Source organism: Triturus cristatus, chromosome 1_2, assembly GCF_964204655.1.
Source record: "Triturus cristatus chromosome 1_2, aTriCri1.1, whole genome shotgun sequence".
Taxonomy (NCBI): Eukaryota; Metazoa; Chordata; class Amphibia; order Caudata; family Salamandridae; genus Triturus; species Triturus cristatus.
This window is the reverse complement of record NC_140580.1, coordinates 707738077-708314792: the sequence shown is the minus strand read 5'-3', so window position 1 is coordinate 708314792 and position 576716 is coordinate 707738077. Positions and strand designations below refer to the sequence as shown.

The window sequence follows — 576716 nt, the reverse complement described above, 5'->3', positions numbered from 1 at the left end:
GAACACAGGATAGTAGAACAAGGTTTACTACCAGTTGTCTTTCTATACATTTCTGACTTCCAAATGTAAGACAGTGTGTATAAAAGAAGACATTTTGAAAAAAGCCTCCCTAATTCACATGCTAGTATGGATACCGAAATACACAGAGATGTGCAAATAACCACTGCTTCTAAACTCTGTATCTTGTACCCGTTTCAGAATATATAGGTTTCCTTGATACCTATTTTTCACTCTTTATATTTTACCAAATGAATTGCTGTATACCCAGGACACAATGAAAAACCATTGCAAGCTGCAGCTCAGCTATTGTCTCTGGGTACCTCGGATTCTTTGTGCACCTTCAAGCCTGTTATATCCCTGCAGCCAGAAGGGTCCTGAAGACATAATGGTTTATTACTTTAAAAAATCTAGCATAGTTAGAAGAAGTTACAGGTGAAAATGTAGGTACATATGGCTGTTTTTTCGCTGAATTTCAATGTTTTTATTATTTCAGCTGTTACTTTCGATAGGAAAACCTTGAAGGATCTCCACAAATGACCTCCTGAATTCAGAATTTTCTTTTATTTTATTTTCAGAAATGTATAGATTTCCGGGATCCATTATTGGATCCACACCCATTTCCACCACTAACTGGAAGAAGGCTGAAAGCACAAGAAATAGGCAAAATTGGCTTTGTCCCAGTAAAATGCCCAAACTGTGTGGAAAATGTTGGTTTTCTGACAAGTTCCTGAAAGGTGGGAAGATGGTGATTTTAGCACCCCAAACCTTCATTACTACCATTTGCAGGGAAAAAAACAGACACTTTCTTCTGCAGCACTTTTTTCCCATTTTCCCCAAAACACCCAAAATGCAGCTGTATTTTGCCTAATTTCTTGGTCCCCTCCAGAGGAATCCACAAACCCTAGGTAACTTTCAGGGCCGGACTGGCCGTAGCAGGCACCGGGCAATCCCCTGGTGCGCTGCATGGGTGGGGGCCGGTTTTGGGCCCCTGGGGGTCGTTTTTGTTACAGGGCCGTTAGCTGCAAAATCGGCCCTGTAACAAAATCTGCCGGAAACCGGTTCTGGCAAAGAGCTCGGCGGCACCCTCTCCCCCCCCCCCTGGGAGGGGGCCGGCCGAGCACTTTGCCAGGGCCAGTTGTGGTTCCCAGTCCTGCCCTGGTACCTTTAGAATCCTCAGGATGTTGGAAGAACAGGATGCAAATTTGGCATGGATCGCTTAGGTTGACAAAAGGTTATGGGGGCCTAAGCGCGAACTACTCAAAATAGCAAAAAACTGCATAAAATTCGGGGTGGGCGGCCTGGCAGCGAAGGGGTTAAGCTTCCATCTTGTTGCCTATTTGATGTCCTGTCAATGACAAAAATTCCCTTTATTCACAGACACCCATCTATATGTTGCCTATTCCTGCATATCGCATGCCTTCTGCTTCCATTCTCATTGTACAGCATACTGAGGACCGTTTCGGGTGGATTTTGCCTAATATAAGACAATACATAAATAGATATATGACCAGCTGCAAGCCCACTTATAACACTGTGGGGCATATTCACAAGGAGCTATCGCCGAACCAACGGCACTTTATCGCAGCCAAAGTCGTGATAAAAATACCTCCCCATTCACAAGCTGGTGTAAACAGCCCACAGCACCAATTTACCCGCGATAGCAGCCGCAAAAAAATTCGTCACAGAGGCCCCTCGCAACTATCGCTAATGAGATGCAGAGTGGGCGTTCCCGTGCCAAAATCTGTGACAACATCACACCACAACATTCTCAATGACCAGCCACATCGGCGATAAAAACACAAAACAGGCGATAAGGCGCGTTAGCACCAGAAAATCTACACCTGCTTTGACCTGGTGTAAAGTCGGACAGCAGCCTGCACCACAAAAGAGAGACCAGCCCAGGGCCACACCAGAAGGGCAGCAGAAGCCATGGAGCCACCCATCATGCGGCCCGGACACCCAAGAGGGCCACAACACCCTCCGACATCACACCCAGGCCGGCAACACCCCCCCGGGACCACCCCCAACCCTGGACTAAGAAACTGCACACCAACACCACGAATCCCAATATCAACATTTTGCCTGATGTCGCACAAGCAGGAAAATCAACAGACATGCATGGCCAGGAAATGGAGACTCAGTCAAACAGCAATGCAATCACCAACACAAAACACCATACAAACAAAAGCCGAGACAACCCTTAGGATGAGTCCTAGCGGCTCCTCACTGGACAATCCGTAGCACACAGCCTGAAAGACCAAATCCAAGAGAAGAAGGTTTGCCATGCGCCCAACAAAGGAAAGAGAGGGAGAGAGCGAGAGCGAGGGAGAGAGACGGAGTGAGATTGCACAAGCAGCGCAAGGCCTCTCGAGCACCTGGCTCCACATGCCAACATTTGTGTGTGTATCGCCATCCGTACACCATAAGCCCAAGGCCGTGTCCCAATCTCAGCGCCAAAGCCACATCACATTCCGAAAATGCAAGTAGTCGTCAGACAAACATCAGGGATGAAAGCTCCATTGTTCCAATGCAGAAGACGGGAGGACACCTGCACCTCTGACCTTGGTCCAGAACATGCCTGGAACACCCTGAGAGAGATGCCATGGCAGACGGGGACGACTCCAACCACACACGCATTCCGCAAATGAACTATACGACTCATCCACACCCCACACCCAGAAGTCCCTGCCTGTGGTACCCCCGCATGGGATGCCCTTGACACTCACGGAAACAGCACTCTCCCCAACGTTTCCCACACATTCGAATCATTGCTCAGAGCTGTGGCCTATCCTCCACACAACAGCCGCAGTTCAGAAGAGTGCCGGTTCCATGAGACTCACCAAAGCAATGGCAAGCCGTACCGGGCACATGCACAACCCCCGTCACGTGGAACAGTACCATGCAGGGCTCAGTGCCACTGGCGGTGCTGTGGATCAGTTACAGGCTCAGCTTCCGCATTGCCTATGTCACCTGCGTCCAGCCCTGGTTCCACTGCCGAATATGCACATTCAAGTGTCCCATGGATGTCAGCCTATCCAACACAACTGTTGATGAATTGGACTATGACTTGTGTCTGTGCCCCTTGTTGGATCACAAACAGGAGTGTAACCGAGACAGTCGTGCATGGGATGCATTGACATACTGTATATGTATTGGCAGTTGTGCATGGGAGATTTCACAATTCCTCGTGTGCAGTGACCACATCGAGGCGCTCCCCTATTGGGCTGTGTTGCGGATTGGTGAAATGGCATGGGCTGAGCACACCTGCTCGGACCACTTAATGGATTGGCTCACCCTGGGGTTCCTTGAACACGACAACGACATACTCTTGGAACACATTGCAAATGAAGCTGCATGGGCATTCATGGACGAGTAACTACGTTCCTGCAGCCACATCCGCTTGTCACCCACAACACATGCCCCAACAACTTGTTGCATCGTGGGGATTGCTCACACATCCCAACACAAAAGAGGACATGTCTGCCTTCATCCGGGCTCTGGATGCATGTGCATGGAACAACGCATGTGTACACACACCTGTGCAAGGTGATGCAGGTCCATGCTCGGTGCAACACAGCGTCGCTTGGCAACGTTGTCAATTCGGACACACTGCTGGGAGAGAGCACACACATGGCAATGTAGCACGACATGTGAACCTGTCGGACCCTCACACCTGATCACTGTCAGCAAAGCAGACAATTGGCGCACTCCGGAGGCAGAGCACTATGCAGATCCCATGGGCAGTGAGTCGTGCCTCCTCACACAGGGCAATGGGCAGACGCCAAACAACACATGACTCATCCAGCAAGGCAAGGTGGGCTGAGATGAATGTTGCCCATTTTAGCCCCAAACTATTCTGAACCTCGACATGTACCCATGCTGCGTGTAAGTGTCTTAAGCATGTCCCTGCCTGTTGTGACTGTTGCCTCGTCCGTACTGACACGCACATGGCAATAAAGTCTATGCAACTCCACTGGTGTCTAACTGTAAGGTGTGTTGTTTGGATTGTCCACTCGTGTGCCACAATGAGCATCGTCCCTAAACAGGGAGGAACTGACTGACGCATGTGCAATGGGGGTTTGTCCCTTTGGCAAGCTCCACCTCTGTGAGCCAGACATTGTTTTTGGATAGGTGCTGGACGCCATGTGCACTTACGTGACTTCAGCAATGTGAGTATGGTGTCCAACCGCTGACCATGTGGAGCAATGTCATATATCACAACAGAATGTGTCCACACAGATGTGTGTGAGTAGGTATGCGACGTGAACTTCTAGTGTCACATGTGCTGTAGGACACCACTCCTGGCCTGCTTACGTTTGGGTCAGTCCTACACACAGCTCTATTCAATACATGGACTTGTGCCTACGTTGGGGGTTGTGAGATTGTTGTTGATGTGCAATGGGGACACAGCTAGTACTCACCTTCACAGTCATCCAATTGGCCATGTGTCTCAGGGATACACATGCGCATAGATGTCAGTTACCAGGGTGTACCTTCATGTGCAATCATTGTACCTACATCCAGCCATACCTCCATACGTGAGTGAACATAGTGATGACACATCTGTGTGATTTAGAATGTTTTATCCACATGCAGGTGATTGACGGAGCTGGGGCTGTACATGGCCATCCAAGCCCACATCACATGGAAGCCCAGTGGTGTGCAAACCAGAGTCCTTTGTGGATTGCACAGTGATTGGGAAGAGGGAGAGTGCAGTCCACAGCAGGATAGCTGTGTAATTCGCCAGTGGTGAAGAAATGGCAGTCTGTGTCGTGGTCCGTGTGAAAGTTGCAGAGTGTTCCGGGTGTCACTATGAGGTGTTTCCCAGGCCATGATGCATAGGTCATAACCAGCCAGGGACAAGCCATACGGTGGTGATGGCTGCTACTGCCTCCTTCCTCACACAGTAGTTCACATCCCCTTCTTACTCCCCTGATACGGGTTCTGTGTCCGGTGTGTGTGGCGGGGTGATGGCTTCATTGCGAAGGTGATGGGGCAGCATCACAGTGTGCCACGGACACATCAGGGGTCGGAGCTGTGTGTGTCGAAGTTCCCGCTGCAGTCACCTGGGAACGGCTCAGTGGCAGCAATGGCAAGCTGAAATACTGCAGGGCATTGAAGTCCCAAGCTACTACTCGCTGGTGTCCATCCGTGTCAGAAATCCTTCCAGCCTGCATCTGCTCCATGGTCTCCATTGACCTCCTCATCTGTCCCAACTCTGTGCTGTCATGGCGGGTGCCTGTCTTCCCACACAGTTCTTGTGTACGATTAAAGGCACCAGCGAGGTCAGCCAAGGTCTGTGGCACAGCATGGTGCGGACAGAGGGTGTCCGTAAGGGACTGTACGTGGTCCCTGATGGGACTCAGACACCCACGTGTGGCATTGTGTTTGGCTGCCATGAGCTCGAAACCCACTCGCAGCTGTTCAGCCAACTCCACCTGGGAAGACCACACACGTTGTATGTGCTCCATGTATTGGTCGAGGGGACCTGGGAGACAGCCGTGGTGGTGTGTGTTTCCTGCTGTGTGGTCTGTGCAGGTGGTGGGGTCACCTTGAGGCAGCTGGCCTGCCCTGCTCCTGGGGATAGGGTGTTGAGGCTGTCCATTATCCATTGGAGGGTGTCTTGACATATGTGCAGGTTGTCCTTTTCATCATCAATGATGGGAAGTGTGGTGTGCTCTGCAGGAGGTGTTATTTGTCCCTCTGCAATGTGAAGGGGAGATGCAGGTTAACAGAGTTACTCATGTATGTTGTAGATTTGCAGATGTTTACATTCAGACTGCATGCCATTGTACATTGTGACTGTTTTGGGGGAGCTGGCTATTTGATGGCAGTCAGTGTGTTTTCCGAATACATGACGGATGTGTGGTACTACCCGTTCATTATCATCACACTGTGTCAGGCAATGCCAGATGTGAGTGGACAGCTACTACGCAGGAGCGGAACCTGTTGTGAGCCCTGTCCTGTGGTGTTGGTGTTGCACATTGTACCACATTGCCGTCGTTGCTCATGTACTGTGATTGCAATGTGTGTGTGCTGCATTGTGGGGGAGTTGCCCCTGTAGCTCTGATTTCGTGTGGCCTTCTCCCTTTGAGGTGGAGTGCCTTTGAATTGTGTGCTTTTCGGGCCTGATTTGCTTTTGACTTGGGTCATATGTGCTCTCGGACAGATTTTATGGCCTTGTGCATTGTTCGTCTGCTGCGTGTAGTGTACGGCACGGGTTGTAGGTGCACATAGACATGTCAAAGTGTGACCTGCTTCTTTATGGATGTGATCCGCACTGGGCCACCTCCATGTCGATTCGTGGGCCATGTCATTTTTTTTGGCTGCTGCCATGCTATCGGACATGCAGTGTTACTTACATAGTCAGTGTGGGTCACAGAGCCGCTGCTTTGCTGGATTCAGCACATGTGCATGGTTCAGTTGTGTGATATTGGTGATAGTGGGGGCCCCTCTATGCACATTGTGGATGGGGGCCTACTTGACGTTTCTATGTGTGCTGCAGTGTGCCAAGGCAATCAGGGACATGTTCCACGGTCATTGTGGGTGTGCAGTGTGCTACGCATACTTGTGCATGTGTGCCATTGTGCCCATCTCCCCCCGTCCCCCCTTCCCTGGTCGTTACTCACCCTGTTGCTGTTGGGTCAGGGCGTATCGTACTGTGTCCAGGCCCCCCAATCCTGCCACCGTCTCCTCACTGCTGACTGTGGCCACCATTTGCTCCAGCTCATCCAGCTCCTCCTGTGTCGCAGGAGACCCACCTCCAGTCGCCGTGGCTGCCTCCCTGTTGGTGGCGAGCTTATGTTTGGTCTGCCTTTTCAGATCATGCCAGCGCCTCTTGACCTCCTCCAGTGGTAGTTATCACACGGTCTTGTGAATATACCCCTGTGTTGCTTGGCACAAGCATTAAAACATCAAAAAGAAGTAATATCACACCAATAAACACTATCAAGATGAACAGTAGCATTTTAACTATGGGGATTGGCGTTAAGACAATAATTACGGCATGCTTCAAAACAAAACTGACAAAGTTGGGATAATATGATCCAGCCAATTCATTAATGAGAGGTATACTTAGAAATGGCTTGAAGTCCAATGGTTGGATTGGCCTATCAGACAGTGCGGCACTGCCCATTGGGCTGGTCTCACAGATTAGTGTATGGGCCAGTTTTTTAAGCAATTTATGGGCCTGTTTTATGGCCTGTTTTATGGTCTACTGGCTGGTTCATTCTGTTGATTTCTCTGATCTTAAAACAAACGTTGCCTGCAGCAAACACAGATGAATGCAGTCTCCCATACCTTGCAAAATACTCATACAACGTGTCTTTACCAGTTCAAAACTGTCCTGATTTGCAAAGGTAGACCACTTTTTTTAGCTATCTGGTTCACTAACGGGGGCCCCTTTAATTTAGTGCCTGGGCCCTTTTTTTGTCCCAGTCCGACACTGACATCCCTAACCCCTGGTATCGGAAGAAAAGCAGGACCTTTCTCTCAGCCACAAGATTAATGTATTGTAGAGACATGACATGACCAATGGAATTCATCAGTTTCAGCTGAGGGTGTGTAATGAATCTTCAGTCAATGGAATGTCAGAGCACACCATTACAGCCCTTTTCATTATGTTCTGATATCACTTTCCTTAAGATGTGGGTGGCTGTGCCTGATGACGAGAGAGGCTTCAAAGCAGATTTGCCAATGAAGGATAAGTTATTTGTATCTGAATAACTAGTGTCAGCTTTATTTAATAACCTAGGTTTGTATCAGAGCTTACTGCTAGTAAAGAGTGTCCCTGTACACAAAATGGCTTCACACACCAGTAGGCAATGCTTTTAGCACTTACATCTTTAGTAGGCAGAAATATTACCTAAATGTTACAGCTCAAGAATGTGGCTCAGAATTTCTAAGGGGTTGATTTGCCCATGTGTTATGCAAGGTGATGCAAGGAGATACAATGCAAGGCAAGTCGGTAACTAGGATTTACTAAGCCACGCAGAGCCACCTTGTATTTCTCTGCATGGTTTAGTAAATCCAAGGAAATGTAAGGCAGCGCATTTCACTACATTGCATTACCTTGCAGCAGGAAGGCATTCCATGGGTGGAGTGTGAGTATTCCCATGTATTACCCATGGATGTTTGTAGATTCCCTGATTTACAAAGACTCGTAAACCTGATAATGCATCAAAATGAAACGCCCCACAGACCCAGACGTAATTAGGAGAAATGTCTTTATTTCTCTTTGTTAGTTCCTTTTCCTATGAGTGATGAATTCCGCATCACACATAGAAAAAAGGAAAATGCCTTTAAGGATTGTTTTTATGCAGGAAGTTGTCTCTATAAATGGGGCACATTTCTGATGTCTGCCTTTCCTTAAGCGCTGCACAGCCAGTTGCCTTGTTGAGCTGCATTGCATGCAATGTTAGTAGGTTTACCCCTGTATGTTTAATCGTATGTTGCTGGCACCTGTCCACTGACATATTTGTTTTCTGCACCTATATTTCAGTTCCTCTGGACCTAAATGTGCCAAGGTTGCTCTTAGCTTTACAGAATTAGACAGCCCTTGTGGTTTGAGGTAGAGTTTGGAGTTAAATTGAGAAATCGGCACAAGAGCGAACATTGGAAAGTTTGAAACTTTTTTTGTTACACTTTCTGTTCTAAAAAAACCTTTCCTGTTACAGTGAAAAAACTGAAGGGTTTTATTAAAAGTTATAAATGGGCTCTTTGCTTCCCTTGTGGCATACAATAGCATATGCAACCCTCATCAAGCTTACCCATCACAAAATCAACAAACTGTAAACAGGCACAAACTTCTTAATCATTTAAAAAGTGTGAGTCCTAGGGTGACCCCCTTATGCCAGGTAACATGAACACCATCTCTAGTCCTCAGTTTTTCAGTTACTAAGCATTGATTCTAGGTGCCTTAGTCTAATTAGTTCAATGGAAGCAACAGAAGACTACAAAACCCATAATGCATTAGGCTATCACACAAATGTCCAGGACTGGAAGCAATTTCCATAATGGACTGGAGGGAGGTGGTAAGCTTAGGTCCCTCAAGTCATAAGCAATTGAAAGTGTGAGGTGCCTGATTACTATGTGCACAGTGTTCTGAGGCTTCCATTCTTATAAGTGAAATGTGAGGTTACTAGCATCCTCTAGCCACCAAAATCAGATGGCGCTTGAAAATCGCTGCTAATACAAGATCAGGTGGGCTACAGATTGTCATGTGTGATAGTGATCCATAAAAAGGTGCAAGATCTATTAAATAGTTTTGCTTTGGCAGGTGGGCAGCAAGGGTAACTGGGATGATCAGGACTAATCATAAGAGTGTTAAAATCAACTAATGGGCGTAAATACCAGCAGCTCCAAATTGGCACACATTTTAAAACTGTGCACTTGTGTAGGCTATATTACTTATTTGAATCTTCTTACATGGATGTAATAGACAAAATCAATGTAATACTAGCCAGCTTTTCACCTGTTGAGTCAAAGTGGGCAATCATAGTAGTGTAGGTTCAATCACAGTAGAATGGAAGAGTGGAAACGATGTGTAAAAGAAACACATATGTACCTGATGTAGGTCAGAAACATGGTCATGTCGTTATTGAAATTCAATAGTTATAAGCCATCAATTCCAACACCAGTGAAACTCATGGCCATGATGCAAAGTGGTGCCATGCCTCTCAGCAGGAGAGAGCCGGGAAGACGGATAATCACTACCAAAGACGATACTGACTTGAACTTGAAAAGCGACTCTCACTTTCTAGCACCCCAGTGACTTGTTTACCAGCCACAGTGCAAAATATATGGAGCTGGTGGGAGACTTTCCAGTGCCTATCATCTTATCTTAAGATGGCAGAAGTGCAGGAGGGTAGAGGGGGCTACAGTAACAGGTTTATCAAACATCAAGTTTTTCATCTGTGTAAAGATACATGAAAATGAATGCAGTGGGGATAGGAGATGGGGTAAATAGGTACCAGAAGTGGGTGGTAGGGGCAGTAGAACAGATTGATATTAGGAGGAAACCAGGTGCTATGCACAGGGATAGGACAGTAAGTGCCATGGTGGTTGGGATAATGGAATAGGTGCCACGCGAGATTGGGAGGAGCAGGTGAATGACTGTCACTAAGTAGGGCAGGTGAACAGTTATTACAAAGTAATGGTGACATTCAGGATAGATTAAAAAAGCATAGGTCACCTGATATCAACACTTGAATTATTATCGGCAGGATTATTGTCATCCAACTAGAATACTTTTAACAATGTTTAATATAACCTCGCTGTCGCTTTTCTGCATTCTCTTTGTCATGTAAGACACAAACCTTGTTGATGTAAAATCTTGACAATTATCTTCAATTTTAAGTTAGTTCCTTATGCAAATAAAAACATATTGATCACAAACAAATTTATGAAACCTAAATATTGTACAATCCTTGCCAAACATAATGTTTCAGAATATTACGGCCATTCCCAATTTTTGGGACTTAGGCCCATCAACAGGTCGACTGCCCAAGGACAGGACCAGCCAAAAGAGTTGTATATCCAATATTCTAATCATTTAAAGCAACATATTCAACTTGCACAAAAGCCCCTAGTATATGGTGTAGGTAATTCACCCAGGGCATGGAAGGTAAATGCTACTTGTGGACTGCAACACTCACAGGATTGGCCTGTAAAACATGGCATCAGGCCTAGTAAATGTAGTAAAACCCTGCTGTCAAAACTGTCAAAATAACCCTGTTTTTAAGGATGTGAAACCCTATTTCTAAATATTAATAAATCATCACTAAGCACACCTTTTCACCGCAAGGTAAGATGCTTAATATTTTACCTATAAACATGTGAAAAATTAAGTTGCCATGTGATTTTTCGTAATTCTTCCCTAAAAGTTATTTTCACTGCCCGGGCTATATCTCAAGCCTACAAAGTGTCAAAGTCAAGATTATACATTTTAATCTGTAACGTAAACAGCAACCGAATCCAAAAGTCATCTAAAGACCATTTTTTTTAAATGTATTAAAAACACAATTCCATGGTAAAGTCAAATTTTTAAAACATGTTTAAGAAAATTAGTTTTTAGAAAGTTACCAATTCCCTGGCTGAAGCTCCTGGAAGCTAATTTACATTAACTCTTCAGCAGCTGTCCTGCCAATTGTTTGATCTTAATGAAGTGTGAAAACTGCTCCCAGAATGGAACAACCACTTAGACCTGGTGAAAGGGTGGACAGGAGTGTGGGGCATTTGATCCTTATAAGATCAGGAAGGACAGTTGGGGTGGACCCAGGAACTTCATTAACATGAAGGAGACAAAGGGGAGGCCTGCCCGTTCATGGTTTAGAGTAAGGAGAGGACTGAAGAAGGTAAAGTTTTTGTCCCAAAGGCCCACCCTAGGCAGGCTGACTCTGAACCCAGTGGATGGGAAGCTACCCGTAGAACTGATTTGAATTGGATATAAGGGACGGGATCCCTGCACTTTTGGGTGGGCACAAGAGCTCTGCACTAGGGAGGAAGGGTCCTTCCCATCTCGGATTTTAGGAGTGAAGGGCACTGTGGGATTATTTGCAGTACAGCAAACAAGGAACTGCTGAAAAAGTAGGTAAGTTTGCTCCTGGGAACTTTTTCCACATTGGTTAAGGAGTGCACAGGAGTCAGCCCTTGCCACTGGGTAGTGCCAACTATAAATGTAGCACCACAAGAAACCCTTCCCCTAACACTTTCTGAACCTGTGGAAGATCAGAAGAGAACTGGACTAGCTGTCTGAGTATGGAGAGGAGCCCTGAAGGACTGGCCGGCTGCCTCTTGTATCCTGGAGAAAGAAGTGTACTCAAGGGTCAGTTAGCTGACCTGACCTCCAGTGTGGTTAGAAGCTACAACAAGCTGCATGAGGACTTTTTCCTGAAGTGACTAGATGACCAGTACCAACTGGGTCTGGACTTGACCTTGCTGGTTGCCTTTGCTGGAGTGAGTCCTGGCCTCTAAGTACCTTCCCTGAGGTTCTGGGAGTCTTAGAAATGACGTAGAGAAGCTCCTCCAGAAACCCTGAAAAGTAGAGACTTAGAAACATTTTTGGAATTCCAAAACCACCAGAGGGTCCTTGTGGCAAAGGTGTCCAATTTTGTATGCACTTTCCTTTGATACAGCTTCAGGCTTGTCCCCCCCACCCTCCCTCCCCCCCGGGAGGATTTTGACCTCCATAAAAAGACAAAGCCAAACGATAAAATCTTTGACAGGGGCAAACCCACTTAGTGTATCTGAACGACGCTCCATCAAGGTGAACCTCAAATTGTGCCTATGTCCTGGTCTACTACTTCTATAGACTATCATTGCCGCTTAGTACTTTTTGGCACTAATTTTACTTAAAACTTTAAAAATCCTATCTCCATTTAAACTTATTGGATATTTTTTCGTTTTGGTGTCATTATGTTTATTTTTATTATCTGGTGGTTTTGATTTTATTATTTGTACTGCATAAATACTTTTCAGGTTGCCTGAATTTAAGCCTGTCTGCTCTGTGCCATAGCTACCAGGGATTTGAGCTCAGGTTAATGTAGGGACTTTAGGGTTCACCCTTATAAGTTAGTGTTACTGTTCCTTGAGGTGGTTAATTGCCAATCAATAATACACTATCTTGAAAAAATCAAAAAAATCACAATGGTCTATATTTGACTCTTTCTGTTTCCACTGTAGATCTGAGTGATCAAACCTTGTCCATCTGTTTGTGACCTCTGCCGAAATACAGGATTTTTGGACACGTGATTTTAAGGAAGCTGAAGAGTTTACAAGATTACAGCTAACAATTACTGCCACATTAATTGTATTTGATCAATCACAGAATTACCTAGAGAATATGGAGTGATGTTTGAGCCAACATTAGTCATCAGGCTATGTACTGCAAAATTTTGACTTGACCCTGAACCAACTAAATTTACTGTAGACTAGACATATGCAGATTGGTGACCAGTAGAAATAAGCATTCATTCAACAAAATGTGGGGCACTGTCAAGCAATGGATGAACTCCTGGACTGTATAATTTGATTATTGTGGTAATTTAGCACATTTAAATGATTTTGGTGTGTTTTAATAAGCATGATGGTGAGGTATATTGTGGTGTTTGCCAGGTTATTGTAATTTATATATATATATTTTTACATGAAACTTTTTTGTAGTTAAAAAAAGAAATGGGAAGAAACTAAAAACCCACTGAAAATCAGTAAGCTTCCCATTTGTCCAATGTATGGTTATCCCACCTCATATAGAAACGGTAAACCACTGAGATTAAGCTGGTTGAGGTTGCAGGTTTTATTGTAATTTAAACTTGGTATTGTCACCTGACAGAACAGTACATCCTACTTTAACTAATATCAAACCCTACATTTAGATTTTGGCTTTTCCAGCTGCTTACAGTATGTTTCAACTCAAATTCCCACGCTGCTATAAGCAGAGTGCACACACACACACACATAACCCCTTTCTTCAGCCCCCCCGAGCATTAGTGAAGAGAGCAGAGGGCTCGTCGTGCCCCTATTCGTGCAGCACTTAGTGTGAAAGGGGTGCGCAATGAATTTTTCAGTGGGTGTTCCGCCGCAACACCCATTGCCTTTTGGTGCTGCCCCATATTTAGAAGGTATGGGGCAGCGCCAAAAATATCAACAGGGAGTACCTGGCCTTAAGCAGGCGATACGTAGAGAAATGTTTCATTTCTCCTCGTATTTTGCTCTTTCCATGTGTACTGCAGGATACAGCACACATAGAACCAGCAGAACCAGCAAATCGCCAGTAAAGATTGTTTACGTGCAGGAAGATGCCCCTTCCTGCACATAAATAATCACAGCTGCAGCGTAATCATTAGTCGATTGGACTGTGGTAACGCCTTGTTTACTGCACTTAACCAGGATCTGCTCTCCAAACTTCAGATTCTTCAGAACACGGCTGCTAGGCTTGTTTTGGATCTCCCCCCGCGCACTCCTTCTGCTCCTACTTTAAACACCCTACATTGGCTGTCAATTCGCCAAAGAGGGCGTTTTAAAATCCTCTGTCTCACGCATAAGTTAATGCAAGGCACAGGCCCATTATATCTGGCGAAAAAACTCCAAAGGTATGCTCCAGGACGCTCTCTGCGGTCCAGTTCTAGACCTCTCCTTGTTCAACCCCGTGTTCGGACTGCCCGCAATGGAGGCCGTTCCTTTTCATACCTGGCCCCCATGCTATGGAATAGACTTCCACTGGATTTACTTTCTATAACTGACCATCTACTTTTTCGTAGAAAGCTGAAGACCTGGCTCTTTTCCCAAAAAGCTTAGGTACATGAGCATTATGTCACCGCCTAGTTTCTTTTGTCTTGGTTGCTAGCGCCTTGCGACCTTCTGGTGATTTGTGCACTATACAAAAACCTTTGACATTGACATTGACATTGACATTGACTGCTGCAGCGTAGACTCCCTTGCAACTAAGCGCATGGGTGACTGCGCTGGGGCTAGGTAGCTTCTTTAGTGCAAGCACTAGGGGAAATGCAGCAGTGTGCTGCATTCTTGCAAATACGGTGCATCCCTGCATTTTGAAACTGATGGAGCGCTGCATTACCAATTTTGGCATAACACCGTGCTCCGCCAGTTTATAGTAAATATGCCCCTAAATTTAATCCGCTCCCAAGGTTGCCTTAGTAATTACTTTAAATAATATTTAAAATAAACTTTGAAATGTTTTATGGTACTGTGACATTAGATGGAAGTCACCCATCGTCAGTGCCTTTGGAATCACCTTGCTGTTTTTTCATCCCTCTCCTTCTCTCCCACAAACACCTCCACACAACCTTCAAACAGTTCAGTTTCTTGAGATTGGAATAGGAGGTGAGACATCTAGCGGAGTCTAACGGAAGAAAAGCCAGACCGTCAAGCACCTTGTGGCCGAGGTTAATTCGGCACTGGCTCTCGCGAGATCCATCCTCCGAGCAACAGAGGAAAAGCGCTCAAAGGCTGTCGACGGTTCAACCCTTGGATCTAACATAAACCAAACTTTTTGTTGAAGGAAGGATCCGCACAAAAAAAATATATGCGGCTTTGATCATGAATAGAGCTTTTAACATTGAGACTTCAGTCCCAATGAGAGAGGGAGATTATCTTTCACGTGCAAAAGGTCAACGTGCCCGCAGATTGGGACAGGGCGGCGTTCACCAAAGTGAAAACTGTGCTCTCGGGGGATTCACCGAGCGGCCGAGAACAGCTCCCCGGGAAGGTCTTTCATCTGATAACCTGCTGCCCCGAATCCTCTCTGATATTTCCTTTCACATGCAAACAAAGAGGATCTGAAAAACTGGCTACAAATGAAAAGCAGAGCGTTGAGCCATAACGTTATAGAAAATACTCAATCCTGAGACCATACTGCAGGATGCTGCAATTTTACCCTAAATCTTTTTTTTTTGTAAATGCAGAAAAAATCTTATACACTGCTAGATGTCTTTTGAACAGTGTATTTCATTGTGAAACCAATCCGCTTTATTTTATCCACGCAGTAAGAGAAAAAGGGAATCTGGCGTTTAGAAAAATGGGAAAGAATTACTGGACAACAGATACATTAAGAGTAGCATGTGAATGTAATATTGGCACACAGAATAACATTGAGTGAAAATAATATGGGGTTAATTAATTAATTTGTCTAAAGTTCATAATTAAATGTACGAATCACCATTTGCACAATACTGTGCTTTATTCACGGCATGAAAGAGGTTGCATAATATCAGTGTTATAAATTACCTACATATGCAGGGGCTTATTTACAAGAAAGTGCCGCAGAGCAGCACCGCAACCACTTTGGCTGCGCCACGCTTCAGCACTTTCAAAGCACAGGGATGCGTCATACTTACAACAATATGACGCATCCATGTGCGTTCCCCTGTGCTGGCACAGAATTGGCTGCCATGCACCACGCAGGCACCCTTGCGCCATGGTGCAAGGGTGCCTGCATTGCGGGGATATTGTTTTCGTCCACGAAGGGATACCTTGCCACACAAAAACAATAAAATAAAAAATAAAAAGAGGTGATTTCCTCTTCCTAGTGTGCTGCAGAATGCAGCACCCCTAGAAAGCGGAAAAAAACTAGGAGAAATGTAAACATTTGTACTCGCTACACCACCCCTGAGGTGGCGTTGCATTCTGATGCACTTCTAGGTTTACGGAGGCTCATAAATCTGGAAATGCGGCAGAATACATGGGTATTGCGTGGGAACACCGACAGCAACACCAATGCCACGCTCCTTTCACACAAAATATTGTGTGAGAAGGGGCCCTATTTACAAGGACAGGAAAAACCACGCAGAGTGGCTTTACATGTCCTTGTAAATATGGGGCAAGAGGTCGCGCCAGCGGTGTGTCACAAAAAGTGACGCACCTGGTGGCACAAATGGCTTGTAAATAAGCCCCACAATGTGCACATCCTTTAGTGTGGTTACTCCTCGAGTAGAATGCACAAAAGATCAGCAAGTCAGGTTGGGGACAGGAGATCACATACTTTGCTTGTGCTTGTTGGGGTCAGGTGAAAGCTCCTGAAATGCAGACAGAGCCCACAAAGAATTCCCAAATCATCCAATGGATGCATGTCCAAATAAGCACTGTCAAGGGCAGTGGGGCTGGCTTGCACTTGATTTACATGTTAGATCAACTAGCTTTGCCAATGGCTGGTTGTCCTTAGCAGCCGGGCAGCTGTATGAGAAGGAGCCGTTGAGCTTGCTGAATAGAAGCAGTGGCCCGATGGCCGATTGAAAGGAGCATCTATCATAAACTCTTTGGTAATTGTAGTGTGGTAATCATAGGTACTGCCATTTCCGCTATATTGTATTTTTGGGGGCTATAAATTAGCTCCTTTAGACATACCATTGAATGAGGAATAACACATGGAAACCAGTGTAACTGAAATGATTTCCTCATGTTATTCAGGAATTATGGACCTTTTTGCTCTGGTAAATTCCTCTAGTTTTGAATAGGGGGATTTACTGAAACTGATTTGGGTTGAAACTCCTCTTTTACGCCAAAATAGGCATTAGATGATTAGAGCCAATTGGTAATGTGGGCGTAAAAGACCCATGTTTTAATAGCTTTCATGGTGTCTGTTTTTGATATAACCTCTGAGCTGCATCTGAGCCGTATTTCATGTATGAGACCTGCGGCAGCCCTGGCTGTCTAGTCAACTGCACTTTTTGCATAGTGAGTTTTGAACTTATGAAAAAGTGAGAAAGGGGTTGGAGGATGCACCCAAGTGCACAGGCTTCGAGTTTGGACAGATTGTAGCTTTAGGAAGGGCACATTGGGTTCAGTCCAATATCTTGTGAAAGGCAATATGTCGCCATCTTAGGGTACAGCTCATACTTGAGGGCTCCCTAACAGAATAAAAAGATGCATGACGCGGTACATATAAACCATTAAAATATTGTTTTCTGTATAGCATTTATGTAAATCAGTTACTGAGTGATGATAGAGTGCACTTTGAAGAGTAAACATATTTTTTCATGCATTGCAATGGAAAGTGGAAGGAGACAACTAAACTTCAAACAGCATGTGGGGAGAGGGGAATATTCCTCTGCAACAGAACATAAGCCCACTGTGCTTTTGTTGGTAACAATATGTCTGACAGACAACTAAAGCTGACATGAAATGAAAGCAAATCATTTCCTTTAAAGTGTGCCCATTGCAAAAAACATTTCATTTGAAATAGATGCAAAATGAAAGAGCTATTTAAGGACAAAGGTTCGCAATATGATTTTGTACTGTGGCAGGGAATATTAACACCACCAAGATGAAGGAGGAAATTCATATTTTTAAAGGCGAACATACATTTTGGTGTCTCTCAAAAATGTAGATTTCTAACTATTTAAATAAAGATGCCACCAAATTGGCAAGGTTGGCTACGGCTTGTAAAAGAGCAATCAAATGCTCTTTCAATTCAGGTAAGTCACTTCGGACCTCTGGTTCTTTAACACAATGCTGTTCCATTGAACACCAAGGATTCATATGGACATATCCAGTGGTGGTGTATTGTCTGGGAACACATTGGAGTCTTGTCATAGCAGTTGTTATTGGTCCAGACCACTGCTTCACAACAGCACAGCTCCCACTGAACCACTGAGCTTGGTTAGTGCGGAATTTGCCAGGGATGATAAATTACCCCATGTAAACATCTGTTAGGAATGGAGAATCGCAAGTAGAATCGATATTAGTGCACACATTTTATTTTATGCATCCTGACTTTTTTTCTCAGTTAAACTACTTCAGGTTTGACCTTGAAGCTTTATCCGTTGTAATACTGCATGCTGAGCAATACCAAATTGATAAGAAACTCCAAATTGGTACTTTGGGGATATTTTTATTTTGGGCCCTAAAATCCGAAGCTTTACTATCATATCGGATTTTCATACACCTACTTAGCTACCCTTAATCTTTTACTACCTTTTGATTTACCCAGATATTTATAGGCTTACAATAATGCTGTACAAAGCACTTCAAGCTAAAAACTGGTCCCAGGATGCTAGTACCCGGTCCAGGGAGAACCTTCCCATGAGGAGCAGGGTCAAGACTGATTTGCGTATGGCTGGGTCCAAACTGGTGTTGTGTAGTTATCAAAAAAACAATAGATTAAACCTAGATCTATGACTTGAGGTGAATGTGTGATATGTTCAGAATTCCATTCATCATCTGTTATTTTTGCTTTTGTCACCCTAAGTGGGAAGGTAGGCCCAGATGTGGGTCCTTGCTCACTGTGCCACTAGATTCAAGCTAGTCTGGCTGATGAGGGGTGATATCCTGAAACTGTTCCCAGGATGCTTGTTTCCGTTCCAGGGAGGATCTGTCTGGCAGTTCGGGCTCAACTGTTCCCATGGGGAGCAGGGTCAGGACTAATATGCACACTGGTAGGACCAAACTAGGGTGGCGTGGTGAGAAAAAACAGGATGGATTAAACCCAGATCTGTGACTGGGGTGAACGTGTGATTTGTTTAGCATTCTGTCCATCATCTGTTCTTTTTGCTTTTGTTGCTCTAAGGGTGAAGGTTATGCCCAGACGTGGGTCCTGTGCTCACTGTGCCACTGGATTCACACTAGCCTTCCTGATGAGGAGTGATACTCCAAAACCGGTCCCAGGATGCTTTTTTCCGGTGCAGAGGGGACCTGGCCTGGCAGTTCGTGCTGGACTGTTCCCATGGGGAGCAGGGTCGACATTGATTTGCATATGGCAGGGTCTAAACGGGTGGTGTAGCGAGCAAAAAATGATGGATTAAACCCAGATCTGGAACTGGGGTGAATGTGTGATGTGTTAAACATTGCGTCCATCATCTGTTCTTTTTGATACCTTGTATCAGCCATGGGGGTATATTTACTAGAAAATGTCAGTGGGCAGAGCTGTGCCAAATTTGACAGCGCCGCACTTCGACATTTTCAAAACGCATGGATGCGATATATTTAATACAATATGGCGCAACCCTGTGTTTTCCGTAGTGCTGGCGCTAAATTGAGATGCCTATCGCCGATGCAGACCGCCTTGCACCATAGTTTAAAGGGGCCTGCGTTGCAGGGAATGATTGTTTATGTGCAGGAAGGTGTCCCTTCCTGCACATAAACAATCCATAATGGCTATTTGTTACTTCTATGTGTGCTGCCTTCTGGAGCACACATAGCAGTAGCAATCCACCATTATTTAATGAATGTTAAATTGTAGGAAGGACACCTTACTGCACATAAACAATCATTAATTACTTTTTGCTCTTTCTATGTGTGCTGCAGAACAGAAAAAGCAAAAACGAGGAGAAATGCTTTAATTTCTCCTCGTTTTTGCTTTTTCTATGTATGCTCATTCTGCAGCACACATAGAAAGAGCAAAAAGTAATTAATGATTGTTTATGTGCAGGAAGGTGTCCTTGCTCGGGCATGGCATTCGTTTTTGGCCCTGCCCCAGATTTAAGGGGCAGCGTCAAAAAGCAATTGGTGTTGGGGTGGAACGCCCAGAGCAACTCCCATTGCACGCCCCTTTGCCGCAGAGGACGGCATATTTACAAGGTGGCGTTAAGCCACGCTAAGAGGCCCAGCACCACCTTGTAATATTTAAAATGGTGCTACGCCACCAGAGCGTCAAAAAAAGAAGTGATGTCCCAGTGGCGTTAGGGGCTTGTAAATATGCCCCATAGTTTCTTAGCAAACTTTATTTTTTGTACACTCAGATTTGTATTCCACTGTTTATTAATGTAAATCATATTTTTTTTTAACATTACAGGTACGAAAAATTTAAATCGAGATGAACCCAGTGATAGATTGATCCCAGTGATTCTCATTTCCTCTTTGCCATCCTTTTCATCTATGTGAGTTATATGTATTCTATTTGAATGTAAAGCACTCTGCTGCTCTAATGGCTATGTCTGCGCTATGTAAATATTACTAATAAATACAATTTAAATACTTTCTTTTATTGGTAAAGCACTAGCTATACAGAGGCCTGAGAAACCTGCTGGATGCAGTCTTCTAAACCAGTTTCATCGCTTTGCAGGTTTCTTCCTTCTACACAGATGAGTGTGTAGTGAGCGTAAACTGGTCATTTTAAAGTCAAAACTGGCAGTTGGGGTCGTCAAATGGAGGCTACTTGAGAGGAATGTTACGTTAAAAGTTCTGTTGGGTGTTATGTACTCACAATCTTTATATAGAAAATGAATCTGAATGTTATGTTTCTAACAGATTTTGAACCCTTGAATTTATTGTAAAATATTTGGGGCAGAACAACGAAAACCTGCCATAATGTAGTGTTTATGTTCAAACGCAAGATACTTGTTTATATGCATAAAATGTACAATTCCTCCAAAACGCCTTGGGGATCCCATTCATTTGTAAAATTGTCTTTACATCATACACAGTTTAGACTACTACTGGTACAGCAATATGCTAAAAATTCACTATTTGCCACTAAAGTTCAACAAATTCCTTCTGGGAGAACACCGACGTTCCTCTGTATAATGCATATCTATTCTTACTGAACTGGCAATATATTCGACCTGCGGACACATAACAATTTGCTGTTTATGCCCCAAAATCTCCTTATGCGAAACATAAAATATTCAAATAATCTATTGATTAGTCTTCCAGCCCCATCCAGTTTTGACCAATACTAATTCTTAATGGGTCTAAAAGTGCCCTATGTGCGACCACATTATTTCTGCAGACACCTGGCATGAAGACATCACAGCTCAAATACCACCTTGTCAACAGTTTTCTTTTATATCAACTCATGCCAGGCTGGCTATAAACGTTGTATAACTTCAACAAAACCTGTCTGGGTTGCTTGTGTTTCCATGAGCAGGGGACCTGATCTGTTCCCATGGGAGCATGTCCACAAGGCACTTGCACAACCTTGTTTGTTTGATTGCCCACAAGATGTCGGCTATCCATGGAGGGTTACATATGGTGGAAGGTTGTCCATTGTAGGGCCTTGGCCTTCTAATGAGGCTTGGTGTCTGCAGGGAGTGATGCCGAGACAATGAAAATGGAGTATAACATTAAATCAGTACTTACAATCACACTGCAACTTGTTGTGTTTGTATTATTATTATTATTAGTCGAATTTAAATTGCGCTAGCTGCCCCAGCAACGGGGCGTCCCAGCGCCACCAAAGACCATAGACGTGAGCCAAGGGAGAAAAATAAAAAATTAGATAGGGAACAGCCAGGTCTTTATGGCTTTTCGGAAATCAAGGTGGTTCTGGATAGTTCTGATGGAAGCAGGGAGCGAATTCCAGAGTTTCGCAGCAAGACTGCGAAAAGAACGGCCACCAGCTCTAGCTTTCAGAACTAGAGGAATGCTGACCAACGCTTGGTCAGCAGATCTAAGGGAACGCCGTGGCACGTAAAACTCTGTATGTAAATTAGAAATGAAGTGCCTCATTTACAAGGTCATTGCGCCGCTGGTGTGTCACTTTTTTGACACACTGGCGGCGCAGTGTGCCTGCCCATATTTACAAGGCCACATAAAGTCATCCTGCGTGACTTTTCATGGCCTTATAAATATGGGCCCCTTTCAATCATTACTCTGCAAGAAAGGGGCATTCAATCTGTGTTGCTGTGGGTGTTCCCCCGCAACATCCATGGAACCTGACACATTCCCAGATTTACAAAGATTTGTATAGCTGGGAATATGTCCTATGCTTCCCCAGGGGAGGCATAGGAGTGGCGCAACTAGAAGAAATACCTTTACTTCTCCTCATTTTTTCCTCTTCCTGTGAGTGCTGCCTTCTTCAGCATGCATAGAAAGAGGAAAATGCCATCAATTACTGTTTTTGTGCAGGAAGGTGTCCCTTCCTGCACAAAAACAATCATCCCCACAATGCAGGCACCCTTGCATCATGTCGCAAGGGTGCCTGCACTGGCGCATGGAAGCCAATTGTGCGCCCGCGGGGGGAAAAGCACACAGATGCATCATATTATTGCTAATCAATGCATCCCTGTGCTTTTAAAATTACGCAGCTTGGCGCAGCAAAATGCCGTGCCACACTGTGTCACTTTTTTGCAAATGAGGCCCGAAGTATATTTTTTTCAACAATATCTATGTGTCCTACTTTTCACAGAACGTCTGCACTGGAAAATTGGCATTTTTCTAAAACTGTGCTGTATATTCCATTATTTTAAAGCACAGCATGACTACTTGAACATGTCACCTTGTTCACAGAAATGTTTAGATACCTAATTTATTGAGAAAAGAAGCTTTACTGTTTCTCTTAAATGTTTGAGAATAGTTGTTGGAAATGGCCCTTTTTGCAGGGTTAGCCCCAAACGTTTTGCTTATCCCTCCTTTGTTTTTCCTGACCTGTAGTTGTTGGCTTTAGGACTCTGGGCACTTTACCACTGCTGACCAGTGCTAAAGTGCATATGCTCTCTGTGTAAATTGTTATTGTGATTGGTTATCAATGATTGGCATATTTGTTTTACCCGTAGGTCCCTAGTAAAGTGCACTGAGTGTTCCAGGGCTGGTAATTCAAATGCTACTAGGGGGCCTACAGTACTGATTGTGCCACCCACATGAGTAGCCCTAAAAGAAGTCTCAGGCCTGCCACCGCAGTGCCTGTGCGCAGTTTGTTAACTGCCATGTTGACCTGGCCAGGGCACCCACTTGCCAGGTTTTACCCTTCCCTTTTCTCACACATAGGACACCCCTATGGTAGGCCCAAGGTGCCCCGCCTGGGCAGGGTGCAGTGTATGTGAAAGGTAGGACATGTACTGGTGTGTGTAACATATCCTGATAGTGAAATACTGTCAATTTCGTTTTTCACTATTGAAAGGCCATCTTGCCCATAGGACAGAATGGGGAATGCTGTGTAACACTTTTACCAGCATATCTTCCCATTGGAGTAAGATGGAAAATTGGAGTCTGGTATCCCTGAACTCCCTGAACACATATTTTAGAAAGGATGTTTTTAAAGTCTGTGTTTGAAAATAGCACTTTTAGAAAGTGGCTATTTTCTTGTTCAACCTTTGTGTGTGCCTCTGCCTGTTCGTGGATTGACTGTCTGGTTTGAGAGTGACAGGAGCTGGGGTGGCTCCAGGAGTCTGGGTGAGTCAGCACTAGGCTGAATAGGCTGATCTGCATTTGGAGTGGTGGGAGGAGTAGTACCTGGGCCTAAATAGGGCTGTGCCTGCCTTCCACAATGCTGAGTCCACCTCCTGCGGTGTGTTGGAAGACCCTGGCCCACACTAGCATAGGAAGAAGTTGTGCACTGGCAGAGTGCACCCAAAACTGGTTTGGACTGGGCCCAGGACCCCTCACACATAGAGAACAAATACTTTTGGGGTATAAATATGAGAGCTGAAACCCCTGTAAGTTAGACTACTCGTGATCAAGAGGAACCTGTAGCCAAAGAGGACAGCTGAAGAGACTGAGGAGAAGTACCACCCTTGCTATGTGTCTGGGGTTGGCCTGCAGTTTGCTGTTTCTACTGAGGAAAGGTCCAAGGGACTTTGCTGTGTGCTGTGTCCCCTGCTTGAAGAAGGACTTTGCTGTGTGCTGTGTCCATCGGAAGAAAAGTCTCCAAGGGCCTGAGAAGAGCTGGCCTCCTGTTTCTGAAGTCCCAGGAACAAAAGGACTTCACCCCCAGCTACTCTGAACTTCCTTGCTGGGAGTTCTGACTTGCCAGGAGGTGCCTGTACCTGTGTGTGAGGCCCTTGCTGTTGGGAGCCGGAAGCATGACGCAATGAGGGAGAAGCATGTCGCCGCCGCAGCAGTCGCCGTTGCATCGCCGAGGAAGCGTGCTGCCCCAGCCGGTGTTCGCCGCCGTATCACCGGAGAAGCGTGTCGCAGGGCCCGTCTCATCGCTGAGGAAGCGAGCAGCCGCTGATCGCCACCGCATCACAGGAGAAGCGTGCCGCCGCCACCGAGGGTGCCGTCACATCACCGGAGAAGCGTGTTGCAGGGCCTGTCGCGGCTCAGGAAACCATCGATTTCGCCGTACGGCCATCGGGCATGCACACATCACCTTAACGTTGTTGCATTGCATGAAAAACGCCATTTTGCCGCATCGCACCGGATCATCGCAATGCATCGAGGCGCCATCTTGTCGCATCGTACCCGGAGCGCAGGAACAATCGACGCATCGCCTTCTCTGCGACCCTTTTGTTTATTCTGCGTTACGCATCCAAGGTACTTTGAGAGTAAAGTGTCGTATTTACCATCTACAAGTTTATTTTTGCAGCAACCTTTTTAAAGACATTCTACTAAGCATCTGTATGTTGGATTTTTGTAGCTTTGCTGTTGTTTAGTTTAGATAACGATATTTTAGTTTTCAAAACTGGTGTGGTGTCCATTTGTCGTGTTTTCACTGAGTTACTGTGAGTGTTGGTACAAATACTTTACACATTGCCATGGGGCATCATGAGAGGACAGACAAATGATGTAAGAGGAGCAAGAACTTATGTCAAGGACAGCCAAGAAATCACTTGTCTAGCTGTTCCCCTCCATCCCTGCAGGGAAGAAAAAGATGTCATAAAAAATTGTCACCTGCCAAATATGTGCTAAGAACTTCTCGCGGGTACTTCAAAGAAGTGCTCCCACTGAACATCTTGCAAGTGGAAGCACGTGCAATCATACCACCCCAGACACCTCACCAAAGCAGAGCAATAACATGATGCAGAAAAGGCATCAACATCCACCATTGGGTGCTCCATTTGACCCAGGTACATTGTCCTATTAAACGTGCTCCAGGGATACACCGATCTGAACCATGCGTACTAATACATGATTATTTGCTGCAACAAGCAGCAAGGTTGGCGTTGTGGGAGAGCAGGATGCTTTGGTGGTAGAAATGGGATCTCTAGTTGGCAGAAGTTTGCAACCGGTCAGAGTAGGGACCACAATCCTACCTAGTGTAAGTCAGATACACAACCTGAATTAACCTGTGCTCACCCTCTGGTAGCTTGGCACAGATCAGTCAGGCTTAACTTAAGAGGCAATGTGTACATTATTTGTGTATCACTTAAATTACTGTGAAAACACCACAAAAGACTCCACACCTGTGTCGAAAAATAAAAGAATATTTTTTATGAGTAAAACAAGACCAGAATGACAAACATCCAAAAAGTAGAACTTGAGATATGAATTTTTAAAGAATAAACTGCAATGTAATGCTGAAAAGCAGCTAGCCACTTAGGGGTTACTTGAGGTCGTGCTAGATAGGGTAAATCCAAAGTTCAGGCTAACCGCATTGGAGGGCCAGCCGGCTGCATGACCCATGCAGGGCCTGCTGAAAGAGTACATTGTATGGAGCAAGCGTTGGTGTCGAAGTCTTGATGCGTTGTTTCCGATCCACAGAGTCGGGTAGATGCATCTGTGTCAAGCCTCACTGTCAGGTCCCACATCAGCATTGAACCGCTCATGATGCTGGCGCTGCATCATCGTCAAGCCACGCAGTCGGGTCCTGCGCTGCCGTCAAGCCACGCAGAGATGTCCTCAAAGCAGAACTTCTTCGGTGTCGAAGGGCACTGCGTCAGTTCCGATTGGCGCAAAATCGTCACTCCATTGATATTTGTAGAAAAACAGCGGCAGAACCCACTTTCAGGGAACAGGACTGGATTGGCACCTCTTAGCAGGGCAGGACTCACATGTGCCAGGGTTCAGCACTTGAAGCAGACTTGAAGGAAGCCTGCAACCCTTTATGAGGCCTTTTCAGCTGCAAGTGTCAGTCCTCCCTCTCATCCTGCCTCTGGATGACTCATCAACATGCAGATGGCAGCTCAGTCACACCTACTCTGCTTTTGTGTGTGGCTGTCTAGAGGGAATGGAGGAAGCTAGCTTCCACACACGCCAGTTGTGTATTTCAGGGTCAGGCAGAAGGCACCAAATGGTTTAAGTAAGAAAATACCAACGTTCTAGAAGTGGCATTTTCAGAAGTGCAATTTAAAAACCAACTTCACCATAAGCTGTGCTTTTAAATTGTGATTCTAGATACACCAAATGTGATTTTCCTATCTGGTCCCACTGGGAAACTACACTACACTACACTAAATACTTATAAGGCAGTCTGCATGTTAACCTATAGGAGAGATACGCCTTGCAGTATTGAGAAACACATTTTAAGAGTTTTTCACTACCAGGTCGCGTAAAACTTAAAAGTACATGTCCTACTTTTTAAATACACTGCACCCTTCCCTTAGGGATGCCCAGGGCCTAACTTAGGGGTGACTTATATGTAATAAAAAGGAATGGTTTGGGCTTGGCATGTAGGTTAACTTGCCAGGTTGAAATGGCAGTTTAAACTTTACACACATACTCTGCAGTGGCAGGCATGAGCCATGTTAAAAGTGGTACTTAAGTGGGTGGTAAAATCCTTGCTGCAGGTCCACTAGTTATATTTAATTTACAATCCCTGGGCACATGGAGTGCACTTTATGGGGGATTTAAGGTAAATTAAATATGCCAATTGTGGATGAGCTAAGGTTGCCATGTTTAGAGAACAGAGCAAATGCACTTTAGCACTGGTTAGCAGTGGTGAAGTGCCCAGAATCCTAAAGCCAGCAAAAATGAAGTAAGCAAAACAGGAGGTAAGAAGGTCAAAGAGTTAGGGGAAACCATGTCAAGGATGACATGTCTTACAATCAACCAAAAGACAAATTGGTCTTACAATACCAGTACCCCAAGAAGAAGTATTTTGGGGGGTTTCATCTCTAAGTCCAGATGTCATTTTTTCTTTTTTTCAGCTTGAATCCTCTAAAAATGTTCAAATTGAAAAAGTTTTAAAATCAAGAAAAAAAGATTCTTTTTTAGAACCACCTTTTTTGGTTGAAAAGTAGAAAAATGTCATGTTCTTTGTCATGCGTTTCTCTTGATGTTAGTGCATCACAATATTTATCCACACAACCTGCAGCAACAGATATCAAACCAGTGATCCCGAGCAGGAGAGGAGATGGGATGAGAGAGGTAAGAAAATCTTCCTATATAATTAGCAAGTAATTGCTCTGGGATGGAGACCACAACCACCGTGAAGCTAAACCCATGTTAAGTTGAGCAATACCTTAATGTTGTTAGGTAGACCCTCACACACCCTATTGGTGTCATACTTAATCATCGGGTCTCATTGTGGTGCCTAAAACCCAGGATGGGCTTCACCATGTTCCAGGGAGTTCTTAGACATTGTCCTATTGGGGTCTAAAGATAAAAAAACTTTGAAACAGCAAGGTATCCCTTTATTAGCGGTGTTCCTGGTATGGGTAAAAAAACATTATAGGGGGGTTTCTATGGAGATTATGGTCTTACTCAACATGTTTCAGCCCAAACATTTGATGGTCATAGGGTCTAGAGCTTTCTTCAGGAGTAGGTTGATTTTTGCCCTTGAAAAACTGTCAGTAGCATCAAAGAAAGCCTATCAAAGAATGGCCAGGACAACACATAACATGCAACACGTGTAAGGCATGCAAAATGGACAAAAGTGCCCTTGTTGAGAACGGGCTCCCTTCTTGGGTCCTGTAAGAGAAAGCAATAACAACATCTAATTTGCATCTGCTTCACATGCACTGCTGTGAAGGCCACTTGATAACACCTCATCAAATCAGTGAGTAAACACCACCAGATTTGGTCAATCTATCTATATTCCTGCACACTAAAAACAGAAAGGGTTGTGTAGAGGGCGAAGACCCTACATGGCAGGTACTCCCCATCCATGTGTGCTGGTTCCCCCTCAAGAGTTCAGTTATCGGTGAAAGGTTCAGTACAGGGCAAAAGCTGTGCATAGCAGGGGCTAAGTCACCCAATCGGGTTTGGGTGTCCATAAGGAGTAGCCTCTGCATGAAAAGTTGCATACAGGGTGAAGGCTGTGCAAAGTAGGAGGTTAGCCATCTGAGGGGTCCTGGGTGCCTTGAGGGAATGGACTCTCTGTGAGGGGATTGTGCACAGGGCAAAGACCATGTGCAGCAGGTACTTTGCCACCCGTGTATGGTTCATTTGCCACAACAGATGGGCTATTCGCAAAGGGTTCAGTACTGAGCAAAAGCTGTGTGTAGTATAGGCTAGGAAACCCAAAGGAGCTTTGTTGTCTAGATGGAGAGGACTCTGCATGACGTGTTGTGCCCATAGGAGCTTGGGTGTTTTTTTGTTTTAATATTTCAAAAGTCCTGAGTTTTTCCTGTTCGACCCAGCATGGAACCCTGTGTGATCTTGCGAGAGCCCCGCCGGACCACATGGGAATCTGCTATAAGTCCTACAAGAGTACTGCGGTACCCACCAGGAGAACTTCTGAGAGAGTGGTTTAGCTTTGTCCAGACATCCAGTATAAGTCAAAACAATACCCTTTCAAAATTAGAGCACCTCTCTGAACAATGACAGCAAAACACGTGTTAGGGGTTGCTTTTATTCAGTCCAGGTTGGCTCAGATCATATTCTACCAAGCGAAAGCTGTAGTACTGTGCCTCGAGTGGCAAAAGGTTTATGTTATTTTACAGCTCAGCATGGATAGCACTGTGCTAATCCTATGCTTATAGACTGCTATAGAAATGGCAAAATACCTTGTCCCTTTCTAGCTCAGCATGAATTGCACTGTGCTAATCCTATGCTTAAAAACTTTACTAGAAGAACAGACATTTTTATTTGCACATTGCAACCCTCCCTGAGCCTTCTATGGCCCGTGATTCCCACCCGGAGGCCGGTCTCATATGCAAAGTAATATGCAAAGTTGTCACTGCTGTGCCAGGGGAGCCCACTCCTGGGACACAGTGGTTTCCCCGCCCGCACCGGCATGGGCCGGGAAACTTGTGTTTGCTCCTGCTTGGCTGGAGCATTTTTTAAACCCCCCCCCCATGCGGGAGCAAGCACAAAGTCTGCTTTTCAGCAGGCGAGAGCTTTGAAAATGCTCCCCCCAGCTGGGAGCAAACTTTTGATCTGTTTCCCTGCCCGCATCACAGGTCAAAATATTGCTACCGTTCGGAGGAAGCACATGTAGCAGCTCCCTGAGGGCTGGAGTAATGCCTGCTCATGCTGCAAGGAGTTGGCTGGGGCCGCAGGGGCTTAGGGGATTCCACTTCGGCCCACAAGTGTATGGTAGGTGCCATGGGCAGGTACCAGGACACCAACCTTCAAGTAATGTAGGGCCCAGGGGATGGGGACCCTGGGGCCAATAAAGGCTTGTGGACGGGGACCTAGTGGCCTCCTCCCCTTTCTATTAAGAAGTGGCCCTAGGGGCTGAGGTCACTTGGGCCTTATAAGGCACAGGAGGGGTCCATGTGGTTCCCAACCCTTTACTAACAAAAAAACAGCCTTTGGGAATGGGGTCCTCATGGACTTATAAGGCTCAGGGGTGGGGCCACTTGGTCCCCCTCTTCTAAAAAAAAATAATAAGGCCCCACCTCCCCTTGAAAATACATAGGGCCCTGGGGGATGGGGTCACCAGGGCTTAATGAGGCTTGGGGAGGGGGGCCACACGGCCCCCATCCCCTTTAATAGAGATATGGCTCTGACAGATAAAGTTTCCTAGGCCTCTTAAAGGCTCGGGAGGGGTGCTGTGTGGCCCCCTCCCCTCAAAAAAGCACAGTCCTGGGGATGTGGTCCCTGGGGCCTTTTAAAGGGTCAAGGAAGGGGGGCATGCAGTTTCTACTTCCTTAACAAAATGGACCAGGGGATGGGGTCCCAAGGGTCTAATAAGGCTCGGGGAGTGAGGCCACGTGGTCCCCTTCTCCTTTGAGGGAAAGAAAGGGCCATTGGTGATAGGGTCCTCAGGGCCTAATAAGACTCGAGAGGGGGGCCACCTGGCACCCTCCCCTTGAAAGTACATAGGGACTAGGGATGGGTTCCTAGGGCCAAATGAAGCTTGGGAGGGGGCCACAAAGCCCTTTAAAAGAGATATGGCTATTAAAGGCTCAGTGAGGAGGGCACCATGAGGCTCTCCTCCACTTAAAAAACATAAGGCCCTGGGGGATGAGGTCCCCAGCGCCTAATGGGGCTCAGGGAGGGGGCCACATGGCCCGCACCCTATAAAATATATAAGCACCTGAGATCCCCAGGGCCCGATGGGCTTAATGAGGCTCTAGAAAGGGAGCAACATGGCCCCCTCTCCTTTTAAAAAACATAATCGGTAGTATGATCTTTAGAACCTTCTGACCTTGGTTATTTTATTTGAATAGTCGCTCTTTGGACAAGTTTTGCACTGAGTGTAGTTCAGTGACTATCAGGGGTTTAATACAGCTAAAGACTGTCTGTATTAGTGCATTATTTATGTAGCAGGATGTGAGTATCTGGAGGAACTTGGTTTTCTCTAAACAGTTGTGTACAGATTGAGCAGCGTGTGCAGGATAGGTTGTCCTTTCATCTGTACTTCATAGTCAACATGAACTCGGCTACCAATGAGTGTATGGTATAGGGTCACATAACACACGCTTGCCTTACCTATGAGGGTTGTGTCTATTATAGCAGTAATGATGCTTCATATTATTCTGAGCTGTTTTCCACATACTTTCATAGTCTAATGCCATACCCGTTTGTAGAGCAATATGTACAAAAGAAGCTTGGATGATGTCATCAGTGAATCCATCAATGATGTCAAGTGAGATACCATCAGTGATGACATAAATGATGTCATAGAAAATGTCATGAGTGATGTAATATGTGAGGTCATAAGCAGTGCATGCCGGTGGCACAAGTTATAGTTAGCTAAACTAACTATAACTGGTGAATTTCTGAGTTTTGTTTTTAGTTCTTAAGGTTGTTACTGAGATATTCACCTAACTATAATATTACTTTAACCTTTGTTTATTTCAGTAAATATATATGCACTAGATTCGGCATCTTGTTGTTTGGCTTGGCATGATAGGTCTTGCAGCGCCGACTGTTCGCACGCACTGGATAAAACTGCAGTTCTGGCCTTCCAACTGGCTCCAGGGTTGGACAGTTAGGCTGATTGTCATCATCATTTTCATCCACTAATGGTGGCTGCAGTCATCCACAAATGGTGGCTGTGGTGAGAATGCAGAACTGCCCCAATGGCCATGAGATGTGCTTGGATAACTTCCACATTCTACTAGCTCTTGAGGCGCCATGTGTGTGTCCTCCTGTCCCTCCACATTTGTGTCATCATCCTGTTTGTGAGGGTGATCTGTGTAAAAAATTTACTTACAATTAGTTTTTGATATGAGGAAATATTAATTGTTAAGTTTGTAAACTTTGCTTAAAAAAATCTCAAATGCTGACTACAATGAGTGATTTATTGACTACATATCCCATAATAGACCATGATAGTACTTTTTTGTGCTCCTTAAAGGGATAGATTTAGGCTAAGAGATGTGCAAAAACAAACACATTTAACACTTACTTTCCAATGTTGCAGGTGCTGAGGTGTCTATGCTTCCAAATCCCACAATCCTTTCTCAACTATAGTCTCCAGTTTAGTGGGTGGGGCTACAGTTGAGGGGCCACCTCCTGTTGCCTGGTGCTCAGTAAGTTGCATCGCACCCTCTCTCCTTTGTTCACGGCATGAGGTCATACCACCTCTATCTCTTCAATGGAGTGGTAGTGACTCCAACAGTATTTATTTTGTGCTGGATCTCCTGCCATATTTTGTGCTTCTGCGCCTCGGGACAGACATGGAGGCCTCTCCAAAGACCACATCATAGTTGTTGTAGCACTCTTCAGTCAGGATCTCCAATTCCTTCTCTGCAAATTTCAATTTCCTTTTTCTTTATTCATTCATTCAAAATTTTTTATTCGATTCAAGGTATCATCAAAGCATTTCTTAAAATATGTCTAAAAACATAACACGTAATTTCCACAGGTATGTACATTAAGAACTATCCTCATCAGTGTGTAAAATGCAGTATAATTATACAGATTGAGGTTTTCAATTTATCTTAGATAAAAAAATTATTTGTCTGTTTATAGTATTTGTAGGGAAATACATATAAAGTGCAAGTGCATACTCAATTGACCCTTGCTGAGAATACGCAATTGTTAAAAATTATGCTAAAATAATTCATTGATGTCAGTATAATACATTCTTAGTAAAACTACTCTTCTTGAATTGAATTGAGTCAAACCACTTAGAATATATATTAAGACACAATAGTACAAAAATACAGAAATCAGACCTAAATCTATTTTTTTAAATTTTTGCCCTCTCTTTTTCCTTATATAGCTAATGGCCAATAAAAATCTGCTGACACCAAATATAATGAGTTGTGAGCTATCTGTTTTTAGTATTTGCAACATCTCATAGTATTTCCTAACATTCAAACTTCTACCTAGCGGTTTTATCCATGTTCTTCTAGCCATTACATATGCTGGGCAAAACAATAAAACATGTACAATATCCTTCTTTACTCTCAGTTGACATAGATTGTACTTGGGATCCCCATCCTTAGATTGTGGTGTGGCCCATTTGGATGTAAAGGCATTAATCTGGAGTATTTCATATCTAAATGTCAGATATAATGTCTTTGCTAGTTGAGGTTCGATTTCATCCAAAAATGGCTCAAAGCAAGGAGTCATTTTGAACAATAAAAATTGTGTAGTAAGCCTTCCTGATGTACTATTTAAAGTGACTTTGTGCCAAATAAAATTCCTAAAAATGTGCTTGAGCTCACACTTTGATTCAGGCGTCAGCAGCCTCGGGTTTGTCCAGAATCTACTCAGACCTAGATCAATGAGCCATTTTCAAATATGGGCCAACCAGGGAAAAGTGACATGGGCATCCAGTTCAAGTAGCTCACTCAGGGTTTGTCTATAGGTTTCTAATTCCACTGTTGTCCACATTCTAACCCAATATGACAATGGGCCCGATTCACAAAAGTTATCTGAGACAAAATCCTATTTTTACGACTTTCAGTATTCACAGAAGGCATTAGGAGTTCTAAAGTTAGGATTTTGTCTCAGTTAATCTTAAAATTTGGTCTTAAATTAAACTTAAGACAAGCTTAAGTTTAACTGAGACAAAATCCTAACTTTACGACTATGAATTTGTCTAAGTTAAACTTAAGTTTGTCTTAAGTTTAACTTAAGACCAAAACTTAAGTTTAATTGAGACAAAATCCTAACTTTAGTACTCCTAAATGCCCTTTGTAAAGACCAAAAGTCGTAAAGTTAGGATTTTGTCTCAGATTACTTTGGTGAATTGGGCCCAATGTTCTCCAGATAGCTAGGTGTTCCAGTCATTTTATGTCCATATCATACGTTAGAGGGATCACTGGGGTATGTTGGGGAAGAGCCGTAATCATTTTCAAGATTTTATTTTCCCCAACAATTAATGGGTAAAGGGTTCTGAGCCATACAGGGCAGCGGTTTGAGCTCTGAATTTAAATAATTCCAAGGCAGGTGTGATAGCTTTTGAAACAGGAGTATATTTTTTCTTTACGATAGGAACAGAATTTTGCATTAGAATGGCCTTTGATTTCTTTATTTGCGGATTCCATGAGAGTTTAGAATCAAGGGTAACCCTCAGGTATACAAAGTTGGGAACACACTCCAAGGTCACCCCATTCAAAGTTATTTTGTTTTTAAAACATTTATGTGGTCTCATAGTCATATATTTAGTTTTAATGGGGTTTATTTCTAAACCTTTACATTTACAGTAGTTGTTAAGTCTATCGAGTAGGTTTTGTAAACCCCTTGGAGTTTGAGACAGCAGAATTGGGTCATCAGCGAATGTTAAGGCGCAGATATGGGTCCCTCCAAGCTTGGGAGAATCATGGGAAGATTTTTGCAAATACTGAACCAAATCTTTTACATATAAAAGAAACAAGGTTGGAGCCAGGACACAGCCCTGGCATACACCCCTCCTAACTGGAATCTCATCTGTGAGCTCCCCTCCTTTGCCCCAGCGTACCTTAGCGAAGTTGCCCTTGTGTAACCTTATGATTTGGTTTAGAATCTCCTCTGGTACCCCCTGTTGGTGTACGTTTTTCCATAACAGATCACTTGGAATCAAATCAAATGCTGCTTTTAAATCAATAAAAGCAACATATAAATGACCAACTCTTAACTTTGTGTACTTTCAGGCTAGAATTACAAGTCTAAAAACTTGATCAATTGTGCTTGTTTTTCTTCTAAAACCAGACATCTTTCTCCATTATCCATTCATTTAACTTAGCCAGAACTTGCTTGGCATAGACTTTTTGCATAATGTCTATCAGGCTTATAGGCCTGTAGTTTACAGGACCATCCCTGCTGCTCTTTTTATAAATGGAAACTATCTCTGCACCCTTCCAGGATTCTGGAATGGGCTGTCCCCTGGCTACTGCATTACATAATAAATTTGTGTATGGCACCCACACTTCTGGGGCATGTTTTAGTAAGTCCCCTGGTATCTTGTCGGGTCCAGGCGCCTTTGAGGACTTAATAGTTTCCTTTTTATGCCACCTGAGTCCTTCTCTGCACTTTGGCTTGCCTTTGCTGTGATGGGGGCTTGTGTTGTAGTACCGAACTGCATTTTGCAATGGCAGCTGCTCTCCAGCTCCACTCCACATCCGCTCAGGCTGGTCTCCAGGCAGGTAATGAGAGGCACTTTCTGGTTCAGTGGTCATTACCCATGACCAGGAAATATTTGTTCCATTTTTGCAGTCACAATTTGTGACAGCATTTGCAATTTTGGAATTTCCAACTGTGATTCCCATTATTGCACAGCAACTGACTAGCGAGTGACAAATTGAGGGGAGAAATCAAACATACATACTGATTTGCGATTCTCTAATTGTGATTCACAACAAATCGCTATTTGGAAATTGCTAATCAACACGTTTGCACATTTGGCCCTAGATCCTCAATTCATGAATTTCCAGTTTTTGAGAAAAGCCTTGTGAAGGAAGATAAAAAACAGAAACTTTGAACATAGTTGTATAACCGGACTTTACCATTTATTATGATGCGTGTGAAAATTTAGACTCAATTGTCTACTGAGAGGAATTTTCCTACTAGACAAGAATACATATACGGCCTTTTCTATGTCATAGTTCAAGGAGATGCTATTTAATGGCAAAGCTCGAGCTGGTTCTGGATGAAAGTTTTAGCTTTCCATGCCCTATCACCCCGACAATCTTGTTAGGGGACATCAATAGAAGATTAAGCTTCATCTAGCTCATTGTTCTCTCAAAAGGAGACACAAATCTGCAGTTAAATGGATAGCCTCAGGGGTTTCACAAGGGCAGAGGTAAGAAATAAAGAAATCAATAAGGAAACCCGCTGAGTACAAGAGACCGACAGCAAAACACTTTTCAGAGCCTGCAAGTGTTTTGTGGATAATAGCAGGCAAGGCGAGGAGGCCAGCTCGATCGCCATAGAATTACACACCACGAGAAGGGGAGCTCAACTTATAGAAAATCATGTCATCTTCTGCAGTGGCTTACTGGCATCGGAAGAGCTCGTCATTGTGTCTTTGGAGCATGTTGATATGATAAAGTGAGTATAATGCTGTTTTTAGGATCAGTGAAGAAATAACTAGCCTTTTGCATTCTACAAAAGTGGCTCTTAAATTGGAGGCTGTAACCTTTTAGAAAATTAAATAGCATATAAGTATATATACATAACATTGTAAAATGTAAATTTGAAACATTTGAAATGTTCTGTAAATGCGAAGGAATTTGAAATTGCCAGGCTAAAAATTAAGAGCCTCATTTATGAAAAGTGTTGCATCGCTGCGTGAAAACAGCGGTGCAACACTTTTGAGTGCAACCTCCTTGTGACACCATGGATGCACCATATTTACTGTACGGTGCTCCATGTTGCAAGGATTTACAGATATGGCAGTATTCCTGACGTCTCTATAGCACACAAGTGGTGCATTGCTGGTGTGTGTCTGAAAACAGATGAAACTCCAGAAATATGAAAGGGCCTGCATCAGTCCTACGCCTGCTGTGAGGCAGGCGTAAGGTTTTGACGTAGTGGTGTTCTAGAAGTGTTGCAGTGAAATGTCACAGATAGCACTGCAACACTTCTATGAGCCTTTTATGCAGGGAAACGGCCACCCTGCATACATTATACCTGACGCAGGTATAATGTAGCGCAGGAATCTACAAAGTGACTCATCTGCAGTGTGGCGCATATTTTATGCCACCGTTGCATCACAAAAAGTGATGCACTGGTGGCGCAAGGGGCTCATAACTAAGCCCCTTTGTGGGAATCCATAGCTTAATGTGACGGAGTAAAGCAAGAACAGCAAACAGAATCTAGTATGGATGATTGGTAGCATCAATTGAAGCACTGGTATGCACTGACATAAAGAGAACATGCATCAGGACAAAAAAGACCTAGGGCCAATTACGAGTTTGACGGTCCCGCCGCCTCACCCCCAAACTCACGTGAGTTTTATGTCATTTGCTGGGATTTCCTTTGCCGTTCACACGGCGGTGCCTATAAAATGGGCACCACAATGGGAACGTCCAAGGAAGTTTCCAGCAAGGCATGGACTCAAAAGTCCATGCCGTGCTGGAACTTCTGTCTATGCACACAGGGGGGCACATATTGTGCCCCCCTATGTGCGTCCACAAGGCGTGATGCACAAGGGGGCCCAACAGGGTCCCCTTTCTTTCCTCACCGCCACTGCTTTCATAGAGGTAAGACCTCCATGAAATCAGTGGCGGTGATATATGCTTAGCAGAACAGCGTCGGTCCTGCCAAGCGTATAGAAACCTCTGACCTGCCGTGTCACCGCCAGGGAATGGCGGTTCCATTCCCCGAGAGGTTTGAGCAGGGATTGGAGTTTTTTGGTCACATGGAAGTATCTCCTAAATCTCACTGAATGTCAACTCACTCAGCGCGGGGTGCTGCCCATTGCTTTTTGCGTGGTTTAAGCATGTAGTCATTGGTTCTTACTAGGCTCTAATAATAAATACTTGGAAAAAGTAAAAAGAAAAAAAGGAGCTTCTTGCTATGCTTTTGCTGCATGTACTGGTCATTCTGTTTGCACGGACATCTTCAGTTGAAGTATGTCTTCATCACATTGTTCCTCATTAGGAGATTACGGTATCAGATTGAATTCTACCATTATATGTTTGTGAGGAATAATGCAGATTTTAGTTATTACTCCCCCCCACCCAAAACAAATCTGCATGTTCTGGCAATTATCTGGGAATTTTTTCAAAGGTAAATTTTGGCAGATTTGCCCCACAGAAATTTACCTAGAGAAATTTGTGGGGAAGCAGTTTAAGATGCAAAACTTATAATTCCAGTATGTGCAGTAAGTAGCAGAGGTTAGCACACATAATGAAATTTAACAGGGCATTCTCAATGATTGCCCTAGACGTGTTTTTCTGGCCCTCGTTCTACTGCACAGCCAGCTACTGAAAATCCAGGGATCAAGTATGTTCTTGGAGGGCGTGGTTTACGTGCTTGGGCAAGATGGCGGCGGTTTATTGAGCTCCGTTACCTCGCGGAGCTTGAGAAGGAACTTTTAGCTGCTTGGAGACATTGCCCTGCACCCACCAAGCTGGATACACTTCTTAAAGTGTGGCGGCTCACCTATTTTGGCAGCGGGTGAGATTATAGCTTGCCGTTCAAGCACATTTTTTAGGATGTTGTCTTCATGAGGAGAGCGGCCGCCATTTTGGTTTTTTTCCTCGCTTCAGATATACGGGTGCCGCTGTGACCAGGCTTTTGCTAGCAGACTGAGGATGTGAATTTCAGGTGCTACTGCCTTTTTCAATTTCCCTGACATCCTTCTGTTTGTGACCATTGAACAGTCTGCTTTGATGCTCATTTCGAGTCATTGTCGCTCCTTCGCATAGAATCCTGGTTTTGGTTGAGCGTGATGCCTGCCCTCTCCTGCTGAATGGATTCCCAGTCTGCTGGTGCAACGTATTGCTGGAGGGCATTTGATATTACAATTGTCTTGGAACACTATAATAAAGCTAAACCACAACTGTTTTAAGTTAGAGCTTGGCAAAGATCAATGTGAGGGATATTGAATCTCAGAAATTTCTAGAAAGTTCTTCCCTGCTAGTGCCAGCTTACTCATTCTGCCAGCGACCCATGACCCTAATTCCAGGCAGGTCGCTCCCCACGCCGCACAGCTCCACCTTACTGTGCCCGTGCTCCCGCCTCGCTGCTGCTGTGAGTTCGAGCTGTCAGGATTGTTCGCTATGTCTTTTCCTGATTACCGCTTTTGCCTAACCTACCGCCTATCTCTGCCTATTTTGGCTCTTCTTCTCTTTCTCTTTACTTTACTTTACTTCTGGCCTATTTCTGCCCTTTACTTTACTTTATTTTTGGCCTCCAGCCACTTCTCCTCCCCGCCGCTGTGTCCCCTGCAGCCCTGCCCCCTCACTCGCCCATTTGCTCCCACCTCAGAGCTGCTCCTCCCTCCCACCTCCCCTTCTTAATGGTGGCCACTGCGTGGCTGTGCGCAGCGGGCTTGCCGCTGGCGCACCAAAGGCACACCTAAGGCAAGCCTGTCTGCACCCGTCCGTGCCTGGAACACGCCCAGCGCCAGACCCCCTGGACCCCGCAAGCACCACGACCCCTGATGCCGCTACGACGCCAACATCCTCCATGAACTCAACGCCAGCCGATCACCCGCCTGCATCCAGGCCTACCCAAGGTACACCCACGGACCATTCTCCTGCCAAAGCTGCAACTTCACCAGCCATCGAACACCTACACGTCCTGCCCTTCCCAACAGGGCAGATCGCAACCATCTCATATGCATTCTACTCAACACCCGCTCTGTCCACAAGCATGCCGTCAAACTCTGGGACCTACTGAACTCATCCTCCCTGGGCGTTGCCTTCCTGATGGCTACAAGATCACCCGCAGGGACCGCACCAACAGACCGGGAGGAGGAATTGCCATCGTCCACAGGAATACCCTCAGAATCTCGACCAGCACCGAAGACCCCCTCAGCACCGCCGAGCACCTGCACTTTCAGATCCACATCGATCCCAACACCACCCTCGGAGGAGCCCTCATCTACAGAACCCCCGGACCCCGGCCACAGTTCAGTGACTCCATCGCAGATGTTGTCAGTCAGCACGCCCTGGCCTCCACAGACAACATCCTCCTCAGAGACCTGAACTTCCACCTCAAGAACGCCAACAACAGCAATTCAGCCACCCTGCTCGCCAACCTCGCCAACCTCGGACTCAAACAGCTTGTCATGACATCCACCCACTCCGCCGGACACACACTTGACCCCATCTTTCCCGCCAGACACCATGTCACCTTCAGCCACACCACCGAACTCCACTGGACCGACCACTGCTGTATCCACTTCTCCTTCAAGAAACACACCACGCACAACCACCCTCAAAGCAACCCCCAACGCAGCTGGAACAAGGTCACCAAAGACCAGCTAATCACCACCCTTGCCCGAGACCCACCTAGCGACCCCACCGACACAGCCTCCCGCAACCTCAGGCAATGGATTGATGACTGCGCCAACACTCTTGCCCCGATCAAGAAACCCCCAAAGAGACTTACCAACAGAAGGGCCAGCTGGTTCACCACCGACCTCCAGGCATCCAAGCAGACCTGCCGTAGACTGGAGAAGAAGTGGCGCCACGAACAGACACCGGACAACCATGCTGCCCTCAAGAACGCCAGCCGCAAGCACCACCAACTCACTTAAACCACCAAAAGGACCTCCTTTAAGGAACGCATCAACAACAATGCGCACAACAACAAAGAGCTCTTCAATATCGTGAAGGAATTTGCCAACACCAGCTCCAGCTCCAACATCCCACCGTCGCAAGACCTCTGCGACTCCCTAGCCAACTTCTCGGAGAGCTGGAAACACGCCGAGATCAACGCCCTACTCAAGAAACCCAAGGCAGACCCAAAGGACCTCAAGAATTTCCGGCCCATCTCCCTGCTCCCGTTCCCTGCAAAAGTCATCGAGATGATTGTCAACAGGCAACTGACCCACTTCCTCGAGGAGAACAACACCCTGGATTCATCCCAATCCGGATTCTGCAGTAACCACAGCACCGAAACCGCCCTCATCGCCGCCACTGACTACATCACAACCCTGCTGGACAATTGTGAAACTGTGGTCCTCATCCTCCTGGACCTCTCGGCCGCCTTCGACACCGTCTGCCACCACACCCTGCGTACATGCCTCCACAACTCAGGGATCCACGACAAAGCCCTGGACTGGATCACTTCCTTCCTCACCTGCAGAACCCAGAGGGTCCGCCTCCCTCTATTCCAATCCGAAGCAACCAAGATCACCTGCGGCTTACCCCAAGGATCATCCCTCAGCCCGACCCTTTTCAACGTCTACATGGCACTGCTCGCCAACATCATTCGATCACACAACCTCAACATCATCTCATACGCCGATGACACCCAGCTGATCCTCTCCCTCACCAAGGACCCCGCCACCGCCAAATCCAACCGCCGTCGCTGAATGGATGAAGAACAGTCACCTGAAACTGACCTCAGACAACACGGAGGTCCTCATCCTCGGCTCCACTTCCTCCGCCTGGGTCAACTCCTAGTGGCCAGCCGCACTGAGAGCTGCACCAACACCCACTGATCACGCTCGCAACCTGGGCTACATCCTGGACTCATCACTGTCTATGACCCAGCAAGTCAACGCCGTGTCCTCCTCCTGCTTCAACATCCTCATCCTGCTTCGCAAGATCTACAGATGGATCCCCACTGGTACCAGAAGGACGGTCACCCAGGCCCTCGTCAGCAGCAGACTGGACTACAGCAACACCCTCTACGCGGGAACCACGGCCAAACTCCATAAAAAGCTTCAACGCATACAGAACGCCTCCGCACGCCTCATCCTCAACATCCCCCGCCACAGCCACACCACTGCCCACCTGAAAGACCTGCACTGGCTCCCAGTCAACAAGAGGATCACCTTCAAGCTCCTCACCCACGCTCACAAACCACTCCACAACGCCGGACCAGCATACCTCAACAAACGACTCACCTTCTACACCCTGAACCACCAGCTTCGCTCCGCTGACCTCGCCACCGTTCCACGCATCCACCGGACGACCACCGGCAGCAGATCATTCTCCCACCTCGCCGCCAAGACATGGAACACCCTCCCCATCCACCTGCGACAGACCCAGACCCAGGACCTGCTGACCTTCAGAAGACTTCTCAAGACCTGGCTGCTCAAGCAGTATCAGCACCCCCCCTTGCGCCTTGAGACCCTCACGGGTGAGTAGTGCGCTCTACAAATGCATTGATTGATTGATTGATTCCATTCTAAGTAATATACAGGGTCACATCAACAGGATTACATTCTGTCAGAAGAATTTACCAGCTGTTTCTGTTTTTATAATTGCTTATTCTGTGTCACGATCTTATGGACCCTCCATGGTTATGCAGAGTGCGACATTTGTTGTCCAGTTGGATCCTTCACCTATCTTGATGCTCATAGTCATGCTCTCAAGGTTCAAATAGTTGTCTTATTTATGTATCACATTGTCATTGTTGGAAATGTATTGCCCTGATTCTCTCATGATTTTGAGTTTAAGGGAATGTTGATGGGTGTTCACATGTCGTATGATGCTACCTCAGTTGCCTCTTCACATCCTGCTTCCTGTTCATTTACAAGTTTGTTGACGCCTTTACTATTATCTATTGTGTGGTCTGCCATACTAATATATCTTATCATCTGAGACCTGGTTGTGAAATTAGTCAAACACAGAGATTGATATGTCATATCTTCATTGAAGCTTGTATCATTGATCATTTGTTTTATGGGCAAGATCTCCACCAATAAAAAACCTACCCAACGACAAGTGCATTTAATCAAGATGGCTGGTGACTCCCTGTCTCTTGCAAAAACATCTTCATCTGGCACTAAATCGAATAGAGCAAAAATGACCCTCCATCACCAGTCCAGTCATCCTCAAATCCAGTCTTGGACTCAATTCTAGATGAATTACATGCTCTGAAACCATTTATGAATACCACTAATGAAAAACATCGGCTGATAGAGGACAGATGGATTAACATGGAGGGTAAAATGTCTGCTACGGAACAACGTATGAGTGACTTGCAGGAAATAACTACTAAAGTGCCATTGCTGGAACAGGAAATTCACAAGCTTAAAATTCACACCGAGGATCTCGAAAATTGCAATAGAAGGAACGATCTTTGACTTTATGGCTTGCCTGAAAATATCAAGGGTTGGGATCTTACGTTTTTAAAGACATTTTTATCCTAGCCCTTCGTCCTCATTTAAGATGCTTGAACATTCGCTATGGCATATTACACCCTTGTCTCTGTAAAATTACACATGAAGGTGCCTCTCGTTCTTTTGAATACCCATCTAAACTAAAACAATTCTTGCAATCCAGCACTAGAGCCCCCATGGACACAAATGATTAATACTCTTGAATTGTTAAATTGTTATTACTTCTGATCTCCTCATCTCCTGTTATGGCTTTTTACTCTTTGCTCTTTTAACATAGGTTTATGCGATATATTTATCTTATTATCTTTATTTCCTTATCTCTTATAGTTCCTCCTCTCTCCGTTGTTTTTGTTTCCAAGTGTTAACATGCCCGACTCATGTCTCTCTCTTATTACTTCAGATCTGGCTTTGTGTCCTTGATCTGTCTCTACTTCTCTGTATTTTTTCTATTTTCTCTTCACTCGTTCTTTTCCTATACTCTCCGTCTCCCTCTCACTCTCCTTTTCGTTTCTTTTCTTATGTCTCCTATCCTTATATTTATAAGAGTACATACTTGTTTTACCTCCTTACGTGATTGTTTATATTATCATGTTACCCACCTTTTGATGATCTGTATTTTTCTGTTCCCATTGTTATCCCTACAGTTCATCAAAATTGTACCTATACCCCTGTCTCTTAAACATCAACATGTTTAATGTTGTATCGTGGAATGTTCGTGGTCTGGGCCATCCTGTCAAGCGTCAAAAGGCACTTTCTCATTTATCGAAATTTCATTGTCAAATTGCTTTTTTACAAGAAACCTATTGCAATGATGTTGAATCTCTCAAACTCAAGCGTCAATGAGTAAGTCAGGTTGTCTTCTCTCCTGCTGTCAACCGTAAGGGTGGTGTCACCATTCTCTGTTATAAATCTTTAAAATTGCAAATTATATCTACTGAAAATGATGTGAGTGGACGATGGGTAATTCTTAATGCTACATTTCATAATAAGTGGGTCAACTTCTTCAATATTAATGGATTAGTTAAATTTGATCCGGACTTTTGACATACTATTTAATTAAAAATATCCTCAATCACTAACCCCAATATTATTGTCGCTGGCGATTTCAACAATTGGATGGACCCCTTTTCCGAAAGAAAATCAGATTGTAAATTCAAACCAGATAAATTACACAAAGCATTTGAAGCTGCTACTACCTGTCGTCTACTCTATGATGCCTGGAACACTAGTAATCCTGATAAACAGGAATTTGCATACTTTTCAAATGTCCACCACACTATGTCACGCATAGATTATATTTTGATCTCAAAACCCTTACTCCCCACACTCCAAACTTCTGAGATTGGCTCCATTTTCATGTCTGATTATGCCCCTGTTTCAGTCTCCTTTAATTTAGCCTTTGCTATATCCAAACATACTAGATGGAAATTCAATAATTCCTTACTATCTGATCAAACCTTTATCTAAGTAGCTACCTCTATTATAAAAGATTTTTTTCAAATTAACAAACCAAGTGACACCTCTGGTCACAATAACTGGGATGCCTTTCAAGCCTCTTTTAGAGCCTTCACCATTGCATATACTACCAGAAAGAAAAAGTGATTAAAATCATATTACCTTTCTACTCTATCACATATTAAAACCCTTGAACATGCTTACTACACTTCTAAATCCCCTGATCGCCTTAGAGATCTCTTCAAGGCTAAATCTGATTTAAACAAATTAGCTACAAGTGATGCCTGTAACATTCTACTCAAAATAAAATCTAAATATCATGGGAGTCAGAACAAAGCGGGTAGAATGATGGCCAACTATCTAAAAATCAAATCGGAGAGGAAAACCATTGTCCCTATTCGCAATACCTATACTAACACTTTGCTACACTCTGACTCAGATATTGTTAATGCATTTCAGTCACATTATCATTCATTATACATGAAGACACTCTTTTCTCAGGTCTTTGATGGTCTCCCTCCCCCTTATTCTATACTAGATGCTATGGCCCTCTTGGAAAAAGACATACCTCTTCAAGAGATTTTGGACGCAATTAAATCTCTCAAGAGAGCGAAGGCTCCTGGCCCTGATGGTTTTTCTATTGAACTTATCTCTTCCTTTTCATCTATCTTTGCTCTACACTTATATGAACTATTTAATTCTTTTTTATTTATTCTAAACCAGAAGGTTCCTTTCTTGATGCTCTCATTGCAACCATCCCCAATCCTGATAAAGATCACTCCCTTTGTCTAAACTATCGCCCAATCTAATTAATCAGCTGTGACTGTAAAATCTTTGCTAACATTCTTGCATCTAAATTAGAAGATGTTATACCCTTATTGGTAAAACCTGATCAATCTGGCTTCCTTAAGGGTAGACTTCCCTCAGACAATGCTAGAATGTTCTCTAATATCCTTATAATGGCACAATAGCAAAACAATACCCTGATCCTATAGTTGCATTATCCCTTGACGCTGAAAAAGCTTTTGACTGCATAAATTGGCAGTTTATGTTCAAAACTCTTCATTGGTTTGGTTTCGGCTCTAAATGTATCTCGTTTATCAAACTATTGTATTCAGAACCCCCTGGATGTGTTTCTGTCAATAATTATTTATCCCCTCATTTTAATTGACATAGAGGTACTAGGCAAGGCTGTACCCTTTCTCCCCTTTTATTCCTTTTATGTCTCAAACCTTTTCTTGAACGCATTCACTGTAATCCTTCGATAACTGGGTTTCCATCATAAATCTCATGAAATTAAATTATCTGCTTATGCAGACGATATTTTGATTTACCTTTCAAAGCCCTTAACTTCTTGCCTACATTTCTACAGGAAATTGAATTATATTCTAAAATATCTGGCTATAAACAGAATTTTTCTAAAACTGAGATTACATTTTTTTTACCAACAAACCTGCCCGTATTGCTCTGTCTAAATTAATCAAATCAAATAATGAAGGGGGTGTACGTTTTTCAAATTATAAATTGTATCACACTGCTTTTTTAATATGACAATGTTACGTATTGAATAGACAATACCATGATGAACCAATACCTAGGTGGATTAACTTCAAACGCTCTTTATTACATGAATTCTCTTTTTATGACACTTGTTTTATGTCCAATTGCACTTTTATCTCCAAACATCCTATTTTAAAATACTCCCAACACCTGATACATTCACTTTTCACGGATGGCTCTAATTTTTACCAAGCTTTCCTTGCCGCCTCTATTTGGTACAATAAATGTATTAAGTTTCACCATAAATCTTTCTACTTCAAACACTGGAAGGAGAACAATATCATATATGTTCACCAACTTGTTTCTCATAACTCTGTCTTACCTTTCACTACATTACAAGACTCTTATGATTTACCCTCTCAATGTCTAGCCCAATACTCCCAATTATCACAGGATCTTCAATTATTTTGAACAACCAAAAATTTCCCTCCCAACATTTATCAATTCATTCCCTTGACTCCTTTTCATAATATTTCTCTTGATTCTAGCCCGAAAGCCTCTCTTATATATAAACTTCTATCTACTCCTTTTTCTGAAAGACCAAAATCATCAACTGAATAAGCATGGGAACTAGATATTTCTATGTCTCTTTCATTCAAAATGGAACAAAGTATGGCACAAAGTTTTTAATACCTCAAAAGCTGCTAATATCACTCAATCGTTATTTTTCTTATATAATAGGGCTGTTTGGACACCCATATTTATACAAGCAATCAACCCTCCTTCTTCTCCTCTTTGCTGGTCATGCCTTTCCATTGATGGTACATTACTTCATTTGTTATACCATTGACTAATGTTTTCAAGTTTTGGGCACCAATGTTCCAAGATATTTCTTTTTTGTACTCCATTGTCAATTCATAATGTTTTTCTTGGCTCCATTTCTGATGATTTCCATGACACCTCGTTGAAGTTTAAATTACTTCACCTTTTTATTTCTCTTGCTTTTAAAGTCATTCTTTCTTGCTGGAAAGACAATCCGAAAGATGTATGCTAACATGGTGGAATTTTATTTGCAATGAACATAGAATTTCTACTGTTTCATCTTTAACACTGTCTCAAAAAATTAAATCTGATTTACTATGGTTACCTTTTACTACTTTCCTATCTACACATTCATCTCCACACTAATACTTTTCTGACTTTCTTCTTTTCCTTCCTAGTACCTCTCTCTTTCTTTCTTTTCTCTTCTCTCTCTCTTCTCTCTCACTTTCTTTTCCCTGACTTGTATTTTAAAAATGATATGACTAACTAATTTATTAATAGGTACCCTAATCCTTTCTATTTTAATCTTTTAAATAAGGTTGTATTTTATCTCTTTGCATTTATTACCATGCTATTTATCTTTCTTATACAACATGTATCCTTGGAACTTCTTATTCTATTCAATAAAAATTATTTAAAAATATATATGTATATATTCCTGGACACCAGAAGAGGCAATTAGTATTCTGAGAAAGATAGTCCACTGCCAGAACAAAGAAAATCTATACAATCTGATAATATGTTTCAGCATGCTTAAGTGCAGTAGTTTCAAGAGTGGTACATACTGCAGGACTTACCGGGCGATGCCTCCGTAGAGCATTGCGGCATTGCCCCATTCATTATTTTGACCCCTGGCCCCCCAACAAATGTATTAGTAAGCTACATTACAAGTACATATTTTAAAGTGGTTCTTCAGCATGTAACTGATCAAGCACTTATGAAGCGGGTCCTGGAGAATCCAAAGCAGTGCGGGCCTGAGGGCGTGGGGCTTCAAACTGAAACAATATTGCCAGTCATACACCCGCACTAGTACTCAGTCATTAGCCAGCGCACCTAAGTGCCAGGCTGGACTACAGCCTTTCTACGGCCAGCACGACATGTGCAGTAGGCATTTCTCAGAGACTCAGCAATGGCGCACATTAGTGATCCAGAGTGACTCAAAACTGCAGCCCCTGGTCTCAGTAATGAGCAGTGATGTTCCCTGCCACAGAAAATCCTGGTGCTGCTGCAAAAGCAAGAGCTAAGTCAGGATTGTTTTAGACTGAGACACTGCAGTGTTACTAGCGTCCTTTGGATTCTGGAATGGCATGTGACGTGAGGCAGCACGAGGCTGGAAGGAGGCTGTCGCTCACTCTCCCCCTCCTGGCCTTTTTATGTGGCACGAAGAGAGATACGCCACAGGCTTTGCTTGCTAATCCTGAAGCACACATTTGAAACATAAGAGCTTAGTTCAGTTGTTTGAAGGGGGTGTGCAGTTCCTGGCTGGGCGTGGGGGACCATGGAGGTCTTTCTTCGTGATGACCTCACTCACCCCGAAGTATGTCATGCTTCATCATTGGGCGTTTGCTCCTCGTCAGCCAGGTGCTGCAATAGTACCCTAGTAGACTTGTACTGGGGAGTACTGTAGCTACTGGGGACTACTGTAGACCCCTAGATATGAAGCCTAAGGCTGACGGGGGAAGCGGAGCGCGCCGTTGTTCGGAGAGAGGTGTAGGCAGCCCACTTGCATTCATCCTACCGCCTTAGGCTTCGTATCTAGGGGTCTACAGTACTCCCCAGTACAAGTCTACTAGGGTACTCCCTACCGCATCTGGTAATTAGCTCACAGAATTATAATACCAGACGGTAGTGCACCACTCACATTTAGTTATTCTGGTCCTGATGAAGTGCCAACTGACCCATTAGGGGCAATCTAGGCACAAACATGTTGACCAACTTCACCTTGGTAGCCCTTTAGGAACATTATTTCCACATAAGGGCACTTGCACCGCTTTTAACCAGCCTCGAGCTACCTAAACTATTAAACTTGACCTAAGTAGGACTGCTCCAGACCTATTTTTATTTCACTTGCCTGTGCACTACCCAGCCCCCACACCCGCACGCACCTAACGGCTTCTTCAAAAAGATCTCTGATAAAGAGCCCCATTTACGGGAGCCGATCAGGCATTGCAGCGCCGGACTGACGAGGAGCAAATGCCAAATGATGAAGCATGGCATCAAAAAGAAAGACCTCCCTGTCCCCCCACGCCCAGCCAGGAACTGCATACCCCCTTCAAACATAGCCTCTTCGGGAGCCAGTGTGCAGGACCTTATAACTCGGCTCCCTGTCCCTCTCTTGTAAAAAGCTTAGCTCAGTTGCCACAAGTTAGTTTAATTAAATTAGTAAGTTGATGGAATAATAAACAGCATAGACGTGTTTTCAGTACACATAATCGACAGTACCATGACTTGCATATGATTTTAAGCACCCACTGACCCCATACATACTTTTGAAAACTTCAACATAATGTTTTGATTTGACTGCTGAAATCATTCTGGTCTGTCACTCTGTGACTGTATGATGATGATGATGGGAACAAAAGGATTTTTAAAGGGAGCCTCAGGGCCCGTTGTGGTTTCCAGACTGGGGGTTCGACGAAGGTCTTAATATGTGGTGCGAGGATTGCACATTAAAACATGTATAATCTCTGAGGAGGCCGCCGAGGCTGGCATACACATATAGCACAACAAAGTATGTGTAACCTCCGTTGCCACGTACTGTTTTTGTCTTTCTACTCATTAGAAAGACAAAAACAGTAATTAGCACTGGCAGGAGTTACACATACTTTTGAGTACTAAAGTTGTACTGGAGCACCATGCACCAGGCCCTTGCTGCTATTGTTGGTGGGGCCAGTGTTTCCAGGACTGGTCTTTACATTGTCAATGGAGAATTCATATTGAATTCCCCACTGACAAAGACTTCACACTTAAGTGCAATGCACTGAATGCAGTTTTCGACTTCGAGGAAGCCGAGGCTGGTAGCTGGTGGCAATTTGGCATATGCACAAAAAAGGAACGTGCAACCCCCACTTGCATCAAATACTGTTTTTATATTTTTACTCATTAGAAAGACAAAAACAGTAATTAGTGCCTGCGGGACGGATTGTTTATGTACATGCACATGTACATTGCATTTTTTATGTAATTAAACAACCTCGAATGTTGTCTTAATATGTAATTTACGTCACCCATACTCGGTGCATTTTCCAAAACGGCCATTGTCCTATGCCGTTGTCTTTCCTTTTTCCGCCCCCCGGGGCACCTAACTGTCAGTCCTACCCTCTAGTTCCTTTTTCCAGCTCTCACTCGCAAGTACTTTCACGCTACGTCCCCGTCCCCCTGGGGCACCATTCACTTGCTCCTACGTTCTAGTTGTCATCCCCTGTTCGCGCACACCAACTACTCTCACGTGACCCTGCCGGATTCTATTTCCGGATAGGCTAGGCAACACGCTGGAGATGCTTTGCTCGTCCCAGATGCTGTCCGGACTAATCCCGACACCCGTAATCTTCACGGAGCGGAAAGACTTGTTGGACCTAACCATCCGCCGCCCATTGATTTAATTCCTCCGATAAGTCCGCAGAGCAACCTTTCCTCTCACTCAATCTACAATCGTTCTACCCCCTCTGCCTTAATTGCGCTGATTTCCCAATTACCCGTTTTTTCCCTTCTCTTCCAGAGGGCTGCCTCTCCTCCTGCATGCTCGTCCCCTTAGACTTTGGACCTTCCACAATTGGTAAGTCCATGTAGCCGCCTCACTGGCCTCTGCACCTAGCCATTATTTCTCAATGGCCATTACCATTACATGCCTTTTCCTTTCCCAGACCACTTCCCAGCAATTGATCGCCTCTTCAAGCCATACCACATCGCGGGTTCCAGATGTGTAGGAATCACCTTCTGGTCTTCTCCTTCCCCCTCCTCATTGATTGCCACCAGGTATTACTCTGTTCTCTTCCCTTTCCGTTGTTTTCCTCGAACTGATTCATTTTTCTGGGTTTGAATCCTATTGATTTTTTCCTCCCTTCCCTCCTGATTCTATAGAGCACTTTAATTGAATCGTGTAATCACCGTCCTGATGATGCCATCAAGTTAGAGAGGTCGAAACGCCGTCGCCCCTCCAACACCAATTGCGGCACCTTAATGGTCACTCACAAATAATGAAATTATGTTTGTGAATGTAAATACTTTTGTTTGACCTCCACTGATTACCTTATTTTTTGCGCCGCCTCACGTTGTCTCTTAATCACATGTGTCACTGCGCCGTTCATTCACTACAACACTTCCAGTACACATCTGGTTGTTATGGTTACTGCAATTTAGTTGTATTTCTGTGCCTCTATATGCAAATATCAGCCTTTCCCCTCTCCATTGGTCTCCCTTGTTCCTTTCCTGTGCTATGTGATTGATCCTTCCTTTTGAACAGTCCCCCCACTTGATATACCTGTTGCATTTTTTATGTAATTAAACAACCTCGAATGTTGTCTTAATATGTAATTTACGTCACCCATACTCGGTGCATTTTCCAAAATGGCCATTGTCCTATGCCGTTGTCTTTCCTTTTTCCGCCCCCCGGGGCACCTAACTGTCAGTTCTACCCTCTAGTTCCTTTTTCCAGCTCTCACTCGCAAGTACTTTCACGCTACATCCCCGTCCCCCTCGGGCACCATTCACTTGCTCCTACGTTCTAGTTGTCATCCCCTGTTCGCGCACACCAACTACTCTCACGTGACCCTGCCGGATTCTATTTCCGGATAGGCTAGGCAACACGCTGGAGACGCTTTGCTCATCCCAGATGCTGTCCGGACTAATGCCGACACCCGTAATCTTCACGGAGCGGAAAGACTTGTTTTACCTAACCATCCGCCGCCCATTGATTTAATTCCTCCGATAAGTCCGCAGAGCAACCTTTCCTCTCACTCCATCTACAATCGTTCTACCCCCTCTGCCTTAATTGCGCTGATTTCCCAATTACCCGTTTTTTCCCTTCTCTTCCAGAGTGCTGCCTCTCCTCCTGCACGCTCGTCCCCTTAGACTTTGGACCTTCCACAATTGGTAAGTCCATGTAGCCGCCTCACTGGCCTCTGCACCTAGCCATTATTTCTCGATGGCCATTACCATTACATGCCTTTTCCTTTCCCAGACCACTTCCCAGCAATTGATCGCCTCTTCAAGCCATACCACATCGCGGGTTCCAGATGTGTAGGAATCACCTTCTGGTCTTCTCCTTCCCCCTCCTCATTGATTGCCACCAGGTATTACTCTGTTCTCTTCCCTTTCCGTTGTTTTCCTCGAACTGATTCGTTTTTCTGGGTTTGAATCCTATTGATTTTTTCCTCCCTTCCCTCCTGATTCTATAGAGCACTTTAATTGAATCGTGTAATCACCGTCCTGATGATGCCATCAAGTTTGAGAGGTCGAAACGCCGTCGCCCCTCCAACACCAATTGCGGCACCTTAATGGTCACTCACAAATAATGAAATTATGTTTGTGAATGTAAATACTTTTGTTTGACCTCCACTGATTACCTTATTTTTTGCGCCGCCTCACGTTGTCTATTAATCACATGTGTCACTGCGCCGTTCATTCACTACAACACTTCCAGTACACATCTGGTTGTTATGGTTACTGCAATTTAGTTGTATTTCTGTGCCTCTATATGCAAATATCAGCCTTTCCCCTCTCCATTGGTCTCCCTTGTTCCTTGCCTGTGCTATGTGATTGATCCTTCCTTTTGAACAGTCCCCCCCACTTGATATACCTGTTGAGACATTGTTTTATTGTTGCAGTCTCCATTCAGGCACCTCCTACGAGTGCACCCCACTGTGTCTGACTTCAGCCCTCTATCATAGTACTGGTCAAGGAGAAGGAAATAAAGATAGTTCAGTGTGTGTAAGTTTGTAAAGGTTCTGACATGTTTTACGCTTTTATATTAGCATGCTACACAACCGAGAAAACAGCAACACTATAGTTCGTTACAAGTTCAAGTATGTGATGTAAATCACCCATAACAGTAACCACCGGTAGCAATTGCAGCACCAGGTCACGAGGCCCTCACTACTGCAGTGGGGCATGGTGGCTTTGCTGGGCCACTACTTCATGAGCAACAGCTGCATCATTGGCGGGTCGGTCGGGCTCGCACACCTGCTGCGCTCGCTTGCCAATAGGCACTCATCCCGAACTTTTAGTCGCACCACTTTCAAATGTCACCAGCCGCCACTGGGATTTACATAGCCCCAGCATTGCCAGACAGGTAACTTCTGGAACAAAATTAAGTCCATGGACGTATTTTCAAAAAAACGTTGAGAGTAACTGGGAGAGAAATTATGCAAACTTTAGACATCAGAGGGTTGGCAAATTGTACAAACCTTCCCTGCTTAGGGCAAATGCGGAAGGTCATGGAGTTCTCAACTGTTTACTTTCATTTATAGCTGCTGCCCTCTTGACCCCTGTGAACAGAAGTGCTATGGGAAGTGCCAGGTGTACCAAAGGGCTGCTAGGTGTAGCAGCTATAACCCTTGCCTGTGCGTAATTGACGCCCATGGTACTGAAACCAATGCAATGGAAGTGCAAAATAGACAGTATTATGTAATGTTTTTTCTAGAGCACAAGATTGCTGGCTTCTTGGCGCTGAACTTGGAAGGTAGACCTAATCAGTTTTAGAACTGCTTTTTGAAATAAGGTTCAAAGTCTTTTACTGCTGGTCTATGTGGTTGTGCTCGCTTGAGTTTGTCTCTGTGTTTCAGAGAGAAAATAAAGTCTGGTAGGTTTCAACATATAATTTGCAAAGTTTCCTGCCTGCATTGCCTCACTGGCCTCTGCACCTAGCCATTATTTCTCGATGGCCATTACCATTACATGCCTTTTCCTTTCCCAGACCACTTCCCAGCAATTGATCGCCTCTTCAAGCCATACCACATCGCGGGTTCCAGATGTGTAGGAATCACCTTCTGGTCTTCTCCTTCCCCCTCCTCATTGATTGCCACCAGGTATTACTCTGTTCTCTTCCCTTTCCGTTGTTTTCCTCGAACTGATTCGTTTTTCTGGGTTTGAATCCTATTGATTTTTTCCTCCCTTCCCTCCTGATTCTATAGAGCACTTTAATTGAATCGTGTAATCACCGTCCTGATGATGCCATCAAGTTTGAGAGGTCGAAACGCCGTCGCCCCTCCAACACCAATTGCGGCACCTTAATGGTCACTCACAAATAATGAAATTATGTTTGTGAATGTAAATACTTTTGTTTGACCTCCACTGATTACCTTATTTTTTGCGCCGCCTCACGTTGTCTATTAATCACATGTGTCACTGCGCCGTTCATTCACTACAACACTTCCAGTACACATCTGGTTGTTATGGTTACTGCAATTTAGTTGTATTTCTGTGCCTCTATATGCAAATATCAGCCTTTCCCCTCTCCATTGGTCTCCCTTGTTCCTTGCCTGTGCTATGTGATTGATCCTTCCTTTTGAACAGTCCCCCCCACTTGATATACCTGTTGAGACATTGTTTTATTGTTGCAGTCTCCATTCAGGCACCTCCTACGAGTGCACCCCACTGTGTCTGACTTCAGCCCTCTATCATAGTACTGGTCAAGGAGAAGGAAATAAAGATAGTTCAGTGTGTGTAAGTTTGTAAAGGTTCTGACATGTTTTACGCTTTTATATTAGCATGCTACACAACCGAGAAAACAGCAACACTATAGATCGTTACAAGTTCAAGTATGTGATGTAAATCACCCATAACAGTAACCACCGGTAGCAATTGCAGCACCAGGTCACGAGGCCCTCACTACTGCAGTGGGGCATGGTGGCTTTGCTGGGCCACTACTTCATGAGCAACAGCTGCATCATTGGCGGGTCGGTCGGGCTCGCACACCTGCTGCGCTCGCTTGCCAATAGGCACTCATCCCGAACTTTTAGTCGCACCACTTTCAAATGTCACCAGCCGCCACTGGGATTTACATAGCCCCAGCATTGCCAGACAGGTAACTTCTGGAACAAAATTAAGTCCATGGACGTATTTTCAAAAAAACGTTGAGAGTAACTGGGAGAGAAATTATGCAAACTTTAGACATCAGAGGGTTGGCAAATTGTACAAACCTTCCCTGCTTAGGGCAAATGCGGAAGGTCATGGAGTTCTCAACTGTTTACTTTCATTTATAGCTGCTGCCCTCTTGACCCCTGTGAACAGAAGTGCTATGGGAAGTGCCAGGTGTACCAAAGGGCTGCTAGGTGTAGCAGCTATAACCCTTGCCTGTGCGTAATTGACGCCCATGGTACTGAAACCAATGCAATGGAAGTGCAAAATAGACAGTATTATGTAATGTTTTTTCTAGAGCACAAGATTGCTGGCTTCTTGGCGCTGAACTTGGAAGGTAGACCTAATCAGTTTTAGAACTGCTTTTTGAAATAAGGTTCAAAGTCTTTTACTGCTGGTCTATGTGGTTGTGCTCGCTTGAGTTTGTCTCTGTGTTTCAGAGAGAAAATAAAGTCTGGTAGGTTTCAACATATAATTTGCAAAGTTTCCTGCCTGCATTTCTGAGAATTCACAAAAATCCCCCGAGGAAGGGCCTACAAGCCCGAAATGCATTGGGTTAAAATGAATGAGGCAACCCTGAATGAATTACGGACTCCTACGTGCTTTAGAACATAGCCACGGATGGGCAATTCTTTTGCAGTTGAACAAATTAGGAACCGTTTAGCCTTTGATGTGAATAGAAACAGAAAAATCTTGTGAAAATGAGCGGATTTAATACGTGATTAAATTGAATTACTTTACATAAACAATGGAATCTTTGGAACATTTCACGATTCAGCTGTGTGACTTGTTTTGGAGCAGCATGACGCTCCATATATTTTTGAATTCACAAAAATCGCCAGGACTGTACTCAGAAATATATATTGTAGATTTCCAAGTACACTTCTGTTTCATTAAACTGCCTCTACAGGGTCGACTATAGCGCAGACAATCCACAGAAGTTTTGCAGAAATGTACATTTGCACATAACACTTTTATGTTTTCTTCTCCACATGGAAAATATATTTAGTTTCTAGTACCCACCCCCTCCAGTCCCTTTTAAAAAAAGCAGGTGGGTCAATATTTTTTCTCATCCAACTTGTACGCATACGCCTGCATTTTTATCATTTAATTTAAGGGCATGAAATGGCTATGCAAAGACACTTGGCATGTTTAAGAATATCCTCAAAAGAGTGTTTATCAGATTGCCAAAAGTCATAGTATTTCAGAGGAAACGTTTGGCACATCAATGGTTTGTTAGCAGGCCATCTATTGCTTCACAGATTGATGTGACGGCTATTGTCAGTACTACTGGAATTATGTCATTCAATCAATCAATAAATCAATCAATCAATCTATCAGTAACAGTAATGCCATACTGAAGGTATCTGGGCACTGGCGTGCAATGTCTCAGTTGAAAAGCCAGGCATTGAGTTTCTTTCTAAAATCCACAAGAGCGGGCACTGCCCGAAGGTAATGGGGAAGCTCATTCCAGGTCTTAGCGGTGATGTAGGAGAAGGCACGGAAACCTCGGTGACTGTGGCAGATGTGGGGGTGTGCGCGAGGGCTAGTGAGGAGGAGCACAGGTGTCTGATGGGTTTATGGAAGTTAAGTTCGTGGTTGATATAAGCTGGTCCTAGATCGTGTAGGGCCTTGTAGGCATGCATGAGGGTCTTGAACTGGCATCTCTTGTGGATGGGGAGTCAGTGGAGTTTTCTGAGGTTGGGGGTGATGTAGGTTCATTTGAGGAGGTCCAGGATGAGTCTGGATGCAGCATTCTGCATTGTCTGGAGTTTCTTAAGGAGTTGGGTGGAGATGCCGGAGTAGAGAGTGTTGCCGTAGTCGAGGTAACTAGTGACTCAGGCGTGGGTGCGGACTTCCTGGTGATGACTGGGATCCATCTGAAGATTCTGCGGAACATGCAGAGGGTGTGGAAGCAGGAGGAGGCAACTGCGTTGACCTGCCACTTCATGGTGAGTTTGCTGTCGAGGATGATGCAGAGGTTGCATGAGTGGTCTGTTGGTGCAGGTGCGGGTCTGAGTTTGGATGGCCACCAGCCATGGTCCCATATGAATGTGTTTCTACCGATGATCAGTACTTCGATCTTGTCGGCGTTGGTGAGTGATAGAATGAGTTGTGTGTCGTGTGCGTAGGATATGAGATTAAGACAATCCACGATGGGGTCATGTAAACAGCGTGGGTTGAGAGATCATCCTTGTGGTACACCACAAATGATGTTCTTGGGTTCGTGGTGAAAGGAGGAAGCCAGATGCTTTGTGTACCTTCTGAGAGCAATGATGCGATCCAGTTGAGGGAGGTCACCTATATGCCAATGCTGTGGAGTCTATTGATGAGTGTGTGGTGGGATACAGTGTCAAATGTAGCTGACAGAGTTGACAGACAAAAATCTACATTTTAAAATCGACCTTCAGAAATATCGAGTTGAAAATTTGGTCAAATAGAAATACCATCAGCAAGAATATCATTGACAAGAATATCGATTTTAAGGTAATATAAATGTTAAAAATATAGAAAACATTAATATCAATTACAAATATATCTATGTTGTTAATATCGATGTTAAAAATATTGTTGTTAATAACATTGATTTTTAATTTTTATGTATTTTACTATATATATGCTATAATTAGTTGATTGGTAATTATGTAAATTGTGTACAATTTCTTTTTATTTTGTGTAGTTTGTTGTTTTTGTATGAGCACAGGCTGTGCAGAAAATTAATTATAGTATTTAATTAATGTTAATTTATGAAAAATATATAATTGAAAATTAATAATGTAAATTGTGTAATTGAGATATTGTTTGTGTTATATATTAGGTGTCAGTTGTACTTGTAGGGGTAAAGGGTGGGAAGTTAATTAAATATAATTAATGTGCTATTAGTTAATTATTTTTAATTGATTAGTTGATAATTAATTATGTAAATTAATCATCCGCTGCATAAATTGCATATTTCAGTGGGAAATAAAAATGTGGCTCATTAGTTTCTAAAAAGTGCTACACCTAGGTCGCAGAACATTTGCAAAGGTTAACAGGTCACCATTCTCATGCTGATTGCTGTAGTCAGGTGGCAAACTGGCACTAATGATGAGAAGCTTTTCGTCATACAGAACTGTTATGGTTCTGCCTATAGGTTACAAATATCATGCTCTATTGATCCTGACCAGAGCATCAGGATAGGGGCACAGACCACTGGACGGAAAAGTGCTTGAAATGATTGGGGAGCTTCCGAGGGCCGGGCCTGTATAAGGTAGATTTAAGAATGCAGCAACAGCCAGCCAATGTTACAAATGCACAACAGGGGTATTACACTGTCTATTGTCAGACTGAGCCACCAATCAGGTAATTCTGCTTCAAATAGGGGAGAATCCCATTGTTTCAGAAGTGATATGGAGCACAACCTGGAGTTAATTTGGAGACACTAAAAATGTCATATGGAGAGGAAGGGTTGACGGTGCCTAATATGGATCTCTATTATCTGGTCTTGTACTTAGAGCATCTATCTAGCTTGTTGAGGGAGGTCTATAAATAGAAAGGCCCACGGGCTGGAACATTTGTGGGTGGGGAACTATATGAAGTGAATGTGGGAATGGCAGGGACCCCTTGTGCGGCAACACATTTGTTCATCTTAGTACGACATGTATGGCAAGTAGATAACCGCAGAATGGGAGGAGCCACACTGTACCACCCAGAAGCTCCATTTTGGGGCATACCACAATTCGGTAACTTAAAATGAATACGGGAAAGAGGCCAGAGGATAACCAAGATAGTCCAATTATAGCCAGGGTGTTTCTTCCCTTTCAAGGTGCCCAAACCGCATTTGGGGTGCAGGCCGGGCAGTTTTGATCTAATCCAGACTGATAAGGAAGGGCAGCCAAACTCACATGGACAAGGAATCTGAAAGAACCAGAAGTAGCATCTACGGTTACAATCATACTGGGGCTGGTGTCCACCAAGCATGCCATATCCTAACTATATAGCATGCTACAGAATGACTGTCTTGAAGTTCCAGTGTCGGTTAAGGGGAAGTGGGAGGAATACTGCAACAGATTACTATTGACTGGAATGGACTAAATTGGGGTCTTCAACCTTTTCTATAATACCAGGTACATATGTTCAATGAAAACCGTCCGAAGCCACTAATATTATTAGATGTGTAATGGTGACCACATCAGACAAGATAACATTAGTGGCCACCATATGCAAGATTAGAAGCTGTGATCATCTCAGAGCATCAGGCATGTGTTCCAGCAGTAATGTAAAAAATTCTTTGTCAATTTAAAACTCCTTTACACCAGTAACACATAACAGCAATATCTGCAATGCCCCTGGAAACCAGGTAATAATGTTTGTGATAAGTCTCATAAATGCAAAATGATTTATCACTAAAATCTCAGTTGAAAATATATTTCAGAAATTCGGCCATTTTTCTATAAACATCAGCTTATGATTGTTGGAAATACAAACATTTTTATCTCAAATTCACACTCTCAATTTCAGTATGCATATAATAATTCAGCCAAACAAAAGCTTACATTTTATTAGGCAGGGCTGAACATATGAACGCTACTTACAGATAGTTGGAGAGCTACCAATGGCTCACAAACTACTTGCTGGAGAAGCCTATACTAAAATATACACACAGACTAAGGAAGTCTTTTGTAATGCTAGATTCAACTTCATGCAATGTAAACTCCGACACCAAGTATACTTATCTCCCAGTGCTTTGCACAACATTTCTACAACCAGGGAAGATAAATGTCCAAGATGTGACAATTCAAAGGCAGAGGTTATGCACATGGTGTGGAGATATGTTGTTATATGGAAAAATTGGGGGGGGGGGGGGTGATATAGTAGGAGAGATTGTTGAATACCGGCTAGACCACTGTTTATTAGGGCTTCATAGGAAACCAAGAAGATCAAAATGAGGTTTAAATTGGAAAGCCTGTGTCTGACATTACCTAGAGGGAGAATCGCAATACACTACATGCAAGAATGTGGTCTGATACCAGATAGATGGTTGAGAAAAAGCCTTCAGTGATCAGTTCCAGAGGAGTTACCATGAAGTGGGTATTTACAGATCATAAAGTAACTACAGACCTAATTGCATGGAGAGCACTGATAAATTCCATATTCTCGACTTCTGACAAAATCTTCCAACATGAAGACGGGACCTACCGTTTTTGGGAAAAAGATCCCATGTCATTTGGAATTGTAAATGTGATACTAGGAGTGTTGAATATTGTGGTTGATGCTTGGCATGGCCCTAGGCTCACACAATGAAATTACTGTATGTACAATGTGTTTACTATCTCACTCTGCACCACATATTAACCTCTATGTGTTAGAGTGTAAAATTGTGTTATTTTTTGTTAAATGCAAATCAAATTATTTTTAAAAATTGTGAGAAGGGAGAAAACAACCTCTGATTTACCACGGCGAAGAGTCATGCTAGACTGGAGGGTCACTACAGTACATGACTTTATGACAAGCATAGTCAAGAGCAAGTTTGCATAAGCAGCAAAGTATATACTGGCATCTGATATTTACAAGCATGTTGAGGTAAAATCTTTGTTATTCCTCTTAAGCCTTGACCTCTTTCAAAAAAGCCGAACAGGCATCAATGTAGCCCCTCAGCGAGAAGTCAGGACCAACTCCCGCTTACAGGAGATTTTGGCGCTTAGTAGGGTTGAATAATCAATGGCTTATAAAATTGAATTAGTGTGTCCTTGTGTGTGTGCAGATCTAAATACTTTAATATATCACCTGCTTAATCTTTCAATCAATGCACTAAATCTGGGCACTTAGCTGTTTTTTCTTCTGTGGTCACTCCTAGTGAATATCATTAAAATAATTGTTGCATTCATTAACGATCCAGCCATTGACCTTTCAGTGTATCATCATTCTGCTACCGGATATTTGTTTTTCATTTCAAGGGAACCAGAGAGAAATCTATTATGGGGGTTGGTGTAATATTATAATGCTAAACTCTTCAACAATGTATACATTTAAAAAAAAAAATTTCCCCACCTTCTTGCAAGGATTTTGTGATTAATTCCACATAAAAGATTAAAAGAGAAAAATCTCTCTGCATTGACATAGCAAAACAAGCAGAAATAGTGTACAATAGAAAGCATGCAAGATACATTGTTAGCATGTTTTAGTTCATGCAAGAATGATTTTTATTATGAAGTTTTGATTCAACACAGGTTGATCAACAATATAATCAGTAAGTGATAAACAATTTGTTGTATGGGGACAGAATTATGAGTTTGGTCTTCTTTACCACACCCAATAAAAATCCAATGCGCTAAATAACCTAACATTCATAAAATTTCGACAGGAAAAAACGCCTGAAATTTAACAAGTTAAAAGATATAGAGGCCCATTAGGATCTCGAGCGGTCCGCATATTTAACATAGCGGCGGGCGGTGCAATGTTAAATATGCAGGATGCGCCCGCCACTGTGGCGGGCGCATCCTAATTGCCCCCACAGGACCCCCGCCCTAATGACGGGCGGTCCCTCTTCACGTCTGGCTGGCAGGCGGACAAAGTCTACCCGCCATCCTAATGATGCCCACAGTATTTACAGTATCATGAGGATTTTCGGGTGTTAAACACCAAAATCCTCATGTTATTCCCCATGTACTCATACCCCATGGTATCGGTATTTATCAGGGGTTATATATAGCACCTCAACTCAGAATCAGACCCTTAGGACCTAATTACGATGTCGGTGGGCTCGCCACCGACAGGCCATCGGTGGCAGGCCCACCGACATCCAAAGAAGCGGTCCAACCGCCGGTTTATGATCCGCCGAACGGAGGGATCGTTCGTAGGGACCGACCCCTGCTTTTTGGACGGGCTGCATGAGCCGGTGAGGGCAAAGGTGGGGTCATAGACCCTACAATAGGGGGGGTGCCTGCTCAGGCACCACCGTAAGGATTACGATGGCCCTCTTACCTCTCCCTTTACATGGCGGTCCGACTGCCATGAAAAAGCAGACTGAATTGGACTTTAGGGGCCACTAGCAGGTCCCTCATCCCCGTGGGCCTCTGCTATGGGACCTGGGAGGCACATATCGTGCCCCCCAAACAACCAGGCACCAACTGGTGCCTGGCACATGGTGCATGGATGCTTGAAAACTGCTCTTTTGATTTGTGACCTGTGCTGCGCCCCTTTTTAAGGGCCGCAGCACAATCCGCAATGCAAAAGAGCAGTTTTCCAACCGCCTGCATGGAGGTAGCATTGTAATTGGGCAGGTGTAACCACTGACATGTAGTGGGTAGGACACCTGCCCGATAGGATGGTGGTCGGACACTCATCTGACCACCATCATAATTAGGCCCTTAGTGTCTTTTTGTTACAAATGCCATGGTCATCATTTGCCCTAAAACTCAGAGTTGTTGCTAATTTCCAATTTTATCCAGGAACTTTCCCCATATTTTTTTTCATTTTTGCTATCGGGTCCATTATTATGCAGTAGCAATGTTCTAGTTCAGCTATACACTGCTTCTAAATAATCCATTCTGTGAAGGTGAAATGTATTTTTTTTCTCCTTCCATTTCTTGGCAGTAAGTCTTGCCAACCCTAGTTGCGAGTACCTTGAGTGGGCATGCCTATTAGTGCCATATTGGTAGAAAATGATATGTCCAGATTATCTTCCTACTCTAAAAGAGTGCTATCCTCTTCCACAATTCTGCCAGTCTGTTGCATTATATCATCATAGGTTCCTTCGATGACAGGTTACCGTTTAGGCACCTGTCATCGAAGGAGCTAGCTTCAGGAAACCACAAATTGATTCTCATTAGGTTATTGTGTAACTGAAATGTAGAGAAATATTGTGACAAGTGCACTCTGGCCTCTCACAGTAGAGATTGCATCTTGGCACATGGTTGTTGGAATTTAAGCTCTTCTAGGGTCATGCCAGCACTGCTCCATTTTTACATAATTTCAGACAGTAGTTATGCGACCAGGGGTTCTAAATACCTAAGCCTGTATTAGTCAATCTTCTTTGATGAACCAGGTTCCTCAAACCTTTAAGCGTGACCCTCACATTGCCATTGAAGTTACTAATATTAGTCGGGATTGTCAGAGAGTACATTGAACTATTCAAATGATAGCAATAGTCCCTGCGACATAATTTGAGCAAAGTAAATTTCATTCCAAGGTCTCCAGTTGACTTTGGCTTCATATACGTCAATCGCTATTGAGGGGCTGTCCATAAGAGTGAATTTGTGCCACATGGATATGTTACCTATTTTTGTAACCTAATGATGTATAAAGAGTAAATTCCAATTGGCCTCAAATCATCTTTTAAAAAAAAATGTTGGAATTTGAGTATATACACTAACAAGTCCTAGGTTTCTATCATTTCAGAAATGAGACATTAGTCCACCTTGTGCCATGCTGCAAGCATGCCTGTGTTGCAGGTAGAATTGTTTATGTGCATGGAGGGACCTTCCTGTAAATAAACAATCCTAATAGACAACTTCCTCTTTCTACGTGTGATGCAGAATAAGTAACGCATAGAAGGTGGAAGTGGGGTGGAGAAATAAACATATTTCTCCTTCTTATGCCTCCCCATGGTAAGTGCACTATTTTAGTGCACTCCCAGGTTTATGACCTTTAGTAAATCTGGGACTGTGTCAAATTCCATGGGTGGATGTGTGGAAAAATACCCATGCTCAACATATGGAATGCCTACCACAATGAAATGTTATGCAGCACAGCACAAGCCACAGCGTTACATTACATTTCTTTACAAAGTGACACAATTGATTAAAATAGCCCCTTGCATGTCATTTAAATCCCATTTAAGGACTTGCATTGCCTTGCAACCACTTGTGTCACGCAAGGACAATGCAAGTCTTAATAAATCTGGGCCCTGATTGAATGTCCTAAGGAGAAGTGCCTTGTTCAGCTGAAACTGAGTAAATTCTTGAATGGTCATTAGGATTGCTGAAAGTTCCTTCCGGTTCGTTGAATGATGTAATTTGAGAGGAAACCACATCTCCTCAACTCCTGACTCTGCGGTTTGGCACTGCACCCCTGTGGCTTGCATCTGAGCTTCTGGGGCTGGTGGCATATCCTTCCGAAAGGTAAACCAATATGAATGAAGATGTATCAACTGAGGTCTGATGTGGAACTGGCCTTAAGAACCAGCACAGCAGTGCCTCTCGTGGACCACTGAACCCTCAAACAATCCCTGGCAGATGCAGAAAAAACCCACAGTCAATTGCCGTTCTTGACAGGAATGAGGTAGCATTTGTTCTAGTTCAGCAGGAACCCCAGGTCTGTCAGATGACTGCAATTTTTCTCAGAGTCCCACTAAAGTTCAGAGCAACAGAGATCATCATTGTTCATCTGAGTGCCCTGGTAGCATGGCAGGAGAAGAAAAAATAACGGCTCGCTAGAGCCAACCTTTGCAGTAATAAGAAAACATTACAAAAGAATTCAGGAGACAAACTTTCTGTTCAGCATTTATAGCAAATGTTTTCCAAAGTGACAGAACGTTCAGAGGAGGAGTAATATTAAAGAGGAGGAAAGATAGATATAAAAAAGGGATCAATTTACAAAACACTGGTCGCAAAATACTATCAGTACTTTTGTGACCAGAGTGGAATTTTGTGAACTGACCTATGTACTAGTGGGTCGGTTAAAAAAACATCTAATTTGCATTAGGTCACAATACGACCTACCTTATTAAAAACCTCACAAAGTACGACATACTAAGACTGGTGGCCATCACAGGGATGTAGACCTGCTGGGATCAGCAGACCACCATGTCATGATCGCTTTTTAGGTCTTGGTACTCTAGATGGCACGCAAGCACTGTCTCAAACCGAGGCATGGCGTATCTAATGTGTGTGTGGGCTTCAGCCTGCCCACGGCTTGCCTTTTGCTGGCACCATCATCTCTCCATTTTGCATGCTCCTCATTTGTCAAGGGCATGTATATTTTTAGGCTCCTCCAGGGATTAGATCTACCCAAGCGAGCGGACCAACTACTACTAAACATCGCATCGGCCCTTGTTATGTATGTTTCAGGACTACTTTTTTACATATGGAAATCCTGTGCCCCTAGAGACATGCCACCATTTTTTATGCATGCAGTGTTAGGGGTAAACATCGAATACACACACACTCACTCTCGTCTTGTGTATTGGTGAATAGTCCGCCCCACGTGTGCAGCAACGGAGCAGCTGCCACCCCTCCTCCACCGCTCTTCCGTTATGTGCGCTTTCTCTTTGCTTCAGATTTAGCTTAGTTTTAATGCTCTCTGTTTCCTGACACCTTCCCTTTGCAGCGAAGACAATGTCTTCTCTTTTAACCCCTCCCTCACCCCCTCTGCCCTCTCCGAGAACGTTTTACATTGCTGCGGAGTCTGCGCGTTGTCAGCTTGTGACCAGCACTCATGCACCACAGAGCAAGGTGATTTTCACTGAGTGTCAGTCTACGCTCTCACTCTAGGCGCTGGCGAGTTACCCCGTATGCTCTTGCTAGAGGAGAGGAGGCATCACAAAAGCTAGCTCCTGAGAAAGCCTTCATTCATCGCAGGATGGCATCACCTAAGCACCTGAGAAAGCCTTCATTCACAAGGGCCGCCGGCATGGCTCGAGGGTGGGGGGGTGGTTGCGGGTGGGTGGTTCGCAGGATGCTAAAAAAAATCATAATATTAAAATAAAACTTACCTTGCCACCACCGCCAGGTACTGCGTCTTCTCTCCTGCTGCATGTGTCGGACTCCAGGTCAGAACAGGGAGCAGGCAGCCAGGCTCACACCCCTAAGCCAATCACAATGCTCCAGTGGAGTGCTGTGAACGGCGCTCAGCCAGGGGCTGTAGTTGTAGGCATGTTCTCCTTGCAGGCTGTAAAGCAGCCTGCATGGAGAATAGGTGAGTGCGCATGACTGTTTTGGGCGGCCGGAGAGGGCCGACCAAACAGTCATTGCGCACAGGAGTGTCTACCACTCCTCCCCTGCAGCTCTGCCCCGCCCCCTCACACACTGCCACAGCAGGAGGAAACAATAACATGATAATATCATTCGGTTGTTATCATTTTATTTTTTCCTTTCTTAGCTGCTGCTGGCAGTGGGGCGACGCTCGCGTAGGAGCCCCCACTATTCATTCTTTGCAGGCGCTTGTCTTGGATCTGCCTTCTGCACAGGATTCCCCTGACCAACACCAAGGTTAGTGGCTGTCATGCCCAGACAAGGGCACTAGGACCCCAGGACACAAGGGCAGAGGCCAGAAGACACTGGACACCAGTTCCGGTGAGGGGAGGGGGCAAGGGGAGGAAAGGGGCATTCCAGGGCAGGACCTCAGGGCGAGAGGTCAGGGGCCCAGTGGTGAGACGACGTTATAAGAATAAAGAATACCTGCAAGCTCTGGCGTGACAAATTCGATAACGAACAAGCAATCAGACTGCGCATCATAGAGGGCTGCCGTGACACGGAATTTCGCGCAAGAATTCTAAAAGAACCAACGTCTTTAGAAAACATCCTGTCTCTAGCAAGAGCAGAAGCAAGAGCGACAGCACAAGCGAAGGAAATGGAACGAGGAAAGGAACGGTCAGTGGACCAAGTGCACCGAATGACAAACAACAACAGCACAAGTAGATGGAAAAAGGACAGAAATGGCCAGACAGTGAAGAAACGACCGGAAGGAACGTGCTACAGGTGCGGACTTGAATTTCCACATCGAGGACCGTGTCCGGCTTTTGGTCAGACGTGTCGGAAATGCAATGGGAGAAATCACTATGCCAGTGTGTGTCAAGGAATGCAATTCAGGAACGACAGAGGAAGAACAGAAAGACCACGAGTACCAGCCAGCAGGCATGTTCGACACGTCGACACAGGAACAAGGAGCTCCTCAACAGGATCAGATGAAGAAGAAGAAAAAGAAGAGGGATCAACGGGACAACTATACCTCATGTCGGATGTCACTACAGAACAAAATGAGGAGGGTGAAAGCAGAGAAAGGATATGTCTGGTAGACAAAAGCAAGATCAAAAAGACAGAATCGGTGACATTAGGTGTAGGGTCACACAAAGCAAAGTTCGTTTTAGACAGTGGCGCGACGTGTAACATCATGTGTGCGTCGGAATACGAAAAAATGAAAATAAAGCCAAGCTTGAGGCCGTCCCGAATTGAAGTCTTCACCTGGGGGTCCCGAACACCAGTAACAAACATGGGGAAATTCACAGAAGAACTGACATACAAAGACCAAAAGATGAAGGAAGAAATTCATGTATTAAAGGGCGACATCCCAGCGCCATGCCTTTTGAGCAACATCACGGCTCAGATGATGGGTCTTTTTGAAATGACCTACAATATATCAGACAAAGGAAGCATCCTGAATGAATACCCCAAACTACTGCAAGGCCTAGGGAAGCTAAAGGGGCGGCAAATAACACTACACATTGATGAGACAGTAAGGCCGATAGTGCAACATCATCGGAGGGTACCAATACACCGATTGGTGGAAAAGCATCACGTGATCACCGGCGGCCATTTTGAGGTCAGGCAAAAACGACCAATAGGAAGAGAGAACAGCGCGGCGGCCATTTTAAAGTCAGGCAATGATAAAGAGATACCTAATAGAACAGCAAAAGGAGGGAAACAAGCATTGACAACGGCAAACAAGCATTGGCAACGGCAAAGAAAAAAAAAAAAGCAAAGAAGCACTGACAAAGGCAAATAAAGAAGCACCATAAGTGAGAAACAAGCATTGGCAAGGACAAACAGAGAAACACCAGAAATAGAAAAGAAGCACTGACAAAGACAAACAAATGGAAAGAAGGACTAAACAAGCATTGGCAAGGACAAAAAAAAAAAATACCAGTGATAGAAAACAAGCGTTGGCAAAGGCAAATAAAGAGGCAGCAATAAAAAGAAAAGGATGGCAGAAAGACAAAATGCGCAATATCGGAGACCACTACCATTTAACCCATCAGAGCCACAAGCAGGAATACGGTGGGAGAAGTGGATCAGGCGTTTTGAAAGATACATGGAAGCGACTGATGTGACAGCAGCGAAGCAACTAGGCCTATTCCTAAACTTAGCAGGGGATGAGGTTGAAGACCTACTAGTGACACTGCCAAAAGAGGAGACTACCACCTACGACAAACTAAAGGCGTGCCTGACAAACAAATTTGACCCGCAGAGAAATGTTGATTTTGAGCGATACACTTTCACGATCGCTTTCCAACAACAAGATGAAACGCTGGATGACTTCGCAACGAGACTGCGAAAGCTAGTAACGCACTGCGAGTTCGACAAATTCGATAACGAACAAGCAATCAGACTGCGCATCATAGAGGGCTGCCGTGACACGGAATTTCGCGCAAGAATTCTAAAAGAACCAACGTCTTTAGAAAACATCCTGTCTCTAGCAAGAGCAGAAGCAAGAGCGACAGCACAAGCGAAGGAAATGGAACGAGGAAAGGAACGGTCAGTGGACCAAGTGCACCGAATGACAAACAACAACAGCACAAGTAGATGGAAAAAGGACAGAAATGGCCAGACAGTGAAGAAACGACCGGAAGGAACGTGCTACAGGTGCGGACTTGAATTTCCACATCGAGGACCGTGTCCGGCTTTTGGTCAGACGTGTCGGAAATGCAATGGGAGAAATCACTATGCCAGTGTGTGTCAAGGAATGCAATTCAGGAACGACAGAGGAAGAACAGAAAGACCACGAGTACCAGCCAGCAGGCATGTTCGACACGTCGACACAGGAACAAGGAGCTCCTCAACAGGATCAGATGAAGAAGAAGAAAAAGAAGAGGGATCAACGGGACGACTATACCTCATGTCGGATGTCACTACAGAACAAAATGAGGAGGGTGAAAGCAGAGAAAGGATATGTCTGGTAGACAAAAGCAAGATCAAAAAGACAGAATCGGTGACATTAGGTGTAGGGTCACACAAAGCAAAGTTCGTTTTAGACAGTGGCGCGACGTGTAACATCATGTGTGCGTCGGAATACGAAAAAATGAAAATAAAGCCAAGCTTGAGGCCGTCCCGAATTGAAGTCTTCACCTGGGGGTCCCGAACACCAGTAACAAACATGGGGAAATTCACAGAAGAACTGACATACAAAGACCAAAAGATGAAGGAAGAAATTCATGTATTAAAGGGCGACATCCCAGCGCCATGCCTTTTGAGCAACATCACGGCTCAGATGATGGGTCTTTTTGAAATGACCTACAATATATCAGACAAAGGAAGCATCCTGAATGAATACCCCAAACTACTGCAAGGCCTAGGGAAGCTAAAGGGGCGGCAAATAACACTACACATTGATGAGACAGTAAGGCCGATAGCGCAACATCATCGGAGGGTACCAATACACCTGCAGCCACAGGTAGAAGAGGAACTGGATGCATTACTAAAGCAAGACATCATAGAACGAGCAGAAGGACCAACACCATGGGTGTCTCCGATTGTGGCCGTACCAAAGAAAGACACGTCGAAAATAAGAATCTGTGTCGACATGAGGATACCAAACAAAGCAATTGAACGCGAGAGACATCCCGGACCACACCTTGATGACATGATCAGCTGTCTAACAGGCATGAGGCGATTCTCTAAACTAGACCTGTGCAAAGGATACCACCAGCTAGAACTAGATCCTCAGTCTCGATACATCACGACGTTTTCCACACACCTAGGCCTGTTCAGATACAAACGTCTGAGCTTTGGCATATCGTCGGCTGCAGAGATATTTCAAGAGACAATACGACAAGTAATAAGGCCGGTAAAGAACAGCCTAAACTACAGCGACGACATCCTGGTGTTTGGAAAATAAAACGAGGAGCACGACAAAGCGCTAAGAGAGGTGTGCTCTCACCTAGAGCAGGCGGGGCTGACACTAAACAAAGAGAAATGTGAGTTGGAGCGAGACAAACTAGTATTCTTTGGCCACATCTTCTCCAAGAAGGGAATGCGACCAGATCGCAACAAGGTAAAAACGCTGGAAAGAGCACAACAACCAAGAGACGTGGCAGAGGTGAGGTCATTTCTTGGCCTGGCCAGCTACTGTGCAAGGTACATTCAAGACTTCGCCACAGTAAGTGCACCACTGAGGGAACTAACAAAACAAGGCCAAAGTTTCGCATGGACTGAAAAGTGCAGCAAAGCGTTTGAGGAGATCAGAAGCGCCGTAACAGCAGTGGACCACTTAGCATACTTCGATCCGAGGCTATGCACTGAACTGACAGTAGATGCCAGCCCAGTGGGGTTAGGGGCAATACTGGCGCAACACCAACCAGGAAAAGACTCCCCAAGACATGTAGTAGCATATGGAAGCAAAAGCCTATCGGATGTCGAAAAAGGATACTCCCAGCCAGAAAAAGAGAGCCTGGCGGTAGTATGGGCATGTGAACACTACCACATGTTCATTTACGGAAAACCGTTCACAATAATAACAGATCACCAAGCGCTGATAACAATATACGGAAATCCAAATGCAAAAATACCGCCCAGGATAGAGAGGTGGGGGATACGGCTAATGGACTACAATTTCAAAATAATACACAAACCGGGGAAAGAACACAATCCTGCGGATTATGTGTCAAGGCACCCCCTGCCACAAGCATCTCAAGCGACAACGATGGCGGAGGAATACCTAAACTTTGCACTCAAACTCAACACACCAGCAACGATATCAATGGAAGAACTGGAACAGGAGACAAGGAAAGACCCCACCATGCAAGCAATAATGAAAGAGACGAAACAGCAAAGGTGGAGGCACGTCAACAACAACAACTGGGAAGAAGGAGTGAGAAAAGAAGAACTGCTTGCATTCAAAAAGATCAGTGAAGAACTCTCCGAAAGCGAAAATGGAATAATGATGAGAGGCACCCGAATTGTAATTCCGCAAACTTTGAGGAGAAGGACAGTAGAACTAGCACATGAGTCACATCGAGGGATTGTAGCAACAAAAAAAATGCTACGAGAAAAAGTGTGGTTCCCGGGACTGGACAACATGGTGGAAGAGACCGTGATGCACTGCCACATCTGCCAAGTAACAGGGCCCCCATCAAAGCCGGAGCCACTGCAAATGTCCAAACTACCAAAGGCAGTGTGGACAGAACTGGCAGCTGACTTCTATGGACCTCTGGAGACAGGAAATTACTTGCTGGTAATAATAGACGAATTCTCCAGATTCCCAATAGTGAGGAAGGTAGCTTCGACATCAGCAAATGCAACACTGCCAGTCCTGGACGACATCTTCGCAGCATGGGGCTCACCACAGACACTGAAGACGGACAATGGGCCCCCATTTTCAGGCGAAGAATTCAAAAGGTTCATGGAATACCTCGGGATCAATCATCGACGAATAACTCCCCTATGGCCACAAGCCAATGGGATGGCAGAACGATTCATGGGAACAATAAAAAAGGCAGTACAAAGAGCAAAGTTGACGCAGATCTCAATAGGACAAGCTCTGTGCCAGGTCCTAAGGGATTATCGAAACACCCCGCACAGCTCCACAGGAAGGTGCCCCGCAGAACTGGTGTTGGGGCGATCAAGTAGGACGAGGCTGCCACAAGTGAAAGAAAAGGAAAGCATAGAGCGACATGACATAGCAACGAGAGACACCGACGCGAAAGAAAGGATGAAGGCATATGCCGATCGGAGAAGACATGCGGCAAGCACAAAGATAGAAGAAGGAGACACTGTGGTAGTACGGCAGAGACAAATGCGAAAGTCAGACAGTGTTTTCTCAAGGGACCCACTGACAGTGACAGGAGTCAAAGGGCCAATGATAACGGCTTCAGCCGGGCCGTACCACATCACTCGCAACAGCTCGCACTCCAGAGAATTGAAATCAAAAGAAGAGGAGCTGCCAATACAAGAGCTGAAGGGAGAGACACATGAGGAAAGAGATCAGGCGGACGACAGAACACAACGACCGAGAAGAGAATGCAAGAAAACAAAAATACTAATTGAAGAAATGTGAAGAGACAGAGGTCCGTGAGACACTCTCTCTCTCTCTCTCTCTCTCTCTCTCTCTCTATAAAAAAAAAAAAAAAAAGTTTTGTCTGCAACAAGGGGGGAGATGTCATGCCCAGACAAGGGCACTAGGACCCCAGGACACAAGGGCAGAGGCCAGAAGACACTGGACACCAGTTCCGGTGAGGGGAGGGGGCAAGGGGAGGAAAGGGGCATTCCAGGGCAGGACCTCAAGGCGAGAGGTCAGGGGCCCAGTGGTGAGACGACGTTATAAGAATAAAGAATACCTGCAAGCTCTGGCGTGTCTCGTGTGGTCTGTGGGGTCGGGAACACGACAGTGGCTTAATACTCCATTCACTTGAAAGAATACAGAGGTAAAACTACAAAACATTCCATGTCTGCACCAACAGTTTTGATGAAATCCGGCCAATTCTCGTAGTTGCAGTGAAATTCTAGATGTCTTCACTGCGGAGAATACGAGGGTAAGGCTCGAGACCATACTAAAAAGTTTGTGTAGTCTGCTTTTACACGTGATGCTCTTCGGTGCAATTTTTGCATTTATATTTGCAGCAGAAGAAAGCCGGTGACATAGAAATCCAAGAGAAAAGCCCAAGACACACTGGTGAGCTGCAGTAGTTGCACACTGAACTGAGGCATTTCGCATGTGCAGCTAGTTCTGCTGTTCGCTGCTCCTGCCTGGCCTGCTTCGCAAGATGTGTCTCTCTTGCACACACGGACGTACCACCGGGACAATTGTGCTTCACCGGTTTGACCATTGTCCCCTACACTAAGCTTCCACAAAGGGCCAGTCCTACCAATACCGGGATGCACGTGTGCCAACATCTACGCAGAATGTCATTTTCTCTGCCCTTCTCTTATCTCTTTTTCCCCCCTTTTTTTCTCGCTTTTTCTGTCTGGCTCTCTTACTTTTTCTCTTATTATCGATATGGCGGGTTAGCTAAACATACGGGACACATTGTCTTAGGACTCTGATGTGTAAACTTTACCTGGAACAACCTATGCTAACTCTGTAACAGAATTGCTGTTTTGTTCTTGTATAAAAAATAAATAAAGCATGTTGAAATAAAAAAAAACAGTTGTGTTGAAAGACACGTTTTAAAAGTAAAGGGAACAATGGCCCAGCGCCCCCACTTTAAGGGTGCCTCCTAGTAATGGGATTGGACTCTCGGATGTCCTACTATAGTAGCAGCATGCGTAACAAGGGATTCTACTTAAATGACTGCCAGGCATGAAGGGTTCAGGTATCCAAACCTACCCTTTGCACTCTTTAGCAGTTGGTGACTGTTCCATAGGCACTGTGCGGTAAAGAGTGCATGGTCTGAAATTAAATCGTAAAGCAGTGGTTGGGGTAGTCTGATCCCTAGCCAGATAAAATACAAATATGTGATCTCCATGTTACATGATGAGCTTTGCAGCAGGCACGTTAGCCCACCATGCAACTTTATGAGTAAAAATCAAAAACAACACTATCACTGAGCAAAACACAGAGTTTACCCAGCAAGAGCATTAATCACGTGACCTATCTTATTAATAATATTATTTTTGTTATCATCCTCTGCCATTGGCTGGACACACAGACATTTCTGCAGTTGGTGACTAACCTCTTAAGATATTTTAACATGCAGCCTCTTTTTGACCAATTCAGTGAACCACAAGAGATTTACAGTCACATTTTTACTTATTGATAATTAGTTTGCCGCAGAGTTTTCAAAACGTTAATCTGTAGGTTTCCTGCCAGACTCCACACCTCGTGATCTACCCCTGACCACTGCCACACTTTCACCCCCAATCTGTGAGTTCTTGGAGTAAATGGTTTCCAGATCCAGTACTGCCTGTCTCCCATTATTCATTTCATAACCCCCCCCCCCACCTCAGGTCTCGCTAGCTTACCCATGCTAATTCATCTCTTTCTCTATACACCTCTATTTACTCCAAACCGCAGTCACAACCTCAGTTCTCTCTCTACCACTCTCTGGTTCTACCACTACTTTGGTATGTTTTTCCCCACACTCTACCCCCATCTTTAACCCCTCTATCTGCACCTCACAGCTGTTTACATCTGACCGTTGTATCTCTCCTCCAACTACTTCATCTTTCTCTATACCTAACCTCTCTATCTTAGTAGGAACTTTCTACTTCACCGCTCTCTGCCTCTCCTCTTTAACTAATTTCTCTCCGTACTACACATCTTTCCCTCACTACCTAACCTCTCAATTTATTTCTACATTTGGTCACTACCACATATCAATACCTCCACTCTTTCAATCTCTGTTCTTTATCCTCACCTTATTCCTTTCTCTTCAATATTTTCTTTATCATTACTTCTCTGTATTTCTCTGTAATCTTTTCCGCATCTTCTTCTGTGTCAGCTCACCCTTTCTACCTCATCTACCTCTACATATCCCCCTTCAAACATCTCTTTACCGCACAACTTGTTCTCTCTATCTCACCCTTTTTGCACCTGTTAACCTCACCTCTTTTTTTACCTCACCCATTTTTTTCCATACCTCACTACTATCTCTACCTGCCCTGTTTTTCTGTAACTCTTCTCATTTTGCCTTAACCTCACCACTCTCTGCACATTACATCTCTCTTCTTCTTTACCTCACCTCTCTGCATGACTACCTCTACCCTTCTCTGCGTCACTTCCCTTTAAAACTTACCTCAAAATCAGTGTGCCCCAGTACTCTTTATCAATATTTCCTTCTCCCTACCTCTAGCTCTCTCCACCACAGTCTAAAAAGTCCCCCATCCCTCTTCCTCTTTTTGACTACCTACTTCTTCCTCTTTCTGCCACTCTTTATCCTTCGTTCTGGGTGTCTCATTTTCCTCTCTTTAGCTTATGTCCTTCTTTACTTCATCCCTCTCTCTAGTTCTACTCCCTTCTCGCGCTACTTCTCTGCTTTCACAGTGCCATTTTCATTACCTCTCTGTATATTTTTATAGAGGAGAAGAGGGTCTAGGTAGGAAAAGAAAAATATGGTGATAAGACCCAGATTTCACTTGATTTAATGGTGAAACTCTTTGGAGTACTGCTCTGATTTTTCACTGTTATAAAAAGTGCTACTTTTGAAAGGGATACATTTGTCATATATATTTTGCAACATGTGGACATGGTTCTTTTTGATTTTGTTCATTAGACCACTAAACAACCACCACATCACCCTTACTCTGTCTTTCCTACAATGGAAAAATCAGGCTTGTTTAACATCTACTCTCTCGCTTTTCCAACCCCCTTGATTACTTTCCATTATAACTGATAACCATCTTCAAATGTGTACCCGTCGTTCTGCATTGTCCGGCCACAAGCAGCTGTAACCTCCAGAACCTATCCTAGCATTTGTTTGAGTATGTATAAATCCCTGTCTTAGGCTGGTCTACGGATTCCTTCTCGCCATGGACTCCTTTATTGCATGCTTGATTAATTGAGTGGTGATTCAGCCATGTTTTTTTCCATTACCCAAAAGTATAAAATACACACAGGCATCTTTGAAATGCTGCCTTTCGCCCATCCTGCAGCTGTATTTTATACAGTTATTCTCACATTGGCCAAAAGTCACCACATATTTCCACTCCGCAACACAATTTCCCTATACACAACATACATCCAATCCACAGCACACAATTACACATCATGCCACAATAGTCAAGACCACACCACCTAATTTTATTCCACTACATGCCACTCCATGATACACAATCCCACTCCGCATAATCATACTCCATGGCAAACAATCCCACTCCACATAATCACAGTACAGTCAATACCCCACAAATACAATCCACATAATTCCACTACACATAACTACACTCAACACCACTCAAGTCCACGCCACACAATCCCAAAACAAGCAATTCTAATCCATCCCACATAAATCCACTCCACACCACATTCATCCACTCCATAACACATAGCTAAAAGACATTGACAAAAACAACACCATTAGCTCTGGAGTCGCCGAGACCTATTGGTTTTGCCAATGCTTGTTATATATATATTTACTTTTTTTTACAGTAGAGCGCATTTACATTAAATGAAATAGGCATGCTTGAAAGAAAAAGTATAAACATTTTGAAAGTTGTTTGAGAGTAATCAGGTATTTTATTTACATTCACAAACGACCCCCTCCGCTCCCCTTTTGTAAATGCCTTACCCTTCAAGTTGGGAGTCGGTAAAATTTCAATGTTTTGTGACTGAATTTCATGTCAAACATTAATACGTACCTTAATGAATAACTGTTTCAAGGGATGCCATAAACATGCCATTTCCATACAGCAATTCATGATGCCCTTTGAAACCTATTGTGTGATTTGGAAACCTGTTACAAAATCACAACATGGATTTAGTGCATTCCATAAAGCCATTTAACGGCCATAAAACCTGTGATTTAGTAAACCACAAGGTGTGCTAACACTGACTTCCCACATCTGAATCAGAGATGTTTTTGTTGAGCAGAGATGTAATTTCTTCCCAGTTATAGTTTATAGGGTAAACTGTCTCAAGGAGGTTGACCGTCTCATATATGTCAGGACTGGGACGTGGAAGGCGAATGAGGAGGTATTGTTCTGCTGTAAGTTCTGTACACATTCCCTGCTCGCATCAGTTATAGTTTTTTTTCTTTTTTTTAATTGAATAATAAACAAGTACCATTGGTTTGTTTGGTACCATTACCTACTTTCCTTCGATCAGTCACATAAGGGTGTATTCTATAATCTCTTTCTTCTACATTTTGTGTATTATTGCTTCCATTTATTGTATATTTCACCATGTTACTTCATTCCTAATGTTGTCTCTGTATTTGGTACATGTTTATTATTCAATAAAAATAATCAGTTATAGTTTTCAATCATTCTCTCTGCATGTTCTTATTTCTAGCATTTCATGTGTTTTTGCCTTCCTTTCAAATCATTCCTCACAAAATGTTCTCCACTTGCTTGTCCCTTCAATATCTCAGTTCACCCCCTCAGCAGCTCCTGCTGTGAAAGAGACTGTGGGTGGCATAGCCGCCTCTCATGGTATTACCCTGATAAAGATTAACTTACTGCAGCTTTTGCTAGTAACCACAGTCATTAGCCGAGGCTTCCCAGACACTGTGCTGACAGTTTTAACACCATCCACTGACCATTGCTGCCCTTCTAATTTCAGCCCACACGCTGTCAAATGAAGCAAGTGGTATCCCTGCACAGTTTCTCATCTCACCTTGTCAAATTATGAAAATGCCAAAACATGGTACTAAAAATGGCAAAAACATAAGGAGTCTCCAGAACTGGGAACCCTTTTAGAAACACAGGTCACTTTCGGACAGGACATACAAATCTGGGACTGTGTCAGAAAAATGGGCATGAGGTAAATCATATCCATTTTATACGGTTACTTACCAGATGATTGTTACTTTAATTTTCACTCTTTGTTTTTGTTCTCATAAATAGTCATATATCCAGATATACACTCTTCGCCTCACACTTTATAACTACGCTGACTGTAGCCGACCTTGTGGCTTGAGGTGCCCACCCAAAGGATGCATTTTCTCCTCTATTCATTCTATTGTGAGAATGAATAGCCAATCAGTTTCCTAATGCCTAGATCTACTTTTCAGGTCTGAAATTGCCATTGAAGACACAAAGAAACGCACAGGAGGCCAAGGGCAAGGGGGCACATTTTTAGGGGTAGCCCATTTCTCCTTGATTGAGTGGAGCCTCCCCTCCACAGCACTAACTCAAACCCGTCATTTAAACTTCATACAGTGAGCACACTCTGTTGCCAGCCATTGGCCAAGCTGACATCCATCATGATGCATTTGTAAACATACTGTAGACATTAACCCCTTACATGCGGTTGTTGAGCAATGGACGACATCCGCACACAATCCCCAGTGTGGCTGTCAGCCATGGGCTTACACTGGAGAGGGATCTTACGGATGCAAGCACCGGAGGAATCACTTTAAAAAAAAATTAAAAATGGCTGGGACAATGTGGAATCACTGATACATCACAGATTCCCCACCGGGGCAGCGAGAAGAAGGAGGTAAGTTCTCTCTCCTGCTCCGGTGTGGAACAAGGGCCGAAAAAGGCCTCCCCGCTTTTCAGGGAGGCCTCATTGGAAAAGGGAGAGTCACCACTTTGCAAAGAGGCCCCTTGAGGTGGCAAAAATAATTCCCAAAAATACATTTTCGGGGGGGGGCGTGATCGTGCCCCCAGGGTTAAGGTCAAACATTTTTTTTTGGGTGGCGGGGAAATGAAATTGTCAGGGGAGTCGACCCTTCTCACTTATAGGCCTGTTGGGCCCATGTTTGTTGGGAAATGTGTGCTTTCCCTGATTCCCCAGGGGAAAGCACACATTTCCTGAACAAATTAAAATGTAGATGGGGTAGGCCCTGAGGACATGAGTCAACCATATTTGAGGCTCAGTTTTTTAAAATGTTTATAAATGTGTGTTCTGCGCTAGAGGGTGATTGCACCTCCCAATGAGAAAATCTACATTTATTTAAAAAAATAAAAAAAAACATACTGTACACACTTGGCAAAAATATGCCACATTATGCTGCATATTTTGACTTTTCTTGCTTCATAAGTTAGTCAACCCTGCCGCATAATTAGGGTCTGTCACATGTCATTCTAGTGACCCTGGTAATAGCATTGTGTTTTCAGAAGGAGCATGCCTGCCCCAAAGTGCCTTATTACAAGTTTGGCAGTCCTCCTGTCGGCCCGCCAATGCCACGCTGACAGGGGAACCACAAGCCCGTCATGCGCCCACCCGCTGGAATCTGAGTGTAATCCAGGTTGGGTGTCTGGTGCTGCGAGGTCTCACAGCGGTAGCTGTATAAGGCTCATAGGAGAGCCTTAACAGCAGACTGTCACTCTGACAGTGCCTGCGGCACGTTCCTGCATAGTGTGGCATGCCACACCATGGAGGACCGGGGTGCAATTCCAGAGGGCCATAACATGTGCCCCGCCACATATACCCCTAGCCCCAGATGCATGTGGGGAGCCTGAAGAGGCTGATAAATTGTACGCCTTATCAGAACATACAGGATCATCAGAGGATGATGACTTAGATAGGGAGCTGACAGATGATGATAGTGATCCTGCCGATTGGCACTTTAACGAAGCACCCAAAGATGAAACTCTACCCCGAGGCCCTCGCACGTTCCGCAAGGCCTCTAAATCGAAAGATCAAGGAATGTTTTTGTCAAGTAAGGACCCGGGATCACTTGGATCAATGGCTTGGGACTATTCCTTCTCTACTCAGCCTGGCCTAGTGGATGGTGCCTTAGCTTTGGGTGGAACTTTGCCTGATCCTCTTCCGGCCCCTCCTGGCGAGATAACACTGTCAATCATTTATCAGTCCATCATGGCTCACCGTGAAGAAACTCGCCAGGAGAGCGCTCGCACTCTAGGGGCATGTCGTAGGATGCAAAATACAATATGCAGAATAGCCAAAACTTGCTCTGACATCGCTGCCAGAACTGTCGAAGCCGAGGAAAGAATCTCCACTCTGGAGGACGAGGTGGCAACCCAGAAGGGTCTTACCGACCTTATTAAAGCACAGAAAGACGATATGCTTTGGAAGTTAACTGACCTCGAAAATAGGGCTAGATGGAACAATCTGAGGATCCTAGGGATTCCTGAAGGCATGGAAGGGTCAGACACCAAGCAGTTCATCGTGGAAATTTTCTCCGAAGCTTTTCCAGATGTAAAGCAGTGGGACTGGCAGCTGGAAATACAGCGGGTGCATCGCTTTCCTTTTAAACAAAGACAAAAATCTGGTCAGGCTGAGGATAAGCCTCGTGCAATCTTAATTTGTTTGTGTAATTTTTTGGCTAGGGAGAACATTTTTGATCTAGCTAGGCCCGATAGAAAAAGAGTAGGGAAAGGCTGCGAATTTTTCGCTAGACCAGATTTTTGCCCCGCAACTGTTGAGAGGAGGTGGCAACTTCGCCAACTAATAGCACCGTTTCAAATGAAGAGTGCTCAGGCTTTTTTGCTTTTTCTCTCAAAACTGAAGGTAATCTATCAGGGCCAGACTAAATTCTTTTTCTCCGAAATTCAGGCGAAGGAGTTTTTGAACTCTGTATAGTTAAGCATGTTATTCTTTCATCATTCCGGCGGGGTTTCTAGATTTATAAAGAGGAGTGTTTAGCCTATTGTTTGGAGCACCTGCTCCTCTTATTAAATTCTTATTTCTGATTGCTTGATTTACAATTGGCTTAAGCACCTTGTGTGTTGGAAAAAGTTGGGGTAAAGGATCCGGGGGGGAGCCGACATAATGTCAAGAATTCCTGTCATACAAGGGAAACACGCCCTTATGTAAACAGGAGAGCTGTTACATAACTCAAGGGAAACACGCCCTTATGTAAACAGGAGAGCTGTTACATAACTCAAGGGAAACACGCCCTTATGTAAACAGGAGAGCTGTTACATAACTCAAGGGAAACACGCCCTTATGTAAACAGGAGAGCTGTTACATAACTCAAGGAAAACACGCCCTATAAAGGGAGGAACCGGGAGGTACAAGGCTGTCGGATATTGTGTTTACACCGACGCACCTGCTTCGTGAAGAGCAGTGTTCCGGAGTGGTGCTCCAGTAAGGCAAGAACGGAGGTAGGTCGAGTCGTTACTCCCTGGGCCGTGTCTTGCCCCATCGTCACCTGTGAAGGACCCGGAAGCTCTACCGGTCAACCATTGAGCTTCGCTTTTTGACTCGGCTGAGTCCAAGCGCAGTGGCGCTTTTGCTGGTTGGAGTCGTAACTCCCAGCCCGACCAGAGACACAGGGACTGCCAGCTGTAACGCACACCAGGAGGTGTTTGCCGCGTTACAGACTCGGAAGTCCACAGGATCGATCGAGCGGCTGCTCTCGGTTCAGTCTTCTTGCTTGTGATTGGGGTATCGGTGACGCATCACCAGGAGGTGACTCCGCGTCCCGGTGCAGTCTGAGGAAGAGGTTGAGCGGCTGCTCCCTTCAGGTAGAGACCCCGGCTGGGTGTTTCCCTGACTCCTCGATTCTCCCCAACACTCTTCGTGCCCCTCACAGCCTACCGATTGGCATTGTCGGCCATTTCATTTCTGCCCTCTGTTGGCATACGCCGGGATCGGCGTATATGCAGAGGACGGTTAGGACCATCCGTGCTGTGGGCTGGTAACGTACTTAGCCTGGAGGATTCCAGTGACTATAACTCTTGTTTGTTCTTTGTATTTTATTTGCCTTCATTAAAAGAACTAACCCTTCACAAGTGGTTGCGTCCTCATTGTCGTGTCTGTTAAACGATCCTGAGACGTTCAGGGCGTTACAAAATATCCGACCTTAATAACACTAACTGTCTCCCGGTCGATAACAGACATGGCAACACTTGATGATGTGCTGGCTGCTTTAGCGGCCATGCAAGGTGAAGTGGCTGCCTCTAGGCAAGAAACAGCCGATGTAAAAGCCAGACTGGATGCTATCCAATTGGACCCGCTCACGCCCAGCACCTCCCTCACGAACCAGACCCCTGCGGTAGCAGTGGAAATGCCGGTAGCCATCCCCTTGGCAACACCAGAGAGGTACAGTGGGGATCCTAACACAGTGCAGGTATTCCTCACACAAGTGGCGCTACATTTATCGTGCAAACCAAAGGCGTTCCCCACGAGTCAGGCTCGTGTGGCTTTCCTTATATCCTATTTGGCTGGAAACGCGGCACAATGGGCCGTACCTCTGGTGAGCAGGGACGACCCCCTCTTATGTGATTGGGGTGCTTTTCGCGAGGAATTCCTGAAGGTATTCGACAGAAGGGCTGACTCGTACACGGCGGACCGTGAAATGCTTGAGTTGAGACAGGGATCCAACGACCTGGTGCAGTATCTCAACGCGTTCCGAAGGCTGGTTGCGGAAACCAAGTGGCCTGTTGCTAAACAGACGGCGCTCTTCCATCAAGGGCTGTGCGATGAGCTCAAGGACGCCGTGGCTCATATTGACCCTCAACCCAAGACATGTGAGGGCCTTATCAACCTGGTATTACGGCTGGAACATAGGCTAAGTGAAAGAAAGGGGGATCATGGGAGAAAAGGAAAATCCCTTCCATCCTATGTGACGGTGGGAAGTCCTGAAACTTCCACCGCATCCAAGGGAGAACCCATGGACATCAGCGCAATACGAGCGAGCCTCACAGCCACGGAGAAAGAGTCACGCCGTAAACAAGGATTGTGCCTATATTGTGGCAAAAAAGGCCACTACGTACGTGAATGCCCTGCCAAACCGAAGACGTCACGTTATCGGGCCAACCGGTCGGTAACAGCCGTGGTGGACATACCGGCGGAAAACTAGAGGACTCCAAGACCAGAGAAGGGGCATCTCGGAGTCACTCATCCATCCCTTCACTTTCCAACTCGGTCACTAAGGGACAACGACACCTGTTTATCACGGTGCACGTGGGAGTGCATGACCAGTGGATACCCGTTGTGGCCATGGTGGATTCAGGGGCCACTGGCATGTTTATGGACCACAACGAGGCATGCAGGCTAGGGCTAGTGCTTCTTCCCAAAGCAGTACCCGAAGACGTCTATGCGGTAGACGGAAGGCGATTGGTGACGGGGCCCATCGGACAGCACACGGGGGTCCTTCCGATGAGATATGGGAGGAACCATTTGGAACAAATCGATTTTAACATCATCCGAGCGCCCCAATATGGCGTCATATTGGGATTGCCGTGGCTACAGAAACACAACCCCTTTGTGGATTGGCCAACACATCGCATCGAAATGACGTCACCGTATTGCATCCTGCATTGTGGAATAAGAACGGAATCCCTTGACGCAGATGAGAGCGGGAGTCAGACGGTGGCTACAGCGGCAGAAAAAGATGTGGCTCTCCCCCAGGCTTATCACAGTTTTGAGGATGTATTTGATGAGGTGAAGGCGGAAGTGCTACCACCACATAGACAGTTTGACTGCCAGATCGACCTGGTGCCAGGGGCCAGCATTCCCAGCGGCAGGCTGTATGCCCTGACGGAGCCTGAAAACGTGCATCTCCGGGGGTACCTGGATAAACTCCTCAAGCTAGGATTCATCCGCCCGTCCAAGTCTCCGGCCGCCTCGCCACTCTTCTTCATCCCGAAGGCTAATGGGGAGCTGAGAGCCTGTGTGGACTTTAGGGCATTGAATGCGATAACCATAAAAAATCGGTACCCCTTGCCTCTCATCAGTGTACTTCTGGAACAGGTCAAGAAAGCTCGTATCTACACCAAGTTGGATTTGAAAGGGGCATACCATCTGGTGCGCATGAGGGACGGAGACGAGTGGAAGACCGCCTTTAAGACCAGGTTCGGCCTTTTTGAGTACCTCGTCATGCCGTTCGGTCTGTGCAACGCCCCGGCAGCCTTTCAGTACTTTTTGAATGAGGTATTCAGAGAGGAGTTGGATATCTACGTGGTCGTATATATCGACGACATCCTCATCTATTCGTCCAGTGTGGAGGAGCACGTACACCACGTCAAAGCTGTGCTCCAAAAGCTGAGGGAAAACATGCTGTTTTGTAAACTCAGCAAGTGTGACTTCCACGTCACATCCGTGGAATTCCTCGGAGTGATGCTGAGTCCAGAGGGACAGGAGATGGCAGAACGAAAGATCAAGGCGGTGAAAGAATGGCCGGTGCCCCAAAGCGTGAAGGACGTCCAAAGTTTCATTGGCTTCGCCAACTTTTACAGGCGGTTTATAGATGGATTTTCAGGAGTGGTGGCCCCAATCACACAGCTACTGAGGAAGTCCAAGGAGTTTGTCTGGTCCCCTGAAGCGAACAAAGCCTTTGAGGCCCTGAAAGGCGCCTTTGGTAAGGCGCCGGTGTTGGCTCACCCCGATCCGGATCTCCCCTACGTGGTGGAAGCGGACGCGTCGGATGTGGCGCTGGGGGCTATCTTGTCCCAACGCAACCACGACACAGGGGTGCTTCATCCCGTTGCGTACATGTCCCGCAAACTCAACGACGCCGAACGCAACTACCATATTGCGGAGAAGGAGCTTCTCGCAATCAAGGACGCCTTCACCGAATGGAGGCATTGGTTGATGGGGGCAAGACATGTGGTATCGGTGTACACGGACCATCGGAACCTACAGTTCATGACGGCCACTAGACACCTTTCTCCCAGGCAGCTGCGGTGGATGATCTTCTTTGCGGGGTTCAACTTCCGCATCACATATCGGCCGGGGACGGAAAACCGGAAGGCGGACGCCCTGTCCCGTCAATCTGCAGTTAAGGAACCATTGCCTGCAACCGAGCGTTCCATCATTTCCCCGAGGATGGTATTGGGGGTTATCCAACCGGATACTTTCCTGAGGGGAATAAAGAGAGGGATCAGGTCATTCGCATGGCGGAGGTGGCTCCTCAGTCACAGAGAATGGCAGCTGAAGGACGGGATACCCCTGAAGGGCAGGTGCCTATTGATACCCACGCCTAGGCTAAGGAAACAAGCATTCATCTGGTGCCATGACTCTCCATGCGCAGGTCATTTGGGCTTTGAAAAAACGGTGGCTAGCATGGGACGGCATTTCTGGTGGCCAACCATGAGAGTGGATGTCAGGAGGTGGGGACAGGAGTGTCCTACGTGTGCTACCATGAAGGCCGACCATGGCCGAACCCAAGGGCTCTTACATCCACTTCCGACCCCGGATAGACCATGGGATAGCATATCACTGGACTTCGTGGTGGGCCTACCGGTAGACCAGGGGATGACGGCAATACTGGTGGTGGTGGATTACTTGACGAAAATGGGGCACTTCATCCCCTGCAAGAGAGTCCCTACGGCCGGGGAATTGGCGTCACTACTCCTAAAGAATGTGGTACGACTGCATGGATTACCTGGGGTGATCGTGTCGGACCGGGGGTCGCAGTTTACTGCGCAATTCTGGAAGACTTGGTGCACTGCGCTGCATGTTAAGACCGCCCTGTCCACCAGCTACCACCCTCAAACGGACGGCCAAACCGAGCGCCTGAACCAAACGCTCAAACAGTATCTGCGATGTTTTGTGGACCAGGGCAGGGAAGAATGGGTCGACTTGCTATGGGTTGCAGAGATAGCCTATAACAACGCCACTCACAGCTCCACACAGTCATCTCCGTTCTATAGCAACTATGGCCAACATCCCAGGTTCTTGCCATTTCTACATCCGTTCAGAGAGGACAGGATTCCCGCCACAGCGGACAGGGTGGCACACATAAAAGACACGTTGATGCGCTCAAGGGCTGTCCTAATAGAGGCCAAGAGAAGATACAAGGCTGCGGCAGATAGGAAGAGAAGGCCCGGGCCACTGTACCGCACTGGAGACTACGTCTGGATATCCACAAGAAACATGAGGTTTCGAAAGAACAGTGTGTTCCATCCCAAGTACATGGGCCCCTATCGAATTACCAAGTGTATGGGTCCCGTGAACGTGAAGGTGTGCTTGCCCCAGTCATTGCGGATACACCCTGTCTTTCATGTATCATTGCTCAAACCAGCACCCTCCAAGCCGTCTGGGACACCTAGGCCGGTATGCGTGGAGTCGGAGGTGGAGTATGAAGTGTCGGGCATACGGGCGTCCAAATGGCGCAGGGGGAAGCTGTGGTACCTGGTTGCGTGGAAAGGCTATGGCCCGGAGGAGCATTCATGGGAACCGGCTGAAGGGGTTCATGCTCCGCGCTTGGTCTCCTTGTTCCATCAGCGTTTTCCTGCCAGCGCTGGACCCGTGGGGAGCCGCTGAGAGGGAGGATGTACTGTCAAGAATTCCTGTCATACAAGGGAAACACGCCCTTATGTAAACAGGAGAGCTGTTACATAACTCAAGGGAAACACGCCCTTATGTAAACAGGAGAGCTGTTACATAACTCAAGGGAAACACGCCCTTATGTAAACAGGAGAGCTGTTACATAACTCAAGGGAAACACGCCCTTATGTAAACAGGAGAGCTGTTACATAACTCAAGGAAAACACGCCCTATAAAGGGAGGAACCGGGAGGTACAAGGCTGTCGGATATTGTGTTTACACCGACGCACCTGCTTCGTGAAGAGCAGTGTTCCGGAGTGGTGCTCCAGTAAGGCAAGAACGGAGGTAGGTCGAGTCGTTACTCCCTGGGCCGTGTCTTGCCCCATCGTCACCTGTGAAGGACCCGGAAGCTCTACCGGTCAACCATTGAGCTTCGCTTTTTGACTCGGCTGAGTCCAAGCGCAGTGGCGCTTTTGCTGGTTGGAGTCGTAACTCCCAGCCCGACCAGAGACACAGGGACTGCCAGCTGTAACGCACACCAGGAGGTGTTTGCCGCGTTACAGACTCGGAAGTCCACAGGATCGATCGAGCGGCTGCTCTCGGTTCAGTCTTCTTGCTTGTGATTGGGGTATCGGTGACGCATCACCAGGAGGTGACTCCGCGTCCCGGTGCAGTCTGAGGAAGAGGTTGAGCGGCTGCTCCCTTCAGGTAGAGACCCCGGCTGGGTGTTTCCCTGACTCCTCGATTCTCCCCAACACTCTTCGTGCCCCTCACAGCCTACCGATTGGCATTGTCGGCCATTTCATTTCTGCCCTCTGTTGGCATACGCCGGGATCGGCGTATATGCAGAGGACGGTTAGGACCATCCGTGCTGTGGGCTGGTAACGTACTTAGCCTGGAGGATTCCAGTGACTATAACTCTTGTTTGTTCTTTGTATTTTATTTGCCTTCATTAAAAGAACTAACCCTTCACAAGTGGTTGCGTCCTCATTGTCGTGTCTGTTAAACGATCCTGAGACGTTCAGGGCGTTACACATAATCAGCTCATCCCATTACAAAGACTTAGGTCCTGTTGCCCTATAAGGGGGGTTTAGGGGTTGGGGGGTGGGGTCGGGAGTTTTTTTGGGGGGGATTAAGGGCGGGGCCAGAGCTAGAGCTAGTGGTGGGGCTAAGGGGGGGCACTGTTGGGGTAGATTAAAGGTTTTTGTACAATGCTTTAGCCAAGGAACTGTTTTTTGTAGGTTTTGTGCTATGTTAAAATTTGTAATTATGTTTGTCATTAAAAGGAATAATGGTTTGCATTGGAGATTAGCTCCACTCTATGGGGGGTGGATAAACTGCGATTAAGTTCATGGAATATATGTGGTCTAAATGACGGTAAAAAAACGGGCCCTCTTTGCTAAAATCATTTACACTATGCAATTGTATGTTGTATGTCTGCAAGAGACACATATACCGGTGGGGGAAACGGGATAGTTTGAAAGTTCCTGGCTACGATCTAATTGCTTGTTCTCGTCAGACGTCCATGGTTAGAGGGGTGGCTAATTTATTGAAATGAGGGGTTGGGGTTTGTAAAAAGGGCCTAGAGGATAGTCTAGTCAGATGGGTTATAGTAGAATTAGTCTTCGAGAATAGACCTCTAACCATTTGTACAATATATGGTTCTAATATGGACGACTCTGAAGTTTTGAGATATCTAAATTTAGAATTAGCAGCATGGTCTCAACCAATGATTTTCTGTGGGGATATGAATATCAATTTGACCGGAAACTTTGATTTAATAGGGGCTCAAAAATAATCTGGTAGGAAACCTAAGGTATTTAAGGCCCTTCACACTCTAGTTCAAGCACATGGTCTGGTTGATGTCTGGTATAGGCATAATAAAGATGAAGACGGGTATACATATTTCTCTGCGCCCCACAATAAAATGGTTCGGTTGGATTATTTTTTCATGTCCGATCAGGTGGTAGAGGCATCCTCTATCTCTGTTTATCCAAGAACTCTATCTGATCATAACCCACTCATCGCTATATATCCGCTGCTCCGCTCGGCCAGACCCCCCAGGACTTGGACATTTGAAAGAAAATTATTATTAAACCAGGCTTACTTGGAACACATGAGAAAGTGGTTACCCAAATTTTTTAATATTAATAGGAGTACGGCCTCTGATTGTATAGTGTGGGATACACTTAAGGCTGCAGTGCGCGGCGAGACCAAGAGTTTTGCAGCCTTCCGACGGAAGATCACCGAGGAGCAGATTAAGAGACGTGTTGAGGAGCTTGGTTCGGCAGAGATGGAATTAATACGTAATATCATTGAAGGCTGCAACATAGAGCAAAGTCAGCAGAGGGTTGCTATAATTAAGGCTAAACTCTTGGAGTTCTTTGGGCAGGACCTGGCTGCTAAGTTTTCTCAATATCGGGCAACGATGTATGAGTTTGGTGGAAAATTCCGGCAGAATTCTTGCCAAAAGGCTCCAACAGAAAAGCGTGTCAAATCGTATCAGTAGAATCCAGGATCCACAGGGCAATATTCAGGACACCCAAGAGGCTGTCATAGATGTGTTCCAGAAGTTCTATACCTCACTTTATATGGACGATAAGGTCAACTCTCCAACCAATCTATGTTTAAGGGCTTTTTTCAGAATATTAACACCTCAAAAGTTACAATGGGACAGAATGAGGTTCTTTCCGCCCCAATCACCTGGGAGGAGGTCGAGCTGGCAATAAAATCTTTGGCTAATGGGAAGGCAGCCGGCCCTGACGCTATTCCTCTAGAATTTTACAGGATATTTTGTGCCGAGATCTGCCAGGACATTTTGTCAATTTTTAGAGCAGCACAGATGGGGACCATCCCGAATTCTTGGTCCCAAACTACTATTGTCCTTTTTCAGAAAAAAGACAAGCCTCAACTTAACCCTTCATCTTATGGACCTATTTCTTTGATTAATACTGACAGCAAAATCTATTCAAAAATGTTATCTTCCAGACTGGCAGTGGTTATTACCCCGCTAGTCTCTATACGCCAGCATGGGTTCATCCCGTGCAAGGATACAGTCGATCATGTCCGTCGAGTCATTGCCCTATTGGACTGGGCCAAGGCTACCTGTGCTCCCCTCGGGGTGATCCTGTTGTACGCCGCGAAGGCATTTGACAGGGTCTCCTGGGGGTTCCTATGGCAGTGCTTCGCTGGAAAGGTTTAAGTACCGAATTTATTCAGGCTGTCAAGTCATTGTATATTTCTCCAGCTGCTATACTTCGCATCGCTGGTCAGCAATCAGAGTCTTTTGATATTAGTAGGGATACAAGGCAGGGGTGTCCTTGATCACCCCTGCTCTTTGCCTTGTATATCGACCCTTTTCTTAGTAAAATCGAAATGGATCCAAATATTTGGCCGATTAGGATCGAAACTACTGAATACAAGACATTAGCCTATGCTGACGACATAGTTGTCTTAACCAGTGATGTTAGCTCGGCCTTTCCAGCTTTAAAAACTCTTGCTGAACAATTTGGCTATCAGGTTACAAGTTGAACGTTTTAAAAACGCAGGTAGTCCAATCAACCAGCCATGTGTCCCTCTGCTGTCACTGTGGTTTCAGAAGCAATATATTTAGGGGTTAAAATCACTGCTTCTGTAGATAACATCCCCGACCTGAATATTCTTCCAGTGATAGAGTCGGTCAACACTAAGCTCGAAAGGTTAGACCATCTGCACCTTTGTTTATATGGCCGCTGTAACGTACTTAAGATGCTGGTCCTCCCAAAATTTCTCTATCTCTTTAGAACTATCCCCCTAGAGCTCTCGCAAAAGAGTATCGTTAAGGCCGAAAGGATCTGCAATAGGTTTCTCTGGGGGTATCGTTGCTCACGAACGGCAGCCAAGTGGATGTGTCTTCCTAGGGATCGTGGAGGCTGGGCGGTCCCTAATCTCTTATTATATTATTGGTCTGCTATGCTCCAACATCTAGGTCTACCGCTGCTTGGAGATAGGGCAGAGGTTCCGCTCTCTAATAGACCGCCAATCTATGAGATAGGTTTGGGTGAGGCCGCTAAGGGTATACTAACTTGTGTTTTGGAGCCAAGTTATTTTAAGAGAACTAAGTTTAAAGTTATAGTTACCATGTTTTCAGTTTGGCGGAAAATTCGCCATAAATGGTCAATTTTTATACGCCTTTTAAAGCTACCCAGCTTCTTCCCTCTATTTTTCAGGACCAGGCTATCTTTAGATGGCAGTTACTAGGCATGAACTGTATAGGTGATCTAAGTTCTGGAGGGCAAATGGCCTCTTTTTCTTTCTTAAAGGACAAGTTTCATCTGAATACTCATGACTTTTTCAAATACCTCCAGATTAGAAGCTTTATTGATAAACGCCTACATGAAACCCCTGCAGTGTTTGAAAAGGTTAATTCAAAGAAGGGCTAGAATCGGGATAATATATCAACATATGTTATCCGGTTTACCAGATGACATTGATCTTCAAAATTCTAAGTGGGAGACTAAACTGGGCAAGACCGGGGTGGGCATAAGGTCAGCATTGGATCTTGCAAGCTTAGTTTCTGGTAGCTTGCAGACCCAAAGCTTTATGGCAATCTTTGACCTATATTATACACCGGCAAAAATTGCAAAGTGGGGGCACGGAAGGGTGTCTCCTGTTCTAGGTGTGGCCTTCAGGCTGAAGATGCTATATATATGTTCTATTCCTGCCCGAATTTGAGGGAATTTCTCGAGTCTCGATGTTGAGTGTTTTTTAAACTCGATGCTCAATATCCCAGTCATTATTTCTCCAGAGTTGGTTATAATGGGGTGTGTAGACATTGAGACATCTGAAAGAACGACTTATGTCTCTGCATTTTTGTTTGTAGCTATGTCTATGATTCGGCTGTGCATTACCTCTCAATGGCTAAGCTCTGAAGCCCCCACGTTCTTCAATTGGAGAGCCAGGATTCTGGCTCTGTTCAATTTGGAGTCCACAGTGTCCTTATTAAGGGGAAGAAGGAGGCGGGAGGTCGGTAGTAAGATCTGGCTCCCTTTAGAGGAATGGTCAAAGCAATGATGTCCTACCACTGATAAATAATATCATGTCGAATGTTTCCACTTCTTGTTTGATCTCCCACTTTATTCCTTATTTTTCTGGTCTAAGAAGCTGTATAAATATTAGTTAATTATGTTTGATGCTTTCATTCCCTAACGGTACTTCTGCATGTATTTATCTATGTTTGTATTTTCCTATGTTAGCTGTTTTTTTTTCATTGTACTGTAATTAATGCGATATGCTCTTGCCTCTCAATTAAAAAAAACCACAAAAAAAAGGAACCTTTAGCCAATCCTACAGCCCAAACCGCTGAACGGACTTACACCAAATTTGGTGTGAGGTAGATGTTGATTCAAGGATGTGCCTTTTGCCTATTTGGTGTAAATCTGTTAAGTAGTTTTTGGGAAATTTAGGCTGAAAATTATAGTGATATTTCTGGCCACGGATATTTTGCGGTGGTTTCATGATTAATCACGAATGCACATGCCAATAGGAATGCTCTGATTGGCTGGACCCAACCTGAGCAGAAAGTTGCGGCTGCCATTTTATCTATCGAGAATGGTTCCCGGGGCTGAAAATGTGTGTGAAAGTCCAGATAAGGCGTCAGGGTGGACATACTCTGACCCCCCATGGTTGAGAAATGGAGGTGTTAGTGACACAAGTTATTATTTTCTTTTTAATCGCACATGATATTCACAATGATGACCTGACCGCCAGCTCGGCCCCCTCATGTTTTATCGCAGGGGCATCACGCCTATCAACATAGTCACGAATATTGGTGGAAATATTAAAAAACTATATCAGTGGGGGCGTAGCTAGCAGCCAACGAAGATGGCCGCAGCCTAGGAAGAGTCCGTGCCCGAAGCATCATCCCCAATTAATCCTGCAATAGATCCGATGTGATCACGCATATAAAGCATATGCTGCAGCTCCGGAATACCGGAGGAACACTCGCCGACGACTTTAGCCCTGAATGAAAGCCGGAAGAGGAGTAAAACGAAGCGGCGGCGCTGAGGCCCAGAAGCAACGACAAAGCTGGGGCCTCGCATGGCTTCGGGGCCGACTGCGGTGGAAGCCGCACTGCACTGAGACCCGTGCTGGGGGCCCTACCTGACCACGGGCGCTCCCGCCGGGATCGGACAGCTGTTTGCTGAAGTCGACGGACGACCGGTGAGGTGCCTGGCGGCTACGTGGGGGTGCCCGCATGAGGGGAAAATCCTGACGCATCAAAACGGAAGGTGGCCGATAAAACCGAGGGGCAGCAGAGTGACAAATAGCGGCGAGTTCTGGGGGCAGGCTAGAGTGAGACGCTCCGATCGCCGGCCGCCCCGGCTGCCCTCACTACCCGCCCCAGAATAGAAGATTGCAGCACGAAAGCGGCGTCACCAGGGCCTTGAGCCTGCAACAAAGCCGGGAACCCGCATGAATTCAGGGCCGGCTGCCCCCGCCCAGATCAGATAGCCATTTGGTGGGGTCGGCGGGAGTTCGGTGAGGTGCCCGGCAGCTCCATGAGGATGCTTACCTGAGAGGAGAAGAAAGCACTGGGATATTGCACCAGAGATATGTGAAGGGCACGGCTGAGTGGCAGTAAGGGAGGAGTGGTGCAGGAAAGTTGGGAAAAGACCCTCTGACAGCCAACCGCCCGTCCCAGATTGGGGAGCTACGGCGTGGATGGGAAGGACAGCTCCCCCCACACATCAACCCAAGTGCCGGTCCCCTGCAGACGGCCTGAAGAACTATCCTGGTATATACCTATGGCGGGAAGGTGAAACAGATGGAGACACCCGGCACGGCTCATTAGATATTATGGAAGCGGTCTGAGGAAACGCGGGGAGGCCGGGACTATAGCAGGTACATTGGATGTGAAAATTGCATAGGTGTTGTGAGTGAGGCCCAGCAGCACACTGCGAAAGGCATCATTTGGGGGTGGCCCACATCAATACCGGACTCCCTAATGGCCCCACCGGATCGCCGAGTGTTGGCTTGGTGCGTGAGGCTCATGACCGGGTCCAGGAAAACCGTCACGATGTTAAGAGCTGGCGTACACTACCACTAACACTTCTGGGGAGAGCAGTCCTCTTTAAAAGGATGGCGCACCCCAGATTCCTATATGCATTACAAAACACCCCATTCCCAGTCACTCCGACATATTTCATAGCAATAAAAGCAGAAGTGACCAGTCTGCTATGGGATGGGAAAACACCATGTATAGCAATGAATAAACTGACACGAAGTTGGTATGACGGCGGTATTGCCCTCCCCAACGTCAACGTATACTATTGGGCTTCACAGCTCATGGTCATAAATCAATGGCTCCACGTCCCCCAGGCTGACCCAGTGTTCCACATGGATAGACATCTCCTAGGAACAGCAGGAATTATGGATGCACTATACAATAAGAGGAGAAGACTAGACCACACAGGTCCAACGGGGCATACTAGTCACATTTGGTTTGAGGCACAACGAGCACTGGGCTGGGAGGGAGTGATAACACAGGCCATGCCGTTATGGGACACGAAAAGATTAGGCACCCTGCGCAACACCAAAGGCTTTCAATAGTGAGACCTGATAGGAATATCGCGGGTGGGAGATTTAGGGAAGAAAGGAGAAATGGTTACATATGCTCAATTGCAGGCTACATACGGACTAGCAAAAACGGAAATGTTTCGCTATATGCAAATCAGACACACACTCATGGCACTGATTTCACCGGGGACGCAGCTCGCTGAACATTCCCCAGTGGAAGATAGACTCCTTACGGATCACCTCAACAAGAAAGCCATCTCCCATACTTACCGGAAAATATTGAATAACCAGCCAGACCCTACCGAAGCCCTTAAAACCAAATGGGAATCAGAGGTAGGTGAATTAGATGACACTGCATGGTATGAAGCGCTGGCATCCCCTAAGGAGGTGGCAATATCGTCTAAATTTAAACTGGTGCAACTAATAATCTTACATCGCACTTATTACACACGGACGCTTTTACACAAAATTAACCTGGCGGACTCACCGCTCTGCCTTCGACAGTGTGGCGAAGAGGGCACATTTCTCCATACACTCTGGCTTTGTCCCGAAATTGCAAGTTACTGGAGCGCAGTTATGCGCACACTTTCGTAGGTCACGACATTCACGCTTCTCCCAGAACCGAAAAGATGTCCCCTTAATGTATGGGAGCCTACAGACCTCAACCTCACAGCGCAAGACTGGGTGGTGCTGGGCATGATGCTAGCGAAGCGCAAAATTGCAAGACACTGGGGATCCCAACAGACTCCTACTCTTTGTCAATGGTGTAAAGAAAGGGATAACGTAATGATAGTGGAGAAATCAGTTTATGGTCTTAGAGGATGCCCCAAAAAATGGACATGAGTGTGGGGGGGATGGAATACCTACCGTGGAAATATATGTGAACCCCCACTCAAGGATTCATTGTCAGAAAACAGTGACTAACTAGCCCCAAACGAACGCAAGTGGTGTGATAGTATTATGTATTTAGGCTGCTCACAAGCTGACGCCAGTGTAGAACTCCTCGTAATGTTAGAATCCACCAATAGAATACTGTATAACGTTGTCACCCAATATGTATGTATCATGCAATTGAATCTCACTGTGATCAAAGCTTGTATTAACCAAAATATCAATAAAAAATTATTTAAAAATAAAAATAAAAAAATCTATATCAGTGAATCATCAATACGCATTGTTATAGAGATTTTGAGATTCTGATAAATGTTTTTATAGATGTATTTATAAAGTGAGTTATCTGCTGTAATGGTTAGATTAAATTATAGTTGTTTTTATTTTTTAATGTGGTGGTGGCTATTGAATTCCTGATTTTGTTTTCCGTTTTCACGACGTGTCCGCGGGAATCACGATTACCAACGTCATTGCGAACTCCGGCCTCACTGTGAAAATATAAAATAGGTTTTAGAGATGGTTTTTGTAGAAACTCTCTAGAAAAACATGACTTTAGAGAATAATGTAACAACCCCCTAGTGTGTAAAATACTGTAATATGTGTGTATATATGTATTTTAGACCTTATGAAAAAGACGTGATCGGCGTGATTAACAACATCGTTGCGACGTCCCGTATAACCGCAAAAACGGAAAATAGGTCTGAAAAATGGTTTTTAAAGAAACTTAGTAGAAAAATATGAGTTTAAACATGCTTTGAATGAAGTATGTAGAGAGTAATATGTGTAGTGCAATGTTCAGAATAGATTTGTTTACATATTATTTTTGGATGTGTTGGAGGCCATTGAATGTCTGCTTTCTGTTTTCATGACTCCATCACAAAGGTTGTCAAAAACTATTTAGAGAAACCTTCACAATATTTCCAGGACTAGGGTGGCTCTTCTAAGAGCCATTGTTTTGGTTGTGTGTAATGGATGCTATACATAAAACCATGCGATGGTCTCTGAGAAATGCAAAAACAATTGTATTAGCATTTTCCTGGCTTTGTCAGTCCGTGTCTCAAGAATTAAAAGAGGGAGGAAGAAGTTAAAGTTCCACTCAACTTCCCTTAAATGAACATGTAAAATCAAAAGGAATGGAAGAGTTGTGTTGAGACAGGAGGAGGCGGAGGGCAACACCAAAACTGTTGTGAGACCCTCAACATTGCTGTCCCGTCAAAGGCATGTCTCCCGTTGGCACACTTAGCTGTTGATCGTTACACCATTGGGTCTTTTCCTCCACCAGTCTTTTTGCCTCCTTCTAGGACTGGGCAAGGAGTCCCATATCACCAAAACAGATTGAATAAAATTCAAAAGTTGTAGGGAAAGAGTCCCATTTGATTTGATTTAATTTGACTTCATGAAGGGATCCTATAAAACAATCTTTCGGTCCTGACGAAAGCCATCGACCCATAGGGCGCAAAGTTGGCTGAAATATGTTGACCTGGCTCTTCCAGCGATAGATGTGAGACACCTCATACCTCTCCTTTCACATCTTACATTTTTTAATCATGATCTTCCTAATATAATGTGTCCTTCCTAAAGGTAGGAGGTATTTTTTAACTTTTTTTCCTCACATGGTGGATCCCATATGGTCTCAGATTTAAGAGACAATCCCTCCTGGTGGATGAAAAGACCCAATGATGTAACGATGAGTGGCTAAGTACGCTAACGGGAGACATGCCTTTGGTGGAATAACACTGTTGAGGGTCTCACAACTATATTTCTGTTGCACTCCCCCACCCATCCTGTCTCAAACCAACTCTTCTACTCCTTTTGATTTTACTTTGTGAATCTGTAGACAGAATTGATTTGACCACTTCCATTTCTGTCTTTGGCATATATTAGAGTACACCAAGACAGTGTGAGGGAAAAGCAACATCAGTTCTGCAAAGGTTTCTTTCAGTAGGATTTCCAACCCTACCCCAGTAAATGTGCCTAGGTCATTGCCACCACAGTGCACATTCATGAGGTGAGGAGCTTGGGAATCCACAATGGTTTTAGCCAAATGCAGCAACTGATTAAGCTTTAATACTCTCTGGCCAAACCAAGTAATCTGCACATTTGGCAAACCCAAGTCCCTGCAAATACCTCTCTTTTTTGCAGCGTCTTTAGCCCACTAGATATAGCTGTGGCCCACAATCCATACTCTAAGCATTTTGAAGGGAATGAACAATAGTAGTCAGGAGAAGGCTGGAGCTGAATGATGTAGTTTTCCAAAGGAAAAGCAGTTAAAAAAATGGAGGTGTTTAAAATATATATATATATATATATATATATTTCATTGGATGATGTCAGCATGAAAGAGAACAAAATTAGGTAGTATATTGGATGTCTTAGAAAGAAGTCTTATTATTGGCTGTTGTTTACAAAAAGAAATGTAATACAGACATGGATATGCTTTTGAATTTGAGGAGAAAATCACACCTGCTGTATCTTATTTGGAAGTAGCATGTTCCTTCCAGAATTTGTTGTGAACTAATGACCTATTGGTTCCACTGGGTTGCTAGGTTACAGTGTATTGGGGGAAGGGTGTTAAAGAGAAAGAACATTTTTTTTAAGTTGAGGAGTGATTACACAATTTAAGTAATGGCAAGCTTTAATTTCCAGCTTAGGAATGTGTAATAAACTGTTGTTCAGTATTTAAATTTTGAAAAGTGAAGCTAGCTATAGGTTTGAACTGCCGTTTTTTTCAGCGATGTCTCATCACAAAAACATCATGAAAACGCGCTGTCAGGAACCTCATTTTGAGGGAGTGGCAAAGGGTTAACAGATGCTAACCATTCACAAGTGGAGATGAAAGACATGATTTCATTTACTGCCTTTCTCATAATTATAGAGTGGAAAGTTGAAGAGGTTGCCATTTTGGAGTTGCTTTCTATGAGAGTGATGTTTCATCCCTGAGCTGGTATGTATATAACTTTCTAATTATAAATATAAAGATTGTATCCTTGCAAAATTGGAAAGCATACAAAGGTGCAGGGACACTCACTAGTTTGTTTATCAAACAAAGTGCGCCAAATCACCTTTCTTCATTTCAGGATGTTAATTGTACACCACTAAGCAATGCAAACTTTAGCTAGGAGGCTGTACTATGTGAAAACTCCTGCTTTATGTTTAGGAGAAATGAATAGAGCACTTTTGCATGGTACTGTGGCAGATGTAGTAAAGGTTTGTGGTGATGTACAGTTTTTTTTCTTTGGTCCTGAGCTGGATTCTATGGAAAATGAAGAGTTATTAAGAGGAGGAGTTGCAGAACAGGACACATAATACAGTTAATAGTTGTAAAGTAGAGTTTACAAAATTGAGCACAATTTGGTCTAAAAAACCAGAGTATGTTTGTATATGTTGTTGATTCACTTGCTAGAAGATTTAAACACAGACTGTTGACTTATATTTAAAAAGTGAAAAATAAATTATGATGACTGGCGAAAGTTAGCTGTGAATTTATTTGTAGAGGGACGGTTTGACTTGTCTACGGAAAGATATATGTAAGTAGTGTTACAATAAATTAGAAGAAAATAAAATGAACAACACATCAATTTTAGATACCAATTTTGTAAGATAATAAAATGTCTGCTAATGTAGAAAAACTATGAAGGGCCAAAAAGAAAAGAAAAATCAACATTTATTATTCTGTGCAGCACTGCGAAGGGCCGTTATGGATTGATCTCCAGCACTCACTACAACTCCACAATCTATCCAGTATAATGCCATCCTGGAAAACTGTGAAGCCAAATCTTGAAGTTGAGATTCAACCTCTGAATGGACTCTCTGCCTGAGTGTTGTTGTGGCTGCTATTGAAGTTTAGAGTCCTTCAACCTTTCGTTGCCTTCTTGCTGCTTTTACACTGTTGCTATGGTATGTTTTTAGATGGTAAAGCATGGACGTAGTCCCGCAAGAATATTTTTTATTTGTACCCTTTGACAATGTCTTGTGAGATATTGTGCATTGCACAAATCTGCTCACTATAAACTCCTCCTAAAGAATGTTCTAAATAGATAAATGGGTGTGTTCTTCTTATTGTTTTAGTTGAAAAGTGTATTATCCGATGATATTCCTTTATTTCGCGGTGACATAATTTTTTGTTTTGTTTTTGATATTTTTTTGTGGTTTTGTAAAGTTTAATAAAAAAAGGTTGTTTTTTAATGTAAAAAAAATGACATCTGGGACAGGAGGAATTCGAAAAATGTACACTGAGAAATGTGCTAAAAACATAAAAGGGGAAAAAAATTAGCATGTATGATTTTTTGCAGGATTGCAAATAGCTGTAACACACTGCTCACAAAGCACTTATAACAACACTACAGTCCATGCAATACGTGGCCATTCTTGAAAACTCTAGAGCCATGTCTCTTGTAGTAGTCTGTACCTCTGAAGGGACTTTCTGGCTGGGAATTGTTGCTGTTGCCACAGATGTAGATGGTCCTTCAGTTTCCTTCTGCTTGATCCTCAGTTGGAGAAGTTTTCTATGATAGGTTTTAAGATGATATAAAATGGACGTCATCCCACATGAGTATTTTTTGTTCATCCCTCTAGAGAGGGTCTTGTCACAGATTGTGCATTGCACTAGTTTGGCAGAAATGTTTGATTCCCCAGATGGGATTTAAAAAACCACACATGCCCTCTTCTGGGGCGGGCCCTAGTCTTCAATATCTTCTGTGTCAACCTCTTCCACATCCTGCTTCTGCTGTTCTTGTAGCTGATCCCCATCTCCTTGCTGTGTTGCCATTTTTGGTACAAAAAAGTCCAAAAAAAGTCTCCAGCCAAAATCTACCACCTGCTCACAATAAAGTTCTGGAAAAGAAGATTCATGAAGGAGGAGTGGGCGTATACTTCCTATTCATTTAACTGAAAAGTATATTACCCAATGATATTCCTTACTTTCCTGGTCATGTTTTGTTCGCAGATTGTGCATTGCACTAGTTTCGCAGCAGTTTTTAATTCCCCATGAGTTTGGGTAACAATGGGTAGCTTGATAGGTGTTTGGTAGATATGTTCTATTCATGATGTTGAAAGGTTGAAAGTTCCATTGCGCTGAATCAGAAGGCGGTGGGAGGCATTTTTGCCCCGTTATCACGAGAATGAAGGTGCAAATGTATTTTGCAATCACGGGCACCATTTCTTTATACACTCACTCCCTCTCTCAGCGCGCAAATAATGCAATCCTAGTGCAGTCGCAGCAGACTGTGTTACTTATCGGGCAGACAACATTGACAAGTAGCCCGGTGGCTTTTATAGCATCTTTGTGTTACGAGTAGTTATAATACTCTTATCATTGTGATCGATGTGGATGATATTTAGAGCTTACCCCTGACATTTCACACACCACACATTTAACATCAGTTCGCTTTATATGCCGGCCTTATCAAGATGTGGTCAGATCTGTCTTCTCTGCCATACATTCTGTAGAATCAGCATGTGGGCAAACAAATTCTCACGGTGGTACCATTCTGGTCCACCTTTTTAAACACAACTTTCCATTCCTTGGTATTATTTTTACCTTTTTCTGTTCATAGAGCGTTGCCTCACGCTCTGAGTTGTTACCAGGAGAGGTTGGTGGTCCCCCGATTTAATACGGGTAAGGTCTTCGGACACTATGGATCTTATCCAGATTTTCTGAGATATGCAACATTGTTCATTGATGGATAAATGTTCTTTTGTATACACAGATAAGTTATATATTTGCAAATTTGAGTTTACTTTTTCTCTTCCAACAGGTGTTTTCCACGTATCCCTGTAGCTCCTACTACATGCACTACACAAGTATACATAGGTTGTATCGTTCTTAATAATTCCTTTTTCTTGTTATTGTGTGACATTAGCACTCACGTAAATTTGCAGTAGTAAACCTTTTGGTCCTGAAGAAAGCCATGATCAATTTATGATCACCAGTGGGTGAAACATGTAGATCCCTTCAGCAATACTTCACCCCCGCGATCACACATCTATTCATTACTTTTTAACCCTTGACACCACGAGATATTTAATACATTTGTTTGTCTCCTGGTAGCCAATTTTAGATTTCTCACATCATATACACTGCATCACATATTTCTACTTCATTGCTTCATGTTCCACCGAATTTAGGAGATCTCACCCTAGGATAACATTAAAACATCTGTGAGCTCCTGCTTTACCCTAGCAAGGAGTTGTAGCTCCTTGGCTGCACCAGGTTGCAGGCAAGAGGAGATCCCAAATGATGAAGCAGGCCACCTCGGTGGGTGATGGGATTCCGTCCTCTTAATGAGGACCTTTTTCTCCGGTTCTAGCTTGTTGGTTTGCGATGTTCACTTGTCTGTGTATACTCATTTAGTCAGAGACCCGTGGCATTTTGTTGTTAATATGTTAAATATATATACCAAGGTGTATTGATGAATCAGTGGGCACATGAGTGCTTGTATTGATGAATCAGTCGTTGAGTGACTGACTGTATAAGCAAGTGATTAGTTATCTCATTGAATGTATGAGTCACTGACTAGGTTGTCTGAATGTCTGTATCTGTCTGTCAATTGGTGTCAAAGTGGCTGTATGGGTAAGTGAGTGGGTACATGTGTGGATGTATGGGTGATTGATTGGTTGTATGAGTACCTGTATGGGTGTATGAGGGTCTGTGTGGGTGGGTGTTTGACTGCCAGTATGGATGAGTAAGGGGATGAGTCAGTGGATGTATGGGTTAGTGAGTGTATAAGAAAAGGGCTGTATAAGTGACTGAGTGTGTCTATGGCTGTGTCAGTGAATGAATGGATTTGCCAGTGGTATATGGGTAACTAAGCAGATATGTGAAAGGCAGTATAAGTGAGTGTTGGAGTATATCAGTGACTGTAAGTGTGAGTGAGGGAGTGTGATAGTAGCTGTATGGGTTAGTAAGTGCGTATGTAAGTGGCTGTATGGGTGAGTAAGTATGTGTGAATAAGTGAGTGGGTGTGTGCATAATTGTATAGGTGAGTAAATGGCTGTCTGATTGACTCTATAGATGAGTGAGTAGGTGTGTGAGTAGCTCTATGAGTGACTGACAGTGTGTGAGTGGCTGTGTGGCTATATGAGTAGATGTATCAGTGGCTGTATTAGTGAGTGAGTTGGTGTATGAGTGGCTGCATGGGTGACGGAGTAGATGTGTGTGTAGACCTATGAATCAGTGAGTGGGTATGTAAGTACTGGTATGGGTATGTGAATGGTTTCGAGAATGGTTGTGTGGATGTTGGAGTGGGTGTATGAAATGTTACATGAGGGTGTGAGTGGTTGTGTCAGAGATTCTATGGATGATGTCAACAGTGATGTCATTTGAGATGTCATCAGTGATGTCACTGACCATGTCCTGAGTGATGTAATATGTTAGGTCATAAGCAGTGCATTGAGGGGGCACAATTTATAGTTAGCTCAGCTAACTATAACTAATGAATTTCCTTGGTTTTGTACGAGTGAAAATGTCAGCCTAACTATAACGTCCCTGAAGCTTCGTTTTTTTAGTGAATATATATATATAATATATTATCTACTGGCGGTCGCCAGTAGATAGTTATAGTTAGGACCTATTTTCCATAGGAAATCCGCAACATTCTATTCCCAATAAGTCTGGCGCCGGTTGTGGTGATTCGTCAAGCGGGGGCCGAGAAAAAAGGGGGGTCCCAAAATACGTTTTCCCCATGCAATTTCCCATAGGATCTGTTGTCGCAGCTACAGCCCGAACCGCTGAACGGAATGACACCAAATTTGGCAAAGAGGTAGTCCTCAGTTCAGACTCGTGCCTTTTGCATAAATGGTGTGAATCTGTTCAGTAGTTCCTGAGAAAATTAGAGTTAAAAGTACATAAATATCTATGGCCGCGGAGGATCCGCGGACCATACACGCACCGTATGCGCACCCTCCCCGAACCGAGCGCGCACCCTCCCGATCGCACGCTGAATGCTAATTGGCTGTCGAGTGCCTATCTACATTCGAAACCAGGAACTGTTGGCAGCCATTTTCTGCCTCGGTAGAAGCGAGGCTGAAGAAGCAAGGGGAAAAAGTGTGTAAAACATGTAAAGGGGGCAGAGTGGAAATACTCTGACCCTCTAGAGGTGCTTAGGGGGTCCCAGAAGGACCCCCTGGGGACCCCCTTTTTAAAAAAAGAAAACGGCGAAATGCGCGACCGGGGCGCGCATCCTATCGCGTTGGATGCACGGATTCTCTCGCGGTGGGTTCGCGGATCCAAGGGGGAAAAAATGAAATTGTTGGGCGATAAAGTTTAAGCTTAAGTGTTTTGTTCTTGAGTGGCTCTAAAAAGAGCCGTTGTGTTCATTGAGAGTTTTTGGTACTTATAAGTAAGTACCTATACAGAGTCTAAAGTTGTTGAGGAAGACTCTGTTTCCTTCATCAGTAAAGTGTACTCCATCTCTCCTATACATCTCTTGCAAATGAAAGCGCATATTGTTATTGTAAATGGACCCCATTCTGTAGTCTCGGAGAAAAGCAGAAACAGATTTATTCAATGTTTCCTAGCTTTCTCAATCTGTGGACAAAAATGATCGGACCAGTTCCATTTCTGCCTTTGGCATATGTTAGAATACACAAAGGCAGTTTTAGGGAAAAGTGAAATCAGTTCTGCAAAGGTGTCCTTCATAAGCATTTCCAGACCTACCCCAGTCAAAGTGCCTAGGTCATTGCCACCACAGTGCACTATTATGAGGTCAGGGTGTTGGATTTGCATGAAGGATTTCACCAATGGCATCAATTGGTGCCACTTTAACCCTCTCTGTCCAATCAATTTAATGTCTATATTTGGCAAACCTAGGTCTTTGTGAATGCCTTTTTTTTCTGCATACCTTTGGCTCCAGAAAATATAGCTGTGTCCCACAATCCACACTGTAAGCATCTTGTAAGGAGGTCTGGATGCACTCAGATGGTCTCTGTAAATGAAATGGCAGTTTGGAAAGTAAGATGTTTCTAAAATGGTGGCTAAGATGCAATTTTGAAAAAAGACAAGAAATCATTGGTTGTTTGACAACCTTCTACACTGAAAGGTAGGGTGCATATTTCTGTTTTTTAAACGCATGATTCTTATTGGTTAACAAAAACTGATTGTAAGGAACATTATATATGATAAACTGATATGTTGAGAAGTCAAGCACACTTGCTGTTTTGATTAGCAACATTGTGTGTGCTGAACTTGTGACCTGTGTGCTCAGTACAGTGTTCCATGACCTGTTTCTATGGTATCGGGCAGAAGGCAGATTGGGGAAGGGTTGAAGTTTATGTCATTTGGAAAGGGTTGAAATGTTTAACCAATAGAAATGTGTGTTTGCTTTTGAATTTATGTGGGAAGGAATGTGATTTGATGTTTACATGTATATGTGTGGAAAATGAGAGGGAAACTTTGCCATTCTTTGGTTCTGCTGACAGGTGCACAGTGCAGAGATTCTGTATAAGATAATCTGGTGTGTGACTGATATCTGGTGTGTGACTGATATACTTCTTAATCTACAAAACATCTTGAAAGGTGAGTTATTTAATTGTGAGGGGATGTATGTAGACTATTTTTATTTTAATCATACTAATGTATTTCTTCTGCTAAAGTGTAGGGAGTACTTTTTTTTCTCTACAATCTTATTGACAGTGTGTGTGCATGTAGAAACCATTTTGTGATAAGGATTTGTTTTTTTCATGTGTTTGTAGACAGATAACTATGCAGTTTTTATATTGTGGTAGAATTAGAAACCAGTCAGTGTTTATGAATTTGTGAAATGAGTTATGTTTCTGCAGTAAAATGTAGTACTCCTTGTAGATGAAGAAATGGGTTTTGGTATAGTGCAAGGGATAGTGTTGTTTGTCTAGAATCACACAGAGAGCCTGTGTGCATTTGGGAACCACTGTGAGAGAAGCATTTAGTAACATCTTGTATTTGCTGACAGATAACTCTTTTAAAACCTGTCATGTTGTCAAGTTTTAGTAGCATTAGAAGTCAGTCTTTGCTTATGCGTTGATTAAATGAGTCAGGCTTTGACACAAAAGTGCACTTTTGAAATATGCACATTGTGTGCAGTTCCCTTACCACTTCCATAGTAGTAAATACGTTTTGGTAAACTCCTAGGGATAGTGGTTATTGTCTAGAATCACACAGAGAGTCTGTGTGCATTTGGGAACCAATGTGAGAGAAGCATTTGGTAACATTGTGTATTTGCTGACAGATAACTGTTTTAAAACATGTCATGTTGTCAAGTTTTAGTACCATTAGAAACCAGTCATTGCTTATGCTTTCATTAAATGAGTCAGGCATTGACAGTAAAGTGCAGTCGTGAAATATGTAGATTGTGTGCAGTTCCCTTACCACTTCCACTGTAGTGAATTAGTTTTGGTAAACTCCTAGGGATAGTGGTGCTTGTCTAGAATCACACTGTGAGTCTGTGTGCATTTGGGAACCACTGTGAGAGAAGCGTTTGGTAACATCGTGTATTTGCTGACAGAGAACTGTTTTAAAACATGTCATGTTGTCAAGTTTTAGTAGCATTAGAAGATAGTTATGGCTTATGCTTTCATTAAAAGAGTCAGGTATTGACACTAAAGTGTCGTCGTGAAATATGTAGATTGTGTGTAGTTCCCTTACCACTTCCACTGTAGTGAATGAGTTTTGGTAAACTCCTAGGGATAGTGGTGTTTGTGTAGAATCACACTGTGAGTGTGTGTGCATTTGGGAACCACTGTGAGAGAAGCATTTGGTAACATTGTGTAATTGCTGACAGATAACTATTTTAAAACCTGTCATGTTGTCAAGTTTTAGTAGCATTAGAAGCCAGTCATTGCTTAAGTGTTGATTAAATGAGTCAGGCATTGACACTAAAGTGCAGTCATGAAATATGTAGATTGTGTGCAGTTCCCTTTCCGCTTCCACTGTAGTGAATGAGTTTTGGTAAACTCCTAGGGATAGTGGTGCTTGTCTAGAATCACACTGTGAGTCTGTGTGCATTTGGGAACCACTGTGAGAGAAGTGTTTGGTAACATTGTGTATTTGCTGACAGATAAGTGTTTTAAAACATGTCATGTTGTCAAGTTTTAGTAGCATTAGAAGACAGTTATGGCTTATGCTTTCATTAAATGAGTCAGGTATTGACAGTAAAGTGTAGTCGTGAAATATGTAGATTGTGTGCAGTTCCCTTACCACTTCCACTGTAGTGAATGAGTTTTGGTAAACTCCTAGGGATAGTGGTTGTTGTCTAGAATCACACTGTTTCTGTGTGCATTTGGGAACCACTGTGAGAGAAGCATTAGGTAACATTGTGTATTTGGTGTTTTAAAACCTGTCATGTTGTCAAGTTTTAGTAGCATTAGAAGCCAGTGTTTGCTTATGCATTGATAAAAATGAGTCATGCTTTGACACTAAAGTGCAGTACCATGTAGTATTGTCTTCACTGCACCAGAACTGAAAATTAAAAATTTTTACCCAGGCACTGTCCTAGAAGTAGTCTGATGATTTAGTCAGTTTCTAAGTACTTATGTTGTGAACCATTCCTTACCAAATAGACTGCTTCAAATGTCTATGCAGTATGCATGTAGTTCTCTAACCACCTACACAGTTGTTTTTCACACCTTCAATTCCCTAGTCAGTATCCATACACTTCCAGGAAACACCCTGTCACTCCCTTTGCAGTCCTCTAGTGACCCATTCAGCACCATGTACTAATCCATTCACTGTGCCAAAACCCAAACACTTATAAATTCACCAAGACACTATCCAGTACTCTAATGATTCAGTCACTGCCTAAGTATTCATGCACTGAGCCAGGCCTTAGCACATGGACTGCTTCAAACCCCTATGCACTATGCATGCAGTCTTCTAACCACCTAGACACTTGTCTTTTACACTTTCAATTCCCTAGTCAGTATGAATATAGTCCAGCAAACATCCTGTCACTCCCTTTGCACTCTTCTAGTGACCCATTCAGTACCAAGTACTAATCCATTCCCTGCGCCAAAAGCCTACCACTTATCAATTCATCCAGGCACTCTCCTTGCTGTAGTCTAATCATTCAGTCAGTACCCAAGTACTCATGAAGTGAGCCAGGCCTTAGCACATGGACTGCTTTAAATGCCTATCCAGTATGCATTCAGTCCTCTAATCAGCTACACAGTTGTCTTTCACACCTTCAATTTCCCAGTTAGTATTCATATACTTCTAGCAAACACCCTGTTACTCACCCAGTGTGTCTCCTTTTAGTACTGTAATCATTCAGTCAGTTAGCATGTAGTCTTTTAGTGAGGTAGGCTTTAGGGCATGAACTGCTTCAAAGTAGTATGCACTATGTATGTAGTGTTTTAATCATCGTCACACTTGTGGTTCAGGGCTATAGTTTCTTAGTCAGTTTTTATATAAAATGTGTTTGCACAGTAATGGAATACTGTAAATTTGAAAGTTATTAATATACATTTATTTGTGATTCTTTTTTGCAGATACTGTTTTTCAACGTTAAAATAGAGAAATTATGCCAGAAAGAAAAAGAAAAGAACAGAGACAGGAGGATTATTTGAAGAAACATCAACCACAAGTATTGAATGAACAAGATAATCTGGCTAAAAGGAAAAAATCTTCTGGTAAGATCACGAAGCAATTTATTAAAAATGTTTGTAGGAGCAAACAGAATGTAGATAATGCTGCAACTTCAGAGAATTTTTTAAGTAAGAAAAAAAAAAATCAAAATAAGAGCAAAAGTAAAAAAGCAAATGTTTAGTCAAAGGAGATAAAGTATGGTACAAGAAGACAAAATCAGTATAAGGAATTACGCAAAAAATATTTTACAAGAGAGTAGTGCATAATTTGCTGAAAGATGTGAAGAAATATAAAAAGAGAGCTTTATTTTATACAAAGAAGAAGCATATTGAAAGCATCGTGGAAAAGGCTTTTGAAGTAAAAAGGAAACTGTTTATTTTAGTGTTAAACAGAATTCGATCACTAGATAAACCAATATATGTAATGAAGGCCAAAAGTAGGAGGAAAGGAGTTATTAATAAAAAAAAAATGTTGATTTTTTGGGGGAGAATGGAAACACAGTTCTAGTTCAGAGCCTTTTTTTTAATGAAGAGAGTTATTCAATGAGTGAAAAATTATTGTATGCAGTTGACACCAGTGGTAGAGGTTATGAGGTTAGTGATGGTTGTCCAATGGAGAAAGAGAAAATGGTTGAAAGAAATGCAGAAGAAGTGATAGCTGATGAAGTTTTAGGGAGACGTGCTAAAAACCCTGTGTACACTTGGGATTGCAGTAGTGTTTGTAGTGTACGACAGGAATCTATTGAAAAATTATGTAGTTTTTTACGGGCCTATACTAACAAAAGATTAAGCTGTTGCAAGGACTAGACCCTTACAGAGTGAGAAAACATACTGGTTTGCAAGGTCATTCTCTGACTTGTCTTTCTAGGAAAGTTTGTGAAAGTGTTTTTCACCATTTCAGAATGCTGGCAGTACATCATACTCAAATGCGGAAGTTAGTGAGAAGGTTGTATTATGCAAAAAGTCCAGCACTAAAGTTAAGTGAGTTGAACAGTGCTCTTTTACGTGGGTCAGTTTCAGATGTGCAGCAGGTCTGTGAGGATATTGAGTTTTGTTACTTTGGGCCTCAGCAAGAGAGTGAAGAAACTGACACATTAGTAGAACAAAATGTTGAAGACAATGTAGAACCTGTAATTACAGAAAAATTTGAGGATGAAATCACAAAGTTTAAGGTAATTTCAGGTGAAAGACCAAATGTTTCTTATATTTGTTGTCGGCGAAGTCACTATAAAAATCAGACTAGGGGTGTCAATCTGTATTTAAAAAGTGAAATAGAAGATCATGGATGGAATTTGCAACTTATTTGTTGGTAGAGGATTGTTTTGATTTGGGATGTGAGCAGCATATTTGCAAATATTGTTATAACAAATTAGATGAGAATAAAATGCCTGCTAGAGCTGTTCATAATAATCTAGAGTTGGTTGCTATTCCTCCAGAGCTGATAGATTTTAATACGTATGAGTCTATTCTGATACAATGTGTTCACCCGTTTCAGGCTATTGTTCGTATGGAGCCCAAAACAAGTAAATTACCTCCATCAACGTTGCAAAGAGGATTGAAAGGAAGAGTTGTGTATTTACCATTAGATTTAAGGAAAAATATTGAAACTATTGGTGTAGATCATGCAGAAAATGAGCCACTAGTCATTCTAGTTAATGGTGTTTCTACTAAGAATAAGAAAATCTGGCAAGAGTTAGTGGATGTTAGAAAAGTGCAAAAGGCATCATTGTATCTGTTAAAAAATAATGAGTACTATAGAAATGTGTTTGTTGGAGAAGAAGAAATAGATTTAGCAGAAGATAGTGAAACATTAAGTGGACAAATTGAAAAAGTGGACATGTCCAGATGTGAAGAGATCTATGAACATTACAGTGTACATCCACTTCATTCCAAAGAGGTGATGGGGAATACAATTGAGTTGTTTCAAATGAAAAAAGCAACAGGAAGTCCCATGAGTGTATGGGAAGAGAGCTTGGAAGCTCGTTGTTTCCCGCAGTTGTTTCCAACAGGAAAAGGTGGACGGAATGATGAACGTCCTGTGCAGATTCCTGCATCTGAATATCGGACAACAAGATTATATGCAGAAGATCCAAGATTTCGACAATGTATCCCTTATATGTTTCATCTTCTGTTTGAAAGTGACTTGTCTGGACTTTCATATGCAGTAAATCACATTTTAAAAACTGGAGTGCATCTTCAAAATGTAACTGCAAAGGATTTTATGGATAAAGTGCATCAGAGAGATGATCATTTAGAATCTCAGTTGAATAATCTGATGGCATGTCAGCGTGGGACTAATGAATATTGATACCGTCGACATGGAGAACTGAAATCTATGCTACGGAACTTGGGAACTCCTACATGGTTTGTTACACTAAGCTGTGCTGAGTATGCTTGGGATGATTTACTTGAATTTCTTCGAGAGGCAAATTCCAATATAAAAAATATTGAATACAAGACACCTGGAGAATTGTGCTCTTTGGATCCTGTCAATGTATGCAGATATTTCAATCATAGATTTGAAGCTATGATGTCTTTCATCTGCAATAAAAAGAATCCTCCTCTTGGAGAAGTTGTGGATTTCTTTTGGAGGAAGGAGTATCAAGCAAGAGGTGCTCCTCACATACATATGTTGTTATGGGTCAAGGACGCCCCCAAATTTGGAACAGATTCAGATGAAACTGTTTTGTCTTTCATTGAAGATTATGCTACATGTGCTCTTCCAAATAGCAGGGAAGAGAAAAACTTAAAACAACAAGTCTTACGATTTCAAAGCCACAGGTGTGGAAAATACTGTCGACGAAAGTACAAGTCAAAGGATAAGTTCTATACCAAATGTCGTTTTGAATTTCCACATCCTGTATTATCCAAAGAAGGAGTGAACAGTTTTATGTCAGCTGTATGACATACCATCACAAGAAAGTCTCAGAAAAACACCTACAACTTAAGAAGAAGTGAAGAATCAAAATACATAAATGACTACAATCCAGTTATTTTATCCATGTGGAACGCTAACATGGATATTCAGTATGTTGCGGACAATTCCATTGCTGCTGCTCGATATGTAACGTCTTACATTACTAAATCAGAAAAGACTGAATTGAAAGAAATGTGGGAAGAGATTTCTCACGAGAAGACTCTAAGTAAGACATTATACAGTTTCAGTTTGAAGATGTTATCGTATCGTGAAATTGGAGCATATGAATGTTCAGATCAGTTATCATCTGCAAGTCTATATTCCAAAAGTAGAAGAATCATTTGGGTGAGTCTAGGTCTTGCAGGAATGCGAAATCGGGTACTGAAATCTGTTCAAGAAATTGAATATTAGCAGAAAATGACCATGAAAGTACAGATATTTTGAAAACCAATATGTTGGACACATACTATCCAAAGAGAAGTCATCATCTTGAGAACATGTGTCTCTATGAAGTGCTGCAAAACTACACTTTTAAACGGAATATTACAGAGAACATCAACGATGGAAAATATGGAGTGATTGGTTCTGAAGGATGTCTGGTGAAACAAAGGAAAGGAAATGTAATTAATCACAGAAAACTGAGTTGTGACACTGGTGACAAAAGGGAATTTTACTATTTAGCCCTTTTGCAAATGTTCATACCATGGCGTTCTGAACTGGAATTACTTGGAGATTTTCCCAGCTATGAAGATTCATTTAATGCTTGTAAAGATAGCATGCAATGCAGTGCTTTCGCAAATGATGTCAAAATGTTGAATGATGAAATTGATCAAGAAGCTATAATTGCAGCTGAGATTGTTAGAGATAGTTCTCAAGACAGTCAAAGTTCTGCTGCACTGAGTCAAGATCCACTAGGACAACCAATTGTTGAAAATGAAGCAGTGATTGCAATGAATGAGGTGGAAACAGCAATGTATCAAGCACAAGAAGATGCAATACAGTTAGGAAACTTGGAAGAGCAACTAAATGTTGAACAGAAACAAATATATCAGCAAGTGAAAGAGCAGATTCACCATGGATTACTTCATGAAAAGAGAGTGTGCTCATGTACATCATTTAAACCTATCCGAATGTATGTGAGTGGTCAAGCTGGAACAGGAAAGAGTTTCTTAATTAAAGTAATTACAAGTTATCTGCAAAAAACAACTGAGTCGCATTTGTCTTGTGTTGTCACTGCTCCAACTGGGTTGGCAGCACATAACATTAAAGGAATTACTTTACATCGTTTACTAATGCTTCCAGTAGAGCATGAGAACACATTGGAATACCACAAGCTATCTGGAGAAGCTTGTTGTGAAGTTTCAAGAGTGCTGAAGAAAATGAAACTTCTCATTATTGATGAGGTGAGCATGGTTTCAAACTTGATGCTTGCCTTTGTGCATTTAAGAATGCAGCAAATTCTTAAAACCGAGTATGACGTGTTATTTGGAGGAAAACACGTCATTTTTGGAGATCTACTGCAACTGACACCGGTAAAAGGACAACCGGTATTTAAAACACTTGCCCATGAAGATACCAGAAAGTCTCTTGGCAGTGTTGGTAATGTAAACATTTGGAGTAATTTTGAATACAAAGAACAGACCACAAATATGCGACAGGCAAATGATGCTGAATATGGAAGTATTCTTCAAGATATAAGAATTGGAATTCTTTCAAAAAAAGGGAAAGAAGCTTTGGAGAGTCGATTACTTTGCAATGTCTTTCCAAATGAAAATGCAGTTCCTGCAAAAGTATACGTGGAAATTGCTAAAAATAAGTCAGTGATTTGCTTAATGCCAACACTGCGTGAGTGTTCAATATTGAACGAAGAATTATTAAAATTGGAAAATGAAGAAATTGTAAAAATGGAAGCCATCGATAAAATACTACATGAAGGAATCACTATTATTTTGACGGGTAAGTTGAGATCAAAACTAGATTGTTTAGAAAAATAAATATCTAAAACTGCTGGTTTGGAAAAGACACTGTATGCGTGTGTAAACTGTCAGGTAATTTTAAGGCGTAATTTGGATGTAGAGAAAGGTTTAGGTAATGGGGCAATGAGCAAAGTGGTGGATTTTGTGAATTATCAGAAAAAAGAAAGAATTGAATTTTTTAAAATTAAATTTGATCAGATTGATGAAGTTAAAGAAATTGGTTGTTGTTTTAGTTCGTTTTTGCTTGTTAAAGATTTATATGTCCGTAGGAAACAATTTCCATTTTCTCTGGCATATGCAGTGACTATTCATAAATCGCAAGGATTAAGTGTAGACAGTGCATTGGTGAACATTGGATCTACCGTATTTAAAGAGGGTATGGCATATGTTGCTTTGTCGCGAGTCGGAACATTATCTGGTTTGTTTTTGATTGATTTTGATGAGACAAAGGTTACTGCAGATGCAAACTGTGTAAAAGAGTATAATAGGTTAAGAAGGGTGTATGCTCCAAATTTAGGTCAATAGCCTGTATTTGAAAAGCGTATGGTTGGTCGAAAAAGAAGGTTAGAGAATATCTGTTCTGAAGGTATCAAGAAAAGAAAAGAACAAGATAATGTTGTGATTGCAGGTAAAAAGAAATTGGACACTGTTGGAGAGATTGTTGGTTATCAGTTTGAAAATAGTTCTGGTGTCAACTGCTATGCTAATGTAGTGGTCAATGTTGTTTTTTATCTTGAAGGTTTGCAAGAACAAATCATGGAGAATCGGCAAAAAAGATTTTGTTCACTGTTGCATTCTGTTTATGAAAAATTTACAACAGATAGAAGTAAAATACAATCTGTTTCAGATGTTCGTAATCTTTTGGATGTGTGTTCTGGTTCTACACAATTTACACAAAATATCCAACAAGATGCTCAGGAATTTTTAATGTATATGCTTACCATTTTTGAAAATGAAGGTGTAGAAATAGAAAATATTTTTGGCCTTTCTTACAAATGGAAACATGATTGTGAAAATTGCATGTATACATGTAGCACCAATGTAGACACTGAGAGATTTCTGTATTTAACATTACCAGACTGTAAATCAGTGTCTTTCAATAAATTAGTTAAAGGTGCAAATCAAAACATGGAGTGTAGTCAATGTAAATCAGAAATGTTATCCACATTATTCTTAACAAAATATGGAAAATACATAATTTTAATGATGCAACGTTGTACAGCTGACGGAAGAAAATTGGATACTTCAATAAAGCAATTAGTAGCAGCACAACTATCAATATCAGGAAGGACTTTTGTAGCAATTGCTATAGTTTTTCACCACATCTGGACATTACACTGCCTATCTAAAATGTGACAAAGGCTGGACACTTTGTAATGATGCCCAGTTGGTTTTCAAACAACGTTTACCTAGTGAATTACCAAATTCCTACCTAATATTTTTAAAGCCAAAGTTTTAGGAAGATAATTCACTCTCTCAGGAATTTATTATTATAATTTAATAGGACTACCATTGGACAATTTACATAAAGAAGAAGTGCAAAAATACAATTTGGCCTCAAGGAAAGGTATATTTTTGAATTATGGACTTTTTGGTGGTCATTTATTCGGTGATTATTTTAATGCGGCAACATTTACAGTTTTTATAAGTTAAAGTTATCAAATTTTGTAATCTGTAAGCATTTCATATATGTATGATTTGTATTTTCTGGTATTTTACTGACAATAGTATGTTGTTGTTTTTTTAACAATCTTTCTGATTGTTTTTATTTTTGCTGTTAAGTGATGAGTACGATTGAAATCACTATTTCTAGTGAAATTCAATATATTCTGAGAACAGCAAAAAAGGCAAACAAATTACTTTGTGGAAATTATGTTGTGTTGTAAAAAATGTATTATTACATGTTAAAAAAAAAAATTCTTTCACAGATCCAAATTTTAAAATAAGCAATTTTTAAGAATTTAGATTTGAATGAAAATGTGCAAAAAATGTGTACCATTTTTTATTCCTATTACTGTGAGGGTAAGATTAACTAAGTCTCAATATGCAGAATGAGAAGGTCTGCAAGAAGCTACAAAGTGGAAACATATTTCTAAAAACACTCTGTTTATACCTATGTAGTTTTGAAATCTGACCATAATCAGATATCATGTGACCTGTAAAAAAAGAGATTTGAGGGGTTCATATTATTTCCTATTTTAGCTATTAAAGGACAGCAATTATTTCAATAATTCTTCTTTGAACATCTTTGCAGACAAAACTCTGTGCTTACTTTTATCATTCGCAAGGAATTTTAAAAACGGAAATATGTCACTTTTTGTAACATAGTTATTGTGTAAGATACTGTTTCATTTTTACAAAGAGAGGAAAAGGCACTCTGTGCACTTTTTATACTCCATGTAAATACAACCTCATCATGCACACCACTTTGTGTTGAAAGGGTGTTCTATACGTGTTGTTGTGCATGATTGCACTGAATACTCATAGAACAAGACACATGTCTAGATTTATCAGAAATCATAAATCTCGATATGTGTGTGAATGGTGCACCATTGTAAAATTGGTGTAGGAAAGCACAACAAGGAGAATTGTTTTCATTTCTCCACATTTTTATATCTTCAGTGCATGCTGAAATGTTCAGCATACATTGAAGGAGAAAAATGCATTTTCTCATTGTTTTTGTGCAGGAAGGTGTGTCTTCCTGCAGAAAAACAAACAGCACATGACACAGATATCCTTGCACTACGGTGCAAGGGTGCCTGTGTCACCACATGGCTGCAGTTTAAGCAGCCGTGCAGACAGAAGCATAGATTTGCAACATATTTATGTACATATGTTGCATCCCTGTGCTTCGGAAGTACTACAGCACATTGCAGTTAAAGAGGTTACTGTGTGATGCTGCAGCACTTCCTCATACTTCTGCACTTATACATTCACCATACGCTACTAATGCATTTATTCAGTCAATTACGTACTACACATACATTCATCTAAACTAACACTAACAAAGAAATTTAGCTCTTTTTTTAAACCAGGAAAGTTAGTTCTTACAAGAACAATTTTTACATTTTTTTGGTTTTTCTGCAAAAAAAAAACAGGAGAAACCAAACAATGAACTTCAAGGAACAATAAAATTTTTTTTTTAAAACTAGCAAATGTGACTTTCTTGCCGGCGGCAGATCAGATCGATTGACTGCTCACCATATCACAAAGTCTTATTGCACTTAGTGCAGAGCACTTTTAAAAATTGAAATTGAGGACGGATGTCCAAGGTTTGGGTTGATGGATGCACTCTTGATGTGCTCGGCTGCGATGAGGTGGATGGTGCAGGAGCAGGAGTGTTTCTCATCCGTCGGCACTCTTCTCGTGCAAGATTGTTTGGATGAAGGGTCCTCATGTGCTTCATCATACTTGCCGTGCCGTATGAGTATTTCTTGTTAGGATCCCCTCTCGATAGGACTCTTTTGCAAATCTTGCACGTGACCAAGGTGGCATTGGTCTTATTCTGCCCCTCGGGAAAAGTAAAAAAATTCCATACCACTGAAGAAAAACGTGCTTTGGGTGGTGCCTCTGGCAAAAATTCATCCTCAGAAGTATGAGGTGATGCAGGTGATGCCTGCTGTCCTGAAGCCATTTTTGGTTGAAAAAAGTTAGAGCTAAGTGTAAACTTAGTCTAAAAAATCTTCTTCTCTCCAAAGAGATGGTGCTCCAAAGAAGGTCAAAGAAGAATGATTGAAATGGGTGGGGTCTTTCAATAGTTAGAAGAGGAAGTGTAATGAACCAATCAAATCTCTTTTTTTGCAAGTCACATGGGATCCGCGCACCCTGCGCGTATGCAGCACGGACCCAGCGCGCATCTGCGTAATTGAATAAAAAAAGATTATAGGATTAGATGTAAAAATATATTAGTTTTAAGAATAGTTTAGAGTTTGTCTTCAATTAATATTCACATGAAATACATTCATATGTTTTTTTCAATGTTAAATACTTTGCGGGATCCGCGCACCCACCGCGTCATAGATGCAGATGACGCATCGCGGAAGCGCGTAAACGTCGCGTTATGTACATCAAACGTGTCACGTATAGGCTGGGAGTCGCGTACCGGTCGCATTGGAATCGCGCAGTAACTACGTCCCCGACGCATACCATGCGTGGATGCTATCGCGTAGGGATCAAGAACGGTGCGCATAGGGTGCGCGGATCCAAAAAACATTGAAAAATATATATAAAATAAAGTTTTGAACATATAGTTAAAAAAATATTTTGAAAAATATAAAAAAATATGTTTGAAAAACCCATTAAGTTCAAATAATATTTTTTAATTTTTAAAAGAATTAATTGAAAAAATAAGTTTAAAAAATCGTGATAAAAGAATATTTAAAAAAAAAAAGATAATTAATGAAATTGACACACTGAATTTGAAACATATGGAAATCCAATCAAAATCATTAAACATGACATCTTCAGAGACAAGTTATAGATAGGAATTAGCATTTAAAAAACCTTTGAAATTCACTGAAAAAACCATAGGTTTCATGCACGTTATAGTTAGGAATTGGCATTTAAAAAACCTTTGAAATTCACTGAAAAAAACAAAGCTTTCAGGGGCGTTATAGTTAGGAATTGGCATTTAAAAAACCTTAGAAATTCACTGAAAAAACCATAGGTTTCAGGGGCGTTATAGTTAGGAATTGGCATTTAAAAAACCTTAGAAATTCACTGAAAAAACTATAGGTTTCAGGGGCGTTATAGTTCGGAATTAGCATTTAAAAACCTTTGAAATTCACTGAAAAAAACAGTGATGTCATCAGTGATGTCATTTGAGATGTCATCAGTGATGTCATCAGTGATGTCTCTGACCATGTCATGAGTGATGTAATATGTGACGTCATCAGCAGTGCATTGCGGGGGCACGAGTTATATTTAGCTGAACTAACTATAACAGGGAAATTTCTAGGGTTTTGTACGAGGGAAATGTCCAGCTAACTATAACACCCCTGAAACCTATGGTTTTTTCAGTGAATATCTATATATATACATAAATATATATATACACAAATAAAGTGATTTCACATACCTGCGATATACTTACATTTTCATCACCAACATGATTGCAGATCATGCGCCAGCATGACACAATGCAAAAGTGTGCTTTTCCTAAATAATCCATTTACCTCTATGGAACCGTCAAAAGAGTCGAGTGGCCTGTTTCGCATTGTTGGCTTTGTATAGGAATATTCTTGTATTTTTCACTGTTACCACTTTCTGCACACAATACAAAGGTGTACTTCTCCTGAATAATTTGTTTTCCCCACCGGAACTGTCTTGAAGTATTTTTGCATGCATTGCTTACAGGATGCTTTATTGAAGATTCCAAAATTTCACGATTTCTAGGGAACTTTAATCAGACGACTTTTGTTCTGATGATACCCAAATTCTAATTACAGGTCAAAATGTCGACATCCCCTCCTCAAGTTACTTTCAAAACATATTATTCTTCATGAGAAGATACTATAAATGAGCAGACAGCATCTCTGCTTATGTCTGTTTGATATAAAATTCTATACAACCGTGGGACCAATTCACTGTCTTGTTCTATGTTGTTGTAGGAAGCTGGCTCTTTATATGATATACCAAAATGAGGTGTATTGCGTAAAGAGTCCAGGGGTTCCCTTATGAGTGGACAGGGGCTTGCTCTAACAATCCCAAGTTGCTCTTCTAGGGGTTAGTGTGGTTGAGCAGCCTTAGGCTTATCAGAGAGGAGTGTTACAATAGTTAATGAATGATGCACATGACTCAGTAAGGATATCCACACCAAGTTATACAAATAGCACATATCTTTATATATGTTTAGGTACCAGAATCAATACAATTAGGTAAGTACGTTTTTCAAGAGAAATACTTTTACCTTCAAAAAGTCAGCACATAGTCCATTATTCCGAAGCTGCAATGTTATCCTGAAGGATGAAAAACAAATCCGGATTCAGGTAGAGTACAGTGACTTACAAAACCAATCTCCGGGACTTGAGGTGACTATGGGGTAAGGTCCAAGGCAGCAACAGCAGGTCACTGCCAGTGGCACCAGGGCGGCTAGGTGCAGTGGTGCAACACAGCGTCAGATGCCCAGTGTTAGTCTATGGGGTCAGTGTTCATGAAAAGAGGCTGCAAATTTTGACTGGGAGGTCAGTTGGGTTGAAGTCTTGCCATGCTAGTGGATGTAGGGACACCAGTGGTCCTCTTCTCCCCGGGCCAGGGCAGCTCTTTGAAGTGTTGGGTTACTTCGTCCGGGAGCACTCGCGGTTCAGGGGGCATGCAAACAGAGGCTACAGACCTAGGGGAGTTCACGAGGGGTAGACACAAAGTGGACTCGCTGACGCCACTGGCCCCCTTCAACTTGGGCTGGGGGCTCGGGTGCAGTGGTGCTTGGTGGAGGCGGGTTTTGGCAGTTCCGGAGTCCTCACGATGCTATTAGGGGTGCCTGCAGGATGCAGAGGATTAGTTCCGCTGCTCCAGGGGAGCTCTTGAGACTTCATTGAAGGCAGGCAGTCCTCCCAGGCTTTGGAGGCACGACAGATACAGGACGAGGTGTACCCATACACGTGGTTATAAATATTAGTATAACTACACAGTTACAACTGTCTGAGCGCTCAACTTATTTGCATTCCCATTTCCCTCCCACTTCCCTCTCATTCCTCTGCATCTCATCTGGAATTTTTCATACTTTGCAGAACTTACACACAAGTCATTGGCACTTCTACAGCCAATTCCCTTCATGATTCACAAAGCCAAACACATCCACGTTTTGCACCAGATTCAGTGCTAGGATCCATGCAGTCCCAGGCAAAATGATGATTTGCCTTCTGGGCACTCTCACTCCCCTGGTAGCAAGGCCATGTATGAGGCTGTTTGTTGTAGTATGACTCCATCTGGTGGCAGTGGCATAAGGCTTCTGCCTCCATTGGTTTTGTAGTAGCAGGGACTTTATTTACACGTTAAGGTCATGTTTTATTATCTAAGCGTAAGTTACACCTATTCTTTACCAAGGATCTGCCATATACCTATCATCACTTTAAGTTGTTAGGTGCTCCCAGCCCAGATACAAATAATGGAAAATACACTATGCATAACCAAGCATTCAAAAAGTAATTTCTAAGCATAACTTTCTATTTCGACATCTAAATTAGATAGTGCTGAGCCTAAGCCTTTGGAACTTTTTACTTCGGTGACAGTCCTGATCGGGCTTTACTAGATCCAGGCCCCTACCCCACACCCCCTAGCTTTCCTCAGATTCCACCCCATCTACTGTACACCAAGCACTACCCGACAAATGGATCCAAAATTAGGTTAAAAATAGAAAAAAAAACAATGTCCTTAGAAAATGCATGCTCTGTTACCTTGATGAAGGAATTACAATCCAGAGCTTGTGTTAGCTGTTTACCAAGTGAAAAATGAGTGTTCGGTTTAAAGCAGATACATTTTAGAAAATTCTTGGTTGTTTAAGTCCCTCAGGTCCCTCACTGGCAGTGAGAAGAAAACTCGACATATACGTGAAAAACCTCACACGTCATATCTCTGGATGACACCGCTGGTAGTTTGTCATTGACAACATCCGTCTCTTCCGTGTCCAGAGCTCACTAGTTAAGCTGACCTGCTTCGATTTTTCCCTCACCTTAGACAATGTCAATAAAGCAGTCTTTGTTCATCAATTCTATTTTAAGACTGAGGTGCTAGGCATGTTCTTCTGTCCTTTTCTGACAGAGGGTGTCTTCAAACTCCCTGTGCTACCCTAATTGAGCCTGAAAACTGTCCTTTATTGTTTCCAGGGATCCGTGCAGCCCCCATCTGCTTCTCTATGCACAGGGCTCACTGTGTAACCTGCCTAGGGACAGTTTGCGCTCCTTTTCACAAACACTCTTACAGACATCTTTACATGTCTTTGGTCAGACCCCTCCTGACATATAACCGAATCAGCCCAGCGCCAAACGCTGGTAGCTCTTAAGGCTGACTGTATGGTTAGGTAAAATCAAAATGTCCTAACAGTCACGGGCTTTCGAAAGCCGATCGAATTGAGGCCGGGCCAGTCACACCTTAGCCAAATTTTCATAAATACAAAATTCAATAGGGTTGACCTGCGATCCCATTCCAGAAGCTCCCGTGTCGATAACACGTCTTTGAAGATCTAGTTACCCTCGATTTCGAATATGGATTAGTGGACCTCAACATACTGCCCCAGAAAATATTCCCGGAGGACAAGTCTTAGCAAAACCCACTATTCAATATCCTGCTAAACATTACTTGAGCAGGGCACTTAAACAATGGAGAGTTATGAAGTAAGTCAGCGCGATACAGAAGAAAAACACAACAAAAGCAAGAAAAAAAATATGTAAATTGATAACTTGTATAGCGCACTACTCACCCGCAAGGGTCTCAAGGTGCTTGTACGAATACCGCTGTGGAACCCATCCTGGCTTTCCCTGTGAGGGGTCCACTCCTGGGCACCCCCAAGGTGGAGGCCAGGCATCCTTAGCGTTGTGGGGGCTGTTGTGGAGATTAAGCAAGCTATTGCCCAGTGTTGCAGAGTGGGACTCCATGATTGGAACGGCACGGAGGCGAGAATTATCAGGTCCGTGGAATTTTTGAGCCCAAGACCCGCCAAGGCGGGGAATTGAACCCTGGTCCCGGGCTAGACCTCTGCATCAGGGTCTGCCGCTCTAATCTTTGAGCCACACTTCTCCAAACAGCCGTTATCAAGTACATCAGGGAAATTGAAAGTAAGGAAGGTTGCATGATTTGGGCTAAGGATTGCAGAAGAGAGAAATGTAGTGGCCAGCTAAAAAGTAGGGGCGAGAAGTCAATTGAAGAAATGGAACAGAGGTTATTTGAGTACGAATTGAGAGTATGACATAAATTAAATGTATAGAAGATTGTAAAAATCAACTATAACACATAAAGGCAGCTAGAGGAAAACCTCGCCAAGTTACCAATATACCACCATCTGTTCTCCAGGTGGTAGCCGCAGCTGCTGGCACAAAGGTGCTCAGAGAGTCATGGAGCCTGGCTTACCCCTTGGCATAGTCAACAAGCATTTGCAATGCAATAGGTCTCGCATTTGCGAGAGTTTGTGCTATTGACATTGTAAATGACACTGCCTTTTATTTATGTGTTTTGAAAACCTGCAAGTGGTGCGCGTAAACACACACTTTGCAGGTTTTTTTAACGCATACATAAAAGGCATTGTCATTTACAATGCCATATTGCATTGTAAATGCTTTGGGCACGTTCACGCTACATAAAACTGCTATAAATATAAATAAATACTATAACATTGCTGTGCCCCTTACCGTGGCTGCAGGGTGTGCAGTGCCCCTTACGATAGCTGCAGGGCATGCAGTGCCACCCCGCGTGTTCCCAATCTGCTGCTCTGGTCCGGGGCTGGGCTCGGCCGGCCTCTGGTTCATGGGGATCTTCAAAGAGAACCTGCTCTTCCAGTCCAGGTCTCATTAGCCACCAGTGAAGGGGGGTTGGGCAGGGGCGGTGTTAAATACCCCTGTCTGCGGGGGGGCTTGTGTTTACTACCGGAGAGGAGGCGCAGGGACAGAGGAGCAGCTGGAGACAGGGGCCACTGGAGCACACGTACCGAGATTACAACTTCAGTGCAGTGGGTTTAAGGCACCATTGTTTGCGGAGCTGTGCATGGTTTCCCATTGAACCATTTCTCTGGAAGGCTTAACACTTGGAGAAATATGGAATGCCTTCAGCAGTCTACGATGTCCAAGCAAAAAAGATATATAAGCCCCCATGCCCCATGTATTCCCACAGTCCCCTTGTACAGCGCTCTGTTGCTAGCAAGTGGAGTCTGTGCTTTAGAAATATCAAAATATGCACACATAGGATACACAGATATAAAATGTGCACTGGTTTCATGACACACTCACAATATCACAATATCACAAAATCTGGTCACCCTACTTCGGGGTGAAAAAATCCTTAACTCTGCAGCAATACCACCTTGACTGTCTTTGATGTAACGTCAAAGACACTCGTTATAGTTTTCACAGTCTCATTGTTTCAGAACGGAAACATTTTCAATAGTATATACAACAATGCCAAAGTTGTTGCTTATTTTTATTATGCATCTAACAACCATTGACAAAGCCATTAGTCCTGGCTTGTTCTAGGTGGAATGTTACTTGTATTGTTTTTCTGGATGCAATAAACGCAGCAAAATACCAGTTGGGGGCAAACTATGTTAAATTCAGATTTTTAAGCAAACGTGTTTAAGCCACGCCCTTGATTACATTGGCCACACCCCTTTGAGACCCTTCGGTTTTTTTCATCCCACTTACAAGTCCTGCACAGGGCTACTGAGAATGGGCCATTTAAACCTACAGTTAAGCTGTGCTCTGTTCATGGACAGTTTTGTAGTACTGTCCGGGCAAGAAATACATAAGATACTGGACTGAGCTGGAACCAGTCACTAGGTACGGAAGGAATACTTTGGTGAGACTTGGTGCTTTCACCCTAATGAGGTGTATCAATGGACACGATCAGAGTTAACCTTCCTGTGAGAAGCGGCTGGTTTTAGCATAAATATCTCATCTTACAGCTTCCGTACTAGCCTCTCGACTCGTGTATTGTAATTGTAATTGTAATTGTAATTGTAATTGTAACTGGGTTTTGTATCGCGCCAACTCACCGACAGGTCTCAAAGCGCTACTGACCAAGTACAGCACCAAAGATGGGATAGGAATATAGAAGTGTCTGATCTAGTAACTGACTATTGAAATGGGAATGCGTCTTTAAAGAGTAAAGTTTTTAAGGACTTCCTAAAATGGAGAAGATTAGGTTCTCTGCGAAGTGCCTCCGGTAGCTTATTCCAGATGGTAGGAGCCTGAACTGAAAAAGATCTGCCTCCTTTAGTTATTAACTTGAAACGTGGACAGGATAGCAGAAAAGATCCGGACGATCGCAGGGCGCGCTTAGGTTCGTATATTTCGAGCCTTTCTTTTATGTAGGCTGGCGCCTGTCCGTGGATTGCTTTATGGCAGATACACATACTCTTAAATTCGACTCTCTGCGCCACAGGCAACCAATGTAGCCTGTGGAGCAGAGGGGAGGCATGAGTCCTCCTCGGCATTCCAAAAATCAGACGTGCTGCGTCATTCAGGATAATCTGAAGACGATTGATGGAGTTCTTTGGAAGGCCGAGGTACAACGCATTGCCATAGTCTATTCTAGACACTATTGTGGCTGAGACAATGGTTCGCAGCATATTCCTCGAGAGCAAGGGGGCGAGTTTACGTAGTTGCCTGATCAGATTGGTACAGGAACCAACTACAGCAGATACTTGGTTGGCCATCGAGAGTTCCTGATCGATTTTCATCCCAAGACTCTTGACACTAGGGCATGGTTTTGGAGTAGGTCCTAGTTCTTGTGGCCAAAACAAATCGTTCCAGGGGGAAGTAGAGGTTGTGATTACGAGGACTTCCGTTTTGTCTGGATTGATTTTCAGCAAATTGGACGACATCCAGTTCACTGTAAATCGTAGTATGTCTTGGGCCATTAACTGAGCCGATGGTGTATTATCGATACTCAGCAACAGCTGAGTATCGTCGGCATAGTTAAAAACTTTACAATTCATGTTTGCCAGGGACTCTATCAAAGGTTGTAAATAAAGATTAAATAGGAGCGGAGAGAGCGCTGATCCCTGCGGGACTCCACAGTCTAACATGCCCACATCTGAGACCTGGTCTGCCAACTGGATCTTCTGCGTCCTTCTTGTTAAGAAGGCTGTTAACCATTTGAGGGCTTGCTCTCCTATCCCAAACCTAGCCAGTCTGTCCAGGAGCAGTGCATGGCTGACAGTATCAAACGCCGCTGACAGGTCTAATAATATCAGGGCGCTTGGCTTTTTACTGTCCGCCATGCATCTTAGCTCGTCCAGTACCGACAGCATTACTAGTTCTGTGCTATGGTGGGCACGAAAACCAGCTTGCCGCTCCTGGAGAAGATGGTGAGATTCCAGGAGGGATGACAGGGATTTTAGTACGTGCTGTTCTAGTACCTTTGACAGAAATGGCAGCTGGGAGATTGGCCTGTAGTTCTTCAGGCTAGTTGGATCAGCTCCAGGCTTTTTTATCAGGGGTCTGACGCGTGCCTCTTTGAAGGTAGATGGTAGAGATCCAGTGGCTAGTGAGGTGTTTAGAAGGTCTAAAATCTGGTCTTCTAGAATCGGTATTGCTAGCCGAAGGATGTCGGGCGGGCAGGGATCAGCGGGGGAACCTGATTTGGTGGATACTACAAGTTGTCTCAGAATGATGGAGTCAATTTCGGGAAAGCTGGTAAAGACAGGGATTAAAGAGTTTGAGAGAGGCAGTTGTTCGATGTAGGGGACTGGATTATCCTTCTTGATATCAGACAAGATGGTCGCTACTTTTCCGAGGAAATATCCTTGAAAGATATCGCAGTCAATCAGGATATCTGCCTTTTCCTCCTTCTTACTCAGCTCTTTCAGAATTTGGAAGGTCTCTCTCTGAATGTTAGTAGCGTTGTTAATGCATGTCTCATAATAATCCTTCTTGGCTGATATAATAAGCTTTTTATATAATTGAAACGATGATCTATATGATTCCCTGTCGGTATCCTTTTTGGATTTCCTCCAGCATCTTTCGAGATAGCGAAGCTTTCTTTTTTGCTCACGTAGACCTTCGGTGAACCAGGGGGCTCCTTTCTCTACACCTTTTATTTTTTGTATCTTTTCAGGAGCTAGCTCATCGATTGATTGCCTAAGGGTGGTTATTATCACATTATACTTTAAGTCTAGATCAGTACTATCAGAAGAAGTTGTAAAGTTCTGTTTGTATTTGGGCAGGGTTTTGGCTAGGGTTTCAGAATTCACTTTTTTCCATTGGCGCACTTTTTTTGTTTTTAACGGTAGTTTGGCCTGGTAGATATTTTGCGGTAAGTCAAATGAGATAAGATGGTGATCCGACCAAAGACAAGGTGAAATATTTGTGATGACCGCTTTTGGTGTCGAAGACCAAATGAGATCTAAAATATGGCCTTTTATGTGGGTTGGAGCTTCCACAAGTTGTGTCAATCCAAGGGCGGTCATGATGGTCTGTAATTTCTGGACTGACGGATCTTGATCACTTTTATCCCAATGGACATTGAAGTCACCAGTTACCAGGATATTTTTATAACGTGTGCATAGGTCTGATATAATGGGAAAGAAGAGATCATTGAACATGGGGGTACTTTGGGGTGGGCAATATACTGTTAAGATAGTCAGACAGGAATTGTTCATGGTAATTTTTATCCCCAGTAGGTCAACGGTATTTATGGTCTCTGATAAGATTTTGGTTACCATATATTGCCTTTTGAAGATCGTTGCTACACCCCCACCTTGGGCCCCCTCTGGTCGATTATACCAGATCATATCATACCCACTGGGAAGGGCGGCGATGATATCCGGGGAAGAGGCATCACTCAGCCAAGTTTCGGTGAGTGTCAGGATATCGATAGTCTCGTCCTGTAGAAGGGTGAAAATTTCCAAGTGGTGTTTCTGCAGTGACCTGGTATTGAGGGTAGCTAGCTTTAAGGGGGTTGAGCGGCTTAAGTTCTTACAGCTAGAGATGTGCAAGATGTGATTTTCCTTGAGAGTGTTACATACAATAGGGGATAGGGTATACCTGTCAGATTTCAATGCTAGGAGATCCGCTGAGGTATAGCAGGTGCGTGTGCCAGAGTCCCTGAGCCCTGAGTCCGGTCGTGCGCGGACGGGCGCAGACGGGCAGGACTCTGGCATGACTCCGGCGCAGGTCCGGCGCGTCCGCTGGTCGCGTCCGCTGCGCGGAGCCATCACTGTCTGTTTTTATAGCGCTGTCGATGGCCTCACTAACCCAGCCCGACCCAAGATGGCCGCCAAAACCGGCGCCCAGTGCTCTCGGCGTCAATACTCAGCCGAGAGCGGGACCGGAGCTGCAGGGAAGGGGTAAGAGTAAATTCTGGGCATTGCTGGGCGCTGGGGGGTCTCAACACACCTATTAGGATCAGGTGTGGAAATTTACAGGTAGCGAATACCAAAACTGTTAAAAACACGATTTGAAATACAGAGAAAGACAGGAGACCTCCCGGCTTCCGCCTCAGGAGGGAAAAGGTGCGTGCAAATGTCAGAATTACCAATTACCTGCACCTGGCGCCTTTTATAGCGCTGTCGATGGCCTCACTAACCCAGCCCGACCCAAGATGGCCGCCAAAACCGGCGCCCAGCGCTCTCGGCGTCAATACTCAGCCGAGAGCGGGACCGGAGCTGCAGGGAAGGGGTAAGAGTAAATTCTGGGCGTTGCTGGGCGCTGGGGGGTCTCAACACACCTATTAGGATCAGGTGTGGAAATTTACAGGTAGCGAATACCAAAACTGTTAAAAACACGATTTGAAATACAGAGAAAGACAGGAGACCTCCCGGCTTCCGCCTCAGGAGGGAAAAGGTGCGTGCAAATGTCAGAATTACCAATTACCTGCACCTGGCACCTTTTATAGCGCTGTCGATGGCCTCACTAACCCAGCCCGACCCAAGATGGCCGCCAAAACCGATCTTTAGATCAAACGTCCTGCGTTTAAAAGAGCTTAGTAAAAGCAACACGTGTTTCTTCACGGACAAAGTCGTGACCCTAAACATATGACGACACAAAAAGGCGGCGAGCACAGAATGGCCGTTTCCCATTGGGACACGCTGTGCTTGCTCACGTCACCTGCCCCGGGGTATTGCGACATAAGATGCTCAAGCTGGAGCCCGCTGGAGGATAAAAAGCACCTAAGAACACAGGAAAAGGAGTGGAGCTTTCTCGGACAGAAACGCTACCCAGAAGAGAAGGGTGACTAAAAGAGAACTGGAAAGGGTGCGCCCAAACACGGGCAAGGAACGAAATAGCATATTCTATGTAGCAGATGTGTGCGTACCGTACTGTCTACATGCCCAGCTCTAGTTTAAACAGGATTGGGAAGCAGATCACGGCTCTGTATAACTAGGAAGCAGGCAACCTGTATTGCGACATAAAATGCTCAAGCTGGAGCCCGCTGGAGGATAAAAAGCACCTAAGAACACAGGAAAAGGAGTGGAGCTTTCTCGGGCACAAACGCTACCCAGAAGAGAAGGGTGACTAAAAGAGAACTGGAAAGGGTGCGCCCAAACACGGGCAAGGAATGAAATAGCATATTCTATGTAGCAGATGTGTGCGTACCGTACTGTCTACATGCCCAGCTCTAGTTTAAACAGGATTGGGAAGCAGATCACGGCTCTGTATAACTAGGAAGCAGGCAACCTGTATTGCGACATAAAATGCTCAAGCTGGAGCCCGCTGGAGGATAAAAAGCACCTAAGAACACAGGAAAAGGAGTGGAGCTTTCTCGGGCAGAAACGCTACCCAGAAGAGAAGGACGACTAAAAGAGAACTGGAAAGGGTGCGCCCAAACACGGGCAAGGAACGAAATAGCATATTCTATGTAGCAGATGTGTGCGTACCGTACTGTCTACATGCCCAGCTCTAATTTAAACAGGATTGGGAAGCAGATCACGGCTCTGTATAACTAGGAAGCAGGCAACCTGCAAGGAAAAGAAACAAGCGGAAGTGATCACGTTTGCGATCAAACATCAAAGCGGCAAAAGTGAAAGTAATCGAGCAGAGCATCAAAGGGCTGGGTGAGAAGGGAGGGGGGAATGCAGCTGTGCACGTGCATGTGATCGTGCACTCAAGGTTTAGGCCAGCCAAAAGACTGTGGGCAGCACTTTGAAAATCCCACATATAAAATGTCACTTCGAGCCTTTGGCTCGCGAGACCTAAAAATAACATGGGAGCGAGTCCGCCTGGAACAGAGAAAATAAATCAGATTATTTATGCTTCCTGAGTGTAAAGGGCGTATGTGAGTTTAGTGATTCCAGCACAGATGTTGTGTTGCATAATGGCCTCCCTCATGTGTGTTAGACAACATAACGGAGCACATTATTTCCCTCTATGCTCCCAGGATCTTGAAGGTTATCCCCATATCCATTAAAACCAGTTGAAATGCGCTCCCAGACTCGGAACACCTGCTTTTCCACCGGGCATTTCCCTGGAGCCTTGGGAGCTTGTTTTAAGGGGGGGGGGACTGCTACTGGCACCTCTGTCACTTTCTCCAGCTTCCCAAGGAACTTACAGCAGGTACTGGGGAGTAATAGAGGTGTGAGAGGAACGCGAGTGAAGAGACAAATGAGAGAAGGAAAAACAAGGGAGTGGGGCTGGCCTAAATAATTTTACCAGAGCTCGTTTTGGTTCCCAGTTTGTTCCTGCCTGTTGCAATTCAGCATACAGCTGAATAGCTACCTCTTTAAAAAGAAAGCACATAACAATGCAGTAACAGGCAACTTCCACACTAAGGGACCTATTTATGCGGAAGTCTCGCAGTGAAGCACAGCAAGTCACCTTGCTGCGCTGCACAGTGTTACAAGGAAAGGGCAAGAATGCGCCAAATTTAAGGAAATACCGTATTCCTATTCTTTGTGTTGCGGTGGCGCCATTTTGGCTGCCTAGCGCCAACGCATGCACTCTTGCGCCATGGTGCAAGGGGGCCTGCATTACACACAAGATTATTTTTGAGCAGGAAGGGGCACATTCTTGCACAAAACCAATCCTGGGAGGCGTATTCCTCTTTCTCTGTGTGCTGCAGAACATAGCACACACAGAAAGTGGAAGAAACTAGGAGAAATAAAGATGTTTCTCCTCGTTACGCCTCTCCTGGGAAGGTGTAAGATTTTGGCACATTCCCCAAATTACAAGTTTGTGTAAATCTGGGAATGCGTCAACAACCATGGGAGTTGCAAGGGAACACACATGGAATGCCTTCCCAGGGCAGAGTAATGTAATGCAGCAATTTGTGTTGCGTTGCTCTAGAATTTTGGAGCCACTCAGAGCCGGCTTGGTGTGGCTTAAAAAATCTGTCTCAAGGTTTGCGTTGCTCTTGCACCACATTGCATGATGCAAGAGCGTCGCAAATGGCCTCATAATTAGGTCCCAACATTTCTGCGGTAAAATGCCACAAAACATAAATTTCACATGTAAGCTGCAACCTACTTCAGAATTTGGAGAGACATTCAGAATCACCAATTGGCAAACGATGTACACAACTTTACCTAAGAATCTATGAGCTGCGATGGAAGAGTGAGGAAGTGCTGAAGTATAGTATAGGGATTTGATCAATAAAGAGATTGCATAGTAAAGTGGCAGATGCCGGTGGACCCTGATGTATAGAGGGAGAAAGCATGAATGCAAAAGACAACAGCAAAATGAAGAAAAACAGAAAGACCAGGGGGACAGGGGCATGGAGCAAGACAAAGCACAGAGAGCGTATTGGGCTGTTTGAGTACACAGGTAAAACAGGAATTGGAAAAAATGAATAAACTAAACAAAAAAAGTTACTAAAGATAAAAAAGACAAATAAAGATTAGGGATACAAATACAGAAAAATTTGCTAAATATCCACTATAAAGTGAAATAAAGAAAAATGAGGGGACAGAAAAAAAAGAGTATGAGGCGTACATGCATGAAGAATAAACTTTTACCTGAGGTCGACTTCATGAAACAGATAGTTATTAAGTTAACTGTTTTATTACTTTGGAAAGTAAAGGCATGATGTCTCAAAGCGTTAAACCCAATTGGTGTATGTGGGAAAATGTGCTGATAGATCGGGGATTTAGGGGCATATGTATCAAAGGATATATTTGCGATTCTCAAATAGCGATTTTTAGAGAATTGCTATTTGAGAATCGCAAAACGATATGTATATAAAAATTAGCAACTTTTTTGCGATTCCCTCGCATTCCTTAATTGCGATTCGCAAATTGCGAGTCACAATTAAGGAATGGCTTCCCATTCATTCCTATGGGCCAAGAGGCCCATAGGAATGAATGGAAATTGTGCGCATAATAGGTACTCGCAAATTGTGCGTGCAATTTCAAGGGTGCAAGGGTTCAAAAAGGACACCCTTTTGCACACCTGAAATGTGCATGTGTGCACATGTGGCCCACATACATGCCCTAAGGGCATGTATGTGGGCCACATGGCACCTTGAAAAAAGCAAAAAAGTGTTTTTTTAAAGGAAATCACAAATTACCACCAACTTGAAGTTGGTGGTAATTTGCGATTCCTTAGGCAATATCGCAATTTGCGATGCCTACTACATAGCATTTAGGGAATCGTAAATTGCGATTCTCTAAATGCTTGCGCAAAATAAGGAATCGCAATTTTTGCGATTCCTTATTTTGCGAGTAGGTTTAAACTTACCTACATAGCACAAAGCTAAATTGCAATCTCAAACGCTGAAAATGCGAACTTCAGCGTTTGCGAACGCAATTTAGCTTGATACATATGGCCCTATGTCCTTCATTCCAATCAAGCTGGCACTCCCAAACTAGAGGTGTGCGAAATTCATGTACTTTTCTTTCACACAGTTAAACAAAATTACGTGTAATAACGCCGAATGCAAATCCATCATTTTGTGTTATATTGTTGTGCAAAATGTGACCCTGCATCAAGTTTTAGCGTAAGGTTGCATCAATTGAAAGAAAACAGCCACACCATACGTTTGGTTGTTCCTGTGAATTTATGGCAAAGTTTTACTGTGAATTTTGCCACTTGCAGTAACTTTTTACCACAAATGGCGCCTAATTATGGGAAGTGGTGTAATGGCGAAATTTCACGTAAGAAGTGTAATGCAAATTTCCCAAAGTTACATGAATTATGCGAGCGTAATTTAAATTTTGCCAGACCAATTTGGCCACAAGCCGAATTTGCAGACAAATCAGAATTGGAAATGGCATTCTAATTCCAAATTTTTTCCTGCACACAAATTTTACCAGCTAATATCTGCCCAGGCAAATGTGCATTACTCCTGGTTTTGAAGCTTGTGCGAGGGAAAAAGTGTGGTATTAACATCCTATCCTCATTCCAATATGAGCAACTCAGAATGGGGAGGTAATACCACACCAGTAAATACTGCACCCTGTGGTATTGGTATTTACCTGGTGCTGGAATACCACCACCTATTCGAAATGAGGGCCATAGAGACGCCTGAAGTTCACTTACAGGAATGCTTTTCATTTAATTAAATAAATATCAAAGATATGCTGATTCCACATACCAAACGAAGCAACAACAATTGGAGTAAACATTCATTAATGTTATACTCCGGACTTGGGGGCAGATTTACTATTTTGTTGGGAAATGCAATGCAGTGACCAAAGTTGCAGCACTGCAAGCACAAGGGAAGAAAGCAACAAAGAGCCATGTCCTTCTGCTGCTCACAGGGCCAGTGCGAGAATGTTTGTGGGGGGGCGTGGCTAGCAACCAGCCAAGATGTCCGCAAACTGAGAGAGCTGCCTTACCCATGCAAATATAGCCCTGTAAAATCCGCCATAATCCGTACTTTTGAGTGCACCAGGGAGAGTGGAACGGGCCAGGAGCTTGCGGCGCCTGCTGTGGCGAGTTTCTGGACCAATTGGTGCAGTACAACCCGAGGAAACGATCAGCGGGAGCCGGCACGGACAAAATGGCGCCTTCCCACTGAGCCGGATCCCTGACGAGCCTGAGAGTAGCAGTCTATGCCGCAGCTAGAGACGACTGTAACGATGCGCCTGGCCGCTTGCAAGGGAGCAGCAGATAGGGCCCTCCCACCGGCAGCTGAAGGTGTGTACTGACGGTAGGAGCCAGAAGTGTGGACGTGCTGACTTCGGTGCAGCGAGCACAGCGGGCACACAGAGGTCACGTAAGCAGCCCGCTGGAGCCTACCATGTGCGGCCGATTGACGGGACATGGCCTACATTGCCGAAGTGTGGGAGCAAAGGCCCCCATGCGTGTTTATTCTCCCCCTGCCTCTGATAGTAACAACGGCAGCAGCGACCGCGGGCGCAGGAGATTTGGCAGTGGGCGCGACCGCAGGAGGAGTGCAGACCTGGAGGCCAACTAAATACACTGAGAACTCCAGGCAGAGTGAGGACACTGGCCCCCAAGAGAGCGTGGAGTGCGTAAACTCGGAGCCAGAGTCCTGCGAGTTGCGGAACTGCTGACTTCACTGCACTGTGCCTCAGAGACACATAAACAGCATTGATAGCCGCGTTGTGGGTGTGCAGAGCCCACAAGGAGCGGCTACGTTCACTGGCTGGGCGGCCGCCACTGAGGGAAGGTGGTAGGGCCCGGAGGTGAAAGTTTGAGCCCACCGAGATAGGAGTTATACCTGGTCGTCTTTAGTCACCATAGCTGGAGGAGTGTTGCCTTTGGTTATCCGGTAGTGTGCCCCTGAAAGGCCCTGGGACTAATGACTGGTGAGAGTCTAACGCGATCACTGGGCTGTTTCAAAAGTGATGGAGGGTCACGTTTTACCATATAAATAAATAAATAATGACCCATGCAGCATGAAGGTCCCTGTATAGGCCCCACTAGCTACAAACTGGAAATGTGCTAACTTGACCATTTTTATCTTACACAGTCACTAGTGCCATAGTAGCTCACACCTCCCTTGACACATCCACATAGTCCCAAGGCCAGTGCCTCAGTTCTTATCCTCCTCAATAATAAAATCTACTAGGCCCCACTGATCTCAAATATGAATTTCTCTTGTGCCCAACACTGCGAGGTAGCTTGGCCAACCACAAAAACTTTCCACAGTTGCAAGAATAGCCTATGTCACACATGGACGAGACCAGCTGGTACATCTTCGGTATTACACAAGTATTGTTTGCTTCATTTTTTATATTATGAAACTTTCCGAGCTTGCTCAAATGTAACCAAAGACAGCACCTTGCCTCGACAACACCTGTTTCAAGTTCCGCTTTCATATACATTTTCCAAGAAATGTATGATAACAATATTATTTGTTTATAAGTTGCGGTCAAGCATGGCTGACCATCCGATCAAACACCTGCCCACTGTGAAACCACTTCTGTGTTCTCAGAGTTTTAGCAATATAACTGTAGGCGTGCGGTCAAGAACCTGCGTCAAAAGTGGTTTTGGAGTTCTGCCTCAAACAGGTATAAAAGGCCTGCACCCTAGTTGGTGCCCAGAACTCTTTTGCAGTGCCTTGAATGCTGTGGGTTCCCGGCCGGCCGTATATCTGCATTGGGCTTAGGAAGCCTACTCTCAGGTGGTAGAGCCCAATCTAGATATCATTTTTCCTTTTTTAGCCTCTTCTCTTATACTAGGTTGCTCATCCTCACCCAATTCATTGTATTTAAATATACTTTTAAATTGTATTTTTGGATGGTTAGTTGTCTCATTTTGAGGCTTGCCTTCTAGGCACTCACACGTTTGTTAATATGTATTTTGTGTTGCTATTTTTGATTGATTGAACTTAGTATTTGAATGTAATTTCTAACTAATGAATTGATGAATATATTTCTTTTGCTGTGCTAATGACTTAATGAATAAAAGTGCCACTTCAACGCAAGGTCCTTGTTTCACACCCGTGTTCATTATTTTTAGACAAGCAGAGTTTGTCTGGCCCGTGACCACAACAGAAGGGAAATACTTACCCTTCATCAGCTGGCGACCACAAATCCATCGTGCGCACTGTTCCTACCTGCGGTGGACCTGGGACACTCGGTGGACTGCCCACGGACCCCCTTCTCTCCACACTGCCGGCCACTGGGTGAGTCAGGGAGATTTTTCATTTTTTTCCTTGAGTTACTCCAGTCGGTCCCTGGTATGTGGTTGTTAGGTAGGGGCTTTGGGCTCTCTCTGTCTGACTCCTCGATCCCCTGTAACGGTCTGTCGTGCCACGATTCGCACCCTCTATGCCTCTGTGTGTGGTCACGGCTCTCGAGTTGATTTGGATTGGTACAGTGTTGGTTTTTTATTGCATACGTCTTGTGGTGAAATTTTCCCGTTACATTTTCCTTGTGATTGCATTAGATTGTTTTTGCTTTGTCTCCCAGCCCAGGTTTGAGTCCTGGTTCTAATTCTATTGTGTATTGTATATCGAGGTTATAGTCCTCCATTGTGGTCCGAGGTTACAGTCCTCCATTGTGGTTCGAGGTTACAGTCCTCCATTGTGGTTCGAGGTTAGAGCCCTCCATTTTGGTTCGAGGTTAGAGTCCTCCATTGGGGTTCGAGGTTAAACGCCCTCCATTTTGGTTCGAGGTTAGTGTCCTCCATTGTGGTTTGAGGTTAAACGTCCTCCATTTTGGTTTGAGGTTAGAGTCCTCCATTGTGGTTCGAGGTTAAACGCCCTCCATTTTGGTTCGAAGTTTAAGTCCTCATTGTGTTCATTTTTATATTGACTTTACATTTGACCGACTTTTTTTTCACTGCCTTCTGTTTCTTTTCCTGTTCAAACGGGTTTTATCTACAGTGTGGTTTTCTCTTCCTGCCTGTACTTTCTGAATTAGGGTCCCTTTTTCAATGTGTGCATCCCTTCTTTGCCCATTGTTTCCTTTCGGATCTCATTATTTCACGGGCCTCACTCCTGTCTTCATCTCTTCCTTTGACGACCTCATTCTGCATGGATTGGGTATAACATTGTTCTCTTTTATTAAACTCTTTCTTATGTGTAAACGTTGTGTCTTTCCCTGACAGTCCATTTTGGCTGCGCAGCTCACTGCACCAAAAAGGGGAAGTCACTTGTGGTTACTTCGCAGCCTTCACCCGCCTTCCCCTCAGCCCAGCTGCCTCGGCTGCGCTGTCTTCGTTCACCACTTTCTCCCTTTCTCTTCTCATTTCAGCCCTCACCCACCCCTTCTTTTCTTTCTTCCTTCTTCCCTTCTACATATTGCACTGCTCTCCCCTTCCTTGCCCTATACACTGACTGCTCTTTGCCTTCGCACCACCGCCTCTGCCCTGCACCTCCTGTGGTCTCTCTCGTGGTCTCTCTCCTCGGTGCTGCTGACATCTCTCTCCCTCTTGCTTTCTGATCTTGGTTTTTTTTCTCGTAGTGAGAATTCATATCTAGGTTTCTGACGGTACAATATTTATTCACTATGCATCATTTTTATTGTTTCCTCATTTATTTTTCATTAATGTGTTCTGTTTAACGTTTGTTGTCTTTCTTTTCCATGTGTTCTTGTGCTTCATGCTTTGTGCCTGTGTGTTGGTCTTTTAATAACACAGTGCCTAGGTGCTCTTGTCATATCTCAGCCCCTGCCCCTCCTGTTGCTTCCTTGACTCTTTCACACGCCTAGTAGTCGGGTGCCATGGACACCAGTTAGTTCATCTACCTGTTGCTGCTCTTGACACTTTCACACACACTAGCCGGGTGCCAACGCCGCCATTTAGGGGTTGCCTTGACTGCAGTGCTACACCTCTACAACCCTTAAAGCAGCGTCCCGCCAGGTAGGCTGTGGGCCTCTCATACAGCGCCCCCTGACTCCTGCTCTTTTCATCCTGCCTCCTGTCCCACATCCTTTTTTCTTGCTTCACCGCTCCCTATCACAGCTGTTTTTTTGTCTCCCATTTGCCTTGCAACTGCTAGCCAAACGGGGGGTGGTAGTATTCCTCCTTCGCTCCTTGCCACCGTCACCGTGCCCTCTCTGACTGTTATGTCCAATACCCCCCACTTATCATCAATATCAATATCCATTTGGTGCACGGCACAGCTATGGCCGTCCATAACACTACTTTTAATGAACTAATTCAACTTACAGACCATCAACGCGACATCCTCTCTGTCACTTGGGAAATTCTGGGGGTCACCTTCGCCCCCAATACTCAGGTCCGCTTCTGTACACTATCGTTGGCTAACTTATTTGCCGTCCACGCACATACATCTCTCTCGCCATCTCCGGACACCATTCGTCCTGACGTGCTTTGGCCTGACCACTTATCTAACTCTTCCACCATATCTACCCTCTACTCCACTCTCTCTGAACGTTCTGCTCCTTCTGAGTATTCCGCCACCTCCCCGATTGTGATTATTACCGACGGGGAATCTTCACCAGATTCCACACATTCTGTGGCCCTATCCGAAGCAGCCTCTGTCCCACATCTTGACGCCCCTGCCTCTCCCACACTCTCCACCTCCGACTCCTATTTTTCCTCATACCACGCACATTCTCAAGACCACCGGGCACCCCTCTTAAGGGCACTTCTGCACGAGTATTCACAAGACTCTGCGCCCCTGCCAGCCCTTGCAAGCCCACTCCCTTGCTCCAACTCAATATAAGGGAATGACCGACAACTCCACAACGATACACCACCTCAACTCACAGTATACCTGATCAAAAATCACGTAGTGGGCCTTACAGACGGTCACCCATCTTGCTTCATCCACGTGACACCCTTAACAAGTACTGTCCTTCTCACTATATTCCAAGCATTAGGCATTGACTACACTCACACACGGCAGGTCAAGCTCATTATATCGCCAGCATTTTTAACCCATTGCATCAAAAACTTGCTCACCAAAGCGCAATAAAAAGTAATACCTTCTGGTATACTTCTGCACCACCTGCCCTTCACGGCCAAAGGTCCCATGAATACAATATTTGAAAATAGAATATTGGGCACTTCTGTGGCATAAAACACCGGATTACATTTACGTCCGTGTTCGCCTGACATCTCCAGGCTTAGAAATATCAACCACATTAACCACTTCGTGGCCACGGAACCCATTACAAAGTAAAATTATTACTGCCATTTCGCGTAGCAATTTCAAATTCCCTGATTTCTCCCCTGAGGGAATATACACCGGACCAGAGGAATTGGATTTAAGACTGATTATCTACCTTATCATTATCGACGCCATAGGAGACGAGCTTATAAAAGACCTACATCCCAGCATTTCCAATAACTAGTCTGAGAAAGCATAAACAGGGTGCGCCTCTCCCCGCAGCACCCACATTGTTCCCCTCAAACTTGTTCCATGCCTCTCTCACACTAGTATCCCCATGAGTAGGATATTGAGCTCTACAGTATATAAAACAACCACCGGCGTTCACATATATTTTATCTTACGACTCGAAGGTTGGGAAGGCCCTACTATGCTATCAAGCGTTTGGCCAAGCTACCCACTTCAGTCTAAGATTGCTGACGCCTGTTCTGGTGGGCAGCTCCGCTTCCTTGGTTTCACTCCTGCACAGGACCATGAATTACAGGACGGTGTGTACCGCCGTGTCCTTGAGGGTGTAGGAGAAGAACTTATACCAGATCTCAACTACAGCCACTGAGAAAGAGTAGTAGAAGCAAAGTGGGTCTCACAACAACATCCTCCATTAAAAGATTTATCTTGCAGTTACACATCAAATCGCTTCACTATGGCCACGCCTCTACAGCACGTCTTGAAAACCTTCAGTGGGCAAGAACAACGCATACTTAAACACTGTAGAGAGCTTCACAAACTCACTAAAAATATGAGCCACCCATGGCCATCAGAAAGTAATTTTGATAAAATGATATTAGAACATGCCAACACCGTCCTAGACTCCGGCATCAAGCTACAGAAGAGGAAGGCTACCCTAGATCTCTGGCGCATTTTCAAAGACAACACACAGGACCACCCTGCAACGATGCACGCGGTCATGCCCACCGCCCCTCCACCTGCGTATCATATAGGAGGAATGTACCCTGCCCTTGGCAAAGGTTCAGACGTAGAACTAGCATCAGATATCGAAGACCCAACTGGTCATGAACATTTACAACCCACCACCAACAACCTACCAGCCGTCGGGTCCCAACAACTCCCAGATAATATAGACTCCCCTCCACATACTTCTACATGTAACACACACCCACCCGCACCATCCTTCACCAACAGCGGTCCAACGATACACGCCACAGTGCCAGGAATATCAGGAATAATGGACACCTAATTTACACTGAAACTCATGCCAACGTCCAACTCTGTAGATCGCCAGGCAGACGAGGATGGGGCTTCTAGTGTTTCACAGCGCAGCTCCCGCATGTCGCTTCCCAGGCCTAGCCCCACGGCCCCCACATTCTTCCATGAGAATTGTGAGTTCTCAGGCACAGCAACTAGAAATTACGGCCCGTTCATCTTTCTCGAACAGCAGCAGTTCCCTTCCAATACACAGACCCACTATAATGGGCGGCTGCCCCTTACTCCTGATCACAAGTCAAAGAGAGAACACTTCCCAATGCACCCGCCAATATATAATGGAGAAACAAGGGATAGTGAACTGCGTCCCGCTGAGACAGTCACTGAGACAGACAGTAGTAGGTGGAGGAGAGCTAGACTTATTTCAAAGAATAGGAAAAGGGCCAGGGGTTATGTCATGCGAACAACGCGCACCCAGCCCTACTGACCGAATGGCACACATTCGGTGGTTGTCTATAAGTGTAAACCAGGTGAAAGATAAACTCGCTGAACTACTGGATGACACAGGCCACTTTAGTAAACAGCACCGGCCAACACTCAATGAATTGGCCAGAGCAGCAGGCCCAGCGGCGCTGCACAATAATGAAGCCTCAACCACTGCGGCACAGGAGATACCCTAGTTAAACTCCCATGGGGAAGCCCAAAGCCCAGCCACACCCCTGTCCAACACGGCAGCCACCTCAGATGTACAACAAACCCAGCTAACTTAAATCCAGAATAGCTCCCAAGCAACACCACCTCCACCACCAGCACTTACATGACAGATCCCACCTGCCCCTACGCCGCCATCTGGACCCCCATCACCACAGACAGCATGGAACGTTCTGGACCCACTCTCGTTGGGCCCTATGTCACTCCCAGTAGACAGAGTGATGCAGATAGTTAGGAAGAGACGAACAGAGGCTGAAAAACTGACAGTGTTAGGTTCACACGGACGCCCATACGAGTATGATGTCTCAGGTTCGGCATGCCTGCATGACACCAGGTCACGAAATTTGCACCCAATGCTTCTTACCAAGCAGCACCGACCACGGACTGATGGCCTGATACCAAAGGAAATAGTGATACTTGGAGAGGGGTCAGACTACTATTTCAACCCCTTCTCAGATAATTTGGCGGGATGGACAGTAGGCAATGCACCCCAAATGAAAATTTGGCCTTGAGAAGGATCATTTGACCCACAAGACATGGCAACTGCCGAGAAATGCATCGTGGAGGGGGCAGGGGATGATGACTGGGACTATGACTATATGCGTCCAGGCCATTGGGTCTGGCAGAAGTATGCACGTAAATATGACCTCACACGGCCCACACAGGTAACACACCAGATGCCACTGATGTATAAAAATACCATTGACCCGCCCTTATATGTCCCATGGTCTCAAGTGGACAAAGAGAAGATCAAAAAGCTATTCCCATCCCTCACGGAGGGTGCTGGCAAATGGATAGCGGCCCTGGAAAAAACACTGCAGGTGTCAACTTAGAGATAGGTGATATGAAGAGTCTGCTCATCTCCATCATGGGGGAAGAAGCAGAGGACATATTCAAAAGCGTCAGTGCTAACAAAATTACTTTGACTGAATCGCAGTATGATGGGGAAACATTTAACAAAATCAGGGCACAGGTCTGGGCCAAATTGCGTATAAAGTTTCCAGATGTCCCCAATGTAGGGTCCCTCATGTCACTGACAATGCAAGCGAGTGAGGATCCAATTGAATTTATCTCAAGGATTAAGGAAAAATGGCATCAGGAGTTAGGAGGCAAGTGGAACGCAACAGGAGGGAATGGCAGGCTTTTCTACCACATGGTCAAGAAAGGACAGCCTGAGGACATACAGGACAAGTTGGGTGGAGTTGTAGCAATGGAAGCAAAACCATGGCCTGAGATACAGGATCACATTATACATTTCTGCAAAAAGAGGCAAGAACAGGAAAAGAATAGACAGCTAGCTATAGAGAATGCAGCTGCAAAGTTAGTGCAACAGAAACTTAATAAGAAAAAGGACACACTGGACGCAGTCATGTTAGCTGCACCTGTCAGTCAGATGACTGCAGTTACCACATTTCCCCAGGCTGCCATGAATGCACTGACAGGCAACACACAGCCTGCCGTACAATATGTACAGACCCAGCCACAGCCTGCCATACAATATGTACAGTACGTGCAGCCACAGTCCACCGTACAATACATGCCAGCACAACCCGCTTACAGCAATGACCAACAACATTATTACAACAACACACTCCAGCATCTTGCACTGGAAAAGACGTGGATTTCTTAAATTAGATGGGACACCTGTGATTCACAGGCAGTTATTGGAAGAACTAATAGAGGCCCTCACACTGCCAGCTGAGGTAGCTGTTGTCAAATATGCAGCACACACTAATAGTCAAGATTTTGTCTCTAGAGGTAACGCTTTGGCAGACTGGGCAGCAAAAGCTGCAGCCAGAGGCCCTCCACCTATAGCTGCACCAGACACCCAGAACGCCTCTATCTTACTTGTCCAAACAGTCCCTCCAACAGAGCAGACAGACATGGATGAAGGAATACTTGACGACAACACCCCTTGCACTATCAACAACAAGCAACAATATGATCACATTCCCCAACTACATCTCAGAGAGATACAAGAAAGTGCACCACATCAAGAGAAAGAGTTATGGAAGAAGAGGGGAGTACAGCAGGACCCTGCTGATTTTGTGTATAGGCAGACCATGACAGGAAAGCCTGCCATACCACAAGGCTTACTGCAACTACACCTTCCCACACTCGTCTCCTGAGATAACATGTCCACAACATTACAAAGGGACTGGTTCATTCCCAATGCCCACGAGCAAATACAACTCTTTGTTAATAAATGCCTCATCTGCCAACAATATTCACCAAACCCAACTGTCAAAACAGTCGCCTCCACTATTTCTAAACCCTCTGACCCCTTCAAAGAACACCACATCGACTATGTCGACATGATTGATCGATGCCAAAATTACCAATATCTCATTGTGGTAGTATGCCCATTCTCACGCTGGATCGAAGCTGGACCATGTGTCCACTGCAATGCCAAAGCAGAAGCCACATTCCTACTCCGTGAGGTAATTTCCCGATAAGGCATCCCCGACGCCATCCGGACCGATAACGGAAGTCATTTTTCAAACGCTATCTTTTCCTCCCTGACAACGATGCTAGGCATCAGACGCACACTAACATTTGCTTATCACCCACAAAGCAATGGCATCTGTGAATGCCTCAACGGCTTGCTCAAAAGTAAAATAAGCGCCACAATAGGTAAAAATGGCTCTACTGCCTCTCAATTGCCTTCTTTTCACTGAGAAATTCCCCAAGTTCGGATCACCACCTCATGCCACATCAGCTTGTCACCGGACGATCCATAAATGCAACTGTCCCTTCCACCACGCCCAAAACAGATAGTGAGTCATCCTCTGAGATTGTTAAGGCAGAGCTTTACGATTATTTGTGTACACTAACAGGCGCTGCCCAGTTCCTTTCTACCAAGGTATCCAAGAGGAAGGAGAAGGGCCCGATCGATCCTGAGCTCCCACCAATCCGTCCTGGCACCTGGGTGTTTGTCCGGAAACACGTCCGACGCTTAATGGACCCCAAATTCGAAGGACCACACCAGGTCACTGATTCTTCACCAACTGCTGTTTGGATAGCTGAAAGGAAGGCATGGATCCATCGCCGCGATATAAGACTCGACCCTGCACCTCAGCAGCACCAGACAATGGACTGAAAGAAGAAAATGACATGCCCTTGCTCCCCCTGAATGAGGACAGCGGCTTCCCTTCCACTGTCAATGAGGACGAAGATGACACTCACGTGCTGCTCCATGAGTACAGCAGCCGCGATGCAAAGATATGTATTGGTTCTATATTAATATTATGTATCACTGTTGGAGTGGCACTAGCAACATTGAATTGGTACATTTTTTTCATCACGGTAAAGGGTTACTTTCCTCAAAATGCACCTAGCAACAATGCCTGTACCAGCGGTCACCCATAGCCAACAAGATGCACACAACAATGCACTAGGTCCAACACACCCTGACAGGAACACTAGCAACGCACACACTTGTAGGTATCCCGTACTCCCAACTTCCATCCCAGGTGGCACAGATACTACATGGGAAGGTACCCTGGACCCAACAATAGGCCCCCTGCTCTCAGGCCGCCAACACAACACCCGCCACCACAATTCCCACAACTACCGCAGACGCAGAATGGCCCAGCACAGAATACGTAAAATCGCTTTTGAAGTCCCCCGACCAGCATCTCATGACTGCCTTCCATTTCCCAAATACCGACCAGTCAACAAGTGACCATGGGGCCCATAACGCCTTGTTAGATAACATGTGGTACCGACACATTGACAGCAGTAGGGAAGAAGGTCGCACAGGAGTCGTGTTACGTGTGTGCACACATCCCACATGCTGTAGGCCCAGACAAATTGGTCTTTCCCCAAGAAATTCCACCACCAAGTGCCAAATGTCTCCTCCACCTGGGAACGTATTTTCAAGGCATTTGGGTATTCAAGATTCTCATCACCTTTGGCAATATGCGATGAAGAGTTAGATGAACAATTAGACAGACAAATGCACAACGGTAGCTCACACGATGATCAAAGCCCCTGTCAGTACAGGACTGTGTTTATTCTACATGCCCATATTTATTTCAACAACATGGCAGGGACTCCACAACATGACATGTAGGGCAGCTTCCTTAGGAGCACCTTTTATAAAGACGGTTTGGATAGGGAAGACCGATTAGGATACTGAGGAAGAGTGGGGGGGGTTTGGGCACAGGCAAATAGAAGGTATACCTTTGGTAAAGGCTCAACGTGCAAATAGAAAAGAAGGTACAAGCTAAAATATCCTCTCCTTTGCTTCCTAGGCAATGGTACAGTACCTGTGGGCAGTAATACCGGTTGCAACATCACTATTTTTAATTTGGATGGCACCTCCAGCCTCATGGACATCTATTGGGTCACTGTGCACGAATTGCATCTGGTTGTCCCGGCATCAAACATTTCCCACGTGCATACCAACCCAATTACAGGTGCTGTCACCTTGCTCCATCGCCACCGAAGGAGCGCTCAATATTTTGCCAACAACGCCTTTAGCAAAGCTCTTCAGGAATTTCGCCTTTTCAATAACGCCAAGGAGTTCTTCGGGGGCCTGTGGCCAATATGGCAAACATCAGCAAATGCCGGATGGCTGCAGGTGACGCCCTACGAGCTTATGAGGCTCATCAACAACACCCAAGATAGGTTCAATGCCATAAAAGAGGAACTACGCCTATTGAGACTAACGGTTCTGGAACATCGCTATGTTCTAGATCAACTGACTGCTATGGACGGTGGAGTCTGTGCTAAAATAGGAAAAAGTTCTGCACATTCATTCCATCGAATGATGCAGACAACGGGACGCTCTCCAAGGCTATTGAGAACTTGGACAATATGGGAAAGAAGATGCTTGAGGAGGGAGGTGCTGAAGCAGACGTCTTTAGTAATTGGTTTAAATTTGACTGGATGCCTTCATGGCTGTCTGCTATCCTGAAAATTTGTTTACCTATCTATTGCGTGTTGATGCCAGTGTGTTGCTGTGTACAGGTCATATCTAAGTGTGTTGAGAAATTCAGCACCAAGGTCGTAGGTATAAACTACGCTAGAGCAGAGATTTACCAGACAACACAGTATGAGGACATGGACCGTGTCCCAGGGGATGGGAATGGGATGCAATTAGAAATGAGTGAGCTTGCAGCACCTGATGCTCATTATGATATACCTATCGCTCCCCCACTTCCCCCAGGTAAAACAAAACTATGAGCGAGGGCCATGTGGCTGTTCGATATGAATGTCTGCTTAATAGATCAGGTGCAGAATATGCCGAAATACTTATTAGGTCAGATGGAGAATATGTCGACCGAAGGGTGGATTCAAGTGCCACGGTAATGACACGCCCTGGATGCCCCCACTAGCAGAAGGATCACCAAGATACTCTGTAAGAAGTGTGTTAAAAAATAAACAAGAGGAGGGAAATGATGGAGGGTCACGTTTTACCATATAAATAAATAAATAAATATCGACCCATGCAGCAGCATGGTCCCTGTATAGGCCCCACCAGCTACAACCTGGAAATGTGCTAACTTGACCATTTTTATCTTACACAGTCACTAGTGCCATAGTAGCTCACACCTCCCGTGACACATCCACATAGGCCCAAGGCCAGTGCCTCAGTTCTTATCCTCCTCAATAATAAAATCTACTAGGCCCCACTGATCTCAAATATGAATTTCTCTTGTGCCCAACACTGCGAGGCAGTTTGGCCAACGACGAAAACTTTCCACAGTTGCAAGAATAGCCTATGTCACACATGGACGAGACCAGCTGGTACATCTTCGGTATTACATAAGTATTGTTTGCTTCATTTTTTATATTATGAAACTTTCCGAGCTTGCTCAAATGTAACCAAAGACAGCACCTTGACTCGACAACACCTGTTTCAAGTTCCGCTTTCATACACATTTTCCAAGAAATGCATGATAACAATATTATTTGTTTATAAGTTGACCATCCGATCAAACACCTGCCCACTGTCAAACCACTGGGAAACCACTTCTGTGTTCTCAGAGTTTTAGCAACATAACTGTAGGCGTGCGGTCAAGAACCTGCATCAAATGTGGTTTTGTAGTTCTGCCTCAAACAGGTATAAAAGGCCTGCACTGTAGTTGGTGCCCAGAACTCTTTTGCAGTGCCTTGCACGCTGTTGGTTCCCGGACGGCCGTATATCTGCATTGGGCTTAGGAAGCCTACTCTCAGGTGGTAGAGCCCAATCTAGATATCATTTTTCCTTTTTTAGCCTCTTTTCTTATATTAGGTTTCTCATCCTCACCCAAATCACTGCATTTAAATATACTTTTAAATTGTATTTTTGGATGGTTAGTTGTCTCATTTTGGGGCTTGCCTTCTAGGCACTTACACGTTTATTAATATGTATTTTGTGTTGCTATTTCTGATTGATTGAAATTAGTATTTGAATGTAATTTATGACTAATGAATTGATGAATATATTTCTTTTGCTGTGCTAATGACTTAATGAATAAAAGTGCCACTTCAACGCAAGGTCCTTGTTTCACACCTGTGTTAATTATTTTTAGATAAGCAGAGTTTGTCTGGCCCGTGACCACAACAGAAGGGAAATACTTACCCTTCATCAAAAGGCGGTCCACAACATCCAGAGTCGGTGGGTGACACTGATACGGCGACGATATTGAGGGGAAGTCAGATGAGGCGCACGAAAGGAGCAGGAGTGGGCCAATCTGACCAAATTGACAAATACACCATCAGTATGGGCCGTGAGGAGAGCACTGCGGGGAGAGCACTGGGGCAAAAAGGAAAGGAACCCACCGAGGACTCCTCACTAAAGGATATACTACGTGTGATTACAGAGCTCCGAGGGACCCTGGAACCAAAATTGGACTCAGTGACAGAGGAAGTCAACCTGCTTAGGGCAGACCTGCGCAAGATGACAGACAAGATTATCTTGGCAGAATCCAGCATTGACGGGTTGCAATCCAAGACGAAATGTTTGGAGGAGCAGGTCCTGAAATTGACAAAGAACCAGACAGACATTCTGGCGTGCCTAGAAGACCAGAAAGGTAGATCCCGATGCAACAATATCAGAGTGGTGGAAGTGCCGGAGGGTGTGGAGGGGCCTTCGGTGGACCTCTTCCTTGAGGATTTGATCTTGAACAAATTGAAGCTGAAACACCTCTCAAAATGTTTCTCAATCGAGAGGTCTCACCGGGCCCTGGGACCGAAGCCACGGCCGGGGGCTTCCCCCATACGATAATAGCACGCTTGCCTAATTACAGAGTCAGAGAGGCAATTCTACAAACAGCGCACCAGCCAGGGGATTTCCAGCATGAAAATGCCACGATCTGATTTTTTCCCTACTTCACACTGTAGGTGCAGCGTCAGCAACGTACCTTTGATGCGGTAAAAAGAGCCTTCCGTGATCAAATATATGATGCTCTTTCCAGCCAAACTGAAGATAATGGAGGAGGGCAAGACCTTCTTCTTCAACTCGCCAGAAGAGGCAAGCGACTGGCTTTAAGGCTGGAGAACAGTTGGGCGGAAAGGCGGCAGGACCCAGCATCATGTCCCCAAGGAACGGGAGGGAGACCAGGAACCTGACAACCCAACGCAGCGGCAACGACCAGATAAGTGACCAGTACCGGGGTATCATGCCTGCAATAAAGCGATTGGGCGCTAAGGGATGGGAGTGCGGGGTCCACATTGACGTCACTGCTACACCAAGGCTTTGAAGAGCTGCTGCATAGACTATGCCGCTGGGGGAGCTGGCAGCTGCTGGACTAGAGACACGTGTGCAGTGGTGCACTCAAAGAGAACAGGGGCATTGTATATCCGAGTGCTACATTAGATACTAGGTGGCTGGAGGCTGACACGTACCCCACACTGTTTGTTACCATTACACTGTTCGGGCGACAGGCACTTCGCATTTTGGGGAGGTGGGAGGTTTTCTACTCACTGATCAGGGTTACAGGGAGGGGGGGTTGGGATGTTGTTTGTTCCTTGTATTAATTTTTTGTTTTGATGTTCCTAGCTCAGGATCTGATAGAAGGCAATGTACATGCATAAAAGGGGGGATGGGGACGGGGGAGCGAAACATGGTCTAAAGTTGGGACGGCATGGCAACGACAATAGTGAGTGCTACGCAGCTTAGGGCCTGGACCTGGAACGTGAATGGTCTGGGGAATAAAATTAAACGTACTCTTGTCCTACAACATATTAGAAGGCACACCCCAGACATCATAATGTTACAGGAGACGCACATTAAAGGGAACAGATACAAGGCGCTGGATCGCTTTGGCTATAAGCTAGTGGCTCATTTGGGGTACACATCTAACGCCAGGGGAGTGGGGATCCTGATACGACCTGCCTGTCCATTCATGGTCGAAAGGGTCTGGTCTGATGACATTGGCTGCTGCGTGGCAGTGGTGGGGAGGTGAGGGATGTAGCATAAACCTCTGCTCGTTCTTTGCTCCCCTGAGGCACTAGAGTATAGTCTTCCCAACGATCAGTAAAATCCTGATAGGTCTTCCGGAGGGCACGCTGTTGGCTGGGGGCGATGCCAACGCAGTTTTGGATCCAGAGAGTGACCGATCTTGGACCTCAGCGGGTAGGGGGGGAGAGAGTCTCCTACCGGGCTTTGTGGCCGCTATGGGTCTAGTTGACATCTGGCGGGCTCAGAATCCCCAAATACAACAGTATACCTACTATTCAGCAGGTCGTGGCTTGTTCTCAATAATTGACTATTTGCTCACGCAGGGGGATCGGGTAGGAGAACTTTCGGGACCCACACATATGGCTCGGAGTATCTCAGACCACTCCCCCGTGAGTGCCGCAATTCAGGGACCTCACGTTAACAAGGGGGCATTCCCGAAGATCGATCCGTGGAGATTGAGAGATCCAGTGTTGAGAGATAAACTGCGGGAGGGAACGGAACTATATTTTCAGTAAAATGCTGGCTCGGTAGATTCGCATTACACACTTTGTGAGGCTTACAAAACAGTGGTGAGGGGCCAAGCACAAGCACTCATAGGGGGTCAAAAGAAGGGAGAGGTGAGCCATATGAGATCCTTAGAGCAAGATGTGCCTCGGTTGGAGGAGGAAGCGACAGCGCGGGGAGACGCAGACCTGCGACACACGTTGGCCCTGCGTCAGTACAAATTGCGAACGGTGGCTGAAGGGGCGGCATGGGCATATGCTTTGGCAGTGCAACATCGACTCTATGACGTCAGAGATAAGGCGTCCAGGCTATTAGCCTGGCTTGAGAAGCGTGATAGTGAGAGGTCGTGGGTTACATCTGTCCAGGACAGCAAGGGCATTCTGCGTGCAGCCAGCATCGACGTGGGGGTGATGTTTGCCTCATACTACAAGGGGGTTTACTCACCAGTCAGCACAAGATCTGAAAGCAAGTGTGCAGAATTCCTTAGGGACTTCTCTTTGCCTGTAGTGTCAGAGGAAGACAAGGCGGCATTAGAGGCCGAGATCACGGAGGACAATCTGTCATTGGCATCTGGAGCCTTGAAGGTAGGAAAAGCGGTGGGCCCTATTGGGATGCCAGTGGTGTTATTCAAAGGCCTGCCATCCCGAATAGTGCCACCACTTCGTAGGATGCTTCAGGAAGTGCAGAAAGAGGGCCAGCTACCAGTCGATCAGAGAGTGGCCACTATTGTGGTGATACAAAAGGGGGTGGTGATGGACGGAGCATCAGAACCAATCAAACACTCACACCCAGTCAAGAGATCTGGGTTTGATCCATAACCGTTCTTTAGCCCACTCTGCCTCCCCAGTTCAGACATGGCCATATGCAAATCAGTCTGACCCTGTGCCTCATGGGAACAGTCCAGCCCGAACTGCCAAGCCATGCCTTCCCTGGACCGGAAACAAGCTTCCTAGGACCGGTTTCTGGCATTTTTAGCCGTCTTCAGCCAGGCTTGCTTGAATCCAGTGGCAAAGTGAGCAAGGGACTCATGTCTGAGCATACCCTGCCAACTTATGGTGAACAAAGTGGTACAAAAGGGGGTGGTAATGGACGAAGCATCAGAACCAATCAAACACTCACACCCAGTCAAGAGATCTGGGTTTGATCCATCACCGTTCTTTAGCCCACTCTGCCACCCCAGTTCAGACATGGCCATATGCAAACCAGTCTGACCCTGTGCCTCATGGGAACAGTCCAGCCCGAACTGCCAAGCCATGCCTTCCCTGGACCGGAAACAAGCTTCCTAGAACCGGTTTCTGGCATTTTTAGCCGTCTTCAGCCAGGCTTGCTTGAATCCAGTGGCAAAGTGATCAAGGGACTCATGTCTGAGCATACCCTGCCAACTTATGGCGAACAAAGCGGTACAAAAGGGGGTGGTGATGGACGGAGCATCAGAACCAATCAAACACTCACACCCAGTCAAGAGATCTGGGTTTGATCCATCACCGTTCTTTAGCCCACTCTGCCACCCCAGTTCAGACATGGCCATATGCAAATCAGTCTGACCCTGTGCCTCATGGGAACAGTCCAGCCCGAACTGCCAAGCCATGCCTTTCCTGGACCGGAAACAAGCTTCCTAGGACCGGTTTCTGGCATTTCAGCCGTCTTCAGCCAGGCTTGCTTGAATCCAGTGGCAAAGTGAGCAAGGGACTCACGTCTGAGCATACCCTGCCAACTTATGGCGAACAAAGCGGTACAAAAGGGGGTGGTGATGGACGGAGCATCAGAACCGATCAAACACTCACACCCAGTCAAGAGATCTGGGTTTGATCCACCACCGTTCTTTAGCCCACTCTGCCACCCCAGTTCAGACATGGCCATATGCAAATCAGTCTGACCATGTGCCTCATGGGAACAGTCCAGCCCGAACTGCCAAGCCATGCCTTCCCTGGACCGGAAGCAAGCTTCCTAGGACCGGTTTCTGGCATTTCAGCCGTCTTCAGCCAGGCTTGCTTGAATCCAGTGGCAAAGTGAGCAAGGGACCCACGTCTGAGCATACCCTGCCAACTTATGGCGAACAAAGCGGTACAAAAGGGGGTGGTGATGGACGGAGCATCAGAACCAATCAAACACGCACACCCAGTCAAGAGATCTGGGTTTGATCCATCACCGTTCTTTAGCCCACTCTGCCACCCCAGTTCAGACATGGCCATATGCAAATCAGTCTGACCCTGTGCCTCATGGGAACAGTCCAGCCCGAACTGCCAAGCCATGCCTTCCCTGGACCGGAAACAAGCTTTTGTGGTGATACACAAACCGGGGAGGCCCCCGGAGTGGTGCAGCTCGTACAGGCCGATCTCCCTCCCCAATGTTGAGGTCAAAATCCTGGCTAAGACCCTAGCAAATAGGTTGCTTCCGATTATCACCAACATAGTCCACAAGGATCAATCGGGCTTTATGCCCCATAGGAGTACCCAGCACAACCTGCGCAGGTTGTATGGAGTGTTACACACGACTAGGTGTCCTTTGGGTCCACAAACAGCGCTCATGGCACTTGATGCATCCATGGCCTTCGACAGTATTGAATGGCCATACTTGTTTGCCATGCTGGCGAAGCTGGGATTTGGCCCCAACTTTTGCAAGTGGGTGAGACTTCACTATCATGAGCTAATGGCCCAAGTGCGAGTCAATGGGGTGCTTTCTCTGCATTTCCCCTTGCAGCGGGTCACTGGACAAGGGTGCCCTCTATCTCCCTTGTTATTTGCTTTGGCGTTGGAGCCGCTGGCTCATTGGAGCAGGAGGGATCCTATGATATGCGGTATTGGGGCGTCGGGTGGTTGGGAAGATCGCATATCGCTATATGCCGATGACATCCTTTTGTACCTCACGAGGCCTTACCATTCTCTTGCTAGAGTCCTTCATTTGTTTGAACTGTTTCGAAGCTACTCAGGGTATTCCATAAACTGGGCTAAATCGGTGGTGTTACCACTGGCGCCCTTCCCCCCCCCCCGAGATTGCCGAGGCTGTGCATGGCGCCTATAGTTCTGGAGGGATTCAAGTATTTGGGGATTCAGATTGTGTGGAATCAACAGCTGTTCCTAGAGAGAAACCTCACCCCTCAACTAGAAAGACTTCACAGTGATGTGCAGCATTGGCGAACCCTACCACTGTCCCAGGCAGGCAGGACGGCCGTCTTCAAGATGATGGCCTTGCCACGGCTGTTGTACATTCTGCAAAACACCCCTTATCCTGTCCCACTGCCGGTCTTTAAAAAGTTTGCCCAGGATATCTGGGAATTGTTATGACAGGCAGGTACTCCCAGGATAGCTCTGCACAAGTTACAAAGGGAGGTATACGACAGTGGCCTGGCAATACCAGATGTCCGGCTTTATTACTGGGCATCGCAATTGTTGGTAGTTAATGACTGGGTGTATAAGGATAGAGACAAGCCAGCGTACAGGGTAGACCAGGACGCGATGCTGGCGGGCAATTGCGAGACGCTGCTTTATGCGTGAAAACAGGACCCTGGTTGGCCTACGCACACAGCGGTGGTAGTGGCTTGCTGGAGAGAGGCAAATCGAGCATTGGGGTGGCTAAACAGGTTAACCAGTAGAACGCCACTATGGTTCAGTGCGGAGTTGAAAGAAGTGGCCTCACTTCAAGGGTTTGCAGGCTGGAAAAACATAGGAATAGAACGACTAAGGGACGTCTGGAGAGAGGGGGGCCCCACTCCCGTTTGAGGACCTACAGCGGGAATTTGAACTGGCTGAGGCCCAGAGGTTTAACTATTTGAGGCTCAGGCATGCCCTGTTGACGCAGCTACGAGGTGAGACCTCCCTGCCTGACTACCCTCCCTTGAGGACAGACTACTGATAGATCCTATACCCAAAAAAGCAACTTCAATCATATACCAAAAGCTAATGAATAACTTACCCGATCAACTAGTGGCCTTACAGGCAGCATGGACAGATGACCTGGGCAACATAGAGGATGAGGAGTGGCAAGAGGCACTACAGAGCCCGAGAGAGATTGCAATACGAATGTGTTTCCGGCTAATCCAGCTCTGGATTCTGCATCGCTCCTACTACCCTACGACACTCTTACATAAGATTGGCAGGGCGTCGTCACCAAAGTGCATCCAAGGCTGCCAGGGTGAGGGTACTTTCATCCATGAGTTGTGGGAATGCCCTAGGATAAAGCAGTTCTGGCGTAGGGTTACGGCTATAATGACCAGGGTAGTGGGTACCGACTTACCACTCGACGCAAAGTGGCTCCTGCTTCTAATTGAGGGAGCGATAGTTTGGCCCAAATATGTCACCATCTGGCTTACATTGGCAGCGGGTGTCGCGAAGCGCAATATTGCGAAGGGCTGGGGTGCATCGTACACCCCTTTGGTTACGGTTTGGGAGAAGGACATGGACTGGTGCCAAAGAGCAGAGGAAACAGTATATAAAAGCAGGGGGTGTTTAAAAAAATGGGAACAAGTGTGGGCGCCATGGCAAACTTACAAAGGGTCACTGGAGAGCCCAACTGCAGCAGCGAGGGCTCAAGTCGACCAGAGTGAGGGGTTCTCAAGAATGACGTGGTCACAATTGCCCTATGTATCCTCCCTACCCTGTCCCATGTTATCCTCATTTATGTAAACAAGTCTCTAATGTGCATGTATGGTCTGATGAGCGTGTTCAATAAAAGAATTTAAAAAAAGAAAAAGAGAATGTTTGTTGGCACCCCCAATGACTTCCTTTTCCATGGATTCCCTCACTATCACCCTTTAAAAGCGCCCCTCAAATCTCCATAACCTCTCTCTCTCTGATTTTCATTTCATTTGTTTTGTAGCGCTACTCATACCAGTGGAGGATGTCAGAGTACCTTACATCACACACATTACACAGAGACAATGAATCATGCATGTGTAAGTCTATGGGAAATGTTAAATAAGACAGAGGAATACAAGGTGTAAGAGTCACCGGATACTGGTAGGCAGTATAGTTCGAGTGCTTGGTCTGGAAAAGCACAAACTCAAAAATGTAAAGGTGCCACAGTGGTTGGCTTTACTAATAAGAATTGATTTCTCTCTAAATTAATCCCCTTTTGCGGGATTAGGATAATGGGAAATAAATCATAGTGTTCTAAACTATACCTTGCAGTTTGCACGCAGATCTTAGATGACACTTAGGGGCTGATTATGATGTAGATGGGTCCGACACCGAAGGCACGACGGTGTCGGACCAATAGACATCTGACATTGCAGCAAGCCCGCTGCATTATGATGAGACGGACGGAGGCATCAGGTAGAGGGACCATCCGGGGCACTTCCAACGGGCACAAGGAGCCCATCGGTAAGGCAAAATAATCCCTTAATGACGCTAGCTCCGTTCTGGGGATTATGATGTCGGTTTCCGACAGGCATTCCATGTCAGCCTTTCCAACATGAAAAGGCTGTCGGAAAGCGGCATTGGGGGCACCTAGCAGGGCCCCCCATCCCCTCTGGCCCCCGCTATTCGGCCTTGGGGGGCACCTATGGTGCTCCCCTAAAGATCCCTGCACCATGTGGCAGGCACACAGTGCAGGGATGTTTACAAACATCCATTTTGCTATGGCAACTTGTGCTTCAGACCTTTTCTGCCCTCCGCGCAAGCTGCCATAGCAAAATGGATGTTTGCAAATATCCCTATAGGCAGTCACATCATATCTGTAACTTTGGAACCGTGGACCTATGGTTGGGCAGTTTCCACACCAATACGGTGTAGGGTGGACTCAAGTCCGCCCAACATCTTAATCAGGGCTTTAATAGTTCACTGTGCTATACTAGGATTCTAACCTACAAACTGGAAGTAATAAAAATATATCAGCGACAAAAGTGGTAACCTACTGAACTATTTACATATGCCCTTCTATGATCTTGAATTTTTTTTAATCATTCTATACATATGTCTGCTGAACAGTGCAGCGCACATGTAACATGCGGTGTTTTGATGAGAGATTATATAATTTTTCCTTGTTAACGTCTGTTTCAAGGAGGTGTATTTTTATGCAAAACCCATCCTGGTTATTGTAGTAGATTGAGATTTGCGTCAAAAACTATAGGTGCTTGCTGTGCTCCACCCAAGTTACTCAAGTGGCGCCAACCACTATCAGGAGTCAGAAAAGGGCACCATTCCAGGGAAAAATACCTCTTGAACGGGAAAGTAAGTACCCTTGCAAGAGTTTGCACCACTTTGGGTCACTTTGTGTGACTTTACTCCCGAGCAAATCCTTTGTATATGCGGGCCCAATGTCTTCACCTTTCCAGATGTAAAGACATGCACCTGCCAGTTTTCAGACAAAACATACTCCTCATCCATATGGGCTAGTAAAATACAATAAACAGATATACTGTAAAAATATCACCAGCACACTAACATCTAGCTACAGACATATCGCCATGAAGGCAAAACCACAATCAAGCGCTTACCCCAAATATTCTAGGGCTTTAGTCACCCCTTAAATGTAAAGTCTTGTGAGCAGGCATTTGAGAATTATTCTACATACAACTGTGTAGGTAGATAATGTTACACAGTCAAAATGTTTCCCTTCAATTATCTATCTATCTATCTATCTATCTATCTATCTATCTATATATCTGAACAAGGCTCGCCAGAGCTGAAACGCGTAATGGCTGTTTAATCAATAAAAAATAACTGCACAGATAATGTGGTCCGTACCCGTTTTGTTGGAAAAATTCTGCAGTGTTTAACGGAATCCAAATTATATATATATTCTTCTTTCCAATGTTATTGCCATTTAGTCCTAAAATACCTACAAATATACCAATATTGCAGAGGCTCTGTGGTACAAACAGAATCTGCACATCCCCCAAAAAAGAAAGAAACCGTAGAAAAATGTAAATGGAGAAATACGTAGGTGAGAACGGTTGATAAATGGCAAGCATTTATCAATTAAGATACAGAGATACAAAAAAATGAAAAAATACCATTATATAATTTTGATGACATTTTCAAATTGAACCACAGTGACCGTGAAAATAAATATGAGCATCAAAAAAGCAACTCAGTACTGGAGGCAGTAATATGTCCATGCATGGATTCATTGGAAAAGCATGATGCACGAGGCACGCGCGCGGCTGTACAGAGCAGCCTCATGTTTCACCTGGAGTGGGCACATCGAAGAATGATGGAGTGGGCCCCTCTCTCGGCAGGGCTCTGTCCCCCAGGCGCAGCAAGGATCACTAATATGGATGTAAGTATGGGGAAGGCTGGGTTTAACCTTTGTACATCAGTGGAAGATGTGTGCCATCCATTTTCTGAAAGCCACAGGGCCCAGCATCAATCTAATTGCACCTCACAACGGTTCCAGCAAACCATTAATTATCAGATTATTTTTAGGAAAACACAGTTGAGAAGCTACGTGATATAAAATATATAGAGGCCGCAACCTGAATTTGATGAATTATTAAAGCTTCTGAATTGTATGAGCTCCACAATACGAGCCTTTGCACAAGGTACCAAAAAGCCATTTTAAAACTGAAATGAGTTGCCTTCCTGCGGAGCAATGGCTGCATGCAGAGCAACGACGCTAGCCATTATGTACTCATAAATAAATATTTGCATTAGTGCCAAATCAACTGTAATGGTTCTGAAGCTGCAAGGAAACAGTCGCCAAGATTAGATTCTGAGTCTTTTTGCCGTGATGCCCTGCTTTTGACAGACATGCAAATGAGAAAAAATTGACAAAGAATGACCATTGCGTAGGTGTGATGCCCTTTCACACGCAGTGCAGAAATAAGTTCAACCACAGGAGGCATGGCTAGTCAATTAAATTAATTGGCACACGTATTTTTTAAGGTGTGGTGGGAACAGTTGCAGCCATGTCATCACTTTCTGAAAGATAGCATGTAGGTGTAGAATACTTGGATTACATTTCTAGGCGCTTAGAGCTCTCAATTAAAATCTGCTCTGGTTCAACTGAGTTACCGAATGTAGCCTTAAATTCAATCATAGTGAATAATTAAGTGAGAGCACATATTTTGCACACACATAAAAGAAAACATTCTTTAGGTGCTGAGATCTTAGAAGGAGGGTTCAATGCAGCATGGAATCTGAAATTATTTCTATTTATATGCCTGAAATGACAGCACCAAAATGCAAAATAAATAATAATTTAGGTGAAAAGAAAAACAATGCACTCAAAAAAGTAATTTAGGTTGAAAGGAATTTGTCAAAATCGCTTCAATATAATTTTACAAGTGTATTTAGTCAATCAGAATTCCAGAGGCGCAGTATCAACCTGTAATTGTGCATAGTAGCAGATGATCTGTAAAATCTAGGACTACAAATTCGTCAACGTGATAAAAAAAAATAGAAACAGACTATTAAAGCCAAGCGACGTCACTGGGAGAATTTGATGCCCATTTGATGGAATGGGGTGACATCATAGTGATGGAGCAAGGACTCGAGGAAAGAGACTTGCTCGGAAGCAATCCTCTCATTTAACTTCTAACCTTGTATTAATTATGTATTGTGTAAACTAATACGCACCACATTTGACATAAAAGACAGAGAAGCTTGCCTACGTGTCTTACTAATAAGTAACTCGAGTGAAATTCTAAAACGGCCGCTAACGGGAAATCTTTATTGCGCATGCGACAACTGCATCTACGCAGTATGATGAGCTGTCGCTTGGAGGGAATTTCTTGTGCTTGCGCAGACGCTTTTAAAATGGCTGCTTGAAAGCTCACATGCTTAGCATCTGCTTTGTCGAAAGTAAACCAAGCTATTTTCCTAATGCTAACGCGGGGAAAGCAATAATTGTAAAAGGGGTTTAGAGTAGAGATAGGTGGTATACTGTAAAACCATTTTATTTTGAAATTAATATTTGTCTTTCTGACTTTCCTATTAGTATGCATTTGGGCCTCTCGTACGAATCCAGAGTCTGTAACCCACCTGACCTCCGCACATGCGTGGTGTGATTGAGCCGGAAGAAGTGATGTGACTCTTGAACACAAAAGATACATACCCTAGGAACCAGAGCGGAAGTCCTCTGAATGAATGGGAATACATGAAAATTATACTTTTGTGTCTAATAAGATGTGAATACGGGTGGGAATAAAGATTTGTGACTAAAAATTAAGGGGTGGGATCTTTGAACAATAGGCTGACAGACTAAAATAAAAAATAAGCATGGTGTGATGATCATCCCCCCTTGCTTGTCCAATCAGAGTTAATATTTTTACGATATTGAAACATTAATGGGTGGTACATGAATACCAAAGTGTATAATTGAGGTAGTCTTCTTAGTTAGTTAGTGAGTCGTAGATTTGCTCAATGCTGCAGAGCTCGGGATGCTGTCGGAGTGATGAGAGATGCTGAAGAACAATTGAATGCTGAACCAATTACTTTAACTAATTAATTTAGAAGAAGATCGCAGAAGAATCTCGAGGAGGAAGAGAGTGTCAGAGAGGGGTGCTACGCAAGCGTTAGTGTTAGAGAGGTCATCTATCCTGTCCTGATTCCTGTCCTGAAGCCTTTGTCGCGGATATTTCCCGGGGGATCTTCCCCAGCTCCTTGGACCAGAGGGTTGGTTTTCACACCATCCTAGGTAAATATACATTCATGAATGTGCAGATGTGCCTTTCTCTATCCTCTCCTTTCTGAGCAACATCATTGCAGAGTATGATATGTAGGTTTGATTGATTGATTAATTGAATCTTCCTTCCTATGAGGGACGGAGACTGTACTGTACTTTGAGAAATGCTTCACATGAAATTAATTCAGATAAAGATTTAAACTCTTCCCCGAGTCTGTGGTTATTTCATCATGATAGAAACTTAATTTATGTCATTTCACCATCAACTAGTTCAATTAATGGTCCATTGACCAGACGAAAGAACTTTTTGATCAGTGAAAGATTAGTTGAGAACGAAAGGAGACTAATCTTGAAATGATAAAATCATAAAACCTTGACTCCAGTGGTTAGCACCAGGCTGTGTGTGTATTGTGTGTTTTATGGGCCCAGGTGAATATATGGTATTGGAGTATCTGTTGCTGGTTCGCCGCTGGATCAATAGGTTTTAGGATTCAATCATCCCCATAATAAAAGTCTATCCTTCTACTAACCTTGATCCACTTTTCTCTACAATACAAATTTAATTAAAAATTTAAAAAATAAAGTTTGTTACCCGAGAATGGCAGCCAAACTCATCCTCTCTCGTCCCAGATGCTCCACCAACTCAAGGAACAGATGAAAAAACACTGATGTAAGAAAATATGCAGCAAAAAATAAAAACATATATATTTCCCTTTGGAACAAATGTATTTCCTCAGAAAATAAAAAAAAAGTTTCCAAAATGTTTAAAATATGCTCTTTAACATTTTTCGATGTATTATTATTATTTTTAGAAGTAGTAGTAGCTGCAGTAGCAGTAGTACTATTCGATAAGTAATAGAAGTAGTCAAACAATGGTTTTGAAAAAAATGAATTGTATCTCAATTTCTTATTTATGTAATAATTAGCTGTATATTTCTTAACTAATCAAAATGATTGAATATTCATTTAATAAATAATTTTTTAATAAGTGTTTTTTTATCAAAAATATTATAAAATGTTTACTTTTAATTTTAAAATATTTGACAAAGGTTACAAATACCTTGCCTTGCGAAGTATTGGCTCACGATATGCTGATAAGGGTAAATCCAAATAAAAAATTCAGATCCTGATTAAGAGTTTGGCAGTCCAACCACCCGAACGCCACTTCTGCGTTGTCTACGACACTGCTGCGCCGGTGATCTACTGCCCGCCGTATTACAAGTTGTGTGGTGAAAGGCGGGTCATAGCAGTCTACCTAGTGGTGGTCTGCAATGTTGGTATGGTGTCCGCTGATGCTATCAGGTCTGCAGTCCACCCGCCAAGCATATTGCGACTGCACAGTCGTACTCACGGTCTCCCAGTGGTGGTAAACAAATGGCGTTTACCCAATGGTAGTTGACCGCCACGGTAAGCATGGGAAAAAAACACCACAACAGTAACCATTGGATGGATTTAAAAACTACACACCTGATGTGCCTTGGCAAGTGGACATGCTGGCAAATCACACTATAAAACACACCCTATTCCCGACCAGCATCCTTTGCTTCACAACTGCAGCACAACAAGACAGACAGCCATTTTCTCTGCTACCCATGTTCACCTTCCCGTTTAGCACTTTCCACCACCTGTAATTTGTGTTAAGCACCTTTTTACCTCTATCACTATACTCACTCACATTTTATTTTTTCACCATGCCTGGAAATAAAACACGCTTCACTGAACAAGAGTTGACAGTCACTGTGTATGAAATCATTAGAGTAGAACCGCAGGTTTTGGATCCCAAGTCCAGCATACTCTTCTCAGTAAGAAAACTGAAATGTGGGACAGAATAGTCAACAGAGTGAATGCTGTTGGCAACACCATGCGCACCTAGGGCAACATTAGGAAGAGGTGGGATGACCTCAGACTGAGGTTGCAAAACAGGTACAACAACTACCACCTGGAGGCGCACCATTATAACTCTTTACATAGGAAGAGAAGGTCTTTTCTATCCTGTATTCTGAGGGCTTGACAGGAATAGAGTGGCGAGTGGACTCTGATAAGTTACACTTCAATAACTGCGGCAATATCACAATGTCCTGTTTGCTCTCAACTCTGCTTTTGCTATTGTGTTCTTTATCTACTTTCCTATCATAACCTACTAAAAGTATGTGAGATGTTGGTTTGTCTGTGGCAATGTGTATTGCTGCACATAAGAGCATATGTATCCAACTCCATCACATGCCACATGTTTCAATGCGGTCTGTAAGTGCATAACCATTAAAATATCAATCCAGGACCCATAAATGTAAATGTATGGTCCAACCCAAATGCATGTTGTCAACAGGTATCTCACACTAACCATTTGTCAAGTGTTGGAAAAGTGAGATTGAAGTGACTACAACTACCATGAGGGCCTGTCACTCCAATTCTAACCAAGAAGCTAGGCTCCTATTGCCCCTTCTCACGTGTCTGCCATGTTACTACTGATCTACACTTCTCATGCAGTTTACCATTTTTCAAGTGCTGTTAAAGTGACATTGAAGTGACTACAACTGCCATAACACCTTGTAACTTTAACCAAGATTCTAGACTCCTTTTGCCCCTTCTCACCTGTCTGCCATGTTACTACTGATCTTCACTCATCGTGAACTGTGCAATGTACAGACAATGCTCCACTCAGATCTATGTCCCAATACTTTGCTTGATGGCGTCCTGGACACATCAACTGAATCATTGAGGGCATGAGTAACACCATAACAACGGTGTACCCCTCATATATGCGAGCCATGAAGGAAACTCAGCTGATTAGTCACGCCATGTGACCCATTGACTCTGCACTTCTCACATGATGAACAATGCTAAATATACAACCAAGCTGGGTTTTTGCCAGTATTAGACACAACTGTGGAATGGACACGTTATGATTACATTGTGTTTGTAGAATTTTTGGAGATGTCATCTCTATCCCTAAAGCCAAAATGCCACATATCTGCACATCTAATGAGCTGATTAAATCTATTACATCTATTGAATGTCAACAAATGTCTAGTAACCAACTTCAAATCCATGCAAATAGGTGACAATACTAATCTCCATCTATTTTGTTCCATTCTAGGCCCCCATTTACCTTGCCACAAACAACGTGGATGTATATACCTCACTTCCACCAAAACAATGGTCTTTTTTTACTCAACAGGTTGATCCACCACTGCACCTGCACAGATGTTAGAAACGGATCAGAGTTCCTCTGTACCCCAAGACAAAGCCCTCAGTGATGACAACTCTCCTGAAGATGTGGATGATGGTCCTGGCCAGCCTGGGCATACGCCAACAGTTGGGATTACTGTGCCCACAACAACACCTCCCACAATAGCTGTAACAACACAGCTAACTACTGCCCCACCAACCTGTGCACCTAACACTCAGTCCCATCCTGTGCTCCCAGTCATGGATTCTGAGACGGCTATCACCACCTCAGTCATGGAGGAACCAGGACCTAGTGGGAGGGTGCAGTCTGTGCCAAGGGCAGAGGGCTGTGGAGGTAGGCATAGTGGGTGGGTAACTGTGGGCCAACAGAGTGAGCCCTACTGAGGCCACAGACATCCAGGCTGCTAGCACCTAAGCCCTGGTAATCTACCAGGACTCCCAAAGTGTCGTGGCCCAGGTATTGACTGAAATTTTGGAAATGAAGAAGCTGCAGAGGGACACATACCAGGAGGTTGCTTACCTTCCCCACCAGGGTGGCCAGCATCCACACGAGGTGGCCACCATCTACTCTGAGGTGGCCAGCATCTACGGTGGCTGGCATCCACACTGAGGTGGCCTCCCTGGTTGGGGTGCTGCGGTATATCAACACCACTTTCTACAGGGTTTTTTCTACCTGCATCTACCCTTTCCTGTGGTCCAAGTACATCCAGACCATTAAAATCTGTCACATCCACAGGAAGGGAGGCCCTGTCAGAGGAGGACATGCCTGAATGCACCCCTGCTTCAGCTGCTCCATATCCCCCCTCTAGCAAAAAGAAGAAAGAATGTCCATCCAAAAATCCAGGAGCTCAGGATGGCAAGACACCCACTACCCCCAGGAAGAAACCTTGCCCCTAATGTCCTCCTGAGTGTGATACCCATTCACTTTGTGGAATATTCCTGCCCACTTTTCCTTAACAGATGGGAGGAGTAAGGTTGGACTTAGGACTCCTGAACACTTGGACTCTACTACAATGATTTCATCCACCATGACTGAAGACTTCACTTTTTGTTTGCACTTTGTAATTGTAAGTTAATTTGTTGATCTTATCATTGTTCACTTCATTAAAAACACACATTGCCAAATCATTGTCTCTTTTTGTAAGTCTTACATACAACAATGTGAATGTATTACCATGTGAACTTTGCGATATGAAAACTAGGTACTTCTGGAAGCATGGATATGTTGTATGTAGACAATGTCCAACTCTAGAAAACTTCTTGTCACAACAACACAAACATACACATATCTGGTCTGAGGACATCTTTATTCCATTGTTTAAATCACAGGCTGACGATGTCAGGAACATAGCAAATAAGACAGGATTCTGTTATTCTGTGTCAGTGATCACATAATCAGTTGCAGACTTTCACAACATGGAAGGAGGGGATACATCTGGAAAAATCCAAAAGAATAGGCAACAATAAATTCAGTCTATATCATCACTTGGAGCCATATTGCCTACCTCACAAAAGGAATTCTACATCAAATAAACAGAGACATGCCAGTACATCAGTTTCTGACCACAGGGTCATTCCAATCCAGTGTTGCCTGCATCTAGTGGAATGTCTAGGGGACACAGTTTACTTTAGTAACCATATATGGTTCTACCGGAGACCTTTTAGATGGTAGCACCTTTTTTTCCATACCACATAAAGTATTGGTTAGGCTAGATTATTTTTTAGTTTCCAATTCCTTAATTCATCACTCAAAAATAGAGAAACAACCTAGGATTATATCTGATCATAATCCCCTGGTTTTAACACTGAATATCACTCAGATAAATACTATAAAACCTCAATGGACCTTTGAACGTAGTTTATTAAAAGATGAGGCATACCAGAGACATATGGAAAGGTGGATAGTGAAATATTGGGAGGATAACAGAGGCACGGCACCACCAGGTGTAGTTTGGGATTGTTTTAAGGCTGGGGTCCGAGGGGAAACTATGAGCTTTGTGATAGCGAGACAGAAAAGGGAGAGAGGACACCTAGAAGATATAAGGCGCAAGTTATACATAGCGGAAGAAAATTTGGTTACAGCCACAACGCAGGGAATTCCGCTGGATGTTTATATTTTAAGATTGGTTACTCTTAAGGGAAATGCTATGGAAGGTATTATCGCAAAAGCTGCTGAAAAATATCTGGCACACAAACAGGATACGTATGAACTTAGCGAGAAAGTTGGACATACTCTAGCGGTTAGAACTAGACAGCGTACAACAAATGCTGATATTAAGGAGATTCAGGATCTACAGGGAAAGTTGGGCACTGATTCAGATTTTATTAGAAAGTCTTTCCATAAGTTTTACACTAATTTGTACTCGTCGGAGGGCCTAAGGGATTCAATTGATATAGAAAGATATTTGGGTGATGTTTCTTCGGATGTTTTATTGCTAGAAGATAGAGAGATATTAGATGCCCCTTTCCAGGTAGATGAGATTAGTAGGGCAATGGAAAGTCTCCCTTCTGGGAAAGCCGTTGGACCAGACCAGATCCCGGTGGAATTTTACAAATTGTTTCATAATAAGGTATTGGGCGAGATGTTTAATATAATGCTTCATACGCAGCAAGGAGGCTCCCCGCCTGAGACTTGGGGGGGGCGGATATTGTAGTAATACCAAAAAAAGGGAAGCCTCCTGAATACCCGGCCACATATAGCCCGATTACCCTCATGAACGCCGATGTTAAAATCTACTCTAAAATTCTGGCGACAAGGCTTGCGGAGAATATAGAGCAACTAGTAACCCCATCGCAACATGGTTTTATTCCAGGGAAGGGAACAACCCAACATGTGAGGACAGTCATCACAATGCTTGATGCGGCAGGATCATTGTGCGACCCTATGGCAGCACTCTTTTTAGATGCGGAAAAAGCCTTCGATAGGGTCGACTGGGAATATCTTTGGGCAGCCTTAAGATGGAGTGGTATAGGGGAAGGGTATATAACAGCTATCCAAGCTCTGTATAAAAGACCTACTGCCAGAATTAGAGTGAATAGAGGGTATACAGAGGTAGTTAAAATCTTTAGGGGGACAAGACAGGGTTGCCCCTCGTCCCCCCTTCTTTTCACATTATTTCTTGAACCTTTTTTAAGACATCTGGACAGAAATGAGGGGATTCCCCCAATGGTTATGAATGGAAGAATAGTAAAAATTCTCGCATATGCCGACGACGTGGCTATATTAACCCCTGATCCGGATATGGCTATAATAGAGGTAGAACGTGAAGCCACCAAGTTTGGACAACTGTCAGGTTATAGTCTGAATAAGTCAAAGACCTTGATAGTTAAAAATAAGTATACCTTATGTGCCGATTCCAGGGTGGTGCCATCAGCTATGTATCTTGGCATAGTAATTACAGCTAACATCGATGTTATTGTTGAGGAAAATATTTCCCCTGTCTTGGCTAAAGTAAAAGTAGACCTAAATAGAGCAAATAATTTACATCTCTCTTTAGTTGGGGTCACTAATATGGTGAAAATGACGATCCTGCCTAAGTTGCTATATCTATTTAGAACAATACCATTATATTTTGAATGTAAATGGTTTAACATATTGGAGGGTATTCTTAATAGGTTTATATGGGCGCACGGGAAAACGCGCAGAGCATATAGATTTATGTCATTATCCAGAGAAAGAGGAGGATGGGGAGCACCGGATTTTAGACTGTATTATATGGCAACTGCACTTCAGTATATGCAGGGTTTGATTGGAGGAGAGGGGATTTTACAGAAAGTCACTTCCTCATCGACTGACGTTTATTCAATTCTACTGGGTCAAGAGACAGAAAATTGTTTGTTAAAATATACTGAGTTCGGGAGTCTTAAAAGAAAACAGTTTAAAACTTTAGCGGCAGCTATTAAAGTATGGAGCGCTTTTTTGAAAAAAATGGGGATGGGTAGATACCATAGGTACATCAGATTATATAACAATAGATCCTTCCCCGATGAAATTTTCTCAGATTCAGTCATGTCTGGCTGGGATCAAAAAGGTATAAAGCAAATTGGAGACTTAAAAGACATAGAGGGAATACTACAGTTTAGTGTGCTGGCAAGGACATTTGATTTAAGGAACAGGGACTTCTTTAAGTATCTGCAGATAAGGAGCTTTTTGGGCAATAAACAGGGTGGCGTAGCAGGGTTTCAAACCAACGACTTGCTCGAGACTTTAATTACTGGTGGCCAGCATACGATTAGATCAGCGTATGCTTTATTAGTCCAAACTAAAGTGGATGATTTGGATAAATATAAATTTAAGTGGATGGAGAAACTTCAATGTGAAATTAATGATTTCCAGGAGTCGTTGGAGTTGGGATGTACTATGCTGTGCTCGGCTCCCCTGCAATCGCAACATTACAAAACATTGTTTTCACTGTACTATACACCAGACAGAATAGCTAAATGGGGTGGTACGAATGGGACTGCCTGCCCTCGTTGCAATTCAGTTAATGCAGATATAATACACATGTTCGCCACCTGTCCTCAATTATATACGCTAATTAGGGACATTGAGAATTTTTTGGCACAGGCACTAGGCTTGCAGATAGTACTAAACCCTACGCTGATATTGTTGGGTATAGGGCGGATGGAGAACAATAGGGTTACTGAGAAAGAATTTTTATTTATGAGTATGGCTGTTTATAGATTAACTTTAGCTAGGGCCTGGCTTGATAAAACCCCCCCCCCCCCATATGCAAATATGGCTGGCGAATCTAATTTCTACATTTAATTTGGAAAAACCTATATATGCCAGAAAGGGAAGAGCTGGGAGAGCTCTAGGTGTAAGAATTTGGAATCCATTAGCACATTGGAGGGAAGGGATAGGGTAGAGAGTGGAGGGTTTAGGGGGGCTCTTGGTTCTTGGCTTTTTGGTTTTTTTTCTATTTCTTTTCTTGAAATCATTAGGTATTAAGTGTAGTGTAACCATGGTACGACGTGTGTTTTTTTTTGTATGAGCAGCTCCCATTGTTAAATATTATATTTTGGATTATAAAATATGTATTGATGAATATAAAGTGCAATGTGGAAAATAAAAAAAAATAAAAAAATGGAGCCATATTGCCTACCTCACAAAAGGAATTCTACATCAAATAAACAGAGACATGCCAGTACATCAGTTTCTGACCACAGGGTCATTCCAATCCAGTGTTGCCTGCATCTAGTGGAATGTCACAAACAAATGTTAGTGATGTCCCACAAACACTTTGGCCTACAATGAGGAGACAGATCAACTGATACATACAGTGCATGCAAAATGAGGAATTAGCCAATGTGAAGGCAGGATAGCATGAATTAGGCACAACACAACATTGTGTTGGAGCACCTGATGGCACACATATTGCATTAGGACCAACACACCACAGGAACAAGTCCAATGGAAGCCAGGTAATATCCATCCTATCACTGTGCACACTTTCTTGGTTCTGGCTTTGTGCAACCAAACTCTTTGACACGCAATTCCAGGACCAATCCATGTCCACTTCGTACGTATGATCAGCATCATATACCTACTAATGTCACAACTTTGAAATGTCCAAATGAAGGTAACTTGGTGAAGGTACATAAGACAGACAAACACAGAGAGATTAGCAAAGAAAATATACATCTGACACACATCACATTGTCAACTTCTAGAGAAGGGCAAACATAGCAAACACAAGATGATGGACAGAGTGATTAAACTTTACAACCACTCACCCACCCCCAGTCAAGAGATATGGGTTTAATCCATCGTTCTTTGCTCACTATGCAAACCCAGTGTGGACCCAGCCATTTGCAAATCAGGCTTGACCCTGCTCATTATGGGAACTGTCCAGCCCGTACTGCCAGGCCAGGTCCTCCCTGGACCAGAAACAAACATCCTGGGACTGGTTTTGAGGTTTCACCCCTCATCAGCCAGGCCAGCTTGAATCCAGTGGCACAGCGAGCAAGGGACCCACGTCGGGACAAACCCTTGGCCACACATAGCAAACACAACAAGATGATGGATGGAATGCAAAAACCTTTCAACCATTCACCTCTAGTCAAGAGATCTGGGTTTAATCCATCATTCTTTTGCTCACTATGCCGCCCCAGTTTGGACCCATCCATATGCAAGTTTCAGCACTCCGGCCATCATATTGCCAACTTTGAGTGTTACAAAAAGGCGTTTCACCAACTATATTGGTGGTGACCCATGTGCCAACAGAAGATGAGTCATTGTTAGTGTAAGTGTGATAATAGTTGCATGCTGCTGTGCTGTGGCCTTTGCCTTTCTGACCTGGAACTCAGCAGAGTCCTGTCCACATCCAATTATCTTTTTTTGAGCAACTGGCTGAGCGAAGTGAATAAAAAGCAAACACAAGGAGATGATGGACGGAGCGCTGAAACTTTTCAGACACTCAACCGCAGTCACAGAACTGGGTTGAATCCATCATCATTCTCTAGCTCACTTCGTCACCTCAGTTCAGACCCAGCTATATGCAAATCAATCTGGACCCTGTGCCTCAAGGGAACAGTCCAGCCGCACTGCCAAGCCAGGTCTTCCCTGAACCGGAAACAATCATCCTGGGACCGGTTTCTGGGTAACACCCTTCATCAGCCAGGCTAGCTTGAATCCAGTGGCAAAGTGAGCAAGGGACCAACGTCTGGGCATACCCTGCCAACTTAGGGTGAACAAAGCAAACACAAGGAGATAATGGACGGAGCGCTGAAACTTTTCAGACACTCACCCCCAGTCACAGATCTGGGTTGAATCCACCATCATTCTCTAGCTCACTTCGCCACCTCAGTTCAGACCCAGCTATATGCAAATCAGTCTTGACCCTGTGCCTTAAGGCAACAGTCCAGCCCGAACTGCCAAGCCAGGTCTTCCCTGAACCGGAATGCTTGTTTCCAGTCCAGGGAGGACCTCACCTGGCAGTTCGGGCTGGACTGTTCCCATTCGGCGCAGGGTCAAGACTGATTTGCATTTGGCTGGGTCAAAACTGGAATGGCGAGCAAAAAACGGTGGATTTAGGCCCAAATCTCTGTACTGAGGTGAATGTATGACATTGTTCTGTATTCTGTACATCAATTGTTCTTTTTGCATTTGTCACCATGAATGGGACGGGTATGCCCAGACGTGGGTCCCGTGCTCTCCATGCCACTGGAGTCAAGCTATCCTGGCTGATGAGGGCTGAAAGCCCGAAACCGGTCCTAGGATGCTTGTTTCCATTCCAGGGAGGACCTGACCTGGCAGTCCATGCTGAACCGTTCCCATTGGGCGCAGGGTCAAGGCTGATTTGCATATGGCTGGGTCCAAACTGGAATGGCATGGTAGGAAAATAAACTATAGATTTAGGCCCAGATCCCTGTACTGGGGTGAATGTCTGATATTGTTCTGCATTCTGTCCATCAATTGTTCTTTTTGCGTTCATCACCTTGAGCAGGACGGGTATGGCCAGAAGTGGGTCCCGTGCTCTCCATGCCACTGGAGCCAAGCTATCCTGGCTGATGAGGACTGAAAGCCCGAAACCGGTGCTAGGATGCTTGTTTTCAGTCCAGGGAGGACCTGACCTGGCAGTTCTGGCTGGACTGTTCCCATTGGACGCAGGGTCAAGACTGATTTGCATATGGCTGGGTCCAAACTGGAATGGCATGGTGAGCAAATAAACAATAGATTTAGGCCCAGATCTCTGTACTGGGGTGAATGTATGACATTGTTCTGCATTCTGTCCATCAATTGTTCTTTTTGCATTTGTCACCATGAGTGGGACGGGTTTGCCAAGATGTGGGTCCCATACTCTCCATGCCATTGGAGTCAAGCTATCCTGGCTGATGAGGGCTGAAAACCCGAAACCGGTCCTAGGATGATTGTTTCTAGTCCAGTGAGAACCTGACATGGCAGTTTGGGCTGGATTGTTCCTATTGGGTGCAGGTCCAAGACTGATTTGCATTTGGCTGGGTCCAAACTGGAATGGCATGGTGAGCAAAAAACCGATGGATTCAGGCCCAGATCTCTGTACTGGGGTGAATGTATGGCATTGTTCTGCATTCTGTCCATCCATTGTTCTTTTTACATTTGTCACCATGAGTGGGACAGGTATGCCCAAACGTGGGTTCCTTGCTCTCCATGCCACTGGAGTCAAGGTATCCTGGCTGATGAGGGCTGAAAGCCCGAAACCGGTCCTAGGATGCTTGTTTCCAGTCCAGGGAGGACCTGACCTGGCAGTTCGGGCTGGACTGTTCCCATTGGGCGCAGGGTCAAGGCTGATTTGCATATGGCTGGGTCCAAACTGTAATGCCATGGTGAGCACAACAAATGATGGATTTAGGCCCAGATCTCTGTAATAGGGTAAATGTATGACATTGTTCTGCATTCTTTCCATCAATTATTCTTTTTGAATTTGTCACCATGAGTGGGACGGGTATGCCCAGACATGGATCCCGTGCTCTCCATGCCACTGGAGTCAAGCTATCCTGGCTGCTGAGGGCTGAAAGCCCGAAACCGGTCCTAGGATGCTTCTTTCCATTCCAGGGAGAACCTGACCTGGCAGTCCATGCTGGACCGTTCCCATTGGGCGCAGGGTCAAGGCTGATTTGCATATGGCTGGGTCCAAACTGGAATGGCATGGTAGGCAAATAAACGATAGATTTAGGCCCAGATCTCTGTACTGGAGTAAATGTATGATATTGTTCTGCATTCTGTCCATCAATTGTTCTTTTTGCATTTGTCACCATGAGTGGGACAGGTATGCCCAAACGTGGGTTCCTTGCTCTCCATGCCACTGGAGTAAAGGTATCCTGGCTGATGAGGGCTGAAAGCCCGAAACCGGTCCTAGGATGCTTGTTTCCAGTCCAGGGAGGACCTGACCTGGCAGTTCGGGCTGGACTGTTCCCATTGGGCGCAGGGTCAAGGCTGATTTGCATATGGCTGGGTCCAAACTGGAATGGCATGGTGAGCAAAAAACCGATGGATTCAGGCCCAGATCTCTGTACTGGGGTGAATGTATGGCATTGTTCTGCATTCTGTCCATCCATTGTTCTTTTTACATTTGTCACCATGAGTGGGACAGGTATGCCCAAACGTGGGTTCCTTGCTCTCCATGCCACTGGAGTCAAGGTATCCTGGCTGATGAGGGCTGAAAGCCCGAAACCGGTCCTAGGATGCTTGTTTCCAGTCCAGGGAGGACTTGACCTGGCAGTTCGGGCTGGACTGTTCCCATTGGGCGCAGGGTCAAGGCTGATTTGCATATGGCTGGGTCCAAACTGTAATGCCATGGTGAGCACAACAAATGATGGATTTAGGCCCAGATCTCTGTACTAGGGTAAATGTATGACATTGTTCTGCATTCTTTCCATCAATTATTCTTTTTGAATTTGTCACCATGAGTGGGACGGGTATGCCCAGACATGGATCCCGTGCTCTCCATGCCACTGGAGTCAAGCTATCCTGGCTGCTGAGGGCTGAAAGCCCGAAACCGGTCCTAGGATGCTTGTTTCCATTCCAGGGAGAACCTGACCTGGCAGTCCATGCTGGACCGTTCCCATTGGGCGCAGGGTCAAGGCTGATTTGCATATGGCTGGGTCCAAACTGGAATGGCATGGTAGGCAAATAAACGATAGATTTAGGCCCAGATCTCTGTACTGGAGTAAATGTATGATATTGTTCTGCATTCTGTCCATCAATTGTTCTTTTTGCATTTGTCACCATGAGTGGGACAGGTATGCCCAAACGTGGGTTCCTTGCTCTCCATGCCACTGGAGTAAAGGTTTCCTGGCTGATGAGGGCTGAAAGCCCGAAACCCGTCCTAGGATGCTTGTTTCCAGTCCAGGGAGGACCTGACCTGGCAGTTCGGGCTGGACTGTTCCCATTGGGCGCAGGGTCAAGGCTGATTTGCATATGGCTGGGTCCAAACTGGAATGGCATGGTGAGCAAAAAACCGATGGATTCAGGCCCAGATCTCTGTACTGGGGTGAATGTATGGCATTGTTCTGCATTCTGTCCATCCATTGTTCTTTTTACATTTGTCACCATGAGTGGGACAGGTATGCCCAAACGTGGGTTCCTTGCTCTCCATGCCACTGGAGTCAAGGTATCCTGGCTGATGAGGGCTGAAAGCCCGAAACCGATCCTAGGATGCTTGTTTCCAGTCCAGGGAGGACCTGACCTGGCAGTTCGGGCTGGACTGTTCCCATTGGGCGCAGAGTCAAGGCTCATTTGCATATGGCTGGGTCCAAACTGTAATGCCATGGTGAGCACAACAAATGATGGATTTAGGCCCAGATCTCTGTACTAGGGTAAATGTATGACATTGTTCTGCATTCTTTCCATCAATTATTCTTTTTGAATTTGTCACCATGAGTGGGACGGGTATGCCCAGACATGGATCCCGTGCTCTCCATGCCACTGGAGTCAAGCTATCCTGGCTGCTGAGGGCTGAAAGCCCGAAACCGGTCCTAGGATGCTTGTTTCCATTCCAGGGAGAACCTGACCTGGCAGTCCATGCTGGACCGTTCCCATTGGGCGCAGGGTCAAGGCTGATTTGCATATGGCTGGGTCCAAACTGGAATGGCATGGTAGGCAAATAAACGATAGATTTAGGCCCAGATCTCTGTACTGGAGTAAATGTATGATATTGTTCTGCATTCTGTCCATCAATTGTTCTTTTTGCATTTGTCACCATGAGTGGGACAGGTATGCCCAAACGTGGGTTCCTTGCTCTCCATGCCACTGGAGTAAAGGTTTCCTGGCTGATGAGGGCTGAAAGCCCGAAACCGGTCCTAGGATGCTTGTTTCCAGTCCAGGGAGGACCTGACCTGGCAGTTCGGGCTGGACTGTTCCCATTGGGCGCAGGGTCAAGGCTGATTTGCATATGGCTGGGTCCAAACGGTAATAGCATGGTGAGCACAACAAATGATGGATTTAGGCCCAGATCTCTGTACTAGGGTAAATGTATGACATTGTTCTGCATTCTTTCCATCAATTATTCTTTTTGAATTTGTCACCATGAGTGGGACGGGTATGGCCAGAAGTGGGTCCCGTGCTCTCCATGCCACTGGAGTCAAGCTATCCTGGCTGATGAGGGCTGAAAGCCCGAAACCGGTCCTAGGATGCTTGTTTCCAGTCCAGGGAGGACCTGACCTGGCAGTTCTGGCTGGACTGTTCCCATTGGACGCAGGGTCAAGACTGATTTGCATATGGCTGGGTCCAAACTGGAATGGCATGGTGAGCAAATAAACGATAGATTTAGGCCCAGATCTCTGTACTGGGGTGAATGTATGACATTGTTCTGCATTCTGTCCATCAATTGTTCTTTTTGCATTTGTCACCAGAACCCCTCCTGAGGCGAAAAGCCGGGAGCCACATTGCCGATTTCAAAATCTTTTTAAAACTTTGTTGCCATAATAATTCTGTGTTTTTATATGCACTCACCCCTCTGGGCATTCTTCACTTCAGCTAACCAACACCCCGCACAGCCGATTGAACGCTGCCGCGGGTGGTTGTTGGTTCAATCTTGCTGCCATTCCGGGCCCAGCGGACACGCCCACTCGTGCTGGCCACGCCCCCTCTCCCGGATACATAAACGCGCGCTGAACGATAGCGTCGCATTGCAGAACCCCTCCTGAGGCGAAAAGCTGGGAGCCACATTGCCGATTTTAAAATATTTTAAAAACTTTGTTGCCATAATAATTCTGTGTTTTTGTATGCACTCACACCTCTGGGCATTCTTCACTTCAGCTAACCAACACCCCGCACAGCCGATTGAATGCTGCCGCGGGTGGTTGTTGGTTCAATCTTGCCGCCATTCCGGGCCCAGCGGACACGCCCACTCGTGCTGGCCACGCCCCCTCTCCCGGATACATAAACTGATCACACTCCTGAGGCGGAAGCCGGGAGAAGCGCGCAGCGCATTGCCTTCGTTTCTTTAAAAACAATCTTTTTTAAAACTGTCACAGATTTACGTGTGCTAGCTTTTAAAAACTCACCACAGCACCCGGCTACTGCCAAAACAATCGAGCACTTCACCCAGCTCACGTAGCGGACCTGAACGCTGCCAGCTGACTCTGAAATTGCTCCACTCCTCGGACGCTCGCAGCGCGAGGACTCAGGCCGCGCCCACTTGTTTGGCCACACCCCCCGAGGCGACTATTTAAACGCTGTGTACAAGCGCCAGGTAGATACTGATCACACTCCTGAGGCGGAAGCCGGGAGAAGCGCGCAGCGCATTGCCTTCGTTTCTTTAAAAACAATCTTTTTTAAAACTGTCACAGATTTACGTGTGCTAGCTTTTAAAAACTCACCACAGCACCCGGCTACTGCCAAAACAATCGAGCACTTCACCCAGCTCACGTAGCGGACCTGAACGCTGCCAGCTGACTCTGAAATTGCTCCACTCCTCGGACGCTCGCAGCGCGAGGACTCAGGCCACGCCCACTTGTTTGGCCACGCCCCCCGAGGCGACTATTTAAACGCTGTGTACAAGCGCCAGGTAGATACTGATCACACTCCTGAGGCGGTAGCCAGGAGAAGCGCGCAGCGCATTGCCTTCGTTTCTTTAAAAACAATCTTTTTTAAAACTGTCACAGATTTACGTGTGCTAGCTTTTAAAAACTCACCACAGCACCCGGCTACTGCCAAAACAATCGAGCACTTCACCCAGCTCACGTAGCGGACCTGAACGCTGCCAGCTGACTCTGAAATTGCTCCACTCCTCGGACGCTCGCAGCGCGAGGACTCAGGCCACGCCCACTTGTTTGGCCACGCCCCCCGAGGCGACTATTTAAACGCTGTGTACAAGCGCCAGGTAGATACTGATCACACTCCTGAGGCGGAAGCCGGGAGAAGCGCGCAGCGCATTGCCTTCGTTTCTTTAAAAACAATCTTTTTTAAAACTGTCACAGATTTACGTGTGCTAGCTTTTAAAAACTCACCACAGCACCCGGCTACTGCCAAAACAATCGAGCACTTCACCCAGCTCACGTAGCGGACCTGAACGCTGCCAGCTGACTCTGAAATTGCTCCACTCCTCGGACGCTCGCAGCGCGAGGACTCAGGCCACGCCCACTTGTTTGGCCACACCCCCCTCTCCCCTCCCTCAATCAACCCCTATAAAATGTGCCTATGGCGGAAGCGCAGCGGACGAGCGCAGCGGGAGCGCCGTCTGCGCGCCGAAGGCGCGCCTAAGGCAAGCCCGTCTGCGCCCGTCCGCGCCAGACCGAGCCTAGAGCCCACACCCCTGGCCGGTTCTGATGCGCCCCGAATCAAATACTCACAAGAAACTTTGTACCAACTCAGAGTTCCGTCAAAAACTAGATGTAACGGACTTATTACCCCGGAACAGGAGCTTCTTAGATGCCCTACCTGCACCTACAGGACTACGCCCTTATCCCACTACGAACCGGCCTGCCTGGAGATGGCCCTGCTGAATTGCAGGTCACTCCCTAAACACCATATTGAAATTAATCTGCTATTAACAGAGTCAAACTTGGACGTTCTGTTTTTAACAGAAACTTGGTTGTCCGAAAGCTCCGACCCTGAAATCATACAGGCACTACCCCCTAGGTACCTCATTAAAACCCTCAATAGACCGACAGGAATGGGAGGGGGTATCGCGATTATCTATCACGACAACCTCGTATGTCAATTCAAAGACAGCCCCATTCTCGACAGTGAAAATGTCCTCTTTTCTTTACACCTGCCACCTTCTACTACACTAACTGGGGTGTTAATCTACCGTCCGCCAGGACAGGTAGGGGGGTTCATAAACTCACTCATTGATGTCATCTCCTCCCTAGCGTGCGGGACGCCAAACTTTACAATCCTCGGGGACCTAAATCTCCACTTCGATGATCAAACCAATAAACTCGCCACAGACTTAAAAACTGATCTAAACTCCCTGAATCTACAACTACTCAGCAATGATCCCACCCATATGAAAGGACACCTATTGGATCCCATCTTCTCCAACCTCTCCAAACTCTCTGTTCAAACTCCTCTCCCTCTCCCCTGGTCTGACCACTTCTTGGTTCCTCTCAAATTCCAACTCCCAGGGAAGATCTCGGACACTCCTCGCCCCCGGGTCCCGTCACGCCCATGGAAAAAACTAGACACTAGCTTATGGGAACGCTCTCTGGCCTCCACGCTACCCATAATCGACCTTGACCCTTCCAAAGCCGAAATTCAACTACATAGTTGGATTAGCAACTCGCTCAATACTGTTCTGCCTCTCAAAGCCCTCCCCCCCAACAGGAAATCCTCCAGACTACCGTGGTTCACGGAAGATCTACGTGAATTAAGACGGAAAGGCAAAAGGCTTGAACGCCAATGGAGAAAGCACTGGAACACAAAAGACAAAAGTGAATACAAAACCCACATTAGGTTTTATAAAAATGAACTAAAAGCGGCACAGGCCGCCTACTTTGAGGACCAAATAGCAGCCGCGACTAACTCCGCAAAAGAGACCTATCGGATAGTCAAACTCCTCTCCAAAATACAGGAACCCCCTCCAGCGCCAGACCTGGATGGCACAAAATGCAACCGGATGGCTGAATTCTTTTCGGAAAAAATCCCAAAAATTCTCAACTTCCTTCCGACGGCGCCATCTGCACTTAGAGGCCCTTACCTTCAGGCCCCCCTAGACACCCCGAGGTTGCTCTCCTTCCCTCAAATCACAACCGAAACGTTTCTCAGCACCCTGCACAAAGTCAAAAGCGGTGCCCCGTCAGACCCAGCTCCGATCAGTAAATTGAAGCTAGTTGCTTCCACTATAGCCTCTCCTCTCACCAACCTGATCAACGCCTCCTTCGAACATGGCACAGTCCCAGCAAACTGGAAAAAAGCCACTGTGAAGGCTCTCATAAAAAAAACGCACCTTGACCCCACAGACCCTTCAAATTTCAGACCGATCTCACTGCTACCGGCGATGAGTAAAATAGCCGAGAGAGTAGCGAACCAACACCTCTCTGAGTTCCTAGAGACCAACCATCTCCTCCGCCAAACCCAGACAGGTTTCAGACCAGGACAAGGGACGGATACCGCACTGTTAGCCGTGGTCGAAGAAGCTAGGGGCATACTAGACGTAGGAGGATCAGTGGCAGTGATCCTCCTCGACCTGAGTGCCGCTTTCGACACGGTGGACCATGCAACCCTTGTTCACCGTCTTGAACTGATAGGAGTGGCGGACTCCGCTTTAGCCTGGATCTCATCCTTCCTTGAAGACAGGTCCTTTCAAGTTACAGATGGGCACGCCATCTCCAAGGCTCATGCACTCAAGTGTGGGGTGCCCCAGGGGTCCTCCCTAAGCCCCACACTTTTCAACGTATACATGGCTCCTCTCGAGGAGGTTGTCAAACCTTTTGGGATTAAGTCAATAATGTACGCCGATGACACTCAGCTCGTCGTCTCCCTCAACCAATCAGACAACGCCCTCACCAATTTATTTAACTGTCTAGAAAAAGTTCACCAATGGATGTGCGAGTCCCGGTTGAAACTGAACGGGGAGAAATCAGAAATAATCCTTCTAGGAAACCCAAATAAAATCCCCTCTCCTCTTCCCTGGCCTCCATGCATGGGATCACCGCCATCCCCAAAATCCGAAGTAAAAAGCTTAGGGATATGGCTGGACCAGGATCTCAGTTTTAAAACACAAGCGAGGAAAACCGCGGGAACATGCTTCGGCCTTATGAAGATGGCTCGAAAGATCCTCCATCTACTCCCCCCTCAATCCAGGAAGCTCCTGATGCAGGGACTGGTGAATTCCAGACTGGACTATGGGAATGTCCTATATCTGGGGACCCCAGTCTCTGTAGTCCATAGACTTCAATGCGCTCAAAATGCGGCGGCTAGAACACTCACAGCAACCGCAGCAAGAAACTCGGCCAAGCCAGCCCTTAGAAGTCTGCACTGGCTCCCAGTCAAGGAACGGGTCAACTTCAAGACCCTGTGCATTACCCATAGAATACTGCACAACGAAGGCCCACCCATCCTCAGGTCTCTCGTGTCCCATCAACAATCAAGTAGACAACTCAGATCTAACTCCCTCTCCCTGGCAAAAGTCCCCAGAATTAGGAAGGCCAGAACTGGTGGCCGCCTTTTTTCGTACAATGCCCCCAGACTATGGAATGCTCTCCCACTCTCCCTGAGGCAGGAACATAACCACCTCAGATTTAGGAAAAAACTAAAAACCTTACTCTTTCCCTGAGCACTCCCCCCACATAACTTCCCACCCTACAGGACTGTGTTCACTAGCGCCGGGATGCCTAAGGGTAGCTGCGCGCTCTACAAAACCCAAAATCAAATCAAATCAAATCAATCAAATCAATCAATCAAATCATAAACACGCGCTGAACGATAGCGTCGCATTGCAGAACCCCTCCTGAGGCGAAAAGCCGGGAGCCACATTGCCGATTTTAAAATCTTTTAAAAAACTTTGTTGCCATAATAATTCTGTGTTTTTATATGCACTCACCCCTCTGGGCATTCTTCACTTCAGCTAACCAACACCCCGCACAGCCGATTGAATGCTGCCGCGGGTGGTTGTTGGTTCAATCTTGCCGCCATTCCGGGCCCAGCGGACACGCCCACTCGTGCTGGCCACGCCCCCTCTCCTCCCCCTTTCTTCCTCCATAAAACATGCTTACCCATCGGACGCGCAGCGGATGAGCGCAGCGGGCGCGACGATTGCGCGCCGAAGGCGCGCTTAAGGCAAGCTCGTCTGCGCTCGTCCACGCCGAGGCCGGGCCTAGGGCTACTCCCCCGGACTCTGCTGCGCTTCACACTTCGCTTAAACCGAGCGCATTCAAATATACTTCCGATCAACTCCTAAAACTTAAGACCTCAGTGGACTTGCCACATTCCCTACCACATCTGCTATATACCAATCCTATCATAGGTCCTCACAAATGTCCAACTTGCACTATTCCTACCCTCACCATTATCTCCCCTCACCAGGTCTTAGCAGCACTTATCCATGTGCGTTCTGTCCCCAAACACAAAATCGAAATCTCAGAATTCGTTGAGTCACATAACCTAGATTTACTATTCATTACAGAAACCTGGGGGGATGACTCCTCCGGTCCAGATTTCAAAGCAGCTACCCCGGCAAATTACTGCGTTTGCAGACTAGACAGAATTAAAAGAAAGGGTGGAGGGATAGCCATCATTTATAAGAACCATCTCAAAGTTAAAATTACGGACTCTAAATACAGTGAGTGTGAGGCTTTCTCCTTTACCATCAGTCTCTCTGGTAATCAATCATTTACAGGCATGTTACTCTATCGCCCCCCCGGGTCCAGATTGAAAATTCTCAACAATCTTAACAATCTAATCTAGGTCTCAGCAGGAACGCCACATTTCACCATACTGGGAGACTTCAATTTCCATCTTGAAGCGATACACGACCCTGATACCTCGGCGCTAATTAACGACCTAGCAGCAGCCGGTCTCCAGCAAATTGTTAAACAGCCTACCCATAAAGCGGGACATACACTAGATGGGTTATTTACCAGCAATCCACACATTTTGGTTTCTAATGTAATCCCTCTTACGTGGACTGATCATTCAGCCGTCTGTTTCTCCATAAAACGTAACCCCCTTCCATTCCCCTCCACATCATCTTCTCCCATTTCCTTCAGAGACTGGAAAAATATCAAACCCCTCATCTTGCGGCTATGCTGTTCGACAGCATTACCACTAATGAACAGGATCCCACACTAGCTTCCATAACTATCTTAACAGCCTAAACATAGCTTGCCACAACCTAGCTCCCCTTAAAACCTCCCATCGCAGCAGAAAGCTCCCCTCGGCTCCGTGGTTCACGGAATCCTTACGACTGCAGAGACAACATTGCAGGAATTTAGAAAGACACTGGCGCCGCTACTACAATCCCACGGATAAAATTGCTTACAAAAGCGCCCTTTCTAAATATAAAAAACGTATTACCTCGGAAAAGACACTCTACTACACCTCCCAAATCAATCAGGCAAAAAATTCCGCAAGAGAACTGTTTCAGGTGGTTACTCATCTTTCTAACCCTCCCGCCCCCCGCCTTGACGGATCACAGGCCCTCTGTAATTCTCTCTCCAAGTTCTTCGAAGACAAAGTTACTGCTATTTTCTCAGTCTTCACCCACTCTCCCCCTTCTACCACCACCATTTTATCACCTCCCAGTAATGCACCTAGCTTCTCGGTCTTCGAAGCTGCCACGGAGGAACAAGTCAGACGACTTGTTTCTGGCACTAAATCAGGATCACCTCTAGACCCTTGTCCTCCCGCCATCCTCAACCTCATCCCTGAAGCTATTTCCCCCGCTCTGACCACCATCTGCAATGCTATGTTTACAACTGGCATATACCCTTCAGTTTGGAAGGAGGCTATCATCAAACCACTTTTTAAAAAAACCTACTCTTGATCCCCTCCTTCCCGCCAGTTACCGACCCATTGCATGTCTTCCATTTTCAGCTAAAATCTTCGAGAAAACAATGAACATACAACTATCGAAATTCATAGACAAAAACAACCTACTGGATGATACCCAATTTGGGTTCAGACAGGGTCATGGAACCGAGACCGCGCTATTAAAAGCAGCAGATGAAATAAGGATGACATTGGACAAGGGAGGAGCGGCAGTACTAATACTTTTAGATCTTTCTGCAGCCTTCGACACGGTCGATCATGTCATCTTGATCGACCGTGTCTCAGCAATAGGAATTCAGAATAAAGCCAAAGAACTTCTCGCCTCATTCCTGGCTGACCGTCCACAGACAGTAAAAATTGGACATTTCACCTCCCACACCTTTACCCTCCCCTGTGGAGTACCATTTATGTTTTGGACTTAGCGAGGGTTATAAAATCTTATGGAATCGCCCTCACAACCTATGCTGACGACACACAACTGGTGCTATCTGTACACAACGATGGTACATCAGTTGCGGCAAATTTTCAAGAGGGAATGCGGGCAATCAGTTCCTGGATGTCATCAAACTGTCTCAAACTAAACTCTGACAAAACAGAGGCGATGACATTCGGGAAACTGGAACCAATCTGGTCCCCCAAATGGTGGCCACCTGAGATGGGAGCTCCACCTCAACCTGTCACTAAGGTTCGTAACCTTGGAGTCGTATTCGACAATAAAACGACTTTCCATCAACATGTCAACTCCGTGGTCTCCTCATCCTTTTACATCCTGAAAAAGATAAAAAAAACTGATACCATACCTCCCCTCGTCAGCTGCCAAAACCCTAATCAGCACTTTGGTCTTTTCGAGAACAGATTACTGCAATGCCCTTCTTCTGAATACCCAGGAAAAAGTCCTTAACAGATTGCAGCTAGTCCAAAATGCCTCGGCCAGAATCTTACTAAGCATCCCCAAGTTCACATCCATTTCCCCTTACATTCGACAGCTGCACTGGCTCCCAGTCAGGAGCCGGATAAAATTTAAGGCACTATGCATTGCATACAAAGCCATCAAAACCTCAGGCCCACAGTTTCTTAAATATGCCCTCTGCCCGCTTGGACATTCAAGAACACTATGTTCGTCTTCAGCTCATCTGCTTAAAGTCCCACGTACAAAAAGGGCCAATTGGGGTGACAGATGTTTCTCGATCTCCACAGCCAAACTTTGGAACACACTACCCCTCGACATCAAAACCGCCCCCACGCTCATCAGCTTCAGGAAAAATCTAAAAACTTGGTTTTTTTCATTATAATTTCTGCCACAGCGATGGTCCTGTATTCCGAGCGCCGAGACACCCCCGGGTAATTGCGCGCTATAAAAATCGCATAAACATAAACATGAGTGGGACGGGTATGCCAAGATGTGGGTCCCATGCTCTCCATGCCACTGGAGTCAAGCTATCCTGGCTGATGAGGGCTGGAAGCCCGAAACCGGTCCTAGGATGATTGTTTCTAGTCCAGTGAGAACCTGACATGGCAGTTTGGGCTGGACTGTTCCTATTGGGTGCAGGTCCAAGACTGATTTGCATATGGCTGGGTCCAAACTGGAATGGCATGGTAGGCAAATAAACAATAGATTTAGGCCCAGATCTCTGTACTGGGGTGAATGTATGATATTGTTCTGCATTCTGTCCATCAATTGTTCTTTTTGCATTTGTCACCTTGAGCAGGACGGGTATGGCCAGAAGTGGGTCCCGTGCTCTCCATGCCACTGGAGCCAAGCTATCCTGGCTGATGAGGGCTGAAAGCCCGAAACCGGTGCTAGGATGCTTGTTTCCAGTCCAGGGAGGACTTGACCTGGCAGTTCTGGCTGGACTGTTCCCATTGGACGCAGGGTCAAGACTGATTTGCATATGGCTGGGTCCAAACTGGAATGGCATGGTGAGCAAATAAACAATACATTTAGGCCCAGATCTCTGTACTAGGGTAAATGTATGACATTGTTCTGCATTCTTTCCATCAATTATTCTTTTTGAATTTGTCACCATGAGTGGGACGGGTATGCCCAGACATGGGTCCCGTGCTCTCCATGCCACTGGAGTCAAGCTTTCCTGGCTGATGAGGGCTGAAAGCCCGAAACCGGTGCTAGGATGCTTGTTTCCAGTCCAGGGAGGACTTGACCTGGCAGTTCTGGCTGGACTGTTCCCATTGGACGCAGGGTCAAGACTGATTTGCATATGGCTGGGTCCAAACTGGAATGGCATGGTGAGCAAATAAACGATAGATTTAGGCCCAGATCTCTGTACTGGGGTGAATGTATGACATTGTTCTGCATTCTGTCCATCAATTGTTCTTTTTGCATTTGTCACCATGAGTGGGACGGGTATGCCAAGATGTGGGTCCCATGCTCTCCATGCCACTGGAGTCAAGCTATCCTGGCTGATGAGGGCTGAAAGCCCGAAACCGGTCCTAGGATGATTGTTTCTAGTCCAGTGAGAACCTGACATGGCAGTTTGGGCTGGACTGTTCCTATTGGGTGCAGGTCCAAGACTGATTTGCATATGGCTGGGTCCAAACTGGAATGGCATGGTGAGCAAAAAAACGATGGATTCAGGCCCAGATCTCTGTACTGGGGTGAATGTATGGCATTGTTCTGCATTCTGTCCATCCATTGTTCTTTTTACATTTGTCACCATGAGTGGGACAGGTATGCCCAAACGTGGGTTCCTTGCTCTCCATGCCACTGGAGTCAAGGTATCCTGGCTGATGAGGGCTGAAAGCCCGAAACCGGTCCTAGGATGCTTGTTTCCAGTCCAGGGAGGACCTGACCTGGCAGTTCGGGCTGGACTGTTCCCATTGGGCGCAGGGTCAAGGCTGATTTGCATATGGCTGGGTCCAAACTGTAATGGCATGGTGAGCACAACAAATGATGGATTTAGGCCCAGATCTCTGTACTAGGGTAAATGTATGACATTGTTCTGCATTCTTTCCATCAATTATTCTTTTTGAATTTGTCACCATGAGTGGGACGGGTATGCCCAGACATGGATCCCGTGCTCTCCATGCCACTGGAATCAAACTATCCTGGCTGATGAGGGCGGAAAGCCCAAAACCGGTCCTAGGATGCTTGTTCCCAGTCCAAGGAGGACCTGACCTGGCAGTTCAGGCTGGACTGTTCCCATTGGGCGCAGGGTCAAGACTGATTTGCATATGGCTGGGTCTAAACTGGAATGGCATGGTGAGCAAAAAAACAATGGATTTAGGCCCAGACCTCTGTACTGGGGTGAATGTATGACATTGTTCTGTATTCTGTCCATCAATTGTTCTTTTTGCATTTGTCACCATGAGTGGGACACATATGCCAAGATGTGGGTCCCATGCTCTCCATGCCACTGGAGTCAAGCTATCCTGGCTGATGAGGGCTGAAAACCCGAAACCGGTCCTATGATGATTGTTTCTAGTCCAGTGAGAACCTGACATGGCAGTTTGGGCTGGACTGTTCCTATTGGGTGCAGGTCCAAGACTGATTTGCATATGGCTGGGTCCAAACTGGAATGGCATGGTGAGCAAAAAACGATGGATTCAGGCCCAGATCTCTGTACTAGGGTGAATGTATGGCATTGTTCTGCATTCTGTCCATCCATTGTTCTTTTTGCATTTGTCACCATGAGAGGGACGGGTATGCCCAGACGTGGGTCCACTGCTCTCCATGCCACTGGAGTCAAGGTATCCTGGCTGATGAGGGCTGAAAGCCCGAAACCGGTCCTAGGATGCTTGTTTCCAGTCCAGGGAGGACCTGACCTGGCAGTTCGGGCAGGACTGTTCCCATTGGGTGCAGGGTCAAGGATGATTTGCATTTGGCTGGGTCCAAACTGGAATGGCATGGTGAGCACAACAAATGATGGATTTAGGCCCAGATCTCTGTACTGGTGTAAATGTATGACATTGTTCTGCATTCTTTCCATCAATTATTCTTTTTGAATTTGTCACCATGAGTGGGACGGGTATGCCCAGACATGGGTCCCATGCTCTCCATGACACTGGAATCAAACTATCCTGGCTGAGGGCTGAAAGCCCAAAACCGGTCCTAGGATGCTTGTTCCCAGTCCAAGGAGGACCTGACCTGGCAGTTCAGGTTGGATTGTTCCCATTGGGCGCAGGGTCTAGACTGATTTGCATATGGCTGGGTCCAAACTGGAATGGTATGGTGAGCAAAAAAACGATGGATTTAGGCCCAGGTCTCTGTACTGGGGTGAATGTATGACATTGTTCTGCATTCTGTCCATCAATTGTTCTTTTTGAGCAAAGTGAGTAATCATCTAGAATTCCCTGTAAATCTGGGTGACAATTGTACCACACAAGCAACTGGTCTTGCTTGTGTGAGGAGTGATGTACCCTCACTAATGTCTCTTAATTGTTGGTGGCCCTATTGCATGTGACATGACAGAGTTCACAGTACATGCAGTGATTGTAGAACAGTTTCCATTGATAAGTACTGGTTATACAGTGAAATGAGAGCAGAAACAGCGCTGGTGCCATCAGCATTAGTGCCAACATTTTGGCCAGTGTGCATTTGCCAGTTGATGGTTCATCTGCAATAGTGTTTCAAAACACTCATTCACTGACTGGTGAAATGTGTGAGGGAGTGAGAAATAGAACTGTGAGGATCATATGTGAGTGTCTACACTGATCCTTACAAGGCAATCTGAGTAAGCAATACCAAAGAGTGGTGTGATTTGCCTGCCCATTGGGACTCTAGTGATCCCACATCTTAATGTCATAGATGTTCAGGGACACACAAAACCTTCAAAGGTGTATAGGCTTGTGGATATACAATCTATGACTGGCGTTATCCATGTACCAAGCAGGATTGGGGATAGTCATATGGCTACATGGAGTCTTTTGCTGTGTGACTTCAGATTATCTATCTACCAAATGTTTGGACCTCAAGTTTTCAGGGAACTTCATCTGCTAAATGTGATACTTAGCTAAACTACATGTGTACAGCTGTCATTTGACTTTTCAGGTAGCAGACATATGATGTGATCTGGATTCCAAAGTGTCATCAGTTTGCAATGTGCATGTGACATGATGTCTGCCACAACAGTAATTAATGGTACATTGGTGTTTAACTTGACCTTCATGACATCATTATGTGTTATGAGTAATAGTGTGATTTGTTTGGCTCTGGGTCTTGTGTGAGCATTGTGTAAATCTCACACTTGGATCCATCATATTTATTTGCATTTTTGTACAATGGTATACAAGTGCCAAAGTATGGAAGGTGAGCAGCTATCCAAGTATGGACATAAGGATGGAGTGTCGACAATTCTATTAATGCATTTGGGCCTGTCTAAGGGTTATGACATGAGTGGACTCAACTGTTTGCAGGCTATGTAGCATGCATGCATGTGATCAACCTACATTTGAAGCCAGTGGAGTTAATCACGAAGGCGGTGTGATATGTGGACTTCTCCAATGTTTTCTGGTGATTTGTGATGGTGTGGAACCACTGTTGCAATAAATGTATGTTACATGTCATTTCAGATACATCCAGGGCAAGCGGAGGAGAAGGGGCCAACGTCGGTGAGGACACAGCGGGTCACAGCAGTTCCATATGTGAGATGTCAGACATGGAGGGATCCAGTGACCAGGAGGATGTGAGGAGTGCCCCGGAATACAGCAGCTCAAGCTCATCATCTGAGCCATCCTTCTGTGGACACTCTCGAGTGATGCGGACCCAACAGGATTAGTTCCACTCCATCCTTGTCTGCCAACCCCAGTTCCATCTCCACCCTCCCTGTTGTCTCCCCACAAGTTGGCTGTTCCTGCTCCCTTAAGAGGGTAGCAGCCTCCTTCGCTCCAGACACCTCAGCCCCTGTTAGCCCCACTGCCCTGAGAGAGGAGGCTATTGGCATTCTGAGTAGCATCTCTGTGGGTCAGACTACAGTCCTGAATGCCATCCAGGGGCAATTCACTCAGCTGACCCAGATGGGAGCCTAATTTACACTGCCATGTCTGCCCTACAGAGATCTTTTCAGGCTCTGGCTTCCTCCCTCATCGCAGCCCTCCACCCATCCTAACCTACCCCCCTCCTGCCCCTTTCCCATCCACATTCCCTGTTACCATTCCTATCTCAAGCTCACACACACCTAAGCATGCACATACTTCATCAGAGACAAGCACCACACACAAACAAAAGACATACAAAAACTCGAACATGCAAGCACACAGCAGACACTTATACCCTCACCACCCCTAGCATATCCCCAGGCACCTATTCCCACAGACACCACAGCAACACACACTGACCCTTCCACAGACACAACCATACCCACAGATATCACAGCAGCACACACCGCCCCTCCACAGACACACCCATACCTGCAGACACCAAACCAACATACACTGACCCCTCCACACACACCCATACCTGCAGACACCACATCAACACACAATGACCCCTCCACAGACACCTCAGCAACACTCACTGACCTCTCCACAACACCCAACCCATCCACATTACTCCCACCAAAAATCACAAGTGCTCACAGTCACCCACACAACAAACACCAACACAACACACAGTGCAGACAGCAGACCCATCTCACACTTCCACTCACTCTTCCTCCCAACCCGAATACCCTATCCGTTTTCTCTGTGAGGATGTCATGTTTGCCCTTTCCCTTAACCCTCTGAAATATGACCCCTTCTCCCAAACCCATCCCTTTCACCTCACACTCCACCTCTGAAAAACAGCCTACCCCTTACTTTAACCCCAGCCCAAAAGCCCCAAACCCAAGAAGACCCCTCCCAACTGTAAACCCACCCATCTCTAAGCCTCTGCTCTCCCTTCCCAAGTACCATCTTTGAGGTGCCTGCTATGCCCAATTAATTCCTCTTTGTGAAGAGGTTCCCTTGCAGCGTCAGAAAGGGCAAGTGTGTTGGCACTGCATTGTGCTGTGGCACAGGTTGTTAAATATGGACTGGCCATTGGGTTTTGTTTTATTTGAGTGGTTTTTTTTCATCCATGCATTAAAAACATTTACAGTTTGGAAGACATTGGTCCTGCCATTACTTTTCTGACTATTTGATGTTATTGTATCATTAGTGATGTGTGAGTACAGTTGTGTTTGTTTCATCCCTGATTGCTGATCCAGTTGAAGTGTTTTGTATGATGTGACCTTGGAGCCAGTGCTGGAGGTACACATGACAAGAGGAAATGTTTTATGGATGTCTATGTGGGATGACATCCAAATGGGGCAGGTATTACATTGAATGACATGCTATATTTCAACTTTGCGGAGCTCTGCATGGACATGGGCCATTTTGCAGTGTGTACAGTACAGCTATTTCATCTAGATGTGTGCCACATGCTGTTCATGCTGTGTTTGCTTTTATATATCACACCTACCCATTGCCTACACATGGTTATGCTTTTGGTTGTCCCTTATATACTTCAGTTCCCAGGTCCAGTGCACATACATGTGCAAAATGTACTGTGCCCAAGGGCCCCAGCCTTTCAAGGTTCCCCCTGATAGAGGCATGGTATCCTGCACAGACTTTTCACACTGATTCTATGTAATCCCATTGGCTGACATTGCCTTTTCATGTGGGTGATGCGTGAAAATACAATCCAGACTTATAGCAGAGAAGGTGTGTTTCACTTTAATGACACATCCATACAGGTGTTTCATTACATCATAACAGGACCTAGGATGTGTGCAGTGTGAGTGTGTCACATTCACAATAGCATCTTGTTTAGAGTTAGAGTGAGAGGGCATCATGGTAGTTGTAGTTACTTCAATGTCACTTTACCAACACTTGCAAAATGGTAAGCTGCATGAACAGTGAAGATCAGTAGCAACATCCAGACAAGTGAGAAGGGGCAAATGGAGTCTAGCATCTTGGTTTGAGTTCCAGTCACAGGGCCGCATGGTAGTTATAGTCACTTCAATGTCACTTTACAGACACTTGAGAAATGGTAAGCTGCATGAACAATGAAGATCATTAGTAACATGGCAGACAAGTGATAAAGGGCAAATGAAGTGTGTGACAGGCATTAATAGGTGTGATATTGATGAAGAGGTGCTGTTGTATAACACAAAATAATGCACACATCGCTAGCACTGAATATAATTTGTAAACACATCTTCATTTATGTATAGTGTGCCTGTGCATTGCCAGTGTTTTAGCTTAGTAGGGCATTCTACAGATGTATTTTTGATTATTGTTATGAAACAATCCAACACAGTGTCCCTGTATATGTGCAAATTACTTAAGGACCCCAACTCCCTTACCTGGTCCATGGCAGGCCATAATTTTGCGGAGGTCGTTTTTTAGCTTACTGCCAATTTTGCCCACGGCAGAGCGGGTTTTGAACGTGGTTGAGTAGGTACAGCAGTGGCAGGATGTGTCCAATGGGCCCCATGATGGTAGTAGACGAGAAGAGGCTGCGTTGCATGATAGGGAGAGAGGATGAGAGCGCCGTATTCACAGAGATATGGTACTCTCCTCCCCTCTCCCCAACACTTCCACTGGCGCTGATTTGTGCTGCTGTGTGCAGTGCTAGGGTGCGTGCCTGAGTCTACAATAGGTTTTTTACAGGAAGGATGCCCTTCCTGTACAAAATAACAAGTTTAAATCGTTTTTCTACTTTGTATGTGTTCTATACAGTGCAGCACACATGCAAAGTTTAAAAAGCAAGGAGAAATCAAAACATTTCTCCTTTTAATGCCTGCTTTTCCGCAGCATTAATTTTTGGGGCTAAACCCTGTGTACTAATGTTAGTAGATTGAGTTTAGCATCAAAAAACCTGGCTGATTGCATGGGAATGTCCGTGCAACGTCCCCTTGAAGCAAAGTAATGCAAAGCAGTGTTTTGCCCTGCTTTAGGTTACTTTTCCTTGCAAACCAATGCAAATAACTATTTTTGGTTGGTTTGTTAAAACCCAAAAAGGTTTAGCATTGGTTTAGCGTCATAATAGTCACGCTAACCCAACGTTAAAACTATGTGAGTCTTGGCCCTGTTTTTGGTGGATTGCGTTGGGCTTGAAGCAGAGGTATATGACCATTCAGCTTTTACAGAAGAGGCAGGAATAGGGTCATGTTCTACAGCAGAAGAGTATTGGTAGTTATTTTACAACCTGGTTGAGATAGTATTCGGAAGGAAGGGTTTTGAGTGGTTGTTGTATTTTAAGCAGGAAAATTGAGGAGTAAGACATTTGAAGAGGTAAGATGGAGATCTGTGGAGACTGAATGGTAGAATCTCACTGAGACACTCAGTGATATGGGACATCAGTTGCTCTGTAAATAGGACAATTGATAATGCCAGAAGCTGGTGCAATCAAAACTCAAGGTGTCTTTATGTACATTTGGTGTTTAAGACGGGAGCAGTCAATAACTTTGATTAATAGCCTTATGATAAAATGGAGAAGTATAGTTAGATGCTTGGAGACCTAATGCAAGAAAGCGAAATTCCCATCCCATACAATGTAGAGCACTCAAACACAGCTATTATTTGGTTGCAGAGGACCCTCAGTCCTCTGGTCCACAGTGCCGCTGCACCTGCTGTGCTTTGTGGACAACACAGAGGCCATTTAAACATGGCTTTCAAGCAATTGGCTTTGGGCGAAGAGTAAGCAAGTCTTACCATGTTATGGGTAGTAGGTTACTTAATTAATAATTTCTGCCAAACAAGAGTCAGGTCTGTAACTTTAATGAAAACTTTTAGCCAGTTGACAAGTAGGTGAGGGTTTAACATGTTAAAGGCAAGTGACATGAATACTGCAGGAGGCTAGTCAACCCTTTTCCACATCTTCGCTGCTCTCCTTCGATTTCCACTTCAAAAAGCAACTCATCATATAAATCTTTATTCTGTTATAAAGAAAAAACCCATAATAGCACATAAAAACTAAAGAATTGTACATTTCTCAAAACTATACAAACAAAATAACATTCCGATATATAACAGAATAAAGAGTTAAAAAGCATAACATGCAACTAACGCTACAGCATAATTTAAATCCCTCATATACCACAGGAAAACGAATCAGGTCTGGATCGCCTTGATCTTAGGGCTGCACGTAAGAAGCATGAAACAGCAAATAAAACATGCTAGTTGGGCAGGAGCAGTAAGTACATAAGCGATAGACACATTTATGAAAAGTTCAGAGCTTTCAGCAACAAAAGGATAGACCTTTTCCTGAGCAAACTAAAATATTTACAAAACAGTACAAAAGGTAATGTATCCTGTGGAGACATATAGTTGCAGCCACAGGGTCCCAAGCTGCCTTGGCAGGACCAACCACTGGGAGAGGCCAAAAGATAATGGAGCAAATTAAACCAAACTTATGTTACCACAAATCAATCCTTCTCATTAGATAAAAGAGACAGATAAGGCTCCATACTTTGAAATGTTTTAATAACATGCAGGCTCGTACCATGTGTTTTACCAGCTCTTTGTGTTCCTGTTGCAATACAGTACGTTAAAAAAAAATCCTTCACCCTTTTGACCTTCGAGAGGCGCAGGGACTGAGGGTTATGAAGTATGTCAGCCCAACCCATACTAGTAAAATCTGCCTTCAGATATGCAATCCACAGAATTTTCTGCATGTTCTTGAGGAACAATCAGTCAGACAAAATCAATCTGTTCAATTAGGAGCCCTTCCCTCCATATCTTGATCCAGCACAGCAAGGGCCTTAGAGTAACAAGGTCAGCAATATATCTTAAACCAAACTCCTCATGTACAGAGAAGGCAGGGGTACTTTGCGGAACCTGCAGAATTTGTCTTAAGAATGTATTTTCTGCAAGCGGAATCTTATCAGCAATTATATAACCCCATATTTTACTGCCATGTAGCACCTTAGAAACACATTTAGACTAGTAAACCTTAACTGAGACATCCAGTGACCATGAGCCTAACTTCTGCGCAAAACTAACTACTGCCCCCATGGACTTGACCAGATCACATCTCTTTCCCTCCACTAGTGGTTTCCAGCTCATGTTAACATCAAATAACAACCCAAGATAGGAAAAAGATGGAACATTTGACAGGGTGTGGCTCCCCACTTTAAATGTTTTGCAACTAGTGGACCGAGGACCAGCAACCATAACATATGATTTTGTAAAATTGACCTCCAGGTCCACATTTTCCATAAAGGAGACAAACTTATCTAACAATAACTGGAGTCCTTCCGCAGTATGCGCCATGAGCACCACATCATCGGCATATAACAAGATAGGCACTGATCTTAAACCAACCCTTGGACAATCGGCCCGTACTGTTCCAGTCCATTGATATAATGGCTGAACAGAAAAGGCACAAGTATGCAGCCCTGACGCACTCTCTGGTAGTACTAAATGCTCAGTGAGATCCCTTCCTGTGAGTGCCTTACAACAGCTGATGTCTAGCATGTAAATTCAGTAGAAGAAGTACTATTTCTTGATTCACGCCCATCATGAGGAGCAGATCCCACAAAGTTTTGTGGTTGACCCTATCAAGTACGGACATGAGGGCCATAAATGCCAGGTGAAGGGTTCTTGGCTGGGCAGCCGTGCATTTGTTTATAATTAGATAGAGGTTTAGGCATTGATCAGAAGTCGATTTACCTGGCGAAAAACCTTATTGTTTCTCTGAGAAAATATTGTTCGCTTCTGTCCACAGAGTCAACATATTCAAAAGTATCCTCCTAAGGACTTTCACCACTGCATGAATAAGTGAAATTGGAAGATAGCATTGGGGGTTGTCCTTGTCTCCCATCTTAAAAATCGGGACAATTACGGCAAAGAACAACGAAAGCAGAACACCCACCCTCACTGCGGAATTTAAGACCAGCGTAAAGCTGGCCCCAGACCTCAATGTTATCACAAAACAAATCCGGGGTCCTAGGGCCTTATTACAGGATAGAACCTGAATTCCCGGGGAAACGTCCTCTTAGGTAAAAACAACATCCCCTGTCCCCAGCACTAGACCACCCTGGACCTCAAAACGATCAACAAGCCCAAAATTATACATGCAGTTACAGTGCTCCACCCATTGCTTCCCCTCTCACTTGTTCTCCTCTCTCTGAACATATGTTATTATATGCTCTTATGTTTTACCTCATCATAGTTTTGTACACCATTTGTCATTACTTTGTACATTGCTTTGTCTAAAGCAATTACCGGATCAAACACAATTCAATAAAGAGATAATGACAAGTGGGAGTGAATGGATTTGATGAAGGTCTGTCAGGTCATGCTTTCCACAGAATGCACAGGAGCAGAATGTCGCTAGTTCCCAATGCCTCACTACGATTTCCCAGCAGAACGCAATTTCATTAACGTGTACGCCGAAGAAACCCCAGGGGGGAAAGGGGATGGGACAGAGAAGAGACAGTCACAATTCGCCTGATTCTTCTTCCTACTTCAGACTTTTCTTGCTAGTCTTTGTCTCTCAATTTTGTCTTGAGTACAATTGTTTTTAGGGCATTTACAGTAGTTCTATCTCCTATTACTCTATACCTTATGTGTCCCTACCCAGTCTTATGTGACCTATGCTTCTCTTCTTTTTGGTGATTGACTTGGCTTCTGCATGCTGTGAAACTAATATTCACAAGGTTACTGGTATTCTTTCCTTCAAGAACTTTTATATCTAACTCTTCTTATCTCTCTCTCTCTCTTTCTGCAGACCTCTCACCTCAAGTTACTGCTGCAGTTGTATTATTTGGTATCTTCCTCAGGTAAGTATTCTAGTCTTTTACCTATTCCTTTCTTCTTTCTGCAAAACTGTACATGAATGTCACCCTCGGTAACTTTTTACTAAAATATAACTCAAAACTGTAAAGGAGTTTATTCACTCGCAATGATAACAAACTAATGAATGTCCACAAAAACTCCCTCCTCAGGAATCTCCTCACTGTATTGTCTACGGACTTGTGCTGACACTGAATGCCCAAAAATAATGCCTGACACTGAGTAAGTGCGCACACTCCAATTACCAACACTGCCTCTGAGGTGATTGCGAATGTCCCAAAAAACAGGAAAAATGTCAGCCTTACTGTTCTGCTCCTTACTCCGACTTCTGAACTCTAATTCCACCGAAAACACGCTGGTAGGTACACAATGAAAGTTCCCTCATTAAACTTTTGTGGCGCGAACCTCAAGGACGACCTGTTCTCCTCCGGTTTCAGGTGAAGTGCGCATTAGAGCGGGCGCCGCACCTGAACGTTCGAGATTGCTGCAATCAGTTAGAGCGCTAACGTGCTGCTCAGATGGTCGGCACCTGGCGGACATTTTAGGGGTAGATCTTGCTCGGGATTTTAACAGAGCTCTGGTTTCTCTTCTTTTTGCTCTGGCCTTAAGACTGATTATGCTCACTGAAAATCTCTTTCTATTGGGGGGCCTTGTGATCCTGACAGTACCCTCCCTCAAAGTAGATCCTCCCGGCTTGGGCTTGTCTGGAAATTTTCTATGAAAGTTCCTAACTAATCGAGGAGCATGAACAACTCCCATGATCTTTCTTCAGGTCCATAAGCTTTCCAATCCAACAAGTAGTAAATTTGCCTCTTCCGATTTTTTGAATCTAATACTTGTTTCACCTTAAATTCCTCTGCCATCTGAGTTTGGATTGGTTTTGGAGGTTTGCTTATTCGTACATCATTTGACACCCTCTTTAATAAGGAGACATGAAATACTGGGTGAAGACGTAACCCCTTGGGTAATTTCAACTAGGGGCCTACATATCTTGGCTGCAACTTTCTGTTTCCTTTGAGTCGAAGAGTTTTTGTGTTTAACCAAACTTTATCTCCTACTTGTAAATCTGGTTCTTTTCTTCTTTTCTTGTTAGCATAGTGCTTATAACTTTCCTTAGCTTTGGTTAGATTCTCAGTTGCTTAACTATGCACTCTGGTCATGTGTTGAACTAGATCTGTTACAGCTGGAACGTCTACCTCTTGAAAGATTAACGATTGATTGGGATGCCTTCCCGTGTTCAAATAAAAGGGATAGTAACCAGTGGACACATTTTTTGCATTATTATGCGCAAACTCGGCTGCCCACAGGTAGTCTGGCCAATCACCCTCTTGATCTAATAAACACAATCTAAGGCATTGATCCATCTCCTGATTCATTCGCTCAGTTTGGCCATCGGTCTCTGGGTGATAACTAGTTGTGTTCCTAGTTTCAATATTCAACCTCTCAGTGAAAGCTCTCCAAAAATGGGATAAAAATTGAGAGCCCCTGTCTGATATTAAAACCTTAGGTATTCCATGAGCTCGAACTATGGTTTGAGTAAAGGTGTGTGCTAATGTTCTTGCTGTGGGCACCCCCTTTAAAGGTACAAAATGAGCCATCTTCGTAAAAGCATCAACACAGACTAGATGGTAATTCAACTATTAGATCTAAAGTTACGGTATGCCATGGGTAAGGTGGGGTAGGCAAAGGCTGCAATAAACCTTTTGGAGCTTGTCTCTCTGGTTTTCCCCTTGCGCAGACCTCACAAGTGGCCACATATTGACGTATATCTTTGACCATGTTGGGCCACCAAAACGTCGTTTCACCAGGTCTTCCGTCTTTAAGATTCCTTTATGGCCTGCCTATATGTTATCATGACATTCCTTTAGGGCCTTTTATTGCATTTCAGGTGTGGGTAAATATAGAGCTCCATCATGATACAGTAAACCTCCTCGAATCTCTCGTCTAGCATCTTCTTCCGCCCAGTCTCTCATTTCTTCCAATGTCATTAAATTCTGAGCTTCTTCTTCTACGGATTCTTTTAAAACGACTCCAATTACCTTTCATTTTGGTATGATCTTCTGATCTTTGACCTCTTCAGACACTCCTTCGATACACAATCTGGATAAGGCATCAGCCTTACCATTTTGTGAGCCTGGTCGGTAAGTAATGATGAAATCATAATCAGCGAAATATAGGGACCAATATAGTTGTCTTGGTTTTAATGTTCTTGCTGACTTTAAAAATTTCAGATTCTGATGGTCAGTATAGACTATGACCGCCTGCTTAGCACCCATGAAGTAGTGACTCCATTCTTTAAACGCATCCTTGATTGCCAATAACTCCTTCTCAGTTATTGTATAATTGACTTCTGCTGGGGTTAATTTCCTTGAACGGAAGACCACAGGGTGCAACTGTCCTGTAGTTTTATGTCTTTGAGACAATACTCCTCCCAGCGCCAGATTGGAAGCATCTGATTCCACAAAGAAGGGCTCAGATGGTTCAGGGTGAAACAAAATTGGTGCCGTGGTGAAATCCTTCTTTAACTGGGTAAAAACTGGCTCCTTTCTTTAGTAATCTGGTCAAAGGAATCACATTTTTTTTAAAGTCTTGGATAAATCTCCTATAGAAGTTTGAGAAGCGAAAGAAACTTTGAATCTCTTTCACTGACTTAGCAGATTCCCACTCAATCACTGCCTTGATCTTATTTTCATCCATGGTGATTCCTTTTGGCAAGAGCACAAACCCTAGGAATTCTACAGTAGAGATATTAAAGGCACATTTCTCCAACTTGACAAACAAACAGTTTTCTTGCAATTTCTATAGTACCTTCTTAACATGTTCCTCGTGCTCTTGCACAGAATCAGAATAAATTGGAATATTGTCGATATATACAATTGCATTTCGATCAATGAATTCTTTTAATACATCGTTAATGAAATGCTGAAAGGCAGCTGGAGAGTTACAGAGGCCATAGGGCATCACTTGATATTCTAAAAACCCATGCTTGGTTCTGAAGGCCGTTTTCCATCCATCACCTTCTCGAAATCTAACAAGATAATATGCCCCTCTCGAATCCAGTTTGGTGTAGACTTGCGCTCCTTTTACTTGATCCAGTAGGACAGAAATTAAGGGCAAAGGATATCGATTCTTGATGGTAATTCGATTGATTGCCCTATAATCCATGTAAGTCCTTAACTCTCCACCCTTCTTCGGAATGAAAAAGAGTAGCGAAGAGACCGGGTCTTGTGATGGCCTAATAAATCCATTTTCAAGGTAATTTTGCAGATATTCTTTTAGATGCTCATCTTCCTTTTCCGTTAAAGCGTAAATTCGACTGCAAGGGAGATTGGAGCCTGGTTCCAATTCTATCTTACAATCAAATTCCCTATGAGGTGGAAGTTTTTCATCTTCTGTCTCGTTAAATACATCTCGATATTCTGCATACTCCGCGGGTAGCTCTGTAGTTTTATCAAACAAATCGCCGCTTCTCTTTCACTTAGGTGAAACGCTGGCGTCTTTACATGGTCTCTCTTACATACCTTATAGCAATTCTCCTTACAGTACTCTGACTCCAACGCTATTGATCGAGCACCCCAATCAATAGTAGGATTATGCTCTGTGAGCCATGGCAAACCCAATATTAATTGAAACTGCGGAGCATCAATTAAATTGAATTGTAAGGTTTCAAAGTGTCCTTTCTCGATCTCCAACTCTACAGACTCTGTATGGCTCACGATGGGCCCAGACGAGAGATTTGTCCCATCGACTGCATGGACAGCTTCGCTCCTTCCCTTCTTTATGGCCTTTAAACTAATTTTTTCAGAGAATTTCAAATCGCAAAAGTTGCCCGTGGCTCCTGAATCTACCATAACGGTCACCTGCTTCAATGTGTTCTCTCTGAATCTTAAAGTCATCATCATTACCAGATGTGGAGAGGAGGACTGCAAGGTATTCGCCAAAGTGTGCACTTTTGGAGCTGTTTCCAATTTTGCAACCACCAGTTAAACTCCATTTACTGGTGGTGCAAAGTGTTTTCCGGCGGTGCTTGCTCGGGCTTCTTTGGGCAATTGCGAACAAAGTGTCCACTGCCTCAACAATAAAGACATTGCTTATTTACTCTTCGCCTTTCCTTTTCCTCCTTGGACAAGTGACCTCGAATTTTTCCAATTTGCATTGGTTCCACCCCACGTGCGGTATCATTTTCCCTGGTACCTTCGATCTTTGCTCGATCAAATCTTGGAACACTGGAGCGAAAATCTCTCTTTATCTTGCCTCTTCTTTCGCTTTATCGGAAATCAATTTCAAGAACCTAGTTGATTGATGCTGATATCTCTGTTGGTCTGTTGGGTATTTGTGCCAAAGTGTCCTTCAATGAACCCTTTAGCCCTCGATAGAACACCGCTGCTCGTTTATTCTCAGGCCACTCCGTTTCCACTACCAATTTGTTAAACTGGGCTAAATAGGAAATCAGATCACGGTTGCCCTGTCTGATTTACAGTAACTCATTTTTATGGTTAGACCTGCAGTCTCTTTCCTATGCTCCCTGTTTCCTTCTCTGAGTGATATTAATTCTCTTTAAATTCCTTCCAGGCCTTCTGTGACAATTCCGTCCCAGATCTGACTCTCCTCAGGATTCAGGCGATGCTAGAGGGGGGTCCACCTCTCCACGTCCCCAACTCCTGCACTAATGGCACGGAAGGTTGGAGCAATCAAGCGAGGGAAGGGAAGGACGGGAACAGCTGGGAGTAGAACCTGTAAAGAAAATAAACATACAAACACAATTGCAGTGTCAAAACATTTTAGCTACACTCATCAATTCTCGCTAGTGATACAAGATCTTTGCAGGCTGATGGCTGGAATAGGAAGGTTATACTTGTGCTGGTAGCACTATTACATACACATACCACCAACTGAACAGAAGCAGACACCTCACCGACATCAGCTTATAAACTCTGGCCACCACCACCCTCCGCGGAATTACTTCATGCCCCCTTAGAAGAACTGCGTTCAAGTTTAGAAAACTCGAAGCCCTTTCCTTAAGACTCCCAGAGTCTCGCTTTGGCCACGTAGAAAGCTTTCATTGGATACTTTTGAGGCAATAGAGATCATTCAGGAGAAGTGATAATAACACCCGGTTTCAACTTAGGCTAGAAGAGGTTACTGTACTCTCCTACTATGCGTCCATACTGTTTTATAAGTCGTTTGTTCTGAGCCGCTTAACCAGTGTGGTTTACTCACCACCTTGGACTCAAATACTCATGGGTAAATTAACAGGCTCCTCCACCGAAGGATGAGGCGGAAGAGCGGAATACACTCACCGGTTTCCCGCTGAATCGCCAGGACCACAGCGACCCGGCAACACCCAAGGACAGTGGCGGTGTGCAGGGGAGGAAAGGCCTCTAGTCCGAGTGTGAGACTTGGGCCGACAATACCTGTTGTTCCGCGCTCCGGTCCCGGAGCGTTGCCCTTGCCTCTGGAGTTCCCCGAAGTAAGGGAAAATGCACGTCGACCACCGCTTGTTTCAGCAGGGCCGGCGCCTTAGGCGTAGCTGAGCACAGCCGTCGGGGCTTCAATTCAAATCGACCGGAGACCTATGGAACTCGCCACAGAATCCGGTCCCAGGTCCAAAGATACTGACACGAACGGGAACGGGATGCAAACAAATGACGGACACGCCAATTAGGAATTACGCACAGCGTCCGGCGTGCGTTTCGTCCTCTTATGCTCGCTGCTCCACCCACGCTAATCCCGGAGATTCTGGGGATCGTAGGCGAGGTAGGTGCGATGCCCGAATCATGGCAGTAGGTCCCCATCCCGGCGCCTCCTAGAACCGGGTTTGTTCGGGTGTCGGCGGTAGAACGCCCTAACCTTGGCCGGGGCGTGCACGTTGCCAGAGGGTACCCAGGAATCCTCTTCTGAGGTATACCCCTTCCAGGATATTAAGTACCATAAGCTTCTCCCTCGATATTTGGCATCCACAATGCGTCGTACCTCATACTCCGGTCCCTCTTCTGTGAACACGGCCGGTGTCGGCTTCCTCACCACCCCCTTTGGCTGGTTTCAAAAGGCTACAGTGGAAGGCAGGGTGGATCCGAAGAGAGCCTGGAAGCCGTAATTTGTAGGCCACTGGATTGATCCTCTTCACCACTTGATAGGGGCCTATATATCGAGGGTGGAACACGCTACGTAATTTGAAGCGGATGTTTTTTGTGGACAGCCAAACTTTATCCCCCTCCTTGTACTGGGGACCCTCTACGCGGTGCCTATCAGCCAAGTGTTTGCAGGTCTGTTTCGCCTTGACCAGAAGTCTCCTCACCTTTGCGTGCCCTTGACGTAACGCTTGCATGTGAGCTTGTACTGATGGCTGAGTGTTTACTCGTCTTGGTGATGATAGGCAAAATCCAGGCATTTTACCCATAGTTGGCTGAAAAGGGAGAGACACCTATGGAGCTGTGAGACGCGTTGTTGTAGGCCAATTCAGCCATCCATAGCATGGCCACCCAGGAGTCTTGAGCCTCTTCCGCATAGCACCTCAGGTAATTCTTTACCGTTTGATTTAATCGTTCTGTTTGTCCGTCCGTCTGTGGGTGGAAACTTGACGACACCGCAGACTCAATGTGCATGGAACTACACCATCCTTTCCAGAAGCGAGCTATGAATTGGGGGCCCCTGTCCGACACTATGACTTGCAGGATGCAGTGTATCCTCACCACGTGTTGTAGCAACAGCTGAGCTGTCTGTCCAGCCGTAGGTAGTGTCTTACATGGAATGAAATGCCCCATCTTTGTTAGGCTGTCTATTACCACCAGGATGGCGGAACATCCCTGATCCATCGGAAGTCCGGTGATGAAATCCAGGCTGATGTTCTGCCACGGCACCGGAGGTGTGGGCAAAGGAAGGAGCAAGCCCTTCTTTGGTGAAGTGTCAGACTCTCCCCTTGCACACTCCTCGCATCTGGATACCCAATTCCTTACGTCAGTGACTAGGGAGGCCCACCAAAAATGTCTTTGCACCAAGAGGGTTGTTTTTTGTATGCCAGGATTTCCTGCTAATGGTGATTCATGACTCCAAATAAATGCCTTTTTTCTAATGGCTGGAGTAGGCAGAAACAATCTCTGATTCCGAATAGGCAGTCCATGCCTCATTTGTCTCTCCGGTTCTTTCTCGGCCCACATGCTCCAGGCTTGTATGCTCTTGTTTTTCCGGATGCTATTCAGATAGTCCTCGGCCTGTAACGCACAGATTACTTTGTATGAAGGTATAATCGCCTCTTCCAACACGTCGGCGTCCATCTCAGTGGTCAGCACCCGGGACAGCGAATCCGCTTTACGGTTGTCTGCTCCTGGCCTAAAGGTGATGACGAAGTTGTACTCCTCGAAGAAGAGCATCCATCTCATTTGTCTGGGGGAAAGGCGTCGGGCCGTTCTTAGATACTGCAGGTTTCGATGGTCAGAGTAAACAGTGACTGGAAACCTAGCTCCCCACAAGTAGGGACGCCACTTCTGAAAGGCCTTGTTGATAGACAGCAGCTCTTTTTCGGCGATGTTATAGTTTCGTTCCGCCGGGAAAAGCTTCCTGGAAAGATATGCCACTGGGTGGAGCGGACCGGTGTCTTTATCCCTCTGTGATAATATAGCCCCGACTGCCTCGTTAGAGGCGTCTGCCTCTACGATGAAAGGTGTATCAAGCTGTGGGTGTCGCAACACCGGTGCCGTGGTAAAAGCCCTTTTTAGATATCCGAAAGCCCTGTCCGCTTCTGGGGTCCATTCAAAAGACACACCCTTTCTGAGGATCCGAGTGATCGGTAGGGCCTTTTGTGAGAACCCTTGGATGAATCGCCTGTAATAATTGGCAAAACCCAGGAAGCATTGCACTTCCCTGACGTTGTGGGGAATCGGCCACTCCTGCACCGTCTGTATCTTTCGCTCTGCCATACACAAACCCTCAGGACGGAGGATCACCCCCAAAAATTCCACCTCAAACACCCCAAATTCACACTTGCTCAATTTACAAAACAAGCTATGCTTTCGCAATGCCCTCAATACCTGCAACACGTGTTCTGTGTGGCTGCTCACTGAATCTGAATAGACCAAAATATCGTCTATATACACGACCACTGTTCTATCGATATACTCTTTTAGCACGTCATTCAAGAAATACTGGAACGCCGCCTGGGCGTTACACAACCCAAACGGCATGACCAGATATTCAAAAAGACCATAGCGGGTCTTAAACATGGTTTTCCACTCGTCCTCTTTGCGTATGCGTACCAAGTGGTACGCCCCCCTAAGGTCTAGCTTCGTATAAACCGTGGCCTCACGTACCTGGTCCAACAAGAGTGGTATAAGGAGCAAGGGATACCGGTTGCGAACGGTGTTTTTGTTCAGCATACGGTAATCACAGCAGGCTCTTAACTCCCCATTGGCCTTCGCTATGAAAAACAAAGGTGACGCCGCAGGGGATCTTGAAAGATGGATAAATCCTATTTCTAAGAAATGGTCCAGATATTCCCGGAGGTGTTTAGTCTCAGGCTCGGAGAGCGCGAAAACCCTACACATAGGGATGGTTGCACCCTCCACTAAATCTATCTGGCAGTCGTCGGACCGGTGAGAAGGAAGCGACTCGGCCCGGGATTTGCTGAATACGTCAGCAAAAGAGGAGTTTTGGTTGGGTAAGCTCACCTCTTTTTCTGCTGCAGTAGCGGCTACGAACGAGCATGCCAAAGCCTCTACACAGGAACGCCCCCCGAGAACAAGATGCTCCTGGCATGCCTCTGACAGGAACTGTACGGTCTTTTCCCTCCAATCGATAGTGGGATTGTGGAGGCTAAACCACGGCATTCCCAATATAACCTCGTACTGTGGGGCTTCTATGAAATTCAACGCCAAGGTTTCAATGTGACGCATGTCTCCTGTTCTGGTTTCTAACCTGAGTTTCTCTGTTTGTTCAATGAGGAGCCCTCGTGTTAGTGGTTTGCCGTCAACCGCCAACACCTCTACGGGGATCTCCCGCGACACCTTCCTTATGGCCAATTTTTCCACCAACCGGCGGTGAATGAAGTTACCCGTGGCCCCAGAATCCAACATGGCTCTAATCTGATAAGAGTGCGACCCATTCTCTATCCACATAACTAACTCTATATGTCTTTCTGTGTCTTGCTGTTGAGCAGTAGCCAAAGAAGGGATCCTCCAGTGTTGAGCCTTATCTTCTACGGAACTACCCAACAACACTGGGTCCGAGTCGGTGCTGGCCACGGTGGCTATGGTCTTTCTGTTCCTGTTATACCCCCCGTTCTTTTAGGTTGAGCGGGACATTCACGGACATAGTGTCCCTTCTTCCCACAATACATACACAGCCCCTGTATTCTCCTGCTCTCCCTTTTCGCTCTTGACAGAGAAGCACAAACTGCTCCCACTTCCATGGGCTCGGGTGCTGCTTCTCCACCGGTCGTGTCTTTCCTGACCCTCTCTCCTCGAAACCTGTCAACCCCCCTGTCGGCGATGCGCCCATCCAACCGTAAGGCTAGGCTAACCAGAGCGGTGCAGGTGCGGGGTTGTGGGTCTATTCGGGTGATGACATCTTTTAACTCGTCGCAGAGGCCCTGGTAAAACAGAGACATCCTCTTCTCTTCTGGCCAGGCCGCCTCCGCTACCAAGCGATTAAAAGAGGTCAAATAAGTCACCAGCTCATTTCTTCCTTGTTTTAGCTCTAGAAGCTCTCAGTCTGCGCTAAACGTGGTGCTTCGTCTGTCAAATACCCCTTCTAAAGCTGCCCTAAACTCATCCCAATCGGATAACACTGGGTCGTTGTTTCTTACCAACGGTACCGCCCAATTGGTGGCATCTCCCGCTAAATAGGAGATGGCAAAGGCCACCCTAGAGTGATTATTCGGGAAAAAGGACGGCCTGCAGGAAAAATGCATCAATATTTGTGTTAAAAACACCTGTATTTTCTGGGGATCCCCGGAATAGCGTTCCGGGTTGGCTAGCGGAATGGGTAGAGGCACGGTGACCTGGATGGAAAGAGCCCCTGCACTAGCGTCAAAAGGATTTCTCGACATTCGTTCTACCTTCTCTCGTAAAGCCACGGTTTCAGCCCTAGAGGCTGCTAATTCTTGCTGTACTGCGGCGAGTGCTTGCAAAACCTCTTCCATACTGCGTCCCTACAGCACCCCCCGAACCGGGAGGAGTCTCAATACGTGGGTGCGTAATTCTGTGACGATTCCGTCCCAGATCCGACTCTCCTCAGGATTCAGGCGATGCTATAGGGGGTCCACCTCTCGACGTCCCCAACTCCTGCACTAAAGGCACGGAAGGTTGGAGCAATCAAGCGAGGGAAGGGAAGGACGGGAAAAGCGGGGAGTAGAACCTGTAAAGAAAATAAACATACAAACACAATTGCAGTGCAAAACATTTTAGCTACACTCATCAATTCTCGCTAGTGATACAAGATCTTTGCAGGCTGATGGCTGGAATAGGAAGGTTATACTTGTGCTGGTAGCACTATTACATCATACACATACCACCAACTGAACAGAAGCAGACACCTCACCGACATCAGCTTATAAACTCTGGCCACCACCACCCTCCGCGGAATTACTTCATGCCCCCCTTAGAAGAACTGCGTGCAAGTTTAGAAAACTCGGAGCCCTTTCCTTAAGACTCCCAGAGTCCCGCTTTGGCCACGTAGAAAGCTTTCATAGGATACTATTGAGGCAATAGAGATTGTTCAGGAGAAGTGATAATAACACCCGGTTTCAACTTAGGCTGGAAGAGGTTACTGTACTATGCGTCCATACTGTTTTATAAATCCGCTTAACCAGTGTGGTTTACTCACCACCTTGGACTCAAATACTCATGGGTAAATTAACAGGCTCCTCCACCGAAGGATGAGGCGGAAGAGCGGAATACACTTGCCGGTTTCCCGCCGAATCGCCAGGACCACTGCGACCCGGCACCACCCAAGGACAGTGGCGGTGTGCAGGAGAGGAAAGGCCTCTAGTCCGAGTGTGAGACTTGAGCCGACAATACCTGTTGTTCCGCGCTCCGGTCCCGGAGCGTTGCCCTTGCCTCTGGAGTTCCCCGAAGTAAGGGAAAATGCGTGTCGACCGCCGCTCGTTTCAGCAGGGCCAGCGCCTTACGCGTAGCTGAGCACAGCCATCGGGGCTTCAATCCAAATCAACCGGAGACCTATGGAACTCGCCACAGAATCCGGTCCCAGGTCCAAAGATACTGACACGAACGGGAACGGGATGCAAACAAATGACGGACATGCCAATAAGGAATTACGCACAGCGTCTGGCGTGCGTTTCGTCCTCTTAAGCTCGCGGCTCTGCCCACGCTAATCCCGGGTATTCTGGGGATCGTAGGCGAGCTAGGCGCGATGCCCGAATCATGACACCTTCACCTAGCTTCTTTAAATCAAGACCTGCCGCCATTCTGCTCAGGTGCAAAATATTTAACGTGGGCACTTCACTCTGTCAGGTCGTGCTTTCCACAGAATGCACAGGAGCAAAATGTCGCTAGTTCCCAATGCCTCACTACGATTTCCCAGTAACACGCAATTTCATTAACGTGTACACCGAGGAAGCCCCAGGGGGGAAAGGGGATGGGACAGAGAAGAGACAGTCACAATACGCCGGATTCTTCTTCCTACTTTTCTTGCTAGTCTTTGTCTCGCAATTTTGTCTTGACTGGAATTGTTTTTTACTGTAAGGGAAGAACAAGTATCAAGACATTTACAGTAGTTATATCTCCTATTACTCTATACCTTATGTGTACCTACCCAGTCTTATGTGACCTATGCTTTTCTTCTTTTTGGTGATTGACTTGGCTTCTGCATGCTGTAAAACTAATATTCACAAGGTTACTGGAATTCTTTCCTTCAAGAACATTTATATCTATCTCTTCTTATCTCTCTCTCTCTCTGTCTGCAGACCTCTCACCTCAAGTTACTGCTGCAGTTGTATTATCTGGTACCTTCTTCAGGTAAGTATTCTAGTCTTTTACCTATTCCTTTCTTCTTTCTGCAAAACTGTACATGAATGTCACCCTCGGTAACTTTTTACTAAAATATAACTCAAAACTGTAAAGGAGTTTATTCACTCGCAATGATAACAAACTAATGAATGTCCACAAAAACTCCCTCCTCAGGAATCTCCTCACTGTATTGTCTACGGACTTGTGCTGACACTGAATGCCCAAAAATAATGCCTGACACTGAGTAAGTGCACGCACTCCAATTACCAACACTACCTCTGAGGTAATTGTGCATGTCCGAAAAAACAGGAAAAATGTCAGCCTTACCGTTCTGCTCCTTACTGCGACTTCTGGACTCTAATTCTGCCAAAAACACAACGGTAGGTACGCGACGAAAGTTCCCTCACGAAACTTTCGTGGCGCGTACCTCAAGGACGACCTGTTGTCCTCCGGTTTCAGGTGAAGTGCGCATTCGTCGGGCGCCACACCTGAACGTTTGAGATTGCTGCAATCAGTTAGAGCGCTAACGTGCTGCTCAGCGTGTCGGCACCTGGCGGCCATTTTAGGGTTAGATCTTGCTCGGGATTTTAACAGAGCTCTGGTTTCTCTTCTTTTTGCTCTGGCCTTAAGACTGATTATGCTCACTGAAAATCCCTTTCTATTGGGGGGCCTTGCGATCCTGACAAGCTCTTATAGGATGGATTCCAGATGGTTTGTTGATACTTTGTCATCCCAGAAAGATTAGTTGGCAATGAAAAAGGTCCGAGATTAGCAAGTTAGACAGATATAACTATAAAAGCGGTGTCTGGAATGTAGAATTATTTTTTCCCATATTTCCCCAACCTGGTTCTTACTTTCATATGAATTTAGTTACATTGATATCATTTTATGCATTCTATATTTCATGGATATAGGGGCATATGTATCAAATACTGCATTTGCGATTCTCAAATAGCGATTTTTTGAGAATCGCTATTTGAGAATCGCAAAACGAGATGTAATAAAAAATTCACAAATATTTTGCGATTCCTTGGTATTCCTTAATTGCGACTCGCAAATTGCGACTCACAATTAAGGAATGGCTTCCCAATCATTCCCATGGGCCTAGAGGCCCATAGGAATGAATGGCAAAACATTCGCAATTTGCGAGTACCCATTAGGTACTCGCAAATTGTGAATGCGATTTCAAGGGTGCAAGGGTGTCATAAGGACACCCTGATGCATCCCTGAAAGGAGCATGGGTGCACATACATGCCCTATGAGCGCCACATGGCACTTTGAAAAATGCCAAAAAGTGAATTTTTCAAAGATATCGCAAATTACCACCAACTTGAAGTTGGTGGTAATTTGCAATTTCTGAAGGAGAAATTACACAACTTGGATGCTTTTTACATCGCATATTAGGAATCGCAATTTGCGATTCCTTAAATGCTTTTGCAAAATAGGGAATCGCAAATTTAGTGATTCCCTATTTTGCGAGAGCCTTTTGAGATGATACATCCCAAAAGGCTTTTTCCCGTTCGCAAACGGGACGATTCTGAGAATCGGCCCATTTGCGAACGGGAAATGGGCTTCATACATATGCCCCATACTTATTTACCATGGTAATAGTTTTTCTACCTATTATTTTTTATAATTCTTAAAAGTTCAAAAAGAAAAAAGGAATGGAAAAGGAATGTAATATTTCATTGCGCATACATTTTCTCAAGTATATCCTGGATTTTGTTATAGGTGTTTGGGACATCTTAACTTAAGAAAACCATGACGCAATTGTTTTGGAAACAATATGTGAAAGTTGACTGAGAAACAATCTCTGGAATTAAAGAATAAGGAGTCTGTTATTTGAGGTCAAATAACATCTTTCTTCGGTCCAACTCTTGCAGATTTTCTTTTCTATTGACCTTGGCTCCATTTAATGCTATTAATATAATTGTGATCATTTACCTTAATTTGTTCAGGTCTTTTTTCTTACTATACTCTGTCTTCAGTCCCTAACTTGATTTCCTTCCCTTTGGTATTTTTTTGTCCAATTATGGATTATTTTGACTTACTCACTATCCCCATGGTGCAAGTCTAAATCATATTTTTGTTGCCCTTTCTTTCAGTATACCACAATTTGAGATCCACAACTTCAAATGATTCTACCACTCAGACAATTTACTTTTTTCTGAAAATGTATAAACACATTTGAAATCCATTGGGAAGACCAGTAGTATCAGCCTGCTCATACATTTTAAGAAACTTTGAATTATATTTACTAGCAGAAGTAGTTAAAACTTTAAGCTTATATTTAAGGGTCTTGGGGGGGTCTTCCAAGCACCTACAAGATTGTCACTTTGATGAGGAATATCAACTGATTATGATGACTGTTGTGTCCTTACATAATTCTATTATATATGAAGTATGAATTAATGTGTTTTGATAATTATCCAAATCAATTTAATAAACAAAATGTGAACTATACAAATGTGCTAATGGGGATAATTCTAACCTGCTTTGAGAACCACATATTTTAATTCAACAGGGAAACATATCATATTGATAAAGCTGTGGCAATGCCACAGGAATTTTCTTTTTGCTCACCTATACGAATTTGACAATGGGCTGGTGGGAACAAGAAATAGCATAGAGAGAAAAGCCATGTAGTTTTGTGGGAAAGATGGTCTTGTAGCTACATCATATTAATTACGATCAATATTATCAGGAAACCAACGATGATTGCAGTATAAAATTCACATATGAAATTAGTAATAAAAGGGTGACATTTTTGGGTTCATATACATTTGTCCATCATCGAAAATACAAACAATTTTGCATTAAAAAGATATTGCAACCAACAGAACATTACAAGGTAGCAGCCTTTATTCCAGGAAATTGGTACAAAGCATCCCAGATTGAGAGTTTTGTTTATGGTTGTAAGGAAATTGCTCAATGGACGAGGACAATGAAAAGGAAGGAGAAAAAAGGGAGGGAGATTTTGGTAGTAGAGAGTATTTTAAGGAAGTAACTGCAGAAGGTAGACAGCAAGCAAAGGACTGGAAATAGAGCCTACATTGGCTCGGGAATATCTAGAGTTCAATGAGAAAGATGAAAGTAAAGAGGATGATAAAATGCATCTGATGCTAACCTGCTTCAAAGAATCAGATAAAACATTTAAAATAAAAAAAACTAGCATTTGAATAATGATGAGAAAGATTTTTTTTTAATGGATTCAGGTCCCAATATTTCATGTTACAGAGCAAAAGCAATTAAGGACACTATAGTCAGAAATTATTTTGAAGAAGGGCCAAGGTCAAATGATGTGCAGCTGGGAATATACTATCTATCTGTATGTATATATGTATTCACTGAAAAAAGAACGATTTAAGTGATGCTAAATATGAATGCGAGTTAAAACATTACATTTTAAACAAAAAAATCCACTGAAATTCATCAGTTATATTTAACTAAAGTGCATGGTGAGGGTGCAAGTTAGAGTTACTTTAGTTAACCTTAACTGGTGAATTTCAGGGGTGTTTTGAGCTTAAAATATTACGTTTAACTGACATTTTCAACTAACTATAACTTCACTTTAACCTTTTTTTCAATGGATTTCAGAGGTGTTATTTAACAAAAACTAAGATATTACCATACCTAACTATAACATTACTTAAACCTTCTTGTTTTTTGGTAAGTCTCTGTTTTATTTTAAGGTAAAGTAAGATATTACTGCCATATCCTACCTCCAACAAGTGACTAAACCCCTGCTGCCATGGCCCTCAGCAGTGTATAGTGTGGGGTTGGCCACATGGCCTGGCCTGTGGCGAAGCCCTGCACCCCCCGCCTCAAGTAGCTAGCACCTCATCTAGCACTGTCGAAGGGGAATACATTTGATACTGTTTGCCAAATCTTCATGAAACATTTCTAAAAACAAGTTTATCCACCTGTGCTTCTTCAAAGTTTCTGGGTGATCCCAAATTCTCCATGCAATTACCATAAGGAATTTTGAACAACACTACAGTCAAAATCGATGAACAGAATTCCCCAAAATTTGGACGAAATCTAGACCTTTTCTCAGAAAGCAAGTTTCTTTTGATTTGGTGTAAATCAATTGAGTCATTTGTGAGAAATGAAGGTTCAAAAGTTAATGATATCTGAAAGTGGGTGAGTGATTTGATAGGCTGTCACGTAAATGGAAATGTTATGGCTGCCATTTTAAGGACTCGCAGACTTGAACCCCTAGTCCTGAGTTTACAAACAAAATAAGTACACAACAGGACAGTAGTGGCACTCTGAATCTCTGGCCCTTGTGGTGGGGATCCAAATATAAGACTAAATTGTGCTGCCACTCCTGTGGGACCCATTGTGGCACCCTCCCTCCCTACTGCTCCCTCCCCACTGGGGATGCACCACTGGACTGGACAGAAAAAGGTGGGTTGGGGGGCCAGGGCCTGTGATCAATCCGCCACGCACAGCTGAAGTATATTTGGGTATGGCAATAAGATCTTAGTTTACATTAAAAAGGCTAGAAATTTGCTGAAACAATAAAGGGTAAAGCGGAGTTATACATAGTTAAGGTACTTAAATATTTAAAATAAAGGTTACAGTGGAGGTATTTGAATGTCTTGAAATAGTATAAAAAGTAACTTTTAACAACTAAAAAAAAAGACTGAAATTCAACAGTTGTATGTAAGGGACCTACGTAAAATCCTAGTACCTTACCTACGCATAACTCCATATATAAAAAACAAAGAGTAAAGTAACGTTATAGTTAGGTGCTGAATTGAGATAAAAACTAATGTTTAAAAACCAGAAGAACACTGAAATTCACAAGTTACAGTTTATTTAGCTAACTACATCTTGCACGCCTTCCATTTACTGCTTATGGCCTCACATATTACATCACTGCAGACATCTTCTCAAATGACATCGTTGATGATCACTGCTGACACCTCAAATGACACTGTTGACGACATCACTGATGACATGGCAAATATCATCCTTGGTACTGTTATTAACATTACTCTATGAGCCTTACATCATTTAAAAAAAGAAAGTTGTTAGTAAACATATCTAGTAAATTATCAGTAGTCATAAACAGCATAAAGTTACTGTTTGTCCACGTATAGGTGCATATAATGGAAATGGCCCAAGCCCTGGATGCACATGTAGTTGTGCTTTTTGAAAATTACATGGTGCACCGTTTAGAAACCAGTTAATCTTGGAGTGTAAGTAGCACACCTGATGTGGATTACAGGGTTATATTTCAAAGTAGATTGTTGCTGAAAGCCAAAGCCTCACTCCCTTCACACACCCACAACCCTTCAGGAGGCCAAGCAAGTAGCAAAAGCGTACAACCACTAGTAGTAAAAAGGCTATGGAAAATCAGGTCTAAATGTACTTTGCTGAATACCTTCCAGTATGATGTGTATACCAAAGTGTCATATTCATTGGATGTCATCAATGACATAATTTGAAATGTCATCCGGGATTTATCAATGTTGGCATTGAACATGTCATGGGTGATGTAATATGTGAGGTCATAAGCACTGCACTGCGGGGTGCAATTTATAGGTATCTCTCTGACTTACAACTGGCAAATTTCGATGGTTATTTAACTAAATACATTACATTTTGACTATCATTGTCAACTAACTACCATGTCCATTTAACTTTTGGGTTTTCTAGTGAATTTCTGTGGATTTTGTCACATAAAATAAGATGTTGTTACCATGGCTAAGTATAATGTCATTTTAGCGTTTCTCTGTGAATTATTTTAATTTTAATATAAAGTAAAATATTCTTAGCATAGTTAGGTAACATGTCAATGTTAGCTTAATTATTTTCTACTGAATTTTCAGTAGTGGGATATATTTATTCAACTTAATGGCTGTTCTCAATATACAAAAATAATGATTTGACTTTCCTGAGGTCCGGGTTACAATTGCAGAACTTGTAGAACCAATGGGTGGGTCCTGTGGATGTTCTATGTGGTTTATACTTCCTGTTCCGGGTCCTGTGCTACTATGACAACAATTTAAAAACCTTTTTTGCATTAACATGTGATTTTCATTTAACCTTGAACCTGGAGTTTTTCTAATTGGATTAATTAAGGAGGATTCCTAGACTCTTTATGTGACATTGCCTCGTTTTTGGGGGGTAGCTGTCCCGTGGTACCTCCAAATGGCACTGTAGGACCTATGACAAACACATAAAAGAAATCAGTTTGGTTGAAATCATTGTTTTACTCCAATTACAGGAAGTTTTTGTGCTGGACCCCCCTGGGGTTTTTGCATTTTTGCATTTTTGAAAATGTGCTAATTTTTAATGGCTTAAACTTTTGGAATGGAATCTGGAGAGGAGAGCAAGGACATGGAAGAGCTAGAGGAAGAAGCTCTGCAATCAAACAAGGAGTTATTTGTGTGGTAGTTCCAAAGGAGAAGGTGTCAGCCAAAATTGTAACTAGCCAAACATGTGAGAAGATCTTCTGACAGGGTACTAAGTAAAAGGTACACCTACTTGACCTACGGGATGAGGAAGCACATGAGATCATGCCACTCCAAACGCCTTGCCAGAGCAGAGCTGTAACATGATGCTGAGGAGGAGGAGTCTACATCTACCTCAGTACCCTCCATCACACCTGTGTACACTGTCCGAACCTCAAGTGCTCCAGGGACAGATATAGAAAAACAGTTCTTACCAGCACATGATTATCACTGTGGGAAATACAGCAAAGTAGTGGTCGTTGGAGAGCAGTTTGTGTCGGCCAGAAACAAGTTGGTCCAGAACACTAATGCAGAAAGAAGTTGGGATTTTTGTGTTCATCTCCTAGTTCAGGTACCCTTTTTTAAAGTTTAATCCCTCAAATACTTTTTTTAAATAAAAAAGTTGGATTGATCCCTGTGTACTCCAACTCTACTTGTTAAATATCCATAAAAATGGGTTATTTTCCAGGTACAGTACCGCAGGAGTACAGTGGTATTATAAATAAAAATCTGAGTTTCTTTTATATAATTTTTATAATTAGCAGGAAGGTTGGCTCCGAGAAGATCTGTTGTGTTAATAGTGTGGTGTGCACACACATATATATATATATGTAGAACTGGATACATTCCTTGATGTTGTTAAGTTAGATCCTGTTCCCTTCTGCATGGTATTTTAAGTGCAAAGGGCAAATTTACCAAGAGCTGATGCAACACTGAGCAGCAAGTAAAGTTTCTGCTTTGTGTTGCATGAACTTAAGAGAGCACAAGATCTCCATATGTACTCAAAACTGGCAAAGTTCTGCTCTCAGTCTGTGCTGGCACACTTTCCGTAGTCATGTACCAATACAGGTATCCTTGCACCAATGTGTAAGGGTATCTGCATTGTGGTCAGGGTAAATTTGGTACAGGAAGGATGTAAGGCAATTTTCGCTTTTTATGTGTGCTGCAGAATACAGCACACTTTCATAGACAAAGAAAACAGAGAGGGATAGGATTTTGGAGCAAATCAATATCTACAAGTTTTTGTAGATATGGATTTGAGTCAAAATCCATAGATGGATGCACAGATACACTGAATACCATCTTATCAGAGAGTAACGTAAGGAAGGCATTGCACTGTGTTGCATTTCTTTTGGATACAAACTAAAACAATTCCGGATTATAAATGCCAACATGAACTTCTCACTATATAAGCCTGAGGGAGGCTTAGGATTTTAGTGGAAATCTATTTCTAAAATTCTTTGTAGGTCTAGATTTGCATCAAAATTCATGGGTAGATGCACAGGAATGCCCATACACCACCCATGGCACGCCCCGTAACGTAAAGCATGATTTGTATGGTTTATAAATACCAACATTAATTTTTTGGCAGGTCTGCATTAAAAAAGTAATGCAAACAAAAACGAAATCTTTTTACAACTGGCAGAAATCTATTATTATGTTTGTTTTTTACTTACAATGGTAACAATATACTTACCTCTAATTATTGTGTAAAGACTGCTGTAGCAGATTATTATGATACATTAACATGAAGGGACACATGAGAAACAACATTACATTTTTCTATTTTTAAACAGAGAAAATCATTGAATTTTGTAACTTTTTTTTAGAATTTGTACATTATTCTACCCCAATCTTAAAAGAACATGTGAAAAAGGATATGAAAATGCATAGTCCGGGTTTGATGCCCAAGAGAGCCTCTGTGAGCTTCAGTGTCTAAATGGGCAGGCCTGTCCGTAAGCCATTATATATAGAACAAAGACAAACCACAGCAAAGACTTCCTACCCATGTCCGGTTGATTGCCCACAAGAAGTTAGCTAGCAGCAAAAGACCCATTACAAGGTAAAGGCTGTAGATGTGTGTTGTGATCACCAGATGCAATGGTGGACTTTTGGAACTGCACCTCCCACACAGTTCCTTACAATAAAAAAATGGTGCACTTCATCTAAGATACCAGCCATTGCTTGATACCACTGTTAGGCACAAACAAGTAGAGACAGAACTCAAAATGGAGCACCCAACAACGAAAGTCAAAAGTTCTCTTTTAAATTAGTTATCTCCTCTATTGAAATGTTGATCTCTTTCTATAAAAACAGCCAAGGTTACAGCCGTGTTGCATTTAACAAAACTGAACTTCATCAGGGATTTTTTCTATATGTAAGATGAATATCTCCCTCTATCAATGGCTTCATGAGAAGTCCCATCCGAATGATTGCCACCTCATTTATTTGTGGCACAGGATTCATCCATTTTAAGGTGGGGTTAAAATATCCCCCAACCACAACAGTAGAATTCGTGTTTCTCTCTGATCAGTCAAGTGGTCCTTCATACGGCGACTGGCAAACTATAAATATATCTTTCACAGTGGAGGTCACAACTGTGTTGTTATACACGAGCCAGAGTTTCCATGGGAAGATCATTTTTTGTTTTGCTAAATACTTTGGCACCATTTGACGAAGTTTTATGAAACAGTCCCATAAAAAGTTAATTAACCTCAGCTCCTTTCTGGAAAGATTCACAGTGATCCAACAAGCAGGAGACAAAAAAGGAGTAGGGGACCAAAAACACATTTTTTGCCCAAGAAATTCCCATAGGAAACATTAGGCAAGAATACAAAAATAACAGCTGACAGAATTACACCAAATTTGGCAGAATAGTAGATATTTAAGTAGAAAGCATTCTTTTTTTTTGATTTGGTGTGAATCTGCTCAGCCATTTTATAGATATCTGTTGCTGCAGGACTGCCTAAGATACCCGTGGGGGGGAAAACCCATCAAGTCGAGCCTTACGATTGGCTGGTCCTGCAGGACCGAACGTTGTAATTGGCGACCCCACCATGAAGGAAAATGTTGCGACCGCATTTACAGGACTCGGAGACTCTGTCCCCGAGTCCTCAAAGGAAAATGGAACAAAGATATAAGGGGGTAAGGTAAAGATACTTGACCCATTAGCACTTGTGGGAAGGTCCTGGGGGGAGAGGGGGGGGGGGACCATCCTTGGGCACAAAATCCCCCCAAAGATTTGTGGTGGGTTGTCCCAATCCCACAGTACTCACGTGGGAGCCAGCGCAGGCAACACACAAAAACAAAATGCTGCTGGTTCATCCTATATCATGCAGAGCTGAAGGCTGTGCTTGGCAAGGGATTGGTTGCTCGCAGGGGTTGGGTGCAGAGTCTAGCCACAGGCATTTCATAATAAGATGTTAACTTACATTGAAAAAAACAGAAATTTACTGGAAAAAAACAAAGGTTAAAGTGGAGTTATACATCAGTACGGTACTATGATTTTAACTTATGTTGGAAAAAACATAGAGATTCACTGAAAAAAAAAAACCCGTTTTCAAACGCCAAAAAATTGAAATTCACCAGTTACAATTAACAGATGTAAGTATAACTTGCACCACTGTGATACACTGCTTATGACCTCACAAATTACATCACTTATGCCGTCTGAAATCTACAGTGGTGCAAGTTATTCTTATGAAAGTTACAATTGACTGGCAAATTTCTGTATTTTTGGTTTCAAAATGGTAGTAGCTTTTTCAGAGAATTTCTAAGGTCTTATAACATAAGTTAAATTAGTAAATTACTTACTATATTACTCCACTTTAACGTTTATCTTTTTCAGTGAGAATATATAAACACACAAACAAACACACATTCTTTTAATAATAAACTTAATTTAAAAATAATGCAGAACTTTAAACCCAATTAAATCTAATTTAAATTAATTCAACACAACCTTTTACAAAATGTAATACATATTAGGTAAAAATGTTAGCTTGGTTAGGATAGTTTTTAATTACTCTAAGAAATAAATACAAAATAAAAAACTATATTTAAATTAAATATTTAATACACATTTAATTTAATGAGCGACAACATTTTGTTTAATCAGTTCTATATTAATATATATATTTTTAATTAATGTACATTCGTATTCTATTTTAGAATATTTTAAACATTTAAAAAAAATAATAATCTTTTATCATTTTTGCTATATTTTTCCACAGGAAGATCTCGACCTCAGTAGTGGAGAGCCCCACCTATATGTGAAACGTTACTAGTAGTAACTTTTCACTTGTAAATTTACACTTCGATGTCTCCACCACAGGGCTTTGAGGGTGGAGACATGCAAGTCTACACTTAGCAGTAACTATACACTCTGAAAAGATGACGAGCACGAAAGTGTAGATTTACTCGAGTGCCAGAGAAAATTTACACATATGTAAATCTACATGTATAAATTTACCTTTGAAAGTAGGGCCCTGGGTGTTGCTTTATACATTTGCATGCACATTAAACATATTTAGCTATAACATTATTCACTGAATTAACAGCAGTTGGGAGAATTTACATTTACCATATTTCTAAGGAAAGGAGATTGGATATATACTGTAAAATTGGGTCCATGCTAGGAATGATTTCCAGCTTCTCCAGTGCAGTTAAGTGGGCCCCAGGTAACTTGATAGGGCTTAGATAACACTGTGCTTACTTCAAGGTAGAGCATGCAGAGTGTGATTCAGGATTCCCTGATGCAACAGGTGGAGGAATTCACCCCTCAGGATGAACATTTTTCAAAGGTGGTAGATGTCTTAATTATAAAAGCGTTAAACACTATCCTAGAGCCTAGTTGGAAGCAGTTACTGCAGTTGGTGGGAGGCCACTCTGAATGAGAGAAGACTTGGTCTTCCTGTGGGGCCAAGTTGCTTGCCTCACTGAGAACTCGGATTCTTCTGAAAATGCATCAGAGGATTCTGAAAGCTCTCATTACAGTTCCACCTCACTAACAAAAAAGAAAAGTGTTGTTCTTAATATCACCGATGTTGATAATGGCAAACCTATGTGCATCATCAATTTTGGAGGAATTCCTTTACAGGTGGCTGCTGATTCTGGATCCCCGTTCACTATCATTGCTCGTTCCATTTGGGACGATAAGTTTGTTGGTGTTTTAGGTCCACATTTGGAGGCCACAGATATCAATCCTGAAAGCTTCACTGGGGAAAAGATTAACATGTTAGGGTATCGTTTACTGAATTTTCAGTTTAAAGGTAGAAAAGCATTATGCAAATTGTACGTGGCATTTGATGGTCCTTCAGTCCTAGGCTGGAAAGACCAAAAAGCTTTAAGCATTATATTAGACCCCAATAGCTCAGAACAGGTTTTAGTAGCCTGTGACAGTGAAAGTACAAAGAATTGGGTATTGGATAAATTTAAAGATGTGCTCAATCGCAAAATTGGTAAACTTAAAGGTTTCACCCACCTCATTAGAGTCAAATCTTCAGCCGTACCTAAAATTCACAAAGTTCATAATATTCCTATGATTGCCAGAGAGGAAGTTGAGATAGAGCTTAAAGGATTACAAGATACTGGCATCATTGAACCTATCGAAGCATACAAGTGGATTTCTCCCTTGGTCGTTGCCAGACGTGCCAATGGAAATATCCGTTTCTGCGTTGATCTCAGAAGTTTAAATGACAATATCATCGTTGACCAATTTTCCCTATCAAGGATCAATTAAATGCTTTCCATTACCAGAGGTGCTAAATGGTTTTCCACCATCGATCTCTCCTCAGCATATCACCAAATTGTTTTACACCCCTCCTGCAGGAACGTTACTTCTTTTTGCACTCCCTTTGGTTGTTATCAATTCCGCAGAATGCCTACTGGTTTGGCGTCTGCAGCTGCAGTATTTCAAAGGTTAATGTCACAATTGTTTGGTGATATGCCGGGGATTACCTTCTTTCAGGATGCCATTCTCATCATAGGCCGTGATAAACAGGAGCATGATGCTAGATTAAGAAACGTTTTGCAAATTTTATCCTCCAAAGGTTTAACTTTTGAGATTTCAAAGTTCAAATTTGCTGAACGTAAATCCAAGGATGACTTGTCGTCATTCTTGGGTTTAACGGAATTTTACTCCAACCTCAAAATCAGTAGGCTGTCACCTGTAAGCTTCTGTAGCAATGCTGCATCCAACACTGGGCATTACAGAGATCCTATCTCCATCAGATACAATGGTACAGACTGGGATAAATCCCATTTGGAGTCGTACGATGGTTAGATGCAGGCATGCCTAATCCTGACCATAAATGCCATAGGGAACCATGGGGATCAGTGAGAAATACACTCACAGGTATGCTGGACCCCAAATATATACATCACCTTCATACATCTGTATGGACCCCAGCAGAAAACCTGATGGAGTACATGGCCCCTGAGCAATGTTCGAGGGCACCTCAAGGTGAAATGCCCCAAACCAACTTTGGAGGGTAAATTCAGGCCAACACCAGATATCAATGAACAGATGGCTACTTTTTTGGCAAAATTCATTAAAGTTGCAGACATCCGGGAAGCCTCAACTAAGATTCTCGTCATGGCAGAGAAGGCACAAGCGTGCTGATTTCGCCAGACAAACTCACAAGCTGGACCTAGAGGACTATTATTTTCCACGGCAATACAAATTGTGTGATCTCTACATAGACATAGAGCTCTCCTGATCAAAGTAGGACTAAAGGTGGGTGCTTTGGCCACCTCTGAAGCATGTCTTGTAACCTGAGGGAGACAAAGGGTGTTCAAGGAGTCTTTCCTCAAAGAGCTGGGGAAATACATCTTCATGTTTGTGTCCCTGGATTAAGCCAAGGCTGAAATCAAGATTTTTGGCAAGAAGTCTTTTGGAGGGGCAGAAGAAGCAGAGGGAGGTTTGGAGGCTGTTTCCCCAGTCAAACCCCCTAGAGAGACCATTTTTCAAGGAGAGGCCAATGATCAGATCAGAACTGTTCAGAGGATACTTCCCATCTATGGGTTTTGGAAGGGGCCACAGAACCATGGGCTAGTTCACAGAATTCAGCAATGCATCTGGTTCATATCCTGGTAAGTCTGATCCCTTCTTCTCATGTAAGCATAGGGGAGAGGTTAGCTGTATTTGGGCACAAATGGCATGAACTAACCAGTGAAGTCTGGATTCTGCAGACAGTCAAGGGATTCCAGTTGGAATTCTACAGATTGGTCAGGCAATGGCAAAGGCTGATCACTTTCTTGGACAACAACTCGGAGTTGATAGCTAAGGAGGTGATTGCCCTGAAGATGAAAGATACAATTGTTCACTTGGTAGCACACCCAAGGGGGTTTTTGAACAACAGCATCTTCATAGAGAAAAACAACAATGGCCATCACCCCGTCATGAACCTCAGGAAGTTGCACAAGTGGTTGGTGTCCCACTTTTTCAAGATGGAGGGGTCTACTCAGGGATATCTTCTACTTGGGGACTGAATAGTTCTTCTGGGTCTTAAGGACAGCTATTTGACGATTCCAATATTCACTCTCCAACGCAGGTTTCTTCAGTTTTGTTGGAGACATCAGGTTTTCCAATTCATAGCTCTGCTCTTAGGACATTTATTGGCACCATGGTTCTTCACAAAAGTGCTGAGACCGGTGATAGAGTTCCTCTGTAAGAAGTGGGTGAGACTTATTGTTTTATCTAGGTGACATCTTGATCATGGCCTAATGACTCATGTCCCAGCATGATCACTCTAACAGAAGTCAAGGCTGAAATCAGTTGAGATGAACATCACTTGGTGCTTCTGCAGACCATTCAGTGAGATCCAGCCCAGATAAAATTTGTAGCCGACTCTTCAGCTAGGAGTATTTTTTTTTCTGGCTCCAGGTTTCCTTTTTTCCAGTTCCAGTAAAATTTGACATATTCTAATGCCCAGGTAGCCCTTTCAGACCACCTGTCTTATGTTAATATCTTCAATCAGTTATTAATCTCTATATTTGACTGAAAGTATGGAAAAGTTCAACAGATGTATGTTGTCTTGTTAATTTATTTTCTCGTAATGGCAGGCAGGTGCAGGCAAAGTGTTTGGCTCTTCTTAGCTTTAGCCCAGTTTTGCATTTGAAGGAGGAGAAAAGTGGACCTTAGAAAAGAAATAGATCACATTAACTAACTGGCACATGCATCAACAATGCCATTTGCGATTCCTTAATAGCGAAAAATAAGGATTCGCTAATAAGGAATAGCAAAAGGCTAGGCATGTAGAAATCGCTTTCAAAATAGCGATTTCTAAACATTCCTTAATTGCTACTTGCAAATTGCGAGTCGCAATTAAGGAATACCTCCCCATTGATTCCTATGAGCCTAGAGGCCCATAGGAATGAATGGGAAGACTTTCTCAATTTGCTAATCTCAATTAGAGAATCGCAAATTGCTCATGCTATTTCAAGGGTGCCAGGGCGTCAAAAAGACACCCTGTTGCACCCCTGAAATCTGCATATGAATACATCTTGCACACACACATGCCCCAAGGGCATGTGTGTGTGTAAAATGGAACTCTGAAAAATGCACTTTAGTGCATTTTTCAAAGTTTTTGCAAATTACCATGAAGTTCAACTTCATGGTAATTTGCTCCCCCATTAGCGAAATCGCTAATTTTTAAACTTTCATGCATTGCATTTAAGGAATCGCAATTTAGAGATTCCTTAAATTGCGATTTTTGCATTTGGGATGATGCATCCCAAATGCAAAAATCCCAGTCGCAAAGGGGCAGATTCTGAGAATCTGCCCGTTTGCGACTGGCTTTTGCTTTGATGCATGTGGGCCTTAGTCGATAATGCACAAAATCATGCCAAGTTGATGGAATGATTTTGGAATTGCTAAATCCTATTTAAGTAACTCAAAAAGCTATCCTAACATTTTGCCTGGTTTAATTTCACCTTAAACTGGAATCTTTATCTTTTTAAGTCATTAAAACCGTACCTGAATCTCTAAAAATTACTTATTAACACATCATTTGGATAAATATAACATTTTCAAACAAAAAACACTACATGAATCGATACAAAAAATGAATACAGACAGCTCATCTTTGTGGAGAACTCGGTCAAATAAAGAACAATAAATGCTTGGTTATCAATAATACTTAATATATAGCCAATACTAAGCTATTTGATTTACAGCATTGAAAAGCAAAAATGTGCTTGTGGTTTCTCGCTCCCACATCAACAAATGGTCAAGGCGCTCCAAACGACTAGTAGCAATCATGAGGCAAAGCTTTTAGAATCCTCGGGTCAGATGAAAGCACATTGTGGCCTCATTAATGTCAGATCCATCGCTAAACACAAGTATGAAATAGCAAACATATCATCACATGAGTTAGATGTTTTATTCCTCACAGAAACTTGGGCCGATGCAGCCTCAGACCCGGACTTTGTGATAGCAGCCCCTCTGGGTTTTCTATAATTTAGGGTAGACAGGCCAATGAAGAGGGGAGGTGGAGTGGCTGTAATAAATAGGGAAATGTTCAAAGCTACCTTCTCACCAGCTCCCACCCCTTACAATGAAGCACTTTACTTCGCTTTAGAAGCAAATGCTAAAAAAACTTTAGGGACATACTTCTATATTGTCCCCCAGGCACTAGAAGTACGTTTACCAATAACCTCGATGTTCTCATTGAGCTCATCCTCTCAACTAATGAGTTCACTATTCTGGGCGATTTTAATGTGTACCTGAAAGATAGGGAGGTTAAAGACACTAGCTCACTCCTAGAGACTTTAGAGACACTAGGCTTATCTCAGGTGGTGCACAAGCCTACACATGAGGCAGGACACACACTCAACGGCATTTTCACATCTGTATCGGGCCTAACAGTAAAAGATGTTCACCCCATCACATGGTCAGACCACTCTTTAATTACATTTGACTATACTATCCCTAAAGCCCAGAAAGGAGGGGTAGTTAAATCCCACTCTTGACATATAATGCCTGGAAGAAGGTTGATAAAGCCATGTTTCGTTCCCAATTGGATAGGACACAACCACTTTTAAACGTGTCCCCAGACCTAGCAGTCAGCAAATATACGGATTGGCTTAATAAGGCAATTGTGGCCACGGTACTCATCGGTAAAATTTCAGGGAACCGTAACTTACCTTCAGTCCCCTGGTTTACCTAGGTCTTACGACAGGAAAAACAAAAATGTTGCAGACTCGAAAGACGCTGGTGAACAAAATATGATATAACAGCCAAAGGCATTTATAAATCAGCATTAATTCAATACAAAAGTCTGCTGATCGCAGAAAAAAAGGCCTGCTTTACCAGGCAGATTGAAAAAGCAAAGAATTTGTCCAAAGAATTGTTTGGGGTAGTAGAGAAGCTTTCCTCTCTACCTAAGAAATAATGCACCAAGAACAACCACAGCTTTTGCGAGGTCATTGCAGAGGCCTTTAGAAATAAAGTTAAAGACATTTATGACTCTTTTGAAGCCATCCCCACTCGTCTTCCCATTGAAATACTCCCATGCTCAGATCTCAGTGGGAAGATCTTTCACAGCTTCACACAATTAATACTGAAATAGTGGAAAAACACATCAAAGAAATTAAATCTGGATCCCTTTGGACCCTTGTCCTCCCGCATTCCTGAAAGATATAGTGAAGGAGGTGTGCCCTTTGCTCACAGAAATCTTTAATAATATGTTCACATATGGCACCTTTCCGGCTCTGTGGAAGGATGCCTCAATACTGCCACTGATAAAAAAACAAAAAAAACAATCTGGACGATTCTAACCCTAACAACGATCGCCCAATATCCAGGCTACCTCCCCCAGCCAAGACAGTGGAGAAAATTATGAACAAGCAGTTAACTCAGTTTATACAAGAAAATGACTTACTAGATCCCTCCCAATTCGGTTTTCGACCTGAACACAGTACAGAAACATCTCTAATCAAGGCCACCGAAGAGATCAGGAATGTGATGGATAGAGGGGGCACTGTCGCACTCATCCTCCTCGATCTTTCGGTGGCTTTTGACACTGTGGATCATAAACTACTGCTACTGCGTCTAGAAACATTAGGGGTTAAGGGTATGGCACTGGCCCTGCTAGCCTCCTTTCTGAAGGAAAGGAGACAAAAAGTGACACTTGACCAGTTTAAGTCAACACCTTATGTCCTTCTATGCGGAGTCCCACAGGGCTCGTCGCTCAGCCCAGCACTTTTTAACGTTTATGTATCAGAACTCACCCCTTGATCCAAGACTTCGGCTTTAGTCTCACTTCATACGCCAACGACACCCAGATTGTGGTGGCAGCATACAAGGATCAAGGCTTCCCATCATTGCAGTTTCAAAACTGTATGATGGAAATAAGCAAGTAGATGGAAAGCATTGTCTCAAGCTTAACTCCGAGAAAACCGAAGTGGTGATCTTTGGGAATCTGCAAACCAGATGGGATGCCCTTTGGTTGTCGGCGGAAATGGGGGAACTGCCAAAACCAGTTCAGAATGCGAAAAACCTGGGGGTGCTGATTGATAACAAACTTACCTTATCTCAGCAGACCAATGCCATTGTGTCCACCTTCCATTTTCTGATCAAGAAATTGAAGAAGATTCTACCTTACATTCCTGTCGACTCCAAAAGGACGGCAGTGACCGCACTTGTGCAGTCAAAATTAGACTACTGCAACGGACTCTACCTGAATATGCAGAAACAATACCTTAAAAAGCTTCAGATGATTCAAAACGCAGCCGCAAGACTACTACTAAATGTCCCAAGATACGAGTCTGTAGTCAAGGAAATTCAAAGACTTTACTGGCTCCCAGTGGCACATTGTATCAAGTTCAAGTCGCTATGCCTAGCTTACAAGGCCCTGAACAACACTTGACCAATGTTTATCAAAAATCTCTTTTCCTGGTATCACCCTCTCAGACAGCTATGTTCCTCAGGCACCAGACTTATGATGGTTCCAAGGGTCCGAACCTCATGCTGGGGAGGACAAAGCATCTCGTACGGCACAGCAAAATTATGGAATAAGCTTCCATTTGATATCAGAAACGCTTGCTCACTCACCTTCTTCAGAAAGGATCTTAAAACATGGCTTTTTCAGAATTAGTTGCCTTCACCCTGGGCTTACCACAGTCTTAGCGCGAAGCCACTTCCAGGTATTCGTGCACTCAATACATTTTATTAACATAACAGTGATCATTGTTTTTAGGTCTGGAAATACTCAAGACCTATTTATTTTACTAAAATAATACACATATGATATACTTAATTATAGGGGCTTTCAGAAAACCCTCTTCATCCATTGTTCTGTTGTTGTGTCATTCACATTTTCTTCCACCCACTACAACCTACAGCATGGAGCGATGGGTCAGCCCACTCAGCACTGGACAAACAAGGTAATTCTCTTCAGTGACAGGGACTACAATACCAATGTGTTTTTTGAGATAAAATTATTTTTAACATTTAGTCAATGTTTTCTTTTGAAAAAATAGGGATGGCCTAGCAGCTGCCTTTGCAAACTATGACAAAACGACAAATAAAGTCAAAAGGCTTGCACCCGACCAATTGGCTTTGCCATTGCTTGTTTTAGTTTTGAAGTAATATGCATATTTTACAAATATGTCTGGAGCTGCATCTTATCAGTTGTCTTTACACCCTTCTCTTGCCCTTTAACACTTCCCTCCTCTATTTTCACTAGCTATAAATTATTTTCTTTCTTACACCCCTTCATTTCCCTTCCTTCTACCCATATCCCCTTTTCAATGAACGTTCTTTTAGTCCTACCACTAACACGCCATACCAATGTTCTTTATTTCTACACTTTTTTTCTGGTTCATCCCCACCCTCACTTCTACTTCTTTTGCAGCAAACATATTTTAGGTTTTATATGGAATACTTTCATATTACTAAGATGCTTATAGGGAAGATCACAAACTCTCTGGAGGAAAGATATAACAACTTATTTTTTCAGTGTTTCTTTTGTTCGCTTTACATTGATAAGGTGTTTATATAGTCGACAGAGTACTTTGTATTCGTTTTATGTAACTAACATGACAAATTTGAGGGAGTAAGTTGTCAAGACTTTATCATCTCAGTGTTTTTGATTAGTTCCAAGAACATCCTTGTACATATTTGCTGCATGTTTAATCATATATCTCGGGCAATAGCAGTACATATATATGCTTTGTGTCAGTTAGCAGATCGTTTTAAAAGTCATACCAAGGGGCGAGGCCTGGCTTTGTATGAGAATGGGGCATTTTAGCTTAGCTCTGCTGAAACCGATCTATTTCATATGAAGCGATGACCTTATAACTACTTTTTGCTTGGGGAGTGTAATGCTAGTTTCTTACATGCAGATGAGAATAGTGGCAGCCCTTTCCGAGAGCTCACCTACAGGCATCAATGATCTGTGAATGGCTGAGGGAGCTGAAGCCTTCTAGAAGAGAGCACAGTCCAGTCGTATTGGGCTTACATTTTTCTTACCCCATCTCCCGTGAGGCATTGTGCACTGCTGGACAAGTGCTGGTCCTGCACTTTCCAGTGCTGTGGTTGGGGACCAGTAAGCCACCTCTATCTTCTCACTGGTTGTGGGCCTCCTCATGACTGAAGTTGGCCGATGCCTGGGAGGAGAGCAGAAGGTTCTATTGGATGCAGCTACAGTATGGCTCAGGCGGGGCTACCCAGTGGATTAGGAAGTCGCCATAGAATTAACAGGGACCGCCCACCATCTTGGATTCGGTACTATTTCCAATTATAAGGCCACTGAAAACGTGAAACAAAAGCAGAGGCGTCCTTCCACAAGACATTGCTGGCCTGGCACAGAATGGATCCCCATAGACATGTTTAAGTGCACCGTCTGCTAGTTGGGGTACCACACTGCAGGCTTTTGTCTGACTGATGCCACCAGCTTCAATATTTGTCTGGTTTTGCTGTGACACAACATAGACTCCCCTGCCTGGAGGGATAAATATTCTTTTGAACTATATAACAAGAAATAGCCTATATCCTAGCATAATTTCTAAACGTTGAGCCTGCTTTATGTACCCTCTAATTCTGCACATGTCCACAGGAAAACCTAATTTTCCTTTTTTTCCTAGGCCCTCCCATAGAAGTGACTCAGGGCCATGCAGCACCAAGATAGTTTTAATTTCCCACCCGCTTCTTTAGAAACAATGACAGAACTCAAAATGATTACATTTTAGCGCAAACCGAAAAAGCAAGCAACAATGGGAACTAACAAGAAGCTCAAAGCACTACATACAGAGATGGCTTTCTTTATAACAAAAAGGGACTTGATGGAACAATGGATATTAGGCAAACGGTCAACGGTACCGAAATTCGGAACCTCCAAAAGAGAGTAATTTAATTGGAATACCACAGCAGGAGAAATATCATTCACATCTCTGGGGTAACTGAAAAAGAAGAAGGGGATAGAACTTACTCACCACTAAATTTGGCCAACCATTGGAATTTCAACAGCTGCATTGATTGTGTTCCTGACGTGCAGCTACTACAGACTCATTGGGACTTATAATAGCATGTTTGTTGTGCTATGGGCAAGCATGTCAGATCTTCCAGATGGCTTAACTTCTTGGTTGGCAGTATCAGGGCACCATAATTTCTGTTTTGCCACATGTCACGCTAGAAACGAATGTACTGTGCATGAAATTCTTTGCTCCCCAACTTCTACTCTAACAAAAAGACATTAGATATGGTGTGCAGTTATGCTTACCACTTTTGAAGGTAAAACAATAGAATGCTATAATATGAAGGACCTAGAAACTTTCTTGGAACTGCTGGAGGCTTAGAGCATGGATGTGACGCCTATTCAAGTACACAACAACAATTCTCAATCACACCTTCGCAGTAAGGGACTTGACAGACAACGGAAAACACAGGAGATGGTCTTTCTTTCAAGAGTCAAAGGCGGCACATTCAGCAAGCAATCTGGCTTGACTGGTGCAAAAAGAGACAAATCCCAATCTCCTGTAGAAAAATAGGCCACCGGAGCAGCACATTATTCTCTTGGTGATTCACATTACTAGACGTATAGGGAGAAAAATGCCTGAATTGAGAAGCTCACTTTTCTTTGTTCTTGTTTACTGCACTATTAATTCCTGAAATGCCATTCAATGGTTATGCATACCTGTTTCATAGTGGTGACTCCAAAAGTAGTTGCCAGCCAATCATCATTAGTTGTGGCTAGCACTTTCATCGTTTTATTGATTTACAATGCTGTAGCTTGAGAAACTTCCTTTTTGCTATAGACCGTGTTGGGGTTAGCACTACTTATTTGAAAAAATATATCCAGCAGGGCTCTCTCAAATGCTTGATCGAATTCTGTGCAATTGTTCTATTTCATATACCAGACATCTGGACTGAGGTTTACAGGGTCCTTTGTGCTTGCCAACTTCCAACCTTTTTTCCCAGTGGGGGCAGATATTTCTGGTCTGAATTGAGTTAAGACATAAAGCCCACAGAGAGACTTACTTGTTGATTTCAACATACTTTCCGTGAAGGTTAAAAGCTTAAATAGCTGTGTTACGTGGGAACAAAAATCCTTACCACTTGGCAGCTTCGAAAACTAATATTGTCTTTATCCAGAAAACACACTTATCCATAGCGAAATCCCTAAAGCTCAAAAGGGATACGGTAGGAAAAGTAATTCATGCTACAGGAAAGGAGGATGGTGATACTTATTCATAAAAACCTGATTACCTATATCTAAAAATTCTGCTCCAGAGGGCAGATATACATTTGACAAATAGGCCATTCAGATATCAGAGATAATACTGGGTTCGAGCTATGCTCCCAAAACCAATATGTCCACTTTCTTTGCGGAGGTGAATAGGATATTGGTGGCCTTGGGTTGTAGTAACATCATTATGGGTGGAGACTGGACTAATATTGAAGATAATAGACAGATCTGTACTCCCTTTGATAGAAGTCAGAAAATGACAAAGGTCTACTGCAGGACATGATTTCAGACCACCCACTCCTGGATCCATGGCGCTTTCACAATCCCTCGTAAAGGAGATGATACATTTCAGTCTTGTGTCCATAGGACAGATACGAGGATTCATTATTTTTTAATATCAACCCAGATGCTTCCAGGGCTGGAGGGAGGCTGGATACTGATATTTTGTACTAATAACCTATACAACTTAAAATATTTCTCAGGGTTACCCACCTGACCCATAGTCTTGGCGGATGCCAGTGAGGAATTTATGGACCCTCACGAAAGAAACTACATACCAAACTCAAGGAATACTTTGAACTTAATGGCTCCTCTGTAGATGCAACATAGATCCATAGAACAGCAAAGTCAAATTGAGAACTATGTACAAGTATTGACTAAGCAATATAGGACCAATCTGTCTGCAGAGGCTTTGAAAGATTTAAACCAAGTACATTTTGATTTTCAATGCTCTCCTCACACTGTCGTGGAGAAAGCTTTATTGCTGGTTACGTTTAGATAAATGATAGAGGTGAAAAGGCCACCCGGCAGACTCCTGGCCCAACAGCTAAAACAAATGTGCTGTCATGCTCCATACCAGCAAGCAGAGCCAAAGAAAATAAGCTGGTTACGCGTCCATCTCAGATACAGGCTGATTTCAAGAGACTCTAGCTCATCGAAGGACATTGGTAAACGCTCAATGTCTAAGACAAATCTTTTCTATTGGGTACGTCTACTTAATCTGTGCAGCGAAGTGGCAGATCAATTGAAGGGGATGATCCAGAGGATGAAATATTGGAAGCAATTATGTCTATGTCAGCAGGCAAAGACATGGGAGATAACTGCTTTCCCACCACATTTTATGGTGAAATGTGAAAGTGGCCCCAATTCTATGTACATTTTGTGGGTAAAAATAATTATAATTTACCAGAATCAGACTATCTTCCTATTGAGAGGGGTACACGGAGGAGGTGTCCACTGCCACGGCTCTTATTTTTACTGGCCACTGAACCCCAGGCAGCCCAAAAAAACACTCTGTGCAGGTATCCAGCATAAAAAATGAGATAGGGAAAATGAAACTGCTTTTATATATGGACAATATCATGCTGCTTCTCACAAATCCTGAAGTCTTACTACCAGCAGAACTTGATCTACTGTCTGAGTTTGGAATGTTCTATGGATACAACATTAATTGGACCAACAGCACGGCCTTGCCTCTAAATGCCTGCAAAGGTTCTACAGTGGTTTGCTAGCATTCCTTTTAAATGGTGACCACAACTAATCAAATACCTTGGAATATGTTTATCGGGATATGAAGGAAACAGTGCAGAAGAATCTGACGTCTCATCAATACACCAAACCCTGACTTTAATAAACAATCACGCCTCTATCCCTCTGGGGCGTGTACACAGATAAAATGGTTACAGCCCGAAGATATAAGTATATCTTTGGCACAATGCCTCTATCCGTTTCAAAATCTTCTCTAGATCTCATTGTCAAAATGAGTAAAGATTATATCTGGGGGCAAAAATGAGCTCAACTACGGGTTTCGAAGCAACAAGCAGCAACGTTGTCAGAGGCTTAGCCTACCGCATACAGATTTATATTACAAGGCTCACCATCTGGCTCATTAAGCTATTCTCTTCTCCTCTCCAATGGAAGTACCTTGTTGGGTGAATATAGATAGACAATAAAGACAGACTCAGACCCAGATCTGTTATATGGAGATTTACATTCCTACAAGGATCCTATGAACCTTCTGCTTAGAGAGACATTAAATACATGGCCTTACCCAATACATAAGTATGGGTGCATGGCCAACTAAAGACTCACATGCCCCTTTGGCAAAACATGGCACTGAAAATAGATTGTCATATGATTGTTTTGGACAGAGTGGTCAGCATGCAGCCTAGATCACTTAGACCACGTCTTGGTCACTGTAAGATGGAAAATGTTTGAGGAACTCCAACTTGAATGCCAAGTGGATGGAAGACAGAAATTGAGGTGTTTGCAACTAAAGCATTGATTACACTCTACATTGCTGCTGTTTTCACTTACTCACTACCACAGTATCCTGTTCTCATGTACCTCTGGAGATGGAGTGACTCCAAAAGGTAATTTCTGGTCTGTATAATGTTCTAATTGAACAAGTACATTCTAAGTATCTATGACTACTCCTCCTGTGAGAGAGCTACGGCAGACAAACCTCAATAAGCAATACTCAGAGGAAGACTGGGATGTCCTACTAGACTCATAGCAAATGGCTTTGAGAAGCACAATCAAAACGTTGTTGTTTTAAGATTCTACATGATTGGCACTGGTCTAATCTCACCAACTCATTGAAGTGTTGGAGATGTGGGAACAACGAGGGAGATACGCTGCCCCCTTTGCAGCCCTGTGAATCTTTACAACACTTCTGTCAAGAGAATCTCAGGTGATATTATTTTAGACTTCTCCGCTGCACTGATCTTCCTAAACGATATGCTAGACCTCCAGACTTAACTGGACATATGAAAAGACTGATAGGCACATCATTGGCTGTAGAAAAAGTGTGGATCCTGTGAAAATGGAAGCAATGTTACCACCCATGCTGACTGGTTACAAGTTGTGGCATCTGCTGCCTTGCATGAGAGATTAATTTTTCGATTAGCTGACCAAATCTAGTTGTATGACTATCTGGACCCCTTTTCTGTCACTCCTGTTGTGATAACTGGTTCCTAACTTCCAAGTGTGCCTCAGGTTGTACTCTCCAATAAGACTGGAACCCTATATACTTCCTATTTTCTTAATAGTTTACCAGGTTTAGTGTAAAAATCCCACAGCCTCCTAACTGGAGGTCCCTGTTACACCTTTTATTAGAGAATGCAGACTTTATTTTAATAACTCTCTCACTTTAAAATTATGTGTGGTGCTACTTTGTATTAGTTTTAATACTACACCAATGATCACATGCTTACTTTATTGTTCTTGTATTGGACATAGGTTCTGGTATAATTATTTCCTGGTTTCTTTTTTCTGGAAGTGTATCTGTGATGTTCCTGACATATAGTAATAAAGAAATAATGATGAAGAGTTGCATCAAAAGAAGAAAGTCGGCTGCCACTTTTCCTAGAATGCAATTGCTGATGATCTAAACAGAAATCTAGAATTAATTCCTTTAAATACTGAACTAAAAGACATGGTTTTGCTTCTATGAAAGAGAAGATAACAATAGCTTGTTTTTTTATGTGAAAAACATGTGAACTAATTTCTGGACAAAATACAGCATCTTTAGAAACATGTACTTTTTGCAAAAATAGACAAACAACTTGGGATTTCAGTAAATCAAAAATATATTTTTCACATAAAAATTTCACTTTGATTTTTATTTTCAGCTTCATGTATATAGCTTTTCCATCATTTCAAACTTGATGAAGCTAATTCAACATTATAATGCATGATTCGACATTGGTAATGATCCTTCTGTTATACTATCCATACAACATTTCTTCCGACAATCATCTGCTTTCCTCTATACTTTTCTACATTTCTTGTATCCATTTTCATTTTCTTCTTTTGAATACCAGCTGTTGAAAAACAATACTGAGAACAATTAATGTAAAGTGTGCGTTTGTGAAATAAGTTTTAACAGTTCCTCTCCTGGTTCATCACATAAGGGATCTTTTTTGGTAAGCACTGAATGTAGACAGAGTTTGCCAAAGCCAAAAATGTGTGTTATCAAATTGACTTGAAAATGTTGTTTCCCTTTAACTCAACATTTCTAGAAGAAAATACGCCTTGAAGTACAAAAGGTATCCCACAATGGTTATCGCACATCACAGTCAGTTGTTATTGAGAGCTTTTGTCAACCCAAGGGGGCAAGCGGCTGTTATCGATTACTCCTAATGCGGGGAGAGCTGAGAAACTAATAGTGGATAATGTTGGAAATATCCAGAGATGTGACTGCCAACTGTGATAATTTCAGGAAACATGGCAGTTCTCAGCTACAACCTCATACTTTGTCGCTTCTACAAGGACATTCAGAAGTACTTGTGTATAAAGATCAAAAGTGCTAGCCTTAAAGGTGGAAATAAATTGCAGAAATCAAAAGTGCTTCATTGTTTTCTTTGCTATCAAGGTGTAACCAGTAATTCATTAAAACCAAATTACACAGCATGTAATCAATTAAGGGTCAAAGTAATCTTTGCCCAAATCTTACTCGAGGATCAGCGTCTTTTCTTTAAAGAAGCTACAGAAATGCAGTGGGGCCTATGGCCAAGAATTCAGCATTACCATGTATGTCTCTTAACACTAGCACATCAACGTATATAAGCACTCGTGGCTTCAATATATTGCACAAAATAAGTTAATAGTGTAGTAATAGCTTTAGTCCTGGAGTGATCAGGATTGCCTAAAGGAGTTTATGAGTTTCATCCTACCGAATCTTTAGTGTAATTTTAGATTGTAACTTGTTATTAAAATAACATGCAACGGCTGTGCATTCTGTTATTCATAAACAGATTAGACAGGCTTGAGAGAGCTGATATCGGGACAAGAGCACCAATCTTGGCAAATTTTGTTTCATATATGTAACGTTGATTTTTTTCTCTAGTATACAATTCAGCTGCATATATGGTGCCATGTAGCAGAAGCCGGGTAAAGGCCGAGCCTATTCGAAGTTCTCTCTCTTTCGGTTACTTGTACAATCAGTGGCTTCCCAGAAAGTTCAATCAACAGATCAGAGACACTACGCAAGTGAGCTATTTGGTAAAGGTCTGGCATTTGAAAACAGGCATTTGGCACATTTTCTTTCTAATCCTTCACTCATTTAAAAAAACAAAAACAAAAAAAACAATAATGGCCAGTATATCTATATAGAATGTATTCTCACCTGAAATCATGTTGTATCAAAATCTTTTGAACAAAGCTGATTTGTTTAATTTTTTTAAGGAAAATTGTTTCTCTAATCCTTTACGTAACCAAGGTGTTATTTTATGTGGAAAAGCGAGGTCAAACTCTCAGTAAAAAAATGCTGTTCCCCACTTTTAGTGCCATCTTTGAGCCCTCGAAATAAGTTTAAATCAGGGGTCAACCACAGTTGGTTCATTCTTCACTTCAGTGTGCTTTTTTATACTGATCCTCAGATGAAAGTGTATCAGCTTTACAACAGGATAACAAAGCTCTACACTGATGCATTCCTTGTAATAGAGCGTGAGCAACTGCAGCTTGATAATCTGCCTTTTCCCTTAATGTTAAAACGAAGGGCTAGAAAGAACTGTGGTACACCTCAAATGCTGTGCCATAGAAATGTGGAAATTGGTTATCGCCACCACACTCAAATAACAAATAAACAAGGACAAACTGATAGAATGATAATGCAGTTTGCCATTAATATAATTTACTAGCCTTTCTAGAACATAAGTACCACATCTCCACAGCATGAGGGACTGTCTGTTAAGTCTTGTATCTAGTTTTTCTTTAATTACTTTTCATACGAGGCAGTGGAACTGCACTTACAAGAAGCCTTTGCCATACTATCTGTGGTACCGACATATTTCTGTCTTACACCATCTCGCACTCCCTATCTCTTAGGTCTGTGTTTCCCCTATATCTTTCTTGCTTTCACCTCGTATCTCCTGCTATAACCTTCGGTGCTGCCAACAAAGCACAAAGATTGACTATCCAGAATGCATTACTGCTATGTCAGCTAGCATAGTACCATGGCTTTGGGGCAGATAATTTTAATCACAGGTCTCCTCCTTCATCATCTCTTCTCCTATCCCTCCTTTCTTACCCCTTGCAGTAGGATAAGTACTTTGCAAGCAACCAGTATATGTATGTATACACACACACACACACACACAATTATGAACGATCTTTCACTATAAATCTGTCAAGTCTAGGGTTAATTCTTCACACATGCTATAGCTCACACTGGGCAAAGGTGGTATAATGATAGCCACAAATACAGAGTGGGGTTAGATTCAGATTCCCATCACAACCAGGGAAAATACGTGTTTTGTCAAAACCACTTTTTCGTTTCCTGTTGTATAGTAGGTCACTGAAGGCCTTGTGCAGTGTGCCATTATTTACAACACTTGCACTCTAGATAGGCATGTTCTGTATGAACATAACATTGGAACAATAAAGTCAACTTTAAAGTACTACAGTATCACTGTAGCCTCGACGAGAAACATTCAATTTCTGTTTCGCTGCAGTAAAGGCCATAGGGAAGATGACTATTGGTGCTTTGTAAAAGACAGCAATGGACATTCACCTGGTTTTAGACGGTTTTAGAGTATTCCACGACCCAATAATATATTTTTCTCTGCATGGGTTTTCGGATTCGCACTACCTTCTTAAGGGAAAGTCAACACTAATATCAGTAGTGCAAAACCAGAGAAATAAATAGAGGCCTCGGGAGTGCGAAAACAAATAATGGAGTGCCCAATTGGCATCTCAGATCTAAGCAAAATGTTCCGGCGACGAAAAAATATGTTTAGGATGGTTCGTTCAGGTAACAAAAATTAATTGTAATCACTTAAAAGGCGTTCCCTACAACCTTGAAAAAATAAATGTGCTCCCATATATTTTTAGGGTTTACCACTTTGCCACTACTTTCTTTTTTCCAGTTCTCTTGGTCTCCCACTTCGTCTCAACTGTTAAATTCAAATTCACGGTTTCCTTGTACACTCATGGTTCAAACTTTCTAGCGTAATATGTGATTCGAGCAAATTGTATATCATCTTAAGCCTTTAGGAACGCTTCTGATAATTTCTATTTCCTTTTTCTATTAAATTAGCTTATATTCTATCAAATTAACAGCTCCAGAAGGCCTTCAATGCGTACCAGCTGCTCCTTAGCCTATAATGACTTGCCCTTATATTGGCCTGTTTCTGCATTTGCCATCCACCTTTATTTAGTGTCCCTTTGGTAACTGGTTGGTGAGGTTTAAGTGACAACAAGCACATGCAACCATACACAATGTAAGTCGTACTCAACGGCACCTCTTTCATCAATTAGGTTAGTCGTTTTAAATATTGGTGCAAGCATAAAGTAAAACTGAAAAATTCCACTGTTCAATACAAGCATCCATGGAACATTGTCTTTAAATGCCGGGAGCAGGGTTTCTGTTCATGAAATGTTTTAGGCCACTGTAAGAAAAGAACGCTGTGGAATCAAGATCCTTTTCTTGTAAGTAGTGAGACAACTTCCACATACTGAGGTCTTAGGACTTGAAGTCTGCTCCAACCATCACTTGGTTTCCCCACAAATGAGGGTGACTGAGCCATCTAGCAAATCGTTCATGCTGACAGCCACAATCTTTGAGCCATTCTCGTTTGCTTGAGAACCTGGTACCGAAACAATAAGTTGTGGTGCAGTCATCTGAGACTCCTCCATGGTGACCACTTGCTCAGAAGAATCTAAATCGTCTGTGGTATGAATCACCTGAAAAATAATGAGAAAAAGACAGGCTGTAATTTAAATTACACATTTCAAAAAACGTGCACTGTGTTCCTTTAAACAAACAGTGCTAAAGACAGTTCTGCTAGACTTGGCATCAGAAAGCAGACATTGGTAGATAGATCACTGTGCATTTTTATTCCTGTTGGAATACAGCTATTTCTTACCAAAGAAATTGGCACTCTATATTGAAATGGACAGACCTGGGTCATGATTATGAGGGAGTCAAAAAACAGGGTGTGGCAAAACAGAACGCTTTAGGCCAGTGTCCTTGCACCGAAATCCAGCTACATCACATTGTTATGCCTGGAATAGGGAACAACAGGTAAATCTGGTTCCATTGACTAAAAATCAGTACGGAGATCCCCAGTTCAGCCACAATAACAAACTATTCCACTTGCCACTGATGGAGCATGATTATTTAAGATTGATTTTGCTTGGTCAAATCCTGCTCATTATTGTGTGAATTACTAACCGCACTTAAAAGAAAACCATGACTAACATTGTGTCTCGTTAAACATAGAGTTCTAAAACTGCATCGTAAAAGAATGCAGAAGGGTCACAAACTGGTGAAGCTGAGAGATTTATGACAGAGAGAGATTCTAATTAATGTGTCACAATAATAATGTGATGAATAATACAGTGATACTGATGGAGCAAGGATTCAAAAAAACGAAACTTGCTCGGAGCAATCCTCGTTCACATTTACTAACTGTTAAAACTATGAATGGAATAAAATTAATATGCATCAGACACCAATATGGGGAGAAAAGCTTTACGCATGCTTAAATTACTGTGAAATAAAAAGGCAACGCAACTAGAACTCGCTCTAATGTGTGGAAACGCTTTGTGCATGTGCGAACCAGAATTACGTAGTAATAACGTTACTAACTTGCTTTGAGAGAGAAAAAACTCTCACGTATGCACAAGAAGGACTAACACGTGGTCTTGAGGAACCACATGCCCGGCATCTGCTTGCTTGAATTTAAAAGGCTGCTATCGTTAATGCTTTGGCTCAGAAAATAACAATAACATGGGATAGAGTAGAAGTGGGTGGTGAACAGTGAGGATCATATGTTTAAGAAAATAACAATTGTTTTTGATTCTTTTATCAATGGTGTATGTTTGGGCCTAACATGATCATGACAATAAGAAAAATGGCGTCTGGATGACGAACGAGTTGCGCATGCCTAGTGAGCGATGTTTGTGACCCAATGACCGAATAATTGAACAGCGGCCAGATGCCGAGGACAGGCGACGTAGGAAAGTGGTGGTATGTATCCCTCATCTATGAACACTGTATTGAGATGTTAATAAAAGTTGCAATGATACATGCAAACGAATTAAAGTTATGAATGAGCTAAAGGGAGGGTTTGCAGAACAATAAGTAAGTTAATAAAATTAATATGTCAGCATGGTATGATGAAACTTCCTTTGGCCCGACCAATCATATGCAGCATTTCACTGATAGTTGCACCTTTAGAGGGTGGAACATATTGAATTAAAGACTATAACTAGAGTAACTTAGAGAGAGTAGGTGCTGCTAGATGGATGAGATGTCACAAGAGATGATGCAGGTCACATTGATGCTGAGAGAGAGAGGCGAGAGCTGCTGGAAGAAGAAGAGAGAGAGCAGACTGGGAAGATTCAGATCCAAATGAGAGCCTGATTAGATTTGAAGATTCCTGAAGAATATCGAGGAGGGAGAGAGTGTAAGAGAGGGAAGCGCTCTGGTGCATCGGGTTCTAGAAAGAAGTTTAGTAAGTATTTGTCCTGTCATGATCCTGTCCTATAGTCTTTGTCACCTGCTTCTAATTCAGGGGACCCCCACCAGCCCTTTGGCCAGAGGGTTGGTTTTCTAGATTTTATAATTAGGTAACTATTAGTCTATCTCGAAATTGCATATTTCTTTGCAAATGTAATTTGTCATGTACTCGCTGTCTCTCCACTATCCACTCTAATGCATTTTGTTGTCGAATGAGTTTGTGTTAATGATGGTTTGCTAAATTAAATATTTTTCTCTTATGCAAAGAATGAAGGTGTTTGCATTGTGAATTTGTACCTGGGAGCGTTCAATTTATGAATGAAATTTTAGATAAACTTATGAATTTTACCCAGAGTCTGTGGTTATTTCACTGCGATCTTTGAATTAGTTAGATAGCTGTTAATATCACCATCAACTAACTTAACTAATGGTCCATCAACCAGAGGAAAGAGTGTTGTTCAGTGAAAGATTAGTCAGTCACAAAATATGGTTATAAATTGTTTGAGATTACAGAAAGCTGACTAAACAGATCTAAGTGAATTATAAAACGTGACAAAAACAAACCCCCAGCGGATCTGCCAAGAAATGTGGATGAAAATATTTGGGTTAAACGTATAAGGGCCCTGTTGAATCCTTGGCCTTTCCGCTGGATCAATACGGTTTTAGTAAAAATGATTCAAGAAGATTTCTCCATTTGAAATGTGTTAACTATTTATTCTTAAAAGTGGACTAGAAACTGCGAAAAGAAATTGCCTGTTTATTAATGAAATAGGATTAGACTATGTTTATGCAAATAGTGAAATGATAGTTATATTAGATTATTATGCGTTTATGTTTTCTTCAAGAGTTTTAAAATTAACACGTTTTTTGGTTTTCCAGGTAGGCCTAAAAAATGTATTATGTTTTTTCCCTACAACAGGCTTTAGAGAAATGTATTTTGTCTTTCATTGTGTCCTTCAAAATAAGAATAAAATGCTTAGTTTGGTTTAGTTACAAATATAATCACTGACGTTTCCTTCTTACATTTTGAATATCCTCTCTCTATGAATATTTGTGTCAACTTTGTTGCAAGCCAACTCAGAAGCAAGATCATAGACATGTTGAGCTGCAAATGTATTTCCTACTTCCGAGGTGAAATAAATATTGTACTTTCTTAGAAAATGAGAAACAAAGAACAAGTGTATTACGTGTAGGTTCCGGATGATTTGGGCTGGAGAATGATCATTCCACGATCACACCATGGATCTTAACCAATAGAATTATGAAAACTGTGCAAGACGTTACATTTGTGAACATTTCGTGGTATGAAAACTTCATGGGAATAGTACATGTGCAGCTATTTACTTGCAATTCTTGGGAGTGACATGCTGTCGATCCAGACTCTGACTATCCTCAACTGAACTACCCTGATTTTCCCCTGCACTTCTTTGGTTGGTGAAATTAAGCAGGCTAAACCTTTCGGCTGAGGGGTTGACTACTTAGACTACTGCACGCTGTGCATTAGTTCACCTTTACGTTTCGGTTATCTAAAACTGAATTTTGGTTCATATTAGCTCTAAAATTGCATACTGTAATTGCAAGGCATTTTTTTTCGCTCTATCTCTCTCCTCATGCCGGTTATTTGATTTGATGTATTTTTACTTTGGACTGATATATATATATATATATATATATAGTGATTTTACTTGTATTTCAATTGATTATTCATATACTAAGATTCTAATGTGTTTTTGTGAATTGCCCATTCATATCGATGATTAGATAAAAGTGGCTAGATAACTATACTGAGTTTGTATACTTATTGATGGATATTGTTGAAAAGTTATTGTTATTGATGTTATATAGTCATTTTTTCATTACAGGTCCTCATGAGGGAATAGCTTTCATCTCGAATTATCTGAGTCCCTATAAGCTCTTGCAAAGATCTATCAGAGGACCTCATAAATTGTAAGTGGTTGTAGAGTTCTTATGTTGTGAATTACATTACTGAGATTAGAGTTTATGTCGCAGGTAAGCCGTATCTGAGCCCACAAAACAATGTCACAAACGCTTCCGCAAGATCACCACCATGTTAGGTTCTGTGCTCAGAACTCAGAGCAGGTGCCACCTTGACAACTTTGTCTAAGGTGGAACCTGGAACACATGGACGCCATGAACGACAGTTGCTGGCTGCTGCCTGTCCTGTCGGTCGCACGTAACTTGCTCTCAGAATAAATAAACACTGAAAGCTCTCCTGCTTCTGAGGACGTTTTACACCTGCTTTGAGAATGGGGTAAAAGGGACTGAAGGACTGCTGTGGTCCGAGAGGTAGATATGGAAGGCGTCTGGGGGGAGAGGAGAACGGGGCAGAGAAGAATGGAGCAAGGGATGGGGGAGCACACCATGCTCCCACAGATCCATACAAGCAGGGGGTACGCTGTACTGGTGCCTACAATCTGTGATTTCAGAGTCTGGATGTTTCCAAACAGTTAAATTGGCCCCAGTGTAACTACACCTAGAATGAGCACTGGGCCAACTGTGATCAGATACACCCATTTCTCCACTAAAAAATATACCTCGTCTTACTTATAATTGAAACCACAGTAGATACTTTGTACAATAATCAAGAGTGTGCACAATGTTTGCCCAATGGTGCACCTGCAATGAAAAGAAAATATGCTAAGATTACTTAAGATAACATTACCTATTTTAAAACTTCGAAAGATTATGAGGTTAAGTGCACCCACCAGGATTCAAACCTTGAGCTCCAAGTTTATCATACATAAATGCAATTCTCCATTAGTCTGTCTAGCTTTCCATCCAGTGGACATAGGACAGTTCACAGTCAGTTGGAAGTGGTGTGATCGGTATATAACCTTTCATGAAGCATTGGCCTGTTTAGGACTGTGGCTTATTTAATAAGCTCACTGTTTTTGCTGGATGAAATGACAATTGCCTGACCTCCTCAGTGTTTCACTAAAATCATATGGTCTGAAACATTCTAAGGGTTACATGCATCAAGGGAACCATTTGTGATTACCAAATAGCGAATTTTAAGGATTCGCTATTTGGTAATCGCAAATGCCTATGCATGAAGGATTCGCAAATAATCTTGCAAATCCTTAGCATTCTCTAATAACGACTCGCAAATTGCAAATTGCTATTAGGAAATGCATTCCCATTCATTCCTATGGGCCTACAGGCCTATGGGAATGCATTCGTAATATGCGATTACAAAATTGGTAATCGCAAATTGCGAATGCAAATCCAAGGGTGCCTGGGGGCCTAAGGCCCCCCTGAAGCACCCCCAAAAAAGGTAAGTTAAAACATACATAGCACCCGTAGCTCACTGAAAAATGCATTTTTGTGCATTTTTCCATGCAAGTACAAATTACCATCAACTTGAAGTTGATGGTAATTAGCGTTTCCTAAATGCACAGTCACATTTAGGAAATGCTACATGCATCTCTAATTTGGGAATCGCAAATTGCGATTACCCAAAATGCATTCGCAATTTAGGTAATCACAAAAAATTGTGATTACCTATACTGCGAATGCTAAAAGGTACATGATTCGTAAAAGGTATTTTTCCAGTCACAAACGGGCCGATTCTGCGAATCGGTCCGTTTTCGACCGATAAAATGCTTGATGCATGTGCCCCTGTCACTCAAAGAATAGGTAAGCCTTTCATTGTTCCATAGTCCAAGCCCTAAACAAGACCTCCACACACCAACCTTATTACTTTATGGGGTTTAATTTGTTATATTTTACCATCATTTTCTCTAGTTCAGGTATCAAGTTGTTGGCTTGTTAACGTTCTTTCAATGCTAGTTATCGGATAATATGGTTTGTTTCATGTGCATGCTGAAAGAGCTATTGGGATCTAAGTGGATTTTGTTCAGACCATCCAAAGTTATCTTTGAAAACGGTGGAACAATTGGCAGTTTTTTTAGTAATGTTGACGCTTAGTTATGCTAGGGCAATCACCTTCTGGGAGAATGATTTTCTCTTTTGCGGCAGTAGAACCAGTTGGCTTGGGGGCATGGTGGGATTAAGGGGGCAACTGGAAAATTAATAACTCTGTTGGGATTGGTATATTTAAAGGTAGCAGATATATCATGCATCATTACCTCTTTAATGTTTAAACTGCAAATATGTATTCCTTTTCATTCATCTATCACTTTCTAGTCATTCATTGTTTATAATGTACCTGCCATACTATGTATATATTAAGTCTTTAATACTCAATAACTTAGTTTGATGTTCCTTTATTGTTATGCATCATTTGTTACTAAAATATCTATAACTCAAATGTAATGCCTTAGTCTTAATTTATAGCCAGGATGCCTACTGGTCAGCAATGCCCCTGGATTCAAGCTAGCCTGGCTGAAGAAGGGTGACATACCCTGAAACCGATCCCAGGATGCTTGTTTCCAGTCCAGGGAGGACCTGGCCTCGCAGTTCCGTCTGGACTGTTCCCATGGGGCACAGGGTCAAGACTGATTTGCATATGGCTGGGTCCAAACTGGGGTGGCATAGTGGGCAAAAGAAGGATGTATTTAACCCAGATCTTTAGACTGGGGGAGAATGTTTGCATTGTCAGCATTCCGTCCATCATTTGTTTGCTGTACTACTGGTCAGCAAAGACATGCCTTTGCTGCTTCCGGTCATTTCAGATGCTCATCTCTGTAATGTGGATGTTATGTAACGGTTGGTTTGGTGTAAGGATCAAGAGTTAGGTTCAGTGGCGGCCGCCATTAAAAAAGGGCGAGGGGAGCGCAGGGGGTGGGAGTGAGTGGGAGATGGGGGTGGTAGGGTTAGTGATTAAAAAAAAAATCCCTGATGTCGCCGGCCACCTCCTGTGTCGCATCACTCCTGCTGGCCTCTTTCTGGGTCCCAGCAGCCCCTGGGACAAACTACCAGCCAATCCCTGTGCTGCAGAGCAGTGCAGGAATTGGTTTGAGCAGGCTTAAAAAATGCCCTGATCAGACCAGGGAGTTGGTGGGGGTTTCTCCAGGCCTGCTGCTGAATGCAGCCGGGATGGAGAAACCTAATTGCGCATGTGTGTTTTGGTTGGTCTGATACGGCTGGCCAAACACACGAGCACTTCGGAAGTGCACAAGCACTCCTCCTCCACCCGCCCATGCCCGCCCCTCCATGCACAAGCTGGCAAACGAAAAATAAAACGACGCTAGAGCATTGTTTAATTTTTCTTTAATGGATCTGTGCCAGTCAACGGGGCGATGCTCCTCCGCCATAGCGGAGGAGTTAGGCCTGGTTACATTGGAAGACATTCTGAACCGTAGTCAAATGCAATAAATTGAAAAACTGATTTCTAGGTTATGGTTTTGCACTAGATGACATGGAGCTATTAAGTGAAACGAGGTGTGCATGGGTATGGAAGTCCTCTCATAAGCAGCAACAGAAAATCCCATCCGCTGAACCTTATAAGGATCAGTATAATATAGGCATCTCCACTTGATATTAAGTTGGATATCAATACACTAAAGGCCTCTTTTGGAAAAAAAAAAGAAATAACATTCTTGTAAGCTGAGTTTTAACATGCACAGGAAATTGGAGGATTTATTTCCAGCCTGCAAATAGATGTTTAGAGGTGGGAGCAGCAAGTGGCATAAAAATGGCTAAGGTATGAACATAGAAAAGAGGTTTTGGGTCCAGATTCTAGGCTGTTTAGAGATTGAGATTCAGAAGGGCTTTATTTCTGGGGAGTGGCTGGAAAGGCTAGGGTCTTGAGAGGGTGTGGGACGTGACACTCAAATGGGGTGACACAAGGGATGGGGGAATTAATGGATAATTCTCACTGAATCAGGAGTTTTACTTTTCAGGCGAAGTGGCTTTCGGTGTGTTGGCTCAGCTATCAGAAATGAAAGTGACATGTCTCCCAGTCAACTGCTTACAACGAGGCTTGCCTCTAAAGGTGGCCAAAGAAACAGTGGAAGTCATATTATTAGCATCAGAAAGTGGCCCCATTTGGGGTACAAACATATTGAAGTGGCTTACACCTTTCTGCTACGTAGGAGCACCATGTAGCACTATTAGGCCAATGCATACAGATATGGTTGTGTGGCTACATTATACTTGTCAGTGTATGATCAGAGTAATTTCTGAGAAATTACTGAAGTTATGTAGCGAAAGGAGTTGCTGTTATCAGGCTGCCCTGAAACGTGTTGGAAGAGTGTGTTAAAGAGGGTGACAAAACAGAAACATTAACATATTTAAGCTCTCATAGGAGTGGCAAGGACGGTCTTGGCTTTCCTCGGAAGTGATGACGGACTGTTTCTCCAGGGTGCAGGGAGTACAAATGCCTTTTGCTCTTGAGAGACAAGATTTCTTAGCTCTTTGAGGAAGGTATGGAAAACAAGATGGTTTAGTTTTGGATTTGTGGTGCATGGACTCTAGAGGTAATGTAGTGAAGGGCCTAACTCTAGAACATGGATTACAGCGTGAAAACGCTATGGAGCCAAATTGTCTTTCCTTTCAGTCTGATTGGTAAATATAGGGCTGGCTCTCATGGGATCAGTCAGGGCTTGAACAGGAACTCTACCCATATCCTTGTGTACCTCCCTCAGCTTCATACAATTTGAAATCTGATTTTTGGCATCAGCTCTGTTCTGATGTATGTTAAAGATGTCACTTTTGAAAGAGGAGTAACTTGCCCACTGGTCTCTGTTCCTGACCTGTTCTGTTTCTAGTTGCTCAGATTTATTTTAAATTAGTCCTATGGCCACTAAAGATTCCTTTCCGGGAAACTGTTCTTTAATTAATGCAACTCAGGTGGCTAAGTTTCTTCATTCTATTAAACCATGATCTCCTTTAGAGACCCCCTGCCCTACCTCAGTTCTTCGCCATACAGATACCCATATTGTCCTAATCCTCACCTCTATTTACAATGTGTCTATAACCTCTGCTATTGTGCTACAAACCTGGACAAAACCCTCATTGGTTACCTCTTGATGAAGCCTTCTACCAAGCATGCCATATGTTCCCACAATTAGCCCACTTCATTGCTGCATCTGCAAATCAAAATATTGGAATACGTCATCAATGCTCTGCTATTGGCTTCTTGAGTAAGGCTCTGATAGAGAGCCTCTATTGTTTATTTCAGTTTCTAAATTCTGAGCACTCACTGTTATGACGTAGTGAAAGTTGATAACAAAATGTGTTACCCACTGCTGGCATGTGATAAAGGCCTTTCAGGTCACACTGACAGGGCTCTCTGAGAGCCTGTCAGAAAAGTGCTGCCTGTCTGCTTTGAATGAAAGCAAAAAGTACAGCTACAGGAGGAGGAAGGAAGGCAGGGAAAGGTGCTGGGGGTTAGTCAAGAGTGGCAGGTAAGGCATTTTATTTTACATCTGGCACAGGGATACATTACAGACGCCATGAAATGTATGGCTCCACCAATACTTCTTTGCCACTGTGTAGCCGTTAAAAAGCAGAGCCAGATAATTTGGGGGGCTATACATAACATACTCTCGGGCGTCTGAGTGACATCATAGACAACTTGAGCTTTGCTCTTGTTTCCTATTTGCTGTCAGCCAGAACCCCTGGGTGAAAAATATCCATGTTATTTCCAGTTACTGAGCTATACTTTTATGTATCAGAGACCAATGAACCGTTTGATCCTTCACAACCAGGCTTTAGAGCTACACATAGCACAGAATCAGCCTTGCTGACTATCATGACAATATCAGGCTGACAGCATACAAACGTAATTCAGCTGCCCTTATACTGCAGGGCCTTCCTGTGGTGTTTGACAAGGTGTTTCACACCATCCTCATGTCCAGAATGGGGAATTTGGTATACACAGGGATGCCCTGAAATTGTTCCATTATTTTCACTTGGACAGAGCCCAAGTGGTCAGAACGCCTCCTCTTCAATTGAAGGCCTTTACTCTTGGGTGATGCATCCTTCAAGGGTCTTCTTTGAGCCCAACACTTTTTAATATCCATTTGTCTTAGTCAGTTACCATAATAAAAAACGTTATTTTTTCATTTGTATCGTATGCTGATGATACACAGATCCTTGTGAATATTTCTGAAAAGTGCAGCTCCATCATAGCAAACTTCAGACAGTTTATGGCCACCATGGGCAAGTGGATGAACATAGCTCCCTTAAGCTCTAAGGCGAGAAGGTTGAAATCCTTTGCTTGGCGAGCATGCTTTTATCTGGTCCTCTAATTGGTAGCTGGAGGTGTTTGGCAAGCCCTGATGCCCAAATTGCAGTCGTCAGAAATCTGGGATTAATGTTTGACACTAATTTGCCATTTGATACATAAGCTGATCGAGTAGCAACCATGTTTTCTATTGCTACATACTCTGTATGAAATCTTTCCTTTTCTCCCGATCGACTCTCATAAGACAACTGTCCAGGATCTTATCGCATTGAGACTGGACTATTGTAACTCTTTATATCTGGACATACCACAATACACGGTACATAGTCTTCAGATAGTGCAAAACTCTACAGTTCGTATCATCCTCAGCATTTCCTTAACTCAATCGGTGAAATTCCACTTGCATTTCCTGAACTGGGTTCTGGTGCAGAAAAGGATTAACTTTCAAATCCTCTGCCTTACCAACAAAGCCTTTTACAATATTGACTTAAGTATCCTAAAACCAGGTTCATGCACCCGTCCATTAGAGCCCTCAGATCAGCATCATATCTTTTACTGTCATAACGAGCAGTTAATTGTTCCAGGTATGGTAGTCAATCTTTTATCCTACCTGGCCACAAAATCTTGTCACGCCCTAACGCTCTGGATTCAAAGCACTCCTTATCTCGCCCTCTTAAGAAAACATTTGAAAACTTGTTTATTTCAATCTACTTAAACTTCCCCTATTCTCCAATGGACAATATCATCAGTACCACAACATCCTTTGCTGCTTTACACATTTTTTTTCATTCATTTATGTGTTTTCGATATTAAACTTAATACCTCACACAGCTTCTCAGAGGACTGTCTGGCTTCTCGGGCTTAGGTAAAAAAAGATTAGCCACAATACCATTAGGTGAAACTGACCTTCCTCTGTGGACTGGATAGCTGGGAATAACCCGTCAGGCTATTTTCACACTGCCCGCGTTTCGAGGGCGAAGGCATTGGCTACATGATGGAGGACAGAAGAGTTGGACAAAGGGAAACAGTCCATAAAAATGCACCTCTACTAACACTGTCCCTCCCTGCAAGTCCCTTGGATGTATGCTAGAGGGGTGTGAAAGTGAATATGAATAACTGCGGTAAGATCTTAGACGCTGCTTAAGTTTGGAAAAATACACTTTCATGACACCATTTACCATATGATGGCATACATAAAAAGGGAAACAGTGACGGCCAACAGCACATGACAAGTACCTATCCGCCAAAGCTTCTCAAGGTACTGGAACTTGCAGCCAGTTAGAACAGAACATCATTTGCTGGAGTTTAACACAAGGGTTTCTAGTGGATATTTCTCAAAAGGTTATTTCTAATGGATTCCAATCCTCCACCTAATTGAGTAGCAGCTGTCTCCTTTACACAACGTTTGTTTACCTTTCTCCCAGTGAACGTTCCTTGGCTGGAATAGGATGATAGCTTTCAAAAATCCACTCTTCATGCTCTAGGAATGGATGATTAGCCCTTGGGAACTTCTAGGGAAATATTGGGTAAAGAAGCCCATGCTTTTTAAAAATGGCACCTTTGCAAACCGTTTATCACACCACGCAGATGACTTTCCTCTTTGGGTTCCAGCTCTACCGATTAATCAAGCACTGCACGCTCACCCACCACAATTTCTGTTTCCCCGTACCTCATATCAACTATTGGCAAGTTATATCTAATGATACTTATATACAGTAATTCATACTACATTTGTTTGCAGTTTTTTAGCCCTGTGAGTAGAGGGTATTATGACACAATTTTAACTGGACTCCATTTATCGACCTCGGTAGGATGAAAGTTTAAGTTGGACCTGCCAGGATTTGGTCTTGTGACCCGCAGATGATATCTAATGTCGATATTGTGCTCTCGAATTGTAGAGCAAACAAATGATGGACTGAATGCTGACAATGCAAACATTCTCCCCCAGTCAAAAGATCTGGGTTAAAAACATCGTTCTTTTGCCCACTACGCCACCCCAGTTTGGACCCAGCCATATGCAAATCAGTCTTGAACCCTGTGCTTCATGGGAACAGTCCAGACCAAACTGCCAGGCCAGGTCCTCCCTGGACCGGAAACAAGCATCCTGGGACCGGTTTCAGGGTATGTCACCCTTCTTCAGCCAGGCTAGCTTAAATCCAGTGGCCCAGTGAGCAAGGGACCCACGTCTGGGCATGCCCGTCCCACTTAGGGCGAAAAGAGTTACAGCAAACAAATAAGTGGACGGAATGCTGACAATGCAAACATTCTCCCCCAGTCAAAAGATCGGGGTTAAATCCATTGTTCTTTTGCCCACTACGCCGCCCCAGTTTGAACCCAGCCATATGCAAATCAGTCTTGACCCTGTGCCCCATGGGAACAGTCCAGACCGAACTGCCAGGCCAGGTCCTCCCTAGACCTGAAATAAGCATCCTGGGACCGGTTTCAGGGTATATTACCCTTCTTCAGCCAGGCTAGCTTGAATCTAGTGGCACAGTGAGCAAGGGACCCACGTCTGGGCATACCCGTCCAACTTAGGGCGAAAAGTGTTACAGCAGGATGCTAGTTTCCGGTCCGGGGATGACCTGGCCAGGCAGTTTGGTCTGGACTGTTCCCATGGGGCACAGGGTCAAGACTGATTTGCATATGGCTGGGTCCAAACTGGGGTGGCGTATTGGTCAAAAGAACAATGGATTTAACCCAGATCTTTTGACTGGGGGAGAATGTTTGCATTGTCAGCATTCTGTCCATCATTTGTTTGCTGTAACACTTTTCGCCCTAAGTGGGATGGGTATGACCAGACGTGGGTCCCTTGCTCACTGTGCCACTGGATTCAAGCTAGCCTGGCTGAAGAAGGGTGACATACTATGACACCGGTCCCAGGATGCTTGTTTCCGGTCCAGGGAGGACTTGGCCAGGCAGTTCAGTCTGGACTGTTCTCTTGGGGCACAGGGTCAAGACTGATTTGCATATTGCTGGGTCCAAACTGGGGTGGCGTAGTGGGCAAAAGTACAATGGATGTAACCCAGATCTTTTGACTGGGGGAGAATGTTTGCATTGTCAGCATTCCGTCCATCATTTGTTTGCTAAAACACTCGAACTGTAGAGCCATCTTAGCGGCATTGACAGGGAAGCCTAAAGAACAAGTGTCTGTTTTACCAATGTCTTCCAAGCGCTGTAAGGTGGAAACATTTGTAAGGTGGCTGCAGACCTATATGCCTACCAAAGCGGTACACACTCCCAGAATAATACTCTTCTACTAATGTTGCACAATGTGGAGGATGGGAACATTGAATCAAATAATATCAAAAAGCACATCAGTAACCAAGATCTGCCTGTCAAAATATGACATGAAGAGATCATGAAATAAAACAGCAGGCATCCCAAAAACGAATCACACTATTGCTTTTTTCCTGCAATTTAGGTATAAGATACAGACAAACAGTTGGGAAGACTAGTCTCCAAATATCTTAATAGTTGATTTAGTAAATGAACCACAAGCAGATTCTAATGTTACAATCAATCATCAGCTACATACAATGGACCAAGTTTATTTTATCCATCTAATGTACAACTGACTTACTGAAAACAACGCACCTCGGGTGGTGTTTGCAGGTATACATCAAGTAGCTGTAAAATCTACCACAAAAGGTATTCAGCCTCACACCAGTCGGGTTCACAATTATTGAAGGCAACAGTTTAATTGAAAATGCCAAACTCACACAGCTTTGATGAAAGTGAAACGGAAGGCAGGGAATTTCAACATTTCTTTTCAGAAAAACAGATATAATTTAACACAGTAAGAAGTCTTAGATCAGAAAAACCCAGCAAATTGCACAGCAGTGTACCTAGAGACCCAAGCCGCTTATCAAACAGTGAACGTTTACAGCAATACCTTCAGCACTAAAGGAGAAATTAAAAAGAATATTACTGAAGATAAACGTTAAGGATTCATCTGAAATTGATTCACGACATATATATTTGATACCATCTAATTGCATTATTACATTTGAAAAAACTTAAACCTGTATTTCATGAAACTATAGTGTCTGTCTGGTGTAACAGAATGTGACACTAATATATTGCAGGAATGAACTGGAGGCAAATATAACTGCAGCAATACCTAACTGTCTGAGTATAATGCACATCCATTTTGATTGGAAATGTGTGTAAGCATTGACCACAATAAATGGAATTGCAAATCTGTGGCCTTTCAAATAAGGATTTATGCTTTTCAACCTTCAATTAATAGATCATATATAAAAAACGCTGCATTTCATAAATATGGTTAATGCGTCTTCTTAAGGGTTGTATGATATTACTAAGCCTTCCTTCCCCACGCACGTCTTTACATCACACATCGCATACCACTACCATGCATTTACATTCAATCACATTACAAACACCTTCACCACGCATTCCACTACCACCCGTACTTTTACCACACTTATTGCCTCTGAAAAAATCTATTACAGTGTAACACTGCCACCTACTGTTGAAAATGTATACATTAACTATTAAAACATTTTTTTATTCCATTTGTCGTTTACATATTTGTTAGTAATTGAACATGTTATAATTTTGGGAGAAGAGCCCCCCCAAGGCCCCTTTTTTAATTATCCTCAAATACGTGGTTTTGCCTTGCAAGTTAAAGACTTGCGTGCCAACAGTCTTTACGATCTAAAAAATGCATGGAAAATGTACTACGAAGTAAAAACTTCGGAGTAAAGGCTGTTTCCCCTTCTTAAGGCATATGGCCTAAGAAGCGAAATCCACACCAGCATGGTGAGCAGCCTAACTGAATGAGGACAATGAAAGCTGCTCATTCTCCACCGAAACGATAGCACAGTAATGTGTTAGGCTGGTTTCTCTCAGTGGTCCATGCATCCGTTCCATAGCTTCAGAGTGCATGTCTAAAACAAGCCAGTGGCAGAAGACACTAACACTCATGTCGTTCAATGAGCAAAGTATATTTGCAGAAGATCTTGTGAAAAGAGAGCTTTGAGGAAATCAGGGAATTGTCCCTACCTGGTAAGCACCCGGTAGAGTGTTACATGTTTGTAACCTGTGGATAGCCAAACCTTACCTGCTAATCAGTGAATCCTCCATTTCAGAGCAACATCGAATTGCAGCACTGTGTTTTTCGAATGGCATATATATGTCTGGTAGAAATGGGGGGTCTCTAGTTGGCAATGGCTTGCACCCTGTCATGGTAGGGACCCTTCCTTCTAGTCAGGATAGGGGGATTACACACCTAAAATAACCCCTGCTCAACCCCTGGGTAGCTTGGCACAAGCAGTCAGGCTTATCTCAGAGATGATCTCAGAGATAATGTGCAAAGTATTTGTACATAACCCACAGAGTAAAACTGTGAAAACACTACAAATGGACATCACATCAGTTTAGAAAAATAAAGTATCTTCATCTAAACAAAACAAGACCAAAATGACCAAAATGACAAAAACCTAACTTGCACAACTCAAAATATGACTTTTAAAAGGTTTCAAGCAATTCGGTCCATAGAAATCTATGGATGCGTGATTTTTATATAAAGTCTCTCAAATAAGTCGAAATCCACAAGGCAAGGAGAAGTGACGCGTCAAATCCGGACTGTTGGGGGAAGTGAAGAGTTGATTTCCCAGGCGATTTTGGTCTGCGAGTGCTGCGCCGGAAACACTTGCCGCATAGGTGCGGTGCATGAGCAAATTCAGGCACTATGGGTTGATTCGACGGTGATCCAGGTGCTGCATTTTTACGTAGCCACTGACAGGCGATGCATCATTTCTTTTAGACACACAGCAGGGCCTGCATTGGAGTCAGTGCGGGGTCTTGGACTTTGGAGACACAGTGCGCATGCAGCAGTTTTTCGGGGGCGGACGGGTGCTGTGTTGATTTCTTCAGCTGAACGGGGCTGTGCATCTGGATTTTCTCCTGCACCGTGGTGCTGCGGTGAAATAATCAGCCGCTAGCAGAGCGAAGCGACGATTGAGGTCCTTTCTTCAGTTCTTTGCAGCAGAACAACCTCCAAGGGCCCAGAACTGAATTTGGCACCCAAGGCAGGTCAGAACTACCAGCAGTGGAGTTCAGGTATGCTGCAGGTGAAGTCTTTGTTTACCCTGAGACTTCAGAACAGGAGGCAAGCACACACAAGCCCTCTGAGAACCTTCACAAGCAGGAAAACAGCAAAGTCTAGTCCTTTTCATCTCCTTGGCAAGAACAGCAACTGCAGGCAAACCCAGCAGCAAAGCAACACACAGTGAAGGGACAATACTCCTCACAGCTCTTCAGCTCAAATCCTTGGCAGAGGTTCCTCTTGAGTCCAGAAATATTCTAAAGTTTTGGGGTTATAGGTCTAACACTCATACCCCTTTTTCCCTTTGAAGACTTTGTTCAGAAAGTCTCTCTTGCTCAGTAAAACCAGTTCCATCATCCCTGGTCCAGCCACACTACAGGGGATGGAGATAGCATGTGCAGGGCAGCAGCAGCCTATTCAGATGCTAGTGACAACTGCTCCCACCACTCGAGCCCAGGACGACTCATCAGCATTTGCAGGGCATACCTCAGCTCCGTTTGTGTGAATGTCTGGAGTGAATGAACAAACAGCCCACGCCAGTCTAAAACCAGATGGTTAATCCACAAGCAGGCAGATGCACACAGGATGGTTAAAAAAGAAAATGCCTACTTTCTAAAAGTGGCGTTTTAAAACACCCAATCTAAAAACCACCTTTACTAAAAGGAGTGCTATTAAATTCTGAGTTCAGAGGGCCAAAACTCCAAATCCCTAGCTGTTTCCAACTGAAAGTTACACTAGTAAAAGGTAACAAGGCAGCTCCAATGATAGCATAAAGATGAGCTAGTCCTTGCAATAGTGAAAAACGAAATTAACAGTACTTCACTATCAGGACATGTAAAACACACCAATACACATCCTCCCTTTAACATTCACTGCACCCTTTCCATGGGGGTACCTTGGGCCTACCATAGGGGTGACTTTCATATAAGACAATGGAAATGCTCTTCCTCGGTCGACATGGCAGTTAAAAACTGAGCTCGTAGACACAGCAGTGACAAGTCTGAGACACATTTGAAAGGCTACTGGCATGGGTGGCACAATCAGTGCTGCAGTCCCTCTAGTAGCATTTGTTTTACAGGCCCTGGCACGGACACACAGTGCACCTTACTAGGGACTTACCAGTAAATCAAATATGCCAATCATGTATAACCAACAGGAATTACAATTTCCACAGGGGGCACTTGCACTTTGGCACTGATAAGCATGGGAAAAAGTGTCCAGAGTACCTAAACCAGCAAAAACGAATTCCAGCACACAGTCAAAAATACAGGAGGTAGACGCAGAAAGACTGGGGAAACCACGCCAAGGATGCCAGGTCTAACAATGTCACTAAGATTTTTCAGGAATACAGCAGTCCTTCATCCAACTAGACCCGATTAGACACATAGGTTGCAACTTCTGTATGCATTTGGCATGAGCAACAAATGGCGAATGTGAGAAGTTGGCCGGGTATATGCTGTCCACTAATTAAAGTGGGCACCTTGTACCGGTCCAAATGACCCTTATTGATGAGTAGGTTAAAGACAACCTTTATTGAAAGCTATCCTAGTGGTAGCTATGGAGAGCAGCCTTCAGGCTAAGTCTCAAAGGAATGTAAAGTATCTTGGTTTACCAGATTATAACCTCCTGAATGATCAAATGAAAGGAGAACCACACATGGTATATATATATAAAATATATGTATTTATTACTAAACACTCTCTACTAACCTCTTTATGAGATTAGAGAGCAAGGCACACAATATTACAGTACTAAAACGACAGTAAATAGCACAATACACAGTGGGCCCCAGGGGGAGACCAAACCATATATTAAGAAAGTGGAATAAGAACCACGACTTGACTAGACACAGTGCCTAGAGCACGTAGAATTGCAGGGACCCCAAGGAACCACCCAAGGTAATGACACTGGGGACCCACGGGGGATGAGTGCAGAGTGAGAACACAGCCGCGAGCTCCGTACAGTCCTATGGGAAAGTCGCGGTTGGAATGTTTAAGATTAAGGACACTTAGGAGAGGAATTTGAGCAAACCCTTTCAAACTTAGAAGGTTCTAAGGCCAGCACCCATGTGAGCACCGGAGTACTCGTGTTACCTAACCCAGGGAAGCCAGGTGCATAGGTGTCAAATGGTGTCGGGAATCTTCGCGGTTTTCAATAGCGTGATGCTGCAAAGTGCTGCTGCCAGGAAGATAAGAAGAACCTGAAAGCAGAGGGGACAGAGTCTGGGGCACTTGCCAGTGACCAGGGGCACGATAGACAAATGCCCACCGTTGTCGGGTGTTTCAGGTGCGATGAGGTGAAGCTTGACTCTGCAGCCACGGGGACCAGGAAACGTCGACGACAGTCAGAGTCCGCAGGCGAGCTGTACCATGAAGGATGTCGAGTACTGGGGGGTCAGTGTCTGGATTGGAGACCAACAAGCCTTGGCAACTGCAACCCACGCGGTCAGAGAGAAGATGCTTCGATGTGGACCAGCAAGGTCCTTGGGACTCCCCAAGCAATGGAGAGTCAGGGCGTGTCTGGAGCAACCAGGTAAGCCCACTTAAAGTTACAGTTCCCTCCTCAGGGACCCACAGGTTGACAGACCAGGGATAGCGAAGGGACCTCGACAGAAATCACTAAATACCAGCCCACGGAACACTTGTGGACTGTAGGCCAGTAATCTTCGGTGAAATCACTGCACGGGGTCTGGACTACAAGTAGCCTAAAGCACAGCCTCAGGGATCACCAAAAAGCACATGCTGCTGCAAATGTGCACGGTGTCCAGGGGTTCGGGTTGCATGGTCCCCACGAGGGCTGCGGATCTCAGGTTTGCTGAGAGCACTGGTTGGCTCGGGGAAGCTTAGGAAACCACCTCCTGTGTTGCATAATCTTCGGAGTCCGTCGGGAGCTGCGTAGACGCAAACCGGTCAGATGCGTTTTAGGTGCCTGTCTTGCAGGGGAGTAACTTCTTTACTCCAAGGGAGATTCTTCGGTCATCCAGCGTAGTGTAGATAGTTGAAGTACTTGGTTTCTGTAGCAGAGTTTCGTCCAGGTAAATCTAAAGTCCTGTAGCCAGGGGTTCCTACTTTATACCCAAGGAAGGGGTGGGACAAACTCTGGTGACCCACCTTTGGGAGGGTCAGGACAGAGGGGTTCTTTGTCCAGTTTCGCGTCAGAGCAGGGGCTGGTAGCCCCTGCAAGCGGTTTGAGCTGGACTATGCACAGGGACACCAAATGTGCCCCCAGTGTAGACATCAATGCACCCTCAGAGTGCACCCACCCAGCCCCAATACACTAAAGCCTGTCTGGGAGGTGGTCACACCTCCCTGTGACAGGAAACCTATTGTCCAGCCGTACCCTACCGGAGCTTCGTCCAGCAGCAGGAGGGCAGACTCGTGTCTGTGGCTGGCAGCATCCATTTTGTGATGCCAGGGTTTGCAAAGCTGGTAACGGGTGTACTGGTGCTGTCTTATTTCTCCCTCTAGTAGGGTGGAATCATACCTCCCACACAAGTTACTGGTGTGGAGGTATGATTCCAAGGTGTTTGACACCAAACACGACATGTTTCCATGCAGCCGTTTTAAAGTTAGCATTTACCACAATGTTATAATGCACTTAAGTGTATATTGTATGGCTGCATCACAAACAACCACGGAATAGAGGTTCAGAAGACTGCAGAGGGGCTCTACTCATGCATGGGCACCCTCTCACTTAAAACTTAGCACCCTGCCTTCAAGATTTATAAGGCATGCCATAGGGGTTACTGATCGGTTTATATGTGCAGTGATATGGATAGATATATTAAACCTATATCTAAGTAAGGGGTGCATGCTGTAGCAGACCTGTTGTGTCACTTTGAATGGTCTCCCAGGGGTGTCATAATACATGCTGCAGCCCCTGAGAGGCCTCTGGGGTACCTATGCCCTGGGTATATAGTATAACATATACTAGGGACTTATAAGGGTACCCCAGAATCCAAGCTGGAGTGTACCTAAAGTACATGAACAACCAATTTAGGGACAAAGCAGATAGACTGGGGCCCTGATTAGCAGGATCCCAGTCAAACAAAGTCGAAAACCAGCAAAACATCAGGTAAAGAGTGGGGGTAACCATGCAGTCAGAATCCACCTTTCTACAGCGAATCTTCAACTTATGATAAGGGGAGTTAGGTTTTCGCAATTTGGCAGAAAGCTTTTTTTTTTCTTTCCCCTAGAGTTTTATATAGCGCAAACTTGACCCAAAGGTATCTGAGTGCTTTACAAGAGCACTAGTTGCTTTACAAAAGGACACATTCTTTTTTTGTTATTTGCCCAGAATCACAGGATGTTGAGCATTGTTGCTGAGACTTGAACTGGTTCCCCAGGTTTGAGGTCGCCCGCCCTAGCTGTTAGGCTACATCCTCTCCCTTAATCTTAATTTAAGAACCAATTGCTGGAGAGTATATTCTCCCTGATCATGGACAAGAGGTGTGGGTAAAAAGAGTTGAGAGATGCTGGCTACTTGTAATAAAATATCACACAGTCACAGACCACTTATATTTTGAAGAGCTCAGAACACAGAAACTAGCTTTTCAATAATAGGCACTGTAGGACCATGGAAACTGGGGAGGCTTTGAAATGTTCCTCTCGACCTCCTAATCCCTCAAATGACTAACACCACTTTTATTCATATCTGCCAAATGTGTTGTATTCATGCCTGAATGTTGAAGTAGAAGAGGGGAGATCCCAACCCTGGGTAAGTTCCCAGATCTATAAAGCGACTTTAGAAGTATAAGAATACATTTTCACTTGCAGCAGTCTACCACTAAGGATGGATGTTAACCAATTCCTGTCCCATCTCTGATCAGTAGTAGTAGTAGTATACTGCTGTGGTGATTCAGTAGCACCATTTGCTACATTGTGCCAAAGGTGGCAAATAAATCCAGCGAGACCAGAACAACCAGCAAAACCAAGTCACCTTTATCAAGCAGGTGCTCTTCTAATGCTTGCTAAGATAGGAGGATGAACAAACACATGGATTAGGGTCGCATTTCTGAAAATAACTTATTCTCATACTGACAAGGGGAATAAAAGCTAGGACTGCCGCGTCTAAAATGTATTTAATCGAGAGATGGCTTAGGACACATTCAACAACTGTTTTGTAAAATAAAACGCGCAATCTCTGCTCAGGAGCAGAGGCTTGAAAACTGGTGTTGGCAAAATAAGTTAACAAAAGGAGGGATAGATGGGTAGGTTTAACGAGGTCCAGTGTACATACCCAAGCGACTAGTAATACAAAAAAGGTACAAAGTTCCTCAAGTCAGTTAGGAAAACGTAGTGATTTCAGCAAAAAGTGTCGTCTGCCATGAAAAAAGGGGGGGGGGAACCCTTTAGTTGGAACTAGGGCCCTCACACACCCAGCAAGCTAGGTGTCATGCTTCATCATTTGAGCCTGCCCCTCGTCAGGTCGGCGCTGCAATTCCTGACGGGCTCCCAATACTGGGGCTCTTTGGCGGGGATCTTCTGTTCCTGCCGAAGGGTGCTGTGGGGGTAAGGGGCCCTAGGATGTGTAGATGTGGTGTACGGATAAAATAGGTACTGTTAGTCCACAAAAAATGTGTTTAATAGAGTGGTAAACAGCCTAGTTAAAAGGAAAGTGAGGTGGGGATAGCTACTAGTGATTATGATGCTAGTTGTGTATGCCCTACTCTCAGGAGGATCAACATGTTTCTTGCCCTTTAAGCCAGTAATTGGTCACGGCAATTCATCAGGATCAGGAAATCATAAACTATCTACAACAAGATATGTGTGTTCTACATACCCGAAAGGTGCTCTGGAGTCACCTCTTGCGTGAGCAAGACAATCTTGCAGCAGTCTCCGGCGGGAAAAAGGACTCCTAACGTGGGTCCTGCGTCAGGCGACGCGTGGGATGGAAGACCTACCCCTACCGCCGGACCTGGGATGGGTTCCGAACGGAGTCGGTGTTCGCCATCCCAGGTCCGGCGGTAGGGGTAGGTCTTCCATCCCACGCGTCGCCTGACGCAGGACCCACGTTAGGAGTCCTTTTTCCCGCCGGAGACTGACTGCAAGATTGTCTTGCTCACGCAAGAGGTGACTCCAGAGCACCTTTCGGGTATGTAGAACACACATATCTTGTTGTAGATAGTTTATGATTTCCTGATCCTGATGAATTGCCGTGACCAATTACTGGCTTAAAGGGCAAGAAACATGTTGATCCTCCTGAGAGTAGGGCATACACAACTAGCATCATAATCACTAGTAGCTATCCCCACCTCACTTTCCTTTTAACTAGGCTGTTTACCACTCTATTAAACACATTTTTTGTGGACTAACAGTACCTATTTTATCCGTACACCACATCTACACATCCTAGGGCCCCTTACCCCCACAGCACCCTTCGGCAGGAACAGAAGATCCCCGCCAAAGAGCCCCAGTATTGGGAGCCCGTCAGGAATTGCAGCGCCGACCTGACGAGGGGCAGGCTCAAATGATGAAGCATGACACCTAGCTTGCTGGGTGTGTGAGGGCCCTAGTTCCAACTAAAGGGTTCCCCCCCCCCCCTTTTTTCATGGCAGACGACACTTTTTGCTGAAATCACTACGTTTTCCTAACTGACTTGAGGAACTTTGTACCTTTTTTGTATTACTAGTTGGCAAAATAAGGACAGGTTTCGAAGAAGAAGGGACCGATGCAGGACTTGGAGCTGAAATCGAAGTTAGTACTGAAGTTGGTGGGAAACCAGAGGCAGATTCGCAATCGGAGGGCGCAGAGAATGAATCCGCTGCTGGTAACCTAACTGGATGCCACAGGGGCCAGAAGGCGCACCAAAGTGAGCCGGAAGAGTGGCAAAAATATTCAGAATGGCCTCCTTAAAAGCCTTGACCTGCTGAGGCATCACCACTGGCATGGGAAATACACAGCGCAGCAGGACCAGTTGTGGAATCAGCCCTTCCAGCCAGAGTGGAATCGACTTGGCACCTTGATGCCCTCCCAATTTCTCTTTGGATCTAGGGTAGCGGGACGGGGGGGGGGGTTTGCTTCGCGAGTCCCGCATTATCTTTTTAAGTTTCTTCAACTTTGATTTTCGACTTACTGGATGACCGTAAGGAAGACCTGTCAAAGGAACAACCTTGAGAATGGGAGTAAGTCTGTGATCTCAACTTGGAGTTGGACTTATTCAAGTTCAATGGCTGTTTTTGATGTTCAACGATGTACAGCTTCACAGTCCTGCATCGTATTTGGGTGCATGAGGGAATATTCTTCTTGTGACTTAGAGTTGTGTACCAAGTCCAAAAACCAAAGGCACACCTCCTGCGGGTCCATCACTGACATCTGCATTCAACAGTCATAGCATAGTTTGAAGCATGCAGCTTTCTACTGGGTTATTCAATGAACTGGCAAAAGTTATATAATTGTACTCATACATATTCAGGACTAGGTCCAGTTTTACAAATCCCATTGTGAATCTGACACAGAGTATTTATACATTGTCATTTGAAAATGCATTGTGTTTATATTTTGAGTGGTTAAGAAAAAATAAACAATATGTATTTATTTTTTCAAGGTGTTCCATACGCACACTCACCTGCATCACCTGTGAAGGAGTTGAGTGCCCTTCTTGAATGACTACCTCTGGATGTTCTGTCTCGTAATGCCTCTGTAGCTGTGGTTGTGATGTGAACAGTTCCCCGCACAACTCGCAGCCAAATGCGTTTTCTGTCTGGCTGAAGTGCTCAGTTGCAACGTGGTGCTGCAGAGCGCCAGGGAAGCGGAAGGCATCCGTACAGTACAGACAGCGAAATGGCTGGGACCCTGGTGGGAATGAAAGAGGAAGACTGTGATGGATGGAATATTGGGGGAAAGAAAAGGCAACATCTATAACAAGAAATGTTAATCTTCTAATATTTAAAGCCTGGGTGAACTGAAATTAATGCTACTATGAAAGCAATCTAAGAAAGCTGAAGACTTAGGATGAAAATGAATGGAAGAAACATAACAACTAGTAATGGTAATTCTGAAACAGACCTTGTCTGAGGTTTCAGGTGGGGGAAATTGTCCTAAATCTTTCTGTATTTGAACAGTTTAATTATGACAAAGGCCATAACATTTTGTATTTTCATAATTTCATTGGACTGCTGCCATAGCTACATGACCTGGTCATGTCACTAAGGTTAGAATGCTATGTGCTTCCCTTGAATCCCAATGCTTTTACTTTTTGTTATCACTGACAAGAAGGGTGCCACATTGTTCTGACAGTGAGAATAAAACAAGCACAAGTGTTCAGGTCCACAGCTGCTTTCAGTTAGATGTGCACCAGCTCCACCTTCATCTTTTTGGATGGGAGGGGTACCATTGGAAAGGGAAGATTTTAAGTCAACATTGGTGGCTAGATGAACAAGTTACTTCCCTTCTGTAATGCCTTTTCTGGTAGAGACGATCTAACCGCAGATTCCTCCCCTAGTCAATTTCCCCGGCTCCAGACTGGATCCGGAAACTTTTGCCAGCAAATCTCACATGTTGGCAAATGGCGATGAGCAGCTCTGTGTCAGATCCATTCCGCCCCGTATGTGACTTCTGGGCTCCGTATATGCCACAAACGCATGCTGACACCAGTTTCATTCTGATCAATGTCCACATTGTCAAATGCAGAGTCCTTAAAATCAAAGTGTGGTTGTGTGCAGCTCTTCAGATTTGGGATTTAATTAATGGCCTGTACGAGATCATTATACAGAACAGAGAGGAGGGTGGGTTGGTGAGGAATAGGTGGTATGATAGAGTCTATACTAGTAATAGGGTTACCAAAGGTAAGTAATTTGTTACTGAGACTTCTAACCACACTTTCTTCACCTTCTGAATAGATACTAAAGTAGTACCTTCCAAGGTGTTGGAATATGGAATGACTCAGACCAGGAAATCTCACATGATTGATAGGGTTAAATGTACAGGACTGTAAAATGGTGCACTAGCGCAGTTGTAGCAGCTTTCGCTCAGTCGGAAGGAGCGTGCAATCCTGGGGGTTGCTTTTTCACCAGGCCTTAGACAATCTTGATGCATTACACAATGCACCAGGATATGGTTCTCTTTTGCACCACTTTGCCCTTTTTCCCCTTAAAAGAAACCAACAAAGAGTTGGTCATCTTGTCAGTAATCTCTGGTCTAGCAGTGATGGAGCAAGGTTTTGCATTACAAAGAAACTTGCTTGTATGCAATCCTCTCGAATATCCTGTAACATTATGATAAACCTGTCTGTGAGTACTAACAGTGCCCCACATTTTACATTTGTATCTAGGGGAAGCTTTCCTATGTGCTTCACTAATGAATAACCAGAGTGTCCTAAAATGGCCGCCAAAATGCGGGAACTCTTCTGCGCATGCGTCTACTACATCTACGTTGTATGACGTTTTCTGTCGCTTGGGGGGAAATCTTTGCAGCTGCGCAATAGCTTTTAATATGGCTGCTTTAAAGTAACGCACTGATGCACATGCTGTGCTGTAACCAACTTATGCAAGATTTACTAAGCCGTTAATGCGAAAGATTTATTAAGTAAATGGGGTTAGAGTAGAAGTAAGTGGTATACAGTGAATTCATTTAATTTTGTATTCTAACATGTTTTTCACTGACTTTATTAATAGTTCATATTTGGGCCTTGGAGGGTGACCGCGTCTCTGCTTTCCTTGTGGCTTCTACGCATGCGCAACGTCTGCTTGTCCTGAACAAGTGAAGTAATTGACTGGCTGCCAAACCCTAAGCCCAGCAAGTACATGGGAAAACCAACTCTTGACCCTACGAGAGGAAGAGGACGCAACATTGTAATATAGACTTATCGATCCACATATGAAATGCTTGTGGGAATAAAGCTTGTGGGTATTAAAATTAAGGGGCGGGGAGCTAGACAATAGACTAAAGAAAGATATTGCACTTAGTATGGTGTGATGCCCTCACCCCACTGCTTGGCCCAATCAAATTGCGGGTGAACATGGAATTGCAACATTTGGGGGTGGATAATACATTCGAATTGGTATAACAGAGGTAAGTTCTAGATAGTTAGACACACTTGATGCTGAGATGCTGATGCTATGCTGAGATGCTGCCCGATTTTGCTACAATCTGACTGAAGAATACAACACTAGGGAAAATTAGCGGAACAACCGAGGAGGCACATCTAGGAAGGGGTCCGGACGAGCCCGACCCGCAGAGAGTAGCACCAGAGAGGGGTGTAATGTTGCCATTACACTAGAAGAGGTCACCTATCCTGTCCTGAACCTGTCCTGAATCCTTGACTCTCTGATGTCGGGGTCCTCATACCATACTAGGTAAATATAACTGTAGGGTAAATGCTCCCAGATTGCTCTCTATTCTTTCTCTCCTCCGGTGCTGTCATTGCAAGATTTATTAATGCAAACTGATTATAAGCTAACGGTACTATTTTCCTGATGGAGAATTCTGGTATATCCATGTGTATTCTGATTTGACTCACAAAATTACTAATTCAGATAAACTTTTAAAACTTCTTCTGAGTCTGTGGTTCTTTTAAATAAAGTTAAATGCATTATTGTATTTCCTCCCTATTCTAATCTACTATTAGATCTTTCAAATTGTTATTTACTCACGAGACAGGAATGGTAAGAATACTGGTGTAAATGTTTCCTGTGGTAAAATAAAATTGGTGACCAGTGGATATTTACTAGCTCATTGAGTGTATGAACGTATATGGGCCCAAATTAAGTGTTGTGTGTATGAATGTGTAGAGCTGGTAAACTCTGCTGAATCAGCAGAAGCAGACGCCAAGGGCTCTCTAAGCGTCCAGACGGTGGAGTTGTTCTTCCTTGGAAGGGTGGGGCGATGCAAGATGATGGATTTCCCTATGTGGAAAATTACTATCTTTGACAGGAATGCACTTTCGTGCGGAGGACTAGATTGTATGGGAAGAATGAGGTCTATGGCTGTGCCACAGACAACGTCGGACGTTCACTGACTTGCCTTGCTGATTTTATGGTGACAAGGAACACTGTCTTGATGGTCAGCAGACTTTGAGAGGGCAACTGCTCGTTGGTTAAAAAAGAGTGCACATCAGGAATGTGAGGACCAAAATATAGTCCAACAGTTGGTGGAAACATATCGATCAGCCCCTTCAAAAAAGCTTAACACCTAGTGACTTGAAGAAGGATGGCTGATCCAGCAAATGTTAAGAAGGCCATAAGGTAACCCTTTGCTCTCACCACAGCAAGGCCTTGCTGGGCTAAAGAAAGAATATAAGAACATAGGACAACTTTGCATTCAATGTCTGAATGTTAAAGGAGGAATGCCAGACAACAAACGTTTCCCAGCATCCTGCATTAAATGTTTTGTAGATGATTGCCTGGCTGCCAAAATGGCAGCAGTCACTTTGAGAAGCATATCAAAAGTCAGTAACTTGCCGTCCAATCTTCACGCATGGATGTTCAGATTGTGTAGGCTTAGGTACAGGACCTGTCCCTGCTGCTGCAATAGGCAGTCTTCCTGAAGAGGCAGCTGATTTGGAGGACAGGTGCTCATGGCCAGAAGTTCCTGGTACCATACTCTTGTTGCCCAGTCCGAGAGTACTTGGATGACGTGGGTTCCTTGATCTTTTTCAACATGCTCGGCAGGGGAGCCAGGGACGGAAAGATATACAGTAGTCCAAACCCCAATTAAGACGGAAGTTGTCTCCAAGAAAGAACTGCATTGAAGACTACAAAGCACAAAAGTTTTGACACTGTGCGTTGTCTGCGGTAGCGAAAAGACTGAGCCAGGGTTTTTCCCAATGCTGGAAGACGCCCTGTGACACCTCGGAGAGTATCTGACATTTGTGATGTGAAAGGAACTGGTGTCTGACTTCATCTGCCCTGGCGTTAAAAGATCCTGTCAGGTGCTGGGCAATCAGCCACTTCCAAAGACAGAGAGCTTTCTGGCACAGGATACAGTCCTGACTCTGCCCTGATTGTAGTAAGTGGTGGCAGTGTTGTCTGTGAGAACCTGCACCTTTTCCCAATTGATGGTCAGGAGGAACACCTTCAGCACCAAGCAAATCCCACACAACTCCAGCAGGTTGATGTGGATGTGAATATTTTCCTGAGACCAGAGTCACATCACTCAGGTGGCCTCCTCAACCCAGCAACGACGCATCTGTCAACAGTTAACCCTGGGTGATGTAGGGAGAGAGGTCTGGCGTTGGTCCAACTGCGATCAAGCATCCACCACTGCATGTCTCCTCCCGGCAACTGGATGGGCTCTGGTACTGAGCCAACTTAGACTTCAGATCCCACTGTAAACCCCACATGTGACACAGGGTGTAGTCCACGAGTAGGATGCAGGAGGCTACAAGGCCCAGAAATGGCAGTGCCACTCTCAATGTGACTCAGGTCAATGGCTGAAACAACGGGATAATATCCCAAATGTCCCAAAATTGTCGAGGTGGAGGAAAAGCTCTGAAACAAACTGTGTCCACAATGGCTACAATAAAGGGGAGTCGTTGTGAAGGGGTCAGGTGTAACGTTGGCACATTGATAGAAAAGCCAAACAATGCCAAAAGTTCTACCATCATATGGAGGGGCTTACAACTGTTTGAGGTGAGTCCATCCATGGGAAGGCGCTCTAGGATTGGTCAGATGTCATCTGGGGCAGCCAGTAAGATGTCAAGCAACCTGTCCCACAACGCACCATACCTGCCCAGGAGACAAGACGTTTTAACAGATCTTAGGGCAATGCTATAGAAGAAGAAGAAAACATTTGCTTGGCGGATGCCTCCATTCGTTTTAAGCCTCTGCCAGAAGAAAGCACGGGCATTGGTTGAGTGGCTTAGTTGGTGTCAGGGACGGATTTGCCAGAGGTAACCAGACTGGAGGTTACCACAGATCCTTAGGATCTGAAGGAGCTCCTGGGGGGATCAGAGGGTACCTAAGATTGTATCCATGACTTCTCTCAGCTCACTGAGCTGTTGTGGTGCTACCAATCTCACAGGGTTGGGACCAGTTGTGAGCAAAAACAGAAGTTGTTCTGATGTGGGGAAATGCCTCTGCAGCCTGAAGATACTCTGGGTGTCGCGCTACACTGAATGATGGGAGTGGTGAAAGGAAGGAGTCTAATGCTTGGATTTATTGCATTTTTTGCTTTATTTATTAACTTACCTGAGCCCTGCGACTTTGATTACACCCGGTCAAAGCCTGGCCCCGGGAATGCATCCCGTTTTAGTTTGCAACTTTATTCTTGACTTATTGCATAGTTTAGCAAAGGTGAGTTTGGCTTCACGTTCATAGATGGCCTTGTGATTTATCTTCGTGCAGCGGTCACATGATACAGAGACGATTTTGAAGCACAGACACTGATACCGACATTTGTTGATGACACTCTCGACACGGCCTAAACCCTGTTGTTTTAGGGCAAGACATGTCTTCACACTGAGGGGAAATTTGGGGAAAAGTCGGTCCGACTGACAGACTACGATAAGCCTAGGTTCTGAGTCCGAATGCGCAGAAAGGGAGGGACTGATGTCAGTGGACAGAGGTGGTGCTTATAAGGAGGCCCAACGTCAAATCCTGGGTGGGACAGATCAGATACAGAGCTGCACGATGCCAGCTGCTGACGAGCAGGGGAAATCGCTGGGAAAGGTTGCTGGATTCAGTTTGGCATCTGGGAAAATTCACTAGGAGAGGAATCGGTGGTTAGATATCTTTATCAGAATCTCCCATTTCCGGCCATGCACATGATTATTAGACTTATGTTCAGGGATCGCAGCAGGAGAGCAATCCCCACCTAGGAATCCACTTTACTGGACCACCAGGCAGATTTAGAGAGGTGGAGCAACTCTAACAGCATGGACAAGTTCTTCCCACTATATGGGCATCAGACAGCCTTTCCATTCACCTGGCGGGCTGCTCACCCTGTCGCTTGGGGAATGCTGTTTGGCAGACTGGTGTGTGAAAAGGAATGGTATTGATCTACTACCATGGCTCAGGGCTGTCTTGGGGGTGGAGTAGACTTGGAAGAATTACATCCATGTATTGACACAAACATCAACACTTCAACAAAAGAAATGCCAATCGCTTCTCATTTTTCATGGGGGTGGTCATAGTATTTGGGCCTTAGATCAGCCTGGCACCCAAGTATTCCTATCTTACCAATAGGTCCCAGGGTGATTCTAAGAGGTATGGTGTGGCAATATTTCATGTCAGCTTTCATGTTTCATGGGGGATGAATCAAGTTTTTGAGCATGGGGGTGGCTAGCATCTAGGGAAACCTATCACACCCTGGCATTTCTGGTGACTAGATACCCAGAGGGATTCCAAAGTGGTGTGGCTTGTGGGATTCCCTACAGGGTACTTTCGCCGGAGTAAATTGGAACTAACAAAAGTATGCATAAAGAAACCTCCAAATGTATTCTCAGTTCCACTGTGGAATGGCTGTAGCACTTAGGTGTGGGTCCCCCGGAACCCAGGAATCCTAGAAACCTTGGTCCCTTTTGGCAACAAAATCACGAGGAGAATCCAGAGTAGTGTGGCCTACAAATATTTATGCTTAAAAGAACCATTACCTCTGTTTGGATAGGGGACTGCTGCAGTATTTTGGCCTAGGGTCAGCACACACAAAGGGAACCCTACCAACTATGGATGTTTCTGACAACTAGAGATCCCGGGAATCCACAGAGGTTTGGCTCTCTAATGTTCAGAAATATCTGGAATTGGTAGCTTTATTTGGGTGCTGAACAACCCAGTGGCCAAAAAAGGAAGACAACCACCACCATAAAAGTCTATCTTATTCAAACATCATTCCCTTTATGCACATGGGTATGTGTGCCACGCTATTGAACCTTATAGGACCTCTGTGCAATATGACACCCCAGATAACATGATGGCTTCAAGTCACTTGCATATAACATCTCAGAGCACCGTTTTTCATAAGGAAACAGCCTGTGCACAGGAGTTTCAATCTGAGGGAAAAAAGGCAGCAGCATATGCCGGTTACTATGCCGTGGATCGTTATCCTGTCTGAAGCTGAGTGGTTGATGGCGATATCACATCTGGGGTATTTGATATTGATCAAATTCCGTTTCTGAAAACTTTGTATCCATCAAGACGCTATTGTTCCAGTCACCTCTCATTATTGATGGGGGATGACTACACATGAGATTTTCATCACTAGCTGACCTTGCGCACTGTGCTCCTTGGGACCTCGCTGTTTGTCCTGCCTCACTATCTTTCAACGCCCATTGGCCAATCATCTAAGAGAGCTGTGGCGCCTACGGGAGAAATCTACGTGCTACCTTGTGGTGTCTGAAGCCTGTTGCCTGTCCGCCTGCTGTCCCCGTGCCGGTGTCTCCCTCCAGCCGCCGCGGTAGAAACGCTGGCGGTAGCGGCTGGGAGGGGGACTACACTCTCCAGCAGCACCTGGGGCAGGGCGGAAGTTGGAGACCACTGGACGCGCCTGGAGGCGCTTTAAAATCGAGACCGCCCTCGGCGGAGCGGGAGTCTCCTACCTAGAGCTGCGGTGCCCACGGGAGAAATCTACGTGCTACCTTGTGGTGTCTGAAGCCTGTTGCCTGTCCGCCTGCTGTCCCCGTGCCGGTGTCTCCCTCCAGCCGCCGCGGTAGAAACGCTGGCGGTAGCGGCTGGGAGGGGGACTACACTCTCTAGCAGCACCTGGGGCAGGGCGGAAGTTGGAGACCACTGGACGCGCCTGGAGGCGCTTTAAAATCGAGACCGCCCCCCGCATCGCGGGACCGCGCGCGGGCTGAGCCCGGGTAGGACGGGCCGGGGATCCCCTCGTGGTTCACGAAAGCAAGACTGACAGCAAGACTAAGTGTAAGATATTAATCTTCCTGCTTCACTAATACTACTTATTACTGTTACTGTCTTGCTCATAGATTTTGTATATTATTGCCCCCCTATTAGCCGTGTGCCAAAAAATGTCTGTCACATCGCCCGTACAATCAACTAAAGGCAAGAATACATCAATGGGAGGTCCACGTAAAGGGACATTAGATCACTTCCTGGCTAAAGCTGTTTCGAAGTTAGATCATCAAATAGCGGACACAGAACGCCGCCTGTCTTCTGGTCTACTTCCCAACAAACGCTCATCTCTGGGCCTTATTCAAACGATCCCCTCCCCTACACCACAACCTATGGCCAACATGTCTATTCAAATCAGTGACCTGGGCATTCCTCTACTCCTACAAGATCAGTCGCTGATAGTGGACACCCCAAGGGAACTTGTGACCACCGACATTAACGTGGACCCTTCCCTACTTTCCATCCTGGAAGAGGTTCCACCAAACATGTTACCTAAAGTAAAACCAAGGTCCAAGAAAAATAGCAACCCTCAAAAAAATTCAAGACCTGGGGTCACAGTAAAGAGAAAGCGGGGGGGGTGAGGGTATGAAAGGCAGCCGCCCAAAAACACCCAGATTACACTCTAGCCCCATACAAGATAAAAATGCCCAATTATCTTCTGTGACTGACCCAACTGACGGTTTAATTCAGAGGATTGAACATCTTGTTAAATCCCTATTATTGCCGTTTTCTGAGAGAATTAAAAGGTTGAGCGAACAATTAGATACCCTAGCAGCAGTATCTTCTTCGAACACCACACTACTGAAAGATTTGGTCATTCTCCAAACTACTGAAAGCCAGAAACCTTCTGGCACTACCTCTCTAGGGGATCCTTTATCGCCATCTAAAGCAAATATACAGCTCCTGGTTAAACCCGTAAGCGCGCCAACTCCCACAGGAGAGGGAAAAAAATTAGCCCCCCCTAACATTTTAGGACGTAAAACTACTAATAACATCAGGGCACCCTCCCCGAATAAGCCCTTGAAAGGAATGGACGAGCACATTGATTTACCACCTGAGGCGGCACCCTACGTTGTTATACTCACAGGAGTACCAGAATTGACATCAGGAAAGAAAGAGGGGTTTACAGAACTTAAAAACAAAGTAATCTATTGGCTAAGTAAGAATAGACCTTTGCCCCCCAATATTAATGGCGAGATTCTATTCGTGAGAAGGCTGACCTGGCTAGGGTGTAGGCCCAAAGATATAGAGGGTGATATCGTAACTATTAATTTCAAAGACCGAAGAGCAGTAACTCATATAGCGGATTGGTTTCTTGAGAGAGGAGGGGAAGGAATATCAACTCGCGTTTTGAGTTATTTCTACCCCCAATCTCTCCTTACCCCCTGTAACAATAGATCCACCCGCAAAACATCTAGAAATGTCAGACATCCTCCACTGCCTCAACATCCCAGAATATCCAGCCGTCGGATGGACTTCCTTCCTCTTCCACCCCTTCTAGACAGGCCTCACCCCTATCAACAGCAACGTACATATAATATACCTCAGTACTCACCATGGTCTGTTCCTGTTACAAATCGCTTCGAGGTATTGACAGATCTAGATGATCCGGATTGACAGATGGAAATTAACCCGGAAGCTTATCCTCATGAAGCCCCTACTGTGGTACCTAATTCTCACCCTAAAACTGTAAGTCCTGGCATGGATGCTTATAACCATTGTGATCAGGGAATTTCAATCAATGAGGTAATCAATGATCAGGTTTATATTAATCCTGATAAATCATATACTGGACTCATCCCCCAATTTGATTCCTTTATTGATCTTAGTTCCCTTCTCATCTTAAACTCAACATGCAGAGATAAAATTACAAATGATCCCCCAATGAGGAAGACATTGGCTGCCCAAAACATTATCTCATGGAATGTTGCAGGTCTTCTTAACAAAATATTGCATCAACCTTGGCTAGACATAGTGACCAACCATAGTATTATCTGCCTCCAGGAAACGTGGGCTGAAGATGAACTGCATATACCAGGATATCAGACCTTTCATGCACCTGCACAATTAAGCCCACAGGGGAGAAACAAAGGAGGCTTGACCACATATGTCTCTATAACACAGGGCATAAAAGTTATAAGACATTTATTTACTGAGTATTATCAGATTTTAGCAATCAGTTGGGGTCACGTAAAATTTCTGACCCTCATTAATTTTTACAATAATATTCCAATTAACAGCCTAGAAAGCCAGATCGATAAACTTATGCAGAGTGTTAACATTCCTAAGACCCAGAAAGAAGATGAGTTGGTTCTGATTTGGTTGGGCGATTTCAATTGCACAATTTGCCCACATGGTTCCAAAGGCATTTGCGGCCTTGGCGCACATAAGGATGATAACCCAACCCATTTTGCCCACTCTAAACCGGGAAACTTTTTTAACAATATGCTGTTTCATTTTAACTTGTCTTACATTAATGAATTTTGCATCCCAAATATCCCCTTTCAGCCAACTTTTCATGGGCGGGGATGCAGCTCAATTATTGATTTCACCCTCATATCCTCAACCAATGCAGGGCTAGTTTTTGATTGGGAAACGCATGATGTTCTCTTCAGCGATCATTACCCAATCTCTTTCAATTTAAAAATTAAAAATACCCATCAGACTTCCATAGATAAGTTCAACTATCAACCTAACATTAATTTAGCTACAAAAAATGGCTACTCTATAAAATGGGACAGAGTAAATCCCGTAGACTTCCTATACAACTTAATGGAAATCTCCCAACCAGATATACTTGTCTGTCTAACAGAAACAGAGGAGTCATCAGAAATCATGACTTCCTTCTTAAAAATTCAATTTGATCTTAAAAAACTGTTAACTAGAGAGCACCGACCTAACTCCAAAAATAGTCATGGTTGGTTCGATAAAAGTTGCACTAAAGCACTACAGGCTCTCAAAAGGGCATTGCACGAAACTAAAAAATCCCCAGTTGAGATTCGCAAATCCAGAAAATCGTACAATTTGGCAGTAAAAATGAGGAAACAAACATTAAGGAAAGAGGCCTGGCTGGCCCTAATCGAAGCCTCCAAATCTAAGGACAACACAGCCTTCTGGAAAGCGGTTAATGCCCCCTATTTACAGAATAATCAGACAGACATTATAGACAGAGCCATAAATGGGGAAACTTGGGTGAAGCATTTTAAATATTTATATGATAAAGCTGAAAATTTAAATTATGGCAACCCTCTGATGGATGGGATATTTATTCAACAACCTACAACTTTATTGAATTTATTCCCGCTAGGCATAACTTTTTCTTGCCCGGAGATCACAAAGGCAATCAAAGACAGTCCTTCAGGCAAAGCACCTGGCCCGGATGGTGTTCCGACAGATGTATATAAAGCTGAGATTGATCTTTGGGCTCCCTTGCTAACAAATGTTTTAAATCACTTTAACCGACATGGGTTTCTACCGTCCTGGTCTGAAGCCATAGTCGTTACAATTTTTAAAAAAGGAGACAGAAACGACCCCACTTGCTACCGGCCAATATCACTTTTAGATGCACTAATGAAGGTAGCAGCTCGGGCAATTTTAAATAGAATACAACTTTGGGCAGAAGAGGGAAAACTTTTTGTTACTTTTGTGGACCTGAGCTCCGCTTTTGATTGCGTGAACCATGAGATATTATGGTCCATTTTATGTGAGATGGGTATAGATTTTAACATTCTTCAATTTATAAAAGCATTGTATAGGGACGCAGGCGCCAGGGTACGCTTTGGAAACAAAGGGGAGTGCTCTGACAAATTTTCCATTAAGAGAGGGGTGCGGCAGGGGTGCATTCTAGCGCCCCTGCTTTTCACCCGATACATAAACTCTATTGGCAAACACCTAATGCAATCACAGTATGATTACCCAACGATCCTGGGAACTCCGGCCCCACTACTCCTCTATGCTGATGATGCTGCCATCATGTCTCGAACTAAGATTGGCCTTCAGAGGGCTGTCCTGAAATTTGCAAATTATATGAAAGAACGAGGGCTAAAAATTAACATCTCAAAAACATACACGATGGCCTGTGGTCCCGGAACAAAGAAAGCGCCTTGTTCAATCTTTTTAGACGACAAGAGGATCGAGACCACAGATCAATTTTCCTATCTTGGAATAAACTTTGATAGGAAGGGAAACTGGCATGTAGCTATTAATGCCAGAAACTTAGCCTTCATTCGAGCAATAGGCGCCCTGAAAAAGTTCTCAGCTAAACTAGGTGGCAGACCAGTGAAAGAGTTGATTGAAATTTATAAAGCTAAATGCATTTCTACTGCCACTTATGGAGCTGGTCTTTGGGGCATTTAAAATTCACACCTGATACAAAAAACAGAAAATCAGTTCTTACGCTATTTATTAGGAGTTTCCAAAACAACAGCAACTTATTTTATACATATTGAGCTGGGCATGCTGTATATCTCAGATGTTATTAAAATTGCGCCTATACTATTGTGGCATAAAATTTGGGTCACGTCCGAGACCTCATTAAACAGAGACTTAATCACAGACTGTCTTAGTCTCGACGGATTAACTAACATTAAATGGCTTACCTATGTAAAAAACATGCTGACTGATCTTGGTCACCCTGAGTTATTTGCGAGGCCATCAAGTATGGAAATGGTGTCCAGAAAAACGTTAAGAGAGTTGGCTCTCAACCATCTAACAATTAACAGATGGAATCTGGAAAAAACTAAAACAACAGTCACTGATTTCCAAAAAATAACCACGCACGAAGGGCTTCAAAGGTACCTCTTAATCGAGCCAAATTGTTATGCCCGAATGTTACTGACCCGTCTCAGATTTGGTAACTTTTTTCGTATGATTACATTTCCTGCCTGTAACATTTGGTCTAATGAAATTTTACCATGTCCCTGTGATGACATTTCTGCTCAATCAAACATTCATTGTATTTTATTTTGCAAATTTTATCAGTTGCCTAGGGGAGCTTTTCTGAAACCAATCTTAAAGGCTTGGGGAATCCGTACTTGCAGACTAGCCATGACTAGGCTACTACAACTAGAAAATGAACGTATTATCTCTGCAGTAACTAGCTTTCTAAAATTGGTCATCAAATTTCGGAACTCAATGCAATCCTCCTAAAATGCACTTTATGTCTTTGATCATTTTAATCTTTTTATCTGTTTTTATTTGTATCAAATATGTACTGTATACTTTTTTTAAATGTATGCTTTTATGATTTTGCTCTGAAAATAGAATAAAGCTTTCTTGACTGACTGACTGACTGAATTTGCAATGTTTCAATGTAAGTGAAGCATCAAGGAAGGGACCACCTATGACAGCTATATATCAAAGAAATCAATGATGCATAACCAGCATTAGAGACAAATGGCATTTACCCACAACAAAATAAGTTAATCAAGGGTATCTATATCTATGCCCAAAAGCTGCAGAAAGTGAGGATTTGAGCACCGTTGCGTGTAGCTGTGCTTATTTTAGCAAAAGATCTGAAAATAAAAGAGCAATTGTAGAATGGAATGAAAGAAACAGTTCATTAAATTGCAGTCCTAGTTCTGCAACACAGAAATCTTAATGGAAGTCATAAACGTTAGAATAATTCCCCGCTGTGAGAGCTGAACCCATAACACGCATTTTGATGTATTTGTCCATAGACTTTCAGCACAGAGTGCAAGTGTCCATATGTCCACATTATGAGCAGCACCCTTTGGAAGCCTATTGAAGGCACAATTTTTCCTGAAATGTAAAGACTCAGACTTCAAAGAAACAATTTCAAGACTATAATGCAGCATCTATATTGTACCACCCATTATGCATTATACTGGCAGTTGTCTTTCAGAGCCAGTTCTTTTTGCAGGGACTACATGATGTATGTTGTTTCTAATGCCCAACTTTACCCACCCGGGGAGTAGGGTGGGTTGTTTATGACGTCAATGAAGATTTCCAAGATGCAGAACAAGGATTACAGGCAAGTAATCTTTTCTTCTGCATCGTACAGTCTTTATTGATAATCATCAACATTAGAACAGAGTAGCAAGCTAACACTCGCACATTAGGTTAGTCATTAAAACATCCTGATAATAAATTTGAAAAGATTTCCTAGGATTCCTTAGCTGACTCTTGCATCAGCCTGTGTGTCTGAACCTAAACAATGATGCCTTATGAACTTCTGAGCTGATCTCCATATAGCTGCTATGAGGCTGTAGTGGCTGCTATACTTCTAGTAGAGAAAGCTTTAGACTTTACTGGAATAGGTTTATTTACCAATTGATAAATATAATTAAAGAATAAAATATATTTTGTTTTGTCTAGGTAGAAGTGATCACCCACCTAATGTTTCATGAATGGAGTGAATGTTTCTCTGCAGTGGACGGACTGGGGGAAAAGGTAGGCATTTTGATTGTTTGGTTCATGTGAAAATTAGAAACATTTTGGGAAGAAAAGATGGATGTAACCTCATGACCACCCTATTTGCATGATAAACGTTGACTAGTTCCACAACAGATAGTGTTTGTGTTTAGTTCTCCCAATGAGCAGATCTGAAGGCAATCAGGAAAAAGGTTGTGTTTCAAGAAAGATACTGAAATGAAGGTGCAATAGGATTAGAAGGGCTTGGAAGCACTAATGGTTCTGAAGATTGAAAAGACATCATGTAGAGAGAGACCAAGAGCAGAGTAGGGCTTGGTGAAATCACATTTTGCTTAATGAAATTAATTAAGATTTTGTGAAATTACGTTTTTATGGCAAAGGGCACTTTGTCAGCATGACATCACTTTTGTTTCTTATGAAGTGTACACCTCGCTTCAAAAAATCTTTCAAGATAGCGGCAGGAGACTGGTTTGAGTAGAAAGATTCTCTTCCAGAGAAAGTTTCTGTACAAAGCAGTCTCCCACTGGTTTCTTGCAAGGCCTTTTGCCCTGAGATACATGCTTAGGGAAAATAAATATGTGAAATCAAGTAATGCTGAATTTTGAGAAATTTCACTCAACAAAAATGTTTGCCAGCTTGATTTAATTTTTGACTGGGCTTAGCTTAGAGGCTGCCACAGAAGATGTGATGTTCTTGTCTTAGCTATGGCCCACCTTTGGGTTCTCTACATTTCTTCTAAATGTTGGTATGGTTATGGACACCTCTTGATCTTAAACGTAGATGACACAAGAACACAATGATTTCTAAGTCAGATTCGGGCACCAAAATGAAAGAATACATAACTAAAGTTGGCCTACAGCAAATATGGGATCTCACAAAGGAGCCTTGTGTATGATGTGACTAGCATACTTAGATTGAGTATCAAGGAAAGAATCAGTTTATGTTATACTGATCTGAATGATCTGCAAGAAAATGGAATGTCAGAATAGGTGGCTGTTTCTATACCATCGTTTATTTGACCTTATCAGATATCTTCCTGAATGGGAACAAATTATCTTGTGATGGGTTAAAAATGATATTTCCGAAATAGGTATCACCCACTATCCAGTAGACTCTGATACCTTAGCTCCCACTGTCTTCTAATTGTAGCCTCCCAGACTCCCTTCCTTTTCTAATGGAGAAGGAAGGAATTCTGCCTTGCTAATATCTATTGACAGCAAAGTGCATTTTGATGGTACTGGTCCCGCAAACTCAAAGGACTGAGTTAGGTTGGTGATAGCCTTTTAGTCTCACCCTGCTATTTGTAAACTCTACGACATCAGTCTTCACTTAACAAAGACATTAGATGTTATATTTAACTTTTGCTAGTCTGCAATGGTTGCTTCTTTGTTTCTGGAGTTTTCAGTTTCTATAAACCACTGGACAGAAAAAGTTAGGCACAAAGCTACACTGAGTTTAGGCATATTTTTCAATTCATTATTACATAAGATTAAAGTGTATTACTGTGCTTTTCGGTTTAAAAGACATGTAGCTGCTACAAGGTCCACATAGGAACAATGTGGCGGAAAATTATAAATGGCCAATGATCATTTAGCTTTTAACTCCTCTTAAAGAGACCAATGCTTAATACATTAATTGTGCAGAAAATAGTGAAAAATTGGGGCTAGGGTAGAAATTCAGAGGCTCAGAATAGGTAAAAATTCAATGAGTCTTAAAACAAAATGGATTGAGAAATTGAATAAATGGGGGCTTTAAGTAAGGAAAGTTCATAAGGTACTGTGGTTCTGGTTTAGAAAAATGAAACCAAAAAAGTAGTGTCTATGCACTTTGAGGTATATGTGAGAAAGGAATACATATCAGAGTACAAATATATATCATTGACTCTCCCTGGTGTCCTTGAGGTTACAACTTTCTGTACTCTGTGTAGTATAAAGGATATCTATGGTATATTTGTGTAATAGGTCATTTAGGAAATGTAATGAGAAATGTGAGTATGAAGGAGTTGTTGTGAAGCATAACTTTGTAGTAGCTACCCAGAAATAGCCAGAATCACTCTGTGATCAAATATTTATTTATTTATCCATTCAGATGTTTTATAAAGCGCTACACCTCTCATATGTCACTTCAGAGTGCTGAAACATTAGCACAATCAGAAGAACAACAAAATCAAGCATACTGAGAGCAGAGGCACGCACACGAAGAACTTGGAATGTGCATTGTTAGAAAATGTGGATGTAAAAGTTTGACTTGTTTAAATTCTTTTTGAAGACTTCCCAATATGACCTTGTGCTCATCAGTATCCCTTCCATAGTATACATTGAACTGTTTCTTTCAGCAATGTAGTTCAGAAGAATGAATAATTATGAGTCAGCCACAGGCAGATGTAGACTAAAATCACACTACAATTCAGCATAAATCCAAATATGAGAGCATCTCTCTTTGGAAGAATTAAACTGGTAATCAAGAGAAACATAATCTAATATAACAGGAACATCTGGGGAGCACATTTTCACCAACTAACGGTTCTCTATGCAAGACTTGCTGAAACCTATTCATGCAACTCTGTGGAACCCATTTTCCCCAACTCAAAAGAATCAAAAGCTGAGCGGATCTGCTAAGATTCAAATCTGTGACCAAGGGTCGGAGTTGCTTGCATCTACAGACCTTATGTGACATCAGTAACGTGGAGATCCTAAGTGTGTTTTACTACATTAACCATTAACAAGAATGTAGTGTTCTATGATAAAATATTTACTACAGAAGCTTATCACTAAAGTCGACGACCGTTATGCACATTAGCGCAAATTTAGTGTGTCTTGATCTTTCTTTTTTTCTGGGACTTGAGTAATGGCCCAGTCTGTTTGTGGGTAAGCAACCAATAACTAAAAACAAACTGTTTCTGCATCTTTGTATCCCACATCAGATAGCATGAAGCCCATATTAACTTTAAAAATAATGTTGATTCTATTTGGAAGCAGTTTCTTTAGTTTTTTTCAATCAACCCCACCGTTCTAGTCCTTGTAGAACTCAAATGAACATGACTGACTCAGAAACTTCACTTATCTTTTGATAAACCCCAGAGCTCTTGCACAGGTCACCTGTGCAGTTTCCAGAAAGTGTGGTACCTTTTGGTGGAGTTAATTAATATGTATAATCTAAATAACTGTCATGGGGAGAGTGTACATAAAGAAGAAAAGGAGATGAATGTACGTCCATATAAAGGTTGTCTGCTGAAAAATGGAGGGTGCACTAATTGCAATGGAAGGGTGACACCTACTGTTCAAATAATGGATAAGCACTTACAACAGTGCATGTACTGCCTATGGATATACATCGCAGGACCTAACATAAAAGCACATAGGCTTACAAGCAAAAGCTACCATATATACAAATGAAAATGACAACCGGAGTATGTTGAACGAACTGAAATAAACATTTTTGAGACTGAATCAGCTGCACTTAGGAACAGAGACGATTTTTACTATTAATCTGAAAGAAACAAAACACCTGTTACGCTGGTGGCCAGGAGGCCAATTAGTACATAACCTCAGCTGGGGAGACTAGTATCCACTGTAAACCCTCTCTCTCACCACCCCCACACCCCTGCTTACTCACTCACTCAAGAATCTTTATTTTGGCCGAAACGGCCATAAAAACACAGATAAGAAAATCCAGTACAAGCCATTAGATAAAAAGAGACAAACATTACAATGTGAAAAACGGGCAGTTATTCTGGTTAAAACAGCAATACAGTACATACAGCGCTCCACTTTCCCCCAGACTTCCTCAGTAGATCAGAAAACACGTCTAAAATTATGTAATTTACTAAAAGTGCGTGTGTAATACATAGGGGACGCGGGGCCTAACGTTGATAATGAGTCAGATTCAACAAAGTACATATGCATTATGTAAACAGCCAAAGGTTGTTAAAGTGCTCCAGTATCATAAAAAAGGGAAAAAAAACATTTGTAGTACACAGTTCACATATCCCTTCTTGTGTTCCTAAGGCACATCGCTAATCCGGGCAAGATTTCGTCAGTATGTGGCTTCTCACTGCAGGTTTTGTTATCTCTTGGTCTTTATAGAACCCAGTAAATTCAAAAACTCCCCTTTAACAATGGTCTTATCCTTTGCCAAGATTTTGGTGGGGTGAGTAAAAAGTTCCAGGTGACCCGTGGCCTTAAGAGAATCTCTAACATATTTAAGCCATGGGATATTCATCCCTTTGCCCCGTACCAGGCAGTCCTGAATGATATCTCTTGTCAGGGCCGCCTCTGGGTTAGACCAGATCTTAATCCAGCAACTAACCGGTTTTAATTTTATCCTATCCTCGATGTAGGCAACACCCAGCTCTTGATGTACAATAAAGCCCGGGGTACTTTGTGGCACTTTCAGTAGTCTTCTTAAAAGTTTGTTCTCTTCGGTATGGAGCGACTTTGTATCCACAAAGCCCCAGACCTCACTGCCGTAGAGAACTTTGGCGGAACATATTGAATTGTAGAGAATCAGGATCTGGTCAGGAGCCCAACGGCCCAGCCTATGTGCATGATTCATAATTGCCCCCATGCTTCTGGTTAGTGAACGACATTTATCCTCCAGCAATGGTTTAAATTAAGCCTGGAGTCAACCAATATCCCTAGGTATGAGAAAGACTGAACTTTTTCAATACAGTGTGTCCCAATCGTGTATTTATATTTCTTTTGGGGCGCCTTCCCTACCTCCATTATGTAGGATTTGGCTGGGTTTGCTGACAAATCCAGGCTCTCCAAGAAGTGGATAAAACGGTCTAACAAAGTTTGTAGGCCACGCGGGGTTCGGGTCAGAAGTACCGCATCATCTGCATAGAGCAGAACCTGAACCTCCCTGTGACCTATCTTAGGCGAGTCCACTCCCAGCCCCGCCAGTGCTTTCTCTAAGCCGTTAATGTAGAGGGTGAATAAAAAAGGTGCTAAACAGCCCTGTCTGACTCCCTTCGTACAGGGGTACTGATCTGTCAGACTGCCCTCCTCGTTATACCTAACCTGGGCATGTGTATTCATGTGTAGGGATCTCAAAATATTTACTAGGCCCTGATCCACTCCCAGTCCCTCCATAAGTTCCCACAGTTTGTTCCTGTTCACCCGATCGAATGCGGCTGTGAGGTCCATGAAAGCCAAGTACACAGTTCCTTGGCTCGCTATCGTGTACTTGGCGGTCAGGAGATACAGGTTGAGAAATTGGTCCGTTGTAGACCGGCCGACCCTGAAACCATATTGTGTGTCCGTTATGATCTTGTATTCTTCTGACCAATCTAATAGACGGTTAAGTATAACCCTGCCGAGAACTTTCACGGACACATCTATCAGGGAAATGGGCCTGTAACAGGACGGGCTCTCCCTGTTACCTTTTTTAAAGATTGGCACAATTATGGCTGTTGACCAAGATTCAGGCATGCCCGTGCACACTGCAGCGTTTATAACCCTAGTTAAAATCGGGGCCCACAACTCTGCATACGCTAAGAACAAGTCCGGGGGGAAACCATCTGGACCCGGCGCTTTATTTCTGGTCAATCCTTCTATGCCGGCCTTAATATCATTAAGAGAGAAAATTGTGGGTTCCCCCCTTCCTGGCCCTTCATTGGTCACAAGGCAGTCTTCCTGGGTGCTAAGATTATATAGACCAATAAAGTGCTCATGCCAGGTCTCTGTCAGGATGTGGTTTACAATCTTGGGTTTATCCCTGTCTTGGAAGCAAGGGTCATTTATGATTTTCCAAAATGCCGTCATATTTTTAGTATCTACTGCTTCCCTCAGGTTCTCCCACGCCTGCTGTTGCATCAAAGATTTACGGCACTTAACCGTATCTTTTTATAACCCTCGACACGCCTTAACCCTGGTTTTATCCCTCGGGCAGGATTTCAAAGCCATTTTCAGCTCTCTCGGAGCCTTAGAACAAGCCTGGTCGAACCACCCATGTTCCCTTGGTTCTTTTTTTCCAGACTTGACCCTGAGGAGTCTATCAATGTGCAGTGTTGCCCCTTCGTAGGCCTTAACCAGCTCAACCCCTGTCACTTCAAGATTCAGGCACCTCCCTATATGATGGTCTTTGGCTGCCTTTAGTGCTTCATAAAAGGCATCAACGTCAATTTTGGACCATCTCAGCCTTCTACCCTGATCAGTCGTCATTAGCTCCCCTTTCGGACCTCTTTTGTCGAGGGTGTTGGTAGTGTTTGGGTCCCTCAGGACAATAACTAAGGGATTGTGGTCACTAAATGCACTGGATTGTATTTCGAACCCCAAAAGCTCCTGCTTCATTATGTGAGATACAAAAATAAAATCAATGACTGAATCACAGCCTCTTCCTTTAAAAGATGGGTTAATCCGCCCTTCATCAACTCCATTTATTAAATCCATGGTGTGTTGGAGATCATGCCTTTCCAGCACCTTATTGAGCTCTTTTCCCTCTGCAGTGTGTTCTAAATGGGGGCCCTCTTCCAACGGACAGGAGTACCAGACACCCCGTGTATTTTTCGCATTTGGGCAAAGGTGACAATTAAAATCACCTGCGAGCACCCAGTCGTACTTACATCCCTCTTGATCAGTCTCTCCCTCCAGCCTTTTGCCCAATTCTCAAAATTTTATGAGTGGTGACCCTGGAACTATAGCATTATAAAAATTCACGAATAATATGTTCTGGCCCCTCATACGTAGTTTTAGCCCTTGTACAACATCAGAGTTCCAGCTCAGGTCTAAACATGTCCCTTTCAGTTTTAAATCCACATAGATCATCAGCCCGCCCTTAGCTCTTCCTGACCGCCCTTTCCTTGCCGGGACAAAGAACATCTTAAAGCCTTCAAGAGCTAGCTGGTCTCTGTTCCATTCCCATGTCTCTTGTAAACATATGACCTGGAACTTTATTATAAAAGCCACCCATTCATAATTTTTTAGTTTTGCTGACAGCCCCGCTACGTTCCATGCCGCGGGTAGTCGAATGGGCTCCTATAGTCTGGCCTTTGTCCTCTTTAGGAGAGCTAACCATATCACTTTCCATGGGAACGGGTGTTTGTGTGCAATCTGGGGTAACTGGGAGGCCTCCGCTAGAATATATGCATGGAGCAATCGCTTCGGTGAGGACGTCGCTGCGGCGAGAGCTCCGTTCATGTCAATCAATGTCTTCTAATCCCCGGCTATTTGCCAGAGGAGCAAAACGAATTTTTGTAAGAGACAAGGGCCCATTTCCAATCACCCCACTGTACGTTTGCCTATCAAACTCTCTTCGGGAACTTATCCATGGGTCCCTATAAAAGAAACCCAGCGGTAACATTTGGATGAATGGGTCATTCTCCCCCCTGAGGCCACCTCGGGGATAGGCAAGGAGGTCCTGTACCAGCCCTGGTGATCTAAAATTTACGATCACTGTGTCTCCTTCAAAACACTTTCTGCTCCGGCCTATCCAGGACACCCTTCTTGCCATTAAGATTTGCCTATAGTGCTCCAATTTAAAATGTGTGTTTTTATTTAACCAATGTGCTGCCTTGTTGATTAACATCTGGGGTGTTTCTTCACAGATTTCAGTAGAAGCAGGAACCCCTGTCAGAACTATAGTATAAGGGCTCGCGGCGGGAAGAAGATCCATAACAGGCAAATTTGTCGTGCCCTTGACAAACTCGCTCCCTACTGGCTCATTCACTACAACTGCACCCCTGGCCCCTCTTTCCTGTTGTCCCACTTTGTTGTGGCATCATATGCCCTTCCTTCCTAGTGGGCAGAACGCTCTCCTTCCTTCTGGTGTCTTCGTTTCTGCCAGACCCCGGGTGTTCTGCTAGCGCACTACCTGAGTGGGTACTATTCCTCTCTCTCTGCGGTAGGTCTCCCTGTGGTACTCCTCCCGTGCCCTCACTACCTCGGGTGTCCATATCCTGAGCTGCTATGGGTCGGGGAGTAACTAATGTGGATGGGCCCGTCCACTGTGCTGCCCATCTGGCCATGTTTTCTTCGAGCGCGCTAATTTTCATGTAGAGGGGTGCTAGTTGGTTAGTGATTAATAATTCCAATCTTAACCATAATGGTGAGTCCTCCTCATTGCCCAAATCCATCCCTCTGCATTTAGAACACTGCGAAAATCCTGTGGCTTCTGGTGCCCCTTTGGGCCTATCCTCCTTTGATGGTTCATTCTTATTCACATTTCTGGTAGTCTTATTTCGTCCTGCCCCTCGCCCTCCCCCTCGTGCGCTCTTAGCTGAGGCTGTGGGGACACTTACGGGCATGACATCTCTACTAGACATGTGTTGATCTAAACGCGCCCTTTTGGATCGTGTTACAACCTCTGCGGGTTTCATAGGTGGCAGCCCGCAGGGCTCTGGTGCTTCTGCCCTCTCCGCCCCCTCTTCCCCCGCTCCTTCCCCTCTTGATGATGACGTAGATGCCAACATGGATTGGCCCGATTCTCCCTCCCCCCCTCCATTTATTACAATTACAGATGTCATTTCCTTGGTAGGTGACATAGCTACTCCTGCCTCAGCGCAGGCTTTCTCTGCCGATCTGTGGGAAGTAATAACAATGTCTGAATTTTTCGGGGTAACAGCCTTCGGATTCTCTGTCTTAGCTAAACCCCCCATGGACAGTCTTTTCTGGACTGTGTTGGAGTCCAAGGAAAGTCTTCTTTTGGCAGAACGAATTTCTTGATCCAAGGCCGATTCTGCCCTGATAAAGAAAGCATCCAGTGTCCCTTTTAGGCTCCCTCCCACATTGTCTGGTTTGATTCTCTCTTTAGTCATCGCGGTTCGAGGACCAAAATCCCAACAGGATCGGCCTTAAACTGCACAATAATAGAAAACCAAGTCAACAACCCTCTGGATGTATAAGTTCAGCCGCAATGTACTGTTTTGAAAAGAGGGCAAGTTGCGAATCAAAATAACCCAACTGGTTTGAGTCACCAATTTTACTTCCTTTTGCGGGCATCCAGTTTTCCTCACCTGCCTTCTGTAGCGGTGTGTGGTCATCAAAATGGAGTAATCATATATGTAGGTGGCGATGATAGAGCCCTGGCCCAGCCCTACCTCCTCCTGGCTACAGGAGGCGCCACGATGTTTTAAGCGCTTTATGGTGACGAGAACGGTGTGCGCTGCCCAGGGGACGATGGTCAATGCAGTCCCTGATGACCGTATCAGCCGTCACCCTCGGCAATGGTATGGCGAGAGAACCGGGTGAGTTGTGCTGCCTCTGGGGTCCGGCAGCGTTCAACACCCCAACAGCAGATTGGCAAAAGATCAGGTGAGTGAGATAAAGTCTTACTTTTCAATCAGTAGTAGACTCACCGGTAATGCCGCCCTCCTATCTCTCTCCTACCGTAGTTCACACTTGATTTTCTTGGGTTTCAATACTTGAAAAATTCTCATGCGGCACTTTCCCGTATTTTCGCAGCCCAGCCTGCTTGTTAGAGCCACACCGCTGCACTTCTCTGTACTTCGCCGCACTTATCTGCCTCTCTGCCTGCGAAGCACAAAGCACCGGAACCTTTACTCTGCAACTGCCGTCAGGCTGTAAAGACGAAGAAAGACGAAACCTCTACGAAACCTCTACACTCGGCGCAGTCCTCAGCGGTCAGCTGTGGGGGATATGAGGAACCGGAGCCGACTTTCAAACCCTGCACCCTCTCCAGTGCCAGAGAGTGCCGTTCCGTGAAAGACCGTAAAGGAATGTGTGGGTGCCGGAAAACAGCTGGGGCAGCGGAAAGCCACCATCAAAACCGTTACTCTTTAAGCTGTTGAAATGTAGGAGTTTTAAGCGTCTTAAGCCCTTTCCTGCGCCCCGGGCCCCTTAAATGGGTCTTGTCCAGTTTTGGCCAGACGTGTCCAGTGAAGGTCTCTTTATTGATGTGGAGACTCCAGGGTGGCGAATTGGTCCAGTCGGGGGAAAATGCAGGTGACAAGTAGGGAAAAAGAGCAGCGATGATGGAGCAAGCGGGGCTCACAAGGCCAAGGTCGCAGGCTGCACCTGATCTAATCAGGCCGCCTCCACGATTCTGCCTAGAGCCACTCTCACTGAGGCCTTGCGCTCATTAAGCCCCTTCACCTCCGGCTCCTCCTTTGTCCAGCTCCTGACTCCCGCTTCGTTTCTCCGCTGCCACACCACAGCTTCAGGCTACGGAAGCCCCCAGGAAGCAGCGAGGACCGCGGAAGCCTCGATGGAGCTTCAGCCTCGGAGGGCAGGGTAGATCGGGGGAAAACGGTGAAAGCGGTGAAGCAGGCTGAAAGAGGCAAGGCTCTCACTAACACACTCTGAATGCGGAGCGCAGCTTCTGGTTCCGCTTCTTCCCCACGAGTCCTTCAAATCCTCAGTTGTCCAAGCTACCTGGATGTAACCTGCCGCCGACCAGCTGACCGGCTGTTGCACCCCTGTTGGGAGAAGAGATTCTCCTCGCAGGGTGCGGGGATGCCAGAGGTGCAGAGTGAGTTGTGAGGGCGGGCGGGCGAGGGGCTGAGTAATCCAAGTTCTCACCCCGATCTTTTCCTGCCTCCCCGGCTCAGCTGCTCTGCGCCAATGCGCCTGTACATCCGCGGTATGGCGCAGGTGGGCCCTTGACCCAGGGCTCTGTGTCAGGTCCGGTCGACCCGCTCCTCAATACCGCAGGGTCCGGTATTCAATTCAACAAGCCGGTGGCGCCCGGCTTTGGCAAGTTTTGTAGGAGCCGCGAGAGCTGTAACCGCGGCAGGCCGAGAAGCAGCAAGGCAGCAATGCGGCGTCCTCCTCGCACTGCAATTGGCGTTTGGCGGTCAAGCGTGAAAATCTGGACTGGAATCGCCCCTGCTTACTCATTTAATTAAGCATTTGCTGTGAGTGAGCTGTTCCTAACACCCAAGTAAAAGACAGAACATGGAAGTCTGGTGTGGCATCATGGCATGGTCATGAATTTAGCTCGTTTAGCTACTCTGGCCATAAAAGTAAAAACATAAAGGTGCCCCGAAGGTTTTATGGGTAAGCTTCTGGGTCCATTGTTTTTTTCACAGGTGCAAGCCTATATACATATCAATAAGATACCTCAATATTAGGACTATAATCGGGAGCATGTAATGCCTCATATAGTATTTTATGACATATTCATATTGTATCTTCAAACTCACCTGAGTGTTTGCACTTCATATGGACTTGCAGGGCAGCAGGAGAGGGGAAGATCTGTTGACATTTATCACATTCTGGAAGCTTCATATCTGAAATCCAAGATAACAGAGAGTTAGTGATATAGCAGCACAACGTGCTAGTAACTGACAAACTAAAAGAGGCAAAAATGAAATACACTTTAGAAAGAGCTAAACTATGAAACCTTTAATGGAATCTATATCTTTAGAAGGGACAGGTGGCATTTAACCAGAAATCGACCTAGGTTGATTTGTGGATAAGATAAAGTTCGCATACACATTTCTGGGCATTTGACGAGTCAATATAGGCTAACTGACATGCCAGCATCTCTTTACTTAGTAAAGGTATTCACATTAACAGTATAACAAAAGCAAATATTTCTGTCAGTTGGGGTGTTATGAGGAGAAACAGCACACACAGATATACATTTGGAGAACAAAAGGAATTAAGTAACGATACAAAATAAATGTACATTTTACCCCAGATGACAGTCTTTGTGTGCTCTACCAATTCCTAAGCACATGACAAGATGGCTCCTGGCGTATACTGGTTCTTCTGCTAAAATCCTCTTTTGTATCAAATTACACAACACAAAATGTGAAAAATTATTCCTAGGAGTTCTGGCAGCCCATTTTAACCTAAAAGTAGGACTTCTCAAACTCCGCCATGGCCGGTCCCAAGGCCACCTGCGAAAGGAGGAGGGTTATTGTAGGAAGCTGGCTCGGTCTATTCTATATCACAAGGAAATATAGTGTGCACAGAGTCCAGTAAGTTCCCAACTGTATAGCGGAGGATAAAGTATATAATATATTACTCTCAATTTGTGGTAACTGGGCTGAGCAGTTAGGCTTATCCGAGGGTAGTGTGAAAGCATTTGTTGTACATACTCCTACAAGGAAGGAACACACTCCATGATTAACTCCAGGCCAATATTGGTAAAAATATTACTTTAGCTACTTTTATTTTAGGAACCAAGTGGAACTCAGTTATAGGTAAGTAAACATTCCAGAAACATTCCAGAAATGCAATACTTTCAATTACAATGGGCAAAGGTTTGTATAAGCATTAAAATACTTTCCAGGAATATGAAATACTTTTCAATGTCAAAGAGATACTTTGTACTTTTCTCAGAATCAACACTTGCACGTGCAATACAGAGAAAACCCAATGCATTCCTATAGGAGGAAAGAGAGGCAAGTAATTTCAGGTAAGCACTCGACATACAAGTTCAGTCTTCGGAGGTTTTGACCAACACAGGGCAAGGGTCTGACCAAGGTAGGTACTGCACTACCAGTGGCACTGGGGAGGCTAGGCGCAGAGGTCACTTGCCCCAATGTTAGCCTATGGGAGCTGGGGGGCACCTCGAAGAGGCACCCATGGTTCAGGGTCATAGGCCCTGGGGGGTGAGGTCAGCACTGTAAGGGCCACCAAGTAGCACCAAGGCTGCACCACCAGCGGCAAAGGGGCGGCAGTGTGCAGGGTAACAAGAGGGCGTTGGGTGCCCTTTAGGGATCAATGGAGATCCTCGGGTTGAGAAAACGGCTGCAGGCTTTGACCAGAAGACTGGCTGAATGAATACAACGACTGGAGAGGTAAGTTGTATCGTGGGGGGCACCACCGGTTGGGCACTCTAAAACCTGAGGGCTGCGAGGGGAGGGTTTTCTTAAGACGTCTGGTTTATTTCACGGGATCTGGTCGCTGTATGAGGGATCCTTCAGGATGAGGCTGCAGGTGTCGGGGGAGTGTTCAGGATAGGTCATCCGACACTGTTTTCTCAGGTCAGGGTCGCTGGCGAGATGTCACTGAATCATTGAGCCACCTGGACTCGAGCCGTGGGCAGCGGGTGCAGAGTGGTGAAGACTTGCGGTTCCGGAGAGGCACTGGAGTCCTTGTTGGAGGTTGCTTTTGCTGGACAAATCCAGTGTCCACGGCAGATAGGAGTCTTTGTCGAAGGCAGCTCAGGTCTCTGGGGTTCTTGGAGTTTGTTGACTGCGGGACACACCGGTTTCTGCGAGCAGGGTCCTTGAAGCAGGAGACAGGCCGGTAGGGCTGGGACAAAGTTAGTTGTTGTCTTCCTCCTTCGCTGCTGCATGGCTCTTTGTTCCTTCTTCTCCTGGGGTCACCTAATCTGAGGAACATGGTTCAGGAAAGCCCATAAATACTAAATGTAATGGCGTTGCTGAGGTTGGGGTGGAGTAGCCAATGGCTACTGTCCCCTAGGGTGACTACACCCTTAATTCCTATTGGTCCTAATTCTCCAAATCAAGATGGAGAATTCTACCTCAGCTCCTGGCCACCCTAGGGCTGTGCCAAGCCAAGGTCGACACTCTTACTCTACTAACTAATATTCCCACCTGTCCTTCCACCAAATTGTGGGGCAAGGACAGGAGGAGGGCATCTCCCCTATTTGGAGCAGCCCAAATCAGCATAACACAAGGTGAGAGCCTTTGAGGCACGCCGCCAAGTACTGCTGTTCCTACAAGTTGGAGGCAAGAACCACCTCAACCCAGAGCAGGCTTTGTTTCTGACCTCCGAGAGCACAAATGCTCTTACCCCATGAGGCCAGAAACCTGTCTGGTGCTGGCTGGCAGAGATTATACAGCCAATACAGTAGAACCCGGGCGTTTTTCCAAGGGCATCGCTAAGATCCCCTCTGAGTGCATTTTATAATAAATCCAACACTTGCATCAATGTGGGTTTATTATGCTGAGAAGTTTGAGACCAAACTTCTAAGTTTTCAGTAAAGCCACCATGTAGCTGTGGAGTTTGTGTTGACAAACTCCCAGCCACTGTACTCAATATGGCTTCACTGCACTAACAGTGTCCAAGAATGGACTCAGCCATTGTAGGGGCATATTGCTCCTGCAGCTATGCCCTCACCTGTGGTATAGTGCACCCTGCCTTAGGGCGGTTAGGCCTGCCAGAGGGTAGACTTACCTATGCCACAGGCAGTAGCGTGTATGCATGGCACTCAGGAACGTGTGCCACGTCGACTTTTTTAGTTTAGCTACACCACAACACATAGCCTGCAATGGCAGTGTGTATGTGTTTGGTGTGGGGTTCCTTAGGATGGCACAATACATGCTGCAGCCATAAGGGACCCTCTCTGGTCACAAGGCCCTTGGAACCACTGTTACCTTTTACAAGGGACTTGTATTAGGGCCAAAGGTGTGCCAATTGTGGAAACAATGGTTCAGTTTAGGGAAAGAAAACAGGCGCTCTAAACCTGATTGGCAGGGACCCAGCTCACACTTAGTGTGCTTCAGAAATCTGGCACAAAGTGGGGGTGGGTTACTGTAACAGAAACTCTTTTTCCTACAGTTATGCATGAGGCTAGTTACCACACCATGTAAAAAAACATCCCAGCAACAGAAAAGTAAACAAAAAGATATTCTGGCCTTGGGGAGAGTGGAATCTTCATGAAGAGCTAGGACGCCTTGTGGTGAAAGCCAGAGATCCCTTGAACCACAAAACTGATCCACCTGCTTTCGACCAAGACCATCAAGATCGGGACATGGAAAGTGAGGACCATGTACGAGACAACCTTGCCCTGCTTGGCATCAGCGAGACCAGATGGACACAGTCCGGACGGAAAAGACCGGCCCTTAATGTAATGCTGCTGTATTTTGGACATGAGGAAGAGAACACCCACATACTCAGGAGGTGGCACTGATGCTAACTCCAGCAGCCAACAGAGCTCTGATTGGATGAGAAGCCATGGTCCTAGAATCCTCACAGCGACCTTCCACACAAAGAGAAAGCGGTTCAACATGAACGTTATCCAGTGTTATGCACCTAGAAATGACTGCAAAGATGAGGAAAATTAACAGTTTTACAAACAGACTCCAATCCATCCTGGAGAAATGCCTTGAGAAAGACATCACCATACTGATGGGGGACCTCAATGCTAAGATTAGAAGCAACACAGGGTACAAAGAAGCCATGGGAAACCATGGCCTCGTTGACATGAATGAGAACGGTCAAAGGCTCACAGATCTCAGCGCCCTAAACATTCTGGTGATAGGCGGTAGTGTATTCCCAGACAAAAGAATACATATGGCAAAGTGGGAGTCATCAGACCATTCAACGGAGAGTCAGATCAACCATGTCTGCATTGCCAAGACATTCTAAAGGTGCCTGCAGGGTGTGAAAGTGATAAGAGGAGCAGACGTGGTGTCAGACCATCACCATGTCATGGGCAGGCAGAAGCTGAAGAAAGCATGGATGGAATCGACAAACCAACGGCGGTATAACAACACCTGTCTCAAAGATGCACAAAAAGGAATATGCTACTTACCAGTATGCATCTGTTCTTGGCATGTAGAGCTGCAGATCTACACACTCTTGCATAGATCGCCATCTGGTGTTGGGCCCGGATGTTTGCAGTTTGTTTTTCCTCAAGGAAAGTCTTTGGAAGTCAGGAGGTCGGTGACTCCTCCCTTGGATCGTATTGCGCATGGGCTTCGGTTCCATCCTCAGATTGTTTTTCGCCAACAGGGAAAGATGGAGCGTAGCAATAACAGTGAAGAAACCCATGTGTGTTGTATCTAAATTAGATAGACTGGAACAGATACAGGTAGCCGGGGAGGCGGGTGGGCGTGTGTAGATCTGCAGCTCTACATGCCAAGAACAGATGCATACTGGTAAGTAGCATATTCCGTTCGAGGCATATGAGCTGCAGATTACACACTTTTGCATAGACTATATAGCAGTTCCCAACCCTAGCGGCGACCACCGGTATCTGTTGCAGTGGTTTGAAAAGGGGTTTTAGTACAGCCTGGCCCACACTAGCTTGTTGCTTGGTTTGCACATCTACATAGTAATGTTTAGTGAAAGTGTGCGGTGTTGACCATGTAGCTGCTTTGCAGATATCATCTAATGGGATGTTCCCTAGGAAAGCCATAGAAGCCCCTATCTTTCGTGTAGAGTGGGTTTTAGGGGGAACAGATAGCGTTCGTTTTGCCTTGTGGTAGCAAATCTGTATGCATTTTACAATCCACCTAGCTATCCCTGATTTAGAGATGGGGTTGCCTTTGTGTGGTGGAGAGAAAGAGACAAACAGTTGTTTGGTCTTTCTGAAAGGTTGTGTTCTCTGGCTATAGTAAAGTAAGGCCCTTTTAACATCTAGCGTGTGTAGAGCCCTTTCTGCAACAGTTTGAGGTTGCGAGAAAAAAAAAGGTAATTCTACCGATTGGATTAGATGGAAGGGGGGAATGACTTTGGGTAGGAATTTTGGGTTGGTACGGAGGACAACCTTGTTCTGGTGCATTTGGAGAAAAGGTTCTTGTATAGTAAGTGCTTGTATCTCACTGACCCTTCTAAGGGAAGTGATGGCTACAAGAAACGCTGTTTTCCATGTGAGAAATTGCAGTTCGCATTTATGCAAAGGTTCGAAAGGCGGTCCCATTAGCCTTGTGAGAACTATATTTAAGTTCCACACAGGTGAGGGTGGTACTCTGGGGGGAATTATTCGTTTGAGGCCTTCCATGAAGGCTTTAATGGCAGGCACTCTGAAAAGTGATAGGTGCCGTCTGTTTTGTAGGTAAGCGGCAATTGCTGCGAGGTGTAGCCGAATGGATGTATATGCTAGGTTACACCTTTGTAGATGGAGCAAGTAGCATATGATGTGCTGTATAGATACGTCTAGAGGGTTGATTGTGTTGTTATGGCAATAAACAACAAATCTTTTCTACTTTGCAGCATAGCAGGCTCTAGTGGTAGGGCATCTAGCTTCTCTGATGACGTTCATACAGTCAGGGGGAAGGTTAAGGTATCCGAATTCTAGGATCTCAGGAACCAGATCGCAAGGTTGAGCTGAGCTGGGTCCGGGTGTCTGATCTCTTCATGGTTCCGGGTTAGGAGGCATGGTGAGAGGTGTAACTTTTGGTGTGGCACTACCGAGAGTTCCAGCAGCATGGTGTACCACGGTTGTCTGGCCCATGTTGGAGCTACTAGAATGAGTGTGAGGGAGTGCTGTTGTAGCTTTCGTACCACTAATGGAATTAGTGGGAGAGGTGGAAAGGCATACGCAAATTTGCCTGACCAGTTCATCCATATCGCATTGCCTTTGGACAATGGGTGTGGGTATCTGGTGGTGAAGCTTGGGCATTTTTTGTTTTCGTGGGTGGCGAAGAGGTCTATCTGTGGATGCCCCCACATCTGAAAGAACGGGTGAAGAACCTGCGGGTGAAGTTTCCCACTCGTGGATCGGCTGCGTCTGCCTGCTGAGCAGATCTGCTATGGTGTTTTGGACTCCTGGGACATGTTGGGCTAGGAGAAAGATTTTGTGTGGAATTGCCCATCTCCATATGCTCTGTGCTAGTTGAGAGAGCTGTGGAGAGTGTGTGCCGCCTTGTTTTTGAATGTAGTACATGGCCGTGATGTTATCTGTGCGAATAAGGACTGCCTTGCCTAAAATCTGTGTCTGAAAGGATTTTAGGGCTAGAAAGATTGCCAGTAACTCCAGATGGTTGATGTGGAGTAACTTTTGTTGCGGCGTCCATGTGCCCTGCACTGTGCGGTGTAATAGATGAGCTCCCCAGCCGGAGAGCGATGCGTCTGTTAGGATTATTTGTGGAACCGGGTCCAGGAACGGTCGACCTCTGGAAAGATTTGTGGTGTTCCACCACTGCAGAGAGCGATGGGTGCGACCGTCTACCAACACCAGTTCTGTCAGTTGCCCCTGAAAATGCAAGAGGCCATCATCCCTATTAGTTGCATAAACACTCTTGCGGGTAGAGAGTGTTGAGGTATGAATCTTTGACGCAAAGCCTGAATGCTAGCAATCCTGGCAGGATTGGGGTAGGCTATGGCTTTTGAGGTGTCTATGGTGGCACCGAGGTATTGCTTTGTGTGGGATGGTATTAGCTGGGACTTTTGGTGGTTCACCGTGAAACCTAGCTGGTGAAGTAGTTGGATTGTAGTGGCGGTGTGATGTACACATTGGTTGTAGGACGTGGCTTTTATTAGCCAGTCGTCCAAATATGGGAAGACGTGAATGTGTTGTCTTCTGAGGTGTGCCGCCACTACCGCTAGGCACTTGGTGAATACCCTTGGTGCTGTTGTGACCCCGAATGGGAGCACCTTGAACTGGTAGTGTTGCCCGTCCACTACAAATCTGAGGTACTTTCTGTGAGCATGGTGTACCGGAATGTGAAAGTAAGCGTCTTTCAAGTCCAGTGTGGTGAGAAAGTCGTTCTGGGAGAGGAGCGGAAGTACCTGCTGAAGTGTTACCATGTGAAAATGGTCCGAATGTATGTATGTGTTTAGAGGCCGGAGATCTAAAATAGGTCATAGAGACTTGTCTCTTTTTGGTATCAGAAAATATAGGGAGTAGACCCCTAAATTTTGCTGATTGGCGGGGACTTGTTCTATCGTATGTTTTTGTAGGAGGGAGATTACCTCCTGTTTTAGTAACATGGAATGTTCTTGTGACATTGGGCGTTGCCTGGGTGGAATGTTTGGGGGGTAGATGTCAATTCTAGGCAGTACCCTGAACGAATAATTTGTGTCACCCATCTGTCTGAGGTGATGGTCTCCCAGACGTGAAGGAAATTTTGTAGCCTGCCCCCGACCGGAGTGGGATGGTCTGGAGGGAGCAGGGGGAAGTCATTGGGTAGGCGGTTTGGCAGAGCGGGCGGTATTTGTTTTGCCTCTGCCTTTATTGTTATTGCCCCTATAGCCGCCTCTTTGATAACCCCTTGTGAAGGTGGATTGAGCAGGGGATTTGTAGGAAGTGGACGCGCTATCTGAGGAGTAGCCTCTGGCCGTACCCAGAAAGGAAGAGCGGCGAAAGGAGCGCCTAGGAGGGTGTGACTGCAGTATCTGTGTCCTTCTTCATCTTCTCGAGGGCCTCATCTACCTTTGGGCCGAATAGATGTTCTTGATCAAATGGATGATTTAATATGGAGGCCTGTACCTCAGGTTTAAAGCCTGAAACTCTCAGCCAAGCATGGCGACGGAGGAGGACGCTAGTGTTAATGGCCCTGGAGGCTGGGTCTGTTGCGTCTAAGGCACAGCGTATAGAGGTGTTAGTTATCGTCTCACCCTCTTGAATTAATTCATTGGCCCTATTTTTGTATTTTTCTGGGAGATGGTGCATGATGGTTTCTAGTTCATCATAATGCGCTCTGTCATATCTGGCCAATAGCGCTTGAGTGTTGGCGATACACCATATATTGGCTGCCTGTGACGCAGTGCGCTTTCCTGAAACGTCCAGTAGCTTTGACTCTTTGTCAGGTGGTGGTGCTTCGCCTGACGCCTGGGAGTTTGACCTCTTCCGTGCAGTGGAGACCACTAGGGAATCTAGTGGCGCTGGCCCTTTGATATAGGCACGATCTGTGGGGGCAGCTTTATACTTTTTCTCTATGCGTGGGTTAATGAACCTAGCCCTGACTGGGTCTTTAAAGACCTCTGGCGCATGTTTTATTACCCCCTTGAGCATAGGTAGTATGGAGGTAGACCTATGTGCGGTATCAAAGGTGTTGAGGAGGAAATCTTCCTCTACCGGGTCAGTGTGTAGCTCTACCCCGTGATAATGTGCCGCCCTCTGAAGTAGGTGGTGAAAACCTAATGAGTCTTCTGGTGGAGATGGCCTGGACGGGTAAAGGTCATCTTGTGGGACATCTGGGATGTCTGGATTATTATAGTTGTCCCATGGGTCTGGGGATCCTGTAGGGGTGGGGTCTTGTGGCACATCCCCTGGATCGTAATATGGGTCCCCCTGATCATCATCGTCCGGAAACGGGGTCGGGGAGCGATGAGGCGGGGGTGGAGAAGGCGGAGGGGGCGGAGGTGGAGAGGGTGGAGGAGGTGGGGAAGGCACTTTGAAAGGGGAGGTAGCAGAGTCTTTCCTCTTTGGAGGTGGAGGCGGAGCCGGTTTGTCCAAATGTCTCTTTTTTGAAGAGAGTGCCAAATGGATCCTTGCAAGGGATCCGGTGTAAACAGTCCCTGTGACAATGTTGGTTCTGTCGGCGCCGAAGGTTTCGGGGCCGATGACTTTTTAGGCTTGTCCATGCCGTGCTTTTTTTGAGCCTCCGATTTGTTGGTCGGCGCCGACGTAGGCTTCGTCGCGGGAGTATCAGTGCCGAGGGCCTTATGGGGTTTGCTCGGTACCCAAAGGCTAGGTTTCGACACCGAGGACTTTGGTGCAGAGCTCGGTGTCGAGGTAGAGGCCGGTCTCTTTTTCGGTGCCGGAGTGTGTTTCTCGGCACCGCTGGCAGGCTGGCTCGAGCCCGAGCCGCCGGAAGGCTTATTTGGCTTCTTCACCGGGCCCGAAGGTGGGGTGTTGGAAGCAGTGTCTCTGGTCTTGCCTAGGCCCGGAGGCGAAGGTGTGACCGAAGCCTTTTTGGGTGTCGGTGCCGGTGTGGGAGGGGGTATAGTACTCACGACCCTCTGCGCCGGGGTGATGTCCTCCACATCCGAGTCGTCGGCTTCGGAAGCACTGACGAGGTCCTCTTCGGTGTGCTGCTGTCCCGGAGCTTCGACGTCGTCCCCGAAGATGTCGACTGGAACGGAGGTCAAGGAGTGCGCCATGTTTCGTCTAGCCCTTCGATCTCGAATAGTCTTTTTCGATCTGAAAGAGACAGTCTCGAGCCTCGTGTTCAGGGGAGAGGCAGAGGTTGCACACCTCATGAAGATCGGTGTGGGGGAATTTGGACCCACATCGAGGGCACTTCTTGAATGGAGTTCTTACCATCAGCCGGGACCGGAGCTTGGATAGGCCCGAAGGCCGCCGTCGACGACTGGAATCGAAGATGTGTCGAAGAGAAGGTGATTGAGGAGATTTGGTATCTGAACAATACCGCGATGAGCGAGGATTCCACTTCGATCGTCGAACTGGAAATGTTCGGAACCGGAGCGCGAAGTATTACATCCGAGCCCGATGGCGGAAAAAAACAATCTGAGGATGGAGCCGAAGCCCATGCGCAATACGATCCAAGGGAGGAGTCACCGACCTCCTGACTTCCAAAGACTTTCCAAGAGGAAAAACAAACTGCAAACATCCGGGCCCAACACCAGATGGCGATCTATGCAAAAGTGTGTAATCTGCAGCTCATATGCCTCGAACCAGGGATTTAGCTGAGAAATGCGCCTTGTCCAGCTTGGACACCTACAGGTTTGGACAGGCACTTTATTGGGCCGGACAACCCCCCTGCCGTTTGGCTATGCAAAGGAAGGAAACACCTATAGATACCTTATACCTCAATAATGTTTGCCGTAGAGGCATATCATGGCTAAATCATTACATACTCAACCTCACCGCTTCCCCCCCCTAAGAAACATGCTTATGTGAAATTATGGCAAAGGGAATTGCCAAAGGCATAACAGACAAAACTTGGGGAACAATATGGCAGAGGGCATCCAAGTCCTCCATTTGCCTCCTTTACCAGGAGACAGACTTTTTGCCATGGCGACTCCACAAGGGTGGCTTTCTACCACCTCCTTTTGGCAGCGCGGTCGAGTATAGACGAGGGGTGGAAGCAAATGCAAGCACCCTCACTCAACATTTGGTGGGGGAAGGTTTGGAACCTCTATGCCATGGAAAGGATTACAGCAATTATCAGAGACAGAGTTGTCAACTTTGACACAACATGGCGTCCATTTACCACCTACATATGGAGACAGCACTGAACTGGGGGGTTCCATTTAATGATGTCCAAGACACTGAGGGCTAAGTAGTTGTGGATGATATCCCCTTCAGACACTGAGAGCGACCCAAAGTGAGCTATACATTTATACGAACTGCCAATGCCAACTGTGGACTATGTGGGCGGAGACATTATACAAATACTTTGGGTAGTGCTGCGGTGTCATATTTTGCCTGTTAAACCTTTTTGTACATGCTCTGGGGACTGGATGTGTGCAGAGTTCCCCCTATTTTTGTATTCCTCGATACTCAGGATGATTTTGTAACGTGTCATGTTTCTTTATTGCAAAATAAAGTTGTTTAAAAAAGAAACTGTTTAAATACTCAGTCATTCTCAATAACAAGTTTCAAGAACAAGCGGATCAGAGAGACCCAGTAGAAATTAAGGAGAAGATCAAAGAAACAGTGACATGAAACTGCCAGGAGGTACTGGGTCCCAAGAAACACCAGCATAAAGAATGGATCTCCACCAAGACTCTTCACAAAATCCAAGAGAGAACGAAAAGAAAACTGCAGTCAACACCAGCCAAACAAGAGCAGAAAAAGCAAAAGCTCAAGGCAAATACAGCAAAACCAACAAGGAAGCAAACAGAAGCTTGAGAGCAGACAAGCCAAGATTCATCAATGGTCTTGCCACAGAAGCCCAGGAAGAAGCAAGCCTTGGAAACTTGAAAGAACTCTATGACATAACAAGGAAACTCTCCAGCAGATACAGAAAGCCAGAAAGGCCTGTTAAAGACAAAGGTGGGAAGACAATCATGGGTACGAATGCCCACAATGAAGATGGGTGGGGCACTTTAAAGAACTGCTGAAGCAGCCCATGAAGCAGTCTCCACCAGACATTCAGCCAGCTGACAAGACTTGCCAATCGAAAATGCAGAAGTCCAACTAAGGAAAGAATACAGCCAGCCATCAAACATCTGAGAAATGGCAAGGCAGCAGGACCTGCAACATTTCTGTCGAAACACTGAAGGCAGACATTGAAACATCAGTAGACATGCGCTACACTATATAGGAAGGATATGGGAGGAGAAAAAGGTGCCATTAAACTGGAGGGATGAATATCTCAGCAAGATCGACAAGAAAGGGGACCTGAGTAACTGCACAAACTACAGAGGGACGATTCTTCTATCAATCCCAGGCAAAGAGTTGAACACAGTCATTCCGAACAGAATGAAGGAACAAGTCGATGATCAGTTGCTAAGACCAGCAAGCTGGCATAAGACATATATAGATCCTGCACAGACAAGATTGGAAAACTGTGCATCATCATTGAGCAGTTGATGGAATGGAACTCCCCCCACTATGTCAATTCATCGACTATGAGAAGGCATTCAAAAGCATGGACAGAGAGATCCTTTGGAAATTCCGCCATCACTACAGTGTGCCAGATAAACCTGTAAGAATCATCAGGAACTCTTACGGGGGAATAACCTGGAAGATAGTCCATGGAGGACCACTCACGGAAGCCATCCAAGTGAGGACTGGAGTCCACCAAGGTTGTTCACTCTGCTTTTTCTCTTTCTGCTGGCCATAGATTGGATTATGAAGACATCCACAGCAAGGAGAAGAAATGGGATCCAGTGGACACCTTGGATGTAGCTCGACGAACCGGACTCTGTAGATGATCTGGCCTCACACTCATACTCATCTGCAGATGCAAGAGAAGTTCGATAATGTGGCAGCTGCATCAGCACAACCTGGCCTCAGCATCCGCAGGGAAAAAACATAAGATCCTGAAAGATAACATAAAAGGTCAAGCACAACTGCAGTCAATCCTTCAGATGATGCACTAGAAGAGGTGAGGCCTGCACCTACCAGGGCAGTGTCTTAAACAAGCAGGGAGGCACAGATGCAGACGTCAAGGCGAAGATCGGCAGAGCAAGGACTGCCTTCATTCAGCTAAAGAAGATCTGGAGCTCCAAGGACCTAACACTGCAACCCAACATCAGGCTTTTTAACACGAACACAAAATTGGTCCTTCTGTATGGAGCAGAAACGTGGAGGACAACAAAGTCCAAACCTTTATCAAACCCTCCAAATCTGCTGACCAAACGCCATCAGCAACAACGATCTACGGCAGCAGAGTTACCAACTCCCTGCTCATGAAGAATCATGAAAAGCCTCTGGGGCTGGATATGTAACACCCTCCGCAAGCCCATCTCAAACACCGACAGGCAAGCCCTGACTTGGGAGTCCGCAAGGGAAAAGGAAAAGAGGAAGGCCTAGAAACACCATGGCCGAGGCCTCGAGGCTGACCACATGGAGTCAGACTGAAAGAAAAGCCCACGGCAGAGATGGCTGGAGAGTTCTGGTTGATAGCCTAAACCCCAGGAGGAGCATCCTAAAGAATGGTGTGCCAAATGCTGTGGCATTCAAAGAAGACAGAAAGGCACGCTGTTAAGCCAGGAGGAGTAGTAGGTGTAAGTAAATAAGTAAGTAGGACTTGTCAATGTTGATAAAGCTGACAAATAAGCATCTTAATGAAATATGTACCAAATGCTGTGGCATTCAAAGAAGACATAAAGGGAACCTCTTAGCCCCAGTGAAAATGCACCCTACGAAGACCAGCAGCAGAACTCCTACAACCCTCTACCCACCTTACATACAGTGGCTGTAGCTAGAAATCTTAGCATGGTCCTTGGTAAAATGACAGGAGAGTATACCACATGTGCACCAGAAAAAGAGCCTTATTCTGCCAATGTAATGGAAGAGCGGTAGCTGGAGGGGGAGCCTAAGCTCGCAGGCAGCCTTCTGTGTGCTTTGGGAGCATTAGCTGATGGTCAGTACAAGTGATTCCATCCACAATACTGCAGGACAAACAGAACAAAGGTCATCCTCACTGGCCAGCGCATTCTGACATGGTAGTAAAAAGAGGACTGCAATGCCAAGTACCCACCGCCAGACTAGTGCAGACTCGCACTCTTATTAAAAGACACTAAGTAATCAGACCTTCATATCCAATCTGAGCTTTGTGAGTGGGGAGAATGATATTAAACTGCATTTTCTTATTTACGTCTTGCACCCATCCTAACAGTATACACTAACAGAAGCAAAAAATAAGCCTTTGTAGTCTTCTGTCGAGAAAGATGATGACCAATCAAACTTGTTTCAACTTCACATAAGTAACACAGAAGACAAAAGGCTCTCCATGTATGGGAGAAACAGACAGTGAAAGAGCCTTTCTTATCAATTAGTAGATTGCCATTAACATTGAAGATCAGAAATACATTCATGTTGCACTGTGGTGGAGGGATCTTTGATGCTCTATCGCACTGTGTGCCATTAGCTGAATGTGAAATACTGTGTCTTTACTGTTTAACATGCCAATTTTTCAATAAAAAGATCCCCCCCCAAAAAAACACATTGATTATCAGAAGTTACCATTCCAGAATTTTGTTGTCCAAATGCAGATTCATTAAACCATCAGATTAATATCAACCGGATAAATAAAATCATCCTAACCATCCACCCCGCAAAGTGAACTGCCGTTAAAAGAAACAGCCTAGTCTTTCACCTGGATGCCGGTAATACTTATTAAGGTATTTATTGCAGCTGCACATGCAGACTTACAGTTAACATGACAGTGTGCAAACATACTAGAAAACTAAATACATGACAAATGAAAGAGTTAGAGCCCAACTGGAAGAGAGGACAATCATCTGATATTATCTGGAAACTACCCGGGGATACTCGGTATTTAAAATAAAGGTCTGTTTTAAGAGTTTAGTATTAGGAGTCCCTTAAATTGTCAGTAGTTTGCATGGGTCAGGTGTCTTGCATACTCCATGCAACCTAGTTTTGTAGCCTTTGGATGGTGCATCAATTGCACTCCTGACACATGCACCTGCACCAATACTAAGAAATAAACATGTTGCAGATATATTTGGAGGTATTTCAAAGACATATTCGGAAAAGGGTTGATTGTTAATGGACAAAGTATGGTAATTTCTGAGGAGATTTGGCTAACCTTGTTTCATCATAGGCAAGATGTTACTCATGGTCAGATTTGTCCTGCCTAGAATTTGAAATTCAATCTGACAATATGAAGACAGGGTTCCCAGCCATTATTAAAGGGTACATCCCACATAGCAGTATAGGGTATAAACTCTTATGTGACATGGCTTTTAAAACCTCTGGAAAATTCAGGATGGCGGAGTCACTAGGCAAACTGAAAATGCAGCTGGAAAATTCACAAGGCTGTTCTTGGAGTCTAGGAAAGTAAAGACAGTCCACAATTAAAACACTGAATGCTTTCATGTTGATCTCTCCTGTGTGATCATCATGGCCAAAGTCAACATGAGAACTAAAGAAATTCATGCAGAACTAAAGTTAGTTCTATTCATCGCTGCGATTCTCCCACATCCTGATACCAGCGGGCCCACAAATGAGGCACACATCCATACCACTTGCTTCCTCTTTCTGACTTACTGAATTGAAAGAGTCAAACCTCCATGTTGGAGATTGGGTAATAAATATCAGGAAGTGGAAGGGAGAAGGGGAGTAATAAAGGTAAGTGTTAATTCGTGTCCCTTTTCTATGCCAAGTCCATAGACACACATAATAAGAATGAATATATCAAAGTGGCACACTGTAGACTCTTCTCTGCTGATCAGACTGAACATTTTGTGATTCTAGTAAGCTCTTGAAACATAGTTTAATTGTAAACAAAAGTGAAAGAATAAAATCTCTTCAAACCTGAAGAACAAGTTACCTCCGGTAACGCTCTTTCTGGTAGAGACTATATAACCGCGGATTCCTCATATTTTGAATATTCCCCTGGCATCACGCTGGATACTGAAACTTTCTTAGCAGTACCACTGGACACCAGTAGATAGCGCCATTCCGCCCCATAAAGGACATGCGGAGCATAAAAAGGCACCACTTCTACACCTTGAGGTCAGTTGCTTTTGAGGTTGTCTGAGCCCCCAGACAGAGAGCCCCAGTAGCGAATTAGTTGTGACCAGAGTGCAGATTCCTAGAGTTGGCATCTTAATAATGAATAGAGTTCAATGCACAAAATGGTGAGGATGGGAGGGTCAGTGAGGAAGCTGGAATTAGATATAGAGAGTAGACAAGAAGGAGCATTACAGTGGGTAAGTGACTTGTTCTTGCTATAGAGACTTATAACCACCAATTCCTCACTGAACCAAAGTAGTACCTATTTGGAGGTGGGTTTGAAATTGGACTTAAACCAAAAAGTCCTACAGGTTCAAGCGGGCAAAATGCCCCTTTAGGCTCAGTGCCCTCTGGGGGTACAAGTGATTGAGTCTCTACTCTTCCTTAGAGGGGTGAGATGTAACAAAGGATGCTGGCAATGTGATATTTTGACTAACGTGGAATGGCGTCACAACTTTCAGCAAGGTGGACGCTTGCATCCGCAGAATCAGCTTGTCTGGGAAGACAGTGGTGTACGGCGGGTTGAAAAGGAGAACTTGGAGCTCATGTACACTCCGCACCGATGTTATGTTGACGAATAACTCAGACTTCTGAGTGAGAAGCCTCAAATAACAGCTATGAAGCAGCTCAACGATAGAACACATCAAATGTGTAAGGGCCAAATTAAGGTCCCACAGTGGCATGACAAAGGGAGAGGGAGGAAACAGATATTCGGAGACCTTTCAAAATGCATATTCCAACAGAAGATATGAATAATGAGGGCTGGTTCAGCAACTGTAAAAAGACCAAAAGGTACTCTTTAACTCTGCCTTATCGGGTGTGCGGCAAACAACAAAATGTCGGATTACTTTGCATATAGAGGGTCTATCTACTGTGTATGGCACCAAGCCACAAATTTGTACCAATGACAGGTGCATACTGTTTTTGTCAAGGGACACCTGGCTGCCAAGATAACAAACTATCTCGGGAGGACAGTCAAAGGTGTTCAGTTTTCGGCGCTCAATCCCCAAGCATGAAGGTGGAAATTGCGAATGTCAAGGTGCTGAACTTTACCCCATTGTTGTGACAGAAGATCCTGCTGGAGGGGCAGCCTGATCGTTGGACAGATGCACATGCCCAGGAGTGCCCAATTTGTGGTCACTAGAATCACTTGGGCCCGGTCGGTCCTGATGTTCTTCAGAGCTTAGGGTATTAGGGGTATTGGTGGGAAGGCACACAGGAGTCCTGACTTACCCCTGGCGAAACGCATCTCCTAGCGAGACAAGGCGCAGAACTGCTGACATTGCACGCTCTTTGTGGTGGTGAATAGATTGAGCCAAGGTTCTCCCTATTCGCAAAAGAGACCTTGCACCACCTCCGGGTCCAATTGCAACTACTCACATGATAGGTTTTGCTGGCTAAGATCCTGGCAGGAGGTTCAGCATTAGGAAAATTAATTGATACTCGAACCATTTCCAGAGGCGTAGTGCCTCTTGGCACAGGATCCACAACTCCACCACCTATTTTGATGCAATACAACACAGTGGTGGTGCTGTCCATAAGCACCTGCACCAGAGTCCCCTTGATGGATGGAATGAAGGTTTTCAATGCCAAGCGGATAACCCTCAGGTGCAGAAGGTTGATATGGTGCCAGGACTCTGCCAGAAATCCAGAGGGCTCTGATCTCCAGCTCTCCCTGGTGGCCACTTCAACCCAGAAGTGATACATCAGTCATCACTGTATGCTCTGGGAGGGTAGGGAGAGGGGTCTGCCACTAACCCAATTGCAGTCCCGAAACCACCACTGCAGACCTTCAGTCTTTCTGACGATTAGCCCACTGAGGCTTGTGTGCTTGGCCGGCAGGATGCAGAAGGTCATTAGTCCCGCAGCCTCAGAGGCGACCTCACTGAAATCCAGGACAGAGCCTAAAAGAACTGGATCATAGCCTGGATGTACAGGACTCTCCTTTCCTGAGGAAAGACAAAGCCAAACCGTTGACAGAATGGCTCAGATGAAGGGGAGCATCTGAGAAGGAGTCAGGTGCTACTCCAGCATGCTGATTGAAAACTCCAAAGATGACAGGAGGCTTACTGTAGTCTAAAAGTGGTGGGTATATGGAAATAGGCATCATGCAGATCCAACTTCAACATCCAGTCTCCAGGGTCTAGGGCAGGCAAGACCTAAACTAGGGTGAGCGTTTTGAATTTGCCCTTCCGGATAGAGGCATTAAGGGTGCACAGATCTAAGATAGGACAACCACCTCAGTTTGTCTTTGGCACCAGAAAGTAATGGAAGTAACAGTCATGTCCCACTTCTGGAGTGGGCACCCTTTTGTAGAACTTTGGCCAAAAGAGCTTTCACTTCCTGCTGTAGGACAGACTGGTGGCCCTCTGTCAGATGTTCAAGGGATGGTGGACGGTGTGGCAGATCTCCATGAAGAGTAAGGCAAACCCACTCTAGAAAATTTGCAGGACCCACCTGTGTGACGTTATGGCCTGCCAGTCTAGTAGAAAACATTAAATCCTGCTGTCGACCGGTAGGCTGTGCTCCACTAAGGGCAGGCTAGAGGGTTTTGTCAAGTGAGGCCACTAACGGGGATGAGTTTTTTTTTTTTTTTTAACTTTATTTACCAGTTTCAAAATAAGCACAATGTTAATACCAGCTCGAAATTCAAATAAAATTAGCAACATTACACAGTATACGATAGATGTACCTGCTACATATGAGGCAGAACTCCGCATGGCTTCTCTGAACATGGCTCAACAACACATCTCGTACATAGTGCGCCACCCTGACCAAGTAAATTTTTAACATCGTATTTCTGCATCGTAGTTGAATCACATTTCAGGAGTCATGATCCAATTAAATTGGCGTATCCCAGTTGTGTGCGTAAAAATCAATATTTTAGAATTAAGCAAATAACTGCAGGTACGATCCCGCTATTTGGCTGGGTGTGAGATTGTGATTGTGTTGTGGCTGTGTACTGTTTAAAAGGACCCCAGATATCCCGGGGATGGGATTTACTGGGCAACGTGGGAGCATATAAATCATAGTTGAGGTGGCAATACCCGAGACTGCGTAGCCAGTCCTTGCACTGCGGTACCGCCTTCTGCCCCCATTTAAGTGCAATCTCCCTTTTTGCCAGCAGCAGCCCCAACGCTGTGAACTTCCAGACCGGTTTAAGGATGTTATGTACATATCCCAATAAGGCTATGGCCGGTGCAGGGTCTATATCAAAAGCAATCATGTCCCCCAGTGTGTGAAATATGTCCAGAATCTGCCTATCTTGGGACAGGTCCAAGCCAGGTGCGCAAAGTCTGCATGTGGGGCCCTACATTTAAGGCAGCAGTGGAGCCTGTCCGGGTCTATTTTGTGTGACATTTCGGGCGCGATGTAAATTCACCGTAGGAATTTGAAGTGTAGAAGCTTATATCTGCTGTTTAAGGACACCTCCTGAGTTTGCAAACAGCACGCAGCCCATTGATCATCAGACATAGGGTGGCCCAGGTCTGCCTCCCACGCGGCCCGTATCTTGGTGTCATGGACTGGAACCATCTCTACGCAGGCCCTGTATAATTTAGAAACCAAATGGTCCCCTGTGCTACTGTCTAGTATTATAGACAGGGGGGTTAGAGAGTCTGGTTCAATGGGAAAGCCAGGGACCCTAGCTTTTAAAGATGGTTGCATGCGGGCAAGCACAAATCTACCCATAAATGAAGCCTCTGGAAACTTGTCACTGTCGGAGACTGAAAAAACTTGGCCCGCAATGTAAAGATCGCCTACTTTTTTCATGTCGAACCTAGTAAGTTGTACTATCCTTTCCCCGGTAATCGGGATCCATTGCTGATTTTAAAGCTGTAGGCTCGGGGAGTCGATACTCTGAGAATCCAGCACCCTGAGCAGTTTCTTCCAGGCCCAACTGGTAGTGGACACCGTCTGGATGTCTAGGGGATCGCGCGGGTAACCCTGCGGTAGCACCGTGCTCAAGTGTCATATACGGGATACTGGTGTCAGGGTGAAACCAGGAGTGAGCATGGCCACACCGCGCAATCAAATAATATAACTAAAAGTTAGGGACTCCCAATCCTCCTGTGTGGTATGGGAGGGTCATGACCTCCCAGCGGACGCTGGAGCACTTCCCCCCCATGTCAGCCGAATAAGGTGGGTGTTGATGGACTTGAAAGACCGGTTCGTGAGAGGGATAGGTATGTTATTAAATAAATACAAGAACTTTGGCAGGACAATCATCTTAATTAGTGCTACACGCCCAGATATCGAAAGTGGAAGACTAATCCACCTCTCCACCTGCTACTCCAAATTGTGAATTGCCGTGCCATAGTTTAATAATAGTATCTCGTTAGTGTTTAAGTGTATGTTTATCCCTAAATATTTAACAGAGTCGGAGCACCAGGTGAGTGGGTACTCACACTCCCATCGGACTGTGCCAGTGATAAGGGGAATATCACAGACTTGTGCCAATTTATACCGAGGCCAGAGAAACTGCCAAACCGAACAAGGGGGCCAAATTGGTTTGGGGGTCCCTGACATATAGTATATCATCATCTGCGTAGAGTGACACCAATAAAGGCCCTCTGTTGAACTGTAGCCCTCTATGGAGATGGAGTTCCTGAAAGTGTCTAACGAGTGGGTCCATTGCCAATATGAAAAGCAATGGAGACAAAGGGCAGCCCTGCCTTGTGCCTCGAGATAATGTAAAGGAGCGGGATAGCGTACCATTTAAGCGCAGTCGAGCAGTGAGGGCCAAGTATAGCAGCGCGGTTAGGTTGACAAACCCAAAGGGCATGCCCACCCACGCGAATAACCGTCCATATAAAGGGCCACTCAAGAGAATCTAAACCTTTCTCTGCGTCTAAGAGCACTGCCGCTGCCGGAACCGCCGGGTTGATGCGGTGGAGAGCAAATAGAGTACGTAGGTTTAGAGAGGTAGATCTATGGGGGACAAATCCTGACTGGACTGGGGATATTATTTTATCTAACAGGGCAAGGTGCCCTGAGATAGTTTTAGCCCGAATTTTATAATCAAAGTTTAACAATGATAGCGGCCGATATGATCCACAGTACAAGGGGCCTTACAGGGCTTGGGCAACAGTACGATAACCGCATCCCGCAGAGTCGGCGGAAGCAGATTTCGTTCCAAGGATTCATGGTAGACCTCCAAAAGTTTAGGGGCTAGGATATATTTGTATCATTTGTAAAAATCGCCCGTGAAGCCATACAGGCCAGGGGCGGAGGCACCATTTAAAGCAGCAATCGGATCTTATCTCATCCTTTGAGAAAGGCTCAGCAAGGAAATCCTGCATGTATTTGTCCATATATACCAGCGCGATCTCATTGAAGTAGTCTTCACGTGCCTCAGGGGAGTGCGGAAGTTTAGAGGTTTAGAGTTCCTCGTAATACGTTAAGAGTGTGTCTCGGATATCAACCGTGTCCATTAACGGGAGCCCTGAATTTGAATTGAGAGCCGTGATATACAATTTATAGTATGGTGGTCTCAGCAGCTGTGCTAGTGTGCGTCCCGGCCTTTTGCCTTCGCCATACTTGCGTGCAACCGCATATTTACTGAGGAAGTGAGTTTCTCTTTCCGCAGCCTCTCGAAATTCTAGTAGCAGCGCCGTTCGCCTTCGGCGGCGTCTGGAGAATCTAGCATGGAGACCTCCAAGGCGGTTAGCTGCTGCTTTATGTTAGCCAAAGTCTTTCTCTAGTGCCTCAGTATCCCTGCATGTTTGGAGATCACTACACCCCTGATGTAAGCATTGAAGGCTTCCCAAAGAGTCGCCCATGTGTCTACTGACCCTGTATTCAGTTCAAAGTATTCTTCAATTGCCTCCCTAATGTCATTGTCAAATAAGTCATCATTTAATGCCCTGTTTGGAAACCGCCACTGGCGCTCATGTCCCTCTGGTCTGGGAATGTGAAGTTTTAACAAGATGGGTGCGTGGTCAGAATAGGTGCGAGGGAGGATATTCATTGTGTTATGCCATGTGAGCGGAATCGGAGCGAGCAACCAGAAATCTAGTCTTGTCCAAGTGTCGTGTTGGGATGAGTAGTGGGTGTAACCCAGAGTCGTTGGATTGTGGACCCTCCAGGCATCAGTTGGAATGCCTCGCACATGTTCATCAATACCTTGCGGGCCCAGGGTTTGGTATCCGCTGCTCTAGAGGAGCGGTCTAAGAGTAAATTGAAATCCCCTCCCAGTATCACATTTCCAGTATTCATACATAAAATGGGAGTGTCTAGTTCCTGGAAAAATTCAGGGATGTCGACATTAGGGGCATAAACACATACTAGAGTAACAATACGACCTATCAGTTTACCTGCAACTATAGTGTAACGCCCTTCCTGATCAGTATGGAAGCAAGACAGTGAGAAAGGAAGTCTCTTGTGGATTAGGATCGCTGTGCCCCGAGCATAGGTGCTGTAATTGGAGAAAAAACTATTTGCACCCCAGCCAGCCGCAAAGCGTGAGGATTCGGACCTCGTAAAAGGGTCTCCTGTAGGAAGGCGATGTCTACTTTGTGCCGTTGTAAATAATGGACCACAGATTTACATTTTTTTGGGTTATTTAGTCCCCTAACATTCCAGGTGATGAAAGAAGCTAATGGGTAGCTCCGTCAGGGACTGTCGTCATGTGTGATGTGTAGTGTAACCATGAATGCGAAGCGTGTAATGAGCATCAGTTATAATGCTGTGGTTAGAGCTGGTAAAGGAATTACATCAAATAAGTCGGAAATTTATAGGACTTATCATGCTGTCTAGATTACCATGAAAACTTAGGAGCCTTCGATTGACAAAACTATACGGCATGTGTTCAGATTACATCAGTAATATAGCAAGAGTCATTCACGAGAAAAGAGTTCTACACTGGCAACCAATCCACTGTGAGGAGGGGATGAATCTGGACCACCATCCCACCATCTCTCCGTTGGTTATCCGCGCCCTTGTATGATTTACAGAAGGTTTGAACGTCCGTAGGGTTGTCGAAAATGCGGAATTTCCTATTGACATCGACCCGCAGACGTGCCGGGTAAAGCATGCCGTATCCAAGACCCAGATTCCGCAGTGTGGCCTTGACCCCGGTGAATTTGCGGCGGGCATCTTGGACCATAACAGTAAAGTCTGGGAAGAAGGACACAGCGGAGCCCTGCCATGTGATGTGATCGCACCTCGCTCTCTGGCCAAGCGCAAAGCAGCATCCCTATCGCGGAATTTCATTATACGGGCGATGATGGAGCGAGGCGGGATACCAGGATTGGGGTGTTGGCCCAACGAACAATGTGCCTGTTCGACCACGAAGCCGGGAGTGAAGTTGTCTTTACCAAAAATGTCGACTAACAGCGATTCCACGAAGGTGTCCATTCTGCCCAAGTTTGTCGACTCCGGAACTCAAATTATACGAAGGCTATTGCGGTGACTGCGTGCCTACAAATCTTCGTTTATGATGGCGATGTCTTTAAAGATTTTCTCCATACAGTCCAATCCTTTCGTCGATTGAGCAGCGCCATCTTCGAGATCCGATATACAACCTTCTGCCGTGTCAAGCCGCGGATCATGAATGTCTAATTTGGCCCCAAGGGAGTCCAGGTGCTTTTCGAGTGTGTCAAATCTGGTATCGATCGATTTGAATCCGGCCCTAAGTTCTGCAAGAAGATCGGAGTGGGATGCAGCAGTACCCGGGATTGCAGCCGGGCCTTGAGTACTGTCCGCCATAGCGGCACTAGAATCTTGTGTTTTGTCTGTGGCAGCTGGAAAGGATAACACTGTCTGCTTGGGGTCTTTTATTGCCCATTCCTGTGAGCCCACAGCTAGAGGAGTCGCCCGCCACCACTCACTGTAGCGGCACCACAGGGTGAGGAGGGCACGAGTCTGTGGAGTCAGTGGAGGGACGGAGTAGGCAAGCAGCTCTCAGCCGGCCGGAAACCAAGCGAAGGTGAAGCGTCACACAAACTGCGGAGCGGGAGCAGCCCGCAAGACAGGCCCCAGGCACACTTGTCAGCTATAGTGGATCGGGAGTCCGAGAGTGGGTATGCCCTCTAAGCAAGAAGAAGCCGTGCGGTCTGTTGGGGAGACAAGTGGTGTTCAGGATGGTGAGGGCTGGGGAGATCGCACATCCTGCACTACAAGGGACCGTCGCGTCGCGTTGGCAAGGAGCCAGTTGCCACCGAAATTATAAGCCAGTGTTCACCCCTGCCCAGTGTATCAAATTCAGGTCCAGAAAGCCGACCTGTGTCGCAATCATGCCGCGTTTCCCACCTGTGGTGCTGAGGGAGTGAAGCAGTGCCCCGGTTGTGATGTCCCAGTTGTCCACTCGCCCGGTTTTCAGCCAGGGGCACTTCTAGTCCGCTGCGAGTCAATCCCCCCCCCCTTAATCCCCAAGTGCAGCCGGATGGCTACCCTCCTGGCGCACCCGAGGACCCTGGCACCCCGATGGCCTACGGGAGCGTCGGCAGCTAAATGCGCGGCCCATGAGACTGCTGGCGATAAAGGGGAGGCGTGCTACAACGGCCGCTGGCGAGAGGCTTATGGTGGGGAATTTTCGGGTGACGCACTCACCGCAGGTCTCAGTCTTCGGCGGAATCGCTCCAGCGACGTCAGCGGGAGCACACAGGCATCGAACCGGAGGCCCAAACAAGCCAGGATGTAGGCCGCGACAGGCCCCGCCTCCCACAGCACCAGAGCCAATATTCGCGCGCAGCGGGCGATTTTCTGCGACATAAATGTCTTCACCGCTTCTCCAGAAGGCAATTATGGAAAGCCTCGTGAGTTGGAGATTTTAGCTGGCCATTACTGCAAGACAGCCGGATCGAAGCTGGGTTGCCGATCGGAGCTTCACTACTGCGTGGCCATCTTGGTCCGCGGCGTGGCTTCGCCTCCCACGGGGATGAGGTAGTTTTTAGTGTGCTGACTGGCACTGCGTCCCTGACCGCGTGAACAGTGAGTGCCACAGCCCCGGCAACAATAAATAGGGCTGGGCACCTTGCTGAAGCAGCTGTTGGTATAAGGTACCACTTCAGAAACTGCAAAAGGAACGGTGGATTGATGCGAGTTGTGTGGCGGGGCAAATAAGCCCAGGGAGTGTCCTGTGGTTCTGCTCTCTTTGAACCACTCTATAGTGGAATCATTCCCTAAGAGGCGAGACACGAGAAAAGGCATGTCTATAAAGGACAAGATATCACTTGGAAAACCCATTGACACAACCAGGCATGGCGACAAATGGCAACACTAGAGCCAAAGGCTCACACAACAGAATCCATGTTATTGAGGCCACAGCAATTTGCAAATTTGGCCTCGTCACAGCTGTTCTGTATGGCTTGGTTTAGGACAGTTTGAGATCTTCTGGGACATCTGGGAGGACTTGAGCAACTGAATCCCAGAGAGTGCAAGAATAGCCGCCCAGTAGGCAACTAGCATTGACTTACCTCGAGAACACAACAGTGGAAGTAAACAACCTTTTCCCCAAAGGTATCAACTCTCTTGGAAACCCTATTGGGGGAGTAGTCAAGAAAGTATTTGGGTGTGCCCGATTAGTAGACGCCTGCACCATCAAGCTCTCAGGAGGAGGGTGCTGAGACAAAAAGGCAGGGTCGTCAGAGGAGAGTCTGTGGCGTGTCACAATTTGGCGACTGATTGGAGGGCCAGAGCAAGATTTGGGTCATGCCCCAGGATGATATTAGTGAGCACTATGTTGAAAGGTAGCAGGGACTCAATAGAGGTTTATCCAGGCTGGAGAACTCCAGTCAGGACATTAGTTTTGACTTCTAAGGAGAGGAGCTAGAGGTCGAGAACATTGGCCACCCTCCTCATGACCACTTTAAGAAAGCACTTTCGTCAGAGGGAGGGCCTGGGTAAGAGTTAACGTTCCATCTGAGTTTATCATTGACCTCTCGACTATCTCTTTGTCTCACAATTATTTTAAATTCAACAGCAAGTATTTTTTACAAATAAAAGGCACTTCAATGGGGGCTTCTTATGCCTCCAACTTTGCAATCCTGTAGGTCTATCATTTTGAGAGACGTAACATATATGATTGCTCAGTTAATTCATTTTTTTACAATGTACGTAATTTGAACTGGAAATGAAGCAAATCTCACCATTTTTCTTGAATGGCTCAATTACTGATCTGCAGATTTGAACTTTACATCTCATTCAAGTAAGGAGCACGAGGATGTTTTAGATCTCACCATTGTCCCTCATTAGGGCAAGCTAGCAACAAACCTCTACACCAAACCGACTTCCCGTAATACCCTATTACAATATACAAGTCACCATCCTAAAGGTCTCAAAGATGGACTGTCTTTTGGACAATTCCTGCGTATACGTAGAAATTGCAGATTTCGCGCTGATTACTTTCGGGAGGCTGACATTTTAGCCAAAAAACCTGAGCATCGTAGGTACCCCCGAAAGTTAATCAAAAGATCTCTTAAAAGGGCTTGGTACAGCCATCAAGATTTATTTGATTGTTGCCCCAACCAGTTAAAAAGATGGGGCAAAATCCCTGTGCGACTACTTTTAGCACACAGAGCAATCAAAGTAATAAAATCATCAAAAAACACTGGCCATTAATACAAGACATAGGTATTACTAAATAACAACCTTTGTTTTCCTTCAAAAGAGGCTGGAATATCCGAGACCATCTGGTACGAGCCTCTCTGCCCATGGCCAATTCCCCCGATTTAGTCTCCATGGGGGGTTTTAATAGGATTGTGGGGCACTATTGCTGTGGTAATTGCTTATTGTGTGATTCTATATTTAATACTAAAAATTTCTACGTGATGATAGTGTATAATCTCAGGGACCAAACTAAATGCAATTCTCGAAAAATCGTTTATGGTACCCTTGTAAATTCATTTATGTCAGTCAGACCACTCATTAAATCAAGACTCGCCTTTCACAACATAAAAGTCGCATCAGGTGTCGAAATGAGCAAGCTCCCTTTGGTGCCTCACTTTCTTGATTTCAACCATTCACCGGTTGAAATAAAATGGCAGGTCATTGAACTTATACAGAAACCTCCACGTGGCAGGCAGCGACATTCAATTTTTGCTGAATAAAGCTGAATGCTTATGGATGCTACGATGCGATAGCGTCAATAAGGTGCTAAATACACTGGAAGAGTGTAATTCTGTCATTGTACATTGCCATCTTATTTATTCGTTCATCGATTAAGGGTCACCTCACTTTATGCACCTCTCATGAATGTAATTGATGTTTACTTATAAAATAATCAATGTTACTTTTTGATTTATGTATACTACATGATAAGTCTCTTGGTCCATTGTCTATTATGGGATGATATATTGACTTTGTGTCCCTATCGATAATAGATGTTCATGCCAATGATGGTTACTGACAAACCTAGCATAATGCCAAAAAAGTGTGAATATTCAACGTCTTGTTTCTATATATGTACACTGCTATTTAAATGGGTATCCTTCTTTCTAACTATTTTTTCCAGCTCTATTCTTTATTTTTGATTTAAATACTCCCTTCTTAATTTTTTTTATTCCTTATTCATTTATCTAATTCGAATTATTTATGATGTTCGGCCAGCATATCTGTTGATCTCTTAAAACATGCATAATCTCGGTGAGCAGTTCCTTCTGATGCTGCTCCCAATACACCGTCTTTGCTTGTACGGCGCAGACAACGGTTGCAAGCCCACAGTTTCCGGTTACAGATCATATTCAAATTAATTTTTATTTACTTTTCTGATGTACCCATTAATTGTAATCATTCCCGATCATTGGTCAGTTAATCTGACACTTTCTGAAACACATATACTGGCACATGCATCAATCAAAATACCCCTCGCAAAAACTGCGATTCGGTAAAATAGCCGGTAACCGACCGCAAAACAACACTTTCCAATGCATCAACCCCAATAGCGAAAAACCCACAAAAACGCAAAAAATGCCCCCGCAAAATTAGAGATTAGCAAAATAGCGATTATATAATAGCGAAAACTAAAACTGCTCCTGCTAATAGTGATTAGCTAATAATGAATCGCAAACCAATGCATCAAAACTCGCTAACAGTGATTTTCTCCAAAATCGCTATTTAGCAAGAATAGAATAAGGGGAATCTCAACCAGGAGGTAAAGTTGAGAAAAAAAAAATTGTATCACAGGTGCAACCAATCTGAAACCCTTTCAAAATGCATCAGGAGACCCCGTAAGCCATTCACAATGGCAGCCCTCTACGTGCTTGCAAGGAGAATGAGGATAAATGCAGCAGCCAAGCGCAGGAGGAGGATACAGGAGAGGGTATTCCGAGTGCGCATAACATTGCTGGGCCAAAATGAGGACGAAATATAGGATAAGTATTGTCTGAATCGTGCAATGATAATGCGCCTCATAGCAGATTTGGAACCCCTACTGCAGCACCAGACCCGTAGGTCCAATGCCATTCCTGCACACGTCCAGGTCCTATGTAGCCTGCACCTACTGGCGTCAGGCAGTTTCCAGGGGGTCGTAGCGGTAGCCCGAGGTGTATCCCAAAGCGCTCTCTCACGCTTCTTCCGGAAATTCCTTGACGGCATGCTGACAATGATCCATACCCACATCACTTTCCCCACAACCCCACAGGAGTTGAATCAGACCAAACTGGAGCACTACCAGGTGGCTCAATTCCCATATGTCATTGGATGCATTGACTGCACGCATGTCCCCATCTGTCTCCCCTCAGCCAACGAGTATATCTTCCGAAACAGGAAGTCTTACCACTCCATCAATGTCCAGGTCGTGTGCAATGCTAAGCATATAATAACGGACAATGTAGCACAATTTCCCGGAAGCACACATAATTCGTATATATTCCGCCACAGTGGCATCCACAGGCGTCGGCTCAGCAGTGAATTTGGAGAGGGACACCTACTTGGTACATACATATAACTATTTGTGACATCATTATACCAAAAGTGATTGCATTACTGCGTCTAACCCTTTGCTTCCCACCCTGTAGGTGACAGCGCATACGCCTTGCGCAAATACATCCTGACCCCTTACCTCAACCCAGCAACACCACAGGAACAGCGCTACAACGCGGCACACATTAGCACAAGCAATGTGGTCGAAAGGACATTCGGAATACTAAAAAGAAGCTTCAGGATCCTTCATAAGACTGGTGGTGCTCTACAGTACAACCCCGAAACCTGCTGCAGGATTGTGGCAGTATGTGCCATGCTGCACAACACTGCCACAAGAAGATGCATACCAATCGAGATGGACGAGAATGACAATGATGGTTACGACCAACCACATGCACAACACTGACAGGCACATGTGGCAAACACAGCCGAAGGTCAGAGGAGACGTGCACACATCACGCAACATCATTTGAGGTAGGTGAGAATGAGCCATCACAAGATATCGTGGATCGAGAATGTTTTATTTACATGAGCACATGTCAAACAAAAGAGTTATGTATTGAAAATTGTGACGGTGATTGCATAGGATGATTAAGTTAAAAAAAGGTATTCAACAGCACTGGTGGGCAATCACAATGTTGAAAGGGCCAATGGTTACGCCACCATGGCCAAATAGGTGGATATACATGTCTAGCGCCTCTTGCCATGTACCACCAGCCTCTTGTCGCATGACTCTGCAACATCAGCCTGATGTGTGCTTGTGGATGTTGAGCTGCGCGAACTGCGCCTCCTGTTAATGGTCACTGGCACAGACACACTACTCAGGCTCGATGCCTCCTCACTACCCTCCTCCCCTTCCAAGTTGCTGACGATCACAGTCCCAGACTGGAGGTGTTCCACAGCAGTGGTCACTTGGGCTAAGGTCCTTGCAACGTCCCCACAGAAATGGCCCAGATCAATCTGTAAAGACACGGAGCGGCGTGCCAATACTGCAGTGGTGTTGCTCAGCTTGGTTATGGCCCTCGTATTAGCTGATGTACATAGCAAACTCTGCCGATGCCACCGACGCCAAGAGCATTGTCCTGCAAGAACGGCACAGGTGAGCTCCTGTAGGCTATGGTTTGTCTGTCGGTTTCCCTCCGCAACAACTGTAGTGAGGTCACGCACACCTTGACATAGTGCTAATGTTTTTGGCCAGCTTGGAGATCTGCATGTTGATGCCGCCTATGTGTCTCCCCTGCAGGCGCTGCACACAAAGCATCTGCGACTCAACGCCGCCATATACATTTGGAGCCTGTTCTACATCTGCAGCAATGCGGGTCCTGGGCCTGCGCTGTTGTCCTAGTCAGAGCTGTGCTGGTGTTGGAGCTGGTTAAGGGACACGTGGCTGGCTGGGGAGTGTTGTGGGTGCTGGAGTTGTCTCTGATTACATTTCTGGCAGTGCGGGTACATGTGCCCTGCGAGCTGGTGGTGGGGGTGGTGTACATTCAGGCTCCACAGGGGTCTCTGCATCCATCTCTGCAGGTGTCTCAGAGATGATGAGCCAGTCACTGTCCTCGGAGTCCACCTGAGCTGCATCTGTGTGTGAAACAGTGCAGTGTTAGTATTGTTTGTTCCAAAATATGTTTCTCACATGGCCTACTCCGTAAGTCATAGACGTGAAGTGTTTTTATGTTTAATTGAGCATTGATGACTATCCATGGCCACTTGGCTCACATGACTACAACTCCCATGATGCTTCATTTGTATGAGGGAATATGTGGAATGGACTTCTCCCTGCACACTGTGATATGCCTGGGGGTATGTGCATGGATATAGAGTACGCATAGTTTTAGCGCTTGCATGTATCTTACCTTGTTGTGTACTCGCTGGGCCGGAAGTGTCCAATAGGGTGACTCCCACGACTGCCTCGGGCTCGATCGTCCCCTCAACGAGGTCCTACAGGGCTGTGTTGGCGGGTGTTGTCGATGGTCCCCCTCCTGTGCCAGCTGCTTCCTTCACCCTTTAGGCAATGCGCTCCTTGGCACACTTCCTGTGGTCGTACCAACTCTCCTTCAGGTCGTCTATGCTGCGGTGGGTGACTCCAACAGCATTCACTCTCTCCTTGATGCGCAGCCATATTTTGCGCTTCTCCGCCTCTGGCACCCTCAGGGACAACTTGCCAAACAGTTTGTCGTGGCTGCTGCTCACACCCTCTATCAAGTGTTCGAGTTCCCTGTCCGAGAACTTCATCTTTCTCTTCCTTTGTGTGGCACTGTTCCCTGCAGCATTTTTGTCCATCCTGGCTATGTGAACTGTAGCTGGATTGTGAAGGTGATGTGTCTTTGCTCAGCTTCAGTGCTCTGCCTCCTCCTCTGAGCTCCTCAGGGCACTGAATGAAGCATGGACTGAATGACTTCCTGGTTGTGATGTCATCAGCTTGCTTCTAACGCGATCGACTTTTTGCGAATTCCCTAATACCGAAATCGCAAAATGCGAACTTGCAAATACAGAAATCGCTAATTGCTAGTTTGAGGGTTAGCGACTCGCAATCATGTTTTCGGTATTTTTGTTAGCGATTTTTAAGGGATCGCTAAAATTTAGCGATCCGGTACATGCATCTCATTTTGCGATTTTTTAATTGCGATTCCTTATTTTTCGCTAGTAAGGAATCGCTTTTGCAATTTTTGATGCATGTGCACCATAGTCTCTCCTCGATTTCTATACCATCTGTGAACAATGCCTCTACAGACGCTGCTCCTAACATGTGGGCATTGTTAGTACAGTTTTCCAAATTCGATGTAGACCCATAATTCCGGGCACTGGAGTACACTCAAATTATACCTTACTTATTCTTCATTATTTTGATTTACATTCCTGGTGTACCCATTAATTTTAATTACGGACGATCACCGGTCAGTAAGTTTGAAGATTTCCAAGACACACATAATCTTTCTGCGGTCTCTATACCATCAGTGAGCAGTGCCTTTTTAGACGCTGCTCCCAACACGTCAGCATTGTTTGTATGGTGTCCAAAATTGATCCAGGCCCATAGTCTTAGATAGGCGAGTACCTCCACTTTTGACTCGTATTTTTAATACTTTGAAGATTTATATAACTTTACTAAGCACAAATATGTGACTTTTTCATATTCATTATATATTAAATTATCTCTCTTTGTGCCGGCCATTGAGTCTGTACCGGCATTTGTCTGAGGCCCTAGATTTGTTCCGATGCCCCTCTCCTTCTTTGTTCCAGTACCTTTTCGACTGGTTAGTTTGGATTTATTTATTTCTTTTTGGTTGAGTTTACCCGTTTGCTCCGGTTTTTATTATTTTCTCTTTTTGATAACTAGGACTCCTGGCTCATTCAGAGCCTTCTTGATTAAACATATTTTACTAATGGCCACACATTCATTTGCCTATACTCTTGAATGAGATCTTAAACAAGTAGGTCCTTATTCAATGTGATCACTAAAGGGTCTTATGCTATATAAGATCTATGCAGGCACTATTGGTGGAAAAAAACTTGGTGTTTTTTCTTTCTTTCCTTTCTTTTTATTTATTTCATTTTCAAATGCATGACCTGGTGAACACACTTACTTGCCATCTGGTGTGAATACAAGACTGAGTACCCGGACTTGCTTTCTTCATCTGGTATGCTTGATATTAGAGTTTGATTATTTTGTTTATTGCTCACTTTTTTCCAATTGTATATAACCATAATTCAATGCATGATACTGACTTTTTAACATTTTGCTATGTTGCTAGTAATTGAAATTGATTTTCTGTTTTTTGATAGCCTTGTATATATTTCAGAATTGCCGGCAGGATCCTCTGTCACTTGTTTTGTTTGTCCTGATGATGATCATACCAATTTAATTTGGGCGAAACGCCGTCGACGCTCATCTTTGGCACCTATTCAAAGGGATGCATTAATTGCCTCTCTTGGCTTTGTGTTTTGTCCAATCAGTGTTTTCTGTGAATTGATCTGCCTCTGCTATTGTTTCTCTGTTTACACTGTTAATTGTATTTTCTGATCTTGTTTTTGTGTAATTGTGTGAGCACCGTTAGTTTAAGATTGTATTGTCTTTTTACATCATGTTCTTAGTAAAAATCGTATATATTTTGTATGGGTATCAATATTCTTTTTTCAATTTCTTATGATTCGTTGTTTCTTTACTATATTTAATTCTTTTATAGTATTATTTTCTCTGTGTATTATTTATGCTTTGTATAATTATGTACTTGACCCTGTGTTGGTATTATAGTTGGGTAAGAGATAAGGCCAGAATCAGGAGAAGTGTCAAGACCACCAGCATCCTGGAGGTCATCATACTAGTTTTTTTTGTGGTAGGGTTGGCCAATTTTATCTCCTAATCATAGTCATTATTGGAATCTGTCCGGAAAAAGGAATGCACTGATCTGCCTTGTGGAGGTGGGACATTAAGTCGGCCTGGCTGCGGTTTGACGGAAACCAAGCCACGCCTTGGAGTGGGAGAGCACAATGGGCACCTCCTGCTCTGGAGTTTGTGGAGTCAGCATTGGCATCCATGCTCTGGAAACTGTCAAGGATCATGGAGCTGGAGGTGGTACAAGACATGGTGAAGGCCCAGTGTAGCGGTCAGAGGGTACACCTGGTGCAGAGGGCAAACATATTGGTGGTATCCCAGATCCAATATCTCTCAGCTCCTTAGGGCCTGGAGTAGCACAAGCAGGAGGCAGAAGGGATTCAAAGATTCAGAGCATGGCACTGGGTCGCTTGGATCTGCCTCGGTGTAACAGACGGCCCTGGAAACTTGAATTGTACAGGAAAAAGCTGCTAGATGGACTCTAACTTCGACCGACTTCAGGAGTGAGATCAAGAGGCATAGTGACGTGCTTGTGCCTTCTCAAGAGCATGAGTGGTGAGGAGGGGCAGAGTCCTGCTTAGATCTTCTGCATTAGATCTTCTGCATTTTTTTCCTCGACTAACACAACCATTTGGAGCGCAAAGAAAATCAACCAAGAGATAGACACCTGCGACTTCTGGACCGGAAATGGGACCACCCCTTGGACGTGGACCATTCCTGAAGTAGAGTGTTCCGGAGCTTGGTGACATACAGTTTTGCATTGTCGTCCCATACGGCCTTCAAGTTCATTGAAACTTAGTCACTGCAGGCCTTAGAGACGTGACTACCAGGCACCACAGGCAAACAGGATGAGGACTCATCACGCACCAGGCCTTACAAGGTTTAAAACCTCTCATTCTGAGAGGTGACATTTCCCTTGCACACTGTAAATTTCTGAGGTAAAATGGGTCTCAAACAATTGAGGGGTTGCTCCAGATCTATGTCTGGTGGGGCAGAAAGAACGAAACTGAAGTCAGCATGCATGGGTGGCGGTCATATAGGGAGCCGCATGTCACTTCCAGAGTGAAACAATGTCAGCTGAGAGCCCTATGATGCCACCTACCAGGCATGCAGGGTATGCTGCTTGAAAATTTCCAGATCGAGTTCGAGGCCTCTGATACAGTGAAAAGATGGGGAATTTGTGATTATAAGTATCAATCAGAAGGAGAAATCTAGCAAGGTGGAGTACCTGGGTTGTGTTTAGCCCAGGTTGGAGCTATTTGAACGAGGGTGAGAGTTATTTGCCTTAGTTTATGGAGTGTCCCACGACTGGACCATGTGTGAAGGACTTGGGTGTGGAGTTCCCACACGTGGACTTGTTGATGCATCCTGCTGAGTAGCTCTGCAAAGTTGTTGGCCACTCTTGGAAAATGATCCGCCATTAGGTAAATCCTGAGGCGAAGCCACGGTGCCAGATGCTCTGTGCTAGCTGAGAGAAGTGAGATGAATGACTGACCCCTATTTCTGTATTTAATACATCACTGTCATGATGTCTGTTTCGATTACAACCGCTTTTGCTCGAATGAGCTGAAGAAAAGCATTGAGAGTGAGCTACAGGAGCTCTAAGCTGATGTGGTGACCCTGACATTGAGAGAGCCATTGGCAATGTATTGTGTGGTACTGAAAATGAATGCCTGCAAAAGGCCTGCCTCGCACCATGTTGATGGATGTTCACCATTGCAGACAGTGGTGCGTTCTGGACTGAAGCAGACTAGATATTCCCACTGTACCTGAGCATATGGCTATCAAGATGCCATAATTCCTGGAAGGCGCATGTTTTTGCACACAGTAATATAATGGTGTGGTTGAAAAAGAGGCAGTAATTGCTGTAGACTGGCAACACTTTGCTGGTTGGGATATGCCTTGGCAGTGAGTGTGCCGAGAATAGAGCCTGGCAAAGGCTGCACCTGTGGTGGCAGAAAAGGGGACTTTGTGAAGTTTATGGTAATACCCAGTGTGTGAAGGAGGGATTTTGTTGCCTGTGTGTGCATTCTGCAGTGTATTTTGCTGCTGCTCTTGATCAACCAATCGCACAAGTTACTACTTGTGCAACGATATATCTGTAAGAGACATTACTTAGTGACAGAATCCTTACCTTAGAAAATCCCCAGGCATCAGACTGGATCCAGAAAGTTTTGCTAGCAGTACCCCTGCACGAGAGTAGGTGGCGTCGTGCGGCTCCGCATCCCTCGCTGGCGTCGTAAGCGCCGAGATTATGTCACAGAGACTACTTAGGTGCCACCCATGCGCGCGGACCTTAGTTCTGTACATGATTTTCCACGCCAGGAACGCAGAGCCATGCAAGAAATTGACCACTGGTGCCAATAAAGTAGGGCCCTGAAGGGATGACCTTAACCCTAAAAATCAGTTCGCAGAACGAGGAGGATGGGTGGGGCGGTAAGGAATCTATCACTAACTAATGTCTCTTACAGATATATCGTTACACAAGTAGTAACTTGTGCATCTGAAAGAGACATGTTAATGATAGATTCCTTACCTTTGAATAGATACCGCAGCAATACCAAACCCGGTGGTAGGTCTGCGAATAGATTACAGCAGAAAGTCATGGAGAACAGAACGGCCAAAGAAACCCTCTCTCCAGACCTGACTGTCAAGGCAGTAATGCTTGGTAAACGTGTGCAGCGAGGCCCACGTAGCTGCCTGACAAATGTCCTGCAAGGGGACGCCGCGTCCCAAGGCAGTAGTGGCTGCGGTCGCCCTGGTAGAATGGGCCCGCAGCCCCCAGGAGGCTCTTCTTAGCCAACGAGTAACAGGCTTTGATGTAGAGAACGACCTACCGGGAGATGGTCCGCTTGTGCACAGCCCGACCTCTTTTGGCACCCACGTAGCCAACAAAGAGCTGGTCATCCACCCGGAACTGCTGTGTGCGCTTCAGATAGAACGAGAGCGCATGTTTTGGGTCCAGACGGTGGAGCCTCTCTTCCTCTTTCGAAGGATGCGGAGGCGGAAAGAAGGTGGGCAAAGTGATGGTCTGCCCGATGTGGAAGGGCGTGACAACCTTTGGCAAAAACAGAAGGGCGGGTCCTCAGAACCACCTTGTCCGGATGAACAGAAAGGAAAGGAGGTTTGGAAGAAAGAGCCTGGAGCTCACTCACTCTTCTGGCAGAAGTGATAGCTACCAGGAAAGCCGTCTTGAGAGTGAGAAGATGCAAAGGACAGGTATGAAGGGGCTTGAAGGGATATCAGATATGTCAAGACAAGGTTTAAGTCCCATTGAGGCATTATGAATGGCATGGGAGGGAACGTGCGCGTAATGCCTTTTAGGAAACGGCTAACAACCGGGGACTTAAAAAGAGAAAGCTGATCTGGAAGCCGTAAAAAGGCGGAGATGGCCGAAAGATAACCTTTGACAGTGCCCAAAGCAGAGCCCTGCAGGGCCAAAGAAAGAAGGAACAGAAGGACTTCAGAAAGAGGGGCAGAGAGGGGATCCACAGCCTTAGCTGTGCACCATGCCACAAACTTTTTCCACCTGCAGGCGTATACCGTTTTAGTGGAGGGACGCCTGGCTGCCAGAATGATAATACAGACTTCGGGAGGAAGATCAAAAGCTGTCAACTGTCGCCGCTCAATCTCCACGCATGGAGGTGGAGGCTGGACACGTTCGGGTAGAGAACCGTCCCCTGCTGCTGCGAAAGAAGATCCTCCCGAAGAGGCAGTCGGATCGGGTGATTGATCGCCATGCTGAGTAGCTCATAATACCAGTATCTTCATGCCCAATCCGGGGCTAGAAGGATGACTTGGGCCAGGTCGCGCCGAATCTTCTTCAGCACTCTGGGCAGAAGTGGAATAGGCGGAAAGGCGTTCAATAGACCGCAACTCCACTCGCGACGAAAAGCGTTGCCTAGGAAATTCCAACTCGCAAAACTGAAGACATTGCGTGTTCTCTTCGGTGGCGAATAGATCTAACCAAGGCTCTCCCCACTGATGAAAGAGACCTTGCGCCAAGTCCGAGTAAAGACGCCATTCGTGATCCATCATGCACCTGCGGCTGAGTTCGTCCGCCCTGGCGTTCAGAGAACCTGCCAGGTGTTGAACCATCAAGGTGCAGCCTTGATGTGCCAGCCATGTCCAGAGGCGCAAAGCCTCCTGACATAGGGTCCAGGACCCCACCCCGCCCTGTTTGTTGCAATACCACATGGCGGTGGTGTTGTCCATGAACACCTGCACCACACTTCCCCGGACAGAGAGAAGGAATGCCTTCAGTGCAAGTCGGATCGCCCGAAGCTCCAACAGATTGATATGGAGCCGGGACTCCGCTGGAGACCAGAGGCCTCTGATCTCCGCCTCTCCCAAGTGGCCTCCCCATCCCAGGAGGGACGCATTCGTCTCCACTGTGTGCTCCGGTTGGGGAAGGGAGAGGGATCTGCCATTGACCCAATCGCGATTCGTGAGCCACCACTGCAATTGCCGTGCAGTACCCTCCGAGAACTGGACATTATCGGACAGGTTGCCCTGATGCTGCGCCCACTGGAACTTCAGGTCCCACTGCCGAGCCCGCATATGCCATCTGGCAAGTGTTACCAGCAGGATGTAGGAGGCCATCAGGCCCAGAACCCGGAGGGTCATCCTGACTGAAACCCGGGACAGAGGCTGAAAGATCGGAATCATAGCCTGAATATCCCGGACTCGCTGCTCGGGAGGATAAACCCGAAACAGCGTCAAATCCAGAACCGCTCCGATGAAGGGGAGCTTCTGAGAGGGGCTCAGGTGCGACTTCGGCACGTTGATGGAGAACCCCAGCATATGCAGGAGGTCGGCCGTAGTCTGAAGGTGGTTGACGACTGCCTGGGGAGAGCCCGCCTTCAACAACCAGTCGTCAAGGTAAGGGAATACTGACACACCCGACCTGCGCAGGTGAGCCGCGACCACCACCATCACTTTCGTGAACACCCGAGGGGCGCTGGTAAGGCCGAAGGGGAGCAAGGCAAACTGAAAATGCTCCTGGCCTACAGTAAACCCCAGGTAACGCCGGTGGGCCGGTAGGACGGGGATGTGAAAATATGCTTCCTGCAAGTCTAACGCTACCATCCAGGGTCGAGGGCAGCCAGGACCTGAGCCAGAGTCAGAATTTTGAACTTCTCCTTCCGGAGGAAGCGAATGATGTTCCGGAGGTCCAAGATGGGGCGCAGGCCCCCTTTGACTTTCTTGGGGACCAGAAAGTAGTGGGAATATCAACCACTCCCTACTTCCAGCCCAGGAACGCACTCGATGGCCTCCTTGGCCAAGAGGGCTGTGACTTCCTGCTGGAGAAGTACCAAGTGATCCCCCGACATGCGGTGGCACCGAGGTGGCATGGCTGGAGGAGAGGACTGAAAGGGAAGGGAGTAACCCCTGTGGATGATCTGCAACACCCACTTGTCCGATGTGATATCCCGCCAGTGGGGTAGGTGGTGGCGGATCCTGCCACCCACCAGCGTGGGGTGCTCCACAAAGCTCGGATTAGGAAGGTTTGGAGGTAGAAGCAGCGGGGCAGAGGTGGGCTGACCCCCACGCTGATTCCCAGCGCTGAGGCTGGTTCTGCACAGGCTTGGTGAAGGAACGTGCCTTGGCGCCCCTGCCGTGGCCATGAAAGGAACGAAAACCATGAGTGGCCGGGCTCTTCGCAGAAAGACCCAAGGACTTGGCCGTAGCACGCGAGTCCTTAAAACGCTCCAGTGCACTGTCTGCCTTATCGCCAAACAGGCGAGTGCCATAAAAGGGCATGTCCATGAGCGAGCTCTGGACATCGGGCGAGAACCCAGTAGATCGCAACCAGGCATGGCGTCGCAGTGCCATAGTCGTAGAAATCGCCCTACCCAGTGAGTCCGCGGTGTCCAAACCACACCGAATGGCGAACTTAGCCGCATCTTTACCCTCAGCATCAGCTTGGGACAGCACAGCGTGGATCTCCTCAGGACACCGAGGCAACACCTGCGCAACTGTATCCCACACCGCTTGGGAATAGCGGCCTAATAAGCAAGCAGTGTTCACGGACCTCAGCCCCAAGCTGGCCAAGGAGAACAACCTCTTACTGAACTGCTCCAGCTTCTTAAAGAGTCCTTATCCGGCGGGGCCATAGGAAAAGCACTCTGTCAGGTCGAGGCTTGGATGACCAGGCTCTCAGGCATAGGATGAGTGGTCAGAAAAGCAGGGTCACCAGGTGCCGGACGGTGACGCCTGGTGACATTCTTATCCACAGGGGCCCCCGAGGCTGGCCGCGACCAAGTGCCCAACAAGGCGTCAGTGAGGGTGTCGTTAAAGGGGAGCAGGGGCTCCGACGAAGTGGACGCTGTCTGAAGCACCTCAGTGAGGAGATTAGTTTTGAGGGCCACTGTAGGGAGATTGAGGTTGAGGACCACTGCTGCCCGACGGAGCACCATCATGTAGGAGGCGCCCTCCTCCATGGTAGGCAGGGGAGAGGCAAACCCCGGGTCAGAAGAGACGTCGAGGTCACCGGCGTCCTTCAAGTCGTCCACCCAGTCCTGCTCGGAGTCACACTGATGGGCAAGAGGGTCCTCGGACCCCTCCCAGTCGTCCTCCACCTCTGTTGCATGGGGAACAGACCGCGGCGGCAGAGCTAGAGCCGGAGAAGGAACATACGGCGTCGGAAACGGCGCCGAGGACAGCACCGGCCGAGGCCGAGCCGGCACTGTGTCCCAATGCGGATCCCAGGTAGGAAAGAAATGGTCCTGGAACCGGGGCAAGGGCGGGACAAATAGCACACACTGCGGCGCCGGAGGTGGAGCCGAGGTTGGTGCCGGGGCCAGAGCCGGCAGCGCTGGACCTTGTGGCGGCGGGGCGGGAGCCAATGGCGCAGGATCCTGTGGCGACGAAGCTGGATCCGTCGGCGACCCTACAGGATCCGGATACGGGACTGCGGGGCCCGAAGGTGCACCGGCGGGAACCCGAGGCCTAAAAAGGCGGTCCAAGGTAGCAAGAAATTCGTGAACCTGTTCGGGAGTCGCCGACAGACCCGGGTAAGGCGGGTAGGCCGCGGGACTTCCAGGCTCCACCTCGTCCACATTTGAGGACCGATGGGGGGACGTCGGAGAGCGAACTCGCTTCTTCGACTTTACCCGAATCCGAGGGCAAAGACTTGGAGCCTGAGAAGCGACGACTGCGGCCCCGCGAGCGTTCTCAGGAACAGTCCCGGGACCTGGAACGGCACTGGGACGAGTGCCGGGCCTCCAGCAACTTCCGGCCCTGCTCCCTCAAGGCCTTCGGGGCCAAGGCCAGACAGTCCCGGCAGGATCGGGAGTCGTGGTGGGTCTCCAGGCAGTAGAGGCAAACATCATAGGGGTCCGCCACCGACATGTTGCGACGGCAGGCCCCACACAACTTAAATCCAGGCATCCCTACGTGCACCAAGGAGAAAAAAGGAGACAAAAGTCTCAAAAGAGGGTAGTCAAAAAGTGACTAAGGTACGTGCTCTATCTGGATCTGCGCTTGCTGGCGCGGAAAAAGAAAAAACTGAAGTCATTGCGCATGGGTGGCGCCTAAGTAGTCTCCGTGACGTCATCTCGGCGCTTATGATGCCAGCGACAGACACGGAGCCGCACAACGCCACCTACTGTCGCACAGGGGTACTGCTAGCAAAACTCTCTGGATCCAGCCTGACGCCTGGGGATATTTTAAGGTAAGGAATCTATCACTAACGTGTCTCTTTCAGACATTGAAGTATGGGAATATATGAATGGCAGCGAAGGTGTAACAAGACCACTCCCAGACATTTTGTGAACATCCTTGGGGCAATAGTGACCTTGATAGGCAATACCTTGTACTGGTAATCAAGGCAACTTATCACGAAGCAAAGGTGCTTGTAATGAGTGGGGTTGAGGGGAATGTGGAAAAAGAGTCTTTGTGATTTAGTGTCATCACAAAGTCTACTTGTTCCAGGAGAGGGATGACCTCTTGCACCTTTGTCATTCTTAATTGTTCTGACAGGATGCAGTAGTCAAGGGGCCTGAGATAGTACACCTTGTGTGAGGAATCGGTCTTTTGGTGGGTGAGTACAGTGAGTATACCCATGTGCCCTGGTGTTGTTGCGGTACAGGCTCTATGTCCCCCTTTTGTAGGAATGAATGCACCTCTTCCTGGGGGAGGTGGGTGTGTTTTTACTGAGCTTGTAAGTGAGAGGGAATGTTGGGAAGAGTGGCATGTATTTTAAGGCGATAACCGTGCTCTACAATGCCTTTCACCCATTTTTCTGATGTGAGAGAGATATAAGCCCCCTCAAACATTTTCCTGATCAATTTCACAACAAAGAGGAAAAAATAGTCTCAGAAGGAAAAGCTCCTATCCAGATATTATAGAGCACCAGTAACCCCTGCCCTAAGGTAACTAAAACGTGTGCACTCGCCATACACTGGTAATTACATATTACATCATTAATGACATTCTATGACACCACTGATAAAATCAATGCAACATCTGAAATGACATTATTGATGATAACTCTGTGCATGACAGGGGAGTTAGTTATAGTTACTTTATGGCACAAGTTTAGTTACGTGAGAGAACTAGAACTGCTCAATGTCAGTGGTTTTGCTTGTTTAAAATGGTAAGTTTTAACTGACGTTTTCACCTGTCTAACAGGTAATAATGTTAAAACAGCAGAACCAACACATTCATTATTTTCTTTCCTATCCACATCATTATACATGACTCAAACTGCAGCCAATCAGAATCCACCTGACCCAGATGTTGCCCTGCCAGAGGCATCCAACTGTCAGATTTTCTAAAGCACATTCAGTGTGAGGAACCCATGGCAGCGTTTCTGTATTAGATCTTTTGACAGATACTGTCACAAAAATTCAGCACAGTAGGACCATGGCTGAGATTACAAGTACAACATTTTTATTAAGGGCTTGTAAAGCCTGTGGAAAGAGGAAAATATATGTGGATGATCCACACTCTGAGTGCCTTCTATTGTTTACACCCAACCATAAGCCTACTGAGTATGAAATATGTAAGAACTTTTTCCACAAATACCTTGAACGATCGTAAAAAGAGGTTCAGCTCTTGCAATTTTGGAGGAGATGACGGAGAAAGACTCAAAACATCAAAAGAAGCCATTAACTTCCAGCAAAGGGGAGTCAAGGATGGTGACTTCCAAGCAGGACAAGCATTGGCATAGCCAATAGGTTTCGCTTTTGGGACCGAACAAGAGTTTAGTCGTGCACCGCATTATCCTGGGTGCTGTGCCGCCAGGTATTGAAGAGCTATACAATTACTACACACTGGGTGTGAAAGAAAGAGTGAATAGTTTTTGTGCATGGAAATGGTGCTGGGTGAGTGTGTGTAAGAAACAGCAGAAGGACTGTACCTTAAAGAATGCATACATCTTGACTGTTCCTAGGCAGACAAATCAGTGAAAAAAACCAGCAGACACACAACCCCTCTGTCCTAAGACCACAACCCAGGCAACCCTGCGCATCACCCCTCCACGAAGCGCCTAGAGGCAGGCCAGTACACAAGCCCACTCTGTTCTATTCCGGGCCCTCAAGTAGGAAGAAAGTGGCGAGGCATCCAATACCAAGCAACGAAGGGCCAGGAGACCGGCACGCCTCTGAAGGAATGCACCTTTAAGTAACTAAAACAGCAAAGATGCCTGTGCTCGCATCACACGTCATAACTCCGAAACCATTCACTTCTCATTTGCATTCTGTCCCAACCTTTCACACTTGAAAAGGGTGATATGTTTTTAAAAAATGCATTAGAACGGCGTGTGCAGTTTTTATTGGGAGCGCACGCACTGTATTCAAAGTTTCACTTAAGGAGAGCACAGATACAGTGCTCATTTAGCTGACACAATGCTTCTCACATGCGTGTGTGTGTGTAAGTATACATGGGCATGTCTTTTCCAGAGTATCTTACTTTTAGCACCTCTGCCTCAAATTAAAAATGCGAAGCAAAATGCTTAGGGAAGTTTCAGAACGTTTTTCATTAATACCTGCACATATGCAGTTTTTAGAATTTGGAGCAGATATAACAGTGTGTTATTTCCACCCATTAGCTTTACAACTCAGACAGCAGCTCTTTAACCAGGGATATTTCGAAACACACAACATCCATGAAGTTATGTGACCTCTTAGACTGATAGAGCGGTGCTGGGCAGGGTTGCGGGATGAAGTAAGCTGAGAACAGGAAACCTCAAAGACGCTGATGACGGGGGGGAAGGAAAAAAACACAAGTGGTGCAGTGCGTGAAGCACAATAAATAGATGCAAATCAAGTTTATTGTGTTTAAAGCCAGATGTTTCTTAAAAAGTATACGGAAGTATGTCTGCCACACAATGAAAGGTCGGTGTGAAAAAATGATGGTAGGACCTTTGTTGAAAGATCGGATACAAAAGTTTTGACTTGTCTTGTATATGTGTGTGTGTAAGTATATTTATATCATTTGTACAGGGCACATTCTGACATCGGAAGGCGTGGAATAGCTGTCAGCAATTTGGTAACTTTCCAGTGCCAACAATATAAAAGTGTAAAAATACTAAGCCTGGCCCCATTTAGAAAAATAAACTATCCCCAAAACGGAGAGAAGCAGAAATGTCCTAGTTCCCTGCGGGTTCAGTGTGGGATCTGTGAGCTAAGACACTTGATACAGACACCCCTCCACTGAGGGGGGTGTGACTTGTGGGAAACACAGCAACAAGTCCTGTTACTTGACACACTCATCGGAATGTGTGGCACTGCGCTCTTTTTAAATTCGACAGCTCGTGTGTGATGCAAAAAACCCTAGGAGAGGTGTGCCAGCAGGGTGCCACGCAGGGCACTGCACGCTCCAGGGCACTGCCTACTCGCAGAGCACAGCTATAAAGATAAAACACAGGGGTAAACATCTGAAGATAAGCCAGCATAAGTGTGTCTACGGAAAGAAAGATTCCAGCGGTGCCTAAGCCAGGTTGTTGTATACCGGGGCTTGGTCGCCCCTTTAGAAGGGCCACAGAGTCATGCCACCATCTGAGCCTGCAAGCGGTTATGGTGCTTCGTTCCTCATGCAAACGGAAAACATGTGTTTCTTACAAGCCTTCTCTGTGGTGTTCACATAAACATTACTAAATCTGACATGGATTCCTTCGTGGTGTCATCTCGAGCAAACCCGCCTGTTGTATCTGGGAGAAAGCAGCCGATCCCTAAACTGGCCCCCAAGCAGCTCTTTCAAAGAATGCAAACTTGCTAAACTTCTGCGCAAAAAGCAAGCTATATTTATATTATCTGCGAATGCATAGATGGGGGCTGCAGCGGGAGAGAGTGGCGGAGGGAGTTGTGTGCGAAGCACTTTATAAGCCATGAAGGCTCGTAAATGTAAATTAATGAGATAAGAAAGGCAGATGGCGGCTGCGCACGTTCACGCGCACATGCACGCAAGCTTTAGGCCAGGGTAGCACTTTGAAATCCCCCTTACTAAAAGTCGAGCAGCAGCGCATACGCTGCTCTAGGCTCGACCTAAAAAAGGACCCCCTGACCATGCCTTTAAGAGTGAGATATCTGGTCAGCCATGTTCTAGTGGGAGGCTATGCAAGAAATGTGATGTGGCCAAGACGCAACAAGACAGGAGCGTGGCCCTTAGTGATGAAGGAACTCAAGCGAAGATGCTTAAGGTCTTTCCAGGGACTGGTCACGTGTGGTTTTCAAAGAGCAGTGACAACAAGCCATCGACGAAGAGAGAATCAGCGTCATTGGGTGGTAAACATAACACTCAAGGTACGCAGTTGGCTTGTAAACAAAAGCTGTACTGAAAGTAAGTGGGGAACCGCTGACATAGGCGTCATTGTCGAAAAGAGGAGTACAGTCGATGAGATCATCGCCTTAGAGGAAATCATCACCATTGTCTGGGAAAGTACCGTAGACACGGAGCTCGCCGTGAGGGAGAATGTCGCAGAATAACAAAGATGCGATCAACAATGGACTGGTCGTTGAGGACGATTATATCTTCAATTGAAGAAAACTACAATAAAGACACTGTTGTCAACAAGATATTTGCTGGGTCAAATGAAGGTATTTCCAACTCCAATGTTGGGAGTGGAACATCCAAACATACAACTGCAAGCAATCGTAGGTTTGCCTGTTGCAATGCAACCATCAAGACTTTTAATGTGGGATGGTTCTTCAGGATTGGATGAAGAAGCAAAACAGTTGTTAAAGGACTATCCACAGGATGCCAGTAATTATCCTAATGTGTGGCCTTCTTCAGAGATGAAGAGGGAGCAGAGGAAGAAGGTAAAGCAACACACCCTGAGCAGTGATACATCCAATATATTAATTATGATGAGGATGAATATTGTGATCAATATGATCAGTATGAAGTTCGGAGTCAAGCACCTAGACAATTAGTAGATAGAAAAAGAAAAGATGAATGGGTACAATCATCGAAGAGACTGGTGCAAGTACCGATGCAGATGCTTAAAAAAGTGCAGAAATGATAGAAGACATTTATAAGAGGCTACCACAATATTCGCAGACTAAGCCGCAGTCTTGCATGTTAGAGACATCACAACAATCAGATTTTAGTCACAGAAAGCCCATTCCCTGCAGACACCAAAGTCCCAACAGGTGGTCCAGACCCTAATACACACATCCTTTGCACTGTATCGGACCCTCTGCAGGTATGTAACCTCTTGTGCATAATCAATGAGATCTGGGTAGCCTAACCCATACAATGCAGAGCCTTTGCCCTGTGTAAAACTCTTAATGGAGAGCCCACTCCTTCTAGATGCAGAAGTCCCACAGAGTGGCCAAGCCCATACTATGCATAGCCTTCATTCTGTGCCGAACGCTTTGAGGATAGATTACTTCTTGTGTGCAATCAGTGAGACGTGGGTGGCCAAGGCCCTGCAATGCACTGCCTTCGCTTTGTACAGGTTGTCTTCATGACACCCACAGCCCATTAGGCGCCCAAGTTCGCATTAGGCTCAGCCTTTGTCCTCTACTGAATCCTTTGCGGCTAGCCAGGCTAGTCTCACTATAGCTCATTGAAGCTCCCTTAGGTGTGAAACCCTCACTATGCATTTTCTTATCCTTTCTTACATGTCCTTTGAGTGGAAGGTTGGAGTAGATTATTATTATTTTTTTTATACAATTTAGATTGGTCCTGAACTACTTGCACAGTACTGGATAAATACCCATGGAAAGGCGTTATTTAACCAGTACTGTATCGCTGTACTATATGTACAAAGAAGTGGCACAGTTCTGCACTCTCTCTGGACTGGCATACTTTCTGCAGGCATGCAGCAATACATGCGCCTTTGTGGCACAATACAAAAATGTCACAGTTATGCAGATGATAGTTTTCCTGCCCAAAAAGGGTGCCTGCAGCAGGGCAATTTCCTCATTTAATGTATGTTGCAGAATGAATCACATATTCTTCCTTACACCAGCCTCACCAAGGCATAGAGTTTTGGAGCAAATCCATATCTACATGTCTTTGTAGACATAAAATTGCACCAAAATCCATAGGTGGAAGCACAGGAATGCCCATACACCACCCATGGTATACCCACTTTACACAAAGTACACTAAGACAGCGAATTGCAATGTGCAGCATTACTTTTGCTTTCAAATCAACACAAATCAAATAATGATTTCTGTTGGTTTATAAATACCAACCTGAATTTTGCGTCAGGTGTCCCTTAAAAAGTATTGCCAAACTGAAGCAAAATCTTAGTAAATCTGGCAGAAATTATTATTATTATAAGTGTTTGTTTTTTAGTTACACATATTACATTAGGCTTACCTTTTATATTTATTTAAAGACTGCTACAGCAATCTATTATGATACACTGGCATAAACAGACACACATGACTAAAAACAATACATTGTTCTACTTTTAAATGAAGAAAGGGGTTCTTTTTTTAGAAATTATTTTTAGAAATTTTTGAGTGATTAAACTTTTAAAAAGAGGGCATTTGAACTTGGAGATAAACACAAGAAACCTTACTTTTCCTTTCCGCACTGGTGTGCCAGGACCAACTTATCTCTAACTGACGCACTCTGCTCTCTAACCACCACTACTTTGCTGCACTTCCCACAGTACATTTTCATGTGCTGCTAAGCATTGTTTGCGTGGCTGCGTCCTTGGAACACTTCTGGTGGGACAGTGCCTCCAGGTCTGATGGAGAGTCCTGAGGTGGATGTAGATGCCCCCTCTCATCACATTCCCGCTTTGCTCTGGCAAGGCTTTTGTGGTCGCATGATCTCATGTGCTTCCACAGTCCCTGTGGGAGCACTTTTTAGAAATCCCCCATGAGAAGTAATGCTCACATATTCAGCAGGTTACAATTTTGGCGGACACCTTCTTCCCTGTAGGGATTGTGAAGGGCTGCCAGACAAGCGACTCCTTGGTGGAATTTCTTCCTGCTCCCATGTCTTCTCTCTCCTCTTCAGATGGCATTCTAAATGTTTAATCCCTCAAAAGTTTACTGAAGTGCAAAAAAACACAGGAGGGCAAAGCAAAGTGTTATTCCCAATTGAGGTGGAAAGGGTGGAAAATTCCTGTAAATGGAGCAAGACAACGATTTCAACCAATCCAATGGCTTTTATGTGTGTGTCATAGGTCCTGTGGAACTATTTTCAGGTATCACGGAGCCCCAACCCCAAAAAGCGAGGCAAATTCAACAATAGGAGTCGAGGGATCTTCATGAATTGATCCATTTAGGAAAGATTAGCGTGAAAGTTAATTTTAAATTACAATTTGATACCAAACACTATTTTTTAATGTTTTTTTGTTATTGATACGGTACTCCAGAAGCACCCAGACAAGGAAGAAAAACCCACATGGAATTCCAGCGGGTTCCTTGTATTGCATACCTCCTACAAGAGTACCACAAGAGCATGCAAAGTGAACAGAATTGATAAAATTATTAAGACATGTTAAGTTTCAACATTAAAGTATACTACAGAAAATTCACTACAAAATCTAAACGCATAATTGGCATTATGCCTAGCATTCTTACCTAGATTTTACTTTACATTAAAAACCCAAGAAATTCACTGGAAAAACCAAAGGTTAAAATGATGCAGTAGTTCAGTGATGTCCGTAATGATGGACAGTTTTAAATAAAAAAAAACACTGAAATGTGGGTCTAATTAATGGTTCAGTGAGCTAACTATAACTTGTAGCCTTGCCATGCACTGCTTATGACATCACATATTGCATTACTTATGACATGTTAAGTGATACAGTTGATGACATTACTAATGACATCTCAAATGACATCATTGATGAAATCATCAAACCTACTGCTACTCAAATTAGTGTATACACCGGTACATAATTTCATATAACGAAGTCATAAGTGAATGGCACAGAATCCCGTAATGCATAATTTAACCTGAATGTAGATTTGTGCCTGTCCAAATTACCAATAGTGCTGACTTGAAGAGAACTCTGATAAAATTTTTTTAAAAGAGCTCATTATAAATAATAGTAGGGGTTTTAATCCAAACAATACTTCAGAAAAACAAGGTATCTTATGAGCACATATAGGAAGACTTAGAGATATGTTTCAGAAAGGTTGCCTCTTAAATCGATGTTTTGAGAACAATCCACTATGAGAAATAATTGAAGCTACCTTTCTCAGTAAATGTGTTACCTGTACATTACTGTAAACAAGGTGACATGAATGAAAAGTCATGTAGTGATTTAAACAAATTGAATATACAGTGCACTTTTATAATATGCAAATATTCCTGTGCAGAAGTTATGTTATTATTATTCTAAGCATTGTGTTAATGTTTTAAGCTATGTTCATCAAGTCAGCAACATTCCATGCAGACACCAAACCGATTTGGAGAACAAGCTTGTAATATGCACAGCCTTCGTCATAAACCTAGCCCTTCAGGAATAGCCAACCTCTTATGGGCAATCAAGCATGGGTACGCTAGTACCTGGTGCGGACAGTCTTCACCTCTATGCACAGCAACTATTGGAGAGGCAAGTCCCCCAGGCAATCAAGTTTGCTTCGGAAGTCAAGCTATTAAGCACAGACTTTGCCCTGAATTAAACTATTGGTGGATAGGCAACCTTTCATAGTTATTCAATGAAACACAGGCTGGCAAGTCCCTGCTGCGGACAGTCTTCGCCTTGTTCATACACCTTCATGGAGAACGTACTCTCTTTTAAATGCCCAACACCCATTACGGGGTAAGTTTGTTGTAAAGCTTGCACCAATAAGCAGTACAGACGCTACAAAAAGTTTTGTCTGAACATACCCCTGACAGTGCTTTCCAGTATGATAAGCATTTAACAAATCGTTATATCTATTCGATGATGTCATCAGTGGTATCGTCAATGATGTAAGTTGAGATGTTATTTGTGATGTCATCAATTATGTCATTGAACATCTCGCAAGTTATAGTGAATCCGCTGAACTATGACTTGAGAATTTCAGAGTTTTGGATTAAAAAGTTATGCCATGACTGACATTACTCAACTAGAAGATTCCTTTAAACCTTGCTTTTTTTCACAGAATTTTCTCGGGTGTTTTTTAAATAAAAGGACTTTTTTTCTATATTTCACTGTATACCTCATGTCACTGTAACCTTTGGTTTAAAGACAAACACACACATGCGTCAAGGAGCATGAAGGAAAACACATATCTGCATGTAAACAAATCACACATTTGGATCACAACATAAGTAACCCAATAGACAAATATAGCTAAGTTAACTTGAAATGTGTTTTGTTAATATTCCATGTTTTCAAGCATATAAGATTTCCTTATAGAAAACAGTTTTTGAATGTGAAGGTTAATCCAATTATATTTTTTCCTCAAGTTTGGAAAACAAATCATTTCTATCATGCCTTGGATTGAAAAACAAATATGAAAGAAAGTCTGCACAAGGCTAAATTAGTGACAAACATAACTTACAACACTATTTAATTACAAGTAACACAGTTATCACACTGCTATCATGCAGTAAATGAAACAACCAAACTGCTCAAAATGATTTTTGAATCTAGAAAGACATTTAAAAAGAAAACAATTTATGAGAATTTGTAATGTGACAACTTTTACCATAACCCCTAATGCACTTTTTTGCTTCATCTGCTTCACATTTCAAAAACAATCTATACAAAAATGGGTTTTATTTGCTCAATACATTTACTCTCTCACCTGCATGCTCTTCCTTGACATGTTTCTGGAGTGCTGAAGCTGTGGGAAAGCCTTTCTCACAAGAGAGGCAGAGAAGGGAGGTAAACTTTGAAGAGCGACGATTTTGAGCAGCAAATATGTCTGGGTGGTGGGTGCGATTGTGATACCATAAGCCAGATAGTTGCTGAAAGAATAAAGTAAAACCATGGTTAAATTGAGGAAAACACTAGAATATGTAATGGCTTAATTGAACCTATGCGGCAATTTGCGAAGATATCCCGTGTAAACTTGAGCACTGACTTAATACAGAACATATACATGCGATGTAAACAAACAAATCTTTCTACTACCTTTCCTATTTCTTTCTCCTTTACTTGAGCTACTGAGATGAAACAAATGCCACGTTTACTCACCAGTAGCCTTTGCTGCACTAAATCTTACTCTTCCACATCACAGACCAGTAGTACAATTCAAGATTGGTAAGAAGACTACTAGCCCTTTAAATGTAACTATGTTTAGCATCAACTCCTCACTGCTGAGACATAAATACCTAACGCTTCAAAGTGAAGTCCTGTTTGTCTGCTTCCATAAGCCAGGCTATTTACTGCAAGCTGATATGTAGTTAGCTAAATACCATTTCTTCCCTTGTTTTGCTTTTTCTGGGACAGGCTGTGGAGAGTTTCTGAATCTGCAATCCTTGTTTCCTCACATCCACAAATTATCCAGAATGTGGTTGTCTTAGTCTGTTGTTTTGAGAATGCCCTAGGCTGAAGCCCTAAATGGAAGTAACAGGACTGTCACAAAGGGTGCCGAGCTCTCCTTCGCTCCCCATAGTTATCTTAAAATAGATAAAAAACAGTCTTGGGTTGTGTTTGTTGGTGGGGATATTATTTGCTGCATTATGGAGCTGTAAGGGAAATCTTTAATGATAGATTATGTCAAGATAACATGGTTTGTTTTTCACATGCTGGATTTCTGTCACATGATATTAAGTACTAATTGCAATTATACGCCTATGTAGAAATTGAAAAGTTTGCATGCGCCTTGAAGCCAAAGCATTTGTAACACATTAATGGTATTTCTTATTACTTTAGTTAATTTATGGTAAAGTCTTTTGCTTTACTGTCCTACCTTCCAAAGGTTTCAGATACTAATGAATCATTCATTCATTCATAAATATTGATCTCAGGAGACACATGACAGGACATTCAATGAATAGTGCATAGCCCCATAATTCATTAATCTAGATCATTTACCCAATTCCACTTCTGTAATGACATGAAACTCCACGTTGCATGATCAGTCATGGCTATATGACTATTTGTGAACCTCTACATTGGGTGAAAACATCTGCAATGACTTTGTTGTTGATATTTGGTTTACCCATTTGATCAATGTTTTCACACTTAAAATATGGATTGCTAGTATATGGAGGTTTCGGGTCATGAGCAGTGGGCCTCCTTGTTTGTCAAGATAGTACATGATTGTTATAGTGTCTGTTTGTAATATAGCTTTCTCCAAAAAGATGGATGGGAAGAGAATTTGAGGACAAAATGGACAGCACTTAATTTGAAGCATACTGATATAGCATCGTATGCATGATTTTTTTACTTAAGTTCATCTAGGTTAATTCCAAGTAAAGTAATGTAATACGACTATTGCTGTTGTGGCCTAATTAATCTAGGTTAATTCACAGAATACTGATGTAATACAACTGTTGCTTTTGTAATCAAGTTGACGGAGAGAATATAATACAGACACTGAGAATCCTCTTACTCAACAAGGATTCCAGGAGGCTTATTTAACATGAAAAAAATACTCATGAAACCAAATCTCTCAGGGTTTTCAAGGTGCTGCTGATTTTTCAATTCGGATATTTGTTTCTTCAATATTATTACCCTATTGGTCTGCATACAATACTTGGAATATCTTGCATGTTGCATAGGAGGGAATCATGGTTCATAGTATCAAATGTGGATTATAGTGTCTTTTTCTCCTTGATAAATTTCAAAGAGTAAATTAATCTACTGCATTTGACCGAATGCCACCTTTAACACTGGACAGTCTAAAAACATAATGACATCTATCCCAAAAACACTTTCCTCCAGATGCTTTCAGAGGCTCCACCACATGTTTTTTTCCAGATGTTGACTGCAAACATCTGAACAAAATATTCTTTGTCAATGCTGTTACCTCTAGATTTGGCTTGTGAAGAGTAATGCAGAAAAAGTCGGTCCAAGCTTGAACCATTCTCTCTTTGTCAAGAGTAAGCACAAGTTCTTTAGTAGTCTATTGAAATAGTCCTGACCTTGAGACAGTACTGATCGCATTTGAATGGTTTGAGTTGGCTACTGGTTAGTTTGCCTTGGTTCTCTTTATTTTATCATAGGGAAATAGTCATTAATCATCAAAGCTTGAAACTATCATGATGTGGAAAATTCAATAAAACTATGTTTTAAAAAACAGGTCGAATCTATGACAATGAAAGTAGGCAGAGGTTGGTGAATGATGCGAGTTAAGGATACACCATCTCTACAACCCCCTCTGTACACAAGATGAAGCAGTAGTCACAAGCAATATATATTCTGGTACCAAATGTACTCATATAATTAGCCACGTTATATAAAACAAAATTATTCAGTTATCTTTATATATTAAAATTCTAAATAGGAGAGTATTAGATTTTGATTTGATTCACAATTCAATTAATTCATGAATTAGACACGGACTGTGGTAAAGAAGTTTTAAATTAATATTTTTCCTGTGTTACGCTTTCATCACCAAATAAAGGGTATTAAACTAAAGCAGGCCATATATATTTGCACAATAAGATTCAATTAAAATATTAAACTCACATGAGATTACTAAAACACCAGATTAACTCCATAATATAAATAACAAAAGCAGTTTACTTTACAACCATATTGGTATGAAGGCTTCATAATTTAATTCACAGCCGTTTTACAAGTCAGGTCACACTCACTGCTTGCTTAACTTATCTGACCACTAAAGCATGTTTAAGCATTTGAAATGCCACCAAAACTGGGACACTAAAATCTATTTTAACATCTGAGTCAAGATGATGTGTAAAGTAGTCAGATTTTTGCTCATGGGTATCAGTATCTGTAAATCTGAATTTATTTGAAGGGCTTCCACTGAAAAATGAGATTCAACAAATCACTATTTAGATATCATGAGGTATACGAATGTTAGGAGTACTCACGCAGGTCTGCTACAATAAAATACATCATGGTTTATGTTCATACACTGATGGAATTTTTGCTGAGGTAAACTACTTTCAGCAGATGATAAATGACTGGCCATGGCCAGATGGGACAAAAGTAAACCTTGGTATGTACACCTTACCTGGTAAGCTTTATCACAGATCTCACAGTTATACGGCTTGCCTCCGACATGGGTAACCATGTGACGCTCAAGCAAAGATGGTGCACTAAAGATCTTTCCACATGTGGGACAAGGATGGTATTCTCTTGAGTGCACCTCCTGAATGTGCTTCCGATGGTCATCCAAGGTGGGAAAACTCATTCTGCACTTCTGGCAATCATAGGGATCTTCAATATCTGATGGTGTAGAATGGAGAAAGAAAGAGAGAGCGAAGAAAGAGAGAGTAATGTTAGAAAATGACAATTCTGGCATAGATTGAGAAGCAGGCATGAAGAAGTTAGATGGACAGAGCCTGATATGGAAGACATGATGGTAATGCTGGGATAAATATTTGAAATGTCTTAATGAGCTACTAGAATAAATAAATGTAGGCAAGAAATGGGGATCAGAGTGCGATACAATGGGATACTACAATAAATAGGAACTGCTTTGCTTTCTACAGAAATGTATTAGAAGAAACAGCTTTTCATATTTCTGTTGTGAAGGCTTTCAAAGGAGAGAGGGTGGATTTCTTTTTCTTTTTGAAAATTATGGGCCCTCATATTTTAGAAAGCTGTTGGGCGACAGCAGAACCTGTGCAAATTACTGTCGTATTTTGTTGCTAATAGTTACCTGCAGTTCCATAACAAAAATATGCAAAGAACCCTCAGGTTTTTAGCAGAATCTGCAATCGAGAGTCCAAAAAAACCAGTCTCACTTTTCATCCTGAATGTTTTAATAGTTATTTTCTTAAGATGAACATGTAATAACATGTTCATCCTAAAAAAGGGAATAAACTGTAAAGTGTGTTAGGACAGAATAGAAAATTGGCAGAAGGGTCAATACAACTATCAATTTACTATTGGATAACATTTCACAACCAGGTCATCAATTATAAGTACAGAATCATGAGTAACGCTACCTGGCAAGTCCAAATTTTGAAAAAGGCGGATTCTAAATGACATTCCATTTCATCCAATTTAAACTCTAATTTCCCAAAAAAGTAACAGGGGAAAAACATACACTGCAGAAGAAGAACGAGTGAATAATATTTCCTCTAGGTATGTTGTTTAACTGAGCTCTGGAGCTGCAATGGACAGCCAATTGAGTTAGAGGGGAACAGGACACAGATTGGATACTATTTGAAAAATCGTATTTTTTTCTGGTTGATGGCTACACAATACCTTCTAAGCATTATCAATTGGAAAAAAATCTTTCTTGAATATTATTGCTATATTATACACTAATCATTAATATAGCAAACTGATCCCAACTACACAAGCAATGGGTTACATCAAGATAGGGAGGGGAAGCTAATGCACATAAAACAGACGAGCCTAAAATAGTCAGTAAACAACATAAGAGAGTGCTAGGACATGAGACACTAAAGCTATTCATACCAAACCCCTCCAGTTATAAATAAAGGGCAACAGAAAACTTGAGATGCAACAATGGAAAACAATATCCTTCATCTTACAAAAACTGATAATTCAAACCTTCATTTTGGCTGGGCCTTTATAAAAGCATATAAATCTTCGATTCAACTGCCATCTTTTTGTCTATTCAAACGTTTCTGTTATGCCTATTTCAATATCAATGTATTGTTGATTAACTAAAACCATCACAATATACATTTGCAAAAACAAATAAGTTAACAACAATCATTAAATTGGGTAGAAAAACAATCCATATATATAAAATGATGTCATTGAGTAACTAAAGGATTATTTGCACTAATTCTAACTAGGATCCAAATCCAAAGTGTATACATCATATGTAAAACTCTCCTTACAAATGGTATGTACAAGTCAACTGCATCAAACAATGGAACCTTGTGTTCTTTTCCCAAATATACAGCCTTGACGTATTGTTTTTTTACCATAATAATTGAATAGTTCATAAATTGCAAATCATGTATATAAGGCAGACTAATAAGCCCAAATTCAAACCTGGCTAATGCTGGTGTACTAGAGTTTGGAAGGGAAAGTATATCCAAAAGCTTTGCTATAATAGGGCTAACTAAGTTCACATGCAGTCTTCTTAAAGCATACAGTGAAGTTTTTATTTCATGCTATTTAGGTGTGTTTTGGTGTCCGTCCTTCGATCGGGTTAGTTCCCTAAAGTACTGAGAGGATGTACACAATCAATCTTTTTATCTCCCATCCTCCAGCTCAAAGCACAATTTGCTGCACTATACAATATTTTTTTTTATTATTAATCATAAAGTTAAGTCATTATATGGTACTCATTCAGACTGTCAAGGGCCAAGCGCAGGTATGTCAGGGAAGAATATCTCACCTGTATACTGCAGGAAGGTGACATGCTCGACACGCAACTTAGCTAAAAAATTTCTTAAACCATTTAAACATGTCCACAGATTAGCAGTGTATAAATTAAACAGAAGTGGGTCCAGAAAACAACCCTGCTTCAGGCCACCACTGGTGCTTATGTTGTTAACCACACTTATGCCGTAGCCCACCATGACACATACCCAGACATTTCAGTGTAGATGTCGAATAGCCCTACGTAGATTAGTCAAAATGCCTGAAATGCATTGTTTCTGTCATATTTGTCCTGGTACACATGTCAAACGCTGAAATTATGTCCAGGAAACACCTACTTGAGTGTTTTGGAACATCGTTGCGCTAAGGTGTTTATTATTATTTATTATGATGTATGCCATTGATAGTTTCATAACCGTTTCTAAATCCTGATTGACAAACTCTCAATACATTGTCCTTATCCACCCAAATCTCTAGATCTTTGAGAAGTACTTTTTAAAAACGGTTTAGAGTCCATACCAGGGTGATTGTCCGATTATATGTTGGGTCAGTCTTATCACTTTTTTTGAAGTTAGGTTAAAGGGTGTAAGACTAATCCTCTCCATGAATGAGGAACCAATTGTTGTTCAAAACATGGAAGAGAAAAGGATGGTTGTGTAGATCGAGACAAAAATTAGCACCTAGTATAAAAGATTAATTGGAATTCCATTCACGCTCAGTGTCGTGGGTGTGTGCCCAGGGCTCAGATTTTGAACCACAGATTTCTCTGAGACCTGAATATGGTCAGTGTTTGAAGAGTTGGGCTCCCAATAGGATAAATTAGGGTTGAAATACAGAGACCTAACAAAATTGGACCACTTCTCAGCTGGAATGACATTAAATTCATGTTTGCCTGGATTTTCATACATTCGAGTTATTAAATTCCAATATTTTTTTATTAAGTTGTGTAGCCCATAGATTAAGTTCTTCCTATAATTTTATCGGAAATCATGCTTTGCTTTATACATTTTTTTTTTTTTTACACAGGTCCTTGATCTGTTAGTGAAGCAGAAATATTAGCATTGCCTGGAAACGTGCATTTTTGGAGGTCAGGTTGTTAATAATGCTTTTCATGCCGCTTAATTCCATTACACTATTACTAGCCTATAAAACAACAGATCATATCCCAAAATGTCAAACATTGCAGAGCATTTCGGCATTGACCAAAGGCATGTCCCTCCCCATCCCAACACCTCAACATTAGCTATGCTGAGCACGCTAAAACCTAAATAAGGCAGTCTAAGTCCTATATCAAGGTTGAAATTCTGAATGGGTGTGTGACTAACGCTGATGGTTTTGTAGGTATTCCTGAAACAGGAGTGCCACCATTCTCTCCAGAATGATAGCTAACATAAGGAGAATGGAAAGGGTCCTAAAATTTGATAAAACAATGGGATCTAGATTAAATTTCTTTAGCGGTTGGACAATTCTACCTTTCTGGAGTCCAGGCAAACCCCAACTGGTTTGTAGAGGCATAAATGATAACCCAGATGCTCTCTTTTGTTGTACTGTGGGCAAGCAGTTAGGCTTATCAGATGGAGTGCTAAGCATTTGTTGTACTTGCAAAGGCAATAAATAAGACACACACTCAAGAATAAATCGGAGACCAATCTAGAAAAATAAGCTGTATTTTAATATACATTTTTACATCAAGAACTTTGCTAACAAGTAAGTACTTTTTAAAATCTTTCATTTTCCAGGTAAGTAAAACAGTTACTTAAATGCGCCTTTATGTGCTATGCTTTCCTATGGGAGAAAGGGCATAGATAGCATACAGGTATTTACGATCAGTTTCTGGGGTCTCCTTGGGACCTTTGGGTAGTAGGGGGCCAAGGTCAAAAGTACCACCAGCAGTTGTTCGTTATCTGCCCTGGGTGGCCGAGTGCAGAGTTGCTGGTCAGGTTGGGAGCTGTGCATGCTATGCCTGTAAGAACAAGGGAGGCCACATTGCTACATGAATTCCCTAAACTGCCTTCAGTTGTTTGGGGATAAGACTGAGATTCTACTGTTTGGAAAGGCACAGACCCTTTGGCCAACTGTTTGGTGGCGCACGGAGCTCCGCCCTGCTCCCTTTCCTAAGAATACACCAAGAAATCTAGGCATTTTGATATACAAACTATTGATGGAAGAGCAGGTGATAGCTTCTTGGGGCACATGCTTTGGGGTAATGCGTCTCCTTAAGAAGATATTCCAGTGGTTTCTGGTGTCCTCCTGGAAGAACCTTGTCCAGGCACTTATAATCAACCACCTGGACTATGGAAATGCGCTACTCACAACACCCAATGAATTCCTTCTATAAAAATTAGAAGTGGTGCAAAATACGGCCGCCCAACTAGTTAATAAACAAACACCGGGCACAACGTCTGTTCCCCTGCTTAGGACCCTTCATTAGATACCCATAAAGAAAAGAGCAATTTGTAAACTGCTCTGTCTGTCCTTTAAAGCTAGGTCAGGCAAAAGACCAAGATATCTGCAGGATAAACTAGTGCCTTATCTTCCTCAAAGAAACCTCAGATCAATTAACCAGCTTCTCCTTCACCCACGACATATTCGAACTCTAAAATATGGCAGACGATCCTTTTCGTATCTTGTTCCTCATCATTGGAATAAGCTCCCCCTTCATATCAGGGCATGCACCAAGTTCTTAGGCTTGAAAAGACATCGGAAGAACTGGCTCTTTTAATGGCAAATTCCACCCTGACTTGCTATCCAAGTGCCGAGATGTTCCTTTGAGGACGAGTCATTGAGCAATATCAAATTACAGTAGCATAACATAGAACCAGGCTGCAGAGGAGGACTTGGGGACAAGTCCGAGAGCTTCCAATGGAGGGGTTCAGGTCACAAAGGTCGGGAGAACAAGATGACACAGGCAGTTCATCTGTACCCGGGCCGGGGCGCTCGGGTGCAGAGTGGTAAGGTCAGGTGGGCTCTGTGCATCCTGGAGCTTTGCGGTAGTCAGTCACATTGGTTGAGGGTGCAAATCTCCGGACTGGTGGGCCACTCTGGAAGTGGGTCTCTGCGGTGCTGACATCCCTTTCTTGGTCTTGGTGCAGTGGGAGTCCGGTTTAACCATATCGGGCTGTGCTTGTTGGAGACTACAAGGGAGAATCTCCTCTGCTCCAAGGAAGATTTTCTGGCAATTTGTAAACCGCTAGGTTCTTGGAAGCCGGTCTGCTGCAGGAAAAGTCACTGGTCAAGACTGGTGCACGCAGGCAGGGTTTGGCACCAAAACTCCATGTTCACTCTTCAGTTCTCGCTTTTCTTACGGCTCTTCTATGTCCTTTCTTCTTGATCCGTCTAATCTAAGTTCCTGGTGTCAGGGGTGCAACCTAAATACTCAATTTAGAGGTGTTACAGGGAGTGACAGGTAGTAGCCAATGGGCTACTTACCTTTAGGGTGACTTCACCCTTTATATGACCACTTCCTGTGGGAAGTGGGCATATACCTGACCCGGAAAGCCTAATTCTGCCAAAACTAAGATTGTGTAATTCCAAAATTCATGTTCACATCAGGTAGCCCACCTTAGGGGAGGTAGTAGCGTGAGAGGGGAGGACGCATTCTGACTAGCTTATTTTCCTCATTATAGGGCTGTTGCTCCTCATTGTGCCAGTGCTGCAATGCTCAATGGGTCCCCCGAAGGGTCACTTTGGTGGAGATCTTTTGTTGGTATGCGGTATGATGAGTGCAAGGTAGAGTCTACGTCGGGTGGTATTTCATGTGTGATAGAGTTGATTAAAAATGATTAGGGAGGCCACTAACTACTTTTAATAATTGGACCGCCCTGTCAGATTAAAAACCTTTCTAAGGTAGATTCTACCAGTAGCGTCATAAAGTCCCTTGGTAGTCTTGATGTGAATTGCCTTTTTAGGGTCCAACCCTAGTCGGTCAACATGTTTCGCGCTGCTTGTGGTCAGGAGGATCCGTGGAGCTTCGTTAGGATAGGAATAGGGAGTGAATCTTTCTACCCCACAAATGTGTAAAAAGTGGTGCCCTTGTAGTGGTACCTACTTATTTAGAGTTGGTTTTCCAACCTTTCAGGAGAGAGAAATGAAACAGAATGATCATATTCTTGGCATAAGAATATCTCATTGACCAGGATGTCCATTATTATGGCCCAAAACTGTTCATCTGGTGCTGGAGTAGCTCCCAGACATGTGAAGACACAAAGACAAATACAAGACATGTACAGCATGAAAAAATAAAGAGTATGGGTCTATTAATACAAGATATTTGATACCAAACATCTCTATGTTCAGTGAAGCCATCATGTAGCTGGGGAACCTGTAAATACACTGTCCAACACATTGCTGCAAAATTGCTTACCTGTTCACTTTTAACATCTATAGAATCGACTTTGACATCACAGGGGCATATCTGCTCATGCAGATATGTCCACACGTAGTATAGTGCACCCTGACTTAGAGTTGTAAGGTAGGTGTGACTTATATCTATAGTGCATACAGTGTCTGCAGGCATGGCACACAGGAGGTGTGGCATGTCGTGTCTTCACTTTTATCTGCACCATGGCATGCAGCCTGCAATGGCAGTTTGCATGTAGATGCTGAGGGGTCCCTTTTGGTGGCAAAACACATGCTGCAGCCCTTAGGAACCCTCTGCAGCCTCCTTGCCCTAGGAATCAGGGGTACTATTTACTATGGAATTACAAAGGGTGCTAAAGGGATTGCCAATTGGGGGAAGAATTGTACAGTTTTTGGGAAAGAGATCTGGCACTGGGGACTTGGACAGCAGAAACGCAGTGCACTTATGATAAAATTGTATCAAATACCAAGCAGAAAGTGGGGATGACCATGTCAAAAAGAAGCACTTTCCAAGAAGCAGTACCAGCTCCGGGTGGAGGTGGCATCTGTTCCTGAAGTGATGTGTGCAGTGGCTATATAGTCATCACTCCACCGCTCTGATGCTAGTTTCTTTTCATGACTTTCTACACCAGAACCATGGAGCAATGAAGAACGCAGACCACTTGTGCATAAAGCTAGGGCCCTTAAGAGGGAAACAACTCTTAGCTCTAAATAAAATTCAGAGTGGGGAAGATGGGTTGGGTTGGTAAGGAATCTGCAGCTAGTTAGATTCTCTACCAGATAAGGCATTACCGAAGGTAAGTAACTTCTCATAGAGAATTCTAGCTGCAGATTCCTTACCTTAGAATATATACCTAAGCAATGACTTCCCTGCGATAGGGCTGTGAAACAGATTAAACTAGAAAGTCCTGTATGACGGAATGGGCAAAATGTCTATCGTGATGGACCGGCCTGTTCAAGCAGCAGTGATTTGTAAATGTTTGTAGGGAAGCCCACGTTGCTGCCTGGCAGATATTTAGGACAGGTACTCCACCAGCTAACACAGTGGTCACGCTTTAGCTCTGTTGTAATGAGCTTGTGAACCTTCAGGAGGTTGCTTTTTAGCCAATGTGTAGCAGATTTTGATGCATCGTGAGATGGTCTGTTTCTCCACCACTTTCTTTTTTTGAGTCCGACGTACGCCACCAAGAGTTGATCATCCACCAAGAACTCACTTGTCTGGTCAAGGTAGAACAACAACACTATTTTTGGGCTCAGCCGATAGTCTCTCTTCTTCCTTAGAAGCCTAAGGCGGAGTGTAAAAGGCAGGCAGGGTGACGGACTAGCCTACATGAAGGATGCTCTAAAGAACCAGTTTGTTTGGGTAGATGGTAAGATAAAGGGGTTGAGATGACAAAGACTTTAGCTCACCGACCCTTCGAGCAGGTGTTATTGCCACTAGGAAGGCCATGTTTATGGTAAGGAGCCTGCTGGGACAGTTGTGTAATTACTAAAAGGGAGCACACATCAAAAATGTGAGGATTAAGTGAAGGTTCTACTGTGGCATAATGAAAGTAGCTGGTGAAAACATATGCTGAAGATCTTTGAGCAACATATTTACAATAGGGGATTTGAAATGGGATGGCTGATCTGACAACCACAGAAATGCTGATATTGCAGGCAGATAACCTTTCAATGTGTCCAATGCTGAGCCCTGCTAAGCCAGGGTGAAAATAAACAAAAGAGGTGCAGAGAAAGGGTCAACTCATTTATCTTTACCTCATGACATGAACTTGCTGCAACGTCAGGCATATACCGTATTGGTTGCAGGACGCCTGGCTGCCAAGATAACATTGCAGACTTCAGACGGAAGGTCGAAAGCTGTCAACTGTCGCCGCTCAATCTCCGCGCATGAAGGCCAAGTGTTTTTAGGTTTGAGTACAAAAACCTTTCCTGTTGTTGAGATAGAAGATCCTCCGGAAGGAACTGTGCTCATGCTTATAAGCTCCGGTTACCAGACTCTGTGTCCATTCTGGAGCCTCAAGAATCACTTGGTCCTGGTTGATCCTGATCTTCTTGAGAACTCTGGGCAGGAGTGGTATTGGTGGGAAGGCATACAGGAGGCCTGAGCTCCACTCGAGATGGAACATGTCTCAGAGTGAGAGCTACCTTGGAAACTCCAAAGTGCAAAACTACTGACGGAGACTAACAGGCTCAACCAAGGCTCTACCCATTCTTTGAAGAAAACGTGCGCCCTCTTTGGATGTTGATGACATTCGTGGTTCACTAGGTACTGACGGATGAGTTTGTCCATCTTGGCGTTCAGATAGCCTGTCAGGTGTTGAACCACCAGGGATATGGCCTGATATTCCAGGCATATCCAGAGGCGCACCACCTCTTGACAAAGAGTCCAGACCCTGCCACTCCATGTTTGTTCCAAAACAACATGGTGATGGAATACCTGTATCAGCCATTCCCTCTTTCAAGGAAGACAGGCCTTCACAACCTCTCTCAGATGGCCAAACCAACCCAGATGAGATGCATCTGTCCCTACATTCAGCTCTGGTTGGGGAGGAGAGAGAGAGAGAGGTGTGTCACTGACCCTATCGCGGTTCGTTAGCCACCTCGGCAAGCCTTTTGCAGTTCCCTCCGAGATCTGGACCATGTCTGAGAAGTTCCCCTTATGCTGTGCCCACAGGAACCTCCAGTCCCACTGCAGACCCCTCATATGCAAATAGGCATGTGTCACAAGAAGGATGCAGGAGTCCATGAGGCCCAACAGCCTCAGAGTCAGCCTCACTGAAATCCAGGAAAGAGGACGAAACATCGGTAACATAGCCTGAAAATTCTGGACTTGCCACTCAACAGGATAGGCCCGAAACTACACTGGGTCCTGAACAGTTCAGATGAAAGGGAGCTACTGAGAGGGGGTAAGGTGTGACTTCGCTGTGTGGCTTCCCTAAAACGTTATGCTGCCCCAGAAGTGATGGAGGAGAGCCTTACATAACCCCATTCCTGCACACTGACATTAGTTTGTTCTGTCTTTCTTCTTCTGCTTTCTGAGACGCGGAGGGTAGAACACATTGCCAGAGACAACATGCTGTTTTCCTAACTTGGGACTTCTTTAGATGATCAATAGGCACTCCATAGAATGAGGAGGGCTGGACATGAGAAATCCGTGATTAGACACAGTATCCACAAAAATAGCAGTACCGAAGATAAGTATCTTGGACTTCTTGTGGATACATTTAACCACAGATTCATCACCTTTACAATAGATGTCATATGAGTACCTGCCAATGGAGGAGAGACTGTGGAGTGTACTTAAACTGAAAGGCATGCAGATCCCAACAGGTAAAGTGAACTTCCCTTCAGACCGGACTATCAAAGCAGTAGTGTTTCATAAACATATGCACCGATTTCCACATCACAGCCTGGCAGATGTCTAGAACAAGTATTCTTCTTGTCAAATACGGTGTATCAGCCTAGGCCGAGGAGGAATCGGCTAACAGGCTTTCAGAGGACTGCCTCGTGGCCACTGCATGTAAGATTTTGATGCAGAGGACTATCCACCTTGAAAGTGTATTCTTTTGTGCTGTCTTGCCATTATTCGCACCAAACAATCTTATGAATCGCTGATCATTCACTCAATGGTCTTTTGTGCAAACAATGTAAATGTTCAGCACCCTCCTAGAGTTTAGGCAATGGAGACTCTGTTCCTCTTTCAAGGGGTGAGGTGGGGAAAAAAACACTGGCAGAGTGATCAATTGGAAAAGTTGGGAGGGAGTTATGGGTTCTCAGCACCAATATGTCCCGAAAGAGGGTGGTGTAGCGCTATTGCACTGTAATTGCCTGCAGTTCCTTTATGCGGATTGCTGACATAATCTTTATCAGAGAGACTTTTTTAAAGTATTAAAAGCCTTGCCAAGACCAAGTCCAAATCCCACTGAGGCATAAAAAATGGTTTAGGGGAAACAAGCAACTCAAGCTTTAATAAAACCCATCACTACTGATGACTTAAAGACGGTTGGTCAGATAAAAATAGACGGCCGAAAAGGCCAATTAATAACCTTTCATAGTGTCCATTGCAAGGCTTTGCTGGGCCATCGAAAGTAAGAAATAAAAGATCAGAAAGTTTGGCTTGCAAGAGGTTGGTTTTTCTCTGGCACACACCAGGCAACAAATTTCTCCATGTGCCCAGTGTAGATCGGCTTCATGGATGGGTGTTTTGGAGCAAGGATGACATCAGCAACCACAGACAACAAGTTGAATGCATTTAGCTACCACTGCTTAATCTCCATGCATTGAGGTGTAGGTTGCAGAGATTTAGATAAAGAACCCTGCCCTAATCCTGAGACAGGAAAGCCTCCCAATATTAGACAAAAAATGCTCAGGAGCAGTGGGTACTACTCACTTCTGGCAAAGTCCAGGGCAATCAAAATAACTTGGCCCAGTCTGATCTTACTCAAACCTCAAGGCAGCAGTTAAAATAGGTACAGGAGTCCTTCTTATCATTCTAGCTGGAATGTGTTTCCTTGTGAGTGCATTGGTGGAAACTCCAGCTCGCAGGAGTGTTCTTGGCGGTGGTGAATAGATCTAGGCATGGCATAACCCATTATTTAAAGACACCCTGAAGCACCTCATAAGATGACTACACTGGGGGTCTACCAGATGACACCTGCTCAGTTTGCCTGCTTGGACATTCAGAGACCCCACCAGGCGGTTGGCATCCAGGAAGATGTTCTGCTGGACCAGCCACAGCCAGAGGTGTAGTACCTCCTGACACAGATTCCCTTGTCACAATCTACCCTGCTTGGTGTAGTAACTCATGTTGTCTGTGAGGGCTTGTATCAGCCTCTCTCTGATGGATGGCAAAAAGGTTTTTAGTGCCAGACGGATCACCCAAAGCTCCAGAAGACTGATACCTCTTTAAAAAGGTACCCCTCCAACCCAGCAGTGGCATGTCTATCACCACTGTGTCCCCAGGCTTGGGAGGGAGAGTGCCGTGCTTCAGGTCAGCCTTGTGAGCACCAGCTACCACAGCAAATCAGCACCTTATCCCTTGAGATCTGAATTGAGTTGAGAGATATGCCTGATTCTAGGTGCATTGGGATCTGAGGTTCTACTGCTGGGCTTGTATGTGCCTTCTGACATTTGTGATGAGGAGGAGACACAAAGCCAGTAGACCAAAAAGCCTCACAGCCATCCTCACTGAAACGCAGGATGGATACCGAAATATTGGAATCATGTCCTGAAAGTCTTGCATTCTATACAGCGCAGGAAGGACCCAAACGCCAATGTATTCTGAATTGCTACAATGAATATAAGTCTTTGAGTGGGAGTCAGGTGGGACTTCAGCTCATAGACCGTGCAACACAACGATGTCAGGAGTTTAGCCGTCGTCCATAGGTGGTTGGGAAATGATTGGAGTGAGCCAGACTCAAGCAGCCACTCAAAGAACGGAAATAAGGGACCTCCAAAGATAGGAGGCAATTACCATCCCTTTCATGAACACCTGAGGTGCCAGGGTATGGCGGAAAGGAGGCACTGTAAACTGAGAGTGTTCCTGATCCACTTCAAACTGCAGGTAATGCCGGTTACAGAAGGACAGGTATATTGAAATATGCATCTGCAAGTCTAAGATGCCAACCAGTTTCCTCAGTTTACAGCTGGCAGCATTCGAACCAAAGTGAGCATTTTAAACCTGTCTTTCTTCAAAATGGTGTTAAACGGGTAGAGGTCTAAAATAGGCCTGAGACCGCACTACTTCTTTTGGAACAAGAACGTAACATGAGTAGAATCCTTCTCCCTTTTCCAAGCGCTTTTGATGGAACCCTTGGAAAACAGAAGGTTGACTCACTGGATTAGAATTTTGGGAATGATCCTTCGAAAGTGGAGGAGGAAGACTGGGATGAATGCTGTCCCTGCTGGTCTGAATGGTTTCTGTGGGGCCACGTTTGCGGACTCAAAAGGACTGGATTGGTTGTTGTGGTAGAGGTTGTGAGGGCTAGTGTTGTCTGGAAGCTAACTACACGAAACAGCCTTTGACTATTCTGTATTTATGGGGAAATTGCTTTCAACCACCAAAAAGATCATGCATTTGCGTGACTATCCTTGAATTATTATAGCAGCAAATCAGGCTTTTCTTCAAAAAGCCTGGAGCTATTGAATGGTATGTCCATTAAAGATACTTGCACATCTCCAGAAAACCCAGTTGGTCGCATTCAGAAAAGCCTTTTAAAGCACAACACAGGTGCCAATAGCTCTGTTGTTGCAATCTGTGTCCAGATCAGCTCAGAGCACATAATTGACTGATTCCAGACCAACACTTATTGTTTGGGCTAGTGAGGCAGTAAAGACATTTGGGACTGCCCGCCAAATGTCACTAGCCATGCCCCATGGTGCATAGGTGTACCGCCCCAGAAGGCAAACTGTATAAACATCAGAATGCTGGACTGGCAGAAGGAAACGTTCTCTTTCTGAAGCATCAATTCTTTTCAACTGCCTATCCGAAGAGTAAGTCAGAAAGGAATTTGGATTACCCTAGTTTGTTGAAGCTTGAACTATCAGGCTTTCAGCTGCGGGTGTTTAGTTAGGAAGTCAGGATCTACGAGGCATGGGTAATGCTGCCTAGCCACAGGTTGAGTGGCAGTCATTAGAACAGCTTAACCAAGATAAAAAAAAAAAAAAAAAAATCTTCATTACACGGCAATAATTGCTCATATGAAGTTACAATACATGTTGTTGTAATCTCTGGCAAATGCAATTCTAGTTCTTCAGCTGTCATGTGAACTAATTACCACTGCAAACAAAGCATTTGTTCCGATGGTGGCCCAGGTGGCGAGTGTATCTCTTAGGAGATGTGTCTAGCTCAATGGCATTTTCAGAATCGCCTTGGGGGTGCATGGGGATACACTTATCGCATGACAGAATTGGCACGGAGCTGAAACACCACAGGTATACATAGTGCAGGTCTGTGATGGGCATCTACTTTGTGCAGTTTAGGCACGGCTTGAATCCTGTCATTTTCAGAGGGGACATAATTCCCTAACACACTGCCAAAAGTTTTAGGAGTCATCACAATAACGAAGAAGATGGGACAGAGTTCTGCATCCGCGTATAAGGAAAGAAAGGAACTGATGTCAGAGTGCAAATGTGGTGCTTAAATGCAGCTCTGCCACGTCACTTCCGGAGTGGTGCGAGTCTCTGAGTCATGCACATATTTCCACCTACAGGTGTGTGGGTGTATTGCTGAATAAGCCTCTGGCTCCAGTCTGGTGCTGGGAAAAGATTAAGAGTTTGGAATTTGCAGATAAAAGTATCCATCAGAAATAATCAAGTAAGGATTGTATGACCTCCTTGCTAGTTCTTGTGATATGTAACAAATGACCCCTACAAGAAGATGCATTGGAGAGGTAGACATTGTAAAAGCCAATTACTCAAGAACTGGGGGAGAATCAGGTTATAGGAATATTTGGAATAGTCAACATTTCTTTGAAAAAGTTCCTAACGGATCTCCCCTGAACAAATACTACCAGTTATGTCTTATTAGGCAATAACTTACTGGTGCTAAATCTATTATTAGTGCCCCAGTGCTCATGGTTAGCAATATTTCAGTCAGCTTCATTAGCTGCAGTAAGCATGTCAGATGCTTCTCAGTGATGCCTAACTGCCAACCTGAAATTAAACAAGCTTCTGGGCAGCACATTCTTGTATAGATCTTGGGTGGCTCTAAGCTCTGATACAACTGTTGAAGATGCAGCTCGGTACAGGTTCAAATTGAGTAGTGGCTGTAAAATGAGAAAGGTGGATTTCTGTATGGAATGTTCATCAAGCATGTTTACAAATAGGTTTTCTTATGTCTTGGTCCAGTGAGGTAGTAGCAGAATATCAAATGTACAAAGCAATGTTAGAGTACAAAAGAGGGGGCCACAGGCGCAATCATGCAGCAAATGGTAGCTAACTGATCAATGTCCATAGCTGACATTCTTTGTTGTGTGGCTGGTGTTGTATGCCTGGGAAGTAGCGCAGCGTGTGCCTGAGCCCTTATGTGCCCGTCCACATAGGAATACAGAGATCGGGCAAATCAGCAAGGTTTGAACCTTAAGTAATGCTCCTTCAAGAGAGCCCTCAATTTGACTGCAGTTTCCTCCCCTATAGAATATTCTCTGAGTGCCATATTAGATGCAGAAACTTTACACAGCATAGGTTCAGAGTAGGCTTTGTTCTGAGTCAGTACCAGATTCTCCTCTAGAGTCAATGAAGGTGAGATCAATTGAGTCTGGAACTGGACTGGAAGTCTACACTGGAGTCACTGCAGATCCTGTGATGGCTCCAATATGTCCAACATGTTCAGAAGGCCCCAAGGATAGATCTGTCACCAGAAATCCAACTGGGAGCTCCTGTGCAACCTTGGTGACAGAAGATATACATCAAGGACTTCTTAAAGGATTTGATCTACTGCAGCGTTGCCGATGGCCCAGGGACTCAGGGCATAGCAGGATTAACTGCAGGATTGGCTTATCAATCGGAGATCAGGAGATGGATCGATTGGCACATTTATGCCCTCCCAACTTCATTTTAGATAGACAGTGGCAGAATGGGGTCCTGCTTCGCGTTTTTATGCTTCCACTTGGACTTCGACTTAACAGAGAACTTCAACCGTGAAGGCGACTTTTTGTGGGAGTGGGCCCTCGACTTGGACCAAGACTTGTGTGAGGCCAATGACTTTTTCTTCCGCCCTGGATGTACAGCTTCGCTGTTCTTGAGACGTGCCCAAATTCAAGCAGCAAAGACGCACCTTGTGCATGTGCATGGTTGACATATGTTCTCTGCTGCCGTCTTTGGAATGTAAATCTGGCTCCTCCTTGTCTAGAGCCCCCATGGCACCTGGACAGGCAGGAAAATTAGCTAGTCAGGAAGGCTTGTCACCTCCAAGCTAGTTCTACCCCTAAGGTGGGTTACTGTGAGGTGGACACGATTTTTCAGAAGTAGCGATCTTTCTGATGGCATACTTAGGAATTCTGGGACAGTTATACCCACTTTCCACAGGAAGAGGTCATAAAGGGTGCATAGTGACCCCAATGGTGAGCAGGCCATTGGCTACTACCCTACACTCCCCTAACACCACTAAATGCATTATTTAGGGCAGCCCCTGGCAAACCAAGAAGCAGATCCTGATGACCTAAGAAGAGAGAAGACACTAAAGAGGCGCAAAAACAGAGAGGAGAGAAGCAGCAGCTGTGTTAGTGCTATCCCGGCTGACCTTTCTGCAGCCCACGTTAAAAACTGTGCCAAAGTCGACTCATCCTGAAACTGTTGACTCCCAAAACCTGGGAGGACTGCCTGCCTTCAAAAAAGACTCAAGACCTCCCTTGAACAGTGGGCCTGTTCTGAAGAAACTCCAAAAGAGAAGACTGAGGCCTCCAGAACCGCCAAAATCTGACAGCCAAAGTCACCACTGCACCTGTCGAGTTGAATTGGGCCACTGGTGTCAACAAGGTCACCCAGCCCTCGACAACATCATGGACATCACCTGCAGCATCTGCACGCAGGCCCCCTCAACCGCCACTGCTCCGGTAAGGAAAAACCAGACGGCGAAGAATAAGCCCCTGGGCCTTGGAGAAGAGGACCAAAGAGGTATGCCCCCCCATCCCGACCATTGCAAGGCTTGAGTCCAATTGCTGGTTCAGCCCGACTGGAATCATTGCAAGAGCTTGCAGCCTCTTTTTACAGAGACAGATCCCCAATAAAACACATTGGGCTCCTGACACTGATTTGCACCCTGCACCTGGCCGCCCTCATGCCGCTACTGGTGAACTGTTGGTGCTCCCTTACACCTTTCCTACCACTCACCTTAACTCCTAGAGATTGGTCCTGTAAGTCGATGTACAGCATCTTTTTGCAGAATGTGTTCTTCCTTCCATAGGATAACATTGCAGATCTCAGAAATTGCACTATGTCCACTTTTTAAAGTGAAAATAATTTATATTTAAAAATCAACTTACCAGAGAGATCTTTCTCTGATGCCTAAACATATATAAAGATACTTGCTATTTTCATAAATTGGTGTGGATCTCAGTCTTAAGTCGTGTTGCCATTCATTAGTCATTAAGTGAATTTGCAAATGTCTTGCATGCATATGTGTTAAGCCTAAGGCTGCTCGACCACACTACCCCCTAATAGAGCACTTTGGGATTCCATAGCAAGCCCCTGTCCACTCGTAAGGGAACACCTGGACTCTTTATAGGTTATATCAACTTACTGATATATCGCATAAAGAGCCATTTGCCTACATTAAGTAACATAATCCATTTGAAACATTTGTGGATGGTGCAGAGGTCTGAAACAGAGTTCTCAGGACAGTTGGACAAACTCTAGCTTGGTGCCTTACAAGGATATCCATACAATAATGCTTGGGCTTTGTGAAGGAGTGTGGAGTGAACCAAGTGCCAGCTTTAGAGATCTCAGCTATGGGTTTGTTCTCAAGAAAGGCCTTAGTTGCACCCTCCTTGCGGGTGGAGTGCGGCATGGGGTGGGTAGGTAGTGTTCTTTTTGCTTTGAGTTAATAGATCTGGATGCATTGAACAATCCACCTGCCAATCCCGGACTTAGATATGAGGGGTCATTTAGAAGGCTGAGCAAAGGCAACAAAATCTGCTGTGTTTTACGGAAAGGTTTGGCCCTTTCTATATGATAGCATGCTTGACGTCAAGTGTGTAAAATGCTCTCCTAACTACCAAGTCAGACTGTGGGAGCTCTTAATTGTTTGGTTAAGGTGGACTGGGGGACCACCTTAAGCAGGGGTGGGTCTTAAAAACCAACCTATCATTATGAACCTGGAAGAAAGATTCTTGTAATGCAAGAGCCTGTAGCATACTAATATGTCTAAGAGATGGTATGGCTACCAGATTGGCAGCCTTTCAAGAGAAAAACTGTGAGGGGAAGAATGCATTGGTTTGAAAGGGGTTTACATAATGTCTTGTACAGTAGGCGAGAGAGGGTTTATGTGTCTCGGGGTGCAGTAGTGGACAAACTTCCTCTTAGCAGCATAGCAGATGTGTGTTATGTCTACGGGCTTCCTTGAGTTTGGCCATGCATTTTTGAAGTAAGATACGGTAACCACATTCAAGAGAGTCCGAAACCAGATCACTAGGTTGAGCTGCTTGGGGTTTGGGTGTCTGACCCTGCCTTGATTTTGTGTTAGAAGTATGGCCTATTGGGGAGCGTCACATGGAGGGGTGATGGACATCTCTAGAAGGGTCGATAGCCATTTTTGTCTGGTCCACTTGGGAGCCACCAGGATAACGGTGAGAGATGTTTGGCGCAATTTCCTCACCAGGCAGAGAAGAAGTGAGAGAGGACTAGGAGCATATGCAAAGAGACCTGAACAGTTCATCCATCAAGCACGGTCTATGGACTGGGTGTGTGGAAACCTAGAGGCAAAGTTGGGGCATTTTGTGTTTTCACACGTGGCAAAAAGGCCCATGTCTAAGGTGCTCCACTGACAAAAGTAAGGGAGTAGGATTTGCGGGTGGAGTTCCCACTCTTGGACTAGTTGCTGTGACCTGCTGAGCAGGTCTTCAAAGTTGTTTCCCACCCCCAGAAGATACTCCGTCAGAAGGTGTACTCAGAGATGGACTGACCAATGCAAAAAGAATTTTGCTAGCGCTGACAACCAAGGTGATTCTGTACCTCCTTAATTTTGTAGATAAAACATGGCAGTCATATTGTTGGTATGCACAGGAACCACCTTGCCCTGAATGTCCTGAGGAAAAGCTTTGAGGTCTAGGTGAATGGCTAAATGTTCCAGATGAGTGATGAGGAGACAACATTGATGAGGAATTTGTCCTTCTTGCTGGTCATCTGGGTAACTGGGTCTGTAAAGGGCCTGCCCCTCGACAGACTGTTGCTGTTCCACCACTGCAGAAAGCAATGGGTGCTGGCCCATGTCAAAACTAGATTTTGCCAGTGACCCTCCACTTGTGACCATAGATCTGAAAGACACTCTTGGAACGGGCACAAATAGAGCCTTGTGTGTGGGATTATAGTTATGCATGAGGCCATCATACCGAGGAGGGGCATTACAGTTAACTGTTAAAGGATAGAGTGGCTATAAAACAAGCAGAAGGTGTTAAAATGCTGCTGTCCTTTGGGGGGGTCAGGTAAGCTTTGCCGAAGACTGCATTTCGGAATGACCCCAGGAAGATTTGGAACTGAAGTTATTCAACGTGGGTCTTGGTGGCGTGACAAGAACATTTAGCTGTGTAGAAGATATATTGTGGTTTGGGTGTGGGCTAGGCAGTATTGTCTGCTTGCAATCTTGTTCTGCAAGCTGCATAGGTAGCGGAAGGCATGAGTTCCACCCCTTCTGAGAGGAAGGGTCTACCCTTTGGTGAAAACCCTTGGGGCTGTGGTGGCTTCATAGGGAAACACTTTGAATTGGTAATGCTGTTTACGTACCAAGAAGCACTGGTAAAGCTCATGAACCAGATGGAGTAGGATGGGAAAATAAGAGATCTTCAGGTCTAGTGTGGCAATGAAGTCGCCTTGCTGCAGCAGGAGGGCAAAATCCTGTAGGGTGACCAGGTGGAAATGTTCTGACAGGATGTACCTGTCGAGAGGTCTGAGATCGGTGATTGGCCTGAGAGAGCCATCTTCTTTTGAGGATGAGAAGTAGAGTGTACACACCTTTGCCCCAGTGTTGAGGGGGACTGGATCTATGACCCCTTTGAAAAGAAGCATTTGGATCTCCTCTTGCAAACGGGCCATGTGTTCTGGACTAGGTTTGTGTGTGTATGTGTGTAAGGTGGAATGATTGGTGGGGTTGCGATGAGCTCTAGGCAGTACCCATGCTCAATGATGAATAGAACTCATGGGTCTGTTATGGTCTGTTCCCAGCTGTGAAAAAATCTATAGATTCGCCACTGACAGGTGTAGTAAGATGGGGGATAGAAGAAAGTCAGTTCTCGGAGGTAGAGGTTATAATGCCAGGATGGCCTCTGCCCGACCTATGGAGCTGTGACCTCTGAAGGAGCCCTGCGTGTAACATCTTCCGCCCTGTTGATGGTAACCTTGTTGCAGTAGTTGATAGGACTTGGTTGGTTTTGGAGAAGTTGCCTTGGACCCACCCCTTTTTTGTTGCCTTCGAAAGGAGCCACCATCGGGAAGAACTTGAAGAACACCAATGGCCTGAGCGGTATTGGTGTCCTTCTTTAATTTTTCCATCATCTTATCAACCTGCAGGCCAACAGGTGTTCCTCCTCGAAAGGCAGGTGGCTGTTTAGAGAAAGCAAGGACTAACGGCGGACTCCAATGGCCGCACCTCTTTGTTGTGTTCCCGTTGAGTGTAGAATAATATAGTTACAGTTAGTGTGCACAAACAGCTCCTGCATCCGCCGTTAGAGGACGCAAACTGCCAAGCAGATAAACAAGAGTTAAGAGATAATGGAGCGGTGCACTACCACAATGTTCCGTTTAAATCACACCAAGTGGTCAGTTTTCTTCAACGAAAATGTTCTTTATTATAATGATCCAACAGAAATATGAAGAGAATCTCAGCCAACGCGTTTCGTTCAGAAAATGAACTTCGTCAGGGCATGCACAACGATGAATGATAACTCCAAAGTAAGGCAACTTTCTGTGGTGGTGAAGAATAATCTCAGGAAAGTTAACAGTGTTTTTGGCACAGATGTTGGTTTTGGCCTCAATGGAAGCATCGACTTTAAGACTTCGGCGCAGACACCTGGTATCAGACTTGAAGGCTGATGCTTTAGGCTAGATCCCTTCTCAGTTACGGCCCCTTCAGTGCCAACCAGAGCTCGAGGGTGGTGGCGTACCCAAGAGCAACAGTGGTTTATGCACAGGGCTCACTGTCTGATCCAAGAGGAGCGGTGCTCTGCTTTGATGTGCAGATTATGTGTCTTAGAAGAAGTTAGGGTGTTGAACATACTCGCGCATCTTGGTGTGGTCTTCAGATGAGGTCCAGTATGAACGGAGGTAGATAGATGTCCACAGATGCCTTTTTCTCCTCTTGAACATCTTCGTAGCCGGACCTGATGACCTCAGGACTGGGTTGGTGGGCCAAACATCAGATGACTCACCAAATACTTTTTCTGAGCCAAGCAGGTTGCCTTGCTGAAGATATCCGGAGTCTGAGGATGAACTGGACATTTTGTTGTGGCCCAACTACCTGTCTCTCTGATCTCAAAGGGTCTTGATGCTCCTGAAAGCTGAGCAAGAGATACAGCTGATCTTGCTATGCTCAGGAGAGAGGCACAGGGAACAGACCGCACAGAGGTAGGCCGAAAGGTACTTAGAGTGGCAGTGATAGCATCTTTTGAAAGGTGTCCAATGCCTTACCTTCTGTGCATCCTCTTTCTCTGGTGTCGTAAGCGGTTGCACTGCCTGAAAAGTTGGGGTGTACCCAGAGGGACAGGAGGCCCGGATGTTCTACGACGATGTCCTTGGCAGTTCAAACTGAGAAGGTCCAAGGTATGGTAGAAACGTGAAGAAGTCTTCTCTGTGACAGGAACGAAAGACAACAAGCTCCAGGACCACAATGGTCAGGGTTAAATGCATTGAGACCAGGAGCAGAAAGGATACATGTCCGAAACCGATGGCGAAGATAAACAATCTAACAATGGAGTTAGTGCCAATGCACGTTTACGAGCAGAGTATGTGTCACCAAGACCTTGTGAGTCAAAAGACTTCTTCAAAGAAACAAAACTTTCAACAAATAATTCCCCTACAGAATACAGAACCTCATTAAAACATTCATATTGAGGAAACTGTGCCTTGAAAAATAAACCTATATACAAAATCTCTCCCATGGAAAATACAGAATAACAAATTCACTGCGTCAATTCAGGCATTCTTAAAAATGTTAGATTACTCCGTTCCATTCCTATTTACAACATGTATGAATAGGGACACTGTAAACAGTTGTGAGAAAGGCCAGGCAGATTTTGAATTCAGTCGAACAAGGACTAAGAGTGCCTGAATAGGTGCGAACTTCCATTTCCTTTGCATGCCTACTAGAAATCATAAAACATTCTAAAATGGAAAGTTGGGTAAAGTTACCACCAAACACATCAACATCTAAAGGCTCCTAGAAAATGATAGCATTGAACAATAGCTTTTAACAATTCCCAAAAAATGCAGTAGAAACATTAACACAAAAGTTGTGATATTGTTGTATATAACTTCTTTATGCTCTAATAGGAAAGACATGCATCACAAACTTATGATAGACCCTGTTATGGCCAATTTTGCTATAGATGACTACTTACTGTGGAATGTGCGCAGGTGAACAGAAAGGCCATTGGCTTGGCTAAACCCTTTACCGCATTCCCTACAGACATACGGCTTGTCACCAGTGTGAGTTCTTACATGTCGTGTCAGCTCAATTGACTGAGCAAAGACAGAATCGCAGTATTGGCACGCATACATTTTCCCTGCAAAATGATATTCACACAGTTAAAAAGCAGCAACAAATGGCCCTGTATTAAACAACATAACAAGTGAAATTATAAATGTCTAATTCACATCAGGATTTCATCAGACAGGCACCCTAAAATCAGAACGATTTAAATTGAGAGATGGCATATGCACACTAAACTAATGGAAACACGTGAAATAAAAATACAGTTTTTTGATTCACTAATCTATGGTTTAATGGTGTGATACTATGGATTTTAGTGTACTTTACCAACCCCACCGACTGTTTAATTGTTTATGCACATTGACAGCATGCATCAAACGGATGACTTAAAAACAAGCAGGCATTGTTATCAGTTTCCTGGGTGACTATAACGATGCTTTTATGCACACTGACTGCTGGCACATTCTTGTGCAGACCTCTTATTCCATCACTTTGTGAAAAGCAGTCTCAGATAGCAAATTTTAACAGAGGAAACATCTGGTTTATTATAAGCCATTTACTACACATCAACAATGATCGGATTTATGAGTTACTGTGTTAATATCCCATCTGTGTCTTTATGGTATTTCTTTCTGCACAAATATGCAACTTTTACCAACAGTCTTTCTATAAATGTTATGCATTTGCTAAACTTCTTTCCAAGGATATTGAAATCTATTTTTGTTCCTGGAATTTCAAAGACCAAAGGCATTGGATTTGAGAAAATGAAGGCATATTTGTCAATTTAATGTTCCACTAGAAAGACAGTTACTTTAATGGGAACAATTGCACTTCAAACACTCCCCCACTCAACAATATAACTACAGCTGACCTTCAAGTACTTGGATGCAACTGTGCTTCTCTAGATAGCTATTAAACCAAAGTTGAGCAAAACTCGTACTGCATGTATGCCCCGCAATCAATATCCTTCACATGATCAACCTCAAAGCCACCCCGGTTTCCTTTACACAAGACAGTGGTCAGATAAACCTGGTCAATGATTAGAAGGGTAGGATACTGCAAGCTGATGACAAACGTCTTTCAATAAATGAGAGCATTTCAGGCCCCATGACCTTTTTGTAACATTACACTGGGAGTGAACTTACCTCCCTCCCAAAAAAGCACTAGGTACTGCCAGGAAAAGTTGGTTTTACCCTTGTTTACCCACCCATTCCTGGGGGTGACTGGGCATTTCTGTGGCAGGATAGGACATAGGAAGGTGTTAAATTATGGAGTTGGCCACACTTTCTTTTACTCTCTGCTCATCAGTTTTGATTCAGAGTACACAAGAAAGTTGACTGAAGGAAGGTCCATGGAATGTTAGGTCAAGGAGCACACAAGTGGAAGGTAACACAAGCCTACTTCTTTTGGAACATATTTCTGGTGGAAGCAGGCACCTCTGGGATCCTAGTAGAATATTACAGGCCAGGTTTTGGAATGGAGTCCAGTTGTCTCTTATTGGCGAAAATGACACATGCTACGAATATTCATGGCGAAAAATTGTGGTTTTGTGATGCTGACCACAAAGCTTTGTGTATATGAATCACAGATTCTGGTAAAAAAAAAGGCAAAAGCTTAGTGAACATGGGACAGACACAGATCCTTAACAGTAACACACATTTACACCTTAAACCAATAGGGGAAAACAGGTCGAGTAAATATGTTCTGGAATTCGAGGAGTCACATTCTGAACCCTCTGTGGCTTATAAATAGCAACCGTAAGGAACCAAAAATACAATACAATACAATACAGAATAGGCAGTTATATGTTCATAGAATTACTCCAGTGAGTACATATGAAATTTGGGCTTAAACATTTTCGATGATATTTGGTAAACACAACTATTTAACTTCTACGTGGAGAATTACTCACTCTTGCAAGGATGCTCACAATTTCCATAATTGCCTGGGGTATGTTATCATTATTTATAAGACACAAGGGAGGTGGGGCTTCTTGTTTCAACACTGTCCCATATTTATTTTAATTCAACAAATGTATCCATGCTCATAAAAAATACAACCATGCACAGGTGACTCAATATTCTTCATATAATTGAAAGAAAATCTATAATGTTTCCTTTTTATATTCTTTAGATGCTAATATTTGCTCAATAAATAATCGTAAAAAACTAACATTACAGAATAAATAGAAATCCCTCTTGTTTGGTAAACACCTGAATTACATCCGGTTTGACTTAATCAGTAATCAAGGTAATAAGACAAAAATTATAGTTCTTTCAATATAGACTTTATTAATAAATCACATGATCTTGTCTAAGCAAAACCATAAAACTCTCTTGCTACACAAAGTATTCAATATTTTCTTATTTGACTCTTGTGACACCATTTGTTTACAAACACTAGAACGATTGGTTTTATGAAAGCTATAATAATGGGTGGAGTAAAGTAATATTTTCAGACATAAGAGAAATGTATAAGCAGAAGAAGTTAGTTACTGTTTGCAGCAATTGAACAATTTTGTCCTATTTGGCAGAGGAACTTAAAAGTAATTACAATGGTATTTATATTTAATGGGATCAAATAAATAGAGGATGAAAGGGTCTTTGTAAAAAGACTATAAAACACATTGTAAGAAACAGGGCAACGAAAAGGTTAGTCAACACTTAAAACTGTAAACAGCACAGTCCTTACAGAGACACCACAGATTTCCATTTGTGGAATTTTAATCAATTATTGAAAAGCAAACACATTGTATATTTTGTTTCTCAAGGGACTGAATTACTAAGACCAAGTCGCAATTAACTCAGTATTGTTTGGGTACAAACTTCTTTCCAGCCAGACTGTCATCCTTTGATGCAACTGACGTGCCAATCAGTCACAGCACGATATGGCCATTCACAGTACATCTTGAGAACTTCTGTCTCATTTATATGTAAAGGCATAAGCCTTTTTGTGACTATATATGAATGGCAGTGAATGCAAGAGGGAGGTTCTCAACGGTGAGCAAACCTCTATTCTTTCATTTGCATTACCATGCAAGCCAAAATTTTTTTAAGCAATTGTCAAAGGAACTTTTGTCAGTCGGGGAATAGCAGTGGAGGGAGCACGCAGCAGTCCTCTGGACGGATGTCTTCTCACCTCAATGTCACCAGCCTCCACTCCCAAGGCAGAAATTGTTCCCTGTTTGAGAATCTGTTCCCACTCTGCTTCAGGTCTTGGTAACTGAAGAATTGTTTGAAACTACAACTGTAGCTACAATTTATTGATACATTCAATACCAACTCTCAAAGTGAAACATGAATGCCCAATACGCCCTTCTCTTTCTTTTACAGGAGGGTGTGGATCAGAAAGATTATGTTACTTACCCTGTAAGCATCTGTTTTTGGCATGTAGAGTTGTAGATTCATATGCTTTGCATCCTCCTGCCATCTAGTGTTGGGTCTGGATGTTTGCAAGTTGTTTTTCTCCGAAGACGTCTTTTCCAATTACGAGGCAAGGCAACTCCTCCTTTCGGTGATAGTGCACATGGGCATCAACTCCATTGTAAGATTGTTTTCCCGCAAGAGGGAGAGAATGAAGTAAGTAAGAGTAGTACAGAGATGTCCATGCATGTATAATGTAAATAATATGAACTGCAACTACCATAGTTGTCCAGGGAGGACGCATGTGAATCTACAGCTCTACTTGCCAAGAGCAGATGCTTACAGGGTGATTAACATAGCCCTTCGAGGCATGAATGCTGTATATGCACATGCTTTGCATAGACTGTATAGCAGTACCCTCCAAAAGCGGCGGTTAACCAGTGGGCGTTACAGTTGTTTGAAAAAGTGTTTTTAGCACTGCTTGTCCTAAATTGGTTTGTTGACGTGCTAATACATCCACACAATAATGTTTTGTAAATAATTATGGTGTAGACCATGTAGCTGCTTTACAAATATTAGCTATACGAATGTTGCCTAAAAAAGCCAGAGATGCTCCTATTTAAAGAGTAGAATGTGTTCTAGGAGGTATAGATAAAGTTATTTTGGCTTTAACATAGCATATTTGGATACATTTAACAATCCATCTAGAAATACCAGATAGGTTTTCCTTTATGAGGGGGAGCAAAGGCAACAAATAGTTGTTTTGTGAATTTTTTTGTTCTATTATACAATAATGCTCTTTTGACATCTAATTTATGTAGCACTCTTTCTGCTACTGAATCAGGTTGAGAGAAGAAAACAGGTAACTCAACTGATTAGTTAATATGAAAAGCAGGATTAGTTCAAAGAACCAAGCAGTCTTTATGTAGTTGGAAGAATAGTTCTTCTAAAGTTAGTGCCTGAAGTTCACTGACACGTCTTAGGTGAAGTGATGGCAATCAAGAAAGCAACTTTCCAAGACAGGAATTGCAGTGGACAATTGTGCAATGGCTCAAAAGGTGGACCCATAAGTCTTGTTAGAACAATATTAAGGTTCCATGTAGGTGAGGTTGCACTTTTGGTGGTATTACTCTTTTATGGCCTTCCATAAAGGCTTTAATCACTGGTGCATTGAATACAGATAAGTGTGTTTTGAAGATATGCAGCCACTGCTGCAAGGTGTAGACATATGGATGTGTAGGCAAGTCCTGCACATTGTAGATGCAAAAGATAACAAATGATTTGTTGTCTAGAAGCATCTAATGGATCAATGGTTTGATTAATACAATATATAACAAACCTTATCTATTTTGCTGCATAGCATGCTCCAGTAGTAGGCTTTCTTGCTTCTTTAAGAGCTGTCAGGCAATCTGGAAATAAATTTAGGTATCCAAACTCTATGACTTCATGAGCCAAATTGCTAGACTGAGCTACCTAGGGTTTGAATGTCTGGCTTCTCCATGGTTCTGAGTAAGAAGGTCTGAGGTGAGGTGAAGCTTCTGATGTGGAACTACTGAGAGTTCTAGAAGTGAGGCGAACCATGGTTGACAAGCCCATGTGGGAGCCACTAGAATAAGGGTGAAGGTTGTTTGGCTGAGCCTCCGAACCAGTAATGGAAGAAGAGAAAGACGAGGAAAAGCGTAAGCAAATCTTCCTCATCAGTACATTCATAGGGCATTGCCTTTGGGTAGAGGGTGTGGGAACCTGGAAGAGAGGTTTTGGCATTTTGAGCTCTCTGCAGTTGCAAAGAAATCTATCTGTGGGAAGCCCCATTTGTGGAAGTATGGGAGGAGAACTTGGAGGTGGAGTTTTCACTCGTGGAGTTGTTGCTGCATCCTGCCGAGAAGATTGGCAAATTAGTTGTCCATCCGTGGAAGGTGTTCTGCAAGCAATTGGATTTTGTGATGTATTGCCTACCACCAAATGGTCTGAGAGAGGAGTGATAACTGTAGAGAGCGTGTCCCCCCCCTGTTTTGTACGTAGTATATAGCTGTCATATTGTCCGTCCTGACTAAGGCAACTTTCCATTTCAGGTAAGGTGAAATACTTTGAGCGTGAGGTGAACAGCTAGAAGCTCTAAGTAGCTGATGTGGAGACTTTTGTATTTGGTTTCCCGGAGAGCATGAACTGTTTGTTGTAGATGGGCACCCCATCCTGTAAAGGATGCGTCCGCTGTGAGCACGACTTGAGGAACAGGGTCTATAAAGGGCCGCCCTTTTGACAAGTTTTGGGTGTTCCACCACTGCAGAAAGCGATGGGTGCAGCTGTCTACCAACACTAGATCTTTTAGTTGACCCTGTGATTGATTCCATTGGCGTGCTATGCATTCCTGTAGAGGACGCATGTTTAATCTTGCATGATGTACTATAACAATGCATGATGCCATCATCCCTAAAAGTGCATGAAAGTTCTTAATGATAGATATTGATTGCTTTGGAATTGTAGTATCAGTGTTTGAAAATTGTGAATTCTGGCTGCATTGGGATAGGCTAAACCTGCTTGAGTGTTTAGGATAGCTCCCAGATAGGGCTGTAGGTTGAAGGTGGGACTTTTGCAGACTGATTGTGAATCTCAATTGATGATGAAAATTTATTGTAATTTGAGTGTGTTGTAAACATTTGAGATGTGTGTCGGCTTTGATGAGCCAATCGTCTAGATATGGGAAGACATGCATTTTTTGTCTTCTTAGATGAGCTGCTACTACTGCTAGACATTTGGTGAATACTCTGGGTGCAGTAGTTACTCCAAATGGGAGCACTTTGAATTGATAGCTTTTTCCTGCTACCACAAATCCGAGGTATTTGTGATGTGTTGGGTGAATGAAGATGTGAAAGTATGCGTCCTTTATGTCTAGTGCGGATATAAAGTTGTTTTGCTGTAATAGGGGAAGCACTTGTGAAGTGCAACCATATTGATGTGTTCCGGCAGAATGTATAAGTTTAGAGGTCTGAGATCTAATATTAGTCGTAGAGAACCTTTCTTTTTTGGGATTAGGAAGTAAAGTGTGTAAGCCCCTGACCGTTGGTGTTGTATTGGGACTGGTTATATAGCTCCTTTTGTTAGAAGAGCTTGTACCTCTTGTTTGAGCAGTTGTGTGTGCTCTAGAGAAAGTTTGTGAATGCAAGGTGGAATACTGGGAGGGTTGCTGGTGAGCTCCTGGTAATAACCATGTTGGATAATGTCCACCACCAATTTGTCTGATGTTATTGACGGCCGAATGGGAAGAAACTGATGAAGTATTCCCTTGACAGGTGCATGATAATCGGGGGAATTGTTATGAAGTCACTGTTTGTTGGGAGCTGGAGAGGTACGTGTTGGGGTACCTCTACCTCTGCCTTTAAAATTGTTTCCTCTGTAACCGTCTTTATAAAATTCTCTAGAGGGGGAGGATTGATTTTATGTTTTATAGGAAGATGAGGTGGCATCTGTGGAGGTACATTTCGAGTCTCCCCTATAAAATGAACAGCTTGTCTTTGTTAGAGTGTGACTGTAGTGCCCCCATAGATTTTGCTACTTTTCTATGCATTTTCATTTTTCAAGTGATTCATCCACTTGCGGCCCAAAAAGATGTTCCTTGTCCAACGGGGCATTTAGTTTGTTGTACTTCTGGTTTAAAACCAGAGATTCGTAACTATGCCTGTCTTCAGAGGAAAATACTAGTGTTGACTCCTCTGGCTGCAGTATCAGCAGCATCTAAGGCACACCTAATACAGGAATTGGAAATTAGTTTTCCCTCCTGTATTAGTTCCTGCCCTCTTTTTCTATGCTCCTTTGGGAGATAGTGGAGTAAGTCTTCCATTTTGTCCCAGTGAGCCCTATCATAGCTAGCCAAAAGACCTTGTGTATTGGCTACACGCCAGAGGTTAGTCGAGTGCGTGGCAATTCTTTTACCTGAAGCATCTATTAGCTTGGACTCTTTGTCCAGATGTGGTGCATTACCTGTAGTTTGTGAATTTGCTCTTTTACGAGCATTGGAGACAACCAAGGAATCTAAAGGAAGCGATCCTTAAATAAAAAAACATTCAGAAGGTGGGTTTTTTTATTTTTTAGCCACCCAAGGTGTTATTATACGTGCCCTCACTGAATCTTTAAAAATGTTCTCCGCATGACTCATCATACTTTTTAACATGGGTAATATTGTGTTGTCCTATGTGTGGTCCCTAATGTTTCAATTAAGAAATCATCTTCCAAAAATTCCTTGTATAAAGTAACTCCATGGTATGTAGCTGACCTAGCAACTAACCCCTGGTATGAGGAATTGTCATCAGGAGGTGAAGGTTTAGCCGGGCATAGATCTGGGTCTGTATCTGTAGGAGGATCTATATTGTAATCATCCCACAGATTTGGTGGTGGCTGACCATAAGTGTCATCCCCATCCCCTGTATCAGGATCTGTTCGTGGAGAGCCCTGTGGTGTGATGTCTAGAGGGTCTGATGGTGGTCTATAGGTACTGTTGAAGAGGGTGGGGGGGTAGGAGAAATGGGGTTAGGATAAGAGGGCTAGTAGTCATGTCCTTCTTTTTAAGAGGGATTTTATATCCAGTGTCTATTTTTTTTGGAGGATGGTATCACTGGTTTTGCTGTAATATGTCCAGTATCTGGATTCTAAACTGTTTTTTCTGTTTTGGATCCAGCTGTGTTGCAAGGTTTCCAAAACTGGCTCTGGAGGCTTTTGAAGAGTGCCTTTTTGTTTAGGTGCCCACATTTTCGGTAGCACGCTGGATTGTTTTTTATGTCTTTCGGAGCCGAAGCTTTAGGTGCCAAAGTTGTATTATCTCGAAACGAGCCCTTGCTGGAAGGCTTGATGTGTGCTTTTGTTGCAGAGTCAGACGGCGGGGCGTTGAAAGCAGAGTCTTGGTGCCTACCATGGCCGGTTGGCAGTGGTGGCCTGGAAGCCTTATCTTTGATGGAAACTGGTTTTGTGGGTAAAGGGGCTTTGGTACTCATGACACCTTGACCGGCTGGAACGTCCTGGGACTAAAGTTCTATCTGCAGCTCAGAATCTGAATCTTGGACGGAGAAGGCCTCTTCTTACTCTGCTGTAGACGCTTGCATTTCTTCCTGTTCAATATAGTGTCTGAAGATATCAGGGGGGCCTCTTCAATGTTTTGTTGCTGCATTTCTCTCTGTCGAGCCCGGCGGTCGGTCTCTGGGGGTCTTTTTTGAGAGGAATGAGTGACAAGTGTCAGTCTTCTTCCTTGTGCTCTGGAGATGGGCACAAATTAAAGACTTTTTGAATATCGGTGCGTGGATATTTGGAATGGCCCCTAAGGGCAGAGTTGGAACGGAGTCCATTCCATCAGCAGATTTACTCGATGTTGGTCTCTCGAGTGGGAGTGAAAGAAACGGGCTAGGCCTGAAGGCTGGGGTTGGAGTTTTTTCGATCCAACTGTGATAGCTTTCCGATATTCAACACACAGATGTGGAAAAACTTGTTCGAAATAATACCGATGAGGGTGCAGGGGGTTGCGAGCCGCAAGGATCCTGACAAACGGTCTCGAACCGGAGCACAGCAAACCATGTCAGAACCTAATGGTGAAAAGAAAACACTCAAACAATGAAGTCGATGCCCATGCACACTAACACCGAAAGGAGGAGTCACCTTGTCTCGTGACTGGAAAAAGACTTCTTCGAAGAAAAATAACTTGCAAACATCCGGACCCAACACCAGATAGCAGGAGTATGCAAAGCATGTGTATCTACAGCACACATGCCTCAAACAGTGTATTTTGAGAGTCAGAAAGAAGTTTCCTGCTAGATAAGCACACTCTGTACATCGTCACATATTTTTTGCATTTACAAAGTACGTGATTTTGAGTAAATGAAAATGGTCAATGCATCACACCTAAATTCATTAAGTTTGGCACTTCAACAAAACAGATGATAATTTTGTACAGTACGTTCGGGCCCTCTACTTAGGTAAAATTGTGCTAACATCTTAAGCATGAAAACATCTTTAATGCCTGAACATTGTCTTGTGAAGAATGCATTAGCACTTCTTATTTCACCCACAAATACATGTGACATTTAGTTTGTGGTCTAACGAAATGGGAATAATGGCAGGGATCAAAAGAATGATCAAACAAGGCAGAAACAAGTAGATATGTTAAAGCTTGGGTCTTAAGATTTAAAGTAATTTTGAAAGTTGTATGCTTACATGTTATGATTTTTGTAAAGTTGTTCATTTTTATGGATTCATAAAAATATCCCCTCTCTTGCTCACAGAAATAATGAAAAATGTTATCCACACAGTTTTGAGCTAGTTGGAAAGCACCCCAAGTTTTTTAGTTTTGACAAAAAGTAAAATGTTTTTATCTGGAGTAATGCCATCCTCTAAACATCAAGAAAATACAAAGGAACCCTGGGCACTTTCGTTGGAAGGGTCTGTGAATATCCGCTATGCTACTACCTTAACCTTTTCATTGGAAAATATCTCAAATTCAGATTTTCCAAATCAGTTTTTGGCAATTTCACCTTCAAGATAACCCTCTGAAGTCATGAGTGTATTTTCACACCACAAAGCAGCTTATGATGTGGTCCAATGTGTTCACATTTTTAGGCTTTTACTTTTTTATAATTTCTGCTCTTAACAAAATGGTAGAGATTTCTACGAGGGCTTACCTTCAGAATGTTTCTTTTTAGTGTGGTAGGCGAGGGCTGCAGCCTGAGTAAAGGTCATCTGGCAGTGCTTACACATGTAGGGGCGCTCTCCTGTGTGGAGACGTTGATGATTTTTAAGCGTGGAGTTGGCAGCAAACTTGGCTCCACAGTCGCTACAAGAGAAGGGCTTCTCGTCAAAGTGTTCTGTCCGTTTATGGTACTGCATCCCTAGGGGAACAGGTTATGCAAGCTTGAGGAAAGAGGAGTAGTGAATCATCACATAAAAAAATGGCTTAATAACTTAACCTGGATCCAAATGATACTTTCTTCCAAAACAATTTATACAAAAGAATGCTAGCCAAAAGCAAACACTACACCTTACAAGCTGCCTAGCGCAAAGTTTTGCTATTAACCTGTTCACCGGAGAAAGATTACTTTGAACTAAAACATATTTTTGGGTGAATCTGTACACTAATTCTCATGTTAATTAATGTTCTTAGAGCCGGTATTTCCCAGCTGTAACACTACAGAAAATGTGCCCCAATTACATAAATGTTATATAATGCACTGGCCTTCCACTCAAATCCATACTTTCAATAATGCTGTAAAGAGGAAAATGTAATCAGACGTATTTGCAAGAAAAACAAACAGTAGCAGCAAATGTATATTGTTAACATGCAAATCTAACTATCACATGCCTTTCCCCTTTGTGCTTTCAAATAGTATATATTTTTTCAAAATTATGCTTAGCCTTTCAGGTATATTATAATGAAGCTAAAAAATTCATGAACATGTTGCCCACAGTGGGGTAATACATCAAAGAAAACATGAGCAGCAAGTTTCATATGCCGGTGACTTGTAATTATAAGGTGGAAGAAAATCCAATGACAGATTGTCAAACTTTTACAGAATAATATTTTGTGGTTGGCTCTTCACATCTGTGACCCGCCTTTTTGTTTTTTGAGGCAAGGATATATTAAATGGAGAGGCTTGATGAAGTAGATACCAAATAAGAACAACATAACTAGGTCTCTCCAAGGCAGGGGGCGCTAGGTGGCGCATGAGCGGAATGGCTGCCTCTTAGAGGAGCTCCCGCAGGCTGATGCATTTATCCGCGTATTTATCCTTCTCCCGCGCCTGAAGTCCGACTTGTGGCTGCTAGCGGCATTGGTGAGCATTCAGTGATCCTTCCGATGCTCGTTTGAGGCCGTGGGGGGCTTCGTGGTGAAGGCGGCTGGCTCCTGTAGCTGCTAGCGGAGTGTGGTGGTGACTGGCCTGGGGCCGGCGGGAGGTGTAGTCGCACACGCAAGCGGCCGGCGCTCCACGCGGCAGACAGGCCGCGCAACGTAATCCGGAGGTCGCTGCTGGGCCTGGAGACCGGCAACGTGGGAGTGCAGGTTCCCTCTTATCGGACAGTTTGTAGTGGCGGATGCGGAGCGTGGGCACGCCGGAGAGGTGCTGGCGGCGAGACACACCGTTCGGTCTATGACCGGAGAGCGGCTGCTGGGCTCTCCGTCATCTCCATCCAGCCTGATGTGCAGCAGCCCTGTCTGAGGGGACGGGGACAGAGACCTACCACACGCTGAGGGGAGGCGACACAGAAGCAACGGCAGAGGTGAACGGGGCATTGAGCCGGGAACTGCGGACGGCGGAATAACTGGTGATCAGACTGCCTGCACATAGGGGAGTTCTAATGGCCTCCGGAGCTCAGGGGGAGCGGTGAGGCTAATCTACGGACTCCCAGTTAGCAGTAAGCGGCAGAGCTGGGCAGGCGGCAGTGGTGGTACAGAAGGAGGTGATCGTGGTGCCCCTTGCCTGCGAGCCCTTGTGTGCGGGTGAAGCCGCGCGCCTACTACAAGCCTACCAGACGAGGCGGCAGTGAATGCGGGCTCCGAGGGCTGCTGGGGACATGAACTTGATGAGGAAGGGATAGAGCGGCAGTGGCTGGGAATTGGACTGCGGCTGGAGCAGGTTGTTGGTGCCCGCTGCGCTCTAGGGAAGACGCTGGTGGGCGCGAAGCGCTGCGACGGTGCCTGTCAGTGCTGGGCGACATCCTGCAGAGAATCGTGGATACAGCCGTGAGCTCACTGGTTATGCTAGAGCTGTGGACGGAGAGCGGAGAGCACTAGAGGTCACCAATACACGAGCAGATGTGTGAACGGTGCCCTGGCCTGTTGCCCGGCGGCCTGCAGTTTTGAATAGTGCGCCGTGCACGTGGAAGCTGCGACGTGCGACTGCCTATGGGTGCACCCATATCGAGCTCTTGCAGAGGCGGTACCCGCACGATGGGAAAGTCGTAGGCTCGCCAACAAAAGTTGACCTTTGATGCCTGGAAGCAGGCGGCACAGCCGCAGCATGAGGTGGGCACGGGTGGTGCCACCTCGCAGGAGGGGCAACCGAGGACTTCGGAAAATGACTTGCAAATTGTACTTGCTGAGATGAGGCAAGGGTTTGCCGCAATTACTGATAAAATGGATACCCTGGCCACCCACATGGATACAATAGTGCGGAAAATTGAGGGACATGAGACCAGGCTGACCGAGGCGGAGCAGCGAATCTCTGATGTGGAGGACACTGCAGCACATGTGAAAACGGCAGCGGAGCAACTCGACAAGCTGCTTAAAGTCATAGCCGCTAAGAACTAAGACATCGAAGCGCGCAGTCGGCGCAACAACGTGCGCATTTTGGGGATCCCGGAGAGCACCAACACTGGTAGGCTGGAAGACTACGTAGTGGGCAAAGATTCTCTGTCTTCGCAATTTGTGGTGGAGCGTGCGCACCGCTCCCTGGGACCTCGGCCGCCGCCTGGGGGCACCCCCCGGCCTATCATCGCTCGCCTGCTCAATTACATTGATAGGGATGTGGCCCTGAGGGTGGCTCGGGAGAAGAAACAGCTATCTTATAACGGAGGGACTTTCACCATGTACCCAGACTTTACAATGCACGTGCAAGAGGAACGTCGTCGTTTCTTGGCGGTGAAACAGAAACTGAGGCAGGCTGGCATAGATTACGCCTTGCTATACCCAGCGCGTCTGCGTGTGACCCATCAGGGAACACAAAAGTTCTTTACCAATCCGCAGCAGGTGGAGGAATTTCTGAAACAGGTCCGCAGGAATGCCAAACTGCCGTCGTTGCAGTCGGAGTCGAGGCGTTCCCCCACACCGGAGAAGGACTGTTGACAAGTATGGACGATGTCGGCAGGAGAAGTGAATTGCTGAGGAGACTTGCGGTCATGTAGCGGCCCGCAGAGTTGAGGGGGTGAAACGTATTGACTGACGCTGTCACCACTGGATCGATGGAAACGGGACCTTCTGTGCCACTGCGGAGGGAAGTAGAACATTCTGGTCTCATCAGCCGCCCTCTAGTTTGAGTCCGGGCCTGGTGGCTGCTGCGGCTGGGTCCGAACTTACTGGGGGATATAGTGCGGCACCTAGACAAAAAGCCTCTAAGGGAAGTACCCTATGTTTGTTACTTACAGTTTACAGCTTCTATTTTCGCCTGCCTTGTCTGGGGAATGGGCGGTGCTCGGGTCATTGAGTACAGTTGGGAAGCTGTTGGGAGTTGGGGCGGAGGGGGGGACTATTGATACTGGCATGATTGAGATGCTTCAGTGGGTGGGGGAGGGTGGGGAAGGGAGACTTCAAGAGTACTGTTGGGGATTGCTGCAATGTGTTGCATATGTGCAGGTTTATTTGGGAGAGTGCAGGTGGAGGTATGCAGGGATGCAGTGTGTAATGAAAGCTTATTTTGATAGTGCCGATGGCTCGGGAGGGTAATGGCGTGATTAACATACTGTCGTGGAATGTGTGAGGCCTGGGCGACCCGAGGAAACGCAGGAAGGTCTTGGCGTATTTGGATAGGCAGCATATCCAAGTGGCGTTGCTGCAGGAGACGCATTTAGACCCTAGGGCTACTAACACCTTTGCGTGTAAGTGGGCGGGATATCGTCTATTCTCATCATTTTCCTCATATGCCCGTGGGACGGCGATTCTTTTCAAGAAACAATTGCACTATGAGCCGGTGGGAACGATCTTAGACACGCAGGGTCGTTATGTGATCACATGGGGAAGGCTGGGGGGCGACTCTATAACGATAGCTAACTGCTATGGCCCAAATACTGAGAGCCCGGAATTTTTTAATGACGTCTGGGGCAAAATCATGACCATTGGTTCCACTCACATAATATGGGGGCGGAGACTTTAACGTCGCCCTGCAGCCGAGTCAGGATAGGTCCTACCCCATGGTGCATCATTATACCAAATCCAGGGAGGCATTATCTAGTATACTTGAGGAAGGAGGACTGCTTGATGGTTGGAGGTTTTTGCATCCCCTGGGGAGGGAAGGCTCACATTTCACTTCCCACACAGGTAGTTGGGCTAGGATTGATTATTGCCAAGTGTCTAGAGGGCTGGGACCAGGTGTACAGGCTGTGACGCACTTGGCCAGAACGTATTCAGATCATTGTCCTGTGCGGCTGTCGATCACTCTACCGGGCTATGCTGCTACCAGGCCGCGCTGGAGGTTACAGCCCATGGCTCTACTGGATGCGTTTCAGGGGGAATTAGAGGAGGAAATCCGTGATTTTTTTTGCGAGGAATAAGGGTTCGGTCGGGAGCGTAGAGGTAATATGGGAGGCCTTTAAGGTGACGATAAGAGGATACTGCCTATCTAAGAGCTGTGGAGTGTTAAAAGATATACAGCGCACGCTTCAAAGCCTGGAGAAGGAGCTGAAGGGGTTGGAGAGGCAGATGGGACAGGGACAGGACGGGATGGTGCATAGTAAGTTTCGAGAGACCCTAACGAGATATGAAGCTGAGGCACAGCGCGAACTGAAGTTTCGGGGGAAATACTGGGTGGCCCGCAGATACGGTGAGGGGGAGCGGCCTGGGAGGGCTCTTGCAGAGGCGACGCGCCCTCCCCGTTTTAGCACCTACATAATGGAGGTATGTGGCCCTGATCATGCAATCCATCGAAATTCGTTGGACATACTCGAAACATTCGTAGAGCATTATGGCGCACTTTACACATCCCGGAGGGGAGGAGCGCTCGAGATGGAGGACTTCCTGGAAGACGTCGCATTGGGTTGGCTTGGGGATGCACAGCGTGAATTTCTATGTCACCCGTTCGAGCTAGATGAAATACGGGAGGCGATTATGCAGCTAAAAAATGGGAAAGCGCCGGGCTCGGATGGGTTGCCAGCCGAATTTTATAAAAGCTATATTGATATTATGGCACCGGTCCTCAGGGAGGTGTATGAGGAATCTCTGGAAGTGGGTGTATTGCCTCCCTCGATGAGGGAAGCGGTGGTGACGTCGTTATTGAAGCCCAGGAAGTCCCCGGATTCCTGCGACTCATATAGACCGCTCTCCTTGATCAATTGCGATGCCAAGATTCTGGCTAAAGTGCTTGCCAACCGTCTTGCATTGCTGATGGAGAAGCTCGTCCTGCCGGATCAATCGGGGTTTGTACCCGGGAGATCGACATCACACAACCTTCGTACTTTGTTTTCCCTGGTGCAGATGGTGGACCAGGAGTTCCCACTCGCTGCAGTGTTTCTCGATGCTACTAAGGCATTCGACTCGGTGGAGTGGGACTACCTATTCGGTGTCCTTCGGCGGATGGGATTCCCTCAGCTTATGTCTCCTGGCTTCAGTTGCTATATAATCAACCGACGGCCCGCATATTGATCAACGGTCATATGTCCTCCCCGATAACTATCTCCAGGGGTACTCGACAGGGGTGCCCACTGTCGCCCCTGTTATTCGCGCTTGCTGTGGAGCCGCTTGCCGCCCGTCTGCGACAGGTACACAATGATAAGGCGTTACGCTGCTGTTTGAGGCAGATATTGATAGCGCTGTATGCGGACGACATAACGCTCTATATTCGAGATTCGCAGGACAAAATCAATCCCATTATGCGGGAATTTATACGATTTGAAAGGCTCTCCGGAGTGGGTATTAATTGGGGAAAGTCCATGGTGTTCCCGCTCACGTCAGCCGTTACTCCCTTCCCTCTTGACTTCCCACTGGAATGGTGTCAGGAAGACTTTCGATATCTTGGGATTCAGATTGCTCGCAATAGGGAGGAGATCATTAGGGCAAACTATGGCACAGCTATAGAGCGACTCAAAACCAATGTCACGCGGTGGATCGCGTTGCCCCTATCCATGGCGGGCCGTGTGTCACTCATTAAAATGAAGATACTCCCGCAGTTTTTATACTTGTTCCTCAATATTCCCTATCATCCAGGGCGGGTTTTCTTCACCATGCTGCGTTCGGAACTGATACGATTGGTGTGGGGGGGTAAGCAGTCGCGTTTGAAATGGTCTATGCTAATTAAGCCATATGACCAAGGGGGGTTTGATGTTCCTGATCTCGAGCTATACTTTTTATGTGCTCAGGCACATTACGCCTATTACTGGGTATACCCGCCACGCTACATGCCGCAGGTGGCGGTGGAGGCCTGGCTTGCTGACCCAATACCCCTCAATGGTCTCATATATGGTCCCAAGGACATGCCGGTTGCGGCACCTACCACGATCACTGGCACGGTGAAGATATGGCGTCGATTGACGGCCCTCCTGAAGATCTCGTTTTTGTATTCCCCCAGATTGCCGCTTACATATCACCCGAACTTGAAGTTGCTGCAGGAGCGGGGGTTTCAAGATCTCTGTAAGCGAATGCGGGTCAAGACTTGGGGGGGGATCTCTTTCACGAGGGCACCCTTCGCACATCTGCGCAATTCTTACAGGAAGCGGCTCCCACGCCGCTTGATGTATTTCTCTACGTGCGATTGCGACAGGGCATGAGATCGTTGCTTCCGGATTTCCCCCGAGAGCCAGCATGTTTTGAACCGTTGCATCGGACGCTGCGCTCGGCAGATGGTGGCCATTTGGTGTACAGGTTGTACGCCTCAATACGGGAGAGCAATGTAGGGGGTGACAGTTTGTCCCGGACACGATGGGAGGAGGAGTTGGGGAGCGAGTTCACTGAGGAGCAGTGGAGATACTGCAGTCGGCAGACAGCACAGATATCGGCTAGTAGTAGGTTCCGGGTGATACACTTTAAGTTCTTGCATCAGATATACTACACGCCGGTTAAGAAACTGTGTTTTAAGCTAGCTGACAATGATCACTGTGGGAGATGCGGGCAGTCGGGCACTGGATTCTTGCACCTGGCCTGGGGCTGTGCCACGGTGCGTGACTATTGGGAGCAAGTATTCGCGGCATTGGGAGACATGCTTGACGTGCACCTGGAGAGGGACCCGCTGCTTGCGCTTCTGGGGCACACGGCACATATACCTCCTAAACACAAAAAATATGTTGCCATCTCCTTACTGCTGGCGAAGCGGAAGGTAGCTTGCAGATGGGGTAGGGGCAGAGCCCCGAAATTCAAAGAATGGTTGGCTGATATGATATTTTGCCAAGAACAGAGTAACACATATGCAGAGATGCTGCCGCGGACCTCACGGCCCAGGGATATATGGGGGCCATTGGTGGGGTATCTCCTGACGCATGGTCCCGAAGGGGACGTGACTGCGCTAAGTGCGGCTGGAGGTGTGGATGGAGCGGGCCCGGCGCTGCTACCGTCCATCACTGCATAAGTGCTCCTTCCTAGCTATGTGGAGATCGCATGAGTGTTATATCGGATCTACGGAGTGGGTTGAGATGCCTGCGTGAATGCGGGCTGCCTGTGCTGCTTTGACAAACTTCTATAATTGCACAGGGGATGCTGTTTGTACTTCTTCTACTTTGGGTTGTGTACCTTACATGCTGACTGGAACTCTAAACCTGCCGGTGGTGTCACACTACCTTGTTATGCAATTGCCTAAAAGCATAAATAAAGTTTAAAAAAAAAAAAATATGTCTCTCCAAGTCACCCTTTAATATACAGAAATAAATCTGGTCTTTTCCACCCTTAGCCCTTCTCAGTAGAAGGAACCCTTGGTCTTGCAAGGTCCAGGAGCATAACGAATGTAGGGAGCATGCCCCAGAAGAAAGTCTGCTGAACAAAAGCCTGACATATCCTGATGTAGCCTCGAAGTCTGATAATAATAATACCAATAGCACTAATAATCATCATAGTTGGTCATCAATGGAGCCTTGCATCTTCACTAGACAAATCAAATTCACCTTTGTTGTGTAACTTATGCTATGGTTGTCGCACTAAAAAAGGCCCTTAGTGAAAATGGGAAGAAAAGTCTTAGGCCCCGATTATGAGCGTAGGCATTATTTATCACCCCTGATAAATAACGATACCACGCGGTACATTATTTATTGGGTGCGATAAATAACACCAAATATAAGTTTATGGGGAATGACATGCAGTTTTTGGTGTTTTACAAACCAACATCCACATGATACGGTAAATAGTGTATGTTTTCCCTGTTAAATTTCAGCAGGTTTGGCCTGCCGAAATTGAACAAAGATTGAGTTACTTAGGTATCAGATAATGATCAGATACATTAAATTCCTGCACACTCGTAATTGTGACCCATAGGTAAAGAGGAGTATACGAATGGGTTGTAAAATTAGGAAGAACTCGTAATCAGGCCCTAAGTAATTATCTTACCCACAGGAGGGTTGCCTCTTGCACAAAGTATGATGACACCATCTCCTGTATTAAGGTTAAAATATAAATGCTCAAGTAGCAGTGCTTTGAAATTGGAAAGTTTCTTGTAGGAGTCTGGGCCTGTCTTTGTCCTATCAAGCTCTCTCAGTTTTATAGCATAACGCATTAATGTGTGAGAAACGTAAGATTTGTCATGAGCAGAATGGATTTGTAGAGGCTCAGTCACAATAAACCATATTCAGAAAAGATAGTTTGTGGAGATGAGAAATTAATACAACAGGCATATTTTGAACTCTGACTATATTTGAGATTGAAAAGAATGTTACAACTGTTATTTCAGAATGGGAAAGGTAAACTTCATCACAAGTATGTTTGCTTAAATTACATAAGATTGAGAGAAAGATCTTTTCCCCCGACATAATACAAACACTCAGATTTGGTGCATAATTCCTATTTATCCTCAAACAAGGAGTATATTGATTCAAACATAAAATCCGAACAAGAAAGGAAACAACTGAGATTGAGAGGTCTCTATTGAACATTGCTTTAATTTGAGGGAACATGGAATCCAAGACTCAAAGGCAAGAATGAATGTTGCTTGTGTGGCTAAAAAGCTAATACTCTGGATCAGATTGTTTGTCTTTGCCTGAAATTTGTTAACTTTAAGAATAATTTACCTGCACGTTTCAGCTAGAGAAATAACCATTAGAACAATTAAGAAGGCGACTATTCATTGTTTTACGATACAATTCCCTGCTTTTATTAGAAAATGAATTACATTTTTAGTTCTTGTTCATATTGAGTTTCAGAAAATAAGCAAATCTGCTATATTTATTACTACTGCTTAGGCCTGTAAAAATGCTAATCATGTTTAAACAATTTGTGGGGAAAAATGTTATCAACCTGTTATATTTGTAGTGTATTTATTGTAACCAATGTGATTAACACAATACAATTATTACCTACCTACTGATTATGTGCAAACAAAAAAGCAATTCAATAATATGTGAATAATTTATAGTTACATCATCATTCTAGGTTATAGCTACCATTGTTTAAGGACTGAAATAGAGATTTATGGTCTACAATACCTGGTGCCAAATAAAGGCCAATCTTCAAAGCTAACATTGACATGGGGAGGGTGATTTTATTTCAGACGATGTAAGACTAATATGTCCTCGTTTTAACCTCGCATCTAAAGGAGGCAGAGCCTTTTCGATCCTCCTGCCTCAACTTTGGAATCAGTTGCCCGGAGAGCTACGGAAGGAATCTAGACGTCTTCCCTTCCGTGGAAAACTTAAAACCCTCCTTTTCAGAGAAGCGTTTGATCTGGTGTGAAATCTTTTAACATCTAAGGACCCAGTCTGTTTTCGTTGTCTTGTTTTTTCCTCTGTCTGAGCGCTATGAGACCTGCCGGTATATATGCGCTATACAAGATTGAATTAACAATAACAATAACAAAAAGCACTGACTTGTCTTTAAGTGGGTACTGTTGATGCCATAAAACGGATGTAGGCTAATTTTAGCACATTTTATGTTGTTGCTCTACAATGCATGAGTTTTGGGAGTAGATAATTGAATCAAAAATGGTGTTCATTGAGAGCAAAAAGCTTTGGCCAGCACTGATACTATTTAAAATGTCGATAAAACAAATGTTCGTTCTGCAGGTAATAAATGTTATGGAGCAAGACAATGTCTGTGTGAAAGAGGATACTGCAAGAATCAAAGCTGAATGTACAATACAGTTGAGTGTAAAACCTGGTTAGGCGAGATGAGTAAATTAACAACTCTATAGTGTATCTTTTAAAGAGTTGTCCAGAGAGTGACTAAAATATTGGAAGTTTTCTGGGCAATTTATGATTGGTGTCTCTTTTGCTGAAAGGGAGCTTTTTCTGTCTCAATATGCAATGTAAACTTAACTTATGTGCTCTTCAATAATACTACAAGCACTTTCTTGCATTAGGCTATTTTTCCAAATTAGAATTTTTCCGTTTTAGCTTGGTTTATTTTATGGTTTCTCACATTCTTATTACTGATGGCAGCTACATACACAACAGACAGCAAAATGCAAACCCAGAGAACTAAGAAAGAAGGAACTATAAACATGGTACAATGATCCAAATAATCCACTATCACATTTTGGTACCAGTCAACTTCACCAACCCAAGCTTGGCTTCATTTATTACTGCTAGCCAGATAAGTGGTCCTGGCTTTCCATTTCCTAAAGTCAAGAATGTTTTAACAAATAGTTTGATATATACACCGGTGAAGTTGCTCATTTATATTTTCACCTTGTTGAAAAGGTTTTGGAGTTGTAACTGCTCTGGTGCTTTATTCAGCAAAGGAATTGATGGAAGCGGAGTATGGATGTGGAGTCCGCTGAGAGCCTCATATGGCCTTGTCCAGAGTCAAGCCCCCAGATGAAGTAGTTCCCCTTACAGTATTTATTCCTGTATCGTGCACTAAATTCTTGGATTTTCCATGGTAGGAAACAGAGTGTCTCTAAAGAACCTTTTCACCTCACCTCTGCACCACCTGGCCTTCGAAGTTTGAGCCCTATAAAAAGTCAATTTGGTCTCCTTCTATAATGCATTTATCGCCCTACTCTCCAACCACGACATTCTGTTGCAATAGGGACCAATACAATGGTCTACTTGACATAATTTCGGAACCCTGAATCAGCTCCAACAAGACATGCAGTGTACAAAATAGCTTCCAAAATAAATAACACGGGTACACGGCCTAGACAAGAGCAGGTGCCCTATTGATATTGAGAACATAAGCGGTGATCCCACAACAACCATATCAATAGAGCAAGCTGAAAACAAGTAGAAAAAATGGGCAAGCGAATTTGTGCTGATAAGAAACAAACAGCACTCCCAAAACCAAAATCCAAAGTCAAACCCACCTCCATTGATAGGATGTTAGCGAAAGCAATAGGAGCGGTGGCAACAGAAATAGAATGGACTGAGACACGGCTATCACTCACCCCAAATCTGGACCTCCCCTTAATAGATTTGGACACATCACAAGCTCCGGGACACTTGATTAGAATCCCTCCCAGGGCCCAGATAACTATTGATGAAGTGCTCAATGCTGAACTACATACGGAGGTAGTACCTAAGCGTCAAGTGAGAAAAGGAAAGCCTAAAGCACCAGCGAGAACAGGGGTGAAAAAGAAGAAGGTAGCAGAAGACATCAAGGACGATATTGATAACGGGGAAGGATGTTTGTCCAGTAGTACCGATAGGGTCAAGGAACAACCTGCATGGGTCACAAATTTAGTGGTGCACTTACAGTAAAGTAAGGGAAATTAAAGAAAGGGACATTGTAAAGGATGAACTTAAAATGCTGGTAGAAAGGGTTGATAAGCTGATCATGTTGCTTGAGGCCAGGGCAGGGGTAAAAAATGGAAGAGAAGTGATTGGCAGTGGTCAAGAAGCCCAGGCTGCATCTAGTAGGCTGCCCCTCCCTCCGGACAGAGTGCCCCACCCCCCACTACCGTTACAGACCAAGCCAAACAGTGTACTGAAAGCTCTAGTAGGGCCAATTTAACACCTGTTATTCCACATAGCAGTGGACAATGGCAAGAAAGTCGACAGCGGGAGAGGGTAGGACCCATTAAAAGTATTGAAACTAATAAAGAAAACTGTCCCCCGCCGTGTATTAACTTACCACCAGCCTCAACCCCTTACGTTGTTGTTCTGTCAGGTATTCCTGAGCTTAGGAGGGGGCAAAAGGAATCACACCAGGATCTAAAAAATAAATGCATGTTCTGGTTAGCCAATAACAAGCAATTTTATTACAAGGATGCAGGAGAAAATCTAACAACCCGTCGAGTTGGCTGGGTGGGTTGGAGACCTAAGGCAATGCAGGAAGACTGTGTAGTGATAAACTTTAGAAACCCATTAGTTGCCCGAGCAATCCTAAGTAGGGATGATTGGAAACAGGAGGGGACCATAAGAGCCCTCCCACTAGGTTATTTTTACCGTCCCACCCCCCCAGGGAGACCCCAACATTGTAGAAGACAAAATGGAAGGGAGGGGAGGCCTTTATATCAAAATCATCAAATTGACAACTTGGATTCCCAATGGCCTAGGCAACCACTCTTCAGTATTCCTACAACAAATAGATTTGATGTCCTAGAAGGAGTGGACGGATTTGAACCTAAGGGTTATGGTTTGAAGGAGCACTATCACCAGCAAGAGTTACAGGTCAAAATTGTTCAAGTAGGGGAGATCACAGACCAGCATATGACAGCAGAAGAGGGTGAAACCAGTGGGAGGTCGAGAGAGACATTAAGGGACAATAAGGATGGATCCAAAAAGGTTACAGACTTCCCAGATATTAGACTTGTGCACCGGCGGGATTTTGCACCCCCCGTCCCCAGAACTTGCTGCCATAGATAGTCGGCCAGATCCATCGAGGTTGCGAGTTCTATCTTGGAACGTAGCCGGCCTTGCCCCCAAGATGGACAATCCTGAACGGGGGAGTTTTATTGAGCAATATGAAATCTGTATGTTCCAAGAAACATGGGCAAGGGGGGATACCCCTAAATTAGGCTACGCCACATATGGCATAGCAGCGTCATCGGGGGGAAAGGGGAGGCCCTCAGGGGAGCTTTGCATCTGGGTGGGGACACATTTGGGCTGCACAGCTACACAGTTAGAAACATCTTCAAATGACATTCTGTGTGTCCTTCTTAACTTCCCTTCAAGGATCACAGTTGCTCTAATAAATGTCTACTCGAGACCAGTTAGCCGTAGTCAAGAGTCAAATACACTCTATGAGCTAACGACATTTCTCGCTACCATCCCGGATAACTACCTGTTGATTTTAGGTAGGGACTTCAATTGCCAGTATGAGCCTCTAGACGGTATGACTAAGGATAACTCGTATGAAGAAGATTTACACTGGGCTGTACCAGAAACCACTTGTCCGTTAGTAAGAGTCTGGACCCCTTTGGTACTCCAGATGAATTCTCTTGTATTAAAACACTCATTGAGGGCATGTAATGGTAGAACCAAGTCTGATACCCCTGGTAAACACACTTTTAATAGAATTGACCAAGGCCTTTTAATTGATTACATTTTGTGACATAACATAATGGCACAGGGTAGCAGACTTTAAAATCGAGCCCCGTCACGATAGGGACCATAATGCCCTAGTTCTAGAGTTGTTCACATTAAGCCCTGGGAGTACCATAGATTTGGCTATACCAGCTGATGGCAGATTAACTCTTAACAATTGCAGGAAGAGAGTCCGAAGGGCGGACCCAAGTCAATCCCAAGAAAAGTTAATCACCCTGTACCAAACTGTTATTCCGATTCTTATGGATTCTATTCAATCTGTCTCAGCTGACAGTACCCAAATTGAACCACTGAAGGTCGCCCTAAATCACACTAGGTTAACGTCCACTATGGTTGATTTTTTCTTCCCAATCAAAATAATTAGAAATAACAGGATACCCCGCCATCCTTGGTATAATGAAAGATGTCCAAAGGCCAAAATAGCTCTGATTCTGGCCATTAAGGCTAATGATAGACCTTTGATTAAAACCAATAGAGCGGCCTATCGAACTAGTATTGAGGAGGCAAAGAAAGGGTGGGAAAGTGACAAGTGGGAAACCCTTAGAAGCTCCCTGGGCTCCCGTGACATGAGGACATTTTGGAACGTGGAAAACACGGGCAGCTCTGAAGGAAAGCCGGCGATCGAGCCAAATTTAGGGGCAAACGTGTGGAAGGACCCCTTTGTGTCTCTCTACTCGAGGGCAAAGACAGAGGTCGATGTAGTGGACAACGCATGTCACTCCCCACAGGCCGATTGCTCCAATGCATTTATGATCACCCCTAGAGCGGTGGATGATACCCCGATGATAACACTCACAGAGGTAACCGGCGCTCTAAGCTAAATAGCACCCTGTAAGGCACCAGCGTTAGACAAGATTCCCGGGGACTTGTTCCGTAGTGAACCTACTTTTTGGGCACCATATTTTTGGATTTTATTTAACGCTGTCATGCAAGGCATGGCTATTTCCGCTAGTTGGGCCGAGGCAGAAATAATATCAGTTTATAAAAAGGGATCCCCGTTGTTACCCACAAATTATAGGCCCATAAGCCTTATTGACATTAGCCAAAAACTCTTTGCACGCGTGTTATACTGCCTGAAGAGTTGGATGGTGGAGCATAAAGTTCTCAGCCCGTTCCAAGAAGGGTTCAGAGAAAAAATGTCCACATTGGACCAGATCTTTAGGCTACAATTATTACACTGGAAGACCGTGTGTATAGAGGGTGGCAGCCTCTAGCTAATTTTTGTAGACCTGAAATCTGCATTTGATCTGGTGCCAAGAGACAAGTTGTGGGCAGTCCTGCTAGAGATGGGGGTCCCATTATATTTGTGTCAAATCATGAGGCGGCTACACCAAGGAAACTACGCGCAAATAAGATTTGGCAAACACGGGGAACTCACCACAGCCATCCCTGTAGGTAGAGGTGAAAGCCAGGGATGCATCCTTGCCCTGACCCTTTTTAGTCTTTTTATAAATGGGTTAGTTGACTTTTTAAATACTGAGAAGGATTTAGATGCACCCAAGCTGGCAGCACGTAACATCCCGGCCATGATGTTCGCCGATGAGACCTTGCTATTATCCAAATCCCTAATGGGTATACAGAGGGTCCTAAATAAATTTGATGACTTCTGCAAGGAAAATGGGCTTGAGATTAACCTGCAAAAAACAACATTTATGGTGTTTAACTCAGCCAAAAGTACCCAAATAAACCCATGTTTAGATGGCAGATCCCTAGAGAGGGTACCTGTCTTTGATTACCTCGGCATCACAATTACAGAAAAAATGGAATAGGGGGGACAAATTTTAAAAAAACAGCCTGAAGCTAGTGCAAACAACAGGGGGCCTGACCAAGGTATTCCAAAACTCTAGCCATAGACCGGGGGCCCAGTATTAGAAATATACAAGGTACAAGCAAGAGGTGCTGCTCTATATGGAGCAGACATGTGGGGCGACAGTCGCCTTGATAGCCTAACACAAGCAGAAAACATCTTTGTTAGACTATTGTTTGGTCTCCCCGTAGTACTCCACTCATACGGCTACGACTAGATCTGGGGGTCAGGTCAATTAAGGAAGAAGTTTCTATGAGACCCCTTTTATTCTGGAGACGCTTGTGGGTCACTCCAGAAATGGTTGAGTACAGGGAAGAACTAAGGTAGGTGATGAGTCTACCTGGGGCGGGGAGACTACCATGGCTTACCTATGTCAGGAACATCTTCTCGCTTATGGGTCGGGGTAATCCAGAAACAATATGTCCCACAGTGTCAAGGAAAGAGTTAAAGGTTTGTTACTGGGAGCACAAACTGGCCCGACTAAAGGGGAACCATTCAATAGGAAAGCTTACTGTAGCCTTCTTGGAAATTAAAGAGCTGTACATACTAGAGCCGGTACTCAATGACATCAAGCTGACTGCCGCAAGGAAGCTCTATTTACAATTTAGACACGGGGTATTGCCGCTGCGTGCTTTTACGAATAAATGGGCAGGCCTACAAACACTGGGGTGCCCGGCCTGCAATGGCGCATAAGAAACTGAATATCATGTGTTTTTTTTCTGCACTGGCTATAAGAAATCAAGAAAACGATGGTTGATTCAGATATGCAGAAATTTGGGAACTAGGCAATGCTCAGAGGCTTTCAGGATACTGAAATATGATGCTAGTCTCCCCATAGCATTTTCGGTGGCAGGCTTCTTATTTTCTATGTGGTGTACCCGTAGAGTATTCCTAAAAATGTCCCCCAAAGATGGCGATTAAATCTGTGTACATCGCCATCTAACTGAAGTTATTGTATATGAATTGTATGTGTATTTTAGTATTATGTTAACAATGTATTATTATCATGATGTACATTACTTCGGCGGGTAGGACAATTAAGAAGTAGAATTGCTGTCGAAGGGTATACAACAATGTTTTTAGCCTTCTCATTGATTGAAGCTATTTTTTTAATATAGAAACACTTCATTTATTAAATAAGGCATAGTAAATTGTTCATTTATATATTGCACAAGCACTTTAATGTAACCAGTGACGATATTAATAATCTCCTTATTGACTGATACAAGCATTTTACACAAACACATTTTTTGTTTGAATAGTTGATCTGAGAGATAGAGCAAGAGCGAAAAAAAAAACCGATATTGTAAATTGTATTTATGCACTGCACACGCACTTTAATGCAGACTGTGGTTTTGGGATGGATTGCAATATAGATTTCCGCAGGTTATATTAGGTTTTACTATACAATGTCATACGATGACTGTATATTTATCTGTTTTTATTATAAATGAAATGCAAGATATTGTTCAAATGCTTTTATGGTCAAATTGACCGAAATAAAGTTTTATAAATCTGAATATAAATAACACAATTGTAGCCTTTTCTTTTGAGTCACATTTCCCACGTCTAATCCATATATGCTTTGTCTAATGTGACCTACCTGAGACACTCACTCTATTATTTTGAGTTTCTATTAACAGCTAAGGCTCAATTGATACTTATCCATTGGAGATCAGAGATAAAAGGAAGCAATATTTGGATGTTAATCAAAAACACAGTTGGCAAGCATTATGATTGTTGACAAAAGTGATGAGAAGGTTGATTTCTCTGATATTAAAGGATCTTCCAAAGAGATGATGAGAGGAAGTCGGGCTACTGGACCGATTTGCCAATGTAAAATCCATTAGCCCCTCACACAATGCATACAAAAATTACAATTGCTACCTGAGATAGTGGAAGAAAGTTAAAAGCACATTGCCTCTCCCACCCAGCCTTATTGAATACCAGGCTGAACGACATCTAAGCAAACGTTCAATACTATTCAACAAGAAGATCACAGAGATCAAGCAATAGTTCTTAAGTTGTCCTATTTAAGGTAAAGAAAAATAAATGTGGCATCAGTAAGGTAGGCTACCTGGGTGGAACAAATATCTCACACCCTTAAAACTCAGAGACAAATTTCAAAATGTTCAGGAAGATTCTTAAGATGGAGATATTTTGAAAATACGATATCATCATAGTATTTTAGTAGCCATTTGCTCTTCAGTACCCTTACAAATTCATTTGCTTACACTTCATAGAGCCCCTCCCCTTCCCTTTATTCTTTCCTAGTACTTCCACTCCTGCAACTAGGGCTCTACAAGTATTTAATTAAATAAAATAAACAAATAAATATATGCAAATACTGAGCAGGAGCGTGCCAGGCGGAGTATCCCAGACAACCCATTTTCAATTTTAGTAGGTAGTTTTTGCTATCCCAATACATACCTAAACTAGTTAACAAGAGAAGGTTACATCTAGAACGCTTCTCGAAAGAATGGCATACGTTTTCTTGATTGCAAACTATCTGGGCTACCAAGGAAAAGGAATGGCTTTTACGTGATGTTACACTACTCCCTTTTCTAAAACCGAGACAACCAACTTTGTACTACTGCACAAATAAATGAGGAAAACACCACTGCAAAGCATTCGTCAGAGCATACTGACACTTCAGACCAGAACAGAATGGCACCTACTCCATATACAAAGTTTACACACTGTTCAGCGCATTCTACTAGCTTTAGAAGTACCTGATGGATGTGCAAATTCCTTCCCACATATGTCACAGGTAACCATCAAACGCTTCTTTCTTCCTCTGGCTGTATTGGGATAACAGTGAGCTTCCTGTCTATGCTTCTCAAGTTCCTTCTTGGAAGCTTTCACTTCGTTGCACTCTTGACACTGTACTGGCTTTTCAAGGGCCATTCTGCAACGCTTCACATGTACTTCCAGGCGACAACGGAAATGGAAGATCTTGTTGCAGTACTTGCAGATGTAGGTCTTCTTGGAGGAAGATATTGCTACCCTCCTTGCTTCTTTCTTGACAGAAACACACCTGTCCTTGATGCACACCGTCCCAATATTTTCCAATCCTGAGGACTTTGGATTAGATGCTTCTCCTTTGTCCAATGCCTCAAGCTGGTAGTCACTGTTAACCTTCCACTTTCTGATGTTTTTTTTATCTTGATCTCTTCCAGTTAACAAACCTAAAGAAAAAAAAAAAAATCACATTAACGGTCTAATTGTAATTTTCTGTACACTCAAACATGCTCTATCATGTCTCAGACCACACCACTGAAAGTGACCTAAAGCCCAAGTCCGGCTACCACGTTGCCTTCTAAAAAATATTGTCTCCACATAATCACCTATGCTATAAAAGGGACACCCTCCCTTGATTCATACCATTTCTATATAAAACAACATATTTGAGTGATCTAGACATGGCTCAGTGATGCAAGAGTGAGCTACCATGGATTTTTTCCCTCCGATCATTTTGACCACATTCACAGAGCCCAAAGGAAAAAAAGGCCCTTGACTGGCAAATGTGAATTTAAAAAACAAAAATCTCAGATCATCTTCTGCATAACAAGTAATTGAAATCCTAGCCCCTAGGGAAGTCACTACTCAGTTTGTTGAGTGTGTCACCTTCATAAATAAATACATTTAAGCACTGTGAAAATGCAAAAAGATATTTGTTGGCACAGGATTGTGCACTACATGGTGTAGAGGTAGGTATCCCTGCCCTTAGTTATCGGACTGCATGTAAAACTAGCATCCTGACTTTTTTTGACCCTGCTAGTATGATATTCTGTGCGCATAATTACGTAAGTTAACACTGGGCTAGATAGTGGATAATGGTGTCTGTTGGTTAATGGCAGAGTTTGGAGTCTTTGCCTTCCGCACTACCTCCCATGGAAGACTTTTACTGTATGCTGTATACCCGATCTGAGAGAACTGCAGGGAACATCTAACATGTGGCATAAGGAAAGATACGGCATTCAGTATTATCTCATGGCCAGCAATAAGATTGATGAATTTCTGCATACACAAAATGCAGAATATTTTTTATGTTAATAAGCAGGACACCATAGTGAATAATCTTTCTTCAGTATCTCCATACAGACCTAAGGCAAATTTACATGGCCCTACTGCGACACTTTAGGAGCCAAGCTAAGAAGTTCAAGAGAGTCTGGAGAGGAGGTTCTGTCTGTGCAACAGTTTCCTTCATAGCCTCTCCAACATATCAAGGTCACCTTTGAATCAGGATTGTCGAGGGCATTCCGGATCAAATTGGATCATTCTTCATTCAACTGTCTCAATTAAAGATAAACGTTGGGCTCAACTGTAAAAGATGAAAACACGTAAACATTGACCCAAATGGTATGACTTTTGGGCCCTAGTCTGAGATTACCGGACATGTAGTCTGGGCTCTTTCTGTTGTTTGTATTTGTGAACAAATATATGTGAGCAAATCAAGAATGGTGCAAGATATAAATTAGTATTTTACTGCTACATAGCCAGTCATGGTTTTCTTTCTTGGCTCATTTGGCACATCCAACTTTTGGAACATGTATTGTTTTGATTATCAGATTCCTGGTTACTAGCAAATGTCAAAAGGTCTGAGGTATATGGTCCTCTATTTCTTGACTCCTTGTCTTTTCAGGTGGTACATGAATTGTGGAGTTGTCTGTGTTTGTGTTTAGTACTACAGAAGACAGGGGTGTCTTTATGCTGAATAGAATTATTTATTGGCCAGATAAAATGCACAGAGATCAAATAGGCCGATGAGATATTTCCCTTCTATTGGAGACCAAATGTCCTGTTTCCAAAAAGGATCAATCAATCAAACAATCAATTTCTTGAGCGCTGCTTGTCACCAGAGGGGGGGTGTCCAGGAACTGACAGGTCCAGAGGTTCAGCCGAAGAGCCAGGTCTTAAATGATTTTCAGAATTCTGGTAAGAAAGGGGAGGTCCGGAGGTGTAGGGGAAAGCCATTCCATGTCTTTGCGGAGATGTAGAAGGACCATACACCTAGCTTGCATCGCGAAATTGGGGGAGGGGAGATATGTTATGTTATGTTACATATACTTATAACGCGCGCAGATACTCATGAGTATCCCGGCACAAAGCCTAGTGGGGTATGGAGAGAGACTATCAGGCAAAGAAGTGTGTCTTTAATTTCCTTTTAAAAGCTACTGGGTCCTGAATAGTCCGCAGGACGAGAGGAAGGGCATTCCAAGCCGCAAAGAAGCTGCCCCCTAGCCTCTGATACTTGAAGCGAGGAACCTGGCCAAAGCGCAGAGACATGGGTCGAAGGGCTCGCGAAGGAACATAGAAAGAGAACCATCTCTGCAAATAGAGAGGACCTGACCCGTGGAGAGCGCGATGGGCCAGAACCAATAATTTAAATTTTACTCTGTCCACCACGGGAAGCCAGTGGAGAGAACACAGCTGAAGGTGAACACTGTTCCTAGCCAAAATTCCCAATAACAGTCTGGCTGCCGTATTCTGAACCGCATGTAACCTTTTCAACAGGTAGCCCGGAACACCAACATAAAGAGCGTTGGCATAATCAAGCCGTGATAGAATCAGTGCACACGTAACCGTTTTCCTCGCCGCCTGAGGTAGAAGAAGAAAAATAATTCTGAGAGTTTTAAGAAGGCAGAAACAGCAACCGGCCAGCTTCTTAATGTGTGTCAAGGAAGAGAGACTCTCATCGAACCATACCCCCACATTTTTGACGGGCTTCCCTGTGGTGGAGGGCAGTGGAAGGTTAGGCGGCCACAACTGCTCTCGGAAATTGGGAGTGAGTTTACCAAATAGCTGGATCTCAGACATCTGTTCATTAAACTTGCGCTGTGCCTCTGCCAGCCATTTGAAAATAGAAGTTAAGCAATGTTGAACCAATTAAACAGAGTCCGCATCTTTGTCCCAGGTAAAGAGCAGCTGGGTATCGTCCGCATACGCCATCACCTTAGCCCCTAGCTCCTCTGCCAAATATATCAGTGGCGTGACATAGATATTAAAAAGGAGAGGGCTAAGGGAGGAACCCTGAGGGACTCCCGTGGTCACTGACTGAGGGGAGGAGGAGGACGGTCGAAGCCAAATCACCAATCCTGGCCAGTCATGCTAGAAGTGCGTGCGGGACGGCGTAGAACGCCGCCGAGAGGTCCAGCAAAATTAATGCAGCTCTCCCGCCGGCGTCAAGACACTCCTGGATGGCCTCCGACACCTCCACTAGAACTGACTCAGTACTATGAGATGCCCGAAACCCTGATTGAGCTGGGTGCAAGAGTGCCTCTTTTTCCACAAATTCTGTAAGCTGTTTATAACCACCTTCTCGCACACCTTGGCCAGTGCAGGAAGGAGAGAGATCGGCCGGTAGTTCCCTGGGCTAAGGGGGTCCAAAGATGGCTTTTTTAGAAGTGGCAGGATCTTAGCCTGCTTCCAAACCTGTGGAACAACAGCTTTCTGGAGAGACATGTTAATAATGGAGTTCACTTCTATGTTCGTGCTCTCTGCCACTGCTGCCAGAAGCCTGGCAGGACAGGGGTCCGCGGGCGGACCAGACTTGAGACCCCTAAGAATCTTGAGAGATTCCAAAGGATCGACCGGCCTGAATACCAACAGTGAGTGAACAGAATCAACAGGTTGAGACCCAGAAAATCCCCCACTGCTGCCGTCACAGGGTGTAAACGCCGCCTGAATGGTCCGAATCTTATCCTTAAAGAAAAAGGAGAGAGTGTTACACCAGACAGGTGAACATGGAGTCACACTCGCTTCGGCCAAAGGGGACGTGAAGCTCTAAATGATGGCAAAAATTTCTTTGAAGTTGTTACTGGCAGATTCGACACGAGATGTGTAGAATTGCCCTTTAGCCAGTGTAATAGCTTCATAGTATGTTTTTTGCTTATCTCTGAGCTTCCGCTTGGCTGCCAGGCAGTATCCACTCCTGCGCCAAGCCCGCTCAAGGATCTTGCATTCATGCTTCGCAGCTTTAAGGGCCGAGTTAAACCAGGTTTTAGAAGGAGATTCCTTAGCCAACCTGACGGGCCGATGTGGGGCCACAGTGGTAACTGCCCGAGACACCCAGCCAGTGAACCCCGTCAAGCACTCCTCAAGCTCCCCTGACAGAGTAGGCCTAGAAGTTTCCAAGGCCAGAGTGAGTTTGAGTGGGTCAATTTTCCCAAAAACTGGTTTACGGCAAGAGCGCGCCAATGACTCAGTATTAGACACTTCCCACGAAAAGTAGGATATGAAATGATCAGACCATGAGACCGGACAAGGATCCCTTAGAACAATGGGGAAGTTGGTACAAATGGGGTCAAGTATGTGGCCGGCCTGATGAGTGGGAAGGCTTACATGCTGATCAAGTTGCGCCAAATGTAGTATGTCCAGCAGGTCGTGCACCTCCTTGGTGTCTGCTCAATCCAGATGGATATTAAGATCACTCCAAACCATATAGTGGGAAAATCATACCGCCCCGTAGATTATAGCATCCCCACACGTCTGAAAAAACAATCCCACTGGGCCAGGGGGCCTATTGATCAAGGAGCCTCCCAGGGTAAAATGTGCTGAGAAGCAGATGCTAAAATCAAGGGCCTCGCAGCCTCCCCAAGCAGTAGAGTCCCCCAAGCGAAATTCCCACTTGTTCTTATAAATAATAGCCACACCGCCCCCGCCCCCTCTCCTCTCCGGGCAGTCAGCTCTAGAGATCTTATAGCCAACTGGAATGGCAAAAGAGACAATCGGATCTGAAGTAGAGTCAAGCCAGGTCTCAGTAAGGAACAAGAGATCAAGAGAGTTGTCCTCCAAGAGGTCAAACACGTCAGCATGATGCTTCCTAAGTGAGCGAGCATTAATCATAGCTGCCAGAATAGGAGGGGCCTTGACCGACTGGCCAGGGAGGATACCATTATTAACCAACGAAACATGCCCCAATCCCAGTTTAAAACCGCACGCTGAACAAGCATCTTCAGGTCCCTCCGACACATCCCAGTTACAAGAATGGCAGAACGTGGTAAGATCCAGAGCCCGTAGTGTGGCTCCAGAGTAACTCCTTCTGAACTCAGCCCCTGGAGAGCAAGGAAGTGAGAGCAAGGGTGGCGGAGTGGAGGGGTCTAGTAGGCTGGTAGAAGTTCAGGCAGTAGTTGAAGTAGACGGGACCGCAGATGTGGATGGCTGTGTGTGCATGGGTTAGTAGCTTGAACTGACATCTCTTCTGTATTGGGAGTCAGTGGAGTTCCTTGAAGTGAGGGGTGATGTGGGTTCATCGGGAGGGTCGAGTACTAGTCTGGTGGCTACGTACTGAATGACCTGACGTCTATTGAGGAGGTAGGCAGCGAATCCGGAGTAGAGGGTGTTGCTGTAGCTCAGTCGGCTGGTGATGCGGCATCAGTGACTGTCCAGCTTGAGTTCTGTGGTAGCTCAAGACGCACAACAATCAATCAGTGATGCATCAATCCTCATATCAGCCATTAGATGAAATATACCTTCAAACATTACGCTAAAAAAAACTTTTAGAGAAGTGTTTCTTAAAAAGAACTCTCAGAGAAGTGTTTCTATCATTGGTTCTGACAGCTGCAGTGTGACCTCCCAATCTATGGTCAGTTACCTGCACTGATCTGGCCTCTTCATAAACTGTCTCATACGGAGCATTGAACTTGGAACTTGCACAGTGCCATGGAGCCTGAGATACGATGTGCAATGGATCAAGAAATAGAGAATAATCAAATTTTCTTGGGTAGAAGAAAATTTGTGACCCAAAGAAATGTTCATCTTTCAACAGCATTCAGCAACCCCCCCCCCCCCCCCCACCCTCCCCACTAATGCTAAACCTTTCACAGGGACAGTGTGGAATAGGTAACTTTTTGTGGAGCTCCAGCAAGCTAAGGAGAGATTTTGTTATTTTAAAATCCTGTGGCACTTGCTGATATGGTGAGGTATCTATCATCCAATCACATAGATAGGGGTATCCGATTATCTTTTTCCTAATGAGTCAGACTGCTGACTTGAATGCGTTTCGAAAAAGCACATTCTGCTGACTTTAAACCCTACTGATCTGACCATGTACTGGCAATATGTATTGTCCACTGTGACTCAAAGACACGTCCACTGTCTTTTTGCAATCAGAATCTCAAGGTATGCATCCTTATTCAAGTATGATCATCCAATCTCCCTGCTAGTGTTGAATCAAAACAACGTTTAACCTTGTTTTTCGATATTGATTTGCTTACTATTCAATGGTAACAGATACATCTTAATTCCTGATCTGGTTCTTTCTGTAGTACTAAAAAATAAGAGAAATAGATTTCTAATCCTTTGGTAGATAAATGAATAGGCTCCACTGCTGCCTGCTGAGTTTTTATTTTTTCTGCACTGGTGACAACATTGCTGTGATTTTGAGAGGAACTGGATTAGGATATCTGTCTAGAAGGCTTGATGTTATGTTATGTTTGGTATGTTCAGTTATGTGAATCGGCATAACGCACAAGTCTCTGGGGAAGGTATCCTGGCGTTAAAGCAGAGGCTGTATAGGCCATGCCCAGGCAGGGGCTAGGTGAAGAGCCACGTCCTCAGTTCGTTGTGGAATTCAAGAACGGATTAGACAGATCTGATATGCAGGGGCAGTTTGATCCAGGCTTTAGGAATGAGGTAAAAGAACGTCTGTCAGTCCGGTCAGGTTTTGCGGATGGGAGGGTGTGTGCGAGTAGCACTACAGCTGAGAGGAGGTATCTAATAGGTTTGTAGAAGTTTATGCAGTTGTTGAGGTACATGGGGCAATATTGTGGAAGGCTTTGCATCTGTGTCTGTGAGGAGTCTGTAGAGTGCTCATTTGTAGATTGTGAGTCAATGGCGCTTCTTGTGGTGTGGGATGATGCGAGTGCAGCGTGGGATGTTGAGTTTTGCATGGTCTATAGTCTTCTGGTCAGTTGAACATGAATTCTGGCATGGTGTGCATTGCTACCATCCAGCCTGCTGGTGAAGAGGACTTGGGTGATGGTTCTGTAAGTGTTAGTAGGGTGTCATTTGAAGATCTTTTTGAGGATCTTGAGCGTGTGGAAGTAGGAGAATGAGACTGCATTCACTTGGTCAATTTTGAACGGGCTTTAGAGCATTGGGCCGTGGATGGAAAATCGCCTGCACCCAAATATTTGCTCATTGAAGTGCAGCGTAAAGGAGATGTGGGAGCTGTAGAACATCAGAGGGTTATACTGAAAATAGTGGGTTTTAACATATCTCCTTGGTTAATAAACGTTAATATGATCAGCCCACTGACAGATATTAAGTTTTTTCCTCGTATTCTGACAACTGACTGGAGAGTATTTATATTTCAATAAACGTCACACTTTTTGTGCAGAAACATAAGTGAGGAATGCCCAATGGACTGGACAAACCAGGAAGAGAGATGAAAGAAGGTAGATTGAAGGAGAGCAAATGTAACTTAAACAATGTTGGTGATATTGACAACTGGTATCCATGTGGAAACTATTGAATAAATAACGGGAGAGCTTGCGGCTATCTTGAGTAAAAAGGAGAAGGAACTGTAATTTAATGTATTGAATTGTATTGTCATATAGTGCATTGCTGTCATTTGTGTGGTTTTGAAACTCTGTACAGTTTAGGACGTGTTTCTTGCAAGCTTGACTTGTATGCATAATTGGCAGAATGCAAGTTTAAACATTCACCTATGTGATAAGTATTGGGTGTAGTGCTTGACAGCCCTGGTGGTGCATTCGTCAAGTTGCTACAGACCTGTAAGGATGCTTGGAATTGATTTGATGGCATTTAATTATTTAATAACTACACTAGGTAGCACTTGAGATGATCATTTTCTGGTATAGGCACTTACTTTATCTCAATGGGGTGATGTACTTAGTAGTGCTACTTTTAAGGAGCCTTCTATTACATAAAATTACTATTTTATCGTTGATGGTAAGACCAGGCTCATATATGTCTTAAATGTTCTTTGGCATTCAAGGTGATTTCAAAGCTTTCGTATTCAGGCTTAGACAGAGTTCCAGCATTTGGGTGGTTTGTGCAGAAAAGGTGAACCCACCTGTTGGACTCTGTATTTAGGGTCATAGAAAAGGTGTTGCCCTTCAGCTGAAGTTTCTTTTAGGATGAGTAGTGTGAAGCTTGTATTGCTGAAAGGCTGGGTATGCATCTTGAACTGGTTGATATATAATTCAATTTATTAAGTCTTTATTTCGACCAATCTGATCATTAAAGACAATAAATAAGTAAAATCACCACAATATATCACCCTAAGCTCCAATAATTAACAAACTATACATGACATGAGTGTAAACCATGTTAAAAAGCATACAAGTTTGATATATAATACAAAAAAGCCCTAACAACATGAAGGCAGAGATGTGCTTGAAGGCCTAGAGTTAAATGATATATAGTACGCCGATGCAGTGAAAGTCAGGTGGGAGTGTTCAGGATTCACTGTATCCAAGAGGAGTGAGATAGGCTGGGGCTATTCAGGCATGCTGAAACAACTGTTGAGGTGTTGGAGTGGCAGATGGTATAATGCTCCATAGCAATATCTGAAATGGAGCCCAGGCAATATGGACTGGAAGGAAGGGCTCAGTGATTTAGCAGGACTAAGAATATGGCCATGTGGAATAGTATAAGGTTTTAGCGATCCACACTGCGCAGCTAAGAACTTAAAAAACTAGTAGTGGATATGGTTCTATGGTAGAAAACTGCAACTCCTCAAAGATCCCTTGGTAGTGCACATACAGATTATCAGCAAGACATGTATCAAATCATTCTTTGTGTCTTGTAAGCCTGCTTTCTTCACAATGCTAATTAGATTTATTCACCATAAGTCTCTATATGCTGGGCTCAGCGATATGAAGTGGCTCAGGTCTTCATTATCTGCAGATCATAGAAAATGACATTGTGTGATTGTAACTCTGTCCATGTAATGCCCAAAGCAATGTCCCCTGAAATAAACAATGGTTGTCTAAGCTACCACTGGAGAGACAGACGTACAATGAGAGCACTTAGCCACTCCAATAGGAGTTGAACATTAGCTCAGGAACTACTGCAAACAACTGAATCTAGCACAAATACTGTCAGAAATTCTTTGTTCCACTCAACAAGGCTTCACAGTACACCTCACTTGAAAAATTCATTGGTTTAGTTGATAAAAGCACAACACTTGGAAAAATCGCTCTACTCTACCAAATCTATCAGAACCCACACATTAATATTCACCTAATGTCAAAAGCCCCTTATAAATCAGTATAATGTTCAAATGCACCTTACTGTGATTCTAGAACCATGTTAGGAGGATTTTGTTGAGTCCAAACCAGAATATGTAAAGTTTTTGCAGAAATGTACAGTTTAGCAGAACCAGGCAACCACTTGGGAAGAAACTAACTCAACAAAAACATCATTTTTTTTCTTTTGTTGCTCTGTATAGCCCTTAATAATTGTGTCATGGGAACAGTCTGTCCTACCGAACCCTTTGATTGTAGTTGTATTGAGCAATATTTAAAATTTGGAGGACAAATAAACTAAGACCTCACTCTCTCTGGACCGAAGCAGTACCATGTATATGATTTCATTTTCGTTGCATATTGCATCATTTACTGGGATAACAACCAGCCATACTGCTCTTTCCAGAGGTTCCATCTCAAAATCCCCTACTCCAACATCATTGTTCAGATTTCTTGTCTTGCACATTTCAGCCAATGGATGTGAAAGCAGGACATGTGCGGCGGTTTCCTATGCATAAGTGACTTACACAAATAAAACATCAACACTAAGATGTAAGCTTACCTACTGTAAACACTGTCCTTAGAATATAAAGAGATACCCTCCGTTATTCTATTCCTCTGCCTGCCAATAGTTACTACTTTTCAAACTCAGATGTTTCTCCAATTTAAATAATCCCTTTGGCTACTAAGTCATCTTACCCAGTTGCTCTAGTTCTTGCATCAGTGGCTTCAAGCTTGGAAATGACTCTTGGAGACGGCACAACAACTGATAGAACTTCAGACTTGGAACAGACTTCTCCAGTACAGCTGACAGAAACTGCTTGGCGCAAGACACTTCACATTCTTCTTTTTCACATACAATGCTAAGCAACTGGTGAAAAAACATGCATATGACTTCAGTGTAATGCTTTAATGCAGGTTTTCAAGTCAACAGTACACAGCCTACTCATACTGATGTTTTCCTTTTTACAATTATCATTTAATAAAAACCTGCAAATGGAAATAAAATCAAGGCAACTGTCTCAATCATGTTAATCAATTTGCAAAATCATTTCTTTTGAAGTCTGACCGTGTTACCCACTTACTAGAGAACAAGGGAGTACATCTGAAATAGACTCTCTTAATGCTCTCCTGCAGGTGAGACCAAATTTACACTCTGATCACTGACCAACAGTGGTCTAGGTACGGTGGAAAGCACAATGTGGTTCAGCAGGAGAGCCCAGGCAAATGTTCACATGATTTGGAATTTTCTCAGCCCACTTGTCTTTTCCCAGCTGTATTGGACCTACACTATATAAATCTGATAAACAGACTTTAAGGCTGAGTGTGGTATCTGCCACTACAGACATGAAAGTATGTCTATTACATCTGTCATATCTGTGGAGGAGTAGGGGACATGCAAATACGGATAGGTTATCTGGATTTTTCCAGTAAAATCCATAAATACTTACATGCCACCAAAAAATAAAATGTGCCCAGCGCCTCCAGGGACGTTGATCAATCAACCAGTTCTTTGGGAATAATCCTGTTTTCAAATAATTCGGGGCAGTTCAAGAAGAAAACTTTGAGAAAACTCCTTACTCTGGCTGCATAAACTGATGCAACGTAGAAACAGGCCAAATGGTATAATTAGCATACCTGATCTCTCTCACCAGTGGTTAAACATGCAGGTAGTAGCTTTCAATTTGTTATTTTCCTGATTTTGATTCATTAATTATATTTATTTGCATGAGGAAGAATTAATATATTATTTATATTCAAAACCTGCTTTGTAGCTTGCCTTTTTCGATCATAATAGATAATATGATAACTAACCTTTTAACATCTTCGTTTTCTAACTACATTTATTGGCTATATCCATCTTTCTTACTTATAGCACATAAAATTGTACAAGACTCCACTGGATTTAGGAGTTAAAAATATTAAAGATAACATCACAGTGTAGATCTTCTTAAAACATTCTATGCTATTTGCATCTGATGCTGTGCCTTACATGTGCCAGTATGAGAGGCATCAATGGTCTACTATGTGTCAATGGTATTTTAACTCCCATTTTAGAGTGGAGAATTAAGCTCTCACTGATCCAAGCCTATCCAACCTGGGTAACAAGAGATTTAAAGTGGAACAACATTAATGTTCTCTTGATGCCTTGATTCCAGTATGGTCTGTAATCCGGATTTGGGCAACAACAGGAGTTTTCAGCCCAAATGCGGTTACTTATTAAGCAGGAATATCACACTTTTTCCAACACAAACGTTATCAGGCAAAATCTAGCATAATTTGTGCGGGGGGAAATACATGGGGCAAGCAGCATCTTGAAGTTACGGTAACCTGCTGTATTACAGTATCAGATAACTCATAAGGAGTTCCGTAGGGCTAATGAGATCTAAATATTGTGTTGCTACTATATCCTTGTTGGGACTTAAAGTTCCTCTCATAGTGATGGACATGTACCCCCGCCCTGCCCTAGCTGCGAAGATATCTGGATTCCTGGTGCCGATATTTTTTTTCATGGGCAAACACTGGTCATGTGTGGCTGCCACTGCATTGGCCTATCCCACAGATTGTGGTCTCGTTGGACCAGGAGTGCACCCAAAGTGCTACCCTTGTGATTGTGAAAGGCAATTGCCATTACCAGGAGTTATGTAGCACGAGTACAGTGGTGATGGAATACAAAAGTGTTAAACAGTGATCAGTAGAGGTGAACAGTCCTATTTAACTGTGTCCTGTCCTGCAAGCCTACTCATGTAAAGGTTTGTTGCTCTGTGCTTAACTCACCCTTGGTCTACATCATGTTACTATGTAGTGCTGTGCAGTGAGTGTATTGTTGTATGCATGTGCCGGGTGTATGTGTGCCTGTGAATGATACAATACATAGAAGACTCTGGGTTCCATTTTGCGAGTCCCAGAGCTGACTGGAGGAGCACAAGGCGATAGACAATTCTTACCAGACAGATTTGTGGATTGCGACATTCCTGAGAGCTGCATGGGGGACACAGTGGAGGAAGAGCCAAGCTCTTCAGTAGATTTCAAACGCTGCTTCTTGATTCTGAGAGAGGTCACTGGCAAGGGTTGTGGCCACATCGTAGAGATGAGATGGGGCTGATAAGAGAATCAAAGAGTAGGGCTGGGGCACTTGGATAACCCTTTGATGCACATATCACTGCGGTTGACATTTAGGTGGGAACCTCTAGTTATTCCCATGTTCTGTGTTGTGGGTCTATCAGTTGTGGAGGAAAGGCAAAACACCAGAGTGGGACCTTCAAAAGTAAGCAGACCCCAATACAAACTTTAAAGATCCAGACCCTAAAACAAATTTGATGTCTGGAAATTGACTATAAAAAGGGGAGACTGAGGCCCCAAAAAGTGTCAACTTCCAAGCAGCCAGTCAGGCTGTATGTTGAGGAGCTCTGTAAGACTACTACCTGTGACCAGGACTAGGGGGCTGAGGAAACATCGCCCAGGGAAATCGAAGACTACCGTCTCTGAAGAATGGAGCACCAGTGCCTGCCTGCTTGCCAAGACCAGTGTGCCCTGTGAGGAAGAGCAGAGCACCGTGGAGGGAGTGAGGCTAGTGGGGAATCTTGGCAAGTGGATCCCTGTCACGAGAAGTGAGGAAGCGGCTGCTGCATCGATCATGAGCTGATTAAAGTCTGGAACCACCGAACAGAGAGGGCTGCCGCGAATAATGCATTACTGCTGTGCTGACCAGGCCGTTGCGCGTATTCGGAGTAAAGTCGGCGACCATGTATGCCAGAGTGGGCTGCCATGAAGAGCAAGAATTGTGCCTACTTTTGACAAAGTCGATAGGAACAGATCCAGTGGTGGCATGTGCGTACAAAAGCCCAGACTAAAGTGTTGAAACTTGAGCGATCGCCCCACCTGTGAGAAAGATCAGATGAACTTGCTGTATCATTGGAGGAAGTGCAGTGGACAATCAGCTACTGCCCCTGCAACGCTGAGAGAGATACGCACAGTCCGCAATCGCGGCACAATTTCGCAATGTACAAGAGTGAAACACTTCCAGGGTCTCTGGTAGCGTAACTCCTGCACGAGCAGGTAAGACTGATTGAAGGGCCCAGAGGAACTAGTTCTGTCCCGTAGAGCTTGAGGTGCTGAAACACTTTTGACTATGGAAGAGTCAGAGGGGGACTCCTGACACAGGGACTGCTAGTGGGGCTTAATCTGAAAGTCGCCTATTCTGAATGGGGAATAACCACTACTACTGGAGAGAGGGAAGTGTGACTCAGGGACCTGCCTTTGGGACAAAAGAGTACTGAGATATTGTGTATCATTTGTATATGCCTTATTTTATTTTGCGGGGTTTTTTTGCGTTTGTATATAAATACTTAATTTTTAGGTCTGGCATTAGCCAAGACCTTTTGATTTTACTCAAATATGTATAATATACTTACATAAAGAGGCTTTCAGCCACCTCTCTTCTTCCATTGGTCCGCTGTGTGTCATTAACATTTTGCTTTCACCCACAACAACATATAGCATGGGGGTGGGTCAGCCTACGTAAGCCACTGGTTAACATCTTTCCTTCTGCTTTTCTTCTCTTTCCTTTTCTTTTATCTCTCTCTCTACCTTTCTTTTCTTTCCATCGGTTTCCTTCTTTCTTTCTCTTTTTTGTCTTTTTTCTTGCTTGCCTTCTTTCTTTGCTTCTTTTTTCTTACTAATTGTCTTCGTTCTTGCCTGCCTTCTTTCTTTGTTGTCTTTTTTCTTGCCCAACTCCATTCTTTCTTATCTTTTTCTTGCCTCCTTTCTTTCCTTTTTGCCTTCTTTCTTTGTTTCTTCCTCCAAAGCAAGAGGCTTGCAGCCAGTGCCAGACTGATTGACATTTTAAGGTCTGTGTTAGCAAAATTATGAGCATAACATAGTTACTTATAGCAGTTTTAGCCAGACTTCATCCATTAGTCTGTGGTTCTTCTGCTTGCTCCAGCATGCATTAAGGGGCAACACATCAGCTCATTTCATATTACCAAACAAAGTTTTGTAAAAACCATGATAAAACTAAACAACAATTGCAAGGAGGCTGGCAGCCAATGCCAGACCTACTGACTTTGCCAATGCTGGTTAATAAAAGCAAGTATTTGACTGGATGATCATTTATTGCTGCTATTGTACATATTTTGAGTTGTGAGCCTGTGTTCACCTCCTGCATCTAAACCTGGGAAGTTCTGGACTGCTCGCTCATGCTACTACTAAGAGGGAAGTGTTGAAAGGGTACTTGGTTTGCATGTTCATTCCATAATACTGAAGTACTAATGTTGTTTCAATGCACTTATCAGTATATATTTCTTCATAAGACTCCATCTAACCTGTTGGCATAGGCCTGGATGGTTTCTACATTTGCATTCTTCATTCATGATCATCTTTGTAACACACCACCTTGTGTAAGCTTGTGAACTTATGCAAATCCATTTGAGGCATCGTATCTCATGCACCCATCGACAGTCATGAAAGACACCATCCACTTTGTTAAATTAGGCTTGGGTAGTTTTACATTTGAAGATATGCATCTATGTATATTTATGAGTTTTTTGAGACACAACCGAAAAGATTCCAGTGAATCTGTGCACTTTTGAGGACTTTATAGTTACATTTATTCACAAGTCTAGGTATTCCATTCCTGAAATATTATTATGCCACTCTTATCAACACTAGTAACCACATAAAGCAATAAGAGTTCTCTAATTGATACAATGTATTTGCCGTTTAACGTAGTTTAACAACTTCTGCACGCACAATTATATCTATATCTCTTGGCTCATCCCAGCCGCATCGTGAGGAAATTCCTTTGTCTTGACGCGAGAGTTGAGGTATGTTCTGTTAGCTTTCTGCCCATTCAACTATTAAACAGCTCTATTTTTCAGTATTCGCAACTCCTAAATGGTCTTCTGTAGGAAGGTGGCTCTCTATATAGCGTACTAAAACGAGGTACACTGTGCAGAGAGTCCAGGCAATACCTATTAGTTTACAGAGGCACAAATAACAAACTTAAATGCTCTCTTTTGTGGTAGTGTGGGCGTGCAGTTTAGTCTTATCAGAGGGTAGTGGTAAGCGTTTGTTGACCTCATAGAGGCAATGAATGAAACACTTTCAAGAATAAATCTTAGACCAATTTAAACATTTAAAAAATAACACATATTTTTATATACATTTCACCACCAAGAACTTTGGTATCAAGTAGGTATTTTTCGAGATATTGAATTTTACAGGTAAGTAAAATGTTCACTTAAATCCCTCTTTATGCTGCAATGCTTTCCTATAGGAAAAAAGGAATATACTGCATAAAGTTACTTGCAAAAAGTTTCCGGGGGTCCCCTGCAGAAGTTAAGGTGGTAGGGGACCAAGGTCCAAAGAACCATCAGCAGTTAGTCTTTACCTGCCCTGGAGTGTCCAGGTGCAGAGGTGCTGGTCGGGTTTGTAGCTCTGCAATCTACACCAAAGGAGAAATAAGGTGCCACCTAGAAACAGGCTGCAGAGGGGGACGTAAGGACAAGTCCAGGAGCTCCCAACGGGAGGCTCAGTTCGTGAGGGCCCTGGGAGTAGGGAAGCACAGTCAGTTCTTTGGATCCCGACCTGGAGTGCTCGGATGCAGAGTGGTTAGGTCGGCTGATCTTGTGCATCCTGGGCACTCACGGTTGTTGGTCTCAGTGGTTGAGAGGACAAAAATCAGGACAGCTGGGCCACTCTCGAAGTGGGTCTCTGTGGTGTGGACGTCCCTTGCCAGCTGCTCTGTCTTGCAGTCATTGGAGTCCGGATGGAATTCATACAGGCTTTGGTTGCTGCAAGGGTTCCAGTACCCCAGGTGTTGGTGCTCTGCGGTTCCTTCTCACTAGGTGGGGAGACAGATCTGAACTCCTAGAGTGCGACTATCACTTCCTAGCTTCTGCTGCGTCGGTGGAAATTGGGGGGTGGCAGAATCGTATACCGGACTTTGCATTATGGGGTCTGCAGGCGAGTAGCTCCTATACTTCAAGGGAGATTGCTGGCAATTGTGAAGTGCTGGCAGCCTACCCTGGAGTTCTAGGCAGATGCACAGTGAGAGGATGAGTTGGTGTGTCACTATTGATGGGACAGGTGCAGGCAGGGTTTGGTGCCAAAAAGTCCACAGCTGGCCTTCAGTTATTGCTTTCTTTGCTCATCTTTGTCCTCCTCTTCTTGTGTCCGTCAAATCTGAGTTCCTGGTGTCAGGGGTGCCACCTAAATTCTCAATTTAGGGGTATTAAGCGAGGGTAAGGTAGTAGCCAACAGGCTACTTACCTTGTGGTGCCTACACCCCCTTTATGAGCACTTCTTGTAAGATGTGGACATAACTCTGAACCAGTGTAACAAGATGATGGAATTCCATTTTTCGTGTTCACTTCAGGTGGCACACCTTCAAGGTGTAACTAGCCTGACAGTGAACATGCCTCCTCATTAGCTAATTTTTGCACCTGTACTTGGCAGGGGGTGGCATTTCCCCTGTCAGAGGAAGCAGGGGTTGCATAACAAAGGCGGCCGAGGCCTTTGTAGCCTCCTGCCTTGATATGCGGATTACTAGCGATCCTGCTTGGAGGAGGTGACAACACCTCTGGCTGGGCCAGGCATAGTTTCCGGCCTCAGAGAGCGTGGGCTCCCACCTACAAGGGGTCAGAAACCTGTCTGTGGTGGCAGGCTGGTCTACACAGTCAGCCAATACACTAGAGGTTGGTATTTTTTAGGGAGCACCTCTAAGGTGCCCTCTGCGTGCATGTTTTAATAAATCCTCCACTAGGCATCAGTATGGATTAATTAGGACAAGGTGTTTGATACCAAACACAATAGGTTTCAGTGAAGCCATCATGTAGCTGGGGAACTCGTAATGAACAGTGCCCAGTACATGCACTCAATATGGCTTCACTGTTCACTTGCACTATCTAGTATTTGGACTAGACAGCACAGTGGAATATCTGCTCAAGCAGATATTTCTACACATGTAATACAATGTGCCATGCCTTAGGGCGGTAAGGCCAGCTGTAGGGGTGACTTACATATATTTCATGCAGTGTCTGGGAACATGGCACACAGGGTGTGTGCCATGTCGTGTTTTCACTTTTGTCTGCACTATTTCACACTGCCTGCAATTGCAGTGTGCATGAGTTTGGTGGTGGTTTCCTTAGGGTGGCACAATACATGCTGCAGCCTTTCGGGACCCTCTTTAGTAACCATGCTCTAGGTACCGGGGGTACCATTTACTAGGGACCTACAAGGGTGCTAAAGGTCTTGCCAATTGTGGAAGAATTGCACAGTTACCTCATTTTGGGAAAGAACACTGGCACTGGGGACGTGGTAATAGGAACCCAGTGCACTTCAGCCCAAGTTGCATCAAATACCAGGCAAAAAATGGGGGTGACCATGTCAAAAAGGGGTACTTTTCGACATCTTCCATTTAATATATGGGCAATCCATTGATTATGATCGCCTCGGTGGATGCAGGCAACATTATTTCATTTAAGACACACCCGACCTGTGTAACCTTAAGGTCAGTGATGCCTGTTTCCTCTTAAAATCAGTCCATTTAAATACAGATCTGGTGAAGCATTAATTGAAGTTTTGTTTTATAACTTTATATCCTTGTGTATAAAGTTTACCCTCTGGGTGGCTGCAACATGATACACTAAGTTTTGTGGGGGAGAGGTTAGAACATATCTCTTTAGTAAACCGTGAGCCACGAGAGATCTGGTAACTGCACTGTGACAATTTTGTATCATATTATGTCTTGCAGCTTGGCTTTGAAACAGATACGAAGGTTTTGGAGCACAAAACTCAGGAGATCCTTTGGAACCTTTTGAAAACTCTGAATCTTATGTTGAGGTGAGTGTCTTATGAAAACACTGCAGATTATCTGGTTTGGTCTTCAATACACATAGGATGAACTGGATATTTCTAATCATTTTGGGTGTCTCCTTATAGTGTACATCTGTTTGCCCTAATAAAGACCCCTGTTGGTGTTTTCAAACACATATTGGAGTCTTGGAGTCGAAGCGTCAACTATTACATTTACTCTGCACCATTGAAACTGGCTGTCAGTTTTGGAATTTATTTATGACAGTACAGCCACAACGTTTAAAAAAATCATGCAATGGAAAGTTTATTGTAAAATGTTCAAACCAATTGTACATGAATGGTTGCAACAACACAAGTGCATTTCTTTGCAGGAGTAGTTTGCATTCACCTCTCAAGGAGCACCTCTATTTTCTTTTTAAACATTTTGATCAATGTTGTTTCTTATCATGTATGAATTTGGCCAATATAATATAAAATGATGGTACTTATCCTGCAAGCATTTGTTCTTGGCATGCAGAACTGTAGATTCACATGTTGTGCATACTCCTGCCTTATAGTGTTGGGTTGGGATGTTTGAAAGTTGTTTTCTTCGAAGAAGTCTTTTCCAGTCATGAGGTGGGGTGACTTCTCCTTACGGTGATAGTGCACGTGGGCATCAACTCCATTATTAGATTGTTTTCACGCAAGAGGGCGAGAATGGAGTAAGTAAGTGTAGTATAGAGATGTACATGCGTATTTAAGTGAATAATAGGAACTGCAACAACCACAGTTGTCTGGGGAGGAGGTAGGGTGCATGTGAATCTACAGCTCTGCATGCCAAGAACAGATGCTTACAGGGTAACATATTCCGTTCGAGCCATTCATGCTGTAGATACACATGTTTTCATAGATTGTGTAGCAGTACCCTCTGAAAGCGGTGGCTAACCAGTGGGTGTTGCAGAAAAAGAGTTTTTAGCACTGCTTGTCCTACATTACCTTGTTGACATGCTAATACATACTCACAATAATGTTTGGTAAATGTGTGTGGTGTAGACCATAAAGCTGCCTTACATATGTCAGCTAAGGGAATGTTACCTGAAAAGGCCATAAATTCTCTTATTTTGCGCATAGAATGTGCTCTAGGAGGTATTGGTAAAGTTATTTTATCTTTAGCATAGAAAATTTGAATACATTTAACAATCCATCTAGAAATACCGGATTTAGAGATAGGATTTCCTTTACGAGGTGGAGCAAATGTAACAAACAGTTGTTTTGTTTTATGAAAATGTGTTGTTCTATCAATATAGTATAATAGTGCTATTTTGACATCAAGTATCTGTAGAGCCTTTTCTGCTACTGAATCAGGTTAAGAGAAGAACACAGGTAATTCAACTGATTGGTTAATATGAAAAGCAGATATTACTTTTTGAAGGAATTTTGGGTTTGTATGAACATTCACTATCTTTATGAAGTGGAACGAAAGGTCCTTCTAAGGTTAATGCCTGTAGCTCACCAACACGTCTTAATGAAGTGACAGTAATCAGAAAGGCAACCTTCCATGAAAGAAATTGTAATTCACAATTGTGTAATGGCTCAAAAGGTGGACTCATAAGTCTTGTGAGAACAATGTTTAGGCTCCAGACAGGTGCAGGTGGTAACCTGGGTGTTATTAGTCTTTTAAGGCCTTCCATAAAAGCTTTAATTACTGGAACTTTGAGTAAGAATAAATGTTGTCTGTTTTGCAGATATGCAGCTTCTGCCGCAAAGTGTATCGAATAGATGTGTAGGCTAAGCCAGCTTTCTGCAAAAGATAACAAATAATATTTTGTACAGATGCATCTAGCTGACCAACTGTGTTGTTATTCCAATATATAACAAACCTTTTCCACTTTGCTGCATACCATGCTCTAGTGGGAGGCTTTCTTGCTTCTTTAAGAATTGTCATACAATCTGGTGGAAGATTTAGGTATCCAAACTCTAGGGGCCCGATTCACAGAACTAACTTAAGACAAAATCCTAAACTTACTACCATTTTCGTATTCACAGAAGGCACTTACTCATTTTGGTATTCACAGAAGACACTTACTTACTTCGGTATTCAAAGAAGTTAGGAGTCCTAACTTTAGGACTCCTAAATGCCTTCTGTGAATACCGAAAGTATTAAAATTAGGATTTTTCTCAGTTTAGGAGTCCTAAAGTTAGGACTCCTAACTTTACTACTACTAAACTGAGAAAAATCCTAATTTTAAGGCTTTCGGTATTCACAGAAGGCATTTAGGAGTCCTAAAGTTAGGAGTCCTAACTTTACTACTACTAAATTGAGAAAATCCTAATTTTAAGGCTTTCGGTATTCACAGAAGGCATTTAGGAGTCCTAAAGTTAGGAGTCCTAACTTTACTACTACTAAACTGAGAAAAATCCTAATTTTAAGGCTTTCGGTATTCACAGAAGGCATTTAGGAGTCCTAAAGTTAGGAGTCCTAACTATACTACTACTAAACTGAGAAAAATCCTAATTTTAAGACTTTCGGTATTCACAGAAGGCATTTAGGAGTCCTAAAGTTAGGACTCCTAACTTCTGTGAATACCAAAATGAGTAAGTGCCTTCTGTGAATACCAAAATGAGTAAGTGCCTTCTGTGAATACCAAAATGGTAGTAAGTTTAGGATTTTGTCTTAAGTTAGTTCTGTGAATCGGGCCCTAGGACTTCAGGAACCAGATCGCTAGGTTGAGCTACTTGGGTTTTGGATGTCTGATTTTTCCATGGTTCTGTGTGAGAAGGTTGGAAGTGAGGTGCAGTTTTTGGTGTGGAACCACTGACAGTTCTAGTAGTGTGGTGAGCCGTGCGAGTCTATGTTGGAGTCCCTAGAATAAGTGTGAGTGATGTCTGAATGAGTTTCCGAACCAAAAATGGAAGGAGAGGGAGAGGCGGAAAAGCGTAAGCAAATATCCATGACCAGTTCATCCATAGGGCACTGCATTTGATCGATGGTGTGGGAATATGGAGGCAAAGTTTGGGCTTTTGAGTTCTCTGCTATGGCAAAGAGGTCTATCTGTGGAAATCCCAATTTTTGGAAATATGGAAGGAGAACCTGGCGATGAAGTTCTCATTTGTGTACTTGCTGCCGCAATCTGCTGAGGAGGTCGGCAATTTGGTTGTGAATGCCTGGAAGGTGTTCTGCCAGAAGATGAATTTTGTGATGTATTGCCCAACGCCAAATGATCTGAGTGAGGCGTGACAACTGTAGCAAGTGCCCCCCCTTTCCCGTTTTTGTACATAGTACATAACTGTCATATTGTCCGTCCGGACTAAGACAACTTTCCCTATGAGGTGAGTGTAAGAAAGTGGCTCTGTATATACAGTTCCCAAATAGGTACAGTGTGCACAGATTCCACAGTCCCCAGAGGTTTGGCAGAGGCTAAAGTTAGATATAACCTTACTCTCTAAAGTGGTAGCTTGGTCGAGCAGTAAGGCAGTATCAGAGGACAGTGTAAAGCATTTGTTGTACACACACTGTCAGCAAATGGTCTCACACACTCAAGAACTGAACTCTAGGCCAATGGTTTGTATATAAAAATATATGGTTGTTTTATTTTAAATTAAAAAATTTTTTTGAAACCGTTTATTACATCCATAAGAAGGTTACAGTTATGGGCCTACAACCGCACGGCCGGCCGCTAGAGCATCACAAAGATAGTACATACAGACAGTAAAAGTCTCTCAGCGGTGCACAGTAAAGACACAGGAGTAATCAACGGTGCAGGCCTCACGGCGTCTTGCCACAGAGTACGGTTTCATTTTAAAGACTAACAACAACAACAAAAAACCACAACCGCAAGGCAACCCAAGATTCAAGGTGACAACACTTGCTCTATAGTGGGGGATCCAGATTGGCAGGAAAGATCTGAAGAGGGGGATGGGAGGAGATCAAGGACTGGGGGGCCGCGTGCCCGCGGCCGAGCAAGGGGGTCCAGCTAGGGAGACGGAGCAGGCGAGGCAGCCGGCAGCTGTGGCGGCTCACAAATGCCCCCACGGTAGGCGTTCCAGGGGCCCCAGATTTTCACCCACGCCCCAGGCTTACCCCTCGCCACATACACCACCTTTTCACGGAACATACACCAATCCATGTGCTCTTTCCAGGCCGACACCGCAGGGGGCCTCTGGGATCCCCACAATTGAGCAATATCACGTTTCGCTATCATGTATCCCAGAGTCACCCATCGCGTCTGCGGAGCCGAATAGTCATTCGGTTCCCATACATTCAACAAGCACCTCCTCGCTTCAGGCAGCAGCGCTACACGCGTGACCACACGCAGGACCTCATGCACACCACGCCAGAATCGCTCCACCTTCGGGCACTCCCACAGTATATGCATAAAAGTCGCCAACGCACCACAGCCACGCTTACACAGTCCGTCCACGGCAAAACCCATACGTAGAAGCCGTGGCCCCGTCACGTAGACCCGGTGAAGGATTTTGAGCTGGACGAAACGAAGGCGAGCCGGGATGGCCACCTCTTTTGGGGAGGCCACCGCGGACATCCAATCCTCGTCGTCCAGCTCCAGCCCGTCGGCCACCCAAGCCTCGCGTAGACTAGTTAACAGGCACGATCTATCATTAATCAGCTTCTTATATATGAGGGAGATCGTGCTGTCCGGGACATGGCCATCTAGCACTCTGTCCTCCAGGGGGGAAGACTCCGGAATGGATGCAACATCCGGGAAGACGGAGCCCAGCGCATGGCGGACCTGTAGGTACCGAAAGTACTCACTGCCCTGCAGCTGGAACTCCGCCTGCAGCATCTCAAAAGTTTTGAATCCCCCCCTCGTCCAGAGATCCCCCACTGTGCTGATTCCGATCGTGTCCCACTTCTCGAAGCCCTTTGATGTCCACAGGGAGCCCAGCCTCTCGGAGGCATACAGTGGAGACGCCCGGGTCAAACGGTCCTTCCACCCCAGAGCTGCATTAGCCGCGTGCCAAACCCGCACCATGACACGCGTCGGTCCCGTCAGACGGGGGTCGGGCGCGCCAGAGTACAGTGCTCGATTGTAATCGCCACCGGGAAGGAGCATCTTGTCCATCTCGAATGCCGGGTTCAGGGCGGGCCCGTAAAGGCCATGATTAATTGCAGCTAGCTGGGAGGCCCAGTAATACCGTTTAATGTCCGGGAGGGCGACCCCTCCATCGTACCACGGGAGCGTCAGTTTAGCCAGAGCAATACGCGGCCTCCCGTCCCAGAACAGGCGCCGCTGAAGGCCCTCCACCTCACGAAAGTAGCTTGCCGGGACCATGTCCATAGTGTTCTGGAGGGCATAGAGGAAGCGCGGCAAGGACATCATTTTAAACAAGGCCGCTCGACCGAGCGGCGAGAGCGGGAGACGCCGCCAGCGCACCACATCCTCCTTCAAACGCTGGAGGGGGGGCAGCAGATTCCGCTCATAGCGGGCCTCCGGGTCAAGAGTGATATATATACCCAAGTACCGGAAACCCTGGGAGGCAATCTGGATCGGGCAGTCCCGCGGCAGGACCGGAGCCTCCCCGGAAAGTACGTAGACACAGGATTTCGCCCAGTTAATGACTAGGCCTGAGTTGCGACCGAAGGAGCGCAACACATCAACTAGGACGATCAGGGACTTGCGCGGGGAGGCGAGATACAAAAGGATATCGTCCGCGTAGAGGGACACACGGTCCTCGTGCTCGGGGGTCCAGCGGAGACCACGGATGGAAGGGTGCCACCGCAGCCACTCCGCCAGGGGCTCCAGGGCCAGGGCGAACAGAAGAGGCGACAGGGGACAACCCTGTCGCGTGCCCCGTCCCAGCGCGAACGGGGTCGACACACGCCCGTTCACCACCACCTGCGCCATTGGGCCCGAATATAGTAATTTGACCCAGCTGATGAAACCCGGGCCGAACCCAAACTTCGCGAGCATCGCCCAGAGATATGGCCATTCGAGCGTATCAAACGCCATGGTGGCGTCCAAGGACGCCAAGATGGCTGGCTCCCGCACAAATGGAATACGCGCAAGCACGCCGTGCAAGCGCCGTAGATTAAGCGCCGTGTTGCGGTGCGGGATAAAGCCCGATTGGTCTTGGTGGACCAAATCGCCCACCACGCCAACCAACCGGTTAGCCAACACCTTGGCGAGGATTTTGGGCTCCGCGTTCAAAAGCGAAATCGGCCGATAGGATGTGACCCGTTCACGGGGCTTTCCCTCCTTATGGATTACCACAATTGTAGCCAGACGCTGGTCCGGCGGGAGGGAGCCCTGCGAGTGAGCCGCGAGGAACATCGCACGCAGGTGGGGCGCCAGCACATCCGGGCGTAGCTTATATAGCTCAATGGGAATGCCATTGGGGCCCATGGCCTTGCCAGATGAAATCGAGCGAATAGCTGAGGCAATTTCGTCCGAGGTGGGAGGGACGTCCAGCGAGTCTCTGTCTTCCGCCGTAAGGGAGGGGAGTGCAATATCCCGAAGCAGGGCACAGGAGTCCGCCTCCGAACAGGGAGAAACAGGGGAGTAGACTCCGCGGAAGTAGTCCGCGAAACAGGAGACAATGGCTTCCGGCTCCGTGGCACACGCACCATCCACGCTCTCAATCAAAGGCACCACTCGGCTCGCTCTCTCTCTCTTATCCAACCACGCAATCAATTTACCGGCCTTATCACCCACATCGTACAAGCGCCCCTGCTGCTCTCTACCAAGGCCCCTGGCCGCCTCCGTGACGAGGGCCCGGTAGGCCGCCTGCCTTAACTGCAGAACATGTAATTTGGCGTCTGTTACCCCGTTCCCCAGGTCACCCTCCAATTCCGCAATCTCGGCCTCCACCCGGGTCACCTCCTCCCGCTCGCGCCGCCGGGCATTGGCAATAACGGAGAGGGCCTCCCCTCTAAGAACCACTTTGAAAGCCTCCCATAGGGAGAGGGCAGATGGGACCGACCCCACATTCTCCTCAAAATAGCGCTGCAAGGATGTGATCAAGTCGGCACGAATGGAGGGGTCGCGCAGATACCAGGCGTTAATCGGGGCCACCCCGCCATCCCCCCTCGGGATGACATCGAGATGCAACAACAATGGGGAGTGGTCTGAAATACCCCGTGCCAGATGGCGCACCTCTCCCACCCTCCCCGCATGGGCTGCTGGGACAAGAATGTAATCAAGCCGCGAGAGACTACCATGGGCCCCCGAGTGGAAGGTGTATTGTTGCAATACGGGATGCTTTAGGCGCCAACAATCCACCAGGCCCAGTGTGTCTAAAAGGCCAGGCAGCCACGCCTGTGCCCGGGGGAGGTCCCTAGGGGGATGGCGATCCATAGATCCAGAAACAACCGCATTAAAGTCCCCTCCCACCACCAAGAGGCCACTCGGAAGTTCCAGAAGGAGGCGCCCCAGGTCCGCAAATGTAGTGGCCTGTAGCCCAGGCGGGACGTACACCGACACAAAACTGAACACTCTACCCTCCATACGTCCCGCCAGAGCAGTGTAACGTCCCCTCTCATCGTGGTGCACCTCATCAATCTCCAGCGGGAGCGAGTTCCTAACCATAATACCCACCCCCCGCGAGCCCGAGGTGAAGCCAGAGTGGGCCGCCAAACGATATCCCCTCCGATTCATTGCATGAAAGGTGTTACCTATAAGGTGCGTCTCTTGCAGAAAGACAACATCTGGTGAAATACGTTTTAAATACTGCAGGACCACACCACGCTTAATCCTATCCCCCAGACCGTTAACATTCCATGACAACACCGTCAAGTCCCTACCCCCCATCATACGTCGAAACAATCGGTCGTCCCCCACCGAACAGTCTAAAGACAACAAAACAGCTGCGGGATTGCCTTGCGGTACAAACAAACCACACACCCCCCCCACCCCCCGGTCCCAACAAAACTCCCCCCTCCCTGCACCCCTGCATGAGCCCAGACAGCCCCCCCAAAGTGCAGTGTGCCTGTCGCCCCATAGCTAAATACTAACTAGTCCCCCAGAGGAGGAGGGAAGCCCCCAGCAGGCCCCACATGACCTCCATGGGAGGGGAACCTACAGAAGCAGTATATGGTGAAGGAACAATGTCCCGAGCAAGGCAATACAGTCATCCCTCAATTCTGATCCAGCGGGCCCTCCTCGCCAGCCACGCTCCCCCCACCCCCCCGGCCCCGATCCCCAGGCAAGGTGTCCAACCAGTCCCCAGCCGCCTCGGGCCGGTCGAAGAAGTGCGTGCGACCATCCACCTCCACCCGCAGCTTAGCCGGGAAGAGCATTGAGTACTTAAGATTTAGGTCCCTTAAACGACGTTTGACGCCAATAAAGCTCTGCCGCTGCTTCTGGACCGCCGGGGTAAAGTCTGGGTAGAAGTTTACGTCCATGTTGTCCAACCTGACCGGTCCCTGTTGCCTGGAGGTCTGGAGGATGGCATCTCGGTCCCGAAAATTAAAGATTCGGGCAATAAGGGGCCGTGGCGGGGCACCGGTCTTAGGGCGGCCCCCGGGGACCCGGTGGGCACGTTCCACCGCAAAAAACTTACTCAGCCCCCGGGGCTGGAGGTGGGTCAGGATCAAGTCTTCCACGAAGAGGTCCGCCGCCTCTGCCTCACGTCCCTCCGGCACACCAATAATGCGGATATTATTCCTCCGGGCGCGACCCTCGGAATCCTCCAGTCGCCGGTCCATCAGGGCGCTCGCCTGGCCAAGCCGGCGCACCTCCTTCTGGAGGGCCACCACGTCAGTCGTGAGGCTCGTTGTGGTGTGGGTCAGGGAGTCGACTCGGTCGTTCGTTTTTGACAAGTCCGCCCTCACAAGTCCCACATCCACCAGGACCGAGTCAATTTTTTGCGACAAGGTGTCAAAACGCTGGTCCACTGAGGCCTTCAGTTCAGCGATGGCGCCCATGACGTCCCGGAGGGTTAGATCCACTGGATGGGCGGGTGCCTCCGTCGGGCCCACCGGGGATGACCGCGTTGTCTCCGGAGAACCCTTTTGGAGCGTGTAGCGGTCCATACTATTAGCCTGGTGCGCCGTACCACGGCGGGTCGTCTTCACCTTCGCCCGGTCGCCATCTTGTTTGGTGGCCATGCTGACCCTTCCACCGTCGTGCCAAGATCTCCAAACGGGCCGTCACACCAGATCACGGGTGTCAAGGGGGCGACCACAGAGCTGCGGGTCGACCCACCGCCGGCGGGTCAGCCGGGCACCAGGACAAGGCCACACCACCGCAACCCGCTCCGCAGCCCGACCTCGCCAGATAGCAAGGAGGGCGCAAAAGCGAAAGTGAAAGTGCGGGGTACGCGAGTCGCCCAGCCCCGCTCGCCGCTGTTATTCACCTTGTCCCCGGATCGCGCCACTACTCCAATCCGGGGGGCCGGCGAGGAGAAGGCCGCAACCTTCAGTCGATGTTCCCACCGGTGTTCGGGGTCCGATTCGAGCCCAGAAAACGGGTAATGCCTCAGCTCGGGTTCCCCGACACAGTCCCCTTAACAAGGACAGGATATTTCCAGGATTTATTCAGGAGGTCGCGGAGGTCCTCGGGAGCCTCGCACCTACGCGGCCATCTTGGTTGCGCGCTAGGCTCCTCCGGTTGTTTTATTTTAGAACCAACAATAGGTATCAAAATATACTTTCTCAGAATGAGATGCTTTAGATAAATACTTTGTAATAGACTTTTGAATGCAATAGTTACAGTTGTTGCAATAGGCAACACAATTTCAAACACAATATAACATTCAGCTTAACCCCTTCTGTGCCCATGACGAGATAGTCTCGTCATGGAGCGCGGTTGCGCTGTGCCCATGACGAGACTATCTCGTCATGGACCCCGCCCGCTAATGAAAGGGCCGGCACAGGAGGGGGAAAGGGCGGGGCACTCAAGGGGTTAATGGTAATTTCTAGTTAAATGCAATAGATTACTATTTGGATTACTTTTCTTACCTTAGAAACTTTTTCACATAGAATCACCAATGTTATCCTATGGGAGGAAATTCACTTAGCAGGTAAGTGGGGTTATTGTTACTTTTTCTAACTCAGTGTTGGATCCTGGATCCAGCACTGGGGCATCTCCTGTAAATAGTTGAAAGAATGTGTTTTTGTTATACAGGCGATTGTTAACGAATATTTGTAAGTTTGCAAAATCGACAGAATTATTTCTGGCAAAAACCAGGCAATGTTATCCTATGGAGGAAAATCAAGTTATAGGCAAGTACGGTTGTAATTACTTTTCAGGGTCAGTGCTGGGCACCAAGATCCAGCACTGGGATCTCTCCTGATAACAGGTGAGTAAATTCGTTTTTGTAATTCGGCTGATTTTAGATGAATATTTTAAAGTTTCAAAACACGACACTTAGAAGAATTTCCAAGTGAAACCAGTCAATGTTACCCTATGGAAGAAAAGTGAGTTATCGGCTTTTGGGTAAGTACTTGACTGGCAGAGTTAAGGTTCTGGGCATTGACTCGGGGGTCTCCCAGGGTCAGGTAGGTACAGTTGTTACACCCTCAGCGGCACTGGGGCAGAAGCGTCCAGAGTGAGTTACGCCCAATGTAATCCTATAGGAGGCAGGGGGCCTTTGGTTAGTGGCTGCTGGATAGCAGGCCACGCGGCTGTGGGAGCTGTGGGAGCTGGGCTCCTGGTCACTTGCTCAGGGCAAATGGGGAAGTAGATTAGAGTAGAGTAGAGGTTGTACTGCCAGGATCACTCGGGCGGCTGGGTGCAGGGTGCTTTTGAGCCGTCGGGCGCTCAATGGATTTCAATATAGAAGCTCAAGAACGAACAAAGGCTGCAAGCTCAGGGACGAAGATTCTTCAGGTGCGACCACCACTTCGAGAGGTAAGTTGGGTAGTTGGAGGATAGGTAGGCACCCAGGAGTTGGGCACAGGGGGCCGCATGACGCCAGGTGCAGGGGTGCCTTTTGGCATCGGGAAATCTTTCCCTCTGCTGGTCACGGTTGGAGGGGTCCCTGGTTATGAGGCTGCAGGCGTCGTCAGGAGCGTCGAGGTGGGTCCTTGGGTGCTGGATTCGGGGTCACAGTCACTGGGGGGACATCCTCGTGGTCTTTGTTCACTCCAGCACAGGCCAGGGTTGGCGGGTGCAGAGTGTGTAGGAGTCGCAGTTCCTGGCTGATGCCAGGGGCTTGTTACTTGCTTTGAGCAGTACCACTGCTCGTGGGAGTCCCAGTTAGTTAGAGTGACAAAGCAGTCAGGTCCTCCATGGTTTTTGAGGTTGCTGACCACTGGAGACGTCGGGGTTTAGCAGGAGCAGGTTTGAGGGTCGACAGGCCTGTAGGGCTGGGGCCAAATCAGTTTGTGTCTTCCTCTTGTAAGAAGCTGCACGGCAAGTCTTCTTGGTTTTTGATCTTCTTTCTTGTTTCGGAATATGGATCTGAGGAAGGAAGGTTCAGGGTGTCCCTAAACACTAAATTTAGGGGTGTTACAGGTAGGTAAAGGCCAGGGACCAATGGGTCCCCTCCCTGGGGTGGGTACACCCCCTATCCCGCCACTCTCCTGTGGGAGGGGGGCAGTAGCCAAGTCCTGATTGGGCAGGGCTTCCCATCTTCAAGATGGCGAGAGCCCGGAGATGTGCTTCACCTCGCCTCCCCCACCTGAGGGGTGGGGTTGGCAGAGGCTGGCACACCCCCTTTCCTTCCTTGGGGTTTCCGGCCAGTCTTCCCGTTAGGGACCAGTTGCTGAGTACAGCAAGTGGCCTGGAGAAGCTCACAAAGGCGGCATGCCTTTGAAGCTTCCCCTGCCCATCCTGGGGGAGGAGACCTAACACCTCGCCCAGGATATGCATTGTTGCAGGCCCAGGAGAGCGGATGGCTCTCTACCCAGGGGTCCAGCAACATGTCTGCTGTGTGGCAGCCTAGGCAGCTCCTCAGACAAGACGTGGATTGTAGGTTAGGTTCAGGGGGCATCTCTAAGATGCCCTCTGTCATGCATTGTACATTAAATCCCACACTGGCATCAGTGCATGTTTAATGTGCTGAGAAGTTTGATACCAAACTTCTCAGTCTTCAGTGTAGCCATCATGGTGCTGTGGAGTTCGTGTTGACGATCTCCCAGCAACATATACTCTTAAACGGCAGCACTGCACTTACAGTGCCCAGGAATGGACCTGGGTACTGTGGGGGCACAGGGCTCATGCACCTGGACCCACACCACTGGCATAAGGCACCCAGCTAGAGGGGTGGCTGATGTATGCCAGGGCAGTGTGTGCTGTGGGAATGGCACACAGGGATGTGTGCCATGTCGACTCTCTGTTTTGTTCTGCACCCAGACACTCAGCCTGCAAGGGCAGTGTGTGTGTGTGTCAGGGTACCGGGCCTCCAAGGGTGGCACAATAAGTGCAGCAGCCCTTAGGGGCCTTCTCTGGTCACAAGGCCCTGGGTACCTAGTGTACCATTTACCAGGGGCTGACATGTGGTCAGAGATGCCAATTGGGTTTAGGCTTCAACTCAGTTTTAGGGAAGGAACATAGGCCCTGGGAAAATGATTGACAGGAGCCCAGGGCACACTCAGTCAAAGTACATCAGCAATTCAGCAAAAAGCGGGTGCATATCATGCAAGAAAGATGGCACTTTTTCACAGTGAAGATGAAAAGCTTTTAGCGCTAACAGCTAGATGCTCCCAGTAATTGATATGAAGACTTTTGTTTTTGGTGTCCCATAAGCCCTGGATTGTTAGATCCTGGAGATGGGCACCCCAACCTGTGAGAGATGCATCTGCTGTTACTACGATTTGTGGAATGGTGGAATCGGGTCGATGAAGGGCCACCCTTTCGTGTGTTCCACCACTGCAGAGAGCGATTAATGCGGCTGTCTACCAACACTGTGTTACTTGCCCCTATGATTCATTCCACTGACGTGGTAAGCATTCTTGTAGATGACACGTGTAATCTTGCGTGAGGCACTATTGCAACGCATGATGTGAGGAATGGTCGGGGGACGCGCTAGTAAGTCCCTGCTGGTTAGTGGACTGGGAGGTACATGTTGGTGTACCTCTACCTCTCCCTTTAAAATTGTTTCCTCTATATCCACCCTTGTAGAATCCTGTAGAGGAGGAGGATAGTGCTTGTGTCTTGTATGAAGATGCGGCTGCATCTTTGGTGTTAGTTTTGGAGCCTCCTTTGAAAAAGGAGCGACGTAAGGAACCTCTGGTAGAAAGCGATTGAGGTGCTCCCATAGACTTTGCCTCTTCGGTATCCTTTTTCATCTTTTCAAGGCACTGGTTTATTTGAGGCCCAAAGAGGTGTTCCTTATCAAAAGGTGCATTAAGAATGGCTTGTTGTACTTCTGGTTTGAAACCAGAAAGTTTGAGCCATGCATGACTCCTAAGCCTAATGCTAGTGTTGATTCCTCTAGCAGCAGTATCTGCACCATCTAATGCACACCTGATAGAGCAATTAGAAATACGTTTTCCTTCCTGCACTATTTCCTCCCCCCTCTTTTTGTGTTCTTCTGGGAGATAATTTAAGAATTCTTCCATCTCATCCCAGTGAGCTCTATCGTATCTGGACAACAGACCTTGCGTATTAGCAATACACCAATGGTTGGCTGATTGAGCACCTACTCTCTTCCCTGATGAAGCTATCAGCTTGGATTCTTTATCTGGAGGTGCTGCCTTTCCTGAGGTTTGTGAATGTGCCCTCTTACGGGCATTAGAGACCACTAAGGGATCCAAAGGCAACTGGCCCCTAATAAAAACTGGGTCAGATGGGGGGGGTATATTTGTTGTCCACCCTAGGTGTTATTATACGTGCTCTAACTGGGTCTTTAAAAATTAATTAGTATGCTCATCATACCTTTTAGCATAGGCAACCTTTGTGTTGTTTTGTGTGTGTTTACTAAGGTTTTGAACAGGAAATCTTCTTCCAGTGCTTCTTTGTTTAAAGGCACTCTGTGGTAATTGGCTGCTCTAGAAATTAATTCCTGATATGCGGTATTATCATCAGGAGGGGAAGGATTTACTGGATATAGATCAGGGTCAGTATCTTGAGGTGGATCTATATTATTGTCATCCTATGGATCTGGTGGTGGCTGATTATAATTGTTGTCATCCTCTTCCATATCTGGATTTGTGTTAGGAGAACCGGATGGTGTAATGTAGAGAGGATCTGTATGTGGCCTAGTGGGCATTGGTGGAGGGGTTTGGGGAATGTGAATAGGGCTGGTAGCTATGTCCTTTTAATTTTTGAGAGGGATTCTGTATTCAGTGTCTGCCTTCCTTTTTGGAGGTATTACTGGTTTAGCTGTTATGTGTACAGTATCAAGATTTATATGAATCTTCTTCTGTTTGGGATCCAGCTCTTATTTCATTTTTTCTAAAATCGGCTCCGGTGGCTTCAACGGAAGCATCTTTTGGTTTCAGTGGAGAGCTGGATTTGTCTTTTTTCTCTTTCGATCCAGGATGTTTCGGAACCAAAGGGGTATCATGATGGCTCAGGCCCGAGCCAGAAGGATAGAGTTGCAGTTTTGGTGACGAGCGTGAAGGCCGGGCGTTTGAATCAGAGTCTCGGTGCTTACCATAGCCTGATGGCAGTGGTGGCCCAGAATTGAAACAGCATCCGTTCCATCGGCGGAACACTGGATGTTGGGTTTTCAGGTTGAAGCTGATTGAGGCAAGAGCTGGGCTCAAAGGCCGTGGTTAGAGTTTTTTTCGATTAGATGGTTAGAGTTCGCATAAATTTCGACACGAAAAGGTGGAAGACACGATCGAAAACAATACCGACGAGAGTAGAGTGAATTGCGCATAGAAGGGATCCCAATTGAGGGTTTCGAATCAGAGCACTGCAATACACATCTAAACCGGATGGCAGAGAGAAAACATGTGAATGAAGCTGGTAGCTTTATGTGCTCTTCATCAAATCATGTACCAAATGTGTGCAAGTGGAGGGAACTTAGTTAACAGTAGAAGTTTTTTATCTATATGAATATTAAACGGCTATAAAAATTGGTTGCTTCACTATGGAGGGTTTCAAAAGTGGCATAGCTCCCCATACTGCACCCTAAAGTCTAGTCCAGTGTTTAAGCCACAGGCCGTACTCCGGTTTCCTCAGGTCTCTTTTCATGCCTTCATTGCTCAATAAAATCAGAAATTTCATTACATGAAAAAGTAAAACTTTAAGTTATCTTTCTATACGGATTGATAAGTGGTTCTCAGTATTACAAGTCAACTTCTCAAAATAAATTTAGGCTGTACCTCTTTTGCTGCATCGGTGATGTCGTCCTCTCCAGAAGTTATCAACTCTAGCCTCTTGCTTTCTCTAATGGCCTCTACAATAAGCTCACTATGCCGCAGTAACACTTCTGTGGCCACAGCTTCCCTTTTGACCACTAAAAAGAAAGAGGCAGATTATAAAATTCAAAGTTGTTTTCTTTAGAAGTCACATTGAGTAGCCATTGTTAACAAATGCAGAAACAAAGTAATTCCAAAGTCAATCTTCATTATACTCGCAAGCAAATATTATTTGGACATTGGTGGTAAAAGAGTTAAATAAGAAGACACGAAGCAAGTAACACTGTTTTACATGGCAAAAGCAGAGAAGGAAAATGATCAATCTATTTTCTCAAAATATTTCTTTAAAAAAGAGCATTTACATTTTTCAAGATGAGATGCAACTCTAGTGAAGTTTGCCATGGAAATAAAATTATATCTACAAGAAATCATTTGCAGTATTTTGGTGTTGTAACAGAACAACTTTAGGATGGTACCTTTTGCTCTTGGTGAGTTTTTAAGGAGAAATTGTAGAGAGATAATTTTGCAATACAGACATTCATCAAACCAAGAAGTTTGCTTATTATAATTGATATCATTGGAAATCAGGCTCTAAGTTTCCACTTCTTATGCTGGCTATTGGAAACACTGTTCACAGACGTGGGTCCCGGGATCACTGTGCCACTGGATTCAAGCTATCGTGGCTGATGAGGGGTGAAACCCCGAAACAGGTCCTAGGATGCTTGTTTCCGGTCCAGGGAGGACCTGGCTTGGTAGTTCGGGCTGGACTGTTCCCATGAGGCACAGGGTCAAGACTGATTTGCATATGGCCATGTCTAAACTGCGGTGGCATGGTGAGCAAAAGAATGATGGATTTAACCCAGATCAATTGTGCGTCTTTTATACTGAATATAGGGACATGAAGATAGAGTCAGGAGGAGAATAAGACTAGATTCAGCACCACTTACAAAGGTCAACCCAACATTGTAGGGGGTATAATGGACTCTCAATAGCATACTTTGTTGAGTGATACTATCTTAGGCTCATCGGTCAGTAGCAAACCCAAATTCACTTATAGGAAGAGCGGATCCCTTGGGGATATATAGGGTACATAATAAGTACTAAAACATTCATCACAATTCGAGACTTGAAAGGTTCCATCCCCTGCTGCAAATGTAAGCCTGTAAAAAAAGTAAAACTATCAAGGAATATTGTGTATCTTACAATGCAGGCCACCGGGAGATATCAAAGTTTATTACCTGTATCTCTAGTTATGTGATTTACATCTTAACCTGTCCCTGTAACAAAAGGAGGAATTGGTCATACACTTAGAAGATTAGATGTCTTATTTACAGCCCTGCTTTGTGGGTAATTGTAGATGGATTTGGTTTTAATGTGAATTCCCCTCTTTTTTCACATACAGGAAACTGAGGAAGTGACTCTTGGACAAGCAGCAGGGATCATGTATGAGAGGTGGTGGAATTTTCGCTTCACCCCCTTACATTTTTCTTCACTGTTTGATGACTCACCTGCAGATAAGGAATGTTGTTTTAAGCTGGGGTTAACCTTTATTAAGTTTTACGGTACAGACAGGTCTTTAGCAAGAGTAGTGGGAATAGATGAACATGTAGCAGCAGACAAACACTAGAGAATAAAACCTTTTCTGAGTCTGTTATTTAGCCGACTAAGATTTGTGTTCTCTTTGATCTTGTAGCGTTATGGTCTGTCAGTAGACATCTTAATAATTTGTATTCCATGTACATCAGAATGCTGATAGTTCGTGAAGAAATATTGACTGATTTATGCCATACCGAGTTGGGTTAGATTGAACATATGAAAATATGACCTCGATGCCATACTGTTGATCCAGAATATAATATTTGCAATGATGCTTTTTGTTTACCGCTGATTTTTCTTTTTGTTTAAAACTTTAGGATGGATGCCATAACTACTGGGATGCATAACTTCACTCTAAGACGGAGCTAAACAAACTTAAAGTCCTATTTTTATGTTCAAACTATCACACTAACAAGCAATTGCAATGCAATAGGTTTCTCATTTATGCGGGTTTGAGCTATTGACATTGCAAATAATAATGCCTTTTATTTTTATTTTCGTTTTCAAAACATAAATAAAAGGCATTGTAATTTACAATGCCAATAGCTTAAACTCGCATAAATGTGAGACCTATTGCATTGCAAATGCTTATTTAAAGGTCTCTTGATTCACCCTGCAGGGTGCATCCTCAATTCAATATCCAATTAAGTTGCCTTTATCACTGTGTTGAATTAACATAAACTCCCTAACGTGTGTGTGTGTTCCCTTTATATTTTCAAAGGTTTTGACATTAAAAACTGTGTTGGATTGTATTTCGAGGAAAGTATTTTCTATTTTATTAGATATATGTCATTTTAACAATTTCTAATCAAACAATATAGGGTATGAACACACTATGTCTTGTTGACATGCTTGTAGTAAGCTGTAATTGTGCAGAAGCTTTGTAATAGGGAAAACGACAAACCTGTGTCTCATTTGGAAACTATGACTCGTGATTTATGCTGGAATGGGTCCCTTCTCCACAGCTGTAATACATTCTAGGTCAAACCCCCAAATGTCTTACCAGTCTAACCCTGCTCCCCAGAATAACCTCTTAGCAAGTGATTACACATTAATTTGAACAGTCACTAATGACACGGACTACCCTTACCACGGTTTCATAAAAGCGGGTATACAGCAGAGATCTGAATAACTTTTGAGTCCAGCTGAGTCCATGACCTATACATTCTATTTCTGCCTAATCGCTGATAAATGCAATGCAATAAGTCTCGCATTTGTAAAGTTAGAGCTATTGGTTTTACAAATGACACTGTATTTTTATTTATGTTTTATTTGCAGTGGAGTTTTTTTTTAAAGAAACTAAGTGAACGCTATAAAGTGAGGAAGCGTATGTTTAAGCAGAAAGCGCCGCGGGAGTGAAATCATATGTAGGACAGTTGTGGTAAAGAAGGGAAGTGGCGTTGCAACTTAATGGGGGAAGGGAACAACATACAAAGAGAAAAATGAAAACAGGATGGAATAAATGACACCGAGTTAGAGCTATTGGTGTTGTAAATTACATGTCTTTTACAAATGTGTTTGGGTGTGGCGTATGTGGGTTGGATTGGAATTGTCAGTTGTGGAATTGAGTGGGGTGGAGTTGTGTGGTGCATATTGTATTTGTGTAGTGTAATTATGTGGTATGAAGACTGCCATATGTGTTTTACTGTAAAGAAGCACTGCGTTTTATATGGATTACTGTGCTCTTGCTCTCTTCAACAATGAACTGTTTCTGTAAGAAATAAATAAATGCAAATTTACATTTACAGTTATCTGATGCCCATGAGGCCTGGCGCATGCTGTGGAAACATATAAAAATACTTGAAGAAAGAAAACCGTTATCATGCGTCACCGACATTCTTTGTAACTTAAGCCCACCCTCGGCTGGTGAAGATAAATCCTGCGGGATGACACAGAGGAAGCGTTAGCGTGGAGGGGGCTGAGGGGGTGTCTGAAATGCTATACCCCCCCGCCCCCAGCAGGCTAATAGTTAATCTGCATGTCAACTGGCGGCGCTAAGAACCATCACTCAGTAGAGGGGCAGACACAACAAACCCTGTCAGAGGCAGAGTCCGGAGAGAGCGACTCCTCTCAAAGCGTAATGCACCTCCCCATTGTAAGAATGTTTTGAAGCAATAAATGTAAATTAGCTCTCGGGGGTGGTCACATTACACCAATACTGCAAGGCCTGGACTCAGGATGCATTGTTTCAGGAAAAGGACTGGCATGCGCAAAATGGAACACCACACTCAGTGTGTCAGGAAAGGACATACACTATTAGGACATTGAGTTTGAAATGCAGGCCGTTTGGTGCACATACGTGAAATGCTCTCACAGGCCCACCAAAGCCTGAAGGGCGTAGACAGACATGAATCTTAGAGAAAATTAACACAGGTACAAGTCACTAAACAAGATTACGCAGCAATTCAGTGATTATTTACCGATATATTTTGGGTGGCACTGTTGGAATCCGTTTCATTGCTGGTTTAGATGTGCACACACATCCCCCTTGGCCTGGCTGTGCAGCTGATAGTTCGCACCTATTTGATGCCGGCACCGTGATGAGAGAAACTAGCGGTCATCTTAGGTCAATTCACGGCACTAAAAAAATAAATAATTCAAAAGTCCCCATTGTCGGTATTAAGGAATCAGCCGTATAGCGTTTTTGTGTTTAAACGCATGCTACGTTTAAGAGTTCGCTTTAAAGCTCTCCTCACGCTTAAACTGCAGGTGACCCAAGAGCACACACAAGACCCAACAACGCACATTTTCTGATTAAGTAACGTTATGAACGGCAAATGCAGAAAACGAACCGAGTGCGAGAAGCCTGACCGTCTGGAAATCACTATGGTTTTGAAAACATGAGAGCTTACTGAAAAAACGGTTGAAGCAGGATGGGCGTTTAGTCTGGCAAGCAGCGACGAGTGGGAGGTGGTAGTGTGAGGAGGGCACCGCACGGGAAGATTAAGTGGAGATTAGCTGAAGCAAAACACAAGCAGAAAACCATAACAAGCTGTCGCCATTGCGCAAAGGCAGCTGCTTGTTTAGATTTGCATTGCGCTTTCACTTTACAATAGCTGCCGCCCCACACAGCACTCGCGGGGTGGGGCGGCAGCTATTGTTAAAGTGAAAGCGCAATGCAAAACTAAACACGTGTCCGCCATTGCCAAAGGTGACTGACAGAACATAGTGCCTACCGACTTATGAAGGAGACCGTGTAACGCCGCAGGTAAAAGATCCAGTCCCGCTGCGCGGTCACAAAAGGAGACAGGGCGGTAACAAGGAGGGACTAAGAAGCCTCATTATCAATGGGAAGCCAGCATTTACCAAGGACGACACCAGCCAATAAAAAAAGATGAGTGGGGCTTCCACACCACTTCTAAAACATACCTTATTACAGCATGCCTCGCAGAGCGAGCAGCGCATGCGCTGCAACGCTAGGCTCGACCTAAAAAGGCTGGAATGGGGAATACGCTGCTACATTATCATGGCTGCCTGACACCCAAAGTGCATTGTTTGTTGCCATTGCAATTTGGTAAATAAACCATTCTTTTTGACACCCTCGGAGAAATTGCCAGTGGTTAGACTTATTGCAAGCATCCTCACATCATCTTTTGTGCGTTTGATTTAATGCACCAAGAGGCCATGGGTACGCCCAGATGTGGGTTCCTTGCACACTATGTAACTGGAACCAAGCTACTCCCAACTGAAGAGCTCCATTTAGAGGAAAACCGGTCTTGAGTTGCTTGTGTTCAGGTCCAGTGAGGTCCTAGATGTGCATTTCGGCCTGGAATGTTCCTACTGTAGCAGGGTCATAGCTGATTTGCATACAGATGGGCCTAATAGGAGGTTGCATGGTGGGCAAAAGAACAATGAGTTGGATGCTTTCCAGAGTGACTGCCAGTGGTGAGATTTATTGTAAGCCTACTCTCATCACCTTTTGTGTGTTTGATGCACGACCCTAAGTGTCCAAAGGTACGCCAAGATGCGGGTCCCTTGCACAATGCGTCACCAGAACCAAGCTACACCCGACTGAAGATCTCCAATCAGGGCAAAACAGGTCTTGAATTGTCTGTGTTAGGGTTCACTTTGGCCCTGGCTTTGCAGTTCAGGCTGTAGTGTTCCTATTGGAGCATAGTCATGGCCGATTTGCATTTATCTGCTTTAATCTAAAGAGGCATGGTGAGCAAAAGAACAATGGGTTGAAAGGCTACCCAGAGCAACCACCAGCATCCTCCCATCACCTTTTGTGTTTTTGACATCCTGAGAGAGCACCTATTGATTTACAACTATTCAGTGTGGATTTGAATGCCAGGTTGCTCTGACCGGCTTTCCACTCGACCCTCATGGGATTAGGTGGCTCTACAGAGCAAACAGATTGGATTGAAAAATATATACCATTAAAAACACACAAAAAACATTAGGGAATTTAAAAAAGAATGGAAAAATGGGAATAAGACTTTTGCATTTTATAGTGGATAGAGGTTAAACATAAGGGATTTTGTTACCTGACTGAAAGAAGATTTCGGCACCAGGCTCCTTTTGAATGTCTTCTAACATTGTATTGAAGGGAACCCCTCCTTCTTGAAGTGCTAACACCAACTGCCAACATGCCGTGGAGGAAAGGATCTTTTCCTTCAATACTGCCGAAGCCAATGAGCTAAAAGCACTCACACAGGATTCTTTCTTCACAATCTGCTCAATAATCTTAAAAATTACAAACTGGATTAACAATTTATTAACTCCACGTCAAGTAACATATAACCATTATCACTGTAAACATAACATGCACTATGCAAATCATTCATTAAAGAAGAATAAATCATGAACATGAATGATACAAATTTTGCAACACTAAGTGAAAAGGAAAGAGGAACAAGCACTGGTAACAGGTGCGCCCTGCTTTTTAAGCTACAAACCTGGACCGTTGGCTCTGACAGTGCCCAATAGAAATTCACTTGATTTTTCATTCAAACACAGCATGCATGTGCTGTAAATGTATTGCATTTCAATTGGCAATTTAAGGCTAGTACAAACAACCACATTGCCACAAGTATAGGTAAACATGTCCTATTTTTCAGGCTCTGTATTACCGGTCATATGCACTCTTTCAAAGCAGTACACACTTGCACTCTTACTGTACCCATCAGGTACCTATTCATACCATCTCAAGACATTTTCTCATACTAATTCAGCATTACCCATCACACATAGATGCATTCATTAAATGTCTCACATTGCACCCATTCACACCAGTTCAGTCATGACCATCATTCACAGCAACTCACCAGCACTCACTTGCAGCAGCATAGTCAAAAATCTTAACAAGCACCCACTCACACCAACTCACTATGGATCCTCCCTCCTGAACTTACTGACTGCCTGGCACTCTTGCATTCACTCAGTCTCAACACGCAAAGACTGCTACTAACTCATAACCCTTACACTATTGGTGTGGCCGACATAAGCAGTGCCTTTCCAAAGACAGCATGGCAGAAGCATCAGAAGAGCTGTGCAAGCTGAGGCACTGGGTAGGAGGCAACATAATGGAAGTCAGCATAGAGGACAGGCTTCCATGCTTGCTTAGCTCCACTAGCATAAGGTGAAGATTGTGTCAGCAAGACCAAGGACGGATGGTCTAATGAGACAAAGGTGAAGATGTCAGAGATCCGCTCTCTTTTCCAGTGGACAATTAAACAACACCAGCAGTCCCTCTCCTCGGCCAGGTAGGTGAAAGCTCAGCATCAAGAAGACAGTGAAGTCACCAAAAGGCAAAGTATACCATTGATTGTTACTGGCTACACACCATATGTTCATATTAATCACATGTGCAAGTCCCCCCCAAAATCCTTGCTATCTATCTTTTTCCGAAAAGCTGTAGGTTTCCTCTTTTCAGTGGGCAGTGATACATTGGGCATGAAGCAGGTGGAGCTAAAACAATTGCCAACTAATAGTAAATATATTAAAGGAAAATGCTACTTACCAGTATGCATCTGTTCTTGGCATGTAGAGCTGTAGATTCGTATACTTTTGCATAGATCGCCATCTGGTGTTGGGCTCGGATGTTTGCACTTTGTTATTGTAGAAGTCTTTGTAGTCACAAGATAGGTGACTCCGAGGAACATGGCGGCCGCTAGGTAAACGGCCGCGGCTCCTCTCTCCCCCCTGGACAGCGTAGGACGATTACATTCGATGTAACTATGCTTGTTTAGTTCTTCCCCTTAATAAATTAATAAATAAATCTGTACTATACCTTACTATACTTTCGGAGTAATGCACCCGGCTCCTGCTCGATTTGGATGTGCGGGGGACCTTCGTTGCACGCTCGCGCCGAGTGTGCGTCCGGAGTCCCCATCAGAGCGAGCACAGGCACTGGAGTCGGCGAACATCCGAGAACGGCGGAGTTGGCGCTGGGAGGAGGCGGCTTCATCCTGTCGGAGAAGGGACCTCGTCAGCTTCCAGTTCCGGGTCGCTGGAGGCAGGGACAGAAGCAGCTACAATCAGATCAGCGGCGTCTCCGTCTCCATTCTCCAGCAGGCTACCTCCGATTTTCAAACTGGTGGAGGTCAAGATAATCTGAGAAGCTTCCCGCAGGTAGAGAGTCGGCGCCTTTCATTCTTTACTCTCCGAGGTAAGGTCTGTGCCAAGCTTGGGGGATTCTTTGATAAAGTGGAATCTAATCTTCTTGACTACAACTCATGTAAATCAGCTTCCTTAAAAGCAACCCCACACCTGTTCGATGATGGCATGGATGTAGGCTCGGAGCCGGGGGTCGGCTCAGGCGGGACTAGGAAGCAGGAGGCAAGAAAGGGTGATATACCCAAGGTAAACAGGTACACTCTCCGGACAAGAGAGATTTGTGCCTCAAGTACCGATAAGTTTGGCTATCCTTTTCGCCCTCCCCCAGTAATTTCTGAAATAAAACAGCGGGGCACAACGGAGAAGGGAGCTGTAGGGGGGGGGGCGTGGAGACTAGAGGCAAAGGGCCAGACAACTGTAGGAGAGGCGCGAAAGCTAAAAAACGCTCTCCTTCAAGGGTTAAAATAACCCCCTCACTCAAAACATACTATAAGGTTATGTCTTCAAGTATGAGTACCATTGCCCCTGCCTCCACGTCCTCTGCCCCCACTGCCTTAGTTAATACCCGCCTGAAAACGATTGAACCTGGTTTGGCTTCGCTCGCTGGGTCTCCCGTGGAAAGGGGGGACCTTCTACTCATGAGTTGGTCGTAGCAGAGGCGTGCCCCGGCATACCTCTCACTAATAGATACTCCCCCTTGGTTTTACAAGGAGCCCAGACAGGAGGGGGAGAGACTTCTCAAAATGGGGACCCTAGCTCTGCTGTCTCTGCCTCGTCAGACAAGAAGACTCTACCAGATAACCTTGATAGGCTAGGTACAGCTATGGCCTTGGGCCCGATAAAAGTAAATGTAGATTCAGCTTCATGCTTAGCTATCACAGGAACAGAGCTGCACTCCCTTGCCGACATTCTATTTGGCATTAAAGAGGAAATGTCGAATAGGTTCAAGGTGTCCGAGATGAACCAAGCAGAGCTATCCAAAAGATTTACTATCTCTGAGACTAATCAGGCAGCCATTCAAGCTTCCTGCGAGGTCCTCTCCAACAGATTGGATGAGGTCTCATTAAGAACTGACGCAATAGAGATGGAGATCCCGAAAATTAAGGACTCTATTAATTCAACAACTGGGGAGCTGGCTAAAATATCAGCTCAGAATAAGGTCCTCAGAGAGGACTTAGAACGCTTGGAAAATTATTCCCGGCAGAATAATTTCAGAATCCTGAATGTCCCGGAAGCTCTGGAGGGCGCTGACTTAAAGGGATTTATCATTTCTCTCTTAAAAGGAACAGTCCTGATAGGTGCCCCAGAGATTGATCTCGTTCACGACATTCAGAGAATACACAGAGACCCCTTTAGGAGGAACCCAGCCAAGTCAAAGCCGAGGAAAATATTGATCAATTTTTTGACTTACTCAGTAAAGGAATTGATTTTGTCCTCCGCTCTTAAAGAGGGCTCCATTAACTTTAGGGGGTCTACTCCTTTTTCTTTCCAAATAAGATCTGACATATCTCATGCGACCGCTTCAAGGCAGTGGGAGTTGGGGAAAAGAATGGAGGAGCTGAAAGACATTGGAGCTAAGGTTCAACTGAAGTTTCCCGCTCTTCTCCGTGTAATGTGGAATAACCAGATGCACCAAATCAAAACCGGAGAAGAAGCGGATGCTTTAATAGAGAGGATTAAAAGTAGCATAGGAAAGTAGGTCTTCTGTAAGTAACTTCAGGAAGAAGTAGAGTATGAGGGTTAAAAATAATAATCTTTAATGTGACTTAAGGTGGCCTAAGTTAGGTCCATTAAGCAGACATATTTTTTTTTCTTCTCAGTCCGGGGAGGGGGGGGGGGCAGGGGTCGAATAGGCTCGCCTATTGGAAGGGAGGGTTCCTCGAGGTAGAGGGAGGCACAGGGGGGGTTGGGAAAAGGGTGGTGGGATGGGCACGGGTGGGGAGCAGTGGGTAAAAAATAAAACAAATGAACCTCATCTCACATTAAATATTGGTCTTGGGAACTGTTGGTTGGTAGGTTGGATCCGATGTAATGGCTTTAAATCGTAATACGGGGGGGGAGAAGGGTCATCTTCACTTCCTGGAACGTCAATGGGTTAAGGTGCCCCCGTAGGCAAAGGTTGATTTTAAAATATCTTGAGCTTTCTTCAGCCCAGGTCTGCATCTTACAGGAGACTCACCTGAGTCAAATAGAAAGCTCCCTCCTCTTCTCCAGGTCCCCCTGGATAGATTGTTTTTGTACCTCTCAGCAGTCATCCCACAATAGAGGGGTGGCAATTTTGGTCAAAAAGGGGCCTACACTGCTCTATAACAAATTACCAGACTGATGTATCCGGGAGGTGGCTAGTGGCTAACCTGTCCGTTGACGATACCAATTTAATCTGTGTGTCATACTACGGACCAAACACTGACGACCCTTCTTACATTGGTAAACTTCAGTCGATTTTAACTCTGGCAACACCTCCTTTTGTTATCGGAGGCGACTTTAACCTTCTCCTCGACCCAGTTAGGGATAGATCCAACCTGAGCTATTACATCAGTGCCCCAAAATCCCGGCGAGCCTTTATTAACTTGTTAAAGGATTTAGATTTGGTAGACGTCTGGAGGGCAAAGAAAGGTGATCTACAAGAATTTACGTTCTATAGCAAAAAGTATGGTCATTCCTCCCGAATTGATTATGTCCTGGCAGATTCACCATCCCTCAATAACATCGAGGATATTTTAGTTAAACCTAGTCACCTTTCTGATCATGCGCCAATTCAGATTGTCTACAGAACCAAGGGGACGGCATTACAGCCAAGATGGATACTAAATAGAGCGATGCTGTCCGATCTCGAGATTATTAAGGCTGTTAAGCTTTCCTCTATTGACTTTTTTGAGTCAAATAGGGAATCAACGTCATGGGATTTTATTTGGGACGCATACAAGGCTAACTTGAGAGGTAATTTTCATAGTCTCATCTGTTGTAAAAACAGAATCGAAGCTAGTGCCCTAAAATCTGCTGAGGCGAAAATAAGTCAGTTGGAGAGGGATAGGAACAGACTACCCCCGGGAGACTTGGAGCAACTACCACAAGTCTTAAATGATCTGGAAGATGTAAGACGGGAATACAGAGGGAAGTTAGAATCAAAGTGCAGGGCCCAATGGCATGCAAGGAGTATGCAGAACTTTGAGTATGGGGAAAAAGCAGGGGCTCTACTTGCTTGGAAGGCTAGAACAGATAGAGCGAAAAATAACATCAATAGACTGACAATAAACACCATGGGGGTGACTTCAAGTAGATTTGAAGATCTCCAATCCTGCTTACTTTCCCTCTTTTCAGATCTGTATAAAGAGGATTTGGAGCCCTCCCCACGCTTAGTTCAAGCCTGGTTAAGCACTAAATCTCTTCCCTCCATAACAGAGGAATGTAGAAAGGAATTAGAGGCCCCCATTAGGATGGAAGAGATAAGTGGGCAAATCAATAAAAGCAAGAATAAAAAAGCTGCTGGTACAGACTCACTCCCAAATGAAGTTTATAAACTTCTGGCGGAAGAACTGACCCCTGCTTTGTGCTCCCTGTTTAATTCGGTTTATAGCTCTGCTGGTAGGGTCCCAGAGTCTTGGAAAGAGGCAACTATAGTCTTGATCCTTAAACCTGGTAAAGACCCATTGAGTGCTGATTCTTATCGTCCTATCTCCCTGCTTAACGCCGATTATAAGATCTTTATGGGCGTGTTGGCAGGGAGATTAGCGAAGTTGGTTCCTAAGTTGGTCCACCCAGACCAAAAGGGATTCGTAGAAGGCAGGCAGATTCAAGAGCAAACTCAGTTAATGATAGGTAATATTGATTTGGCCACTACAAGATCTGATCCTTTGGCTATAATAGCGTTGGATGCGGCCAAAGCATTTGACAGAGTTTGCTGGGTCTACTTATGGGAGGTATTGGCAACACTAGGGTTTGGTCCAATTTTCATCCAAACCCTGAGAAATTGCTACCAAGGCTCATCTGCCCGTATCCTACTGAACGGGATACTCACACCAGGTTTTAGCATTCAGAGAGGGACTCGGCAGGGTTGCCCGATCTCTCCACTTTTGTTCAATTTCTACATTGAACCATTAGCACAAGCCATCAGGCTAGACAACGATATTCATCCCTTCAAATCTCAATCTTACAGTTGCAAACTAGCACTGTATGCTGATGACCTGACTGTATTTACGAACAATCCTGGTGTTGCTCTTTCCCGTTTAGAGTCCATTACTGAGGAATTTGGGGCTTTGTCAGGCTACCTGGTAAACAAATCTAAGACGGAAGTGATGAGCTGGAATGTCGAACAATGGGGAGGAGTTGACTCATTAGAACTAAGATACTTGGGTATCTTCATAGTTAAAGATTTAGCTAGAGTCCCCTCTGTAAATCTGTCCAGAGTAACCAAGGAGATCGATCGCCTCTTCTCTAGATGGAGGAACCTCCCTTTGACCATATATGGGAAAGTTAATCTGGTGAAGATGATCATTCTCCCCAAGCTCTCCTATGTCTTCTCTGCTATCCCTCTCTCTTTTCCCCCAACCTTAATAAGTAAAGTTCAGAGTAAGATTGGGAGTTTCATTTGGGGAGATAAGGGTACCAGATTATCGTGGAAAAAGCTTAGGCGCAGACTTGCTAAGGGGGGTTTGGCACTCCCGGATATATGCTGGTACGCAGTGGCCTTCCAGTTTAAAGCTATCCGTTCGCTACTGATGAGACCTGAAGATTCGGCGTGGGGGAAACTGCTGTATGAAATGACAAGAACGGTAGAAGAGGGAGGAAGAGTAGAGGCATTTCTGCATAAGTTTGGTGCTACAAAGTACTTCAAAAAAGTACGCTTGAAGGTTCTAAGGGCAGCTTTAGTTCTTTGGCTTAAAGTAAGAACCACATGGGGGATAGGGTATTATTCACACCACGCTCCCATTTGGGATTTCCCGGGGACACCTCATTGTCTAAAGGACGGGCTGGCCTTACCAATAAAGAGGGCTGGAATTACAATCTGGTCGGAGCTGGTAGACACTGAGGGGATCCTTCCATGGGAGGTTTTGAGGGCCAGGATAGGCACAGGTTTCTCCAGGTTTAAATTCTTACAGCTTGCCTTGTGGTATGAGGCAGAGAAAGAGCAAGTAAAAGGAAACTGTGAGGTAGAAAAGTTGTGCCACTCTGCTCAGGTTTTAAAAAAAGAAGTATCAGTGTGGTACAACTTAGCCCTTGAAGCCGTTGACCCGGAAACACCCTCATCGATTAAAATATGGGAGCAGTCGCCCTTTGAGCCAACAATAGAAGCACTGTTTGAGCCATCACTGAAGCTGCTGTATAAATTTATCAAACCTGCAGCTTTAAAAAAGAACCACTTTTTTGTTATCAATAGACTTTACTACACTCCAGCTAGAATTGCGAAATTTGCTCCGGCACCAACTCCGAAATGCTATAGGTGCAAGCTTCCCCTAGCAAATGATCTACATATATTCTTTGAGTGCTCAGAAATTAAGACCTTCTGGAAGGAAATCGGAGACATTCTTAAAGATGTGTTTAATTCTATTATTGAGGTTAACATGTCACTGATTTTCTTTGGGGACGATGGCCTATTTTGTATTAAGGCGTCACAACAGCAACGAGGTCTATTGTTATACTTGGTTCTGCTTGCACGAAGGGAAATATGTAAGAGATGGAAGGACCCTCAACCACCCAATAGAGAAGACTGGCTCAAGGTCTCCTTTGCCATGTGTCATCTGGAATATGATGGAGCAGGGGATGCGTCTACCAATCTTTGGCATCCCTTTATGAACTGGGGCCACAATCTACGACTAAACACCTTTGTCCAATGATTACACCAGTTACCCACACAAAATAAGGGACTGGTCGACCAATGGAAACATATGTGGCAAGCCGTGTGCCTCCTCCCCCACAGATCGTTTAAGCGGCTTCATAAGACCCACAAATGTTTACTGGTGAGATGAGGACAAAAAATCAATAAATAAATAAAAAAAACAAGATAGGTGACTCCTCCTTTGCTTAGTAGTGCGCATGGGCATCGACTCCATCTTCAGATTGTTTTCGCCATAAAGGGTGATGATGGAGTTAGTTAAGAAATAGAAAAAGATGTCCATGTGTAATGTATCTAAGTAAGATAGTACTGCAACACATATAGGTATCCGGGGAGGCGGGTGGGCGTATACGAATCTACAGCTCTACATGCCACGAACAGATGCATACTGGTAATTTTCCGTTCGAGGCATATGAGCTGTAGATCGTATACTTTTGCATAGACTATATAGCAGTCCTGTTTAGCGGTGGCTACCCGTATGTGTTGCAGTAGTTTGAAAGAGTGTTCTTAGTACAGCCTGGCCCACACTAGCTTGTTGTTTTGCCTGCACATCTACACGGTAGGGTTTTGTGAAAGTGTGCGGTGTAGACCATGTTGCGGCTTTGCAAATGTCATCCATGGGGATGTTTCCTAAGAATGCCATGGATGCCCCTAGTTTGCGTGTGAAATGCGCTCTAGGGGGGGGGGGGGGGGTCAGGGGAATCCAAGTGAAGGGTCAATCATGCCCCTTCTAATAAGATAGGGTGGCTCTGGCCAAAACTAATAAGCCACCAGCGGGGCGCCCCACACTAGACCTGATTGCAGGGACATTATAACTTTTATAACCGCAGCTATTTACTTTATATAATGTCCATATTTCTTGAATTAGGCATATGTCATGGGTGTCAACAAAACTACACCAGTAAGTATCCCCTAATTTGCTACTAATCCCTGCAAAGTTTCAACTTAACAGAAACATCTGTGGTGGTGAGAGAGACGGATTGGGCAATGGGGCCTCCAGACCAACCCCCAGCAAACATTCTGGGGTTTCAAAGGATGCCGTTAGGGTATCAAGTATGGGACTAGTTGAAAAATCTATAGTTCTTATGGCCCCTGACTGGGAATCGACAACATGCTCTAGGGGCCCAGAGCTCTCTGTCCCACCACCATCACTAAACCTGACCGGGCTATCATTAAACTGAAATCATACATGGCATTGTAGCTTGAAGTATGCCTTCCCAACACGTAAGGCAATCAGATACCACACCTGAAATATGTGTTTTTATTGCTATTGTAGTTTAAAAAGAGTGCCTTACAGGAAGTGAATGGATTATTTGGAATTATGGTCTAGCAACACTAAATAAAACAAATCCAATATGGGCATTTTAGGACGAACATGAGACCGTACATGTATATTATATAAAAAACAAATACGTTATTTCAATAATATCAAAAGTAGAGGGTGAATTTTAAAATATCTCTCACCTCACGCTCTCTGGGAGTAAGATTAACTGCTTCAGTGAGCCCCCTCAGTAGTACAAGGGGATCTGTAATGATTTCTGCCAAATTTCCATGGTGCCGCCTAAGCAACTCAAATCCGTATTCCTCCAGGTTTAACTGTGCTGCAAGCAAATACATTAAAATAAATTAAAATGCAAATAAAGAGCAGAGAAATACTAAATATATATTATCTTTTAATCCAAATAAAGTTTCAGCACTCCTTACATAACAGTACATTTCCCGGCACAATATCATTACTTAGTCTTTCGAGGGACTAAATCTACAGAGTTAAGTATGCTAATAACAAATTAATCACCTCACTAAAACCAGGTCAAATCTTGAAATACCGCCTGGTAGTGCACACACGCAGGAAATACATTCAAGTAAGCCCTTCAGAAATTAATTGTATTTTCATCCTCCTGGCATATCTGCTTCCATTCCATCCTGCCTCACTTTACGATAGACACCTTCCCGGCACACTACCATATTCTTTGCTTTCTTTTGTTTGTTTCTTCTCCTTTCCAGTTCCCAAGTTACTTACGACTGAAGTAAAAACTTCACTAACGTTTAATTTCTGGACTGGTGGACAGAAAAGAAACATACCTGATTTCTATTTACATAAGGTCAGGTGGCTTGCCTTGATACTGTGCATAATAAAGTTGGATCTGTAAACTAGGATGAAGAATGCACACTAGACACAGAGTATTGAAGGAACGTGGAAATAGAGTTTGCCCGCCAAGAGGAGGGAACATCGAGGAGTTTAGTGCTTCATTTTGACACTGGCTTTACCATGGAAGCACCGGTTGGTGAGGTAGTGTATCCTAAAGGTCACTCAGGCACTCAAATGGAGAATGTAAAGTCTCCTCAGCACTTGGATGATGACATTTATGGGATAATCTCACTACCACTCTGTAGGAAGGTGGAATCTGACTATATGGTTGCCCCCACTTTTTTCCTGGTGTTTGAATGGTTTTTGACTAGTCTGGCTGGGATCCTGCTATCCAGGACCCCAGCCTATCTGCTTACTCCCTTAAATGATTGGTGTGCATATTAGATGCACTAGTGATTGGATACTGTGGTGCCTTATAAGCCCCTAGTATATGATACCTTAGGTACCTAGGGCATTGGTACTTCACAGGCCTACCAGGGGCTGCAGCATGTATTATGCCATCCCTGGGAAGCACTCACAATCTGACACCACAGGCCTGCTACTGCAGCCTGTGTGAGGTAGTGTTAGCACTCCTCACTGAGGTATAGGTTCCTGTATCTCAGCATACACACACATATAAACCTATCAGTCACCCCTATGGTAGGCCCTATCAATCCCAAGGGCAGGGTGCTTGGTTTACTATGTGAGGGGGTGCTTCTGCCTGAGCAGGACCCCTCTGCAGCTGGCAGAGTCTATTCTCTGCTGCTGTTTGTGGATGCGGTTAAACCATATACTCTTAAGTGCATTATAACCTCGCGGTAAATGCTAACTTTGGAATGACTGCATCAAAACATGTCGTGTTTGGTGTCAAACAATTTGGAATCCTACCCCCACACCAGTAACTGGTGTGGGAGTAGGATCCCACCCTTCTAGAGGGGACGACATGTACACACTGTACTACACGGTAGAAATCATCTAGAGCCCTGGCATCACAAAATGGATGCCACCAGCACAGACACCGGGCTGCCCTCCTGCTGCTGACCGAAACTCGCAGTGGAGGGAGCTCAACAAAGGGTTTCCTGTCACAGGGAGGTGTCACCACCTCCCAGACAGGATTTAGTGTATTGGAGCTGGGTGGGTGCACTCTTAGAGTGCTTTGAAGTCCTGCACTGGGGGAGCAGTAGGCTCCTCTGTGCATATGCCAGCTCAAACCGGTTCAGGGGCTACCTGCCCCTGCTCTGGCGCGAAACTGGACAAAGGGAAGTGGGTGTAACCACCCACTACCCTGACCCTCCTAGAGGAGTGGTCATAGAGCTAGTCCCTCCCATCTTTTCACTATAAGATACCACACATTGCCAATGCAATTTAGATTACACCTGGACGACGCTCTACGAAGAAGAATCCTGGCCCTCTAGAAGACGGAAGGATCTCCCTTGGAGTCAAGGAGTGACTCCCCTGCTTGGCAGGCACCAAAACTATTGAACTACGGTTGCAAACTTTACCGCTCCCGCCGGAGCCCGAAGTCCCTGCGTCCCCTGAAGCGGATTTCCTGACCTCTCGGCGGCCATTTTGAGTCCCCAGCGAAGCTGTGGCATCTGGACCCCACGAGTGACGAGGAACGGCAATACCAGGGAACCGTGCACTGATTTCGAGTGCAAGCCCTAAACTACGTCCAACGAAGTTGTGCTTTGGACCATTTGTTGTCCAAGTCCCGAGCAGGTCTAGTACCGAAGATCAGCGGCCTACCTCGTCCCAAGTAACCGTGGGCTGTTGGTAAACTTTTCCTGCAAAGGCGTCTTCGCAGTTGCTTGCCCGTTGGCTAGCGACTCTCCGAATCCAGCTGCTGGTCTTCATCGATCCCTCCTGGTCCTTGTGAGCGAAGAGACAAAACGACATCAGTGACCTGAAGAGACGCGACCGCTGTGGTCATCCATCTTGCTTGCCACCGGTCACTGGCAAGTGACTTTGAACCCTGTCCCCTCAATTTCTAGGTCTTCTGCAACTCCAATCCATCTTCGGATTCCAGCGGACACTTCTCTCGACGACACAAGCAGCAAGTCTTCAGCGATCTCCATTGAAAACAGCATCGCGACCCGACACCAAAGGACACGTATGCACCCGGCTTCCCTGGGTGAGGTAACTCTTGCATTACGGTGCCCAAGTGTGCATTGGCTCTCGAAGTACTTACCCTGTAAGTTGTTTGCTTGTTGTCCACTCCGAAGTGCCCTAGAACTGTAAAATACAAACTGCGACATTTGCCATTGAAACGCATTGAAACCCGCGTGTGTGTTTAGACACTGCACGCGCCTCCTGTGGGCTGATCACTTACCTGCTAACACTGCAGAAGTGAAGCCCCAGCGATTCCCAAGGCCCTAGGCCTCTTCATAGTGCAAGTCGAGTTTGTTAAACGACTATTTTAGTATATGGTCTGGTACGCCCCTAGGGCTACAGCCATATTTGTGGTTAATTTATTGAGAACTGTTGATCTTTTGAATGTTTACCTGGCTCTAATCTCATAAAGAGATTAGTAGAGTATATTTAGAAATAAATACATATATATTTGATATATATACCTGTGTGGTGTCTTTTCATTTGGTAATTCAAGAGATTATAAGGTAAAACAAGCTGCTTTACATTCCTCAGAGACTTAGCCTGAAGGCTGCTCTCCACAGCTACCACTACGATAGCTTTCTTTAAAAGGTTGTCTTTAAACCTATCGACCAAGAGTCGAATAGGACTGGTGCAAGGTGGCCACTATAACTAGTGACCAGCATATGCCAGGCCAACTTCTCACACACTCTCACTCCACAATTGTGGAGTATTTAGAGACACAAGATGTGATTAGGCTCATGGCTCAGGTAGGGTTAGATTGCCTAATGAGATAAGAGTTAATGGTAGTCAGATACTTCTGCTACTTCACGGAGATGAAAGCAACCAGGTGCTGGACTAGACTGAGGAAGTCATGAAAGGAACTGACCCTGATCGAATTTTGATTTACGGTGAGTTGGTGGTAGTGGTTAGTACGTGGCACACCTCATAACCTGGTCTTTAGACTTGTAAACGGTTTCCATTTGAGAAGTCAACCTAATTGAGGAGTCCTGTTGTGTTTGATGTTCTGGGAAAGCAGTTGCCATCACAGGTCACTGAGCTTGAGCAAGCTTAGTGTTAATCATGCTTTGATTTTGGTCACAAAGGGAGGTGTGTGTTGTTGCATAGAAGTGGCGCAAGAGGTTTTAGCTACATAATGATCTTTACAGAAGATGTAGAGGAAATACTGAAGAGCACAAGTGGTATGAGCCATCGGCAATGTGGATCTCTGCAAGTGGCATAGTGTGTACAACTTAGGCTGATGAGAGTGGTTAGTTAGAGAGGAGACAAGGTAGAAGGGCAGCCGCATGGAGACCTACCAACCATTTTTGGATGGAAATGCCTCTAACAGTTTTCGGTCAGATAGTTCCCATGGCCGATCTCAGCGCCAAAAGCCACCATAGTCACAGTACACATTTAAGGTGGCCAAAAATGTCTCCCTCTCTCTCTTTCAAGAAGTCTAACAAAGACCCTCTTCATTGCACCTATTCTGTGGGACAATATGATCTTACTTTTAGCAATCTGAATTCTCAAATCCTGTCAACTAGGACAATGCCGTTATTAGATTTAAAAGCACTATGGAGCCTCATGGTCACAAAGTCTTGTATACATTTATACATCCCCTCTCTATACAAACAAGGAAAGCATTTCTCCAACAATTGACAAAGCCTGATTGTGTGTAGCACAGCCCTGATTTTTAAAACACCAAACAAGATAGCTGTCCCAGAGTCTCATCTAGGATGATTACTTTCGCAGGCAACTGAGCTAGATTAGCCAGAAGGGCATTTATATACAACAAGCATTGGCAATGCCAACAGGTCTCATCTAGGCAAGAGCCATTGGCTCTGCCAATGAGATTTAGCCATGTTGAATACCAGCGTGGCAGCTGTTCAGCATGGCTAAAAGTTAGTGGCATAGCGGAGAGACGCATGGAGTGAATGGCGAAAAGTGGAGTAGAGTGTTGTAGAGTGCAGTGGCAGACAGTGTTGTATACTGTAGTGGCCTAGTGTGGAGTTGAGTAGTGGCATACACTAGAGTGGCATAGAGTAGAGTGGACTGGTGTAGAGTGCATTGGTGTATAGTGTTGCAGAGTATAGTGGGGTAGAGGGAAGTGGCAATTTATCTATATATCTAGCTGGGATTTGTAAAGTGCAAAAGCTACTAAATGAGTGTCCCGGCGTTAATAGCAAGGTAGAACCTAACAGATCAGGGATCAGAAGCAAATCCAAAACGCTAGGTTAAAGCAACGTTTGAAAGTCTGAATATCCACTGTGGCCCGAAGCTGCTGAGGTAGATTGTTACAGTCCATAGCTGCTAGGTAGGAGTAAGAGCTACTGCACCAGTTTTTTATTTTGATTTTCGGAAACACCACCAACAGAGAACTCAAGGAACGAAGTAATCTGAATGGGTGGTAGTGGAGAATTCTTTTTGACAGGCCATGACTGCCGGATTGGTAAAAAGCTTTATGTGTAAGAACTACACCTTTGAACCTCACCTGCTTCTTTATCGGCAGCCAATGAAGTTCTTTCAGGTAAGGGAGGATAGGAGTCCTCCTAGACAGTCTCAGCAGCAGTCTGTCAGGGCGCCAATTAGCGTTACTACTAGGAAAACCACTAACCTGTCATGAACGGCAGCAGGGACGAAGGCCAGTGGAATGTTCCCTTCTTCCCGGAAGCGCGCTTCCCACAGAGGGAAATACACACCACTCCGTACAAAGGCACCCCGGGGAAAAAAGGAAGGGGGAGAAAATTAAGATGGCTCAACAGAGTGACCCCTTTGGAATGTGGCGAAAGGAAAGCTAAGGAGGTTCAACGAGTCATGTCGCACTCCATCGGTGACACTGTAGTAAAAGAAAGCAACAAGGAATTACGTGTGGAAGGGACATCCGGGGCTTCCTAACGTGTTTCCCAGCACCCCCTCACTTCCTTGTGTTCCCAACTTACTGTTGGTTTATCTGTGAGAATCTTCAAAGAAACAAGCATGAAGAGTTGTGGGAAGAAATGAAAGCAGATTATGCCACATGTAACAGTCTCCGTGAACCTCTTGGAGACGTTGAGACTTTCAGGCAGTAGTACAGTTTTAGCTTGTCCTTCGCACTCGTTGGCGTCACAACGAGAGTGCGGAAACCTTTAGTCACTACTTTGCGCCCCTACTACAGGAAATATTTAGGGCGTAGCGCGAAACATATCGCTCACGTAACACGAGCACTCTAAAGCCTAATTACCTCAGTAGCGGGAAAGCCAGGTCTATGAAAGAAACGAAAGTTAGCACTACCTGCGCAGGGTCCTTCTCCGTAGGGGCTCGAAGTTGGTAGCAGCGGGAGAATTCCGTCGGATGAAAGCGCCCGACCTCCGGCGGGGAAAACAACATCCGCCTGGTGCTCGATCGGTAATTGAAGGCACCGCTCAGGGATAGCTCGGGAAGCTTGCTTGAACAAAGAGTAGCGAGACTCCCGACCTCCGGCGGGGAAAACACCATCCGCCTGGCGCTCGTGTCTCCAGGGAAGTACTAGGAAGTTTGTCAAGCCCCGTTTCAAGGAAGGGGCGGAGCTTATTTAGCCGTCCAATCGGGAGGCGACCTTGCTCCTGCTAAGTTTGCGGCTGTTGGGTGGCATTCTGGGTCTCGTGGGTTTTTTGTGAGGGGTGCTTCCGCGGCCTCTGTGGTTCTCCCCACGCAAGGCACAATGTAAACGGGGAGAACACTGCCTAAACCGAGATCCCACAATCAGTGTCATGATTGTACCCCTCCTCGAGGACCGTCGTCTCGGCTTCCCCGGGTGCTAGGCATGAAATCGCTCAATAAACCTAGATCAGTGCAAATTGATTATGGGTTCCCAAGTTCGGTTTTCCACTCCATACCCTTTCCAGTCTACTAGATACTGTATCCTTCCCCTCACTAGTCGAGAGTCTAGGAGTTCTCGGACTTCATATTCTTCCTGCCCATCTACCTCTACTGGTAGTGGGATTGCGGGTAGTCTCATATCTACGGGGCAGGGTTTCAGTAGGGAAACATGGAACACGGGGTGAATGTTCCAGGAGGGGGGTAGACTCAACCTTACAGCAACTGGATTTATGACTTGTTCAATGCTATAAGGACCAATATATTTTGGTGCCAATTTGCCCACCCCCTTTAAGTGTAGATGTTTTGTTGCCAGCCACACCTTATCTCCTGCTTGATAAAGGGGTTCCGGGGTTCTCTTTTTGTCAGTGTAGTATTTGTGTGCTGTCTGTGAAGCCTTAACTGGTTTCTTGCTTCCGTGAGCACAGCTCTGAGATGAGTGTGATATTCTTGTATGGTGGGGAGTCTTGACTCCGCAGGCCATTTAAAAGGAAGCGTGTTAGGATGGAATCCATACACGCAAAAGAAGGGAGAACAACCCAGCATAGAGTGGTCAGCGTTGTTATAGGCAAATTCTGCCATCCAGATCAACGGGTACCAGTCCATGGTATTCTGGAGAGAAAAACAGCGTAGGTATTGTTCTAGGGTATGGTTAAGGCGTTCTGTCTTTCCGTCTGTTTGGGGATGATAGCTGGTTGACAGCCTGGTTTCCACTCCCATGGTTTTGAATAACGCCTTCCAAAATCGAGAGGTGAACTGCGAACCTCGGTCGGTTATGAGGACTCTGGGTAGTCCATGGGCCTTGACTACATGTTGAAGAAAGACAACTGCTAGTTCTCACAAGGTAGGCAGCCGTTTCAGGGGGATGAAATGTCCCATCTTGGTAAGGTGGTCGACTACTACCAGGATGGTGGTAAACCCTTCGCAAGGAGGCATCTCGACTATGAAGTCCATTGACACTGTATGCCAAGGGAGCGGGGGAACAGGTATGGGACGTAGCAGTCCCGTAGGCATGGAGTGACTGGTCTTGCTTTGGGCGCAAATGGCGCATTTTCTTAGGTACTCTTTAGTGTCGTTCTTCAGTGTGGGCCACCAAAAGGAACGTTCGATGTACGCGATGGTCTTGTTTTCTCCTAGGTGCCCTCCTAGTGTCGAGTCATGTGCCCAGGACAACACCTGTAATTGTTGAGCCTTCTGGGGAACGTACAAAGCGTGGTGATGGTATAAGAAGCCTTTGTTCGTGGTTCGATGTTCGGGGTCTTCGTTGATCCATCCTTGCTTGTCCAAATGGGTCAACGACTTCTTTAGGTTTTCTATGAATACATCTGAGGTGGTCAGTGCTATGGTTTCGGGTTGAAAGGAGCCTTCCGGGAGAATAGAAGGACTGTCCTCGGTGGTCTCAGGTGAGTCGAAAGTGGGGATGTTTATGCGTGATAACACATCGGCCTTGCCGTTTTGAGGTCCAGGTCGGTATTTAATGATGAAATCATAATCCGAGAAAAACAAGGACCATCGTAGTTGTCGGGGTGCGAGTGCTCTGGCAGATTTCAGAAACAACAGGTTTCGATGATCCGTGAATATCTCCACTGTGTGACTGACTCCCAGGAGGTAGTGCCTCCATTCCTCGCAGGCTCGTTTTATGGCGAGGAGTTCCTTGTCTGTAATGGAGTAGTCGACTTCGTTGGGTGTGAGTTTCCTTGAGTAATACGCCACCGGATGCAGTTGTCCTGTGTCAGGGTGTCTTTGTGATAACACCCCCCCCCCCCGAGAGCGAACTGCGATGCATCCGTTTCGACTATGAATGGTAGGCTGGGGTCAGGGTGTCGTAGAATGGGTGCATGGGTAAAACGGCTCTTCATTTCTACCAAGGCGCGCTCTGCTTCCTGGTCCCAGATAAAAGGAGTGTTCTTTCGCAGCAGGCGTGTGATGGGGTGTATTACCCTCCAGAAAACCTTGATAAAACGCCTGTAATAGTTTGCGAAGCCAAGGAAGCTTTGTATAGCTTTGACGTGCTGAGGCGCCTTCCATTGCGTGATGGCCTCTACTTTACCTGCGTCCATCTGAAATCCCTGTGCATGGATTACATACCCTAGGAATGCTATTTCGGTGACATGAAAAAGGCACTTTTCCAATTTGGCGTACAGGGAATGTTGTCGGAGTCTGTCCAGAACCGTTTTCACATGAGTGACGTGTTCATGGGGTGTCTGAGTAGCTGAGAATGTCCTCTATATACACTATGCACATGGTTTCCAGCAACCCCCGCAGTACTTCATCCATGAAATACTGGAATGCCGCGGGGCGTTGCACAGACCAAAGGGCATTACTTGGTACTCAGAGTCCGAATTTGGTCCTGAAGGCGGTCTTCCATTCGTCCTCAGTTTTGACCCTGACCAGGTGATAAGCTCCTCGGAGATCCAGTTTCATAAATATATGAGGTCCCTTCAGCTGGTCTAATAGAACGGGTATCAGGGGCAGGGGGTATCGAGTCTTGATAGTGATCCTATTGATTGCTCTGTAGTCTATACATGTCCTCAGTTCGTCACAGTCATTCGTTATAAAAAAAGGGGAGAAGACGCGGGAGAAGAAGAGTGCCTAATGAAGCCAGATGACAGGTTCTCCTCGAGGTAGTTCTTCAGGTACCGGGTTTTGGGCTCTGTAAGGGCATAAACTCGGCTACAAGGAAGGTCTGCTCCGGGTTGAAGGTTTATGCGGCAATCATACGACCGATGGGGGGGGTAAGCGTGTGGCCTTTTCCTTATCGAAGATGGGTTGGTAGTCTTGGTATTCTTCGGGTAGGGTGGTAGAACAGCAGAAGCTTGCTTCTGCACAGCCTTCGGCCAGAAGACCTGCCGACGGACCGCACTCTACAACCGAGGGCCTAGTCTTCTTTAGACAGTGCTCCTTACAATAATCGGAGGTGAGGGATACGGAACGCTCCGCCCATCGGATAACAGGATCATGAAGGGTTAGCCATGGCATTCCAAGTATCAGTCGGAAGTGAGGAGCATCTATCGGGTCAAACTGTAGTGTCTCGTAGTGGTTCTTTCCTACACGCATCTTATGGGGAATGGTGTGATATCGGACAGGCCCTGAGGTTAGGGGTTTTCCATCCACGGCTTTCACAACCTCAGGTGTATCTTTACGTTTATATAGGACACCAATGGCCCAGGCGTACTGTTGATCGATGAAATTCCCTGTGGCGTCTGAATCCAAGAGGGCCGAAACCTCAACGGAGGCTGCGTCGCAAGTCCATAAAGAGACACATACATTCATGTGCACTACGGAAGGTTGTATGGTGTTGGCGAGAGATAATGAGACCTTTTCCGTTTCTATGCCCAAGGCAGAGATCCCCTCCTGTCTTGGGCGATCTAGTTTTCCGTCGGCTGGAGGAAGGCCGCAGCTTGTTTCTGGGAAGCGTTTGGCCTTTCTAGTGCATTGGCCCTTGCCCTGTACTCTCGGATGAAGTGTCCACTTTTTCCACAATATAAACAGAGCTTTTGTTGTCGTCTTTTTTTTCTTTCTCTTCTGGCGTGAGCGGCCCTCGAAGTCCCCCGATTTGCATGGGCTCTGCCCCTTCAGTTTGCTTTGAAGTAAGGTCGGAAGCAACTTTCGGGCGTATTGGGAGGAAACGCGCATTGTTTCTTCCTCTCTCTCCTGTTCTCTCTTGGAGACGATGATCCAGTTGTACTGGGAGGTCTATCAGTTCTTCGCAGGTGCGTGGTAGCTGGACTACCTTGGATAGTACATCCTTTAGTTCTCCCCTCAGACCCTGAAAGAACAGGGTCGTCCCTTTCTCTTGGGGCCAGTCGGTTTCCACCAATAGACGGGTAAAGGACGTGATGTAGGTCAACAAGTCCTGTGACCCCTGCCGAAGAGTTAGGAGTTCTCGGTCCAGGGACATCATATGGGATTTGCGGTCGAACAATTTCCTCATCTCTTTGCAAAAATCCTGAAAATTATGAAGAACTGGGTCATTGCGCTTCATCAGCGGGATAGTCCAGCTAGCGGCATTTCCCCCCATATAGGACATCATAAAGGAGGTTTTAGCCGCATCGTCCTGGAACAATGAAGGCTTGCAGAGAAAGTGAAGCCTACTTTGGTTCAGGAAAGTCTCGAACTTCTTCGGATCCCCATAAATACGTTCAGGAGGAGCTAGGGGAATACCATGGGTCTGTAGTACGTGAAGCGTAGGAACGGTTCCTTCTTGTGGAGAGGCTGCGGCTGGCATGGCAAAAAAAACAGAACCCTGTACACCCCCTTCCCCCCCCCCCCCCCGAGACCGGTGGGGTGGCAGAGACCGGAGGGGGGAGCGTCCACTGTTTTATGTAGGACCCTTTCCCTTTATCCTGCCGTGTAATGCATGCGACCTCCCTACGCAAGGTCCCCAGTTCCTTTATTAATTCCTGGTTCTCTAAACGTGAGGTATGCACCTCTTGCTGCAGAGCTGCGAGGCTCTCCAGCAGTGAGGACAATACAAGATTGGTATCCATTGCCCGGGCTGACTATCTACTTGGGCTTGACAATCTGTCAGGGCGCCAATTAGCGGCACAACTAGGAAAACCACTAACCTGTCATGAACGGCAGCAGGGACGATGGCCAGTGGAATGTTCCCTTCTTCCCGGAAGCGCGCTTCCCACAGGGGGAAATACACACCACTCCGTACGAAGACACCCCGGGGAAAAAAGGAAGGGGGAGAAAATGAAGATGGCTCAACAGAGTGACCCCTCTGGAATGTGGTGAAAGGAAAGCTAAGGAGGTTCAACGAGTCATGTCGCACTCCATCGGTGACAATGTAGTAAAAGAAAGCAACAAGGAATTACGTGTGGAAGGGACATCCGGGGCTTCCTAACGTGTTTCCCAGCACCCCCTCACTTCCTTGTGTTCCCCACTTACTGTTGATTTATCTGTGAGAATCTTCAAAGAAACAAGCATGAAGAGTCGTGGGAAGAAATGAAAGCAGATTAACTTAAAACCTTGCTGTTTCCATTGTCCGGCCTCTGTCCCTGTCTGGTCCCTGAGCGCTGGGACACTCCCGGGTAGCCATGCGCTTTATAAATACAGTTTTCATTTCATTTCATTTCATTTCATTTCAGTGTCACGACACAGTCATGCTGCAGTCTTCTCTGGAGAGTCGTGCTGCAGTGTTTTGAACCAGTTGCAGTCTTTTCTGGAGAAAGGCTGGGAGGCCCCAATAAAGTGAGTTAGCATAATCCTACCGTGAGGTGAACAGGGCCTGAATCACTGTCTTCTATTCAGGGATAAAATAGAGACACGTTTTCATGCATTTTAGTAGTCTGAAACAGGATCCCACTACACTGGTCACCGCTGCAACGTCAATGTTGATATCTTCACTCTCATGTAGGGCGATGGTCGTTCATGGAGAGACTGTGGATTTGTTTCTGCAGAATAGGAGGCATCTGGTCCTGCTACCATGAGGGTCATAGTGAATATCCCATGCAAAGGAGATGCTGGAGTGGTCTTAACAAGGGCCGCTTTCTCATTTCAGGGGAGTAACTCACTGCTTTTAAAGCATTTTCATCCCACAGCCTGTTCACTACAGACTTGTGCTCACCACGGACAGATAAAATTAACCATGCTAGTACAATACAAATTCAAGACCTTCATCTCACAGGGGGCACACTGCACCCACGCTCGATTGATAACATGAAATACATTTGAAATAGCTTTGCGGGGATGACGTGTACACAGACAGCACAAGTATTGCTTGCAGTATACACTTTAGGCATACATGAAAGCGACATTGAAACACCAGTCACTAGAGAGGGCTAGACACTCACAATAGGTAGCGCACACATACAGCTGAGCACTAAATCCATTAATAAAAGAAAAAGGACAAAAACTATCCGTGAATGGGAGCTTCTCCTGTTGGGGTATGAACAGATACCACCTTGCACACCCAGGAAAACATAAAACTTTCACAACAACGCATTAGAATATCGTATCTAAGTGGGGTGTTGGTACACCCTGGCTGTCCTCATATAGACATACTATATATGACGTGCAAACGTGACAGACATTAAAAGGTCATCATGCAGTTTTCACAAGTACATTATTACCAATGGTGTGCACTTTGATTTAATAAACGTTATCAGGATATTTGCATGGAACAGCGCTCAGCAACTTAGTGGCCTCTACCAATGCAGCACTGTATAGTAGCTGTTAACTCTCGGTAACGTGATGTATACCAAGTCTTCTGCAACACTGCATGCACCCAAGATAATGAGGCTTAATAATTTTGCTATTTCTTATCCTAGTGGACGTAAAAGAGCATTTTCAAAACTATTCTCGCACGGTCTTTAGTTGTTGCCGTTACTCAAGTGTGCTCGCCCTTGAAACATGGTTAAATGGTACAGCAGTCAAGTGTTGTGCGAGTTCCTGTCTTTACATGGCTGCCTCATTAGTGGAAAACAGAAAGTGAAACCTCTAGTTTGTGATAATCGTTCCTGTCAATAATAATCTTTAAACACATTGGACAAAGCACATGTATTTAGTATGTACAGCGCGGAGCCAAGATGTTGGGAGTTCTCTCTCCAAGACAGTGTGTATGCTCAGAGTCTGTCCGTGCTCGTGTTAAATTATACTGATAATTTCTGGGCACACAAACGTCTTTCAGAACATAAGCATTAATCAGTGTTATTAATAAAAGCCTAGCATGTTCCTGTGAGGGGAGGCCGGCTTGCTTACGTGTTCTGTTGAGCGTCAGCTCTTGCTGGATCTGTATCCCAAGTGTAACGTGTGTTTGAAGTGGGGCAGCAACGTGCTCCGACATGGTGTCGGGCTGAGGTGAGGGCGTTCAACTTTTAAATAAACCAATCTTATCACGGCATAGTTTCTCACAAGAAAAATATCTTAATGGTACACACTCAATCGAGAAGTTCCGGTGTGCAAACCGGTTGTTTTCTGTTTGCGCCTGGGTTTTCTACCCATGTTCAATGTATCATTGTTACAGTGCTTGTGAGCCCCTGAGATTAACAGACTGCTTTTCTTTTGATTTCTTGACCAGTGCCAGTGGTGCAATGGAATGCACAACTTTGCATCGCCATCCAATCACCTTTGTATTCCAGACAGTGGATAAATCTGGCTTTCACAACATCAACTGAAGGTACAAGTCTGCTTTATATAACCACCAGATACTGCACAATATATTGCCTTTCTCAAACAAATAAGTCATTACACTTTTAAAGAGTTTCTTTAACTGATTTTGCACAACAGCTCAATGACTTAAAACTTACCAAAAAAGATAAATTATTATTAATCACTTACACGAAACCTAATGCATTTACCAATGCTTGTTTTTTTCCGCTGCCATTCCCAAGACTGTGTTCAATATCACTGCAACCAGAAAGCAGGTTCAATACAAATTACTACTAAAATGTTGGTAGGAGGACATTCTTTGTCCCCTCGTTGGGAAATGAGAAGGATTCGTTGTGTCCCAGAAACACATTTTGTCAGAAGCTTCAGAAAAGTGCTGGGTCCATCTGTGTATGACACAGTGTTAGACTTGGCATCTTTGGCATGGTTTCCCCAGACTTCAGCATCTACCTCCTCTATTTTTGTATTTTTTTTTTTTTTTTGAAAATTTTATTGAACAATAAATCAATTACAAGCATGGGCCTACAACCACCAGGGCCGGCCGCTAGATTTAGAAAGGATCATACAGATGTTAAGGCAGTAGTCGACTCCCGGGGCCCAGCCCCGTACATGGCTCCGGATAGTCCTAGGGAAGCAGGATACATAGGTTTAACATAAATAACGAATAAAAACAAAAGGCGAGGCGTAAGAGCAAAAAATGTGGGTCAGGCTACATCCGGGGGACTCTACTTCAGACCTTCAAATAGCTATCAAGAGGAAGGAGTACTGATAGGTCGGGGGGGGGGGGGGTCACGGGAGAGGAACGTCTATATTCGGTTATTCCAAAAGTCGCAAGGAACCATCAAGGGTCAGGGGGACAAAGCAATATCGGTGTCCACTAGGGGGGGAATACAGATACCCCCACGATACGCGTTCCATTGCCCCCAGATTCTACCCCATGCCCCCGGTTTACCACGAGCCACATACACAGTCTTCTCCCTGAACATGCACCAGTCCATGTTCTCCTTCCATACGGACACGTGGGAGGCCGCTGGGAACCCCAAAGCTGCGCTATACCTCTCTTGGCAATCATGTTCCCCAGGGCCGCCCACCGAGTCTGAGCCGCGTTATAATCATTGGGCTCCCACACATTCAGGACACAGCGACGCACCTCCGGCAGCAGCACAACCCCGGTGACTTGTCCCATGACCACATGAACCCGGCGCCAGTATTCCGCCACCTCGCGACACTCCCAAAGGATATGGAGAAAGGTGGCTCTGAGTCCACATCCCCGCTTACATAGCCCGTCTTCAGAAAATCCCATCGAGACCAAACGGGGACCCGTCACATACACCCGGTGGAGAATCTTAAGTTGGACCAGGCGGAGACGGGCTGGAATGGCCACTTCCTTGGGGGACGACAGTGCGGACTGCCAGTCCTCGTCGTCCAGTTCCACCCCATCCCCGTCCACGCCTCCCGGAGGCGCACCAAGAGGTCAGCCCGATTATTGATAAGTTTTTTATAAATTAATGAGATAGTACTGTCGGGGACATGACCATCGAGTATGCGGTCCTCGAGGGGCGAAGAAGCCGGGATCGTGGTCCCCTTCCCAAAAACAGAGAGCAGGGCATGCCGAATCTGGGCGTAGCGGAAGAACTCCCTTTCCGTAAGTTCGTATTCGCTCTGAAGCGCCGCGAATGTTTTAACCGCACCCTTAATCCATAAGTCTCCCACTCTACTAATACCAATCGTGTCCCAACGTTCAAACCCCTTCGTTGTCCAGAGGCTTCCCAGGCGGTCGGAGGCAAACAGAGGAGTAGCACATGTTAATCGCTCATTCCAGCCCAAGGCTACATTGGCCGCCTTCCAGATCCGTACCGCAATCTTAGTAGGGCCCGTAAGGGTCCGTCCAGCCGAGCTGGAGTAAAGTGTCCTGTTATAGTTTCCGCCGGGAAGCAGGAATTTATCCATCTCATACGCCGGATTCAAGCCAGGCGCATACGTGGCATGGTTAATGGCCGATAGCTGTGAGGCCCAATAATACCTGCGAATGTCGGGAAGCGCGATGCCCCCGTCGTACCAGGGGAGAGTAAGCTTTGCCAGAGCGATACGCGCCCGTCCGTCCCACACCAGTCTCCTCTGCAGGCTCTCCACCTCCCGAAAGTAGGACACAGGAATAACATCGAAGGAGTTCTGAAGTGCATAGAGAAATCTGGGAAGGGACATCATTTTAAACAGTGCTGCCCGACCCAGCGGGGACAAGGGCAGCTTACACCACCGAGCCGTGTCCTCCCTCAAACGCCGAAGTGGAAGCAGGAGATTCTGCTCATAGCGAGCCACCGGGTCCATCGAGACGTATATTCCCAAGTATTTAAAGCCGGACAGAGATAATTGGATCGGAAGCCGAGGCGGCAAGAGAGGAGGGTCACCGGAGATAGGATAGACACAGGATTTAGACCAGTTGATCGTTAGACCCGAATTTCTCCCAAAGGAAGTCAGAACATCAAAGAGAACATTAAGCGACTGCCGCGGCGAGGTGAGATACAGGAGAATATCGTCCGCATACAACGAGACCCGATCCTCGAAGCCCGGGGCCCACCGGATCCCTCTGATCGAGGGCTCCCAGCGGAGCCAAGCAGCGAGCGGCTCCAAGGCAAGAGCAAAGAGCAGAGGGGACAACGGGCACCCCTGCCTCGTACCCCTACCGAGAGCGAAGGGCCGAGAGACCCGCCCATTAACTACCACCTGAGCCATGGGTCCCGTGTAAAGAAGCTTCACCCAGCCAAGAAATCCCTCCCCAAAGCCGAATTTGGTCAAGACAGCCCAGAGGAATGGCCACTCGATGGTGTCAAAGGCCATCGTGGCGTCTAAAGAAACCAGCACGGCTGGTTCGGAGAGGTACTCCGCCCTGGCGAGGGCGCCGTGAAGACGCCGCAAGTTAAGAGCGGTGTTACGGTGAGGGATGAAGCTGCATTGATCAGGATGAATCAAATCGCAGATGACGCTCAACAAACGATTGGCAAGGACTTTAGCCAGGATTTTAGGCTCTGCATTTAGCAGTGAAATAGGCCTGTAGGAGGCACAGCGATCTCGTGGCTTACCGTCCTTGGGGATCACGACTATCGTCGCCAGACGCTGGTCGTCAGGAAGGGAGCCTGCCTCAAGGGACTCCTGAAACATACGACGGAGGAAGGGCGCGAGTTTATCCGGGCGCAACTTATATAATTCAATAGGCAGCCCGTTGGGACCCATCGCCTTGCCCGAACGAAGGGACCGAATCGCAGTTGCAATTTCATCTACAGACAAGGGGGCGTCCAGCTGCTCACGGTCTTCGACGGACAGGCCGGGCAAAGCAATATCCCTCAGCAGAAGGCAAGAGTCTTCTTCATCCCTATCAGTCACCGGGGAGTACACGGCCCGGAGGTGGTCAGCGAAACATTCCACAATCTCACACACTCCATCCGAGACACACAGCTCCGGGACCACACGATTCACTCTCTCCTTCTTATCCAGCCACGCAATCAACTTTCCCGCCTTGTCCCCGGCATCATACAATCGACCCTGCTGCTCCCTATACATCGTTTTGGCAGCGTCAGTGACAAGAGACCTGTATTCAAACTGTTTCAGGCTGAGGGCATGGAGCCCGTCCGGAGTGACACCCGTCTCCAAGGCCGACTCCAGCCCCGAGATGTCAGTCTCCAGCTTCACCACTGCCTCACTCTTGAGCTTCTTAGCCACCACTATCTGGGAGAGGGCGTGTCCGCGGATTACGGTTTTAAAGGCTTCCCACAGGGACATTGCGGACGACACCGACCCCTCGTTTTCAAGGAAGTATTGGTCCATAGCCTTAACCAGGCTGTCGCGAGTCATAGGGTCTCGCAGGTACCACGGGTTAATGGGAGCAATCCGCCCTGCAGACCGCGACTCGGTGTCAAAGCGCAGCCACAGCGGGGAAGGATCGGAAATACCCCGCGCCAGGTGCCTAACCTCTCGAATCCGACCAGTCTGTGCCGCGGGCATAAGGAAATAGTCTAACCTAGAAAGACTCCCATGCGCCCCAGAGTGAAAGGTGTACTGACATTGGGTCGGATGCATTAATCTCCAACTATCCACCAGGCCGAAGGTCTCCAGCAGGCCACCAAGCCATGCCTGGGCAGCGGGGAGGGCCCTGGGTGGGTGACGATCCAGGGCACCCGAAACCACCGAATTAAAGTCCCCGCCCATAAGCAAAAGACCCTCCGGAAGTTCAAGCAGCTTTCGACCCAAGTCCGCGAAAGTGGAGTTCTGGAGGCCCGGGGGGACGTAAACTGAGACCAGGGAAAGGGGCTGCCCCTCCCACCTCCCAGTCAGACACACATAGCGCCCTCTGTCATCCGAGACTACCCTAGTGATATCCAACGGAAGTGAGGATCGCAGGAGAATGCCCGCCCCCCTGGAACCAGTTGTGAAACCAGAATGGGCCACGAGGCGGTATCCCCCCCTGTTCATTGCATGACAAACATTGCCAACCAGATGCGTCTCCTGGATAAACACCACATCAGGAGTCAGACGACGCAAATACTGCAGTACTACACCCCGTTTGATACGATCCCCCAACCCATTGACGTTCCATGACATCAGTCTCAACCCGTCCCCCCCCCATCCCCTCCAATAGATCAAAGGCCCCCCAGTCAGTAGCACAGTTCCCGAATCTGGACAAAAATCAATACCTCGCCCTGCGAACAAAAAACACACAGCAAAACAACCCCTCCCTCCCCCCAACCCCCCCCCAAATCCAACTCCCCCCACCCTGCACCCCTGCGGGCCAGAAAACCCCCCCAACTTGCAGTGTGCCTGTCGCCCTACTAACCCCATTCTACGAAAAGACCCCGGAGAAGGAAAGGGACCCGTCCCCGCCCGCCCCCCACACAGGTCCTAGTGAGACAAAATGAACAAAAGAAGTAAAACCCAGCTGAAAAATGGCAAAATCAAGGACCAAAAGTCACTCCAAAGGGGACCCGTCACCTTCGGCGCCTGCCGAGGGCCCGGGACGGTCACCTCTGTCCGGCAGCGAGTCCAGCCAGTCACTCACGGCCACAGGAGAGTCAAAAAAGGCAGTCCGATCCTCATGTTCCACTCGGAGTTTTGCAGGGTAGAGCATAGAGTACTTTAGGCCCAGTTCACGGAGACGACGCTTCACCCCCTGGAATCCCATCCGCTGTTTCTGGACAAGTTGGGTAAAGTCCGGATAAAAGTTAATGGATGAGTTCTCATGACGAACCGGGCCGTGGACCCGTGAGGCCTGCAGAATCGCATCTCGATCTCTATAGTGGAACAGTTTGGCCACGATAGGCCTCGGGGGGGCCCCCGGCCGTGGCCGACCGCCCGGAACTCGATGGGCCCGCTCCACGGCAAAGAACTTACTTAGGCCTGCAGGGGCCAACTGTTGGAGGATGAGTTCCTCGACCAGGAGGTCAACCGGGCGGTTGTCGGAGGACTCCGGTACGCCTATGACACGGATGTTGTTGCGTCGGGCCCGTCCCTCGAAGTCCTCCAGCCGCCGGGCCATCTGATCGTTGACCGCCTTAATGTCACCAAGCGCGGCCTGCAGGTCCGACACATCCGTGCCAAGGGTGGAGGTCCGCACATCAAGAGCCTGAACCCTCTCGTTAGTTTTGGAGAGATCTGCCCGAATTAAGGTGACATCGATTGCCACCGTGTCGATTTTACGGGCCAGGGCCTCGTATTGCGTGGCGATGGTTTCCCTGATGCCATCAATGGCGCCCATGATGTCCTGCAGGGAAAGCTCCGGAGAGACGGTCGTGCCACCACCGACGGCATCCGGGGGGGGGGGCGGTCGCTCCAGGGGACCCTCTGCCCTGAGTGTAGCGGTCCATGTTGTTGGCCTGGACCGGTCCCCCGCGGAGGGAGGCCTTAGTCTTGCGCCCCTCGGGGCCCCCCTTGCCCCCCATGTGGTCACGGACACCGAAGGGGACCGCCGATCAAGAGTCGTAGGGGCACCAGCACCGCAGACCAGCGCCTCACCAGAGACCACAATATAGCGGTGCGGGGGGACCCAAGGCGATAGGCACACTGGTGGCAGGTGGAGACAAGGCCTCGCGCAGAGGCCAAGGAAACACCCCGCCACATCAAGTGCATTCGCAGGCCAGCCCCCTGAAGTCCGAAAGTGAAACCGAAAGTGATAGAGCGGCCACTGGCACCGCACTGCAGCCGCTGTTGTTCAATTACGACACGGCTCCACGGTTCACCTTCGCCCCGGGCACCTCCGTCGGGTGGGTCCCAAAAGTTCGAACAACGACAACTCAGGATTCCCAGGTCCGATTCGAGTTCTGAAAAGAGATACGTGCTCAGCCGGTCTTCATCTGCCAGATTCCATAAACCACATCAGGATATTCTCAGGATAAATTCCGAGGAGCAGCAAGGGTCCGGGGAGCCCTGTGCTCACGCGACCATCTTGGATGCGCGCTAGGCTCCTCCCCTATTTTTGTATTTTTGATGCTGTGTTGGATTTCGGTTTTTGCTGGCTTAGATGCTTTGGGCACTTTGCCACTGCTGATCAGTGTCAAAGTGTAGGTGCTCTCTATGTAAATTGTTATTACAATTGGTTCTCCCTGATTGGAATATTTGATTAAGTCCCTACTAAGTGCACTGATTGTGCCAGGGCCTGTAAATCAAATGCTACTAGTGGGCCTGCAGCACCGATTGTGCCACACACTTGTGTAACCCTGTAAGTGTATCTCAGACCTGCCACTGCAGTGTCAGTGCGCATTTTTGAACTGTCTTGTCAACCTGGCAAGTGCACCCACTTGCCAGGCCCTCACCGTCCCTTTTCTTACATGTAAGGGACCCCTATGGTAGGCCCAAGGTAACCCTTGGGCAGGGTGCAGTATATGTGAAAGGTAGGACATGTACTGGTGTGTGTGACATGTCCGGATAGTGAAATACTGCCAATTTCGTTTTTCACTATTGAAAGGCTATCTGTCCCATGGGAGTTAATTTGTAACATCTTACAAATATAACTTCCCATTGGGACAGGATCGAAGAATAAAGTTTAGGCTCTCTGCATTTAACAACACATCTTTTAGTAAAGAAGGTTTTTAAAATATGTGTTTGAAAATGCGGTGTGCCTGGCCCCTCCTGGATGACTCAGAGCTGAGCTGACTAGACCTTGGCTGCATTTAGAGTAGTGGGAGGTGTTTTCCTTTCGCCTGAATAGGGCCTGTTAGGGGGGAGTACTGCCCCTTTGCTGTGTGGGGTTGGCATGCAGTTGCTGTTTCTGCCAAGGAAAGAACAAAGACTGGAACTTTGCTATGAACCGGCTTGAAGAAGAATCTCCAAGGACCTGTGTGTGCTGGCCTCCTGTTCTGAAGTCTCAGGGACACAAAGACTTCACCCCCAGCTCCCCTGAACTCTATTGTTGAGAGTTCCTACCTGCCAGGAGGTGCCTATTCCAGTGTTGGGCCTCTGGAGGTTGTTCCTGCTGTTGGGAGCAGAACGCAACTTAAGAGAAGCAAGAAAAACCTGTCTACAACACAGGCAGCAATGCCGCTGTGATGCCGCGACCTGCACCGAGGCCAGGGGCACCGCTCGTGAAGTGAACAACGCACCGCCCAGCCTGCAAAGCAGCTCTGACGCCCTCTGATGCCTGCTGACACCTGCAGTTATCTGCATTTCCCGACACCAGCAATAGCAGCAACTAAGTCATCACCAGCGCCTACATCATGTTATCGTGGCCCCAATAACCAACGAGGGTGACTCCACAAACTCACTGACTTCGCATCACCTCACCAGAACCGGGACCTCACCGCCGACGCAACCGACTTCCCCGGTTCTGGATTTGACATGTCGCCTCCTCACGGACACGAAGTCTCGCCTCCCCCGTGGCAGCCAGGGAGCCAGCCTCGACCTCGGCACTGCCGCCTCACCTCCACGATGCCGTGCATCATCATAGACTTTGTTATCCAAAGGTAATGTTTGTTTGGGGGTCCGTGTGACTCTGTGCCTGACGCAGTGTACCTCGCGGTCGGCGCCGTACTTTATTGCTGTCACTATGTCATAATAGCCCCAGGTGGAGCCATTTGTTTTCTACAAGCTTTATTTCTGAAATAACTGTTTGAAGTGCCATTTTATTACATGTATGTCAGATTTTTCTTGTTTTGGTCTTGTTGAGTTTAGATAAAGATACCTTATTTTTCTAAACTGGTGGGGTGTCCATTTGTGATGTTATCACTGAATTACTGTGTGTTTTGAGTACAAATACTTTACACATTGCCTTTGGGATAAGCATGTCTGCTAGTGCCAAGATACCAAGGGGGTGAGCAGGGGTTATTTAAAGTGTGTATCCCCCATAACCGGACTAGAAGTAAGGGTCCCTATTTGGACAAAGGTACCTACTTCTGCCAACTAAAGACTCCCATTTCTAACACACAGTGAGCTGAACTCTTTCAAAGAACCTCCAGACTAAGCTATCAGAGGCCGAATCTGCTGCCACTTTAGATGGTGCAACCTTCTAGTGGCATTCAAACTGCAGTTAGTGGCAATATGTTTTCCTGCTCAATTATACAGCCCAGCCTAAAAGTTGTATAATGAATTTTTGCAGATTTGCATTGAATACTACTAGCCTCAACCATCCCTTTTTTGGTGCTTCAACATGCCCTTCAAGAGACAACCAGCCACCTCATGGAAATCAGACTGGTCCTACCAAACAAACAGAAGTCATGAATTTGCTGCTAGACTATGTCCTCAATACACTGGGCAAAGGCAACGTCTGCCTTCTTTGGCTTCGTGTGTGTGTCTGTGTGTTGTTGATTCAGTAAATAGGCAAAGTGAGCATGGATATCTATATTTTGATACCTCATTCCACTTGGAGTTATACAAAAATCTACAATTGTTTTAGGAAAGTTAGAGACTATGCATTGTAAGACGCCAAGGTGACACCCCCTGAGATTCATTCCATAAACAAAACAAAAAAATCAAATCAACAAACTTTATTTGGTTTTTCAATTAAAACCATAAAAGTCATCCAAACAATAATAAAACTCACATGTGTGCAAAATAGCAATACAGTACACCCATTATGATCTAATTACAGGATAGAGTAAATTAAATCCCACTATCAAGGTTAATCAAGCATGACCTGAGCGTGATGGCGGCCCTTAAAAAGCTAAGAATGTACAGTACATTGTCATTTGAAAGGAGTTGTAAAAAAATCTAATCAGCTTCTTAAAACAAGTCTTTTTAAGATTAGGAATAATAAAATACTTTCTAGGGGGTCTCAAAAACTGCAAAACATTACAAAGTGCAACATGTCCTGAAGAGACTGGTTGTCACAGCCACAGGGCATGATACACTGCCCTATATGAGCACCTCATGGTTGAGCCAACAGGTAATGGAAAAGATCAAGCCGAAATCTTGTCAGCAGAAAGCAATCATGATTACTTTTAATTCCTAAGAGGTATGGTTCAATAGTTGGTACGGTTTTTAAAATGATATACCTTCACACGCTAAGCTTACTCCGCTCAGATTTCTCTCTGCAACAACAGCGCCTTCTGGAAAAACACTCTTTTACCCAGGTAAAATCCCTCATACGAGTGCCTTCTGGTTTATCAAATAATCCACCCTTCCCAGACTACAAATGCCTTCTCTTACATTCTATGACAATTCAAGCACTCTGCTTTACGAGAACAGTCTCTTGAACTAATAAGTGATATTTTCTTGAAGACTGTGAGAATTTCAATAATGCTCACACATACACCAGTGTGTACCTGTGACTTTTCCTTGGGGCTGCAGAGCATCCAGAAGAAGACTTAGTTCAGGAAAGGCTTCTTTCACAGCCTGGAGAAGTTTTACAAAACTCTCAGCTCTCAGGACCTTTTCATCAGTCACTTTCTTCAGTAGGTTTTCCACTGCCTCCCTGTGGGATCTGCCTTCACAGCAGTCTAAAATTACCTGTTACAAACAAAAATAATTATGTGTCACAATCAGCGCTATAGGGATACTACTAGAAGCAAGTGTTTAAGTAAAAACATTGACTGTAGTTTAACAATAATAATTTAACTGCAAAACAATAAGGTGTTACTATTTAAAACAGAGGTGCGACATTAGAAAATTAGACACAGGAACAATGTAATAGTTAAAAAACATTTAGAAAATTAAACCAGTCCTCCAAATCAGACAAATGCATGCACACAATAATTAATATTGGCATGGAAGTGGCCCAGAATTTTTAAATAATTTAAATTTGCAGAAAGAGATCTTCTAAGAGTAGGAATCATTAAATTGCTGGGGGTAACGAAATGCCCAGCAACTATCTCAGGTGAGATTAAAAAAGTGCATAAGGTAGCTATGATTGTAGTCTTTAAAGTCTGGTTTGGAATGAGAAGCAGTCCAATGTTGAGATCCAGGAATACACAAATAGGTAATGAGCGTACACCAAAGAATGATGTATTTTGCTCAAGAAGACAATCTTAAGAGACTACTGCTCCACAACATTTTAAATATAATTTTCCATGATAATTTGAAACGGAGCAAACGTCACCGCATGGAAATGAGACCAACTGTAAATGCAGCCCAGACCAACAGCCCAAGTGTTAACGCAGTTCTGTCCTTCAACTGATTTTTTCAATAACAGAATGGAACACATACTATGGTATGAAGCAGAGAGACCGAAAATACTAAACCTGCATATTGAGTTATTTACAAACTTCCATCTTGCTCCTCCTATTCCTTCTCAAAAGGTGGGAACGCACCCTAGGATGTCACCTCTTGGGACATGGTAGCTTCATGAATGTTTCCCCTTTACTAAACTGTGGACCAGATGCAGGGAGCACTGTGCTTAATGAATCTGTGAGGGACAGCGACTTTAGGCTGCAATGCAGGTAGTGTAATTGAGACGAGACTCTGGGAAGTCACAGATGTCACATAACTGCCTACGAATCTACAGCTGAAGAGTATGAATAACCCAGAACTCTGCTATTTAATATACAATTATAAAGACGTTAGCTTCTGTTGGATACCTTTTTCCTTATTTGGGGCATCATAAAAATAACAAGTATATGTGAAAACAGAAAAGTCTAGGTGCAAAGTACAAACAACAGTTTGGTATTTCTTATATCACATTTACTGGGTGTCCAATGTACTAAGATGTTGCAAAAAGTGATTGCAAATTGTGCGCTGATGTTCCTCAATGTTTCTCTCATTTTTACGGCTTACCCTATGTACTAATGGGCTGTGTCACAAAATCTCCACTTGCAGAGGGTTGCAGAACAACCTGCTTAATATTTACTAATTAGGAATTCCACTATTTGGCTACAACCATAGAGACTGGTGGCCTGCAAACAAAATAGATTCTTCATTGGAAGTAGAAGGTAGTAGGCCACTAACTGAGAACAAAAGATGTGATTTAAAGGATCCCCCAAGGGGATACTTTCCCTTTTGCTAATCTGCTACCAACTCCTTTGAAGTGCTGGTAACCGTGCATGGTATACATGGCTTGTGGCCACAACCACTGATAAATAACAATGCTACTCACAATTAGAAAGGAACAACACTTTCACTCCCCAATTGCAATTTGGAACAAATTACAAAATCCATTTAACAAGTTAAAAAGGCTTTTTCAAAACGGAAAATTGATTTAGTAAACAGAAAAGGCCCGTGTTTGCGATTACAAAATGGCTTTGTACAACATGCCCATGGTGTTTTAGCATTAAAGGTTCATTGTGATGATTTTACATTGAACTCAAAAGCCACGAGGTCTGTGACGGATGCTACGTCTTCAGCTAGCAGATAAAATCGCAATCATGTTTAGGTAGATGTCATATATGTGGAACAGTGGATTCATAAGAGTCTGTGGTAGTTTGTTATAGAAGAGAAAGTAGAGGATTTTGGTTTACAAAAGAGAGGTTGTTGGGGATAAAACTGATGGAAAAATAAACCAGGGATGAGGGGGGCGTGGCTTGGAGAGCTAGTATGGCGGCTGCGTTTTAGGCCTGCTCCGCCAGCCCGACGATTATCCGACTCATATCCTGGCATCCCGGACCTTCTGGTGGCACCGTAAGGTGTGGCGGAGGTGCAGTGCCCGGTTCGTCCCCCTCCTCCGTGAAGATTGAGTGCTGGGGGCCGAAGCAGCGCCGCAGTCCGGCAGCAACACGGGAGAGGCCTGGTGGTGCGCCGGAGGCCTCGGGGGTTGCGTGCCGTGTCCCCGCGGCGGGAGAGGAGCGGCTGAGGGAGTTTGGCTGTGCCAGAGAACGTACCCGGCGGCGGTGAGCGGCCGGCCCTGTGGAAGGAGGCTTGTCCTCCGTTCGTGTAGTGGAGACCAGCGAGGAGGAGGTGGAGGGATCCGGCAGCCGGATCAGACCACGGCGGTAAGGTGGAGTGTGCAAGGCGGGAGAGGCTGCTGATTCTGGGCCAGCGCAGCACCGAAGGCACACGAGGGCGGAGGCGGCCGGCGACAGGGGCAGTGGGCCTCTGCGTGGGGTATCGGCGGCTGGATCGGGCCGCGGGAGAGGACCTGCGTGGGGGTCTGCCTGTGTGGTGGTGGCACACCCTTTATTCTGCTGCAAGGCGGGTCACACTGGGCGACAGGAGAGACGCTTTGTCCGCATTGGGGTGTCGTGCCCCACTGAATTGCGCTCGCAGACAGACGCAGGAGCCTGGTGTTGCCGGGGTGGAAGCCTGAGAGTGGCCCCGAGCCTCACGACGATACTCTCCGGAGGGTACTCAGTAGTGGGACTTGGTGGCACGTCTGAGTTGAGGTTCGGATGTGGGGGATTGGGTCGCTGGCTGGCGCCCCGTGGCCCCCATTGATGCCTGCTTAAGGAGTTCCGCGGGTGTGAGTTGCGGACGCGCAAGACGGACTATTGGGGACGACGCGGACTGCATACCATCCTAGCCGGCATGAGAGGGTGCAAGTCGCCCGGCACCGGGGCGCGGTCGGTGGTCGGATTGGGCCGTGGGACCAGTCTGTGCTGGGACTGTGTACTGTTCGAGCGGGGGGGGGCTGGCCCTGGGTGCACGCTGCGCCGGCATGACCAGAGACAAGGGTGGCGGTGGCGCGGCCAAGCAGGGGCCCATCGACAAGTTTACAGGTCCGGGGGCGGGGGCCACCGGAGGTCAACCGGGAGCGGTACCGGACAATGCGGCCCTGATGAACGCAATCACCCAGTCCAGGGACATGTTGGATGCCAAGATAGGGGCAGTTGGTGCGGATGTTACCTTGCTGTGGCAGGATTTACGAAATGCGGTGTGTCTGATCATGGAGGCCGAGACGCGTATCTCTGGGGTGGAGGACGACGTTGCAGAGTTGAAACGCAAGGTGGTGGCGATGGAGACTGTCCAAAGGGGCCTCATGCACCGAGCAGAGGATGCGGAAGGACGGGCCCGACGTAACAACCTCAGATTCGTTGGCTTTCCGGAGGGCTGCGAGAAGGGAAACATGGAGCGCTTTCTCACCACTTGGCTAGAGGGCTGGCTTCCCCCTGACGTGATGTCCAGGTGCTTTGTGGTGGAGCGGGCGCATCGGGCTCTCCTGCAGACCAAATTCTTGAATTATTTGGACAGAGATGCCATCCTGAAGCAGGTCAGGGCCAAAGAACCCCTCCTGTTCAATATTTCATGCATCCTGATCTTCCCAGACTATACGGGGCAGGTCCAGCAGCAGCGTCAGTCTTTTATGGCCGCCAAGGCCCGGCTGAGAGAGCTTAAACTCCCATACGCGTTGCTCTTTCCGGCCCGACTCCGAGTGGTCTTTCGGTCCCGCACGCACTTTTGATACCCCGGAGGAGGTCTTCAGATGGACGGACGAGACGGTGCGGGTGCAGTCCCATACGCCGCCGTGCAGAGAATCAGATTCGTCTTCGGGGGGGGGGGGCGGCGCGGGGGGGGCCCCCGTGGCCGGAGGCAGAAAGGGGACAGGCGATCAAGGTCCAGGCGGCGCTCGAAGTCCGGAGGAGCTGTCGGTGGCGGGGGCTCGGCCCCTGGGGGACAGTCATTGGATTCCTAATGGAGAACACGGCTGCTGCGTAGTGACATTTCGATTGTTGGTTTCCAGGATGTCTTGAACTGGGCTTAATCTACCGTCAGATGTGAACTGGCGGGAGTTCTGTCTGGAGGTTATGGGCTGGGACTTGGGGATCCATTGGTCGGGGAAGCCTGCACCCCCCGTTGGGGGTGGGGGTCAGCCCCGCCCGACAGATACTTCAAAGGTTTTTTTTTTTGGTATGGGGTGGGGGGTTTGTTGGGGAAGGGTTGTTGTTGTTGGGGTCAGGTCACACGTCCACCACAGGTCCACTGCAAGCTGTATGCACGCCCCCGAGGCTTCATGGGAACGAAGGACAGTGATGCAATTCCTCATGGCTGACGTGTCTGGTGGGGGGATGATGATGCAGGGAGGTCTCTGTATCCTGAGCTGGAATGTGCGAGGGGTCTTGGATAAGGTAAAGCGGGGGGCCATACTCTACCATGCGAAGCGGGTGAAGGCAGATATTCTACTGCTGCAGGAGACTCATCTCCAGGGCACAAAGGCCCTCTGTTTGCAGCGGTATGGGTACCAACAGGTATTCCACGCAGGCTTTGTGAGAGGGTCTCGTGGGGTGGCTATCCTGATACATCGCAGGGTCCCATACACGCACGAACATCAGTGGGTTGATGGGCAGGGTCGTTACTTATTTCTCCGGGGTAGGGTAGGTGGGGAATCTATGATCCTAGGTAGCGTGTATGCCCCTCCCCCGTTGCAGTGGAATCTCATCGAGCGGCTACAATCGTTGTGGGCCGATATGCCGGATGTAATGTCGGTGGTGGGTGGGGACTGGAACAATGTCATGAGCACCAGGGTGGACAGGTCAGGGGGAGTGAAGGGTCGTGGGAGAGAGTTCCCTACCAAATTACATTCTCTTGTGACAGGCCTGGACTGGGTGGACACCTGGCGGCGGGCTCATGGCGCGGTTCGGGAATATACGTATGTGTCGGCAGTTCACCACTCCTTCTCTAGATTGGATTACATCTTTGTTCCCCGGGGCATGGCTGGGAGGGTGGTGGAGGTGGCGATTCTGCCACAGGGGCTCTCAGATCACTCCCCAGTGCTCGTACGTTTGGAGGTAGGCAGGGGACGGCAGCCGTTTCGTTGGCATCTGGCAGTGTGGAATCTTCAGAAGGCGGAATATGCAGTGCACATGGGAGAGGCCATCGCACAGTATTTGCTGGCAAACGTGGGCTTCGTATAGAGTGCAGCTTTTCTGTGGGAGGCGATGAAGCCCACGCTGAGAGGGGTGGATATCTCGTGGTGTGCAGCAGCTCGCAGGCAGCATAAGGAAACGCTGATCCGGGCTGAGGCGAACATAGAAATTCTCGAGCGACAAAACCGAGAGTCGGGGGATGCCCTGGAGGTGCGTAGGCTTTTGTGGGCGCAACAGGAGTGCGCAGCCTTACAGATGGATGAGGCACGGCAGGTGTGGCTGGCGACGCGCAGTAGAGTGTACCAATGGGGGAATAAATCCAGTAAGATGTTACATCGCTTGTGTCAGGGCACTTTTTACGCGCAACCCTTACCGGGCATACTAGACTCAGAGGGTAACCCGGTTACTGACCCTGCGTTAATTGCTGAAAGTTTTGCCACATACTTTGCGGATCTTTATGCTCCCAGGGAATGCCTGTCGGCGGATATGGTGGAGAAGTTTATTGTGGATCTGCTCCCCAGAGCGCTATCAGATGAGCTGCGGGACGGGTTGGAGGCCCGGTTGACAGTGGAGGAATTGGGGGCGGCCCTGGGGGAGCTTAACCCTGGGAAGGCTCCCGGCCCTAACAGGTTCCTGAGTGAATTTTTCCGTCGGTACCAGGCACAGTTGGCCCAACACTACCGCGCGGTGGTGGAGGAGGCTCGGGATAGCGGTCGCCTCCCTCCTGATTGGAGGCATGCAGAGGTGGTGGTATTCCACAAGCCTGGCCGTCCCCCGCAGCACCACGCCTCATACCGTCCCATTTCTCTCTTGAATGTGGAGGCTAAAGTTCTGACGAAGGCCTTGGCCAATCGACTACTGCCTCATATCACATCACTCGTGCACCCGGATCAGGCGGGATTCATGCCTCAGCGGGCCACCCTGCATAATATTAGAAGGGCGCAGGTGGCGATTGCGGCAATCCAGAGGCTGGGGGAGCCGGCGGCAATACTATTGGCAGACATGGACAGGGCGTTTGATTCCCTGAGCTGGGTCTATCTATTTGCTCTGCTTCCTAGACTAAATTTGGGGCCACGCTTTCTTTCCTATGTGTAACTTCTGCACATGGGGATGACGGTGCGGGTGGCGGGGCCACCTCCTCTACCTTTGCTATACAGAGGGGAACACGGCACAGGTGCCCTCTTTCGCCCTATTTATTTGCTCTCGCCATGGAGCCTCTGGCTGCCTGGGTGAGGGTAGATGCCCAGGTGAGGGGATTTGAGTGGGCCACGGGTCTCTCGGATAGAATAGCGTTATACGCAGAGGCCGTTCTCTTTTTTCTGACGGCAATTGACAGGACGGGGCCACAGCTTCTGCAGATAATGCGTATCTTTGGAGAATCGTCGGGTCTATATATGAATCCCCGCAAATCCACGCTGTGGGTGTTGGGAGGTCGGTCGAAGGTGGGCTCGTGGGCGACCGAGGTCCAGTCGGCGGCAGGCGGCTTGAAATACTTGGGGGTGGTGCTCTCGGATGTACCGGCTATGGCCTGGGAGCGTAATGTGACGCCGGTATGGGATCGTGTTCGGGCGGACATTCAGATCTGGTCTTGTATGCCACTGACGCGGTTTGGTCGATCAGCCATCTTTAAGATGGTCGCGCTCCCCCGACTCCTGTACCAGTTACAGAACCATCCCTATCCGATCCCGCCCAAATGGTTCCGGGTGGTGAATTTTGTAAAGGGGCAGTTTCTGTGGGGAGGGGGGATGGTGCGAGTGGCCATACGTACGTGCTTCCTATCTACTTATAGCGGGGTCTGGCGTCTCCAGATTTGCTCTCGTATTATCAGGCCTCGCACCTGTTGATCCTCAACGAGTGGTGGTATGGGGAAAGGGGGGACCCGGCGTACGCCCTGGAACGCTATCTCATGGGGAATCACATGCTGCACACAATATTATACTCGGTGAGGCTGCGGAGTCAGCTGCCACCAGTCACTCGAGTGGTGTTCACGGTTTGGAGGCAGGTGCTGCGGCGCATGGGATGGTGGAGTGTCCTGAACCAGGAAACTCCTCTGTGGGATAATGGGCGGTTGCCCCAGATGGCGGCCCTTCGGGGGTTTCGGGGGTGGGACGCCATAGGCATCTCCACCCTGGGCGATGTCCTGAGGGGCATGACCCTGAAATCTTTTAGGGATCTTCAGGAGGAGTTCCATATGCCACAGGTGCAATTCTATCGTTACCTACAGCTGCATCATGCGTTGTCTCCTAGCCTGCAGGGCTTGGAGTCCATACCCGACTTCAGTCCGGTTGAGGCGAAAGTTTTTATGGGGGACCTGCATGACAAAAAGATTTTGTGCATCTATAGGTCCCGGTTTATACACTGCTCACCTACATTACGGAAACTACGGGGGGACTGGGAGGCGGATGTTGATGGACTGGAGGAGGAGGATTGGACGGAGGCCCTGGCGTCACCGCGGGGGGGCGGCCATAGCCATCCGTTTACGCCTTGTCTAGTTCAAATACCTACACAGAGTGTACTACACTAGGACACAGTTGTGGCGGGCAGGAATGATTGCCTCTCCGGAAAGGGTGTGGAGGAGCCTACGCAGTTGAATTAAGACCGGAGGTTGGCCTATCGGGAGGAGTGGGCAGGAGCAAGGGGGGTGGTGGGCCTGGGGTGAGACCCGCGGAGTGCTCCTTTGGTGCTGCAGTGGGAGGGAAATGGACTAGTGCAACCTTTGGGGGGGGGGGGGGGAGTGGGGGGGGGGGAGTGGTGGGGGGGGGGGCAATGTTGTTTAACGTCACTGTGTTGTGCTGGGTTTTTTATGGGGGAGGGGGGAAAAGTTGGTTGCTGTAAGGTATGTCTTCTGTTTGATTTGGCGGGGATCTCTTGAGGGCAGAGCTCTGCGACCTATATGCAAATTGACCAATAAAATCTGTTTTTAAAAAATAAAAAAAAAACAGGGATGAGCAAGTTAAAATGCTTTAGGGGATGAAGTCAAACATCAAGCCATAGTAAAAATGGCTAACACGGCATAACTTTACATGCCAAAGTCAAAACATCTAATTGTGTGGTCAATAAAATCGTAGCTTTTCAGAGACAGCCTGCATAAACATCTCACTCTAAAGTGTTCCAGTGTGATCTAGTTCATTTAGTTGAAAAACATAAAAGGTATGTTCTAACAAATTGGTTTCAGAAGTCCCACAGAAAAAGAGGAGCTTTGAAGTTGAAGAACCTGATTTCTCCACGTTAGTGAATTTCTACCTAGAATAATACTCAGGTTCTCTGTGGTTTTATCGTTTTAACTTCTCATGGTGGAATAGATTAAACTTTAATAAGTTAGTGAAACACAGAGTAAATGGTTGCTTCTTTTATCACACCAAGGCCATCGCTTAGAGTTAGGATAGCTAGTCAATTTGAAAAAAAGTCTCTCATGTACTTGCTTGCAAGTGGAGAAGTCCTTTATTCAACAACCCCTCTACAAGTTGTAGAGCATTTAAAGGACAGTGATGGTTCAGCAGGGAACATTTCTAGAGCCCAACTGAGGCGTTTTCACAACAGACTGTCTTGGAAGGGGAGAAGGGAACAGAAGTGGTCCCCAATGAGGCATGCAAGACACAAATGAAACATTTCAGTGGAAATTTGTGCTATGACTATGGAAAAATTTGTTCTAAGGAAAAAACACGAACAGGTTCTCTAAGGCTCAAAATTCCAGCACTGAACCCCCTACTCATTTACATATGAAGATTTGCCAACTCCTGGCACAACCATGCCGAAAGCCTGCTTTCCCAGTAGTGTGTACAAGGGTACTTAGAACCTTACATGAGCCTGTGGCAAACCATGCTTTGAATATATAAACAAAAATCATGTAAGGGTTGAACAAATGTCACAGAAAAAAAATACAGAACACTGAAAATAACCCATCTGCCACAACTAGGGTCCTATTTGTTTTTTAATTAAACATATTGTATGTGTTTTCTTGTTTTATATTACAAGTAACTTCCCACAGAAAGAAAAATACAAATCACATTTGCTTTCATATACAAATTTTTGGCTTTTGGTTATGTCACAAGCGTGCGCACATCAAGGACATTCTTCGTACCTTGTTTTGTGATAACAGACAGGTTGATTCAGAGCCAATTGTAAACTAATTCCCTTTCAGTAACACTTTTAGACTTCTTCCTCCCGATGATTAGAGGGTTCATCAATAGTATCAATAGTCCCACTACAACCTCACCTTATTCCCCTTCCATCTGTCTTCCCATGTTATTCCAAACATTTTTTTTAAATAAAGGAGTAGTGTGAGTTGCTCATAAGGTCTTCAACAGATTTCTTAGAAAATACATCTAGTGCTTCCCCCCATTCTTTTAATCTGACAGTTTTAGTTGTTCTTGTTGCTATAATGTGCTGGACTGCTATGTCCACTGTTGATTATCAAGCCACGTCACATTTCCAGACTTTGTTCGATAGGCCTTGGATGACTTCCAGTTCATTGCTAGTCTGCGTTTGGCTAAAATCAATGCTAGGTCGATTAAGCAACTTTTATACTCCCCTTTTTTTGTGGGAATGCTCCTAACAAGCAGACTCCGAATGATGCCGTCACTGGGGTGACTGATCTGTGCAATTATCTCAGACCACCAAGTATCTGCAAAGGGAGAGTGGCTTCCAGGACAATTTCTAAATCCTGTAATGAATATCCTGCAAAATCTAACAGGTTTGAGGTATGCCCTGTGTAAGAAAAGGAGCTTAAATATAATATTTCTTAACACATCAGCCATATAAGCCACTGTCCTCATCCCTAAGCTCTAGATCAGTGGCTATTTCCCAGACCATCTTACTCCGGTCAGTGGTTGATCCAATTGTACAACTACGACGTCAATTTATGTCCCGCCCCCCTGCTATTAATATCACTAGAGTTCTGTCTGTTGGTGGTTCTATGCCTTATAGCCTTCAATGCATGCATCCCAGATGTCAGTAAATGACCTAGTGGTATCCCATATTTCTCTTGATTTTCATAAAACAATGGAGCGTGCCATTCAAATGAATGTCCCTACATTCTCAAACATCATGCGCTTCCATTTATTTCCTGCAAATTCCAATTAGGTATTGGTTCAGCGTTATAAGCAGAGGGGAATTTCTGGGGTAAAGGCGAGTTTGGTTCCCTTCAGTTTAACAGATCTGTCCCAACAGTGTGTTGCTATAGTCACTAATTTAGGAAGATGCATGCACTTAGTCCCAGCTGAGAACAAGTGCTCCAGAATTTATGTGGCACTTTTGCCGTTTTTAGATATTCTGCTTCAAGGTGCTCCAGAACGGAGAGTCCACTTCACAACAAACTGAAGCTGTGCCATATAGTAGCATTTGTAATTCGGAGCTTCCAGGTCCTCTTTCTGTTGCAGATGTCTTCGTTTTTCTACTGTACCCTGTGTACACCCCTTCCCCCTTCCCCCTTTCCTAGCACATACTGGCATCAGTAGGAGCAAGCCCACGTCTATAAAAAGGGAAACGGGTAAGATCAATGGTAAGCTATTTAATATGTATAGTAGTCTGAGCAATGTCATCCTGAACAGTGCAGCCCTGACCATCAAAGGGAGAGTCTTCCAAAACTGTGCAGTGCTTCTCATTGCTCATATATCACCTTCAATTAAATAATTGTCTATGTGGTAAATCTGCACTCCTAGTTATTGGAAGGTATGGGTGCAGGCAATAGGGCATATGAATTCACTCACTTCTGCTTGTCTGGGCTTGTCCTATGAAGAGGGAACAGGCATGACTTCCTAGGTTCACTCTCATTCCCAATACTTCACCAAAGGAGTCTAGTAGTTGCCTTAGAATCCCCTAGTTGTTTTCCTTGGTATCTTGCGGGACAAGAGGATGTCATAATGAGATATATTAAGCTCAGTTCCAATATGTTCATAGGATTTAATTTACCATTTTGCATTCAGTGCTGCACTAGTTGCTAAATCACTATGAAAAATAGTATGGGTGACAGGGGGCACACTAGCCTGATTCAGATTACTATTACCCATTCTTCTGCGTACACCTAGCCTGTTTAGTATTGTGACTTTTTAGAACCACAACCCTATTCTTAAAAAATAATATTTTTCCCACCCACCAAGCTTTAATGGACATGAGGCTGGAGATTTTTAACGTAAAGCATCGTGTAGCAACGCACTGGTGATTACAGACAGTACATTTTCCATTGAAATAGGCACTAAATTTGCAGACATACAGTTTTACTGATAAAACTATATTGCACACAAAGTATGTGTGGAAATCAGGGTTCAGTGAAAAAATTCATTATTTGTGCATCACCAAGTAAAGTGTCTTGATTAAAATCTCTGTTTCCATCACACTTCAGAATCACCCAAAAAATGTACTTTGTTATTTGCTTTCCTTACTGCTAAATGTGTACAGTTCATTGAGAGGTGTTTACATTTTGTAGTGCGTTACAAAAAAAATATATCCTGCAGCCTTTCCTTTCAGACTCTCTGTACCACAGCAAGAATGTCAAATAATTCAATTTACTTTTCTTTCCCTAACTTCTATGGGAGAGTAGTTTGTAAACACTAATCCCCAGTTTAAAAAAAACATAAGAAGCCATTTGTCAGAAGACATAGCCTGATGTTTGTCCTCTGTCTTTGAAACGCAGCAAATATGGCAAGATAAATGCAGAATTTAAAGGCATCTTTATTTATTGCTTGGACTTTCGTGACCCACCAAAAATCATCCCACGACCCACCAGTGGGTCGCAACCCATAGTTTGGGAAACACTGGTATTACTTAATCTTAACCAACTCATCGCTGTTGTCCTGAACCCCCTTTATTCACGTTGAGACTATTAGACATAGCATACACTGTTTGTATCAAGACATACTGTGGCTTACCAAGAACGTACAGGGAACCTGGACTGGAGCCCAGCCCTTGCTTACCACAGGTTGGCTTTTCTGTCACTCATTTGTGTGCTTCCTATTTATGACCCAATTTGTGTTTGTCTCTAGCATCGAGCATTGCCTTTTAACCACCTCTTTGTATGGCTGGCATCTCTGCTTCCACTGTTAGCAGTCTAAGAACTACTTTTCTCTTTTGAGTTAAGAACAGGTGAAAGTGCATGTGTTTGTATGGTGTATCCCTTAGGTAATTCCCTTGCCAGTGTTGCTCTCTTTCTCCTGTGTGCTTCTCTCGGTTTCCTTCTTGTTGCACGCACCTGTGTGTTTTGCCCCATTACTTCACCACTCCCTCCATGTTGATTACCTGTGACTACCCCTGCCGAATTTCAAATTCTAAGAGCTATGCTATTAATGCATGTTCCACCTTTATACTGTATCAGTTTACTTGTGAATCTGTGCACATCTAAAATATTGATCTCATTGCCTCTAGTCAAGCAAAAACCGCTAATATCTTTTGTGGGCATAGAGACGTCCATAATCTCTCTCTGTAAATAAGTAAAAAACACATTTATACACAGAGTGCAGAGGCAAAGGCACATCTGTCTAGCGGGTGTACCTGCAAAATGGATTCTAACTGTGCCTGCAAGCCTTTCCCCATCCAGGATCTGTGTGGAACGCTTCCATTCTTCCACACAGATACAGCAGCAAAACTGTCAACTAGACTGTCAAGGGCCCACCATTGTCAGCAGTGTTCAAAGCACCATCTACCGGAGCTCATTATGGTGTCCAATCTGCCATGCCGATGACCTTCCTATGCTTGTGTGTAGCTCCAGGGAACCCAGAGCTCATGTCCTACCGCCTGTCACATGGGCGTGTCTCCATCACTCCGTACTAGCCCAAATTATGTAAGCGAAGAGTGGTCCTTACCCTACATGCCCAAACCTCTTCTTTGTTTCCAGCCCACCTACATGAGGAATGAAGAACACTATACATTGGAAGAAGACCCTATTTACAAGGATTACGGCCCTTTTAATTCCTCGCTGTTTCTAGACACACTGGAAGCTGACGTAGATACGAGCCACACCCCTAGAGGTCGTTCAAATCCGGAACAGGGAGAAAGCGAAGCGCGCGAGATCGAGGAGAGAGCGGAGTCAATGCCAGAAGAGAAAACTGAAGACTGCCAAAGTGAAGCGCGGCCAGTCCAAGCTGAAAGAAAGCAAGCGGGAACACATGCTGGAGAAGACCCGGCGCACCTTCTGCACAACACAGAGCCCGGAACAGAGACAGCTACAAGGACGCCAGGCGGCCAACGATTTCGCCTACCACCCAGCCACGTTCCTGGGGGAACGTGGCTTTCACAGGTGCGTGCTCGATTCTTGGGAGGTGGGAGGCGGGTACAGAGGCGGATACAGTGCTTCCAGGGGGAACACAAGAGTGACTAAACCCGTACAAGACACGCATTGGGTTTTTGGCATGCTCTACCTCTTCTGTTTTCTCTCAATCTGTCCGCCTTTTATATTTAACGGTGTCAATCCTACACTTCCTTCCCTGCTACAGTCAGGTATCTGAACCAGAGGCTGACCTGTGCCATTCTTTCTTTGTTTTTTCACCTGGATGGAGAAAAACGCCTGAAGGAGCTGATCCACAGGAAGAGAAGAAAAGAAGAGGGACATTTCGGTTACATATTTTCTATTTGGTTGGTTAATAAAAGCCAAAAGGAAAGCACCTTTCAAGACTCGGTTTCTTACTTGGAGCATGCGGGCAAAGCTCCATTGGTAGTCCAAAATGGAGCAAACACAAGGAGATAATGGACGGAGTACAGAAACTTTTCAGGCACTCACCCCAGTCACAGATCTAGGTTGAATCCATCATCGTTCTTTAGCTCACTTCGCCACCCCAGTTCAGAGAAATGGAGGCCTTAATAAATCATCTGGTTGACGGACCAAAGAGACTGGAGTGGGCCATAGAGGCAGATGACCTTGGCCCAAGCTGATCGAGAAATATTTAAGGACACTATCAAGTCACAAGTAGTTGCGATACAAAAGATCGCTGAGGACCAAACACAGTTAAATTCCAGCATCCAGGAAACTCAACCCGGTGACTGTGCATCCCAACATAGCCCTGCAAAAATATGTAGCAGGCGTGGACCCCAGCGCCTTTCTTCTGAATTTTGAGAGGGCAACCAAAGCATCAGGATGGCCTGTGGGGAAAGGGACATTCTTTCCAGCTCCACTCCTGACAGGTGAGGAGCAAGCAACACATCAGGTCACCAACGCCGGAGGAAACTCTCCATTTGAAGAGATAAAAACCATCATACTCGATCATCTCGGAATGGATGCCGAATCCTATAGAGTTAAGCTTTGGAAAGAGAAAGGGGCCCCTGGAGATAAGCCTAAGACGCTGTTCTTTAAACTGAAAATGGCGGCAGACAAATGGCTGAGACCAACGTAGAGATCTAAAGAAGAAATCATGAACTTGATTTATTTAGAACAGTACTAGAAACCCTTCCATTCCCTGCCCAGAGGTGGTTGAGACAACACTCCCACCTCACGGTAGAACAGGTGGTCGAGATGGCCACTTCCTTTGCACGTGCCCAGCCTCATACCTTTACCTGGGAAACCAAAAAGATAGTGCGTAACAATCAAGGACAAAAGAAGGCCATACGACCTCTTAATGATCCCCCAAAAGCTCGCAACTAGAAACCTGATAACCCTCCTTACCGGGGACCAAGATGTTTTGAATGCAGTGAATGGGGCCACATAGCCCGAACATATCCTCATGAGAAAACGAGTGAGGAACTCATGAACATCAGCTGTGTTCCCAAGTCTCTTCTCTACACCGAGAAACTAGCCACCTGCTTTTAAGCGAGTGTACAGGTCAATGAAACCCAGGTCACCGCCCTATTCGATTTGTGTTGTCGCCAATCGGTTATCCAGAAAGATCTGGTTTGTTCTACACAAATACTCCCCGTAAATTGGGTACACATCAGATGTGTGCACAAAGATATCCAAACGTATCGTATGGCCCGGATACCCATCCAACCCCTAGACGGACCTAGATCCATAGTGACAAAAGGTGTCCAACAGAACCTTCCAGAAGACCTCATACTAGGGGCGGTTAACCCTGATTTTATGACATTGTTCTTGGGCAACATCAAAAGGGGAAACAAAGGTCAAACACCTAGAGTAACCACCCCGACTGCTCTCATTACACAAGAAGCTTGGCAACTAAGCAGGAATTTCAGACTGGCCCAAGCCAATGACGCTTCACTACAAAATGCATGGCAGGAAGCCTGTAACACCCAACCAACCACTCCCTAGGTGCACTCAACTTCAAAGTGAGAAATAGGCTTCGGTATAGGATGGGAAGGGTGGAAGAACCCCCTCAGCCACTAGTACCCATAGTTTATCAGGTACAAGTGATGTTCTCTGCACATTCCCATCTTCTACCAGGGCATTCCGGGGCTCTAAAGACCACTGGCCAGACATTTTTGCCCACATAAAAAAATACTGTCAGGAATGTCCGATTTGCCAATGGAAAAATCCTTATAGACCTCACCCAGTACCTCTCCAGCCGTTACCAATCATAGGCAAACCCTTTGCATGTATTGGTATGGACCTGATCGGTCATTTGACCAAATCCAGAAAAGGGTATCAGTATGTCCTAGTCTTGGTAGATTACTCCATCCGCTTCCCTGAGGCCTTCCCCTTAAAAACCCCTAATACAACTAATAGTCTACAAATTAGTCGAATATTTTTCTCGGGAGGTTTTTTCCCCCGTCAGATTCTTACAAACCAGGGCTCGGTCTACCACCCCCAGACAGACCGGTTAGTCAAGAGATACAATAAAACCCTCTAATTGAATCTAAAAAAGAAGGGAAAAACTGGGACCAACTTCTTTCCCTGGCCCAGTTTGTTATACGAGGGCAGGTCCAAAGTAGTCTAGGCTGTTCCTCCTTTGAGTTGTTGTATGGAAGACGGCCTAGGACTCTACTCGAAATGACCAAAGAGGTCTGGGAAAAGGGAGAAGATGCAAGCGAACTTCTGGAGTATACCAAGTAGCTCAAAGCCCAGCTAGGGAGGCCCAGAGATCTAGCACATTCCAATAGTGAAAGAAGCCAAAAGAAACAACAAACCTTCTATGACAGAGGCAAGAAATGGAGGAGTTTACAGGTTGATGACTGGGTCTTAGTACTTCAACCCACTTCCACAACCAAGGTTAAATCAGAGTGAAAGGGACCATATGAAGTCGTTTCCAAGATAGGGAAAAAGACCTACAGGATACAGATCTCTTCCCGAAAACAGCAACGTTACCACATCAATCTCTTAAAAAAGTGGTTAGCCCCTTGCCTAAAGCAAATCGACTTGTCCTAAACACCAAGACGAACCCCTGTACCCTAGAACACCTCATTGAAAATGAAAATGTGACCACAAAACAGAAGTCAGACTTGTTGGATGTATTGGAACCCTTTGCTTTGTGGTTTTCTGACCTACCAGGGATGACCTTCCTGGTAGAACACTCCATTGAGACACCTCCAGGACAAGTGGTGAAACAAAAGCCCTGCAGGATACTAGCCGCCCGGAGAAAAGCCATTGCTTCGGAGGTAAACAATATGGTACAGATGGGGTAATAAAACCCACGCAAAGCGACTGGTCTTCCCCCATCATATTGGTCCCAAAACCGGATAGAACAATCCGGTTTTGCATAGATTTTTGTGCTGTGAATGTTTTGACACCTATCCCCTACCCACAGTAGATGAACTCAGAGAAATTAGGAGACGCCCTTCACATATCCACCCTTGACTTAACCAAGGGACATTAGCATGTTCCGTTATAAGAAACAGAGCAAGAGAAGACAGCCTTTTCCACCCCGGATGGATTATATGAGATCATGGTACTTCTCTTTGGTCTTCATGGAGCACCTTTAAAAGGCTGATGAAAAATGTACTATGTAACCACCAAGCCTATTCCTCGGCATACCTTGATGACATTCTTATCTTTAGCCCTTCCTGGAATCTACATCTACAACACTGTCTTCATATATTTCAGGAATTGCAAAATGCGGGGCTCCCTGTAAATGCAAAGAAGTCTAAAATGGGGTTTCAAAAATTGAAATACCTAGTTTATCTCTAGGGTAATGGAGTGATAGAGCCCCAAGAACAAAAATCAAGGCGATCATTAACACCCCTTTTTCCCAAGACTAGATGAGAAGTGAGAGCATTCCTCGACCTCTTGGGATATTACAGGCGATTTATACTTCAGTATTACGAAATCGCATGTCCTATTACATACCTTCCGAAACAAAGCACCCCAAAAAAAGACCTCTTAAATACTTCTGACAAAGTTTAAACAGCATTCCACCGTCTTAAAAAAGCTATCAACAGTAGCCCCGTTTTGACTTCCCCTAACTTTGCTGAGCCATTCATCCTATAAACAGACGCCTGCGAGGTGGGTATATGGGACCTGTTATCCCAAGTATCCCCATAAGGGGTAAAACTCCCTATTTTGTTAATCAGCAGGAAACTGTTTCCGAGAGAACAGATGTATCCAGTCATAGAAAAAGAATGGCTGGCCATTAAATGGGCACTTGAAAAGCTAAGGTATTACCTGGAAGGAAAACCATTCATACTGTACACTGATCACGCCCCTTTGAAATGGATGAGCAAGAACAAAAGTAACAGTCCTCGAATACTGCGGTGGTTTCTCTCCTTGCAGCCCTTTGCTTTTGAGGTATGACACACGAAGGGTAGACAGAACGCCAGCTCTGACTTCTTGTCGTGCATTCCTTCTCTCCCCAGTCAGGAGGACTCTAGGGGAGGGGTATGTCATGCATCACATCATGCTAGCAAAGATGATGTAAGCGAAGGGTGGTCCTTACCTTAGTTGCCCACACTTCTTCTTTGTTTCCAGCTCACCTACGTGAGGAATGAAGAATACTATACATTGGAAGAAGACCCTGTTTACAAGGATTACGGCCCCTTTAATTCATCGCTGTTCCTAGACACACTGGAATCTGACGTAAGCACGAGGCACACCCCCAGATGGTGTTCAATGTCGGAACAGGAAGAAATTGAGGCGCGCGAGATCAAGGAGAGAGTGGAGTCAATGCGGGAAGAGAAAACGGAAGACTACAAAAGAGAAGCGCGGCCAGTCCCAGCTGAAAGAAAGCAAGAGGTAACACATGCCGGAGAAGACCCGGAGCACCGTCTAGGGAACACGGAGCATAGAACAAAGACAGCCACAAAGACGCCAAGAGGCCAACGATTTCACCTTGCGCCTAGTCACTTCCTGGAGGAATGTGGCTTTCACAGGCGCCTGCTCAATTCATGGTAGGTGGGAGGCGGGTAGAGACAGACACAGTCCTTCCAGGGGGGAACACATGTGTGACTAACCCAGTACGAGAGGCACACTGGGTTTTTGGCATACTCTACCTCTTCTGGGTTCACAGGCGAAGGTACTATCCTTTCTCTCAATCCGTCTGCCTTTTTATTTAATGGTGTCAATCCTACACACCCTTGCTACTGTCAGAAACCCAAACCTGATGCTGAGCTGTGCCATTCTTTCTATGTTTTCCTTCTATCACCAGGATGGAGAAAAACACCTAAAGGAGCTGATCCCCAGGAAGAGAAGAAAAGAAGAGGGACATTTCGGTTATACATTTTTGTTTAACTGGTTAATAAATGCCAAAAGGAAAGCAACTTTCAGGACCCGGTTTCTTACTTCCCGCAATACGTGACACGGCGCCAACTTGCCTTACAACCTGCCTGCTTGCCAGGCTTGTTTCTCCATCTTTTTCAGGGATACGTATTCTATTCCACACTACTTTTGTGTTTCTGCATCTTCCTTTGGTAAGCATCATATCTCGTCTCAGGTGCTTATCGTTTCAAGCATTGACAGTCCATTACTTACTAGGATGTTGTCGGATTTGGGAACAAAGGCGAGCAGTATTGGACATGCTGCAGGCCATTTCAACTGCACACCCTTTCTTAAAAATATCTAATCACTTGTTCTCGCTCAAAGGCAGTCCTTTTTTAATCTGATTATTTTTTGTTTTTATTTCCGACTCCTTAGCCTTAATAGTAGGCATTCTACCACAGTATTTAGACAGCTCACCTACCCCTTGTGATGCAAATGCAAGGTCCATCCGAAAGTTTCTGTTGCCTTATCCTCTCTGAGAGCAGTACTAGCGATATACAAGATGTTTCAAAGCCATACCGACTGATATATTCTCCTGGAAGTAATTAGGATACTTAATAACAGAAATATTATATATGGAGGGTCACACACAAGTTTGCAATGAAATGTCCAATGAGCTTTTATTACCGCCTTTCAAAAACAATCTTCAAACACAAATACCAACACTGAGTGACCAGACTGATAAATGTGGTGAAAGCTCAACCTTACTCTTTGATTGCACTAACTTCTTAAAACACATTAGAAACACAGACTGTGGCTGACAAAGCCAAGAGTAACGGGTGTATACCATTTCATATTGCTGCTTAAGTGCTATGCATCCATCAGATTAACAGGTCCATAGCAAACAGGCACATAGCATGAAAGACAGCAGTACTTGTTTTAGTCTTTCCAACATCCTCATGCCTAGAAAGCTGATCTTCCATAGAAAGTAAAGTATTACAATTCCTAGCCTATGCAAATGGGCCAAAAAATAAAAAAGGAGCATTAAACATATTGGGATAGGGTAATCTAAATTAGAACTATAAAAACAAAACTAACAAATGTCTATAAACTTACATTGCTTTTCTAGTAACGGGTGTATACCATTTCATATTGCTGCTTAAGTGCTATGCATCCATCAGATTAACAGGTCCATAGCAAACAGGCACATAGCATGAAAGACAGCAGTACTTGTTTTAGGCTTTCCAACATCCTCATGCCTAGAAGGCTGATCTTCCACAGAAGGTAAAGTATTACAATTCCTAGCCTATGCAAATGGGCCAAAAAATAAAAAAGGAGCATTAAACATATTGGGATAGGGTAATCTAAATTAGATCTATAAAAACAAAACTAACAAGTGTCTATAAACTTACATTGCTTTTCTACCATGATGACAGCCGTTCTACACAGGTAGCAGCGATGTGCAGCTTAAGATCCTACTCAGAGCCTCGACTAGCCAGGGTAGTGACCATCACCATTCCCCTGCTCACAAATAGCAGTTATCTGGAATGGGACTAGAGTACAGTTAAACCAAGATATTTTAAACTGTGATTGACAACTGCCTTTACTGCAAGCACGTGCCTTAAAACTTGAGTTAAATAAAATTGTTAACAATATTGAACCTATAGTGGAGAACTCACTGAGACCATTAAACAATAAAAGTACCCCTAAAAACTAGCCCTGAATAGTTGCACATAAATTAAATAAAATGTTGCTTTAACAGTGCTATTCAAAGGATGAGCGTTTCATTTAGTTGACTTGATAAATGCCTATATAAGAACACAGTGCATTCAGTATCAGAGCTGCTCATTTCCGGCAGCTGCAGTGTTGGAAAGGTCCCTACAGAAATAAGGCAATGAACAACACTTCCCATGTAGTACCTCAATAGGCCATACTGAAATAAAGGCTAGCAAAGAGGGACAATTTTGTATTGTTGGTCTGTCTGACCAGTCTCCAAAGAACAGCACTATCTACATTGGGAATGCCTTGCTGAATGTGTTAAGTAGCCACCTTATATGTGTGGAGAAATTCACCAGGCTTTGAGGGTAACAAAATCTGACCAGATGAGTGGAGAAATCCATTAACATCTATTGCTCTCAGTACTTTGTGAAAGACTCCGCAAGCCCTGCTTTGCTGAATTTCCCTTTAAACGCAGTTTTTGTCTCTGGATGAGGTGGTTACTTCAAAAACTAAAACTCCATCCAATACAGCATCAGGTCTGGATGGGGTCCTAAAGGACATTTTTATAAAGATAATGTTGAATTGTGTGCCCCCATTCTCACAAACGTTAAACTCTGCATACATATTCGGACTTCCTCAGTTCCAGTGGTCGGCAACTATTGTTGCGGTTGTTAAAAAGGGATTTTGTGGTTTTCCTGGTTGTTATTGTTCAATTTCTCTATTAATTTCTATGGTTAAAAATCATTGATAAACTTATTGTTAGGCTACTAGTCTGGACCTTGGAAACTAATATTCTATTCATAGTCCAGTATGGGTAAAGGGCAGGGTTAGGAATGCTGGAGCAATTTTCAGTTGCCAATAGGCAAATATGCAGTTACTGAATGCAGTTGTCCCCACTTGGCCATTATGGATCTCTCCTGTATAGATTGAAGCAATGGGATCTTCTGTATACTCTAAGGTTGGACGAGTGGCTGGTGGATTTTTTGCATGCCCTATCTTACTACCTTTCGGTGACAATAAGAAAGGAGGTGGAAAAGGGACCGACCCACTTAAACTTGCAAGAAGGGCATGCCAGGGTTGTGCTCAAGCCCCAATACTACTTATGTTATATATTAATGATCTAGCAGCTGATTTATTCAACAACGGGCAGGACATTCCTGTTTTTAAGAACACCCTAGTAGACGTCCTTCTATATGCAGATGATACCATTTTATTATCTTGCCCTCTGGCCTAAAAAAACTCCTTGTTGCCTTTGTACATTTTATGCACAACTGAATTTACAAACCAACTTCACTAAGACATACACGATGGCTTCGAACTCAAAATACTTAAAAAGGCTTGCTGTCTGTAGGAAAGTGACCCTTGTTGCATGGTTACCCCCTAACGTTTTGCCAGATATCTGATGCCAACTTGACTGAGTGTGTTCTGGCATCCTGCAAACTAGGCTCCAGCACCCGTGTCCTTTCTAAAACTGTACCTTTGTAGCCTCATTTAGCACACCTCTGGGCCACTTGTAAGTCCGTTTTAAAAGCTACCCCTGGTACAAAGGGCATTGTGACCAGAGAGGGCTTATGAGGGCTGCAGCATGTATTGTGCCATCCTTAGAGACCCCTACCTTAACACCCCCACTCTGCCATTGCAGACTGGGTGTTGTGGTGCAGACCAAACTCCCTGTGTGCCATGACCACCATCACTGCCTGATGCATGGGTAGGTCACCCCTCTAGCAGGTCTTACAGCTGTAAAAGCAGGGTGCACCATACCCAGGTGAGGGTATAGCTGCAAGAGCAATTTGCTCCTACAGTGTCTGTGCCATTCACAGACTTTGTAAGTGCAGTGAAACCATTTTAAATGCATCGGCTGGGAGTTTGTCAATAAGAACTCCGCAGCTCCATGATGGCTTTACTGAAGTATGAGAAGTTTGGTATCAAATGTCCCAGCATATTAAACCCACACTGATGCCAGTGTGGGATTTAATGGAACATGCACATAGAGGTCATCTTAGAGAAGCCCCCAGAAAAACGACCAACTCGGATTGTGTTTCTGACTGACTCAGAGCCATCTGCCACCACCAGACAACTTTCTGGGCCCATCCGCTGTCTGGGAACAAAGCACATCCTGGGCAGAGGGGTCATGCCTCCTCCCCCAGGATGTGCAGGGTCCTCGAACAATGAGATTTAAAGGCCTGCGGCCTTGTCAGCTAGCTCCAGCATTTTGCTGCTATCAGCAACTCACTTCCACGGTTCTGACCCCCATTTTGGGATTGAGAAATGGTGAGAAAACCTAGCCAGGAAGGGAGGTGTGCCCACCTTTGCCAACCCCACCTCTCAGAAGGGGGGAGGCGAGGTAAAGCAAATATCTCAGTCCCCGCTATCTTGTAGATGGGGGGACCCCGCCAATCGTGAAGAGGCTAATGCCCACTTCCCACTGGAGCATGACATACTAGCGGGTGTAGACACCTCAGGTCCCAACCTGCACATCCCTGTAACACCTCTAAATCTAGGATTTAGGGGCACCCCTGACCCGTTGCATGTTCAGATTCAACGCTATAAGAAGCAGGACTGAAGAGATGTGCTGCAGAAGATGAGGATGACGACAACTGCTATGACCCCAGACCTACCAGCCTGTTTCCTACTCTAAACCTCTGCGACCTGAACCCAGCATGTCCTGCAGGGAGCAGCCTCCAAGAACCCCAGGGACCTGACAGGCCTTCTAAAAGAACTCGCAACTCCTGTGGACGTCGAATTTGTCCAACACCAACTCAATCCAAAACTCCATATCCAGTCAGATCCGGGAGTCCTCACCAATCTGCACCCGATGCCCACGGCCAGAGTTTGAGTGGCCCAACACCTCAGCAGGGTCCCCCCGGCGAACCTGACCTGAGTGTCAGCATTGGACGACCTCAGCCGACCATCTCCTCGACACCTGCAGCCTCATCCTGAAGAGTCCCCCCACCCCAACCATGAACGGAACCAGTGAGAAGAATCTGACACGAAAGGACACCCTTGCACCAGCAGCTCCTGAGTCCTGAAGTGCCTGACTGACAGTGTCTTGGTGTCCAGCAACTCTTCATCTTCATCCTACAGTCACTGGATTCCTCCATCCAGTCTTCTGGCTCCAGCCTGCAGTCCTTTTTCATGACCGACGTCCTCCATTGAAAAGCATTGGGCTCCCAACAACTCCTGAGCACCCGTCACCCATCTGCCTCTGCACTGTTGGTGGTGTGGACTTGGTGCCAACCTGGGACCCCTTTGCCCCAACCTTAACTTTAGGAGCTTGGCACCCGAGACCGAGTGGCCTGCCCCTGAGTAGTCCCCAACCATGGTGTCCCCTAGCCCCATTGGCTAACATTGGCACCCTGTACTCTGCAACCAGCCGCCCTAGTGCAGCTGGCGTTGCCCCTTGACTGTCGTACTAAACCTTGGTTCTAGCCCCCAAAACTCCAATCTTAAAACCGTTTTACTCACCTGTTCACTTAACGCTTCGTTTTCAAATGTTGGGTGTTCTCTGAAAATTCTTCTGTGTTGAACTGTCTTATACTGCACAAAAAGTAATCTATTTCTTGCACAACAGTCAACCTGCTTACAAATGTCCTGTGTTGTGTAAACTGTGTTAGGGGTGTGTTTCATACAAAACTAGAACCGTAATCTAAAAGTTATTTAAAGGCAATCAAAAAGTAATTACAAGCATTTTTTAACAGTTTATAAATTGTTTTCTCAATCGAAAAAGTAGGGTGAATGTTCCTACAAAACCAGTGTTCACTTTATAAAAGGCACATTGTATGAAGAGTTTAACTTACCAGCTACTAAGTAAATCTTGGTTCTAAGAACAAAATAGCAAAATAACAACTGTTTTTACAAATAATTGTTCTGGATTCAGTGTGATATTTCTTGTCTGAGTGTGTACAACAAATGCTTAATACTACCTTCCTGATCAGCCTGACTGCTCACCCACACTACCACAAAAGAGAGTACAGTATCATCTACTTTAACCTCTGCTAAACCCTTGGGGATCAACTGGACTCTGTGCACACTATACCTTTCTTTGGTATAGCATGTACAGAGCCAGCTTCCTACACTGTCTAGCACAGGTCAAGATATTGTAAAGATCGATCATTCCCCTTATTTGGGGATAACTTTTTACCCCTTTAGAACATGCATCATGACTTACTATCAAGAAACAGTGATATTTACAGTCAGTATGGTTTTGATTCATTATGGCCTCAAGTATTGGGAGAAAACCAATTGTTCCATTACTGGAAATATACAATAAGAAATGTATTCCAGTTTTGTCCTGCGGTGCGGACACCTGGGGGTACAGAGAATGTTGCAGTCTACAGGTGGAGGAAAATCTAGTTAGCAGATATATTCTTGGGGCTCCAATGAGCAGTTTGCATTATGCCATACATCAGAAGTTGGGCCTAGAGTAAGTCGAGGATCATATAGTTAGCTCCCCTTTATAATGGTCCTTGATTTGGTGTAATGATCAAGCCACCTTTAATAAAGATGTAATACAGGATTGCCTTTCATGTGAACTGGAAATTGGGAACGCCTAGTGGCAATATATTATGCTTACCACCTGTAAACTGGGTAGACCGTCCATTTCATACAAGCCATCTTAACTAAGGAAATATGACAAAGGTTGGATTATCAAGAATATCATGTATGTTAAACGCTCTGAAAGAGAAGGAGAGGAGTTGTTAAGACCTTCTATTCGAGATTATGTCATGTTTGAAACCTCTGCAGACCTGGAACCCTATTTGCACTTTGTATCACATTCATACGAGCAGATGCTTTTGACTAGGTTCAGGCAGGGATCTATTAGAAGGCAACTCGGTTTTCCTTTGATGCAATACGATACGGCAGACATATGTAACTGCCCTGGCGATGAACTAACTCCACAGACTCTGCTTCATTTTACATTCTTCTGTGAGTTTTATAAACCATTTTCATGCAAATTTCTACTTTTGATCCTCAGGAAGATTCAGTTTTAGAAGTGTAGACCTGCATTCATTCTAATTGGCCTTTAGTCTGCTAGAGTAGGCATGTTTCTTAAATCTGCTATTCAAATTCATATCATTTTAATATTCGGATTTAGTCCAGGTGAGGAGCCCAGATTTAGTGGCATAACAGTATGATACTGTTTTATTTTTGTCGTTTTAGTCAGTGTTTGAAGACCACAGGTTTTATCAATTTACAAACTTCTTTCCAAGTCGATACGATTGTGATTTTATCGATATATGCTATTATATGTAATCCTCTTGTATTTACTGTGCAATATTTGTACTTTTATGATTGTTTGAAATGATTGAATAAAGAATTTTAATGAATGGAGTTGTGAGTGATATGCCTTGGCAGGAATAGAACCTCTGTTCTAATGTCCCTCAAGACACCTTAGATCCCTCTTCTTCTGAATCAGTAGGCAGGTCACATTCAGTGAAACTACCTTGCTTTCAAACATGGGCACATAGGTTGCCAAAATTGGACACAAAATTGGAGCATTTTCCTGTCAAAACTCTGCTTTCAACAGATGAGTAGCTTACAATTGTGCAAACATGTATCTCCATTAATGGCCTCCGAAACCCAATAGCTTCATCCTGTAATTGAATAGAAGGCTTCTGCACCCATGCCCCTCTTGTGGTATCCACACCGAAAACCTCTTGTGGGCTTTGGCACCACTTGTTTGCCAAAGGGGCATACATTCTATTATTATTGTTGACAAACCTCATTCAGTTCAGCTATTTTTTGTTTTTTAAAGAAACCTGTGGCTGAAAATGATTCATGCAGAAAAGGTCACAAGCACTTGGACGCAGGCTTGTGGACAACATTGCTTTAAGAGAGGCATCTAGGACAAAAGGATATATGGGAGAGACCACTGTCTGGTGAAACTATGGGTGATGAACTTACTGGACCCGTGGGCCGATGTGCAGGCCCCGGAAAATCATAAAAATGTTACAAGACTTGCAAGTCTAGTAATAATCTACTCTACCCAACTGTTATGTACTTGACCCGTAAACTGGTCTCAAACTGTGTGATCCTAGGCACATATATTATTTTAGAGCCACCTTTTTCTTCATTATCACAAGCTCAACATTTGTGCCGTACAAAAAAACCTTTTTTGTTTGATTTATTAGACTAAACGTTTGCTCCATATATAATAAGAAATCTAACTCACATGTAGGGTACACATGACCCCTGACTTGCCTCTTAGTTCACTATTTGCATTATCATCAGGACGGGGGCTAGAATGTTTCTCAGTTCATTTGTAAAAATACACTTCTAATAAAGCATGATGTGGTAGCGCACTGTCATTTACAGACAGCAAATCGTCTATTGAAATTGCAAGAAACGTTCACAATGAAAAGCAGTTTTACTCATGCAACTATATAGCATATAAACAATAAGTTTTGGAAATTAGGTTTCAGCAAATAGGATTATCATTTGCACATCACCAAGTAAAGTGATCTGATTTGTCTTCATCCTATTAAAATCTTACTTGTGCATCAGAGAGTTACAATATATGTGCTTTCATACCTAATGAAATATAATTTGTAATATTTGTATAGTTCACTTATTAGACATTTAAATGCGTGTTAGAAAAAAAAACGTTACATCTTCAGCCTTTTATTTCATACACATTGTTCAGCTTGCTTTGCAGACACTTCACTGTACAAAATCATCTACTTTTTTTTATCTCGGACTCCAAAGTTAATTGTACGAAGACATAAACTGACTTTTGATCTCTGTCTCTGGACTCAGAGCAAATGTGACAAAAAAAAACAAGATTTAAAGGCCTCTTTAATGTTCATTCACTTTGTGAGTGAACAGAACACCTGTTCCTTGTCAGTTCGCCAGAGAGGGCCAGTAAACCATAAAAATAGTTCGCCCTGATAAAATCTGACTCGACATAGCGAGTAGATTTTCAAAGGCCTGATGTGAGCAAGAAGGCAGGTGACACAAGAAATAACGAGCAGCACCCCTTGGAAGGCATACAAGGGTAGAACCAGGAAACCAATTGCAAATGAATAGAGACAAATTCAAAGGAGAATGAAGCGGAACGCCTCTGATAGGAGCAACAAGACTTGATCATCAAAGTGGGCTGCAATAAAAAGTATTATTAGAGATTGAGGACTCCAAGTACCAGAAGTCCGTTGGTTATCCTTGGGAGGGGGGGGGGGGAGGGGGGGGAGGTGAAGTGAAGAGGGTCCCTCCCACACATCTGCCCTACAAATGTGTAAAGGTTACAAGACCAATGGGCAGGTCCATCTTCACTCGTCATCGACAGATGAGACCAGTTCGTGCTACCCCTATTGGACCTTGGGCTAAGAAAAGTTAGTTTATGTGAGTTTGTTAGTTTATGTGAGTTTGTGCGCTAAATTTTGGAAATGAAATCACACCAGATTTTGAACATCTCCGAATCTGGATTGTTAGAGGTTCACATTAAAAGCACATAGCTTATTGGTACATTTATTGCATGTTTGCCGAGAGTTGTGCCCCTAACTGTTATAAGGCCAGACCACCCCATAAATGTTACCACCCACACTATTTACAACTCATTTTTCAGGAACTTCCAACCCTTACGTTGCAATGAGCAAGTGAAAAATTGGTAGCACCAATCCTGCCTCGGAACACAAGAGCACTAGCTTGAACTCTCTCTAGAAAGAGCGGTAGAGGTCATCTCTAAAGAGACTGGTGAGAGACGTTTATCCCTAGATAACAATTCTAGCTGTATCGGAGGACTCTGGATCCAGCACACAAATCGGTGGCAACTCCCTAGACCCAAACTGCAAGACTGAAGTTCTGGATTCCTCTTGTGTGAGTAAAGATGGACCCTTAACCAATATTTTAAATAAGGGGACATGGGCCTGAAACGAATGGTTAGCACAGTCAATCCATCTGTGAGCAATAGTAATGAGTTGCTGAGGTTGGAGGGAGGTACTTCTACTTGGGACACCTTTTGAATCTAAAGAGTGGGACTGAGAGTTTAGTGAGCCCTTTAGAAAAGCACTTATGTATTATTGAAGGGGCAATCATAAAACTAGATATTGCCTCTCAGGTCTCTATCATAACTAGAGACATAGATGCATACCACTTCAGCCTCTTATCACACTCAGCTTCTTACGATCACCCCACCAATTCCCTCCTTAGTACAGCCTAATGGTGTTTCCCCTTTCCCTCACCAGCACTCCCACGTCCAATGATGTTGTCCATGAGGTACAGGAATGTAGAGTCATCATTGTATATATAATTTAGACAGCACACAAAGACCACAGAGGTCTCATGTGAATGAATCTACAGGGGCTCAATGTCAAACTAACTCATCCACCTTTCTTAACCCTCACCTCAGAAGCCTGCCCATTTGTGGCAATTTTAGCTAACGTCTCTATGCCCCCATTAGAATCAGGCAATACGACTATTCATTTTATGAAAAAAGAATGCCATTGGCTAACCAAGAACAAGGACATTAATATTGCTCACTATAACAATATAGAATGTGCCAGGAAAATGGCCTAAGTAGGCTTTGAGCCAAAGGATTCATAGGTGATTGTGTAGTCATTAACTTTAAACATCCCAATCTAGCCAGAAATCTCCTCCAGTTGAGAAACTGTTAACCCCTTCTTGATGAAGAATATACGTCTATAACCTTTGGGATTTTTTTGTCACCTGCACGGTACAAGAGTGTTAATACCCCGCTTCCCCAATAACTTCCAATTCCATAGAAACCCAAAATCTATATCAACCACCAATTGGTTTAAATCCATTGGACTGACAATCTAGAGGATAGGCTACGGTGGGTACTACTTCTGGTCTCATAACTGGGGACAATGGTCCTCAAAACCAGCATGTAATGTGCACCCATAACCTGCTCAGTGCAAAAACAAAGAATGTAAAGCCATCAGAGGGGATCCTCTGGAGGCTCCCAATAAATGGTAAAACTAATGCCATTTTCCCGATGTGTTTAGTAACCGTCCCTTCAATATAAGTGCGAATCTCCGGTTGCTGGAACATTTTAAGCATTGCCTAAAAAATAAGCATAAGGACCGGTGACCTTATATTAACAATTTTGATATCATCATGTTGCAGGAAACATGGTCTATGGTTAAAATAACTTGTGATGGCTATATTAAGTACCATTTGCCAGCAACACCCTTCTTTTCAGGATGAGCTAAAGTTTGTCTTGTGGCACTTTTTAGGGAAATCCCCCAATAGTAAGGTTATAGCAATAACCCAATCTCCTCCTGGTATCCAGTTTTTGGGGATTATCTTATCTAGGCATGTTAACTTTTCTTATAAATATGTTAAATGATGTTTACTCTAGAAATAAGCTGCATAGCCACTTTATTTGAAGTGCTTGAAATACTCAGACATAGGGTGAACGTATCCCACAATGTTTTAACGTAATTTAAGCAGGTAGCTTTAATGTCAAATAAGGGAGCAGTGTTACTTTTCTGGACCTTTTTTCAGTGGGGCCCGTAGAACCTTCCTACACAGTTATGGATACAGTGCTCTGCAATATAGGCATCTGTTCACCGTTAACCTCTGCAACATTACTGAAATATCAGGGGAGTCTGACAATCAAATAGCAACTTTCACAGGATGTGCCTGTCGGACAAATATTGATTACATTATTTAAAGATCATTTTATACTTGAGTCTGTTTGGGGAAAACATTAGAGAGTGGATTCCGCAATCATTACTGTGGCGTTTTAGTACTGAGTTAACCAGATCATTTACAGGGGCCTTCCAAGAGGTGCATCACTGTGTTAGCAATTAATGACAAGGGGAATTTGGGTCAGTTGGAAGACTGCTGGTATTCAGTCACTCTTTAACCACATCATCAGAGCTCAGCCAGTCTTAGTTGATATGTGTTTGTCATATGAGGATAATTTGGGGGATTTGATAATTAAAGCTTCTTTTGTCTTTATGGGCCGTTACATCGACACCATATTCTGTCCACACAATATTTTTGTTTCCAATAATCTGCCAGTGATCCACTTCAAGTTTCCGCTGCCATTTCAGAAAGCCCCTCAGCTAAGGCCTTAGGTCCAGACGTGGTCCCTAATGACCTCTACAAACTTAGCACCAATTTTGGGCACATGTTATCACTAATGTCATCAATTTTGCCAGCAGCCCAAAATTACCTACCTCTAGATACACTGCAGTCATTGTACCGGTGTTCAAAAAAGGAATCAGGGAAGATCTGTGGCCTATTTCTTTGTTCGAATCAGTTGTAAAATTGGTTGGCCATGTAGTTCTTCATAGAATTAAGGTACGGGTGGAGGAGACCAATGTCCCATCAGAAGTCCAATATGGTTTCAGAACAGGTCTAGGCACACTTGAACAATGTTTAAATCTCCATTCATTAGTTAGCAAATTCACAGTGGCGAAACAGTATCAGTTGTACCTCGCATGGACCTTATTAGTGCCTGTGACTGAGTTAACTAGTCAAAGCTTTGGGCTATCCTAACCAGTGTGGGCTTATACCAGGGTCTGGTGTATTTTCTCCGCACACTACACACTATGGTCTCTGCACCTGTGACATATGGTGTTGGGTGCAAGAGTTCCAATTTATTTGTATTATAATGAGGGGCTAGGCAGGGCTGCGGCCTCTCACCTATATTTTTATTGTATATAAAATGACCTTATTTTGTTTTACATTTTACACTGCAAGGACATGTCCATGGTTCATTCAAACCTGCTCCCAGTTCTAATGTACACTGACAATGCGGTTTTAATGTCAAGGATGTCCAATGGGCTTACAAGCTAAATTGAGAGTTTTGTACTCTTATTTGATAACCTAGAACTGGAGACCATTTTTACCAAAACAGAATATATGGTTTGTGGCCTTAAAAAAAGTACGGCACAACCTATTTGTATCAAGTGAAATAATATAAGGATGGTCAGTCACTTCCCATATTTGGGAAATACCTATGCCTCCTCTCGCACATGGTCACACTGTTTATTCACCAGGTGTCTAAGGTTTAAAAGATCAGTTAATGTATTACATAACCTTGCGCTAAGGTTCAGGTACAAACTGAATATGGCCCTTCTTGAAATCAGTAACCAAAAATGCCTTCTGATTTTAACATGCAGAGCAGCTATCTGGTGATATTGTAGCCTATAGGGAGAAGAAATCGCTTCTACAAGTGCCTCTTGCAGTTACCACCTAGTAGTACCCACTACTTTTTACATGAAGAAATAGGACTAAATTATGTGTTGGAATGTGTGAAGCTAGCTCAGTGTGAACCTTGGTCACAAGCCCATGTGAGAGGTCGTTATTAACTAGATTTCCATTGGGCACCATCCACAGCCTTCTTAGTTTTCCACCCCGAGATCATTTGAGTCAGCCGCTGTATTAACTTGCCCATGTGTGTAAGCTTCTACACAAACATTAGTGTATTTTCTGTACGTTTTACAATCCTTTTACATATAATTTGTTATTCCCAGTTTTTAAGAATAATGGATTTACTTAGTGTAAGCCTGCTTTTTACTTCTTAATAATGTTGAGCACTCCATTACTATGTAAATCTGCAATGAGACGTTGCAAATCCATACTTTTGAAAATATTGCATATGGCTTATTTATATGGTTGTAATTTTCATAATAGTTCATGCTTATAATTTTTTTTATTTCTCTTTTTTGATTATTTATAATAAATAGAGATGAACTGAAACTGTAGTCAAAAGAGAAAAACTATTTGGGGCTAAAGAAACAACTACACAAGCTGCATAAAGAAAATCTTAATAATCTGGCTGAAAGAATGGAACGGCATCCTAAAAGAACTGCGGTTTGTTCCTGCACAAGAAAAAATAATAGTTGTTGGTTGCTCAAGGCAATCAAAAGGCACATGCATGAATTACATTTGCCTCCATAATCAGCTGCCAGTGATTTCTGGCAATACACAGCCTTTAGAAGAATGTGATTTAGCACTGGTGATTATTACATTGAGAAGCTGTCTAGACATTAACATGCAAGAGAAAATGTGTCAAAAATTCCATGAGACTTAAGGTACATATACAGATTTTAACATCACACTTGTGACCAGCATTTAAATTACCTTCTTCTCAAAGCTGCTCAGAAATCCATCTTCTGCTGTATCTAAGCATTCTATGATGGGGCTCAGCTCTGTTATGCTCTGCACAAGATCATCTTTATGCTCAAGCAGGAGACCAAACAAGGCTGTGCTACCCTCCTGGCTTCCTGGGAATTATATATTAGAAAACAAAAACTGTTAAAAACACAATTGTAGTTAAACAGCATATATTTCTAATTCTAGGGACAAGACATCAAGTAATGCATTTTAGCAAGAATTAAAAATATAGGGAACAATGTTATCGTACAAGACCACAGCTTTGCTCAGCAAAACCGCGCATGGAATTATTATTTAAAACTCTGTACAAGGAAATGACAGATTTTAAATAATGTAAACATTCTGAAAAATAACAGGGCCATTTGGTTTGGGAGGAGGGAGAGGAGGCATACAGGTTTGTCACTGTTAACCATATTGCTAGAATAGTATCTTAACATTCGATTTTTGTAAATCTTATACTAAGCTTTGCCATAAGGAACCCATATATAAGTATACTTGGACTATTCTATCTGCATTCAATTTAACCGTATCATTTTATTAAACATACTACAAAATGGCATTGACAGGAAATAGCACCTTTTATCGTTTTCAAAAAAATTTTTATTAAACATTTGCAAATTTTATGGCCATCACAATAAAAACATATAATACGTAGGAACGATTAGGAGTTGGATCGAATATTTGGCTAATACTTTAGTCTGCTGCTCAAAAAGGTACTTTAAAACAAGCATTGAAAATATAAAGTACATAATGCAAAGCTAGAATACAATACCATTAGCAAAGCAAATGGTTTTAACTTAATCAAAAGGCGAGACCTATTACATTTTCAAAGCTTGTTTATAATGAAATCAACAAAATTGCATGTCTAGGAATGCACAGAAAAAAAAATCTATGGAATGGAGCAGTTAGTCATGCTTTGACCTAGGAATGTTGCATGTAATGTAAAGGGTGTGGTATCTTGTCTTGGTATTAATTTAATGTAAGGTGTGTGGTCTTGGTGTTATGTTGCTAACTTCGGAACAGGGCAGTCTATTATCCATTTCTAGCTTTATCGTTTTACCACAATTGTACAGTTCTGAGCAGGCAATCTTGGCTAGGCAAAATATCGTACAGGAAACGGTTCCATTGTGTAATGCATTAAAGCTCCAAGAAGCATTTCAAGTCGCTGTGCTATATAAGTTTAATTACAGATGGGGCGATTCAGAATTTTCCCGTAAATTTGCCTTACTCCCGAAAATTCAGGAGCAGGTCACACTGCTGTCCAGCTTTACAAAAATGTGCGAAGCACAGGGATACATAAAAATCAGCAGTGCTGTGTTTACCTAAGAGAAGGCCACTGGAATTATGCAGCAAAGGAGCAGCAAATTATGTGACAGGGTTGACTAAATTAAGTGGCAAGAAAAGGCAAATTATGCAGCTTAATGAGGCACTTTTTTATTGCATTATTTCATTATTTTGCCATTTTTACTCAAGATGATACTGCCTGGGTAAAGATTTCACCACATTAGAACAAGCTGAAGAACCAGATGAAGGAATAAGCAACTGAAAGATAATCAGTTAACCTTTTTGAAAATCCTTGCACTGTGTGCCAACACATGTTGTGATCCAGAGTCAAATTTTGCAATGGTAGTTCCGACCTTAGTCGTAAATAAAAATAGGAAAGTTCCATTGGCCCCTTGGTTCTCAGAGGCCTTACGTTTAGATAAGAAAGCTTGCAGACGGCAGGAAAGAAGATGGAGGAAAAGCTATGACATAGCAGAGAAGGAACTATATATATATATATATATATATATATATATATATATATATATATATATATATATATATATATATAGCCACATTGGCTGACTATAAGAAAAAGTTAATTGCGGAAAAAAGTCAGTACTATACGACGCAAATCGAAGGGGCTGGCACTTCCAACAAGGAACTGTTTAAGACTATAAAGAACCTAATGTCAGCACCCAAGGACAACTCTGCCAACTCTAACCAAGATTTCGGCAACACTCTTGCTCACTTTTTTAAGTCCAAGGTGGACCAAATATATGACCAGTTCACCACGCACAGATCAGTCACCAAGAACGCACTACATACACCTTCAGGCAAAGTGACTTTCTTAGATTTTTCCTCGGCCTGCTCCGACCAACTATCTTCTCTTCTACCAAATCAGGATCCCCGGAGGATCCTTGTCCCCCTAGGATTCTCAAAAGCATCAGTCACATTATCAGTCCATTGCTAACTAACGTGTTTAATCAGATGCTATCGCAAGGGCACTTTCCTTTAATATGGAAACAGGCTTGTGTTCTGCCTCTTTTAAAAAAAGCTAATTTAGATATAACTGATCCTGCTAACTACCGTTCTATTGCTAAACTCCCTGTTCCCGCTAAAATTTTTGAGAAACGGCTAAATACTGAACTCTCCACCTTTATCACTGAAAACAAAATCTTGGATCAGAGTCAGTTTGGTTTCAGAACGGAACACAACACCGAGACGGCGCTAATAAAAACCACTGAGGAGAGCCGAAAAACACTAGATGGCGGGGTGGTCGGCAGCCCTTGTTCTCCTCGACCTGTCCGCGGCATTTGACACCGTGGACCATTCGACCTTGGTCAAACGATTAAAAACCATCGGGATAGGAAGAAGGGCCCTTACCCTCTTAAAGTCATTTCTTTCGGACCGAACACAAACTGTGCAACTGGGCAATTTTAAATCAGCACCCTTCATCTTGCCGTGTGGGGTGCCGCAGGGGTCCTCTTTGAGCCCCACGCTTTTTAATATTTACGTTCTTGAACTAGCCTCTCTGATTAGAAGTTTTAATTTATGTCCAACCTCTTACGCCGACGAAACTCAGATGGTCATCTCAGCAGTGGATAAGGACATCAACTATTCAACCAAACTCCATGATTGTATGGTCTTCCTGAGCGACTGGATGGGCAGGCACTGCCTCAAGCTGAACTCAGGAAAAACTGAGGTGGTGCTATTTGGGAACCTCTCCCCTCAATGGTCACCAGTTTGGTGGCCAGACACATTGGGCATTACTCCTACACCAGTGGCCAAGGCCAAGAATTTGGGGGTCATTATAGATGATAAAATCAACATGAAGTCTCAAGTCTCTAAGGTGGTCTCTTCCGCATTTCTCACTATGAAAATGGTAAGTAAAATTCTGCCTTTCATTCCAATAAACACTAGAAAAATTGTGATGACCTCCCTTGTGTTATCTAAATTGGAATATTGTAATGGATTGTATATCAATCTGCAATCCAATTTACTCAGAAGGTTGCAGGCAGTACAGAACGCTGCAGCAAGACTGGTCCTGGATGCCCCTAAATATCAGTCTATTAGTGCAGGCATTCGGGAATTGCACTGGCTACCAGTCGGCCAGAGGATCAAATTTAAAGCTCTTTGCACGGCCTTTAAGGCCCTGCATGGAGAAGAACCACGATTTTTGAAGGACCTTTTTTGTTGGTACTCTCCTAACAGAGCGCTTCGCTCAGCCAATGCCTTCCTGATGCTCACCCCCTAGAATTAAAAGGACTAATTGGGGGGAAGGAGTTTCAGTTACAACACTATTAAGGAGTGGAATGCTCTTCCGCTCCCTCTTAGGAACTCCCCCTCCTTGTTGGAGTTCAGGAAATTGCTCAAAACATGGCTTTTTAGAAATTCGTTTTTCTGACAAAGTTTTGGACACAGTTTTGGAGGCCGTGAGCGCCTAGACACCTTCGGGTAGTAGTGCGCATAATACATTGTTGTAACAGAACATAACATCTTTTTAGTAACTTTTGATACGTTTGCGTTAGGACTACTTTTTGGGGGTTAAAATCTGCAGTTTATGCAGCAGATGATGGTTTATGTGGCAAGTGCCGAGAATCCATAATTAGACGAAAAAAAGCCATAGCCGCAATATTGCATAATGCCAGTGACCCTGCCTTGGGGTAAAATTGCAGTACCACATTTACCAAGAGTTGCTCGCTAATGGTGAGATCATGTTCACCCAGACAAAACGCTGTTTCTGCAGCGTGGTGCCAAGGCAAGCCAGTGGTGAGCTGCGTAGAATCTGAACATGAGGGACACCCTTCCGTACATATTTCTATGCGCAGACAAGTGCCTATGATTACATTGCATGGTGTGTTTTTTTTGGGTTTTTTTAACAGGGGTTAGGTGTAATAAATCGTGCAGATTTCTTTTTGTCTATTGTTTGACTCTGCTTTCAACTAGTGCAGGCATTCCATGCAAAGCTAGGTCATTCCACTTAAGTCGATCTAGCCTCGTACGGAATCTTAGGGCGTTTGCAGAGTTTACGCAACTTTACATCCACTTTGCATATATTAACAGGTGCTTGGTTCCAGGCGAGCTGAAGCCGTTTTGTGGAGTGCTTGTGGCGACTTTTCAGCACCACACAAAACTGCTCACTTTGCACCACGTAGTGCCTCGCCCTTGCAAAGGTACCGACCCTGCAGTAACGCAGAACTACTCACGGAATAGGCTGTGGGACTCAAACTCAGAAAGGCCGAACAGCAGAAGCTAACCTATTTTACTTAAATGCAGTGTGATTTCAGAGCACCCACCCCCTACTAAAATGTTCCTCCATTAAAGTATGTTGGGGCTGGAGACCGGGAACTCGGGCGACATTTAGGGGGAGCTGCGATCTGCTTCTGTCCCACATAAAGAATGCAGGCCCTGGTTTCTAAATATAAAATGCGTCATTCCTGCGAATAAAAAAAATTCCCTTTAATTAGGTCGGACCAGGTGTTCACCTGCTTGTCTTATCAAGACCTCATTTGCATTGTATTGCCTGCTCTTTTCTCACATGAAGTCACAACTTTGCGACATTCCCGGCATATCTCTCGTGGCGACATCCCCCTCAGGGCGTGAGCCATTTCCTAAGACCCCGTAATTTCCCTCTTAAATGGCTCATCGAAATCGGCGCATGTCTCCAGACCCCAACCAGGCTTTTGTTTCGTTATACTTGGTAAGAAAACATCGCTGGGGAGAAAGCTCTGTGGGTTCATGCATCTGCTGCTGAAATTGGAACCGGATATTGGCTCATTTGACGGACAGCAGCATTAGAACGATAGGAATGAATAAATATAGCATATGATATTTATAGTGCTATGAAGTAACAACACTGTGCCGACAATTGCAATTTAACAGTTGATATTATCATAAACTCCTGGATTTGGAAAAAATAATTACCAGACTACATAGTGCAAGATGAAACAACACAAAAGTAGTAAGTACCCGCCAAAATAAATGACTTTTACTGGAATTATATTTACTTTAAAGATGCTGCTCTGTTTTGCTTATAATAAGAAACATGTTGCAGCTAAACACTGCAAAACTATAAAATATCTTCTAAAATTATGTACTGGATATCGAATCACCGCGTTTAATTGTCTTTCGAAAATAAACATTCTGGTTTTAGAACCTCTCTGAGCTCCAATGCAGGGTCCGCTCCACGCAAGGAGCCCTCCGTTGGAAAGGACGTGCTCCTAGTTTGTTACCGCAGTTAAGAGCACTTCTCTCACATACACATGGTAGCCTTCAACTAAAGGCACCACTCACGCGGGTCCAACTTTTCCTCCGCTCCCTGACTGGTCAGCTCTCTGTAACCTGCCCTGGTGACTGCAGAGTGGTTGTGGCGCACGCCCTCGCGGACAATCTTCCTTGCTGAAATGGTGAACGAAGAGCAAACCTCTGAGGGCATCCTTATCCAACGAGGCATCGCACGTGGCCTGCTACAAACATAAGTCTACGAGCTGTGAAATATCTGTGTCCAAAGACAAGTGCTGGTGCATCCCCGCACAGCGCCTGGAAACGACTTTGCACGACAAAGTGCTGTAGGCGCCCTCTCCCACTAATGTTCGTCTACTATTTGCTTTTCCTGACATTAGGGGTTGACTCTTTGGAGTAGCCATGACAATACTCTATAAACAAATATGACGTTGCTGCTTCATAGTGCTTCGAGGTTTATGTGAGGGGTGTAGTAGCGCTATGCTGAGAGCCTCGTTTAATGTATCTGTTTTACAGCCGCTTCGTAGCGATATAGTAATTCTTGCAGTGGGGCCCATTGTGGCCTTCTCACTGCTTGATGGGAGACCCCTGTTGCAGCAAACTCACAGCGATGTCTTTAGTAGGGTTCTGATCCGGATAGCGCTTTGAGTACCCGCCCAAGGAGGCGAGCAGGTGTAAATGCACCTATTTCGGTGATGTACACACTCTAACGTCTGTCGGTGCAACCGAAGCGTGAAGAGCGACATTCTGTACAATACGCAAATAACACACTGGTGCCCCCAAATATTATAGAACAGGACTTGGCAAATGTAAATGTTGTTAAGTTTAATATTGTTTTAGGGTAGCTTGCATGTCAAACGATATGAAGTATCCCGGCTTTGTGCACCTATTTCAATAAGTTGCTTCCATGGGAGATATTATCTTCGTGTTGCAACAGCCCTACTGTGTCACCCCACATCCTCCGTCTTAAATTCTGGGAATCAGTTACCGTCCACATATAGGTTCAGATTAATATCAACACTGTATAGCATTTTACTTCGATGCGTGGCAGACAACACCACACTCACAATTCAACAACCTGAAGTATCAAAATTGACGTGTAGCGCTTCACAATACTCCGTAATTCATACATACACAAATAAATGAATACATAATCAAACAAATAAATAAAGTTACATGGGATGTGGACACCAACAGCATCTTGATCTGCATTAATACATTGAATAAACGGACAGGTGTGTAACTTGGGGGTGGGGGGGGGGGTCTGGGCTACAAAAGGAGATTCCGGAACATTCATGAGCGTATGGCATTGCAAAGCTGCACGTTTCCTTGCTGGAGCACTCTCAACCACGCACGTTCTCAGCAATTTAAGGCTCTCCCTGAGCAGGTGCGAGCATCTCACGCAGGGCTGCGATTTCCTTGGTATTCTCAGACCCGGAGTCTTGGCTGGGACACGACACTACGTGCTCTAGAATGAACCGCGGGATTGGTTGAACTGCGCACTCCTTGTGAGGCATAGGATGGGGGGCTTCGGTGCACATTATACACGGAGAATCTTGGCTGTGAGGGGCCATGAGCTTCGCCATACTCCGTGTGAGAAACACAGATAGATACAGAGCGCGTGCCTGGGACCTTCTGGGATATCCTCCCGGTGGCGCAGCCCTCGTTAGAGACAGGCATGGCTCCCTCTACGCAGGGGGCTCCTGCCACCCACTTACCAGCCCCAGCAAATATCTCTGTATCTACTCGCGCAGCCCAGCACCGCTGGCTTTGTGGCTCTGTGGGGAAGGCTGCATACCTGGCTCTTAAAAGGGCGTACGCCCCAGAGCGAGTGAGCGAGCACAGGCTCACACAACCTGCCCCTGAGGGGCGGAGGTCTGTGGGCAGCTGCTGCGAGCACTGGTGAGACGGGTCAGGTTGGTGTGACGCAACATGGACAGATCAGCCTTGTCTGACTATCGATCATAGGCAGCCGCATCCATCCATCCATCCACCTACCTACCTACCTCCCTACCTCCCTACCTCCCTACCTCCCTACCCCTCTTTCTCTCTCTCTCTCTCTCTCTCTCATTGGAGGAAATGCAACTGGAGTGACAAAGATACAGGTTATACATTGGAAAGATACATGTTTGGATAGATGAAGGAACAGGCACATGCAGATGAAGCAGCAATCAATCAATCAATCAGTGAACTTGTAAAGTGCGCTACTTACCCGTGAGGGTCTCAAGGCGCTGAGGGGGGGGGGGGTGCTGCTACTGCTCGAAGTGCCAGGTCTTGAGGAGCCTTCTGAAGGTGAGCAGGTCTTGGGTCTGCCGCAGGTGGGTGGGGAGGGTGTTCCAGGTCTTGGCGGCGAGGAAGGAGAAGGATCTGCCGCCGGAGGTCGTTCGTTGGATGCGCGGGACGGCGGCAAGGGCGAGGCTGGCGGAGCGGAGTTGACGGGCGGGGGTGTAGAAGCTGAGTCTGTCGTTCAGGTAGGCTGGTCCGGTTTTGTGGAGTGCTTTGTGTGCGTGGGTGAGAAGTTTGAAGGTGATCCTCTTGTTGACGGGGAGCCAGTGCAGGTCTCTTAGGTGGGAGGTGATGTGGCTGCGACGGGGGACGTCGAGGATCAGTCGGGCTGAGGCGTTCTGGATGCGTTGTAGTCGTCGCAGGTGTTTGGCCGGGATGCCTGCGTAGAGTGCGTTGCTGTAGTCCAGCCTGCTGCTGACGAGGGCTTGGGTCACTGTTCTTCTTGTTTCTATCGGGATCCACCTGTAGATAATGCGAAGCATGCGGAGGGTGTTGTAGCAGGAGGAGGAGATGGCACTGACCTGCTTTGACATGGAGAGGGAGGGGTCGAGGGTGAATCCTAGGTTGCGTGCGTGGTCCGTGGGTGTTGGCGCTGCTCCAAGTGTGGTCGGCCACCAGGAGTCGTCCCACGCAGAGGGGGTGGGACCCAGGATGAGGACCTCCGTCTTGTCCAAGTTCAGTTTCAGACGGCTCTTCCTCATCCACTCGGCGGCGGCCTTCATTCCCTCTTGGAGGCTGGTTTTGGCGGTGTGTAGGTCCTTGGTGAGGGAGAGGATGATCTGGGTGTCGTCAGCGTAGGAGATGATGTTCAGGTCGTGCTGGTGGGCCACTTGTGCGAGGGGGGCCATGTAGACATTGAACAGGGTCGGGCTGAGAGATGAGCCCTGGGGTACGCCACAGATGATGTCGGTGGCTTCGGATAGGAAGGGCGGGAGGCGGACTCTCTGGGTTCTGCCGGATAGGAAGGACGTGGACCAGAACAGGGCCTTCTTCTGGATTCCGGCTTCTTGGAGGCGTGTTCTTAGTGTGCGGTGGCAGACCATGTCGAAGGCGGCTGACAGGTCCAGGAGGATGAGGGCTGAAGTTTTGCCGTTGTCTAGCTGGCGCCTGATGTCGTCTGTGGCGGCGATAAGGGCAGTCTCGGTGCTGTGGTTGCGTCTGAATCCGGACTGGGATGGATCCAGGATGTTGTTGTCCTCGAGGTGGCGGGTCAGCTGCGTGTTGGCGATTTTCTCGATGACCTTCGCCGGGAAGGGGAGCAGGGAGATGGGCCAGAAATTCTTGAGGTCTTTGGGGTCCGCCTTGGGCTTCTTGAGGAGGGCGTTGATTTCGGCGTGCTTCCAACTTTACGGGAATGTCGCTGTGTCGAAGGAGATGTTGATGATCTTCCGCAGTTGGGGTGCGATGGTTGCGTCAGCTTTGTTGAAAATGTGGTGTGGGCAGGGGTCTGACGGGGATCCTGAGTGGATGGAGTTCATGACCTAGCGTGTCTCTTCGTCGTTGACGTGGCACCAGGAGGTCAGCTGGTTGGTGTCGGGGGCGTTCGGGGTGTGGTCTGATGCGGTCGGGGCGGATGAGGAGATGAAGCTGCCATGGATGTCGGCGATCTTGCGATGGAAGAAGGTGGCCAGTGAATTGCACAGATCTTGCGAGGGCGGGATATCATTGGTGTTGGCGCTGGGGTTGGAGAGTTCCTTCACTATGTTGAACAGTTCTTTGCTGTTGTGTGCATTGTTACCAGTCGGGCTTTGAAGGACGATCTCTTGGCTGTTCTGATGAGGTGGTGATGTCTGCGGATGGCGTCCTTGTGGGCTGCGTGGCTGTCTGGTGCGCGGTCGTGTAGCCATTTCTTGTCCAGCTTCCGGCATGTTCGTTTGGAGACAGTTACAAGACAGAAATACGAGACAAACAGATATAAAAGCCGATAGACAAAAGTTACATAGATAGCTAGATCAATGGATAGAGAGGTGACAGATAGATTGATAGATTGTAAAACTGGAGGAATATAAGGCAGAGAAAGAGATTCCTAGATCTCTTGACCAGTAACCTCACACACACTTTACTTTTCACGTCCCTCCTTAACACGACAGCAACTCCACTCTTGCATCTATTAAACAACACCATTCTTCAATTGCTAAACCAGCCACTTGCAGGTGAGCCCCCCCATAACAATTTCAGGGAATGTAACCACCTGTACATCTAGAGCAAAGACAATGTCCCGCGCAGTATCGTCAGTGGGAAGGAGCAACAGCGCAGTTGATTATTATGCTTAACTTGAGTGCACAGAAATGTAATATGTAAACATTCTCGAAATTAACTTCACAGCTAGCCGGGTCCACTGTCTGGCCAGCCTCCCCCATACTGCCTTCAAACAATATTGGGAACGACATGCTTTGGAGCCAGTTCACGTTTGCCTCTGTGAGTACCAATAACAAACAAGCAAACAGGAAAAAAGCAACAAGCAAACAAGCACACAATCGATCGATGCAAACAGTTCAGGCAAAACCAATATTTAAAAAATGCATCTGAACCTTCTGATGTGCGCGAAGGAATGCTAGGGATTTAGGCTTGAGGTAATTGAGTGGGATATTGCTGTTCCGTTAGTTTTTGCCTGTTTTTGAAACCATGCGCGCAAGTAAACGCAAAACAACGAGAAGCAAACCTTAAGGGAAATCCATTGCGCTCCCATAGAAACAACCATATAGCAACAGTTGCAAAATAAGGGAAGAAAGGAGAAAATAAAAAAACTGGAAGGAAGGAACATAAAAGAGTAACGAAAGAAAAGACGAAAAATAGAAATAATTCATTAAGTGTGGAGTGTGATGCCAGACAAATTGTTCTCCGCTTTAGGCACCCTTAAATACCCGTTGTTTGTTTTCCATTTCTTTTTAAACAAATTATCAGTTTTGGCGGAAAAAGTGACTAGAGTTCTTCCCAACATACCCCTGAACGTCTATTCCCGAGCAGCTACTAGAAGCAGATTATAGCCACTACAGCCGCATTGGTTGCACAACTGCACGATCCTTTATTTTATTTTTAAACACAGGTGTTTTCTAACAATCTCAAGAGAAACGCCCGATAAATCTCTCCACGACCCTGGTGAGCGGTATTTAGTTGTGTGGGGGTTGCTTGGAGGCATCCAGCGGCCGTGGCTCTGCTGACCTGTGCATGTTTTAAAACTGTGTTCAGTGTTTTACCCCCACGTGAGACACGTCCCGCTGCAGCGCAGGCTCCAGCGCTCCACCGGCATACCAGATAACAAAATCCCCTGGGGGAGAGAGTGTCAACTTTATCAATATCTCTTGAATTCAATCACTGCCTTTTGTTCTGTGCTGGGGAGGAGGATCAAAGTGGCCAGAAGCCACCTTATCCCTATTCTACAGTAAAACACGGCGGATCAGGTAAGAAGACAAAGTTGAGCCTGCAGTGTGCTTAGAAAAGAAGGAAACGGGACGTGTTTGTGATTTAAAACTGTGAAAGTGACAGCAGTAGGCATCTTACAATCGGACAAGCTGCACAAGCCAGCAATAAGAACAAGCATCGATCTCTTGTATTTATGGGGCCAAGTGTTTCAAATTAGAAACACATGGCCCCATAAAGATAAGAAAGTGCTTTGCAACAGACGCAAAGCAGGTCACCGAGTCCGGCTCGAATGCGAAAGGGCGTCTACAGAAAACCCTCATTATCAATGGCAGGCCACCGTTTAACATAAACGGTGATGCCAGCTAATGGAAATGAGGGGCGGGGCTTAAAGCCCTCTTCTGAAAGTCTTTGTTAACAATTAATCTCGCGAGGCGAGCAGCGCATGCGCTGCCACGCCACGCAAGACCTAAAAAAGGGAGGAAAGTATGGCTCTGGTAGGAGCAAAGACAACTCTAATGTATATTTAAAATGTGTTAGATAAGTAGATCAAATAAAACGTTCAACTGTTTTTCTTAGGTGAGTACAATTGTCATTTTGAAAACAAGGAGAGGGGCTCATTAAAGTCCAAAGGGGCAGAGCACCAGAATCAACTACATAATTAGAAAAATTCCCTTTGAACTATAGAAACACACTTTACTTAAATCGCCACTTAGAGACCATACAGTCAAATGTATCATTCAGTCAAATATATCACATGCTAAAAAACATTTCAAAATGAGATGTGAGAAACCTTACACTGAATTAAATAAAATGTATTAACACATTAGTGATCCAATTCACAGCAATAGGTAATCATAAAAACCATATTGACACACATATGTAGCTTTATTAAAAAAACATGTAAATGTTCATACAGAAAATACATATTTAAAACAATTTACTTAATTCAAGATCTCATAAAAAGACAATGAGTAAACATCACATGGAAGGAAAATATATAAAAAGAGCACCAAAGTTGTGCCTTAACAGTGTTAATTTGTAACCTATATGGACCAGAAATAACCAGGAGCAATTCACCCTGATTTTTGTAATTCTAGTCCCAAGACAAATTCAACCAAAAACTTTGCGTCAACGCGTTTCGGTGGAATAAAGAGATAAAACCACCTTCTTCAGGACTCGTAATAATATTCCTTCCTTTGGTATACGTAAATGAGCATACCTCAGCTCATGCCGTTAAATAATAGCTGGCAGTGGACCTCTAAGCTTCCGGCAGCAGGAATAACTATAAAGAAATATGTCTTAATGTATTCGAGGTAGGCTCGTTTCACATACTTATTTTAATTTGATTGATCTGTTTTTAATCACGGTCAAGAGTTTAAAAGCACTGTCTCGAAATTATAGAGACAGAAAGATGCAACCAGTAATCATCTTGTAGAATACTATATTGCAAAGGTTTTCCGTTTCCAAATTGAATCTGGGTAGGCTATATAGCTCTACACCTCAACCCTGAGCTTGGTTTACCAAAATTGTGGTAAGTACAAGAACCCCAAATCATGTCTAATATTGCAAATGTTCAAACTTTCCTAACTCCTGGCATGCAAAGGGGCCTGGAATGGGTGAAAAAAGGGACATCTGTTTGTTAATATCCAGTTCTGACCTTGTAGGGTGGGGGTGGAAGTGGGGAGGAGGGGTTAGAATGGAGTGAAATGTTTTGTCAACCGAAAGCCATCCAGAGTCTAAAGGTAAACAAGAATTGGTAATGCATCAGTTTTGCCTATGTAATGAAAAAAAAGCTGTTTTCATCAACCGTTATTTGGGAAGAAAGAGTTCTCTGACAAATAACACAGGAGTGGAGAGAATGTGGCACAACAGCCAGAGTTGCCCATTTGAGAGCTGGGGACACTAGTTCAAAGTGCGGCAGTACCGCGCAACATCCTGTGATTCTAAGCAAATTTCATATTTGTTCCGTGTGATAAATTGTTAAATAAATATTCTGCAATAGTAAAAGGCAAAACTTTATGAAAAGATAGTTCCACCAAAGCAGATGTTAACAGTATTTCAGCCACGGGAAACAGATAAGGGAAGCAGACGTGGAACAAGCATTGGTAAATGAAGGAAAATATGCTACAGCCAATAGAAATGGAGGAAAGGTAAGTGGCACACACAGGAACCAATGAGAAGCCAGAAAAGAGAGGAGGCGGGATGCAAGTGCCTTTTAAGTTTATATTAAAAACAATAGATTTCTCAGGTCATTCACTTCTTCCACTGATCGGTAATTATACATATGAATGTTCCAAATGACACGGACCATTGCTGGGAATTCCAATTTAGCTTTAGTCCTTAGCTTATGCAGCTACCCAATCCTTTTCCATAGTTCCTACTGCTTCTGATCCGTTGCCCAACTAACGTCCGATCTAATGGAAAGGGAATAAGTGCTAACCGAGTAGGGGCCATATCTTAAGGCTACACTCAGAATCGCCTCCTTCAATGCATATGAGAGGAAGTTCACTAGTATCTTCCTTGGCCTTTGCTTTTGAGGGTTCCTTTTAAAGGGATCTCTATGGACATGCTGAATTTCTAAAGATTCCTGTCTGGTCCATCTCTCAGAGGAGTGTCCCGCAACAGCGTAACCACAAATGCCTTGATATCGGGGCCCTCCTCTGCCTCAGGGACATCCAGGAGCCTGAGATTATCCCTCAGAGACTGTTTTCTAATCCTCTCAAGGTCATCTCTTAATCCTTGGTTCTGTTTAGACAGCAGGCTTATACCAACTGGGTTTTTAGCTACATCCTGCCACATTGTAACTACCTCCTCCTCCAATGCTCCCGTCCGAAAGGCCACTTCTTTTAATTTTTGAGCCAGAGCAGTGGAGGAGGCCTGAATGTCCGCCTGGTTAGCCTCCTATATCCTAAATCTATTCTTCATCTCCTTTTTTAGGCCTAACAGGATGGAGGCCAAGAACTCTGCTGGATGCTCCCTATCAACGCTCCAAGTTTCCATCACCTGCTGGGAATGCCCATGAGCGGAACTTGGCTCATTTACAACAGCTAGAACATCAAATCTGTAACAGGTAGGGACCACGATTGGGCTATTTAAATCAGCAGCTGGCCCGTTACCAACATCTGGGTTCAGTCTCTTTGGGACTGGTGTATCGACGAATGTATGATGGTATTCCACATGCGTTTATGACGTATGCCTTGGGAACGTCGTCATAAGAATGAACGCGTCTTTAGCACGCATTCATTCTGCATGCAAATCATTATAACGACTTGCCTTGGGGGGGGGTACTGGATTTTGGACTACCTTAATTTACTATTCCAACTCCAGTCTGCGCAACAGCAGGGAAGTCATTAAACTTTAATTCCAACACCATTCCACCAATGCACTCTCCTAAAGCAAGTTGTTGTAACGTCTTGCGTTCAGAACAAATGCGTGCTAAAGACACGTTCGTTCTATTGCTATCGCTGTGACAGCACAGCGTGATTGGGGCTTCGTCCTAGAGGACGTTTCCCGTTTTAATGCCAGTTACAGACTCTGTATCGACGTTATCCATATTTAAGATCTTCTGGCTTGCAATCGCATCAGCCCCTTTCCCTTCACGTGAAGGGCCTGGCAGTGTAAAAACTTTATAGAACGATTCAAGGGAGGGGTTGAACTTGATCTGAGGGGGAGAGGCATGTTTTCCTCCACCTCGCGGACTCTTCCCTGACAACTTAGCAGGTTTAAAAGCTTTCGCTAAGGGGTCTATGCATCTGCTGCCCTCCCAGATATTGAGTTTTGCCCCTTTACAGTTTTCTTAACACCAGGGGCCACTACAACAAATGGGAGTTCCAGCCCAGTCTCTACCCCTGGCACTACTGTCAAGCGTTTGGTACGTAGTGTATACCTTGAAACCTTGTCAATGACCTACTCTAGGTGCGGACTACTCCTCTCCATAGGCAAAGGGCAATATGCCCTCTGGACTTCTGCTACTGCCTCACAGAAAAGCCCCCAGCTCCTTCATGGCCCGGCACGCTGTTAAGTGCCTCAATAATTTTTCCTGCCACCTGAGGGAGGGATTCCTCCCAACTCCTGCCCTGCACCTGCTGACTGATGATAACCTTAAGAAAAGCATTTGCAATGCAATAGGTCTCGCATTTGTGAGAGTTTAAGCTATTAGCATTGTAAATGACAATGCCTTTGATTTATGTTTTAAAAACCAAAACATAAATAAAAGGCATTGTCATTTACATGTTAAGGGTGGAGGGCGGAGAGGGCATGTTAAGGGAGGGAAGTGCATGTGGAGGGTAGAGAAGGCATGTTGAGGGTGGAAGGCCGGGAGTGCATGTGGCGGGCGGGGAGAGCATGTGGAGGGCAGGGAGTGCATGTGGAGGGTGGAGGGCGGGGAGTGCATGTGGAGGGCGGAGAGGGCATGTGTAGAGTGGAGAGGGAATGTTAAGAGTGGGGGGCAGGGAGTGCATGTGGAGAGCAGAGTGCATGTGTATGGTGGAGGGCGGGGAGAGTGCATGTGTAGGGTGGAGGGCGGGGAGAGCATCTGTAGGGTGGGGAGACCATTTTAAGGGCCGAGAGTGGAGGATGCATGCGTGGAGTGAAGATCTCACCTGTGGAGGGCGATGGAGAGTGTGATGGGGAGTGAAGCACATCCTAGTAGGGACAACGGAGGGGAAGGAGCTGTGCTACTGCAGGGTCAGGGATACAGGAGGATACAAAGGCATGGGGAATGAGGGTGGATGCAGATCGGTGCAGAATGCGGAGGTGAGAGTGCACTATTACGAGTTGTGAGGGAGGGTGTAACATCACGGCCAGAGCAGTAAACTTTGGAGCGTCAGATTCGAGACTCCGCATCGGCTCAGCAGCCTATGATTCTGGGCACATGACTTAATTCCATGCCCTTGTGTAATGTGACTGGTGCTCGGGTAGAGCGTTCGAATGACTTCGAGGCTAGTTGGCGCTATATACAATTGACACAAACAACAATGAGCAGAGCAGGATGTGAAAGAGATTTATTCAAGGACAGGGGCAGGAGACCCACCCCTCTGTTGTGATGAAAAAGAAAAAGAGTTTTAACCCCCGGGGGGGGGGGGGGGGGGGTCACTTCTAGCCCCTACCCCACACTCAGGTGAGAGCAGCCCCAGGCTCTGCCTGTGACCCCATGCAACACCCCTCCCTGGCCCCCACAGTCCAGTGCTGGGGGCCCTGCCTGTGACCCCCGACCCCACCCATGGAATCCCAACATGATGCTTCCCATTGCATTCTGGATCCTGTAGTTTTCATGTAAAGCCAGGGGAGAGAGGTGTCCACTAGACATGCTTGTTCTTTCTTGTCAAATTATAAGCTTCTGTTTCTAGATTCATATTTTCCTCGACTACCGGGCATGTATGCTTTCCGTCCAGTAATGGATTAAAGATCTCTCGTCGGCTGCATCAAAAGCCCATTTGGCGCCCAGCGGCGGCTGTCAGAGTGAAGCGCCACTGTCTGACGGACCTCATAAATTATCGTGGCTCTGATGAGCAGAAAAACAAAGACGGGAGAGGGCTAGTGCATCGAACACGTGTCCTTCATTGCAACAAAAGTAACTCAAGTTAGAGATGTGGCTCAATTAACAGAGCTGCTGCCTCTGGTCCTGGGGACCCGGTTACGAGCCTCAGCATTGGCTCTATAAAAATATGCTGGTATTATTAAATAAATAGAACAAACATAATTTATTTACAGCCTCCTAGGACTCTTGTGCTAATTTTTTTATTGAAGTGCATTGTAGTAAAAGGCATGTCTGCTTCGGACTGTTACAGGATCGGTTGCAGGATCAAAAGAAGCGGGGGGAGGAGAGAGTGCATGGAACAGAACAGAGACAGTCCGAAGGCTCTGATGAGCAGGAAACAAAATTGGGAGGGGGGCAGTGCATCGAACATGCATCCTCCCTTGCAACAAGAAGGGATGTTGCTCGATAAACTGAGCTGTCGACTTTGGCCGTGGGGACCCGGGTTCGAGCCTCGGCGTAGGCTTTATAAAAATGTTGCGGATGGTATTAAATAAATATAACAAATATAATTAAAAAATGGCTGAACCTAGACAGCTACAGGATCGATGAAAATGTTGCTGGATCACCAAAAGAAAACAAACAGCGAACACAATGGGAGGGGGAAGTGCCTGTTCAGGAAACGAATGCTGTGTGTGTTAGCTGGGAAGCAAAAACCCAGCCTGCAACTGCTGATAGGAGAAAGTCAATTAAGAAAATAGTGCTCACAGAATGTAAATAAACCATACCAAACACAGTAAAAGGTTCAGTCCTCATAGGATGTTACAAATGCAGACAAATGCGGTAGTAAGGAGGGACTTCCAAGCCTATTCACGAATCAAAAGCAACTATTTAGAAAGGACAGTAACAGGAGCCAATTGAAAAGATGGGTGGGAAATGGGCATAGCTTCTATTCCATACCTCAATCCAGCATGTCTCGAAGAAACAGCGCAAGCACTGCTTAGACAAGACCTAAACAACTGCAGCAGACTGCATACAGTCCTTCTGCTCGTCCCTCCGACTTGTTCTGACTCCACTGCCGCTGCACCAGATCCACACGCTGGCTGCCCTGCTTCAACGCAGCTCCTGTGCCGTGCTTTCCCAGCACGAATCACCAGGCACTGCCTCAGGACTGGGACCCACCGCAGATGCTCCAAACGCCTGCCGCAGCAATCCCATCGGGAACGTGTCACAGGTAAATGAGTGCCTGGAGTTAGTGGGGGCTGATTAAGCCTGCTGACACGGAGAAAGAAAAAAAAACACTGCTGTCCTCCTGGGCGAGCTGGCGCACGTTTACCTTGCGGCCGCCATGTTTCCTCCGATTATCAATATGTCTTCGGTACAGGAGACTGAGGGGGGGGAGGGGGGAGTTTGAGTCCTCTATCCAGGATGTAAGATGAAGAAAAAAAAAAAAAGGAGGGCACCATGGTACTGGAAACTCCAGGTAGCGAAAGATAAGAAAATTAAGTCTCCATATATGGAGTGGGGAGATATCTTTCAGGGGATGGACTTACAACCAATGTGGCGTGACTCTCTGAAATTATTGTATTCGATCGTCAAGCCAGCGAACCTGAAGCGAAACCACTTCTTCACTATTAACAGACTATACTGGACCCCACAAAAAATTGCCGAGTTCTCTTCTCCGCCCAGCTCCAGGTGTAGAAGGTGTGGTCTTTTAAAAACTAATGATGAACACATTTTCGTTTTGTGCCCTAGTATTAAAGTGTTTTGGATTAACATTGAGACCATCTTAAAAGATATTTTAGGGGCAACGATAGCCTAAATAGATAAGACCTCCCGTAGCCTATTGAGCTGTAAGCAAAGGGATCTCATGTTCTACTTGATACTTTTAGCAAGGAGGGACATCTGTAAACAGTGGACAGATGCATCCCAACAAATACTGCCGACTGGAATAAAGTGGTCGATTGGACTTGGGTGGTCGGATATGGGGTGTAAGATTGGAAGGCCTCCCGGGATATGGGCGGATCTCTCTAGACAGTATGGAATTTAGGAAGGATTCTCAGATGGACAATGAGCTCCCATGATTACACTGAGACACCGCTCCAGGAGATGGCCTGGCTCGGGTGGCTTACAGCAGCGGAGCCAAGCGAGAATGCAACACTATGGTTATATGAGGACAAATAAAACTATTTACATTTTTTTAAACAATAGATTTCTCAAGCACAGCGCGAGCCCTGTGCAGGCGAAACCTAAAAAGTGCAATTCACTTACTTTTCTGGTAGACATCACACTTATATGAAAACGGTTTTCTATAAAGAAAGCTCAGGAAAGGCCAGTAAAAACAAAAGGAATTACATTGAATCCTACCAGTTAGCTGACCACACTCCGTTATCCTCTGCTTTCGGTGAAGGAGTGTTTCTTCCACTGCAGGGTGGGTGTCCCTGCAGAGCTCCAGCATGTACAGAACAGTCTGAGCATGCGCAGCCTGTCCATCCTTCACTTTCTCTAGGATTTTCTTGATGGCCGATTCGCTTTCTCTGCCTTGATAACTTTGCAGCAACATCTAAATTGTAATTAAAAAAAATCCAAAGAGGATATGCAGGATAAGGCACAGTAAACAAATAAAGGTCTCTCATAGAAATGGGAAATTCATGCATTATGAACTCAGTCATCCATTCCTGTATTATCAACTTGGTAACCAAACCAATAGTAAGCAATAAAAAATTACTTTTCTTGAGAAGCCTAATATCTTAATCCAGTCAATGAAAAAAACTAAATCTTCAGATTATCAAATCTGAGCAGCCTACAAAAACAGGTGGGAAGCAAAGTACAAAAAATAGAATTATTGGGAGGTCTTGTCCAAGACACAACATCTAATAAGTATGAAACCAAAATCAGTACAATCAGTGACAATGCCAATAGCTTTGGTTTTAAAAAGGATTTGATGCTTTGCAAGAGATGCATTTTTATTTGATTGTGTCACACAATCAGGACAAGTGGAGGCATTAGCTCTCAACTGGTCAACCTATATCTATTCATATCTGTTCCATGATGAAAAATGTTGGTCCAATACAAACTTTCTATTAAAATGTATTAGCCTGGTAAATTGAGTATTCGGTACAGAAGTTTTCCTTTTATGTAAATACTAATATACGTAAAAATAATTTGTATCATCTTTGAGGGTCACTAGAGAGTTACGAATGAAGAGTGTGCCAGTACCAATCAGTTCCTCACTGAGATTTGCTACTAAATCACAGAGGTGCATGTGATACACAGCCCTGTGAGCCCAATCACCCAAACCGCTACTCTGATTGGTAACATGTGTGTGGGACAGGCATACAAAGTCAATGAGCTGCAAACTATTGCCAGAAGATGATGAGGACGGTTTTAAGGAGATGGAGGAGAAAAAAATATGGAATTGAAAGAGAAAGAAATAAAAACAGAGTGTTGGAAAGGAAAAGTCCTTTGCATGGGGACGGACGTATACCCCTGGCCTGAGTGCCCCATCTGCAATACTGTCTGGATCCCTGCTCTGATTTTTGTTGTCATGGGTGAATACGGATAATGAGTGTGCACCTAACATAGGCTCACCGATTGCTGTCTTACTGGACCAGAAGGGGTGTCCTAAGCACTACCATCATAGTGGTGAAAGGCTACTGCCTTTGCCAGGAGTTAAGTAGCAAGAACGTGGTGTTGGCAGCATGTCATGTAGAGATCAGTAGAAGTGAACAGGCCCTTTTTAACTAGTATCACAGAAATGAGGCCTACAGGCTCACTCATATAAGATTCTGCTGCTATGTGCTTAACTCTCCCTTTGCCTACATCAAGTTAGAAGGAAGTGATGTGCTGCGGGTAGGTGGGAGTATACATGTGCTGGGTGTATGTGCATCTGAGAACGGTGCAATACATGGAGAACTCGACTCTGGGTTTAATTTTAGAAGACCTTGGGCTGCCTGGAAGAGCATGAGGAGTTAGAGAAATTCCCCCAGACAGATTTGAGGATTGTTGCATTCCTATGAGCTGGCTAGGACACATGCACTGGAGGAAGAAGAGCAAGGCTCTTGAGTACATTTCAAAGGGTGCTCTTTGATTCAGAGAGAGGTCACTGGAAAGGGGCCTGGGCACATCTCAGGAATGAGCTGGGGCTGATAAGAGAAGCATAAAGAGTAGGGCAGATGCCCTGGAGTAACCTTTTGATACACATATCACTTGGACACTCAGGAGTGAACCTCTAGCCACTCCCATGGCCTGCGTTTTGGGGCTTAACTCACCCTTTGCCTACATCAAGTTAGTATGAAGTGCTGTGCGGCGAGCAGGCATGTGGTAATATACATGTGCTGAGTGTATGTATGCCGGAGAATAGTGCAATACATGGATGTTTCAACTCTGAGTTCCATTATGGGAGACCTGACACTGACTGGAGGACCTTGTGGAGGTACAGAAATCACCCAAGACAGATTTGCGAATTGTTGCATTCCTATGAGCTGGGTGCGACACACACACTGGAGGAAGAAGAGCAAGGCTTTTGAATACATTTCAAAGGGTGATCTTTGATTCAGAGAGAGGTCACTGGAAAAGAGCCTGAGCACATCTCAGGAAAGAGATAGGACTGATAAGAGAATCATAAAGAGTAGGGCAGAGGCCCTGGAGTAACCTTTTGATGCACATATCGCGGTGGCGGACATTAGGATGTGAACCTCTAGCCACTCCCATGGCCCGTGCTGTGGAGCTATTAGATGTGGAGTCGTTCCTGCTGTGACAAACTGCCTTCTGGAAGAATGGCAGTGCAGAGGAAAGGGCACTTCAAAAGGAAGCAGACCCCAAACACAAACTTGATAGACTCAGACCCTAAATTACTTTTAGTATCTAGAAATGGATTATAAGAATATGGGTTTTGCAAGGAGGAGAAGCTCTGCAAGTCTTCTGCCTGTGACCAGGACTGGGGAGGGGGCTAGGCTTGCCAGTCTCCCAGCTGGGTACGGGGACATCGCCCAGGGAATATCCAAGACCACTTGCTCTGGAGCACCAGTGCCTGCCAAGACCAATGTGCCCTGTGAGAAAGAGGAGATCACCGGTGGGAGCGAGGTCCAGTGGGTGATTCTGCCAAATGGATCCCTGAGCGAGGTGTGAGCAGAGGACTACCATGCCGATCGGGCTGTCGCCCATGGACGCTGTAACTGCCAGCGAGCTCATATGCCAGAGTGGGCCACAGTGAAGTTAACCGTGACAATGGGGCCGTTGCCTGTAAGTTGGGGACACTATAAACCAAATTTGGGGTGCCGTGAAGGGAGATGTTCTGATCAGGCTGTTGCCTGTATGCGGCTGGAGAGTCAGTGACAGAGGATGTCACCAGAAGGAATAAGGATTGCAGTCTGGTACATGCCGACACAGAGAGGTCGCAGTGGAGAAGGGACAGATCCCTGACAGAGAATCGAAACTCCCCCCACCCCCACACCACACCTTTGAGAAGGATCCAAGGAAACTTACAGTTGCACCGGAAGGAGCGTTGAGGACACCCAGCCCCGGCAGAGCCGCGAGTGACACTCACTGAAGGCAGCCGCTGAAGCCACCACACCAGTGAGTGAGATGCTTTCGGAGTCTCCGGTCGTGCAATCACTGCTGGTGGCGGTAAGATTAATCGATGGGCTGGAAGGCTCACGGGGACTTGCCTGCCAGATGGTGCTGAAACACTTCTGACTTTTCTAAAAGAGTCAAACTCTTGAGACTAGGACTGCTAGTGGGCCCCAATCTGAAGGGTGCCTTTAGTGAATGGGGAATAACCACTACCACTAGTGAGAGGGAAGTAGGACTCATGTACCTGCCTATTAAACACTCGAGCCTGACCTGTTTCTGTATGCTGTTTCACTTTGTGTACACATATTAATACTACTTTTGTCATAAAGACAGCATTTGACTGGACAATGATTTCTTGCTGCAATTGAACGTACTTTGAGTTGTGAGGCTGTGTTCACCCCCTGTATCTACCTAACCCCACTCCCACCCCCACAAAAAGCCTTGGGCTGCTCGACCCGCACTACTACTAAGAGTCAACTGCTGAAGGGGTACTTGGCCCAATTGCTCAGGATCTATAGTAGGTCGGGCCCTGGGAAATCAGGAGTAACAGTGCTTAAACTACATGGTTGGATTCAATAGCTCCTGCTTGCCCTCTGAAAGGGGTTATGACACAGAGAGTAAGACAGGGAAGATAAGAATTAGAAGGTTAGCAGGAGACAGTACTATTGATGTCAGAGGAAGAGTAGGAGAGTAAGATAGAGGCGTGAGGATACATTTTCAGCAAAAGAGAGTGGGGAAAGTTTATGAAAGGAAACACAAATGAACATAAGAATTCTAAGGAAGGTGCAGCGATAACACAAAGAAATCACAGGAAAAACACTGACCATCAAAGGTAGGTTCAATCGTAAAAAAGTGCCTCTTTCACCAACAGCTTCATTGTGAATCTTAATTCACATTCATCTTCATCTCACATTTTGACAAGATCATGAACTCCTCACCTTCTCCATTAGAGGTTCCAATGAGGTTTTAGTCATCACATGCATCCCTTTTTTGTTTTTACTAAAACAAAAATAAGTCTAGCGAACCAGAACGTATAATACAGAAAGCAAAAGAAAAAGCGATTAGAAAGAAAACAATATCAAAACCCCTAAATAAATGTAAAACATGTCAATACAGTAAAAGTCACTCAACTATAGATTTCAACAACACCTGCCACTGAAAAATTCTGGAAGAGACTCTAGTAGACTGGCCACATGCAGAATCCTATTTTTTTTCCGCTTTACTTTCTCATCCTTAGTTGATGATTGGCCCATATTTTTACAGGAAAGGAGTCCTTCCAAAGTCTATACAAATCCTTGTTCTGCTTAAACAGCATACACAAATACCCGCATAGGCTGAGAAATCCATCAAACCTTTTCTCCCTTATAGACTTACTTTCTTCTTTCAGTCTCCAACCCTCTTTATTAAGGTCTCAACAGCTCATTTTGTTCATCCACAGAAGGCACAACAAAGAATTAGACTTTCTCTTTCTGAACAATTAAAAAGGAATTGTACCAGATATAAAATATAGTATGCTTCAATCTACTATCAATTCATCCTTGTCGCCAGTGACAACGGTACACCAATGTCACAGAGAAATCAAAGAAAACAAACTGAAAATCAAAGGTGGATTTAATCCAAGACAGCACATCATTCAGCTACATCTTCATGGCAACTCACAATACTTGGAACCTTCGTTAACATTCATCTCCCCATCGCATTATGACAGAATCATGACCTCCTCACATTCTCTATTCCATGTTCCAGATACCTTACTTAGGTTAATAAAAACATGACGCCACAGGGAAGGGCTTAACACCGACTAGTCAAAATACCACAGTTAGACACAGGAGAGGAAGTTAAGTAAATTTGAAGGTCCTGCAAGGCTCATCCACTGGTGCACAGTGGAAGGACCTTGATTGTGATGGACAGTGGAATGAACTGACACTAGAGGGGCAGGTACATCTCACAACATGTTCAGCTCTCCTTCTAACTGCCTATCAGCTCACCCAATATTCTGGAATCCCACTACAGAGCATCACCCAGTTGCTATGGTACTGGATGCATGCACTGCAGCTGGGATACCACACAGTGTGAGAAACTAGCACTAGAAAATGGTGTGAAGATAACATTGCTTGGCCGTGTGAGGAGCATCCACTGGTTGGCAATGGAGGGAATGGCACATGGGGACAGTATGATTAGCAACCATGGCTTGAAGCTAGTATACTAAGATGGCAGTGAGAGGTGATCTTTGGCAATCAGTGAAAAGAGCTGGCACTGATGAGTTGTGTGAGGAGTTGCTGCAGGTGGAAATTGTGAGGAGCCTGCAATCATGGCCCTGGAAAAATCTGTAAGCAGCTTGCAATGGATGGCAATGGATGCCTCCTCTACTGGTCAGCAAAATGAGTTGTCTGCACTCCTGAGCAGCGCCTTCTTCAGCAATGTATGACACAAACGCTGGTGAGTAGTATGTGTTGGTGCAGGTAGGCAGTATGAACAGTTGGTATTTAAGCAAAAATCAAGTTTATCAAGTAGAAGTAATCTCCTTAATTTAATGAGTCAGTAATCCCTCTTTGTTTACCAATTATGTTGTTCCACAGTGAGGAAATACATACATTTTGCCCCAGTGGGACCAAGTTGTCGGATACAAACTAGACATGGACACCGAGTGGGAACCACCTATTGCTGGTGGGAAGGGTGAGTTGAGCATATAGCAGTGGTGGGTTGGTGGTACGAGAAATAAGCAATGACGTCTAGGGTGAGATGATGGCACTTGTTGGTACTTGGAAGGGCTGGAATTGTGGGGAGCAGACACTGAAGTGCAATGTGGGAAGCAGTCACTGACAGTGTAATCAGTCCAAATGTAGCCGAGGTGTATAATAATTAAGTAGGTTCATTGATGAAGTTTAGGTCTTCAGTACAGAATCACAGAGTAGAGCCCCACCAGGAGCAGCTTCCTTACTGCTCAGCCCATCCTCTCAACTGACACACCACTTTCAGGCATTCCAGCATTCTATTACCTCACCACACATACCAACATTCCACAGTACATCCACACTGGCTGAGCAGCAGGGCAGAGAAGCAGGAAAGGTGCATCACTCTAAACACCAGTATACTACACACCTTCCCCCTTTAATAAACAGCAACAAAAGCAAATATAGTAATAGCATAAATAAACATAGGTGTAAAAATTCTGCCAAAGCATTTAGAGAAAAGACATGCAATAATCCAAAAGAGCGAAGACATTGCATTAATTAACAAAAAATGAAATAACACGCCTCTTCCCCTTTTTATGGAGCAAATGATGAATAGTAATAGTAAATGCAAGACGCTAAACAATAATTTCAATAAAAGATAGATCTTGCGACAAAGGTCTGAAGAAGAAACAGAATTCACAAAAATAAGGAAGAGAATGGGAGAAAAAGGATATTTCTCACCACAAAACAAGAACTTGACATCAGGGTTACCAGCAGAACACACCAGTTGGCCAGACTAGCATGAAGATGATAAGCAGTGAATGTCAACCAATGAAAAGAATTAGCGCAACAATTAAAAGACAAAGCACTCCCAAACGAGAGACACTAAGAAGGACTCTCTTACTCACACACACAAGGAAAAGGTTGGTTATGATCCAACACATAATCCCTGGAGGAGGGAAACTAGAGAGAAGAAAAAGAGGTGAAAACTACACCCTGTTAGATTTTTAATTTAAATCCAACATGACAGTAAAAAGTGTGAAATCACGCACAGGTACCATGTGGAAAAATGAAAAACACACTCTGTCAGAAAAACATAGCAGTAGATCCTATGCACAGTGGATTTGTAAATCCAGCACCGTATAGTAAAGTAACAAGTAGAAACACTGCAGGTGATATTTCCACGCACAAGTGAATATCACATAGCCAGAAGCCTTTCAAAACGTATACCCCAAAGTGACATATCCACGCACAAGTGGAATATCACATAGCCAGTAGGCTATCATGGTATATATTATAATCAATGATAGTCCCATAACTAAAACTTTCTGCAAACAAAGCACTGTAAGGAATCATGTAAAAACAATTAGGTGGCAAATCCACGTACCGGTGGAAGGTCACATAGCCAAAAGTCTATTACCACATAAACCTTGTAGAACAATATAGGTGACATATCCATGTACTAGTGGAAAGTCACATAACCAGAAGGCTATTACAACATAAGCCTTGAACTAATCCACGCACAGTAAATATGCACAGGTGGAGCCCTTAAAGAAAATCTCGCTCCAATAACTCTTGAAATAAATGCAAACTGTTACATTTTAAAATAGACATGAGAATAAACAAGATGTGCAATATCAAGAAGAAAGTAAGAAAAACATCAAACAAATACAGGTTAATAATGTGGATTACCTGAAATACATTTCAAACTTATGTCAAAATTAGATAAACTTTTAAGATAAGATGTCACCATAGAAAAATGAAAGACAGGTACTTTAACTGCGCCAATAGGATATGTTTAAAAAAAAAAGGCATAAGTTTCATTATGCACACGTAAAACTTGAATTTCCATAGTGAAAAGAGATAAATTAATGAAAATTCCCATCCAGAAACTTGTATACAAATTAATTCCCTAAAAGGAGAAATGCATGTTAGAAATAAAAGAACTTTGTTGATGTATAACATGCCCAGTAGATGGTGCTCTAAACACAGTATAAATAAAGAACATAGGTGGCTCTCACGACATTGAATGAGAGACCACTTTGTAGAAAATGTTTAAATATAACTTTCATAACTTCGCCGCACAGATGACAGTCTAAAGCCTTGATGTATGACCCAGTACTCCTTCAGTATTGCCGTTTTTTGAAGTGTTCAACCTTCGTTTACTTCATTTGTTGGCTAACAATAGAATGTTAGTTGGAGTCCTGTAAAGCTGCAGCAAGTGATTTTCGAAGCACACTGACCACAAAGCAGCGACCTTGACACCCGTGCGTTGAACTGAGTAAACAAAATCAGTCACTTACTCATTGAAACGAACATCGCAGAAGTAATGATAACGTGGTTGGCAAAGGACGCTATGAAGAAACAGAGTGACTCCTGTGAAGAGATGGTGCCTCTTATCGCAAAATGGCGGCACGTAGAAGGACGTAGAGCAGGGTGGCTCTCGGCAGGAGCACGATCCAACCATTATCAAAGAGTTTTGGTGACGCCGAGAAGGCACGTCACACAGGGAAGATCCTTTGATACAGGCAGATTACGCGACTATGGCTCGACGAAAGAAGGTGCCTCGCGCCGTATTCAAATGTCACATGCAATTAACGGTAACTGACAATGGCTGATAAGGTGCTCGGGAAAACGTTTTTCATTACAAGCATTTGAAATGCAATAGGTCTCGCAATTACGAGAGTTTCAGCTATTGGCATTGTAAATAACAATGCCTTTTATTTATGCTGAAAAAAAAAAGGCATTAATATTTGTAATGTCAATAGCTCAAACTCGCGTAAATGCGAGACCTATTGCACTGCACATTGCAAAAGACCTTACAACTCCGAGCCCCGCCCTGTGCGCATTCTGTGTGAATGTGTGTGCGCAAGTTGACCGGGTGTGTCTTTTGAATTTCATTGTCAGGCTGTACTTACGATCGAGAAGACATCAATGAGTTCTCCCCGTCTCGTTACTGTATTTAAATTCCTTAAATATTGTATAGATTAGGTGCCTGTGTAATAATATCCTCTTTTCAGCGCTCCAATGTTGAATTATCTCGGTGGCTTTTTTTCTTGCGGCTCCGTTTTGTTTAAGAAAGGTCACAAAGAACATATGGCGCGACGGCTGGAATGCATATAAGTTTGAAAGAGACACTTAATAGCATCTGCTAGCATAGCTTGAAGCTAGCCACCAAATCCCGTGTCTCCTATGCAAAAAAGAAAAAAAAAATAAGAGGAACAGTAAAGTGTGAAAAAATCCCACACATATGTTATAAGAAATAGCACATGGTAGGTGAAAAAGAGCGCTATCTTTTCAGGTAGTGGAAGATAATTGAAGTTTCGAATAAAAAAATGAATTCTGCAACAAAGTAAAACATCGAATTGAGGCCCAGAATGTGTAAAGCGAGCTTAAAGTTAGAGGAGATTCTGGAAAGCTGAGTCACAAAGAAGACATTTTGTAACTTGCAAGGCGTTATCACCAGTGCATGGAGGCTGACAAAGAGAGAAGCACGGATATGAAGGATCTGCCCCCATTTCCTAGCAAGAGAATGTCCTGCACCTTTTCGGCGCTGGTGACAGTAAATGCACAAACTGCAAGTCCCCGTCCGCTGTTTTTATGGCTGAGAGTAAAAAGGCTAGAAGTACAGTGAGCACAAATAGTTTTATTTATTGAAGAAAAAGACATGCACACTTTAAAGCTTTTCAACAAGCAGGAAGGGGGTGGCAAATGGTGTGCACTTTCACGGCGGCTTTGATGTCCTCAGTGGACGCGCGGCTCACTGAGGACATCAAAGCGGCCGTGAGTGAAAGTGATCACGCAGTGCTTTTCAGGCTGCCAAATGGTGCACGCGCCCGGCGCACATGCACTGTATTTGGAGGCCTGAAAAGCACTCGTTTGCACTTCCAGATCCCCCTTTAACAAAAGCTCTCGCGAGAGCAGCGCTAAAGCGCTGTCTCAGGCGAGACCTAATAAAAATGAAAATGCTGGCAAATAAAAGTTAAACTGACCTCCAGTAGATGGCAGCAAATATCCATTCACTCACGCCGGTAACATCAAAAAAATTCGAACGCCATTTAAATTGAAGAAAAGTTAAATTAACACTTCTGCTCGGCTCTTGACCCCCCGACCTGTTAAAGCTTGTGAAACACTGACCAGATCTCGTTCTCATACTCCGGTTCTTGGTCTCTTTCTCCCGTTTTAGCTCTCCTTCGTTAGTTCTAAACTCTTGAACCCAGAACAGGGCTCACTGACCCGGTTGACGTTTCTTGTGTCGGTTCTAGTTTTCATCACCAGTTCTTTAAACTGAGCAGGAATTAACCAAATGAGGGCGACCGATGTCGCAGAAACTGGCAGACAGCAGGTCAGGTAGGCAGGAGGATCTGCAGGCAGCAGGTCAGGTAGGCAGGAGGATCTGCAAGCATGAACTGGCACACTTCAGTTGTGGCCAACCGATAGCAGGGTCACTGGTGGGGCTCAAGGGTGCAAAGTCTCATTAAAATCCGTAGCTTAAAGTTTCAGGAGGTTCATGTAGTTACCTAGTAGTTTCTTCAGAAATCAAAATTTGTAATCTATGAGAAGGTACACGTAGATTGTTTCCAGATCGTCACCAAATGTAATAAGTCCAAATGTAGCCGAGGTGTATAATAATTAAGTAGGTTTATTGATGAAGTTTAGGTCTTCAGTACAGAATCACAGAGTAGAGCCCCACCAGGAGCAGCCTCCTTGCTGCCCAGCCCATCCTCTCAACTAACACACCACACTCAGGCATTCCAGCATTCTGTTACCTCACCTCACATTCCAACATTCCACAGTACATCCACACTGGCTGAGCAGCAAGGCAGAGAAGAGGGAACGGTGCATCACTCTAAACACCAGTATACTACAGACAGTCAATGTGGAGCTAGAAATGGTGGGAAATATGACGAGAGGGCACTGATCGACAAGATAAAAAAACAAGGCTAGTGGGCAAAGTAAGATGGCACTGGTGGGAAACATGAAGAGCTGGCACTGTTGGCCGTCATTGGTACCGGACAATTGTTGCCATTATAAAGGAGGTAATACTTGAGAGCTGTGACAGAAATTGCCACAGGTCTCCAGAGTGACAGAAATGTGAGGGGTTCACAGTGGTGTGGAGGACTTCAAAGCCCAGTGCTCACAATCTGAAACCTTTGGCAAGCACCAAGTATGTCCAGGCAAAAGACGAATAACACAATAGTTGAAAAAAGGAGTTATTAAAGAATGTGCAATGTACACAAATACACCATTTACCTCTGTTCCTCATGCCAACAAGCTCAATGAAAGGAATGGAAAGCAGAAAGACAGGCATAATCGTTTGTTTGTTTGGAGTGTGACGCTGGAGTTAGTTTTTGTATAGATTTTTTCTTAATTTACAAATGCAGTTTGTTTCTATACTTTTGCACTTGTGGAAGCGTATGCAGTCAATCAGTTTCCTCAAAAATATCAGTGCTAAAAGAACGACAGAACAAGGTTTCTCATTATGTATCAGTGTGCAATATTAAAACAAACGTGAATTGCATAGTCTTCTGTTTTTCAACATCTTCTTATTGTCTGCAGCTACCGTGTTTGCATTTTAGCGGCTTGTACCATTACGGTTCTTATTCCAATCTCTCACATTCATGTACCAAACTCAGCATGTGCTCTCCAACACCTTTGAATGTCATACTCAGAAACTGCTGATAGTTTCATCAGCACAGAGAGAAAGATCTGTTAAAAAAAAACAATGAACAGGATGTTCACAAGTATCAACAAAAATGCTACGTGTTAAGTTGTTAGAAAGTAATGCTTTATAACTGAAAAAACTATAATGGCCTTTCTTTTAATCAAAACCACAAAAATTGCATTTACATTTCATTCTCTAGCATCAACTCTGGTCACTATAGTCACTAACAATTATAGGGAGAATTAGGGTTTAATGAAAACAGAATATAATCTACGTCAGGATTTGAAATTATGCAACTAAAGCAGTGTCACTTAGGGTACCAAGCATCAAGTAATTCTCGAGTTAAGCTGCTTACAAACAATATACAGCTCCCATCAAGCACCTGTACGTCTTTGACTAGAAAGAACATGTATGAGTCTCAAGATTTAAAGACACATGGAAATCACCTGCTTTTCACTCTCCTCCATTTCTTTACCGTCTACCAGATTTTTGAGTAAAGTAGGGCTGTTGGAAAGTGCTTCTGTAAAGACATGTTCGTACTGAAGCAAAACATCCAAGTCACTTTTGCTCCCCATATCTTCTGCAAGAAGAAAGACAAAGGTTTGTGTTGTAGTTTTTACTATTGACTTACTGTTGCCAGAGTTCCCAACAATAAGGTCAACGTCTTTTCATTCATTTTTAGGTCTGGCTTGACAGTGCAGGTATCTCTGAAAAATATTGTTACATAGAGTAGCCTTTGGCTCCACCCGGAGCAGTACTACTCTTTCACCTCTGGCCAATGGCTAATTGGTTTATCAATGTGCCTTCCTTTGGTATGCGTGAGGTACTATTTTATGTCTGAAAAGTATATGCACTCAATTGTGTATCTCCTTATATACCTTCTCTTACTTAGGCCCAAAATGATGGAACTCCCTTCCAGAACAACTGAGAACTTGTAAATCACTGCAGGCTTTTTGTAAGGGCTTGAAGACCCGGCTTTTTTTAATCTGAGACTTCCTAAATTCTCCACCTTACTGCTTCTGCTGTGCGTGTTACAAATCTTTAAAATAAATAGTTGTCTAGGTCTACAATTACTCATTTTCCTTTTCTCCACCTACATGGGATACACAAGAAAGTAGAGTTTGTGTCAGTGGCTTAAAAAGTGTTTTACAATTATTTCAAAGGCAATTGAAATTACACTAGGTATATAAAGCTCCACAATTCTGGTCGCTGGATTTGTGACAAGATAGGAGATTTCCACTTGAAAGTAGGGGTGGGAATTAACGATCTCTTGAACTCAGGCAGGACGAAGACATGAGGAATAAATGATGGGAAATACTGGGTATATAATGTTTGAAAACAGAATATCATATTTTGGAGAGCATAACTCACTGCCCTTTGTGTACAGAAGTCCTTCACACCCCGTTTCCTTCATGCAGCCTGCCCTGTCGTTTTTTTCTCATTTAACCTAAAAACCTGGAAGATCAGAGGCTGATAAAGGTTTTCTTTTGACATCCACTGAAGAACGCCAAGCTCTGCTGCACAGAGCATATACCCAAACTGTATACAAGTCCTTAGTAGAGAGTAAATACTGCCCCATCAAACCAGAATCGGGGGAACTGGCACAGGGTTGCAGCAGAATCATTCAGGAAACAGATTTTTTCACATCTATTATGGGTGGCGGGGAAAACTTACTGACACTCTGGTAAAAACCTACTTAGTCTCTAATAACTGGTCTTTTACATTCTTTGTGTGTGCTTGAATATAGAGTATTTGGGCTCCTGTGATGTGCCTGCAGACTGCGTGTGGTAAAATTGGTATTTTCTGGACGGAAATACTGAATATATAATTCTCCTTCACAGGATTGAGCCATTGTAGCTTCTTTGTCCCAGAAACAGTCCAAGGAATTGCACTTTATATCCAATGGCTGTTTAAAAGTCTTGTTGCTGAAGCAAAAGACTAACAAAAAAAGATCTGCTCTTTGGCAGCCTTACTGCAGAAGATCTTTCTCGATTATCCCTCTCAGGGTACTTGGTTTATGCAAGTCCAAATCCGAAAAGAGTAGCGGCCCGTCACCCTTCTCCTTCATACTCTGCAAGGATTGTCCAAAAATTACTAAAACCTCAGGGAGGAGGAGTCTGTATTTCGAGTAAATCCTAAATGTTTTGAACAGTCCTCATCAGTCTCTGGCTACAATAGGGCAAATCTAGTGTGTGGCTACAGCACAGCTGCAATACTCTCACCTTACATAGGTAGAGTCATGCACTCTCAGTATTAGATTTCTCACCGATTAAGAGTCATCTGGTAGGCCTCTACTAGGCCTCAAAGTGTGTCCTCACTCCACTCAGAGAAGTTGCGCCTGCTCGGTGCTGTTTTTTGAGTCGGAGGCTCAGCTGGACAGATCTCCTGAGTGTCGAGATAACGATGCCTTGCAATTTGGGTTTCAGGTTCGGTTAGTAAGCTAGGCAGCTTCTACGAGCTTTACAATCTCAACTGCGCCGACGCAATTCGATCAGGCAGTCAGAGTTGTGATGACACAGTTCACTCTGCACATACTGAGCAAATGTTACGAGGTAGCAGCGTCAGTAACAGTGGCCTGCTCCGGCACACGTTGGGTAAGAGATGCAGACTAACCACTACAAACACCGGTCATGCATACTTAAGGAAATTCCACTGGCTTGGCAAAAGTCAATACTTCAGTGCTGCAAACTGCTCAGGGACATTAGGGGGTTAATGCCTTGGGCTGCGACAGCAGGGGGTCCGTCTCTGCACACTTCAGTAGGTGCAGCGGATCCTTCACTTCATAGACTAGGATGGGCTCCAAGGCAGGAGCACACCGTTTACCCTCTCTAGAGTCTCAGGTGGGCAGAACTTCTTTGTTAACAACTCTTGTGCATGCTGATAATTTAATCCTACAGGGTTTTCTTGCTACTTCCTTCTACTCTCAGACAACTGGGTACATACCGCGTGTCCCAGGAGAAGTGTAACAGCTCTTCCTACACATCAGACTCCAGGGGGCATCCCTCATCTCTGGGAATCTGGCTGTCAAGCAGACACTATCTCTCATTGCACAGCAGTCTTCCGGGTACTCTATGGAGAACAATAAGCGGGTAAACATCTCCACTATCATACAGGTATATCAATCAGGAGATGTGTATTCTCGGTCTGCAAATTTCAGAACCAATGTGGGTGGGTTCTCTATTAATATGCCCTTCTTAGAAGGACCTCCAAACTCAGCCTGTGACTGGTCTGATCTTTCTCACTGCAGAGCTGCCTCGAGGCTGGACCACCCCCAACAACAGACACACAAAAAGGTATGAACATTTGGCACATAGCAATCAATAGCCACACTCACAGTGATTAGGAAGGGTTACAAAAAGCTTGTCTCCTTTAAAGGACTCTTCCCAATTTGAAAAATAGAGGCCGAGTCCTACTCTTCACCCCCACCATCCACCAAATGGCAGTGCTAAGGAAGATTAACAGACAGCCCTACTAACCAAAAGTAGAGGTGGCAGTAAAACCTGCCAGTCTCTTTTCCCGAAAATGTCACATATTTCCTTCAGGGCTTGGGAACATTCACCAGGTGCGACCCACAGGTTATTGGAGTTTTCATGACACCAGGAACCAATAACAGAATGCTCAAGCTTTCCTGTTTTTTCCTCAAACACTACTGGAGAAGAACAGTGGTACTTATGGTATGTGTGTTTGGTAAAGGAGCTGGAACTGTTGAACTCTGCAGGTAGATGAAGACAAGTTTTCAAAGCAGCTACAACAAGTTGCTGATATCACTTGCAATTTGCTTTTGCAGAGTGTAGAGCCTTCATATTGCTATCAGGATTGATTCCTTCCTATCAAAACCAATAACTAAAGTAACACTAAACTTTGTGCTAGTCATGAAGAATGCTTGATTCATCAAACATTTGCCAAATATATTTGTTATGACCAATAATGGGGCAAATCCCTTTAAGACTATAACCAGTGAATTATATTTTCGTTAAACATAAAACATTTTATTTTGAACATTGAACACCGGCCCATGATTGTGCATGTGACCAGGTAATATGATGCAAATGTCAACATAAATGCCTTTAAATAGTTTGATATGTTAGTGTACCATGCGTGAAAATATTTTACCTGCTTTAATAAATCTTCTTTTTTTCATTAAAGGTTCAGTATCCGCCTCTTCATCTTTTCTTGTGGCATAATCGCAGCTTGTAGTAAACGTTTGGAATGCAGGAACGTTTGTTTCATCATTTGCTAAGCCGCATCTTGTAGGTGTTTGCTGCTCCATGACTGTAGTTTCAGTTGTTTCACAGTGGCTACCATGCTGCCCCTCATAATTCGAAGATGGGTTACATTTGGCAGATAATGGTATTGTGTTGGTGTCTTCAAGCTCTGTCGCATTACCTGCAGCTTTTAGTGCAACTGAAGGGGGTAATAGCTTCACTTCAGTTGAACTTACTGTTGTGACCAACGCTGTTGTGGAAAACTCAGGTCCCGAAGTTGTTGGAGTTGCTAAAATTGAATTTGAAACTATAGCGGAAGTCAACAACTGAGATGGCTCTAGATTAGTCACCGATACAGAGATCTCTCTTACAGGCACTGCCACAGCTTCCTCCTCAGAGGGTCCAGAGAAAGGCTCCTTCCCCGACTGTGCTGAGCCAATCACAGATGTGGAGGATGCCAGATCAGTCACTGCCTCTGAGGGTGCTGAGGGAGCAGCTTCATCAAAGGGCACCTGGCCAGTCACCACCTTGGAGGATGCTGGGCAAGTCCCCAACTCAGAGAGGGTAGGGCTTTTCACTTCCTCAACGGGTTTGGAGTCATTAATCTGTTTAAGGAGTTCCAGATCAGAGACCACCTTTGAGGATACCTTTGTAAAGGCCATATCAGGTGATTCTGGATCAGTCGTTACCTCAGATGGGGCCAGGCTAGTGGTTGCCTTAGCAAAGGATGAGCCAGTTGTTGGTTCATTGGTTGCCACGACAAACTCTGCCTCAGAGGGTTTTGTAACCTTCATTAAATGGGCGGGTGTGGAGCAAGTTATGACCTCTGAGTGTGTGGAGCCAACTGCTACCTCAGAGTGAGCTGATCCAATGATCAGCTGAGATAGTGCCTGGCCATTCATATTATCCACATTTTCCGATGCAGCAATTTGCTTCAAAATGCTGGGAGCAGCCACGGAGCCAAAGTTCAAGTCACCAATCACACTCGGATCTTCTAAAGCTGGTGTTGTCCCAAATGTTCCTGGAGAAGTCACTGTGGCACTAGAAATCTGAAAAACAGTTTTCTTTCCCGGGTTTCCATGCGTTGCTGCCATTGTATCAGTCTCTAAGGTGGTCACGCCAACTGTCATGTCAGGTAATTTTTCTGCTTTTGGCGAAGCTGTCAAAGGCAGTGACTTTATTTTGCTTGAAACCATGGTATTATGATCAGATGCTTGAGGTATTCTTCCATCATTATCAAAAACTTTAACTTGGCGTGCCCCAGATATGGCTTTCCTGGTTGCATCTGATGGCCGACCTGAACTGTCAACAAGTGTTCGACTTTGTGTTGAGCGGTTCACGAGATCAGTCAGTAATTTCTTACAGCTGACAGCAACGTCAAACATTTGCAGGGCATCAGCAACCGAGATTACCTTAGTTAAGTTATGCTTGCCAGGTGGCAACTTTCCAGTGTACACTATTTCCAAGAGGAGAGTGAACTCTTCCGCTGTCACTACAGAAGAATCAATTGAGATTGTGTCTGTGTCATCCAGCAAGGATTTGAACAGCAGACTGGCTGCAGCTAGCATGAGTTTATGTGCCCGGAAGTGAATAGTACCAATGAAAATTGTGCAATCACAAAAGTGCTGTTCTTTGCATAGAGTGTGCAGCTGTAGCAAAAGTTGTCTGCTGTAATATGGCAGTTCCATTGCTTATACAGACCAATGGGCTCTTTGTTCTCAGACGTTTCTTCGAAGTACCAGATCGCAGTTATGTCCTCAGCTAAAATGGAACCAAAAAAAATCATTGGATTAGCAACCAATTCTCACAATTCAAATGTGTTTTTATATGGAGTTTAGTACATACAAAGTACTATGAACTAGTCAGTGGCTCTTGATCAATATGAACCAGCAATTAACACACTAGATTATAGTAGAGGAACAGCAAATGTATGTAGAACAAATGTAAAAGTGAAACATTCCTTCGTGCTTGGAGGAGGTGACAAGGACTGCAAATCCCAGGGGGCCTGCTGCCGATTGCCCGCACCTGAGCTTGCCATCCACTATTTTGCCGCTCCCGCTTCGCGGGAGCCGCTTCGTGCTTGGAGGAGGTGACAAGGACTGCAAATCCCAGGGGGCCTGCTGCTGATTGCCCACACCTGAGCTTGCCATCCACTATTTTACCGCTCGCCGCTCCCGCTTCGCGGAACGCGCACGGACGTGCGCCGGGCGAAGCCCGGGCCAAGGGCGAATCCGTTTGAGCCCGTTCGAGCACGATCGAGACCGGACAGGACCGGGCCACCCCTCTAACATTGGACACACCAAGTAAGGCTAGTTACAGGAACTTGTACTCCTTGGTTTTAATTGCAGTACCATAGCATTGAAGGGTTATACATTCAGATGGCCATGCGAGAGGGCAAGGGGAGAATGGCTACAAAGGGTGGAAGTGTGGCAGGGACGCTGGATCAGTTCATTACCAGAGCCTCCAAAGTCCTAGCCCATGAAATTGCCATAACTGAGCGACGGTTGTCATTAGACCCAATTCAAACAAAACGCTCGTCACTAGGAGACTTAATGCTTGTACAATCTCCTGAACAATGTCGTGAGCAAGGAACAGAAACTTCACCTGTAGAAGTCCTGCAATCTCAGAACCCCAGTGAAAATACAGTAGTACAAGCAGGCTTATTATGCTCCCAACACCTGGTCCCAAGTGTAAAGGGGGGTGCTGCTAACAACTCACCGGCCTGTGCTAAAACTAGGTCCATGTCTACTCCGGTGGCAGAGAGTTATGTACACTCGACGGACACGACACCAGCTGCTAAAAGGAAGCGGAAAGGAGGCCCACAGAGGGAGGAAAACCCAAAAGTATATAAGTTGGCTAAAAACCATGATAAGACAAATTTGGACTTAATTGAAGAACAAGAGTTAGCTACCAAAACCCGAGATGCTTCGAATGTGAATGTTATAAATGAGGTTTTATTTACACCTGATGAGGCTTTCTGGGGTAAAATGGCGGCTTTAATAACAGACTCTCTATCTCCATTATCTAAGAGATTGTCAATAATTGAGGAAAAACTTTGTTCACTTGTACCAGCTCCCTGTAATTCTGGAAGTGTACCGATGGCTGTACAGAATAACGTAAATTCGACATTGGCGCGACCCCAGCATCAACTACCTGAGACACTCCTGATAGAAGTAGCAGGGGATGGGGGAGGTTCAGCCCCAAATATGGCTAGCATACGACCAGGGGCCCAGTTAAACAAGCCACCGAGTGGAATGAGACTAGCAACACATGCTGCTGGCAATGATTTGGAGTATGTCTCTAGGGAATCTAGAGCTAAAGGAGGCCTTAATATTGTACATAGTAACCCCAGAATTGAACCAACTCTAGTAAGAATTGACCTACCACCAGCAACTAGCCCATATGTGGTGGTTTTAGCAGGGATGCCGGAGCCAACCTAAGGTCTAGCGGAATCTTATTTGGCATTGAAAAATAAAGTCACTCACTGGTTAAACAAGAATAGACCCCTTCCATCGAATATTATTAGTGAAATTCTGTTTGTTGGTAGAGTAGAATGGGTTGGCCAGAGAGTAAAAGATATTAAGGGAGATTGCATCTTGGTAAATTTTAGAGACAAGAGGACGGTCAACTATATTTGTGAAGGGGGTAACCTTTGGTCAGCATCAGGTATACAAAGCCTTCCTCTAAGCTATTTCTATCCCCCGCGATTCATAGGACAGAGAATGAGAAACTTAAACCCTAGGGGGGAAAGGGAATGTGACCCACAGATGCTGACGGACATTCCTCTCCACAATAGATTTAGTCCCTTAGATCAGGTAGATTGACTGTATCATAATAATTAAAACCCTATTCCCGAGGGCATATATTCTGGTTTGTCTCCACAGGGTAATGGATATGATATTGTGTGCTGTTCCTATACATCTAATGAAAATAATAGAGTGCCTTACACTGCTAACTCACAGGGTCCATTGAGTTAATTAATAACAGAGAGGAGGCGACCCTCACTCCCAAGTACTAAAGAAGTAAGGGTTTCAGAAGAAACAGGACCACTACAGTATATGTTCTTAACAACAAGTCCAATTTAATTGAGACAAATAAGGAAGCGACCGATAGCCACCTATCCTCTGTTAGTATGGATCCTAAGCTGAATGGTCTAATCTTTACAACCCTATACGATAAGGATACTTTCACTAATCAAGCAGTAACACAGAAGGGGATAAGAATTTTATCATGGAATGTTGCCGGGCTGAAATCCAAGGTGGAACTACCGGACTGGGGAGATTTTATAGATGCACATGAAATATACCTGTTCCAGGAGACCTGGGCCCTGGACCCAATACATAGGGTAGGGTACGCGACCTACTGGGAGGCGGCCAGCCAGGGTGCTAGGGGCAGACCATCAGGAGGACTGTGTGTATGGGTTCGAACTCATCTGAACTGTATGGTTGGAAGAGTGGATACTCATTCACCGGATATCCTGTGTTTGCTTATCTCCCATAGGAACTCACCTAAGGTGGCGATTATTAATGTGTACTCACGCCCGGCTAGCTACGGCCACATTTCTAAGACACTGGATAGCTTGGACACCTGCTTGTCCTCACTTCCAGACAGAACACAAATGGTCATTGGAGGAGATTTTAATTGTCATTTCGAACCTCTTAATGGCCTAAAAAACCCCAATCACACATGAAGAGGATATTGCTTGGGCTATCCCTGCATGCAATGCATATCACACGAGGGGATGGACTCCGCTAGTTCTCCAGTTGACTTCACTCACCCTTAATCATTCACTTAGGGCTTGCAATGGCAGGTTTTCAGCTGATAACCCTGGGAATTACACCTTTCAGAAAAATGCCCATGCCTCCATAATAGACTACATTATGGTCAGCTTGAAAACATGGCATACAGTTCTAAACTTTAGGGTGCAACCACGTGGGGAAAGTGATCATAACCCTGTAGTGATAACACTGGATAGTTACCAAGAAGAATTAATGCAGGCAAATGTCAACCCCCAATCCTCTAATTTGACAAAGGTTGAAGGTGGCCGACGAGTCCGATGGGATAAATTAGTTCAATCGCAGGAAGAGTTAGCTTGTAAGTATGATCAGATTGTTCCATTTTTGGAAAGGGCATTTGATGTCTCCGACAGTAGCGAAGCATTAGAAACACATGTCTCCCTAGGGAAAATTCACCATGACCTCTTTGAAACTATGGCGGGGTTCTTCTATAGTGCTAATTCCTGTAATAGCTGGTATAATAAATTATGCAGGGATACAAAGAGTGCACTGCTGATGAAACTTAGGGAAGGAGAAAGAGTGGCCATAAGGGAAGCGAGGGCTCTCTTAAAAAAAACTCTATTAGACACAAAAATTGAATGGGAGACCAACAATTGGCAGGCCATAAAGAAAGCATTAGAAAGCATTAGACCAAAAAGATACCAGGAGTTTCTGGAACCTGGTTAGAACAGGGACAGCAGAGGGTTCCCCCGCAGTACAGCCAAACCTTGGACAGGAGACTTGGCGAGTATATTTTGAAACTCTATACTCTCGCCAACAACCACCTCCATTAGAAACAAGCGCCCTGGACAGTGATCTCCCTTATGAGATAACTGATGAACCCCCGCTATGCACGCTGGAAGAGGTTCAACAGGCACTGGGGAAGGTTCTGCCAAATATAGCACCAGGCCTGGATAGGATTCCAGGGGACCTGTTTAGGAACGAACAGATAGTGTGGGCTCCGTATCTCCAAACTGTTTTTAATGCTATTTTCAGAGGTATGGCTCTCCTTCCCACATGGGTTGGAGCAGAGATCATCCCGATCCATAAAAAGGGTTCTCCAACTGATCCAGCTAATTACAGGCCGATCAGCCTTATTGACGTGGCCCAGAAAATTTTTGCCTGCATTTTGTTGAGCAGACTGCAAGAGTGGATAGAAGACTCTAATATTTTAACCCCACATCAGGCGGGCTTTAGACCCAAGACCTCGACAATGGATCAGCTGTTTAGATTACAGCTGATCCATTGGGAAACCGTAACTTTGGGAGGAGGAAGTCTTTATCTTACTTTTGTAGATTTAAAATCTGCATTCGATATGGTTGATCGCCAGCAGTTGGTGCATATAGGAGTCCCAGATTATTTGTGCCATCTTCTGAAACGTTTACATCTTGATACATTTGCCAGTAAGATTTGGCAAAAATGGAGAGTTAACTGATCCGTTTCCGGTTGAGAAGGGAGTGAGACAGGGGTGCGTTTTGGCGCCAACCCTTTTTCCCCGCCTCCTTAATGGCCTCATTAAGGAACTTTTGGCAGTCAAAGACATTGACTCTCCAAGGTTGGCTAATCGTAGAATTCCCGCTTTAATGTTCGCGGATGACACGTTGCTCCTGTCTAAAACACCAATGGGAATGCAACGTGTCTTAGAGGGATTCAGCCTCTTCTGTAAGAGGAAGAACTTGGTGATTAACATACAGAAAACCAAGTATATGGTATTCCACGCAGACACAACCAATCGCCCTCACCCTAAAATGGACCACATGTTTCTTGAACGGGTACCCATCTTTGATTACCTGGATCTTACATTAAATGACAGGATGGAGTGGGGCCCGCAAATTCATAAAGTAAACCTGAAATTGATCCAGATGGCTGGGGGAATATTGAGAGTCTATAGGAAATGTGCTGCCAAGGTTATTGGACCCCCGGTAGAAGTATACAAGGTCCAAGCAAGGGGGGCAGTTGTCTATGGAGCGGAACTTTGGGGCCACTGTTCATCTAAAATTTTAACGCTCACGGAGAATAACTTTATGAGACAACTTTTGGCACTACCTAAAAGTACTCCACTCATCCCACTAAGGTTGGATCTAGGTATAGTCCCGATTGCCGATCTGGTTGCTGCCCGCCCAGTCTTATACTGGAGACGATTGTGGAGCACTCCAGAGTTAGACTGCTATAAGGAGGAATTGAAATCGGTTATTTCAACAGTGGGAGCAGGGAATATTCCCTGGTTGTCCTTTGTTAGAAATTCCCTACAAGCATAGGCAGAGACGATTTATGGTCAACACTGGATGTGTCATGCCCGGTTACGTAAAAAAAAACTTTATTGTATGCCTTGAAAGAACATCAATTGCTTCGAATCCTCTAGACGGCAGATTCCACCACTTTAACAACTAAGTTTGTGGAAGTCAAATCCCAATACTATTTAGAGCCGGCACTGGACTGAATTCAACCCTTAATGGCAAAAAAGCTCTACATCCAGTTTCGGCATGGTACACTCCCGCTAAATACATTTACCAACAAGTGGGTAGGCGCCACAAAGCACCCATGTCCAGCCTGTTCAGTGACGGAAGAAACTGAAGTCCATGCTATTTTTTTCTGCCCAGCCTATGTTAGGCCTAGAAAGAAATGGATTATACAACTCTGTAAAAATCTAGGCATAAGTAATCACAGAGAAGCCTATAGGATAATGAAATATGACACTCAACCTGTTATCACTGTAGCAATCTCTAAATTCCTCTTTGCTATGTGGACTAGGCGACGGAACATTATGAAAATGTCAGCACAGAACCAAATATGAATCATAATGTTTTTGAACTATTTCTTTTGTTGGATATGCATCCTTTTAAAACTCTGAACTTTATTTATTATTTTAATGGAAATATGTAAATTATTGATTTGTGGTTCTTATTTTTTATTTTATTTTTTTTGCACATATTTTATATGAATTCATATTTGCTTCGAGGTTGAGGGATTGATTTTATTCTTCTATGTTGGGATGATTAATGATATTTTACTATATTTTAACTATATAATGTTTAATTGCAATTGTGTACATTTTGTGCTTTTGTGGCCGCAATGGCCGAAATAAAGTTTTTTTGATTGATTGATTGATTATAGGATAAAATGGTTATTTCTAATGAAAAAAACTTGTTTTGTTCAAATAATACCATCCTCAAAATAAAGAATGCAATTGTGAAATGTTCCAATGGTGATGGTGCCAAATGTCAATATCCTTTTTAAGAGAAGTACTGTTGAAGCCACCCTGCATTCTGCATCTGGATACGTGAACCAGGCCTGCTTCTTCAGGGGAACTAAGCTTTTATTAAAGAAAGCTTTGGGAGTGTTTGGGAACATTAACACTATGAAGGGTTGAATAATTCGACATTCTTTTAAGTGCATGTGTTTCTGGATCCAACAGAACTCCTGTACTGAATCCAGAATGCCATCATAATAGGGAGAAATCACTGGTGGAATGAATGAAGAAATTGGGCAAGATATCTCTGTGCCAGTCTTCCTCTCTCCTGTCTCGTCTACCCCCAAACAAAAGTGATTCACGAGGCCTTTGCTTCCCAGATTGTTGTATTAGAGCATGGGTACTCACAAACATTTTCCCGGGGGGGCGCAACATTTGGTCTATGGTGTGACCGAGGGCCGCACTGAAGCCAGCAGGTGGTGCAAAGTGGGTTTGGGTAAGCAAAGCCTATATATCTAGTGGCTGTCTTTACAAATTAAGGTGTTCCTAAAGTAAAGGTTCTAGTTACTTCATTTCCCTAACTGCAATTAACCTTTAAATAAGTGTTTGCTCATGTTAGTGCTGAGTCGAGTAAACAGCAGTCCAGTGCAGCTGCTGCCCAGGGGGCCGCATGTAAAGGTCAGGAGGGCCTCCTTTGAGTATCACTGTATTAGAAGCTTGCACTGCAAATATCTAATCAGGTAATAAAACATTTATGGATGGAGAGTTGGAGTGCTTTTCTATAGCGCATTAATATGAAGGCAGACAATTATAGGTACCAGAGATAAAGTCCATGGTAAACTGAAGAGAAAAAACTGACAAGGGAGTCAGATTAGAAGAAAGGTAGAGTCTAGTTCTAAGTGTTGCTTCCTTCAGTGGTGGGACGAAAAGTGGGTTCAATCAGTGGCCAACTTGAAGGCTCAAGAGAAGAGGGTATATTTACTGATTTGGCTTCACTTAAGGGATGTTGGATTGGATGCCCTGACGTAAATCTATGCAAATTCCACATGGTTTTCGTTGAGATATTCCACTTTCACAAAATCTTTTAAAGGCTACAAATCCTTGTAGGGATGTGGTCATTCTTTCTCTGATGCTGTGCAAGATGAAATTTTTGAGACTTCCAAAAACATTCTTACATTTCCTCAGCAACCTCAGATATAAAGAGGTAAAAAATCATCAATTATTAAGTTACATTGATTAATGGGAATACATTGGGATGTGTTGCTTATGTGCAAACCTTTCATTGGTCAGATAAATTTAGGTAAGCATATGTTATGCAGTTTTAAAAAAACTAAAGGAATGTTTTGGTATTAACCAAGATCACTGGCTTACATTTAATTATGTAAAAATCTTATGGGTAACTAATTGTTCAAAGATGGCCATTAAAGAAAACATAGGCACATAGTGAGCAGTGGATCCTTTACAAGCTAGAATTGTCAATGGGCAGCTATGAAATGCTTTGTGCTTATTAGTTTTATCACTGCAACTTCCTCGGTTGATCAGGGCCACACATCCAAAAATGAAACAGAATAACTACTTGATTTTAGTTTAATGACTATTTGCTCAAATATTTCCTCACATTGTCATATTTCCTCCCTTTATTGTTTGAAGCCTCAAACAGCTCTCTCCTGAAGGGTATATACTAGAGACAAGAAAGGTGCATATTAAGTACACTTGGTGGATCAGCTGGAGGAGGTTGCCGAGCCAGAGGTTCCAAGACTTTCTATTTTGGTGGCCATAGGTTTTGGAGGATTAATGCTGGAGCAAGAGTAAGAAGTAACAATATCGCAAATATAGGATGAGCTGGATGCACAAATTCTTTAAACTGAGTAACAGCTTTAGCTATTCCTTTATTTTTGTAAATATAGGGCCTCATTACGATATCGGTAAGAAAGGCTCCAAATGGCATTCCGATTTTCCTAACCTGAGTCAGAACCCATGTTTCCAACTGACTCAGAAACCTTTCAGACCGACCGATTACGATACAAGGTAACCGTTCGGTCTGTCCTACTTGGTGGGAGCCAAATCGTACTGGTCTATAGACCGCGTTTCCGACCGACACGAAAAGGCTGTCGGAAACTGAAATTCAGGGCCTGTAGCAGGGCCCACTTCACCCGGAGGCCACTGGTTGGGGCCCATGGGGGTACCCATGGGACCCCTCTTTCCAACAATGCACAGTGTGGCAGGCACCATGGCTTCAATCAAAATCACCCAATTAAAAGCACACTGGGAAGTTAAAGGGTTGAAGTGCGATACCAGACAACATCTTTTGGTGTACGGACCACGAATGATGGTGAGGGGGAAAGTTACTGTAAAACAGGAGACAAACAAAAATGGCAATTTACAACCAAAAATAAAAGAAGCTAAAAAACTGGCATCAGCTACCATAACTGTGTGTATTATTCTGGTAACCATGAGATTGCAGCTAGCAGCTGTACTATAGAGGCAGGGTACATTACCCCTGAACCAGAATCATGTTATGAAGAACAAGCATTGGCATAGCCAATAGGTCTCGCCCTTGTGACCTTATAACTGTTTAACCATGCAAGTGTTGATGTTACTCCAAGGATATTGTGCTGCATAACTAAATACTTACAAGGTCCCAAAAGCGAGACCTATTGCCTATGCCAATGCGTGTTGATGGTTTTCTGCCGAGTTCTTAACAATCTGTAAACTGAATTGTTAATTACTTTATTCATCTGATAAAACGAGTTTGTGAAGAGAAATGACGTAGCAAACTGGAGAGAGTGAAGTGAGAGACGAAGAGGTAGCGCAGAAGATATTTATTAACTAGAAAGTGGAAATGTCGCGAGAGCCAGCTGAGGAGAGCAATTGCCTTAACCGTCACAGACCGAAGTGTTATATATCAGATGTCCGCGCGCAGTGCCAACATTCGACCCGCGCGCTCACAGCCTCAACATTAGTTCTGTGCGCGAGCGCCAGCTGACATTGCAGCAGAAAGGCAATGAAAGAGGTAAAGCTGGAGAGTGTACATGCCCTCAGCTCGTGGAGACCTGTTTGGGTGCCTAGGTAAAGAGATACATTATCAAACGTCAGACTCTCTCATCAGTTATCAACATCTGCCAATCAGCAGTAAGAGGTACTCTGCCTCCGCTGCAGGGAATGCGATCTACCCCGGCCTTAGGGGCTGACAAATATAGATTCAATTATAATACAAAGTCTAAAAAAACACACACAGTGAAAGCAGCTGGAGGGCCGCGCTCGCTCCGCCTCGTACACAACCTGCGTGTCTAGACCGAGGTACAGTAAGGATGACTTGGAGAGCTGTGGACAGAGCCGTCTCTGTGCCAGCAGAAGGATGGGGCACAAAGACAACCCAGCATAACCAACACACACACACACACTCAGACAGCCACAGTAAAGCCCCGGGCTTAGAACACGGCAGATGGTGCCTCCATGCACTGCAAAGGGAGGAGGCCAACACACAGCTGCAGGTGAGACCCGAGCTTTGTGGCCACACATGCCAGAGGCCTGAACCCCCATACAATGGCCGTGGTGATATTAAGTGAGTGGAGCACCCCACGCCACAGCGCCAGCCAGAGGAGACCAAAAGCTGCAATTGCTGCCAACATAAGTGAAGATGTAGACAAAGGCAACGAGATGTGGGACCGATCCACACCGTCAGCTAAACTATGAGGGTGATAGACACTTGAGAGGAATTTTGAGGCTTAGATGCACTGGTAGAAGCGAACAGAAGCAAACAGACAAATCTGCACTACCATATATGTAAATATGTAATGTAAATACGGTGCTCATGTACAACGCTCCAATACCTTCGGGTCGAGTTCGCGCTATATAAAAGATGCAAAACAAAACAAAACAAAAACAAGTCACGAAAGCGAGCGCACACGAACCATGTTCCGAAAAGGGGGGAGGGAGATGCGAGCAGAGCATATGGTGAGCACTTTCGCGGCCGCTTTGATGTTCTCAGTGGCCGCGCGGCTCACTGAGAACATCAAAGCGGCCGCGAAAGTGATCATGCAGGCGGACAAATGGTGCGCGCGCCCGGCGGCAGACATGTACTGCAAAAGCCACTAGTTTGCACTTCCAAATCCCGTTTACTAAAGCTCTCGCCAGAGCAACGCTAAAGCGCTGGCTCAGGCGAGACCTAAAAAAGGACACCAAAAACGTTGTTTCCTGGAGGGACTCTGTGTCCCAGGATCCTGTTCTGCCGTGAGGGAGGGGCTGCTGACATCACACGTGCTCCAAGTGCTTGTCAACTCCCGCTGCGCGGGCCCCCACAAATGCCGTTTCCTGGAGGGACTCTGCGTCCCAGGATCCTGTTCTACTCTGAGGGAGGGGCCGCTGACATCACCCGCGCTCTTAGGCACTTGTCAACTCCTGCTGCGCGGGATACGCGCGGGCCACGCCAGGGAAAAGCCCGGGCCAAGGGCAGGCCCGTCTTTGCCCGTCATTGCCAGGGCAGGGGCACCCCCACCCCCTTGCATTTTGCATCTTGGAGCTCCTAGGGGTCAGCTGTTTCGTCGCAAGGAACTATGTTTTCCTATTTATCCTTCAAGCACTGCGAGTCTGGTGTGTCCATACCACTCGATACGTTATACTGGAGCAGGACGCCTAAAGCTGTTAATCCGTCTCACAGAATGTAAGCTGACTCGGCGTGCAAACCCCTAAGACTGCCTGGACCAATCATTGTTAATATTTGTCATTAGTTGAAGTCATCTAGTGTTTGTCTGTGACCTGAGGGTGAGAGAGGCGCCTTGTGGGGGGATACTCTTGATACTAAGATAAAATCGGCCCGTTACCCACAACAGGGTTGAAGACAGTATACGACTGCCGCAAGCCGTTTCCCCAATTGTTTGAAAGCAGCTATTGTATGGGGGATAATATGTGGATTGTAGGGGTGAGGAGGACACGGAAAATCAAAAAAAGCAAAACAGCCTCGCAAGAATGCTGAGAGTAATTGTGTGATTGATCGCATTGACGACCTATTGTTAGCATGCGAGGCAATCATATCTCCCACCGGGTCGGCTCCATCCCGCTCATTGGAGGAGGCCCCATTCGGTTCCAGATCAAGCTCCTAAAATGTATCCCCTCAATGTTTAGGAAGCCTGCCACCTGCAGTAGTAAGCAGATCCAATCTACCCCAATGTAGCAGATGTTAGTGTGACTAGGTACTCAGTTCCATCTGAAACCCAAATAGCCCCAGAGTCTGGGGACATCAGCCTCTCCCTTAGTGATAGGTTTACGCCCCTTCAAGACCAAAGTGGCGACCCAGAGCAAAGGGATGAGTATGTGGGAGATAGGGGGGGGGAATTGAGACAAATTGGGGGGGTGCAAGAAGGGAGGATTGTAGTGTCACTTCATGTGAAAGGGGGCATCTTTGCTTGACCCTTCTGCTTTTATAGGTCAGTTTAATCTTCTTGCAGCCAAAAGTGTTTGCAATGTACAGCCCCACCCCCTTGTGCTATAGCCAGTGTGATACCCCATCCTCCCTAGTACAAACAGATTCAACCCATGTCCATGCAAGAGCTGCTACTGCTAACTCCAATATTAATTCTAAAGAAGTAATTTCTCCAAATTACCCACCTGGGGTCCAAAGAACTAAGCCTCAACTTAAGAGAGGCCCATTAGTGCAAAGGGGCCTTCTACCTACCACTGAATATCCATCCATACACTTTAGGGATGCCCATTCCCATAATAATCTTCAATGGTTTTGTGAACATCCCGCATTGCCCCCCAAATGCATTTATATGATTAATGCCCCAAAACTCTTGCCCAACCAAAGGCGTGAAGAGGAAGATACACTCATAAGTAAATCCATTCACTGGATCCACCATGTGAGAGGTTGCCGTTCAGTCATAAGAGATGATACTGTAGGAGCCAGAAGGCTCACTCATCTTATCAATCACATGGACTGTATTAAACTGCGCTTGGCCGATGGGATGGTGGCACATAATTTGATAGCCATGGATGCCAGATCTAGCTTTCCCACACCTACATGCATTCAATTTAACCCCTTCGCTGCTGCGGACATTCCGCTGCAGCGCTGGGGGGGGCAGGGGGGCAGCGCGGCGGGCCTGTGCTCATGACGGAGCCGCTCCGTCATGAGCCACAGTTGAGCTGTGCTCATGACGGAACGGTTCCGTCATGACTCCGCCCATTTGCGTTGTCGCCCCGCACAGGCGGGGAAACAGCGCCGCGCAGGCGGAGCGGCCGCCGGCAGGATTGTCATGACGGAACCGTTCCGTCATGAGCACACGACAACCGTGGCTCATGACGGAACGGTTCCGTCATGAGCAGGGAAGGGGTTAAGTAGAGACTTCCATCAAACCCTCCACTTGTTACTGTCAGCTGCCCTGCAACTCATCTGGGTATAGACTCCTCTCTAGCAGCTAACGACCGACTCGAATCCCCAAACAACCATACATGCCCAAAGTCTCCAATATCAAATCCCCCAAACATCCAGCACCCTCTGCTAGACAAAAGCACACACACTGCATTCTATCCCACACCCCTCTCACCTAACAGCATTTGGATCCCAGCGTGCTTTCTTCTTCCAGTAGAACGACCACTGTAGGAGTATCCCCAACCAACAAAGCCCAACTGCACTGGCTGTCAGGGATCCCTTAGATACCCTATGACTAAATCATACTAGTAGCCAGGAAGTGGGTAGCAAGCTCCGAATATTATCATGGAATGTGGCCGGGGTATGTTCTAAACGATCCCCCCAACACTGGGTCCAATTCATCGAAACGTTTGGCATTTGCATATTGCAGGAGACATGGAGTCCCTCTCCTGCCTTTGTCCCTGGCTACGTAACTTTTTTTCATCCAAGATCTTCAAATAAACCAGGACGACCAGCAGGGGGTTGGTAATTTGGGTTAGGATTCCACTCTATTGCACATCTCGAGAACTTCCGTCTGATAGTGCAGATATTTTAGCTGTGCAACTTAAAGGCCAGACTGGTGCTTTGCTTGACATCTACAATGTCTACTCTAGAGGCACCAGGGCGGGAAGGAGGTCAACCATGTTGGATGAGCTAGAGGCACTTTTAGATGATAGGGCCTCATCGCAACCCTGGATTGTAGCTGGTGACTTTAATGTCACCTTTGAGCCGCTGGAAAGGGAAGATGTCTGTGGAGCTAGTGAGGAGGATGCGATGTGGCATGTTCCCCACCTTGAACTACCCCTTATAAAAACATTGACCCAAGCAGCACTCCAACTAAATGCCCTCTCCCTAAAGATTGAATTCAGGGCAGCAAATGGCCGTACTAGATTGCATACTTTCTGTGCTAATACCTTCAATAGGACTAACAATACAAGCTGCAAAGATTCTTTTCTGGTGGACCTTAAGCTATGGTATAGAGTGGTTGACATGGCCTTGGGTTTTACCGTAGACAGTGATCACTATCTCCTGCAGCTCTTGGTGGGATCACGTTGGATGGGCCCACCTAACCCTGACTTAACATCAAAGAACTATTCCCTTCCAAAGAGAATCATCGGCTTAAATGGCCCCAGGTAGCCATGGATGAAGGCAAGCTCAAAGCTATCAAGTAGAACATGCTGCTATCTACAGCAGCAATTGGCAACCTAATAATCTGTGCGGGAGGGTTGGAAAAGATCCTAGCCTGCCACACTGGTCTCTTCAAGCAGTTAGCAAGATACTTTATTGAACCACTCAGTTTGCGCAAATCAGGCCAGAAGTTAAGCTCCTAGAAGCCCTGGTTTAACAAGGAATCAGAGCGAATGACGTGGCTCTTGTGAGGGATGTGAGGAGTTGGTACAAGTTGGCACAAAAAAGGTCCAAAAAGGAATGGGATGAAGATAGATGGGCATTGATTAGGGAGACCTGTGATATGATGGACTCGCAAAAGTTCTGTCTCCTTGTTACTAGGGGGGATTCAAATAGGCCTCCACCGCCGACTAATAATATCTCGATTAAGGCATGGTATGACCATTTCTCTCTACTATACTCTGGGCCCAGCGTACAAGAGGCAGAAGACCCCAATTATGGCTTTGCCCCCGTCTTAGCAGTAGTTTTTTCTCTTTAAGTGAAATTAAGACCTGAATCTCTTCTATCGCAAAGGCTAAAGCTGCTGGTCCCAATGGCATTCCAGGGGACTTGTTTATACACGACAGCGAGAATTGGGCAAACTATATTTTGACTCTAGCCAATGCAATTGCTATGGGGAGGCCAAATTCCACCCTCCTGGAAGGGAGCGGAGGTGATCCCTGTATTTAAGAAAGCTGACAGATCCCTACCCTGTAATTATAGACCAATCAGTCTTATAGTCTGTAGTCAAAAGGAGTTTGCCAGAGCTCTCCTCCTAAAGGTCCAGTGTTGATTGAACAACCACAACATCTTTTCCTCATTTCAAGCTGGGTTTAGACGAAAAACGAGTACCATTAACCGGGTGTTTTGTTTTCTTCTTCTCACCTAGAAGACAGTGGTCCTTGGTCGCGGAAGCCTCTACACAGCCTTCATCTTGTTCGTATTGCTGAAATGCTTGTGTTTTTAGTGTAGAATCAAATTTGTAGTCAATATCTGTCGCAGTGAGAGAATTAGCCCATTGTATCCATTGTGGATGTAAAGCTTTTGCATTTGGAATGCTTGCCTTTGTAACAGCCTCAAAGGCTGGTACTGGAGTTAGGACAATTATTCCCAGTGCTCTTTCTCTCACTACGGCAGTCTTTACTGCTGACAGAGTGTTTTTTATAGAAGCAAAGCGCATTTCAGCGTGTGTACAAAAGTGATCTGCAAGCTATGGGTACCGTTTCACCTTCTTTGAAGGTCAGGTAAGTGTACCCTGATTGACCCACGATTACACAGATCACCAGATTTGTGTTATTTACACATGAGTGTAGGTGTTTCGAAGCTATCATGTCAGCTTGTAAGAAACAAAGGATATCCGTGTATTCCTGTGTATAATGTCTAATTGAAAAATCAGTTCTGATTAAATCGTTGAAAGGTTTTACTTTTTCTGCGTAATATAAAATGCATGTTCTGTCAAAATTTAGGAATCCCAATATGGATTGTAAGTTTTTCAGAGTTTTTGGAGGTTGGAGCAGCACACACTTTTCTAAAAAGTTAGCTGCTAGGCTTTTCGATTCACTTGATAACTCATATCGCAAAAATAGGACATTGAGGAGGGCTATTTTAGATTTTTTAAAGTTTAATTTGTAGCCCTCAGAGGCGAACCCCAAAATAATGTTGCTCACCCCGGTCAAATGATCCAATAAATCATCATTCGTCAGATAAATATCATCTACATAGGACAATGGCTCCTCATCACAAGTTTTTTTTTTTTTTAATTTCAAATATTTTTTATTGAAGAACCAAAAACAATACAATAACTCTTCCGTGCACCAAGATCAGTACAGTCATGTCATATGTACAAATACAAAAAATGAAAATGAATGACAAAACAGTAAATAAAGAATAAAACCCCAATCCAGCTCGCATCATCAAATACCAATACAGTCTATTACATTGCTTCATGTGTGGCGCGCAGCGCCCCGGGACTCGTTGGATCAAACACGCTGCACCCAACCACAACCCCACTCAGAGGGAACAAGCAAAATATACCTCTCAGGGTGGGTCATAATGAAAGGAGGATGCATCCAATGACCTTCAGAGCTTTTTGTTTGAGGGGCTCCAGGTAGAAGCTTGAAGCGCCGGATTACTTGACCCCCTCAGGAAAGACAACCACTCCTGCCAGATTTTAAAGCTCACTTCAGACGCATTTTTCCCATTTGCAAAGAATCACTTTACATGCCATTGTTAACATTAAGTCCATCAATTGGCGATCTTGGTCAGTTGTTATTTGTGGGTCCAGTGCCCCCAGAATGACGTAAATAAATTCCTGTACAGGTTTTATCTTAAAGACATGGGAAATGCAATCAAATACTCTCCCCCAATAATCCTTTAATGAAGAACAGGAGAAAAGCATATGCGCAAGATCCCCGGTGCCTAGCTGACAGTTCCAGCACACAGGCGAATCTCTTAATTTACATCTGAACAGCCTGTCTGGAGTCCAATAGGCCCTGTTGAGAAGCATATACTTCGTCTGAAATAGAATGGGTGAGACTTTATGTGTAAGGGCTAACTTATGAATCACCTCCCAGTCAAAGGATATGCCTGATAGATTTGGCTCCGCTTCCCATACGCTTTCCACTCTTTTGTGTTTTTTCATGGGTAGGGGCAACAACAATTTATATACTTTCGACACAAAGTGACCATCGTGTATTAGTCGTGGGATCTGCTGTATAAGCCAAGGGACATACGGAGAGAAGCTGTTTGCTGTCAGAATCGATTTAAGTTTAAGAAAATCATAAAAATCCATCGGACTAAGATCATGCCTGCTCTGTAAGGTCGAGAATGGCAGAGGAGCCCCATCCTCATACAAGTCCTTCACTAAGTTAATGCCCCTCTTGGACCATGACTCCCAAAATATAGTCCTACCCTTAATCTTAAGATGTGCATTCCTCCACAAGGACATATACGAGGACCTGGCGACTGTCAGGTTTGTTTTATGTGTTTGATCGAGTCTAAGTAAGGCCCTTCTAGTATTAAGCATGATGTACTTGGAGTGAGGAAGGTGTGACAGGTTCATCGTAAGGAGGGCCTCCAAAGGCGCGTGATCTACCAAAGACTCCTCTATATTTATCCATAATGGTGTGTAAGTAGGGGATTTCAACAGCCACTGTGCGCCCTGTTTGCACAGAAACGCCGTCTGATAGCTCCTGAAGGAGGGGAGACCGAGTCCGCCTTTATCCTTTGCCAATTGTAACTTCTTCAGAGAGACTCTGGCCTTCTTACCCTGCCACAGAAAATTCCCAAACACCTGATCCACCTTAGTAAGAAAAGCATTAGAGAACGTCATAGGGAGCATGCTTGCCAAATAATTGACCAACGGAGTCGACATCATTTTAAGCGTCTCTGCTCTACCCCACCAAGAGAGAAACTTTGGTGACCAACCATCAAGCAGTGTAGAAATCTTTTTCAAGGTCAAGTCTTCATTTACTTTCAGCGTGGAAATCAGGTCCTTGTCAAAATCCAGCCCAAGATACTTAAAGCACCGAGGTTGCCACGTAAGCCCGGAATCTCCAATAATCCCCTTATCCCCAACACTGTTCAAAAGTTTGACCTCCGTTTTATCTTTGTTAAGTTTGTATCCAGATACTCTGGAAAAATCTTCAATGTCAGCCATGAGAGCCGAAATTGCTTCGTCCGCTCTTTCCGACATTATCAGGACATCATCCGCATAGGCCGTTAGTTTTATAGTGCAATCACCAAATGGTATACCGGCTATATTCGGATCATGCCGTATATGGTATAAGAACGGTTCAATCGCCAACAGAAAGAGTGAAGGAGACAGGGGGCAACCCTGTCTCGTACCTTGTTTTAAGTGGAAGGGAGAGGAAAAGGATCCACCAGCCCTAACACGTGCAGTCGGGCAACAGTAGAGGGACATTACCAGTTTAGTGAATGACTCTCCTAGATTGAACTTACAGAGAACAGCTCGCAGAAAGGACCAATCCACCTTATCGAATGCTTTTTCAGCATCCAGTGTTATCGCTGCAGTCGGCGTGTCTAAGAGTTTCGCCTTTTCTAATACATGCGTCAGAATTCTTGTGTTGTCACTGGACAAACGGTTCTTAAGGAATCCGGCTTGAGATGGGTGGATCAGCTTCGGAAGAACCCCCTGCAGGCGAGCAGAAAGTATCATGGCCAGGAGTTTGCAGTCAATATTAATCAATGAGATCGGTCTATAATTTTTCGGTAGCGAGGGGTCTTTCCCATCTTTAGGAAGTACAGCAATTATGGCCTCAGCCAAAGTACCTCTCACTTCACCAGAGTCATTAATACCTTTGAATAGTTGGAGGAGGGGGCCAACCAAAAGGGAGGGGAAAGTTTTATAAAATTTTGCCGTAAATCCGTCAGGGCCAGGGGCTTTCCCAACCTTTAAACGTTTAATCGCAGCCTCTATTTCTACAGAGCTAATTGGACCATTCAGATTGATCCGATCCTCCTCCGAAAGCTGTGGGAGATCACACGCATCTAAGTATTCCTTAATTTTAGGTTCCTCTACCGCCTCATTTTTGGCGTAGAGGTCCTCATAGAAAACTCTAAACACCTCCGTTATTTTATCAGGATCCGAGTACGAGTGCCCAGAAGCATCCTTAATGACACTAATCGAGTTCTTCTGGACCTTGAACTTCAAGTATGAGGCGAGGGCCTTACCTGCCTTATTAGACTCACAAAGCTTAAATCTCCTGCCCTTGTCGAGCCAGACTCCCGCCCTCTCACTGACTATTTTATTATACTCATATTTTTTATTCGCCAATGCAGCAAGAGACATCTCATCCCTATCTTTTAGATGTTTGATCTCTAAGTTCCTAATGTCCATCTCCAAAGCCTCCAACTTCTCATTGTAAGATTTATTCATTTCTGACCTAAGTTTGATACACACTCCCCTTATAGTACTTTTTAGAGCCTCCCACCTAATGAGATCGGACGTGTCCCCTTGTTTGTTAATCTGAAGATATGATGTTATAGCCTCCTGTACTGTGGCCCGGTGCTTGTCACTAGCTAGGATTTCGTCATTCAGCCTCCAAGCTGTCTGACGAGAGGATGGTTTAACATTAGTGAGTGTTAAGGAAATGCATGAATGATCCGATAAAACCCTGGGCTCAATGGTTGTGGAATCCAATCTAGGGACACCATTTTGTGTGATAAAGAGGAAGTCAATCCGTGAGTATGAGTCGTGTGGTGGAGAATAGAAAGTATAATCTCTCTCCGTGGGGTTCTGGAGTCTCCATGTGTCTATCAAGTGGAAACGCTTACACATACTAAGAAAAGCTTTATGGGCTTTCGTAGATTTAAAGACACAGCGTGAATCCCTATCCAAAATTGCATCTATAGGGAGATTGAAATCCCCAGCTACTATGTGCAACGCAGTATCCGGAATAGTTTCAAGGTGTTTATTTAGTTTGTCCCAAAAGACCAGATCGCTAGTGTTGGGTGCGTACACGCTGGTGACATAGAACTCTGTATTATCCTTACTCATCTTGGCCGTGACCCATCTACCATCTGCACTAACTTCGGACGATAAGACCTCCACCTTCGATTTCTTTGCAACAAGTATCAGGACACCATTCTTTTTATTTACAGCCTCTGCACCCACCACCTCATTATAGAATTTATTTCTCATGTGGTAAAACTGCTTTGCCTCAAGCTTTGTCTCCTGGAGCAAGACGATATCACCCTTCAGTCTTTTAACATAATCTAATATCTTCTGTCTCTTCACAGGCTGGTTCAGGCCCTTAACGTTAAGCGACAATACCTTTAGTCTGTCTAAATTACATGCTCCCACCGGCGAGCCAAATGAGCTATTTATCATCAGGAGGTTGCCACAACATCACAACAAACACATATTTCACGGTGTAATCGTATTTAAATCCGCAGTAAAGCCCAGTACCCCTCACACCCACAAGAAGCAAAAAGATGAGGACCATGCAAGCCGGAGTAAACAACAATAAAAGTAAAAAACAAAGAACACATACCCCTACCCAACAAACCCCCTGCCCCCCACCCTTCCCACCCCAACTGAACAAGATAGACATGGTGACTGGAAGGAGAATGCGTCGGAACTCCCCCGTGCATACCTTTATACTGAGAGAAAGCCCCATGGGCCTGAGGAACTATCCCCCTTAGATTAAGGCCTGATACAACCCATTAGGCAACAACACCCCCCCACCAGCATAACCCACTTGCACCTCATCAATCAATCCGGACCAATAGTTTAAAGTCCCCGACAATCCCTACCAACCCCCGTAATAAACCTGTAAAACACTATGCATGACCGTTAACTATGTTGGCCCAGTAAACTGAAACTCCTCTATACAGAAGGTTATAAATCTAAGACATCACACATGGCTAGATACCCTGTGCATCAACCACTGCGTACTGCCAAAAACACTGTTTTGGAGAAAGCCCGGAGACAGGAAATATGCCCTAGGCAGCCTGCCCCCCAGACAGCATTAGAACGTACAAAGCTATGTTCACCCATAACCTGAGGCTGAGGCCTGTGCCGCCGTCCCCAATGAGGCACTCGTGTCCATGTCCTGATCGTCCGGGCCCTCCAGCATGCGTTTCAGTTTCAAAGGATCAGAGAAGAAATGAGGGGACCCTTGGATCAAAACACGGTACTTTGCAGGGCCAGCGAACCCATATTGAAAGCCCCTTTTCTTTAGCATTGGTCGCAGCGCCAAGAACGCTTTCCTAAGCTCCACCGTCTCTTTACTGTAGTCCTGCGAAATGTACACCTTGGCTGATTTCCATAAAATATGATTGTTTTTCCTCATGAAACCAAGAATCTGTTCCACGTGTTGATAACGTAATGGCTTGCACACAATTGCTCTGGGCCCTTTCTGGTTTTTATTTATCTGGCCTGGTACTCTATGAGCCCTATCGAACTCCAGTGGATGGTGGAAGGACAGATTAGTAGCCTGGGAGAACCAAGACTCCAGGAAAGCCCCGCAACTAGCATGCTGATCCTCCGACCCCTCCGGAAGGCCAAAAATGCGTAGGTTCCCCCGTCTGTTCCTGTCCTCCAACTCCGCCAGTTTCCGCATAGTGTGATCCGATGAAATGCATAAGCGGGTGATGGCTGCACACGACTTTACTTCGAGATCCTCAAGCCTGCTGATCCTCGACTCTGCCTCCACCAATTTTGCATTGGTTTCACGATTATCCTGCCTGATAGCCGCCACCTCATCTTTAGTAGCCTTAGCCAGTTCCCTAACTTCCTCCAGCTTATTGAGAATCAGATCCGTCGAATCGGGATTACCTTTCGCCCCTTTGCTGGGTGAACTAGGATTTGATTGGTCAGATTTGAGCCTCTTCGTGCTCTTCATCGATTCTTTGCTATCCGCCATGTTAGACCATCGAAAAGACACCTCTGCCAGATAGAAAGTTTCAAATTACATCAACCTGCTCCAGTGGAGTGACTCTTGATAGGCGTTCACTCTGCCGTCCGAAATGGCGTCTTCCCTTCTTCTAGCAATGTGATTGGAGGAACTCAGAACATGGCGCTGATCACGACATGGAGACCAGTGTAGATGGACAGGAAATGGCCGCACCACCACGTATCGAAACCATGGTGCCAGGCAAAAGATCGCAGGCGAGATCGCCCAGTGGCCAGGAAGTCATGCAGGCTCAGAGCAACCCAGTCGCGGACAAGAAGTAGAGCTCCGGATTCACCCAGTAGGCCTAGCTCCACTCTGGAGGGAGCCGTTTATTCCATGCGCTCCGCCACAATGACATACACGCCATAATCATTTGTACACAGGCCGTACTGAGGGTAGTAGAATCGGTCTCACAACTCCACAGCCCACATCTTCAGGGTAGGCACACATCCCTCGCAGAACGCAGATAACTCGAAATACTCAAGCGCCCCATAGACTCTACAACAGAAGCACGAGGGCTCTCCTTTCATGTCGCGGTATCCGCCATTTTGTCAATGCGACATACATCAACGACTGTTCATCGCGCTGCGCAGCTCCTCCATATCACCATAAGTGCGCTCCAGCACCTACAACGGCTGAGATCCGATAGCCTTCACACTTGACCTCGCTCCACTTCGGCGACCGCCCAGCCGCCGACACCTCTCCCGTCACGCGGTCCCGTAGTCTGCCGAAGTCCTCACAGGCATCGATCGGATCGCTTAAGGCCGTGGCCGAGCCGCTTCCCAGCAGCAAAACGGCTCCAAATTTCTCCTCTCAGGCCTCCTCACCTTCCGTTCACATCTTCCGCCCTCCGTTGCTGGAGAAGAGCGGTGAGGCCCGTTCCTCTGCCCTCATTCGTGTGTCGCACGGGCAGAGAGAATCACCGAGCCGCCATCTCCTTCGGCGTCCAAACCACGCCCCATCTCCTCATCACAAGTTTGAAGTAACTCTGTTCCCCTAGCTGAGAACAACCTGGGGTTATTCTTGGTGTCGTCGACAGAATTGACGCTGAGAGCCTCGGACTGAAAATGACGTCAAATATCTGCTTTCAGGCGCTATATTTTGGCAGAAAAATCCATTTGGAATATCTAGAGTTGTTTTATATTTTTTCCGCACAATGTTTTTCATTAAAGCAGCACTGTGTGCATTTTGTACCACAAACGTCTTTGTGCATGTATTCAAATGTCTGTAATCTAAAACTAGACGGTATGAATTGTCAGGCTTCAATAATGGAAATAAAGAATTATTCATTGAAGAGGTCAATTCTCTATTACACCTTGGTATTCAAGTTGATCTAAGATCTCCCTGACTTGTATGTTTGCTTTTTTGTTTTATTGGGTACTGTCTCTGTGGAGTTGGAGTTGTTTTTCTGGGATTACACGGTTAGGTGACTCAGTATCTCACCCTACATGGTTGAGATAAAATGCTGGAGCAAGTGCTAACGCCCACTCCTGCACATGAGTGTTTTAGTGATACTGGAAAGAGGTCGGAAAAAGACCGTAAAATAACTGTTTCTCCCTTTGGGCACTCCATAACAATCTGAGGCGGCCAATCTTTTTCAGCCAAAATGATGTCATAGCCAAAAGCCAGGTTCTCCCAAAAGAGACCTTAAATTTCTCTGGGTTTGTCCCCCTCCATTTGTAGTGTTATTTTGTATAACGGGTTTGGGACACTTACCCTAGTATCAAGTGTCTCCACCGTGATATATTCATTAAACGCCGCTGTCACCAGAAATTCCATCAGGCTCTGGAAAGCTGTTGTTACTTCTACTGCGCTGGTTAGCATCGTCAGAGCCCGTTCCCTGTTCAGAAGTTGAGTCCTGAGTATCCTTAGCATTTCTTACTTTAAGGCCAGCTACCTTCTTTTTAAATTGAGGTTTAGATTTTGGTTCATCTTCTTTTTTAATATTATAGTCCAAAGTACGATGTGTATCTCTGGACTTTGTTCGTTCTTCTTGTCTTTGTTCTGAGCGTCCTTCCCTCTTTGAGTTTTTTGATGAACCCTGAAAGGATTGAGAGGAACGTGTATCAGTATCCTTATACCTGTCAGGTGGACGTATGTCTGCTATGGACATTGTGTTAATGTCTGGACACGGTGTTTAAGCCACTAGGACCGGCCAAGTGGCTCTGTCTCTGCCGAGCAGACAGTCTCACTTTATCTGTTGTGTGTGGGAGGGCACCTTTAAACCAGTTTATGTGCTCCTGGTAGGTGAGCAGAACTTCAATGTCCTCATATGGACAATTTTCCTCTGGTATTTCATCTTTAGTATAAGAATGAAATGTATTTGTACGTGCATCTGCAAGTGGGAATTTGACCCATGAATAGAATAACTCTGTCTTATATGACTCGAGTGCCTCAATCACGAAGGTGACAGTCCCACCTAATGCTGATTCCACATTCTGCTAGTTATAAAGCGAGTGTATTTCTGACATTTTCTGAAATGTTTATAGCACATTCTTGCTCTCCAACCTCGATGCATCCGCACGGAGTGCTGGCACAGCATTGTTTTCTTCTTCAGTCATTGTTAAAAGAGTTTCAAGGAAACTGAGATATAGTTTAATGCACAATAGGGAACTATTTATCCTTCAAACTTGAATACACCTACAGCCAACACATAGGATATGCCTACTCAGCTGCTGCGGTTTTTTCCCTTCCCACTCCAGAGGTCTCTGGGTAAATGTAAGTAGGGGTCTTCTGAGAAACGCACGACTAAACAACTCCGATTTTACCATTAAATTAGAACCAAACCAATGTTGGCAGTGCCATGTCGAGTAGTCCTATAAATCTATGTAGGATCTGCACGTTTAGACAGCATAAACTGTGTGGATTGGTGTCCAGACTGATTCCAGACACCCCCACTGGATATGTTCGCCTGTATACCAAATAGCTCACAGTGCCACTGTAAACTCCTCCTACCAAGAAGAGCATAGTTCCTGGCAACTATCGAACAGGACAACCCTGTTCCATCAGGGATCATGGAAACTCAGGGGTGCGGAATTTAATAAAATATCTACTTGTCCATGGGGCAGGTTGCCTCATGTATCTACTTGTCCTATAACAAAATCCACTTGTCCCTTTTGTGACATGCAATGCGGTGACAAATTACGGCAGCAATCTCATTATAAAAGAGTTCTGAAATAGCCTCTCTGATTAGGACAAGGCTCGTACCATAGTAGGGTTTGAATACTAGCAATTCCCTTATGTTGCTATGTTTCTGTAGTGCCAGGGATGGAAGGCCCTTTTGAGTCTGTGCAAACATACTAACTCACATATCATGTTTTAAGGGTTTTCACCAACTCTTCTCTAATCTGTTCCCATAATGAGAAAGGTTGGAAATTTACTCCTGACAGTGGCAGATGTATAACGTCTTCCAGGGTTAGAAAAGAAGTTGTTGGAGGAAACGTGAACTTGGAAACATTCAGATTGTCACATGAGCAAATCTACACATGAATATTTGCTCATGGTAAAATGCAGTTCACAAATATTTTCTAGGAGTAATTTTTCTTGGCCTACTTCTGTGAATTCTTGTGAATTCACGGAAACCGTATTTATGCACTGAATGCAAGGATATATACCATGAATGCACTTTTGAGACTTTCTTTAATAATTGGGCCTCTAATTAGGCCAGGCCTTAACCATGTCCTTTTGTGTTTATATAAATTTGGTCTCTCTCTCTCTCTCTCTCCCTCTATCAGGTGGCTTCACTGTGAATGACAGTCTTCTGCTATTTCACATGGAGCATATTGGCACACAAAGTAGTTTTGTTCAGTGCCCGGAACTGCTGTGGCAATGTGTACCTTTTGAGACCAAATTTATTTTGCTTTTGCCAATGTTTGTTAAAATGGTGAGGGTCCAGAAGCTTCCACACCGATAAGGTTTTACAAAAACCATGCCTATAGAAGTCACGCATTGACAAAACCAAAAGTCTGACCTCCAATTTCAGACCTACTGGCTTTGCCAATGCTTGTTTATTTTTGTTTTCCATAATTGTATTTAAACTGGTTACACTGATTTCCCATTATGAATATTTTGGGAAATACTAGCATACATCAACATGTTACTAAATGATGCGGCAAAGATATGGTGCCTAAAATCTTACAGTAGTTTATCGAACTTTTTATACTGGAACCACTGTCAGTAGTGCCGTCCGAGCTTCCAACTTTTACTTGGAGCGCTCACCCTAATAATAAAGGCATTCATTTAATGAACCATAAATACACGTTTGAACAGCATTAACACATGGACACACATTACCTACACTGTAGACAATGCCCTTCCCTGATCTAAAATGTGGCACTGCAAACTGGCAGACAAAGGGTTTGTGCTCCAGGGGGTTGGGCCAACTTGTCCCAATGACAAAATACACATTACAACTTGTTACCCTTGTCCCCAAATAATATGTCCTGGGCGTAGGGCTATAGGAATTCCACATCCCTGAAACAGTACAGTACTTTTCGTTCAGTCACTTGTGCTCACTTTGTCTCAGACAGATACACAGAATAAACGGTGGGGACGTTTTTCAATAAGTATTTATTGAACCTGTGTCATTCTAGTGTAAAATAGGTGTGCTAAAACAACCATAAGACAGAAACAGATATAAAGGATTATAAGCACCAACAGAGTAAATGGATGGTAGATTTCTATCATAGTGCTAAAACAATTAATATAGACAGTTATAAAAATACATGACAATAATAATGAGTACTCCTACGATGCAACCCTAACTAGATGTACCTAAGTGTACCTAGCATGTATGAAGGTGTAGAGTCAAGAATCCCTCTAGGATGAAGCCAACCCCATTACCTGGTGTGAGAAAATGAAGGACCCAGTCTTGGTCTCAAGATGGACACCCCGCGAGGGATGTCAGACCACTGCGTGCTGGAGTGTCTGTGTGCAGGAACCTCAGCGTCTCACGTCAGTGTGTCAGCATGGAAGTCTTTCTCCTCCGCCTGCCCCAGCAAAGATATAGTGTATATATATACCTAAAAGGTACCCTCAGGGGTTCTACCTTGCTGTGTCATGTCGGCCAAGGATGACGGAAGGGATGACCCCCAATACATAGTTATAATGCAGAAGATGGTAATCCTGCTGTGATTCTGAGAATTCTCATGCATAATTAATGCAGCTAGGTTTCTGGGAAAATCACACGATATTTTATGCAACATCTAACCAGGTAAAAGGTCAAAAACAAAAACCGTCTTGTAGTACAATGGCAGAGAAAAAGTAAGTGAAAGGTTAGGTGACTACCAGGGCCTATATTGGGGTACATTACAAAACATAACAATATGGCAGAGTGCATTGCATTCAAAAAGTAGGGCACGTGTTTTTACATTTTACATGTTCTGGTAATGAAAAATTTCCACATTCGCTTTGCACTACTAAAAAGCCTACCTCTCCAATAGTATAACATTGGGTTACCTTATTAGATTTAAAAAGTGCTATCTTTTGATTGGGAAGAGGCAGAAATGTCATGTTTGGACTCAAATTATTTATAATTTAAAATCCTCTTAAATGGTAAAGTCAGATTTTAAATTATAATTTTGAAATATGCCACTTTTAGAACGGTTTTCCTACCCTAAACTTTCCACAGCCTTATAGGAGTTTCCAGCTGCCTGTGCCTGTTAAGTGCTTCCCCCTTGCGTATTGGGCCCAGATAGTGAACAATAGAGCCTGGGTATAAGCTGGCAGAGAGTCATTCTGCCAGGATTTGTGGGTCTGCGCTATTCCTTGCCCCAAATACATTTCAAAGGAGCTGACTTCAGCACCCTCACAAATCACTTCACACCAATCTTTTGTGAACTTTTGAGAAATCAGTTGTAGAAGAACCTAGATGTTTCCCCCACTTTATAGGCTGGCATCAGGTATGAATACTGGAGCTTCAGGCCAACTCTTCAGTACACTCCTGATTCTGTGGAAAACTTCAGAGGACTTCTCTACTGCTTGAGGCCTGCCTGGTTTCTCAGAGGACTGCCCTGCTGCTACCAGAGAATTGCCCTCCTTGAGGCCTGTCTTGTTCTTCATAGAACTGCCTGCTGATTGAGGCCAGCCTTACTGCTTGAAGGTGCGAGGACCATCTCCTCGAATACAGGACTACCAGAGTGGCTCCAAGGGTCAGTTGGCTGACCTCCTGTTTTGAGCTACATGGACACAACAAGCTCCAGAGGCCTCCCTGCAACTGCCCTGCTGACCTGCTGCAACGGGCCCTGCCTAGACCAGTAACTGGACCTGACTGAACCCACCAGCCTCTGCTAGAGTAAGTTTTTGATCCCTCAAGACGACCCTACCAAGGTTCTGGAGCCTTGGCTGGCATCAGTTGAGTCCCTCCTGTGAAATCTAAAGTTTTAAATTCTGTGCACTGGACTTTGAGACAGTAACTCTTTTAGAGAGACTAACCTGGCCCCTGTATACGGCCTGCACTTGTTACTTTGTCCCAGTCTAGAGCAACAAGATAACCTAATTTGCACTTTCTGTTTCTTGGTGCTATTTTTACTTAAACCATTAAAATTCAATATCTAAGGTTTTACTGGTTGGATTGTTTTCATTTTGGTTTCATTTTATTATTACATTTTATCCTGTTTACTTAACACAGTGCCTCTAAGTTGAGCTTGACTGTTTTTGTGCCACTCTACCAGAGGGTTAAGCACAGGTTAATTTTGTGACATTTGTGGCTCACCCTGACAAGGATTGTGGTTGTTGCTGGAGATGGGTTTCCACACCCCTCAAACAAAACCCAATTTCCTACAGTAGGTTGCTGACTAACAGCCAAGTTATTGTGCTGCAACAAAGGACCATGTGAAAGCACTGAACAGGTTAAATCCAACTGGCCCGAGTCAATAACAAAGGAGACTCCCTATGCTGATCTGATTCAAATGGGCAATAAGCAGAATGGATATGAACCATTCCATAAATTATTTTCAGCAATGAAAACTTCAAATAAATTCAAGAGATTATGATGGTATGGGTAACAAATGAGGTGTATTGATGTGTACGGGGTGAAGGGATCTGACCATTGGGACAAGGAAAACACAAGAAACTATTTGGTCCTCCTGCACTACAAAACAGTAGAATGCTGAAGTCTGTAAAGAACTTCCTGAGTCTTGGTGCTCACAAAACCAGGAGAAAAGATAAATGCAGCTGCCCTGATCAAGTCGAATGAACAGAGAATCCTGAGATGGTGATTGTTGTGACATTTACCAGTTTATCATGAAGCTCTAGGGACTGGCAGTTGCAACCAACTCACCCAGCTCCATTGATGAGGGAGATAAGTCAATCAAAGAGGAAAGGATGACGGCATCACTTGATATACACAACTGCCAACAACCAAGACAGGGTCTTCATAATGACTCTGGAAAAGACATAGTCTAAAGGGAAGCACCCAAACCTGGAATAGTAGGTCTTGCATAGCAACACATACAATCAGGAAATGCTGAGGAGTAATGTTGATATGGTAAAAGCCCCTGGAGGATTCTTATAATCTGATTCTTGAGGTCAATTATCAGTCAGATAACGAAGACTACTGGGTCCTCTATGGTACCAGGAAAAACACCTCCACTCTCCAGCTTCCTACCTTATGCACGATGGAGAACTCAGGCCCTTCATTATCAGCCTGAAAGAAAGCCTGAGCTTGAGAATTTGAAAGCAAAAACGGGACTGTTCCCTGTATAGGACTTTCACCAATGGTCCAAGTGAGTACCAGCAAGAGGTTACTTTATAGCTGTGCCTGCTCTCATATCCATGATATTCCGCAACATTGCTTCTTCTGAGGAAACGGATGATCCTGCCACAACACTCAAATATGGACTCAGGGGCTTTATGTTTTTTAATTGTCTAACTTTATGGATAGAGAAGCAAGCAATCTGTATAAAAAGGCCACTTACTATTCATTCCAAAATGACAGCATTGTCCTTTCCTTCTCAAATACTGTCTACACATTTACTTTTTTGTAAATTTAAGTAGCTACTCTGCACTAAAATTAAATAACTGGCCTGAATATGACCGGAACTAAACCTGCCTTACAAGTTATGTGCCCGTTCTCTGGCTATATAGACTGAAGAGACAAATTTACTGGCTGCCTCAGATGAACACGATATCTCAATAATAAACATTTAATTTAAAAATGTCACCATTCAAATGCTTCAACAGAAAAATACTTATTCCAAAAAGGCTTTTGAGTTTCCACAAAATATATTTCACAGCCATGTCATCAACATCTGCACAACACAAAACAAAAAAAGAACTTGAGAACTATATCTGCCTAAGCCCTGCCCCACGCCATACTGGTTCTCCATATGCTGCAATGCCACCAACAAAACTGCTTATACTACTTTAGTGCATCTCTGTCATGTCTGGCTTGGTAGCAGTATGGTCTCTAAGGCTCACTCTAATAGAACGGAACGTGAGACTGAATACTACTACTCTTCATTGGTTACCTTTTCCTACCTTGCATGATGTTTGACTTAAATGCCTTTCAAGATTAAAGTGTAGCATTCTTTCGACCTCACTACAAAACTCATACTTTAATAAAGTAGCCCTCTTATATCCACCATACAATGTATCTAAAGAAACAAAGAGTGAAAATTCATGCTCTGATCCCCCCAAAAATTATCAAATGCAAGAAATCAATGGCTAAAATAAGTAATTTCCTCTCCAGCTTCTCTGGTATGAAAATATTTACCATTGGGCATAAGAGATCCACTAAGGCCATTTTTCTCCTACAATATAAATAAATGTAATTACATCAATTTGTTCTAGCTTTTTAAGTGTTCCATTGGACTTTCGTTAAGTCGATGTGTTAATTTAGATCACAAAGGCATGCATGGGTTGTAAACAGGTTTTATTCTCCATACAGTACCAGAACAGCACACGACACCCAGCAGCATGAATACCTCTCCAATTAACTCCTATTGAATCTTCTCTGAGTCACCACATTCTACAATCCCCCAGTCTACATACCATCATAACACCCTCCCACCTAACCCAAAAAAACAAAATAATATCAAAAAATATAAATGAACAGGACAAGAGAATGATAAACACTCTACAGCTTGAATGGATAAAATCAATTCATCCATTTATTCGTAGCCACATGGAATTTAAGACAATGTACAATTCTTCAAATGTTTTGGAACAGAAATACATCTCCGTGGCCTGTCAATTTTGGTAGACAACGATGAGTTTACTTATTTTCCAACATTTAATGCTTTGGACAAATCCCGAACATCAACTTCCCCACTGACTTGATCAGCCGAACCAGTTATAATCGAACCAACAAGCCACCATGCCCACACCCCAGAATCACCGCTTTCATCTTCACCATTATCCTTAGCCTTCGCCACACTTCTCTTATTCCACCACTTCCCATTTTCCAACATGGCAGCATGATTAGAAACTTTAACTACTAGTGGCCTCTTGACCTTCACAAGTTCTTCCACACAAAAATCAACTTGCTTTGCTCCTTTCAAATCATCTTACCGCAGTTTTGACTTTCTCTGGGATTTTGTCACATTCTGATACACCTTTTCGAAATTAATCTCCGTGTCTCCTGTTCTCACTTCCTCCAACAGCAACCAGGGGCCAATTCAGTACGTCCCTCTTAGCAACATGAACAGGGCTAACCCAGTCTTAAAATTCAGATTATTAGGATAGCTCCACAACCTCTTAGAGACCACTTCCCCGACTTTCAGATCTGAACTCACTGCCAACTGAATGAAGTCTTTCAAAATCCTGTTGACCTTCTCCACCATTCCGTTACCTTGGGGACTGTATAGGTTAACAGTCAAATGCTTTGTACCAACCAAAGACAAACAGGCAATCATTTAATGCGATTTAAACTGTAATCCATTATCAGTCACATGACACTTGGGTATCCCTTCCCTCCAAAATACACAGACCTTAAAAATTCCACCACTACATGTGATTTAGGTTGTTTATCAAATTTGCGCTCTACCCACTTTGAGTGATAATCCACTAACACCAGGGCATACCTGCAATTTTCTGGTAGATCATGAAATCCATGACGAACATTTCCCACTGTAACCTAGGAAACTCTACTGGCATTAATGGGACATTAGATATGCGAAAAGACTTATCGGCCTGGGCACACTTGCACAACACCTAATAAAAACAGCTACTTCCGTGTCCAGCCCCGGCCACCAATAGTACATTCGCAGTCTTTTCTTAATTCCAGTCCGACCAAAAAGCTCCTGGTGAACACAGGCAAAGAAGCGAGATCTTAGTGGCACTGATGTGTACAAAACCAACCCATCCTCAATAGACAGTTCATCCTTCACCTTGGAAAAAGACATCATCTCCTTATCCAGGCTATTCTCCCTGGGTCACCTATCGATTATGTATTGTCTTAACTTTGATTGGCAAACATAATTGGGACTACATACCTGCCATTATTGCAACATAATCACTTCCTTTAAGACTATCACACACTTCACATCATCTTTAATTTCCTCACTATTGAATGAAGCCAATGGATGCCTTGACAAAACAAGCATTGGTATAGCCAATAGGTCTCGCCTTTGGGACATTATAAGTGTTTAGACATGCAACAGCTGATGTTGCACTAAGGATATTGTGCTGCATAATTAAATACTTATAAAGTCCCAAACGCAAGACCTATTGGCTATGTAAACTGTTACCATATTGCGCCTTTAGCCTGGATATCCCCTTCTTCTGGGAGGCGAGAGATTGCTCTAGGGTGCTCAACTATTTAAATTCACTATACACAAATGAATCTAATGTGGACATCTTAAAAATATTGCACAAACCAACACGGGACAACCAAGCAGGAAGTCTAAAAGTGCACCTAGGCATAAACTTGCAAACTCCACACGCCCATCAAGTACACTTACAAAGAGGAGCCAATTCTATATAATTCGGAATATTACTATCCCCCCCTCGAAATCCCATTCATAAAAAAGACTCAAATAGAGTCTATAAACACTGGCATCAGAGAACACATTCAAACAACCACAGTCTTTGCTAAGGCAACACCCTTAATACACTTAGAGCTACTTCCACGAATCCTTGTTTTGGCTGCTAAGTAGTTTGAGATCTTTGGTGATCAGGCACTAAGGTCTGACATGCCCTATAGGAAGATTCTGAAAGAAATACACAATAAAGCTTATTCTTAATATGTTTTGTGCACGGATGCCGGTATATTTTCGAATTCAGTATATTTCCTATTTTAGCACACTGTATGTTTCTGGTACGGCCTCTTGATGCTGAGGTCCATCAGAGAATCAAACTAGGCCGGATACTCACAGGAAGCGGCATGGTAAATGCACCCCTCCTTTCCAACTACAGCACCCTGGCTCACAGGCAGGCCTTGTATAAATCTTTCACACCACTTGGAACAGGTCAGACTAAAATGAAAAAGTCTCAGGGATTATTTAAAGCTGCACGCCGGCCAGGTGCAATGGAAATGCAAGGCACCCGAAATAGCATCAATCGCAGCCCCAGATTACAGAATCAGGAGTTAAACTGTGTCCTGTTTTACACAATGTGTGCAACTCCACATCAAGGCAATGAGCCCATAATCTGCTGCCCTGCATGAACGCCAGCGCTGGTTCTCTTGAAACGCTGACCTCCGCACGCAGCACAAGGGGCGTGTGCTCCAGGGGAGACAAACATTTAAATAACAAGCTCTAAAAAACTTGAAGTGATCCCGGAGCTAGGGGATGAGTCGAGAGCCGTCATCACGCGATCAAGCAGCACTCGTGCTTGTGCTGGCATCCACCTTGCGAGAGCGAGCAGCGGTCCGCGGGCCATTTGTTTTCAATTAGTGTGAGCGCTGCTGCTTGCTCCCGCATGGGGGATGCCAGCACAAGCACGAGTGCTTGAAAAAGAGCTGACCAATTTCTAAAGGTCATCTCCTAGAGCAGCGCATGCTCGCTGCCTAGGCAAGACCTAAAAACTGCCATGGCTTTACCCCCCCTCCCCCTCCCGGGATATGTCTCCCACTAAACATGAAATTGTAAATTTTTTACAATAACCTCAATGACCTAGGGCTGGCCTTGTTAAAACTCCTCTCAGTCATTTGATGTACTAAATATTTGTGGCCTGCGACAAAAAACAAATTCTCCTCCCCACAGGTACGCTGCAAAGTAATTTGTAGCCCAAAAGAAAGCCCAAAGCCTCCCTTCTGATAGTACTATACTTACACTCAGACAGCGTTAAACTCCTTTAGGCAAAAGCAACAGTCTTTTCTTTGCCTACCGAAACCGGACTCAAAACTGCTCCTAAGCCAAATCCAATTGCGCCCGCCATCACAACCGACCTGGCACTTTCATCAAAAGCCTGGGGGGCAGGGACATCCATGATTAATGTTTTCATAGACTGAAGCACTGACTCTTGCACATCACCCCATTCATACTCCACTCCATTCTCCAGCAGTTTCCTCAGTCTGGAGAGCAAGCAGTCAATGAACCTGGAGTGCAATCCACACAAACCCAGAAAAGACCGTACCTAGTTCAGGATCACAAAAGTGTGGCATGGGTTGTAAATGATTTTATCCTCCATACAATGCCAGAAAAGCACACGACACCTAGCAAAATGAATACCTCTCCAAACGACTCCTATCAAATCTTCTCCGCGTCACCACCCATGCCAACACATTCTACAATCCCCTGTTCTACATATCATCATAACACAATGCTATTAAAATAAGTTTTAATGTTTAAAAAGTGTGCTCCAAGGTATCCATCGAAACCCTAATGTACCTGTTACAACCACCCCTTAGGTGCTGCATAAACTAAACAGGAGAATTAATGTTCCCGTTGCTCTTACGGAGTGCAGTGTCCACTACCCCAATTCCCAGCCCCTAGGTTCGAGTACAAACATGAATGTGATGATCTATGCCACATTTGACTTCTTGTTTGGTTCATGACTATTACGAAAAATAACACTGCCCAACTAACTGAAAAATCAAAGTGCATTCAGTAAGACATAATGAGGACATGGCAGATTTTAGAAGTATGTACACGTTCATTATGTTTTGACATTTTGCACAGTTCAAAATAGGGGTGGGCGGAATTTGCGAAAGCGACTTTCGCAAATCATCGCGAAAATGTTATAAATCTCCGCAAACAAGCGGAAATATCGTGAAGATGCGGAAGTTTTTTTCCGGCATTTTCGCGAGATTTTCTGCATGGTTGCGGGTCGCCAACTTACCCATGTGGTTGCTTGCGGGCGCGGCCATCTTGTTTTCAGTTGTCTCGCGGTGCATGATCGCGAGAAAAAAAGACGTGATCGCGCGACGCATGACGTCACTGCGGACGCGAACTGTCGCGAGACAGCGCAAATGGCTAAAACAATACAACATCTCATGGAGAACGCGACCGGATCGGGAAAACTTGTCGGCGAACGCGGGGATTCAGGTAAGGCGATCGCGCGCGCGCGAGAATGTATTATTTTACAGCGCGAGCAAGAACCAAATTATCGCAAAGCTGCGGAATGCGGAAATTTTGACATTTCCGCACTCTCCGCGGAACGCGGAAATGCCAAATTATCGCAAATTCCGCGAACGGAACGGAAATTTTGCCCAGGCCTAGTTCAATACCGCAAATGGAATTGTAACATTTTAACTTACTCGTACTCGAGATGAAGTTTAGTACCAATAATACCGCATGTATTTGATGAAAAAAAAAACGACCTGCTATAATCAAAACACCATTCAGACAAACCTACAAAAATAAAACAAGCATTGGCATAGCCAATAGGTCTCGCTTTTGGAACCTTATAAGTATTTAGTTATGCAGCACAATATCCTTGGTGCAACAACAACTGTTGCATGGCAAAACACTTATAAGGTCCCAAAGGCGAGACCTATTGACCATGCCAATGCTTGTTGCTGTTTTTGTGGTACTGCAATATATAGGGATGTTATTTGTCACAGTTTACAGTTTGGATTAGATCATTGATGACACTATTGTTCATAGGATACCAAAGGGGATGATGGACGGAGTGCTTGAGCAAATCAAACACTCACCCCCAGTCAACTGATCTGGGTTTAATCCATCATCATTCTTTAGCTCACTCCACCACCCCAGTTCAGGCATGGCCATATGCAAATCAGTCTGACCCTGTGCCTCATGGGAACAGTCCAGCCCGAACTGCCATGCCATGTCTTCCCTGGACCGGAAACAAGCATCCTGGGACCGGTTTCGGGTTCATAACCCTCATCAGCCATGCTATCTTGAATCCAGTGGCAAAGTGAGCAAGGGACCCACGTCTGGGCATACTCTGCCAACTTGGGGTGAGCAAAGCGATACCAAAGGGGGATGATGGACGGAGAGCTTGAGCAAATCAAACACTCACCCCCAGTCAACTGATCTGGGTTTAATCCATCATCATTCTTTAGCTCACTCCACCACCCCAGTTCAGACATGGCCATATGCAAATCAGTCTGACCCTGTGCCTCATGGGAACAGTCCAGCCCGAACTGCCAAGCCATGTCTTCCCTGGACCGTAAACAAGCATCCTAGGACCGGTTTCGGGGTTTGCTCGCCCTGAGTTGGCAGGGTATGCCCAGACCTAGGTCACTTGCTCACAGGGCACAGGGTCAAGACTGATTTGCATATGGCTGGGTCCAAACTGGAATGGCATGGTGAGCAAAAAAACGATGGATTTAGGCCCAGATCTCTGTACTAGGGTGAATGTATGACATTGTTCTGCATTCTGTCCATCAATAGTTCTTTTTGCATTTGTCACCCCGAGTGGGACTGGTATGCTCAGACGTGAGTCCCGTGCTCTCCATACCACTGGAATCAAGTTATCCTGGCTGAAGAGGGGTGAAACCCCGAAACCGGTCCTAGGATGCTTGTTTCCAGTCCATGGAGGACCTGGCCTGGCAGTTCGGGCTGGACTGTTCCCATTGGGCACAGGGTCAAGACAGATTTGCATATGGCTGGGTCCAAACTGGAATGGCATAGTGAGCAAAAAAACGATGGATTTAGGCCCAGATCTCTGTACTGGGGTGAATGTATGACATTGTTCTGCATTCTGTCCATCAATAGTTCTTTTTACTATTGTTCATAGGATCACAATGCCTCCAGTGACAACTTCTTGCTGCCCAGGTCGTGCCGAGGGGTTCTTTTCCGGTGGTTCTGCTGTCCTGATCGAGCCAAAGGTCCTGCTGCTGTTGTCTCCTCCCTTTGTGTGTGTGGTTGTGTGTATGTGTGGTTGTGTGTGTGGTTGTGTGGTTGTGGTTGTGTGTGTGGTTGGTTGTGTTTGGTTGTGGTTGGTTGTGTGTGTGTGGTTGTGTGTGTGTAGTTGTGTGGTTGTGTGTGTGTGTGGTTGTGTGTGATGTTGTGTGTGTGGTTGTGTGGTTGTGTGTGTGGTTGGTTGTGTTTGGTTGTGGTTGGTTGTGTGTGTGGTTGTGTGGTTGTGTGTGTGGTTGTGTGTATGTGTTGTGTGTGTGTAGTTGTGTGGTTGTGTGTTTGTGGTTGGGTGGTTGTGTGTGGTTGTGTGTGTGTGGTTGAGCATCTCAAAATAAAGGAACACAAACATCGAGTTTGGAGAAAGAGAAAGCACGTTGTAAGTCAAACGGGCGCAGCAAAGCATTGACACAACAACAAAAACAAAACAAGATCACTTAGCAAAGACTGAGTACTGATAATGGATACACACAGCCCATCATCTTAAGAGTTCGATTGCAAACAATGTGCACTCAAACCTGCCCCCTCCTTGTGAGTTGCACCCCATATTTCATGAGTTATAACTGCTGCACCCACCATAGCGCTTTGAGATCTAAAGCGCAACATAGGTCTAATCGACTAAGCAGTCGCCAACATGCTGTGCTTTTAAAGAGAATGTGCCAAAAGTTTCCAGCTTCCTCATCATGTCCTCATGAAAGCGCCAACGAAAGGCCTCCCTGAATGGTGCAACAGACATGAAGCTGCCGCTGCAATCAGAAATAAACACTGTGAACGTTGTCCAGTTTCACGGTAACATTTCCTTAATGTTCCTTAAGTCATAAGACAGTAATACTAAAAGCATCTCAAAATAAAGGAACACAAACATCGAGTTTGTGGAAAGAGAATGCACGTGGAGGCATCGATGGAAGATACATTTAAGGTGGGCGCGATATTGCCTGCCGGAGATGCACCCACTGGGAGAATCCCGAACGCTTGTAAGCGCGAAGGCGGGGGGAGGGGCGGAGGCAGGGAGCAAGCAAGAGGAAAGACAGATGGCGCTGAAGGCTGGCGGGTTGTGTGTGGTTGTGTGTGTGTGGTTGTATGTGTGGTTGTGGTTGTGTGTGTGACAGTAATACTAAAAGCATCTCAAAATAAAGGAAGACAAACATCGAGTTTGGAGAAAGAGAAAGCACGTTGTAAGTCAAACGGGCGCAGCAAAGCATTGACACAACAACAAAAACAAAACAAGATCACTTAGCGAAGACTGAGTGCTGATAATGGATACACAGAGCCCATCATCTTAAGAGTTCGATTGCACCCAATGTGCACTCAAACCTGCCCCCTCCTTGTGAGTTGCACCCCATATTTCATGAGTTATAACTGCTGCACCCACCATAGCGCTTTGAGATCTAAAGCGCAACATAGGTCTAATCGACTAAGCAGTCGCCAACATGCTGTGCTTTTAGGTTTAAATCTTTTTATTAAAGGTGTTCAACAGGGGGAAGTACGGCAACAAGCAATTACACGTCCCCTGGCCCCAGCGGGGGCAGGAGAAACTCGGCTCGCGTCCACCACTAACAGTCGGGTGGAAAGCCGAAGAGATGCTTGCTAGGCCCGTCAGCCGCTATCCTAGCCTCCCCCCGCCCCTAACCCATCCCCCCCAAGAACCCCCCTCCCGCCTTCACCCCCCCCACCCCGTTAACAAGATAGTCAGAGGAAAGAAAGAAAGAAGAAGGAAGAAAAGAAGTGAGACCCTATCTCGGGGTCAAGAGGATCCGAAGGCCGAGCGTGGAGGGCCGCCCCTGGGCCAATAGTCCAATCATGGTGCCTGAGAGGGTTCCCCGTCCCCCGAGTCTGTATGAAGCCGTAAGAGGCGTAGGTATCGGGGACAAGTCAGCTCCCTGAAGTCCTGAGTCAGGAGGGACCGGAACGGCTGCCACAGGTCTGAAAAGGAGGCACCCTTACCTGCCAGTGTCAAAGAGATACGTTCCATCCCTAGGATATGCCAGAGGCGGTGCAGCCATTCTAGATGTGAGGGTATGCGGGGCGTGTTCCAGCAGGTTAGCAGACACTGTGTGGCTGCCCCCAGTGCCAGGGCTATCTGTTTCCCCCTGCGGGACTTCAAAGGGTAAGTAATAGCATTGGGGACCCTCAGGAGGATGTATGCTGGGAATCTGGGCAGCTCTGTGTCAAAGTACCTATCCACCTCATCCAGGATTTGTCGCCAATACGAGGATACCAGAGGGCAATCCCAGAGAATGTGCGTCAGGGTGCCCAGTTGACCACACCCCCTCCAACAGTCCGCCGTGTGGGAGCTATCCATACGGTGTAGGCGTTCCGGTGTGTAATAACATGCTGTGCTTTTAAAGAGAATGTGCCAAAAGTTTCCATCTTCCTCATCATGTCCTCATGAGAGCGCCAACGAAAGGACTCCCTGAATGGTGCAACGGACATGAAGCAGCCGCTGCAATCAGAAATAAACACTGTGAACGTTGTCCAGTTTCATGTTAACATTTCCTTAATGTTCCTTAAGTCACAAAACAGTAATACTAAAAGCATCTCATAATAAAGGAACACAAACATCGAGTTTGTGGAAAGAGAAAGCACGTTGAGGCAGCGATGGAAGATACATTGAAGGTGGGCGTGATATTGCCTGACGGAGATGCACCTACTGGGAGAATCTCAAACGCTTGTAAGCGCGAAGGTGGGGGGAGGGGTGGAGGCAGGGAGCAAGCAAGAGAAAAGACAGATGCCGCTGAAGGCTGGCGGTTCGCGCATGAACCCAAGCTTGTCGCCAGCCAGCAGCACTTTAAAAACTCACCTACTAAAGTCTCTCCGAGCAGCGCATGCGCGCTGACTCAGCGAGACCTAAAAACTGTCTGTCAGAGCCAAAGGACAACGTTGGGCACTGTAATGTGTGGTCACAGTATGGGAAATTTGTTAACAGTCTGTGCCATGGATGGAATCAACCAAATGCATTATTATAGTGTGCGGGGTTATACAATACCAGTTTTTTCCCCAGAGGAAATGTAACTATTGTTGTGATTTCAGAACTTTTCAAATCAGAACTGTTTTAACCGTTCCCCAAATTGCTGGTATTTCATATTTGATGTTTTTTTGTGGCAAAATACAGTGATTTTGACCATAAGATGCAAAATATTATATTCCTTTACCTTTATTTAACTATTTCAATGTGTATTGAAGTGCTTTTCTGTTTCTATGCATGAAAGACCTTTAGTTCTTTACCATAAAAAAAATCTCAGTTTTCACATTGCACTTCTACGAACCAAACCCTTAACGGGATCAACAGGCGACCTGATTGAATTTTTCTCTGTGCGGAAAGCAAGGCCTTTTCATAAGCGTCAGGCCTCTGGAAAATCCGGTTTGCAATCTTCGGGGCAGGGGTCAAGGCTGATTTTTCTGCTGATCTGTTGGCATTTTCGTGCTTCCTGTCCAAGGCCACTGCTATGACCTCCCCAGAACTGAGTAATGTGATCTTGTGTGCTGGCTGCCTGTCTTCAGGCAATGAAAAAGTAGCATACTACTGCAGTTCGACAGGCTGTACCACTGCTTTAGTACGGCAGCATCGTAGGACACTGGCCCAACAGTATATGAAACTAAAGACCAGCCTCGATGTATTGTTATTCAGATATGCATGCAGTTGTACAAGAGATATAGCAGGTGTTAGTGCAGATAAACTTTGAGATGTGTCAGATGAGCAGTGGGAGGGTACCAGTAGCTGAATAACATGGGAGCTCTTCATCAGCATTGACGTACGTTAGTCTTGGCAGCTGTGTGCACGTACCCCATTACTAGAGTTGGTTTGAGTTGCACTGGCAGAGGCATTGGAGGACCTTGAACGGGAATATAGGTGGAGGCTGTAGTTCATGGGTGAGCTGCATTAGAAAATCTACCTTTATTGAAATGGCAGTTGGCGCTGCAGGGAATGCAATGCTTTTTAAGAGCTGCACATGGGTTCAGTACTGGAAGCGCTGAGGTGCGGTGAGGATGTGTTGTGGGTTCCCGTATTTGCTTAAAGGGGCATGTTGTCAGAGATGTGTGTGTGGAACATGGTGATGTTACGAAAGTGGACACTCCAAGAAGGTATCCAGCTGTATTGGCAGAGCAATATGTGGGTGCCATTACTAGAAAAGCAAGAGTCTGCATGTCTGAGTTGAGGTGCATTGGCCGGCCAGGGTTTCATGCCTGGAATAGTGCTCTTTGTAGTCAAGACTGTGGGTTAATGAACAGCTCTGCGTGTAAGACTTAATTGACTTACTGTGGGTCAGGTTGGAGGTGTGGCGGCAGACTATGTGCAATTTTCTGTGTAGAAGCGGATACTTCAGACCTGGGATTGAGTGTACTGGCAGAACTGTGTGTTGCTGCCATTAATGGAACAGCAGGGAATTTTTCAGGCTGCTTAAGAATATTGCAGACCTGTTTTATTTGCTCCAGTTTTGCAATGATGCACCAATTCCGAATGACACTTGAGTCGATGCATTGATTTTTTTTTTCTTCTTACACCAGAACTCACTTCGAAGGGCCCAGAACTAGAATTGGCACCACTTGGCAGAGCAGGGCTCCTAGCAGAGGAGCCCAGGTGCTGGCAGATGAAGTCTTTGATGGACCCGAGGTTTCCAACAGGAGGCAAGCTCAACTCCAGACTTAGATTAACTTGGAAAGCAGGATGTAGAAAGCAAAGTTCAGTGCTTTCACAATCAGGACAGAAGCAGCAGGTCAGGAAAGCAAACAGCAAGGTGACAGTTCCTCCTGACAGCAACACATCTCTTCTTCCTGGCAGAATGTCCTTGGTACCGAAGTGTTCTGGGTATATGGTGTCAGAGGTCCAGTACGTATACCCTATTCAGCCGTTGAAGTATTCAAACTTCAAAGAAACGTCTTAGACACTGCCCTTTCTTTCCTGGCTCCAGACACACTACAGGGGGAGTAGACGTCTTTGTGCGGGGACAGGCACAACCCTATTCAGGTGTCAGTGTCAACTCCATCCACCACTCTAGCTCAAGAAGTTCCATCAGCCGTGTGATGGGCCATCAGGCTATGCAGGGCACACCTCCGCTCCCTTTGTTTGACTGCCTAGAGAGACTGCATAAGAGCCCAACTGTCACCCTGAGCCAGATGTGGATTCGGAGACGGACAGAGGCACAGCATGGTTAAAATTAGAAAATGCTGACTTTCTAAAAGTGGCATTTTCAGACCTGCAATTTAAAACAACCTTTACTAAAAGATGCATTTTTAAATTGAGTCCAGAGACACCAAACCCCAATTTTCTATCTGTACCTAGTTGGAAGATACACTTGTCAGATTTTACATGCCAGCTGCAATGCTAACCCATGTGAGAGATAGGCCTTGCTGTAGGGAATTTCTTTTTTAGCAGTTTTTCACTACCAGGACATTTAAAACTCACCAGTACATGTCCTACCTTTTAAATACACAGCACACTGCCCATGGGGGTACCTAGGGACTAATTTTGGGGTGCCTTGCATGTAATGAAAGGGAAGGTTTGGGCCCAGGAAAGTGGGTGCACTTGCCAGGTCGAGATGGCAGTTTTAAAACTGCACACACAGACGTTGCAGTGGCAGGCCTGAGACAGGCTTGAAGGGCTACTCGTGTGGGTGGCACAATCCGTGCTGCAGGCCTACTAAGTAGCATTTGACATACAGGCCCTGGGCTCACCTGGTGCACTGTACTATGGACTTACTAGTAAAGCAAATAGGCCAACCCTGGAGAACCCAAATACCATTACATTTTAGACCGGGAGCGCTTGCACTTTAGCACTGGTCAGCAGTGGTAAAGTGCCCAGAGTCGTAAAGCCAGCAAAAACGAAACCCAGCACACAGTCAACAAGCATTTGCAATGCAATAGGTCTCGCATTTATAAGTGTTTGAGCTATTGGCATTGTAAAATTACAATGCCTTTTATTTATGTTTTGGTTTTAAAACAAATAAAAGGCATTGTCATTTACAATGTCAGTAGCATAAACTCGCATAAAAGCAGTGTGTGGAGTGAAGCAGTGTGCGGCGTGCAGCAGTGTGCGGTGTGCAGCAGTGTGCGGCATGCAGCAGTGTGCGGCGTGCAGCAGTGTGCGGCGTGCAGCAGTGTGCGGCGTGCAGCAGTGTTTCGTGTAGCAGTGTGAGGCATGCAGCACTGTGACGTGCAGCGGCGTGCAGCAGTGTGCGGCGTGCAGCAGTGTTTCGTGTAGCAGTGTGAGGCATGCAGCACTGTGGCGTGCAGCGGCGTGCAGCAGTGTGCGGCGTGCAGCAGTGTACTGCGTGCAGCAGTGTCATGCAGCATGCAGCAGTGAGTAATGCAGCAGTGTGCAGCAGTGTGTGGCGTGCAGCAGTGTGCCGGTTGCATCAGTGTGTGGCGTGTAGCAGTGTGTGGCATGCAGCAGTGTGCGGCGTGCAGCAGCGTGCAGCAGTGTGCGGCGTGCAGCAGTGTGTGGCAGTGTGTGGCGTGCAGCAGTGTGAGGCGTGCAGCAGTGTGAGGCGTGCAGCGGCATGCAGCAGTGTGAGGCGTGCAGCAGTGTGAGACGTGCAGCAGTGTGAGGCGTGCAGCAGTGACACGTGGAGGGTGAGGAGAGACAAGTGGAGGGTGAGGAGAGACACGTGGAGGGTGAGGAGAGACACGTGTGGAGGGTGAGGAGAGACACGTGTGGAGGGTGAGGAGAGACACCTGTGGAGGTTGAGGAGAGACACCTGTGGAGGGTGAGGAGAGACACCTGTGGAGGGTGAGAAGGTGACACCTGTGGAGTGTGAGAAGGTGACACCTGTGGAGGGTGAGGAGGAGACACATGTGGAGGGTGAGGCGGAGGGTGAGGAGACATGTGTGGAGGGTGAGGAGACACGTGTGGAGGGTGAGGAGAGACACATGTGAAGGGTGAGGAGAGACACGTTTGGAGGGTGAGGAGAGACACATGTGGAGGGGGAGGAGAGACACATGTGGAGGGGGAGGAGAGACACGTGTGGAGGATGAGGAGAGACACGTGTGGAGGGTGAGGAGAGACACGTGGAGGGTGAGGCGAGACACGTGGAGGGTGAGGACACGTGGAGGGTGAGGAGAGACATGGAGGGTGAGGAGAGACGTGGAGGGTGAGGAGAGACACGTGGAGGGTGAGGAGAGACACGTGGAGGGTGAGGAGAGACACGTGGAGGGTGAGGAGAGACACGGAGGGTGAGGTGGAGGTTGAGGAGAGAGACATGTGGAGGGTGAGGAGAGACGTGTGGAGGGTGAGGAGAGACGTGTGGAGGGTGAGCAGAGACACGTGGAGGGTGAGAAGAGACACATGTGGAGGGTGAGCAGAGACACATGTGGAGGGTGAGCAGAGACACTTGTGGAGGGTGAGCAGAAACACGTGTGGAAGGTGAGCAGAGACACGTGTGAAGGGTGAGCAGAGACACGTGTGGAGGGTGAGAAGAGACACGTGTGGAGGGTGAGGAGAGACGTGTGGAGGGTGAGGAGAGACTTGTGGAGGGTGAGGAGAGACTTGTGGAGGGTGAGGAGAGACGTGTGGAGGGTGAGGAGAGACACGTGGAGGGTGAGGAGAGACACGTGGAGGGTGAGGAGAGACACGTGTGGAGGGTGAGGAGAGACACGTGTGGAGGGTGAGGAGAGACATGTGGAGGGTGAGGAGAGACGTGGAGAGTGAGGAGAGACACGTGGAGGGTGAGGAGAGACACGTGGAGGGTGAGGAGGGTGAGGTGGAGGGTGAGGAGAGACACGTGGAGGGTGAGGAGGGTGAGGTGGAGGGTGAGGAGAGACACGTGGAGGGTGAGGAGAGACGGAGGTGGAGGGTGAGGAGAGACACGTGGAGGGTGAGGAGAGACGGAGGTGGAGGGTGAGGGGAGACCGAGGTGGAGGGTGAGGGGAGACCGAGGTGGAGGGTGAGGGGAGACCGAGGTGGAGAGTGAGGAGAGACCGAGGTGGAGGGTGAGGAGAGACCGAGGTGGAGGGTGAGGAGAGACCGAGGTGGAGGGTGAGGAGAGACTGAGGTGGAGGGTGAGGAGAGACCGAGGTGGAGGGTGAGGAGAGACCGAGGTGGAGGGTGAGGAGAGACCGAGGTGGAGGGTGAGGAGAGACCGAGGTGGAGGGTGAGGAGAGACCGAGTCGGAAGGGAATCAGAAGGGAGGAGAGAGAGAGGTGGAGGGTGAGGAGAGACAGTGGTGGAGTGGGGGGGAGGGGAGGATATCACTTTTACTTCCTCTCCTAGTGTAAGGTAACGCCCCCACCCCACAGGCCCTGCCGGGGCTGAGAGCAGATCACTGTTCGCATCAGCCGTCACCCGAGACCGCTCCGTACTTGTTGGTAAATAGAGGTTCACTATCTGTTGATAATGGGATTCACTTGGGGGGCTGACTTACCTCCTCCATCCCCAGGGCCAACACTGAGAAGGCATCAGAGACCTGGTGCTGCCTATGCTGCAGTACTGCGAGAGAGAGGGATGGGGGGTCGGGCAGAGGAAGAGGACTGGGGTTAGAGAAGGGACAGGTGGGGAGAGAAAGAGGAGAGAAGGGACAGAGACAGAAAAGGAGCAAAAAAAGTATTAGAGAGAGTAAAGAGGAGAGTTGGGGAAAATGAAAACATTACGAGAGAACATGTAGCAAAGAGGTGGAGAGAGAAGATGGGAGAGAGTAAGGACGCAGCCAAGAGATAGGGCAGAGACAAAAAGAATCAAAACAATACAAAAGTATTTTCCAAACTCGTAAATAACCACGGGCCAAACAACTGATCTGCAATGAAGCATCCGAATCCGGTATATCATGACGTTAACCATGCAATAAAAACTAAATTTAAAAAAACACCAAAAAACACGTATACACCATGTTGACCCTTTTCCATGCAAAGTATTCTAAAACGCCATTCTCATTCATACATTCACAGCAAACCTGTTCACAAGAGTGACAGAAAATGTGGTATTAGTGTTACATTTTTGTTTACATCCATACCCGCTCACTTATGCAATTAAAGGATTCATGACCACACGGTTAAACAAAACGTACTGATTGGCCTTGCCGTGAAGGAGAAATACGTGTTGACACACACTCCCGATCTGTGAAATACAGAGGGAAAAGCACGTGAGGGCAGAGAGAAAAATACAGAGGGAAGAGTCCATGTGAGGGAGGAGAGAAAAATAGAGAGGGAAGAGCTCATGTGAGAGCAAAGCGAAAAATACAGAGGGTAGGGCGCATGTTAGACCGGAGATAAAAACATAGAGGGAAGAGAGCATGTGAGAGAAGAGAGAAAAATATAGAGAGAAGAACACATGCGAGGGCAGAGAAAAAAATACAGAGCGAAGAGCACATGTGAGAGCATAGAGAAAAAATGCAGAGGGAAGAGTACATGTGAGGGAAGAGAGACAAATACAGAGGGAATAGCATGTGTGAGGAAAGAGAGAAAAATGGAAAGGGAAAAGCACATGTGAGGGCAGAGTGAAGATACAGAGGGAATAGCACATGTGAGACCAGAGAGAAAAACATAGAGGGAAGAGCATATGTGAGGACAAAGAGAACAAGTACAGGCTATGCCAAGCGGAAGTGATCGCGTTTGCGATCAAACATCAAAGCGGCGAAAGTGAAAGTAATCGAGCAGAGCATCAAAGGGCTGGGTGAGAAGGGAGGGGGGAATGCAAGGGTCAAAGCGGCTAAAGTGAAAGTAATTGAGCAGAGCATCAAAGGGCTGGGTGAGAAGGGAGGGGGGAATGCAAGGAGCAGAGGAGCAGCTGTGCACGTGCACGCCATCGTGCACTCAAGCCCTAGGCCAGCAAAACCATGTGGGTAGCACTTTTGAAAGCCCACTTACAAAATGTCTCAAAGAGACAGCTTTCGCTGTCTCAGAGAGACCTAAAAATATGCACTGTACAAATAAATGACATTGCTTTTCATTTTAGAAGATAGGTAGTACTGTATGGTATTTGCATTAGTGTAGCACTCGCCGACACCCTCCCCCACGAGGAGCTGTAGGGCTTTACGTCGAGGAGCGCACAGCTCTGGAAGGTGGAACCCAAGATTAACCCAGTGGTTATAATTGGTTCTTGAGATCAGTCATGTACATGCAAGGAAAGTCTTATTTGCATATACTCCACTTTCTTCGTGGTAGGTTAAATTAAGAGGAGTTGGAAATGAACATCAGAGGTGGGGTTATGCGAGTTCGTTCAAAGCGTTCGTGGGATTAATGGGTATGCTAGAGTTGATTGAGTACTGTTAGGTTGCAGGGGTGTATGAGATGCTGCATTTGAGAGTAAAGGATGGATTATTATTATGCTTCATGATGTTGTATGCATAGCCATTATGGCGTATATTGTACGAGATATGTTACAAAGATTGCATCTGCTATATTATCACATTGTAAGTTATATGTTTATTAATATATTAAAGTAGTCCTACTACTTTACAACCTAAAGGCTAGCACCTTCCCTTTTTATGTCTCACCCTCTACTGTAGAGAAAGACATGAACGTCTCAAGACCACCCACATACTGTGTGTTGCCAAATAACCCAAAACTGAAGTGGGTGAAATAGCAACAGCGAACTTATAATCGGTTGCGCTGCAATGCATAGATGAAGTCTAAAAGCACTGCAACACATTACTATTACCTTGATCAATAGTACCATGATAGTATCCTCAGAAAAAGGGTAGGCGGAATTGCCACAATTTGCACAAGTGATGTGGAACTGTACACTGTTCTATAACGGAGGTGCTGAAACTTGCTATGCTATCACAATGTCGATATAAATAAACATAGTAATCTTGTCGTTACACTTTAGAAAGAACGCATCACATTCGTTTGCTATTTATGAATATTAGCCTTCGCTAGGAAGGTCGACACTCCCAAACCTGGGACTTACCTCGTCCTCAGATGGTCTTTTAAAATCACAATTCCGAATGCCTTGCTTCCGACTCCTAACATTGCTCCTAAAACTGAAGGCTTTGGGAACCAATCCGAAAGGTAGTTTATAGGACCGACAAGCTAGAGAGCTACACTAGGCGGAGCCGGGACACGGAACAGGTCCATCGCAGCCTATAATTGGTGGAAGTGAGGAAAGATCCACCCCCGGAAACCAAGTTCCAATCCACCGGAAGTGCCCGCCTTCACGGCTGCGGAAGCAACATTTTAGACCGCCCCGGAACTAATTGCTTTAGCGTACTCTGTCTCGGTGTGTTTTGCTGTTCTCGAAAAGAGGTGTTACAGGTCTCGACGATATGCTCTCTGACCTCGGTTGCCCAGCACGAGCGTTTTGTGGGCGATACCGGCCGTGAATTTTGAAGGGCCAGGGAAACGCAGGGGCGGTGTGCGATACAGAAGACCACATCGTAGGGTGACTCGTCCTGAAAAGCAAAAGTGAAACGTTGGCTGTCGTTTCCACATGGGCCTCTAAAGCCTGAAATAACTTACATAATTTGCTTTTTTCTTTCAGGCAACATAAGAAAAATCGGCTGCGATCTTCCTGCAGTGGGGAGAGAGTGGCAAGAAGTACAGGGGTGCACCGGGTTATAGTTCTGCCATGGCTGATGTAGCTTTGTAAATGTGTATATGTGTGTGTCTTTTTTAACACGGCTAAATCTGGTACAGGCCTGATATATATCTTAATTATCTTTAGTTGTACTTATGTGATCTGTCCCGTTTTTTGCTCTCCAAAATCTGTCCATCCTACCACATCGGCCTTTTTGTGTCTGGCTAATGATAGGCGTACTGCTGTGAAGTGGAAACTTTAAATTAAATAGTGGCAGACAGAACATGTGAAGGTATCCTGCACATCGCCCGTTTCCTTGTAGTGCGTTAACCTGAAGACCCTGCGAGTGCTGCTATACCTCTTTATTTTGTTATTTGTTTGATTGCGTTCTTTAAGGTGTTTGAATCTCTTCTAAAATTGTTTTGTTAGGCGAACCAGCAGAGTAAGGGAAGGCAGGAGATGAATTATATTAGTATTACTGCTGGAAAAAAAGTATAGTTCTCAGAGAGGCTTAAAACCTCAGTTGAATAGCAAAAAAGTGTGTTCTCGCCCCCACAGAGTTTGCTCCTTGGGTAACCCCTCTGTTACGACCCTTTTGGAAAGTGCCACATTTCAGACAGGCATGCTGGGTTTGATCTGCAGTGTCTGTGGAAACATATGAAATAGAAAAGCACGCCTTTAAATCTTATAAGTATACACATGCATGCATAGTGGCGGTTTGGTTTAAGGTGTGATGCTTTTATTTATTGAAGTCCTATGCTAACAATAATTGAATACGAATAATTAAGCACAAAGAACTGACCTTTGGTGTGAAGTGGAAGCAAGAAGGCTTTGTAACCCTACTGTCAGAACCCTGTTCAGATTGCCACAGGGCAATTAGGGGTTAGTGGGACCAGATGTGAGGGTTGAGGCATTTTACTCCAGATGCCTTGGGGGCCGGCTTCTCAGGAGTGGGGAAGGTAGATGGTGTGAACACAGGCTCAAAACTCAAAATACACACACCAGAAGCAATAAATGATTCTTTAATCAAATACTTGATTTTAAGTTGAAGTATTTATCTAAGGATACAATGTAAAACACGACATTCAGAAACCATACACAGTCCCCTGAAATAAGGGATCTAGTGTTTGATAGGTGAATCCCTGAGTCCCACTCCCTTCACGCTAGCAGTAGTGGTTGTTCCCCATTCACTATACGACTCATTCAGGTTAGCTCCCACTAGTTGTCCAACTCTGTATTTAAGTCAAAAGTGTTCCAGTATCAAAGTACTATCTGGCAAGAAAGTTCCCCCAGGTCTGACTGGTCTGAAATAAGTCTTACCCACACCAGCAGGATCGGAGTTAAGGGAGCCTCTGAGCGCGCACACCTCCATGGGCTGTGGTGCTACAGCAGCTGTCTCCAGGAATTTTCCCACGTTGCCCATATGGGCTGCTATCGGCTGTCCTTGAGTTCCTCAAACATAGCCCTGCAGCGGGAGCCTCTTGTTGCATCTCCAAGTTGAGTATTTTCTTTCCCACAGGTAGAGAGGAAAGAGGTGAGACAATCATGGCGATGGTCTTCAGTCACTGCTCAGGCCTGCTTGGGTCACCACTGAGGCCTCCGATGATGATCTTGGCCAGTTCACACTTCTTGCTTAATCCTGGTGGCCCCCTTAGTCTTACAGGGTCACCATACCTCCGACTTATCACTGCAGAATGACTATAGCCCGCTCAGTATAGCAATACTCTTCACGGCAGCCCCACTTGGTATACGATGACCGGTTCTGTGCAGCAAGGATCACAGCTCACTTTTCCCTCCTGACATACAAGGGTCGCTTCGCTGACTTTCCCTGCACACGGACAACAACCTGATAAGTGCAGCAGTTTACTCCTCAGACTTTGCTACTGGGATCCACTTGCCAGGATTCCCCTCTGGACCTCGCTTACTCAACTGCTCTTCTCTTACTCACAGGGCACACTGGTCTTGGCACACTGGTCTTGGCAATCAGGCAGGCACTGGTTCTTCACGTCCCAGGACAGGTGGTCTTGGAATCCCTGGGTGATATCCCCTCACCCACCTTGGACGCTAGTAGGCCTTTGTCCCCAGCCCTGCTCACTGACAGACGTCTTACAGAGCCTCTCCTCCCCGCACAGCCCGACAAGCTGCTTGTCAGTTGACAGTCTTTGGGGTCTCAAGCTCACTTTCATCCTGCAATTTCCAGACACCAAATGTGATTAGATGTCTGAATTTTTAAGTTTATGTTGGAATTTTCTTCCTTTTGAAGTGCCCACTATTCTGCCCTCTCTTCTGTCACAGCAAGAGCGACTCCAGATCTGATGGTCCCACAACACAGGGCATTGGAGTGATTAGGAGCTGACACCTGTATGCCTGCCACAGTTATATGTGTATCAAAAGGTTGCCCCGAGCCTCAGCCCTACTCTTTATGAATCTCCTATCAACCCTATCTCTTTCCTGAGATGTGCCCACGCCCCTTCGTGGTGACTGCTGTCCAGCTTCAGTTCATCATTCCCCCCCCCCCCCCCATTGCCTGAAAGTTATTTACACAGTATTTGACCAGGAGCTCCCTTTCTGTAAACAGACCTGTCAATCTTGTTCTTAGGCTCGTCACATTTGCTGAGCATTCAAAGATCGAGGTCCGATGTTAGGCGCTGTCTTCCGAGGGT

General features: G+C 44.8%; 1 protein-coding gene across 1 annotated transcript; it reads right to left on the bottom strand.

The window, feature by feature from the left end:
* Nucleotides 1-227756: 227756 nt before the first annotated feature.
* ZBTB40 (zinc finger and BTB domain containing 40) lies at nucleotides 227757-573579 on the bottom strand. Its single transcript, XM_085608585.1, has 18 exons — nucleotides 573448-573579; nucleotides 524354-526206; nucleotides 520687-520820; nucleotides 508694-508889; nucleotides 489661-489803; nucleotides 456978-457161; nucleotides 433533-433669; nucleotides 424165-424363; nucleotides 418046-418179; nucleotides 394774-394945; nucleotides 384589-385044; nucleotides 366411-366617; nucleotides 356298-356462; nucleotides 334370-334584; nucleotides 331025-331187; nucleotides 281112-281198; nucleotides 255400-255626; nucleotides 227757-231870 (listed from the first exon to the last, which is right to left on the bottom strand). Exons 2-18 carry the CDS (start codon nucleotides 526131-526133, stop codon nucleotides 231676-231678), a joined length of 4794 nt encoding a protein of 1597 aa, XP_085464711.1. The 5' UTR covers nucleotides 526134-526206; nucleotides 573448-573579; the 3' UTR covers nucleotides 227757-231675.
* Nucleotides 573580-576716: the final 3137 nt, after the last annotated feature.

Bases quoted from the DNA above. Each gene is read 5' to 3' on its own strand.
- ZBTB40 (XM_085608585.1), bottom strand. From the start codon at position 526,133: ATGGAACTGCCATATTACAGCAGACAACTTTTGCTACAGCTGCACACT. The intron at 394,946-418,045 runs GTACAGCCTAAA...TTTTTTCACCAG, and splicing joins TCACCGATGCAGCAAAAGAG to TTGCTTAGCATTGTATGTGA. The intron at 334,585-356,297 runs GTAAGTAGTCAT...CTACACCATCAG, and splicing joins TCACCTGCGCACATTCCACA to ATATTGAAGATCCCTATGAT.